This window comes from Anolis carolinensis, chromosome 4 (genome assembly GCF_035594765.1).
Source record: "Anolis carolinensis isolate JA03-04 chromosome 4, rAnoCar3.1.pri, whole genome shotgun sequence".
Lineage (NCBI taxonomy): Eukaryota > Metazoa > Chordata > Lepidosauria > Squamata > Dactyloidae > Anolis > Anolis carolinensis.
In genome coordinates this window covers 162,036,521-162,501,578 of record NC_085844.1, presented here as the reverse complement: position 1 = coordinate 162,501,578, position 465,058 = coordinate 162,036,521, and the positions used below count along the sequence as shown (strand labels likewise).

Below are 465,058 nucleotides of genomic sequence, written 5' to 3'. Positions count from 1 at the left end.
TTACCAGCTGTTAGTAATTGTTGGAGCTGAAGTCCAAATCACCCGGAGGGCCAAATATTGGGAACCACTGCTCTAGAAGAATGGTGGGAGGGGCAGATGTGGCTCTCCAAGGTCTCCTATGGGGCTAACGTGGCCACCTAGCTTTCTAAATGTGCCCATTGCAAATGTAGAATCCAGTTGTGGGTCTTCAGACAGAGCCCTCATACATGGTTGTCCCCAAAGCAAGGGTAACCAATTAAAGAAGTCCTGGAATGCAATAAACTGTTGGCTTGAGCAAACTTCCTTGGTTTATTTGTCCCTACACACAGGTGAAACAGCTGTTTGTTGACAAGGCTGCAATAATGGAAGGAACATCATTACTTTTATTATTCAATTAACATCTAGGCCCCTACATCTGACAATTAGTCACTGAACTGAAGCCAAGACAACAGACACCCTAGTTAGTGCCCATTTTATGAAGTGAAATCTAATTAGTCAAATGTATGGAAGTCAATGAAAAATGCAACATGTCAGAAAACAGTGTTCTAATGAAATATGCCCTTCTGGTGCACATTGTCCCAGTAATAGTCTTCCATTGACAACACATTGGAAATACTAATAAAGTACCGAGAGGACTATAACCTATTTGACGGTAAATGACAGTTTCCCTTATGGGGAGTTTTTAGACATGAATGAAGTCTTCCTGTGTCATTACCTCCCAAATGTCTTAATTAAGGAAACCACATAATTAAGACTCAGGGGACAGCTGGGGTGGCAAAGAGAACCTGTTTTATGTAAGAAGGGGTGGAGCTGCATCAGAAATCTCTAAACTCAAATGCATACCCCAGGCATAGCAGAAATAGGTACAGAGGCCAGATGTCTCCAAATTAGAGTTAGATCTGGGATTGGTCTGTGATATACAATTTAATTCCTATGCATTTTGGGAAATCAACATGTCCCTAAACTATTCATTTGAATGCCTTAAGATTTGGTAATTATTTTTTATTTGGAGAAAAACTAACTTTGATCTCCACTGGCCATGAAAAATGTTGCATAGTCTCAAAACATTCAAATTTACTTCTGTAAGTACAGGGGAAACCCAGTTATTTCCAGGTATTCTACTGAGTGAGCAACATTGAATGTTCATTCAAAACCCACAAAAAGATCTGGAGATCAGAGATGTATGAATTTATTTGGAATTTTTAGGAAATTCCATCCCATGGGATCTGACTGAGGTATTGGATCTTTTCCCTACTGCCACCGCAATCATAACCTGGATTGGTGCCCCTGGATATTTCAATGGGAACCTTTTTGGCAGACTAACACCACAGTGATGCTCAAACATTTAAACCCACGCCTCCCAACCTTTATACTAGAGTCATTGCACATGGAAATGCACATAACTGAAATACAAACTAGGCTGAGACATATATCATCCTGACCAGCTGCTGAAGCTTCCTGCACAGCCATTTTGTGCTCCATGAGAAGCAGGCAGGGTAGAAGCACATGGCTCCATCCCCATAGCCAATAAGAAATCATGACATCACTAGTATAATTTGAGGACTGAGACAGTTGCATCAGTGAGCCTATTGGTTTTCAGTGAAACAGGAAATAGCTTGCAAGGTTTCAGAGGATGTTCAGTAGGTCAGGATGGTGTAGGGCGACATCCAGATATGCAATGCTACACTGAATCATATGGGATTGCAAACAAGCCCTATGTAGTACAATCAATGCCTAGAAATGTATGCTCCATAACCCCAATAGAAGATTCCAGCCAACATGTACATTCATGACAATAAATTGTAACTGCACAATGAAGTTATACTTACGTATGTTATATGAACCTTTGACTACCAACTTGGATTTAGTTAAAAAAGAGAGTCCTGTCCACATTCATCTGGAAAGAAATGCCTTGAAACCCATGGAAATTCTCTTTGACTAGATACTTCCAGGGCTGTATTGCAGAGGACTGTTGCCAAAATGTTCAAAACCAATATTGCACTCGGAGTATATAGGATGATTGGCTTGTTAGAAACATGCTAATATCATTAAAAGGATGACCAACCTATTAAAATGCAATATTTCTACACATTATGGATGTTTTAAATGCTCCAATTGGACATCTATTCAAATTGTTTGTTACAAACTACTACACATTCTTATACTAACTTTTGTATACAATTCTTAATGTTCTGTCAGTATTTGGAATACTATTGCAAAGGTTTGGTCATGACATGGGGACGTTAAAGGAATAGTTTATAATTGTGATGTAGGTTGTGTTCTGGAAAGAGGCATGCAACACATCTATTTAACTTATTTATTATTATGTTGGCAGTTGACATTTTATCCTTCACAGCAGGAAGCAGCTTTGTGCCTCATACTGGGATAAATAAATAAATAATGAATAAAATAAAACTTAGCATTTATTTTTGCTACTGCCTATTGTGCAGAATGCACTACACTGGGATGCACTCAAGGGAAATCCAAATCTGATGTAGCGTTAAGACCTTTCCAATCAGCTACTAAATATCACTAGTGTGACTCAGAGATCCAGCTGACAGAGCATTTATTCTACCAGTTAAATACTTGATGCTTGAAGAAAATACTTGGGAAATTACATTTGGGGTGTCAGTTATATCTCAAGGGGAAGAGCTATGGTATGAAATGGAAACTCTGTGTTATTAAATATGAAATTGGCCCTTTGCACTCTGGAATTTTAGTATGTTTATCAGGAGAATCCAGGGGAGTCTGCACACGAGAAAGGCACACTGAAACCAATGGGTGGTGAAGGCATTTTGACTTTGCACACTCCGTTGGTCCATGGAGACTGAGACAAAATTTGTTAAGCCCAGAGAATGATGGAAAGCTCATTTTGTTGGACTGTATGTCTCCTAAGCACATCCATTTTTCAAAGTGAAAAATGTTGCCTAACTATAACAGGCTTTTAAATTAATCGGGAGACAAACTTGAAGGGTTTTTTTCTTCGCTTTCTTTTTTTTAAAACTTTGATTGAGTACTTTTGAAAAATAAATGCTTAGTCTCACAGCTCATGTAAACTAACAAAGCCCCACTGAAGAGAAAGAGGAATCTAGCCAAATACAGGAACATTTCATTGTGATTGTGGCTATTGACAGACAGATGAAGGGAAGGGAAACATGTGGAAAATCCAAAACTATAGTCAGGAATGAATTGCTTACATTGGTTTCTGGTTTTGGTATTGTTCTATTCTACGTCCTGATATTAAATCATAAAATTGCTCACAAATTCACTCCATCACAATCACATTTGTTCTCTGGAAGGATGATTATTTCAGAAAGGGATGCATTATTTTTGTGCACAGCTGTGCAAATGCTCTTCAAAATTCATTGTCCTGTAACATGAAAATAGTTTTCTAAGATGCACACACACACAAGGATGCCATTGGTTGTGTGTTCCGATTTCCCCATAATATATTCTTGCCATGATATATTTTTCATAACATCATATGATTTCTTTACCTATTTCTAGGGTTCATATATCAACAATGGAAATTGTTCTCCTTTTGTGTCTCAGGTTCCCTTCATAGCTGACAGACTCAAGACTGAAGTGTTCATTTTATTTTTCTGGGATTGTTGCTGTTATTCATTGACTAGCTTTAAGCTGCAATTCTATACAAACCTGCCTGGAAGGAACCCTCACTGAACTCAGAAGGATTTTCAGAGCACACATATATAGAATTGTGGTATTATATTTTTATTTACAACTGGAGTCCTCAAAGTAGGGAACATCATTTATGAATAGAAGAAAGATATATTCAAAACAAAAAAGCATCCCCACTAGAACTGAAGTCAGCATCTCATGTTCTGATATGCTACAGTTTACAGTAAGGTGAACAGATTTAACAATGTGCAGCTACAATCCTATGTACTCTTTCTTGGGAGCAAGTCCCACTGAACTCAATCAGGTGGTTTCTAAATAAACACATACACTATTAAGCTGTGTGAACATACACCTAGCATTTGTATTTTCAATTAGTGCCTAGCTGAATTTCATTTAGTGCCACAGGAGCTCCACAAAATGCTGCTCCTGCAGCTATGCTATTAGCTGGATTGATCCAATATGCTAAATAAAGTGCTTCTCTTTGTAGGGAGCCTCATGTGCCAGATAAATCGTCATACTGGTTTCTTGCCTTCTTTATCTGGTAGACTTCATTTTTATTGGATTTCCTTAAGGAAACTTGAGTTCCAGCTTGATATTCTATGTCCTAAATAAATCTAAATTGCTAGTCGGGCATCTGAAAGCTATTGTTTTCTGGCTCTCTCCTGGCTGTTTTATATTTTCACTTTATTGTCTCTTTCTATAAGTGTATGTACCTTCAGGAGCCTCCAGTGGCACAACAGGTTAAACCGTTGAGCTGCTGAACTTGCTGACTGAAAGGTTGATGCTTCAAATCTGAGGAGCGGGATGAGCTCCCACTGTTAGCCCCAGCTTCTGCCAACCTAGGACTTCAAACACATGCAAATGTGAGTAGATCAATAGGTACTGTTCCAGCAGGAAGGTAATGGTGCTCCATGCAGTCATGCTAGCCACATGATCTTGGAGGTGTCTGCGGACAATGCCAGCTCTTCGGTTTAGAAATGGAGATGAGCACTAACTGCCAGAGTCGGACACGACTAGACTTAATGTCAGAGGAAAACCTTTACCTTTACCTATGTACCTTCAAGTTGTGTGGCAATCCCATGAATATCATAGGAATTTCTTAGGCAATAAGTCCTCAGAGATATACCCTACAGCTCCTAGCATTCATAAGCCAGGGCTGAGCTTGCTTAACCCACAAGATCAGGCAAGATCTGATGCCTTTAAAGTATGTAGGTCTCTACTGTGGCATTACTGCGATATATATTTGTTCTTTGATTGTCTTGAATGCAAAACAACAATGCTCATTTTAATAGAATTGTGGGTACAATCTAAATTTGGGCATAGGACAAATATACAACTATACACTTGTGTAATATCTTGACACTTTCAACTTAAATGCTGTGATATGAATTGTAAATGTTGTAAAAGCCATGTGCCATAAACCTGTTGCTTGTCATCAAAATATTTTTGATATGTTTTGCTATTGCTGTGATTATCAATCTCACAGTAGTAATTTCAGATGGAGTTAGATGATTGGATAAGGAGGAAGCATTGTTATTTATGCCTGGTCACTCAATTGCTGCATGGCCTATGTGATTATTACTACATAAGTTAATAGTAAATGGTGCTGGTACCAGCAGATGAAATGAATGCACCCACAGGTATGAGTAATATATTCAAGGTCAGAAAGGTTTGCATCTTGGTAACATGAGGAGGGGAAAGCCTAAACAAAATGCTTACAAGCCAGCTATAAATGTCACGACTGATGCTTGTTATGAAAATTAATTTGCCTAACAGTAGACTAGGGAAAGTGCCTTGAGGAACACAAAACTATTTCTTTGAACAGCATATCAATGATACGTCAGACAACTTGAGACCTGAGCTTGAACCTTGAAACCAAGCTTGTCTCGATAAATGTTTCAGCTGCGTTCTGCTACTGCTCTGGAAGTGGGTGTGACAACTTCCATTTATCTCTGTTTCTGCAGAGAGCAGTATTATTCTGAAATATTCAAAACAGAGGCAAGATGAATGCTGATGGATGGGAACTTTGTAGTTGTATATGAATTTTTATTTCCTCCTGATTGTGTAGGCTGGCTTGGCTTGTTCTGAAGGATGTGTGTATGCATGAGCACTGGAAAAAAGACTGCATAAATAGCAGCTGCCATTCATATTCATAGACACTCTATCAGTGAACCTTTGGACTGGTATCTTCAGGGAATTTGTCTGTCACAATCTACTTGAATCATAGTCTTATTCAGAAAAAATGGTATAACATTCATTAACTGACAGCCTTATATATTGATTAAGAAATACGTTCAGGACTTGTAACGCTAATGAATCTCCTGTTATATAGTTAAAGCTTTCTCTGGTAACATCTCATAATTGCTTTCTTAACTGCTTATGCATTCAGCTGTGGGAAGTTGCTGATCAACTCTTCACATCACCTAAAATCTCCAACCTATCTCACAGCACACTAATCATTTGTTTCCCAGAGAAGCCTTCCCCCTGAGATGACTAACTTTAAAAATGTCCCCTCTGTATGATAAATTCTCACAGATGATCACAGCAGCAGGAAAATGGCGCCTACACAATAGAAACAAATGGAGACATCTCTGTGTGTTCCCTTGTTCACATTGTGAGTCCTCTGCAAAATGCCACTTAGATGCAGTGCATAGTAAAGCTTTATATGATGTTTCTTCTCTCAGTTCTGTATAGAACTTTTGCAATAAAAATGTGGTGCTGCAATTTGACAGAAGGACATCATGAATACTATACAGTGAGCCCTTGGTATTTGTTGTGGTTTGGTTTCAAAACTACTCGGGGGTGGGGTGGGGGGGTGGATATCAGGTTGTGAACTGGTGCCTGGCCGCTGTGACCATCTGGATGAGGGCAAACAAATTGAAGTTGAATCCAGACAAGACAAGGACCTCCTGTTCAGTCGTAAGGCCAAACAGGGTATAAGGTTACAGCCTGTGCTGGATGGGGTTACACTCACTTGAAGGTGCAGGTTCGCAGCTTGGGAGTTCTCCTGGCCTCAGTGCTGAGCCTGGAACCTTAGGTTGCAGTGGTGGCTAGGGTTTTGTTTTTGTTTTTTTTGCACAATTAAAACTTGTGCGCCAGTTGCGCCCATACCTTGGGACGTCAGACTTGGCCATGGTGGTCCATGCTTTCATTACATTCAGGATAGACTACTGCAATGCGCTCTACATGGGGTTGCCTTTGAAGATTGTTTGGAAGGTCCAAATAGTCCAATGAGAGGCAGCCAGGTTAATAACTGTGGCGGCATACAGGGAGCACACAATTCCCATGTTACGTCAGCTCCACTGGCTGCCTGTTTGCTACCGGGCACAATTCAAAGTGCCGGCTTTGGCCTATAAAGTCCTAAATGGCCCCAGCTCAGTTTACCTGTCCGAACGCATCTCCCTTTACAAACCACCACGAAGACTAAAATCTTCTGGGGAGGCACTGCTCTCGATCCTGTCACCGTCACAGGCACGTTTGTTGGGGACGAGAGACAGGGCCTTCTCAGTCATTGCGTCCTGGCTATGGAACTCCCTCCACATTTAGCCCTGTGCTTAAAGATCTTAAGATCTTTCAAGCATTTGTATTCAGATAAAAGGGCTGTTTTACTCCTGGTATAAAGGTTTATTTCAGTAATTACCATAACCGAAAACCATTCAAATGATGTAAATATGGCATCAGAAACCAATATAAATAAATGTAAGATATTATTTGCTCAATCTGCAAATAATTATTTAGTAAAGTTAAAATGTTAGTCTGTAATGTACAAAAAGTGGGATTTTCAGGCATATTTTTAAGTCCAGTTAGTAGACATGAACTTATGGAGGATGCTATCAAAGGAAAAATCATAGGGATTTTCCCCCTCTGGAAAAAAATCATCTCAAGAAAGACAATGAAAAATATGTTGAACCCATTGTGTATAATTATAGTAATGTATTAATTATCAAACTAAACATTCAGTGGCTACGTTTTATTCAGTCTGTTGACAACAACAGAATATGCCATTCCATGTCTCACTTGGTTGATTCCTAATCTGTCTCTGGACAAAGGTAGCAAACTGTCATTGAAGCAGGATTAAAGGTGACCATTCCTATCACATGACACTGTGCACAACCCTTTGCCTGTCTGGCATTTCTCTGCAAGAAATACCTTCCAGGGTATTGATGGGAAACCCGTCAGCCCCATCTCTTACCTTATCTGTTGAGCCCAATCTGCTTCTGTGTAAGTGTCATGAGGGATAAGATTGTGCTAGTGTCCCCCTTCATTTACTTAAAGTTTTTATTTTCTTTATTTTTTAATCTAACCTTCACTGACATTTTGAAGTTGCTTGTATTTTTTTAAAAAAATATATCTTAACCGAGCAGTGGAATTGTGTGAAGGCAGATACATTGCTAAGAGGAAGTACGGTTGCAGGATCATGAAGTGATACAATAGTGGGGGTGATTAGCCCAGTATGTTGCTATACTGCACACATTCCTTGGGTACACAGAGAAGCCATTGAAATCCACAAGCATGTGGACAATTTCAACAGAAAGGAAGAAACTATAAAAATAAACAAAATCTGGCTACCAGTATTAAAAAAAACCCTCTAAAATCTGTACAGTAAATAAAGAACACTACTCTGAAAACAGAGAAATTCCAGAAATTAATCAGGGCCAGCTAACACCTCCAAACAAAGGATTTCCCCGGGCAAGAAGCAGCTAATGAAATGCCAATCAAGGTGATTAATTACAACATCCACACTGGCCTCCAACAGACAAGAGTTCTTTCTCCTACCCTGGACCTTCAACAGATATATAAACCTCCCTTGCTTAGTTTTCCAGTATATCTCACGACCTCTGAGGATGCCTTCCATAGATGTGGGCAAAACATCAGGAGAGAATGCTTCTGGAACATGGCCATACAGCCCAGAAAACTCACAACAATCAGGTAGCAGCTTTGTCTGATAATGTCCTCTATGATCTTCTGAGATGAAAAACATGAGAACTTGTCTGAGTCACTCAAATAGTCTATCCTAATTTTCCCTTTAAAAACCTCTCCACAAAATCCAAGAAAAATCTAAATGTTCACATTTGTTTTCCATGGCTACAGTCCTTGTTAATTCTACAGCTGCATCCTCACTGTGGATGCTAAAGACAACACCTATTCATTTCTAATCTCCCATAACATGTTTCTGCATTTTGAAACCAACTCATTTGCAGGGGTCTCTTAGAAGGATACCTTTTACTGTAAGCTATAAATCATTCCTGCAAGTGAAATTTAACTAATGTTCTTTATTAGTGATAAATGGATAGACAGCCAAACCTGATTACAACAGCAAGGGTCTTTTTCTTCAACCCCCCGCTCGCCCGCCTCCAACAGCTCTCATTTCAAAGCAGAAAACCTGAGGCTATGTTTATTTACTACTCTGAGCACAATCTATTCCCAGCAGATGAAAATGAAGGCTAACATCCTACTTTAATGGAAATGTTAAAGGCATATTTTGCTTTGATTATTATTTGGCCCTCCCTCTATCAGCTCCAGCTCCATGAGGGGACATGAGAGAATCCTCCCACAAGGATGGTAAAAAAATCAAAACATCCGGGCGTCCCCTGGGCAACGTCCTTGCAGACGGCCAATTCTCTCACACCAGAAGAGACTTGGTGCAAGTCGCTCCTGACACGAAAAAAAAGTTAGCTATTGATTATATTACAGTAAGCCTTTTGAAGTAAACTTTTCCACATGAAGTAAGCTTTCTTTAAAAGTAAAATTTACAATATAATGCAAGCTTCACAAATAATAGTACTGTGACTTGCAGTCTCTCAAGTCACTCCTAACACGAAAAAAAAATATTATTTGGCCTCCTGGATTTTTCTGTTTTTTGCTGATTTCTGATGCACGTATTATTACTAATCAAATGGGTTACGCCTCTTAAGTATCCTTTGGGCTCAATATCCAAAAGGACAAGACAATTCTGAATATATAAAAAGGATGTATCCTTCCAGAAAAACCTAATGGGTAGATTTCAGTTGGCAGTATAAATATAACTTATTACACTTTCCAAAAATATGGCCATGTCACCTGCGTTGGGAAACAAGAGGACCTTTTCACACATCACATGGCACTACCTTCTGATTTATCATAGTGAGTACATTCAGTTGCAAGTCACAATCAACCCTAATATTCCGAGTATGCAAGATTTATCTAACATAATCATACTTTGTATTTTAAAATGTGATTGGTAGCCATGTACCTTCTCGTTATTTCTGACTTATAGCAACCTTATCACGACTTTTATAGGTCTGATTTGTTCAGAAGGTGCTTGCTATTACCGTCTTCTCGGACGGAGAGTGTTACCTTCCCATGATCACTCGGTGGACTTCCATGGCCAAATGACAGTTCAAAACCTGGGTTTCTGGAGCACTTGTCTAATATTTAAATATCCCATGCTGGCTCTCATTTTTAGAAGTTTAATGTTAAGAAAGTTGGAGCAGTATTAACAGAATGGAAAAGGTATTGTATGATTCAATTGGAAATTCATCAGGGCTAGGAGGATTCCACATTATCTGCTTTGAATTGGAATATATGGCAGTGTGGACTTAGATAACCCAGTTCAAAGCAGATATTGTGAGTCTTATCTGCTTTGTGAGTCTGCCTTGATATTCTGGGTTATATGGCTGTGTGGAAGGGCCCTGGGATATAAGGGCAGTGTAGAAGGGACCTAAGGGGACTGAAAGAAATGGTTGCTGTGATATGCTAAGGTGGGGAAGGTCAATATGAGAAAAGGAAGTCTCCATATCATGTTGGTGAATTTTATTACTCAAGTTATAAATATCTGCATAAAACTTCAAAATAACAGATTTATATTTGAGACTCTCTCTCAATCTGTGTGTGTGTGTGTGTGTGTGTATTCTTACTTTTATCTTTGATGCTCATAGCAATGATCCAGAAACTTGTTGCGATGTCCCCCATTTTCCCTAATATGCTTGCCCCTAGATATGTCAAAACAAATTCAGTCTTTGAAAAGAGTATCTTCAAAACAACACTTGAAAGGAGGATGGGAAGTCAAACCCAACCCATCACCCCCGTTTTTTTCTTTCTCTCCCATCTCCCTCTCTCTTCACTCCTCCTCCTCTCTACTACACTCTACTTCCTAAAATCACTTTTTGTTCTCACACTTTCACTGTATATACCAGTGAAAACTTCAATAAACATCGTATAAAAAACAAATTCGATCTTTGGAAGAGAATATTATTCAATTCATATGTAACTTCTTGCAATTGCTGATAGGAGAAACAACAATTTGAGATACAAGGGGTTTCAGCTCAATAAAAATGTATTTCCTTACATTTTAAGTCTTTTTATAAGAAGAATACACAATGATTCTACTCCAAATGTAGAATTATGTGCTTCCCATCCAATAGTGTAGGAACTTTCAGAACCTTCATTTATTTTAAAATATTCCATCAGATGTGCTGACATTTGAGCTCTAAATTGTTCATCGTTGAGAAGCAAAATATTAAAATGCCAAAGACTAAAAGGTTTAAGAGCATCAGAAAAGTACGATTCTAGACAAATCAGAGTATAGTCTGCTATTATCAAGGATTCAATTTTGCATGTGTTTAAATTACTAACCAAAGATGCACAAATTAAAAAATAATCGATTAGAAACAATTATGGTAGGCCCCTGTCTCCTGGGTGTACAGTTCTCCACATCAATTAAGCCATATTCCTTCATATATGCCTGTAAAGTAGCTCTCGCCATGGCTTGTTTCCCTGGCAGAGGTGTATTTCCATCTAGCAAAGGAGCCAGAATTTCATTAAAATCACCACTGCAGAAAGCCTTAATCAAATAGCTGGTGTGGAACCCTGAAGTTGGGCTGGGATTGGACCAGGTTTTAAGATTCTGCTGCCTCAGCTAATTGAAATTTCTTAATTTCCCCATCCACAAAGACACTGAATATAGATAATACTTAATGTAATACTTCAATTTGAATTACCTTGCTAGCATTTATGCTTTAGCAAATTATCTTCTCTGATAACATATCTCCTTTGTATACTTAGGAAAAATCCCAATGTTATCTGATTTCCACAGCAGTTTTCTGAACTGCCTAGCAATTCAAAGCAGAGAATCTCTAGTAGACACATGGAGAAACTGAACAACTAGTTTAGACCCAAATGTAGTTTAGCATTCTCAACTCAATAGATTATCTCAGTTTCTAGTTGAAAATCAGAAGAAAAATCCAACTATTCATACAGGAATGATTTTAGGTGACACTTCCAAATCTCATAGGCTAATGTAATGATCCACGTCTCATAGGCCAATGATCCAAAGGTTAAAAAGTCAGGTGAGAGACTCTAGTTGAGAGATCTAGGGAAACCAAAAAAAGCATCCATAGCCATTTAATGAGCTGTAACCTTGTCTTCTAGGACCTTAGTCTTCAACTCAATGTTCTGTATACAAGTTAACAATGCACCCATTGAATCTTGAATTTCCGTAACAGAAGCACCCAAAGATTGCACTGATAGCATAACTTTCAGATCATAAGTTATTCATATCTTATAGCATGGTAAATGGTTGGCCCATGTCAGCTTTACTCTTTGGGTTTGTTTGTTTGTTTGTTGTTGTTGTTGTTCTTGTTTTTGCAGAGGAAGGCATGGGAGAAATTTATGGAGTGGAGTCATTTTTCCTTTCACTTTTCCCATCACGCCTGAGCATTGTGTAAGTCACCTCTGAAATTCAACTAGTAAAATATTCAAAGTTGAAATGAAGCCCCCAGATAAAATAAAATAGTTTTAAAAAATACCCAATTGGGTTAACATCTCACTTCTTAGACCAGTGGTTGTCAACCTGTGGGTCCCCAGATGTTTTGGCCTACAACTCCCAGAAATCCCAGCCAGTTTACCAGCTGTTAGGATTTCTGTTATGCAGAATTGGACTTTCCTTTCAACTCTGAGCACATCAATAGCTGAGTCCAGTTGCATCATTAGCCACAGTGCTACTCATACAACTTCCACATACGGACTAATTTGCCCATCGTACGCCACTTGCTCTCCCCTTTCGCCACAGAGCCCATTACACAACACACATCTACTTCCAGCCAATCTCCATGACAAACAATTGCCTTTGAAACTATTATTATTATGATATTTATTAATTTTCACTTTATCTCTACTGAAGAAGACTTAAAGTGGCTCAACATAAGAACATTAGCATACAATTTAAAATATACAAATATGCAAACACTAAATCGGAATTAAAAAATAAACAGTATTAAAAAATAATGGGGAGGCAGTGGATGCTTCCCCCCATGAGATTAAGCCAGCTGTTAGTCAGGCAATGCGGAGCATGGGGCAATGGTTTCTCCAGGCCCCCCACCGGGAGCCTATGGATTCATCACGATGCATGGTAAATCCTTATGCCAATTGTGATAAGATCCTTAGTTGTCCTCTGCTCTTCCTCAGTAGCTTATTGAGTGCTTTCCAATCTGGAGTCTCATCTTCTGCAACTGTCTCTTGTAGTAATAGCAATAACAACAATTTTTTGTTTCATTTTGGATTGTTTCATCACAAAATAGGGTTTTGCATAGCTTTCTCGGGCACAATACTAACAAATGTTAGCTTTAGCGCTACTACCAATGTTTCTGAGAGATCCTTCAGCACATTAAATTTGGCTTCCCAGCAAATGCCTTTTTGAGAAGGGAGAGCCCACCAGCTGTACTGCTACCAGGAGCATAACCTCTTGCTTCATACGAACATCCAATCCCATCAACACAGAAATTTAGTGTCATGGTGGAATCATATGTTCCTTATGTAGGAGTATATAGTAAATAACATGTTATACTTTCAGATGGTCTCAGCCTTTATATTGCCTACATTTATTTGCTTAAGAAATAGAGAAACCTTTCCTTGACATCTGTGGTCAGATTTATGTGTATTCAAGAGGGTTAATAACTGGGCATTGTTGTATATATAGCAGCATCTGTTATATCTATAAACTTCCATAATGGGCATTCATTATTATCACAATAGGAAATACATCTATTTAGCTTAGCCTGAGAGCAGAGAAATGAGGAACAGTCTGTTTATCAACAGCTGCTTTTGTATGGCAGTGGCTAACACTTGGGTTGCCTCCCATCTGTCTCTTCTTGACCTGTTGTATATCTTTTCTAGCCTATTACAGCTGATTTATCTTATCCAATAAGGCAAAACTGATCAAGAATGTCTTACTAGGAAAAGTAGAAAAATCCACTTGTGGTTTGAAGAGAAAGCAGGAAGGTTGGCAAGCCACAGAAGTCTAAAATAATCACTGCCAGAGGAAGGGCAGAAAAATGCAACCATCAAAACACCTGTGATACAAGACCTTTTGCTTACAAAAGTGAAAAATCCTTCCCCAAATTTCTTCAAACCTATTTATTTGGTTGCTTTTCCTGCAGCCTTTATTACTTTGTGATCTGCATTCACATGCAAATCTTTCATTTTTATAGGGCAAGGATAATATATGAACAAGTCAAGGAATATTTAGAAATATATTACCTTTAAAGACTAAGATTAATTATTTCTAAGCTGCTATGTCTGGACATCAAAAAGCTCCATTTCATTTCTGAAGCAAGAAAAAACAAAGAAAGATTCCCTCCTGTCAGAGTAAACAGAATGCATTGTCTCTCTTTAATAACCACTTTTAAGCATGCCTCTGTATTACTTTTTTTCCACAGCTGTATTGCAATAAGCCTTGGAGTAATTGCCAGTTCTTTTCTCTAATAGGTTCATTATTCTTTTGCCATAATTGCAGCCATTAAACGACCAATTGTTAAATTTCTACTCCCACATTTACTTAGTGCTACAGTTTATAATGGGGTATATCATTATGGTACCCCGGTGGCCACAGCAATTGTTCAAAGTATTTCTAAAAAGTCAATGAGATCCATTTGAAATATGTTGAGATTTTTGATTTCCCAGTCATCTCTGTCCTCCTTTCTCTTCTTGTTCCACTTCTCCGTATAGTTGTCTTTTTTAAAGCCATTCCTAAGATAGCAACTATATTTAGGCAGCTTTTACTGAAAATACAAGAAACTGACCTATTAGAAGGATATAATGCTATGACTTTAATATTTCTAAAGCACCACTTTCTTACGTTTAGGTAATGAATGATTCACATATAACAAGGTGATAGAGCAAAGATTTAACCAAAGAAATTAACACTTATGGCTTAATGGTTTTTCGAGGGCTTTGATTTATCTTTCCCTATGTTGAATTTGCTGGGCTTTTGTCTACACAGTAAAAGTGATCTAGCTGCTGGTGTTAGTTACAGTCACAGTCACAAAACGATCCATTTAATGCCTCTTGCAATGTTGTTCAGGATTGTGAGACAAGCTGAATAGCTTGTGTCAAGTCTTGATACTTGGAGGGGTGATTGGTAGGCTTTTAAGTATCGCAATAACAAATATGTTTAAAGAAAATTGTAAAGACACTTGAAACAATTTGTTTACAGTTATTAGCTATTTTTTCTTGTTGGTAATATTTTTAGCCCCTTTTAATGGCACTAAAATAGCATTGCTGCAATAGCTTTGTACATTATGTCTTTGGACACATCTTCATTCATCTATACATATTGCAGATTCCATACATTTCTTTTTTAAAAAGAGCAGATTTTATCTGCGTGCAAATAACACAGAATTCCAAAGTAATTTTATACAGTACAGTAGATTCTCCATGTAAGCCCCCAGTGGGGCCGTGGGTTAAACCACTGAGCTACTGAACAAGCTGACCGAAAGATCAGTGGTTAGAATCTGGGGAGTGGGGGTGAGCTCCTGCTGTTAGCCCCAGCTTCTGTCAACCTAGCAGTTCAAAGACATGCAAATATGAGTAGATCAATAGGTACCACTTCGCCGGGAAGGTAACAGCACTTCATGCAGTCATGCTGGCCACATGATATTGGAGGTGTCTACGGACAACGCCGGCTCTTCGATTTAGAAATGGAGATGAGCACCAATCCCCAGAGTCGGATAAGACTAGATGTAATGTCGGGGGAAATCTTTACCTTTACCTTTAGATTCTCCATATAATGCTTTTGAGGTATTGACATAATGGTAACTTTGAGACTGAACTCTGAATATATCTCATATAAGGCCACTCTTAGGCCTGTTTCAGCGAATACAGGCAATGCAGAACATCGTATATTAGAGAGGTGCATTCGTGGGATTTCTTTCCATATAACTTCCTGGCATGGACATTTTATGTTGGTTGCCATTAAAACTAGCAAGCCAGCGGTGCTTTCGAATTAGACAATCACCAAAATGATTCCACTTTAATTGCTTTGTTTGCATCCTGTGGAATCCTGGGACTTGTGATTTCCAGAGCTGTCTGGATGAGAACTGTAAATATGCTTCCCTAAACCACAGATCCCAGAACTCCAAAGAATGAAACTATGACAATTAAAGTGGAATCACGACGCTATAACTGGGAACTTACATACGTGACCCCTCATTGTCCAAGTATGATGGCCTTCCAAGTTCTTGGAAGAAGCCTGTGTGAGAGGTTTTTTTAATGTGTGGAGGTCGGTGCACAGACTATCAACATACAGTCTTTACAGAGTGAGGGTCCCATCCAGTGGCGTGGTTAACAAGATGATGGTGGCTTCTCAATATGTTGTAGTCTTCCTCCACCTTCACAGCCGTTGTAACATGTATCATGTCATCTTCCACCTGATCCGCCATTGAGGTCTTCAGTTTGTGCTCAGTCTGGAACCTCCCCTGTGGTCCTGCCCCCCTGGGAGTGCATGACTCTGGTGGTTACATCTGAGCGTTCATTGGAACATGCAAGCCCCCTCACCACGACAAGGTGACAATCCTTCAGGGGGATAGTGTGAAAGGTCCCCAGGTTCAAATTATTAATATGATTTCTTTGCCCCTAAACCAGAATGGAAAACTGCGCCAAGAGCAAGGATTAAAATTTGTCTCCAAGGAAACAGCACTGATTTTGAGTTAGCTTTATTTGCAGCGCTCCATGCAGTCATGCTGACCACATGACCTTGGAGGTGTCTACGGATAACGCCGGCTCTTCAGCTTAGAAATGGAGATGAGCACCAACTCCCAGAATGGGACACGACTAGACTTAATGTCAGGGAAAAACCTTTACCTTTACCTTATTTACAGGATGTTCAGTCATGTTTTCCTATTTGTTAGTGGTTTGAGGTTATGGATGGGGCAAAAGATTTTTAAATTTTGCCTCAGAAAGAGATTAACCTTTGGAATTTGTTACCAAATCATTGTTTCTCACTGTCATTATGCTGAATGGGGCAGAAAGGGAAACATTGTTTTTAGGTTCCCAGTTAGTACTGCTGTGATAACAACTATGTTACCTGAGATCAAGGTGCGTTCTCCAATTTTCATGGGTCAGTTTTCATGGGCCACATTTCAGTGGAAGACAAAATTGCAAACTCTCCAGTCTTCAGGGGTTCAGCTCCAGGCAGGAGGAAAAGACTGTACAAATCTTGTAAATCTGTAAAGATTCTCAAACAATCTATGTATTTTTAAAATTAATTTCCTTTTTTTCTCCCATTTATTGGATGCAGCTACATTGTAGAATTAATGCAGTTTGACACCACCTAACAGCCATGACCCAATGCTATGGAATCCTGGAATTTGTTGTATGGCTAAGTGCCACCACTCTTTGGCAAAGAAGACTAAAGATCTTGTAAAACTACAGCTCCCATAGTTCCATAGCATTATGCCATGGCTGTGAAAGTGGTGTCAAACTCTATTAACTCTCCAAGCAGATGCACCCATTGTAGCATCTGGGCTCACCCTCCAGTCTGCTCTGCATCCACGTTCTGTCTAAAAACAAATAGATTGCATTAAATATTCTATATACCATCTCTCCAAGCAAATGAGAAGGAATAGCTTCCTCATTTTCCCTCGCTATGAGAACAGACCTTTCAGATTTCTGTCTTAATTTGGAAACAGGAATATATATTCTGTGTGAGAGAGAGAGAGATAATTATTTTGAAAGATGCCACTGCATAAACCATTTCCCCCTTGTTTATTATTAGCTGTTTATTATAGCAACTAAATATACAATTTCCTGTTATCTCAATATAAATTTAACAAGAATGTCCTTGAAATCACTTATCTCAGGAAATGCCTAGGAATGCCAGATGAATACCATAAACTTGAATCACATGATAGTTCATTTTTAGAACTGCATATTTCAGATTGAACCTCCTCCATTCTCATCATTAAATCCGTTTCAGTTATGACTATTGTTACTCAGCCTTAATGAGCATTTGATAAAAAAAATCAGGCTAACATGGTGCTTTATGATCAAAGAGAATTCTGACTAATGAATGTGTTAATAGAAATAATTTATCTATAGCTCACTTTCTAGCCCATGCTGGCTGCTCGCATAAAGATAGCGGGGCATGCCCACATAAATATAAGGAGCACAAGATCCATCATTGAAAATGTATTTTCTGTGTGAAAAGAGCAGTCAGCCTTCGTCAAATGGCTGAGATTTGGCTATTGCAGGAACTATTCTGGGAAGCCTTCATAAATATTATGGACTCATTGAAAGAAATTTGGAGGACAAAGTGAATTTTCACCAGCAGAGCTTGTAAAAGCTACCTTTTAGGGCTACAGCTATCATGATCCTGATCCAGAATGGCTGTGCTGTTGGGGTGTTTACAATTAACAAATAAAGCATTAGTTCATTAGTAGAGATTAAGCAGAAGGGAGCACTGATCCCTCAACTCTCAAATTAAAGCATCATTTGATAATGTTCAGGTTGTCTCCTGTGCCTTTAAGAGTTATGTAGAAAATGGAATCTCAGCAAGTGTTACTTGTCATCTGGTTGCATGGCTGGTGGAATTCCTATGGCTATACAACCCTTAAAGGTACAAGAACTGTTTCCAGTTTTTTGTCTACCTGCCTTAAAAGTCATGTAATAAGTCTGCTTGCTAATGCCAACAAAGGTTTAGAATATTTGGGAACTGTCACTCTTTCTTTCTTAAAAGAGAAAGCCCAGAAGTTAAAAAACAATTCAGAGGGAATCGAAAGAAAATGTGTTAGCAGGAGGTTGCGTCTATCTGATAACTATTTGCATTCACAAAGAATGTCGACCCATTTTCTTCCTAAATAAAAAGAATTTGCTTTGACCTATAGGCTATAATACCTGGTTTGCTCTGAATGGATTTTGTTATGAAAGAAGGACAGTTTTAACCTGCTTAGAAGCATTTGTATCTCTCACCTGACTTCTAAACCTCCTCCAGATAAGATACAGCCGAATTGTGCTGAACTTCAACACACACACACACACACACACACTTTTCTTTGCAACCACCCCAAGGACGAACTAACAGCTCCTGTCTCTCATCAGAATGTCAAATGTTAGATTCAATTTCCAAAACTATTCCTCAACCTAAGGCAAAGAGTTGACATGGCAGGTAATAGAATCGCACATTTGGGTGGTTGTAATTTAGATAACTTCCATCATTTCCTTGTGCTATTTATACGTAAAGGAAAACCTTTGCATTTAAAAAATGTCAGATGACTGGAAACAGCTTACAAGCATCAGAAGGAATAAAAAATGCATTTAACACTCAGGAGCAGAGAGGCAGCTGGTGTCGCCAGCTAGATGTCACTCGGGCAAAAATGAAATCTATTACTGTGTCTACTGGTCATAGTTGTTGTAATGATTATGATAATGTGTTAATATTATCACTCACTGAACTAATTGAACCATGGTTCCCATCTTTATTCATTTTCTTATATATGTTTCCCTGCACTCTTTTCATTCACTTTCAACCATTCTCTCAAATTTCCTGCATACTTAAAGAGGGGAACCCTATATGTTCCCTTTGCTATTGATTATTATTTTTCTCCCTTCTTTCTTTTGGAAATAGTGTTGTGACTGCGCCTTCGGGGACTGTGGATGATGGTGGTGGGATCAGGAGAGGAAGGAAAAACCCTCGCGAGGAGGGCTTGTTGGAGGATTTGTACAGAAAGAAAATTAGGGACCTCAATGGAGAGTCTTCTGAGGAAGATTCAGATGGGGAGTTTGTGGAAGAAATGGATGCTGGTGAACAGGTGGTGGCTGAGGAAGTGGGCACTGACTGGGCATGGGCACCGGAGATGCCTGGAGAATTGGGGCCCATGGATACTGCTGAACCTTGGGTATCTTCAGAAGCAGATCCCACTTGGTCTGTTTGGAGGAGGGAGGATGGATCCTCAGGTGTGCATGGTGTTGGGCATGGGCAGGATGATTGGGATTCTGATGAACAATTAGGCACGCCCGATCCACGAGCCTTAGCTGTGTGGAGTTCTGACTCTGATTAAGGATTTGGGACACCTGCTCTTTGGGTGTTGGCTTTTGGACACCTAGGGAGAATTGGGATAAATTGGGAGTGTTTGGTCACTTCACTTTCTGTGTGGCAAGGTGTTGCTGGGCGCCATTGGGATTCCTGTACGTGTTAAGAAGACTGGACTGGGACTTTGCTTCAGATGTAAGTTTATCTGGGTTGCTCTGCAACGGAGGGCTGGAACTGTGTGGGTTTTCCTGGACTGCACTGTTATTACTATTTTTAGCTGCTGTTGTCTTCGTTGCCTTGGCTCTTTGTGCCATTTCGTGGACCTAGGATTGATGACTACAACCTCTGACACTGGACTGGAATTCGACCCTTTGCTCTCTGATTAGTCTACCCATGGCTCTTGACTTCTGGCTTGCCTCCGGACCCTGCTGCTGTCTCCTGTCCTGACCCTGGATCAATCTGACGATGTCTCTTCGCCTTGTCCCTTGAGCTTCTGGCATTACCTGCACTCCTGAAGCAGTTTGCTGCTGTTCCTGCTATTTTGACTCCGGACCAGTTTGACGATGTCTTTTTGCACTGCCCCTTTAAATTCCCAAAGCCTGTTGCTTGCAACAGAAAGGGTTTGGAACCATTCTTTCCCTTTTGCACCGGCTCCGATTTTTTTTTGCAAGCTCTTTTGCCCAGTTTTAGTTTCTGTTTAGAGCCTTGTGTTTAAACTACTAGCTAGTGACTCTTGGGAGATTTTTGGGGAGTTTCCAAGTCTTTGTTTTGTTTTGGCTGCTTTTCCAAGCCAACTTAGTTTGTTTAGAGCTGAATTGAAGTATCTTTTGTTTTATCTGAACTATTTGCTTGGATAAATCTGGTTTGGTGCTAAAGCATACTTTTTGATATATTTTTGTTTGGACTGCCTTTAAACACTGAAAGTTAAGTGTTTAAAGCCATCTTTTGTGTTTGTGTCTATTTTTTTTGCTATCTCTTGAATAAACTCTGTTTTGCTCTCAAATTGGCATCTGACTCTTGACAAATAGCCCCTGTCATTGTGTCATCAATATTCTGGCAAGGCAATGCATATCCAGTTGGCCATTCATAGCCATGGATTCTGTATACAAAGATTCAGCCACCCACAACTTGAAAAAAATTCTTTAAAAATTCCAAAAAGCAAAGCTTGACATTGTCGTTTTATATAAGGAATACCATTTTACTACAGCATTGTATATAATAGGACTTGAGCATCCACAAATTTTGGTAATATAATAATAATACTTTATTTTTCTATCTCGCCACCATCTCCCTGAAAAGACTCAGGGCGGCTAACATGGGGCAATGCCCAAAACAAAACAGAATAAAGCAATTACAACAAATATCAAAACAAAAACAGTAATAACATAAATAACATAAAATAAACAATTTAAATATTTTATATTTTAAAAATGCAATAACACATAAAATCAGAACAAAGGAGTAATAATACAGCATCAGCCACTGGAGATAAAAGGGGTCAGGTATATAAAACACAATATCCAAAGCTTTAATAAAGTACATAAACAAGTTTCAGAGAGTCAACTGGGATAATATGGGATAAGGTAAGGTAGGAAGGGATTAAAGTGCTAAGAAGTACCCAGAATCAAATGCCTGGAACCAAATACAGTAGAGTCTTGCTTATCCAACCATCTTTTATCCTACGATCTGTATTACCCAATGCAGTCTGCCTTCCGCCCAGATCCACAGCTGTTTTTCTAGACAGCAACATGCAGCGGGCCTAGATGCTCAACAACAACACAAGTGTAGCCACACTCCCAAACAAGTGGCAGACTTGTTGTAAAACATCTTTCGGTGCTTAATTTGTAAAATCATAACAATTTGACATTTAATAGGCTTTTCCTTAATCCCTCCTTATTATCCAACATTTTCACTTATCCAACGTTCTGCCGGTCCGTTTATGTTGGATGAGTGAGACTCTACTGTACCATCTTAGTATCGTAGAAGACTTAGAAACCTCTACCTCAACACCACCAACAACAAATCGAGAAATGTGTAGGTTTAATCCGTTCAGTAAGAATAGCTGTTTCATTTGTACAAAAATAACATTTTTACAAATTTAATGTTTCCATTGTCAATCGGTGGAAGTGAATTTATTGACTGCATACCATCCTGAAATATGCTGATACAGGACAGGCTAGAAATACTTCATGCATCCACCTAACCAACCAATAAATTAGAATAATTACAAATTCAATGTTTGCAGTAAAGAACGATTTAACCGATCATAGTGTTTCTCATCATGTTTGCAGAATCTGCATACAATATTTTTAAAATGACAGATAACAGAGTTTGACTACATTTTATAAATCATTGCCACTCTACGTTTCATGCTGCAATTATAGCTTTATGCAGAATACATATTTATTTTCCTTGTTATGTACCAATATAGAGTCATAGGCAGCAATTTTATTGTGCTTTCTTTTGTTTTGTATAAATGAAAGATTCAAAAACAGCATCACTTCACTGTAGTTGCCCAGTAGGCAAAGATAACAGGTGGATGCTTTTTAAAAAAATTCTGTTTAATCTAAGGATAGATAGGTTTCATAATATAGTTAAGAGCTTTGCGCTTTGGAAAGTAATTGCAATGCTGTGGAAATTGATAACATGGCTGGCAGATAATATAAAGGCGCAAATGTTAGAAGTCCCAGCAAGGTGCTTGTATATATGTGTACATATAATATATAATTTCAGATAATGTGTACAAAAATTGGCCACATATTTTAGCCATGTCAAATGCTTGGCTAATTTTGTTGTGCCATGCTGTGACAACCACAGTGCAGATTGCAGGAATCTAATTGCACACATCCTTTTATGCCAACTCCAAAGTGAAAGCCATAGTACGACATGAAGCAAATTACTTAACTTTTCTTTTTTTGCATCACATTTTCCCCCTAGGTGTGCTTAGAAACAGTCCAAAATTAGGGAGATCATCAGATATATTCTATTCTGCTCTATGCATCATCAGCAACATATTGTCAATTTTGTTCGTTACCGGGGGGGAAAGTCTCAGAAAGAATACATCTTAATTTGTCTTGTTACATATTATGAATTGCTTTCAACTGGAGGAAAAAATGACATTTGTCTTTGTAGAACCCAGACATTGACTCATTCCTTTTATGAATTTTATGTAGAATATTTCCATCTTCGAAGACCATGTACAACATGACAGTGGGTCTGCCCATGTTTGTACTGGCCATTTTAATGTCATTATAAGATAAGAGATTTCCCGCCTGCATATTAATGTTTATTCATATTTGTATCTTTTTTCTTTCTTTTGTAAGTATGCACCAGCACATCAGCTATGGCTTACCAAATGTTAAGCTGGTTTGGAGCACAATTTAATAATCTTTAACAGCTGTATTATGCAGTCAATATTTTGCTGCCTTTTTTGGCTAGTGCTCTCTAGCAGAAGTGGTCTCTAACTGAAAACTAACCCCTGTCATCTAATAGCAGTGGCTCAATAGAAAAAAATTAGATGATTTTCTGAAGACAAAAAGGGTTATGGTGATTAAAGTTGTTGCCACAAAACACAAAAGTGTAAAGGACTGTGTTTCTTGATGCTTTGTAAATGGATTTGTTTTTCTTTTGCAGTTTTGATGATGGTATCATACCTTGAATGAGTGGATTTCTTCTGAAGGTGGCAATCATGATTCCCCTAGCTTACTTTGATAACAATCTATAACAGATGCAAAATTCAAAGGTGGAGGAAATGAAGCCAAGGAAACACTGTTATCTGGAACATGTTGGTAATCAGTGTCTGTTTGAAATACAATAGGAAAATAGTGAATGAAATTCTTTTGATTTCATTACACTATTAGAAGTGTTGGGATCAAATAAAGCAGAGTGTAGGAAATGGTGTGCTCAGACAACAATTTCAATAATTCTCATTAACATAATCATGCATAATATATAGTGAAGTCATGATGTTTCAGTGTAGCAGTCCTTTCACCAAATTCCGTAGTCAGTGGAATTTCAGCATAAGAATGAACTTCTTTTATTTAAAAAATATGTGTAAAATAGAATTGCTACTAACACAAATATACATTGTAGAATAAAACATTATTACTATATTACTAACATTCCATTGGCATGTATTAAAATGAGCCATAATGTGCCCTAATGAAAGAAATAATACATGAAGCATTTTGTTACTTAATTTCTGGTAGTAAATGCATTTTCAAAAATGTGGTAAATAAATTGGTACCTTAAAAGTCTAATTAATAAATAAACAGGTAAATGTCTGTAAAAGCATAGCCTGTTTTTTCCCAATGTATCTGAATTCAACCACACCACACATACACCAAAAATGCTCTCAAATAATGCTGATGGCCTCCTACCAAATTTGCAATAATTTCTGGTGAGTGAAGAACTGAACACTGCTAACGTGTGAAAAACTCCTCAATTCGATGATTCTTGTAACCCTCTTAAAGTCATTCAGGAATAATGGAAGGCAATGCCCAGAAAAGTAGCCCTTTGAGAGACATGTGTGGCCAGACATCAGCCGAGTGTGGCCAAGAGGACAAAGTTATTAATAAGGAACTACATACAAACTAGGAACGTATGCAATAGACTCCCTTGGTATGAATCTGCTGGGAAGAGCGTGATTCTGCCTGCCCTCTCATCTCTCTTTGCTGAGTTAATTGCATGCAAATTACTTCTTCGCTTTGAATAGAAGTAAAAGGAGTGGGAAGAGGGGAGAAAAACAGGGACATTTTCAAGGCAGCTGAAGAAGTAGAACAGTAGACTGTACCTTCCAATCTAGTTGGGAGATATGTGGGTGGAAACTGAAATAGCAATCCTAGCCACTCTCCTTGGATCTGCTTCACAAAAGAACACAACTCTTTAGATCAGCGGTTCCCAACCTTTGAGCCTCTTGGTGTTTTGGACTTCAGCTCCCAAAATTCCTAACAGCTAGTAAGCTGGCTGGGATTTTTGGGAGTTGAAGTCCAAAACACCTGGAGGCCCAAAGGTTGGGAACCAAAGCTTTAGATAGACCAGGGCTTCTCAAACTTTTTCAGCCACAGAGCCCTTTTTGAAGCAAAGATTTGTTGTGGAACCACAAGAAATGTTTCTATATTGTATTATATATCATATATCATATATAATGTATATATATTAGGCATGGGCAAACTTTTGGACACAGGGGCCTCATTGCATTTTAAAATTTGATAGACGGGCCTAGCCAGTGGCAGATGGATGGGGAGTGTTTGTTGTGAGCTAACTAAAAAAAAACATGAACAAATTCCTATGCAAACTGCACATATCTCATTTGCAGTGCAAAAAGAAAGAAAGAAAAATACAATATTTAAAAAAAATTAAAAAATTTAACCGACAAAAACTTAACAGTATTCAACAGAAACGTAGCAGAATTAGTTCACACAAACACTTTCCATCCATCTGCCACCCACCCAGCCCATGCATGATACATATACATAATATATAATATAATATATAAACATATATTGAGGTCCCACAAGAAACCATTGCTTCAAAAAGGGCTCTTTGGCTGTAAAAGTTTGAGAATCTCTGGACTAGAAAATAAAGAAAGCAGTTTGTAAAATTATTTAATTACAAATTAAAGAAATCCAAAGGGGGGAGGAAACTCCCCCCAAAATGAATTCTAAAGGGACCTTCTCCCCCACCCCACCCCACTCCACACACACAAAGAAAAATGATCCTAAAAGGATCCTAAGCTATGTCAGCAGTAAACTTTGGTCTTACTGCTGCTAAAATGATCCTAAAAGAAATCCTAAGCTTCTAGGCAAACTAAAAACAAAAAGCTACTGCATAGAGTATGCAAAAGCATTCAAGAACGGACACATTTGATTCAAAAATGGGTCAGTGACTGAAAAAGTTTGAGAGCCCCTGCTCTAGTCCTCCACGCAGCAGCAGTTAGCCAGGAAACAGCTGCCAGATATGCCTTTCCTGACATTCACTTATTTGCGCTCATCCCAGTTTGCCACTTCTGGAGTCCCACTTGGGCTCAGTCTATTCTCAGAGATGTATGAACTCACAGAATAACTCATGACCATGCAGCTAAGCCTGAGCTGCTTGAACCCGCTTGTGACCTGGAGGCAGGGTTTGAATCCTTGAAGCTTTGGCTGGCACCCTGCAGTCCTATTGAGAAATGTATGTTTCCCAAACACGAATTTTGCAGATTTATTGGTAGAGAACAGTAGGAGAGCTGAGGGATTTTGGTAACATCAGTAGGAACACATTGATGTCTGAGGTATATAAAAAAAATCACGAAGGAGTGTGCAAATCATACTACTCCCAGGCAGTCCCTGAGGTGATGCAGCTTCTGCTGTGAAAGAACAAGGGGGTGTTGTAGGAAGCTAAAGTGCCTCTTGTGTGAAAGTGTGTGTGTGTGCGTGCCATCAAGTCGCCTGTCAAAAGTGCATTAAAAATGAAACTCTGAGTCTTTGAGACAGCAAGCATATGAAACTGATAATATGACACCCTTGCTTGCTTATCACATAGTTAGCACTGCATTATACAAATCAGATGTGCATGACATTCTGTGAGCTTTGGAGTTCCAGCATTTATGCAATGAAATACAATTTCTTCAATATTGGAGATCTATGAGAGATTGTAATGTTTGTATATATTTTGATCTTCTGGATCTATGCATCGAAATGAAGCTACACAGATACTAGTCAGGAAAGAGATGACAGTTCCTTCCTTCCATCTCTTCTCTTTTCAGCCTGCAAAAAAAATCCAAGCTTTTCTCATAACGCTATGTTTTCAGCATAACATGAGCTGAGATATGAAGTATAATCTTCAAGATTAAGCAAAGAGGCCTTGCTTCAGCAAAGTTAATAACTACAGATATAATGCCTTTCCAAATGGTGTGTAGTGATGCAAAATTACCGGCTGGTAATAAAAATATGAAACAGAAAGTTGTAGTGAATATCTCCCACCACTGACTCTAACTGTCAGTTTCCCCAATAGATGGTGCAGTATATAGACTGAAATATTCTGTTAGCAAAGACTGCGGGGCAGAAATGCTGACTGACTCAGCTCCTACAGTGTGTCCTGAGTGAATCCAAAAGAAACAGAGAGCCCTGCAGTACTTTTAAAGACTAACACATTTATCATGGCATAACCTTTTGTGGACTAGAGCCTACTTCCTCAGATGCATGAAATATTATCCCCACTTGGCATGTTGGTTGTAGAGGGGATAAAGCATTATAAGCAGAGAGGTTGGAATGAACTGAAAGGCTGAGGAATATTGCCGTGACAACTGCATTAAAATGTAAGTCTTGAGTCCTATACGAACTTACCCAGAAAGAAGTACTGTACCATTATACTGGGCAGAAGTTACTTCAGTCTGGAAAGGAACAGGATTGCAGTGTTAACTATATAAAATATTTCAGTACTTAAGAGCATTTTTACACCATAAAACTTGTTACAATAAAAACAAAAGAGTACGACCCACAAAATCTTGGATTTACAGTGGAAATGTCAAATCACAGATAATAGTGAACTCTATTGAAATGATTTCCAGCAGAAGCACAGAATCACACTGGAGAATTTATAAAATGCCTAGGGAGAAAGAAATGTTCAACACTGGTAACTGTCACAACCCAGGCTGCAGAGCACCAATAACCATACACCGAGGCCAGATTCTATCTAATATCTTTATTGAAGGAATATATAAAGTTAATAAAAGCAAGTGTATGAAATAGTCCAGAAATAGACCTTTCAGGAAAGGTCAAAATTAGTCCAAAGAAACAATGTCCAATATGAAATATTAAGGTCCAAAGTTGTAATCCAATAACCGAAACACTCACTTTGCCAAGCAAAGTGAAGGGAGACGACAAGGTCCTTTAGTCCATGAACTAGAGCGAGGCTAAGAAGTAACTTGATTCTTGGGAAAACAAGGCTTGATTCAAGGCAACAAGAAAACGAGGAACAAGAACAAGATCTGTTCCGTCCCCCAGGACGATGGTTTACCTTACCTATTGGTCGTTTGTTTGTTTTCCCTCCTTTGCATCTTGTTTCAGCCTCTGGCTGCAAAGCCCAGGAAAAGTGGCTTGGAATCTGCAAAAGCTGGCTGCAGTTTTCTTTGCAGTGATTGGTCAAAGAGTGCAACATCTTAGGACCGCCCTTTTTACCAGGGTCTAGTCTCCATTTTGGAGCTTCATTCTGGCTATAGTTTTCCAACGTGCTGGAGCTGTGCAAGGCTAACTGGGACAAATCATCCTCAAAACCAGGCCAATCTAAGCCTATCCAAATTAGATAAGTATTGAATTATATTGATCTGGAATAGGAAATCTAGTTGGAGGAGCAGGGTTATTCTGTCGCTTCTAGAACTAATCTTTGCTGTAAAGATAGGGAAGGAAAGAGTTTCTCCTTCTAATATAGGCAGCGTGATTAGGGTATAGTGGTTTTATAATCACCTTTGCTTTCTGGAACCAGGGATAATTCTGTACCTAAAACCTATAGAAATTTGTTTCATTTTCTGCAACTTTAAGATCTGTGCCAGGTTTACGACCTTGTATGAATAAACATCCTTTTTTGAAGTTATCCAGACTCAGTCGTTCAATATCTATAGGACAGCTTATAGGGATTTGCAGTTCGCCCGGATAAAGGACAGCACGTTTCAGTTTTATAGTTTTTTATTGTCCGGCGGACGGCACAGTTTTGAGGTAGATCAGCGGTTTTTCCGCTTGAGCTAGCTTGCACGGCTTATAGTTTTTTATAGTTTAGGAAGTTTAGTTTAGGCCGCGGCTTTTCCGCCTGAGCTCAGTCTGCATACCTAAAGACTCTACCAGCGTCTGAGGCAGTGGAGCCCGCTCTCAGACCTGAAGGAGTCAAATAGTGGGGCTCTATTTCCTTGCTATTTGGCTCGCGTGTGCGCACGTGGCCCAGTGGCTTTCTGGGTTTGCACAGGCTGTGCAGTTCCCAGCAACGTCCAGGGCTCCCTCGGCGGTAGACCTCGAGCCGCGGAGCACCAGCGACAGTTCTTTGGCTGGTTCTGAGGCGTGAAGCCCACCAGAACCAGGCTAGAACCTGGACAGGCCTGGCAACGCTGCTGCGAGTTCGGCCGGAGCACTCGGCCGGCTTCGACCTGCCTCATCGTCCTGCGGTGGTGACCTACCTCATCGCCTGGCGGTGGTGACCTGCCTCATCGTCCTGCGGTGGTGACCTGCCTCATCGTCCTGCGGTGGTGACCTGCTTCATCGTCCTGCGGTGGTGACCTCCCTTCACAGCGGGGAGGAGGCGTCTTTTCTCTCCTCCTTTCCAAAGCCAGCCTCGGTGCTCCTTCGGCGGCAGGCCTCGAGCCGCAGAGCACGAGGTGCTTGAAAATTTGGCGAAGTCGCCATTTTGGCAGTTTACGTCACTCGGGCAAGGGAGGTATCAAGTGGCAAGTTGCTGTCAGTTGGCATTTTGCAGCTTGCCCACTAAAATCTGGCGCCAAAGGTCACAATCTTTGTAAAGTATAGTTACTTAGTGATATATATTGCTATGGTTAAGTGTTGTGCATTGTATTATATATTGAATTTGCTTTTATTGTAAATTTACTTGCAGGTATATTGTATTTGCTTTTGTTGTAAATTTACTTGCTATTAAGAATACATAATGTCTATGCAATTTCAAGATGATACAGATGGTATACCTCCTTCTGAGGCTGAAAGTAGGAATGAAAGGCCCCAAAGGATAAAGCACCCTTCAGCCAAGATGCTAGCCCATCTAATAGGTGAAAAGGAGCTCCTCCATGTGAGGTTAGGTTCGGCATGGGAGCGAATTGTAACATTGATGGACAGAATTGAGAGCTTGGGTATTACAAGGGTGCCATCCATATTACAGACCGACCTTGAAGAGACCTTCGGTCTCTGGAGGGGTTTGGTGTCTAAGATAGTCCAGGTCCTCGAGCGCATTAACGCCAAGGATTCAGAGTTAGAAATAGTGAGTGTCTTAGCTGACACTAATGAGAAAGAAAATAAGGTGAGGGCAATTCTAGATGCCTTGGAATTTAGTTCTCCACCTGTTAATCTAAGGTCTGAGCCAAAAGGAAATCAGTCTTCCTTATGCAGCCATGAGACCAATCTTTTAAAATCACCTGCTGTGGCACTTAGTCTTAAGTCCAACCGCTCTAGCCAGGTATCTAAGCTAAGGGAGTGTGCATCATCTAAACATAGCCACTCTAGCAAGTCTTCTGCTGCTGGGAGTGCCATCTCTTCCCTAGCTGCCTTGCACATTAAGGAGGCTGCACGTCTGGAGCTAAAGAGCAAGGTAGCGGGGGCGGAGGCTGATGCTAAGGCAGCTGATCTCACCCTTCCCTTTAAAGAAGAAGAGCAACGACTGCAAATAGAACAGGCCCGTAGACAAAGCGAAATGCAAATAGAACAGGCCCGTAGACAAAGCGAAATGCAAATGGAACAGGCCCAAAGGCAAGGTGAAATAGAAATGCTTAGAATAAGGATGGATGCTACTGCCAAAAAGGTAAGGGCTGAGACTTTGGCCAAGGCCCTAATTGAGCCACTCACAGAAGAAAATGTAAGTCAGTTGCCGAAGCAGGACCCTTCTTCCAAGGTGCTTGTGCATCTTAATAGCTTAAACAGCCAGTTTTCGGATGAGGAACAGGAAGACTTCTCTCCTTACCCAGAGCAGGGCCCCAAAGTCACTTTTGAGTTTCCTGCAGAGCAGAGCGTCATAGCGGGGAGCTCACCCTTGCCCGAGCTACCTGTGCCTCCTGCTAAATCCCTAGGTCAGTCAATCAGGGCCTCAAGGCCAAGTGCTAGTTGGCCCTTACAGACAGCTGCACAGGGAGCCACCGATTCGTCAGTGGTCGATGTCATCCCTCCAAGAGGCCAAAGGTTGACGCAAGGTGCACGGTGGGAGTCCACTCCACAACAGCAAACTCCTCAATTGTTCCCTTCGACGCCAGAGTCCCAGCTTGTCTCCATCATCAGAAGCCCCAGAAGAGATCTTAAGGACAAGGGTGTCGAAAAGTTTTCGGACAAGCCTGAGGAATTTCTTCTCTGGAAGGCCACCTTCCAGAGAGCAATCAGAGACTTAAAGTTATTGCCTGAGGAAGAACTGACTCTTCTGGCTGCATGGTTGGGCCCAGCCTCATCCTCACAAGTTAAGAAGATCTACGCAGCCCACGTAGCCGATCCCGACAAAGCCCTGGAAAAGGCCTGGGCCAGGTTGCAGCAGAGGTATGGGGCCAGCACAGAGATTGAAGCATCTCTTATGGACAAGCTCCAAAGGTTCCCAGCTTTGAAACTCAAAGACTTCAAACTCTTGTGGGACCTCAGCGATCTCCTTACGGAATTAGAGTCGGCCAAGGAGAATCCAGAACTGCCCGGTTTGAAGTGCCTCGATCAGCACCTGTCCCAGAGGCAGATCTTGACCAAGCTGCCCTTCACTTTGCAAGAACGCTGGGGACAGGAGGTCTTCAACTACAAGGAGGCCCACTCCCAGGCATACCCTCCATTTTCTCATTTGGTCCAGTTCATCACCAGGGCGGCCAGAGAAAGGAATGATCCCCAGACGGGCCTCCCCACCTTATACCAAGGGACCCAGCCAGAGAAGGCACCTGAAGTGGACAAGAAACCACCTAGAGAGGCCAATAGACCTGTCAGCGTAAAGGCAGTCGAAACTCAACTCAAGACTGACGAACCCAGGTCGGAGGTAAAAGAGTTGCTTTGCCCTATTCACCAAAAGCCTCACAGCTTGGCCAACTGCAGGGAGTTTAGTAGAAAGACATACAAAGAAAGGCAACAGCTAGTTCAAAAGCAGGGAATCTGCTTTAGATGCTGTGGAGCAACTCCACACTTTGCATCCAACTGCAAAGAAAACATCAAGTGTGAGAAATGCAACAGCCTCAAGCATTGCACCGCAATGCACAACTCCAATATCATCTCCCACCCCAAAGAGAACGCTTCACCAAAAGAAAAGTCAGCAGTCGAAGACACCGACAAGCCAGCCGCACCAGAGATGCAGGTGGAAGTTTCAGCAGTCGCCTGTACAGAGCTGTGTTCTGACTCGCACCAGTACAGAGTTTGTCATCCTATCTGCCTAGCGGATGTATATCCAGCCAAGAGCCCTTGGCTTAGAAAGAGACTCTATGTGGCCCTGGATTCACAGAGCGACGCCTCCCTGGCTACTCCAGAGTTCTTCCGCATGTTTGACCTTAAAACCAAGATGGTCGACTACACTATGACTACGTGTGCAGGAAAAAAGAAGTTGCAGGGTCGCATAGCATCTGGCTTTGTTGTCTCCTCTTGCGACCAGAAGAGACAGTTCAAGTTGCCAGACCTGATTGAGTGTTCCTCCATCCCTCGGAACAAAAAACAAATTGTAACTAGAGAAGTTGTGGAGGCTCATCCACATTTGCGACGGTTAAAGAATGCTATACCAGCCTTTCGGCCAGATGTGGACATTGCCCTTTTGCTTGGCTCGGACTGCCCGAGCTTGTTCTGTGTGAACGACCAAGTTAAAGGACCTCCAGGTGCACCTATCGCACAACAATTGCCATTAGGCTGGACAGTCATAGGCCCAGTGTGCATAAACAAGATGCACCCACCATCGTCGTTGGACTCCAATCAAGCACAGGTGCTTAAAGGTGGACGTCCTACACTTGTGCGCAGTTGCCTAAGTCATATCTCGGTCTACTGCCAAGCAATAACTCCAGAGTATTCCTCCATCTTCAAAGTCTCTGAGAGAGACGAAGCCACAGCGCTCTCGAAAGATAAGCAAAGGTTTTCGGACATTATGAATGCTCAAGTCTCACGAAGTGCAGAGGTGAAAGCCTGCAAATCAACCACAGAAATCAAGATGGGCCAAAGATCTTGCCTGGAACCACACCGTTTTGAACGTTTTTCGGAGTGGCACAGTCTTCTTAGAGCAGTTGCTAGGCTTATACATCGCTTAGTCTGCAAAGATAGTCAGCCTTTGCAAGTTCAGGACATGTTGAAGGCTAAGGGAGTAATATTCAGGTCAGTTCAGAGGCATGAGTTTAGTCTAGAAATAGCCAGGTTAGAACAAGGGCTTGACACCCCCAGTCGGAGTTTCTTGCGTGAGTTAAACCCATTTCTAGGCAAGGAGGGTATTTTGAGAGTTGGAGGAAGGTTAGCCAAAGCTAAACTCAAGGCGTGCATAAAAAACCCCATCATCATACCCCCTAATAGTCACACTGCATTGCTGCTCGTTCGGCATCACCATGAAAGGATCCATCATCAGGGTAGAACTCTGACTGAGGCGACCCTTAGAAATGAAGGCCTGTGGGTGGTAAATGCTAAAAGTTTGGTCAGCAGTGTTATTTTTAAGTGTGTCAAATGTCGGCGACTCAGACGTAACTGTCAAAGTCAGTTAATGGCAGAACTACCTCAGGATAGGACTTTGACAGACCCACCCCTTTCCCATGTGGGAATCGATGTGTTTGGTCCTTGGGAGGTTGTCACTAGGAAAACCAGGGGTGGTGTTGTAAATAACAAAAGATGTGCGGTTTTGTTTACTTGTTTGTCAGTACGAGCTGTCCATATAGAGGTTGCAGAGGGAATGGACACTTCATCATTCATAAACGCATTGAAAAGGTTCATAGCCCTCAGTGGGCCAATTAAGTCAATTCGATCGGACTGTGGCACCAATTTTGCATGTGCAGACCTTAGCCAACCACTTCTGGAAGAGGTGGAAGGCCGAATACTTAAGCCAGCTTCCAACCAGAAGACTCTGGCAAACCCCAGAGGACAATTTCAAGGTGGGAAACCTTGTGTTGCTAAAGGACAAAGACTTGCCCCGCTATGCCTGGCCTATGGGCATTATACTAAAGACCTTTCCTTGCCCTGACGGTAAGGTTAGAAAAGTTCAGGTAAAGACTCATAGTAAGGACAAAATGTCTGTCCTGGACAGACCAACCAGCAATTTCGTGTTGCCTGTCCAAAGTGTGTAAGTTTTATACTGTTTTATTGTTGTGTATACAAAGGTGTTTGTATGTTTTTGATTGGTAAATTCCCACATCCTGGGAATTTAGCGGGGAGTGTTCCGTCCCCCAGGACGATGGTTTACCTTACCTATTGGTCGTTTGTTTGTTTTCCCTCCTTTGCATCTTGTTTCAGCCTCTGGCTGCAAAGCCCAGGAAAAGTGGCTTGGAATCTGCAAAAGCTGGCTGCAGTTTTCTTTGCAGTGATTGGTCAAAGAGTGCAACATCTTAGGACCGCCCTTTTTACCAGGGTCTAGTCTCCATTTTGGAGCTTCATTCTGGCTATAGTTTTCCAACGTGCTGGAGCTGTGCAAGGCTAACTGGGACAAATCATCCTCAAAACCAGGCCAATCTAAGCCTATCCAAATTAGATAAGTATTGAATTATATTGATCTGGAATAGGAAATCTAGTTGGAGGAGCAGGGTTATTCTGTCGCTTCTAGAACTAATCTTTGCTGTAAAGATAGGGAAGGAAAGAGTTTCTCCTTCTAATATAGGCAGCGTGATTAGGGTATAGTGGTTTTATAATCACCTTTGCTTTCTGGAACCAGGGATAATTCTGTACCTAAAACCTATAGAAATTTGTTTCATTTTCTGCAACTTTAAGATCTGTGCCAGGTTTACGACCTTGTATGAATAAACATCCTTTTTTGAAGTTATCCAGACTCAGTCGTTCAATATCTATAGGACAGCTTATAGGGATTTGCAGTTCGCCCGGATAAAGGACAGCACGTTTCAGTTTTATAGTTTTTTATTGTCCGGCGGACGGCACAAGATCCGTGGTAATTTACTTGGCAAGGTCCGGGAAACAAGGCAAGGCTGAGTGCTGGAAGGCAAGGCAAGATCCGTGGAGCAAACAAGGCTGGAAACGAAGGCTTGGAATCAGGAACAAAGGCTTGGAAGCGGGAGTAGCTGTCCACACACACTACTCCAGTAGCTGACGAATTGACTCCGCAAGATCCCTTCGTGGGCAAAACACCTAAATAGGGTCTAGTTTTCCCGCCAAAGAGCAGTTCTCTGGAGAACCAGAAACGAAAGCTATTCTCTGAGTCCAGATGCATGACTCCTTAAAGTTTCCCATGGAAAGCAGGCTTAATCAGCTGAATGCTTAGCAGCTATCCTAGCACTCCTGCGAGACGCCTGTTGAACTCCCCTCTGTTGTTTACAAAAATCATGGCGAGAAAACGGGGGAGATTTTGGCTCGGGGCTTGTTTGACAGACTTCTGGAAGACAAATCTCTTGCAGGTGCAAGGTCTCCAAATCTGGCTGGGAAAGTTCCAATTCTGGCTGAAACGGTGAAAAACCCAAGTTTTCCTCTTCATCTGGCACAACAGTGCCAGGAACGGGACTACATGGCCCATGGGTCATCACAGTAACAGAAATTGTGGGGATCAGTTCCATAGATATGGGGTTGTACTATAAGCATAATTTTAAAATTATGATTTATTAAAATCAAAGGTAATTGGCTCGTATTCTACATCATCTGTTTGGCTGCATATGTTTTCAATAATGTCTCCTGGTCTATGACCCCCAACCTACTTTACCAGTCAGCAACCATATTGAGAGATGGAAGTCTGTTCAGCTGGCAATCAGGATACAGGAGGTTTCAAGCCTCTTCCCATCAGGGACCGAGGCTGTGATAAGGAATTGCAATGGAGTGAAACTTTCATCTTTGCGTGCCCAGATTGGAAGCTGAGCAGGTCTCAATTTCTTGGTGTGGTTACTCACTGATAAAGTAGGCTTGAGAGGGCCTTTTTGTTAGACTTAAGCTTTTTTGCTTAAGGGGTCACTTCTTTCAAAAGTTAGTATTTTATGCCCCTTTGTTTAAGAAGGGCTTATCCTCACGGATCTTTCTTTAGGATGCTATATACCAACACATGAAAACTAGCTTTAGAAGTTCTTCTACTGAAATGTAGATAATATCATTAGATCAGTCCAATTTTGATTCTCTGAAGCAATAAATGTAGGGTTTTTTAAAAAACTCATACAGGACCTTAAAAGAATATCCTGAGTCTTTCTATTTGGTTTTTACTACAAGGTCATACTGCATTGGTTACACTGCACTAAGTGAGTTATAGGTACCAAATTTTCCCACAATTTTATAATGCCATGATCATGACCATGTAGTCTTAGTAAATATCAAGGTGACACAGATCTGTAATTCTAGATTACAAATCCATAACTGCAAAACAGAATGCCAGACACCATTAATGATTAAAAAATACTTAGGTAAAAAAGGTATTTATTTGACAGTGGAAACACCAAATACTGTAAGCCCACCCAACCTTGGTTGGGTGATCATTCCATATAGTAAGTGTCACAATAGGGAAAATCCTCTCCACAACCAGATATTTCCATGTGGCCCTAATAATATGCCTTGCATAGATAAAGCCTGTGGTTTATATGTACAAGGCAAAACCAAGTGGCCTTGTCCTGAACTTTTCAATGCCATATAAAGCAAAATAATGCCTTAAAGCATGATGTCTTATTGGTAAACAGCACAGGTCTTTCAGCACCTGATTCTTATGTGCACAGGAGGTCCTAGACAATTATTTATTTGGTGTAGTAGTTCCCAACCTGTAGTCTGTGGACCACCAGTGGTCCACAAGAACTAAAATATGGTCCACAACCTCACTGTTACTACACCATTGCAATAAGAGCAACTGGTCTTATGAAACCCTCTTATAGTGCCGAGGCTTATTAAATATGGTTTTCTGTGGGCGAGCAGATTATGACTACTGGGTGGCATACGTTCAGTATCAGAAACTAGAGCTGATGTGGTCTATCCAATGCAATTTTTTGAATCAGCACCCCAAATATCCAAACCGAATTTAAAGTTGACCAGAAACTGATTCATAACCCTTTTGGTGCTAATGTTGGAGAGTGGTCCCTGGTCAAGTTGTCCCTAGTCACAGTGATCCCTGGTCAAGGGGTCCCTGGTCAAAAAATGATTGGGAACCACTGATTTAATGTATTCTATATTGCTTGTGGAACAAGCCAGAACAAGCCAAATGATAGTCCTATGCAGAGAAAATTGGAGTAGTGCAATATTGAGATTACCAGACCATCAATCCTATGGCCAGACATTTTATGTTCAGGAATGGTAATAGCTGCTGTACTGGAAATACTAGTTAGGAACCACTTACAAAGCAATGATGATGATAAAACAAATGCCCTCATGTCACCAAGCTAATTAACACTTGTAATGTTTGTTTGTTTTTAATACCTTATTTTAGGCCACAGGCAACAGTTTAAGACTTGGATAAATTGTAGCTTCAAGATTCCTTTGTAGTTTAATTTTTTAAGACTAGTCACTTTGAGGTCAATCACAAAGGGTTCCTGGGTGGATGATGTATTTTTCCACAAGTTTCTGAACTGGCTTTTTCAATTTATTTAGAAAACCAACTAACTTTATGTTAAGAATTCTTTGATAAAAGAATGAATATCTGGCTTTCTCAAAAATCACTGCATGATCTGACTTTGATGTCTTCCGTTGTAAATCTTCTATCCAACTTGAGTACTTGAATCAATAAATCCAGTCAATTCTTTAACAGGGTTTATTACAAGTGAGATTTCTACTAGGAGATGTGCAAATCATTGAATGGTAAGCAGAATTGTTTGCTTTTTAAATTATATTGTTCTCATGTCTTGCTCTGACCATTGAGAAGTATCTCATGGGAAATTTCAGATACCTGAGAATGTCTTGGAGCTAAACTACATGTTAAGTTAAATATTTAGCATACAAATTTGCTGGAGCTTTGAAATTTTAATACTAAGTAGAGGGATCTCACTGGAACCATGACACAGGATTAGCATATCCTACAACAAAAGTCATACTCCATAACATTGCTTGACCATCTTTGATGTTATTTGGGCTTTGATGCATGTTTAGTGAATCTTTGACTACTTCTCACTAAAACATTGATAATTGCTTCAAGTTCTGCACCATTGTTTGTCATTGCACTTAAGTAGTGATTAGCATTACTAACTTCAGTACACCCACATTAATACTCAACAAGAATGAATTTTGCATACATCAATCTTTGTGCCAGCCAATTCTCTTTAATGCATGAATTTTCTTTCCTCTGTTTCCTTTTTGTCTGACTTCTAATCATACCGAATGTCAATCATTTTAATCATCACAATTCATTTTGATGCTATTGTAATACCAATTTCAAAATGTCACTGGCGTAGACCAAATAATAGTTCGTTGGCTGTTTCAGAAATGCCTTAGCCACGAGTTGAGTTATCCCAAAATTGCCAAGCTAACCTGGGTTTTAAAGGATAAACCAACTGAACACTATCATAGGTAATACGGAACTGATTTTAAAAAAAATATCCAGTAGAAGAATAAGGGAAGCCATGTACCTAACTTTGCAAAAGTCCATTATCTTGTTGAAGGAGCATCCAGTGCAAATCCAGCTTAAGACTTGAAGTTGTTCGAGAAGAGTTAACCCCTTGGATAATAGATGGACTAGGCATACAGGTGATCAGTCACATTATGGTGAAATGCCTTGTTTCTAAATTTTGTCAATACAGACATATTTAACCAATAGTTACATTTCTGAATCTGTGTCTTCAAAAAAATTTTTCGTGTCAGGAGCAACTTGAGTCGCTTCTGGAGTGAGAGAATTGGCCGTCTGCAAGGACGTTGCCCAGGGGGCGCCCGGATGTTTTGGGTTTTTTAAAATGTTTTTACCATCCTTGTGGGAGGCTTCTCTCATGTCCCCGCATGGAGCTGGAGCTGATAGAGGGAGCTCATCCGCACTCTCCCCGGGTGGGATTCGAACCTGGCAGCTTTCAGGTCAGCAACCCAACCTTCAAGTCACGAGGCTTTAGTCAACTACGCCATCGGGGGCTCCATCTTCAAATTAATAGTATGCCAATTAATAGTCTTCAAATTAATGTATGCCAATCTTAGGTAACCCAGTGCCTGCTTTTCTCCATTTTCCTTCATGCATTTCCTCTTTTTTTGGCACTGCATAAATGATCATCCCATTGAGTAGTGCTTACACAAAGGTAGAGTGGATAAACGTGAGTGAGAGAGAAAAGGAAGCAGATGGTGAATATTAAACATCACCGTGATTATTGCTGTTTCATATTTGACCTCTATTTTTGTGATAAATTTCACCACAGGGCTTTGAAACAACTTCTAGTCAGTTAATACTATATTGTTCCTGTGTTCTTTTGCTATTTCCTTGTGCATCTGAGCATAAGGTTAATTAAGTTTGGATTAAACTCTATGCAATTTTGGCCATATAAAATTTCAATAGATTTCACTTGAACCTACCCATTGAGAAGACTTTTTAAAAAACGTTTCCATCCTAGGATCTTAAGAATTTCATTGGTAAAGATTAATCAGATTGTGATAGAACAATAGTACATTGAATAAATTGGTAATCTCTCTCTTTTGCTGCCCCCCTAATTTTTGCACTGTTATGCAGTCTTTTGCATTCAGAAGTAGAACAGCTCTCTTTGGCCAAGTTGTTCACTGAAAGGATTCTTCCAAATTACACCCAAGGTTGAAGAAATGGAAAAGGATTCCTCAGACTATGGAAGGACTAAGCATCTCAGAGGGAAAAGGGGTTTTCTCTGAGGAATATGTTTGTCAGCATCTAAAAATAGTACTGCATGCTTTTGTGAGCCTGGGTAGCTCTAGATTTCAATTGGGTTCATTATTTACAATTAACTTCTGAGGTTGTGGCAACATCTCATGTCTTCAGGTGGTCATTGAAGAGATACCCAGAGCACCAAACTCCTTTTCTACTTTACTCAAAGGAAGAAGCTGGAAACATTGACCCGAATCCTATTGATAGACCCAACAATAGTGGATCCATAAAATCTAGGGGATTTAGCTGAATTGTGACATACTATTCAAGAATTGATTTAGTTGGGTCTTAGCAACAGGTTCGAGGACACTGTCTTTATGCTGGCTTGGGTATTCTGGAAACTGGAAACTGTATTCTGTAGTTTCCTAAAGCTACCTTTTCCCTGCCCAAAAATCCCTTTTTATGAAAGAAATGCAAAAGATGAGAAGATAGATGAAATGAGTGGGATGGATTATACCTGTCACGCTTACCTTGACATAACAAAATACACTCTGTTTGACTATTTTTTTTCATGTTGGGGTTCTTCAGGATATTTTTATTTCATTATTATTTTTTAAAGCCAACTGCATTGTTCACTTTAGTAGCTAGTAATTTAGCATATATAAATATGCATAAGGAATTCTTTGTTTTCTTTGAAATATTTCAAAGAGGAGAGGAAACCAAACTGTACTCCAGTATAATACCAAACCTGCTGCTGTATAGTGTTGGTGGCACTATAATACAGGTGGCATGTCAGCTTCCACTCTAATAATCCTTCAAATGTAGAACTAGACCAGCAATGTTCTCAATATGATAAGTTTCTATTTATTCTTACTCTTTGTTCACGACCCTTAAGCAATTTCAAACCCCCTTGATAACACAATTATCTAAGGTAACTGCAATTAATTTTGTACACAGTATTTTAAATAAAGCACAGCACTTAAAAGAAGTGCTTTGCTAAAGTCATCTTGTTTAGCCATTGCATTTTATATATTCAAGTGGATTTTTAAAAACAGAGCCAATTAAATGTGCACAATTTTTTAACAAAAAACTAAACAACTCTTTAAGGGTGCATCTGAACTAATTGATTAAAAATAACAGAAATCCCAGATTTTGTCCCTGATCTTTGAGATTTTATTTGGGTAATCCATGCACATTTGGCTTATTTTAGAATATTTTCTCTCACCTCCTAATATGTTCAGCAACTTCTTATACCAGCTACTCAAGTCTGTATAAAATCAGAAAGATCAGGAACAAAATCTGAGACTTTTAAGACAGCCTGGATGTGCCCTTGAGTCTAGCTTATTGTAGGATTTTGCATTTACCCGCGGTGGTCATTGAAAAACTAAGACTATTATCCTGCCACTTTGCCCTCCATTTAAAAGATTTGGGTTGTGACAACACATCAGTAATTTTCCTGGTAGGAGATTGTGCAGTTATTCAGGTACTATCTTTACAAATAACGTGCTGCTCAGAAATTATTCCCTTTTAAAAGTTTGAACCATTATCCAAAGATAAAACAAACAGTTCTGTGTAATTGGCATGACACAGTCTAATTGTATTCCATAGCTACAGTGTCATGGTTTAAGTCAGTTCTTAAAAAAAAAATCCCTTTTAGCACCTTGTTTTGTAAATTAGTTAGAGCAGAGTATATTTGACCCCTAATTAATTCATTGGTTATCATCTTTAATTTAGATGTTTAATGAACAGTCGAGTGGCCAAACTGTCACTCACGGGTAGTAACAACAACAACAACAACAACAACAACAACAACAACAACAACAACAACAACAACAACAACTTTATTCTTATATCCCGCCCCATCTCCCTGAAGAGACTCAGGGCGGCTTACATGGGAACCAAGCCCAGTAAAACAACATTAAAATACATCACCATAAAATGCAGCGCATATATTCTATCTGTAAAAAGTTTTAGTTTGATGCTGGAGTTTCTCTAAGTGCAGGGCTGAAGGTACCTGAGTACTAGTCTCAGAGAAGGCCTCCTTTTCTGTGATTTGCTTCAAGGCAGAGTCAAGTTGACCAAATATCAGTAAAGAGCAGATTCATAATTGACCTAGTGGGTCTATTTACATTATACAATTACACCACTCTGACATCACTACCACCTTTCTGTCCTGTAGGTAAATGGAACCTAGAATTTGTAGTTTGGAAAGATGTAAGGATATTTATTCCCATTTTTGAGTCAGTGATTGAGACTCTATGTGACAATACGTAATTGCTGCCATTGATTTAACTTTCCTCCTTGATGAATAATCCAATGGGAGATCACTGGGGGTGGGAAACCCCTGTGCCCATGCAGACCAAGTAAATGGCATGTGAAAGGGAAGTGTAAGAGATGGAGAGTTTAACAAGGACACTTTATTCTAAGCAAGAAACTGACAATGGCAAAGAAAAGTATCTCTTACATGAAGGCAAGTCCCTTCAGGCATACTTTAGAGAAGTTAACAAAATTGCAAAATAACCTGGATAATATTCACTATTCCTAATGCAACTAACAGTCTCTAGCTGCTCATGACTACATCTGATCCTTTGCGTCTGAGATGTTCTTGGGAACTGGGGCATTTTGCCTGTCCAGTCTATGGCCAACTGTCCCCCCTGTCCTGCATCCTCCTTTGTCCTCTCTGTCTAACCTTGTGGTCCCTTGAGGCTTATATAACTTATCTTCAGAAGAATTTCGAAGCTTTGTTCAGTGGCCACTGTCATTGGGCAATTGATCTTTGCCTCTATAATGCTGACCTCCCAATAAATTTATGTATTTATTTATTTACTACATTTATATCCCGCCCTTCTCACCCTAAAGGGGACTCAGAGTGGCTTACAATAATATTTACATACAGTGTATTATATCACTAGCACAGCACAACACTAGAGCTATATACCAGCATATTGCACCACACCACTATACATGTAATAAATAATATATAATTATTATTAGTATTACCGTATATATTCGAGTATAAGCCGACCCGAATATAAGCCGAGGCACCTAATTTTACCACAAAATTTTACCACAAAAAACTGGGATAACTTATTGACTCGAGTATAAGCCGAGGGTGGGAAATGCAGCAGCTACTGGTAAATTTCAAAAATAAAATTAGATACCAATACAATTATATTAATTGGGGCATCAGTGGGTTAAATTTTTGAATATTTACTGTATTTCAAAGAAAAACAGTAAACTAACTCTATAGGTGGAAAAGCAACAATAACTTTATAATCATCATCATCATCAACAACAACAACAACAGCTTCATTTGTACCCTGCCCTATCTATCTCCCCCTGCGGACTCAGACCAGCTTCCAACATAGTAACAGGCAAACATATAATGCCTACATAAACAATGCAGGGCTAGATATAGATCTATCATTATATATACTAATTTCACGTGTGTATTTTCCCCTGAAACCTTTGCAAATCCTTTCAAAACAAAGTCCCCCTAAAAACAACTTTGTCCTCTTTTCTCCTGCCCTTTCTCACCTCGTTTACTGGGGGGAGGGGACTAAATGCAACTAAACTCAAGATCTCGTTCGACCTTCATGTGTAGGGAAGAGGTTATTTCCTAAACTCTATTGACCAGATAATGGAGAGCCCATTATTCCACAACACACTTAAAATGATGTGTCAGAGAGCTCAAAGGATCTTTGTGGGCATGGAACTGAACTCTCTAGGAAACATCTTTTTTATTATTGTTTCATTTTAATACAGGGGCCGCGGTTAGCACAGCAGGTTAAACCTCCAAGTACAGAAAATCTTGCCAACCAGAAGGTCAGCAGTTCAAACCATGGGTCAGGGTGAGCTCCCACCATCAGTCCCAGCTTCTGCTTACCTAGCAGTTCGTAAACATAAAGGTGAGTAGATAAATAGGTACCACTTTGGTGGGGAGGTAAAAAGGCACCCTGAAGAAATGCCAGCAATTTGATCAGGAAGGTGTCCATGGACAACAGGCTCCTCGGTGTGGAAAAATGGAACAACAGCACCTCCTCATGGCCAAGTCGAGCACAGCCTCCAGATGCCAGAGATGAAAAAAGAGGGAAGCCTTACCTCTGTCTATGTACTGTCTGTCTTGTTAGTTGTATAATGGCATTGAATGTTGGACATATATGTATTCTGTAATCTGCTCTGAGTCCCCTCAGAGAGATAGAGCAGAATGTAAATAAAGTATATTATTATTATTATATCATCATCATCATCATTATTACAAGCATCATCATACATGTTATACTTTTCCAATTAATCTTAATATCTTATTACTAGCTTATATTATCAAACTATAATTTTCCTCTAAAACACATCACTGTCAGGAAAGAATTATACATCCCAATATGCCATAAGATAGAGCTATGGCTGTTAAAATGGTATTAGATAAAATTAACAAAGTAGTTTTGATACACTCCGTAAATGAAATGGATAAGAAATGATAACAGCCTCTGTCTAAATTTTCTCAAATATTTATACTGCCAGTAAGTATCAAACATATGCCAATGCTGCTTATTTTATAGACTGAGAACTTTTAGTTGAAAGTAGATTTCACTTTTGTTTGGTATATGCATGTTGTGAGGCATGCAGTGATCCAATAATCCTGTTATTGGATCTCATCATTCTTCTATTCATCCCACATTCTTATTATAAAAAAGCTTAAATTACACCTGCAATCCTTAGTGCAGCTGTTTTTCCTTCTCCAGCAAGCACTCTTGTTGAAAAAAAAATCTGCTGAAAACAGCAAATTGTTTCTGTTGTACTTCCTGAAGGAAGCTTCTTCATTGACAAAACAAAATGTAATTTTTCATCTTTGAGTAATCAAACTTTAAAAGATGATGTATTCTGCTGTAGCATCTCACAAGTCAGGCAAGGCTAACTTGCTCTTCCAAAAGATAGTGAGACCTGTCTGTAAATATTGCATCCTTTCTTCCCAAAAGAGTAAACTCATTTGTGGTGATGAAATGTCAGGATTACAAGAGTTATTCTGTATTGGAATCCGTAATTTAACATTGCACACTTCTGAGTTGTGTAAATGGTGCTGACTGCATTAGATGAACCAGCCACTTATAATTGAGGTAGTGGACATAGATGTTAAAAATCTGGAAATAGGAGGGAAAGAAAACTTTTAAACATAATCCCCTAAAGCGTATTAGCAATATAATTGTTTACATTGGAGCAAAGCAAAGCATCTTGGCATTTTATTAGAAATTCTTCTCAGCAGGCAGGAGAGATTTCAATCATTTGCCTCTATTTTGATCCTCACATGGTGCTGTATGTTCTTCTGCACATTTTGAGCTCCAGAAAGCTGAACAAGTATGCCCCTTGTTTGTGTTCTGGTTTAAAGTTCATGAAAATTGAAAATACCAGTGGGCAGCATTATTCTCAAAAGGAATGTTAATTTTGAAGTAATGCCAAAGTAGTATCTCTTGCTGAGCAATCCTATATTCGTGACAAAATGCCATTGCCAGATTTATGCCTGTGTGTATTTCTATATTATTATTATTTACCCGTCTGCAAGGTTTTTTTTTTCAGATTGAAACTTTATATTTGGACTCCAACTTTGGAGCTGTTTTTGTCACAGTAGTTTTCATTACATTTTTGATAAATAGAAATTTTGAGCTATGCCTCACATGCTGAAGAGGAAGAACCAAGGCTTGTTTGTTTGATTGTTTTACCCCCTGTACAGAAAAACAATCTTGCAATACATGTAAAATTGAAGCAGTATTATTATGAGGATAGCAGGTGCTATACTATGGTATAGATGTTCTACCAATTTTAAAAGCATTTTGTTTGGACATATGTGGCAGTAAATAATTCTGTCAAGAACATGGACAGCTCAGTGGGAAAATATTATACAAAACCTGCCAACTCCATACATCTCATATCTAGTATTAAGGAATAACTGAGATTGAAAATCAAATATTTGATGACAAAGGGAGAAGTAATGCCTGCCTTCAAATTGTATCACCTTCAAAAACATACTATTGCAACCCTGTGGTTTCTGAGACAATTTCTCAGGGGCCGTGGAATAACTATAAATTGTCCCTTCTGGGGACAGAGAAACAAACTCCATTTTCAGACATCCAATCTCATGCCTCCCTTCAGGCCTTATGGAAGCTTCTGTATCTCTCACCACTCTGATGTTGGAAAGAAGCTAATAGATGTACGTTATTGGGATGTCAAGAGAAGATCTGTGCATCTGGCACTCACAAATCTGTAGAAGTGACATAACCTGTGCATCTGTGAATTTGATGGAGTCCCAGAACTCAAATCACAGATTCAAGCTGTCGTTTAATCCACCCCTGCCCAGCATTTTCTGACAGATTAATTCCCTCCCATTGAATTGGTTAAAGCAAGGATTCTTCACCAGAAGTCCACGGAAAGATTTCAGATTGTCCCTGAATTGAAAAAACAAACAAACATTATCTTCATTTTCTCTGACCTCTAATAGAAGACTGGGATATCCTTCACTTATGAATGTATGCAATAAATTACAATAGTATTCATTTCATATCACATAATGTATTTAAAAACACAAAGTTAAAAACTTGGCAATATACTAGATTTCCTTTGATCAGAAGCTGGCCACTTGGAGTGCCTCTGGTGTCACTGTGAGAAGGTCCTCCATTGTGCATAACTGTATCTCAATTCGCTCTGAAACTATAAATAAATACATTTCATATCACATGATAGTTGTTGCTGTAACCCACCTCGAGAGGCAGATAAGTAATAAAATTACAATATTCTACTGTGTCTTCCCGGTAAACAGCAGAAAGACGCATTTTATGCTCCTATAACTTTTTATACTCTTTTTATACAGTACCTGCTTAAATCCTTCACCTGGAATAGTTGCTATTTCAAGGGGAAACACCAAGTACCGTGTCTAATTCTGTCTCCCTGAGTTTTTTCCATTGCTCAAAACTGCTTCTCTAGAAGCGACAGGACTACCACAAACTTCCCTTATGAGTGAGTCAACTTTCCAAAATACCAATAGTTTACATTTCATAGATTTCCATATGCCTCTCAACTATTAGCTTCCATTAAAAAAAAAAAACATCAATAGGTTCTTTTGGTTAATTTACATTCAATATCCTGGGCCATCCAGAAGGTATCACCCATGACTGTGTATTTTTGCTAGCCTTTGGTAAGTATAGTGCAATATATTATTTAATCACTAGGTGGAGTGGAACAGTTTCTCTGGACAGGCTCAGTTTTGAGAAAGTGAGGTATATACAATCCTATCTGCATTATAATAAAGCTTAGATGGCATCTGCTTTTTATTTCAACAGCCTCTTTAGACTGATGCTTTACCAATCACATTAGGAAGACAATAACTATTAGGATATTTTAAAAAGATGGTTTATATCCTTTTAACAAAGGGATTTCCACCCATGAATTCAAGAACATTATTAAATTGTGCACTAAGGTTATTTATGATCCATTATATTTCATAATTACTGAAAAAAGAGGAGGTTACAACGATAAATTATTTTAAGTTAATGAACATTTTAATATATATATATATAGTGAATACAAATTAATGAACCTGAAAGCCACATTCTGCACCTTTTTTCAATTAAGCAGCTATATGGCACAAAGAGCAGAAGAATAATGTGTCAATTTATGCTTTCAGAATAGTTGGGTTATTAAAAAGCAGAGATGACCTTCCCTGGCATCCAAAACACTACATATAGATGTTCTACATTCCCAAAGAGGAGTTTCTTCTTTTTCTGAAGGTCAGAAAACTCTGAATTGGTATTTATGAGACACAATGGTCTTTTACCTCCTCACTCTCATAATCATTTTTTAAAAAGAAAAGCTGTTCTGTAAGAGACAATAGCTGCAAATATAAACATATCTATTGAGAAGAAAATCCAGTTCAACAGAGTATGACTTACACCCAAGCACAGGTACATATAATTATGCTGTAAATCTATCAGCTGTATCTTCCATTTACGGGGCAGAAAAAGGGTTAGCATCCATAGATCTTTTCCAGAGTGATACACAAATGTTTTATTTAGTGGATTTCTTTGAAGCATCACATACAATTTCTGAACCAGGTGTGAAGTCTAATCCCATGGGGAACGGAGCTACTGTAGTCTGCCATAGGACTTCAGAAGTTCATCTCAGTCACCAAACCTATGCCTTTTCCATAAGTTTGGAGTGCACATCAGCCCTAGGAAGCCACATGGCTGTCATCCCTTTCATAAGTCAATATAATGGAGGACCACGCTATGAAAGCAGATGTAGCTGCTGACTATTTTACTACTGACATTCTCTTCAGCTTGTGAAAAGCATGGAGATACAGCCAATATCTGTGTATGCCATGGGTATCCCTTGGGCGGCTTTCTTCTTTTCTTATAAAGCAGAAAAGAATACAATTTCACATAGATGTACATGACTGTACAAAATGTAAGGAATACAGAGTCAAGGTTTAAGTCAGTTCATCTTATAGTTTGAGACTGTCAGCAGTTTTCATTTATTAGTTTTTAATTGTTTTGAAAAGCTGGTCTGCCTTGAAGCACCAGAAGCAATTAACTCACAGCATATGCTAATGGCACGACACTTTAGAAAAAGGTTGCAGGGAAACTCAGAAGTTTCCAAAATAATCACAGCAAGCAGATTGCAAAACAACATCAACATAGGCACTGTACGCCCATTTTCAGCTATGATTTCACTTAACTGCTATCAACAGCTATAAATTCTTAGAAATAAAGGTGCTCCTAGCGGAGCACTTGATATTTCCTAAAACCATAGTGGTATGATCTAATTAGCATGAGACAATTGGGTAAAAAGAAATATAGTGTTCAGCCAGGGTAAATTAAGCCAGCTCATGTGGTCTGGTGAATAGGGAATCAGGGCTGGTGGAGAATGGAGACACATTTACAGCTATATTTCTCAGTCAACAAAGTTGGCATGTTCCTAGTTTTTATTTGTTTAACAGAAAATTTGGCACCAGAGGCAGAATGAACAGGGAAAATATAAGGAAATGTTACTACACCACAAAAATAAAGAGCAGTTCAACATGCTCCAGAACATTTTTTTACATTCAAATCTAACAATGTACATATGTGAAATGAAACAACTGGATAAGCCTTGTATTCTGAATCTTCTGGAGATCATTTAAGGATGTCTTTCAAAATTCATTGAGGGATGGCAGTTTATGCTCATGAGTCCCTACTTTTCTTATGACTTCCATTTTGGTGATCAAACTGTCCTTTTTAAAAACATGTTTAAGGTTAGCTGGTGTTGCAGGTTTACCTCTGCTTCCTTTACCTGCCTGTTTTGCTATTAATCCATGCTTATTTGGCACTAGCCATGTGATAACCTGTTACAGACACACATACACTGGGTCCTTGGCACCAAAATGAATATGCATGCCCAGTGTGGAAAACATCTCACCACATTAAAACAGTGGATGTGGCTCTTAATGAGACATGCTGCATTATCAAAGGATGTCTACACCCCACACCACTGGAGAAATTATACAGTTTAGCCAGCATTGCACCATCTGACATCCACAAGAAAGTAGCAGCCAACAATGAAAGGACACAGGCATTGACATTTCCCGCCCATCCCCTGTTCGGATATCAGTCAGCATGCCAACTCCTTAAATCAAGAAATAGTTTTCTAAGATCTACAGAGATACTTTCAGGAACACCCCAGCAAGCAAGAGTCCAAAAGTGGCAGGCTGAAACCCGGAACCTCAATCAGTGGCTGCTACCAGATGAGAGACTCCATTTTGAACACAGAAGACTGGGCAACTTGGAAGGTGCTGAAAAGACTCTGCTCTGGCACCACGAGATGCAGAGCCAACTTTAAGAAATGGGGCCACAAAGTGGAGTCCACAACGGCCAAGTGTGGAGAAGAGCAAACCACAGACCACCTACTATAATGCAGTCTTTGCCCTGCCACATGCACAGTGGAGGACCTTCTTATAGCAACACCAGAGGCACTCCAAGTGGCCAGCAACTGGTCAAAGGACATTTAGTATAATGCCAAGTTTTTTTTAACTTTCTTTGTGTTTTCAAATACATTACAACTTGTACCCTCTGTTTGCTTCTGACATGATAAATAAATAAATACCAGAATGTATGAATACTCAAGTCCCATTATATACTATGGAATATATAATAGCAAAATCAAGCTTTGGTTCAGAGGATTTTCTTTTCTTTTCAGGCTATGGATGGTTGGATCCATGGATGTGAAATCCATGGATATGGTTATAGTATGATTAACCAGAGTGGAATCACATTCTTTCCCAGCTCAATCTTAATTTATTGCATTGTTTACTGCAAAAATGCTGCCACAAGGCAACACTGAAAGTCTGCATTATGCCATCTTCCCAGTGTTGATGATGCTAAAAATCTCCGAATTGGATAGAAGATAAGGAAGAAAAGGAAGCTGGTGGGGTGTAAATAGGCTTTATAAAAAGGGTCTCGTTATCTGGTAGGTCTGTATTTAGTAATAGTTGAAATCCTGAAATCCCTTTCCTGACAATAAGCACAGTTTGAGAGCTGGATACCATAGGAGCGGTACTAGTTTAAGGTCACAAGTGCATAGCATAAAAGGAGAACTCTTTTCTGTAGTCCTTAACTGTAAAATCCACGTACTAATTAAATATAAATGTGTGTGTACAGAATGGTCTCTGAGGAGCTGTACCTCAATTTGAACCTTTCTGGCACCAGTACATTATGGACAAAAAAGTAGTGAGCATATCATCACTTCCTTTAGGATAAAATATGGTTTTTCCTTTTCTGGTTTACGCTCCATGCTAGATTTTCTGTTGTTCAAACTTGCAAAGCCAGTGTCATTGTCTATGTAGCTGTAACTGGCATTTCCTTGACAGGGTGCATAAATATCTTGAAAGATCAGGTTTGCCCTCTTGCTAATCGTTATGCGCTGGTCTGCTTGACAGGGGTGCGGGTCTGTGTGGGTGGAGATTGGAGCTGTCATTCCTTGTTAATGCTGATCGGGTTGTAGCAAGCAGCTGAGTAGTTGTTTCGTTCAGTATGTTCTTCATCTTCTGTTCTCCCCTGATATAGTTGTAACAAGCAAGTGACTTTGTTGTTTCTTTCATCAGGTTCTTCATCTTCCCAACTGCCAGCTTTCAGCACTTGAAAAATGCTTTTAAGGACCACCACTTATACATAGTTTTGCACATGGCTCTATGCTATGGCCACATGGACGAAAATGCAATCTGGCACATCGCATACTTTCAAGGAGAGCTCAAAAAGGAAAATAACATTCTGGAACTTTTCTGCATGAAAAGTAATTGCCAGGCTTGTTTACTTAAGATGAGAACCATTTAGATTTTAAAAACATGTTAAGGCAATCTTCTTGACAACACCCTCGAATAATTCAACAGAAAAGCAGTTTTTACCAATCAAATATTTATTAATTTGGTTTGTATACTTTTCCATCCATACCAAGTGCTGCAAGCTCATCCCTGGTTTGTTGTTGCGGGATTTGTGAGAGGGCCTCTTCGGCCACTTTGGAGCTGTGATTCAGCAGGTTCTGGTAGTGCCCTTTCCAACGTAGTGCAATTGATGTTTTGCCCTTCAGAAGTTTGGTTCAATCTGATGAGCGTAGAGGCTGTATGCCATGGTTTCTTGGTCTGTAAATGATCTTTGTGGCTTTGAAAAATCCCTGAGCATTATGGGTATCTGCAAGGTATTGGATTTCTTCAGCCTTCTTTGTCCACCAGATGTTCTTGAGTTCTCTGATCCTTCTTTGGACCTCAGCTTTTGCACTAGCATAAATCCTTTTCTTAGCAGCACAGTTGGTGTCTCTCTGCCATGTTTGGAAGGCTTTCCTTTTGTTATCAATTAACTTTTGGATCTCTTTGTCATTATTGTCAAACAAATCTTGATGTTTCTTAGTTTGAGATCCAATGGTTTCTTTGCAGGCTGTGATGTTTGTTCCAATGTTCCTCAACATTTTCGGGGTGTTCTATGGGTAGATGATTCTTGAGGGTTGTTTGGAGAAGGGCTCGTTTGGAGGGCTCCTAAAGGGCTTGGGTGTTCATTTTACGCCTTATTTTTCTTCCTCGGAGTCTGCGTTTGGGGGCAATCTTGATCGGATTAACCTGTGGTCTGTCCAGCAGTCATCAGCACCTGTCATGACTCTTGTGAGAAGCACATCACGGCACTCTCTGGCACGTGTAATTACATAGTCCAAGAGGTGCCAGTGCTTTGACCGGGGGTGCTTCCATGATGTCTTAAGCTTGTTTTCCTGGTGGAAGAGCATGTTGTGTTCTCCGCATTTGGTGAGAAGCAAGATGCCATTCAAGTTGCTGTTTCCGACCCCATCTTTTCCTATGAACCCTGGCCACAGGTCGGAGTCCCATCCGACTCTTGCATTAAAATCCCCCAGGAGGATGATTTCATCCTGCTTAGGTATCTCCGATAGGGCGGTGTCCAGATGACAATAAAAATTTTCCTTGATGTCTTCATCAGCATCTAGTATTGGTGCATAGACACTTATGATGGTTGCCTGTTGTTTTTTGGCAAGGTTAATTCGGAGGTTTGAGAGTTGTTTGTTAATGCCAATGGGTGCTTCAGTCAGGTGCTTCACCAGGTCATTTCCGATAGCAAAGCCAACTCTGTGTATTCTTTGCTCTTCTTCAGGTAATCCCTTCCAGAAGAAGATCTAGCCTCCTTTTTCTTCCTTCAGCTGTCCCTCTCCTGCTCTCCAGGTCTCCTGAAGCACTGCTTTGTCAATGTTTAAACATCCCAGCTCCCTTGCAATGGTAGCAATCCTGCGTTCGGGGCGTTCGCTGTCAGTGTTATCCAACAGTGTCTGTATGTTCCATGTTCCAAAGTTCATTTTTCTTTTTTGGCCGCAGAGTGGTGACCCCTCTGGACATGGCAGTCCAGTCAGGGATAAGAGAGGCAGACTATGTTTAGGGCATCTTTTCCCTCTTAGCCTCTTCCCCATGTGGAGTGAGCAGAGCAGATCCTAAAAAGGGCTGCTCAGTCATGGATACAGCTGCCAGACTACTCAACTGCCTCGGACCTTGAGATAGAACGGCTGAGTCCATATCCACCACCCATGTGCCAGTCTGTGACTAGGGGCTTCCAGATTTCACAGTCCTGCCCCCGTCGCCACTCGCTGATCGCAATGGAACTTTTGTTGGTTTGTTTTTATTTTTCTTGAAAGATGCCTATGTGTGATTTTTAAAAAATATGTGGAGGTTGGTGCACGGCCGGTCAACACACAGTCTTCACAGAGTGAGGTCCCAGCAGTGGCGTGATTAACACGATGACGGTGCCTTCTCAGTCTGTTGCAGCCGTCTTCCACCTTCACAGCCATTGTAACATGTACCATGTTATCCTCCACCTGCTCCACCGTTGAAGTCTTAGGGTCTTCGAATTGTTCTTGGTCTGGATCCTCCCTTGTGGCCCCTCCTGGGAGTGCATGACTCCAATGGTTGTGCCCGCTGGTTCATTGGAACACACAAGCCCCCTTACCACGGCAAGGTGACAATCCATCGAGGGGGTCCACTGTTGGCATGCAATTCCTAAACAGTTGGGCTCTCAGACCAAGAAAAACTTTCCATTCTTTTTTTTAAAATTATTATTATTATTATTTTACATTCCAACAATTAACAATATTTTTGCGATGCATGTCTTATTTCAATATACATAATACCAAAAGTAACTAATGTTTAAATGACATTTTAAACGATCCTTTGGAATGTATCACCCACCCCACTGCCCTCCCCCCGTTCCCCCTCCCCCCTGGAACAGCAATTCAATATATTATCATTGTATCATTTTAACCGTGTGGAACGCCTGGTTCAAGGTGGTGTATCTTTCGTCTCCATCTATTTTGTCAATTAGGACTGGCCATTTCCTGAACCAGTCTTTCCATTCTTGCAATATAACACCATCACCATCAGATCCATGAATGTCAAATGTTCAAAGTTTTTTTTTGGGGGGGGGGGGGGGGGGGAAGAATCCAGAACAAACTAAATGCTCAAACTTAATATACATGTAAGCATGTGTGCGTGTATGGGAAGGCTTTATCGCAATATTCCTTTGTCCTGCATCATTTGTGTAATTGGGGAATAGTTGCAACTTACTGGTATAGTGGATCTCATCACTCCCCCACTGCTGACATGCACAACTGCGACATCTTGGCAGTGCAAGGTCCTATGGCCACACCTCCAGGCAAGTGGCATACCACCGTCCTCCTGTTGTGCTGCTACCCCTTTTTAAAAATTTGTTTAAAATAAACTTTACAATTCTGCAAAGTGGGAGTTAAAAAAATTAAGCAAGAGAAAAGTGGTAGAGGAGACAATCCCACCTCCTGATGTCATGGCATTCCACCATGGAAGCACCCACAAGTAAGTTGCAGCACCGTGACATGATCAAAAACTATTGATGGGTTCTACCCATGAGTAGCTGGGGATGGTGTCATCATGGGGACGTAGGAGACCAGCTACAGATATCGCACAGTGTTGTGCAATAGGGACATCACAAAAACATTGGTCCTGTTTCTATACTGGTTAGCCACCTCTATGCAATAAAGTCCAGCAAGAGAATTATTATGGGATGCCCCATATGCACTACATATTTACCTATTTAATATTGTTGTGTTTCTATCCTGCCTGTCTCCTAATATATGGCCTCTAAATTGCAAGTCTCCTGATGGTTGCAGTATAATAACAATATTAATAACTTACAAGCTGTGTGTTACAATACTGAAGAAAGGGAGAATAATGGTGTCTGGTAGCTCCCCTGAACTGGGGGCGTCGATGGCCAACAGGGAGCTCTGGCACAGACTGGTCCATGAAGTCACGAAGAGAAACGACTAAACGAATGAAGAAGAAGGAGAAGGTAGCTCCCCTGTTAGCAAGTCCAAAAATTAAAGATGATGTCTGAGATGCTAAAGTTATTTGGTGCCTCTTTTAAACACTGAAAGCAAAGCTTGTGGATTCACTGTTCCACTGTCATGGAAACCACCATCAGCCACTGGGGACAGCAGAAGAAAGTCATTCAATTCACAGTTATTTGTAGCAAGTCTGGCACATTCAGCATTTGGCTCTGTTATTGTGAACTATTTGAAAAGGTTAGAAGATGTATGGCATTAAGAGAAAGATGCAAATAACAGGAGCTTAACTGACAGGTTTTTATTATTTGATTCAAAAATGTGTCAAACCTATTATTATTTCCTGCAGAGAGGGAAAGCACACACAAACTTGCAATGTGTATTTTACTGTCTCATGCACAGATTGTGTTCTGTCTACACATTAACAAATGTTCAGCTGGCAAATATATAGGAATTTAATTAGCATTTGTTAGTGGTGCATTATGCAAGACTCTCAAACAGAAATATGACAAGCAACTTTCTGCATTTTAGTGGAAAAACTTTAAGTCACCCATAGAACAAAACATATGGTTCTTAGACTCCTTTAGATTTTACATGCTCTATATCAGAATTCGGAACACTTGTCATGATTTTAGAATCATAGGAATCATAGAATCGTAGAGTTGGAAGAGACATCATGGGCCATCCAGTCCAACCCCCTGCCAAGAAACATTCAAAGCACCCCCAACAGTTGGCCACCCAGCTTCTGCTTAATTGCCTCCAAAGAAGGAGCCTCCACCACAGTCCAGGGAAGAGAGTTCCAGTGCCGAACAGCTCACACAGTGAGGAAAGTTCTTCCTAATGTTCAGGTGGAACCACCTTTCCTGTAGTTTGAAGCCATTGTTCCGCCTCCTAGTTTCTAGGGCAGCAGAAAACAAGCTTCCTCCCTCCTCCCTATGACTTCCCTTCATATATTGATATATGGTTCTCATCGTCCCTCCTCTCAACCTTTTCTTCAGCAGGCTAAACATGCCCAGCTCTTTAAGCCACTCCTCATGTGGCTTGTTCTCCAGACCCTTAATCATTTTAGTCGGCATCCTCTCGACACATTCCAGCTTGTCAACATCTCCCTTCAACTGCGGTGCCCAGAATTGGACACAGTATTCCAGGTGTGGTCTGACCAAGGCAGAATAGAGGGGTAGCATGACTTCCCTGGATCTAGATGCTATACTCCTATTTATGCAGGCCAAAATTCCATTGGCTTTTTTTGCCTCCGCATCACATTGTAGGCTCATGTTTAACTTGTTGTCCACGAGGACTCCAAGATCTTTTTCACAAGTGCTGCTGTCAAGCCAGGCATCCCCTATTCTAAATCTTTGCATTTCCTTTTTCCTGCCTAAGTGGAGTATTTTACATTTGTCCTTGTTGAACTTCACTTTGTTAGTTTCGGCCCATCTTTCTAGTCTGTTAAGATCGTTTTGAATTCTGTTCCTGTCTTCTAGAGCTATCCCTCCCAATTTGGTGTTGTCTGCAAACTTGATGATCATGCCTTTATCTGTCATTAATAAAGATGTTGAACAAGAAAAAAAAGAAAAGAAAACCACAAAGAACTAGAATGGAAGTCAAAAATTGCCCCCCCGGACTTCCGGTGTGTGGATCATGGCGGGGAGTCGGGTCCTCTGAAGTCTCTATCAGGGACCTGCCTATACAAAGCGGTTGGGTAGAGCAATCGGCTCCCTCTCCATTCGTGGATAGATACGAGGAGACTGCGGATCCCAGGGCACCACCCGATGGTCTATAGAGGGGGTCCCCCCCCAAGGGAGACTCTCTAAAAAGACCCGGGAGCGGCTGGCCCCAGGGAATGGCGAACCGCGTATAGGCGAACCGGAGTCTTAACTTCGGCATTTCCCCTGCCCACACACATCAAATTATTACGAACTGGACTCGATCCAAGAAAGCTTCTGGAGAGAAGGAACACCACTGGCGAAGGGTAAGAGACCTTACTCGACCTTACTCGAATAGATTGAGAGAAGCCCCCACTAAATCTGGGATACTATTCTATGAGACGGAGTGGTGGGAGCGGTTTACAACCTGTAATTCATGCTAAATTAAATCAGGGAGGAAACTCTCTGGGTTAAAATAAGCATTTCCTTTTTTCTTTACAAAAGGAGATTACCAAGAGCCCAAGAGCCCAGAGAGGGTTCACAAAACGACTTATAAAGCAACCTTTGGGACCAAGATACCCTAGAACTCAAAAAATATATATTGAAAATACTATATAGATAAATACCCAAACCATCTAAAAGACTGACGAGACACTAAAAGAGACACTAAAATGGCGACAGGCAACTACTGACCTTGAAAACGCCACACACAGTGGCCTCGGAGTCAGAGAAGGGCGGAGCACTGAGGGCAGATCTAAAGGGAGAAGGATCTGAGAGCGGAATCTAAGCTTGGGGCTTGGAGAGGAAAGAAGAGAGGAAGCAACGCGGGAAACAATGAGAGAACTGTAATCTCAGGAGAGACAACGCGAGAGTGGGGCGAGAGAGCGAGGGCGAGGGAGAAGGGGGTGCTGAATGCAGACGGAGACCAAGGATATTAAGGGAAAAGAGAGACCCCTGCTGTCAACTCAGAGCATTGCAGACGGAGACCAAGGATATTAAGGGAAAAGAGAGACCCCTGCTGTCAACTCAGAGCATTGCAGATGGAGACCAAGGATATTAAGGGAAAAGAGAGACCCCTGCTGTCAACTCAGAGCATTGCAGACGGAGACCAAGGATATTAAGGGAAAAGAGAGACCCCTGCTGTCAACTCAGAGCATTGCAGACGGAGACCAAGGATATTAAGGGAAAAGAGAGACCCCTGCTGTCAACTCAGAGCATTGCGGAAGGACACATAATCCTTTAGGGTCAGTACTAACAACTAACAATTTAATTTAAAGGGAAGGGAAGGAGAAAGGGGAAAAAAATAAAATAAAAATAAATACAACAAAATTCTTTTCCCATTGGAAATAAGTGTAAACCAAAGGATTAATGGCGTATAAACTAAGAGAGAGGGAGAACAAAGATTCTAAGCTGACACAAAAAAGAGCATCTATTTCGGAAGAACCCAACATAAGAGACATGACGGATATAATCCTAAAGGAATTGCAGAGGATGCAAGAGAAACAAGATGCATATCAAAAGCTAGCACAGGAGCAAATGCTTGACTTTAAGAAGGAAATTAAAGAGGAATTAAAGACTATGAAACAGGAAATTGGGACGATAAACCAGGAATTAAAAGAATTAAAATTGGAAAAGACGGAAATCAGAAAAACACAGGATAAATTCCAAAAAGAAGTAGATAAGTTGGACTTTGAAACCTCTAAAATCAAAGAGAAACAAGAACAATTTGAATCAAAAGAACTAGAATACCAACTAAGATTCAGGAATGTATGGGAGGAGGCAAAAGAGAACATTAGAAGAATAATAATTGAAATCATAGCGAATATTCTGAACTGCTCAACAGACGAAGCGGAGGACAGAACCGACAGAATATATAGAATTAATACAAATTATGCAAAAAGGAACAAAACACCAAGGGATGTTATTGTGAACTTTACAAAAAAGATTTATAGAGACGAGATCTTAAGAATCAACAATACAAAAACAATAACCTTCAAAGGAGAGAAAATAGTGGTCCTGAAAGAGTATCCAATTGAGACCTTAAACAAAAGAAGAAAATATCAATTCCTAGTAGAAGAATTAAAGAAATACAAAATAAGATTTAGATGGGAGAAGACAGAGGGACTTATGACCACATATAAGGGAGAGAAGTATTGGATCACCTCCGAAGCGAAAGCGCGTAACTTCTACAAAAAATTGAAAAAAGATCTAGAAGAGAGACGTGAATCAGATGAGGAGGAACAACCAAGAACTTACAAACTACAAGCAAGACCCCCCCAAAAAAAGGACGAGGAGTACTTCTTCCCAGACCACCAAATCAAACTAAGGAAAGGTCAAGGAAATCAAGAAGAAAGGCCAGAGGATACGACGGAAGAAGAGGAAAAAGAGGATGAGATAGAGCACTCTCTCCCCTCAGAAGAAGAAGAAGGAAGGGCTGAAAACGAAAAAAGAGAAGATATAGTATGAGAAGACATCTGAAGATTTATAGTAACAATGTGAACGGTCTTAACTTACCCCAGAAAAGAAATAAAGTATATAATTACCTCAAGAAGACAGACTATGACATAATTTCTCTGCAAGAGACACACATAAGACACGATCAAGCCAAATACCTAGCCCAACCTAAATTAGGTCAGGAATTCTACTCCTCATGCACACAAAAGAAAAGAGGGGTTGTCATATACGTTAACTCCAAATTGCAAGCCCAGCAGACGTTTAAAGATACGGAAGGTAGAATACTAGGAATAACAATCAATATAGAAAACTTAAAAATTCTGGTAATAAATATATACGCCCCAAACGACACTAAATCAAAATTTGTGAAAAAACTAAAGGAACTAATGTATGATAAAGAATTTGACAAAATAATTCTGATGGGGGACTTTAATGGGGTGATGAATAGTGAAATAGATAGAAACCCGGGTAGGAAAACTAGAGATAAAAAATATAAAGGTCTCATATCAAAAGAATTCAGAAATTTTAAAGAGGAATACGATTTAGACGATGTCTGGAGGACACATCATGAGAAAGAAAGAGATTTCACTTTTTTCTCAGCGAAAAATAAAAGCTGGTCACGCATAGATATGTTTTGGGTCTCTAAATCATTATCTCCATTAGTTAAAAAGACTTTAATTTTACCAAGAATCAATGCTGATCACAATCCCATAGAATTAATATTAAATCAGAAGGAAAAATGCTGGAAATGGAAATTGGATAATAACTTATTGAAAAAGAAAGAAGATATAGAAAGGAACAGAAAGCTCGTGGAAGAATTTTTCAAAATAAATGACAACCAAGAAACCCCTCTTCATATAGTATGGGATGCCAGTAAGGCCTGCATGAGAGGCTACTTTATTCAACAAGGAGCCCGGAAAAAAAGGGAAAAATTTAGTCTTATTCAACCTATAATTGACGAAATTTCAAAAATTGAAAGAGAATTAAAATTAAAACCTAAAGATCTAGAATTGTTACAAAAGTTGGAATTGACACAAAAAAAGAGAGATTACCTAGAAATGGAAGAAAGAGCCAAACAAATGAATTATATAAAGCAAACACACTTTGAAAATGCGAATAAACCGGGAAGATGGCTCTCAAGGAAATTAAGGAAAAAAAGAGAAGCCACTTATATAAATAGAATAAAAGTAGGGGGAAAATATCATTACTACGAGGAAGACATTTTAAAACAATTCGCAAAATACTATAAATCACTATATGAGAAAGATTCAATAGAAAAGGAGAAAATAAGTTACCTTGGAAAGCTAAAATTACAAAAAATCACTGAAGGGGAGAGAGAATATCTGAATAAAGAAATTTCTAAAAAAGAAATACAAGAAGCCATTAGAAGGTTAGATGGGTCCAAATCTCCGGGACCAGATGGTCTCACAGCAGTTTATTATAAGACCTTCGAGAAGGAACTGACACCATACCTTTATAGAATAATGAATACAATAAGGGAGCAGAAAATAATGCCAGAATCTTGGAAGGAGGCCCGGATTACTGTAATACATAAAGAGAATTCCAACCCAGAAGAAATAAAAAACTACAGACCTATCTCATTATTAAACGTTGACTATAAAATTTTCTCAAATATAATAGCGGAAAGATTAAAAGCATTCTTGAGAAATTGGATAAAGGAAGAGCAATCAGGATTTCTTCCCAATAGGAATATCAAAGACAACATAAGACTAGTAATAGATTTATTAGAATACTATGAAACCCACAGCCAAACTGAAATCTTATTCTTGGCAATTGACGCTGAGAAGGCATTTGATAGGGTCAATTGGGATTACTTCAAATTGTTAATTCAGGAACTCGATATGGGATTTTACTTCCAAAACTCAATAGAGGCAATATACCAGAAGCAAAAAGCAAAGATTATGGTTAATGGAAGAGAAACAGAAACCCTAGAAATTGAAAAAGGAACCCGCCAGGGATGCCCTCTCTCACCCTTAATCTTTATTATGACCCTAGAAACCTTACTAACTAATATTAGAAGCAATAAAGATCTACAGGGAACAAAGATCCAAGGAATACAATATAAGGTACAGGCTTATGCAGATGATCTGATATGTTTTATTGAAGACCCGATTAACAAAGGGGAAAAATGGATTGCGACCATTAAAGAGTATGGTGAAATCTCTGGCTTTAAAATTAACATAAATAAAACAAAAGCCCTCACAAAGAATATAAATAAGAAAAAACAAGTGTTAATTGCAAAGAAATTAGGCATAGAAATAACTACCAAAATAAAGTATTTAGGCATAAATATTTCCCCAAAAAATTCCCAGTTATTAAAAAATAATTACGAAAAAATTTGGAAAAACATAAAAAAGGATTTAGAGGTTTGGAAAAATTTAAAACTCTCCCTTTGGGGCAGAATCTCAGCAGTGAAAATGACTATCCTCCCGAAAATGTTGTTCTTGTTTCAATGTTTGCCCATATTAAGATCCCAGAAAAACTTTATAGCATGGAATAAAGACCTGAGCAAATTTATATGGCAGGGGAAGAAACCCAGAATAAAAAGGATAAACTTAATAGATGATAAAAAAAAGGGGTGGATTAGCTATGCCGGACTTAAAAACATACTATGAAGCCAGTAACCTAATTTGGATAAAAGATTGGATTCAGTTAAAAAATAGGAAAATTTTGACGATAGAAGGATTCGACTTACGGGCCGGCTGGCACTCATATCTATGGTACGATAAAACTAGAATTGAGAAAAATTTTAGCGACCATTTCATTAGAGCAGCCCTGATAAAAACCTGGAATAAGTATAAATTAAGAATGTATAGTAAAACTCCGACTTGGATTTCGCCCATGGAGGCAGTCCAAAGGAGACTTTTAGGATGGTCACAATGGCCAAAATATGTAGATTTAATAAAGTGGCAAGGACAGGAGCCTATACTAAAATCTCAGCAAGAACTAAAAGAAGAACAACTTAACATCACATGGTTACAATTCGGCCAACTAAGGGAATATTACAAAAAAGATAAAGTAAAGGGCTTCATGGGGAAAAACAATCTATGGGATAAAATATTATTTTCAGAAGGCCGACTAATTTCAAAAATATATAAAATTCTATTAGAATGGAACACAGAGATGGAACTAGTGAAAAGTAATATGACTAAATGGTCCAAAGATATAGGAAGGCCCATCCTAATGGAGGAATGGGAGGCTTGTTGGGGCAGGAAATTAAAATTCACATATGTGTATCAATTAAAGGAGAACTGGATGAAGATGTTCTATAGGTGGTACATCACCCCTAAAAAACTAGGAATGATTAATAAAACTAATAATTACAAATGCTGGAAATGCGATAAAAAAGAAGGGACATTCCACCACATATGGTGGGAATGTAAAAAAGCTAAAGAGTATTGGACTAGGGTACACGAGATAATACAAAAAATGTTAAATAGAAAATTTAAAAAGCTCCCAGAACTGTATCTATTAGGAATTTCTACAGAATCTCAAGATCAGAATGAAGAGAAACTAATGACGTATTTAACTACCGCTGCAAGAATGACCTATGCCAGACTTTGGAAACAAAAAGAAACTCCCAAGAAAGAAGACTGGCTTATTAAAGTTGCCGAAATAAAAAATATGGACAGATTAACTTACATTATAGCAAAAACTCAGGGCAGACCAAGAAAAGAGACAAATTGGCAACAGATAGAAAAATACCTGGAATTTAAAAATACGTAATAGGGAATTGAACTATTCAAGTTCAATGTAAAAACTGAACACTATATCTGAAGTAAGAATAGACTGAAACCCCCACCGAAAGGAGGAAGAAGAGAATGAACAGCAGAAACTGAGAAGGAAGAAACGAGTGTGGCCACAGATGAAATAACCAACCATTAGAGAAAGATAGATCCATTTCGCCAGAGATGTGGAAGTCAAACCACCGATATTTTAAACTTGTTTTGTGATTCAATGTATTTGTTATTCTTGTTGGTTTTTTTTTCTCTCTCTCTTTTTTCTTTCTCTTTTTTTTTCCTCCCTTTTTTTTCTCTCTTTCTTTTTTTTTTTTCTTTTTCTTTTTCTCTCTTTTCTTCTTTTCTCCTTGTAGGTTTTCCTTTCCCTAGTATATCTGTGTGCACAATCTTTATGTATATATGTACACTAATATGTCAAAAAAATTAAAAAAGAAAAAAAATTGCCCCCCCCTTTTCCCCCCCTCTCCTCGCCCTTCTCTCTTTTTCCTCTCCCACCACCTCTTAATGATTATTTATTCACTTCCCTTATTTTTTTTAATAATCAACGCTTCATTTCCTTTTCCCTTTTTTCCTCTTTCTTTCTTTCTTTCTCTTTTTTAAAATCAAATTGTAAAGAAGAATTCAATAAAAACTATTATAAAAAAGAGAGAAAATAGGAAAAAATAAAGATGTTGAACAGAACCGGGCCCAGGACAGAACCCTGTGGCACTCCACTTGTCACTTCTTTCCAGGATGAAGAAGAGGCATCGGTGAGCACCCTTGGGGTTTGTTCACTTTACCGATTACAGATCCACCTAACCGTAGTTTTGCCTAGCCCACATTTGACTAGTTTGTTTAGCAGAAGGTCATGGGGGACCTTGTCAAAGGCCTTACTGAAATCCAGATATGATACATCCATGGCATTCCCTGCATCAACACAGCTTGTAACTCTATCAAATAAAGAGATCAGATTAGTCTGGTATGACTTGTTTTTGATAAATCCATGTTGACTATTAGTGATGACCACATTCATTTCTAAGTGTTTGCAGACCACTTCCTTAATGATCTTTGCCAGAATCTTGCCTGGTATCAACATGAGACTGACCAGACAGTAATTGTTTGGGTCATCCTTTTTTCCCCTTCTTGAAGATAGGGATCACATTCGCCCTCCTCCAATCTGCTGGGACTTCTTCCATTCTCCAAGAACTCTCAAAGATGATTCTAGTGGTTCTGAAATAACTTCCGCTAGTTCCTTCAATACTCTTGGACGTAGTTGATCTGGCCCTGGGGATCTGAATTCATTTAGAGCAGCCAGGTATTCCTGGATGACGTGTTTCCCTATTTGGGGTTGGATTTCCCCTAATCCTTCAACCACTCCATGTTGCTGAGGTTGAGGATGGCTTTCTTTTTGTGAGAAGACTGAGGCAAAGAAGGCATTAAGTAGTTCTGCCTTTTCCCTGTCCCTTGTCACCATCACGTCATCTTTTCCTCACAGAGGCCCTATCGCTTCCTTTTTTTTCCTTTTCCTACCGACATAAGCAAAGAAGCCCTTTTATTGTTTTTAATGTCCCTGGCAAGCCTGAGATCATTTTGTGCTTTAGCCTTGCGAACCTTTTCCCTACAGGAGTTGGTTATTTGTCTGAATTCTTCTTTGGTGATTTCTCCCGTTTTCCACTTCTTGTCTCTTTTGAGTCTTAGCCCAGTTCAACGTTCTTTGGACATACATTTTGGCTTCTTAGCATTTGTCTTGTTTTTTTCTTTGTTGGCACTGTTTGCATTTACACCTTGAGTATTTCGCATTTGAAAAAATCTCATTCATCCTTAACTCCCTTGTCTTTTAGTACTGGCGTCCATGAAATGTTGATCAATATTTTCTTCATTTTTTGGAAGTCAGCTCTTCTAAAGTCCAGAATGTGGGTTTGACTTGTCTTAGTTTCTGCCTTCCTTTGTATGGCAAACTGCAGGAACACATGGTCACTTACTCCTAAGGATCTGACCACTTCGACTGCATTGATCAGGTCCTCCACATTTGTTAGAATGAGATCGCGAGTAGCCGATCACCTTGTTGCCTCTTCTACCTTCTGGACCATAAAATTGTCTGCAAAGCAAGCGAGAAATTTGTTGGACTTTGTACTCTTGGCAGAGTTTGTTTTCCAGCAGATATCGGGATAGTTGAAATAGCTCATGATTTTCAATGGGTGAAAAACTCGGGGCTATATCTGTTTTTATTGTTGTTTTTATTGTTTTTATTGTTATTTTAAAGCTAAGTGTATTGTTTTAATCTATTTCTGTAAACTGCTCCGAGCCAAACTGGGAGTAGCGGTATACTAGTCTAATAATAAATAAATAAAATAAAATAAATATCTCTAATTGAACTGACCTGGGACTGAAGACCAGTGTCATCTGATCCCAAAGGAAGAGCATTACAATTTAGAGCCATGTAATAACCGCTTGAACATCGGACTATGTTTCTAGATACCAGGATTTGAATGCTTGTTCAGCTACAGAAACCCAAACATACACTCTCAGTCTCAGAGGAAGGCAAAGGCAAACCTCCTCTGAAGAAATCCTGATAAGAAAAACCTATGACCATTTGCCTTAGGGTCGTCATAAATTGGAAATGACTTGAATGCACACAGCTTATATCTCAATTGCAACTTTGATCAATTATTTTGGCCAAATTGCTTCTTTACCAATTATTTAGTGAAAGGCTTCAGACTCAAACACATCCAGGCCTGGGACCCAAATGCAGCATTTCAGGCTCCCACCACACTAGTTGACATAAAACAAAGCCTACTGTCTTTTTCAGTCATTCAACCGGAAATGAATAAGAACATAACTGGGACCAATTACTACAAACTATTGTTAAAACAGGAGAAGGAGATGGTCCCATCACAAGCTACATTTGCTCAATGGATCCATTTGTATTTATACTGAGCTGAGGGCACATCTTGATGTTGCTGACTTTTCTTTGAGCCCAGAAAATCACTTAATGAGTCCACAGATGAAGATGTAAAAAAGCCTCCAGCAAACTGGATCTGGCAAAGGACAGAACAACAACATTGGTATCAGACCTCAAAAAGATAAAGTATAGCTATGCAAATTTGGAAGAGAAGAACAGAAAGGACAATATAAGAAGATAAAAGAAATTGACGCAGATTCTGAAGGATAATCTGCCACTTTTGTTAGAGAAGATCTCATAGTTGGAACCTTTAATTTTACTTCACTTCCTTCCTATACTGAAGAATATGTTTAACTATCCCCCTCCCCGGCCCCTATGTTTTCAAAGATACATGTGTAGAATTGTTTAACTAACACGGCTCCGTAACTTACATTCTATATCCTTCCATGTTCCTCATCTTTCCTTTCTTTTTCTCTTTTTTACTGTTTATTTATTTTCACTTTTTTGAAAACAAAATAAAATTTATTTGCCAAAAAAAAGAAGACAAAGTCATAGAATCATAGAATCATAGAATAGTAGAGTTGGAAGAGACCACATGGGCCATCCAGTCCAACCCCCTGCTAAGAAGCAGGAAATCGCATTCAAAGCACCCCCGACAGATGGCCATCCAGCCTCTGCTTAAAAACCTCCAAAGAAGGAGCCTCCACCACGGCCCCGGGGAGAGAGTTCCACTGTCGAACAGCTCTCACAGTGAGGAAGTTCTTCCTGATGTTCAGGTGGAATCTCCTTTCCTGTAGTTTGAAGCCATTGTTCCGTGTCCTAGTCTCAGGGCAGCAGAAAACAAGCTTGCTCCCTCCTCCCTGTGACTTCCCTTCACGTATTTGTACATGGCTATCATGTCTCCTCTCAGCAACAAGCGCATCATTGACCTGTGGAAGTTTCTTCACTGATGTATAAAGGATGATATACATCCAAATTGCAGCAAGTTACAACATAAACCATTCTCAGGTCAGCTGGTCAGGAGAGTGCTTTTGCCATCCTTTTCAGGGCAGAATGAGGATAAATGACTTTTTTGGAAGGACTGCCAATGAAGAATTACAGGTTAGGTAATTGACAGTAAGGCAACCAGCATCTCTTTTCACTTTAGAGCAACTTTGTTCCCAACTCGCTCTTGACCAGTTTAGGTTTCTGAATAAGGTTTTGGTAGTTCCATTACCTGTAGCTAAATAGGAAGATTTGAGAGGGATATGAGAACCTGTTAGAAGCTGCATCCTTTTAAATTTCAGGTGACTTCAATTGTGCTGGGGAGAAGATAAAGTCTATACATTCTTTATTCATTGAATAAATGCCATTTGGTATTATGAGTTCTGGTAATATGGAATGAGATCTAGTTAAGCAGATGGTTGAACAAGGTTTCACTGTTTGAAATCTGGCAAAAAATGATGTTCATTTTCTCCTTCACTTTAAACCAGTGGTTCCCAATCTATGGTCCTCCAGGTGTTTCAGACTTCAACTCCCAGAAATCCCAGCCAGTTTAGCATCTGAAAGGAATTGTGGGAGTTAATGTCCAAAACACCTGGAGGACCAAAGGTTGAAGAAACACTGCTTTAAATGATTGTGTCACCTTTTTCTCTCTTCACCTTGGTCCTTAATGTGTTCTGTGTATACACATACAGTTTTAGGTGATATAAAATGTCAATATATGGCAATTGCTCACCTCTCTGGGGGTTTCCATGTGGTAGGAATCTTCTGTCTCATCCCTGTACTTTTCCTTAATGGTATCTTCTACGGTCAATATCATCTTCTATGACAGTGGTTCTCAACCTGTGGGCCCTCAGGTGTTTTGACCTACATCTCCCAGAAATCCCAGCCAGTTTACCAGCTGTTAGGATTTCTGGAAGTTGAAGGCCAAAACATCTGGGGATCCACAGATTGAGAACCACTGCTCTATGAGAATGGCTAGATGATTTCAAAAAGAAAATTCCTTTCTTCCTACCCTTATCCCTTTCCTTTTTTCCTATTCGCCATTACGGATCTATGTCTCAGAAAGGTTTCATCCTGGGAAAGTAGAAAAGGGAGGGAATAATGCAGAGACAGGCACATTTGTAAAATCACTTCCCTTTTTCATTTTCATTTCCTTAATGGAATGAATTCTTACATTTGTGGTTCTGTGCTATTTGATTAAACTTCAAATGCAAAAGGTGAATATAGCTAATACAAGTAGTCTGATTTATGTTGTTTTAAATTAAAGATTTGAACTTATTGAAACATCAGTATGATATCTTATTCTATTGAAAGACAGATTATAGGAATATTTTAGGTACGGTGCTTTTAATGAGCCATATTTCTCAACAGTATTAAAGGACTCAGATTCAAAACAAAGTATTTATCACTGGAAATGTAATCTCAGATATAACTCAGTGCTCTGAAATCTATATAATTTAGATTTACTATGCAGTGTTGCCAATCTAAAAGGACTTTACACAGCATCATTTTGTTAACCATTTCCCTTCTCTCTTGCCCATTGATGGAGAAGTAACTAACAGTGACTAAAGCACAAAGCTGGTAAAACAGAAAGCTAGAAAAAAATTGAGTTTAACAGAGCATTTTATGTGAACCAGGAAATTTAGGGGTGGGGGCTGCAACAAAAATATCTTTGTCAGAAAGGGTTAGTTCTAAGACTTACTGCAGATGGCAACAATAAATTGAAGGCTTATCTCAGGATGCCAGAGCTGGCATGCTATTCTGCCAACTACTCTCAGGAAACAAGAAAAAAATGTAATATTTCCTAAAAGGAGATTACAAAGCTGGAACACATCCAGCTACGTACTCTCTTGCCCACCTACATGCAACTGTCACTATAAACTATAGAAGTATTGCAAACAAATACTAAATTAGGTCTCTCTGAAGAACTAGTGTTAGCCACAGGGCCCCAAGGAAGCAGATGTGATTTGACTTGTATAAATATATATATCTTAATCACTTGGAGCTGAACCACTAAAACAAACTAGCTGAACAAGAAAACAACAGAAAGGAAAGGCGCCTCTGCCTCCCACTGCCTACAGCAATATGGATTTGATAGATGAATCCTCTGCTCATTTTTATTCTGAACTAAGTCTGGCTCTCCAATGCCATCAATATCATCAGTGCTGTTACCGCAACTGCTGACTGAAGTTGATGCAATAAGTATTAATTAGATCACTCTGTCCTTTTGCAAAAGTAAAACTAGGTCTGCAGTTCTTCCTGGAGTTTACTTGAATCCACCGTCACTTATATACCGCATATATTTGAGTATAAGCCAACCTCAAGTTGAGAGCAGGTTTGGGGGCCAAAATTCTGGATTTTGATGTGATGTGATATAAGGAAAGGGGAGAAAACATCAGTGTCACCTAGTGGGCAAGCTGCTTCTGATCACCTCTGTAATTTCTTCACCCAAATATTTAAAAGGACCAGATGTGACATCTTTTGTAGAGAGAATAGGGGGGTATGCTTCTTTTGGGTTCTCTCAGGGCAAACTTAGCTCTCACCTTTTGTTCAGCAAAGTTGCAATGGAGGTGGGGGGAGATTTTGAGTTCATTCCACAGACCAAAGTATTCCCTTCTCACTCTTCAACTTGAGTATAAATTCTCCATGTAGATTATTCAGATGAGTGCCTTATGCTGTAGCTGAGCCTGAGCCTGAGATTGGGCCCATTCAGCCACTCATTTGCCAGAGGACTCTGGGTTTGGGCCTGAGATGCAGCCACAGTTTGGGCCTGAGATGCAGCCAGAGTCTGTCCAGTAGATTCTGGGACCAGAGACAGAATGGTTGCAAGCAGGCATTTTGAACCAATTCCTCTCCACAGCCAAGGCCAGTTCACCAGGTGTCAGATGGACATTCCAGTTTAGAGGAGAATAATGTGTTTGACAGGAGGGAGGCGATAACTCACCGAAGAAGGAAAAGAGAATGTTTACGGAAAAGTAAACAACTGCTTTTGAAGCACGCTAATGAATAGTTCTCTCATGAGAGAGTTTTCTCATGAAAGGAAGACCTTGAATTTTCCTTGAATGCCTGGTCCCTCTCTGCTAGGGCAGAGGTGGCAACATTACAATTCAAGAGAGATCTTTGTTCTGTGCTCCTGTATATTCTTGCAGCCATGGATTTTGTTTCAAGTTCCATCCTTGTTTTGTCTTTGAATCCAGTTGAATGTTCCAGTAACTTTGCCGTTTGGATTTCTATTACCTTGGATTACTTTGAAGTTTGATCCTGCATTCTAGTCTTGTTTCCTGTGGTTCCAGTTTGTCTCATACCTTAGAATTGAATCTTGTTTGGACTATTCTTGATGCCTTTCATGGGACTGAGTTCTATATCTGGTTTGGACTATGTTTTTGAGTGACTCTCTTAGACTCTTGCTTTGAGACTTTTACATACATTGCTCTTGTGGATTTAAACCCATTTTATTGATTCTTAACTTTGTTTGGTTGTGCTTACTTATAACCTTCAATAAACAGCTTGTTTGCTTATATTCTGGGGCTCCAGTGTGGTTTTAAGGTGCCTACGCAGCCTAGGGATGCAACACCTTTCATCTCAAAAGCAGCAAGTGTATAATCTCCTAAGAATATAAACTGTGTGTTGGAGTTAATTGATGTGTAGTTCATTTTCTGCTCATTTTAGAGACTAATGGTTTTCTTATGATATGTCTCATCTATGATTGAACAACAAAATTTTATCTTTCTGGACCGTCCAACAGTCCAGCACTAAAGGATTTGCCTTAATTTGTACAACAGAATTTGGGACCACAATTGAATCACAATAATTCAAAATTGCACTAAGTATAAAAGCTGTGATGACAAATAAAATCTATATATCCCTTGATGCCTAATATCTTCAGAAGATTCCTAACAGCAAATATTAATCATTTGTAGTGACATGGATGGATACATATTTATAATTATAAAAAAGACATTCTGGCTTAGCATTCAAAATTAATTATTGAGGGAAACCAGCATTCCATAAGGGAATTGCATTTGCACATCAGAGTCAATTCATCTTGCATTTCACTTTGCCCTTTTTAAATTTTATTTAGTCATTTTTTTGTATTTAAATTATTATCACTTAATAAAAATGCCCCCCCCCCCCGCCAACACCTAAAAAGTCTCAATACACAGATAAGACACAAATACAATTGAAACTGCATCAAAATGTACTTGGCCCTTCTGCAAGTCCCAAAATATCAACATCTGTGGGACAATGCCAATTGATCCTTCTGTTTTATCTGGATGGCAGAATACCAGAATAGTCAGTATTACTCTGAAGTTGGTTTAGTGTTTTTATCCCTCACCCTACCCCCAAAGAGAGCTAATATTCTAATGTTACATTTTAGTTGCAGACAGGAATTTTAGCATACTCACATTGGTTTTCTTCGGAATCAAGGCACTGACATGTTTTATCATTTTCTCTCTAAGTGCATTGTATATGGGCACGTAAGCAAAACACCATTAACAGAGCAAAAAAATTATCTTCATACTTCATGCTTTAACAGGAAAACTCATTTAGAATTTACATTCAGCATGTTCTTGATATACAGGAGATACAGTTGGGCTTTGCCCAAGTGAAAAACACAACTTGGTCAATGCTTTATAGTATTTATTAAGTCTGTTTTTTAATTATTACTCTTTAACATGCAAAATAGAAGTTACGCATCTCAGCTCCATATACGAACCTGCTAGAATAATAAGATCTACAAGAGAGGGTTTTCTCTTGGTCCCACCATGATCACAGGCTCACTTGGTGAAGGCTTGGGGAATGACCTTCTTGGGGGATGTGCCAACCTACTTGAATTCCCTTCCATGAGAGGCAAGGCTGGTTCCCTCCATGTTCAACTTCCATTAGAAGGCAAAAGCCATTTCTTATTCATTTGTGTGCTTACCGTATATACTTGTGTATAAGTTAACTTCATGTATAAGTTGAAGGCAGGTTTTGGAGCTAAAATTATGGATTTCAACATGATCCATTGATAAGTCGAGGATCATTCTGCAGAGAGAGGAAAGAGTCAGTATTGCCTCACAGAACTAATCATTACCAGTCACCACACTCACAACTTTCCTACATTCAAAAAAGCCAGAAGCATCACTACAATAGACAGAGCAGAGGAGTTTTATGCTGCTGTCAGTGTCTTCCACAATGGACCTTAAGCTCTTGCTTTTTGTCATTCTACTCAGGAGTGGTTCCTTTTTAAAACTAAGAGTTAAGTTACAGTATTTACATTGACACATGGATAAGTTGACCTAGTGTTTGGTTAAAATTTCCAACGTATACATGAGTATATACAGATGTTATTTTTAAACTTTTGTATAGTTTTAAATTCATTTTATACTGTTTTAAATCTGATTGTTTCAACTGTATTTTCAGGTTTTAATTGATGATGATGATGATGATGATGATGATGATGATGATGATGATGATGATGATGATGATGATGATGATGATGATTCTTTATTTGTGCCCCACTTTTCTCCCACAAAGGAACCCAAAGCTGCTTACAACATATTAAAAGCAACACAAGTCCAAAACAATCAGCATATATCACACATAAAACCATCTATAAAATAAAACATAAATAAGCATTTAAAACCAAATACATTACTGTAGAGTCTCATCGGATTCTCTTATGAGCCGCCTTGTCTCCAATTTTAGGAGAAAGGCAGGAAACAATTGGAACACAAGCAGGAGGAGGAAGAAGAACCATTATTACTATAGTGAGTTGTATATAGAACGGGTGGAACTCATTTTCATAATGAAGGAAGGACATATGGTGTCAAGATTATGCAGTGTTATAGATTCAATCCTATTTTATATTACAGAGAACAGAATGGCCATCACTTAAACTGCATACATTCATCATGATAACTGGGAGCGAAAGACCGAAATTGGACCTTTGGGTTGAGGCTTTCTAGAGAACATGTAGTAGACACTTTCTTGGCTAAAACACCAGGTTGAAAAAAAAAAGGCATAGACACTTAATAGGGATGTTCTCTGTCCATCTTCATTCCTACTTTTGTCTGAAAACAAAGGAGTTCCTAATAATAGTGGCAGCAAGAACAACAGCAATTGTTTTATTGCAAAGCATTACTGCAGCTGTGACCATTTCTGCTCTCTATCAGCTGCTCCTGCGTTGAAGGCATTGTTGAAGATAAGAATAATTAACTGTAGAACATGGAAAGTAGAGAATGACTTACAAGCGGCCTACAGCTATTTTCCTTCATCTCCAAGATCTTTGATTTGGTACCTTATTCCTCCTATGGCCGGAGGGTTGTCTTACATTTGTAATTATCTCCCAAATAAACCATTGCATCTCATAGTGAAAGGAACACTATTAAAATAAGTGTTTTTGTCCTTAGAACATGCCACCATGGCAGCTACATTCATTCTTGTTGAAAATGTTTTATTTACAACTAAGAGACCACCACAGATGGGTGTATTTGGCCAGCCTGCTCTAGATATAAAAGCAACCCCCCCCCCACACACACACACAATATTGTATCATTAGTATGCATCTTTACTCCGAAAACTGTCACTGATGCAATACGTTTACGGCAAATGTTAGAACTTCCATCATAGTAAAAAGAGTAACTGCCATTCAATTCAGAGAAATGCTTTCTCAGCGTCAAAAGATGCTATTACCACAGGGCTGGCATCATTTTTCATCTTAAAGAGGACATTAAATAAGCACAGCAAATTCATACGGGCGAACTTTCTGCACTAAACATAAAATAAAACCCCATGTTGTTCAGGATGAATTATTTTAATACTTATGCTTCGGCTCAATTGGCCAATAACTTTTCCAATTTATTAAAGCTGACATTTTGAAGCAAAATGGGTTTATATTACCCACAGTCCTACAGACTTTAGTCTAATCTTAATATTGTTGTAATCAGTTAAACAATGCAGCATCTGGGCACATCTGTTGGTCAGTACCCAGTTTGCATATCCTGATACTACAAAGTCATGAAGAGAGAAAAGAAAATTTTCAGTGTAGCCTTTCCTGAGAGCTCAAGCTCTCTCTCAATGTGACAAATAAATTTAATTTTTTATTGTGTCAGAAGTGACTTGAGAACATACTGCAAGTCACTTCTGGTGCGAGAGAATTGGCTATCTACAGAGATGTTGCCGAGGGGACATCCAGATGTGTTACTGGGAGGCGTCTCCCATGTCTCCGCAAGCTATTGCTGACAGACAGAAGCTCACCCAGTCTGGCAACCTTCAGGTCAGCAACCCAATCTTCAGGTCAGCAGTTCAAAAGGGTTTAACCCACCACCGCAGCTCCTAATACATTTAATGAAATATGTAAAGTGGAAAAACAAACAGTTTACCTAGTCAAAACATTGTCGTCATCACCACTGTTTCACCATCATCTTCATCCCCGCCACCACCATGCTATTTTTTTAGGCTTAGCAATTACATAAGCCGATGTGGCATAGTCTATAGGTAAAATTGCTACATTTTGTAAAATTATATTTTATGGATAAAGAAATTAGCACCATAATAACATCTTAATTTAGATATGTGAAGTATTTGAGTTATGGAGACAGGAGTCCTATATAAAGACCCCAGGATTCTCTTACCCAATTTTTACATGACCATTGTGACCTTCCCAAAAAAAGAGAAGCTGACATTAATTCACAAAAGAGGTCTAAAGCTGAAATGGTGCATCCAGTAGGACACGCCATACCTGAGACCCAAATACATTAACTCTTTCCCCGAGGCAATTTCAAAATGGTATCGTATATGTGCAGAGGCTTTTGCATGTATACAAAGAAAACAAAAGACCAAATTCAACCAGTTCAACGTTTGAAGTTTTGAATTTAACACATCCAACTAAAACTAGCATTATGGTCCCATATGAAAAGAAGAAAACAAATAAAAATAGCTACATTTTTAGAACATTGTGGGTATGTTTTCTTTCTATATCATTTGTTCCAAATGATACAATTTCCTAAGCAATAAAAATGGTTATCTGCTAATACTGCCATCACTACAGCATGCAATGTATTATCTAAATGTTGTTAGAGAATTTATGACAAAAATTTCATCCTTGGCTTGGCATACAGTGGGCAAAATACCACGTAATGTATTATTTCTTCAGTGGTATTGCATCCAAACATACAATTTCACTCTTCATGTAAGATTCTAGTATATCTTTCTTTGCGGTAGGCATAATATGAATCCACAAATCTATATAGCCTTTACATAGCTGAGGGAAAGTTAGTGTTTGCTCTGAACTTCCATGATAACAGTGTGCTGCCAAGAAAATTGTCATTTTTCAGAAAAACGATTGTGATATCACCTTGAGCATCAAAAGTCAAAAATCCTTTCCCTCAGGGTTTGACGGTAGTCAATTGTCATAACATTTCCAGTTGATGGATTTTTAACCCTTAGGTGTCCTTGAGCAGCCCTGTGCCCAATTATTTCCCTTTAGTTGTTCAAACCATCATAGTTCAGGAAGGGAGGTGCCATGCATTGCATTTAATCTTCCTCAACATCTCAAATAGAATGGACACAAGCTACACTGAGCTGGGCTCTGAGGAGGGCAAATAGAGACATGGGGGCATGACAGGGAATTAAAGGTCTTTGTAGAAAACTATTTTGTGGGATTTTCAAATTCACTGTAACCTTCTCTTCCTATCTCAACCCTAGGCAGTATTTGGACCAACACTTTGACAGAAGAAAAATCAGGAATCACGAATTGCTCTCTTCTGGCATCAAAAAAGTAAGTGGACTCATCTCTTTTGTCCCCTTTAAAATAGGGGGCATGGGATAGCATTGTACAGAACAGACATGGGATCATCATAGCTCTGGGCCACCAGTTGCCTCCAAGGCTGATTTTGCAGCCCACAGACTCCTTCAGAATGAGGATGCCAGTAAAATCCATTACAGAAACCACTAGTGCAGTGGTTCTCAACCTGTGGGTCCCCAGTTGTTTTGGCCTTCAACTCTTAGAAATCCTAAGAGCTGGTAAACTGGCTGGGATTTCTGGGAGTTGTAGGCCAAAACACCTGGGGACCCACGGGTTGAGAACCATTGCACTAGTACTATACAATCCACTCTAGCTGAAAGGAACAGTGCCCTTACAATGCCAGAAAGTTTTTCTCAACAGAATTCTCATTTCTGATGTCATTGTAAATGAGCAAAGGAACTGCATGAAAGGAACTGCATTACTCCTCCAACCCAGCTGACAATCTCTGCCATTCCTCTTGGTCCTCACGCATTGCCTGTCCTGGCTGCTTGTCATTAGACTACAAGGAATTTTGACAGCTTGGCTTCCATGTTTGCAGTTTTAACTTCTACAGAATGTATTTTTCATAGATTTGATTAATATAGTCTCTCTTGGAATCTCTAATTCCTCTGACACAACTCTGTGGACAGTAACAGCCTTTCCACCCCTCGTTTAATGTTGCCATGTTTCTGTTTTCATTCACTGATATATTTTGATTAAAAATTACAAAACAGTCATTGAGAAGCTAAGTGTAGATCCAGGTATGATTTTTTTTACAGTCAGAAGAAGCTGCAGCTTCCTTTCATTTGGTTCAGGTAACATGTATTGAACACTATACTTTGAGAGTTTTCAGTAATTCTTACTATACAGGCTTGCTGTGATCGCCAGCTTTATGATACAGGCTTACTGTAAGTGCCAGCAACAATCATGAAAACTAGTAATTGAATTTGCTATTTTCATTGAGGAGTATAAGTACTCCATCTCTAGATATGTTGAGTAATCTTTGTCTAGCATATGAGACACCTCGTTGCACTAGTCTAACTCTCTTATAGCTGCTCAGCAGGCCTTGAGATTGAGTAACCTAGGCCCTATCCTGGCCATCAGTTTGCACTTTACCCACCTACCCACCCCATTTCTATGTTACATTGTTGCACTAGCCCTGGCCCAGCCTTTCATAGTTTTCTAGTCCCATCCTGGAATCTTGATCGTTGGTAGTTGAATTTCCCCCAAATGGAGCAGTATTGAAACTAGTTTTTTAATTCTAAACGAGTATGTTTGTTTCAATAGTAATTATGTTTTATGTGTTATTGTGGTTGTGTTGTATGTTTCTGTGTTGCTAAATAATGCTTTACAAATGGCAATGGCTTTTGTCATGACAAATCCTGGGCTACACAGGGACCCCCCCCCCCACACACACACACACAGACCCTCATCAGAAGATGGAATGCTTACTGTCTTACTGATCACACATAAAAGCAGAGCATTTAATGCAATTTTTATTTTAAAACACAATATGAAATATTCCAAATACTCCGTTTCTGCCACCTTTTGCACACAGTTTCAAATGGGTTGACGATGACATGGGACAAACATCACCGGATAGGACCCATCAAGATTCATATGCAAACAAGCTCAGAAACAGATTATTGCTTAATGTGACCAAATCGCTAGTTGTGTTATTGTGTGCCTTCAAGTTGTTTCTGACCAACTGTGATCCTAAAGTGAAACTATCACAGGGTTCTTTTGGCAGCCTTTCTTCTGAAGAGGTTTGCCCTTGCACTCTTTGTGATATGAGATAGTGTAACTTGCTCAAAGTCATCCAGTAATTTTCCCCATGTGAGCAGGGACTTGAACTCTGATTTTCCAGAGTTCTAGTCCAACACTCAAATCATTACATTGTATTTGTTGTCATAGGTAACCTAGTTATTTGAGGAAATTATTTCTCAGATGTGGATGGAATTTAGATACAGCATGATTATTTAACTTGAGAAAAAGGGTACATTACTCTGGTGCCTACAAAGGGCTGTGTATCAAGCACTTCTTTCAGAGTGTTATTGATAAGAGCTCCCACCCCCTAAAAAAATCGGAGAGACCATAGGGACTCAGACAGATGACCTGAAGAGCCTTCCAATATCACCTCAGGAAATTTCTTGAAAATCACACTAGATCCTCTTTCTCACCACTTGCCCATTCACAAATTAAGTATTCACAATCAGTACACATTTTGTGACTCACACTCTTACAATGAAAAAGAGCAGCTTCCTGCCAGCTCCCTCGCCTCACAAAGGACTCAAACAAGGTGGAAGTTCATCAAGCTTCTTCCATCACTCTTCATCTTTATCTTACGACCTATCAGAATGCCCAGTCACCCATTGTCCAGCATCTCAGAAACTCCTAAAACCTATGTCACTATGTAAACCCATCAAATATCCATTGTCCCCAAACTCAGCCCATGTGCCTCTCAACCTCCAAAAAGCAGACTCCCATGGACAGCTGACAACTTCAAATACAAGCAGTGACAGTCTATTAAAATTCCCACTAGACCACTCGGCCAACCAACAATAGAGATTCACTGACATTTAAACTTTTAGCCAATTAACAGCCAGGAATGGATGAGCCCCTTTACCCAATGGCAGCAAAGATCCTAGAAGTACACCAGTCATCTCTGTGTGTCTTGTTATCAAATGTATATGCTTTGCTATATAATGCCCATGCTTGTACCTTGAAAGCACATTGGATTTGGGAACTATTTTCTCCCAGTGTCCACTCCAATGAGAGTTGAATCAATCAATTTCTGTTCCTGCTTTCAACTCCTACAAAGTTTATTGGATCAGATTGGGAGCTATAGCATGCTGGGAGGACCCAAGATTTCAGACAAGAGTATGCATGTAATCCCATCATAATTTGGTTTTCTAGATACACAATGAACTCTGTGCCCATGTAGCTGGTAACCTTGGTTTCACCTATCTGGATCCAGCAAAATATGTCCTGTTTAGGAATTTTCTGGGTCTTCCAGCGAATTTACGGTAAACTTCCACTCGTAATCATTCATTTCAGTAGGGTTAGCTATTAACTACAGCTACCTGTTTCCATGGTAAATTCAAGAGCGTTTCCCCACAGATACCGCAGTCATTCTATTTTTATTTTATTCCCTCTATTTCCTGTTTGCAGAGATGAGTGGTATGTCTATGGATACAAAACAGCTTCACACATGCATAAGAGGGGTTCATCAGCAGATGTGGGATGACCTCAAGATTTGAAGAAGTAGAAAAATGTGGAAGGAAGTATTTAAAGCAATGCCTTTCATTATAAGGACTGAGCTGATTACTGTGAGAAAAAATAGAAAATGGCAAAGAAAGAGAACTGAAAAGTGTGACTGACTAGAACATGGGACCGAAGTACTCTGTACTCCAAAATGTTGTTTACATGGCACTTAAAATATTTCTGTTCTTAAAATACTATAAAGGTAGTTAAACAACTTTCCAAGTTTCAAGATGGCAGAGAAAGAAATCATGAAAAAATCATCTGAAAATAAAACAAAAAAAGCACAGAGAACTAAACAGTGATCCAAAAGAAAAATTATCAGAAACTGTCTCATTGTATTCACCAAGTCTCAAGCAAAAACTTAAATACTCTTTACATATGATCTCGAAAAGGAGATGATACATTTCCTCCTCCTTCCCCAACACTTTGGCAGAATGATGTCAAACGGATAAGTGCACACAGCAATGCCTTGCTCTTGGGAAATGCTTGTTTCTATTCTGAAATGAATGCGTTTGAGACAGTACACTTCATTTCAGTATCCTCCGAATATTTTGTTGTGTGGCTTTCTTTTGTGTTTTGCACCCAGTGAAAAAGATAAGTTCAAGAATTTCCTGTTTGTAAACATAGCATCCCAGGACTCCATTGAATCCCATCCTGTTATCTTCCTAAATCCCTGTTATGTAATTCCAAATTTTAGATGCTCCAGGACATACCATAGAGAGAATACAGTTCCCCTCCCTTCTATGGCAGAAATTGTAGCTTTCATCCATAAGCCTTTTCTAAATAGTTTTGTTGGCCTTTTAGCCTTCTGTGATAACATCAAATACCTCTTTGGGAGGGGGCGGGGAATCCATGGCAACCCCCTAAACGCTTACTATCATACATAAGATATCCTATATTTATTTATGTTCATTCCTTGCAACCTTCTGTAACTACTCCCCTCAACCCCCTCAATACTGCATTTTCTAGGGCTGATAAACAATGCAGCAAAGAACTTCTTTGTTCCACATCAAGCACATTTTTAAAATACCAAAAAGCACAGTACAATGTCTTCAGAATTTGAAAACGCTGCAATTAAAAAAAAAACACTCTTAATGCTTACTCTTCCTGAACCCTTGTCTTTCTGTTTAGCTCCTTTGTACTACTTCTAATCAACAGAATGTAATTACAATTCATTTTATTTGGGATCTTTGATTTTTTTATTTCCCAAAAGTATAAGATGGTTTTATTTAATAAAATGGGCAGGGAAGAATTCCATTGTTTAGATAATCGAAATAAAGATCTGACACAGTACTCTAAAAAGGTAAATGTTGCTGTTGTTACACACTTGCAATTATGTTGATTGCAGAATTTTCTTGGAAAGATTTGTTCAGAGTAGGTTTGCATTGTCCTTCACAGAGGCTGAGAAAGTGAGACTTGCCTGAGTTCATCCAGTGGGTTTTCACAGCTGAGCAGGGATTCTAACTGAGCAGGAAAAGTCACCATGGCTAAATCACGGATGGGAATCAAGTGCCCAGATGTAGTTGTAGTCAGATATAGCAATTCCCATTATTCCTTATCATTGGCCATGGTGGCTTGGGGTGCCTTTATACTGTGGAATTCATGCAGTTCGACCCTCCTTTAACTACCATGGCTGAATGTGCTGGAATCATGGGATTTATAGTTTTACAAGGCTGATGCCTACCAAATTACAAATCCAAAGATTCCATGGCTTTTAAAGCGGTGCCCAACTGCATTAATTCTAAAGTGTAGACACAGCTTAAGCTTGCTGAAAATTGAAATCCAACAACATTTGTAAGGCCTGGCCATTTCCACCCAGCTAGAGTAGACCCTCTGATTTAAATGTCAAATAGAAATTTCACACTTTTATGTAACACCCATTAGCTCAGGGTGCATTTTATTGGGATTTTATTGTAGGATTTTGACTCTAAACCATTGCAGACTCAGACAGGATAGATTCTTCCATGGAACACAGCCACCACTGATAACAAGTTTTCATGGCAGCTCCTTGCTGCAATCATGGCCAATTTCAAGAATTCCCAGAGATAACATGAGGTGGTATTGAAGACTATCTAGAAATATTCATCAATTGGGGTTCATAAAAAGGGTTTAGAAAAGAATGAAATGCAAATATGATTATGCAGATAAAATGGTTCAGTTGAAGCTGACCTTGAATATATTTGGAAATATGCTACTCAAATGGACATTTTCCAGTACCCTTTTGTTTATGTCTTTAGATCTAATACATATCTCATGAGATTGTATGTTGACTATTTGATGGTTCCATGGTGGTTTGGAGTTTAGTGATTCTACCCCCAAGTATTTATGAAAACATATCTTCCAATGGTGGCAGAACATAGTCATGAAGATAATGGTTTCCCTTTAACATTAAGTCTATTCGTGTCTAACTCTGAGGGTTGGTGCTCATCTCCATTTCTAAGCCGAAGAGCTGGCATTGTCCATAGATGCCTCCAAGTTCATGTGACTGGCATGATTGTATGGAGCCGTTACTTTCCCGCCTATTGATCTACTCACATTTGCATGTTTTCTAACTGCTAGGTTGGCAGAAGCTGGGGCTAATAGTGGGAGCTCACCCTGCTCCCCAGATTCGAACCACCGACCTTTTGGTCAGCAAGTTCAGCAGCTCAGTGGTTTAACCCGCTGTGCCATGGGGGGCTCCTATTGTTCATATGTTCCTATGACTATGAACATAGTCATATTTTGTGATATTATGGAGGTAACATAAGTAGAGATGTTCAGAAACCCAGAGCAGTTTATAACAATAAACAAAGGAATGACCCACTGGGGATAATCCATAAAAAACATATACTTTATAAATAAGATTTATAATGATGCAAATGTGCATATCATAAATTACTGCAAGACAATAACTGGATTCATTTATACTCTGCTGTTCTGTCAAGGTGGCTAACAATGTATTCAAAAATAATACAGATTAAGACTATGCAAAAGCTTCAATAAAAGTATAAACAATAGAAAAAGTTAAAAACATTAAACTTCATTAAAAGCCAACTCTAAAAACAGAATTACACAGCATTAGAAGCCCAACCTGATCAAATTCCAAACGCCTGATGGTATGTTTGAGATTGACCTATATTTACTTTGCTAGATTCCAGTATAACTATACAGTATAGTAGGATATTATTTGAGCCATTTTAAAATGATACGACAAAGTGCTGAAAAACGAAGATTGTTTAAATTGAAGGCTTTCTATAAAGAGGAAACTATGCAATGCCACAAACTAAATTAATCATCAATGTAGTTATGTCATACACCTAATTAAGGACACTAAATGTAATAAGGAGAATCACGAGCCCGAATCCTATTGGTTATACTCAGCTAGAGCAGACCCATTGAATCAGCTATGGAATGGTGAGTCAACACATAGGTACCTCCTATTAATTCAATAGGTCTACTCTAGCTGAAACTAATCAATAGGATTCAGGTCACCATTTTTTTGTGTCAGGGGCGACTTGAGAAACTGCAAGTCACTTCTGGTGTGAGATAATTGACCATCTCCAAGGACATCACTCAGGGGACGCCCAGATGTTTTGATGTTTTTACCATCCTTGTGGGAGGCTTCTCTCATGTCCCCACATGGAGCTGGAGCTGATAGAGGGAGCTCATCTGCGCGCTCCCCGGGTTGGATTCGAACGGCAACCTTCAGGTCAGCAACCCAACCTTCAAGTCAGCAGTCTGCCAGGACAAGAGTTAAATCTGTTGCGCCACCGTGGGCTCCTATAGATCACCATTAATACATTATCTTCACTGCTTTCCACTACCTAAACTATATTCATCTGAATATTTTATTGAAAATAGACATTATTTATCTTCACAATATAATAAACATATCCAAGAGCAGGTGTACTGGTTTCCCTGTCTTTCCATAAACTAGGTAATCAAATTTGTGAAATGATTAAAAAACAGGTTTTTTTTTTTTTTTACAAAATCCATATACACAGGCCAAAAACAGCAAGAAAAAGTAGCTGCTAGGCTGACTTTGAGACATTTGATGAGTCTTTGATGTGCCCCTGCTTGGATTTCACTGTAATAGATTCACTTGTTGTCAGTGTTGTTGTTCAGCCTGTCATCATAAGTGATGTTTGCGTTTGTGTAAGTAACAACAGTAGAAATCCCTCTGGGCTATCCTTTAGTACACAAGGCTCTGGAAACTGCACCATAATATATTGTTATCTTTAAGTCCTTTCTCATGCTTTATTAATGCCTTCTTCTCTGCATATTAGTTAGATGAGCCTATCTACTTATTGCTAATTTGTTTTACAGTGCCGCATTGTTCTGCCATATTTCTTAGCCAGAAAAGATAAAATAAATGCAGGCTGTAAATCTGCTAAAAACAGAGCAGAATCCCATTTAGAATTACTTCTTTTGTATACAGCATCCATCTGCGAGCACTTTTGAAACAGTTACACTATCATTTTCCAAAAAATTAGACATTTCACCATTACTTTCTGTAGTATTCCATTAAAATTAAGTTTCACAGCAGTTGTCTTTGGGGTTTTGTACTCTAACTCCCATTAGCCACAGCTAACACTAAGGAATGATGGTGGTTAGAACACCAAAATATTTGGGAAGCAACATCTTGCCCACTCTTGCTCTAGGGAGACATTTTATTTTATACTTTATTTTATACAGTAAATGTAGAAGTCCCGGGTGGCACAGTGGATTAAACCGCTGAGCTGCTGAATTTGCTGACCAAAAGGTCGGCGGTTTGAATCCGGGGAGTGGGGTGAACTCCCGCTGTTATCCCCAGCTTCTGCCAACCTAGCAGTTCAAAAACATGTAAATGTGAATAAATCAATCTGTACCGAACTGTCGGGAAAGTAATGGCACTTCATGCAGTCATGCTGGCCACATGACCTTGGAGGCGTCTATGGACAATGCCAGCTCTTCAGCGTAGAAATGGAGATGAGCACCAACCCCCAGGATTAGACACGACTAGACTTAATGTCATGGGAGAACCTTTACCTTTATCTTTTACCGGTAAATGTATAAATTAAACACTTAAAATTGTAAATTAAACACACGCACAAATCTGTGTTTCATTGTTCAAAATGTTCAAAGACATGTTCAAAATGTTCAATGGCACAAGTGTTTCTTTGTCCTTAAAATGCACAGGGTATTATTGTGTTAAAACAAATCAAATATGATATATAAATTTAAAAAGAGAGAACCAATTTACATATGATACGCTATCTGAAAAGTTTCTTCTGTACCACTTGAAAAAAATTGCTCTCTGATGGCCAGTATCTTTGTTTACTGTACTCAGAATAAGTAGAAACTCATGAAGAAAATGTACCCAAATGGCTGAATCAGCAGATCTTGTCTTGCTCCCCCACCACCATGCATTTTCATTTGCAATTCCTTCTTCTCTGCAATATTTCATTCTTGAGCTGTTTGCTTCTGTCAGAAGTTCAAAGACAGCCCAATTTTATAAAAGGGAGATCTTATTGATTGATCCAACATATTGTTTTCTCCCCCTTTTGACCAGTTCTTGAAGCATATTCCCAATTTTGAAAATCATTTCATGAGTCAGTGTGCAGTTTGAAAAAAAAATCCATAAAATGAGCTCATTATAATGCTGGTTCCTGAATATTTTTCCTTGGCTTTTTGCAATGCAAAACTAATTTCACCAGCCCTTTATCTCTCTACAAAAAAGGAATAAAAGTTTCATGCATGCATAAAATATACAACATACAGAGCACACATAGTTGTGAATGCTATGAGTTATAGCATAAGTAAAGGTATTCCCATGACATTAAGTCTAGTCATGTCCAACTCTGTGGGTTGGTACTCATCTCTATTTCTAAGCTGAAGAGCTGACATTGTCTGTAGACACCTCCAAGGTCATGTGGCTGGCATGACTGCGAAGCGCTGTTACCTTCTCGCTGGAGCAGTACCTATTAATCTACTCACATTTGCATGTTTTCAAACTGCTAGGTTAGCAGAAGTTGGGACTAATAGTGAGAGCTCACGCCACTCCCCGGATTCAAACCACCGACCTTTTGGTCAGCAGGTTTAGCAGCTCAGCAGTTTAACCCGCTGTGCCACCGTCATAGTTCTCTTATATATTATTACCTCTTTACTCATTAACCTGCTTGACACCAAAGTTTAAACCTCTTTCTTTGCAATCTCTAAAACACACAATTTCTTACATGTCACAAAATCAATTCAGCTTGAAAGTGCTTCTTCATTTATCCATACTGTCATTTTTCTCAAACAGAGAATGGTAGGCTATATTGTGTTACATTGAAGTATGGAATTGGGTGGGCACCATCCTGAAGTTTGAGTGGCATACTTCCTTCTCACAAGCTCTTAGACAGCTGTCCAATTTAAAACTGGAGTGGTCTTTTATTCAAAACCCTTCTTCTTCACCAAATACCCGGGAATAATAGTTTACCTTTTCTGATATATTTCAAAGCCATTTTCCAATGCCGATATTGAAAAACAGATACACTCCTGCATCTAAAACAAATTTTAAGGGTTCATGTTTTTAAAACAAAAACCTATTTGCAGCCCCAAGAGGCTTAACCTATATAATTCCGGCCCCTTACTCCTCCCAAGTTGTGCAGGCCTGTCATAAAGTCTTCTTAAAATATGGGTTGCCTATTAAAAAGGCATTTCCCATGCTGTGTGTGATAAGGTCCTCACCTTGGGATCTGCTCTTTTTAAAATCACTAGCAAAGGTGTGCAGCTCCCTGGCTGGGTGATTAGATGAATGCAGGTTGACATGTTGGTGTAACAGAAAGAGTAGACCAGAATAGAAACTCTTCTTCAATCTACATCTGAGCAGGTTGTTTTGGGAGACAGCCCAGCATGCATTAGTTTTTTCTGTAGACCAGGCACAGACAAACCTTTTAGAGAGGGGGCTGCATGCCTGGCCAGGCGGGCAGACCAGGTGAGACCAATGTTTGGTGCTGGGGGGAGGCCATAGGGCAGTTGGTACTGGGGGAGAAAGGCTGTGAGAAAGCCCGGTGGCAGGTCTTGACCTATGGCTGTGCAAGGCTCCCAAGACAGCTTATCTGTAAGAAAGAAAAGGTCAATTATGGCTTTTAAATAACTTATTGAAATAGGAATGTTTCATCCCATAAACCTCATTGACCTTGTACTCTTTACTTACTGAATGAGGCCAAAAGTCAAAGCCAGGAGTTGTAACAATGCAGTCACTACTTGTCAAGGACAGAACGCCACAAGATAAGATATAACAAAGTTTATTGGAGTTACAGAACCAAAAATGCCCGTAAAAGACAAGGGCTAGGCAAACATTGGCCTTAAAAGTAAAAAGACACAAGGAAAACGTTCAAAAGATAAACTGGATTAAACCGGAGTTTAATCCGGCTTAAACCAAAAAAGCTTACTTCAGCCTGGGACTAAAACAAACAAAAGCTGGTGAACAAAAGGTTCAAAGGAATACAAGAAACTGGCAGCAGATGCTTCTCTGCTGCCAAAAGCTATGTTTGAGTAACTAAGAGGTTACTCCTCCACACAGCAAGCAATTTCCAGATACAAATGCAGCATTCAAGGGCAGAAGCGGTCAGCGAAGTTCCAATCCGGTCCGAAGGTCGTAAGGCAGGTACAGACGTTTGTAGTTCACCAGGTCCAACGATAATCACAGGAAGGAGAGTCCGAGGCCGTAGTCAGTCAGTCAGTCCAGAATAAACAGATGGCGTCCGTCAAGAAGACGACGGAGGTCCAAGCTATTAAGATTAAGCACAGGTTGCACAACAAAAGCCCACACAGTTCCTCCCGCCGTCTATGCCCAGTGTCCTTGGTAACTTACGTAGTCAGCAAACGAATCACACCCGTCTTCAGGAATTTCCCACACAGAGCCCAAGCGTTCGTCCAGATTACCTTGCCCAACGCAATTAGCCATTGCTTCCAAACCCCATTTTATGCCAGTTTACAGCTCCTCATCACTATCAGCTGTTACCCTAATTCCAGGCGTTTCCTCATCACTTTCCTCATCAGAACTGAAACACCTTTGACTACGCCCCACAACATCCCCAGCTGTGGATCCCGTCCCATCCCTCCAGCTTGTCCACGGGTCTAATCCTGAAGGTCCCCAATCGCCTTCCATACTATCATTGCCAGTGGCACCCAAATCCTCCCTCACACGAGTCCATTCCATGTCATCCTCCTCTGAGCTAACCATCTCTTCCTCCATTCTCTCAGTAAAACCCTCAAAGGAATCCTCGTCAGATGGTTCTGCAAATAAGTCCCGCAGCCGCTTCCTTTCTCGCTCCTCGAGAGTATCTGACTCCCGAGGAGTCTTACGACCACGTCTCCCAGTATCGGAGCCATAAGGCTCAACCATAACACTACTGCTACCTCCACTCACCAGCAAAGCCGTGATTGTGTAGAAGCCCGCTGGCTCAATCCAACTGATCATAGATAAAACTCTGTCAGAAAGAAAAAAAGGTCTTATCCAGGCCCAAAAAAAACCTAGAGTGAGATAGTGAAGTATGAAGCTTCTAAGAACACAACCAGTTTTCTCTCTTAACAAACCTCATTGCAGCAATTGCATAAAGATACTAGCTCTGACAAGCAGCCAGTCAGTGATCCAGTACAAGTTCCGCCAATGGAGTTCCAGTGTTTAGGGATGCTATCCTGCAAGACATATCAAATAATGCACATATTTGATTAACGCAATTGACATTGTACTCTCTGCTTTCTGTATGAGGCCAAAAGTCAGAACCAGGAGTTGTAACAATGCAGTCACTGCAACATCCACTCACCAGTAAGAAGGCTGCAACTGCAAGGGAAAAATTAAAAGTCCCCAAACGAGTCTTTAAACAATACATTTAGATGCGTATGTGTGATGCCTCAAATACAACCACCCTCTCTTTTCACCTCAGCCATTGAGGTACCAACAGGAGTTTTATAGTAGTTGCTGCTACCACCACTCACGACCTGGTTGACTCCAAGTGACCATGGTGACTGCTTTACTAGAAGAAAAGAATAGTCTTCCTGCAGGAACAAAAAAGAAAAGAGTGTTACATCCAACATTTCTAAGAACACAACAATTTTTCTCTCTCTAACCAAGTGAAGTTAAAAGCCACATGCAACAACAGTATAGATATCACTGTTGTGAGCCCCGGTGGTGCAATGGGTGTGTCAGCAGGACTGATGACTTGAAGGCTTGGTTGCTGACCTGAAGGTTGCCGGTTCAAATCCAACCCGGGCAGAGCGCAGATGAGCTTCCTGTATCAGCTCCAGCTCCATGCGGGGACAAAGATGGTCAAAACATCAAAACATCCAGGTGTCCCCTGGGCAACGTCCTTGCAAACAGTCAATTTTCTCACACCAGAAGCGACATTCAGTTTCTCAAGTCACTCCTGACATGGGGGGGAAAAAACTGTTGAGAGCTCTGACTAGCAGCCAGACAAGCTTTCAAACATATTGAAATGTGTATGTTTGTTCCCATGAACCCCATTTACCCTCTACTCCCTACTTATTTAATGAGGTCAAAAGTCGGATCTAAGAGTTGTAGCAATGCAATCTTTGCTACATCCTCTCAATACCAAGTCAGTGACTCTGCAAAAGCCTTCTGGCTCAGTGCAACCACTTCATCACATTTACTAAACTCTACTGAGTGCTACACTTAAAATCTGGTAAGCCCCTGTGTTCATCACATTAGGTTGGGTTCGAGTGTAGGATAGAGCATTCTTTACATATTTTGAGTGTGGGGGCCAGCATTCTTTTCAAATGTGTCAGGAGGTGGTGGGAAAGTGGATTTCTGGTAATAATCCGGATGTTTGGCCAGTTATGTATTTATTTCCCATGTCAGAAGCGAACTGAGGGTACAAGTTGTAATGGATTTACAAACATAGAGATTTTTTTAAGAAAAAAAAACTTGCCATTAATACTAAATGTCCTCCATTGTGCATGTAGCAGGGCAGTGGCTGGTCATTTGTGCAAATTTTAAACATTGTTGGAGCAAGCACGCTCCCCTGAGGGAGGCTGTTCTTCTGTTTTCACCATTTGCTTCTCTGACCCTGGAATTCAACAAAAAAGCTCCTGTTATGTAATATGATGGCATTCGTTGCTCTCAGGTTTAGAATGAAACCTTTCCCCAATTTGTGGGAGGGGAAATTGTGGGAGGAGCCAAAACTGCTCTTGTTAGGGAAAGCATAATCTTTTGCTTGCTGAGTTTTTACTTTGCCAGAACAATTTCTTTTTTAAAAGCCCCTCCCCTTTTGTTGTTGTTTTTATGCTATTTCACTGGAATGTAAGAATTGTATTTCTCCTGGATTTCAAGAGAGGTGATGTATGCCCTTGCATACATTACCTCTGATATTTATCAACCTGTCACATTTTTTCCTAATCCCTTCATATAATTTTGCTAGTAAGGCCCTGCCATATTTTTTCTTTGTAATAGTATCTATGCTGAAATCCATTTCAGATTATCTGCATCTTGTGCTATTTATTTAACACAAGCTTAAACACATTCCGTCTTTATCTAGGTCTCATTTGTATATTATCAGCTAATTTTTCTCTCGTGTTTGGTTTGTTAAGACCTGGTCCAATCATTTAAAGGTAATGTGCCCACATTGGACACAATGTTCTTTATTGGATGCTGGGGTGCTACAAACCACAGTACACTTCTACCACATTCAGCTCTCCAACAGTTTGCTTCTCTTTGTTCAGACCTTTGTGTCTAGATAAGTTTAATCCCACTATGAAAATGAAAAATCTGATTCTTGGTTAAGGATTCTTGTCTGTCAGAAAATGTAATTAATCATCTCAAGAACCTGAGGGATATGGAAATAGTTTCAGAATTAGCCCAAGAAAAGGTTTTTCTGCACTGAAAACAGTGTTTTTCTGTTCAGAAATAGCATTTCTGCACAAAAAGCAAGTTTCCTGTCTTTCAAAAGAAACCTTTTTTGTGTGTGGGAAATGCTGGTCTTTTGTGTACTTTGATTGCGCTTTTCCTGCATGGCATGGGGTTGGACTAGTTGGCCCATATGGTCTCTTCCGGCTCTATTATTCTATGATTCTCTGGATTCTATAAACTTGTTTTCCGTGCACAATTCTTTTCACTAAATACATCAACTTACAGCTGCAGGCTGTTTTTTTTTTTTTCACTTGTCAGACAGCCAGAGCTTTCTGCAAAGTTTCCTGCAGAGGGGAGGAGCCCCAGGCTCAGTCTCTATGGGGAGTAGGAGTTGGAGAGAACACGTGTTTTTTTAAGCTCTGTCCTCCTTGTGTTAACTTTAACTTCTAGCCTTTTGGATATTTATTCTGTGACTTCTTTTTTATTTGTTTATTGAATATGAATATGAATATGTATGTAGGATATCACAATTCACAATCACATCGCTGAAAAGTCAGAAGACATAAACAGGCAACGATTTTGCATTAATTTTGTTTTCTTTTTGGTATATCCTATTCTCTTGACCGTTCCATATTCATACATATCTACTACTTATATCAATCAGTTTTACCCCCCTCCCTCCCCCCTCACCCCCACACTCTGGGAACAGTTGTATTTCTATTTCTAATATTTTTTTCATTGATTGATCATGAAGTTAGTCTGTTGTAGTTCCTTATATTTCCTTTGACTCTGGGTATCAGAGTTTTCCATTTCGAATCCCAGTTCTCATTGGGACGACCATTTGTGTATTTGATTCTCCTTTCAGAAATATAGTCCTGAAGCATATAATCCGCTAAGTATTCTAACTATTTTTTGTTTCCCATTTTCTTTGCTCAAGCATTGCCTGGGCAGCTTCTATCTCATTATCTTGGAGCCCCCGGTGGCACAATGGGTTAAACCCTTGTGCCGGCAGGACTACTGACCAAAAGATCAATTATTCAAATCCAGTGAGTGGGATGAGCTCCCGTCTGTCAGCTCCAGCTTTCCATGTGGGGACATGAGAGACGCCTCCCACAGGATGGTAAAACATCTGGGCATCCCCTGAGTAACGTCCTTATAGATGGCCAATTCTCTCATACCAGAAGCAACTTGCAGTTTCTCAAGTTACTCTTGACATGGAAAAAAAAAAAACATGAGCCAAGGAAGGAACGTAATCACACTGTCTGACAGGTAAATGATGGTTTGGCCCTTTCAATTTATCATCTTGTTATTCATGCATTAGCTATAGACTTTTCTATTTTTGCTTGTATCTGAACTGACTCTTGGTTACCTGTCAGTGAATAGCCAGAAATGAGTTGAGCGGACCCTTGCAGAACCAGCCACCAGATCTGCAGAAGAGGCTTTTGGGTTTTGGGTCTTCACCAAGAGGACTACAGGCTGGTAGAAAGAGGAAGCAATGAGAGACTCCTACTATTGGATGTTTTCACCCACTCTTTTTTGGTAATCAAGGTAAGTTATTTCTACTGTCAAAAATGTTGGATAATTTCAAAAAAGAAAAAAAACACTTAAAAATGTAAATCAGCAACAACTGCAGTAGCAGCAGTTTTGCAGATCAGAAGCTTTTTGAGCATAGCAGTAGAGCAAATGAACTTCAACAATTCAGGAGTGAAACTTTAAAAGTTACATGTGACTTTATTCAAAGAACTATATTACTATATAGGAAAGTTGGGGGCCTAGCTATCTAAGGGACCTTCCAGACAGGCCCTTTATCCCAGGATCTGATACTCAGTTTTTGGTTTATCCCAGATAATCTGGCAGTGCGGACTCATATAATCCAGAAAGATCAAATCCTGATATAAAGGGCCTGTCTGGAAGGACCCTATCTATCTAGCTCTCTGAAGCAGACATTTTGTTTCTCTCCATGTTCACAGGAGAAGAAAATGGAGGACTCAGGGGTTTGCCATGTGATTAAAGAGGCATGTTCCTGAGAAATACCAATCTAACTATCAGGAGAGAGGGGGGAAGCAAAAAGGGAAATGGGAGAAGGGCTTCCCCTGCCAGCTAAGTCAGCTGCCTGTGTACTTCTTGTTGAGGACTGTAAACTTCTGAAGAATGTGGTTGAGTTCTAACAAAAAAATGCATTCCTTCTACATTTTGTTATAAGTTAATTGAAGCTGTAAGTCAGTTTTATGTGCATATCCCATCCTTTGTTCCTTGGCTTTGCTCTCCACTGTGGGCACAAATGTCAGTCCACCCCTTTTGTAAAAGGGATGGCTGACGAGAAAAAAATAATGCTTTGAGAAAATGCAAGATGCAGCTTTGAAGTTCTTCCTCCTCCTTTTTTGAAATGTCATGGGGAAAGCATCTGTAGCTTGGTGATACTGGTGACCTCTAACCCACCCCTATCTATCCAGCATTCATCAGTGCTTCAAGGCACAGCTCAGTCCTGCGCAGGGGCAGGAGAAAAATTCCGGCAAAGAAACTTCTTATTTAAATGACATTCAACCAAAGGAATGTATTTCCTCTCTGGAATATTATCATCCATATTTTTATGTGACAATTAAAATGTGGTACACCATAGGAGGGTACAAAATAGTTAAACGTTTTAAGAGTAAGGTCTAGGTTGACAAAATGAAGAGGGTGAAGTTGAACAGCTGTGATCTCTGCATGGCAATGGCTTGAAGGCATTCTGAATGCAGCGGACAGATGCTAACAGGCTGACTCTGGGGTTATTATGGAGAAAGCATTTGCATGCTCAGAAACTGAAACCTCAATCACACAATAAGAGTATTGCAAGCAATATGTCCAACCACTAAGGACAATCATATTATCATCAAATGTACATACTTCATGAGGCTGTGTAAGGGATAATATGGTATTTATATACAGGCAGTCCCCAAGTAGGAACCCCTGGTGACGTAGTGGCTTAAACCCTTGTGCTGGCAGGACTGATGACTTGAAGGTTGGGTTGCTGACCTGAAGAATGCCAGTTCAAATCCAACCCGGGCAGAGTGCAGGTGAGCTCCCTCTATCAGCTCCAGCTCCATTCGAGAACATGAGAGAGGCCTCTCACAAGGATGGTAAATCATCAGAACATCCAGGCAATGTCTTTGCAGATGGACAATTCTCTCACACCAGAAGCAACTTGCAGTTTCTCAAGTTGCTCCTGACATGAAAAAAATCCCCAAGTTACAAATATCTGACTTACAAATGACTCAAAGTTAAGAACTGGGAGGGGGGTGAGACAACAGGAAGTGAGAGAAATCTACTCCTCGGAAGGGAAATTCACTCCCAGAAGAATTATCATGCGGAAAGGGGGGGGTGTCCGCTGAAATTTTATTACCAGTCCTTGTTTCCACAACAAGCCAAAGTTTTCAAAATCCAATTATCACAGGGACAGAAAGTGAGATGAACTCTTCTAAACAGGGGCACAGACAAATACCACAACAGTGTTAACCCTTTCCTGTCCTATCCAAAGCTTAGAGAGGGCTGGGGCTGTAGTTACACTTTAAAAATGTACCTGTTCTAACTGACATATAAATTCAACTTGAATACAAACCTATAAAACTTCTCTTGTTCGTAACTTGGAGACTGCCTGTCCTGAGAATGGGGAAGACCATATTTTCCCTACCTTTTGTGATCATACTATCCATCCCAAGCCACCACAGAAGCATTCAAATTAATTCAAGGTGGTTATCTACATTCTCACTCCATAACTGTTTTAGGCACATACATCCATCCATATTAAAGTGTTGGTCCTATGTTGCACGAACAATTGACAGATTGCTTTTGTGCTATAAAGAGGTAATCATTTCTCAAAAGTTTGTTCCCATTTACCTTATGGGATTAAAAACAAAATTAACCAATTTGAAATGTGGCAATGGAGGAGAATTTTCACCAAAAAGATGACTAGACAAACAAACCTGAGCTCTCACAAGAAGCCAAAAAAGATGAAATCGAGGCTATCATACTCTGTTCACATCATGAGAGGATATGACTCATTGGCAAAGATGATAACAGTGGGAAAAGTGGAAGGCAGTAGGAACAGAGGAAGACCATATAATAGATAGATAGGCTCAGTAAAGGAAGTCACAACCCTGAGTTTACAAGACCTGAGCAGTGCTGTTGATCACTGGGAATCTTAGAGGTCTCTCATTAATAGCCCCCAAGCTATTTGAAAGCAACTAAATGGCACATAACAAGCAACATTCAGTTGGGCAAGAGAGGAGCAGTGAGTGGCATTAAAATGTTCATGCTGGGAAAGAAATATCTTTGCCATTGTATGAAACATAAATTATACTTATATGACATATACCTACTAATACAAGAATGTGTAAAATGTGCCAAAATTGGCCTAGATGTAAAATACCATCACCGGCCATAAATTATTTGCATACAGGATATTGGGCACAGTTCAGAAAAGCAACTCATTATTTTCAGTGTCCACTGCATTTTAAAAAGATATTACAGCTGTTATGATTCATTTTATACTGAAACCAGCAAGTTAGATGAACTCTTAAAAATGCTTTATTGACTTTTTCCCCCCAAGTCAATTAAGTGTTTATGAACTTGGCCTATACTGCTACGTCCTGCAAATTAAATTATTAAAAGTACTGTATCTGTTCATTTTTCCATGCACACATATATGTGCATACCATTGATTTCCGGTGAGCTACGATGGCGGCGGGACGGACCTCCTGAGAGCTCCTCAAGGAAGGTCACCACTTAGACGATTGGGTAGAGCTTTAAGCTCCCCTCTCCCTGGGGATTGAACCAGGGGGGGACGCAAGCCTCCAAAGCGATACAACGGGTTCCGACAGACCACTCTGTCAGGGCGGTCTGGAGGGTCCAAATCGCGGAGGGCGTGGATCGTCAAGCGGGAAGCAGCATGACTCCGCAATAACCGCCAGCCCGGCTCATTTTAAAAGAAAGAAAGTTTGCGAAGGAGAAGCCGTCCGGAAAGGAGACTGTAAGTTTCCAGCGAAAAACTTTCTCGTTTCTAAGGGAACAATACTGGTATGGACGTTAAAGAAACTTAACTAAACAAGACCCATGAGGGGACAAGGTAAATGGGAGATATTCGACTAGGATGTAATGAAGGATAATGAACCGGACTTGATAAAATAATAACAAGACGATTGGGTAGAGCCTTAAGCTCCCCTCTCCCTGGGAAGGAGACCGAACCAGGGGGGTACGCAAGCCTCCAAAGCGGTGGAAACGGATCCCAACAGACCGCTCCGACCGGGCGGTCTAAAGGGTCCAAATCGCGGAGGGCGCGGATCGTCGTGCAGGAAGCGGCGTGACTTTGCAAAAAGGGCCAACCGGGCTCTAAACAAACTTGGACCTTATAACTGTATAACTAAAATTAACTAAATAAGAAGTGAACTAAATAAGAAGTGAACCAACCATTTGTCTTCCAACTGATTCCCGGAAAAGACAACGTTAGATTGACCTTGACTGCCATATTGTTCCGCCCACGCTCCCCTTCTTCATAAACAAAAGCTGAAAGTCCAGGAAGTACGTAAGAGAAGGGGAGCTGCAAGGAGCTTTCCCCTTCGATAAGAGCGTGACTAATTGGTAAAAAAAAAAAACGCGCACAGGAAGAGACGCAAGAGACGTAAGAGGCGGACGGTGAATCTGGTCCGGGCGGAAACAAACCTTGAAAGAGAAAAAGAAGCGGAGCAGGTAACGCTGATCTCTACAAAATACCCTTCCAACAAAAGAAAAAATTTCACAACCTACATGAACTGATGAATTAGTAGGCTATCAGAGCCAAGAGAGTCAAGAGAAAACAACAATATCAGGACGAAGGGACGAAGGGAGACCAGAGAGAGGAAGAAAGGAGAGAGGAACAGCCCAGAGTAGGACACCGGCAGACGGAAGAACCCAATTAAATCGGAGTGGTGTGGAATCAGAGAGGATTTTAGGATTAAGACGGCAAGAGTCAGAAGGGGATCCAACAAGCGACGGATTGATCAACAACGCGGCGGAAGAGTGACTACGGAAGAAGAAAATCAGAAGACTCCGGGAAGAGTCTGGGAAGGTGTGCCAACAGGAAGAGAGACTAGGAAATACCTGAAAGTACCAGATATCAGAAATGATGGCAGGTGCTAAAGCAAAGACAGAGAAAGATCTAAAGGATGTAAAAGGGCCAGTAATGACAAGGAGACCTTCACAGACGGAGGAAATAAGCATGCGGGACATTATGAAAGAGATTCAGAAACTGGCAACTACTAACGAAAGCTATCAAAAAGAACTCTATGCAATGTCAGAGAGACAAAAAGAACTGCACCAAGAGATGCTAGAGATGAAAAAAGATTTAAAAGAAGAAATTAGCCAACTAAAACATGAACTCAAAACCACACACGAAGAAATTCTAGATTTGAAAAGGGCAAAAACAAATATTGAAAAATCCCAAACAAAAATTCAACACAGAGTAGAGAACCTAGAGGGGAAACATTCTCGCCTGGAAAAAGCACAAGAAAGGATGGAACAAAAAGAAATGGAGTTCCAGTTAAGATTCAGGAACATAAGAGAGGAAGCTAATGAAAACATCAACCAAATTATAACGAAACTATTGGCAGATCTGATACAGTGCTCGGAACAGGATATGGGAAAAGAAATTGATAGATCTTACAGAATCCAGAAATATTATTCAAAAAGGAATAAGGTTCCTAAAGATGTGATAGTGCTTTTTGTAAAAAGAAGAATTAGGGATGAAATCCTGATACAAAATAGTCGTCAATCCTTAACATATAAAGACACTAGAATTATAATTTTGAAGGAATTTCCCCTAACTATATTAAATAGACGTAGGAAATATTTCTTCCTGACCGAAGAACTTAAAAGACAGAAAATAAGATTCCGCTGGGAAAGAACAGAAGGGATTATGGTCACATATATGAATGAGAAACATTGGCTAACCTCAGAAGAGAAGGCGAAGGATTTTTTCAAGAAAATAAAGGAGCAAAAAACAGAGAAACAATCTGAAACCTCACTGGCAAAAGAGAAAAAACCAAAAAAGGCGAGATACTACTCCCCTGAGGACCCAAAAGCGAACACAACGGCGGAACCTATGGATTCAGATTACAATGATCAAGAGACCGAGGAGGAAGAGACTGTTTCCAAAGCAAAAAACCATGACGATGTATGACTTAAACCGCCAAATTAAATGTATTTCAAACAATATTAATGGTCTAAATTCACCCAGTAAAAGAAAAGCTGTAACAAATTGGTTAATAAAAGGTAAATATGACATAGTGGCTCTTCAAGAGACACACGTTTGTCAGGACCCAGGCTGCAGAGCACCAATAACCTTACACAGAGGCCAGTCTCTATCTAATATCTTTATTAAAGAAATGTATAAAATCAATAAAAACAAGTGAAGAATATAGTTCAGAAGCAGACCTTTCAGATAAGGCCAAATATAGTCCAGAAATGTATTGTCCAATATAAGATATTAGAGTTCAAAGTTGTAATCCACTTGACCGAAACACACACTTTGCCAAGCAATAGTGTGGGGAAATAACAAAGTCTTTATAGTCCAATGAAGCTTGACAACAAGGCTGGAAATAAACTTGATTCTTGATTTGATCCAAGACTTAAAACGAGGCAAACATGAAGCATGAAACAAAGTCCGTGGCAAAACCGTGAGACAAGGCAAGACTTGAAACTTGATCCGGGAAGCAGGGAACAGGGATTACGAAGTCCACACACGATCTCTCTCCTCAAGCTGATCAATTGACTCCGCAAAGTTTCCCTTGCGACAAACACCTATATTGGGTCTCGTTTTCCCGCCAACAGAACACTTTCCCTAGAGAACGAGAAGCGAAACCCAACTCTGTCCAGATGCATGACTCCTTAGAATTTCCCAAGGGAAGCAGGCCTAATCAGCCATTTGTTTGGCAGCGATTCTCAGGCTTCTGCGATTAGCCTCCCTGGCTCCCCTATCTTTAGCATAATTTTCCCTCCTGGAATACGGGGGGGGGGGGGGAGTTCTGCCCAAGGCCTGTTTGGCTGAATTCTTGAGGGCAAACGTCAACATCCTGCAGGTGAAGAGGCTCCGGCTCTGGCTGAACCGGCGAAAATCCCATGTTTTCCTCTTCGTCTGCCACAATAGTACTAGGAACAGGACTACAAGGCCCATGAGTCATCACACTGTTGCACAAAAACATATATCCCATTTGGAAAATCCCAAACTTGGCAGAATATTCTACTCAGCAGACGTTAAAAAGAAAAGGGGAGTGGTACTATATATTAAAGAGGACATTCCAGCCGATTTAAAATTTAGAGATATGGAAGGTAGATTCGTGGGAGTTGAAATCACGATAGGGACTCAAAAAATGCTAATTTGTAACATTTACGCTCCAAACGGCCCAAAAATACAATTCACCAAAAATTTAAGGGAGCAGATAGCCAAAACAGAAATTGAACATATAATGGTTTTTGGCGACTTTAATGGAACTTTAGATGACAACATGGATAAAACAAAAAAGGATAAGAGATCAAAAAAGGGAAACAGAGGGATGCTGCCCAAGAACATGATTATGATGAAAGAGGAATTTAATCTGCAGGACATTTGGCGTTACCACAACCCAACAAAAAGAGACTATACCTTCTATTCGAGTAGACACCAAACCTGGTCGCGCATCGACATGGTTTGGTCAACCAATTCTATAGTGACCAAAGTCTCGGATATGAAAATTCTGGCCAGAGACAAATCAGACCACAGCCCAATCGAATTGACTCTGAATTATAAACCGTCTAGTTACAAATGGAGACTGGATGATAACTTAATTAAATCAGAAGAGGATATAAACAGGTACAAAGAATTGACCAAGGAATTCTTTAAAATAAACACTCAAGATGAGATAAAAAGTCAAATAATTTGGGACACATATAAAGCCGTAATAAGAGGCTATTTGATTCAACAAAAGGCTAGAAATAACAAACAGAAATACCAAAGAATAAATGAAATTGGAAAAGAAATTGTCAGAAAGGAAAAACAGCTAAAAATGAATCCTAAAGACAAATCAATTCAAGAACAATTAAAGGACCTGAAAAAAGAAAAAGACCATATGGAACTGGAGAATATTGCCAAGAAATTAAAATTTATTAGGCAAGATAACTTTGAGAATGCTAACAGGCCCGGAGCCTGGTTAGCCAGAAAAATAAGGAAAAAGCGCCAGCAACAACTAATAACAAAAATAAGAGGGACGGACAAAATTCACACTAAGGATGAGGAAATTATTGAGGAATTTCACAAATTCTATGCCCAACTATACAAAGAAAAGCAATTGGATTACCCAAAAATAGCCCAATATTTAGGCAAGCAAAAACTGGAGAAAATCACCGAAACACAACGTGAGCTACTTAACAAAGAAATTACAGAAGAAGAAATAAAGAAGACAATAAAATCGTTGAAGGGGAACAAAGCGCCGGGACCTGATGGCTTCTCGGCTAGTTTTTACAAAACATTCCAAAATGAACTATCTGCCCAACTTAAAACTATAATGAACCAAATTTTACAGGGTCGAGAAATCCCAGATTCTTGGAGAATAGCGGACATAATCACGATTCCCAAAGAAAACTCTGACCCACTAGAGGTAAAAAACTATCGCCCAATCTCTCTCCTAAATTTGGACTATAAAATCTTTACGGGAATACTAGGTAATAGATTCAAAAATTTCTTAAACTCTTGGATTTCGGAAGAACAAACAGGCTTCTTACCGGGTAGGAAAATGGGGGACAACATAAGATGCATCCTAGATATCATCGAGTATTATGACAAAAATCACCAAAAAGAATTGGCACTCTTATCAATCGATGCTGAAAAAGCATTTGACAATCTGAATTGGGGATTCTTCAAATTACTTTTCAAAGAAATAGACATTGGATATCAGTTTTCAAATGCAATCGACAAGATATACGAATCCCAGCGGGCAAGGTTAATAATCAATGGCCAAACTTCAAAGGAAATTAAGATCGAGAAAGGAACCCGCCAGGGGTGCCCACTCTCGCCCCTCATTTTTATATTGGCCATAGAGATACACCTAAAAAACATCAATGAGGATAAGGAACTAAAAGGGGCAAGAATAAAACAAAAAGATTATAAATTAAGAGCATTCGCGGATGATGTCATATGTATTATCGAGGAACCAAGGAAAAACATACAGAGATGGATACACAAACTGGAAGAATTCGGAGAACTAGCGGGCTTCCACTTAAACAAAAAGAAGACAAAAATATTAACAAAAAACATAACAAGACTAAATCAAGAAAGATTACAAAAAAGTGTGGGCATCGCCGTGACACCCAAAATAAGATATCTGGGAATATGGTTAACACACAAAAACGCACATCTATTAGAAAACAATTATTACGTAAAATGGAAAGAAATAAGTAAAGATCTGAAAAATTGGGTTAACCTTAAAATCTCACTATTGGGGAGAATTGCATTAATAAAGATGAATGTCCTACCAAAACTATTATACCTCTTTCAAAATCTTCCTATTATCCGGAGTGCTAAAATATTTAGTACCTGGAATAAGGAAATTTCAAAATTCTTGTGGAAAGGAAAAAGACCGAGAATTAAAAACTTAATTATGACTGACTCTAAGTCCAGAGGGGGATTTGGTCTCCCCAACTTAAGAATTTACTTTGAAGCTTCTGCCCTAACATGGGCGCTGGACTGGGCCCTCTTGAAAAATGATAAACTGTTAGATCTGGAAGGATCCGACTTACGTCGAGGCTGGCATGCCTATATTGGATACGATAAAAGAGCAATTGAAAAAGGATTCGGAGACCACTTCGTACGATCTTCAATTATAAAGGTATGGGAGAAATATAAGCCATATTTATACAGGAAAATACCGATGTGGATCTCTCCTCTTGAGGCCAATCAAAGAAAAATCCTTGGATGGCAACAATGGCCAACATATAAAGAAATCTTAATAAAAAGAGGGAACCAACACCAACTGAAAGAACAAGAAGAGTTAAAAAAGATCTATCCCAACCTAACCGGGTTTCAATACATACAATTAAAAGAACAATTTGTAAAAGATAGTAAAACTGGCTTCAATGAAAATGAAACGATATGGGACAAGTTGGTCAGGAACGGGGAAAAAAGCATAACAATTTTATATAATACATTGCTTGAATGGTCGACAGAGACGGAAACAGTGAAGGCATGCATGACAAAATGGGCCAGAAATATTGGAAGACAAATTAAATTCGAAGAATGGGAACAAATTTGGAATGTTAAATTAAAGTATACCTATGCGACAGACCTGAAAGAAAATTGGTTAAAAATATTCCACAGGTGGTATATCACACCGGAAAAATTAGGCCTAATGTATCCCAATGTTCAAAACAAATGCTGGAAGTGCAGAAACCAGGTGGGCTTTTTCTATCATGCATGGTGGACATGTGAGGAAACCCAGAAATACTGGAAAATAATACATGCCGAGACACAGAAAATAATAAAAAAGTCTTTTCCTTTAAAACCAGAATATTACCTCCTAGGAATAACCGACAAAGATATGTATCTCAATAGAAATGAAGACATACTGTTCACATATTTGACTACATCAGCGAGAATTTTATTCGCAAAATATTGGAAAACACAAGCTATACCAAGCATAGAAGAGTGGACCACAAAAATGGATGAAATATATGAGATGGACTCATTAACATTCCTGATTAAACAACACAAAGGGAAACCAATGAAACGTACGGATTGGTCACTCTATAAAGAATATAAGCAACAAAGGAATAGGAACTAATTTATAAAACAAATATATAGAACAACAAACTTTGATCGGTATAATCAGAAACAGAAAACAAAATCCACCCAGGACTACAGGAAGAATCGAAGCAGTAGCAAATCACACCGAAGTGACGAGGATGGAAGACTGACAAACCCCTTCCCTACACCCTTCCCCCCTCTCCCCCTTTTCTGTTTTTTTTCTCCTTCCCCTCCCCTCTCCTGCCCCTTTTTCCTTTTATCAAATTGTGTACAAAACCCTCAATAAAAATTATATAAATATATATATATATATATATATATATATATATATATATATATGTGTGCATACCATTAAATATTTCTTGTTCTAGTTTTTAAAAAACTTTCATTTTTTGTGAAGTGATTTGGCTCTTTTCCAGCTAATTTTTATATGTATACCTTGAAACACCAGATCTATACATAAAAACTGCAGCATGTACGTTGTACATGTACTTTATTTGTAAAGGCACCATTTGGACTGCCAAAGTTTGTATCTATGACCATGATAGCAATCTAATTAAATATCTGAGAATCTGGCAACTGGACATGATTCAAGGCAAGCTCAGCATTAAATTACAAAATTTAGCCTGGCCACTTAATCAATAGGCTCAGCAACTAGCTCTAGCTCGCTATCACCCCAACTCATAAGCTTGATGACTTCGTTAGACATACTGTATAACAGATGTCCAACGTACAGCTATGAGCCTTAATCATAAATATGATGCTTGAGTCTGGCATGGGATAATACAGGGAAAATGTCTCAGTTGCCAGCAAACTGCTTGCTCATGATGGAAGGGAAAATACTTTTAAACAGCTGAGCTGTCTTCTGTCTGCTATTGCAGAAAATCTTCAAGCACCCCCACTAATTTGCTTTCGGTGATTCATCAAGCTGGCCCTTTGTTTCACTAATCTGAGAGTCAAGTGATAACACACGATAAGAAGTTGCCAGAACTTGATAAGATTCTTTTCATGTTGTGTCTCCTGTCTGGTGGTGCTGTTCAGTCCTAGAGCACAAATGGAAAAAACAGCAAGAGTATTTTCATTACCCTTAGGAAGATAGGGTGGGTTATAAATAAAGTTATTTATTTATGGTCTTCTTTATATAAGATAGGAGCCCCCTGTGACGCAGCAGGCTAAACCACTGAACTGCTGAACTTGCTGACTGAAAGGTCAGTGGTTCGAATCCAGGGAGCAAGGTGAGCTTCCGCTGTTAGCCCCAGCTTCTGCCAACCCAGAAGTTTGAAAACATGCAAATGATCTATAGGTACCACTTCGGCAGGAAGGTAACGGCGCTTCATGTAGTCATGCCGGCCACATGACCTTGTAGATGTCTATGGACAACACCGGCTCTTCGGCTTAGAAATGGAGATGAGCACTAACCCCCAGAGTTGGACACGACTGGACTTAATGTCAGGGGAAAACATTTACCTTTACCTCATAATAAGATTAAACACATTCACCACTGAAATGCCAAAATATCATACTATGCATCCACAAATCCAGCTGACATTTCAAAAACAGTGTGAACTGCATTACCCACTCCTTTGTCATCCCATCCTAATCTGAGTCGCCCAGCGCCATCTTTACTCAGGTATGATCCCATGTCCATCTTTCTTTTTCATCTTCCTACCTGCTTCTCCAGACATCTTTTTCACAAGCTAAACTTGCAGTTCTATACATAACTTGCCTGGAAGTAGGTATCACTGAACTCAGCAGGGATTACCTCTGAATAGACATTATACTGGACTGCAGTGTGATTGTGTTAATATACTAGAGATAGCATTTGTTCCACTGTTGGTCCATGAATGAATTAGTGAAGATGAAAAATTGAAGCTGGCTTCAATTTCAGCCTTGAAAATACACGCACGCATCATTTGTAACCATGGATGAGTTAGCCTGCTGATAATTTTCTCCTTAATGTAATATTTAATACTGTATAGCTACAGGTTGCATATAATGCTATTTATTACTGTTATGGTTTTCTCAGAATACTTCGGGGAGAAATGTGTAAACAACAAAGATGTGAATATTATTTTTAAAGGGCATCCGCACAGCCACATAAACCACTTCATAGGAAGCCAACCCGAAGGGTACACGTTTAAACACAGAATCCCCGAAGCATGAAATGTGCATGATTTCAGTTAATTTATCAAGGTTTATACAAATTAAATGTGCATCATTAACACAGCATAGCTGAGGAAAGAAAATATGACGTGAATAAAAAAACACAAAAGGGACATTTCCTTTGAACAGGGGCAAGTATTATCTAAAAACAGGAAAACAGAAACATTGTAAAGATTACGATATATGACACGGCACACTGTGGCATGAATACTACAAATGGTCAGGAGGATGCAATACATAGTGGTTTTATTCATAGACTTGAGGTGCTACACAATATTTGAAACTGCAGTTTTGAATGGAGAAGACATGTTTTCCATGAAAATGTTAGGCTGTTGCTTGGAAAGCACACTAACCAGGCAGTCAATGTTTCTGAAAGTGGTGAACCATGGACAAGCACACATCCTGGATGTTGTTGTTGTTGTTATTTATATACTGTTTTTTCTCTCAAGACGGCAAACATTGATAGAAACAATACTTGTCTGTTGGTCCAAATCACATTGGAGAAAATCCCCTCGGAAGCAAGTTATATTCAGCTTCATAGGACTTCAATTGAGCAAAACTCTTCAGAAAGAAGAGGGAACAATTGTTAACATCCAGAGAATAAAAGCCACTGAACATTTTGCCAGAATAAAGAGAAATGATACGGCCAAAGAGAAAGATGATACGCTGGCTGTAATGCTATTGTTATTTCAAAGCATGGTAGTTGATCAGGAGACCACCCACTGATTGAAGATGACAGGGTGAAATATGGTCGGTTCTATTTTACCAGGTTGCTGTGAGTTTTCCGGGCTGTATGGCCATGTTCCAGAAGCATTCTTTCCTGATGCTTCACCCCCATCTATGGCAGGCATTGTGAGGTCTGTTGGAAATTAGTCAAGCGGGGTTTATATATCTGTGGAAAGTCCAGGGTGGGAGAAAGAACTCTTGTCGTTGGAGGCAAGTGTGAATGCTGTAATTAATCACCTTGATTAAAATGTAATGGCCTTGCAGCTTCAAGGCCTGGCTGATTCCTGCCTGTGGGAATCCTTTGTTGGGAAATATTAACTAGCCCTGATTGTTTCTTGTCTGGAATTCCCATTTTCTGAATGTTGTTCTTTATCTACTGTCCTGATTTTAGAGTTTTTTAAAAATATTAGTAATCAGATTTTGTTCATTTTCATGGTTTCCTCCTTTCTGTTGAAATTGTCCACATGCTTGTGGATTTCAATGGCTTCTCTGTGTAGTCTGAAAAGTGGTTGTTAGAGTGGTCCAGCATTTCTGTGTTCTCAAATAATATACTGTATCCAGGATGGTTCATCAAGTGCTCTGCTCTGGCTGACTTCTCTGGTTGATTTAGTCTGCAATGCCTTTCATGTTCCTTGATTCATGTTTGGTCAATGCTGTATTTGGTGGTCCCTATGTAGACTTGTCCACAGCTGCATGGTATACGGTAGACTCCTGCAGAGGCGAGAGGATCTCTCTTGTCCTTTGCTGAATGCTGGATTTTCTTAATGGGTCTGCAGATATTTTGTAGGTTGTGTTCTTCATCTGCTTCTGTATGCAGTCAGTGGTTCCCTTGATGTATGGTAAGAACATTTTTCCTAAGGGTGGATGTTCGTCTTTGCTTGTTCTTGGCCTTGCAGCTCTTCTAATGTCTGAAGTGGCATATCCATTGGCCTGTAGAGCCCAGCCACTAAACATTTTGCCAGAAAAAAGAGAAACAATATGTCCAAAGAGCATGATGATACGCTGGCTGTAATACTATTGTTATTTCAAAGCATGGCATTTCAGTTGATCAGGAGACCGCCCACTGATTGAAGATGACACAGTGTCAGGGTATTGTGTATTGTGAAATGTTAAAATCAATCTGGATTCAGCAATTATGGAGTTAATGAGAGTCTGCTATGATTGATGTATCACAGGACCAATGGGGTCAAGTGTGTTTTGACCGGGACTACTATCTTGGTTCCTGTGGAATGCGAGGGAGTAAAGTTTTCCTGTGTTGAGCGGAGAACAGCGATGAGCATTGGCTGTGTGTGTGTGCATGGGTGCTTTCGGCAAGCACTCATGGAGGAAAGGACTGAATTTGCTCTATCTGTAAATAGTTCATGTAAATAAAGTTTAATCAACAGTTGGACTTCGTCTGCTGGAGTGAGTTTATCCAGTGCTGTTTTCCACACGGGGAAACAGTCTGGAGAGAAGGAGGCGAACCGGGATGGTGAATTTTTTGGATTTCACTCTGCTACCCATCATCCCCGCCGACAGAAATACGGTCGGTTCCATTTTACAGGGTTGCTGGGTTGTTCTCTGTTTGTTAGTCGGCAGTGCCTTTCATGTTCCTTGATTCGTGTTTGGGCACTGTCTTTGTCCACAGATGCATGGGATACAGTAGACTCCGGCAGAGGTGAGAGGTGGACAATTTCCACAGAAAGGAGGAAACCACAAAAATGAATAAAATCTGGCTACCAGTATTTAAAAAAATTAAAATCAGGACAGTAAATAAAGAACATGACTCAGAAAACAAGAGGAATCCCAGGCATGAATCAATCAGGGCCAGCTAAAACCTCCCAATAAAGGATTCCCCCAGGCAGGAAACAGCTAAACCTTGAAGCTGAAAGGCTATTCGGTGCTAATCAAGGTTGCCAACTGCATCATTCACATTCACACCTGCCTCAAACAGACAAGAGTTCTTTCTCCCTACAAATGTAAAAACCCCACTTGCCTAGTTCCCAAAACCTTACAACCTTTGATGATACCTGCCACAGATGTGGACAAAACATCAGGAGAGAATGCTTCTGGAACATGGCTATACAGCCCGGAAAACTCAACGCAATCCATACTATTGTTATTTCAAAGCATGGCATTTCTGTTGATCAGGAGACCACCCACTGATTGAAGTTGACACGGTGAAATACGGTCGGTTTTATTATTATTTTTTCTAGGATATAAGGAATAAAAGAAGAACCAGCAGTCAGCTTTGGAGTCTAAGGAGGAGAGCCACGGACGGGGCAGAGGGGCTTTAGGACCCAGGGAGCGTCGCCAGGAGGCGGGAGTTGTGCAGCTCACTGGGAGACTCTAAAAGGGTCCAGTTTTAATTCTGCCTCTAATCTCTGCCACAGCCGCGCTTCCAACAGCAAGCTCAAGGTTGGGCTGATCCGGCGCCGGGGACTGATTCTCTCATTTCTATTTCTCCTTGCCTCTCGCCAAGGAAGGAACCATGCCGGGGGCGCCTTGGCAATGGAAACCCTAGAGGAGGAGGAAGAGGAGGAAGAGGAAGAGGCAGAAGTGGCTTCGGGGGCTCATTGAGGCGGCGGCGGCAGAAGCGTGCCGTAGACAAGGAGGCGCACGACAATGAAGGCGCTGGTGGTAAGTCAAGGGAGGGACGCCGGATCGCCACCTGGTTAGGAAAGAGGGAGAAAGCGAGCCCAAGTTCAGCTCGATCGCCACCTGGGTAGGGATCAAGGGAGGGAGGGAAGGAGGCAAGCGAGGAACTTTCCAACCTCCTTTATGGGCGGAAGGTGAAGAAGCTTGGGTTCGGGGGTGGCGGGGGAAAGGGGCAAGGCGGAATTAAAAGGCAGGAGAAGACGAGGAAAGGATGAATGGGTGTGTGTGTCCCAAAGTGGAATGATGGTCGCCAAAGGGGACATGTTCGGGGAAGGAGGGCTTGAGAAGGAGAGCGAGCGGGAGGCTGCCAACCGCACTTTCCAACAAGGCGCCTTTGCCAGGAAGGGAACGGCTTCTCTCGCTTGCCCCCCGAACACTGACATTTGGTTATCATCATCATCACCACCATCATCATCCCGCTTTTCTCTCCTAAAGGACACTCTTAGCGATAGAAAGAACACAAGAACCTCTTTTCCTATCTTCTCTATTTTTCTCATTTTCTTGTTAGCTTCCTCGTCCAGGTGGCAATAGTCCACATTGAAGGCTTACAGCAGAAGTGTTGGAAGTCAACCTCACACACTGTGTTGTGGAAGGCTTTCATGGCCGGAATCACTGGGTTGCTGTGAGTTTTCCGGGCTGTATGCCCATGTTCCAGAAGCATTCTCTCCCACATCTATGGCAGGCATCCTCAGAGGTTGTGAGGTTTGTTGGAAACTAGGCAAGTGAGGTTTCTATATTTGTGGAAGATCCAGGATGGAAGAAAGAACTCTTGTCTGTCCGAGGCAAGTGTGAATGTTTCAATTGGCCACTTTGATTAGCATCGAATAGCCTTGCAGTTTCAAAGCCTGGCTGCTTCCTGCCTGGGGGAATCCTTTGTTGGGCTGGCCCTGATTGTTTCATGCCTGGAATTCCTGTTTTCAGAGTGTTGTTGTTTAAAAACAGGAATGAGCCAGGCATTGAAACTGCAAGGCTTTTCAATGCTAATCAAGGTGATTTAATTGCAACATTCACACCTGCCTCAAACAGATGAGAATTCTTTCTCCCACCCTGGACCTTCCACAGATATATAAACCTCCCTTGCCTAGTTTCCAATATACCTCACAACCTCTGAGGATGCCTGCCATAGATCTGGGTGAAACATCAGAAAGGAATGCTTCTGGAACATGGCTATACAGCCCGGAAAACTCGCCACAACCCAATGATTCTGGCCATGAAAGCCTTTGAGAACACATTGAACATTTTCTTGTGAGCTCCCTGGTCCAGGTGGCAATAGTACACATTGAAGGCTTACAGCAGAAGCCCTCCTCAAAGGGAGCAAAAAAGAGGGAAACTATCAAGAGAATGAAAGTAAAAGGTCAAGGAAATCAGACAGCTGAATAAAATCCCACATTAGGTTGCTGTGAATTTTCCGGGCTGTATGGTCATGTTCCAGAAGCATTCTCTCCTGACGTTTCACCCACTTCTATGGCAGGCATCCTCAGAGATTGTGAGATCTGTTGGAAACTAGGCAAGTAGGGTTTCTATATCTGTGGAAGGTCCAGGGTGGGAGAAAGAACTCTAGTCGGTTTGAGGCAAGTGTGAATGTTGCAACTGACCACCTGGATTAGCATTGAATAGCCTGGCAGCTTCAACGCCTAGTATGTTTCCTGGCAGTGTGGACTCGGGGGCCCTTCGACACAGCCCTATATCCCAGAATATCAAAGAAGAAAACCCCACAATATCTGCTTTGAACTCCTTTATTTGAGTCCACACTGCCATACATTTCAGTTCAATGCACATAATGTGGGATTTTCTGCCTTGAGATTCTGGGATGTAGGGCTGTATGGAAGGGCCCTCAGATAACCCATTTCAAAGCAGATATTGTGGGATTTTCTGCCTTGAGATTCTGGGATGTAGGGCTGTATGGAAGGGACCTGAGATAACCCATTTCAAAGCAGATATTGTGGGATTTTCTGCCTTGAGATTCAGAGCAAGAGATTTGTAGCAAAGGGGGAAGGACGCATCTGCACTTAGGAATGAATTCCGTTTGACACCCCTTTTTAACTGCTATGGGATGAGTTGTAAAACTGTAACTTCCAGGATCCCTTGGCAGCCCAAGGGGCGTCGAAGTGCACTCATTCCACGGTGTAGGTGCCAACCCTGGCACACTAGCCCAGCCCTAAAGCGCGTGTGCCTAACTAACAAGCCCCGGGGCCGAACAGAGGGAGCGAGGGAGGAAGGGTGGGAATGAGAGAGAGAAGCCACTGGGTCACGCGAGGCGCGCGCGCACCTGAGGGATTGGCGGGAGGGGCGGGGTCAAGGCGCGAGGAGGATGCTATGCGAGAAGAGGAGGGAAAAGGCCTCCTGTCCCTTTAATGAATGACAGCGCCGCTTCCACGCGCGGCTGGGAAAGGGACCCCAGCCCCGTCTCCTCCGCACGCCCCCTTTCTAGGTCGCCGTCCCTCTCAGTGTGTCTCCTTGTCCCCCTTGCAGCGACATGGGCTGGCGGTGTCTTTTGCGCTCACCACCATGTGCACTAGCTTGTTGCTCTTGTACGGCAGCATCGGAGGAGGAGGAGGGATCGGAGGAAGCGGCGGTGGTGGAGAAGGCCAGAAAGAGCAAAGCCAGCAGCAGCAGCAGGTGGTGACAGCCAGCCAGAAGCCTGCCAGCCCTCCGCAGCTGAGCACGAGCGGCAGCCCTAGCAGCGCGCGTCGCCCGCCCGGGCTCTCCGCCCGCCCACTGGAAGGCTACATCAGCGTCCTCGACCACAAGGTGAGCGCCAAGACCCGCCGCGCGCTCCGGGGCGGGACCTGACGCGCCATTGGACGCCAGGCTCTTGATTGACACTTGCGCCTCTCCCACCACACCTACAAGTTTTACAACATACTAGGGACTATATCAGGCATGGGCAAACTTGGGCCCTCCAGGTGTTTTGGACTCCAACTCCCACCATTCCTAACAGCCTCAGGCCCCTTCCTTTTCTCCCTCAGCCGCTTAAGCGAGGGAGAAAAGGAAAGGGCCTGAGGCTGTTAGGAATGGTGGGAGTTGAAGTCCAAAACACCTGCAGGGCTCAAGTTTGCCCATACCTGATATAGAATCATAGAGTTGGAAGAAACCCCAAGGGCTATCTAGTCCAACTCCCCTGCCATGCAGGAATACACAGTCAACGCACCACTGACAGCCTCTCCCTCCAGAGAAGGAGACTCCACCATGCTCCCAGGCACAGATTGTTGTTATTATTTTTATTATATTTATTTGTACCCCGCTTTATCTCTCCTGCAGGAGACTGAAAGCAACTTAATATAAAAGCATCTGGGTCATTCCATGCCAAGCGGTCTGAAATTTTAAAAAGTTCCCACCATCATGTTCTCCAGTTTTGTTCCAATTTTATCTGTTGCTCCAGACAGGTGTTAAACTAAGTTTTCCAAAGTTTGAGGTCTCTAACTGCAATAGTTGCTGATCTAGCCCCCCCTTATCTGAACGGTAATCAGTCAACGTGCACACAACATTAAAGAAAAGGCCATTTTGAGGGATCAAATAAAATTAATACTAAATGTAGAAGAATGACTAGTAAATTGAAATCCTGTACAGTTTATTCTGCTGAATCTGATGAAATTAATGTTAACATTCTGGGTGCAAAATCCAGGCAAACAGGTTGACTCAAAGTGTGCATCAAAATGTGTCACGACTCATTGTGACAAATGTTGACCAATATTCAGACTGCAACAATTTCCATGCAAATAAGGAGACTTGAAGTTTTGGCCAAGTATTATTCTTGTGCTGTACATAATACAGTAGAGTCTCACTTAACCAAGCTAAACGGGCTGGCAGAAGCTTGGATAAGAGAATATCTTGGATATTAAGGAGGGATTAAAGAAAAGCCTATTAAACATCAAATTAGGTTATGATTTTACAAATTAAGCACCAAAACATCATGTTATACAACAAATTTGACAGAAAAAGTAGTTCAATACACAGTCATGCTCTGTTGTAATTACTGTATTTACAAATTTAGCACCAAAATATCATGATATATTGAAAACATTGACTACAAAAATGGCTTGGATAATCCAGAGGCTTGGATAAGCGAGGCTTGGATTAGTGAGACTCTACTGTACTGGCAGATTGGCAACTATCCAGCATCCATAACCGCTCTGCAGAATCTCTTCAAATTTGGCACTGTAGGCACAAATGGTAAAATATACTGACGTACAAAGCCAATGATTAAAAAAAGAGTCTACCTGAATATGCTTGTGAATAGTATAATCTGAAAGAGAAAAATTTGCTGTACAAGACTGATATGTTTTTGTTTTGCAGTGTGACCATTAAGTATCCATTTACTCAGGTCAAAGTATGTTATATTTTGTGCATTTATGAATTATGCTTTATGCATCCTCATTGTCCTGCTAGTTCATTTTAGTTTATAGGGGTGTGGCAGGACAATGAGGATGCATAAAGCAGCTGGTGCTACAGCTAAAATTTGAACAGTATTGGAGACATGATGGTGGGAAGGTTTAGACCACTTGGCATGGAATGACCCATCAGCATATAATTATATATATATATATATATATATATATATATATATATATATATATCGGCAAACATTAAGACAGGATTAAGTATAATATTTTTTAAATTCCCAGTTAAAAGCCATCAAAAATATTCGAAGTTACAAATCACAGCACCCCCTGAATTGATCTTAAAAACCTTCATCCTTATAACAACAACAACAATAACAACAACTTTCTTTATATCCCACCCTATCTCCCTGAGGGAATTCAGGGCAGTTAACAACAAATATCGGCAAATATTCAACACCATAAAAACTAGTCGGAGACAAAATAATCCACCTCACCCTCACCCAAAACAAACTTCTACATCAAAAATAACAACAGGCTTAACAATAATTAAATAACATAACAAATATAGAATTCCGCAGCTTACATTGGGAAGAAACAGTCAGAATCTAATCAAAGCAAAACAAGGTAAAAATATTGGAATTTTTGCAGTCATTAGCCAGAGTGACCAGACATTTTCACTCCATGGTGACTATGCATGATATTCTATGCCTCCTCGTCTCGATATGCTTGGGAGCAAAAATAGGTTTTTAATTGGTTTTAAAAGAGAGTAAGGAGGGGGCCGTTTTGATCTCTTTGGGGAGAGTTCCAGAGGTGGGGGGCAATTGTGGAGAAGCCCCCCTCTCTCTTTCCCACCAGCTGTGCTTGAGATGGGGTGCGACCAAGAGCAGGGCCTCCTTCACTGATTGTAGTGCCCAAGCAGGTTTGTAAGTGGAGATGCGATTTGCTGAATAGTCTGGGCCCGAACCATTAAGGCCTGTCTGAATAAAAAGGTGCTCCACTGCCAAACAACTTTTACCCTCAAGGAGTCTCTTCCTAATGTTTAGGGGGAGTATCTTTTCCTGCTATTTGAATCTGTTGTTCCCTATCCGAATCCTTTGGATTTTTACAGATTTTGAAATGCTGGATTTTGCCGATATATCCAGACTATGAGTCATTAGCATGCAGTGGAGAAGGATTTTAATCTAGCTTTCTCCTTGAAGTAATGAGATATATTGGGGTGCATCCATACTATGAAATTAATGCAGTTTGACGCCACTTGTAACTGCCATAGCATCATGCTGTGAAATCCTTGGAATTATAGGTTGGGGAGTCACCAGCTCCCTTCACTTGTCAGAGAAGGTCACAGCAGTGAGCTGTGGCAGATAAAGTGGTTTCAAGTTGCATTCATTCTTCATTGTAGTGCAACCTTGGAGTTGGGATCCAAGTCTAAACACAACATTCATTTAAGTTTCATAGATATCTCATTCACAGAGCCCACTTTTATACCATATTTTATCATTTTTTAATGTATGTAACAAAAGTTGTGTACATTGGACCATCAGAAAGTAAAGGTGTCACTTATCTCAGTGACTGATGTGCACAGTTTTTGGATTTTAGTTTGTATTTTGGATTTCAGAATTCCTGATCAGGGATGCTCAACCTGTAAAATGATATAAAAAAAGAAGCTAAGATCCAGGGAGATTTCATGTCTGTAGACTTTGGAGAAAATCATGCAGGATTGGAGGGCACTTCACTGTTTTTGAAAAGCAAAGCCATGCTTGTTCTCGAAGTGTTGAACAGCAGAGTGGATATATGTGTTTTAAAGGTTTGCTAGTTTGGATAGGCACTAGTCCACAATAAAATGTCTTGTCATCTCATCACTTTGCTCCCCAGTGGAATTTCACAAAGGAAACATGGCATCTCTCCCCTTGCTTGTCTGAAGGAGTCTCAATAGGAGTTGTGTTACTCTTTGTCCCCTTAAAGGTCTGTGAACAGGCTTTAGATGTTCAGGCCAGATAAGTAGTCCTTCATCTGGAAATCTGGAAAAAAGAAGAGAGAAGTGAAAGACATCTTTAGATTTAAAACAACATTTCTCATGTTATCTGGTATGAAGAGCTGGTAGTTATAAGCTCAGCATTTTAAAGGACTACAGTTGTTTGTTTTGGTCCAGGAAATTTGCTAAGAACTTGCCCAGGGACCACCACTTTAAAAGTAATCCTGCTAAATGTTAGTATGTCTGTGATTATGCTTTCTTGCCTCTTAGCAAAATTTGCAGTGTTTGTAGCATTGTAGAGCCTGGAGAACATACACATAGGATGCAAAGTGCAATTGATGTTTTGTTTTCCTGCCTTTTTTATAAAGCCTGTGTGTGAGAATTAAGACTTCTTTGTGATGGCTTGGATGAATGATGCTGAAGAGGTGATGTTATATAAACACAATCAGTTTACAACAGCTGTCTCTGAACAGAAAGAAAGTTTGATTGCTTGGGTAAGTTCAGAATAGCACTCTTGTCATTAATAACATTTAGTACAGCCAAGCTGATACTTTCAGGATAGAATACAGGGTCTATGACTTGAAGGCATGACAACAGCAAATAGTATTTGAACAGAAGGTGAGCAGAAAGATGATATTTATTAATGCAGGAACTGGTGTGGAAAGCATTCTTGCGATTGTCAGGGTATGATTTGAAATAAATTGTTCTGTGTGAAAAACAGCATGAGGCACATGATGCAGACTGGTGGTGGTTGTTTGCCTTCAATTCATTTCTGACTCAGTGTGATCCTAAGGCAAAATTGTCATGGGGTTTTCTTGGCAAGGTTTGTTCGGAGGGGGGTTTGCCTTTGGCAGCCTCAAAGACTGAAGGAGTGTGACTTGTCCAAGGTCAAGATAGTTTCTATAGCTGAGTGGACTCTTGGTGTCCTACTCAGATCTCTGTACCCTGCTGGAACAGTACCAATTCACGAAAAAGATCCCAGACAATGAATCATTAGCATGCGATGGAGAAGGATTTTCATCCAGTCTTCTCCCTGAAGTATTAGCTGTCTACTGCAAAAAGTTGGCTGTCTTTTCCTTTTCACATTCAAACACGTACAGCCTGAAGTGAGTCATTCCATTCGAGAAAGACTAAAGATGGTGTCAGTAATATGTGGTCCTTCGAGAGTTGATCTTTGAAGATCCCATCATGATCACGATTCCTCTTGTCATCTCTCACCATTGGTGATGCTAGTAAGAGCTGAAGAGATTTCAAATGCAACAACATGCAGAAGGACACTGATTTATCATTCTTGTATTATTGCATGTTTCAGTTAAGGATAATAGGCAAGGAGATTTGACTTAAAAGTTAAACACTATCATTATAATGGCTTTATACTCAATTTTGTTTCATGTTTATAGCAATATAATAATTATATATATATATATACACACACACACACACACAGAGAGAGAGAGAGAGAGAGAGAGAGAGAGAGAGAGAAGCTTTAACCTACCTAGATATAAATTCAATTCACATTAATAGAACCTAAAGAAGAAAATTCCAACACTGGAGTCCTTTAGTACAGTAGAACCATTGTCTTTATGTAGTTACATATGTCTTCAATCCTATGGTAAGTTCCATTCACTTCAGTAGATGCGCTGAATCAATTGGATTTACCTATATGTTGACTCACCATTCAACAATTGATTCGGTGAGTATACTCTAGTGGGAACTAATCAATTTCTTGTTAATATGATGCTACATTTTTCAATAATATTCTTCCCTCTGACACTGCATTAGTTTGAAGCTGACAGGCAAAGCTCAGCATTAACGTTTAAAACTTCCTGTTTTCAGCTTTAGACCGTCTTATTTTTTCTTGTTTATCCAGGCTAGGGATATAATGAGTTGGAATACTCTCATAAATGCCACAGGGTCAGTTTTCTTCTCCTTAGTAGAGGGAAGATTTCAGTTACTTATTTTTCTCCCACTATTTATTGTCTTTAAGAATTAAACAGTCAGCGTAGATAGGTACATGAGTGTAGTAGAAGCTCCTTCTTTGAAGGTTTTTAAGCTGAGGCTGGATGGCCATCTGTCAGTGGTGCTTTGAATGTGTTTTTCCTGTTTCTTGGCAGGGAGTTGGACTGGATGGCTTCCAACTCTATGATTCTATGATTCTAATTGTAAAATATCGGTTTTGTAATACTTTAAAGACGATGAGAAAATTAATAATTAATGCCCCCATGATCCACTACAGGAAGATGAACTGATACTGGGAAAAGATATTCATCACAAATTTCACAGTAGGGACCAACAGGGATTGAAATACAGCTGAAAGAAGCTGCAAAGAAAGTATTGCACATAAATGTATAGATGCCTTGAAAGCTTTAATAGCATGTTGCCTGCTATTCATTCAGATTGGTACTGCTATTTCATTTTGTCCTCAAATTGGGTCTCAAAAACATAAGAGAAATTGCTGTCAGAAAACTCTTGAATACAACTGGCTAACAACAATGGCATAATGTCAATTCTCCATGAAAACTGTGTGAAGAAAGGATGGCAGTTCCAGAGAAAAAAGATTGTGGAAACGACTAAATAATATTTGTAAGTATGTGTGCGCAGTGTAGAATGATAGGTGGATCAACAGAAGAATGTGAGAAATGATTCAGAGTTTGCATCACACTTTAAGCTGATTACTGATTATTTACATTATAGTTTCTCTGATTATAGTAAGGGTAGTTTTCATGTGTTGTAACAATATTTCAAAAGCAACCAGAAATTTACCTCCACTTCTTTAATAAAAAATCTATAGCCTTGATATTCATTGCTGTGATCCAACAAAAGCAAAGTTATTCATTCAATATATATAGGTGTGTGTGTGTGTGTTAACATAGAAGTGACTTAATAAAAATGATGCTTTCTTGAAAACAAAACTAAAAATAATGCTTATAATTTGCAAGAAAATACGATGTACAGAGTTGAGGTGGAAAAGATGGTATATTATTATACTAAACATGCACTAATAAATAAATCTGGTTATTCTGCAATAAATACTGGTTATGCTTGTTAAACCCATCATTCTGCTAATGATTCAGTCTCTGGATTCTGCTGTGACAAGTAGCTTTTCTATAGAAATAATTGGGGGAAAATTGCCAAAGAAGAATACATTTTCATTTTTTCAGAATAGAACCATACCAAGAAAAATTTTGATTTATTACAATAAGTAGTTTCAAAGAACATCCTGGTCAGTGCATTAGATTTAATTGAATCATAATGTTGAAAGTATGTGCCTGTGTACGTGTTCATAGAAATGACGCAGAGGACAGGACAGTTAATTAAGTGTTTGATGAAGAGTCATTCTGCAAATGGTTCTGTACCTCCATAATCACCAGTATAGTAAAACATAGTTGGGAACATAATTAGTTTGTGTGAATCAAGGAGCAATGTTTCTTGAATTTGAGGACAAGGAAAATACCATTCATTCTGTTCTATAGAGACTCATTTATAATAGATAGGACTTATAGTTGGAAATATATTGAAAATTGCTGCTTTGTATGCAAGGTTTGGTGCAAAGGAAGGTCATTACTTAGTAAATCATAGAATATATCTAATACATAATTGAAACTTCACATCAGCCTATAAACTGTGTAGGCCATGGGTGATATGTGCCACCTATTCACTTCCTATAGTCTTCTAGCCTTGTCCCTCAGGGCCCTTCCACACAGCCATATAACCCAGAATATCAAAGCAGATAATCCACAATATCTGCTTTGAACTGGAGTCTACACTGCCATACTATCCAGTTCAATGTGGATTTTATACAGCTGTGTTGAAGGGGCCTCAGTCTTTTCCTGCATCATTCTGATGGATTTAAATTCTGATAAGCGGTTTCCAAGAAATGGAGATGACTCCTATATTAGCTTCACAAATAGAGTTTTGCTGTGCTATTTCTCTACCTAAATCTCTTCCCTTTCCTAGTCCCCATGTTAGAGGGCCTTAATAAAGTTCTTCAGATATCTATGATGCATAAATGTTCAGGTGGTGTTACACAGATATATTCAATAGCTCTGCCAACTAGCTATTGAAGAATTTTAGTCTTTAACTGCAAGTGGTTGCATTCATTAAAACAGTCTTAAAATAAAAATGACTTGAATGGGATGTTTTTAATTGATGAAGGAAATTTTCCTGAAAAATTAATATTTAACAAATGGAAAACAACTACAGTAGAGTCTCACTTATCCAACACTCGCTTATCCAACATTCTGGATTATCCAACGCATTTTTGTAGTCAATGTTTTCAATATATCGTAATATTTTGGTGCTAAATTCGTAAATACAGTAATTACTACATAGCATTACTGTGTATTGAACTACTTTTTCTGCCAAATTTGTTGTCTAACATGATGTTTTGGTGCTTAATTTGTAAAATCATAACCTAATTTGATGTTTAATAGGCTTTTCCTTAATGCCTCCTTATTATTCAACATATTCGCTTATCCAACATTTTGCCGGCCCATTTATGTTGGATAAGTGAGACTCTACTGTACTTCCAAATAATGTATTCTGAATGGGTTGGGTGGGAGTTATGAATAAGTAATAATTTGACGTTTGTAATAGTTTTAGTACTATTTAAATTTAAGTAAGTATTAATTATAGAAACTATGAATATAGTAAGGTTAATACAGTGATTTGGGTGAATTAATACTTTGATAGATGTAATTATAATGGATATAAAACTAACAGTATATGAAAAGTTAATACAATGAATGGGAGTTTCCCTACTGTATTTCTGCCTTGTGATAACTCTAAGCCCTACCGCCCCATTAGCCCCTTATATCTTTTATGTAAGACAAGGCCCCTTTTTGGTGTTTTGCCCTTAGCCACTTAACAAACTAAAAATAGAGCCTCTGGAATGGTTGACCATTCCCACTCCAATTTTACATCAAACCATTTCATGTTGCCGGAAAATGAAGCTTTTCAAATGCACAAAGGACATATCATTGTTGAGTCTGATCTTGGAAGATAGACCAAATTAGGCAAGGTTAGTACTTAGATGGGGAATTTGCAAGGAATACCAAGTGATCTGGGCCATATTTCAGAGGAAGGCAAAGGCAAATCACCTCTGAGCCTTGTTTGCCTACGTAAGAAAATCTTATGAAATTCTCAGAGTTAACATGAATTGACAGGTGACTTGACACATGATAACATGTTATGTATAAGAAGTATAAAAGAGGAGCCCATTCTTTCATAGAGACATCTTTGGGTAGTTTAAGTGTTATGATTAAATCTAATTAGACCCAACTACAGTAGACTTTTTGCATCAACAGGATTTAGGCAAAGGTCCTAAGGCAACATGGGAGAACCTTTTAGCTTCCTGGTGCTTTAGAGTAGAATGCCCATACTACCTTGTCATTGAGTATACTTGGTTGGAGCTATGGCATTTGAGACCAAGACATCTGGAGTGGCAGGTGTTGTCCAACTCTGATCTCAGTAGGCTAATTTGTAGTGACTTTTTGTACAATAATTTGTTCATAGCCTCCTCTTCTATGTAAAGAATCTCCCTTTTATGGCTCTTGGATAATGAAATACCTATGTTTATTTGACAAATCGTAGTTGAATTAGGATTTGAAATTAATATAATGTTCCATAGAAGGATGTCAGTCAAACAATCATGGATTAATTTGGCTGGTTATTTTGTGCTAAAATTGAAACTTTAAGAGTGAATCTTACTCACCAGGCCTGTTTTCCTGATATTTATTCCCTGGGATGTTTGTGTTGGTCTGCAATTTAAGTATCAATTTCTTTACAGATGAAATTTTGAGAGTATTTTAATGAATATGACATTTTATTTTTTCAGAGAGCAAAATCAAGATAAATTGTTGGAAAACTAGTGCTTGAAGGAGGCATACACAGAGAATATTCACAGCAATAATACTGGTTTAGTACTTGGCTTGTGTATGAACAGAGCACAGTTGGGCTATAGACTTGGAAGATATCACAGTTATCCTTTTACAGATAGCAACAAATACATATCACTCTTGATTCTGGGTATTGCGACATATCCATATTAAATTATTACATCTGTATTAATTGCATCGGCAATAATTTTGTTTGTGGCCAGTTCTTCATAGATGTAATTGTCATTAGCATAGGTTTTATTAAAAGTAGTGTTAAATATCTGCTAAATGAATTTAACATTAAAAAAACCTCTGAAATTTAAATTGCATGAATCAGATAGCTAAACAAACTTTTCATTAATGAAGGCTTCTGAGTTTAAATGCCATTGCTCTTCTTATTTCGTTATATTTATATATTTACATGCTACTCTCCTCTAAGAGCCCCGGTGGTGAATTGTGTTAAAGCACTGAGCTGCTGAACTTGCAGACCGAAAGGTCCCAGGTTCAAATCCCGGGAGCGGAGTGAGCACCCGCTGTCAGCTCCAGCCTCTGCCAACCTAGCAGTTCGAAAACATGCCAATGTGAGTAGATCAATAGGTACCGCTCTGGCGGGAAGGTAACGGTGCTCCATGCAGTCATGCCGGTCACATGACCTTGGAGGTGTCTACAGACAGCGCCGGCTCTTTGGCTTAGAAATGGAGATGAGCACCAACCCCCAGAGTCAGACGTGACTGGACTTAACATCAGGGGAAACCTTTACCTTTACCTTACCTCCTCTAAGACTGGGTCTCAAAATAGATGCTTTGGATTACAACTCCAATCATACCTTGCCTGCTAAAGGTAAACTCCCAAATCAGTTGCTGAATAAATCAACATTTATTTGAACCCCACTACTTGTTTACAGCTATTTTAGTTAGGTCTGGCAATAGAATATACAGTAAGCATTAAATCTCCTTCTGTCTTGGTCAGTAAAACTGAGCAAAACCATAAATTGAAATTTTTAATGCAGCAAGACTGATTTGCTGAAGCAAATGACTAAAATTACTGAAGGGTTGCACATCAGTAACTCTATCAGCAGAAAGGGCAGATATAATAATAATAATAATAATAATAATAATAATAATAATAATAATAATAATAATAATAATTCCTCAAACTCCTCAAAGCACAGCAGACAAAGAATCAGTAAAAGAAAACCGCACTACAAACTAGAGGTGACAGCTGGCACAACAAAACATTGCATGGAAAGTTCCTTGACAAAATTGAAGGAAAAGCTGATAAGGAGAAGACCTGGCTATGGCTCACGAATGGGACCCTGAAGAAGGAGACAGAAGGCCTGATCCTTGCAGCCCAGGAGCAAGCCATCAGAACAAATGCAATTAAGGCCAAGATCAAAAAATCAGCTGATGACCCAAAATGCAGACTGTGCAAGGAAGCTGACGAAACCATTGATCATATCCTCAGCTGCTGTAAGAAAATCACACAGACAGACTACAAACAGAGGCACAACTATGTGGCCCAAATGATTCATTGGAACTTATGCCTCAAGTACCACCTCCCAGCAGTAAAGAACTGGTGGGCTCACAAACCTGCAAAAGTATTGGAGAATGAGCACGCAAAGATACTGTGGGACTTCCAAATCCAGACTGACAAAGTTCTGGAACACAACACACCAGACATCACAGTTGTGGAAAAGAAAGGTTTGGATCATTGATGTTGCCATCCCAGGTGACAGTCGCATTGATGAAAAACAACAGGAAAAACTCAGCCGCTATCAGGACCTCAAGATTGAATGTCAAAGACTCTGGCAGAAACCAGTACAGGTGGTCCCGGTGGTGATTGGCTCATTGGGTGCTGTTCCAAAAGATCTCAGCCGGCATTTGGAAACAATAGACATTGACAAAATCACGATCTGCCAATTGCAAAAGGCCACCCTACTGGGATCTGCGCGCATCATCCGAAAATACATCACACAGTCCTAGACACTTGGGAAGTGTTCGACTTGTGATTTTGTGATACAAAATCCAGCATATCTATCTTATTTGCTGTGTCATAATAAAATAATAATAATAATAATAATAATAATAATAATAATAATAATAATAATAATATATTTATATTCTGCCACCATCTCCCAGAGGAACTTGGGTTGGCTCACAAAACACTCAAGGTGTGACACAAAATACAAAATACAACAAGTGCAAAATGAAACATAGGCAATAAACAGTCAACACAACATCATAAATTCACAGTACTCTCTGGTAAAAACAATAAAAGACACTGCTGACAGTGGAATCCCCCAAACCTGCGCATCTCCTGCCCCACACTTCCCCAAATATACACTGAAGTGAGATCCCACTTGGAGTAATGTTGGGATTTTCGGCATGTTTTAATCACATGATCCAGCTATCACCTAGGCTTGTTCATATATTAACTGTGCATGTTGGTGTGTATTCATTTGGCTTACAGCAATGTTAGCTATTTCCGCTGGAGAAACGGCATTCCTGGTTCATTTTATTCCAATTGTTCTGGTTTAAACTTTCAGTATGCATTAAGTGATGGCATGCAAAGGGTACCTTTTGCTGCATACCAAATTGCTAGTTTCTTTGCAAACAGATGTCAGTCTTGACTTAGCACCAACTCTGTTTATAATCTCTTGAAGTTCTCTATCCATTATTGCTGTTCATTATATATGAATCATCTCAGCATGGCGTGCATTTAATATTCTATACTGGTATGCATTTACTGTGAAAAAAATTGGCCAGGATCTAATAGTGTACCTCCCCTGGATCCTACCAAAATAGGGAACACCTACAGTCCTCCTCCTGAATCCTAGAAACCTGCTGCGGAGGGCTAGGAATCTGTTTATAGTAGGTTTTGGTGCCACAATGTACTGCAAATGTAAAGAAAGTACTGATTCCACTAGCATTGGACAGAGAAGTAGACTTTTTGATTTTGGTCATTGTGCCCTCTCCTACTCCGAATATATAAATATAGGCTGAATTTGTTGGTGGTATGACACTAAAATGAGCCCAAGGGGAAAATGAGTTAATAGGTGAACTGAAATGCTACTTAAGGTTAATTGATGTGGCTGAAGTTATATTCACAATAAAGTACTGTGGCCAGAAATATGGATCCTATTTCTCAAGCAGAAATGGATGTATCAATAGCAGCCTGTGAACCAAGTATTGCCTTGGCATTCTGAAATCAAAAAGGGAATTTGGGCCAAGGCACAGTAGAAGTAACATAACTAACAGCAGCAAGATGATGTATTAGTGTCAGAGTACTCAAACATAGGAGCAAAGGTGATCCCAGAGGTTCTTCATAATGTAGAGTTGGTCCCCATATTTCTTTTGCTGCTACGTGGAAAGAATTTTTATCTCTCACCTAGCTGCTTGGGTGAAGAGTTCTACTCTTTTTCCTCCAGCAGCAAAAGCGTATATCATCAAAAAAAAGTAGAGCAATGCTATATATGCGAACTAATCGGGTAGTTACAGCTACTCAGCCTCTGGCCATATCATACATCCAAGGCATAATGTTATCCTACATAAATTCATAATCTTTAGTGTGGCTCACTCATCACCCACACCTGCTCACAAGTCTGAGAACATGCTAGTTACTGGAAATATAAAGATCAAAAGGTTTGAATTGCCTCAAAAATTTGAAGACTTGGCAGATGCATCAGAATTGCCGGAAATGTGTCTTGCATGATTATTAGCTAGGTGTTCTTTCTCAGTGTGGTATGAATGTCTTTTCTTTCATTCCGTATACCACAGGTAAGAGTTGAAATAAATTGAAGGGCATTGCCTGTTGTTTAATCTCATCTTGTGGCCCAACAGCCTTCTGCTTAATGTGAACGTCAGCTATGAATTTCTTTTTGTGACTGCCCTTCCACTTTAATCTGCTCTGTGTTGCTCAGTTACACATAAAGATAATGGCATGACATCCATGCAACAAAGGTGGCATTGATATTAAGGGCTATGGTGTATTAATTTAGCTCCTAATTAGTGTAATCAACTCAGCTGAGCTTTGGTGCTGACATAAGCTGATGTGACAGCCCAAAGGTCACTCTCAAGGTAAGGCTGAAAGCTAGTGCTGTCTTTTGCTTGTGCCCTGAGATAGGTCCCTATGTTTATTGTTTTCTCTGCTGCCTGTTTGATTAGGGAATCTTCTTACAAAAAGTAGTGCAATTAGTGTTTTAAATGCTAGCAGTCCTGAATAGTTTGAAACAATATTTCATCCGTTTGTAATGTTGAGGCACTGGATTGTGTTTGGCAAAAAGGGAGCTCACTCATTATTTTTTGTTATTGGAGCCTACTAGTCAGAATAGATGAAAATCTTCTTTGAGATCTGAAGGGTAGGAGTGCATTGAGAGGTTCTTCTTTGAAGGCAAGGGAGATTTCATGGCAGCACCCTATAGCAATGTATACAGAGGGGAAGATCTCACAGCTGTACAACCCAATTCTTTGGAGTTGGTGTCTGTAATTATAATGTTATATACAATTATTTGTAATGGGAACCTGTAAAGAGAAAATGCAGAATGCAAGTAGTGAGAATGGCTTTAAATAGACATAAAATCTCCTCTTTGATAACTAAGATGACTAATCACATGAGTTAATGACTTTTTCACTTCTCATTGCTCTTTTAAAGCACAAGAGCAATTGAAGATATGTCCAAAACAATGTTCACTATTTGATAGGAAATAGCCTAAAAGATTGAGATGATAATTGCTTGAAGAGCATGCTGAACCGTGAATATACCTTGCATTCTTTTTCTTCCTGGTTCTAAAAAGTGCCTTTCCAGCCATGTCAGCGTAACCGCCAGTCTGTACTCTATTCTACTGTGTTATTAGTATATGTTAGATTTGCTATGGCTTTAGTACCCATAAAATAAATATTTTGCAACACCTACCCTCTGCCTTATGTTAAATTTGAATAAATTTTGCCCTTTGGTTACGGGAAGGTCAGGCGTAGATGAAACAGTTGTAATAACATTGCATAGCATGTTAGTTGCTACATTTTCTCTAAGGGAAAATAAAAATTCTGCACCGAAGCATAGTTGAAATGTATACTTCTGTACGTGAGGTACAGTGTACTTAGGGACCTTTAGGGAATAGTGTTGTACTTGGAAAATTGTTTAGTGAGAAATAATCAGGTAGAAAACAATACGGTGCTTCTAGAGATGGCATTTGTTATTAGGAACATGTTTCTGGTACTCCAAATAGTGATAAAACATTGTTGCCCTGTTGCTTGAAACTCTAAAGTGCATTTCTCAACTTTTTTTTCTATCTCATTGTCTTTTTTAATGCCAAAACCCCAGCCACGTGGCTACTTCTCTTCTCTTTGCATACACCTTTCTTCTGTTTCTGCCAATGCCTTCCCTCATCAACAGCATACCACATAATCTTGTTGTTAAATCTGTGTTTATAATTAACCTCAGCAGGCAGAATAAAGTATGTGCATGCATGCACGCACACAAACAGTTGGACCATGGCCCACTGGTGATGGTTTACTTTCACTCCATTTAATAAGGCTGATGATGATGATGATAATAATAATAATAATAATAATAATAATAATAATAATAATAATAATAATAATAATATTCCATACCTGTCTCTCCTCATGGCTCCTTCATATCCCTTATCTGAAGTTCTCCATATCAAAAGTGTTTTAGATTTTGAATTTTTCTAGATTTAGGAACACTTGTACTATATTTGTATATACAGAGATATCTTGGGGATGGGACCCAAATCTAAACAAAATATATGTTTCATAGATACCTTATACACATAGCCTGAAGGTGTTTATTCAATATTTTAAAATAGTTTTGTGTATGAAACAAAGTTTGTGTACATTGAACCATCAGAAAGCAAAGGTGTTACTATTTCATCTACCCATGTAGACAATTTTGGAGTATTTCAGATTTTGGAATTCCTGATAAAATATATTTAACCTGTATAATCCAGAGTATAAACTAAATACAGAACACTAAGCATTTAAGGTACACATGGAGTAAGAAAGGAGGCTTGAAACTAAAATTGAGATAAACTAGCAAGGTACTTTTAAAACAAAAATGCATGGGAACTGAGATTGTTCCAGTTGGCCCATCACAGCACCTAATGTCAAGAATTTTCTAGGAATTTGGTAATACCTTTTTTTCTGTGTAAACCTAATTGGAGAAAAATATATCTGCCATTATGCCTCACTGCGACCTTAATCAAACCAAAGCAAAATATTATAGGTACAGGCATTAAGCTGTTGAGGAATGATGTTGCTAAAAACTCAGAGAAAACTAGCTTTTATGACAGTAACCTACCAAGCAAAAACTGTAGACTCCATAAAATGAGCTGTCAAGGTCTGATGGATTGTGTTTCTCATAGTAAAGGAATAGACAAAATGCAGCATTTATTTAGATGTTGCTGGAACACTGTTACCTGCAATTCTCACCTTTGACTGTTAGCTAGGAATTCTGAGAACTTCAGTCCAGCAATACCTGTGGCTATGTTCCAACTGTTGCACCATTTTGGGTTATAAATTGCACAAGCCACATACCTTGGAGCTACATTTTCAATTTCATGAACTTTGCTTTGCAGCTCTTAGGGGTTTATCTACACAGGCCTTGGAGCTGCAGTACTCCAGATCAGTGCTGGGGAGTCAGTACACCAAGCCATCTCGATGGCTGTGGGAGGCCTCTGCACTGGATGGCACTGTGTCTGTCTGGTGGTAGAAAGGAGTCTGCATGGCCCAATGGTGCCAAACCTGGCCACTCTTACCCTTCACATTCTATCCTTGGCTTATTGGTGATCAGCAGGTGTGAAGTTCATAGTAGTAGTAGTTGCTCATTGCATGTAGTGACGCTGGCCTGAGCAATGCAGGAGAGGGGAGCCGGGAAAGGAGGAAAAGGAGGATCCCTTCTTCAATCGTTCTGGAACTCCAGCCACTATATGCACCGAATGACAGTATAAGTGTTGAATGCCAACTGTGACGGCGCGAGTGGCGCCATCTATATGTCAAACTATAAGTTTCAAGATCTGAATTGTTGTATCATGCCTGATTTTGCCCTTACCCTGTAAATGTAGTTGGATTGGTTATTTATATCTGTCAATCAATGTTGTTTGTACCTGTTATATTGCTCACTCAGCAAAACTGTTTGGCTCCACCTCTTCCCCGAGTAGGACAGTGTTTCCCCTTTTCATTCCACCAGCAAGCTCTCTATCGGATGGACGTGAGAGAGAGACTTGGCACTAAAAGCCCTTCAAAAGTTACCTCTCAGCACCAATTCTGAGGTTCTTACCCTTGGGACTCGCACTTCATGTTCAGGGCCAACCTGAACAACGTTGAGGAGTCTTAAGCGCCTTCACATCAGTCCTTTGGCAACAGAGGAAGACTCTTGTCTTCAGATATAGGTCATTGGACTGAGGCTGAGTTTGCTCCGGCATTCACAGCCAGAGAAAGAGGGATCTGGACAAGCTTCATGGACTTAAACAATCAAAGACTGTAATGTATATTTTCTTTTGCCCCCTTTGTGAACAATAAACCCAGTTTTTGAGTTATCTACAGTGTTTTGATCCTTGGGAGTTCCAGTTTCCCTAAAGGAGGGCAAGAAGCAATCCCCTGGGGAAAGATGTCACGTCCATGCCTCTTTCACTAAGAGTACAGCCCCAGGCGCGACGGCACAGTGCTGAGAGAAGCCTTCTTTTCCAGAAGTACTGAGAGAGAAGCCTTCTTTTCCAGAACTGCTGAAAGAAGCCTTCCAGAAGTGCTAAGAAGGGAAAAGAAGGAGTGAAAGGGCCTTAAATTTGCCAAGCCCATAGTCTCCTAAAGATAAAGAAGTCAGAGGAAGCCCAGCCTTCAAAAAAATTGAGACATTTACAAGCTTTCCCGCTCTTTTGCATATCAAGCCACCAGCAAATCCCTACATCCAGCTCTTGCAGCTGCAGCAAGTTCAAGCCTTCTGCAAAGTGGATACATTTGCTAGAAGCCTAGCCTTTGCAAAATTGAGACATTTGCTAGGTTTCCCGCCTTTTTTTGCATCTCAAGCAGCAAATTGCTACATCCAGCTCTTGCAGCTGCAGCAAGTTCAAGCCTTCTGCAAAGTGGATACATTTTGCTAGAAGCGTAGTGTAAGGAACTTATGTGGCAGAGGATGGAATCTCCTTCAAATCCCACCGCTGCCACCAATTTATGTAAAGGCTTGATGTGGCAGAGGATGGAATCTCCTTCAAATCCCACCGCTGCCACCAATTAATGTAGAGATGCTGAGGGTGACAGGGAATGGGGTCCCTTTTAGAATCCCCTCAGCTTTGCCACCAATATTGTACAGAGGTGAGGTGTCTGACAGGAATGTGTGGCAGAGATGAAACCCTTCCGATCCCACACACACACACACAGATACCACCACTTAATAGAGATGTTTTGTGAGAGATGATGTTAATTAATGATTTGTTTGATTATCTTCTTCTTCGCTGCCACCAATGGAGACGTCAGGCAGATGGTACTGGTTCTTATAAGCTTTCTCTATTTGTTCCACTTCAGGTGTTGATGTTACTTAACTTAATATGAGAGTATGACAGAGGCTTAGTTGGAATAAAATCAAAACAAGTTTATTGCAGGTACAGAGCTTGATGGTTTCAGATAACTTAGTAAAGGCACTTCGCTTAATGGTTACAAACGGTTATGCGGTGGTTAAACTTTCAAAATACTTCTTTCTTTAAGTTACACTAAACCCTGATCCTCCTGGATCCCCTGGGATTAATGTTCCCTAATCCACAGACTCTATAACTGACCCTAGACAAATCACCTAACTTGCCTAGTCTGGTCCAACCTAAATCTGACTCAAATCTCTCTATTTAAGCCAGCCTGATTCTCCACACAAGAATCAGATCCTTCCCTGTGACTAGGAAATCACAGACTCCTAAAATAAATCCTTTTATTTTAGGCCTGACTCAAATTCTTCTGAGTCACCCTGATCCTCCACACAAGGATCAGTTCCTTCACTGTGAATGGAAATCACAGACTCCCTGGGTTTTTTAAAACATTCCCCCTTTTCCTTTCCAAACGGCGGTTGGCTCCGCCCCTGTTGCTATGGTAACCTGCCTTAAGATGGCTACCTTCCCCCATACATAATGTCAATTCAAATACTCACCATTTTAAACTTAGCCAAACCTGACTGTTTAAACAAAATCAAATACACATATCATCAATAAACAAAAATATAATTATACACTTCTTCACACGTAGCCTTTGCAAAATTGAAACATTTGCTAGGCTTCCCGCCTTTTCTGTTTCTCAAGCTAGCCACCTAATCGCTACATTCAGCTCTTCAACTGCACAAGATCAAGCTTTTTGCAAAGTAGATACATTTCTCCAGAAGCCAGCCTTTACAGCTCAACCAAGCCTCTTCCAGAAACCAGATTGCAAAGCAATACATTTTCAACCTTCTGCAGTTCCTGCCATTTCTTCAGAGCCTGCTGCAAGTTTATGAAAGCCCAGGCTTAACTTCTCAGTTAAGCCGCTGTTTTAATTGTCTTGTTTAAAGTATTGCATTGCCTTTTTGTGTGCCTTTAATTGTATAGTTAATATAGTATTGCATTTTGTACTGTTTGAAACTTGGGATAAGTTTCCTTTTGAATTTCACAGAATGTCAAGTCATAGCAATGAGATTTTGCAAACAAGGGTCAAATCCCCCCGCCCTGTCAGAGTAAGGCACCCCACAGAGAAAACAATGTTCTGCCTTTTGCAGCAGGAAGGCCAGCTTAGGCAGAGGTTTAACAGAGCTTGGCAAAACCTGCCGACCATAGCTGATGCAATAAGGGCATCCCTTTGCCCAAAGGAAAAGGAAATTCTTAGGCAAGAATTTTTAAAGGTCTTCAATAATGGGAGTGCTGTTGCAGAAGAAATAATCTATGTACTGAACAAAATTAACACTCCAGAGTCTTTAGATAGGGCTAAGGAAATTTCTTTTAGCCTACAAGAAGAGAGGAGGCGCTACAGCGCAGTTCTATCTGAACCAGAGCCCAGTTCCTTATTCAAAGGTGCAGAAGAAAGGGTTCAAGGCTCCCCATGTGTAAGCCTTAGATCCAGTCTGCTTAAGATTCCATCTAATGATGCTAGCCTTAAATGCCAACACTGCAACAGCATCAAGTATTGCTCTGCAATGCACAACTTCGATTCCCCTCAATTCAAAGCAAAGTCAAATTCTCCTGCCAAAGAAGAAACCAAAGAAGACCAAAAGCCTACAGAACCTCAGGTAGCCCTCAAGGCTCCTGCAGTTGCCTGCACCAAGCTTTGTCAAAATAGCCACAAGCCCAGGATTTGCCACCCAATCTGCCTGGCAGAGGTGTATCCAGACAAGCAGCCGTGGAATAAGAAAAGGGTCTACGTCGCCTTGGATGCCCAAAGTGACGCATCTCTTGCAACCCCAGAGTTCTTCGACATGTTCGACCTTCATACAGAGACAATAGAATACACCATATCCACTTGTTCTGGAAAGAATAAGATGAATGGCAGAGTTGCAACAAAGTTCAAAATCTCACCTGTCGGACAAAAGGCCAGGTACGATCTTCCTGACCTTATAGAATGTAGCCTGATTCCCAGGAACAAAGAACAGATAGCCACGAAGGAGGTGGTACAAGCCCATGCTCATCTCAAAGGTATTCAAGATCTAATTCCAGCTTTGGACTTGGAAACAGACATCGTCATGCTTATCGGTGCAGATTGTCCCACACTGTTCCATGTTAGCAACCAGATTGAAGGTCCTAAGGGATCACCCATGGCCCAGCAGTTGCCTTTAGGATGGACGGTGTTAGGCCCAGTCTGCCTGAACAAGATGTTCCAGCCTGTCACTAAAAGGCCTTCACTAATGCAAGGATGTGCCAGCCACATCTCAGTTTGCTGCCAGGGAGTAGTGCCCGATTACTCTTCCATCATCGAAGTCACAGAGAGAGATGAGCAAACAGCCTTCTCTAAAAATGAACAGAAGTTCCTTGAGATGATGAACAGCCAAGTCACTCAAGACTCTGAAGATAATTGGATAGCACCTTTACCTTTCAAGCTGGTAAGACCATCTCTACCCAACAACAGAGATGTTGCCCATCATCGTCTCCTGTCCTTAAGAAGAAGGATGCTAAAGGATCCGAAGGTAAAGACCCAGATCACCCAGTTTGTGGAAGACCTCTTCAGAAGCAACTATGCTGAACCAGCCAGCATGTGTGTGAAGAGAGAAGAGCAGTGGTTCCTGCCGTACCACAAAGTGACTCATCCTCAGAAACCTGATGAAGTCCGTATTGTTTTTGACGCTAGTGCAGATGGCCAAGACTTATCAAGGCAAGGTTTAAATCCAGCCAAGTTTGAAAGATTTTCAAAATGGACTAGACTTCAGGCAGCCATTGCCAGGCTCATACATTACATCACTATAAAAAACAGTGGTGTAATTCAGCCCCAAGATCTTTCGAAAGCCTCAGCAGTCATCCTGAGATCCACTCAAAGACAGTGTTTTTCAGAAGAAATAGCTTGTCTAGAAAGAAAAGCATCCTTGCCCAAAAATAGTTGTTTAAAGGACTTGAACCCCTTCCTGGACAATGAGGGTCTCCTTAGGGTTGGAGGTAGACTAAAAAGAGCAAAGATTAGATCCTGTGTTAAAAATCCTGTTATTTTGCCACACCATAGCCACATAGCTCTGCTGTTGACACAGCATTTCCACGCAAAGGTTAAACACCAAGGAAGGTCATTTACAGAGTCTGCCCTAAGAAACTATGGGTTTTGGATTGTTAAGTGCCAACGTAAAGGTTGGGGATTTGATGCTACTTAAACAAAAGGATGCTCCAAGATACCAATGGGCTAAGGGTATTGTGTCAAAATTATATCCTAGTTCTGACAATAGAGTGTGCAAGGCCCAGGTTAAGGTCGTCTCTAACGAAAAGGTTTCTTTATTTGACAGGCCTATTAGCGACATGGTCGTATTATTTTCACAAGACATACAGTCTTAAAGTTATTAGAGTTAAAGGTATTTAACTCCATTTTGTTTAGATTTCCGAAAGTCCGGAAATCTAGGCCGGGAGTGTGACGGCGTGAGTGGCGCCATCTATATGTCAAACTATAAGTTTCAAGATCTGAATTGTTGTATCATGCCTGATTTTGCCCTTACCCTGTAAATGTAGTTGGATTGGTTATTTATATCTGTCAATCAATGTTGTTTGTACCTGTTATATTGCTCACTCAGCAAAACTGTTTGGCTCCACCTCTTCCCCGAGTAGGACAGTGTTTCCCCTTTTCATTCCACCAGCAAGCTCTCTATCGGATGGACGTGAGAGAGAGACTTGGCACTAAAAGCCCTTCAAAAGTTACCTCTCAGCACCAATTCTGAGGTTCTTACCCTTGGGATTTGCACTTCATGTTCAGGGCCAACCTGAACAACGTTGAGGAGTCTTAAGCGCCTTCACATCAGTCCTTTGGCAACAGAGGAAGACTCTTGTCTTCAGATATAGGTCATTGGACTGAGGCTGAGTTTGCTCCGGCATTCACAGCCAGAGAAAGAGGGATCTGGACAAGCTTCATGGACTTAAACAATCAAAGACTATAATGTATATTTTCTTTTACCCCCTTTGTGAACAATAAACCCAGTTTTTGAGTTATCTACAGTGTTTTGGTCCTTGGGAGTTCCAGTTTCCCTAAAGGAGGGCAAGAAGCAATCCCCTGGGGAAAGATGTCACGTCCATGCCTCTTTCACTAAGAGTACAGCCCCAGGCGCGACGGCACACCAACCATCAGCAATTTCATGTCTAGTGATTGCCACAAAGCCAAGGACACAATGGGTGTGTGCCATTACCTGTCCCCAGGCATCCCAAATCATGAGAAAGTGGAATGATCATGTCAACAGCCATAACCAGTTCCAAATCAGAACTGGCCTAATTGTTTTTACTGCCACAAAGTTCAGGTGAGCTCCAGAGCATCCTTCAACTTTGTTTAACATGGGACAAGGCCACAAAAAGGCATTGGCGTGAATCGGCCTCCTGCGTCATGTAGACACCACAAAGTCCCTTCACCTCTGCTCAACCTCATTTTGGCCTGTTCAAATGGGCCCTTAGTCCATGTCCCTGGTTTATGATCCAGCAGACTGATGAGATACTCAAACCTGTGTTACATTTAAAATTTAGCTGCTATATCCAGATGTAGAACTCAAAAAGTTATGTTTGGAATATACCTCTATCAATCCTAAATCAGTGTACTCTCATGTATTGTTGTTTAGTTGATTTTGGATGCTACAGTCACAAAAACATAGCTGCCAGAATTCTGCATCAGCTGCTTAGTTAAGTATACGTAACTACTGGTAAATAACTTGTTCTGGTCCAACCTTTTCCTCCAAAAAACTTGATAGAAACATCATTCACTCATACTTCAGTTGCAGACAGAATGAATCTCCTTCCCATGAATTTGGTGCCTAGTAAATTAGGTCAGAAGTTGCAAAGTAGCAATCGTATCACAGTCCTAACCAAGTAGCAATATGAAACAGTTATAGAAGAGTATATCTATATAACTTTTGATATTTATGATCACTATGTAGTCATGGTTCTCATAATCATAACCCTCCCAAACCTACTTTCCTGGGTATCAATTCCATAGAGAGAAGAAGATCCATTCTGGCAATGATTGGCACATGGATAGGGATATACTTACTTAAGTAGCTGATACAGGATTTCGACCAACTATTCCGAGCTCTGGCTAGATGGATGTAACCTTGCACTGTCACTCCCTTGATGTGATCTCATTTGAATAACTGTATGAGTTTCACTTGATTAGTTGATTACACCTGACTACAAATAATGCCAATATTTTCAAAGAAAATAGTATGCTTTGATTTAGATGATGCATGGATCGTTTGTAGGAGACATGGCGATAGCTTAAATGAGAGAGTTACTTGTCAATATTTATAAATGCTGACATTGTTATAACTACTTTCCAGCTAACCAAGGAGCTTTATCAGTTTTTTATTAACGGATCAGACTAGTTAATTGACAAAGTATTGCAGCTATAAATGAAAGCTGGTTGTTGCAGGATGGATAGATAGAAAGGATCATGTATACCTGATATCTCAATGCATAAAATTAAAGCTGGTAGCCGCTAGGAGATCAGAGCTCATATTCTTGTTTTTGCATGAATTTTAAAGGTTAGCTTTATTGTATTGTAACAAGTAATGAACTGCCAGATTTAAAATCCTTTGAAATGGAATGGATGACTGACAGAAATATAAACTTTTAATGCCAATGTGCCACACAGGGATATTTCAATTGTATCACAATACAAAAGAAAGGCTGGCTCTTGTTAAAGTATATTCTACAAAGTATATTTTGCATTGGCTTATTGAATTTGGCTTTATTTTCTGAAGCTTCCACAGCTTTTTGTTCGTTATGCATTAACATGTTATATCTTATTTATGTTCCAGTAAGTGAAAAACAATGTTCCACAGAATGATTCATATTTTAACTTTCTTTTGCCTTGATAATCTTTGAGAAACTAGTAACAGATGGAAAAGGAAGATTAATGCCATTTGAAAGCTTGAGACTTAGATGTAAAGGAGGTTACATTAAAGACCGTCTCAGAAGCTTTTAACAGGCACTTTTAAAAATTGTTTAGAGCACTGACATGAAATCTGAGGGTGAAAAGGTAACAATGTTAGAGCATTATTTAAGGTAAGTTTTGATGAACGCAATACGAAATGGTTTGCTATGTTTGGATGTAATTGCTGACAAAGTCTGTTTTGTTTTTATGTAACTAGAACTGTAGCAGACTTTTCCAAGTATGTTTTTAAGTAAGGAAAATATTATTTTAATAGCTATAATATTTACAACTTAATTCTGTAGATCTATTTATAAATTGCCATGTCTCTGTCTTCTGAAGTGGATATTTCAAACACTGTATTATACTGTATTTATTAAAGTTATTCTGTAATGCACATATGATGTTTTATATGCCTTAAGGGTAAAGTTAAGCTTCTTTTTCAAGCACATTACTATGGTTAGGGTGATAATCTTCTGCTGTCACGGCCTGGCTTGCTATGGTCTTAGCCTAAACAGATGCAAGTGCAAATAAATTAAAATGGATCAAACTCTTAGATATTTATGTTTTACCATACTCCTGAATAACAAAGAATAAAAAGGGGACACTATTAAACATCCTCTTTAAGAAGGCTGGAGCTTATACTTTGTTCCATTGTAATTATCTTTACATCTTCATGTTTAGGAAAAGGAAGCTTAATTTTCAGAGGGGAAATCCATGAAAATAAGATGTACTCTTGGGGACAGGAAAATCATAACACATTCTGCTTTTCCCTAATTAAAATTCCATAGAGTTTTCTCCAGTGTGGTTCACGTTTTATTGCATCAGTAATTACTCTTACTTTTTTCCTTCCAAGTTCCAAATTGCACATTAAGTTACCAAGCAAGAATATTCTATAGCATTTTTCAACAAGGCAATATGTTAAAAAATTGCAATCTGTCCCTCCCAAATTATTGGACTAGTTAGAGACAAAATGTTTGGTATAGATTTAAGCATTAAACTGTTAGTGTTTATATAGGGTAAAATATAGTGATATTTAAAAATTGTTTTCACAGACCTGTGCATAATGCATATTTAAGGCTCAAGTGGGTAAATATAATAATCTTATTTGTAATGGCCTATAACTTTGGTATCTTGGAAGAAATATCTATGACAGATTTTTCTTTTTTAAAGATGACATCTACATGTGCACCAACAATGTACTCCTATCAATGAACTGGAATACCCGAATCATAGGAACAATTCTAACAATCTTCCCTCTATAGATGTTCAGTGTATGGAAGAGAGAGAAGTCATCCAGTTTCTTCCCATCCACATCACTGAATATATAGAGGTGAATTGATGAGTCCAATATGTGCCCAAATCACAATGTATACAAATCACAGTGGAGCCTAAGGATGTAACTTATGCATGCATAGAAGGCAATTGCCTGATACTTCTGCCCATATACAAGCTAGAAAAAACATGATGGAGTATACTAGTAACTGGTTTTTTTTTACCTGATATTGTAAACTACGTTGTGTCATCCCCGTAGGAATATTTGGTATCTATATCAAGCACAGTTTAGTGAAGCCAGTGCAGTATGAGTTTGTGGTAGAAAGAGGATAAAATAATAGATGCTTTTGTAATTTATTTTTTCAGAAAATCTATATTGGGATAAGAAATAGAGAGTTAGACAAAAGATTATCTGAACTTCAGTACAAAAGGCCTTAAGGCTTGCTCTTGCGTGTAAATCTTGGCTGGTTTAGGAGCCCCATGGACACTCCCTTCCCAGACAAAGGGAGAGAAAGGATTACAGAAGAGGTAAGGTAGGAAGAAAGGTAAGGTAGGTATGACTTTATGTAAGTCAATGAAAAAAAGCATAAGGAAAGGGTGGGCAAATTCTTTAGAGTTCACTTTCTCACTCATCACGTATTGATACCTTATTGCTTCCAACAATTCCATGTTGGGAGAAAGGTGGGATATTAATCTAATCATAAAATTAATGCTGGGTGAGGAGGGAGGCATGTTGTATATAAAATTTGGCCACGGTGGTCCATGCTTTGGTTACATCCAGATTAAATTATTGCAGTGCTCTCCACGTGGGGCTGCCCTTGAAGATGGCCCAGAAATTTCAGCTGGTTCAAAGATTAGCAGCCAGGCTTCTAACTGGATCCAGTTATAGGGAGCATATTGAAGCAGCTTCACTGACTGCTGATAAACTGCCAGTCCCAATTCAAGGTGCAGATTATCTATCTATATATATATAAAAGAGTGATGGCATCACGGCAATTCACAAAACAACAAAAGTACAGGCCCCCCAACCTCAAAATTTGACAACACAACCCATCATCCACGCCTCAAGGTTGATACAACAAAAAGAAAAGAAAAATAAAGTCCTAATTAGAGGGAGAGCAATAATTTTTTTATCCAATTGCTGCCAGTTTAGAGGGCTAATCTCTGCCCACTTGGTTGCCTAGCAACCAAGGGACAGCCAGGTTTCAGTTAGGGGACAGGCAGATTTAGGCCTCACTTAGACTTCTTCCACAGATTATCGAATTTGCACTGGATTATATGGCAGTGTAGACTCAAGGCCCTTCCACACAGCTATATAACCCATTTATAATCTTATATTATCTGCTTTGCACTGGATTATCTTGACTCCACACTACCATATAATCCACTTCAGTGTGCATTTTATACAGCTGTGAAGAAGGGGCCTCAGATAATCCAGTTCTGAGCAGATAATATAAGATTGGAAATATACAGTAGAGTCTCACTTATCCAACGTAAACAGGCCGGCAGGATAAGTTGGATAATAAGAAGGGATTCAGGAAAAGCCAATTAAACATCAAATTAGGTAATTGTTATACAAATTAAGCACCAAAACATCATATTATACAACAAATTTGACAGAAAAAGTAGTTCCATGCGCAGTAATGCTATGTAGTATTTACCGTAGAGTCTCACTTATCCAACACTCTGGATTATCCAACGCATTTTTGTAGTCAATGCTTTCAATATATCGTGATATTTTGGTGCTAAATTCATAAATACAGTAATTACTATATAGCATTACTGTGTACTGAACTACTTTTTCTGACAAATTTGTTGTCTAACATGATGTTTTGGTGCTTAATTTGTAAAATCATAACTTAATTTGATGTTTAATAGGGTTATCCTTAATTCCTCATTATCCAACATATTTGCTTATCCAACGTTCTGCCGGCCCGTTTATGTTGGATAAGTGAGACTCTACTGTACTGTATTTACAAATTTACCACTAAAATATCACAATGAATTTAAAACACTGACTACAAAAACATTGATTATGAAAAGGCAGACTGCGTTGGATAATCCAGAACATTGTATAAGCGAATGTTGGATAAGTGAGATTCTTCTTTAATATGAAATAATTACTGGGATAGAATAATGCAGAACAATATAATCTCTAAAACCAGGATAGTAAATAAACAGGGGAATTCCACACAGGAAACAATCAGGGCCAGCTAACACCTCCCAACAAAGTATTCCCATCATCAAAGTCTGGAAAATCCTCTGTTTTCTCAGGGCCACAGACAGTAGAAGCACATAAAATATCGCAAACAACACCACTCTGAAAACAAGGGAATTCCAGATAGGAAACAATCAGGGCCAGCTAACACCTCTCAACAAAAAATTCACTCAGGGAGGAAACAACCAGGCTTTAAAGCTGCAAGGCCATTACATCCTAATCATTTTTCCTAATTGCAGCATTCATACTTGCCTCCAACAAACAAAAAAACCAATCAGAAATATTGTATATTCACAACCTTTAGGAAATAATATCCCCTGATGGCGCAGCGTGTTAAAGCGCTGAGCTGCTGAACTTCTGGACTGAAAGGCCACAGGTTTGAATTGGGGAGCGGAGAGAGCCCCAACTGTTAGCTCCAGCTTCTGCCAACCCAGATGTTCGAAAACATGCAAATGTGAGTGCATCAATAGGTACTGCTCCGGCGGGAAGGTAACGCCGCTCCATGTAGTCATCCCACATGACCTTGGAGGAGTCTACGGACAACGCCGGCTCTTCGGCTTAGAAATGGAGATGAGCACCAACCTCCAGAGTAAGACACGACTGGACTTAATGTCTGGGGAAAACCTTTACCCTTGACCTTAACTACCACCAATTCCTCAATACTTTATTTCCCGTACCACCATACTTCGCCACAGCAACGCGTGGCCGGGCACAGCTAGTGACCTATAAAGCGCTAATCAGCATGGGGCCTGCCTATCTTTGCGATCGCATCTCTCCCTATAATCCGGCGCGGACTCTAGGATCTGCCAGAGAGGCCCTCCTCTCGCTTCCGCCACCATCACAAGCATGGTTGGTGGGGACAAGGGAAAGGGCCTTCTTGGTGGTGGTCCCCCGACTTTGGAACGCCCTCCCCAGAGAGATTAGGCAAGCTCCTACACCAGTGGTTCTCAACCTGGGGTCCCTAGGTGTTTTGGCCTACAACTCCCAGAAATCTCAGCCAGTTTACCAGTTGTTAGGATTTCTGGGAGTTTAAGATAAAAAAACATCTGGGGACCCATAGGTTGAGAACCACTGCCCTACACTGCCCTCTTTCCACAGGGACCCGAAAACCTGGTGGTTTCAGCAGGCTTTCAAGCAAGATTAGTCCCTAGGCCCATTTTTTAAATCCACATTCTGATCTGGATTATGTGCTTGTGTAGTGGAGGGAGTAGATGTGCATTGGGTTTAGTTGTGGGAATATATCCCAGGTGTAGAACTAGATGACATATTTAAAAGCAGTCAAGAGTGTCTCTTGGTTTCCTCATTAAGCATAATGAGGAAATAATGAAGTGGTGGAACAGACTATATAGCTGAAGCAAAGCTTGGAAACACTGTGGCAGATGGACCAAGGTTTGTGTTTGTGTTTGAGAAAGAAGGGTGTTCTGAGAGGTGTCCCAATGACATATTTTTTCTAAGCTTTGTATTCAAGATGTGAATACTGGTAGAAAATATATTTGGCAAGTAGTGCAACAACTAGATTTAGCTGTTATACACTTTTAGAATGAAATTTGTCTTTTTATTTGCTTCACTTCATGGATAGTATTTTTTATTATGGTAAACAAAAAGCCTATATCTACAGTGAGTTGGTACATTCTCTCATTTAAAACATAGTTGTATTTAAAGTAGCTTCTTCAAAAAAGGTAGGACATGTTAGTTGTGATTGTGACTAACTTTTTTGAAAACTTTTCAGTATGATTGAGCTATTACACCACTCTGGCTCTGTTTAAAAAATACGATATACAAATTATTAAAAAAACCAGGGATTTTCAAATAGATTTATGACCATGGCTGATAATTATCCGCTAGAGAGGAATTCAAGAAAGACATTACAATAGTCTTATACTTTCTAGGCATTGTTGTCCAAAAAAGAGTGCTGGATTGGAGTTGTTGGATCAGTAGTACTCTCTCAGAACCAGAGGGATTCTTGCACTAAAATCTGTAGAAGACTCCATGTAATATCGCAGTGGGAGGAGCCTGGTTATTCCATTAAGGGTGACAGGGCTGTTAATGCAGTAACAATCACAACTGGGAAAAATATCAAGTTTACATATATGCATGCACACCACTTTTCAAGACAGTGCCTGAGGGTCAGAGAAAGGGGACCTGTGGATATAATACAGAGGTAACATAGATAAATTCCACCGATTCGGTGAATCTGCCTTACATATGAATAACAGGATTTAGGCCAATGCTTGAACCAATATCCAGAGCAGTTGGTTATATCTTTATGCCTGTATTCTCTTTGGCCACATTTATCCCATTATTTTGACAGTTTGAAGACTGAAAAGTGACAGTAGTCATTTTGATATTCCATGTCTTTGTCTTTTACGTACCTCTTTGTTATTTTAAAAAGAACTTGTTCCTGCTTAACACCCATATTGTTATATGCAGGAGCCCCCAATAGCATAGTGGATTGAACCCTTGTGCTGACAGGACTGCTGACCTGAAAGTTAGATTGCTGACCTGAAGGTTGCCAGTTCAAATCCGGAAAGAGCATGGATGAACGCTCTCTGTCAACTCCAGCTCCCCATATGGGAACATGAGAGAAGCCTCCCACAAGGATGGTTAAAACATCAAAACATCCGGGAGTACCCTTGACAACGTCCTTGCGGATGGCTAATTCTCTCACACCAGAAGCGACTTGCAGTTTCTCAAGTCATTCTTGACACACACAAAAACTCATATTGCCATTTGTATAAAAATTCTTTTTAACTAATCATTTTATTTTTCTGCTGCACAAAATGTGTCCAGCTGCATCTTAAAATAAAAACTGCCCAGAAGCAGATTCTCTCTCAACCCAGGTGTTCTACAGACATTTTCCTCCCCCTCCCCTTCATGCCATACTCAAAGTCTCCTTCTAGCAGTAGGTCACAACCTAGATGAATATTAGAGGTGAATTTATAGTGCAGATTATTTTACATTTTATTCTCTCGACACTTGTTCAGACTTAATTTTCCCACACCTTCTAAGCTGAGAGTTCATGCATGGTTGCTTGCATTCAGTGCTGGACTTTCATCACCGGAGTAACACACAGCTGTAACACAAAGTGAATGGTGTCAGGTTTCTTGCAAACTGCAGAGGGACCATAGAATCCCAGCACTTTCATTCTTCAACCTAGTGCCAGACTACAACCCTGGAGGTTTACTAAAAGGTCAGTGCTTTCCTTCATAAGCCACTGACCTTTCTTCTTGATTATCTTTGTGAATTGCTGCTGTCTTTGGGTTAATAGAACTTAGTAATCAAAGAGGTGAGATGGGAAGCCAGCTGGTATAGAAGTGACAGTTTGGTCAGATGTGTGGCAAACACATGGAAAGAGAGAGCAGCATTGACATTAAAGGAATGTAAACAATAATATCCCACCTTGGGAAATTCAAAGGAGGGTGCGCTGTATTGTGCCATAGAAGTATTCAGCTTCTCTGAGAGTTTGCCAGAGATAAATATAACCTCTCCTAGTAAACATTATATTGGGATTTCCTTATGCTATTTCCAAGCTTGTAGGCAAAATATTCTGCATATTCAATAAGAGGTATTCATTTCTTGGGCTTTTATGTCTGAGGGTAGCTGAAGATTTTTTTTATAGCCATACTCCTCAGAGTATGAGATCATTTGCTTGGTTTATTAAAGAGAAAGGAATTTGCAGCAGGCAGAGGAAGGGTCAGAAATAAATTCCCTTGCTTTGGTTTAGGAAGGTGCTCTGTCAGACCTTTAGAAGAATTTTAATGCTTCTGCCCCAGATTTTGTTTTGGTCAGGTTCCACAGAATTTGGACCCAACAGCTAACCCTTCACAACTTTCCTCTTAAAGTGCCAGTAGGACCTGCTTGTTTTCCCCAGTCCTTGGACACTTGGTTTTTGTGGGCAAATGAGACAAGCCCATATAGCAGAAGTTGGAAACAGATGTTATTGCAGTTGTTCTCAACCTGTGGGTCCCCATGTGTTTTGGCCTATAACTCCCAGAAATCCCAGCCAAAACAGTTGAAGGCCAAAACATCTGGGGACCCACAGGCTGCGAACCACTCTGTTATTGGATTGCATCTCTTATCAGCAGGCCCGGTTCTTCATTGAAGCCCCTGAAGCCGCCGCTTCAGGTGCAGCCCTTCCTGGGTGCACTCGAAGCAGCTGCGGTGGCAGCAGCGACCATTGGGTCACTCGCCGTGGAACAAGAAAGTATTTTGTAATCTCGCGAGATCCTTCTGGCATGGGACTGGGTATCTTTTGCAATTCCAGTTTTGAAGCTGGGCAAGGACTTGAGAACTACACACCAAAGGGCTGAATCCTAAGGAGAAGTGCTGGCACATAACAACAAATACATAAAGTAAATATAAACTACTTTTCCATGTGTGTGTTTTATATAAATGTCATTATTTAATTGTTTTAAATGAATGTTTTAAATCAATGCTCATTTTAATTTTTATAATTTATTGTCTTTATTGAGATATGTTACTGTGCAGTAAGCCACCTATGTCCTAAGGTAAAGGTTTTCCCCAGACATTAAGTCTAGGTGTGTCTGACTGGGGGTTGGTGCTCATCTCAATTTCTAAGCCAAAGAAGCGGCATTGTCTACCTCCAAGGTCATGTGGCCGGCATGACTGCATGGAGCACCATTACCAACCTTTCAGTCAGCAAGTCCAGCAGCTCAGCAGTTTAATCCGCTGCACCACTGGGTCCTAGATGTGGAAAAGGTGGATTATTCATAACAAAATAATGAATACATTTCCACATCCATCATCAATAGAAATCTTTCTTTCAAATTAATGTAATTATAAATAAATACAATTTCCCCATTCATTATTACCATAATGTTGAAGGTTTTAAAAAATCCATTCATAAACAAGCATAAGCTGACAGTTTCATGCATGTACTGGATGCTACTAATACTATTTACTCGGCTCTTCAAGTTGCATTTTTCAGCACTTAAATTCCATTCTTGAAGTCTTCAGGACAGGTTGCATTTAACATCTGAACAAATAAATGAAATTCCTAAAGGGGTTGTTGGGAAACCATAGAAAATTGAATACTATCAACACCTTCATCTTATGGGAAATTTAACAGCTCCCATACAGAACACTTATTTCTCTGTCTTAAGCAATTTGCTCAAGCATTCCTCTAAGTCTAACTTCTTGGTGGGGATGTTTATGTATGTTGGACCTTCACTGAATACAGGACACAGTTCTATTAAAGCAGTATTTGTTATATGGAAGTGATCTGTTACAAAATGAAGGACATTTTTGATAATTATAAGTTCTGATTTAATATGTAAACCACTGTTATTTAAATGAAAATAGTGAGAGAAGTCAGCCAGTCAAAAAGGAGTCCGATAGTTGCTAGGTAGTTCTTGTGAGATGAAAATAAAATGGCTATATTTGGTTGGTACAATTTACCCATCCACATCAAGAAAATGATCAAATTGATTCTTGTATTTTAAGGAGGAAACTTCTGTTAATACGCTCCATGGAGCTTTGGATACAATCTGCAGATCACCAGTATTTGGTTATAAACCTAGTTATTTTTACTGTTTTGAAGAAACTTAACATTTTTAAAAAATGAAACCCCAGTTATTTAATTGATTAATTATGTTTTGTAGAAAAGCACAGTTTTTATAGGTTAATTTTTACTTTGCCCACCTCATAAGCAACAAGCATGGTGACTTCCAGAACTGAGTTGAGATTTGAACTGTGGCCATCATCTGACCTTTTTAAAGTCAATGTACTTCCATTGAATTTATTTCTGTGCATTCATAGTTAGTGCTTCTGTATTACTACTGTCATATTACATGATTTTTTTCATCTCTTTCATAAAGCATTGTAATGGATTTTTTTTGTGATTTTCTTTTCTCGCTTATAGGTGATTTAGCCATTGATCCTATCAAGAGCTTAGCTAAATCTTGTCAAATCTACTGGATATTACATTTACTGAACTATATTGCTACATTTTGACTGAATTTCCCTCTCAAGCGTTAGTAGTTTAATACATTTTGCACAGTTTATGTTTTAATGTATTTGTAAAGACTAGTTCCATTTTCATCATAAAATCTCATGTGAGCAAATAAACCATTTGAAAACTGCAATAGTTGATGCTGTTTAACTATTGTAACAAAGGTCAATCAGACATGTCCAGCCCTCAACATGCAGCATTATGTATCATGTTAAGATCTCTTCGGAATTTTAAAGCCAAATATTTTATCTTGTATGGGATCCCAAAGAGTCAGACTATGCATTGTTTTAGTCAATGCCACATAACTAAAGGGTTACTCAGATATGGCTAAGAACTATGCAGTCTAAGTTAACTATATAGTTAGCTGAGTTAAAGTAGTAAATAATATAAGTTGTATCATATAAAGTCATGTTTTCTTTATTTATTTTTCTAATATTTATATACTGTTGAGATCCAAGAAATTTTAAAGTGATATACTTGAATATGATGTAAAATATGCACAAATAACACATAGTAAAGGGTAAAGGTTTTCCTCTAACATTAAGTCTAGTCGTGTCCGACTCTGGGGATTGGTGCTCGTCTCCATTTCTAAGCTGAAGAGCCGCCGTTGTCCGTAGACACCTCCACCTCATGTGGCCAACATGACTGCATGGAGTGCCGTTTACCTTCCCACCGAAGCAGTGCTATTGATCTATTGACATTTGCATGTTTTCGAACTGCTAGGTTGGCAGAAGCTGGAGCTAACAGCGGGAGCTCACCCCGCTCCCCAGATCTGAATGGCCGACCTTTTGGTCAGCAAGTTCAGCCGCTCAGTAGTTTAACCCACTATGCCACCGGGATGAATTCTTTATGAGGTCTGAGAAAAGGCGTCAGATTGGACTAAGCAGACTTGCTAGAAAAAGCTTGTTTTTAATATGTGTTGAAAATTAGAAATAGATGGGTCATGTAAAAATACTAATAAAAGAGCATTGTTCAAAATGTCCTGATTCGAATAACTACCAAGTGGACTTCTGAAGCATGTGGACTTGCTTGTCCAGATGATTTCAAGGATTGAATGGATATATGAGGAAGAAGACAGTCTATCAGCTAACCAGATCTCCAGTTGATATATGTATGGTCATGCTGTAGAAAGATCTTCTTTGTGTATGTTCAAAAAGCAACGCTGTCTTGTAAAAGAACAAACCTAATTCTTCTTGGACATTGATTTGAAACATTTTTATAAGTCAGATCAACTGAAACTGTTACTCAAGTAAGAAAAACAATGGCCATCAAAGCTTCACTTTGACCCTGTGATCTTCAGATGTCGTTGGCTGCAGTTCCCCTCATTTTTTCAGTCCACACCATCATGTTTACTGGGAATGAGGGAGGTTGTGTTCCAACACATTGGGAGGATGCCCCATTTGTGAAAGTAGTTCTGGATTATCCTGGATAGGTGATTCAGACAAAAGGAAATCCTCTGAAGCCAGGCAAAGGAAGCTTATAAAGAGCTTTGTCGCCTTTAAGAAAAAAAGGTATCATTTAATCACATGATAAGCTAGTTAACTAAAGTGTTAAAGTCCTATTGTAGGTAAAGCCATTGTATTTTTAACATGTCTTAGATTAAGTAAATCCTATGCTTTAGTTTGATTGAGAAATATCTGTTCAAGATGCAGTTGACTGAATGGCCGTACAGCTTTATCATGCCCAAATGTATCAACAATCTTTTTTTAAATAGTTTTAGGTAGACTATTGAGAATATATGGAGAAATACTGAGCTGAATGACAGACAGCTATGACAAAAGTATATCTTATTGTAATGGCATTTTTGGCATTTCCATAGTATGTGAGTTGGGGATTGAAAATAATGCATTTTCTATTTCTGTGATACTGTTATTATCGATGTGTGTTTGTGTGTAATGTGTCTTCAGGATGTTAGTAGATTTATGGCAGGCCCTTTGATTTCATATGGTATTCTTTGTTGAGGATTACTTAAAGGTGGTTTTACCAGTTCCCTTCTCTGAAATATAGCCTATAGCATCTGATATTCATTGACAGCTGACCATCCAAGAACTAACCTGAGCTGACCCTGCTTGGTATCAAAGATCGGATAAGGTCTAGTGCCTTTGGGATATTTAGGTCATCATTGTTATCTACAGCTTTTCATTATTCTATTCTACTTATTGCCCTGCCATCAGTTCTTTCTTCTTCCCTACCCTAGTATAAAACAAAGTAATTGAATCAGCCTTCGGTTCATCTTTTCTCTCCCCCTCATCACTTAATTAACTCATAGTCAATTAGTACAAATGAATTATTCTCAATCACACCCCAGAAAATTATTTCCATCAAAATTATTAGCCCTATCAGTTAGCCTGTTCATCCCCCTCCATAATTTGCTTTATGTGCTTGATTGTGCAAACTTTAAAACAGCATGAAATCTCTTGAAGTTATTTCTCCCAACAACAGGAGCAATGATGATAAGGACAGACTTTGTGGATACTATCTGGGCATCCACTGGCCTGCACTCCACATGGCCAGTGTAATATTCTGAACGATCAAAATACAGAGAAAGCTGCTTTCACATGAGAAGCAAGTGGTATTAACTGTTCTTTCAGAAATGTCAGAAATACTGCTTTGTGCTAGGGATTTCCCCCCAGAAATCGTATTGACTATGTGGAGGTTGGGCATCAACTAACCTTTCTCACACACACATTCTGTTTGAATATTGCTATTGTGTGCATGGATTTCGGAGACTTTAAAAGAAGATCATAGAGATAAAGAATGCGATAGAGAATTCCAGTATTATTTTTATTTATATTTCTTCAATCTGAAGCTTCATGTCAGTGTGTTGGATGGATCTAAAAGATCATTGATGTGTGTTGGGGTGGGGGAATGAGCATCGATTGAAGGAAGGAAGTTGTATATACCCCTGTTTAGTTGATGGTTTCATCATTCAATTTCAGAGAGTTGCAGCTACGCAAATACAGCAGGAAGCCTGAAAAATAGGGTTATGAAGTCCACAGTTAGCCATTTATGACATTGGATGACTTTCATAATGCCAATAAAATCTGGTCATGTTTGGAAATTGCCTGAAACACTTTATTAGCAGCAAGTTTATGGGCCCATGTGGCTTGCAATCCCAGCAGCAACCTTTCTCTTGGGCTAGTGTTTCAGTCAGCACCCTGTCTTTAAGAACTGAGTAAAATCCCTCTTAGTCTTGATATATAATCCTCTTAAAGTTGTTTTGCCCATATAGGAGTTAAGAAGCAAATGGTTTGTAGATTCCTATACTCTTATGAAGTTGTTATTTCTGTTTTTCGTGCTGAAGAGAGATGTTCCGTGTTTACAAAAAAAACAACCTTTTATGCCTTTCATCAGAAGTAGTGTTGTCATTACTCGCAGCCTACTGAAAATGTAGTTTGTTCAGGGGAGAGTTTTGAAAGGCCATCGTCTTTATCTTAATTTGAATTGTTTCCAATAGTCTTGTTTTCACTCTTGGTTAATCTTGACAGAATGTGATTAGAAAGTATGATTTACAATACATAATGGAAATCAATGTGACTTTGGGAGGGGGGACCCAACCTGGAGAAAAATTTTAAAAATAAAAAAGAACAAAAAAATAAGACATTTGTTCATTAGTATTCATGTCATGTTGAACGCAATGCTTTAGCTGTTTAATATAATTTATCAGACATGGTACATTGAATCCTGTTAAAATCAATGAGAAATGAGTATAGGACTGCTCGTTGTGCTCATTTTGTTACCATTTTGTTATCATTTGAGTTGTGAGATGCAGGAGCTTTATTGCCTGCTCTTCACTTTGCATTCATTGTTGTCATTTTTACTAAAGAAGTGATGATTTCTTGGACAGAGTGGTGTTTGTCTTAATATGGGTTGGAATAAATTTACACAGATTTTGAAAGTTGGTGTATGCAGACTGTGGCAGTATAAAAACCCATCCTGTACAGAGTTAAGGAAAGCATATTGAAAAGATAACTCAAGGCACATGTAAAATAAAACAGTGTGCACAGAGGTGCAATTAAGCTTAATAAAAATCCTTCAGTGGACTTGGTAATGACCCCTTTCTTTGTAGTCATGTTAATCTCTATCAGTATACTTGAAGTGGACTAGATCTAGAAAAACCTATGACACTAGTTTCTTTCAATTGGTCTCAAAGGTGCTAAAATATCCCTTTGTACTCTTCCTGTGAAGAACTGTGGTGCTGGAGGAAAGTTCTGAGAGTGCCTTGGACTGCAAGAAGATCAAACCAGTCCATCCTCCAGGAAATAATGCCCGGCTGCTCACTGGAGGGAAGGATATTAGAGGCAAAGATGAAGTACTTTGGCAACATAATGAGAAGATAGGAAAGCTTGGAGAAGATAATGATGCTGGGGAAAATTGAAGGCAGAGGGGCTGACCAAGGGCAAGGTGGATGGTTGGTATCCTTGAAGTGACTGGCTTGACCTTGAAGGATCTGGGGGTGGCAACGGCCGACAGGGAGATCTGGCGTGGGCTGGTCCATGAGGTCACAAAGAATCAGAAGCGACTGAATGAATAAACAGCAACATCAACTCTTCCTGTGTGAAATCGTAAATGTAGAGGCATTTGATAAGGCTGTTTCCCATAGCAACTTTTATATTGCATGTTTGTATATACCTTCACAATGTTAATAAAGTGGAATTTATTTATAAGGTGGGAAAGTGGAAAATTGAGAAAACCTGGAATTGATCAATTTTCTGTCTCTAAAGGCCTAAATCCCCAAAGACACTTGTATTCTGTCTCATTTTGAAACCAAGCAGGATCAGCCTTGGTTAGTATTTGGATGGGAGGCTGCTAATGAATACCAGGTGTTATTTCAGAGGAATGAGCTTGCAAAACTAGCGCTGAGTTAGTCTTACTTCAGAAAATCCTATGAAATTCATGAGATTGCCATAAGTTAACAGGCGACTTGAGGTTGCATACTGAACCCAGTGGATAGATTGAACAAGATGCCAAGAAGGGGCGTCCAGTATTTGAGAGGTTGTGACTGTCATAAAGACAGAAAAGGATATATCATGTAATTTATAAAGGTAGAGAGTATGTTAATTTTACAGAGGAATACATGCCTAAACTAACAGAAATATTTTTTCATTAAGTATTTGGGTAGAGCACAAACATATCAATGTCTAAATACTGATTGCCAGTCCTACAGGTCATGAATTTAATCTGTTCCTTATTGCTATTTTGAAAACATGAGAACCAGAAAAACCACTAACTTTCTAAATAAACTGTCTAATTCAGAATCCTCTGCAGTTGACAGGCTACCATACTCTCCAGTAACTTTCCCCAAAATGGAATATTTGAAAATGACCAGTAATTGACAGTTGAGAAAATACCCTTTCAAAAGAGGTGTCATCACCATCTCTTTCAGACAGTGCAGAACTTTGCTGTAAAGAGGTTCTTATCTCTTTCTCCACTTGGCTTGCCCCCTGTCCAATTGTAAGAACCAGGAAAGGCAAGGATCTAGCATGTGTGATTCTCATCTCTCCAAGAACCCTGTCCACGCCCTCAAGATGCCCAAACTGAAGCATATCTAATAAGATGCAGGAGCTAAAAATTATATCTGTTGGATCTGTGTGAACTATAACAATAGTTAGAGGAGATATGTGCAATTCCGTTTGCAAAGAAGATTTTCCTAAGTGGATTACCAAGTAGTTGTTGCGTGATTTCAGCTGCTGCAAGAGCCATGCATTTGTGGGGCCTGTGTGCCAAACTCCAAGGATCGAATAAGACGTGGACGAATTGATGTTAAAAGGAACAGAGGCTTTTATTCACATTGGCCAAAGCGAATGCCAGCAAAGTCTGCGCCCTGAAGACTGCCATAATCCGACACAAACACACGGAAATATTTATAGCAGTTTGAAACAAAATATTTTTGCCACCCTGAGTGATGAGGAGGAGGAGGAGGAGGAGGAGGAGGATTATTATTATTATTATTTATACCCCCACTTTATCACTCCTGAAGGACACTCAAAGCAGCTTCTACTCCCATTGCCTCTTGGGCTCCTTTCTTCCTTCCTTAGGCTGTAAATTGTATTTTTTATGATTTATAATAGTCTTTTAGAGTTTATTGAAAAACCCTAAACAACGAATCCGTGAAAAGTGAACTGCGAAGTAGTGAGGGAACACTGTATTGACTTATAATGCTTTTAGCTGCCATGTTTGACATCTTTTCATGGATGCCCCAACCTTTACCTGCTCTACTCAACAAAACCAGAAATGGGTTGAGAAAATTAGAAAACAAAGAATTGGGGGAGGGTGCAAATGAGGAGATGCGGTGTGGCTACAAACAGTGGATGCATCACATCCCACAGAATACACTTTATCCAACTCTACTCTAAAAGGAGGAATATAATACACAATGTAAATGATTTCTACAGGTTGTCATGATTTGTTAGATCAATTGCTTTCTTTGCCTGCAATTGTGCTGTATTGATTTGTGAAAATCTGTGTTTTGGGGCATAGGGATACATCTTCTGTCTGCCTTTTAAACTATTGGCTTTTGTCTGAGAGTTCAAAATAATTCAGGGCCCAATAAGCTAGATTGCCAGATAGTGGGAAAATTTACATTTGCATCCCCTGTAAGAGTTTTCATCTCTGCAATAGTCATAGAGCTGTTCTTCAGTTGACTGACCTGTATCCAAGGATCACACAAACATTTTACAAAAACATTTTGCTTTAAGATGGGAAGACACCCACTGTTCAAAGACATCTGGAGGAAAATGAATGGTTAAACTTTATGTATACACACAGGAACAGGTAGGAAAGATAAACCACATTATAAATGCTATTTTTTTTTAGATCATTCTTTACTGTATGGGGTTACCGCTGATCACTCCTCAAGTCTTTTCTTTTAATAGTCAGCCTTTCCTTGTTTTTTTTTTCTGCCCTGCCAAAATACAAGGCAGGCCCTGCTTTTCATCCCTTCTTGTGTCTTAACCTGTTTTTGCTGTAAAGCATAAAGAAAAGAACATCAACTTGCTTTCCTGTATCCTTTAAATAACAATCTTTCTAAGACATACTGGAAAAAATACTTGAATTTACAGACAACACCTCCCCCAAGCAGCTCAGGATCATTATCATTTTACTTGGAGTTTTTGAAGTTTTCTGTGTGATTAGGTACTATCTGTTCAACACATTAATAGTAATGGATCTTTATTTTCTGTTGGGCTTTGAAATTGATCTCTGCACAAACATTGACTGTGACCTATATTTTAATAAGTGTGAAGTTAGAGGCAGTAATAGTTCCAACGTCCATGTCCTTACAAGCTTTGATATGCCAGAAAGATGCAAATTAGTATTTTTTATTTTGTTTGCTATTTGCTTCTGAGATCTCAGTGCATCCTTTGGGACTCCTATCTCTGGTGGTTTTGTTTTTTCTTCTTTTCTTTGCATGACACAGGGTGGCAAACTAAAGACTGTGTGTCACATGAAAGCAAAGGAAGTTTAGTCTCCCCCCCTTCCTTTCTTCTCCTTGTGTATATTGGGGGAGGGGTAAAATATGGGATTTAACTATCCCTCCTGTCTCATTTCTGAACACAAAAAGGCTGCACATGTACAATGCAAATATTTATTGGTATAAATTAGGTCCAAGTTAGGTTCAAACTGCATTTTTGGATAATTACATAGAGTACATCACATTGAAAGTACGTACACTGGAGATTACAAAGAAATATCCTCTCAAAGAAAGGAACAACATTATTTTGATGTCAGTGTTGGCTTTCCCCCCAACCCCTGCTTGTAGTTGATTGTAGGATTTATAAAATAAACAGCTTCTGAAAGGAGTTTAAAATCCTTTTTTGGTTCAGTGGTCAAAGTCAGGATTCTTATTTTAAATGGGGAAAGCAAGTTGTACACTGCAGCATAATAGATAGTTTGAAACATGGTGTTGTATGCTTCCAAGTCATATCTGGCTTGTGGAAACCCTTAGGCAAATCTATGACAATATTTGTTTGAAAGGGGTTTCCCATTGTCGTCTTCTGAGGCTGGGGAGGTGTGACTTGCTCAAGGTCTATCAGTGTAACACCCCTAGGCAGCGCGAACACTGGGAACCAACACGGAGGCCAATATACAATCTAATATCTTTATTAAAGCAATAAAAGTTTCAAACAAATATAAGCAAAGTAGATAGTCAAACAGTTGACTTTTTAGAAAAGATCAGAATTAGTCCAAAGAATGAAAGTTATATGTCCAATATTAGAGTCCAAAGTCCAAAATCCAATAACCGAAACACACTATTGGAAGTTTGAGTGGGGAAAGGAGCAAAATTCCTTAGGAAAGTACTTGAAATAATAGTCCAGAACCAGGGTTCAAGGCAAGGCAAGGCAAGGCAAGGCAAGGCTGTTCGTGGTGGATCTGAATCACAGTCCAAACTTGGCAAGGGACGAGCCGCTATGCCCGGTCTACTCGAGAGTAAGCGCGCCAACGGACCGCTTGGAATCACAGGATCAAGAGACGATGTATTCTTCTGTTAGAAGTCCAGTTGACACCACAACAGAGATTCTCTGCACAGAACTTTTATTGAAGTCCAAAAGCTTCCCCCAAGCAAGTGCGTGACTCCCCAAATGTTCCCAAGAGAACAAGCTGCTAACAACGAGGCGCCAGATGCCTGCCTCCTCAATTCTTCCCAGGAGAACTGGCTTAGCCACAATCTCCTCGCTCCGCTAATCTCACACTTCTCCTTAAACTTTGTCTTTGAGAGCGATCTGTTTGGAAAGTATCCCTTCTATCAAATTCTAAACTCTCCGGAGATCCGGGAAGAGCCGGCAACATTTCAAGGCCATTCCTAATTGGCTCTGGCTCTGCAATGTTAACAGGAGACATCTGGAAAGGGATTGACTCTTGCTGAAGTGGGAAAAAAACTCAAATTCTCTTCATTTTGATCCGCAATGGCTGCTGGATCAGGGGCCAAAGGTACCTGAGACATCACAACCAGTGAGTTTTCCTAAATCAGCAGGGATTTTAACCCTGATCTCCAGAGTCAGGGTCCATAACTCAGACCATTACACTGGCAGCTTTATTTGAAACATAGCCATAATTAAAATAACTTCTTTCAAAATGGTGGGATAAGTCCATTGTGATCATGACTAACTTTTCTGAAGACTTCGCAGAATGATTGAATCTACAGCTTGTACTAAACTTACATAAGTCCCATTTAAACTTGAGAGATTTATTTCTGAGTATACATAATAAATAATAATAATAAAACTTTATTTATACCCCGCCACCATCTCCCCGCGGGGACTCGGGGCAGCTTACATGGGGCAGAGGCCCAAACAACATAGGACAAAATATAGGCAACATAATACAAATCACACTATAAAAAGATAAAACAGTAATACAATATAACATGTGTTCAAGTTCATTGTTAAGTCTATTGTAAACTCCTCTCACTCAGAACGAGAGGTCTGTAGACTAGGCTTTATGTTTGTTAGCCCTGCTTTAGTATAAATGTGTGTATGGTTTTATTTTGTGTTCATATGTTTTTGTGTTGTCAGGTGTAAAAAAAACCTTTATTAGTTAGAAAGTAGATTAGTAGAATTTCTTTAAAGTATAACTTTATTATGTGTTTATTATAGTTGCATTGTGTTGTTTCTTTTCTATCAATAAAAATTAATAGCAAAAAAATCTATTGTAAAGTCTTATTACTTTAAAATGGCTGTAAATTTGATTTAGTTTTGGAGATTTGGGGCATAATGGTTATGACAATATAAAGAGGTGTAATTACCCAAGGGCAAATATATGCACCGCATAAAGCTTTACTTTGACACTCCTAATGGATTTTAGCAAATTAAGTACTTTAAAAACTCCAGGTATAAACCCAACTACAAAGTCCAATTCCTGTTTTGAACAGGGTTTTTTTGTTAATGAAGTCTGTTATTGCAAACTGCATTTTTTTCAGTGGGACACATAAAATAGCAGACTTGAACAGCAGTTTGATATTTCTATGTTTGAATATCAGATTTGTAAAAAAAAAAATACACATTTCCTTTGCTCAATAACTAATACAACATAAACAGTAAAGTTGCTTATATTATCTGTAGACAGAATAATTTCAGATCAACATTCCGCATGGTTTATTGAGACTTAATTGGACATTAGCATCCCAGGATTAAAAATTGTTGGATATTTAAACAGAACTAGAATTTAGTTTAGATCTTTGTCACTTCAAGAGTTTTAAACAACGACACCAAGTTTTAAATACTGGCCATATACATTTTTTTTCTCCTGGACAAAAACAATAGGGATTGACCAAACAGGTTTATTGAAGGTCATAATACTTTTTTCTAAACTTAAAATGCACAATCATTCATTTTGTGGGTGTTTTTTGTTTCTCACAATTTAGTGAGCCCCAACAGTAGAACAAAATATTTTCAATCCCTTTGGTGGTAAAAATATCATGCAAACAAGTTGGTACAAGTGTTTGGATAAGATACAACCACTTCCTCTACCCAAAAGTGGAAGGGCAGCAAGTTCGCACCTACTTGATCTTATTCAGAAGGACCTGGCGCAAACAGTAATGTCATGAGAAGTAAGGATGAACATAGTGCAGAGAACACCCATAGCTGAAGAAGGATCAAAAGAAAGAGCAAGTGCTCAAAATGTCTTAATGATTCCTCACAGAAAACATTTACCAAATATTACATATAGCAAATAGGAAGGCCTACAGGGCATGGAACAAGGTGAACACTAGCAAAATCAAATCATGGAAATTTTTTGACATCACTAAAGAGAAGTATTCTTTGTATGACTGCTCCTGGAAGGTTAGCCCTGATACCATAAAGTCTGGAAGGAACTATAGCATCCAGTCTCAGGTGCTGCATCCCAACGCAGTGAGGGGTCTGAAGAGAATTTGTTCATGAATAAAGTACTTGATGTTTAAAATTTCCATGGTTCAATATCTATATGCAACCAGTAATGCCATATAGATATTGAATAACATGTGAGATAGGACAGGACATTGTGTTACTGTGTACCATTGTGTTAGTATATAGTATTGTGTATGTATGGACAATGATGATCCAAGTGCTCCTGGCTACATTCCAAGGCCAGAAGCACTACGTTTTGGAGTGTGCCTCCCTCCCCTGTGCCTAGTCTAGCCAAGTGATCCAGAAAGATACCATGGTCAATGATACCAAAAACTGGCTGAAAGGCATAGGAGAATCAGTAGGACCACACTTTCCCACCCAGTCCCTGCTGGAAGTCAGATGCGTTATCTGTCTCCTCCCATTATCACCCTTTTTAACCACAGTTGCAATATCCACCTTAACAGCATTATCAGTATGAATCATGTTGGTGGGGATTATTGTTAAAATTATCTTTCTATTTATAATGTGACTATAAATCAATAGAGTAAATTTAAAATTGGACATATTAACAAGTAACTAGCAGAAAGCTAATGCAGCTTATAGGAAAATGCACTTTAAAAATAGATTTCTAAAACGTTAGACCACGTCTAAATAACATTTAATCTATTTGGCAGCACTATATTATTTCTGCTGCATTTAGCAAATGTCTGAGTTTGGCTTTTCTCTCTTTTTGCCTCTCTGTCCCGTACAAGTGAGGTTGCCAGCCAGCTGGAGATGAAGAAACATCCAAGTCTCACCATAGTCCCTGAACAATTCTGGACTTGATTACATACCCAGAGTGAAAATGGCCTTTATCTATGGCAATCCACTGCTCTCTTCAGTGTTTAGGTTGAGTGGCAGCTTCTGTAATCTTAAAGACCTAAGCATGAGATAGGAAGGCAAAAGTAAACAGCCTTGGCAGTGTATAGAGAGATAATGATGGGGGCAAGGGAAGGGAAGTTGGCACAAATTACAAAGTCCTTACAGCATGGAAGTGGGCTCAGTATGTCATTATGCTGTGTATCTTTTTGTCTTTCCTGCTGATATCATTATTTGTTGATTTTTTTTTACATCTGTTGTAAAATAAGTGAATTTTACAAATAGTATTAATGGCATATGCAATCCTTTGTTTATAGATATTTGATGGCATGTTGTTATTGTAAGACAGAAGAGGAGTGAGATCCAAGTAAAGGAAAGGAGACATAGGTGAGAAAATGGATATAATAGCACCAATAAATGAAGGGACAAAAATTAGACGGGTGGTTGGGCAATGTTAGAAGCAGCAGGTAAAATACAGTATCATAGATTCCAGTGGCGGTTGCTGGAAACAGGTTTGGAGGCTCTCAGCCTACTGTGGCCTCATTTTCTCAGGGTATCAATGCTTTCTCCTCCAAGGCCCAGATGAAGAGGTCTCTACATCAGTGGTTCTCAACCTGTGGGTCCCCAGGTGATTTGTCCTAGAAATCCCAGCCAGTTTACCAGCTGTTAAGATTTCTGGGAGTTAAGGCCAAAGCATCTGGGAACCCACAGGTTGAAAACCGCTACTCTATATTTTTCGCTACCTTTTCTGCTTCTGAGAGTCATTGTTCAACATCACCTTGCTAGTCCAGATTGGCTACTAGAATGAATGTGACAATATAAGGGGACAGCCCCTGGGAGTAGGTCAAAGAGGGAAATTGGGATAATAGTTGGGGAGGAGTGCTCAAATGACCTTGAGGAAATGAATGTATTTCTGGGGGAAGGCGCTGGAATTTAACCAGATCCAGAATCTCAGGGACACTGAGTGAATATGGAAAGACAGGATGGCCCATAAAGGTATGGAAATATTGAAGGACAACTCTGAGAAGTATCTTGGTGCACTCCTGGAGAAAACAAGCCAGAATTACCATGCCTCGAGAAAGCCAGTGAGAGAAAAACTAATTGATAAGGTAATCAACAACTGACTACAAGGAAGCAATTATTATTATTATTTTGCTGTGATCTAAAAATATTTATTCAATTTCATTCTGTCTCTTCATTTACCTTTGGAAGCAGAAAATAAGCCATTCCAGTGATTCCCTTCAGTGTTACTAAATATATGAGTACATTGTCCATTTTATTATAATTATTAAACAAGTGCTACGGTGTTTTAATATTTCTTTATTGCATGTATATTTTGAAAAGGCCAGTTGCATCCAATTTTAGAACTGAAGCCAACATGTTTTAATTACTCGTTAATTGGTCTTCAAATTCCAAAGATTAATGGTTTTTATTCAATATTGTTCAGAAAGTGAGCTTTGTGTGAATAAGTTGCTACAGTTTTGAAAACAGCAGATGTAAAAAAAAAAAAAAAGGAATGATCTCCTTATTTCCAGGAACCTTACATGTCTTTAAAGAGAATAATGCTACAGTGGGTTGTTGTTTCTTTCTCTGCGTTTTGACAACATGATGGTGGCTGTGCATTTCACTGAGTATTTCTCCAACGTGCATTAGGACAGAATGCTGCAAGATGTTGGGAACACTGACCCGTAATTGTATTCATTTCCCAGCAGGATGTGCCTTCTCTCCATCAGCCATTATTGGCTTCAATGAATGAACTGACTAGACATTTTTGGACTCCGTTCAAGCAGCACCATCAGTTGCATTGAATAGTTGCCAGCCTGAAGAATAGCCTACAATTACAAGTAAAGTCTCAAATCCCAAAAGATTCAAGAAGCTTGTGGCTAACATGGAGTGTAGATATACTCCCTTTGTTTCATATTATGTCTGGTTGATTACCTTGGGAATAACAATGTTGAGCTGTTTGTTACGTAACTATTGTTTCATCTTCCCACAGTGAGGGTAGATTGCCTTGGTAAATTTCAGACTAGTTCAAAAGAAAGTCCAAGTTTTCCATTAGAACAAGTGCTATTAAGATCTAAACATTCACAACCTTATATTAATTCTCTTTCTGGATGGTAAAATACAGAAAAAGGTTAATGATGAATGCCTGAAGCTTGTAAAGTGTAGAAGAACTCAACATTAAAAAAAGAACCCTCATCTTTTCTCTGCTTTTCGCATTTCATACAATAACATCACTTTAAAGTATGCAAATGTATTTAGTATATTCTGCATAGTAATAACTAATTTGTTTTGAAGTGCTGTTGTAGGCTTGGAGGAAAAGGAAATAATTCCGCCTTACCCAAAGCTGCTTCTGTTTTTAGAAAATGGTGAAGAGCTTTCATATACTGATTAAATGAGGGTGGAGCATAGAGAACTTTCTTTTACGAATAGCTAAAGTGTACATAGTTATTGGAATTCAGCTTCTTGAGCACAATATAATTGAGCTTTCCTGTTTTGGAAAAGGCATATTGTGATTACTAGTGAAAAAGGAAGATTTGCAGAACATTATGCTCAGAACCAATAAGAAAGAGAATTTTCGACTTTTTAGACAAGCAAAATCAACATAGACCCACTCACATAAATATTCTCTTGCACCTGCTACTTTGATGCTTGAACTTGCCTGTACTATTCAGTAAACAAACAAAATATGCCAAGAAGTGACATGATTTTACAAAAATAACAGACACAGAAACAAAAGAGTCAGTAATAACTATCCAGTATTTTGATGAGCATTACAGGAAATGCTTGTCTCTGGATAGTGAGATAACCCCAATGTATCTAATAAAATTAACATTATTTTCAAGTGAATACAGTAGAGCCCCGGTTAACCAAGCTCCAGTTAGCCAAGCCTCTGTATCATCTGAGGCGCTGCCAGGGGTGCCCCTCCCTCTGCCTCTCCTTCTCTCGAGTGAAGGGAGCTCACAAGAAGGAGAGGGAGAGGGAGGACCAAGCACCCCGGAAGCATCCCGCCTCTTCCTCTCCTTCTCTTGAATGAAGGGAGCTCGCAAGAAGAAGAGGGAGAGGGAGGAGGAAGCATCCCGGAAGCACCCCACGATCGCTGCTCCTTCCCTGGGTTGATCCCTCGCCCCTTGGGAAGCACCCTGGGCTGCTTTCCAAGGCGTGAGGGCTCGCCAAGGGACGTCTCCCCGGATCTCCCTCGGCCAGGCCCTTGCTGGAGGAAAAAGTTTCCTTCAGCAATGGCCTGGCCAAGGAAAACCCGCAGCACACTCCTCGTTTCTTGGAGGGACAGAAGCATGCCGCAGGTTTTCCTTGGCCAGGCCATTGCTGGAGAAAACTCTTTCCTCTAGCAAGGGCCTGGCTGAGGGAGATCCGGGGAGACATCCCTCGGCGAGCCCTCGCGCCTGGGGAAGCAGCCCATGGTGCTTCCCAAGGGGTGAGAGCTCGGCCCAGGGAAGCAGCCCATGAGTGCTGCTGCAGCAGTGATCATGGGGTGCTTCTGGGACGCTTCCTCTTCCCTCTCCCTCTCCTTCTCATGAGCTCCCTTCGCCCTATCTGAGCCGTTCGGCTATCCGAGATCGGGCCCGCCCGTTTATCTTGGATAACCGGGTCTCTACTGTATGTTCTTTTTTAAAAAAAAAAAAAAATCACATTCTAAGACACTTTAAAAATATTGTGCCTATCTCCATTCCTCCACTGAAAGAAACATGAAATTCAGAAAAATGAATTACTACATAATACCATTATGTCATTTAATCTGCAATGGAAATGGTAATGGGTTTGTGCTTCAAGCAGCCGTAAATTTTCATTCCTGGAGTGAATTCTGTGCCAAAGCAACTAAGTTAGCCGAATGTCTTAGAGTACGGCTCATTTGAAATAAGTGCAATATATATAGTGCAATGCTTCTTATTTTGGCTTGGGGGGTGTGATTTCTTTTCAGAGCAAGGAAGAACATATTCTTCCATCTTTGTCTTTGTTTGTTCTCATTTTGTGTCTTTGCAGTCAACACATACAAAGAGTAGCACAGGAATTAGATGGAAGTATTCATGAGCATGATGTCAGCAAGGACAGGCCTTAGCCTGCTGTTTTCTATGTGGCAGGCTGCAGAACAAGCCTTGCTGACAGAAGGAAAGGCTACAAACATCTTTCCTGAGTAGATTTTGCAGTGAAAGACTCCATCCTATTGTTTTCCCTCTCCTAAAGTTGTATATGCATTATATTCTGTATAAGGCATGGCAATTTAGCCTGAAGAAACTGTCAAAAATATACTGTGTATGCCGTCACACCCAGGCACCTTTTAAAGCTTTAAGATGTGCTTCTTCTTTTGCCCAGGTGAACTGCGGGGCCTTACTTAGAAGCTCTGGAAATCCCAGTAACCAAAGGCACTTCAAGTTGAACAATCAAACAAAATTTTATTTTCACAAAGTCCTTGGCAGACTTGGCACACGTAGTTAAGGTTGCAAATATAAAAAGTCAACTTATAAAACCTTGTAGATGTTCCTTTCTTGCTTTTCCCCTTTAGTTGCTGGTTCAACTTCCTCCAAAGGCGAAGAGATCCTGATATCCTCTTTACCCTAGCCCTGAGCTGTCAGAAAGAGCAGGTCTATAACTATCTAAGCTCAAAGCTAGTTTTTGAGGCGAAGTAGGTGGAACTTCTTCCAGTGGCAGAGAAATCTTGAGATATTCTCTGCCCCAGTGTTAAGCTACTATTTTTAGAAAGAGCGGGTCTTTCCCTATCTATGCTCAGCACTGGTTTTAAAGACAGAGGTCAGTACTTACGATGGCTTTGTCAGAGTTGGCCTGACTTGGCCACACAAACACATCTGAGTTCTTTTTCCTTCAGTCTAGAAGGCAAGAGGCTTCTCAAAATGGAGCCTTCTTTCCCCAGGAAAAGAGGCGGTCTCCAGAAAAAAAAGATACACTTGCAAGCTGAAAGCAGCAAAGACTTTGCTGAGCTGGCTACAAACTCTACTAATGGCTCTACAGAATCTGCAGCAACCCTGGAACAAATGCAAACAGGTGCTATTTCTACAACTATGGGCAGATTGTAAAATCAAATTCCTGGGAGACGGAACACTGTGGCTTGCCTCTATACTGCTATATCAGTGGTTCTCAACCTAGAGTACCCAGATGATTTTGGCCTACAACTCCCAGAAATCCCAGACAGTTTAGCAGCTGTTAGAATTTCTGGGAGTTAAAGGCCAAAAACATCTGGGGACCCCAGGTTGAGAGCCACTGCGCTATATACTATATGAATTATACGCTTCTACAGAATCAAGACCCACTGTGAGACCTAGGACTTTATAGCACAAACCTGCTATTCAACTACAGTCATGCTATCATTTATGTCAGATACACACAGGATTGAGCACCTGTCTCTATTTGTACAGTTTCACTGGCGCTACAATTTATGGTCCCATTATCATACTTCTATATAAGCTTATAACCCAGCAGTTCCATATATTTTTAAATAACATCCTCTATATTCTCTACACTGTGTATTTTCATATATAGTGAAGGTTTACCACACATGATAAGTGTACCCAAGGTGCCAGCCTCAGATCACACAAACTGAAAATAAATGAAGCGCAGTCTGAGAATATAAGACTAGATAACTGAATGATTAATTGTTCAGCCAAACTAGTTTTTCAGGTGTGCGTTTCCCTCAATCAGAACTTCTTAACTCCTTGAGGTTACTGTCTCAAAATTTTGATTTTTGGGGGGTATGTCTACAAGGTATGTGTATCCTTACCTCACTTATTTTCCATTTGTGTGATCTGGGACTGGTATTTTGTGTACATTTACCATGTGTTGTAAGCCTAACTTTATGTACATTACAAATGTATAGTGCTGAGAAGATGAAGATAGAGAGTTTTAGTTTTATAGACTTGGTTTGTAAGAAAGCCATGAAAAACAAATTTTACTACTTGCTCATTATCCACACATCTTGTTACCTTTCCACTAAAATACAGACTTCATGAGCATATGTTCAAAAGTCACAGAGACCTTTTTGATGAAAACTGCTGAATATTTGTTTGTACATAGGGGATTAATGGTAGAATGTTATAGACCTGCAAACCACAAACTATTTTTACTGCATCATGTCAGATTTTCACCTGTTAGTGTAGCCTGTGCTGTAAGAATTAGAAAGCAATTTTACTATGAGAGCAATTGTGGGTGTTATTCTGTCACTCACTTCACCCACCAGCTTTCTGCCTTTGTAGAACAAGGGTTCCTATGCCCCACAGAAGGGCAGAAGTAGGAAAAGATTGAGAGGCCAATCAAGAATTGCAGACCTTGTTGGGGTTCTCAGTCCAGTATCCTGTTTTGTACTGGATGTTCTATGTTTGGGGGATTGAAGTGTGACCCCATACAGAATACCTAAATCCAGCCAAACTCTGAGCATTTGGCATGCAGCAAAATAGCTTAACATATAAACCATGAAGATTTATCTGCTGGGACCCATGGAATAATGGGTTCAAACTCAGAGCATTGGCTTGAAACGAGTCAATATTCTACCTAGGTTCATTACATTTTAGATCAAATAGATCTAACAGCGCTTCCATACAGCCCCCAAAATGCAGACTTTTACCAGAGGCATTCCAACTATGCCTCCGGTAAAAGACAATTAATTAGGAACAAAGCAGGTAAATCCTCTAGTTCAGTTTTCCAATTTTTGACTCTCCAACTGTTTTGGACTTCAATTCCCAGAAATCCCAGCCAGTTCACCAGCTGTTAGGAATTGCGAGAGCTGAAGTCCAAAATACCTGGAGGACCAAAGGTTGGGAATTACTGCTCTAGTTGTATCTCCTGCCCCTGTTTATTCTGACAATGACTCATGTAGTGTTTCCTCTGCTGCTCAGTCGTTTAGTTGTCTCCGACTCTTCGTGACCGCATGGACCAGTCCACGCCAGAGCTCCCTGTCGGCTGTCACCGCCCCCAGTTCCTTCAAGGTCAACCCAGTCACTTCAAGGATACCGTCCATCCATCTTGCCCTTGGTCGGCCTCTCTTCCTTTTTCCTTCAATTTTCCCCAGCATTGTGATCTTTTCCAAGCTTTCCTGTCTCCTCATGATGTGGCCAAAATACTTCAGCTTTGCCTCTAATATCCTTCCCTCCAGTGAGCAGCCGGGCATTATTTCCTGGATGATGGACTGGTTGGATCTTCTTGCGGCCCAAGGCACTCTCAGGATTTTCCTCCAGCACCAGAGTTCAAATGCGTCTATCTTCCTTTGCTTAGCCTTCCTCGATCCATAGGTTACTATGCTGAATACCATTGCTTTGACTATGCAGACCTTCGTTGCCAGTGTGATGTCTCTGCTCTTCACTATTTTGTCAAGGTTGGCCATTGTTCTCCTCCCAAGAAGTAAACGTCTTCTGATTTCCTGGCTGCAGTCTGCATCTGCAGTGATCTTCACGCCTAGAAATATAAAGTGTGAGATAGTTTGTGCTTATCTGCTACCACCAGACTTTTTTATGGCAGGAGAAGAAGGAAAATAGGGGCAGAACTTCCCTGGGTTGTAATGGAGGCACATGACTGTATCAAGAGGCTACACTGACCTGAACCTTCCTGTCACTCTCCAGGAATGGCTTCTTTCCCAGCAATTTAAGAGGTATGCATCACCTTAGATGAAGCTCCAACAGCATAAATTTCAGTGAAGTATTTTTGTTTTTGGATGGTATGACCTCAATATGTCACAGCAAAATTAAGTCCAAGTTCTCCAGTTTAATATGCTCCGGATTATAGTACAAGGGACTTAAAGCATAACTGCAATTGCTAAATAAATGCACAATGCACAGAAATAATTGATTCAAATGTAAGTATATTCATTTAAGACTTTGAACCTAGACTTCACAAAATGAAATAGTTCAATCCTGACATGTGACTAATCAATCACTATTCACTTCTAATGGTTGACAAGGATGTCAGCAGACTACACATATATACAAACAAAGAAATGGTTGTTTGTGCTTGACTGGGATATATCAGATATGCTACACGATATACAGTGTAGTATATATCTTACTGGTTGCATATTTATATAAGATATACAACCTTCCAATAATTATGATAATATAATATCTAGAAACAGGCTGTTCAGAATACTCAATGTAATATAATAGAGCTTTGGCAAGGGTGTAATTGATTTCTACTTAAATCAGTGAGGCCAAAGTCTCCTTCAGGATATGCAAATTTGTATGGGACGGTTCATGATATAATTTATCTTCATTTGTGTTTTCTTAAAAGGAAACCAGAGTGTTTATGGATGCCTGAACAAAAATATATCTAATAATGTTCAAAGATATTCAAGAATGTCTTTAGTACTTTACATTAATATCAAGCAATTATCTCCAGCTGGGATGAAATGGGGGTCAAGACTGGATTTAATGAACAAAGATTGAGTAGCATCTACTTGTTCGATGTACAAATGCAAAGTTAGATTTGAAAGAAATGAAGTGAAGAACTGCATTTTGTAGAAAGTTCCGGTATGATTTGCAAAACTAATTCTTTGTATATATGATTAATTATAGGGTTTTAATTTGTTTTAATTTTAATTTTTTAATTGGTTGAGATGATTCCCTAGTGCAAACTTAAAACTGAACCAGGTTGCTTCTGTTTATATTTATATCTTTATTTTAACTTTTGTTTTCCTAGTTTGATTCTTCCATCATGTTAAAATGTAATTATCAGTTCAATAAAGAAATGGTACTGAATGTCAATATCTCAATTCAGTACTGTTTTATTATCGGGCAGAGGCCACCAGGGGGCGCTAGAGAGAGAAGGATAGTCCAGAAGGGTGGGTTGAAGGAGAAAATCCATTTCCTGTTTTCCTGTTATTCCCCCACCCATGTACCTGTCGTGGAAACAACCCTAGTTTATTATATGGGAAAGTGGGGAGGGGGAATAACTAGCGAAAATGGGGGGAATTGTTTTCCTCCTTCAACCCCCCCCCCCCAATAAAATGGACTAACAATCTCTCTCAAGCACCTCCTGGTGGCCTCTGCCCAGATAATGGAACAGTACTTTAAATTCCAACCTGGGTAGACTGTAGATTGTAATAGATTATGAGTCCCTTTGGGGAGATAGGGCAGAACAGAAATAAAGTATTATTATGATTAGTATTGGATTAACTCAATTGCTGAATAGTCGTACATAAATCTCCTTGACTCATTAGATCTAGCCTAATTGGGTTGAGAAAACTACAGGTTCATCCAAAGTAATGTGGAACCTTAAATATGCATCCAAAGGAGTGTAACTGGAATTGAATAGGAGTCTTTTATCCACCTGATTCAAGGTATAGACCTCCATCCCCACTCCTACTTCTTTTCTTTAGGTTAAGGAACCAATCTCTGGGGCTTTGATGAGACCAAAGCAGGAATGCGGAACGTTAGGGAGCTTATTTACGTGACATGTGATTCCAGCTTGTGAAAAGCACCTTCGGTTTATTTGTGAGCATTAATATGCCACTATTAAACACTGAAATTATTATTCTGTTTGAACTTTTATTATAAAAGAAAACTGTTAAGGGAGATCCACATGCTTTCCAAGAACATATAGTACCTCCTTATCAACATAGATAAAATAGAACACTTCCAAAGCTTTATTATAATATTTTAGAAAAAAACCAACCCCTATTCTTTTTCACTGAATTAATATAACATTTGAGACTTCCCCAATGAACATTTTTACTGACCTGTAGTATTTTATTTTACATTTAGATGCTGACAATTTGAATTATTAACTAATATTATAAAAGAAAAGTCAACTAGGCAAATCTGGGAAGCAAGCCCACTTTATGAAATAGTGCACACATTCAAATCCACTTTAATAAATGCAACTATTAATTGCTAACCAGCCAAAATTTAGAATTCTGGCTCCGAAAGTAGCATACTGATATATGATTTGTGATCCCTTTTGCTTTTGAAATGGCTCTTTAAATTAGTATTCAATCTGGATGTATTCCATCTTTTTATCATAATGGATTTTATAAATCCAAAAGCAAAACTATTTCATCCTTTATTTATGTTTCTTTGTTTTATCACATAGTGTGCTTAAGAAAGCTGATTTGCATCAAAGTAATCCAGAGGGAAAAGTTTGATTCAGGGCTGCTATATTTCCTGAAAAGCAATCTTCAGAAAACGCAGTAGGAGAATTGCGAATATCTGTATGTTTTTCCAGGATGTTTTGTCTACTGCTGCTGAAAACAACAGAGAATCTAGGGGATTGCTCACAGTAGGAGTCCTATGCCAAGGACACATAAACAGCTAAGGACAGCGAGTAACACATTAATTTATTCTGAATAGCTTTTAACAAGGTATATGTGTGCTATCCAAACATCTTTTCCATTGAAGGCTAATGCAATTCTTGTGAGGCTTTATGATATGAAAGACTCCAGTTCCAAAAGCATTTTTAATCTGTGTCAGTCATGGGAATATCTGACAGTCTTTGTATAGTAATAAACAAATTGTTAATTGTAACTCTGCTCACAGGTACTCACAAAATGCTGCTACTTCTGGCATCCTAAGATAATTCAATAGTCACTGGAGTAGAATTATCTGGATCGCCCTTTCCTGTATATGTAGCAATTTTGAGGGGGCAAAACATTCATTAATCGGACGTATTCCTTTCCAGTATCTAGCACTGATCATAGCTACTCTTTTCTTCTTTCTGCTTCAGCAGTGACATTTCCCCTCCTCACACTCCTCCTTGACCCAGGCAGTCAGGGATCACATAGTTGATATGCTGATGGCATGCAGCCACATCTCCAAATGGAGCCATGTGTCAATATCACTAAAGGAATACAAAGGAGATTTTTAAGAGAAGCTAAGGCTTGTTACGCTGGCCATGGGGGCAATCCCAGCCAATCAAATTCTTTTGCAGCCCATTTAGAGTAACTGCCAGAAATGGCAAACAGGGGACTCTTTTTTAATGCTGCTAGATATGTTCACAAGGGCAGCTCATTTTAGCTCACCTTTAAAGATATACTGCTCAGATGTAGTCTGAAAGCCGTTTCTGTCATAGTTTTAAGGTTTTTCCACTGTGTTACTTCTGTTCATATCAGCAAAGATTGCTGCTCTATTTGTGCAGTACAATCTGCACTCTGGAAGGAAGTTATATTTGAAATTGGTGCATATATTCTAATAATCTATATATATAAAAGGGAAATGAAATTTCGGCCTAGGACAAAACAACAAAACTACACATCCCAGAAACACTAAACTTGGTAGCACAACCCCTCATCCATGCCTCTACGTTCATACAACAAAAGGAAAAGAAAAATAAAGTCCTAATTAGAGGGAGAGGAATAATTGTTTTTATCCAGTTGCTGCCAGTTACAAGGCTAAGCTCCGCCCACTTGGTTTCCTAGCAACCCGCTCACCCCAGGGGACAGGCAGAGTTAGGCCTCATTTAGGCCTCTTCCACACTGCCTATAAAATACAGATTATCTGATTTGAACTGGATTATATGGCAGTGTAGACTCAAGGGCCCTTCCACACAGCTATATAACCCATTTATAATCTTATATCTATGGACAACACCAGCTCTTCGGCTTAGAAATGGAGATGAGCACCAACTCCCAGAGTCAGACACGACTGCACTTAATGTCAGGGAAAGATCTTTACCCTTTACCTTAACTACCACCAATTCCTCAATACTTTATTCACCATACCACCAGACTTCGCCACAGCAACGCGTGGCCGGGCACAGCTAGTATATTATAAATAACATGGCTACGCAGTACAACTACAGTAGAGTCTCACTTATCCAACATAAACGGGCCGGCAGAATGTTGGATAAGCGAATATGTTGGATAATAAGGAGAGATTAAGAAAAAGCCTATTAAACATCAAAATAGGTTATGATTTTACAAATTAAGCACCAAAACATCATGTTATACAACAAATTTGACAGAAAAGGTAGTTCATTACACATTAATGCTATGTAGTAATTACTGTATTTACAAATTTAGCACCAAAATATCACAATGCATTGAAAACATTGACTATAAAAATGCGTTGGATAATCCAGAACGTTGGATAGGTGAGTGTTGGATAAATGAGACTCTACTATAAATAGTGCAATCAGTTGCAACAGAAGAGAATGCTGAGCCCCGTTGTCTTTGTTATGAAGCTACCAGAATTAGTCTAAAGCAGTCTTTTTATAGTCTAGAATATTTTCCCTACTTTTAAAACGTTTTTCAGGGACTTCCTGCTAGGTTTCTCAAGATAATAGCCCAACGTCTAGTAAATAATCTCCTAGCTCAGATTTTCCTCAAATGTCACTTCTTTTCAGTATCTGATTATACCATTGAATGATGTGTATTTCTCCTTTCCTGAAAATATATTGCTGACCTTGTCTAAATTCTATTATTTCCTTTGAATCTCTATTATTGTTTAACCCTGAAAGAACCTTGCAATGTTGAATGTTGATAACAGCTGCTTGTATAGGAATGTGACTGAAAACTGAAAAAAAATTGCTTTCTTTTACAAGTTATTATAGGTTTAAAACATTTTGGCAGGTTATTCTAGTTAGCGTTACATGTAATGAATACATTTTAAAATATTTGTTTGTATTTACATACCTCTCTCTCTCTCCTCTCAGTCTTTCTCTTTCAGCATAGATACATAGATAGATAGCCACAGGGAATTTATTCCTGGCCAAAGCACAGTTCCCTCACACTGAACCTGAAATGCCATTTAATTACCGGTCTTCCCATCCCATCACACCAAAGACCTAGAAATCACTAGAAATGTATCCTCTCTAGGAACTTACTAGGTCTTGAAGAACAACTTGGGGGATAGGTCTTGGAGGTACTGTTTTGCAGTGGCTCCACTCATTCCTAGCGGGTTGGTCCCAGACGGTGTCATTGGGGGACGCCTGCTCGTCCCCACAACCATTGACTTGTGGGGTCCCGCAGGGGTCAGTACTGTCCCCCATGATGTTTAATATTTACATGAAGCTGCTGGGAGAGATCATCAGGAGTTTCGGGGTGCGGTGTAATCTCTCTGTAATGATGTCCAACTCTGTCACTCCTTTCCACCTGTCACTAAGGAGGCTGTCCAGGTCCTGAACCCGTACTTGGCCGCTGTGTCGGTCTGAATGAGGGCAAACAAATTGAAATTAAATCCAGACAAAACAGAGGTCCTCCTGGTCAGTCGGAAGGACGAACAGGGTATAGGGTTACAGCCTGTGCTGGACAGGGTCACACTCCCCCTGAAGGCGCAGGTTCGCAGTCTGGGAATGATCCTAGACTCATTGTTGAGCCTGGAGCCCCAGATCTCAGAGGTGGCTAGAGGAGCCTTTGCACAGCTAAAACTTGTGCGCCAGCTGCACCTGTACCTTGGAAAGCCGAACTTGGCCACGGTGGTCCATGTCTTGTTACATCCCAACGGGATGTCCAACGGGAGGCAGCCAGGTTAATAACTGGAGCGGCATACAGGGAGTGTACTACTCCTCTGTTACGCCAGCTCCACTGGCTGCCAATTAGCTACCGAGCACAATTCAAGGTGCTGGCTTTAGCCGATAAAGCTCTAAATGGTTCCAGCCCAGCTTACTTGTCCGAACGTGTCTCCCGCTACGACCCACCTCAAAATTTAAGATCTTCAGATGAGGCCCTGTTGGCGGTCCCGCCAGCCTCACAGGTGTGGCTGGTGGGGACGAGAGACAGGGCCTTTTCAGTAGTGGCTCCCCTCCTATGGAACGCCCTCCCAAATGATGTCAGGCAGGCTCCCTCCCTCCTATCTTTCCGTAGAAAAGTTAAGACCTGGTTGTGGGATCAGGCCTTCGAACAATATAGCAGCATCAATTACTACTACACTCTTTAGAACTCAATGACAGACCCAGTTTTTTAGACTCGAAATGCTCCAATTGTATATTTATATGTATATTTTATGAATGTTTATTGTATTTAATTATAATTGATTGAATGTTCTGTATTATTTTTATATATGCGTTTTTATTGTAAGCCACCCTGAGTCCCCTATTGGGTGAGAAGGGTGGGATACAAGTACTGTAATAAATAAATAAACTCTATGGTAACTTCTGGAGGAAGCATACACAGAGTCTAAGGACATAGAAAATTCCTAGGACCTCATCACACAATATTTTAACTTGCCTTTTAGAAGCTTTCCAGATGAGATCTTATGGGTCTCATCACATGAGGACTTATCATTTCCTAAATAACCTATGGGATCTCATCAGAAAGATGCATGCAGCTCATTGGTTTTGAAAGACGAGTGCCAATCAGCTTCACTCATCCCCTTTTCTCCCACAGTGGGGTTTTTAGGTGTGATGGCACCCATATGCAGCTTGTTGGGTGTGCTGGCTGATGTGCCAGAGACATGGCATTCTGCGAATGTCCAGGGTCATTTGAATTGGCTGGCATTCAGCCTACCACCTCATCACACGTGGGATGGGGAAGCGTTGCTGCGGGTGGGGTGCAGGGCACTGGGATTAGCCTGCTGCCCTGCCAATTTGCTACCAATGGGACCTCATCCATATGAAGTCTTTAAGGTGACACTCAGGGAGAGACCCTGAATACAGCAATCAATACAGTTTTTCCTTCCCCCCCCCCTCCTTTTTGTTTTTAAATGTCAAAACTGCAACTTCAGTAGCTCTCTGTCCTCCAAAGAATGGAGTTTGGTTTGGATGAAACCTTGAGGCTACGGAGTTCTGCAAAAAATAATAATGGAAAAGGGATCCTAGGAGGAGAGAGGTGGGAGTAGGAAAGCTGAAAGACGGAATCTGAGAGAGAGAGAAAGGAAAGTGACGTAGGTGCTTGACCTACAGAATGGGAGGAGTCTGGCATTGCCTATGTGATAAGGATAGATGTGGGTTGATCTCTTTTCTTAGATAGCCTTAAAAGCCTTAAAAACCTGTGTTTGTTGGACTCTTTACCTTTAAAATCCTGAGTCTGGGCTGATTCTTGAGTGTGGGCTAGCTGTAATTAAGGCTTGCTGTTCTGCCATTGTTTGGAAGGTGAGGCAAGGCTATTGTTATTGAAAGTGTTGGCTTCCTGTTGAAGCTTTCTGAGCCAGAGTTCACGCAGAGGTGAGGAGAGGAAGCAGGAAAGCAGCTTGCTCCTTGGTTTAGGTAAGGCCTGTCTAATATTTCCTTTAAAACCTGAGAGTGTGCACTCTTTTCTTAGATTGCCTACTCTTTTCTTAGATAGCCTTAAAAGCCTTAAAAACCTGTGTTTGTTGGACTCTTTACCTTTAAAATCCTGAGTCTGGGCTGATTCTTGAGTGTGGGCTAGCTGTAATTAAGGCTTGCTGTTCTGCCATTGTTTGGAAGGTGAGGCAAGGCTATTGTTATTGAAAGTGTTGACTTCCTGTTGAAGCTTTCTGAGCCCACCACTACAGTAAAACACATTCTTACAGTATATACAATAAACAAAACAACTTTAAAAATACACACACAGGAAGGTGGTTAGCATTCTGCCCATAACACACACAATCCTCCTCGGTCACTTCACTCACCAAGAGATGGACCAACAGCAAATACTTGCCACCACATGCACCAGCTGTGGCATGTTCTGCTTTTTCACACAAAAACTAGTCAACTACATCTGCTCCAAATGCAAACAGATGACTCTGATGGAGCAGAGGATCCAACAGCTCGAGCACCGTATTAAGACCCTTAAGGACATTCAGGCACTCGAGCTCTTCTTGGACACTGCACAACACGCTGCTGTCTATCTGCAGCCTGCATCACACCAACACCACCATGACCATGATCAGGAACCTTATGGGGAGATCAACTCAAAGGTAGACAACCCTCAGGCTTGGAAGGAGGTCACCCATAGAAGGAGACACAGGACCAGGCAGCCTCCGCAGAACTCCTCTGCTCAGCTGCATTTACACAACAGATTTGAAATTCTAACACCATTAACATACAATCAGGAAACACATCTTGTGGAGGACCACAGTTTCTTAGATACCACTCAGTGGGCCACCCTTGATCAATGTGCAGGGGATAGCCCTGACGGGGACAGTGCATCACCACATTCACACTTATGTAATCATGCAAATGCTCCATCCCCAATCATAGACCAGGAGCAACAGGAACATCCTTGGGAGAGTAATGGGCTCTCGGATGTATCTCAATGGATTGTCATTGATGAATGCACTGGGGATGTTGAGGAGGAGGACAGCACTTTACACCTGCATGATTCACTTCAACAGGAACACTCTTCAGGGGACATACACACTGTCTTGCACAAAAGGGACCCTGTCAATCCTCAAAGGAAACAGGTCTTGGTAGTAGGTGACTCCCTCCTTAGAGGAACGGAAGCCATCATTTCCAGACCGGATGGGATGGCTCGAGAAACATGCTGCCTCCCGGGGGCAAAAATACACCATATCACTCAGAGGCTCAGCAGGCTCCTAAAGCCCCATCACCCTCCCCATCTTATGTTGATTCATGTAGGTACCAATGACACCGCTAGGCATACTTTTCAAAAGATCACAAATGATTTTCGAGCTCTGGGAACAAAGTTAAAACTGTATAATGTACATTTGATCGTTTCATCCCTCCTCCCTGTTGTAGGACACGGCTCTACAAGGGCCGGGAAAATAGTACAGGTCAATAACTGGCTCAGAAAATGGTGCCAAGAGGAGCATTTTGGCTTCCTTGACCATGGTCTACTCTTCCAGGAGGATGGCCTATTGGCAAGTGATGGGGTGCATCTCACACAAGCAGGAAAACATCTTTTTGCACACAGACTCACAAACCTCATCAGGCGCACTTCAAACTAGATCCACTGGGGGAGGGGAACAACAGCCTGGCGAACACTATATTACCCACGACCACAGGGAACCGCCAAAAGGCTAAACGGAGGGCTGCACAAACACAGCAAGGATCAATACGGAGAGCACAATAATCCCAAATAAACAGCTCAAGGGGAGGTCACAGGGGCTTACATGTCTTTACACCAATGCTCAGAGCATGGGAAATAAGCAAGACGAACTCCAACTCTTAGCACAGCACCACACATATGATGTCATAGGCATCACTGAAACCTGGTGGGATGACTCCCATCACTGGAATGTAGCCATTGAGGGCTATAACCTCTTTCACAGAAATAGAACAAAAGGGAGAGGAGGGGGAGTAGCTTTATATGTCAAAACCAGTTACATTGCAGAAGAAATGCAAGACTGTAATCCGGGAAACCAGCTTGAAAGCATCTGGATAAGAATCAAGGGAACCGGGACTCAAAAAGATCTTGTTGTGGGTGTCTACTACAGACCTCCGAGTCAGGATGAAGGACTTGATGAAGCCTTCTGTCAACAGCTGACCAAACAGGCACAAAGAAGAGATATAGTAGTCATGGGCGATTTCAATTATCCCGATATCTGCTGGAAAACAAACTCAGCCAAGAGTACAAAGTCCAACAAATTCCTCACTTGCCTTGCAGACAATTTTATGGTCCAGAAGGTAGAAGAGGCAACAAGAGGATCAGCAACTCTTGATCTAATCTTAACAAATGTGGAAGACCTGATCAACACAGTTGAAGTGGTTGGATCCTTAGGGGCAAGTGACCATGTGCTCCTGGAGTTCGCAATACAAAGGAATGCTGAAACTAAGACAAGTCAAACACGCATTCTCGACTTTAAGAGAGCTGACTTCCAAAAAATGAAGGAATTACTGAGCGGCATTCCATGGACGCCAATATTAAAAAACAAGGGAGTTAAGGATGGATGGGAGTTTTTCAAAAGTGAAATACTCAAGGCGCAAATGCAAACAGTGCCAACAAAGAAGAAAAATAAGACAAGTGCAAAGAAGCCAGAATGGATGTCCAAAGAACTTCTAACTGAGCTAAAGCTCAAAAGTGACATGCACAAGAAATGGAAAAGGGAAGAAATCACCAAAGAAGAATTCAAACGTATAGCCAACACCTGTAGGGAAAAGGTTCGCAAGGCTAAAGCACAAAATGAGCTCAGGCTTGCCAGGGACATAAAAAACAACAAAAAAGGCTTTTTTGCTTACGTTGGTAGAAAAAGGAAGAAAAAGGAGGCGATAGGGCCTCTGCAAGGAGAAGATGGGGTGATGGTGACAGGGGACAGGGAAAAGGCAGAACTGCTCAATGCCTTCTTTGCCTCGGTCTTCTCACAAAAAGAAAGCCATCTTCAACCTCAGCAACATGGAATGGACGAAGGATTGGGGGAAATCCAACCCCAAATAGGGAAACAAGCTGTCCAGGAACACCTGGCCTCTCTAAACGAATTCAAGTCCCCAGGGCCAGATCAGCTACATCCAAGAGTATTGAAGGAATTAGCGGAAGTTATTTCAGAACCACTAGCAATTATCTTCGAGAGTTCTTGGAGAACGGGAGAAGTCCCAGCAGATTGGAGGAGGGCGAATGTGGTCCCTATCTTCAAGAAGGGAAAAAAGAACGACCCAAACAATTACCGTCCGGTCAGCCTCACATCGATACCAGGCAAGATTCTGGAAAAGATCATTAAGGAAGTGGTCTGCGAACACTTAGAAACAAATGCAGTCATTGCTAATAGTCAACACGGATTTACCAAAAACAAGTCATGCCAGACTAATCTGATCTCTTTTTTCGATAGAGTTACGAGTTGGGTCGATACAGGGAATGCCGTGGATGTAGCGTACCTGGATTTCAGTAAGGCCTTCGACAAAGTCCCCCACGACCTTCTGACAAATAAACTAGTAAAATGTGGGCTAGACAAAACTACAGTTAGGTGGATCTGCAATTGGCTAAGCGAACGAACCCAAAGGGTGCTCACCAATGCGTCATCTTCATCATGGAAAGAAGTGACAAGTGGAGTGCCGCAGGGCTCCGTCCTGGGCCTGGTTCTGTTCAACATCTTTATTAACGACTTAGACGAAGGGTTAGAAGGCACGATCATCAAGTTTGCAGACGACACAAAACTGGGAGGGATAGCTAACACTCCAGAAGACAGGAGCAGAATTCAAAATGATCTTGACAGACTAGAGAGATGGGCCGAAACTAACAAAATGAAGTTCAACAGGGACAAATGCAAGATACTTCATTTCGGCAGAAAAAATGGAAATCAAAGATACAGAATGGGGGACGCCTGGCTTGACAGCAGTGTGTGCGAAAAAGACCTTGGAGTCCTCGTGGACAACAAGTTAAACATGAGCCAACAATGTGATGCAGCAGCTAAAAAAGCCAACGGGATTCTGGCCTGCATCAATAGGGGAATAGCATCTAGATCCAGGGAAGTCATGCTCCCTCTCTATTCTGCCTTGGTCAGACCACACCTGGAATACTGCGTCCAATTCTGGGCACCGCAGTTGAAGGGAGATGTTGACAAGCTGGAAAGTGTCCAGAGGAGGGCGACTAAAATGATTAAGGGTCTGGAGAACAAGCCCTATGAGGAGCGGCTTAAAGAGCTGGGCATGTTTAGCCTGCAGAAGAGAAGGCTGAGAGGAGACATGATAGCCATGTACAAATATGTGAGGGGAAGTCATAGGGAGGAGGGAGCAAGCTTGTTTTCTGCTGCCCTGCAGACTAGGACACGGAACAATGGCTTCAAACTACAGGAAAGGAGATTCCACCTGAACATCAGGAAGAACTTCCTCACAGTGAGGGCTGTTCGAGAGTGGAACTCTCTCCCCTGGGCTGTGGTGGAGGCTCCTTCCTTGGAGGCTTTTAAGCAGAGGCTGGATGGCCATCTGTCGGGGGTGCTTTGAATGCGATTTCCTGCTTCTTGGCAGGGGGTTGGACTGGATGGCCCATGAGGTCTCTTCCAACTCTACTATTCTATGATTCTATGATTCTATGATTGGGGGGGGGGGATTATGTGTGATGGGCTGAGGTTTGCTGTCTTCATTTACTACGGGTTCACTACTGAATGCAACGGGATAAGATTCTTTCCACTTTATGTATGATGAGGACTCTAGACAATCCCACCCCCCACCCCCCAGATATGAGTAAGTAAAACTGGCTTCTACAACAACCCACCTTAAGCTTCTTTTACCAGTGGATTTTATGTTGGGTACAATCATAGTAATAATCATCAGGTTCACTTTTTTGCCATTTCAAATGATACTCATGCAATTTGACTGAGTGAATGACTGAGGATGGTGCAATATTGCTGCCATGCAGCGTTTTAATTTTTATATACTTTTTATCACATTTTTATCATGTTTTAATTGTTTTGTTTTATAGTATATTTGTTGCTGGCCCTCGTGGCAGAATGTAAGCCGCTCTGAGTCCCCTCGGGGAGAAGGGCGGGGTATAAATGCATGAAATAAATAAATAAATAAATTTTGTGACTTCAGTTTTTAGAACCTCTTATTGCATTTAAAAAGGTAAAGGTTTCCCCTGACGTTAAGTCGAGTCATGTCTGACTCTGGGGGTTGGTGCTCATCTCCATTTCTAAGCCAAAGAGCCAGCGTTGTCTGTAGACACCTCCAAGGTCATGTGACCGGCATGACTGCATGGAGCGCTGTTACCTTCCCGTCGGAGCGGTACCTATTGATCTACTCACATTGGCATGTTTTTGAACTGCTAGATTGGCAGAAGCTGGAGCTAACAGCGGGCGCTCATTCCGCTCCCGGGATTTGAACCTGGGACCTTTCGGTCTGCAAGTTCAGCAGCTCAGTGCTTTACCACCGGGGCTCCTTATTGCATTTATCTCTCCAGAATTTCACTTACAGGCTGGATGCCTGACCCTTCTTCAGTTGCCACCACTGGCAGATTACCCTTGATGGTATAAGAAATGGTCTAAGTATGGGATTAGAACAACTGGTTATTGGACACACCTTGGAAGGACTGAGTGTACTGTTTAGGAATTTGGATTTCACTAGGCAGGTGAAAGAAATAATTGACATTACATATCAGCAGTTGTACAGCAAGTGTTAAATAATAGTATCAAATTAATTTATACTCTTAAATGAATTTATAGTTAATATTTCAGATGTGTTTTGGTTGTCATTTCATTGAGGAGAAAAATTAATTACTTTCTCTGTGCATGTTCCTTTGCAGTTTTAATTGTAATAGTTAAAACATTGTATACTTTTCAGGACAGATTTTTATGATTTTTTTTGTCTGGTTGTGTAAGTCCATTAAGTGACTTCAGGAAAAAGATGGAAATCAATATCATAATCTCACAGTCTTAGCACTTTGGTGTAACCTTTCTAGACGTGGATAGTTCTAATCTGTGCAAGCATAAACATACTCCAACCAGCACCAGTTCCTTTGGACCTAGACCAGTATAAGAAGTTCTGTGTACTTAACTGTTGTTATTTGTTTGGCATTCACCCCACACCATTCTAAAACCTGTCTCTGCTCTGTCTCTTTATCTTCAGAATAACAAACCCGAATACCCTAAAATACTGTCACAGTGAAAACTACTAGGCATTTTATCCGTTGTCCTTGACCATTGCAGCAGCTCTTAGGTCCAACTCTCCTGAGATCAAGATTCTGTTCTGTCTCCCATAGGAGTGCCAGAAATAATTCCCCAAGATAACAGCCAAAAACTCAATTAAATTCAGATTAGACAACAGAAGGCTTGATTGGCTGTCTATAGGATGGTCAGAATGAAGGAAAATAAAAGATGGTAGATATTAAACTTCCTAAAGAGGGGCAATAGAATATCCCATTGCTAACATTACTCTTTGGCTTATGAAATAATTGGGAGATCTGTAGCTATTTCATTGCAGAACAGTGAAAGCATGGCTCTCCTACAGCCTAAAGCTGTCTGTCTTTTTCTGTCAGAACTGCAAACAGAATGACATGCCTTCTGGAAACTCTGTATGAGCCAGAGTAGCCTCTCTCCATGGGTGGAATTCAGTGACACAAAGGTGTCAGAAATTACAAAACATGTTTATTTTATTTTTATAGCATGCCAAATTTACAATTAGAGCAAACCTTCTTTCCCTGAAAAGTCAGAAATTGTCAATCATAGAATCATAGAATGTTTTCATATTACATCTTCTTATAAACAACTATAATCAGATTCTAATTAATTTCCCACAGTATTCTTACTTGCTGTTATCCAAAATCTATTATCTTTCAGTATATTTTTTGAAATGGAAAAAATTACTGAATAGCTGTAAGACAGTACTGGTGTCAAATCTTCCATCACAGTGTACTTAAACAACTAGATCCTAGCTTTCTTAGGTAGGTAGATTTTTGATTTGTTCTCAGTGGCTTCTGCTGAGTTTTGTGAACAAACTATGCTTGCTATCCTTTGATCATGTATCTGAAAGTAGGACTCATTGAACACAGTAGGATTGCTTTTAGGTACATCTTCACAGGCTCATACTGCATAGTGTCAATATGTGAGATCTTTGAGAGGGCAAAATAAGCAGGGGAATATCAATAGCTATTCCTCAAAGATATGCCATTTCTATGTTCCGTCAAATAATTAGTGTCTAACAGGTGGACAGGATAAGACATAGGACTGGAAGCAACCCATCATATGGGACAAATTTCCAAGTATAGTATGTGACTGGCTAGAATGATCATGTGCATAAAATGTCTTGGTTTCTCTCTTTAACATTGATGTATCATAACACATCTTTCCTGTGTGTGACATAATTGCTACTTATTCTTTGTTTTTTAACCCATATAATTTTAGGACTGTTTAAATATGCTTACCTTTGTGGATCCATTTTACACTATATTTATGTAACAAGCAACTAAGACACCCTATTGTTATTTCCAACCATAATATTATGTTGTCACAAATCATTTATATGTCACGTTTAGCTTTGGAAAGCAATTTTTTTTCCAACACCACCCAAAATCCAACACCATTTTTAAAAGAAGTTTTGCATAATTAGAAAACCAACCCTTGGTGACTAACAGGATGTTTGTAGATACACATAAAATAAAATGATAGATTATCTGCTCTTCATTGTATAAACCAGGTATGAGCAAACCTTTTTGCCTCGGTACCGCATTGTGGGCCCGGCTGGGAGGGCCGGGCCAGAAGGGAGGGGAGCTGGGCATGGGTCATCTTCAGGTTGTCCTCCCAACATAAGGACGGGCTGCTTGTCCCATCCTTATGCTTGGAGGAAGGTGGGACACGTGGCGACTGCTTCAATCCTCTTTCCCATCCTCCTCCCCCGATCCTTAGCCTGTCCTATTGGCAGAATGCTGGGAGAAGGGTGAGACAAGACAGTGACTGAGTTTGGAGGGCTCTCAGTTTCCTCTCAAGCCGTCCTCCCGGCATAAGGATGGGATCGCTCTCACTGTTCTTATGTCGAGGGGAGGGTGAGACACATGGTGGCTTAGAGCACTCCAGGGGGCTCTCAGCTGCTACATGCCTTCCTTCCCCCATCTTTTTGGCATAAGGACATGGCAGACCACCGTATTCTTCTGCCAAGAGGACAGGAAAAACTGGGAGGGCCTGAGGTAAGCACCCAGAGGGCTGCATCCGGCCCTTGGGCCTTAGTTTGCCATGCCTGGTATAAACCCATGATAGAATAACTGTTCTTGTTTTATCAAAAACCACACTCATCCATCTAAGGTAGATGTAGCCATCCAACATCCCTCTGTGCTGGGACACAGCCCTCTAATAAATGTGTGAAGGCTTGGGCTCATGTTTATGCCTGCTGATGCCCTGTTGAAGGTTGTACCTGCAGAGCAGCTCTCATAGAAGTTTCATACTTTGTAAAATAGTTGTTTCGGGCTTGTTCAAACCTTCAAGTGAATATCTGGAGGAGACACCAGACACATTCTTGATTTACCCAAACACTCCATTCACTCATTGAACAGTGAAAAACAGCTTGGTGCTACACCCATGCCATCATTTGAGTGGCGACATTTGCTTCAGGTTTGGATTTTCAACATTTTTGGGCATTATGCCTTCCAAAATGGCATCATGCTCTTCACCAATGCTCCTTGTTGTTGTTGTGGATTGCCTAATTAAACAGAAATTCAGCAAGGAAGAAGTGGTGGTGCATGATGTTTCTTGTCATCAGCATCATTATTATTTGATTGCTTGACTCCTTCTGGGTCAGAGAGAGAAAGCAGCCTAGTTAAGGCATAGCAATATTGAGGAGAAATGACAGATTCAGGATTTTGTGATTGTGGCTTCCCCGTGAGTTTCTGAACCTGTTGACTGATAAATAACATCAGCCCTGGTTTGTACAATATTCAAGATACGTTGTTCATTCCAACATGATGCTTGCTGGTTTATCTCTGCTTATGTGTTATTGTATCTAACTACTGACATCTATTTCCCAAGAAAAATGTCTCAGAATTCATAAACCAAGCTTATTCAAGGTGGTCACATATACATGCTTTTTATTTTGGTGGGAAAGAGTTAAGAACATTATTTGCAAACTTGTAAGACTTAATATGTGTTTACCTTTGGCTGAATTTTGCTTCCATACAATTTTGTTTTTTAATAAATGAGCAGATTTATTTATATGCCTGTCTGTCACATTTTGAGAATCACTGTTCCAGCATGTCATTTCTTCATTTTTGAATGCCCTCTTTAAAGCACAAGGGCATTTCAATGCTGTTCAGTTATAACCAATTTCTTTCTCAGTATTTTTATATTAATATTTACATTTACTTTAATAGAATATGTAGTCTGAAATCTGCAAATCATTGTTCAGCGACAGCTGCTGTAGAGCTACAGAAGAAAGGTCTGAAAACAAGCTATAGAATTACAATTATGTTATATTCCACTCAATTTTTTTTAAAAGCAGTAGGAAACATAATTGAATGTTTGTGCCAGAGTTCTGTGTTCAGGCACAGGTTCAAACATACAAGATAAGAACAATTTGTGCTGCCACTATTACCTTAACATGGATGATGTAACTGGACTCGACCAAAGAAATAATGCCTGCAAATCTAGGGCAGCCGCTCAGAATTGCTTAGTAAGAGATGAGATCCAAGAGACTTTTTCACTGGTCAGGTATTACCATTTATATGTTTATGTTGCTTGTGTTAATGCTTTGCTAAATAGAGATTAAGAAGAAGCAACTGATCCCAAATGTATTTCTAAATTGACAGCTAATACATTTTCATTTTATATTCAAGCACTATTTGTTGTATTTCTGTGCACTCTCCATGATTTCCAAACCTGAATTCAGGACCACTTTCAAATTGTTTCTTAGCATAACTATATCTTTATCCCAGGCTTTCTTTGTTCTGAGCTAATTTCAATTTTGTTCCTTTATACTGTTGTCACGTCCCTAACAAGTGATTGTGGTATGGCAGTTGACACATCCAAAAGGTTTTGTAATTTCTTATATTTAGATAACACTGATGTTTGAACAATGGATTTATGCATGCACTAAGCATATCTGGTGTTTTACTGTTATCTTGCTGGGAAACTTTCACTTTCCTGTAGTGAAGACTAGTAAGCAGAGCCCAGCACATATTTAAAAAAATAATTTTAGAAGAAGTTTAGAAGATACCATAAGCGATTTTTACGGAACATATATTTTAACAATTTAACAACAAAAAAGAGGTAAAAAATTCAAAGTTTTCTCTACTTGTTTGTCCCAAATTTTAATAAATAATAAACCAAATATTTTAGAAAATATAATTTTAATGCAGCTTCCACAATTACTTCTGCATGTAAGATCTTTATCAGTCATCTAGTGCAGCCTGATTTGCAGGGTGATGTGAATGGAAGAATGTCATCATCTCAGTACTGGTTTCATCTCTTTCTTGGCCACTAAGTTGTGGAAAAATTTCTGTTGTACTATTGGAATCAGCTGACAGACCAAGTAGTTGGAATTTGTATCATTTGTACCATTGGATATGACCTCAATAACTTTAAAGGCAGAGAAAGAGTGAAATGATCAGCAAATTACAGGGCAAAAAATTAACAAAGGGATTTGTCTGACAATCTCATTTTTCCTGTTTCTGTTCTGAATCTTACACACACACACACACACATCACATAACATAACCTTGTCATATGGAGTTGTCATCGCTGTCTCTGTGTGATCGCTCCCAAATGCAATTATTGGGGACTCTACAGAGAATATTATGAATCAGTGCCAACTGCCCAAACACAGTTGTAAGCAATTGTGGGTCATTTGGGAGCACTTACACAGCATTCTTCCCTTTTACCTTCTCAGGTTGTTCCAATCTGTGATTGTCTTCTGTTCTGTTCTCCAGCTTGTGGGGCATCATACTCTGCATGCAAAAGATCCCTGTTTATTTGCTTCCCTGTCACACCATGCAGTTGTGATTTCTTTTATAACACCAGTCAACTGCAGCTGCAACAGTTGTTTTGAACTACTTCTGAGATTGTCATACCTCTGCACTCCAGGGATCCAGCAACATTTCAGGACAACAACACCTCCCTTCCCCAACACACAAAAGGGTGAGAAGATCTGCCAGCATAGATTTATAAAATACTGCTTGTATTGCTAATATGTCTTGCTCAGCATGACATATTCCAGGTTTAGAGAACAATATTGCAGTAGAAGTGAGATTTCATTCTACAATATTGGTTGTAGAAGTGAGGTTTCATTCTATCTCCCAACCAAACAAAGAACCATGTTTAAATAACTTGTCTAGGTTATAAAAGAATGTTGTGGAACTCTCTCATCTCGACCATCTGCTGCCTTGCTGATTGTGTTGGTCTCCCAACACCTGGATGATACAGTCTGATAAAAAATAATTTGGCTTCACACAAGGGTCTGGACTTGATACAAGCAGCTAAGCCTGATCTGGATGTATTGCACAAGTGATTCCCTCACACAATGCTTTTTTGGGCAGACTTACTGGGACATCCTAACTGGAAAGACACCAGCAAGCAAGGGAAGAATGAAATAGCCTGATGGAAAGCAATCAAAACTTTGGTGACTATATTTCTAACATTAGGATACATCTGACACAGCATTTGGATATTCCTTTTTTACCTGGAGATGCAGTGTAGATGGGACACAGTTGTCTTAATATAAACATAACACATTACAGAACACATTATAAAATCTGAATATGAACTCATATTCCTGAGAGACATTTAAAGTGTTCCCTGTACCTCCTTTGATATTCAGTGTTTATTCATCATCCTGCCCACCCATATATTTAAAATGTTGATTGTCATGTTTAAGTCTTGCCTGATTTGCTAACTCCTTATTTGACTGATTTGTCCACTGCTTGTTTGTCTCTACTTTAGCAATGTATCCTAGAGCTAGTTTTGGGGGAGATGGAGCCTATATCCCCATTCTTGCCTTCCTTTGGGAGGTCTGCTTGATGGGCCCTAGAGATGTGGGCTACCAAGATCAGGTGTAGTTCAGGGCTGCTGGAGCTACCTTTACACTCAAGTGATGAGGACACCACACTTTGTGGGTACCCACATGGATTCTGTTGATACAGTCCAATGTTGATCTTCAACAGATTGATTGTCCAATATGTTGATTCGTTGCCACATGCCAGGCCAAATGTTTTCAACTGTGATTGATAAAATTCTGAACTTGTTTTTCTAACTATGTTGTGTCTCTGTATTTGCTCCCCGGTACCTACTTAGTCCCACAAGGACTTTTTGATTAGCAGAACAATAGCATTGAACTTCCCCATTTCCTCCCAGCATTCGCTGCATCTTCAAAGTACTGTGAAAAGTACATTCCAGGTGTGGCTTGTTCTTTCATGAACATTTAAGGCATTTTAGCTGTATAACCAGTTCAGTCCTGTTTAATTTAAATGTGCTAGAAATGGGTTATTCATGATGACCTCATCTTGAACTCTCTGGGGGCAGAGTTCTATAGACTCTCCTAATGAGAATATGCTTTTCAAAATGTATCATAATATTCATGACCCTGAAATAGTGGGAAAATAAAACTGGACAGATTTCCTTGTTCTACATGGTAGAATTAATATATAATATGTAATACGTTGGACCAAGACATTTGGGTTGTTTTCGTTCAGTCAAAATCCCATTGGGTGATCATGAGTTAATCATTATCTCTTAGTCAAAGCAACCGTTTGAAGTTAAAATGCAGTAAATCTCATATACTCTGCCCTGAGCAATTTTAAAATAAGGATTGTTCAAATATATTGATAAATATTATTTCTTAGTATTTAAAAATGGTTACATTTTACAATATAACATGTAGGATAAAAACAAAGTATGTCTGCGGTCTGTAATCTAAAAAATCAATCTCTAGGTGTGGGTATGTGGGTGAAAGTCACACATATTCACAAATTCATACATGCATTATATCTGATGATATCCTAAATAAATGCTGAAACATCATTTACAGTCTGTGAAAAAAGATCACATTTTTCAGCTTGCATTTTAACCATGCACATTTTATATAATAACAATAAAAAAGGTTGCTGGTGGTGAGTTTTGCTTGGTGATGCATTTGGTTGATCTCCAAAGTGACTAGAGATTAATAATTCCCTATTAGTAACTTTAGATCAAAGAGGAATGACCAGGTACTTATTTACTTTTCTAGTTCAGGTTCCTGATGACAGAGTTTAATGAATTTATGCAAACAAGAGTTGAAGTAGATTAATGTCTTTACCAAGGAATGTCCAATCAAGTTATTTTAATTCATGGTTGAAACACTCCCTTTTCTTGAGAAACTGTTTTTGGTCGGTATTGAGGCACATGCTCTGCATGCATAAAATTGTGTTAATATCCTATATACTAATGTAGAAGTCTAAAAATGTAAGTCAGTTTTTGTTTTTGTTTTGCAAGGCCTCCTACTTTTCAGTCACTATTGCAAGTACAATAGAGTTCCGGTTATCCGACTTAAATGGGCGGGCTGAATGTTGGATAACCGGATCTGTTGGATAATAGGGAGGCCCGGTTTAGGGAAGTCTGGTGTGTGTTGCTGCCTAGCAACATGCTCCGGGTTTCCTTCGGCCAGGTCCTTGCTGGAGGAAAGAGTTTCCTCCCTCTAGCAAGGGCCTGGCTGAGGAAAACGCAGGGCGTGCTCCGTGTTTCTCGGAGGGACATTGATGGAGGGAGGAAACTCTTTCCTCCAGCAAGGGCCTGTCCCTCCGAGAAATGCGGAGAGTGCTGCAGGTTTCCCTTGGCCTGGCCCTTGCTGGAGGAAAGAGTTTCCTCCCTCAAGCAATGGCCTGGCCGAGGAAAACGCAGGACGCACTCCCATTTCTTGGAGGGACAGGCCCTTGCTGGAGGAAAGTTTCCTCCCTCCAGCAAGGGCCTGGCTGAGGGAAATCCGAGATGGGTTGCTTACCTTCCATGGCTGCCACTGCGTCTGCCTCCCCCTCCTCCGCCGCCTCTTCCTTCGCTCGAGGAAGAGGGAGAGAAAAGTCCTCTCTCTCTCAAGCTCCCTCGGCTCAGCAGTGCTCCCTTCCTCGGGCTGCCCCAGGAGGAGGTGCGGAGGAGGGGGAAGCAGTGGTAGAGGCAGCCATGAGCACTGTGGCAGTGGGGAGAATGTGACGTGTCACCAAGCCCCTGGCAGCGCCTCGAATAATATGAACTGTTGGATAAGCAGAAGACGGATAACCAGAACTCTACTGTAGTTGAGACAAAATTCTTTAGTGAAACAGAATTTTCAACTAGTTGTACTGAAGCTCAACATGAAGTGGAACTAATAAGCAGTGCAGAGAATGAGTGAGTAAAACTGGAAGGGCTATAGTTATACTTCAGCAAAGTTAAAATATTAATAAAATATATATGGGAAACATCTATAGGTATCAGATGCTTTAAAATAGAGTTCTTTCATGTGTTCTTTTTTTGTTAAATATAAGCATATGCTGTTTTCTTTACATTAATAGAAATATTCCAGATCAAGTAATTTCTTTATAATGCTTTGATTGTATTAGAATATTACATTTAAACCAAATATATTAAACCTGATAACATATTTGAGCACTGGAAATTTTCTGGAAGATTTTCCATTTTTACTTTTCTCCTAAAACTCACATGAGAACTCAAGTGTGTCTCAGACTCAAATAATCTTGACTCCTTTTAAAAATCACAGGTCAAAATGCCCTTACTCTGTGGAAATATGAACAATTGTGTCAAAACTGTCTCCAGTGCCTTCCAAAGACCTGAGGAAGGGTGCTGGGAAATTCTTGAAGGTCATTTGCTTTGAAAGTTCTAAAAAAATAAGTTCTGGTTTGTTTTCATAAATGTGTGAGGAACTGGTGCTACTGCTTTAAAACTGAGAATGTTGCCCATGTGTGTATCTACTTATTCTCAATTGCCATTCATGCCTATCAGCAGTTTCCAAATATAGTGCTTTCAATTTGTTATACTGGGAATGTAAAGTTTGCAGGTTGCGGTTCACCACTGTATTTGGCAGCAGCAAGTGAAGTAAAACTCTGTGCTTCATTCAACATTGTTGTTGGTCCTCTATGTTGAGCTTATCTGTACATGGGTGATAGCAATAAGAATAGTGGAAAGGGGGTAGAAATGTAGGTTTTCCCCACATTGTAGGTATTCTATGGAATGAATTTTGAAATTAATCTGATTTTAGATTTTTGCCGCTTTCAGAATAAGATAAAGCTTTTCAAACTTGGAGACTATCTTGGACCAACTCCCACATATGGTTGATGCTGTCAGATTTCCAGCTTGTGAATATCCGCATGACATTTCCTGTATTTTGGAAGACATTTAATTGTATTGATTTGGGTCCTTGCTCTAAGTACATTGAAACTGGATTAGAAACCTGATATAGTTCCAAGGCTGTGTTTCTTAAAAGGCACTCAAGAGTACAGGTTTAAGCAGAAGTTCCGAAGTCAAATTGAGCTAACTCACTTTACCCTAAGTAGACAAAAATGTTACTGCTGTAAAATGTAAGTTAACTGAAGGAGAGATTAGGACTGTTGTTGGCCAATATAATTACGGAATGTCCATTGAGAGGAGAATATAACTTTGGATATGATTGCTTACTTGTGTAACAGAGATATTTTAAAAATCCCAAATTTAAACTCTTTCAGCCAGAAGTCTGGGAGTTACAGCAGGAAAATAGTTAGGTTAATCTTTGAAGCAGGGTGGGAATTTCCTAAAGTCATTGAAAGTAAAAGGTACAGCCTTCAAGGGAGTTTTTGCAACCCTCATCCTTTCTACTCCGTTTTTAATGGTCAAAAATATTTAATGGTGTTTTAAAAGCCTTTTTCATCACTGTTCCCAAAGTTACAGTAGCTATACTGTCCTAAAACACATATCATTGGATCGTTGTTACATTCAAAAGCTTAAGTGTGTTTCTTGCCCAGTTGTCTGCACTGGCCTAATAAAATGAACTCATAGTAAGTAGCCTACATAACATATGTCTGGTTCCACCGCTTTCAACCATTAATTCAGGCAGAGGATGACCCACATGTTACTTGGGAACATCAAGGAAACTCCATAGTGATCCTGATGTTTTTGATGTATAGACAGCTGGATCAGGCTGGATACAGGGTTATTCAGTGTCTGCACATCACAAAGATCCACTGCTGTTTCATTGGTCAGAGGCAGATCCCCACCAAAAACCTAGTGACAACACATGATGCCCTGTTGCAATGCACCAGTAGCCATGTCATCAGCAAGACTCTGCCAGGAAGCTGCTTTGGGATGGTGACCAGCAGCCTCCAGAAGGACAGGACATCAGCACCAATATCCTGACTGCCTGGACAACCATCTGGACAGCAGAACAGCTTAGGGACACCATGGCACAGCTCGGTCAGCTCTGGAGCAGAATACCCAGGGAGTATTCTGGCTGGTATAAATTCAGCCAATAAGAGTAAACGGTGAAATTTCTGTGGATTATATGTTACAATTGAATCTTATTTGGAGGTTTGTTTTGAACTGAAAGGAAAGCCAGCGAGAAATGTGAAGCATGTAAGACAAAGGCATGATGTTTAGATTTAAGCACCCTGAATGTTAAGTTGGTTTAGCTGAGATTTTACTGTTCTGGCAATACCAAGGTTTGTTTAGACTTGTAGACTGCAAACATCTTCTTCTAAAGTTTGTAATAAAAGTAATCTCTGGGACATTTCAAGTTTTTGTGTTTGTTCCTTTGTTTTGGACTTTCCAAACAAAACCCAGCAGAGAAACTAGTTCAACACACTAAATTGTAATTAATTTGTTTTTATGTTTACATGAATATAAATTAGGTTACACAGGCTTGATGCAAAGTTTGATCTACTTTGCCTTCCTTCTTGCTAACCTTTTAACTCCTTTTATATGATGCCTCAAGAATTACCCTAAATTTCTCAGCCTTCTATGCACAGTCCAAAGAATTGCAGTGCACCTGTTTTAGATAGCTGTTCTCGTGCACTCTACTTTTCCACATTAAAATGCTGTTTCATGTTTCTTGCACTGTTGTGCCCTAGATATCATATAAAGCATCCCATTTGTGACACCAAAAGCACATTTGTATTCATTAGTGCATGTTTGATTCAACTGTGCTATGTAGTTGTTGTTTTGATTGACATATTAGAGGGAATTGTTTAATACAGGATTGACAGTATTCTACAGGGAAGTGATGTTTAAATACTGGATATTGGATGGAGGATGGACCAAGAGAACTATGATAAGCTGTATATGAATAGCAAGGTCTTTGCTTCACTGCTTGAAAGCTTATTACTTCAGTAAAAGTAATCTCTGATTATCCTGTGTTAATTTTAACATGCAAAAATGGTAAATAGTACCTTATCATACTTCACTGATTTTCTACAGAAAGAAAATTGCTGTTCAAGAAAATCCATTTAGAATTTTTCTTGAGCTGAAGATATCTTGTGAAATACCTGGATTTTTCTTTATCCACAGGATCCTGTTTTATCATCCTGCTAAGCAGTTGTCATTTTTATAGCATTTGATATGCAGCTTTAGCCAAATGAAAAACTGTCAGTAGTTATTAAAACCATCAGACAAGAAAAGCAGTGCTAGTCATCTGAGGAATTAATGTGTAAAACTATTGAAGGATAAAATTTATTATAGATATTTATATATTGTTTTTTAAAGAAATTGTGTATGCTCTATTTCTGACTTAGCATAATTCCCCTTTTTCCTATGCTGGAAACAAATTTGTTTAAATACTTATTTTGCCCTTTATTTAATAGACATCATTGAATGTCCACTAAACATTTTAATAAATGCAGCATTCTTGTTGGATTTGTTCCTTTTGGTAAATTGAATAAATATTTAGAGGCAACCAGCAAGGTGTAGTGGTTTAAATGTTGGACTATCGACCTCTTCATGCAGGGCTAAAATCCGCAGCTTACGCCCATCTAGCCCCAGTTATTCATGGAGCTGGCCAACTCCCATCAGATGATGTCGTGCCGGACCCATAGGTGACGGAGGGCAGAACTGGCGTGCCGCTGTGGCAACACAGGAAGCCTCTAGTGTTGCCATTGACTTTAATGAGGGAAAGCTGTGCACACCACACTTCTCCCCATGGGATCAGCTGCCGGAGGAGCCCAGCAATGTGGAGCAGCAGGTTCACCAAAGTGGAGCGATGTGGGACATTTCGGCAGCTATATGACTAGGTTGTTAGACTCTGGAATCACTGGTCAGCCATGAAAACCCACTGGATGACATTGGGCAGATCCCACAGTCTTAGCCTCAGACAACTCTTAGGGTCACCATAAGTTATAAATGTCTTGAAGACATCCATAAATTATATATATATATAGTCCAAAAGCAGTAACAGCTTCATGTATAAACACGGCGTGGAGGAGGGTGAGGGCCTTCTCGGTGGTGGCCCCCTGGCTCTGGAACTCCCTTCCAAGAGAAATTAGACTAGCCCCCACCTTGGCTGCCTTCCGGAAAGACCTGAAAACTTAGTTTTTCCAATGTGCCTTTGACTAAAAGGTTGCAACTTGACCTAGTCCTTCTACCCCTACCTTTATACCCGGCCTCTGCACTTTATTACTAGCCCCTTTTACCAGTGGCCTTGCAATATATTTCACATTCCTGCCTCTAGCTCTGAACACGTCCATTGCATTCAGCTATTGGTTATTGTTGAGTTATGTTTATATGATATCTTATGTTTTTATGTCTTAATTCATTGTAATTGCAATGTATTTTATGTTGATATATGTTATTGCTGTATTACTGGGCTTGGTCCCCGTGTAAGCTGCTCCGAGTCTCCTTGGGGAGATGGGGGAGGATATAAGAATAAAATTATTATTATTATTATTATTATTATTATTATTATTATTATTATTAGAATTTGGTGTGGCAAAGCTTTCAAGCCTTTTGCTGCCATGAATAATCAAATCTGACATCAGCCTTGTTGTTTCTTGTATTCAGTGCATACATAAAGTTGGTATTCACCAATAAGAGCATAGGAAGAATTATGGTGGATCCTGTTAGTCTTCTTTTGTATTTGTTTGAATCACATACTCAAAGCAATTGTATTTGATGCTGAATTAATCATGCTTATTAACATCACTAGAGGTTGTTCCTAAATTTAAAGTCTTTACCATGACATCTCAGGGCCTGGGGCACTCCTTACCTTATTATTATTATTATTATTATTATTATTATTATTATTATTATTATTATTATTATTATTATTATCATCATTTTTACCCCACCCTTCTCACCTGGAGGGACTCAGGGCAGCTTACAGCAGTTGGGGAGGAGGAGAGGAAGGTAAAACAGACACGATTGTAGTTTGGTGATGTAATGCTAACTAGTTAATAGTTTTTAAGGCAAATTCATTAATTAAAAGAAACCATACTTCTGGGTTACCTCACAACTCAGCCTAACACATTCATGAAATACAAGAAATGGAATAGTTAATTGAAGAAATTGAGTTGCTAACAGTAGTTATAGAGTCAGATATAGCCCACTGTTTAAATCAAAGATATGCTGCATTATGTGTGGAGCATATTTGGGATTTCTGAATTTTACTTTTTCGTTCCATACATAATTATATTTTGATGATAAGGCATAATGACGATACAAGTGAACAAAAAGCAATCAAAGCTGCAGCTTCACAAAGATTATCATTTTTGCCTTGAGGACATTCATTGAACAAGCTATGAGATTCTCATACCTTAAACTAACTACTGAGTCAAAAGATTTGGCAGATCAGTCAATAAAAATCCCACATAAAGTAAATAAAAACTGATCACACTACTGTTCCTGTCAATAGTCGGGCCAAATGATAGATAGAATTATGTCTGGATCATTTCAAGCCATATCAGATAGACACTTTTCTTGTTGTGGTGTGTAATCCATACAAATCAGTGAAAGACCATGTTCTTTCGTATTAGCAAATGAATATTTGTGGCTTTTAAATGCAGGTTGAAACTAATCCTCACTCCATAATTGATGCTTCTGGGTAGTCCTGTAATTGCCTTGCCTTGTCAGACTGTCCCCATGTGGCGGTGTGATTTTTAAACTGAGTGATCATTATAGATAATTTACTTTCCCATTTATTAGCAGTTCAGCCATAATATAGCAGGAGTCCTCACTTAGAGTTCTTGGAATATGTCAGACCTTGCCTTTTGGATAATCTTGTGGAATGTGTTCCTTTTGGTGATTTACCGACAATTAGTTAGCAGAGGCTTGGCAGATTTATTAAAGCCCTTCAAAGGGTGATGAATAAAGAATACATGATGACGTTAAAAACAGGTTTTCTCCCTATACATTTTCATTAATAGTAGAAAAAAGTTCATATTACATCAGATAATTCATCTGTTTAATAGTACCTTGAGAGTGGAAAATATAATAGAGTTAAAAGTGAAGTGCTAGAAAAATGATGGTATGACAGCAGCATACATTTAATCCTTCTGGGACATAGATTCTAATCTAGATGTTCCTCTTAAGCTTTATTGCTCACAGTGTGCTCTGTGTAAGAACCTATTGCCTGTACTGTGGAAAAGTACAATTCTTGGTGGAAAAATTCCATTCTAAAAATAAGTCCTACAGCAGCAAGGATCTTATTGGGTAGTTAACCGTGGGATTCCAGTATAGCCTTGTTTCCCAACTGCAGTGATTGACATCTTGCTTTCAGACACAACTGAAAGTGTTACTGATGACCTTTAAATTGTAAAGATACCACCTGTACTGGCTTTCAGGTATCTCTTGTTATAGCCTCAGCTTCTTAAGGACGTCATCACACTAGAACAGACTAACAGCTGGTAAACTGGCTGGGATTTCTGGGAGCTGAAGTCCAAAACACCTGGAGGAGCACAGTTTGAGAAACACTGCACTACAGCATGGATCCACTTTAAATCCAGTTGTTGCCTCCTAGAGAATTCTGGCGCTTATGGTTTAGGGGAGGGGTCTTTAAACTGCTTGGCCAGATAGGTCCTGGGTAGAGCTGTAGCCAAGGGGGGGGGATAGGGGTTCAACCCTCCCCCCCAAAATCTTCAGGTTAAAAAAAAACTTGCTTTACTCATGAATTTTAACTGATTAAGAAAATCCCCATGAGCAGCCGCTGAAGTTTATCTGTCTTGAGTGTCCACTAAAGTTTATCAATGGAGTCTGATGTCAAATAATTTTGCATTATGAAACTATTCTTCATGATTTGCTACAAAAATGTTTCAACCCCCCCCCCCCACCATTTTTTCTGGCTAAGCTCCTGGTCTTGGGCCTCACTCAACTACAAACCCCAGATTTCTGCAACAGGATTTAAAGTGGATCCATGCTCTAGTGTAGTGGTTCTCAACATATGAGTCCCCAGATGTTTTGGCCTCAACTCCCAGAAATCCGGGATTTCTGGGAGTTGTCGACTAAAACACCTGGGGACTCACAGGTTGAGAACCACTGCTCTAGTGTGATGAGACACTAAGAGGCGAACACTTATTTTGTGAGAGTTTTTGTTTCCTTCTGATTAATGTTCCCTCCCCCCCTTTTTATTTCTGTCCATTTTGTCTTGTCCGATGGATGACTTGTATAATATATTTATCACTGGTTCTATTAACATTTTCAAAATTTCTTTTATGGCATCATTTGAGTTTAATTCAATCTTGAGAAACTTTTAGCTTTCCAGATATTTTAGCCTCCACATCCCATCAGTTCCATACTGGCTGATGTTAGGCCAGAATGAAAGTCACACATTGGGGATGGTGACCCTTTGCAAGTAAAATTAGTACAAGAGCAGGCTGTTAGCTAAGGTTATGTGAAATAGTAGTAACTTTACATAACAGTAATATATAATATAATTTTATTTATAACCCACCCTCTCTCCCCAAGGGGACTGAGGGTGGCTTCCAAAAGTATTCAGTGCCATGTGCAGTATCAAAATAAGCAAATTAAACAAAAATAGTAAAGATAAAGGTAAAGATTTCCCCTGACATTATAAGTCTAGTTGTATCCGATTCTGGGGGTTGATGCTCATCTCCATTTCTAAGCTGAAGAACTGGCATTGTCCAAAGACACCTCCAAGGCCATGTGGCCGATGACTGCATGGAGCATCGTTAAGCAAATCAGGCAAGCAAAACAAATAATTAATATTAACAATTAAATAAATAGATTAAAATGAACAAATAAAAAACATTAGCAAAAGAATGTAATCAAAGATAAATATTTATCAACAAAGGTGGTTCATCACAAGTGTAAAATTATCCTGTCTCTTCTTTCAATGCCTCTTACAAACTTTTGAAAAATAAAAAAAATCTGGAGAGAAATGCTTTAGGAAAAAATATAGTATGCTCTAACAAAGGAAAAGTCATCCAAGTGATAGAAATATGTTCCTGCTTCCTTTTTCAAACAATTCCCATTATAAGAAATAAAGAAACTTTCAGGAAATGGAATATCTCCGTAAAGAAATTTATTTGGCAAGGGAAGAAAGCTAGGATAAAGTTTCTAAATTTAACTGATGACAAGAAAAGAGGAGGTTTTGGCCTTCTGGATTTGAAACTATATCACAACTCATGTGGACTACTTCGGTTGACAGGCTGGTGTAATCTGTTCAAGACAAAAATATTAACATTAGAAGGATTCGACTTAAGATGCGGATGGCATGGTTACTTATGGTATGATAAGAAAAAAAGTAGAAAAAACTTTGGAAACCACTTCATAAGAGCATCTTTAATTTAAAAAATCTGGGGAAATTATAAAAGAAGATTTTATCAAAAAAAAAACCACCTTTGTGGATATCACCAATGGAAGCTCAACAAAGAAGAGAATTAAGAGAATTAGGTTGGGATAACTGGCTAATTTATGAAAATATTCTTTAAAAACAACAGGATACTTACATCTTAAAATCTCAGGAGGAAATAAATTTGAAGTACAAAAATGTATCCTGGTTCCAATATATACAATTAAAAGACTACTTCAATAAAGACAAAAAAGTAGGTTTTTCAGAAAAAGATTCACTATGGGACAAAATATTAAAAACACAAAATTGATTACAAAAATATATAAAATTCTACTACAATGGTCGACAGAAACAGTACAAGTAAAGGATTGTATGACTAAATGGGCCGTTAATACTGGAAATAACATAAAAAATGAAGATTGGGAAAAATGTTGGAATAAGAAGCTAAAGTATACATATTCTTATGATTTAAAGAAAAATTGTTACAAAATGCATTATCGATGGTATATGACACCAGATAAACTGGAGAAATGTTATAAAAATGTACAGCCAAAATGTTGGAAATGTGAAAAACGTACAGGTACCTTCTACCATATGTGGTGGACATGTGAAGTAGCAAATAAGTTTTGGAAAATTATACATGAAACAATTTAAAAAAATTAAAATTAAAATTCTCAATGAAACCAGAATATTTTTATTAGGTATAACGGAATCAATTTTTAATGAAAACCAATACAAATTATGTACATATTTCACCACAGCAGCTAGAATAGAATATGAAAAAAATGTAAAATTAAAGAAATACCTAATGTTGAAGATTGGACTAAAAAAATTATGGATATTATGAATATGGACATATTAACCCACCATCTAAAGAAGTATAAAGCTACTCCAATTAAAAAAAAAGTATAGGACATGCTTCAGAGACTATTTAAACTCAGACAATAGAAAAATGTTCATTTGAAATAGAGTATAAATGGCAAAGAGAGTTTACCTAAAGAAGAAAGAATACAAAGGATTTACTACAAGAGGAAGATTGGAAGTCACCAACTACCCCTGTTTGTTTATTTCCCTTTGTTCTTCCTTTTTTTTCTTTTTTTCTTTCATATCCCCTTCCCAAAATGTCCCCTTCCCCAAATGTCCCCTCCCCATGTTTAGTTGTATAATTAGTTTTAAGCCAAGAAAAAAACAAATTGCGTTTTCCCCTTTATTTGTTTGTTTGTTTTAATAAAAATTATTAGAAAAAAAAGAAATCTATTCCTACTTGTTAGGAGCAAGAAACAACAATAAAGAGATGGACGAGATGAGTTCTTTGGTGTATACATCAGTGGGAGCAGCAGGGTTTCGAAACAGTACAAAATACATTGTAGAATAAATAGAATGATACAAAAAATTAGCTAATCATTGATAAAGGTTTTATCTGAGACGACAATAAGAACTAAATTGTATGCAGTCACATTTTTATCCTTAATAAAATGATACTGTATTCTGAAAGAATTATGGGGAGATGTATGCTTGTGCTAGTACAAAGCAGTATTTATAAAATGCTACTGTATCGGGGAGGGATCATTTATCTGGTCAACTGGGTGGAGGCTATCTATGTTACTGATTAAGGTACTATTTTGTAAATTGTTGTGTAAAATGTATTGGAAAACTGGGAATATGCTCTGGACAAGACTGAGCTTTATGTGTTAAAAATAAAGCTTACTCAGGTCAGATGGGATAATTAGAAAAGCTTGGTTCAGGTTTACACACAATATTTTGTGGAGTGCCAATTCATCCTGTGTGAAATGCAGGGTCAGCTTTAGACATTGTATTGCTTGCTCATCTTTGTTCCTGCAGGCAGCAGGCTAGATCAAAGGGCAAAGGGAATGCCCCATAGAATCACAGAATCTTAAAAGGTGGAAAGGTGTGCCAGGACCATATGGTCCAACCTCTTCCATTCTGAAATGTATAGCTAAAGCAATCCTTAAAGGTGCTCATCCAACATCTTTTTAAAGTTCTCCTTCCTTTTAACAGGCTATGTGACTGTCATTGAGTAAGATATTCTTAAAATTTAGGTAGAATCTCCCTTCTTGCCATTTGAATCCATTGGTTCAAATGGGACAGTCTTAGGATGTTATCCCGTGTGTGTGGGAGGGGGGAGCATCATATTACCATGACGTTTAGTCATGTAGCATTGCAAAGCACATTGCTCCTTTTGACATTCATTATCACACAGTCCTCTTGCCTTTTCTCCCAAAATCATCCATTTTCAGATGTATCACACAAGTGAGTGCAATTCCTACCCACTCCTTTTTTTTTTTAGAAAAAAAACCTTGGAAAAAAACGTTGGGAATATTGGACTTTTCCTTCCAGTCCTGCTGCTCTGGAGTATACCTGAGGCACTGATGTTAAAGAGACACCCCTTAGCGTATACTGGACTTTCCTCCCAATCTCAGTACTCTCCATTGCAGAAGTCTGAGACTTTAAAAGCTAGCAGGCCAGACTGGAAAAACAAAGATATTCTGAAATTTTGGTATTTTGAATGATTAAATGATTTTTTAAAAAATGACCATGGAAGAGAAATGTCAATGCTTGGTAGGGGACCACCCACAGGAACATCCCTTACTTCATATCAAAGTGTTTTGACATGGGCAAATTTGACAGCTCTCATCCCACATGTTTTTTGTTGTTTTCTCCACTTGTACACCAATTTCTGAACTCAGAAAACATCTACATCCCCCCCCCCGCCATTTTCAAGGACTTCTGAGACACTTTCCTAACAATTAATGATGGGCACAGACAGGAAGTCCCCCTGCCTCATACATCGTTATCTGTTTTCAAAATGTATAGAAATTGGGGGGGGGGGGGGGTTGCATGGGATAACCTCCTTTCCTTCCAGCATGTTACCACTCCTGCTTTCCTCCTAGTATTTTGTGCTTGATGCAGTCACTCTACTTTGTTTAAAAGTAGCTCAGTCTTGATTAAAAGCTGTTTACTATTTGGGCTTATCGTGTGTACGTCCCTATAAGTCTAGAAATTTTAGTCCAAAATTGGGGTCTACTTATCCACAGTTCAATACTTTAACTTCAAAGAAGGAACCATCCCTTTTTTTGGTAAAAGGCTAAAATAAACCTCTAGATAGAAGAAACCCACTCTACTCAATTTGCTATGGCGTTGTGTCTGGTCTTTTTGAATGCCTCGGCAGGAAAATTATGCAGAGAACAGGATAATTCCTGTTTTTTTTTAAAAAAAAATGTAAGACTTAATATTATACATAAATTATTATTTTTAAAAAACAACAATCTCTTTCTCTGAGTAGAGTGACAAAGGGCTTTTTGAACACCTCAGTGGGAAAGTTTGTGCTTTCCCTTTCAGCAAAATGATGTTGACTTAACCATGGGCCATATCAAAATCCATAATTTTGGCCCTTGATTGAGAATAACATATACATGAGTGTATACAGTAGTTTTTTCATGTTTGTCAGTACTATTGTTTGCCTCTTATTTTCTTGAGCCTTAATTCATATTGTGTCAAATGTAGTTAAAAATGAAACAGTGCCTAAAATTGTAAGAGCACTCTTGTAAAGAGAGCATTTATTTCTATTGTTTACCAAATGTATGCCCTGCATTTTGATTTTAAATGCTCACAAGGGGACTTCTACTGTTCCCTTTAAAACAGTAGAAACAGGAAAACTTATGATAAATGAACGGGGTGATTATTACTTCATACAGGAAAGAGTGCCTGGGGGAAAAATCCACATTTTAGGCAATATAGGTTGAGTGTCCTTTATCCAAAATATTTGGGACAGAAATGTTTGGATTTCAGAAAAAAGGAAGGGGTTATTAAATGTTAAAACTCCTTTGTGACCTTTCACCCACAATGTACAAAGAGAAAGGTTCAGCCCTTTCGCCCCTCAAAAAGATGATCTGTAAAGAGGGCCCCCAAAATGATGAAGGAAATGAAGTTACTCTCCTAAAAACAAAGTTTGGGACATTTTAGCTTAGAAAAACAATGTGAGTTAGGAAATAATGATCATATGATCAGGATATATATACAAATGTATAGGGCCTGTAGTGTATACCCTAAAGCAGTGGTTCCTAAATGTTTGTCTTCCAAGAGTTTTGGACTTCAGCTCCCAGAAACCCAGCTAACCTGGCTAATGGTCAAGGATTCTGAGAATTGACATCGAAAACATCTGGAGTGCCAAATTAGGGAATTACTGACCTAAAGGGGCCAGATCATTTTTGATCTTGGAAGCTAAGCGGTGTCATCTCTGGATAGTACTTTGATGAGAGACTACCAATGTATAACTGCTGCTAAAGGTTGTATTTCACAGGAAGGAAGTGGCAAAACCACCTTTGAGGATTCCTTTCCTAAGAAAACTCTGACATTCATGGAGTCACCTTTGGGATTATACTGGATGGCCCTCGTGGTTTTATCCAACTCTATGATTCCATGGTTCCAAATCAACAGGTAATTTAAGGGAACATAAATACGCACACATGAAATGACTCAAAATGGGTGGATAGGTGCTTGCCCCTTATAGTTCTAAAACTGAGTATCATCTAATGTGGATGAAAATTCAGGACACACAAAAGAAAATTCTTACTTCATACAGTTCTGCTGTGGAATTCATAAGCTGTCATGTTGGGAATAAGACAAATTCGTGGCACAGAGGTCCACCAATAGCAAGAGTTTTACACCCAGCATCAATGGCATTGGTTGTTGGGGAATACAACTGAACACACATCAACATTGGCTTATGAACTTCTCATAGGCATCCCTTTGGCCATTTTGGGAACAGATCTTGTACTAGACAGTTCATTGTGCTGACCCAAAAGAAGTTTGTATGTTTTTCATTTCCTCAGAATAGTACCTTTTCAATTCTTGGTGAGAGAACTGAACTGTAAGATTTTTGCATACTTAAGTGACAGCGGGTGGTTTTATTGCATCCCAATGCTATTTATTTGAGCAACAGAACAAAAGTACAGTTTTTGATGTAATATGAATGTCTATTTCCAGTTTTTTTAAGATAAACATTAGGCTATAAACATTTCTTCAGAGCCTATATACAGTTCATGTGATTCGCTCTCTTGTATATCAGCTCATCTTCATCTGCATGATGCATTTCTCCCTCAATCCACCCCCCACCCCCCTGCTTCTCTTTCCCTCTCATTGCAAGAATTCCTTTCTCTTCTCCGATTGCTTTTCCTCCTTAGACCATTACTCTTGGTTGATAGCTTCAGGTTATCACTATATCCTATCTCCCTCTCCAATAAGCTCATGATTGATACTAATCTTCCTCGTGGGACACATTTATAGGATGCTGGATGGAAACTAGTCCCTAAATCTTAGCATTATATCTGCTGACAATTTACAAGGTTACACCCTACATTATCATCAGGTGGTTGGGATGGAGGGAGAGAAGCATCACAACACTTCTATCATGCTGCTGGCTTATAAAAGTTTATTGAGAAATAATGGTGCACACTGTGAAAGCCACCCATTGTATGGCTATCAGCTTCCTCCCAGCAGATTTAAATCAAGGAAAGGTTTCATGAGAACCACAACCCCTCTAAATGTTCCTCCAACAACAGCAAGAATATCCCTGCGGGCAGAAAAATCAGGAAATTCCAACTGGATGCCCCCCTATGAGGGTCTTCCTCCAGGGGCAAACCAAGAATGGGCAACTTGGAAATAACTGAACAGACTCAAAAGTGGAGTTGGCAGATCAAAAGGCAGTTTGGCAAAATGGCACTACCTAAAAGAATCCACCACCTTGTTCGATTGTGGAGCAGAATAAACAACTCAGCATGTGCATGCTTGCCCACAGTGCCCTGCCTCATGCACAGAGGAAGAACTGTTTAAAGCTACAGACAATGCGGTCGATGTTGCCCATTTTTGGTCTAAAATTATTTAGCTGCTTGTGCTCCCTTTATTTTATCAGTTTTATATTTATTTGTGTATTTATTTATTTATTTATTTATTCATGCAATGCTTTTGACATGAAATAAAAAATAAAACTGTGTTTCTTACTGCAATTAGTTGCTTTTTCAAAATTGTTTTCTATTCTATTTTGTATGTCATTGTTTATCTAAATGCGGCTAAGATCTTGCATTGGAATATGTGCATGTTATCACCTAGCTATTTGTCTCTGTAGCTATGTCTCTCAATGCAACACCCAACATTACAAAAAAAAAATCTTGTTAGCAGCACGGCCCTTCTAATATGATCATTTGTGAGAGGCAGATGTGAGTGAAATGAGTCCAGCTGTTTTCCTGTAGGTAGACACACTGCAAGAGGCATCTGCAGAAATTTCCTGGGGTCATTGCAAAGCCCCTCTACAAAAGACATCTTTGCAGTGTATGCAGCTACAAGAAAATGGTTGGGTGTATCCCCCTTCTTCTCCTTTCATTGGAATGGCTGGAGCCCTCGGTGATGCAATGGGTTAAACCCTTGTCCCAGCAGGCTGCTGACCAAAAGGTCAGTGGTTCGAATCCAGGCTCTTGTTTGTCAGTTCCAGTTTCCCATGCGGGGACATGAGAAAAGCCTCCCATAGGATGATAAAACATCCAGGCGTCCCTTGGGCAACTTTCTTTCAGAAGGCCAATTCTCTCACATCAGAAGAGACTTGCAGTTTTTCAAGTTGCTCCTGACACACACACAAAAATGGAAATGGCTGTGTTGCGGAGCTGTGCTGCCTAGAAAATGAGTTTCTTCAGGGGAATTTTGCAGGGGCAGAGCAGAATTCCAATCTATAATATGACTATAAAAGTGAGTTGCAATGGCCTTAATCTGACTGATGGATCCGTGAGTGTTTTGAAGTAGATCTGCAAGGTAAATTCCATAGATCAGTGGTTCTCAATCTGTGGGTCCCCAGGTGTTTTGAACTACAACTCCCAGAAATCCCAGCCAGTTTACCAGCTGTTAGGATTTCTGGGAGTTGAAGGCCAAAACATTTGGGGACCCGCAGGTTGAGAACTACTGCCATAGATCTACTTCAAAATTACCAGGCTAATTTAACCACAGCAACTATAGAAAAGTCTGGAGGATCCTGGAGGATCCTTGAACATATGCTCAGTTCCGACACTGAAAACAAATTCTGGATTTAAGGCACATACTAAGGGACATCCTTTTGCCCTCCCTCTCCCTGCCAATATTTTAAACTTGCCTTTGGAACTATATGTGGATGGATGGGTGGGTGGATGAATGGAGATAGATAGATAGATAGATAGATAGATAGATAGATAGATAGATAGATAGATAGATAGATAGATAGACAGACAGACAGACAGACAGACAGACAGATATATTTTAACAGCATAGAAGCCACCAATTCCCTACATCTTGTCAAATAGCAGTGCCAATTTATGAAACCATGTATTATACCGTTTATTCGCATTCTGTTATATTCATCATTGTTTATACTAGTGGTTCTCAGTCCGGGATCCCCAGATGTTTTTGGCCTTCAACTCCCAGAAATCCTAACAGCTGGTAAACTGGGATTTCTGGGAGTTGTAGGCCAAAAACACCTAGGGACTCCAGGTTGAGAACCACTGGTCTATACTTACTGTAACTATATCATCTTTTATCCTGCTACTTTTGCTCTAAATTGTTCCTTTGTTGATATTAGTTTATCATTATTTCAAAATTATTGAATTATTTTAAAGCTATGTATTGCTTTGACAAACTGCTAATTTTAAAAAATGTTCACATAAAACATCTATCAGATTACATAATTACAGAGCCACTTTAATTGCCATGGCAACATCCTATGAAATTCTGGGGTTTGCAGTTCAGGGATGATTCCATAGGATATTACCATGGCATACAGTGGATATAGTACTATAATTGTCTACTCTGAAGAGTCTCATAAATCAAGCTTCCCTTCCCATAATTATGTGTCTGAACCCAATAAGAGGGATCTGCACACTGCTGACACTGTGGTTTTCATCACTCTATGCTTCCATCACAGCCCCACTAATCTCGCTAAATGCAAATGGTGACATGAAATTGGACCAATGATTGATACATACAATTATAGGTGTATAAAGACTATTTTTTCTTACCTGATCTACATAGTCTATTTTCCCCTCTTCTTTTGTGATGACTTCCCTCCACCCCATACTTTGGACATGGCCTTTCCAGACTAGTGTATGTGTTTCCGAAGTGGAACTGCATTTTAATTATTCTAATGTAAGCTCTAACTAACAAGCAAACCCTTGAAAAGGAATTAATGTGGCAGAAAACCCTTTCCCTTAAGTGGATGACTTTTCCTTGCTTAACAATACTTTAAAAATAAATAAATTGTGCCATGGAAAGCTTTATCGAGCATCACTTTGAGATAATGGTTATGGTCTGTAACTGGTTCAAACTGGTCAGTAGTGTAATAAGCTATGTCTTCAGAAGGTGTTGTAATATAGACACTGTGTCCTAAGGCATTCCCAGAAAAGGGGAAATGAAAATACTAGGCTGGATTACTCCTGGACTAAATATGAAGGTGATCAATGCATTTATTGTTACATTATGAAATCAGTGTCCATTTGTGCAATCATGTTAATTGATATTCAGCACTAAATGAGCAGCAGGTCTTATTTTAGCATTTGCATATTCTTAATTTGAGGCTTGAAAAACACAAAGGACCCTGAGAACTTAGCTACAAATTTTATCTCTTCAAAACAGACATTAAGCTTTAAAAAAAAAAGCTCTGCATTTTTATATCGGGATTAGTGTGATCAGAAGAAAAACATTCTTTCTAACATCTTATGTTTAGACTGTTAGTGATGATAAACGTGATCTATAGAAAAATAAGATAGTTTTTCATAGCAAAATCTTAGAATCCGGCTCCACAAAATAAAAGAGAAGTATGATTGACTGATGAAAGGAAAATTCTGCTCAAACCTGTGCTCTCTGGAATGTGCAATGGAGTATTTTTCGGAGGTGTTCGCCCAGTGTTTCTGACCCGCATCCGAGTTGGTTTTCCTCTATGAGCGGTTATCAAGAAAACACCTGATTGTTAAAAGAATGCTGAGTAGATTTTAAATCTTCTAATCATACCTGCCATTATGAAAGGATCACACTAAGGTTTGTGATTGCAGCTTAAGAAAAATAAGTAGCAGCCTATTAAAAAGGGATTCATTTTCATGTCTCTTATGAAATATTAGCAGAAAATGCCATCAGTTATCAGCTCTCTCATGGGAAAGAAGTAAAAAGAAAGGGGATATACTTGTGTGTGTATCAGATTTCTGTTCTTCATTTCAATAACAAGCATGTTTGAAGATAGCTAACAATAACCTTCTTTTTGAAAAGCATTAAAATGAGACTGTTTGAACAAAATAGCAAGGTGAGCTTCCAACATGAAACTGATATTAGTGGAAGAAAATGTCTTGGGAATGTTTACTTGATACTGAAGAACATTCTAACCACTATAATGCACTATATCAGACTTTGAGTGTTTCAGACTTTAAATCCTTTGAGGTTTCTACCTCCAACAAAGGTTAAACTTTTTCATTTGGCAAGATTTACTTAAAAGTTTTTCTAGATGTTGCAGCACACAGATTTCCTGATAAATTCATTGTTCATCACCTAAGAAAAGGGCTGTAGCTTCATAACCTACAGACAGCCTGAATCCCAAGAGAAGTTGGTTTATTACTGCTAATTGAGTTAAATTGTTGCTGTTCTTTGTCTCAGTTTTCACAAGATCAACAGTGGCCTCTGACTGCATTGAGGTCCCTCCGGAACAACTGCACTACAACAGAAACAACATCTGATACAAAATGAAGGTCTATGACTCTAACATAATCAAATTTCTTCACATCTATGATACAGTAGAGTCTTGCTTATCCAACCTTCACTCATCCAACATTCTGTATTATCCAACGCAGTCTACCTCCCGCCCGGATCCACAGCTGTTTCTCTAGGCAGCAACATGCAGCGGGCCAACACGCCCAACAACAACACAAGTGCAGCTACACTCCCAAACAAATGGCAAACTTGTTGTAAAATATGATGTTTTGGTGCTCAATTTGTAAAATCATAACGTAATTTGAAGTTTAATAGGCTTTTCCTTAATCCCTCCTTATTATCCAACGTTTTCACATATCCAACGTTCTGCCGGCCTGTTTATGTTGGATAAGCGAGATTCTACTGTATTTACATTTTCCAGTGTATTTTGGTCAGCCAATACAGGCATTTTTCCTTTGTATGGATTTTGTATTCTGTTGTATTTTGCTGCATGATCAAAAGTTACCTATTATTGTGTAAACTAGGAAGACCTGAATTCACATTTCACATTGACCCTGAATGCTTTGGTAACATTGGCTAATATTTCAGTTGTGAATATAAAATGGGATTGAAAACAATATGTTTGGACCTGGCTCCATGGAAGGGTAGTTCCGTAAGGTAGTAGTTAGGAAAGTCCATTCCACGCTTGACCTGTGCTCCTCTTGTGATTCCTACTTTTCCCCATGGCATTTAATGTCTAGATAAAACTACTGAGAGAAAATCCATTGTATGGTGTGGGGTTTTACTGTTACCAGTATCATGATGTCACACATCTCTTGGGTTTGCTCTTTGGCTACTCAATAATGGCTTTCCTTTTTGGATTCCAGAATCGAATGCTTTTTGGTACCATAAATTATCACAATTTCATCAGCCAAGAATTCACTTTTTTTCTTTTCCAATGCAGACCAAATATTGTATCTAGTCTTCTGCACTCCTTAAGCCAGGGTTGCATATTGATCCAAGCCTATATAGCTTAGAAAGATGACCTTGGCGAACAGCAGGTATAACTCCTTGAAGGGAGATAAATTCTGTTCTGAATATTTTTACTTGAAGGACATAGGATAGTTATTTTGGTCTTTTCATTATGGCACAAAGAAAACCTCTGATTGATTTTATAACAGAATTGAATTTTATGTGATTTTTTTTTTTGCCATTAGCTGCAGTGAGTAGCAAAGCAATTCCTCCCATTTAAAAAGCACACCAATTTGCCACCAGATTGCAGATTGACAATTTAGGAAATGCACATCTTGACTTATCTACAAAAAAGCTCTTGTTTTATGGGAAAGATAGACAGGAATAAAATTAGGAATGATCTATAGACTCAGTTAAGTTAGCAAGGACTTTTCAGATATTATTCAAGATAACAAATTGCCTGTATTAATGCAAACAATTGCAACATTCTCAAGAAGATTGCAAAAAAAAAATCACTTTTTATGAATTTAGGTGTTTTGAATATTTTCTGGCAAGTTCATATTTATTCCGGGGCCAAGTAAAAGAAATCAAGATAAAAAAATTCTGGGGATGCAACTGCTACAAAGGAGGTAATATTATGCATCACATTGTATGCCTTTTATCCTCTATATGTGCATAATTGTTAGAAATCATAATCAGGAACATGATGGAAGAAAACAGAAATCACACAGGAAGTTGTTCTGAAAATGTCCAAAAGTAAGAGGTTTCTTTGATGTTATGCCAAACTAAGGCTGTGAATTTTAAATGCTAGCTAAATTCAAGGCAGCTGTATACTTTGTGACAGTAATCCATCCTTATGTCTTCTCTGTTACTCCCTTTCCACAATGTATCCTTCCTCCTCAGCTATGATAGTTTCACAGGATGTCTTGATGTCTTGGCAGGCTTTCAGGCAGTCTAGCTAGTACATAAAGGAGATTTTGAGAAGAGAGGAAGAAAGCTGACCCTCTGCCATTTTTCTGGGAGGCAGAGTTTTTCCTTCTCCTTCTCTTCCCACTCATACTATTTGCAATCTCAGTGATCAGCATAGAAATAGAGGCATGATTATAACTTGTCCTGGTTCCTTGACATGTCAATCCTTTATCTCTTGAAAATATGTATATGCTCTGCTTCTAATGTGGAACTGGTTTACAATAGTTAAAAATGTATTTACTCTACTTTTGCTCCGTAATGTGTATGTGTATTAGACAACTTAACCTTTTAAAGAAAAGCCCCCCCAAAAAAAACCCTTTAGAATCTCCTGTTTTAGTATACAGCCAAATATAATTATGTTAGGCAATAGTTTCAGTTGTTAAACCGAATAACCAGCCATCTCTGATCTGTCAGGATAAAACAGTTTTCCCAGGGCATAAAACAGCAGGGCTTTAGAAGTGTTTTTTATTCATTGCCCAAAAAGGTACTCTCCCATAAAACAGCTTTTTTCATATCATGCACTCAAGAGACAAAAATAAAGTAGACTTCGATGAAAATTTTGGTTTACAGGGTGCCCTCACTTTTCATGGGGGTTAGGTTCCAGGCCTGCCCGCGAAAACTGAAAACTGTGAAGTAGCGGCACTCTATTTATTTTAATATATAAACATTATTTTAATAGTTAAGTGGCCTTTCACCTTGCATACCCTGGAGGGAGTGAAGCCTTTCTTACCAGCACCGGTGGGCCTCTTGCTTTGTGGCTGCCATGTTTCCCTGGCTGCCTCTGCTCCTGAAGCCAGGGAAAAAGGAAGCCCGCTCCGCCCAGTAAGTGAGTGAGCGAGCAAAGGAGGGAGGGTGAGAGAGAGGGGGGCGGCAGCAGAGGAGCTACACTCCCAGGTTCGCAGCGCCTGTTCTCTGGCTTCTGCGCATGAGAAACGACTCGTCTGAGTGCTCGTGCTCACTCTACCTTTTTGTTCCACCCCCAGCACCACCTCAGACTGAGGCACGAGCACTTTGGGACGTGCAGGAGGCTCCTACCTTAACTTCCGGGTTCTCCCTGGTGGCGGCCATTTTTGGGCATGCAATTTCAGAGTCTTGCGAGATAGCCCTGTGCACAAGCCACACCTCCGAGGCACGGGATGCTCTCATGAGACTCTGAAATCGCATGCCCAAAAATGGCCGCCACTGGGGCGAACCTGGAAGTGAGGGTAGGAGCTTCCCCTGCCACTTAACTATTAAAAGCAGCAATGGGGTGGGTAAACAAATAAATAAATTTCTGTGAAAGAGCGAATCCGCGGAACCTGAACTAGCGAATTAGTGAGGGAGCACTGTACTCGCATCTTTCATGCATACACAGGTACAAAAACTTATTAGTTCAGTTTCAAATACCTTTCAGATGGTTCCTTGTGCCAGCCGGCCAGGGCATCTCTCTTGTTACAAAATAGCTATCAACAGGTCACATAGTCAAAAGGAGAGAGAGAGAGAGCGCATGTGGTCCACAGCCCCTTTTATAACTTCTCAGAAACTATAAAGGAAGCTGCACACCAGAACATAAATACAGGAAACAGTAAGCAACAAGATCATAGATGTCAGATTGCTAGAGAAGGCTTGATTAATGTTGTCATTTCTAACAATGTATAGGGAAAGTTCTGCAAGTAAAGGCTTGAAACCCCTTAATCATCTAATAGATGAGAGAAGCTGAAATGAGCATATAACTTCTTTAAAAAGTGCATGCATGCCTGATATAACCAGAATGTGGGTATCAGTGCAAAGAAGGTCCATTGCCATATTGCTATCACATGAAAACGTGTAAAAAGAGACTTGGACAAGTCCCTTCACCTTATTATGGTCCAACGGGTAGCCTAATTCATCATATTTGCTTTTATGCAATATTAATTGCACAGAAAATGAAGACTGGATCATATTTACTGACTAGGCCCTGCACACATGGCTTCACGTGTAGGAATATCCACAAATGGAGTCTTGCTATAAAGTAACAGGCTGGTTAATTTGAAACCTTGTAACACATTCTTCCAAGCAGGGCCGTAGCCAGAAAAAAATTTCGGGAGGGGTTTTGAAAATTTGGGGGGGGGGTGGAACCCCTGACCCACCCGCCCCCTGGGTTCAGACCTGTCAATATCTGCTTGAGATAGTGCCTGGAGGGACTCTTAATGTTTTATGTCTCATAGACTTAGCATGGGGATTTGGTTAACCAGTTAAAACTCATGAGTAAACCAGGTTTTTTTTTTAACCTGAAAAATATCGGGGGGGGGGGGTTGAACCCCTAACCCCCCCCCTCGCTACAGGCCTGCTTCCAAGGAACTGTGCATGCTCAGCTGAACCTCTTTAGAGACATTCCTTTCCAAAGAAGTTTCACTTTCCCTTTTAAAGGTAGAGCACAGGGGTCCCCAAACTAAGGCCCGGGAGCCACATGCGGCCCATCGAAGCCATTTATCTGGCCCCTGCAGTGGCAGCTCCCTCCTCCTCCACCGAGGAAGGTGTGTGTCCTCCAAAGCTTTGCTTGTTTAAAATGGCATTTTAATTATTATTTAATTAATAATTAATTGTTTATTAAGGGGTGCTTTTCTAGTGCTTATGGTGCACAAAGGCAGAAGGAGGTTGGACTAAATGGCCCAAGGGGTCTCTTCCAACCCTCTTTATTATTTTTATTATGATATGATTATGATTCACATTGAGGCTGTATTTATTCCTGTTTTGTTTGTTTGTTTGTTTGGTTTTTTTTACTTCAAAATAAGATATGTGCAGTGTGCACTGCATAAGAATTTGTTCATAGGTTTTTTTTAAAACTATAGTCCAGCCCTCCAATGGTCTGAGGGACCATGAACTGACCCCCTGTTTAAAAAGTTTGGGGACCCCTGGTAGAGCACCTTGGAAGGGCTATGCTAGTAAAGATGTCTAAGTGATTCTGAAGAGGTCTCTAGGGATTATGTGTAGTTCTAAAGAAGATAACTAAGAAATTAAAGTTGGCATTTGGTTTAGTAAGAAAAGATGACTTGTTCAAAGACATTGTCTCTCATTTGTTTATATTGAGTACAACTTTTATCTGAAATCATCAGCTTCTCACATCAATCCATCATTCAGTCGTAAACACCCCACAAGATCAATCAGTCTTGATTAATTAATCTACTCTGTTCAGTTCCATCCCCAGGCCTATTAGACAAATTAAGCCCGATTTCTTCACAACTTTGATTGCTTTCCTGTTTGATGATCTTCAAACCATGTTCTAAAGGTGCATTTCCATGATGCTGTGACAAAATATGCTTGTTTTTCAAATAATTACAAACTTGCTTTTATTAACGGTTTGATGCTTGTTTGTGTATTAACTGAAATATTAATATTACCCCTCTTGTGCCAGATTATGATAAGCCAACATCCCATTGATGATATGCATGTGGATCATTGGGGATTACACTATCATGTGTACTTTTTCCAAGCCCAGCAGAGGGAGGTACCCTGGTCCTCATTCAGCAAGCCACTTGTCCATTGAGCATTATCATCCAAGGAGGCTACCAGGTACACCTCCACTCTCAGCCACTATTTCAGCTGCTCTTCAGCATTGAGAGACAAAGTAGGAGCCTTACATTAAGGGCAGAAGCCACACCATCCTTTATATATGCCCAGCAGCAGTTAGGAATGTCCTTGAAGCATATGAATGGGAAGGGAAACAGAGCTGCACTTATTCCAGTTCTTGCTGTACATTGGGAAAAGCAGCCAGGCAAAGGCAGAAGTCTCCTCATTTCTTCTAAGTACACGGGAGAAGATATGTTTTGGAATGTTCTCAAAAGCTTAACCTTGCCAGAAGCAGGATGTCCATGCAATCATAGATTGACAGTTTAATGAGTCAAAAACAGGATCCTTTCAACTGGTCTAGAAACTAATTGAAAGGCAATGCAGATGTTCATTTGCAGCTAATGTGCTCATTAGCTCACTCTATTCGACAACCTAGTGCAAGTACTCTCAGTGTAGAGAACTTAGTGCCATCTAGATGTTTTGTGCCATAATTCTTATAATCCCTAACCATTGACCACATTGATTAGGGTTTGTGGGCGCTGTCACCAAAAACATCTGGATGGTACAAGGTTCATCATCCATAGTTTAGTGTTTACATTTTATATAATTTGTCATATCAGTCAACAGATAATGGGCATTCCTTAAGGCAGTTATGAATGCATAAATCACCTTAGCCGTATAGAGTTTCCCAGCTTGGGCTCCCAATCTTCATTTACCAGACAGCAGCTGCTGTGGTGATAGGGTCTCTTCCCCCGGATGATGGGAGAAGCAGTTGCCTGACATTTCCACCCCCTCCTGTGAATGATCTCCAGTGTGACAATCAGAAACATGGCCTCCTCACAGTGGAGATTGCTCCCATGTAGTGTGCATAAAATGATCAGTCAGCTGCTTCCCACCTGACAGGGAAACAGAACCCTATCTCTCTCAATGGCTGCTTCCCCATAAATGAGGATTAGGGGCCTAAGTATTCCTTAAACTAATGAGTATATAGGGAGCATGAATATGAACCAGTTACAGATGTGGATTTGTAGGTTACACACTCGTAACTGCCTTCATGAATTTTCGTCCTTCAAAGTCTCCTCAAAGTTATGTATTATAACTGGGTAGGCAAAAAAGTAAAGAGGAGATTGTTTATGACAAAATTACTGTTATACAATTATGCCAGCTCCTGTTTATAGTTGTGCCAGTTAGATGTTCCATCACCTGATGCCGTCTTAATCTTGCATTTCCAAGCATAATAATAAAGATCCTAATTTTCCTTTCTACTTTTCGGGCACATGGTTTATCAGTGTGGAATGTGAGGGTACAAAGTGAAAAGTATGTAAATACTGTACAAAAAGGTATGGGTATTTCAATTCTCAGCAATAGCTCCCTCAAGAATATAAGAATGGTTATTTATGACTTTATTTATTTAGCCTGGATCAGTGAGAATATTCAGACGAAAAGCTTACAGTGTTAGAATGAGCATCATTTAATTCAGTGTAATACTTTTTAAAAACAGTAATGCAAATATTAAATATTTCTATACAATAGTCTTCATTAATTTATAGTGTTATTTTTAAACCAATATTTAAAATATAGTTTTAGTCTGACAGTGTGTATATGTGTGTGTGCGTTTAATAGTGTATAAAAATAAAATAATTCCTATTAGTACATAGTAACTGTCCAGAGAGGATATGTCTCCTTGCTTTCTACTCCATAAAGCAAAACCAGCCATCATTGCTAATTTATGACATGGACACTGATTTTATAAATACATATATGCTCCTCATGCTAAATAAAATTATATGTCACTGTGCTGACTTCAGCTCTTTTTCTGTGAAGCACAGTAAGGGACACATGAAATTAATATATGGAGACATGCTAGCTTTGTGTCTAATGACACACAGATAATTCACTGCCACGGGAAATCATGGGAGCTAATTTCATAAGGTATTAAGACCTGTCTGTCATACACTGAATATAGCCAGTATCTTCCAGGACTGGGATTTTAATGCTGAATATGCAGCAGGAGCTTTCTTGTCAGTGGCATGCCCAAAGGACAGTAATTTGTGTCACTTGCAATTGCATTTGCAGTATCAGGGCACAAACAACCTTATGATCTTTCAAGTTAATAAGGCTCAGCTGTAGCCCAGTTTCCCTGGTTAGGTGCTTGTGGATTGTAGAATGATATCTGGTGGCAATGTTGTGTCATCCCTGAGATTGAAGACTTCTGCCTTTTGGTTTTCCACACTCTAGAATGCCTGTTCAAAACTCAGAGGTGGTTGTAGGGGAAGGTGGACCATTGCTAACACAGGCGGGGGACGGAGGGAGAGAATATCAGAGTTCAGGAAGCATTGCATTGCTCCCCGAATTCAATGTATTCACCATCAACAAAATTCAATTCCTGCACCATCAACAAAAGTAATAATTCATTTATTTACTATGGGTGATGGTGGCTATGCCAATAGCACTTTTGGTTCACTTTGCTCAGTAGAAGCACTTACCTTTCAGCCAAAAGTTTGGAGTTCTGGAATCAGTTGGGGATGTACAAATAAAGCTTTAGGAGACAGTGCAAGCATTTAGGCTCCATGATTTCTGTCTCTACTCTAGAATAAGATGATTGCCAGCCACTATTCTAGATTCAACCATGACCTTCCATATTCATGTTTCATGGATTTAATAAAATTTGTTTCCACAAGCTACATTGATTCTTCGGAAGAGAGGATGGAGAAAGGGTTCAGAGACACTAGAATCCTACCATTTCTGTTCATAGCCTATTCTGAATTTCCTTATGTTTTAATTCTTTGAGAATTTGGGGCATGTGGTACTAAGACGTCTCTTTCTCCTGCAGCCTTTGAAAATGCACTGTGCGAGCTGTGCCCTAGTTACAAGCTCTGGACACCTTTTGCGAAGCCGGCAAGGCAGTAAGATTGACCAGACAGAGTGCGTAATACGAATGAATGATGCACCCACGCGGGGTTTTGGAAAAGACGTTGGAAACAAGACAAGCCTGCGGGTCATTGCTCACTCCAGTATCCAGAGAATTTTGAGAAATCGCAATGAACTTTTAAATATGAGCCAAGGGACTGTATTTATATTCTGGGGTCCCAGCATCTACATGAGAAGAGATGGCAAAGGATTAATTTATAATAATTTGCAACTGATGAACCAGATACTACCTCAGTTGAAAGTATACATGATATCACGGCACAAGATGCTTCAGTTTGATGATCTCTTCAAACGGGAAACTGGAAAAGACAGGTAAGAAAACAACTATCAGAATATATTTGAGACCCATTTCCTGCAGTTCAGTTGAATGTGTAATATATCTAAGGTATACAGTCATTTGGGGGGATCATACTACATCCTTGTCTTGCAACTTATAAACTTATTTTATTCTATTTTGTTTGTAAAATAATCAGGATTAATTTTTACAATATAAATGACAAGTAGGCAATCAGATAATGCAATTTTATGTCAGCTTTTAATAACAAAAGCTGATGTATATGCTAAATACATTCAGTTTACAGGATTCCAGGGCAGCATAGCAAAAAGGTTGGCATCAAGTCTAAATCTCACTTGAGGTAACACATCTGAAAGCAGATTTTTACTGGTTTTGAAAAATCAGAATTGATGGCTTTTGCTTTATGAAGCCAGTGCTGCCATTCTGTGAATTATAATGACTACTTATTGAATATAAGCATTCTTGGAACATTGCAGCAGTAAAGCTTCTTGTAAAACAAATACACATTATTCATAGATTAGGTGCTTCTGAAGTGCTCACCCTCCACTTCCAACTGGGAAAAGGCAAGTTATTATCATACTTACCTTTTTATGAGCCCATTTATGACTTATAAACAGATCTTCAAATCCATGTTTTTTAACAAGTGACCCTCTATATGTATAATATGTTTCTGTAGTCAGTGTTGGAAATTAGATTTCCCCCTCACCCCCCAATGAAAAAAGAGACATTTATTTTTATTTCTTGTACATTCATTATAGTGTTTCATACTAAAATCTGATGACAGCACAAGTACCACTTAACACATTTATGTATAAATTAAGAGCTCACTTTGGGGAAGAATAAATCTAATACAAAGTTACATGCACTTTTCATTTCAGTGCTCCATTATCCTCAATTGAAGTTCTGTGGAGAATTACTGATAAGTAAAAGCATGTATTCTATGACATAGTCTGCTGTATACTTTGGAGAACCATTTCACTTTAAAAATTATTATTTCTTATTGTTGTTTCTTAAAGAATTTCAGGCAGAAACCACAAGCGCTAAGACAGTAGCCAGTGGACATTGCAGTATTAAGCTTGCACACACTGGCTTAGGACTTTATTCCACTAGGAAAGGGTGGGGAGGAGAATTGTCTTCTTTGTGTGGGTTTCATGGGGTTCCATCTTTAAAGAAGATGAAGAATTTACTCCCCTGCATCACACAGGATCACCTCCTCGCCTTTTCAGTTCAAATATTGGAAGGATACCAGCACATTTTTAACAGGCATCCTTTTGAAGACACCACTTTCCATGGGCTCATTCCCCTAAAGGCCTTGCACTAAAGGAGATAAAGCCATCCTTTCCTTTGGGAAGCAAACACCACTTTCCATGGGCTTGTTCCCCTAAACCCCCTACACTAAAGGAGACAGGCACACTTTTAAAAATACTTCTCTCAATAGAGTCCACACTGTCTTTAAACCACTAATGGAAACAGAAGGGGTATTACCAGATCGCCTACATCAGTGGTTCTCAATCTATGGGTCCCCAGATGTTTTGGCCTTCAACTCCCAGAAATCCTAGCAGCTAGTAAACTGGCTGGGATTTCTGGGAGTTGTAGGCCAAAACACTTGGGGATCCACAGGTTGAGAACCACTGGCCTACATGAACACCCCATCTAAATGTCACAAGGTAATCAGGACAAATCCACTACTTCCCATCACAAGGGAAAATACCAATTTTTAAGCATATTTATGTGCAAGTAAAGGATTGGAGTCTATTTTTGCCCGTCTTTGGAATCCTCTCATTTCTACACACTGCAGAGATGAAGTCCCATGAGAAATCACTGGAAGCAGTCCTGTGTCGTTTGATGGTTTCCATCTTTGAAGTGTGTAGAAATTGCTAAAAATGCAGAAAAACTTCCATGTGATGAGATCCTTAGTTTGAGTAAGTATTTCAGGCTTCATTAAGAATGATAAACATGGTTTATAGAGCTAGAAATGTGTGCTGGTGCTAAGCTCTTGATCTCTGTCTCCTCCCATATTCAGGCTTTGGTGCAAAAATCTATTAGCCAAATTCCCTATTATATTCAAAACCAAAAACATTTTAATGAAATAGTGGAAACCAGAATTTCAAAAGCTGGAAATGATTAAAGCACACAGTGTTCTGAGCAAGAATGTCACAAAGTTAGGTGTGAACAAAAGGTGTGTATGGCTCACTAAATAATATTTACTATATTCTTTCCATTAATTGATGACAATGAGGTAGCTATTCCAATATTGCCCAATAAATTGGTACACAGATGTCATTATTGGTCATATTTTATACATTCTTTGTAAGAAAGGGTCTATTTTATTTTGTATATTTATATTTTATTTATATTTTATATTTTTATGAATTTTACAGTATATTTATATTTTACAGGATACATTCAATTACCTTCCCATACATTCCACCTGTAATTATCACACACACATGCCATGCATGTAAAACATTTTATGCCACATATGAACACTCAAAATGGTAAGTAGATAAGTTAGATTTTGCCTTTCAATCTACAAACTGCTATATGCACAGATGTCTATTATATACAACAAAAAGGAAAAAAGGAAAAGTATGGTATATATTGTACTTTAAAGTAAGTTATAGTTCTATATTTCCTCAAGTGATATAATCACATATATTATGACTGTAATATCAATTTATATATTCCAACTGTACAGATAAGTACATATTTCAATGTCCAATTTTAACAAATATAATCTTGATAGTGTTCTCAAGGTTTGTAGTACTCTTCTTCAAATTCGATCATTCAAAGTAAATCAAAGTTCCATGTCAATAGTAAATCAAAGTTCCATATCAATAGCAACAAAGTTCCATGTCAATAGTAACGACTGGTCTCCCGGGTATGCATCCAGTTTCGGTGACCTTCTTCAGGTAGACCTTCTTCAGGTAATCCTGGAGTTCCCTCTGTTTGCTGCTCTGCTGTCTTATTTCTTTTCATAGAATTAAATGTAAATTGAGTCAAAATAATACAAACCATACTAGAAATAATACAAACCATACTAAAAATAGACATGTATAATACACCCCAATAATATCTAATATAGTATATAAATATCAGGATTCACAGCAAAAAGAACTTACATGTCCTTGGAGGATCCTTACATGTAGTATTCTACCTCAAGTTGCGAGCATTCAGTAGTAGTTCTGTAAAGACTTAAGTATTTTTTTATCCCATTATAAGAAGCAGGTGAGATCTAGCCTATCATTTAGGCCTTGTGGGGTTAAGGTCTTCAATTTGTGGATCCAAAAAGCCTCCCTGCAGAGGAGTAACTTCTTGATGTCAGTGTTAATTGGAGTCTGTAGTTTTTCTAAGGCAAGGTACTTAAGGTCGTTACAGGAATGAGTGTTGTCTTTAAAGTGTAAGTATAGTGTGGATTCTGTGTTTCCTTTTCTAATTCGTGATCTGTGTTCCTGTATTCTAATCCTTATGGCTCTGGTTGGCATGCCAACATATAATTTATTACAAGGACATGAGAGTACATAGATCACATTCTCAGATGAACAGGTGGTATAGTTTTTTAATTTAATTTTCATATTTAATGTGGGATGTATGAATTCTTTGACATTGTTTGTAAACTTACAGCAATCACAATGACCACATTTAAAGTTACCGGTGATTGGGTTTCATGGAACTATACTGGATTTTCTAATATCTGAGTGGATCAAAATATCCCTGAAATTTCTAGATCTTTTATGTGCTATGATTGGTTTAGATTGACAACCAGGGATGTCCTGTAGTAAATGACAGTGTTTAAAGATTATTTTTTGTATATTTGATGTCTGTGTGGTTAAGGTGAGGGGGCAAATAATTCTGTTGGATTGTGTTTTAGATTGGTATTTAAGTAATGTGTCCCTGTTAACTTGGTTTGTTTTTTCTAATGCTGTATTGAGAATTTTTTCTGGGTATCCTCTGATCTTAAGTTTGTTCTTAAAGGTGTGTGCTGCCGTCAAAAAATCTTTTGGTTTACTATTATTACGTTTTAGTCGAAGCAATTGGGAATATGGTAAGTTTGATTTTAGAGAATGGTGATGGAAACTTTTGAAATGTAGGATTGAATTTTTGTCTGTTGGTTTAGTATAGTTAGTTACATATAAGCCATTTCCATCCTTGTGAACTACCACATCCAGAAAGTTAATATTGGTTGAACTTATAGTACTTGTAAATTTCATATTTGGATGGATGGTATTGATCCAGTCACTAAATGACTGTGCTTTCTCGTAAGAATTAAATATTGTGAATATGTCATCTAAAAATCTCCCAAAAAGGAATGTACTGTCCCCGTGCCACTGGAATATAGAATCTGAGTGATTATTAGATCCTTACATAAATTTGTAAGCACTGTATCCTAGTCAGTCAACAACCAGGAATAACACCTAAGGTGGAGAAACTGCAATAATTAGAGGCAGGCCAGCAATTATACTCCCTGTACTTGGGAAGATCCACATAACAAGCTATACAAGCTGTTAGTGCTGGCAGTAGAGAGTTCAAAATGAAAGTGGGCTGCTGTGAGTTCACTCAGATGAGCACTGAGCGTACCTTTATGTGAGCATCTTTATCTCTCAGGCTAGACTTTATATCTTTTAATGAAATAGTGGCTGATACAGGATGTACTGCCTATTAATGAACAAGCAAAACTTTTCTTCCCTGGTTTGTGTGTCAAGTTCTTTTAAAAATATTTTATTCAAGAAAAACACAAACTAAAACAGATTTTAGATATATAAAACTACCAGGATTACACAGTTACATAGTATATGCTACAAATAAACAACTATTAAAAGAAAGAAGAAATAACTACAAACTTTCCACTCTCTGCCTGATGGATATTATCGTTTATTGATCTACTTCCTTTAAATTATAATGTGATCATACTTATGCTAATTCATTATTACCAAACTTGATAAATGCTCCCAATGTTGTAACAAGTCCCAAAATTTATTTAAGTTAGTCAAAGATTTATCCGAAATCAACATTATCAATTTGTCCATCTCTGGTATTTCAGAATCTTCTATTGTTCCAATTTGATTTGTGTACCTATAGTTTGAGCCCACTTGTTTCTCTTCTATTTTATATTTCAATTGCAACATATATTTAACAATCAAATTAGCACCTAATCATAGTAAATTTTCAAATGCTGATTTAGCTGTTTTGAATTCAAATATTTTTGTCCATCTCAAATTGTTCAGTTCTTTTTCAGAAGCTATTACACTAAATAACTCCTATTTCATGTTACATCTCTGTTGATTGTTATCTAATATTAACAATTTTCTGATAAAGGAATTTTTCTTCATGCAGAACGCACTATAAAAGCAACTTTGAATGAAATCTGTTCTTCTACCTATTCTAAACGACAGTCGCTATCCCCCTATGAAGTGGTTGTTAAAAGTTGAGTCTGCTTTTATTTTATCACGAGGCAAGTGAGATTTATGTATATGTGTGTGTGTGTGTGGAATGTCCAGGGTGGGAGAAAGAACTCTTGTTTGTTTGAGGCAAGTGTGAATGTTGCAATTGGCCACCTTGATTAGCATCGAATGGCCTTGAAGCTGCAAGTTCTTTCCCTCACCCTGGACATTCCACATATATATAAACCTCACTTGCCTAGTTTCCAACAGATCTCACACCCTCTGAGGATGCCTGCCCTGCCATAGAAGTGGGTGAAACGTCAGGAGAGAATGCTTCTGGAACATGGCCATGCGGCCTGGAAAACTCACAGCAACCCAGTGATTCCGGCCATGAAAGCCTTTGACAACACATCTTTCCTGTTTCTGTCTTGCTGTCTACTTTTAATAGTTCAAACTTTCATTTCCTGTAGGTCTTGCTTGTGGAAACCCTTCTTTGTTGTGGCTGTATCTAAAGAAAGCAATCTTTGTTTACCATGTAACCTAATGTCAGCAATCAATAGACCTTTTAAAACTTCTGTAGCCTTTCTTACAACTCTTAAGTATTACTATTCAGCCAATTTAATGGAGGGTTCTTCTGTTAACACATATAGCCATGATTTTGCTGGTTTTCATTTTAAGTTTAATACGCACCTGTGCTCCTTCATTTTCCCAATTGTCTAAGCAATAGCTTTTGAGTAGAAACAAAATCCAATGGGATTCAGGTATCCATTAGTCAGGAGCTTGTCGATAGACATTTCTTCAAGATCTCTCTAATAAAGAAGTGTTTTTTGGTGTCATATGTGCTGCAAACACAACAACCAGATACAGCAAGTCTTCATTCATGGTCTCCTATGCTTTGCCAAGACAAAGACTTAACAGTACACCAGAGACATGAATTGAACAACTGGGAACCAATTCTAGCAGGACAATTTTCACTGGTCCAAAGTATCTGCAGATGGTGGTTTTCCTCTTGGGAGCTTTCTGGGGGCTATCAGCCTGGTGATATTTAACTGGAAGTCCTTGTATGTCCTTTTCTGAATTTGTTTTCAGTCTCTCTCAATAATATAGATTTCCCACATGCCCATTTTACTGACAGTTTGATGAAGAGGTGAACAGCCAGTGAGTCAAGGTCCAGTAGTGGTCTTAATCTGCATCACCCTGATTTGAGTCTAACTTTCTATCCTACAGAAAAAGATTCAGAGCCACGCTAACCTCTTTTTATGCTCAGAAGTATGTCTTATTCAGGAGGTGGACAAATATAACATTGTTTACATTTTCAGCATATCAGTAATGGTGCTCCATGCAGTCATGCCGGCCACATGAGCTTGGAGGGGTCTACAGACAGCGCCAGATCTTTGGCTTAGAAATGGAGATGAGCACCAACCCCCAAAGTCGGACACTACGTTGACTTAATGTCAGGGGAAAACCTTTACCTTTACTAGAAGGGAAACAATTTTCAGACTTTAATGTGGACTAACACTAGGTCCCAAAACAAGCAAAAAGATAGGATATTGAAAGGGGGAGTGATACCTGGGTAATCCACCCGATACAATCCGATACATGTTTCTTTACATACTTTGTGGACCTTCCTTGCCACAGAGAGTGCATTAGGATCTGATTTTTTTTTCTGGTAAGGGATAAATGAACCACAAAAAATAGTTTTCATTTGGGGGCTGCTTTTGTGGCTCATGGACTATACTTTGCCCACCTTTGTGTATATCTTTGTAGGGCAAGTAAGCTCTTTGATTTAAAGATAGCAATGAATAACATTGAAACTAGGCATTTAGAGTGAGCATATGGCCTATATGAAATGGAGAAAGACAGAATTATCTGTGGTTAATTAAAATAGATGAGATTAAGGAAAAGAAAGGATAGTGACGTACTATACTACACATAATAGATTAATTTTGGATGAGATTTACCAAGTACTTAATTGCCATACTACATTATGAACATCAGGGTCCAGAGGTACAATAGCTGCCACCTCAGTTTTTATAATCATCTTTAGTACTCTGTGACTGAAAAGACTAAGTGATGCATTATATCCTGTCAAAAGGCTTATTTTAAAAATGTGAGGGTGACAGAAATTATCAACAATTAAACAGAATTGTGAATATTACAGGCTTCAGAACAATATAGTTTCATATTGCGAAGTAACTGTACTTGAGGATAAGTTTATAATTGAATAAAGGTCCATTAAGAAAATATGATTCTGAACCAATATTACAGTAATTAGATAAAAAGAAGCATAAATGAAATAACTTGCAGGAAGAACATTTCCATCGAGATTATAAATGAGATTTTGATGGCACAGAAAGGCTTTTAATTGTAATTTAGTATGCTCTGTAGAAATATCAGGACAGTGTATGACTTTGTCACAAAAAAGGAGTATATGATTTCCTTTAATAGGCATATGGCATACCTTCATTTTATTTCTTTACAGCTTAGAAGCTGTAAAACTAGGTGGTCCCTTTTCAGTTCTTTTAGAAAGATACTATAGACTTTGAGCTCTGCTATTCAGTTTTTAGGCTTGGAGGCAGTATCTTCAGAAAGAAAGGTTCTTGAATGCTCTTCCATGTTAGATTCTTTATCTCTATACACTTTTTGAGGAGGATTTGTTTGGATTACATTCAAAGATTTCTCTTTCTTCTCCTTGTTGACATATGAGTTGTGCTTTTGTCTGCAGTGATAGGATTTACACACCTTCTTTATCCATTTAAACTGTAAGGAAGTAGTGGTGCTGGCTGAAAGTTGTGGTCCAAAAAAGTAACATTTCCAAGTGCATTTTAAGGACACAAGCTTTTCCAAACATAGCTCAATTAACAGCTTGCTACTTCACTGAGAATTAGACCTCAGGCAAATTAGACAGAAAGTAAGGTTTGCTAGCTGTTGGGGATTGTGGATGATAGGTAGAAGCTCTTATGTGTGCCCATGAACCCAGAGTCACCCTGCAGAATGATGCACCACTCAGCTTTGCAGAACAAATAACACAGGAACTTTTACTAAATCCAAGAGATCAACAGAACAATGGTATTTACAATAGTCCCTCTGATTGCTTACAGAAATCAGCAGTCATAAGCAGTCCTTTCTTTGTCCATAAACCTGCTTCAGTGAAGATCAGCAGCAAACAAGGCCTCAGAAATAGTCATGCCTCTCTGAGTACAGAACTGTCAGCTCACTACAGCTGCTCCTAAATGACGACACGAGACTCACTGTGTTATCACAAGAAACTTTACTGTAGGACACGTTGACGTGAAAAAGCCAAGAATGGGAGGCACCGGCCAACATTCCTTTATATACCCTTCCCCCTCATTTAAAGATACATTTCCCGCCCAACAAAATCCCGCAAAGTTTCCCCGCTAAGTCCAGCAGCCGTTTCTTCTCAGGATCACAGGATGCAGGTGTCTTATCAGTTCATAGTGTCAGTGACCCTGATACTCAGCGCCATAATCCAGGCTCTAGGAGCAGGGTTCTGACACAGAACCATCTTCTTTCCAGCCAGTACTCAGTAGACTCACACACATAGAGTGAAACCTGTTCAAACCAGTTCTCCAACAGTAGGACAGCAACAGTTGCAAACTGATTCCCAGGTCCTTGCAAACTCAGCCAATCAACTTCATGCATTTGATTTTCCAGTTAACACACATATAGTATCTTTGCAAACCATGACAGTATTGTGGGTTTGTACAACAAGGCCAGTCCAACCATCATTGCGAAAGGCAGCTGGCTGAAGCAGATGATGATGATGATTATTATTATTATATTTCTTACCCGTCTTTCCTTGTGGCTCGAGGCAATTTACAGAATAATTAAAACACATAAACATTGCAAAAATACTACAAATACACATGTATTTCTATAAAAGATACATATTAAAACGTATTTCTATACAATACATATTAAAATACACAAAACAGATTAAACAAAGGGCATGCATTTAAAATTCATGCTTAAAAACCTGCTGAGTGGCAAGGGGTAGCAGCTAGGTATTGGGCGGGAAACATGTGTGCCATAGAACATGTTCTACCCTACTAGATCTGCTGCTACTACTAACACAGATATTTGCTATGGTTAAAAAGACAGATATAACACAATACTGTTAAAATACATGTAACAAAATATACACAAGACCAACACCAATAAAACATCCAAAACTAACTACAGAGTGGAAGGTGCTATCCCATCATGCAGGTTGAAAAAAGATTCAACTATACAGCCTGATCAGCCTCTGCATATAAAATGAAGGGAGACCATCTAGGTTTAATTTTAACTCAAGTAGTGTAATATCCTGGACTGGTTCAATCATGCAGGAATAAATAGAGTTTCTATAAAAGCTTGCTTTATTTAAAATTGTTTCATTTGTGTTAGTAACCATCACTGACTCTGGTCCTTGCACTCTTTTCCATAGTGCAAGGACATAGAAAGAGCCTCCTCGAAGACTGAGTGAATCCAGTCGGGCGTCCCCCAGGCAACGTTTCTTGTAAACGGCTAATCTTTCCAACCCAAAAGCATTGCTTTTAAACTTTTAAACTCTTTTCCATGAAAACATTTAGAAAACATTTCCACCAGAATTTCAAACTCTCTCCCCCAATTATAGATGTTATATAAGCTCTGGAATTAGTCATTCTATTAATATGTTCTCCATTCTGGGAAAAACCGAACAAAAGTCTCTTTTTTTCTGAGAAGTAAAAGCTTATCCCCTTGTCAGGGTCACAGAGAATGTCTTGTGTGCGATGTTGAATATACGGAAGCACTGTTTAGAACTGCAGAAACATTGGACAGCCATGAACATAAAATCTAGCTTTATGGAAATATGTCTTTATTTTTATAATACTTAAGCCAATTCTTAGGATAACAGTCTTAAAATCACACACAATTATTATTGCAAGATAATAAGAATAAGTTTGTATTTATTACAACAGAACATGGGAGCACAAGATCCATCTTCATTTCATGCCCATGCACACACTTAGAGAGAGTTATGGTTTGATCAGGGTTTTTTTTGTGGAACTGCTAGTGTATGTTGTGTCAGTTGAGTCCAACAAAAAAAGGTTTGCTACAATTCCGTCTAATTGAGGCACAATTCTTTGGCAAGACCCTGCAAAATCAATCTTAAGTATAGAATTTATTCTTTAAAAATTGTTTTGTAGAAAGGACCTAATGATTAGTATATTGATGTAAGCATTAAGAGATCCTGGATCAAGCTTCTATTGAGCTATGACAACCACTGGATTACTCCACCAGTGACCGCATACTTTCTACAGTTAGGCTTTCTTCATATGGGTTTTAGGAAGATCAGAGTAGGGAGGAGGGGATCTATGTACTGTCTTGAGCTAATTGGTAGAAGGATGTATATGTAACATACATGTTGTATTAGGACTCCAGAAAACCAGGGTTCAAATCACCACGTAACCCTGGAAATTCACTGGGTGAATTGAGGCAAGTCACCCTCTCTCAGCCTTAGAGGAAGGGAATGACAAACTCCTCGGAATCAATCTTGCAAAGAAAACCCCATGATAGGTTTACCTAGGAGTCACCATAAGTTTAAAACATATGACAGTAACAACTAATATTGTGATCTGTATGTTGTGTATACCCATGATTGTTCATTTGGTAACATTGCACCATACTGAATCATTAACCTTGGGTATGCAGATGATACCACTCTGATGGCCAAAAGTGAGGGAGAGCTGAGGAGCCTTATCACCAAGGTGAAAGAAGAAAGTGCAAAAGCTGGGTTGCAGTTAAACGTCAAAAAAACCAAGATCATGGCAACTACACCTATTGATAACTGGCAAATAGAGGGAGAAAATGTGGAGGCAGTGACAGACTTTATATTTCTAGATGCGAAGATCACTGCAAATGCAGACTGCAGCCAGGAAGTCAGAAGACGTTTACTTCCTGGGAGGAGAGCAATGGCCAACCTTGACAAAATAGTGAAGAGCAGAGACATCACACTGGCAACGAAGGTCCGCATAGTCAAAGCAATAGTATTCCCCATAGTAACCTATGGATGCGAGAGCTGGACCATAAGGAAGGCTGAGTGAAGGAAGATAGACGCTTTTGAACTCTGGTGCTGGAGGAAAATCCTGAGAGTGCCTTGGACCGCAAGAAGATCCAACCAGTTCATCCTCCAGGAAGTAATGCCCGGCTGCTCACTGGAGGGAAGGATATTAGAGGCAAAGCTGAAGTATTTTGGCCACATCATGAGGAGACATGAAAGCTTGGAAAAGATAATGATGCTGGGGAAAATGGAAGGAAAAAGGAAGAGAGACCGACCAAGGGCAAGATGGATGGACGGTATCCTTGAAGTGACTGGCTTGACCTTGAGGGAACTGGGGACGGTGACGGCCGACGGAGCTCTGGCGTGGACTAGTCCATGAGGTCACGAAGAGTCGGAGACGACTAAACGACTGAGCAGCAGCAGAATCATCAAAGTCCCAGAAACATTGAGTAGAATAAAATTCCATGTCTCTACTTACTAATATTCACAGTACTCCGACATGCATCTAGGACTCTATTACAGATGGAGTTGCTGATTTCTGTCCACTGATAGCTACAAAATTCTTAGACATAATATTCTAAGCCACTTTGAACTGTCATTGTAATACAATGGGATTGTTGAGCTGTACTGCTGCAGGATCAATATATTACATCCTGAGCATGCCCTTTCCAGGCATAAAGTACGTTTTCATCTCGTAATTCCTCCACTAACCAGATAGAGATACAAAATCTGCCCCTTTCTTTAATCAGTGGGAGTAATGCAAGCACATGGCTTGCAGCGGACTATTATTCAACAAAAGGTTCAGATAAATAATAACAATTTCTGTGTTATTAAAATAAAAACTGCAATTACTGAATATATTTGTTCACAACCAAGAGGACATAGTCAAGCCTATTACATAGTGGAGGAGTACAATCAATGTTGGCCGCCCAATGTGCTATAACCTTTTCTATGAATTTTAATAAATACCAACAACAACAAATCCTCCTGCCCCAATGTTAACTTATCTGAAATATTATCTGTCACACTCAGAATTGAATTGTTTTTGTTTTCAGGAAGATATCCAACACTTGGCTTAGCACTGGATGGTTCACAATGAGCATCGCATTGGAACTATGTGACAGGATAGATGTCTATGGAATGGTGCCACCAGATTTCTGCAGGTAAATTTAATCTGGATTTTCAATTAGTTTGCTAAACTCAGCACAACAGAATCTCTTTATACAATCCATAAAACATGTCTATGGTTTTCCTGAAGCTCTTAATTAGCAGGTCCCCTGATTGGGTTCTGAAAACAACAAACAGCATTTAATTACGTTGCATAAATTATTAAAAGTTTTTGTTTGTACTGTGAAAGAATTAATCCACATCTTGTTAGTTCCTCTTAGGCTTTGAATATTTATCAGCTAAAACAAAATGCTGCACTGGTCATGAAATTAGTCTGATGCACTGGAGAGGGGGGAGCATTGAAAATAATTGTATAAATAGATTCTTTGCTCTTTTAAGATGAGTTTATGCTGCCAGGCTGCCATGTGGGGAGAGGAATAGAAGAACAATTTCATGTAGGCAGCCATTTCAAACAGTTTGCCATGCATAACTTTTTAATTTCCACAGCAAACCTTTACTGCTAGAAGAGATTAGGGATTTTACTCTCAACCCCATATTCCATGAATTCTAAAGACTATATTGGGATTAGAATCACTGACATAATATGTGCTCACTTTGGCAGCACATATACTAGAACCACTGAAACAAAATTAAAATACACATTAGATTTAAATTAATACAAATGAAATGTAATTGAACATATGTTTACTATAACCTCAGTGGTTGCAAACCCTCAAAGGCTTCACTAAGGAAGCTAAAGGTAAAATTTCCCTCTTTCATGTGTCTATGCCAAGGGATCTTGTAGTACCTTTGGGACAAACTGAGAGGAGTAAGTAGAATAAGCTTTTGTGGACTTACCGTATGTCTCCAGTTCTAAGGCGCACGCAGAGAAAGATCTCATCTGCTGGCTTTTGACATTGTTGGCAATTCTCTGCTATTTCCCAAACTAGGAGAGAACTGGCTTTCCATAGTCAACAGCTAACTCTCCTGCTGATCTGGATCCTACATCTGTGCTGCAGTGTTTCTTAGACAAACTAAGAAGCCCAAAAGGAGCCCCTGGTGGCGCAGTGGATTAAACTGCTGAGCTGTTGAATTTACAGACCAAAAGGTCAGCGGTTCGAATCTAGGGAGCAGGGTGAGCTCCCGCTGTTAGCCCCAGCTTCTGCCAACCTAGCAGTTCGAAAACATGTAAATGTTAGTAGCTCAATAGGTACCGCTCCGGAGGGAAGATAATGGTACTCCATGCAGTCATGCTGGCCACATGACCTTGGAGGTGTCTACGGACAATGCTGGATCTTCAGTTTAGAAATGGAGATGTGCACCAACCCTCAGAGTCGGACACAACTAGGCTTAATGTCAGGGGAAAACCTTTACCTTTACCCAAGAAGCCCAAAATCTCCTACAAGCATCCCCCCGCCCCCCCGCTATGTTTAATCATGATAATCAGGTGTTGAGATTTATTTCCTTCAGATAGATGACACAATTGCTTCTTCCCAGGAGTGGTGCAAACATTTCTGTACAAATTCTGTGCTCGGTCAGATAAACGAAAGAGACATTTGAGTTGCCCTTTTGTGCTGCCCCCATTATTGGCACAGTAAACACGGCTGTCTATGTGTATACCCTCAGTGGAAGCACTGACTGTTGCATGGCACCACTTCAGAAAATTGTAATGTATTTTGCAAACTGCCATCTATAAATGCCTCCCAGCTGTGATATTAATAAGTACGTTAACTCTGACAAAGTACTGATTAATGTCCAGTATCACAGAGTAGTAAAAGAGCATCTGTTTTAATATTAATAAATGAGGATGACTTTCAACTTCATCATATAAATTGCTCATGCATTTCATTTGGTAGCATCAAATTTTAATTGTAAAGTGGGGAGTGAACACACTATTCTTATTCTGGGTTATTCAAAGTGGAGGGATAGAAATGCTCAAACTCATTCAAACTGTATTTGAAGGTGTTTAGGAAGAGGGTTGGCATCTGGTCTGCAACACAGAGGAGTCAGATCTTATGTTTTTGAGATAGGAGAAGGTGTATCATCAGTACAAGTCAGATTTTTATGTTCAACTACTGATGCTAACAATTAATTCTTATGCTAGTTAAAATTAGTCCCATTTGGTTATTTGTGCAGTAAATACATATTTTTCAGGAGGATGTCAACACGTTGCTTCTGTACAGGGATGGCTGCAGTTAGCTGTGAGAATACAATTCCTTTCCACCACTATTCATGTAATTGTCAGAAGAACTAATGTTAAAAGCAAGAGAGCTGTTTCTCCACCAGAAGTAATCAGTGCTTTCCATGTTAATGGGATTGTGAGTTGACTCCTAATCTAAACTTTAAAGACACTATCTGGGGTGCTGATACTATTTGAGGGGGACAGTTCAGTTTGAATAGCTTTTAAAATTCAGACTCAAACATGTTAGAAGATTCAGCTTTCCACAGATCTGGAATCCACCAGCATCTCCTGACTCTGTTTTTTCTTCCTTGGAATATACAGTACACTACAATACATTTTCACTCTATTGTGCCATATCACTAATTGTTGCCAATGGGGGACAGGCATGCAATGACATATTTTTTTCCAGGGTGTTTTGTACTACATTGGTATAAAATGTAGTATAAAATGTATAAACTGTTGTAGTCCTGATTTTAAGGTTTATATATCCCAACAGCTGACTATGGAAGTTAGTACCAATGTGACTGAAGACCCAAACACTTGGCTGTACTAGTAATCATGGTGCAGGAAGAGTATTGAAACATGAAGCAGCAGCATTCTTATATGTCTTCTACACCACGTCGTGGGATGTGGATGACATTTTGCAGCAAAGTTATATATAATAAGTTCTAAAAACTAATATATGGTATTAAGTGTACAATTCATGTCTGATTTTGGAAAATTAGAGAGAATGAATTAACTTGAAAAATCGCATCTTCAGTCTATCTATAAAGATGTACAAATATAACTATTTTGATAAACAGAAGTAGAGCGACTTAAAATGCTGAAAGGTGACACACGTTCCCCAGATATTTAAAGACATATCACTTATTTAAAACTTAATTCAGACATGTCAAAGAAGGAAATCCTTCATTGGTTTGGTGAAGTGCTCAACTGTGGTTCAAACATTACTAAGGATTTCATGCCTAATTAAACTGTATAGCATCAACTGCTGGCAAAGTTATGTCAGTCACATTAAACGAGAAGCTCAAATGCTGTCAGCTTGTAGGAAAATGTTCTGTAAAAACAGATTGGAGTAGTACAAAAACAGCACAAGAGAGGCATCAAACTGCAATTATTGGCTTTATAACTTCAATTTTGGGTATTTTAAACAAACTGTCTTGATAATTACATTGGTACAGTTTTCCCATTATAAAAAATAGTGGCTGTGATTCAGATATTTTAGTCTATATTGCATAGCTTTAAATATGGACATTGCAACACTATTCAGTTCAATTTCCCAAAGATCCAAGTCCACTTACATAGCCATTAGTCACATACTGAATTCCAACCAATATTCTTTAATTGTTTGCTTCAAGTGGGTTTAGGAGAAAGATGAAGAGAGCTGGGAATGGTTGGCATTGAACAGTATCTTTTCACAATATACACTTTGAAAGACAATAATGGAATACTGGCATCTATATTACAGATTCATGGCCTAGAGTTATAGATCCATAACAGCTTTGTATTCAACATGTAGTCATAATCTACATTACAGACAGCATCCGTCAGCCCACTTTGACAGCAGCTATACAGGTTGTGACAATCAGAATCAGGACCTCTTCCCTTGGTGCAATTGTTGCTGATAATGTTGTTGGGGTGGGTGAGTCTGGGAGATCTTTATTATTTGCATACATAACAAAATAGGCAGTGTAGATATAGATTGTTTACACATATACAAAATACAGAATATAGAATAGATCATTATCATTATTTGAGTATTTAAAACCTTTATAACACAGCAAACAGATGTCCTTACCCTCCCTCCATGAGCAATGAGCAGTATGAGGAATTGCAACAGCAATCCTGCTTCACACTATTGTAGTGGATGTTTCCGTAAAGGGAGATGTAAGTCTGCTGCATCCCACACAATAAAACAGACCTGTTTTGCTCATAGCAGCAGTCAGGATGGGGTGATGTTCAGGCTGGAAGATAGTACTTACTGTCCTAGGGTAGGATATCTAGAATAATAGCCATGGACTTCTGTGTTTTAATTTTAGTTTTAATTTGTCCTCACACCTAAGCTATTATCATAATTGCACTATTTTGCATATAATCACAGTATATTTTAAACTTACAAGCAGGTACAATCATAGACCTTTTTAACAGTGATTCATTAGTTGTCCCTTGCACAGTGGTCACTTGTCCATGTTCTATTCTGCCAGACTAACTTTTGTTTTGTCTTGTTTGAATTGGATATATTATGCAATGGTGAAGTGCAGCAGCAAATTGTTCTAAAACTACACTCCTAAAAGAACAGTAATCAGGGTATGAGTGCAAGTCATTATTTTTCAGAATTTAATTGCAGACTTTTTGCATGTGTGTAAGAATCAATGTGGAGAGGGAAAATGTTTTGAGTCGAATCATGGCTAAATTTAACACCATTTAGGATTAAATCTTCTTTGTGCTGTATACTCAATTATACATACCCTCAGGACAGCATGGGGTTGAGGCTTACAATTCTTCTTTGCTTTAATATTCAAATATTAAGTATATTAAAGTGAGTATTGTTAAATAAAATTCTTTTCTTTGTTATTCAATTCCATTTCAGTTGAGAATGATACAACAAAGGCTGATTGACAGACCATAGCTTGGGGTTACAAAGGGGTGTGCTTTAATCCTATGTGCCATGCTGGCAGGATTTTCATGTGAGTGTGAGGCATTGCATCAAAAAGCTGGGATCAGCTTCCTGTTTGACAAACCCATTCATCCCCCTTGAATGTCTCTGCAGGTTCTTTTCTCAACACCACCTAGATTCACTCCTATCAAGCTTCATAAGCTCAGTGATGCAATGTGGCCTTAACTGTATATAGGCAGTGTTTTAACAAGGGTCTCAGGGCTGTTTTAATTGTTTTTGAATGTTGTGAATTCAGATGTGCATGAAACAACAGCAAAAGGACTTTGTTCTTACAAATGATAGCATCCTGCTACAATTAGTAAAATCAATATGCTTGCCTTCTATTTCCTCTTTCTTTTTGCAGGGATCCTAAACATCCTTCGGTACCTTACCATTATTATGAACCTTTGGGACCAGATGAATGTACAATGTACCTTTCACATGAACGGGGAAGGAAAGGAAGCCACCATCGTTTTATCACAGAGAAACGAGTGTTTGAGAACTGGGCCCGGACTTTCGATATTCATTTTTTTCAGCCAGACTGGAAACCAGAATCACTTCCTCTGAATCATGGGAAGATCAAACTGGCATTCTGAGGAATGAGTGTACAAGGCTGTGCCCACAATCACCTACTGTAGCAGGCTTCAGGGGATTGAACACCGTATCGCAGCAAGCCAACCTAGAGATGAAAGGTTCACAGGGTTTGCGGGTGGAACTTGCTACAATATTCAGGAAGTTATTGCAAAGGAATACCGAAAAAGGATGCCTGGTATCCAATTGTATCTAAAGCAAATATTTTAACTTCTGTCTATTGTACACACATAGATGTATGTGATTTTGTTAAGAAGAAGAAAACGATGAAGAAATCTGTGGTATTATGAGCATAGTTCGAGATTTTAATTCGTCATGTTTTTAAGGCACGTCGCCACTGGGTTTTCATAGTGACATTTAACAGTTCCTTACTTAGTGAAGGTTTTTAATGCAATCCAGTATTTTTCTATTTCACAATGATATGGTTATTTATCTTTCATAATCCCTTCAAAACTGAGGATTTATATTGCTGCTGGTTTAAGGCCCAGCTTCTTGTTTATACATTTTTCTCTTTGAAATATAGGATGATTCTATCTAGCATGTAATTAATATTTGATCTGGAAGTGATGTATTTTATTTTTTTATTTTTTATTGTCGGGCAGTGTTTCAGCATCAAGCCATTTGACAACGAGTAGGTCATTACGTGATGCTGTAGCAGAGAATGATGACCACAACGATAGTCTGTGGCATCATGCACACATGTAACAGAAATATGGAGGACTCTCCATATCCCAATGGTTTTAGTCTTTCGGTATTCAGAGTAACTAACAAGGGCTGAGCTATGAGTTGGTTCTTGGTTTACCTCATCGAAAGGTGACCTAGGCAAGCTGGACTTTCCTGTGAGCTGAGAAGTTGATGTGTTGCTTTGTACATGCCATCTAGACAGTGGTTTAGATTTCAAAAGATAAGGCTGCAATCCTATATATACTTATATGGCAATTTCCCAAAATGTCAGTCTGTTGCAGCAAAAAAAAGAGAGAGAGAGAGAGAGAGAGAGTCCTGTGGCATCGTAAAGGACATAACAGATCCATTAAAGCATTATATGGAAGTATGTGCCATTGAACTCAGTGGTGAGACAAGCATGGAACTGCACTGCTTAAAGGTGAATATAAAAGAGGATGAGCGACATGAATCTGTCTAGGCAAGATCAGATGAAATTGCAAGGAAAGTAAGGAAGTCTGATTGCAGCCTTTCCTGAGGATGGTAGAGCCCAACTGCATGTAAATACAGGATTTGTGTGTAATTGTAGCAGTTTTTAAAAGGCTGGCAAATGTAAATTCTGTGCCACAAACCAACCAACATGTGTGTTTTAAAGTGTAGGAAGCAGTGTAGTTCTGTTCTCAAAGCCAGCAATTGGTCCTGGCCATAAAATGTGCCAGCTTTTTTGAGATGCACTGAGAATATCTAGTTCTTGCCAAGTTGACTAAATGGCACTAATAGTTCTGTATATGGATAGTTGCACATTATGTTTTTGTGGGATTATATCTGGCTTGTGAATAAAGAGGATTTCATTTGCAGTGTTATTTGTCCTTTCACCTCATAAATGCTAGAAGCCAAATTACTTGTTCAAAGTAATTGCCAAGAATTACTTGACTTGTTGCACACTGCCATACATCAGTAATTCAAACAATAAAATCCTTTCGTATCGCTGGCACTAAAAATAAGAGTCAAGTCATCATTAAGAGGGCAGGTTATTTTAAATGGCTCATCACAGAAAAGCCACAATTCACACAATTGTAGGTGATGCAAGTTTTTCTTTCTATGTGAGCTGAACTTGAGAATTTACAGAAATCAAGTGAATGTTGCTATAAGATTCCAAATTCAACACCAGTAGAAACATTGCCTTCAAGGTTGTGTGACAGAAATGGGAAATATTGATCCACTCGTTTGAAAAACACTCCACTCTCCGCCCTTATCTGGGGCATCTTGAAAGGAAATGGCTGTCATGATGATGTCTGCTCCTGACTACTGAGTAGAATATTATGAACACAAAAGAAAATGGGAAGCTGTGAGAAAGAAGTGGAAGTGATACCACCATTAGAAAGAGTTTACATAAAAATAATGTACCAGTGTGTTTTGGTGGAACCTTCTGGGAGGTTGCATTAGTTCCTTCACCCTTTAAAGGTATCAACATAGGAGTTGTTTACTATTAAAGAATGAAGGAGCCATTTCAAGCATAAAACAAGGACAGATTCGATGCACATGAAAGCTGGTGCCAATGGAAGCATTCCTCCACATACCAGCTGGGGCCACAGCCTGCACCATATAGCTAAAGTTGATTAATGTCGTTAAGCTGATTTACAGGTCATTTTTAATGTCACTGGGCAAGATTTAATTATAGATTGCAGTGGTGCTCCTGCAATGGCCTAGCTCTTAGCAATTCAGTCATTAGTTTAATACAAGAGTTATGAGGTTTGTACAGCAGCAAGACACAATTGCTGCGGTGTTGTACTAAATAAGGAAATGGCACTGACAATAAGATTGGCCTTTTATCAAGTCCCATGACAGTTTCACTTGTTAGGGGTCTGTATTTTAAAGAGCGACAAAATAAGAGTCCAGTTGCAGCAGTCCAGGCTGCACAGAGAGGCCTGTCTTCAACATTTCATAGAGTAAGATACAGGAGGTCTAAATCTCATGTTCTGCCTTCAGTTAAAAGGACCCAAAGGATTACTGTTTTCTGAAGATTTCATGTGCATAACCTAGCAGAAATTATACTTCTAGGACTCATTCAGATTGATATGCTTATCTGCTATCTCAAATGTTATTTTTCTCCTAAAGAAAAACCAAATGGACATGATGGGGTTTTTCTATTATTAGAATCTGCAGTGTAATTGAGCTATTATCTGATTAATTCTATTGCTCTGAAGAGGGGGGGAAAGATGACATCACAGGAGAAGTATGTTTGCCACTTCCACCCATTTTCCTCTTGTAAAAGATAGGTGTTTCTGTACTTGTGTTTCTTCTAACCTGATACCAATAGTACTTTGTGATGGGTGTGGAGATATCATAAAAGTATCTCTTCTAGAATAGTACTTTTCTGATCTTCATAATAAACATACTTCGTGTTTACTATGAGCAAATGCAGATGATCCAACATTATTCCTACTTGTATCAAGTCTTTTATCTTTTAAAAATACATTAACGAAATGTGTGGTCTGAAGAAAAAGAATAAACCCATGCAGGCCAAGTTAGGTGTTGTTAAACGGCCTCTGTTTTTATGTTTGAAGAGACTTTTATTTCTTAAGGTCTGTGAAATTAACAGGGCCATCCGAATTCATGTACTTCAGAATATGAATTTGTACTTTTGACGGCGGTAGGTAATAATGTTCCATGGAGAACGAAGCTAGTTGTGAATTGCATTGTCATCACATATGGCAATTCATAGTGAAATATAGATGTCCTGAAAACGAATCAGCAAGTGACATTTGGAATGTAGGAGCTATTGAATCCAGTCTGGTCTGATCACAGATTATCTGTGCAAGATGCAAGGAAAAGTTCAAGGGTGGTCAACAGTCCAGAAGTCATATCAGCAAGTCAGCAGTCCAGGTTTACAAGCCATCAGGAAATAAACACAATAGTCCAAAACAGTGATTCCTAAAGTGGGTGCTACCACCCCCAGTGGGCACTGGAGCAATCCAGGGGGGGGGGTGATGGCACCTATTAGGACACGGGACAGGGCCTCTTCCCAAGTGCCAGAGACAGGGCTGAGCACCTGAGGCGCCTGTTAGGACACACAGGGGGTGGAGCTAGAGGAGTGGGCGTGGCTTCTTCCCAAAAGCCCGAGACAGGGCTGAGAATCTATACCTCTCCTGAGGCACTTGTTGGGACGCAGAGGGCGGAGCTAGGGAAGGGGACAGGGCTTCCTTCCAAGAGCCCGAGACAGGGCTGAGCCTCTATACTTTTCCTGAGAGGCTTTTTAGGACTAAAGGGTGGGGGTAGGGGTGGGGGCGGGGCCTCTTCCCAAGAGTGCAAGACAAGGCTGAGCCTCTGTATACCTCCCGAGGTGCTTGTTAGCACACGGGGGCGGGGTATAGAGGTTCAGCCCCGTCAGGCACTTGGAAAGAGGCCCCGCCCCCTCCTCTAGCCCTGCCTTCTGTGTCCTGGCAGGCACCGCAGGACAGGGATAGAAGCTCAACCCTGCCTCAGAGCTCGTAACTCCGCCCATCCCAGTCCTAGCCACCCATTTGTGGCCCCACCCACCTCCCCTCGCAGCCCTGCATCTTGGACTAGGGGAGAGGCTCAGCCCCACCCTCTTGAGCAGGAGCCATGCCCACCCCTCTAAGCCAGGCCCCCCGTTCCAGGGGGCGCTGAGTCATATTTTTTCTGGAAAGGGGGCGGCAGGCCAAATAAGTTTGGGAACCACTGGTCCAAAACATAGCCAGGTCCAGGTCAAGACAAAACATGAACATGAGACAGTTCCATCTGGTAACTAGATAATAGTTGCCAATACAGCGAGAACTGCCTTGATGTTTATGATCAGTTCCACAAAAGCCACAGGCCCCTCATTTGTGCATAATTAAGTCAGTGTCTATTACTTAATTGGCACTGTGCATTATATTTTCCCCATCACTAAGTGAAGGATGGAGGCCTGTCACTTTCAGCACCTGCATCCCCTACCAACTACTGCTAGAGAGCAGGGTCCCCCACTGCCTCAGCCCCCATCTCATTGGACTTTAAAAGAATTCCACTATCTGCCTCCTTATCTGGATTGTGTGTGCATGTGGTAAGTTATGACAAGAGAATTCAGAGTCCATTTCACATAGTGATTTCATCCTTGAAAATGCAAATTATTGCCATGAAGGATGGAGTTTATTCTTTAGAAATGTGGGCAACTTCTCTACAGAGAAAAGGTGGTGAAAGTATTATGCCTGTGAAGTACATTGGCACACTGTCTGTTTTCACTGATCTTGTGTCAGATCTGTAAACGACATGACAGTAGAAAAGGGAAAAGTGGGCTATATCCTGAATATAAATACTGTAAATAAATAAAAATAAATATCCTGATTGTGAGACATGAATATTTCCTTTGCTACATGGTCTTTTCTTTCCTCAGCTTTCATCAATGTTTTTATTAAATATGCTGGCTTTTCTGGATAGATAGCCCACGCTTCTATCATCACAGCACAGTACTGAAAACATCTTTGTGAATTACTTTATGTATTAATGTAAAAGCACAGGAGAGATGTATAATGTGAGCTTTTTGGAATCAAGGTAAACAAAAGCAATAGGCTGAGAAAGTAAACACAAAGAGGTACCTTGAAACACAGAAGGTCACTGTAGTATGTTTTTTCTGCTGAACCCTCCCCAAAGTACCTTTCTGGAAACTCAGCATTACATTCATGTAAAAGAAATTAGATCCCATAAGTGCCTATTAGTGTAATAAAAGCTTCAAGGACAATAATCATAATAAAACTTCACTACACTATGCACAGATTCTTTTGTATGAATTATGTTTTAGAGCTATTTTGACCTCATGCGATTAAAACATAAGAGAGTACTGGAAGGGGTGTACATATATATGGCAGAGTTTTGTCCACTTTTAACTTTTTTGAATTACAAAGTTTGGTTACTGTCATTCAAAAGGAACTTTTCTGTGCTGTGGTATGACATTCAGGATGCATGAAATGAATTCCCCAATAGGTTTGGGGGATATGATGAAAAGAAAAGATTTTTGTCAGACGATCACAGAATCTCAGCTGGTGATCTTACAGGCTATCCGACACATTCCTCTGCTAAATGTCGACACTCCAGGCAAGGAATGGTTGTCTTGCATCCGCTGAAAAACTTTCAATGAAGGAAACTCACCATCCCACAAAATAATTAATTCCATTGTATAATGTCACTGTCAAATATACTTTCATCATTGAAATATTTAACCGAATATTCCAGCACATTTACTCATATCCTGGAGTTGTGAATTCTACCTTCTGGAAAAATAATGATACAACAAATCTAATGACAGCTTTCTGGAATTTCACTGATATCAGAAAAAACAACACTAGAGAGAAGAACTTGTGAAATGAAAATACAATCTAAACCACTAACGTCTTTCTCAGTTTTATATATACAGAACATGAATAGAAATCTTGAAGCTCCCAGATGTTGGATTATTGCTCTAAATATTCTTCATCATTGATTATTCTGTCTAGTGGTCCAATATTATCAACCCTGGTCTTAAAAAAACCTTGTGAATTAGTTCATGAGGTCTATATACATGTGAGTCACATAGACCATGAAGACAAATTATCAATTTTATTACTAGTTTATTTTTTAAATTCCAGAATAGAAACATTCTACTAAATCTTGCATTTCTTCCAATCCAGTCTCCTTCGAGGTTCTCTGTGCCTAAATGAGTAATGAACTGATGACTCAAAAAAATAGAGAAATCTGAACCAGTTTCCTTCTCCACCACCACAGCTCTGCTACGTGGTTGTCCTTTGACATACTTTGTCATAGTTTTCCTGAACAGGTTGTAAGATGTCCCTCACTATTAAGCAGCTAGACACTGCTGGAATCTGAAGAGATAGTGGATGTTGCAATCCAATTGCTTTCCACACTCAGTGCATGAAGAAATCTTATATTCAAATTCATTGAGCATGGATTGCTGCATTTCAATCTAATTGCTTTCCTCACCTCTGTTAATCAGCTTTGCCGGCATACTTACTGCCTTTTCCGTTTCATAAATTGCATTTTAATAACCCACCTAATTGCCTCTTTTCCCTAAGCAGATTATCTTTTCAGAAGGATGTCTTGACTTGTATCTCTGCGTCTCCCCGGAATCCACCCAAAGTCTTCTGCTTCTAGTCAGGATAGATTTTAGGGCAAACAGGAGGCCTTTATGAGGTCTAAAAAGTGGGAATGATAATTGAAACAGAAAATGAATCTGTTATTTTTAGCTTCGCTATCTTTTTCAATGTGACTGTTTCTATTCATAAATTACATTTATCATTACATTTAAGAACATGATAGTTTGATAGAAGATGAGAGAATGTGAAGTAGAAAAACAGTTACCTGAAACAAGGAATGCTTCATATAAGATCCTTTAAAGAAGAATTCAGTGAACACCCTTCTAACCATTTCTGGCTACCATTCTATTTTAAAGCATTGGAGTGTAAGGTAGCAGTTTTTATAGAATTTAGGGTCACATACCTCATTCACAAAACTAACAACATCATAACGGCCTCTACATGTAAAAGGATGGATTATTTTACACTAAAGAAATATTAAAGCCTATGGATTGGATCCCATTACTGAAGGTTACACCTGTGTTTGTTTGTTTGTTTGTTGTTTATTCGTTCAGTCACCTCCAACTCTTCGTGACCTCATGAGCCAGCCCACGCCAGAGCTCCCTGTCAGCTGTGGCCACCCCCAGCTCCTTCAAGGTCAAGCCAGTCACTTCAAGGATACCATCCATACATCTTTGCCCTTCTTGCGGTCCAGGGGACTCTCAGAATTTTCCTCCAACACCACAGTTCAAAAGTGTCTATCCTTCACTCAGCCTTCCTTATGGTCCAGTTCTCGCATCCATAGGTCACTAAGGGGAATCCCATTGCTTTAACTATGTGGACCTTTGTTGCCAGCGTGATGTCTCTACTCTTCACTATTTTATCAAGATTGGTCATTGCTCTCATCCCAAGAAGTAAACGTCTTCTCATTTCCCGGCTGCAGTCTGCGTCTGCAGTAATCTTCGTGCCTAGAAATATAAAGTCTGTCACTGCCTCCACGTTTTCTCCCTCTGTTTGCCAGTTATCAATCAGTCTGGTTGCCATAATCTTGGTTTTTTTATGTTTAACTTCAACCCAGCTTTTGAATTTTGTTCTTTGAGCTTGGTTAAAAGGCTCTTCAGCTCCTCCTCGCTTTCAGCCAAATGGTATCATTTGCCTATTTAAGGTTGTTAATGTTTCTTCTAGCAGTTTTAACTCCAGCCTTGGATTCATCAAGCACCGCGCGTTGCATGATGTGTTCTGCATACAAGTTGAATAGGTAGGGTGAGAGTATATAGCCCTGCTGTACTCCTTCCCAATCTTGAACCAGTCTGTTGATCCATGGTCTGTTCTTACTATTGCTACTTGGTCGTTATACTGATTCCTCAGAAGACAGACAAGGTGACTTGGTATCTCCATATCACCAAGAATTTTCCACAATTTATTATGATCCACAAAGTCAAAGGCTTTACAATTGTCAATAAAACAGAAATAGATGTTTTTCTGAAGCTCCCTACCTTCCTCCAATTTGGTCTCTAGTTCCTCTGCCTTTTCTAAACCCAGCTTGTACTTCTGTAACCTATATGGTCATACTGGATGGAGAAACTCAACACCTCCAACTCCCCTCTTGAGCCACAGACCTGTTTTCTGGCTCCACAATTATTTAATAGCTCCACAACTATTTAATAGAGAAAAAAGAACAAGCAGTCAGATGACCATTTAGTTGCTATGGGTAATAATGGAAGAACAACTGAATGTGCAGGGCAACAGAGCAACGTGTAGCTATACCTGTCAGAACATTACTATCAGCTAATGTGATGCAGGATCTCAGCCCATGCCATGCATACTTTTAATTCAATAGAAGACTCTATTTCCATGTTCCTGATGTTCACCTGAACATCAGGAAGAACGTCCTCACTGTGAGAGCCATTCGGCAGTGGAACTCTCTGCCCTGGACTGTGATGGAGGCTCCTTCTTTGGAGGCTTTTAAGCAGAGGCTGGATGGCCATCTTTGAATGCAATTTCCTGCTTCTTGGCAGGGGGTTTGACTAGATGGCCCATGAAGTCTCTTCCAACTCCATTATTCTATGATTCTATGTACTATAATTAAATAATTGTGGGTACAATTTTATCGAACTGTAGCAATCCATGTATACATTACCAAGAAATGAAGATAGAGGAACACCACTTCACTTATCAGTAGAGAGGATGCTTCAGTGGTATGCTATATCTGAAAAAGCCATTCTGTGAAGGGAAGTCTTCAATGGTTCATAAATACAAGTAAGCAGTAGATGTCAGCTTTTATCTACACAATTCACCAACTCCTCTGTACGACTCTGGATCTTTCAACAGCATCGTATTCAATCCTCACAGGTAAGAATCAATGTCAGAAGTGAAGGCCATTTTGTGCATTTTAGTTTCACCCCACAAAAGAGGATGGGTTACTGGGACAGAAAGATTTACTGAATACAGGGTACATTCATTACATATACCTGAAGTGTGTACTGTAGATTGCATAATATGTGGGCTATCTTCTATCATTTGATCATTCTATGTAAGTTCAAATCTGATACACGTTATCACATTTGTAGCTATGGGTTATTATAAGCCCAGTATACCTATTTTGAGGCAAGACATTTTTATTCATACCTTTATTTTCACTGGAAAAAGATTTAATTCTTCAAAAGCCAAATTCCAAAAACAAATAAATTATGCAACAGAAAGTATATAGAAATTACTTATCAAATGTTCTTCTATGCACACAGCCAGGATATTAGAACATGGCTAATCTCATATATCCAAATTCATTTCAGGCCATAATGTGAATTTGGAAAAATTAAGAGTATGGCTAAACATGAAGACTCCATATTTCCAAGCTACTAGTGGGCATGTTCATCAAACACATTCAGGTAGGTCACTGTTTGGGTCCTTTGTCATTTTCAGTTCTAAATGATTCATGGAATCCAAGAAACAAAATTGCCCTAGGTAAAAGGATTGATCTAAAAGGGCTGTATTTAACAGAGGAGATCAATATTCTCTACAGTATTTTTGTTTCTGTTGAGCAAGTGTTCAATATGTCACGGCAGAAGTCCGCAAAGTGACTTAAGTTTGTATTGATAAAATGACATCTTAAATAAGGTTCTGCAGATTGTCTAGACCTTCATTTCATTGATGGAGTAAACTATTTTATAAGTAGTCATGGTAAGTACTAGTAGTAATAGTTGCAAAGAAACATATTATTTTCTTGGAACATTTAACATACTTTTACAAAGCTTGGATTCTTCCACACCAATCTGCACATTCAAACAGCCTCAACCAATGGCCCTCATGTGCAGTATTAGAGAATAAGACCTCACATATTTTCATTACATCTTCTAGGATAAATCTTAACATACAATTTCTGAATTCTTCTGAACTTGAAATCTAAACAAGTATTAAACAATTATCCAAGATGAGCAGAATCCAAATTCAACATGATAAGAGCTTTCAGGTAGAAGATTTCAACATTCTTTATCCATTAAAATGCATTTTTAACACAAGGATGCAGTTCAGTGGAGGCATTTTGTTGTGTTGCTGTTCTAGAAGATATGTTTCATGTGCTTGATTCCATAGCTTTTGAAGAAAACCATGATAATGAGTGCCCAGAGACCTAAAATGAAGCCTCCTGGAGGATGCCAGTCCTTCTGTTTTGGTTTCTGCGAAATGAAAATAAAATGTTAATATTCATTACAATCAGCATAAAGGAAAGTGTTTCCATAAAGTAAAATGGAAGAAAAATGAAAAATTAAGCATCTTTAACTCTGAATCAAATCCTACAGTATTCAGTGGGGGTTATTCCATGGTTAGTATCACATTTCAATCATGTTACTATATGATAGTACTGTACAACCAGTTCTACTGGCCTACTGATTCAATCCTGTATATGTCTGTGAAACGTCACAGATGGCACACTCATCTTCTGGAACGATTCTATCAGTGTTGCCTTTGAAAACTCCTGCAAATCTCTTGGGAAGACAGGCAGACAAATGTCAGCGTGCTTGAAGAAGAAAAGACCATCAGCATTGAAGTGATGCTCTTACGCCATCAACTGGACTGGCCATGTTGTCCGAATGCCTGATCACCATCTCCCAAATCAGTTACTATACTCCCAACTCAAGAATGAAAAACAGAATATTGGTGGACAGGAAAAGAAATGTAAAGATGGGCTTAAAGCTAACCTTAAAAACTGTGGCATAGACACCGAGAACTGTGAAGCCCTGGCCCTTGAGCGCTCTAACTGGAGGTCAGCTGTGAAATTTGCTGTGGAATTTGAAGAGGCACGAATAGAGGGTGAAAGGGAGAAATGTGCTAAGAGGAAGGCGTGTCAAGCCAACCCTGACTGGGACTGCCTTCGACCTGAAAACCGATGCCCTCACTGTGGAAGAACATGCGGGTCAAGAATAGGGCTCCACAGTCACGTACATATCCACTGCCAAGACACTACACTTGGAAGGTCAACAATCTTGGATCGAACAACGAGGGATCACCTAAGTAAGTAAGCCTTCATTTTCAAATGCAGCATACTTAAATGTTGTATAATATAATTTAAAAAATATTTCTGTCCTGTTTAGAGAAAATGAGGAAGCATTCTAGTTATCCTTTTTTCAAACAATATGGGTGCTGTCACATTTCTTCAAAGGTTCCTTTCAAATGTGAGAAGTTAGACATATCCTCTCTCAAAAGCATGGAAGATCCAAAATAAATATTACTGTTTATTTTGATTTAAATGCATTTATGTTGACATGCGCTGAACTGTACAAAGGAAAGGATACAATTACTTTCTTCTGTGATGTGGAAGGCAAAATATATAAATGGCAATAGTTCACAATCTCAGGTAGTTCATCAAATCTGTTAGAGATCTGGTTGTTACTGGAGCAAAAAGTATGGAACTGTTGCAAAAGGAAGGTGATTAAGTGAAATGTTGTTTTGGTTAAAAGAATGTATTTCAGGCAATGAAAAATGCAAATAGCTTGTGGTATGCTTTAATGAGAAAAGAGCTGCCAACAAAAGAATGTATATTCACCTTAAAAATGGCTAAGCAACTCTCATTAACAATAAAATGTATGCAGCACTGATCACTCGCCTCATTGGTATTCACAGACACTCATTTCCCACTAAAATATCGCAAGGCATCAAGCCTAAATATACAAGGCTGCCAGCACAACCCCGTACTGAAAGTAACAGCTCTTACTTCACACAAAGGAAACTTTCAGTTTTAAATTTTCCTAATTAACCCAGAACTTCATATGCATATTGCCTTGCTCATTTCATCCATCTCTTTGTGCTATCAATCTTTCTCCTTGGATCTCAGACAAATCCTCACCATAAAGTGGCACCTGACCCTCCTAGACAAATGACTTCAATTTGCAGTCAGTGACACTAAAAGCCTTTCTCGTCTATTTTCTATAGAACACATAATTTAATTTCTTTAAAGAAATTTATAGGAATAAATATTTATAAGGTGACCTCGGTGGAAGGTTTTACATCTTGTCATCCCTCTCGCCACAGCTTCCACCCCTCTCCTGGCTGTTGAAATTTCAAGGCAGGCCAGGCGAAAAGGCATGCTTTTCATATTTGAATTCAAGAGCATGCAAGTAATCTGTTCAAAGCCCAGCAGTGGAGCTTTCAAATGCACATTATAGATAAAGGAAGGAAAAGAAAAAAGACTAAGGCAACAAAAAGAAAAAAATAATAATTGGGAAAGGTAAATACACTGCCTTCTGAGCAGCAGATATGTCTTGATACTTGAGATTAGAGATTTGCAGAGGAAAAATTGCACAGCAGGCCACAACCTTACAGGAGCAAAGGTCTTGTTCTCACAGAGCACGTCTGAAGCTGCTGAATATATGAGCATTTGTTTCTCCCTCTCCCACTGTATGGAGCTTTCTTTCTCTCTACAGCTTTTAATAATGTTTTGCTCTATTTTTTGTGTTATTGTTTTTAATTGTTGACTCTTATCAGTCACCCTGAAGAGCTTTCAGCACAAAGTCAAAATCCACATATTTTGAATGAGTAAAGATAAATGACTTTCTTGCCCTTAATTCTCCCTTTATTTTTCCAGTCCCTCAGAAGGACTCAGGTGAAGCCTTGATGTCATTGCTGGAAGAAACCTGTGCTTCACACCCCTTGGTTACAACACAGTGCAATGATGTTAACATTTTTCATTTTCAATTAGCATAAAGAATTTCATTTATATTCAATCCCTGCAATAAGATGTAAGGATGCACATGGTTTAAAACCATGTTTCTTCTTCTGAAGCAAGGCTATGAAAAATCCGACTTTGTGTCCCATAATTCAGGTCCTGTATAGCTGAGAATTTAGTCAAGACATACTCGATGATCCATTTATACATTCAATGTCAGTGTTTTCCAGACAAGTTTTATTTATTCCTCACCGTTATGACTGGTGGGGATGAAAGAGAGGGCCTTCTCGGCTGTGCCCCCCCGGCTTTGGAACTCCCTCCTCAGGCAGATTAGGTTAGCTCCCTCCCTATTCACTTCAGGAAACAATTGAAGACTTGAATGTTCCGTTCGGCTTTTGGCGAGACAGTCATTTGTTAATTCAGCTCTTGCTCCAGATGATATTATTAGGTCCCTATTTTTAATGCACTTTAACCATTGCCTATTTTGTATTGCTGTCTTAGTCTCCCCTCCCATGAAGACAATAGAAATTGTGCTTGGTGGTTGGTTGATATTACAAACTACTATTATAATGCCTTGTTTTATTGTACTGTTGTTTTTACCTATTTCATACTGTGAATTTTATATTTTGTGGGGTGAGTTTGTGCTGTTAGCCCCAGTTTCTGCCAATCTAGCAGTGCGAAAACATGCAAATGTGAGTAGATCAACAGGTACCGCTCCAGTGGGAAGGTAACGGCGCTCCATGCAGTCATTTCGGCCACATGACCTTGGAGGTGTCTACAGACAACGCTGGCTCTTTGGCTTAGAAATGGAGATGGACACAACTAGATATAATGTCAGGGACCTTTACCTATCCTTGGTGTTGACCTTTGATCTTGTTTTGAAGGAAGGTGTTAGATTCTTTCAATTTTGGAATTCTACCTTTGTGAGAAGAGTGTTAACACTATACTCAATATCATGAATATATCTGGTAAGAACTGAAAGTTTAGAATCCATGGGCGCCAAAGCTGATGACCAATCTTGCTGTAAACCTTTTACTAGGTTCTCTCGGTTTCTCCAATAACCCAGAAAAAGATAGGTTTAGGGAGATCAGCCATTCTTGATTTGCTCCGTTCTGGTATGGAGAGTTTTATCCTCTTCAGTTGAGAGTTTTGGGTTGGTTGGTTTCTTTGTTTGATTGATCCACTGCTCTTTTCACTCTGTGCATAGGAACTAACAATCCGTGGCTGGTTTTGATAAGATTTCCTGATCTACCATTTAAGAATTTACTGAGGCTATGCCCAGCAATCTCTATAAATGTCTGCCATGTTAGCCATTTGGCCACAAAGAGATATATTTAAAATTAGCAGCTTCTTTGGGGAAAAGGGGCTAAAATGACATTTAACACTTCCTGGTGCAATTCTATATGAGTTTTTCTTCTATTCCAAGATAACAAAGGTTTCCTTCTGTCCCAAAGTGCAGAGCGCTTCTCTTCAAATATCTTTATAACAGATCATTTCCTCTATCACCAAAATCTGTCAACATTTCACAACCACTCATTCACTGGGTATAATTGTTTCTATCGTAAGAATATATACAGATGATAATCACGAAACTGTTTGCCAAGTACTGTGTTCTTTTTTATGGAATACATGAATAGTCATGTTGGAGATATGATGTCTTCTCTAAGCTTTATGATAAACTTTTAACAATAATTTTCAAGAAGGTTTATTATGTATTTAAATGATTGTCAAACAACTGCCATTTCATAAAGATTCCCTTTTCTAATGTTCTGAGGGTGAGAATTTTCTAATGTTCTGATGTCCGGAAGATGAGAAGATGGATTAAACTTACACCTTCACAAATTACTCGGTTTCTTATTACAGAAGTCACCTTCACAAATTACTCGGTTTCTTATTACAGAAGTCACCTTCACAAATTACTCGTTTTCTTATTACAGAAGTCAGAGTTCTCCACCAACAACTAAGGAAAAGAGATTCCACTTATACAATGGGAGAAACTTCCTGATGTTAAGAATTGTTCAAAAATTGAATATGCTACCTATATATCCGGTTGGACCTTGTGGTATCTTCCAAGTCTATTATTCTAGAGTGCACAACCAAAATCCACTCACCTACTCCTTGCTGCAGCTAAAGAGAGGCGAGGGGAGGGAGAAGCAAACAAATATCTGTTTTTCTATAGCTGGATGAAGAACAATGATGTCACTCAGAGCTATCTTAAGAGCATTATAGGTGCCTGGGAGAAGCAGTGCAATGGACTCTGCCTACACAGTCACTCACTGGAATATAAAATGTAAAATATCTATAAACAAAGATATATTTATTGGTACCACATAATCAATCTACAGGTTTTCCTCACTTCACTTTTTTACAACCTCTTCTAAACCTTCACCAGACAAACAAAATTTTTGGAACACAAACAGCAGAGGATCTGCTTCTGATCATGGAAATGCACACTGTCAGAAACTGTTGCCCCCAGCTGTTAATTGCCTCATGCGAATCCATTACAATGTTCTGTTTCAAAAACATTGGAAGCATTAAAAATGGTAAAATTTCTCTTATGAATGCAGACATGCTAATGTTTTGCTAGAAGGCATATTTTTGTACTCTACTAAGTTAGCAGGAGATTTGAATACTGGGGTGGATGATCGGCAAATAAGTGTTATGTTCTGGTCTGTGCAAAGGTTAGTATGGGATGCCTGTACTGGTAGAGCCCTTGAGCAATTGCTGAACATTCCCATACATTAAGATGGGACTGACATCTGTAGAGACCACTGAAAGACCTCTATGCTGTTTGTTCCTTTGCTCAACACTTTGGGAAAAGATTCTGGGGAAGAGTCAGCTTGCTTCCTTTGCGATGATAGAAAACATTCCATCAATGAGAGAAACAAATTTGATTTTTTATAAAATAAAGATTAAAGCAAACTATTCATTCTCCTGTACATATTCCTCTTTTTTGACTGTACTGGATGCTGACTGTTGCAGAATGTCCTCAACTACCTATTTAATTTTTAATACGGTTGATTATCCAAAGCCAAACTATCAATTTTGACAATGGTAACCCCATTATATTACAGCCACAGGGATTTTGGAGCTACCTAGCTCTTCATGGCACCCAATTAACTTTGATTATAGAAGCTTTATTTGAATTCCTAGTATATTTCTTTCATTTTTGGAAACATGTCATTATTATTAGCAGAGACATCTTTCATCAGATATCAAATCTGAATCTTATGGAGACCTAAAACATCTTAGAGTGGTTCTATGTAGGGAGACATGCTTTTTGCATTGGTGGTTAGGAAGTGACTGTAGTTCAGATCATGAACTTCTTATTACAAAATTTAGAATCAGACTAAAGAGAATGGGGAAAATACACAGACCAATTAGATATGATCTCACAAATATTCCCAGTGAATATGCAGTGGAGGTGAAGAATAGATTTCAGGGACTAGATTTAATAAATAGAGTCCCAGAAGAACTATGGACAGAAGTCCACAACATTGTTCAGGAGGCAGCAGCAAAGTACATCCCAAAGAAAAAGAAAACCAAGAAGGCAAGATGGTTGTCTGTTGAGACACTGGAAGTAGCCCAAGAAAGAAGGAAGGCGAAAGGAAACAGCGATAGGGGGAGATAACCCAATTAAATGGACAATACCAGAGGTTAGCCAGAAGAGACAAGGAACTATTTTTGAACAAGCAATGCATGGAAGTGGAAGAAGACAACAGAACAGGAAGGACAAGAGACCTCTTCCAGAAAATCAGAAACATCGGAGGCAAATTTCAGGCAAAAATGGGCATGATCAAAAACAAAAATGGCAGGGACCTAACAGAAGCTGAAGAGATCAAGAAAAGGTGGCAAGAATATATAGAAGATCTGTATAGGAAGGATAATAATATAGAGGATAGCTTTGACAGTGTGGTGAGTGAATTAGAACCAGACATTCTGAGGAGTGAGGTTGAATGGGCCTTAAGAAGCATTGCTAACAAGGCAGCAGGAGATGACGGGATCCCAGCTGGGCTGTTTAAAATCTTGGAAGGCGATGCTGTCAAGGTGATGCATGCCATATGCCAGCAAATATGGAAAACACAAGATTGGCCATCAGATTGGAAAAAATCAATTTATACCCCATACCAAAAAAAGGGAAATGCTAAAGAATGCTCAAACTTCCATACAGTAGCACTTATTTCCCATGCCAGTAAGGTAATGCTCAAGATCCTACAAGGCAGACTCCAGCAATACATGGAGCGAGAGTTGCCAGATGTCCAAGCTGGGTTCAGAAAAGGCAGAGGAACAAGAGACTAAATTGCCAATATCCGCTGGATAATGGAGAAAACCATGGAGTTTCAGAAAAACATCTACTTCTGTTTTATTGACTATTCTAAAGCCTTCGACTGAGTGGATCATAATAAACTATGGCATGTTCTTGGTGGTATGGGGAAACCAAGTCACCTTGTCTGTCTCCTGAGAAATCTGTATAAAGACCAAGTAGCCACAGTAAGAACAGATCACGGAACAACAGACTGGTTCAAGATTGGGAAAGGAGTGCGGCAGGGCTGCATACTTTCACCCTAACTATTCAACTTGTACGCAGAACACATAATGCTTGAGGAATCCAAGGCCAGAGTTAAAATTGCTGGAAGAAACATTAACAACCTTAGGTATGCAGATGATACCACTCTGATGGCCCAAAGTAAGAAAACTAAGATCATGGCAACTACACCTATTGATAACTGGCAAATAGAGGGAGAAAATGTGGAGGCAGTGACAGACTTTATATTTCTAGGCGCGAAGATCACTGCAGATGCAGACTGCAGCCAGGAAATCAGAAGACATTTACTTCTTGGGAGGAGAGCAATGGCCAACCTTGACAAAATAGTGAAGAGCAGAGACATCACACTGGCAACGAAGGTCCGCATAGTCAAAGCAATTGTATTCCCCATAGTAACCTATGGATGCGAGAGCTGGATGTAAGGAAGGCTGACAGAAGGAAGATAAACACTTTTGAACTCTGGTGCTGGAGGAAAATCCTGAGAGTGCCTTGGACCTCAAGAAGATCCAACCAGTCCATCCTCCAGGAAGTAATGCCCGGCTGCTCACTGGAGGGAAGGCTATTAGAGGCAAAGCTGAAGTATTTTGGCCACATCATGAGGAGACAGGAAAGCTTGGAAAAGATAATGATGCTGGGGAAAATGGAAGGAAAGAGGAAGAGAGGCCGACCAAGGGCAAGATGGATGGATGGTATCCTTGAAGTGACTGGCTTGACCTTGAGGGAACTGGGGGCGGCGACGGCCAACAGGGGGCTCTGGCGTGGGCTGGTCCATGAAGTCACGAAGAGTCGGAAATGACTAAACGACTGAGCAGCAGGCTAGGAAGGACCTGGATAACTGCAATTTGAGGTTATGCTGAACTTAAGGAAACAACACCTGCTATTCAAATGATAACTGTCTTTATTGTCTACCATGAAAGAAAGTGGGGCAAAGCCTGCAATAAAGACATCTAACTGTTTCACTATTCATAAACATATCCCACCAAGACATTTACAAATTGGGGAGAGTAAAATTTCTTATCTTATTCACAATTTTCCTAGATTTCTACTGCCTCTGCTATTGTATTCCCATAGAGCGTGTCTCTCATAGCACGAGTAGCTGGCGTTAGCAAAATCTTAGATTCTAAAAGGCAGCCAATTGGTCTTTGGTAAATCTAAAACTATTTCCCCTGTGGGTTATAACTTTTGAACTTTCTAACACTATCAGCCTTTGACAGTTCTGAAGGCTGTATTCCCTGAATATTGAGAATACCCTGTGACTGTTATTGAGCATCTAGTTTATTGCTATTCAGAAAGGGTTTATTGCTATTCTAGGAAAGGGTAGGAGTGCTTGCAGGGGGTAAAAACTCTATTTTATGAAGCAGCTATCAAGATATGACTACTTTTCAGTAATCATAGTAAAGCTCTCCAGATTTACTTCACCTTTATCTCCCTGGATGAGTCCAACAGAGCCCTAAAATAATCTAGAGAAAACCTTCAACCTCTGCAATAAGCTTTGCAGGATTGTTTGGTGGCATCCAGGGAGAAGGCCTTTTAAGTGGTGGCCCTGGACTCTGGAAGTCCGTGCCCAGGGAGGCCAAGACAGCCTCATCTCTGCTCACCTTCTACTGGCAGGTCTATCAGCGGGGATGAGAGACAGGGCCTCCTCGGTGGTGGCCCCTTGGCTGTGGAACTCCCCAGCAAAATTAGATAAGCCCCCGCCCTCCTGGTGTTCAGAAAAAACCTCAAAGCCTGGCTATGCGAGCAGGCCTTCGAAGAGTGATATAATGTCTTTTGTGTAGTTTAAATGGTTTTAATTTATATTTATTTTATGGATTTGGTTATGTTATCGATTGCTTTTAGGTGTATGTTCGGCATTGATTTTTTGCCATTTGATATGTTGTGCCCCGCTCTGAATCCCCCCAGGGTGAGAAGAGCGGTATAGAAATGCAATAAATAAATAAAAAATCATATATTTATACTTTTATTTTAACTTGTGTATTGCTTTTAACTTGTATTGCTTTAAATATGTTGTTAGGCAATTGGAGCCTCATTATTGGGAGAAAAGTGAGACAGAAATGAATAGGAAAAAGAGAAAAAGAAGTAGCAATAGAAGCAGTAGTAGTAGTTGCAATATGTCTATCATTAGGAAGGTAACTGCAATTTAGGTTGGTGCCACGTGTAATACTATAATTTCTTTCTTTCTTTCTTTCTTTCTTTCTTTCTTTCTTTCTTTCTTTCTTTCTTTTTTCTTTGCTTATTTTCAAACCTCCTTTTTTTTTAGAAAATGAAAATATTAGGCCTTGAGGCAAACAAGGTAAACTGAGGCAGAATAAGTAAGCCTCTTTGACATCTGCTGGACTGGATTCACTGTTGTTTATTCTAATTGTCTACCTGATAATTCCATTAGTGTGGTCTCCATGTTGCAGCTTTATTGGGCTTCACATGCATTTTTAAAAAAACAAAAATGTCTGGGTTTACACCACACGTTAACACCTTTGTAAAGGCACTCTTTGTCCCAGTATAATTGCTGTTAACAGGTGAAAAAGCACACACAAAATGGTACAATGCATCCTGAACAAATACATTTAGCAGCTTAAGAGCTGGTTATTATTAAATTGGAGGAGATTCTGAATTAAAAAGCTAGGTAGCTAAGCAACAGCTGGCTTCCAACTGCGAATGGTTTTCTATCATACTCTTTATAGTTGGGATAGAATCATTATTCTGTGGAACTTCAAAACAGTTAGCTGAGTCCTGCTCTGTGTATTGTAATTAAGGAGAGGATAAAACAGAGTATTTTCAAATTGGATGGGCCTGTAGGGATTCCAATGGAAAATGTCCAAGATTTCAGGCAAGGGCTTTTCATAAGGCACACAGCACATGCAAAAAGACATTGTGTGAGAAGAATGAGAAAGAAAATGTGCTAGAGACAGAGGCAATTTAACTTGTTAATTTAATAATATTTTTTAAAAATATACAATTCGGGACAAAAGTTGAAGATTACATCCCTTTTTGTTCACAGGCAGAAAAACTGTACTGTACATGTAATACTGCTAACACTTTAGATTTTACTCCCAATAATTTAACAAACAATAGCTTTAAAATGGACTAAAAATAAGGCTTTGCATTTCTGGGCTAATGAGGACAATTAATCCAAAAAGATCGATATAGCCATGCTAAAGCACCGCAAGATAAGAAGATCAATGATGATCTGTAATACTTAGGGCACTATCTAGTAAAATGTCTACATAACTGCAATTAATAGCTCTTCATCTGGTTTTTCTCAGACATTACAGCAAGGCTTTCCAAACATTTCATGTTGGTGAAGCACTTCTTAGACATGCATCATTTTGCAGCACAGTAATTCAGTTTTATTAGCAAACCAGAGGTGAAACCAACCCTTTATTAAGAGATACAGAGACATATTTAAATCGCCGAGGTGGTCTCCAGCCTGGTGTTGGAGTCCCAGCACTTTGTAGTGCTGGGGGACTTCAACACCCATGCAGAGTCCACCCTTTCTGGTGCAGCACAGGACTTCATGGTTGCCATGATGGCCATGGACCTGTCCCAAATGATTTCTGAACCAATCAGGCAGGACACACCTTGGATCTAGTTTTTGTTGTGGACAGAGGAAAAGTCAGTGTGGAAGAGCAAAATATTCTTCCATTGTCATGGACTGACTATCACCTGGTCAGCTTTAGACAAACCACAGCTCAAATCCTCTGCAGGGGTGGTGGACCGATTAAGATGATCTGCCCCAAGCGACTAATGGATCCAAATGGATTCCTGATGTCTCTTGGGGAATGTCCCATAATGATGGCTGGTGATCCTGTCGAAGCCTTGGTTGATCTTTATAACACCGAGATGGCCAGGGCGGTAGACACAATCGCTCCTGAATGTCCCCTATTGTTGCGTAGAGTCAGGCCAGCTCCTTGGTTTTCTGAGGAGCCGGCCATGATGAAGCGGACAAGAAGAAGACTAGAGTGCATCTGGCATAGACCTCAAGAGTGTATCCGACCGAGCAAGGGCTAGAGCCTCTCTTAAGGCCTAGTCCGTGGCATTGCGGGTAGCCAGAAAAGCTTTCTCGACTGCCCGCATTGCGTCTGCAACAAATAGACCAGCGGAGTTGTTTCTCCGTCCGTATGAGGGGGGGGGCACCCCAGACCACCTGACAACTTGATGTGTCGAGTTCGCCCATCATTTTGCAGACAAATTCGCTCGGATACGCTCTGACTTAGACACCAACCTTTAATGCAGTATCTATAGAGGTAACCGAGGCACCTGCTTGCCTGGTATTAATGGATTCGTTTCAGTTTGTCCGCCCTGATGATGTCGAGGGGATCCTTGGAGCTGTGAGGGCGACCCTTGTCCATCTTGGCTGATAAAACTTGCCATGGGGGGTTGGTAAATTGGTTTGTGAGGATAATAAGCGCCTCACTGGAACAGGGACTTTTTCCATCCACCTTGAAGCAGGCATTGGTCAAGCCGATCCTGAAAAACGTGTTCCTTGATCCATCAGTACTTAATAACTACCGGCCAATTTTGAACCTCCCCTTTTTGGGCAATGTTCTGGAGTGGGTGGTCGCTTCGCAGCTCCAGGGGTTCCTGATAGAGACTGATTATCTGGATCCATTGCAGTCTGGTTTCAGGCCTGGTCATGGTACGGAGACGGCTTTGGTCGCCTTGGTGGATGACCTCCTCAGAGAACTTGATAGGCTCTCCTGGACATCTCAGCGGCTTTCGATACCATCAACCATGGTATCCTCCTGGAACGGCTCTCCGAAATGGTTATTGGGGACGTTGCTCTGCAATGGCTCCGCTCCTTCCTGGAGGGCCGTTCACAGCTGGTGAAGCTGGGAGATTCCTGCTCAGACCCCTGGCATTGTTCTGTGATGCAAGGTTCCATTCTATCTCCCATGCTTTTTAACATCTACATGAAACCGCTGGGAGAGGTCATCCGGAGTTTTGGAGTTGGGTGCCATCTCTACGCAGATGACACCCAACTCTACAACTCGTTTCCACCTAACTCCAAGGAAGCCCCACAGCTGAAGTTTAATCCAGACAAGACAGAGGTCCTCCAGGTCAGTCGTGTGGCCAATCGGGGCATAGGGTGGCAACCTGTGCTCAACGGGGTCATACTCCCCCTGAAGGCACAGATCCGCAGCTTGGGTCCTCCTGGACTCATAGAATCATAGAATCATAGAATGATAGAGTTGGAAGAGACATCATGAGCCATCCAGTCCAAACCCCTGCCAAGAAGCAGGAAATCGCATTCAAAGCACCCCCGACAGATAGCCATCTAGCCTCTGCTTAAAAGCCTCCAAAGAACGAGCCTCCACCACAGTCCGGGGGAGAGAGTTCTACTGCCGAACAGCTCTCACAGTGAGGAAGTTCTTCCTGTTGTTCAGGTGGAACCTCCTTTCCTGTAATTTGAAGCCATTGTTCCACGTCCTAGTCTGCAGGGCAGCAGAAAACAAGCTTGCTCCCTCCTCCCTATAACTTCCCTTCACGTATTTGTACACGGCTATCATGTCTCCTCTCAGCCTTCTCTTCTGCAGGCTAAACATGCCCAGTTCTTAAAGCCACTCTTCATAGGGATTGTTCTCCAGACCCTTGATCATTTTAGTTGCCCTCCTCTGGACGCTTTCCAGCTTGTCAACATCTCCCTTCAATTGCGGTGCCCAGAATTGGAAACAGTATTCCAGGTGTGGTCTGACCAAAGCAGAATAGAGGGGTAGCATGACTTCCCTGGATCTAGATGCTATACCCCTATTTATGCAGGCCAGAATCCCATTGGCTTTTTTAGCAGCTGCATCGCATTGTAGGCTCATATTTAACTTGTTGTCCACGAGGACTCCAAGATCTTTTTCACACGTACTGCTATCGAGCCAGGCATCGTCCACCATTCTGTATCTTTGCATTCCATTTTTTCTGCCAAAGTGAAGTATCTTGCATTTATCCCTGTTGAACTTCATTTTGTTAGTTTCAGCCCATCTCTCTAGTCTGTTAAGATCGTTTTGAATTCTGCTCCTGTCCTCTGGAGTGTTAGCTATCCCTCCCAGTTTGGTGTCATCTGCAAATTTGATGATTGTGCCTTCTAACCCTTCGTCTAAGTCATTAATAAAGATGTTGAACAGAACCGGGCCCAGGACAAAACCCTGCGGCACTCCACTCATCACTTCTTTCCAAGATGAAGACGACGCATTGATGAGCACCCTTCGGGTTCGTTCGCTTAGGCAATTACAGATCCACCTAACCGTAGTTTTGTCAAGCCCACATTTTGCTAGTTTGTTTGCCAGAAGATCGTGGGGGACTTTGTTGAAGGTCTTACTGAAATCCAGATAGGCTACATCCACAGCGTTCCCTGTATCGACCCAACTCGTAACTCTATCGAAAAAAGAGATCAGATTAGTCTGGCATGACTTGTTTTTGGTAAATCCGTGTTGGCTATTAGCAATGACCGCATTTGTTTCTAAATGTTCGCAGACCACTTCCTTAATGATCTTTTCCAGAATCTTGCCTGGTATCGACATGAGGCTGACCGGACGGTAATTGTTTGGGTCGTTCATTTTTCCCTTCTTGAAGATAGGAACCACATTCGCCCTCCAATCTGCTGGGACTTCTCCTGTTCTCCAAGGACTCTCGAAGATAATTGCTAGTGGTTCTGAAATAATCTCAGCTAGTTCCTTCAATACTCTTGGATGTAGCTGATCTGGCCCTGGGGACTTGAATTCGTTTAGAGAGGCCAGGTGTTCCTGGACAACTTGTTTCCCTATTTGGGGTTGGATTTCTCCTAAGCCTTCGTCCATTCCATGTTGCTGAGGTTGAAGACGGCTTTCTTTTTGTGAGAAGACCGAGGCAAAGAAGGCATTAAGTAGCTCTGCCTTTTTCCTGTCCCTTGCCACCATCACCCCATCTTCTCCTCGCAGAGGAGTTGCCCTCCTCTGGACGCAACTTGAGGCTCAAGTATCGGCGGTGGCCGGGAGGGCTTTTGCACAGTTAAAGCTTGTGCTTGTGTGCCAGCTGCAACCGTACCTCATGAAGTCTGACTTGGCCATGGTGGTCCACGCCTTAGCTACCTCCAGGTTGGATTACTGCAATGCGCTCTACGTGGGGCTGTCTTTGAAGACAGTTCGGAAACTATAGTTGGTACAAAGATCAGTGGCCAGGTTAATAACGGGGGCAAGCTTTAGGGAGTAGTCCACTCCCCTATTTAAGCAGCTCCACTGGCTACCAAGAAGTTTCCGGGCCCAATTCAAGGTGCAGGCTATCACCTATAAAGCCTTAAACGGTTGAGGACCTGCCTATCTCAGCGATCGCCTCCTCCCCTATGAACCTACACGGGCCTTAAGATCATCTGATGAGGCTCTTCTCTTGTTCCCGCCCCTGTCTCAGGTGCGGCTGGTGGGGATGAGGGAGAGAGCTTTCTCGGTGGTGGCCCCCCGGCTTTGGAACTCTCTCCCCAGGGAGATCAGGTTAGCTCCATCATTGCCCATCTTTCGCCGTCAATTGAAGACAAGGATGTTCCAGAGCGCGTTTGAATAAATAGCCCATCTAACTTGGTATCTACTCTATGTTTACAACCTTTATGGCACTGTACCTTGCTCCTCACTCTACATGCTATAGCACTTTAAGTGAAATTGTTCCCTTGTTTCTTCTTTACTCATTTTGATTCTATTCTTGGACCTGGTGGAATGATGTTTTAGTCATCCTCTGCTGTGCAGAACAATTTGATGTTTCGGTTTTTAAAGTAACTATTAAGTTGTTTTTATCTTGTATTGCATTGTTTTTAAATCTCATTGGATCGTGTGTATTGTATGCTATGTTGTTGTCATATTCTTGTTGTAAGCTGCCCGAGTGGAGATGGTGGCAGGGTATAAATAAAGTTATTATTATTGTTATTGTTATTGTTATTAAATTGTAATAATGAAATATATAGGGACACAACAAACCTAAAGGTACTCTAATTAATCAAGGTAAATTAAATGAATGAATTTTTCTTGCAAGGACTAAAATAATTGACTAAAATAGATGACTCAGAATTATAATAGCAGTAGGATTAATTAATAAATGAATTAAAAGTAAATGTAAACTGTGCAGAAGGCTAGCAATGAGACTTTTGAGCGACCCACCTATACATTGCAGGTGATACACAGTTTGGAAAGCTCTGCATTACAGTGTTCCAACCATGCTGGGAGATAATATATGCATTCTCTAAAGCATTCTCTAAATAACAAAATGTCATGTGACTGCACAACATGGATCTTGAGCCATTCAAAGCCATGTCTCATCTGAAAAGGGATACAGATTTTAAAACCCTTAAAACAGGGTAGAAATCTCTATAAAAGGATAACCTGCTTATCCTTATATAATATGAAAGGTTAGGAGAGGCACAAATCCTCTTCCTACATATAAATGATTGGCAATGCATATCCTAAAACAAGCCAGAAACCACAGGACGTCCAAGGATTTACCAAAGAGATGTCGAGAGACAAGTCAAATCAAAAACCACCAGAATAGGAAAAACGAGGGAGTAATCAAGAAACAAAGCCAAAAGATCAGGTAAATAAAAGAAAGAGAATGCCACTCACAAGAGACATTCCCTTGCTATCGCAGACCTGGAAGAACCATTATTTGAATGACCTTCTACTCCATCACATGCTACTTTGAAATCAGACACTGCAAAACCTATATTAGAGCAATCTCAGCATCTGACAGATGTGCTCAGGAAATATCTAACATCGTCTGATGAACGTCTATGATTCTATATACGCTTTGCATTTTTGGTAAAAGATTTGTGAAGACTAGGCTGATGATTACCATGATTACATTCTCCCATGACTCAGTGTGCTTATTGAGTAAAGCTGATATACAGAATCAGTCATATTCCTAAATGAGGAGTAAATCCAACTGAACACGAGTGGCCTTACATCTGAGTAGTATGTACATGTGCACTAAATAACACTGTACATTCTAGGACAACAAATTAAATATCTAATAAGCATCTGAACACACAAAATCCAATTTTTTACAAGGAAAGAACTAAGAATTACACAATTAGAGATGATATGCTGCAATGAAGATGTGCATTTTTATTAAAGGCAGATAAGATATGCCAAGTAAAAACATTGTTCCCAAGAACAAATGAGAACTGCTGAGGTTTAAATAATTACTATATTACTAATTGCTACTAATAATTACTAATAATGTAATAATAATTTAGAAGTACATATAATGTCTAAAAGCAATGATTTCTGCAAATTAATTATAGTCTCTCCCAACTTTCACTGGGGTTAATGGCCTAGGACTCCAATGAAAGTAAAATAAATAAATGAATTGCTATTTTTTTTAATTGGAGAGAATACCTCTCCAGCAATTTCTATGTCTTCCAGCATGATTCTATGGTCAATTTCTGCTGGAAGCTGACTGTAGAATCACATTAGAGGATTCTCTAGAGAAGAAATCTCTAGGTCCTCCAATATGACTGGGTGAACTTGACCACAGAGTCATACTGGAGGATTCCTAGAAATAACATTTTAAATCAAATCAGTGAATAATCAAATCGACAAAAGTCAAAACACAAGGGTGGAGGCATGATTGTACCTATGAAGCTTTGATATATTTGGGATATTCACTGTTGTTACTGTGTGTCTTTAAATCAATTCTCATTTATGGTGATACTAGCAGAGATTTCTTTGCATAGTTTGTTCTGAGGACGTTTCCTATTTTCTCTCTCTAAGGCTGATAATGTGACTTATCCATGCTTATGCATTGGATTTTCATGGCCAAGTAGGAATAAAAAACCAGGTCTGCAAAAGCATACTCTAATACTCAAGCCACTGACTATACAATGATGGCTATCACCTGGGGATATTTATAATTCAGTTAATAAAAGTTTTAAAATACTGCATCCATTAACAGGGTTAGGAACATTGGTTCAATGCATTATTTCTCCTGTATCAGACATGTTGGTAAAAATTAATGCTTGTCCGGAGAGAAGTTTTAAATGCCACAGGTTGTGAATTAAATATCTAACTATAACATAAATAATTTTGCCCTTTCTTTTATACTGCGCAAACAATTTCTCTAGATATCTGTTTCTGAATCCACTCTGTGAATTACTGTTATATCATTGACATATGTGGCATTAAGTATTGATAAATCATTTATGTTATAGTTAGATATTTAATTCACAACCTATGGCATTTAAAACTTCTCTCCGGACAAGCATTAATTTTTATATTTAGAACCATGCACTTTGGAAAGGAAAAGGATTCTACACTCAATAACAACAACTCAAGAAAAAAGAGATACAGTGCAAAGTCAAACAGAAATTGATCGTAACCCATATCACATTGCCCAAATGGATTTTGAGGCACTTTCAGTTCCATTACAGAGGTGGAAATGGAAAGTTAAATATACATATAAAATATTCCCAGGAAAATTGGAAGAATCTCAAATTATGTGGATCACATTATAGAACAAAATTTGAAAAAAAAAATCTGTTATTTCCTGTTGAATGGTGCAATACTTACTTTGAAAGTAGCTGTTATACTCCAGAAACTTAATTTTTGTGGTTAAGGTAGTACTATTACTTCCTTCATTCTGGGCACTTTGTAATTTTCCTTAAGAAAAATATGCCATTTTAATCTTTTAATGTCCAGACCTCAAAAACAGAGTTTTTGCAGTCTAATAAACTTTGTCCAATTAGGAGATGACATTTATAACCCATGAACAAAAATCAAGTTACATAGTGGTATGCAATACAGTTAAGTGACTATTTCCAGCACATATCCTGAATTCTGATTGCGGAAAAGGATGTTTTTATGACGTTTTGGTTAATAATCAGAAATAGAAGGATTAGACAAAAAGTGTTCCAAATTATTTCATAGATTAACAGGCATATTTTTTGCTGCAATTCTGTTAGGACACTAATCTTACTGCGGATATGAAAGAGGATTAAGTTATTAGCAGATAGTCAAAATTATTTTTTTCCCTCATGAACCAAAAAACCACACAAACTGTAAGCTTGCATTTATTTTTATAACGTACAAAGTATTGGCATATGTTTGATTTATTTATTTACTTAAGGTAGAGAGAGGTAACAGCAAAGATCTGTTTTGTTTTTGTGGTAGGGAAACAGCCATATTTCACCAAGATTTTGTCTAAAACATTGTTAGAGCCAAATAAATGTTACATATAGGCATCTGAATGTTGTGATTTGGAGTGGTGGGTGAAAATCCTTTTCACGTGATTGGGGATTGGGAACGTGCTGTGAAATGTAGTTGGCTGCACTGCCTACTTAATCCATTTGATATGCATAATCATTAGAAAAATCACTTTTCCATTAAAATATACATACAAGACCTGAGAGAATTCAGATACGATGGAGAGGAGATAGCAGAAGGTAAATGGTGTTCCTTCATTTCCCCACTTTGTCCTCTGTCCCTCCCTGCATATCTGTCTATGGAAACCCAGCAATCTGGTTTTATACCTTTACACTGCAACTGTCTACTTCCTCGCTTCACTTTCTGTTTAGCTATACAGCCTGAGATTTGGAGAAATACACAAAGTTTGGTGGAGGATGGGGCGACACCCTTATTATTTATTTATTATTTATTACAATATTTATATCCTGCCCTTCTCACCCAACAGGGGATTCAGGGCGGCTTACAAAAAACGCATATATAAAAGTTGTACAGTGCACTATAAATTAGTTAAAATTAATTATTAAATTACATCAGTATTCATAAAACACATTATAAAATACAGATAGGCGTGTTCAGTTCAGAAGACTGGGTCTGTCGACTGAGTTCCAGCGTACATAATAATAACTAATGCTGTTATTCGAAAGCCTGGCCCCACAACCAAGTTTTAACCTTCCTACGGAAGGATAAGAGGGAGGGAGCCTGCTTGACTTCACTGGGGAGGGCATTGCATAGGCGGGGAGCCACTACTGAAAAAGCCCTGTCTCTCGTCCCAGCCAGCCACACCTTTGAGGCTGACGGGACCTGATCTTAAGCTTCGAGGTTGGTCGTAGCGGGAAACATGTTCGGACAGATAAGCTGGGCCGGAACCGTTTCCCTTATCCCCATCTTTTACTTTTCAAGGCTAACATTCACCTCTTTCTACTTCCAAAGCAGTGGATAAATGCCAGGGAACCGAGAGACTATCGAGGAGTACCAAGGAACTTCTTTAGTGCTACTGTATGAATGTATGCCAATACTACGGATTCCAAGCTGTGTACATTTGTAATGCAATGGGGGGGGGGGTGTTAAGGGTTCAACCCTCCCCCCAAAATATTTCAGAGTTCTGTTGTTGTTGTTGTTTTGTTGTTGTTGTTGTTGTTTTAAAAACTGGTTTACTAATGAATTCTAACTGGTTAACCAATTCATAAGTAAACCAAGTTTTTTTTACCCTGAAACATTTCGGGGGTGGGAGGGGAGGTTGAACCCTTAAACCTCCCCCCTCTGGTTATAGGCCTGAGCAGCAGTTCTCAAACTTTTTCAGCCACAGAGCCCTTTCTGAAGCAAACGTTTCTCGCGGAGCCCCAAGAAATATTGATATATTATATATTTCATATTATATTATATATAAGACCTCAGAGGCCATCCAACCCAATTCCCTTCTGCCATGTAGGAAAAGCACAATCAAAGCATCTGAAATAGATGGCCACCAGCCTTTGTAAGAACAGCAGCAACAACAACAACAACAACAACAACAACAGCAGCAGCAGCAGCAGCAGCAGAAACCCAAGAGATCATCCAGTCCAACCTTCTTTGGCCGTCCAGGAAAAGCACAATCAAAGCACTCCCTGAACAGTGGAGAGAAATGGGGTTTTGGAAGCAAGGAATGTGAGGAAGAAAAGATGTGGGCGGTGAGGAAGGTGAGGAAAAAAGGCTTTTGGGGATGAGGCAGGCAGGAGGAGGGGAGGTGCAGAAGAGAGGAGGGAAAGCTTGAAGGGGAAGAGGGAGCAGGAGGAGAAAAGTGTGGAATCTCTCAGTATGCTTTATGAAGCCCCAAAGGCTCCGCAGAGCACACTTTGAGAACTGCTGCTATAATGTATTGCAGTCGTGCAGTCCATGGGGCACCCATTGACTCATGCAAATCCCAGCAACCCTCTTTGCAAATTTGGCTGTATAACACAGATAATTTCTGTCTGCATTTTTCTAACATCTGGCCCATGGGCTAGGTGCGACCTTGCACCATAAGCTCAGCCCTCATTGAGCGCAAAGGCCCCTCCTCGGTCACATGTCATCTTCATGGAAACAGAGTGAGGTGAGAAGAAACCCAAAGTTTCCTCTCGGGACTGAGACCCCTCCCCAACCTCATGCCCTTCTCATAGGAGGCAAAAAGTTGTACAGAATGGCAGCAATGCTGTGGGGCTTCCCCTTCAGCGGGGGGGGGGGGGGGGGAGGAGATGTGGCCTGCGGAATGGTTTGTGGGCAAATCTTGGCCCTTCACAATGGCCAAATTGTGCTGGCCTGCTCTCGGTCATGTACTGCTGTGGTTTATTTTTTCATTATATCAAAAGCGAAACCGAGGATACAGTTGTAATGTATTTAAAAACACAAAGTTTTAAAAAATTTGGCATTATGCTAAATGTCCTTTGACCAGTAGCTGGCCACTTGGAGTGCTTCTGGGGTTCCTATAAGAAGTCCCTCCATTGTGAATGTGGCAGGGCTCAGACTACATTGCAGTAGGTGGTCTGTGATTTGCTCTTCTACACAGTCGCATTTTGTGGACTCTCCCTTGTAGCCCCATTTCTTAAGATTGGCTCTGCATCTTGTGATGCCAGAACACAATCTGTTCAGCGCCTTCCATGTCGCCCAGTCTTCTGTGTGCCCAGGAGGGAGTCTCTCATCCAGTTTCAGCCACTGATTGAGGTTTTGGGTTCTAACCTGCCACTTCTGGGCTCTCGCTTGTTGTGGTGTTCCTGCGAGTATCTCTGTAGAGTATCTTAGAAAACTGTTTCTTGATTTAGGGCATTGCCATGCTGACTGATATCCGAACAGAGGATGGGCCAGAGATGTCACTGCTTTGGACCATGTAACTGCTGTGGTGGTGGCAACTCAACCACAAGCCAGCCATCCCTATATAGTAGGCTTGCTCAAATAATTCGATTTCCCCGTTACCCGTTATTAATTCGTTATTTTCGTTTGTTTTGAAGCAATATACGGCCTTGATTGTCCACACGTCTGGATATCGCGGTTTCGAATTGCGAGAGGCCGTTTTTTCTTATTTCGTCGTTTTTTTCGTTAGGAAAAAAAAGCTTTTGCAAATCACCCAAACTCCCACCATTCAGGCCCTTTCCTTTTGCCCCTCAGCAAAAGGGGCGTCACGGGCTCAGCCAATGGGAGGGGGCGAGGGGGAAGGAGGCCGAGGAGGAGGAGGAAGACGGAGGGGGGAAATGGCCGCCGCCACCGCCTTGCCTCAGCTCAGGCCTGGTGTCTCTCTGTGAGGCGGGAAGGCGGCGGATGGAGCCGGGAATGGAGAGACCGAGAGAGACAGAGACACACAGAGATGGAGGCTGGCGCGGGGCCCGGCGGTGAGGAGGAAGAGGCCCGGGATGCGAGGGGGTGTGGGCCAGGCCCGTCCTCGGCTGCTCCCGGGGAGGGAGGGAGGGAGGACTACGACTCCCAGGGGCCCAGATTCACACCCTCCCTCCCCCCAATACAGGTCTCCATACCACGCTACATGAACTTGAATGGATACTGTGGTTGTGTTGTCGAAAGCTTTCATGGCCGGGATCACACTGTTGTGGTATGTATTCCGGGCTCTATGGCCATGTGCCAGAAGCATTCTCTCCTGACGTTTCACCCACATCTGTGGCAGACATACTCAGAGGTTTTGACGTCTGTGCGAAGCTAGGCAAGTGGGGTTTATATATCTGTGGAAGGTCCAGGGTGGGAGAAAGAACTCTTGTCTGTGGGAGGCAAGTGTGAATGTTGCAATTGGTCACCTTGATTAGCATTGAATAGCCTTGCAGCTTCAAAGCCTGGCTGCTTCCTACCTGGGGGAATCCTTTGTTGGGAGGTATTAGCTGGCCCTGATTGTTTCCTGTCTGGAATTCCCATTTTCTGGGTGTTGTTCTTTTACTGTCCTGATTTTAGCTTTTCTGTAGTTAAAAATGCATATAAAATTGCTTCTATAGGGAGGATAAATGATTGGATTTCAACTCCTACAGCTTGGCTTTCTCTGCCAATAATGGTACCATACCAAACTAAACCTCCCAAGATTCTGTAGCAGTGAGCCATCTTGGATATTGTAAGGGATTTTTTATTATTATTATTATTATTATTATTATTATTATTATTATTATTATTATTAGACCTTGCTCCCAGGAAGGTGCCTTCGCTGTGGCTCCCAACTTATCTATCTACCTTTCCACATATTCTCCACATTGTGTGTATGTGTATGTATATTATATATACATGAGCCCCAATGGCGAAGTGTGTTAAAGCACTGAGCTGCTGAACTTGCAGACCGAAAGGTCCCAGGTTCAAATCCTGGGAGCAGAGTGAGTGCCCGCTGTTAGCTCCAGCTTCTGCCAACCTAGCAGCTTGAAAACATGCCAATGTGAGTAGATCAATAGGTACCGCTCTGGCGGGAAGGTAATGGCACTCCATGTAGTCATGCCGGCCACATGACCTTGGAGGTGTCTATGGACAACACTGGCTCTTGGGCTTAGAAATGGAGATGAGCACCAACCCCCAGAGTCAGACATGACTGAACTTAACGTCAAGGGATACCTTTACCTTTACCTATATACACACACACAAACACACACACACATATGCAGGGACTATATATATATACACAGTATATATCACACACACACCAATTTAACAAAGTTTCAGCCACAAAAACAAAGTTTCTCAAGTAGAACAATGACTTTCACAGTAAAGACAACCCAATTTAACAGGAAATAAGACTTTCAAACCAGGAACAGATTTCTGCAATTATTAAAAAATGGTTTATTATAAAAGCTATGAAAATTCGCCAAAAATCAGAGGATAAGGGAAACGTTCCAAATTTTGGTGAGCTATCAGTGTTAAATGTGTTCTACCACTGTACCAAGTTTGAAGACGATCACTCAAAAAATGAGGGTGGGAGAGTCCTGTAAAGTCCCCTCCCTCTGTGCTGTTTTTGGGAATTGCGCATGCGCGTCCGCCATTAACGAATTAATTTAGAAAATAACGAATTTTCGTTAATTTCGAATTTTTGGGGGGGCAAAATTCGGAAATACCTTCAGAAACGAAACGCTGCCCCCCTCTAGTTTTGAAACGAGTTTAGAATCAAATTTTTCGTGGATCGATCAAGCCTACTGTATATAATGGAACTTGAGCATCCACAGATTTTGATATCTATGCAGGATTCTGGAACCTAATTCCAGTGAATGCCAAGGAGTAGATTTCACTCACTCCCTGTTGTCTCACTCCTGTTCTTAATTATGAGCTGTTTGTAAGTCAGATATTTGTATACACTAGTCATGTGCATTCAGGACTTACCTTGTTCCGTTTCGTGTCCCAACTTTTGGCGAGGCTCTGATTCATTTTCATCTGACCACTCGAAATCGGAAGATCTGACATTTATTTTGTTTTTTGTTTTATTTTTTATTATTCGGAGGGGAGGGAGGCACTGGCCAAGGCCACAGCACCAGCCAGCTCAGCTCAAATGCCTGGTAAGGAGCTGGGCAAAGGGAGAGGGGGGGGGGAGGCGCAGGATGACCCAGCCACCCCCAACTCCCCCCCCCCACCAGGCCTGTGTGCATAGACTCAAAGCCTGCACCCATAGGCCCGCGTGCCCAGGCCTGTGGGTGCAAGCTTTGGGACTATGCACCCTGTCAAGCCCGGATGCAGGCTGCCCAGCCAACGCGCCTAGGCCGGTCTTTACTCGGCAATTGGCTGTATGCTCTGTGAGGCCCGGCTAGGCACAGTTCAAAGCCTGCACCTAAAGGCCTGGGAGTTTTGGGCCTACAGGTGCAGGCTTTGGGCCTATGCACCCGGGCCTCTCAGAGCCTATAGCTGATCGATCCGAAAAGCAGGCTTGGAGACGATACTGGCTCCAGACTGCCTTTCGTTTCAAGTTAGTTTTTGTTTTATTGGAGGCCCTCTGAATGGATGGTACAAAATGGAAACACAAATGAAACAAATGGGACAAATACCACACACATCTCTAGTATACACACACACACACACACACACAGAATCATAGAATCATAGAATGGTAGAGTTGGAAGAGACCCCATGGGCCATCCAGTCCAACCCCCTGCAAGAAGCAGGAAAATCTCATTCAAAGCATCCCAACAGACAGCCATCCAGTCTTTGCTTAAAACACACACGCACACAACATCATAATTCTATCAAAAATGACATAGCAACATCTTTCCTGTAACAGTATGGTATAGTTTAAAAACTACAGATGTTACATAACACCAGTCTTAAAAGAGATGCAGTTGCCAGATCATGTTTGGTCTGAATTCACATCTAAATGATGATGACATTTAAAGGCCCCAAATAATGGGATCTCTTGTTCAAGGATGAAGGTCTACAGGAAGAGCTCTCCTTTAGGTGTCACTAGTGAAGCTATAGATTGAGAGAGGACATGACACCCCGATTTATGGAATACCTTAAGTTCAAGGCCCAATTGTTGCCAATACTGGTGTCAATCCAGGACCAAGTGAAAACATTGCATGTTATTCAACTATTGGGGAATAATTTATTTTAAGTGTCCATGCATATGGTCTTAATGTTGTAGCCTTTTGAGATGTTTTATCTTGTTGCCATGTTTAATGCATTGATTTAAATCGTGTATTGTTTTATTGGTATGCTATCTTGAAACCCCACAATACAGGAGAAGGTACACATATTTAAATAAATAAAGTGGGTCAGAGGATATGCAATAAGTACAGTGTTCCATCACTACTTCGTGGCTCACTTTTCGCGGATTTGCTGTTTTGCGGTTTTTCAATAAACTCTAAAAGACTATTATAAATTACAAAAAATTACAATTTACACCCTAAGGAAGGGAAGAAGGAGAAGCCAAAGGGAGAGAAAAGGAACCCAAGCGGCAACGGGAGGAGAAGGAGGCGATTTATCAACACACGATTGGTTGATAAAGACTTAAAATAGTGTATAACTACTAAAATAATGTATAAATATTAAAATAAATATAACATCCTTACTTCGTGGATTTTCACTTATTGCGGGTGGTCCTGGAACCTAACCCCAGCGATAAGTGAGGGAATACTGTACTGGGAAATAAGTACTAATGCCTACTATCCTCTTCCTGCCCTGCTCAGTTGATTGAGTGAAAATACCTTTTCACTTTGAAATCAGTTTGAAACAACTAATATAAGCTGAGGGCAAAGGAGGAAAGTGGAGCAGGGATAAAGAAATTGGAACGGTTTAAACCTGATGGAAGCGTCATTCACCCATGCTCCAAAATCCTGGTCAAATGAACCTCCTTCTCTTCATGCCACTGTGGTGTGGTAAAGTGGATGGCAGTGCGGGGATACAATTGTGCCAATTAAACTACTTTCAACCTTGTCACATGGGCCATAGTGGTGTGTGGGGAAGTCATCGCCCCATGCCTTGCATTGCCCAGCTTGGCAGGAAGCTGATTCCACAGGGGGAAGCGTTGACCGCATGACTTTCCCTCCACAACACAAAAAGCCTTCTGTGTTGCTGCCACAGTGGCATATGCCAGCTCTGCTCTAGATGACCCACAGAGCCCCGACAGAAGTACACATATGTTGTGAGATGGTAGCCAGTGGGCTCCGTAGGTTAACTAGGGCTGAACTGGAGTATGCTGCCAAAAACAGCCACATCTGATGAGGGTGTTGGTCACAACTGTGGCATTATTGTTACAATTATAATACTTCAAGTCCACCCATCATTAGGACATGCACACAGTTTGGACTAAACAAGTGTATTCAGTACAAAACTAGAATGTGGCGTATATCACTGAGAAAAGACAGAAAAATATATTCTATGGAATGAGAACAGTGAAACTGCAAACACAAATGCAGTAGATTGTTATGAAGGATTGTGAAAAGGAACTGATCTTGAATGGCAATATATTGCAAATATATCCACCTCTCCCTTGCAGCAAATACACTCAGGCAGCAGAAATATTGCCAACTCTACCAAGCTTTTCTCATGGATTGGTGTAGTATTTTCTCTTCTGCCTTGCCTTGCCTTGCCTTGCCTTGCTTTGCCTTGCCTTGCCTTGCCTTGCCTTTCCTTTCCTTTCCTTTCCTTTCCTTTCCTTTCCTTTCCTTTCCTTTCCTTTCCTTTCCTTTCCTTTCCTTTCCTTTCCTTTCCTTTCCTTGCCCTTCCTTACTTCCTTTCATTCTTCTCCAAAAGAGCAACAATGAAAAAAATATAAACTCCTGTGGTGCCTTTCCCACTGTTGGTCCTACTTACACATTCATAGCACAGCATGAAGGTTATTAAAATCCCATATGTGAAAACCACTCATAGCACGAAGAGATATGAATTGGCATTCCATAGAGATAATGCTATCTAATGGCCAAAACAAGTCGCATGGTTTTATTCTTATTCCGAGTACATTTGAAAAGGGCAAAGCACCCAGCAGTTGCTCTTAGCGACCTGATCAGTCAAAGGCCTGTTTCCCTGTTCTACCTATGCATTAATAAGCTAAATGCAGAGAGCATGGTCCTTATCTTGGCAGAGCTGCCTATTCCCATGATACTTTTCCCTTGTACCCATTTGACACAAACTGGATTAAATGTTGTTTGGGCTATACAGATAGGATGACAAACAATTCCCCATGTTGCTTTTCTATCCCTGCTCATTTGTATGTATTTCAAATCAAAATTTAATTAGCTGCCGCTATCGCTGGGACATTCCAGTGAATGTACCACAGAGCGTGCCATATTTGAAAGAGATAATTGTGGCCATAATTACTTAACCATCATTTCTATGAATGAAAAGGGAAAATACCTAAAATATGATTTACTTTGCTTATGGAAAGCGATTTTCTCAGAGAAGGCAAGAGAACAGACAATATTACTACTTTGTTTCAAGCTGTGTGGAAAACACTCTCGATTACAATAATGGTTTGATGCTGGAAAAGGTCAATATCAGGAGTGGAGCTGAGTGTGACATGGAAACATCATTGCTCTTTGCAGCAGAGAAGAAAAGAGAGGTAAAATGACTTGGGGAATAGGAAAAACCAACAGTTATTGGAATGCAGGGGAAGCCAGTAGAATAATGCACCATGGCTACGATGAATACATGTGAGAATGAGAAACAGCAGATTATGTACAGTGCCAACAATAAAGGAAAGAACAGGATGAAGGGTGTGATGGTGAAGCTATCAAAACAATATTGAAAGGAATGGAAACTCCTTTCTGTATTAATATTACTATGCTGTGGACCTGCCACCTTTTTGGACCTGCCACCAAATTTTGGACTCTGGCCAAAATTTCAACCAACCTATTCTAAGAGTTCAAGTTCAAGTTCACTTTATTATGGTCAGTGACCAGGTCATAAGAAGAGGGCCCAGTCTTTCCAGCCTTTTGGCTAAGATCAGGAACTCAAGGAGTTGTCTCTGGGTTTTAATCCTGCCATCTACTCTATGAGCCACTAAAAATGCTTTTTATGCCATCTACAACATAGACTAACAAAAAATATTTCTTGGTGTCCTGGTTTTTAGTCCTGTTCTTGGGGTTATTTGTAGCACTGATTCAGAAAATCGAATTGGATAGATTACATTTGCTCTAGTTTCTGACTACCTCATCAGACAAGTGGTTTTCCTTATCTCTGTGCACTGCCAGCATGCTGCTGGGACGGAGTCTGCCAGAGCCCATCGAATGATGCAGGGCTACTTCCAGTGAGGATTCATTGAGCTCCATGCCAGCAGCGTGCTGGCAATGCAATGAAAGAAGAGCCGTCCTTAGGTAATTTTCTGGAGTAGGCAAACTGAATTTTTGCGCCCCCCAGGAGGCGGGGCCACACAGGATGGGAGGCAGGGCTGCACGGGGAGGGAGGCGGGGCTGCACGTGGCGGGAGGCGGGGTGGGAAGGAAGACATTCCTGGGCACTTTGCTGAGGAGAAAAGCGGTGCCTGCTTCTCTCTTCAGCAAGGCACCCAGGAACGTTTGCCTTCTCACTAGGACGACGTTCCTGGGCGCTTTGCTGAGGAGAAAAGCGGCACCCACTTCTCTCTTCAGCAAAGCACCCAGGAACGTTTGCCTTCTCACTAGGATGACGTTCCTGGGCACTTTGCTAAGGAGAAAAGCGGCACCCGCTTCTCTCTTCAGCAAAGCACCCAGGAACGTTTGCCTTCTTGCTAGGAAGACGTTCCTGGGCGCTTTGCTGAGGAGAAAAGCGAAGCCCGCTTCTCTCTTTAGGAATTTTTTCCTTCTCCGAGGCGTGGCCAGACCGCACGGGCAGCATGGCGGCAAGGCCCGTCCCCAAGGTGAAGGAGGCGGGGGGGGGGGCACCACCCTCCCAGGGATGTCATGTGATGGCAGCCCATGACCCACAACAATAAGGGAACTGAACTGAGCACTGCCTCACGTTTCCTATGCTGTTTCCCACTGTCCCCAAGGATCTGGACCTCAATGTGATGAGGTCCTTAGATGTGGTTATCATAGTTTTCTATGGGCAAACAGATGGCAACTGCTATTTGGCACACAAGTGTTTTACCTGAAAATGTGGAAGGCATAAACACACATACACATTGCCCTGGAATTTTCTTTTGGAAATTACACATTCCTTAATATATTACATGTAATGTTTGTGCAGTTGATAAAGGTATAAGAAATCAACATACGAGTATGATAGTTTGTTGTCATAAGGGTATAAGAATAGCATTGCTGTATCCAACCAAAGGTCCAAGTATTTTCACAGTCTACCTCCCACAGCAGCCAACCCATAAAAGCTACATGCCACTTAGAAGCTGGATTATAAGGCAATGTTCTGCTCCCTTTATTGCAGCCATAGGTATACTGAGAGGTATACGGACTCTGAAAACTGGAAGATGAATCACATCTTTAGTCAGTTATAGCCTTTTGTGCCTTAATTTGTCTAATCCCTTTTAAAAGCTATCCATGTTAACAGCTATTGCTGCATCTTGGGGCAGCAAATATATGGACTGCCCAAAGACATGAAGATGGCTACAAGCTTTAAATGGAATTAGACAAATTAATGGATGAAAAGTTTTTCATGCTTTCTAGTCTTGATAGATGGATGCAATTAGCATTTTCATCACATTTATGGATCCACATAGTACTTCTGTATACTAGGTGTCCAGCTCATACAAAACAGGGTGGCATGGCTTTACTTATATTGCTGATATTGTAAATTATTTCTCTTTTCCATTTTGGTAAAGTGGGAACCAACAGTGGGTGGGATCCATTGCTTTCAGTATGAAAATTGAACTTTTTCTACAGATACCTCTTTTCATTGGATCATCCCCTTCCTATGGCACTGGCAAAACCTTTTATAGGTTTCAGAACCAGCTACAGGCCAGTGAAACAGCATATCTTACTGATGTCCTGATTTGGCAGGGACCATCCCAGTTAATCTTCTAACTCAGTAATATAGACTGTGCACCCCTTATCAGGAATTCCAAAATCGAAAATTGTCCATGTGAGTGGTAGAGACAGTGACATCTTTGCTTTCTGATCATTCCGTGTATACAAACTTTGTTGGTTGAGGAAAAAAAAAACAATTTTGTGCATAAACTTGTACTGTAAATGCATCCATAAAGTTTTCATTTGGAATGAGGTTTGGTTTTTTCTCTCCCAATACCTCACTGCCTAAATCAGACATGATAGAGAGGGAAGTGGACTTCAGTGAGTACCTACTTGAACATGGCCATTCCGTAGTCAGACAGTTCTTTTTCCAGGGTGTTTGGATTGGGCCTTGTGCTAATAACCAATGCTGCCATCATGGCAATGTGACATCCCTTAGCTTTCAAATGCCTGCTGTCTTAGATCCTACAGAATAAAAGTGGTCATTTCTTTTTCTATGTGTGATTTTTTTATTTGAACTTTTTAACTTCAATCACAGCTTAGAAACTTCAATCTACACTGAAAATAAAAGACTTTTTCTCCTCCTCCCCCCGCCGGCCCTGACTTTCTCTCCTTGACTGATATAAATAGGTTATAAAACATGAGGAAACTGTTTAAAAGTTCTCTTTCAACTTTTATTTTAATGGAGAGAAAGTGGTTGCTATGTCTTTCACATCACACATGAGAATCAGTCAAAAACACTGGATATTGTCAACATGCTTTGTTCTCCTTGAACTGAAAAAAACTTTTAGAAAATTTCATTTCACTCTGTGAGTTGAATCACATTTAGAAGTAGCATCCCACAAAGTGTAGAAACCCTAAATCTCATCAGTAATTTAAGGGAAGCTTGGGGAGGCATCGTAATTTATAGATCAGAAGTTAGTGTTGGCTTGCACTGTATCTTGCATTTTACTTCAGTTTGATGGAAAGCCATCTCCTTGACAGGCATCTTATTTAGCTCAAGGAAATTATTTTGACACAAATGCCATGATGATACAGAAGACTTTCTAAAAGAAAGATATCAAATTAATTGATAATGACTACTAATTGTAGAAGCTACACTGAGTTAGTGAACATTCATGTTGAGGGATAAGCATACCAGAAAGAGGCAACAGGATGGTGATGTTGTTGGTTTTTTAACTTCTAAACATCCCAGAAGCATCCCATAAATAGCAGCTTCCATTGCTGTTATTTTTAACAGAGTACTGGACTAGAAAAAAAGATTGTTTAATTCAACAGAGCTGCTCTTAGAAACGGTAGGAATCACAAACCCTGCTAAAGTATTTTGCCCAAGCCAGGCATATCAACATAATAGGCAATCTTCAACCTAACTGAAACTTTTTGCAAATCTATCCAGCCACAAAATGATCCAAAGTATTAGAAAATTATATGCTTACTATCACAATAGTAGTAGTAGGGTCATTGCTACCATCCGTAGCTTTTTGCTTCCAAGAAACATGCAATACTATCTCCAAAAACAGGTAATGTCATGGTCTTACTGAATAATATAAATAAAATTTCAGGTAAGACGAACTATATAATCATAATTCAAGGTTTTCCACCAACTATAGAGGTAGAAAAAGAAGAAACCAAAGGTCATATGCACGAGTTCAGGAAGAAACTGATCCTACAACAAAATAGGACTTGGTGTGCAAAATAGGACTTGTAATGCAAAAGCAGGAAATATGTACAGTAGAATCAAAGATTTTAGAACAATTAACCTAGGATTGCCAGCAGTCTGCTTGTACTATTAAGCCTAACTGATCAGAAGCCAGAAGAACTCGGGACTGAATCAAGGGAAACTGTCAAGGAGAAATGCAAAAAAATCACTCTACATCCAAAAAGAATGGAAAGCCTCAAAAGACAAGTTACGAAAGACAAGAAGCAAAAGCAAAAGGTGACAGAAATAGAGTCGGAACCTGGACTGCAATAACTTTTGCACAAGGACCAAGAGAGCAACTATAATAATCAACAGTGGATGGCAACCAAAAAAAGTGGGGGGAGAACCAGAGCTCTCTTTCATAAGATCCAAGAAATAAATGAGAAACGTAACCCAAGAGTGGAGATGCTCTATGACCAGCTGGGGAACATATTAAATGATGTAGTAGAAATTCTTTATATAGCTATAGAGGCAAAATCATATCTAGTTCTAATTAAAATCTAGTTCTAACTAAAATATGGAAAACAAAAAAATGACCCAGAAATTAGAAATGCTCAATATACATTCCAATCCAGAAGAAAGGAGACAGTAGGGATTGCAGTAACCACAGGCCCATTGCGTAATCTCCTATGCAAGCAAAGTAATAACACTGGCTGTATATATTTTATCACATATGGAGTGAAAAATGCCAGGTGTCCAAACTGGGTTCAGGAAAGAAAGAGGATTCATATTGCAAATGTATGTTGGATAATGTAGCATATCAAAGAATTTTACATGAAATTCATCTTGGGTTTTATAGATTATAACAAAGCTTTTGTATCATGAAAAACTATGGTTATCTCTTAAAGAAATGGGTTGGCTACATCACTGGATTATCCTGATGCATAAGCCATACACAGGACAAAGGGCGACTGTCAAGGGAGAACGTGGAAAAATTGGAATGGTTTCCAAATGGCAAAGGGCATTTTAGCAAGGGGGATTTTATCACCTTATCTTTTAAACTTGTATTCTGAATATATAATGTCTAAAGCAATATTAGACTTCGAGGAAGGAGACATGGAAATTGGAGGAAGAAACATTTACATTTTAGACATGCAGATGACACTACACAAAACACAGAAAAGAGAAAAGTATTGGAACAATTACTGAAGAAATTCAAGGAATATAGTATAAAGGTAGGTTCACAGTTGAGCATTAAGAAAACAATAATAATGACCACAAATGATTTATGTATAGATAGAATCAATCAAAAAAGCCACATCCCTGAATCTGCAAAACCTGAGCAGGAAGTCAATGATAGAGTGGCTTGGAAATTTCTCATTCATAGGGTTGCCGTAGGTTGAAGCTGACTTGAAATCAGTTCACAATAATATGACTGATCCTATGAGATGATACCCAAAAAAGCTTTCCAACAAGACCATAATGAGTCATCTTGTGGTGATCTCTACATGATTATGATATAAATCATTACATAAACTGATAATTTTGGATAAATTTGTGTAATGATTTATCCCAAATCATGTGGTTAGAAGCATGACCTTGCATATATAAATCTTGCTCATGTGAATCTGAATGTTTACCTGATTATACGGTTGACATGGGGGCCAGCAGGCAATCTCTCTTTAGCAATCTCTCTCTGTTTTTACCCTTATAAATATACAAGACTCCGCACAAACAGGATGAGAAAAACATATGCCATTAAGTTACTTCTACAAAAATGTTATCAATCAAAACAAGATCTTTAGGAACTACATTATCAACTCAAATCAGAATTCTATAAGCAAAGCAGCACCTCCACCATATGGCAGCATCAAATAAAGCTGCTATTAACCTTTCCAGGGGAATTTATAGAATTAATTTTGAAAGCAAAGCTCTCTGTATTTTACTTTTAAATCTCACTAAGACTAAAATCATAGTCCATACACTTTGATACCTGGTGTCATTTTCTTAATGGAATATGCTAATCCTCATCCTTTGGGACATTTTAGAATCCCAAAGACACATCTTATTGAAGAATTCACATATAGGAGGCATAGGCATTTTCCACATTGTCTCCTCAAGAATTTAATACATTGTCCCCATGTTTTAGATATGTATTGCATACAGATTTTAAAAACTAGATAAACATATCCTTTAAAATATTGTCATTGGGGTACTCCTTTGTCTCATGCAATGTCATGCAGCAGTGTGAATTCTACAACCCTTCAGATGTTGTTGAAGTGAAATAGCTCAACACCCAGCATTCCTTCTCAGAACAGACAATGATCCAGAATCCTGAGATGCAGTTCAACAAACTTCTGGGGGGCACACAACCTCTGTCTCTTATATGATACTTTGAGACCATAAGTGTTCCATACTATGTTGTACTTTATGCTGGAGACAATCTGATAATAAGAAAAACAGTCAATGGTGCAGTTACCATTATAGTTATTGTTGTGGGCCATCAAGTCATTTCTGACATATGTCAACCCTAAAGAGTTTTCTTGGCAAGATTTGTTCAGAAGCGGTTTCTCTTCACTTTCCTCTGAGGTTGAGATTGATTTGCCCAAGGTCACCCAATGGATTTCCATGGCCAAGTGAGGATTTGAACCCTGGTCTCCGGAGTCATAGTTCAAACAACTACGTCACTTTAGTTCTTAGACAGTGTATTTCAGATGAAAAACTGGTTGCAGCATCCAATGACATATTCTGGTTTTCTGTTAAATGGCAGGCACAAAGAACGGGGTCTTCATTGGAGGACATTTCTCTCAGCAGAGATTATTTCTTTATATGGGAATAAAAATATCCCACATTCCTTAATGCTAAGTCAATAAAAACAGCTGCTTTCCTTCAGTGCTATTTCCTAAATATTGGGTTCACAGCAAGGTTTTTGTTTTTCTTCATTTTCATATAGAAATGAAAGTGATGGTATTTTTAGGGCACAGGATTTATGTTTGAGGTTTGAAAATTGATAAGAGTATAAAGAAAATATATGTATCAGCTACTCAGAACAAACATTCCACTTCATAATAGTTCCCAAAAGTACATTCATGTGAAGAAGCATGGCATGGACCTGCAGAAGTAAAAAGTGGATCTAATGGTAAACAAGAACATAGGTGGCTACTATTAAATGCATGTGTATTTGATGTGACCCTTGAATTTATAGCTGAAGAGCTCAAGCTCCTTGGAGAATGTGAATTAAGCTTGTCCTTGGTTTCTTTGAAACCAACATGGCAATCAATTGGCTGAAGAAGATCTAAAGCAAGATGTTCCTCAGACTGTAGGAAATAACCACCAAATTAGAAAAGAAAAACTTCAATTGCTGTTATTTGCTACTGTTCTCATACTCCTGGTATCACACATACAGCAGTCTCTGTATGCTCCTTGCACCTCTGCTCATATCCTGACAAGCCATACAATTCTTGTTTGTTATTACCTGCTTTTGACTTATGGTATTCCTTGCTCAACTTAAAGATGTGGCTTCCCTGATTGATTCTATCCATCTAGAACCGGGGTGTCAAACTCATTTTCACCAAGGGACACATCAGCCATAAGGTTGCCTTCAAAGGGGCATTTGTAATTGTACGACTGTAGAAATATTACTATGTTGCCCTGGCATGAAAAACATAAAATGGCATGGCAACGGGATCACACGTGATCTAGAATGTGGACTTTCTCTTTTCCTACTGCCCTTAATGTTAATAAACATTACTGTATTTTGTAATGAGTCATCTCTTCTCGTGACATGACCAAAGTACAACAACCTTAATTGGGACATCTTGGCTTAAAGGGAAAATTCAGTCCTGATTTGCTATAGGAACAATTTACTTGTTTTTTCAGCAGTCCATGGTATGGTCAGTTCTTTAGCCTCATATTTCAATGTGTTAATTTTCTTCCTATTAGCTTTCTTCACTGTACATCTGTCACAACTATATATGGAAATTGGGAATACGATTGCATGTATCACCCTAACTTCAGTATTCAATTATGTATTTTGACACTTCAGGTTCTTATCTACTTCATCCATAGCTCTCATTTCAAGTCCTAGTCTTCTTCCAATTTCTGAACTTAATCTCTACTCTGATTAACTATTGAACCCAGGTATGGAGAACGTTGAACTCATTTCTCCTGACTCTTAAATATCCCTTCTTTTCATGTTTCTCCAAATCCAATCTGAGTATCTGATCACACTCCCATGCCCCCCAGCACATATCCACCCACCACATTTTGGGAAAGCGTGATTCTAAAACATTTCCAGTCCTCTTGCCAATAAGTCATGAAAAATCATGAGTCCAGGAATGTGTCCCATGTTAATCACAAGCCTTACTTTCACTACAAAATATTAAATGCTAACAATATTTATATATCATCATATCTGAAATAAAAATCTTCAAAAAGAAACAAGAAATGCCCGACAACAATGAACTCGTAATATATAAAAACTCTCTCTCCTTGAGTATCATATCCTCAGGATCAACAAAAATATAAAAAAGAAAAACTTAACACAACTTAAACTTGAGGACATTAATACAACAACCAATGTAATCCTGTTCTGCCTGTTCAATAAATGGCCACATTCCTTCCTATTCATCCCCAAAACAGAAATAATGTGATGAAAATACCAGCCTTTCTGAATTATTTAGGAAAACAATACTAGAGGAAGCAGTTCTGTAGAGTAGTCTGCCAATACTTTTCTCCCTCTCTATTCATCAATTCTGTCAAGATGGACCTCTATGTCACATTGCCATAGACTATGGGAGGATAAATAAAAACAAGAACTCACCAGCATACTGTCTCATTAAGATTACACAATGGTTAAAGTGTGATTAATGTGTATGTATATACTTAGAACTAGACTACTTTGTATTTCACTAACAGTCTGAAAAATGGTAAAGTGCCAAGCCAGCAGTCTAACTAAACCACCTCAATTAAACTGGTGAAATACAAATCAAATACATTGCCAATGTACTCACTGTATGGATGTAGCACTGGATTCTCTCATCAATACAAATCCTTAACTTACAATTGTATTTTATTGTTCCGGCTTCCCCTCAGAGGAACTGAAGGAATTTATGAAGTAAAGAACATTAGCAAACAACACACTTCTCAAAAGTTTTTGAACAACCATAATATATCATTTACACACAGCCATGGTCAGACACGTTCAGAGACAGAATACTGTGAATACTAAATGAAAAGAGCAAAGCAAGAGGGGACCATTACAAACAACATGCCTTGCTTGTGATTAACATGGGACATCTTGCTGGACACATCTAGAAAGAGAATACAGATTACACAAACATCCTGTCTGACACTATCTTGGAAACAAATTAGATGAAAATGTAAATCCTATGTGCTAAACAGCATCAGTTATGAAATGCTGACTTAAAACTCAACCAATTTGCTAAATACAATGAAATACAATTGGCCCTGTGCATCCACGAATTCTGCATCCATGGATTCAGAATGGCTTGAAAATATTCCAAATAAATAAATTCCAAAAAGCAAACTTTGATTTTGGCATTTTACTACACCATTGTATATAATGGGACTCAAGCATCCACAGATTTTGGTATTCAAAGGGGCCCTGGATCCAAACTCCAGTGGATATCAATGGTTCATTTTTGTTTGCTTACAACAGAGCTTGGAAATAACTTGTCAAATAATTCTGTAAGGTATTAATTAACTGGCTTTCTCCCTAGCAATTCCCATAATTCACTAGAATTCCCAACTAATACTTATGTTACATTAAATATGTTTCAATGACTTTGGTTGTTAGAATGCATTAGAATTTATTACAATTAATGCCTTTTTCTTTTCAGATTCAGGAAAACAGGAATGATCTGTCTCAAAGAAAAGGTTAGAATCAGAGACTCTGTTGTTAGGCAGGGCAGAAAAAAAGAGATAATTTTCTGAAACACAGATCGTAGAAGTAGAAGGAACCACCACCAAAGAACCAGAAAAGATGGAGAAATGAGTTTTGGAATAAAGACTGGAGAGTGATTTGTTTGAAGATCAAAGTCTCCAAGCTGGCAGAGTTGTTAAGCCTGAAAGATGACTCTTCTCTGTCCGAGGAGTCTTACCAAAAACAGGCAAAATTTTATCTGAAGGTCTATGGTGGGGCACAAAACATAGCAAAAATACTTTTCCAGCTACCACTATTGCATCCATATGGAATCATACAGTAGAGTGCTCAGATATTAGTTATAATTGATCCAAAAGAAGATGTAAGCTACTCAACAGCCCACTGTGAAGGATTTGTCCACCACTTTGCTGATAAACTTGTTCAACTTTCTTCTGGCTTAGATGATGGTTTCCTGTTAAAATCTTGTAGTATTAAAGCTGTGGGCTCCAAATGCAATCAACACACATCTTGAAAAGTCTTGGAATTCACTTAACATGTTCCCTCTTCTTCTGAGCAATGCTAGCATAGCTCCAGAAAAATTATTTCCATATACTCTTTCAGCATGGCTCCTCAGTTAACCAAAACTGTGAAAGAAATGCAAGTGACACCTCCAGAGCTAATAGATATTTTTAAAACCACCCTGATAGTATTTAATTTGTGTACCTCCTCATATCAATATCTGTAAATAGAGGTAATTAACAATAGGACAAATATTTTCTGTAATATATTATTCAAGGCCATTAGGCAAATTTTCTCCACATGATATAAAAAATGTCAGCTACTTAATTAGTACACCTCCTTAAAATGATAAAACTCTCTAGTGCATCCAACCTAACTTTTTTTTTTGCCGGGGGGGGGGGGGGGGAGAGGTGAACTGTGGAAAAAAACATCAATTAACTTTTTTTCCCTAAAACTATTTTTAAATGTTCAAACAGCTCACAGAAAATTGAGATGTTAGAACAACAGAGTTGATGTTCCTTACTTGAGCAAAAATAACAATTTAATCTCTGATTTTGAGACAAAGTATATGTGCTGTTAAGGTACCACGTAACTCTGCCAGTAGGGCCACAATTAGCACCAACTTGTAGAAATTGCAGTTCTGAGGTAAGGTTATCTCAGAGCTTTCCAAACTGTGTGTCACAAAATGTTAGTGTTGGCTGCAGTGTGCATGTCACATGAATGTAACAAGAAACCTCCGAATCTATGTGAAATAACCAATAAATCATATATTTTGAAAATATAAATGAAAGGTTTTAATGTAATACGTTGTACCCTCATAGCTTACGTTCATGCAATTTAAGTATGTGTCCTTTTCTCTTATAAGGGGCTGGTCTAACCTGTAGTCGGCTAGCAAAACTGAATTACTGTGTTGCAAAATTATACATGTCTAAAAAGTGTGCCACCAACATATGTCTGGAAAGCTCTGTGTTATCTCCCATCTTTTGCTCTATTGGTGATTTAAAATTGTCTTATTAAACAAGCTTTCAGTTCTGTGATCGCTGGATGCAACTTATTATTTGGGGGCGGAGGGCCTTGTTTTGTTCCCTCTTGATACTGCTTTAGCACAATATCTTTGTGGTAATGATGGATCACTGCTATTTGTTCATTTCTGTGCTGGTTTTTATATGTCTTCAGCTGTTATTTGACAGCTAGCTGAATTCACTAAAATGTCTTTGCATCAAGTGTAATCCTAGTTCAGAAGAAATATGAAAACAATTTAAATAAAATTCCATTTTAGAGAAGCTTCCTTGGAGGCAACCCTTTAGAAACAGAACTTCAGTGGCTTGTCCTTTTCACTAAAAGGAACTTCAGAAATCTGCAACAGCTTAAACAAGAATAATTACCTTCGTGTGAATACCAGAAAATTATTGCCAAAATGGAATTTCTCATATTGGACGTCTTTTTTAAAGGTTTAATCTTCTCTACCCATGAGAGAACAACACCAGAAAAGTCAACTAAAGAGCTAAAAGCAAGAGTGATAGTCATCATCAGCTTTATTAATGGTGCAAAATGTTATTCCTGTGGCTTATACTGGCGAGGTAAATCAGACTTACTGCTGGCTTAAGCAGTTCTGTAGAGAACACTACTGTATACTGCTATACTATATTCTCAATGTTAATGTTTTGAAATGGATTTTTGTGCCTTCAGCTACAGTAGGAATATATCTCTCCAAAGCCATGCTTACAATTGCCGATGGTATATTAAGATGCTGTCAAAGCTATTAAGGTCATTAACACTTGCACATATATTTGAGTGTATTCCCATGTGATTTCCGAGGACATTATTTGCATACTATTACGCACCAGCAAACCTATTCCTCATATTCCCACAGGAAACCACTTTCAAGCGCGACCTACATAGTATTCACTATTCTGATTCAAAATATGAAGCAGTAGCAAATAAATGGGAAGTAATGCAGGACAGATGCAGTGTCTATAAGAGAACAAGTTAAGCTTCGGCTAATAAATGACAAATGCAGATGAATGCAGACAAATGTAGCATAATGAGTCTCAGAGGAACAAAGAGTAAATTGGGGGAGGGGGATAAATTATATGCTTAATGGGGAAGTTCAATTACAGCTGAGAGGAAGAAGAGAAACCTACGAGGTATTAAACCAGAGTGCTACCACAAGCCCCAGGGCAAATGACTTAAATGCTCTTGCAAGTAATGTTACATGTAGACTCTCTTACAGCAACTCTAATAAACAAAATACAGTTCCTTAGTTCCTTAAAAGGTGGGATTGGGGTGGGTGGTGTATTTGTGCAATAGAATCTGACAGCACTGGCAGTTTATCAGGAAATATACATGGTTTTATTTTTGGTAACAGAGATGCTAGAAGTCAAATCTGCCTGGATGCTGTAGTTTCTGATGAAATACTAAAATTCAAATCCAGGATGTACATGAACCAGCTGAGATTACTCAGTGGTGAAGGCAAAGCCTTCTGGAGCCACTCAAGGGTACTCTTTTTAAATTACTACTTTACTTGTTCCAGAGTCAAGCTCAACAAATGGTTCCAGTTTCCAGAAATTGTTCTGCAAGCTTTTGGAATACAGCACATTCTAAGTAGGTAAGTCACTCCAAGAGATTTCTGGTGCTATGAACATTTCTCCTTGAATTGCTGACTTCTAGAACAGTGGTTCTCAACCTGTGGGCCCCCAGATGTTTTGGCCTTCAACTCCCAGAAATCCTAACAGCTAGTAAACTGGCTGGAATTTCTGAGAATCGTAGGCCAAAACACCTGGAGACCCACAGGTTGAGAACCACTGTTCTAGAATATAGTTTAAATGTGGTTCCATGCCTTCTATGCTGTGGAATTTTGAATTGTGAAGAATATTATATTATGCTGGCATTAAATGTTTGCCAATTTTCTGTTGTAAACCACCCTGAGTCCTCTCGGGGAGATAAGGCGGAATAAAAAATAAATTATTATTATTATTAATTATTATTATTATTATTATTATTATTATTATTATTATATTGTATGACACAGCAAACAAGATAGATATGCTGGATTTCGTGTCACAAAATCACAAGTCGAACACTTCCCAAGCGTTTAGGACTGTGTGATGTATTTTCGGATGATGCACGCAGATTCCAGTAGGGTGGCCTTTTGCAGTTGGCAAATCGTAATTTTGTCAATGTCTATTGTTTCCAAATGCCGGCTGAGATCTTTTGGCACGGCACCCAATGTGCCGATCACCACCGGGACCACCTGTACTGGTTTCTGCCAGAGTCTTTGAATTTCAATCTTGAGGTCCAGATAGCAGCTGAGTTTTTCCTGTTGTTTTTCATCAATTCGACTGTCACCTGGTATGGCGACATCAATAATCCAAACCTTTTTCCTTTCCACAATTGTAATGTCTGGTGTGTTGTGTTCCAGAACTTTGTCAGTCTGGATTCGAAAGTCCCACAGTATCTTTGCGTGTTCATTTTCCATTATTATTATTATTATTATTATTATTATTATTATTATTATTATTATTATTATTATTATGTTTAGACTAGCCCTAAAGTTGTTCTAAATGCCTTTCCTCCCACTGCGACCAGCAGCAAAGTAATAAAACCAAACCAAACAGAAATGGATTCTAGAAGAAGAGTGACTCCTACTCTAGGAGAGTAGGACTTTTTGAGCGCTCTGAACATATGGACATATTTGCTCCATCTGGTTTCAACATAGAGCAAACCACACTAAACATACAGGATTTCTCTATTAATGTGTGTATGTGTATTAAACATGGATACGGGTCTTTTAATATAAAGCGGTGAGTGGCTTAAAACAGATTCTAAAGTTCTAATGAACACTCTTTCTACAATATCATTCAACATTAATTGTGGCTCTTATCTGCAAATGAACTACTTTTTATTTAATTAAAATTATTTTAAACCCAATTTTAGAATTAAATCGAACCATCAACTTAAAATTATTTGATATGAGGTTTTTACTTTCTAATAAGGTCATGTTGACTTATAATGTGTCTTTTTCATGCAATTATTATCAGATTAATAGTTTTAAAAATGGGAATTAGAAACATTTATCACGCTTTAAGTCTTAAAGTATTGATAAAGCTCTGCAGGAGAATAGGTCACCTCACACCTTCTTTAAAGTCCACAGGATATTTATAAATGTAAATGTTATATAAAAATTAGCTGATGTGCCATATGTTTGAATATGCTCAATTCAACAAACATGTTTTGTACCTAGGTTATTTCCACACACACAAAAGCTTTGGAAAGTTTTTTTAAAAAAACTTACAGCAGATTAGTTTGTACACACACAAAAAGCTTAGAAACAATTGGAAATTCCATATAAGATCAATCTAGGAACCTCTGGTGGTGCAACGGGTTCAACCCTTGTGCTGGCAGGACTGCTGACTGAAATGTCAGCAGTTCAAATCCAGAGAGCAGGGTGAGCTCCCATCTGTCAGCTCTAGCTTCCCATGCAGGGAATTGAGAAAAGTCTCCCCCCAGGATAATAAAACATCTGGGCATCCCCTGGGCAACATCCTTGCAGACTGCCAATTCTCTCACACCAGAAGTGACTTGCAGTTTCTCAAGTCAATCCTGACAGAAAAAAAGCTCAACCTATAGTTTTTAATTGAATAATAGATAAACACAAGAAGATAACTACCTATTGGACACAGAACAGAAAATGAAACTCACAAACAAGAATATATAATTGTTATATGAACTAGATATTAAATGACAATACCTGTAATTTTCTTTCTCTCTCCCTTTCTTTCTGTCTCTCTCTTTAAAAGAATTAGGATAAACCCTTATCTTGAAACCCATGTAAAGTAGACATTCTAACAATCTAGCAATTACTCCACAATGAAGCTTCTAAGGACAAGCATTTCAATTTTCTTCAGTAACAATAACACATTTGCCCTTTCACATAAAGTGTAACAACTGGTGACTGACATTGATCAATGCCTATAGTTCATGCTATATCAGAGGGTTAGCTTGTCATCTTCAATGTACAGTTTCCTTGGCACTGATGAAGACAACAAAACAGGAGCAGAGACAACAATATAACTTGGGAGTGTGCGACCTGGGAATGATGGATGGGAAGTGCATCCAACATTTCTTGCTCTTCTAAACTTCTTAAAAAGCTGGAGTAAGTCAAAGCAAAGTCATTCTAGCTTTAGCTGTGAAACTACTTGATACTATATTTTCAAAACAATAAAAATCACACAAGTAGAAATAAAACAATGAATTCAAAAATTGGTTTGTGAAGTCTTCAAAAGAAGAACTTTGATTAATCTGTAACTGCTTATACGGATCATTTCACATACTGTGAACATTTAAAGATCACGGGCAGTCAGAATTCTTAAACATTCTGCAAGCAGGATTGAGTAAACAAATTCTCTGGATCTTCTGCCTGTATGTCATTTCATATGATATCTAAAGACGGCAATCTGGCATCTGTTACTTCTCAAAAGTCCATGATAATATCCCAGAGTTGATGCTTGACTTGTCAGAAGAGAGACATGCTAGATTTAGATATCACAGTAAACAAATTGCCTCACTTTCTGTTGAACTATTAATATTTGTCCACAATAAAAAAGTTCTGGTTTATCATGATTTCGCAATCCAAATATTCTTACACATGTAGAATGAATGCATGTTTGACATACATGTATGGGCAGTAGGTTTTACTTTCAACCATACATACATTAATTGAATGTTTGATTAGAATGTCTGTATATATGAAAATGGTTTCAGCAATCATTACAAAAAAGGATCCATCTTTGAACAGTTATGTCTGAACTTCACAAAGAAGGAAATTTCCAATTTTAAGGATGTTTGATTCAGGGGTGAAAAAGAATGGTTATTGTCTATACAAGGATCAAAATGTCTATGATTGCTATGTTGACTGGAGTAGTTTTTGAATTAATATTCTAAATAAGAATAAAAAGCTGGGGCTGGCAATTCTGTGAGTAAGAGTGTCACATTTTTCTGCCTTACCCCCCATCCTAATTTTTGTGCTTTGGGTTGTAAGAAGACCAGTACAATGAAAGCCCAAAGGGAAGAAGGAACTTTGTGAGTTCAATGATTGTGTCTCCTTACCGGCTCCTAACTAGTTACTCGTCTTATCATGCTACACTGACAAGCCACCCAGAGAAATATAGATAATATTAATTTTGGAATAGACATTATCAAGTCTGGCCAGATTCTTATCTATACACTGATCTTATAGATACATTGGAGGATATGATAATCTTTCTATCTTGAACTCAAGAGAGAACCTCCATGAATATATTTTTAATCACGGTGTTCACCAAAATAGGCATGCTATTAATAACTGTAAATGTTCCCACTGGTTTAGGCTGACACTAACCTTGTGGTTCCTCACAAGGTGTCTCTTTTACTGTCCAAGTCAAGTCTCACTTCAACCTCACAACTCCACTGACCCATTTTAGATGAATGATTTCACAAAATCACCTTATTCTGCTACCAAAACTCTATCATTCCAATTCCACGTCTGAATCTGGGAAGACACTGGCTCCTTGGAAATGCTTGCACCTTTGGAACATCCCTTGGTTACCAAAAGGTGCAAGCCACAACTCTGAATCTATTCTTCATAACATGACCAAAGCAGTAAAGAACTGGATTTAGAGCCAGACAGTTCTACCAATGTGTACACAAACTATTTACTTAAGAAGTAACATTTATTAAAACAAGGCCCCATCTACAGTGCCATATAAGGCAGTTTCAAACTGAATTATATGGTACTGTAGATGGGGCATAAGAGCATAAATAGATATAAAAAATACTGCCAGTTAGAGAATCAAGGTTTATTTACACACACACACACACACACTCGTACCACATCAATAAGAAAAAATCAGAAAACTTGAGCTCCAGTCTCTGCTCAGTGTGAATAAAAACTGGATGATCATGGACAGGTCATGCTATCTCCGACTTAGAGGAAAGCAATGACAAACTTGCTCCGAATAAATCTTGTAAAGAAAATAATTTGATATGGTCGCTGCATGCTGAAGTTGACTTGAAAGCACAATGTGACATCAAAGCTTGACTTTCCAAAATATTTATTTCATTTTAAGAAATGCAATATCATGGATTCTGAGATCGGTATAGAAGCAAACATGCTGGCATCTCAATACGTGGCCACAACCAAGCCTGATGCAATAAACAAAAAGATGCACCACCCATTTTATAGAGGGGAATGAACCATAGCCACAATATCCAAATTAGCTAATCAGTTTGATCAAAAGTATTGATCTTCCAGAACACAAGGCTTTCACATGCACCTCACCCCCCCCCCCCCCCAACACACACACATCTGGGAAACATTCCTAGATGTTAGCAGAAGTGTTTAATTAACTTATGTATTCTTTGCAGTACTGTACCAAGTTCCAGTTATAAATCACCTGGATAAGTGAGGTATAAAACCACATCTCCCCCACCCCATGTATTTCCATGCTAAGCATAATAATGTTGTAGCAGAGCCAACAAAGAGGCTGCTAAACTCAAAGTTGTATTCACAATGCTAATAATTTGTGATGCTTCAAAATATGCTATGACCATTGGCATCAAGCATATTTGGCTGATTTTGCATACAGATATCCTTTTTTTGCTCATTCATTCCCACATAGGCAATTCACCAGTCAAAGAAGCATCTCAAACTGGCTTCTTATTTCTGGGAGGGAATTTGTTTTGATGTTTTTTGACACATAAATAGATATTAGGCTTCAAAGCAAATTAATAAGGTAAATGGAGAAGTCACAAAAATATCACATAAAACACACCAATAAAAATCCATCTCAAACTGAAGTAGAAATAAAAATGTTTTAAAAGGTTCATTCAGGGTAAATATTGTTTTGCCTGCTTCTCTGTTCCTGCAATTACTGATCAAATGGGTTTTTCTTTTTTTATCCTACCTTTTTGTCAACAGGTCCAGAGGACAACTAACAGTAATAATAAGTAAAACCATTAAAAAATTAAACATTATATACATAAAAATAGTCTTTCATTTATCAACTAACCTTTCTATCATTTTTTCCTCCTCAGATCCTCTGCAATCATAAATGAAAAATCACAAGACACTTTCTTTCTGAACCATATGCAGCCATGCAACCTTTTCCCCTTTACATATTCAATGTAATTTATGTATTTAGAGTTTGAGATCTTGATTAAGACAGAGAAGTAGGGTATAAATAAATAAAACAATGATAATGATAACAATAGATGTCAATATCCATGGATGCTCAAGTGTCATTATATAAAATCATGTAGTAACATGGTTTAGTTTCCTTGGAAGAAACCTGTGATGTCTCATGGGCCATGTAGTCCCGTTCCTCGTACTATTGTGGCAGACGAAGAGGAAAACTTGGGTTTCCCACTGATTCAGCCAGAATCGGAGCCCCTGCACCTGCAGGATGTTTGCCCTCAAGAAGTCAGCCAAACAAGCCTTGGGCAGAATTCTCCCCCGTTCTCTCGTAAGGATAATTATAATAGAGATAGAGGCGCTAGGGAGGCGAAGCGCCGAAGCGCCAGAATCGCTGCCAGACAATTAGCTGATTAAGCCTGTTTCCCTTGGGAAATCTTAAGGAGTCATGCATCTGGACACAGTTTGGGTTTCACTTCTTGTTCCCCAGGGAAAGTGTTCCTTGGCGGGAAAACAAGATCCTATATAGGTGTTTTACCGCAAGGAGATCCTTGCGGAGTCAATTCGTCAGCTTCAGGAGTGAGATCGTGTGTGGACTACGCTACTCCAGTTCCTTGTTTCCAGGACCAAGTTCCAAGCCTGCCTTGTTCCCCGGACCTCGCCATGGACCTTGTTCTAGTTCCAAGCCTGCCTTGTTCCCCGGACCTCGCCACGGACCTTGTTCTTGCTTCTTGTTGCCTCGTATCAAGTCTTGTTTGCCAAGAATCTAGTTTGTTTTCCAGCCTTGTTGTCAAGCTCCATTGGACTAAAGGACCTTGTCATTTCCCCACACTTGCTCGGCAAGTGTGTGTTTCGGTTATTGGATTATAACTTTGGACTCTAATATCACATATTGGACATTGTTTTCCTGGACTATATTTGACCTTTCCTGAAAGGTCTACTTCTGAACTATACTCTTCACTTGTTTTTATTGACTTTATATATTCCTTTAATAAAGATATTAGATAGATTCTGGTCTCTGCGCATGGTTATTGGTGCTCTGCAACCTGGGTCCTGACAAAACCTGTGTATCAGTTTGTTTTATGTGTGGAGATGAGTTCACAGCAATCAACACACAGTTTTCACAGAAAGAGTTTTTGATCCAATGGTGTCCTTTATATCAGTGGTTATCAGTCTTTTCTTAATCACTGAACCCCTTTTAAATACTTTTAGTGGCTGTGGATCCCCAAGACTTAACTTAAGATTTAAGACCTTAGATTGCATCAAATAATGATTTCAAATTTCTCATCAAGGTCCTTCAAATTTAGACAGAAGGAGATAGAAGTCAATCTGTTAATGCACACAATCCTATTATAATATAATATTTTGATTATAATGATTTCATATGAATTTTAAAAGATATCAACACTAACAAAAGTTAATAATTTAATAATAGTAGTGGTGATAGCAGAAAGGTAATAACATTAATAGATAGTAATAATGGCAAAAGTAATAGCAATAATTATAACAATAATATTGGCACTACTACTACAACTACTGGTACTACTACTACTACTACTAATAATAATAATAATTGTAATAACAGTAGTAGTAGTAGTAATAGTAGCAGAAGTAACAATAATACATTTTCTACACAAATTGCCCATTTTTGAGGTATTCATTCCAATTTAACTGCAAAAAGCATAACATTTCTTCAGTCCTTCATGGGGCCCCTGTGACATCATGCTCCCCATCTCACCCTGGGTCCCTAGACTCCAGATTGAGAATCACTGCCTTATATAAATCAGCAAAATCAGGGTTTGCTTTTTGGACATTGGGGAAATATTTTCAAATCACAGGTTGTTGAATCTATGGATTCAGAATCTTTGGATACAGACGGGTGGCAGTATTCCATTATTTCATTCACTATGGTCTCTCTGGATGATTTACAAATGAGTTAAAACATAAAATACAAAAAGTCATATAATAATTGGGAGGGGAAGCTTCCCAAAAGATAGCACCAGCAAAACAAACAAGATAGCTCTATATTTGGTAGCCCAAAGTCTCTTCGGAATAACATCATCTTCATTTTGGGTTGAAAACATAAAAATGCAGGACTGGAGAATTCTAAATGAAGAGCTCTATTATTTTAGTGACATTTTTAAAAACAGCACTATCTCAGTTGACCACCCACCACATTTCAGACAGACTGAATAAAAAAACTGCTTATCCAAATATCTAAGTGTGCTTGTATGTGTGATAGAAGCAACATTTAACTTTTCACAAGAGATGGGCCGAAACTAACAAAATGAAGTTCAACAGGGACAAATGCAAGATACTTCACTTCGGCAGAAAAAATGGAAATCAAAGATACAGAATGGGGGACGCCTGGCTTGACAGCAGTGTGTGCGAAAAAGATCTTGGAGTCCTCGTGGACAACAAGTTAAACAAGCCTACAATGTGATGCGGCAGCTAAAAAAGCCAATGGGATTTTGGCCTGCATCAATAGGGGAATAACGTCTAGATCCAGGGAAGTCATGCTCCCCCTCTATTCTGCCTTGGTCAGACCACACCTGGAATACTGTGTCCAATTTTGGGCACCGCAGATGAAGGGAGATGCTGACAAGCTGGAAAGCGTCCAGAGGAGGGCGACTAAAATGATTAAGGGTCTGGAGAACAAGCCCTATGAGGAGAGGCTCAAAGAGCTGGGCATGTTTAGCCTGCAGAAGAGAAGGCTGAGAGGAGACATGATAGCCATGTACAAATATGTGAGGGGAAGTCATAGGGAGGAGGGAGCAAGCTTATTTTCTGCTGCCCTGCAGACTAGGACACGGAACAATGGCTTCAAACTACAGGAAAGGAGATTCCACCTGAACATCAGGAAGAACTTCCTCACTGTGAGGGCTGTTCGGCAGTGGAACTCTCTCCCCCGGACTGTGGTGGAGGCTCCTTCTTTGGAAGCTTTTAAGCAGAGGCTGGATGGCCATCTGTTGGGGGTGCTTTGAATGCAATTTCCTGCTTCTTAGCAGGGGGTTGGACTGGATGGCCCATGAGGTCTCTTCCAACTCTACTATTCTATGATTCTATGATTCTATTCTACAAGTTCGATTACTTTTGCTGCTGTTTCAGCAGATAAGCTGCAGATATACTGATAATGCTGACTTTCTGAAATTCTTCTGAAACAGGTGTGTGGGATGTTTCTTTAAATGAAATATGTCACACAAGATATTATTTTCAGATCGGAACTTTTAATGGTACAATAGGTCTAGTAAAGTGGCAAGAACTCAAAATGGGCCAACAAAGGCAAAATAACAAAAAGTACCACAAGTCATGGATCCTTTCAAACAAGTTAAAATAGCAAGAGATATGTGATTCATACCAGAGGGTCAAAGATGGCTGTAAATGTCGTAAAAAAATATGATCCAGTATCTAATCTGGTAATTACATCCATAGCCTGAACAGATACAGCTAATATGATTGAAAAAATAAAATCTGAAGCAAGCAATAAGTCAGCACTGTAATAGAAGACTGGGTTGCCGCCAATCATGTTATGATTCACACTGGAGCAATCAAAAGCTCCTGAGTACGGGAAGGATAATTTCACTAAGGAAACGAGGATTTAGGGATAACAAGGGCACCACCTTGATAGCATGGTGTTAGAAATCTACACAAAAGTTCCAGTGCTTCTGACAACTACCATATGTTTTCCCCCCTGGAATGGAACTTTTGTTTTGAGTGTACAAATCTGACATGACTAGACCATTCACTTGTGTAGCTATTTCCAAAAGTCACCAGGCATATATCAAGAAATTCTCTTGAGAGAGAGATCAGGGACATGATTTTATAATAAAAAAGAGGTGATATACTGGAGTAAAAGAGAATTGAGCAAGACAGCAGATGGCTGCCTGTCCATCTGCATTCAGCCCAAGACTCAAGAGGATCTCAACTTTTGCACATTCAAGTCTAAGAGCAATAACCAAATCTGACAGAGGTCTGTTTACATCTAGCCTCAGAAATACGGCTAAAAGGAATCCAGGCTTAGTCACCAACTTGAATCTAGCCTTAAAAAATACAGTTTGATATCCTATTTTTGGTAATTAGGACAAATGATTATGCCCTACGTCAACTGACTTTTGTTGATATTACTGTATTTACATTTTCTATACTTTTCTGTAAATATATTCTTCCTATACATTCTTCATCTTCAAACTAAATTCATTTACCTTTTTCCTCATATAATATCAAATGATGGTTTGGAGCTATGACAAAAGAGCTTTCTTGATATATGCAATTCTATTGTGAGCTTCATCTAATGAGTTAAGGTAAGGTAGAAAATATTGACCATTTCCACTGCCTAGGCAGCCACCTCTTCACAAAAGATGACACTGACACTGAAATACAACACCATCTGAGCTCTGTGAGTGCAGCATTTTCTCGAGTGTTTGAGAATTGGACATTTATAGAGATACCAAGATGCTTGTTTATAAAGCTATTGTTCTTCCAACTCTGTTGTACTTCTGTGAAGCAAGGACTATCTACAAATGTCATTCTCTGGAAAGATTCCATCAGCGTTGCCTCCACAAAACTCTGTAAATCTCTTGGGAAGGCAAGCGGACAAATGTCAGCATTCTGGAAGAAGCAAAGACCACCAACATTGAAGTGATGATCCTTCGCCATCAACTTCACTGGATTGGCCATGTTGTCCAAATGCTCAATCACCATCTCCCAAGGCAGTTACTATACTCTCAGCTCAAGGACAGAAAATGGAATGTCAGTGGACAGCAAAAGTAATTTTGTTGCACCCCAAGGCTGCAGGACACCTTAAAACCACACTCGAGCCCCAGAGTATAAGCAAGCAATCTGTTTATTGAAGATTATATGCAAGCAGTAGCAAATCAAAGTTCAAAGTCAATGTAATAAAATTTAAGTCCGCAAATAACAAAACACTTGAGAATCTTGAAGCAAGAGTCTATAAAAGTCACCCAAAGAACAGAGTCCAAACAGGATATCTAAGTCCCAATAATGGTATCAAAATTAGTCCAAGCAAAATATCAAGGATAATCCAAGGCACAGAGTCAAACTGGAACACAGGAGGTACAATTGGGACACAGGTGATCAAACTGGAACACAGGAGGCAACACTCCAAGATTAGTCCAAGGTACAAGTTCAGTGCTGGAACACAAGGCAAGGGTCTTGGCTGGAGCAGAAATCCAAACTGCAAAATACTGGAACATCAACTGGATACACCAAAATCCCCAGAAGCAAGGACAAGACTGGAAGAAGATTCAAGGTACAAAGCTACAGGAAATAACATGAAATTCATAATAACATGGCGCACGAAGCAGAGATCTTTCTCTCTTGAATAAGCAAAGTTATCACCTCTGAATCTCTCAGAGAGAGTAGTCCTTCTTAAGGTAAACTCAAGGTTTCTTCCTGTGAGAAGCCTGCTCATTATTTCATTTGAATAACAATTGTTTTCTGTATTTGAAACACTCCCTTTCTCTCCTCTGTTGAGTTATCACTTTCCTCCTGTCAAGCTCATTAACATTATCACTTCCAGAACTATAATTCCCATCTGGCAAAAGAAGGTCTGACCTTGACTCCTTTGGGGAATGCTGTTCAAGCTGCCTGCTTGAAACCATTATGTCTCTGGTCCCAGAATCCACTGGGACAAACTCTGGCTGCATAGGAACAGGCATCTCAGGCCCAACCTAAGGCTCACTTGACAGTTCAGATGGAAGCTGGGCTACAACAAATTTAAGGATAGTCTTAAAGATAACCTTTAAAAATGTGGCATAAACACAGAGAATTGGAAAGCCCTTGCTCTCGAGCGTTCTAATTGTGGAGGTCAGCTGTTACCAATAGTGCTATGAATTTTGAAGAGGCACGAATAGGGGGCGAAAGGGAGAAACGTGCCAAGAGGAAGACATTTCAAGCAAATTCTTATCAGGACCTCCTCCCATCTGCAAATTGATGTACTCATTGTGGAAGACCATGTGAATCCAGAATAAGTCTGTACAGTCACTTACAGATTCATCACCAAGACTCTACTTCTGGAAGACAATCATACTTGGGCACAAGGGATTGCCTTTGATTATGATGATAGGTGCCAGGTATGAGACAGGCCTAGACAACCTGCCCCAATTACTTCCACAAGAAAATTGAGATAATGGTAAATGAACATATTAAAAATAATGAAAGTGGCATCAGCTGCAGCTATGTTGTCTGGTGTTTTCTTTCCTGATGGGCACCGCTAGCTATTCTACTGTTATCCTCCTCCTGCTGTCTACACAGCTTGGGGAACTAAACTGGGCAAATGATGGGCAGTGTTGAGAACAGGGAATGACATTCAAAATATGGAAGTTTCAAACAGACGGAGCAAAGCAAGACATGTGTCATCATAATGGGTACTGATATCAAAGCTTCAGTTTGTTGTTGATATTATTGTTGTATGCCTACAAGTCAACTCCAACATATGATGACCCAATCAAATGGTTTTCTTGGCAAAATGTATTCAAAGGATGTTTGACACTGCCTTTCTCTTAGGATGAGAGATCATTCCCTGAGTGTCTATGGCTGAATGAGGATTCAGATTCTGATCACCCAGTGTCCTAGTTCAATGTTCAAAACACTAGGCCATTCTGCTTCTCTCAAGGCTTCACAAGATAACATCCAATTATTGTGTGCCAGTATACCTGAACCAATAACATATGGTTTCCATTTGTCCTGTAAATGAGTGCTTGATCACAACTTGCTAAATTTGTTCAGATAATTGCTACAAACCAGGAAATGATTGACTAAGGGGGAAAGAGAGAATGTATGGAACATACTAGAGTAGGCCTTGTATCACAATGCTAAATCACAAGTTGAGGACATATGTAAACCCTGTGTTTGTAAAATCTTTCATATTTTCAAGCCAGCATGAAACAACCAACAGTTCAAGGCAATTGGATGGGGCTTCACTGTGGAAAACCATTTCCCAATTTTAGAGATAGCCGTTGATGAAGCCTTGCCTCCAAGGGACTAAAAGAACATTAATACACAAACTGCAACTATTTCTGGACCCAGATAGTCTGAACTACAGCTGTCCACAGTGGTTTTATTCAACTGGTTTGCAGGAACTGGTTGTTAAAAGTTGGGGGGTTAGGGAAGTTAAAAGGAGAGCCAGGAATAGTGAAGAGGAGGAAGAGATAGAGACTGGAGTGGATGTAGAGGGTGGAAATGTTAGAAGATCAGAAAGAGGGGAGGACTAGATTCTCCAGAGGCATGTGGGTCAACCCAGATGGGAACTGATTCTTAATTATTTTGAATGACACTACCAGCCACCCATTATCTGCTACTGTACACAGGCTGTCTTTGAAAACTATTCAGAAGAATACAGAAGGTATTTTAATATGTAGTGCTTTCATTGAACATATTTTACCAGGGAAAAAGGGACTTCATTAGCTTCTCGTGGAACCCACAATTCAGAGAAGCTGTCTATACAAAAAAGTAGTGTTTCTCTTCTCCAGGACTTCTTGCCTTTTCCCTGGCCAAATACGGTCCCATTTATAGACTTTGCCATTCAAAGAAAATAATTTAAAGCATTTTTACTATCTTAAGTATTTAGAATTGTGATGCCTAATTTGACTTTTACATCCTATTTGCCCTGGTTGTATTTATTATTGTTTTAATTTTTGTATGGTGATATTACAGTGTTTTTAATTACATATCCCTGAGTAAAAACGTTTTTACTGTTTCTAGAAAGAGGTTTTACTGATCATTATATTCATAAATATAAAAATAGTTCCTCAACAGCTGAGTATTTTTAAAAGCCATAAACCTTCAGTATTTTATGAATAATTCTAGAGCACTTTTATCTACAGGGTAAATGTTCTAACCTAAACATATCAGTGCTTTCATCTAACTGAAACCTGTACTGCTTTTGTTCACTTATTAAGCTCTTTGCATGCTTGATTAGAGTTTTAAACACCCTTAACTGATTTTATAAGAGATGAATAAAAATCTATAGCCTGCTAATCACCATTTTATTTTCAACAAATTAAAGTGAAATGAACCTGTTAATGTGTAAACAAATGTATTCTGACCCATCTGTGTGTTGCCATTTAACAAAATGGTAAGAAGTGTACGCATTTTTCTCCCACAGAAGGCCAAAAAATTTGATTCTAATATCAGCAAGACAGATTATCTTTAATGTAAATTAACATCTGTTAACAACTAGCAATATAGATTTTTTTAGAAAGCCATTTCTCCTTTTATTCTCAGTCCCCAACTGAGTAAACTCCATCACTATATTGCACTGCTGATACTGACTTCCCCGCAGATAAACCCAATAAATGCTGACAAGGTTAAAATGGCAAGCACTAATGCATTCATGCAAAGCTGATGGGCATCACTTCCCATTCATGTACTTCATCCTTGGGAAAAAGGTTTCTGAACACAGAAATTCTATCTGACATTACAGAGAAGTGTGTATGTGTGCGTGTATGAAGGAAGAAGCTGACCAATTCCTGCTCTATATAAAATACATCAGGAACAGGTTTTGTATATCCTACCACTGTCTTAACCAAATATGGGGTCTACCTTTGGGACTACCAAATGTGGGTTTTTCACTCTTTATCACATCACTGTATATACCAAGTTTATATCAGTGCCACTGTAAGGATACATAGAAGGGAGCACAACAGCCATACAGTCCAATCCCCTACCATGCAAACTGCCTTTCAGGCAATTGCGCCACTATGGCCAAATGTGGGGGTCTTTACTTTTAACCTCATCAAATGTGAAGTCCTCCACAGTGCAAACACCCACTTGTGGGACTTCCCTGATCATGTAAGAGCTGTGATGCCAACTAGAGGATTTATACTATTTTTGCTCCCCAACAGAACACAACCCTGAATACTGCCATCACAGACAAAGAGTCAGAATGATAATGATTCCAGAGGCCAAAAAATTCTCTACGCGTTCCCTGTTCTGGAATTCCAGAATCCAAAATACTCCAAAATCTAAAATTGTCAACATGGGTTGCTCAGACAGTGACACCTTTACTTTCTGATGATTCAAGGTACACAAACTTTGCTTCATGGACAAAATTATTTAAAATATTTTGTACTAGCTTGGGGTCCCGGCGGTGCCCGGGTTATTAGTAGACGGCATTGAGTTGTTTGGGGATGTGAGGAAATATCACTTAAGTTTGGTCCAGATCCGTCATCAGCTGGGTCCAGTGCTGTCTGTATAAGGGTGAACTACAACTCCCAGAGCCAAAGGAGAATCACCCCGAAACCCTGCCTGTATGCTCAGTTGGGCATGATGAGGCAGTGTGCCAAGTTTGGTCCAGATCCGAAGTTGGCTGGGTTCAGTGCTGTCTATATAAGGGTGAACTATAACTCCCAGAGCCAAAGGACCTAGCAACCCGAAAGATAGTTGCATCTATCAAGTAGGAAATAAGGTACCACTTATAAAGTGGGGAGGCAAATTTAACTAATTTATGACGTTGGAATGAGGAAGTGCTGTCACAGTGGATCAACCTATTTACGTACTGCCGCCTGACCTTGTTGAAGGAGAGTGCTGTAACCAAAAGACACAGGCAAAAGCTGCTCTGTTTGGAACAGGGAAAATGGCCGCCTCTTTTGCGGCCTAGCACAATGGAGCCAGGCTGCAAGGCCTGAAACGTGTTAGCAAAATGATCAAAGGCGGCTTGGATTGGGGCTTTGGGGGCTAGAAGTGTTCATAAGCATATCATTAAAAAGATAATAACAATGTTCTCTGCTGTCTTTTGAGGAAAGTAGGGCCTTACAAAGAAGTTGAAAGCTGAGGCAAGATGGCGTCTTCCTTTTGGGCCTAGCGGCGTGGGGCCAGCCTGGAAGGCCTTAAACATGTCAGCAGAGGGGCCAAAGGGGGCCATCTGTTGTCAGTGGGTTCATGGATCGTAGGGGTGATGTGTGTCAAGTTTGGTCCAGGTCCGGCCTTTCTGGTGGTGGCAGTGGTGTTTTTTATTACCAAAGTGTAGGCCGAAAGCTGTTAACTCTCCCAAAGCTAGCATCGTTCTGAGGAGATAAGTAGGCCGAACGAAGCCAGTTGGCAGTAGTTTTTCCCTCAGCAATCCCAGTGGCCTGTGAAAGTGGCGGCCAATCAGAGCTGGCCCATATTCCGGCCGGCCAATCAGAAAGCTGATCCATATTCCGCCAGGCCAATCAAAACACGAGCACATATTCCACCAGGCCATTCAAAACGCTGATACATACTCCGATTTCACTTTTATTATATATATAGAAGATTAATTTCAAGCTATGTCTAAAAAGTGTATACATAATATTGGTGAATTTCGTAGTTACTGTCAACACTTTTTCTCCCCTTCCCAACAGCTACTTAGTATTCTCTCAATATAGCAAAAATATGTTTATATACAAACCCATGAGATCAGTGTTCCCAATCATATTTGCTTATATAATAAAACTCCAATATCTACAATAGAGACTCATGATGGAAACATAAAATGGCAAATAACATTATGTGACACAATTTTTGTTCTTGGGTTATAAATGTAATTTCCTAATTGGTTCTAACTTAAAAACATGGAAAAAGTTTATTAAACTGTAAAAACTTTGTTTTTGTGGGACATTGTGCAGCACATTTTGCTATAGTTTTTCAATTAATATCTCAGAGTCTCAACCAATTCAACTTGGAGCGCCAAGTTGAGGAACCCCAAGTGGTCAGTTACTGGTCAAAGGACATTTAGCATAATGCCAAGTTTTTAACTTTGTGTTTTTAAATACATTACAACTGTACCCTCAGTTTCATTTCTGATACGATAAATAAATAACCAATTCAACATAGTTTGGGGCAGCCACACAAAAGTAGCTTCTGGAGTATAACAACTACTTTCAAAGTAAAAACTGCACCATTAAACAGGAATAACACTTTCAAACCAGGAACAGAAAATGTTTCAAATTTTGTTACATAGTGTTATAGTGAAGCCTATTGAAATGAACAAGTTTGGGCAGAAGCATACCATCAAATCGCCTGGAGGACCTAGAAAATGCCTTGAGAGAATTTTTTTGTGAGATGAGTAAGTGAAATTGTGATATTAAGGGTAAGTATCTGCTGTAATGGAAACGAGGATTGTATGGTATGTAATGTATTCTCTGTGTAACTGTTAGTAAAAAAAAAAACAGCTATATGAGGAATAGTTCAGATCCAGATTGCACTCTCCTGAGATATCTGAAGGAAGAATAAGAGATACAGGCAGGCATGAAAGGGAGTAAATTTGGATGAATACTGAAAATTCTATCCTTTTAATTTCTTCAGTTGTGAGCTGACCTGCAAAGGGCAATCGGTACTGAAAGTACGGAACATAAATATGAAAATATATTAATGCCTTGCCATATATTCATGACATTGACATTAAAATATGTCATGGGTCTTAGAACTGAAGAAATTTCTTACAGCTTACTAGTAAGAACGGATTATTTGCTAAATGCAGTTTGGTCTTGTTCAAAGTTAATGTAACAGTATTTGTCATCCAGAACTTCCGCTCTTATGCCAGAATTGCTTATCCAGTTGTGGTGAAGGAACTTGGTATCTGAATATGCTGTTTTCTGAACTCTGCAAGAAAACGCTTGCTAAAGGCTTTTTGAATTAAGTTAAATGTTGCTTTACCTTTAGGAATCCTAATACTGGCAGATCATGTTCTATACATTAATCAATAATTTGTATTCTGCTGAAACCAGAAACCATTCTGCAGATGGTTTACTGCTAACTCTGAGAAAATACAGGATACATATTAAAATGTATAAATCATCTAAAAGTTGACTTGCATGTTCTAAAGGAGGATGTATTTTGAAAGCAGAAACACAAAGAATTGCCTCCTTTGAAATATAAAGCTGAATAAATCTGTCTACATTTTATCTATAACATCCTAAATCTTTGTCTTTGTTTCTGATTTCTCCACAGAAAGGGAATCAGGTGCTTAGTCTAGAGGTGCTACAATATGCAGAGTGATCCAATGAGGCTTACATTTTAACATCTGTATTCAACCAGCTCAAGGTTTCCTATTCTAGTGGTTGCATACTTGCGAAACAGTATTCACTTGTTTTTGTTACCCAAGCAATTATGCAAGAGACTGTGTTGGATGTCTTCTGCCATTACTGAACTATGGTATATGCCGGTGTAACTTTGTTTCAGTTTATTTTCATTCTGCAAGTATTTTATTATCATCATCATCATCATCATCACCATCACCATCACCATCATATTTATTTCTTGTATCGTTATACTTTTTTGCTCCCAAGCATTTGAGATAAGGAATACTCAACTTGCACTAGAAGTTAGATTCACTCATAAAACAACCAATGTTCCTATAGTTTTAGAGTTTCAGGTAAAATTAAATTAACATACCTGACACTGATTAAAACACCCCTTATCAATTGATCAATCCTGATGTGTAGCAGCAATGCCATATTAAATGGTTGTAATAAGGATTCCATTTAAGCAAAATCTAGCTCAACCATTTTATTTATTTATTTATTTATTTCTAATATTTCTATCCTGCCCTTCTCATCCGAAGGGACTCAGGGCGACATACAATTGGCAACAATTCAATGCCGACACATTATTAAAACAAACAGCATATAAAATCTATTACAAATAGTTAAATACAGTATAAAATATAAAACATATGGTTAAAATCCATTCATCCAATATCCTTGTGCTTTATCCATACATCAGTCTGGGTCATCTTTGCTTTTATTCGTTAAAAGCCTGATCACATAGCCATGTTTTTAAGGCTTTTCTAAAACTCAAAAGGGTTGGGGCTTGCCGTATATCTTTGGGGAGGGTGTTCCATTGAGCATTTTTAACATGTTAAACCATTGAGCAAGAGCATGAACTTAACTATATTTACATTTTAAACATATGAAACAGAGTTCCCCAGATTCAAAATTCATCAGAGCAGAATTTTGTATGTTCCAAAAATTTCACCTAGAATCGTGAAATCCATCCTTTCTGTTTGCACTTGAAGTTGAAGGAAAACTGCCTTTGATTTGGAAACCATACTATATGCAAAAAGGAACATATAGCAATCCTCCTTTCTTCATTAGTTATTTTAAATATTTTTCTTAATCCTATTTTTTAAAAATCTAAAATGTTAAAATGTATTTTTTGAAAAAGCAGAGAACCATGTTAAATCACATTACTGGATTCTGGTTTCAAGTAACTTTTTAGGAATGTATAAAGTTCACAAAAGATTAGCCATGGGCTTATGCTGGTATATGCCCCTTCAGCTATTGCTTGTTTGACAGAGGTATTTGACTCATAACAGTGTGGCAGCTATGCACTGTACAATCTTGTGTAAAATTGTTCTCACCAGACCATCAGCAGCCATGCCAATATAGATGAGACAACCAGGAACATAATAAATCCAAATGGGCATGGATCTGTGTAGTTTTTCATAAGAAACTGTCGGTTAACTTTTTTTAAAAGGATAGTAGATGGCCTAAGCAGAAACGTTGATAATGAGCCTCATTTTTTTTTCTAATCAAAACGAAAAACCAACATTTAACACAAACACAGAGCTCTTAGCTACAATCTCAATAGGCTCAAGTTATTTCTGTGTTGCTGGGCCAGAATACTAAACTAATGAGGTCCAAGTAGATGTATTGCAAGGAAATATATAATACGAGCAAATGTTCACTCTATAAAATAGTCAAAACATACCAAAAAAACCCATTTCTGATTCTGTTCAATGAAGTATTCCATTGCATTACGGCACAAAGCAGCCAAATGAATTCAGCAGGGTTAGATTACTTTGTTCATGCTGTAAAAATATTACTGTGACATTTCATCTGGTCAACCATCTCAAAGGTTAATTCTGTTTCCTATACCACATATTCCTCTAGGTGAGCTATTCTGTACAGTTCTTATTTACCTATTCTAAACAATCCGCAAACTGTTTCATTGCTCACTCTCTCACTGTTAAGAACATATTGACTTACTGCCTGCTCTGCTGTTTAATTCATTTATGCTGAGAGTCAGGCATGAAGACAGAATTTTAAATGTGACATTTGCAGGCTGCTGGGTCATTTGAAGCTCTGACAACACCAAGGGAGTTTCCTGACATACAAACTGGTCCTGATTTCCAATCTTCCATGTTCTGAACACATCAGATATTCTTCCCGGAGGTGCAGATTTCAGCCTAAAGTTTTAAATTTCCTCTGGGTTTAACATCTTGCAGGAAAGGGCTGTACACTTGAAAGTTTTAAAATAAACCCTGTGTTTCCTTTAAGTTAAAGCTGGCATTGCCTCCAGCAAGCAAATTCAACAGCGGGAAGCCACTTTGATTGACAAAGATATTTGGAAACAGACTTACAATAATAATTAATACCCAGAGGACATTCCAAGCAACTTTGTCACTTGGTAGACTTCCATTTTTCCTGTTGCTCTATCCTCATTCAAAGGCAGCTGCATCCGAAAGCCACAGCTGCAGATAATGGACCATTTAAACAACAGCAGCGAAGTCTGGCCATGTGCGCCAGCAGTTAAATGTGGTCACAATTAGGATGAAATACCTACACACCAGATCCTGCTTTTTCTCAAGGGAATAACTGCACTGAAAAGAAATTAGAACTAGTCAAATTAGAAACTGCTTGCACATTACTGAGAATACTATTTCCCAATGACCCTTCTACAAAGCTGTATTTCCTCTTTTTTTAGCATAATCTATGGACCTTCTCAAATAACTAAGTTCAGAACCCATCCACCTTTGAGTTCAAGATCCCCATTTTGGAATATCTTCCCTAAAGATAGCACTGTTTTCTTTCGATCTCATTCAGTACTAAGAGAAAAAGTTTTTATTTTTCTGGGTATTTTAACCTGTATAGTCCCTCAGTGTGCCTCTCGGTTTTTATTTACCGTCTTCTATTGTGGTTGTCAGATGTAAGCATTTTAATATTCTGTTATCCCGCATTAGATTTTAAATAATTCATTATCTATCTATGTTGTACTCCATCCTGGGATCTGGCACGATAAATGGTGAGCATAAAAATGCTTTAAATAATGAATAAACCAGTTTTTTACATTTCCAACAGAGACTGGCTATACGGAGCATGGGTTGGCTGATATTCGCGACAATCATTAATCTATTTCACTCCCTCACATCCAGCTGTGTTTGCTGCCCCTCGTGGCATTCACAAAGGCACTTTTCATTCTTGCTTTTTAATTGTGCTTTTTTTTTCAAAAGAGGCTGGCTTTCTTTAAATGAAATTTTAACAAAGCAACGAGTAAACAACATTTGGTGTGATTGAGCCTGAGATATATTTGGCTCAGTACTGAAAAACTCCTTTCTAAAGAAGCACTCTTTCTATGCCATGCCTCCTATTGCTGTCCAGGTCTGTCGCAAAATCTGCCACTTCATAAATACCACGGGTCGGCTCCTAATATGAATATTTTACAACCCTGAGGTCAGAGGCTGTATCTTCTTTAATCTTTGCTCCAACACCAGATTGTTATGGTGCTTAATAACAATGGAAAACTCTCATCTAGACAACACGACATCCCTTGTGAAAATCAAAAAGGTCTTCTTGTAGTAATGCTTTCAGTAATGTTGCAAACCTAGACAGAAATATCTTCTCTTGTACTATTTCAAAATATAAATTACAATGATGTAAACCTTTTATCAGGCAATAAAAGCTAGCAGAAGTATTTTATTTCCAAGACTGAAGTGCTTACTTATTCTTGAGGCAAATACAGAAAAAATGTTATAAATTAATACCTGATGTATTATTTGTGCCACTGGAAGCTGTTCTGCATACTTTAGTGGTTCGGCTGCTATTTCATCTTCTACATGCCTGAAAAGGAAATAAATTTTAATCAGACACTGGGATAATATTGAACAGGACAAAACCACATATCAGTAGTTATTGCTGGCCTATAAATCTACAGTTCTCCAACCAACCTCAAATCTTCACTTTTCTGGCATTGAAATATGTTTAAATGGCTTATATGCTCAATTAAATGCCATCAACTTTTTTGAGTCTTTATATTGGACAATGCTTTGAGTTCTCCATACCAACAATAGTTCTGTAAAAGGTATTTAAAAAGGCAGGAAACAGGTGCCTATACAAATGGCTTTTCCTTACAAGGTCCGAAAAAAACAAAAAAAAAATCAGGCCTTGGGCAGCAAAGCACCAGGCTTTGCAAGCCAGGCATATGAGACATCAAGCGCTCGATAGCTTGTAGGCCTGACAGGCAGGGTCTACGTGCAATGAGCGCCCAGTGCTTGGCTGTAGGCCATGCAAGCCAGGGCCTACAGTCAAGCACCGAAAATCAGCAGACCAAATGGCTACCGTTCCCCTCTGCCTTTCGTTTCACAATTTCTTTTGTTCCCATTGTGTTGCACTGTTCCATGCAATCCGAATGGACGAAATGGTACAAAATCACAAAAGAAACAGATGAAACAGGATTTGGGCCCTACTCTATTTTTTATTAAGTTTGCTAATGAAGTGATCTTGTTGAGAACTACTGCATTAGAGATGTACACTAGGTGTGGCAAACAGAAAAAAAAAATTGGTTGGTAAGCATGAGCCTGTTTGTGTTGAAATACTCCAAGGATTTAATTATTGGGTTTAAACCACATATTTAATATGTACTCAGTCCGGCTGTTATTACATTTAGGAAAAAGAAGTTAGGTTCTCCAATCTGAAATGTAATTTAAGATCGGGCCTCTGTGCTGGTTTTCACTTATCTGACTAATGTTTTCTGCTACTGATGAATGCTATTTGAAACAATCAACTTTTGGATTAGCAAAGAGCAACAAGGATGTTTCCACAAACAAAAAGTAATGTACATTCTAGGACGCCATGCTATGCTTGCTTTGTTTCCCCATAAAAGTGAATAGGTTAAGCATTCATTTAATATAAATGCCTGCTGTTACATCTAGTTTATTTACTGAATGACTGAAATATCTAAAACTTTAAACATAGGTCTCCGTAACATAACTGCTCAAAAGGAGAAAATTTCATTCTCTTTCCTTCTTCTACTGAGATTGTGGAAACGTTCCAAAGCTTCTTCCTTTTCTGAGTAGAAGGACTTAGATACAAGAAACAGACACTTTGAAAGCTTTCAAATGTGTTTCTCTGCCCAGCCATTTTACCACTCAAACCTCGATGCCTTGGGAAGTTATTTTCATCTTTCCTTACATATAGGTTTTGACTTCCCAGCGTTCTCCGAAAAGAGACACCAAGGTATTTCTTCATCAGAGCCAGTTATGGACTTTGTATGCAAAAGCCAATCAGAATTTAGGCATGGCAGTAATCAAGGTAATAGGATGAACCCACTATGCGATTTCTGGGTAATAGCTGCAGTGATTATAGAAATTCTTGCAACTCTGATTGGCTGCCAGCCATTATGGGCCTGCCAGGGCAACAAGATTTGCATTTTGCATAGTTATTCAGAAACAACAGGAGCTTGATTATGTAAATCAGGCATTCTCAACTAGAGTATAGGGAATTTCCACAGGAAGGAATGAGTTGTAGGAAGGAATGGTAAAGACACAATACATTCTGGACTTTCAATATTTTAAACCTAGATATGTAGTCAAACATTTCAGACGTTTGGTTTGAGAATTCATCTTCTATATAAGGAAACTGAGCATGGTTTTCCGCATAATGGTATTTGGGGGGGAAAGCCAAAATGGAGCCTTCCAATAATATCACCTAATTTAATAACAATACCCAACCCTCACAATTGAATTTGTGGCTTCATTTTCACATCTATACAACTTTTGAGCTGAAATAAACCATTCAAAACAGAATCAAGACTTCCCCTTGCTATCATGTATATTTAAAATGATAAAAACCAGGGAAATGGGGAGATTGTTTTACGGGACTGAAAGAATTTTCAAAAAGGAAATGAAGACTATGGTTATGGATTATGGTTAGAAAAGGGTGCATATTCTTAGAGGAAAGTGATTTGGGTTAATCCCATATATTTATGAGTTCCAAGTGTTGCCTAGATCCAATGTCAGCTGGGTTCCTGGTGGTCGCAGTGGCCTGTGAAAGTGGTGGCCAATCAGAAAGCTGCCACATACCCACATACATACATACCCACATACATACAAACACTGACTTTTATTATATAGTAGCTTGGGGACCCGGCAGTGCCTGGGTTATTTGAAAAAGGCATTATTTGTCTTTGAATGTTAGGTATTCTCAGTTTGGAGTGAGTGAACTACAATTCCCAGAATCAACGCCCATTCCCAGAAAGTCCTACAGTATGCTCAGTTGGCCATGAGGCTTCTCTGTGTGAATTTTGGTCCTGGTCCATTGTCGGTGGGGATCACTGTTTCTCTGGATGCAGGTGAACTATAACTCCCTTTTCCCCAAACTTGTCCAATATGTTCTGTTGGTTATGGGGGCTCTGTGTGCCAAGTTTGGTCCTGGTCCATCATCAGTGGGGTTCGGAGTGCTCATTCATTGCAGGTAAACTATAAATCCCAGTACCTACTACTCCCAAATGTCCAGGCCAATTCCCCTCCAAACCCACCAGTATTCAAATCTGGCCATATCGGGTATGCATGGCAAGTTTGGTCCATCATTGTTTGGGTTCATAGTGCGTTCTGGGTGTAGGTGAACTACAACTCCTCTACATTCCCCAGTAGGAGTCACAGTGCTCTGACTTGATGCAGGGTGAACTACAAATTCCACCATGTGGAGTCAATTCCCCATGCTCAGTTCTGCTGTGTTTGTTATGCAGACAGATTTGAAAGGGAAGGGCAGTAGGCGGGGTCATGCAAATTCCACACCAATGGAGAACCTTGGGAAGCCTGCCTGTGGTGGAGAAAAATGCAAAATCTAGAATGAAATGGTCCCCAAATGAAAGCATTCCTTGGGTGGTGAGCCGTAGTGTTTGGGGAAGGCATTGGCAGGGTTTGGGCTACATGTTCATGGCGCTCGCTGTAACTGCAATGTCAGTAGAAGGGAGTGACTTGCTGGCTCCTCAGCACTGGAAACTATAGCCTATTTGTGGAGGCCGGAGGCTATCTGTGTGATCAGACACCTGTGCCACATACACAAATATGGGTTTTCACTTTTGTTATGGATATAGATATAGATGGATACAGATATAGATTTAGTAAAATCCCTTTGTGGCTACTTTAAAATCTACATTTGTCTTTCTTTCCAGAGATTCAAACGCCAGCCTCCATTTTTTTGGTGAACTCTTAATTATTTCCTTCCCAAATACCATTAGATAACTTGGTCATTTAAATATAGTTTAATAAGTTTTTTATCCAATCTTTTTTAGATAGTTTATTTATTTATTTATTTAATTTATATACCGCTCTTCTCCCCCAGGGGGACCCAGAGCGGTCTTACATAATGGCAAGATTAATGCCACATATAATACAAAATATAGTAAAACAAACGATCGTAAAAACACATTTAAAAACCAGTATCATACCCCATTTAAACAGTAAAACACTGTGTGGCCATTACAACAGGGCCAGTAGCGTTGGGCCAAAAGTCAGAGCCAGTCTGTATTCAATTACACATTAATCCAGCGAATACATCAGATTATATCAACCGTATCTTAGGATGGGCCAAAAGCTTGGTCCCACATCCTGGTCTTCAGCTGCTTCCTAAAAGACATGAGTGAGGGGGCTTCCCTAATCTCCCTTGGCAAGGAGTTCTACAGCCGCGGAGCCACCACCGAAAAAGCCCTGTCTCTCGTTCCAGCCAAATGCACCTGTGACGGCGGTGGGACCGAGAGCAGGGCAGGACCGAGAGTAGTTCTTTTTCATCTTTCTAAGATATCTCTATTGTCAATCTGGCTGCAACAAAGTTATTTTGACAAATTTCTTTATCTTCTAAATAGTCCTAAAAGACACATTTCTGGGTCTTCTGGTTGCTATTTTCATGTCTGGTGGACTTGTAGGATGGTAAAAGATTTTTGGAAAAATGAGATTAAGTAAACAAACAAAATGATTGTTAATAAGGTTAAGAAAAACCCAGGATAGTGACTTTTAATGTCTCAATTCCAGTCTTGACTCCTACCAGCAAATGATAGATAACAACATCTGATTTTATATAAAAGAGCTACAATACTGTGCCATGTAACTGAAATAACCTTTATTTTTGTTTCCCTGCAGGGTCATATATCTGCTTAAAAGAGGCTTCCAATATCTGACATTATATCCAATTACATCCAATTAGAGTCTTAAGATCACTTTAGGACTACGTTTGGATCTACCTCAAACTTGAAGACTTGGTATACACTTACAAGAATGCTGTAAGCAACATGCTGCATCCATTTACTGAAGCCATCTAAAAATAACCGAAATTTCTGGTGAAAGCAGCAACCCTCTTACAAGGCAGAGGTATAGAGGGATGATAGAGATCAAGAGATGGGAAACGTTGGGATAGTGATCAGGAGTAGGGATCAGGAATATCAAGGAGTAGGGAAACCTTGCACCACTCTCCCATCACATCTAGCTAGCATTGCCAATGGACAACAATGGTGGGAACTGTAGTCTAACATCTAGCAGCTCACTGCTACCCTTCTTGTTGTTGTGTGCCTTCAAGTCATTTCTGATGTATAGTGAAATGAAGATAAACCAACCATGAGCAAGATTTCTTCATGGAGGGTTGACTTTGTCTTTCTATGAGGCTGAGTGTGACTTGCTCAAAGTCACCAAGCGGGTTTCCATGGCCAAGAAGTTCTGGTTTTGATCCAACACTCAAGCCACTACACCATGCTGGCTTTCTCACCATTATTCTATTTCTGTCCTAGTCCCTTAAATAAAATGGATGTACTCTTAGACACCTTATGCAAATTCTAATGCACAACAGGAGCAATATACACAATTAGGACAGCGATTTATGCCCATGTTTCATTTATATAGATTGCTAAGATGATCATGATAAAACTTTTCTCCCTGATCAGGCCTGATCCGGAAATGACTACAGCATAAATTATGTAGGCAATATGCTCGTTTTTCTTTTTAAAACACATATTTTGCCTTACAATGCTTTGAGTAAATATGCTAACCAACCTCTCAAATAACGTTCCTGTGATCTTTAAAATGTTTTCTTGACAAACTAGGAGTGAAGGGGGATCACAGCTCACTCTGAAAATTACACTTGGCTGCAGTTGCCCATAACACATAAAATTGCTATAAACCCAAACATAATGGGAATTTTTTCTTTCTTTCTCTTTTTCAATTTACTTTGTACAATTGCCAGCATTTGGGAGTATAGCCAATTTCCCCTTCTCCCTGCATTGTCAGTCACTTCTTACCTGCTGGCAATATAATCTTTATTAAGATGTGGAAGGAGAAAAATATTTATTTCTTAAAAGTTTCAGTTTCAAAACAAAGGCATATTCATAGAGAAGTGTGTCGGAATGAACATTTTAATTAGGTTTTTAAATAGCATGATAAGAGCATTTCACATATTCATTAGCGGCAGCTATTTCTTACATTTTTGCTCACCATCCTGAAACTTAACTAGTTGATTCTATTTTGACATGAACTAAAGCATACAATTGCCTTGAGGGAAAACAAAGTACATTCTAAAGTGAAGTCCATAAAGTTTATTTAAATTTCTATGTTGTCATTCTCCTAGCACCATACCTACAATACTGCATTGATCAGTGACCATTTTATTCTGTTTTCTAGCTCACAAGACTTCCAATTCAGAGGAATGTGTGTTGCCTAAAAGCTGCATGAAATACATGTCTGTTAATTTTGAATGAGAAGCCCACAACCCAAACATTCATCCTGCTGTTTGAAAGCACACTAGAGGTTCATTTCAGTGTAACAAATGCTCATTAATAACAAGGGACCCACAGAGAGTTTATGAAATTTAGGGACTCCTGGTGACTGAATAAACCACTAATGCTGTTCATTTGGACAAGTATAACTGATTTTAATTATTAAGGATCTACATTCATTTGTATCTTGGTGAATAATCTGTATAGTGTTTTGTCAAATGAATGCTTGTTTACCTACAGCTCTCATAAAAGTATAGAGCCTTAGTGAATTATTAGAAGCAGACGTTCTTATCAGCTTTCTATAACTATTACATTTTGCCGGAGAGTTACTACTTTCTACTTGTAGTTTGCTATTGTAATTATATTGGTAACCAGGGGAATATATTTTTAAATATTATCTGTTTCCTGCCCCTTGCCCTGTCCCAAAATATGCCTCTTCTCAGCTCAAGGCCATTGGTGCCACTTGCTTGCATCTGAAGTATGTAAGCAATTTTTCACAGAAGATTTACAACTAATATCAGCGCCTTCCAAGTCACTTGGAAGGCGCTGAACAGACTGCACTCTGGCACCATGAGATGCAGAGCCAATCTTAGGAAACTGGGCTACAAAGGGAAGTCCATGGCATGCAAGTGTGGAAAAGAGCAAACCAGAGATGACTTACCACAATGCAACCTGAGCCCTGCCACATGCATAGTGGAGGACCTTCTCAGAGTGACACCAGAGGCACTCCAAGTAGCCAGCTTCTGGTCAAAGGAAATCTAGTATAATGCCAAGTTTTAAAATTTTGTTTGTGTTTTAAACACATTATAACTGTATCCTCAATTCGCTTCTGACATGATAAATAAATAAAGCTAATATAAATCATTACTGAATGTGCACAAAGCAAGATGAAGAAAATCAGTTTTCACATAAAGTCACATGTCTCTTTGAATTAACAGCAAGTGTTAGGGTAGGAATTCTAGAAATATTAATCCCCTTTCTGCATTATAGCAGTAGGGGACCACTGGTAAATAGGCACTGCTCAATGCATTTTGACACATTATTCTCAAAATTATAACTGTTAACCAATTAACAGATTTTCAGTTGATTTAACAGTCTTAATTTAAACCAATTAGTATGGTGACAAACAATCTCTGGTTCTATGCTATTTTTACATGGTAATTATTTTGCTAGTGCAAAAACTATCTGGAGAAAAAGTGGAGGGAGAAACTTCTCAAAGGTATCTGTGTGAAATTCCTGCAACAGACCACTCAACTGACTGGCTTCTCTGCAATCCCACAAATGAATTTATTGTTGTTGTTATTTAAAACACTGGCATTATGAATAGTTTTTTGCACTCTTCAAGTCCCAAGCCTCTTTCATTCTCTGATGAACTTGCAAGTACAGTAGTTTAATTTAAAAAATCTATATTAGATTTTTAAATAACTGCGATGGAGTTATAGTCCTGCTAGTATACAAGCACTGTTTTGTTTAACAGAAAAATAGGCAAGTTGTACAAGTGCCTTGCTTAATGATAGGAATTATTATTTATAATATTGAGGGTTGCTTGATTTGATAACATATGAACAGTCAGATTCATGTCAGATGCTGTGTTCAATTTAAAACCAGTTTCACATATATCTGATTAATGGCAGAAAGAGGGAAACAAAGCCTACATAAAAATAGACGGCAGAATCTGATGTCCATTAGGTGTCTTTGTTATTGACCTTCCAAAGGGTAAAAGCTAATTCTAGATGTCTTCAAAAGATAAACAATTCTTCAAGATTTTGCAGACACTTCCAAAAATATTGACACTTACGGAGGTGAGAATGACTTTAATTTGTTTCATCACAGTTACTTTGGGTTGTATTTTGGCAAAAACAGCAATAAACTTTTGCTGCTGAAAACATAACCTATGGGATCACTATTTCCAAAGAGTACAGCAATAAAACAACCCAATCATGTAACCACCACCACCCTTTAACTCTCTTCCCTTCCTGACATTCTCCCTCATCCTTTCCACCTTGACATTAGCTATGGTTTGAAGCATCATTTCTGCTAACAGGAGTAAATGAAATGGAGTGGCCAACGCTTCACCAAAAATGTATAGTAAAATAGGACACCTGTTTACATAAAATATGCATATGTGAATATATAAGCCTATCTTCAGATTTAGAAATAATTATTTACGCAGAAAAACAAGACAAGGCAGCTCATTATATTAGGGAAAGACTAAAAGCAAGTAACCTGGATTGCTTTTGGCAACTTCAAGGTCTCCTGCCCTCCCTTCTAATGGTTCCTTGTACAGAAAGTTGTAATGGACTGGGTTTTCTTTCAATTAGAAACATCTTCAGACTCTTATTCCTTGAAAGTCCTTCAAACAGAAGTCTGTCCTCATTAAAATAGAACAGAGCATCCAAGTACCAAACACTCTGTGTATCCAGAGGGGAAAGACTGCAAACTATGGTTTAGATGAAAAAATATGGAGCACAATCATTGGTACACAACTCACATATTACCATCTTTTTGGTACAAAGACCTTTGTCTTTTCTCAGGCATTCCCAGTACTGTGTTAGTGCTTCTAGATCTTTACACCTGTGTGTTTTATATACTGACATGGTTTATTTTCTGCTGCCAGTTTCATCTTGGTGTTCGATTCAGTTCCTTCACCCACTGTTTTATTGTATTGTTATTTTTATATTTAATAATAACACTGTGTAACAAGATTTTTGTTCCTGGGCTATAAATGTCATTTCCTAATTGGTTCTGGCATAAAAACATGGAAAGTTTACTAAATTGCAAATACTTTGTTTTGTGGGACATCCTGCAGCACATTTTGCTATAGTTTTTGAATGAATATCAAAATGTCTACCGCACAATTAAACAGGAAATAACATTTCAAACCAGGAACTGAATGTTTTTTCCAATTTTGTTAGATAGAGTAATTGTTGAACTGAATCTCTTCAGTTCTCATTATAATGAAATCCAGATGCTCGTCATAAGTAAGTTGTTTAAAAGTACAATAAGCAAACAAATTAAATGTATAAATAAACCACATTTTGCTCAAAAAGCAAATCCTCAACCAAGGGTTTCTTGTTGAATTTGTTCCCTAAAACCTAGATATTGTGTTTCTATAGGTAAATTATGGGCCTTTCTAAATTGATTAAAGGTAGTTCTGTGGTTGATAGAAATGAATCCATGCCAAGTGAAAGTCTTGATGTAAGTGAAGACAATGATTTTTTTAATGGTGCATATCTGGATATAACTATCATCAAACTGCATAATGGTAGTCTAAATATACCTATCAACAAAACAGGACTGTTCATGTATTTCACCTGCATTGTGTGATCAATATTGCAGCTCATCTTCAACACTGAACTAAGAAATGGAAGTGGCTAAGAATGGAAAGAAAAACTCTTGAAATTACAAGTAGCAACCAAGCACCACTCAGAGATAAGGTAGCAAAGGATGCCTTTAGTTTCGAGAGATGAAATGGAGCATCTCAGCAAAAGGAATGTAAAGAAATGAATGAAAAGAAGATTTTCTCAGAGCTACTCCCAAGTGGTACTTATAAAGGAAACAGAAAATGTGTGGTTTTAGAAAACAAATTCAACAAGAAATCCTAGGTTGAGTGCAAGCAAAAAAGCCACAATTTTGGGTTGTTACAGGTATTCAGTATGGTTCGTTTTCATCAGACTAACATTTCAGATTTCCAAACATTAGCACTATATCTTTAGCAAATCAGTCACACTGGATTTTTTTTCAACAGCCTCCTATTCCCAAGAACTGGGGGCACTTATCTTGTTGCTTAAATTCGGGCCATGATTAATTAAAAAGTAATTATTAGCAATTTACAACATGTAAGAAGTTATTTCTAATTGTGCAAAGAGTATTATGTTACCTTGACTGGTTTCAGTATTTTCACTTTTATTATTGTTGTGTAAGCAGATTTGGTGAAATATGTAAAGAATCAAACAACCCTGTAAGATGGGCAACAATCGCAAATGGAAAAGTTCCAAGAGAAAAATATATTGCCTTACTTATAGAAATCTAGCCAACCAAAATTTGGTTGGAGGATGTTCCAGCACATGAGTTACAACTTTGGCCTTTAAATCAACAACAGACTAAAACAGCGAAACCAGATCTATTCATACTTATTCTATACACTCAACAATGATATGATGTTTCTCCTATTATAATCTATAATAACTTGTTACAATCCTAAGGTAAGTAAGAGTTATTATTCTCACACTTCCAGGGAGGTCCAAGCCAAAACCAATGGTATAGCTGTCTTTAAATTATATAGTAAGTTCTCTTTTCTTATTTTATACCACAGATCGTTAGCTACAGATGCACAACAGTAGGTTAGCATAAGGCCTGCATGGATTTCTAGAGTTAATGAAACACTGGGGAAAAAATAAGAAACAGGAAATCCTGAAAAAATAAGCAGACAAGACAAAACAGATTTTGATCCTTTCCTACTAGTTTTAAAAATGAGATTATGACTAGTAGGCATTACAAAAGTAGATACATGATTGAAAAGCCATCAAAACATTTACACCTAACTTCCCAAGATTAAACTATATTACGGAAGCAAAATCTCATCACTGGTTTGAAGGTTCAGCATCACACAATCACATAGAATGGTTCTACCACGGGAATCCCACTTTTTTTTTTACATTTTTAGTTATTTGCTTTATTTATTTTTATCCAGTCTTCCTCCTGACATCGAGACTCAAAGTAGTTGACACAATACAATTAAAAACAAAACAGATGCATTAACATATTAATATAAACATTGAAAAAATATTTTGAGATATATTTTAAATATTAACATACAATAAAATTACATTTGAAAACTACACAATTTTTACCTTTGTTTCTGTGAAACCAACACATAGAAGGCACTATAGACCAGAAACCACTGTATTTACTTGTATATAATGTGCATCTCAATATTGAATGTGTGCATTATTTTAAAAAAGGATTATTTATTTATTTATTTATTTACAGTATTTATATTCCGCCCTTCTCGCCCCAAAGGGGACTCTGGGCGGATCACATTGTATACATATAGGGCAAACATTCAATGCCCATATACACATAGAACCAAGACAGAGACAGATGCAGAGGCAATTTAACCTTCTCCTGAGGGGATGTTTGATTCTGGCCACAGGGAAGAGCAGCTGTTGAATGTAATGGAAAATGATGGTGGCAGTGAAAAGGCTGGTGGGAAGCTGTGTTCCTCTGTCAGGCTTGGTGTCAGCTTCCCACCAGGTCTGATGGAGGGGTATAACTTCTCATTATTTATTTATTTTATTTATTTATTTATAGTATTTATATTCTGCCCTTCTCACCCCGAAGGGGACTCAGGGCGGATCACGTTATGTACATATAGGGCAAACATTCAATGCCCATAAACACATCGAACCGAGACAGAGACAACAGACAGACAGACACAGAGGCAATTTAACCTTCTCCTGAGGGGATGTTCGATTCTGGCCACAGGAGGGAGCAGCTGCTTCATCATCCACTTTGATGGCACTTCCTCACTTCCTCATTCCAACGTTGTAAATTAGTTAAACTTGCCTCCCCACTTTTATAAGTGGTACCTTATTTCCTACTTGATAGATGCAACTATCTTTTGGGTTGCTAGGTCAGCAACGAGCAGTGGCTATATTTTATTTTTAATTGACGGGTGCTCACCCCGCCACGGACTGGCCTCGAACTCATGACCTCATGGTTAGAGTGATTTATTGCAGCAGCTGTTTACCAGCCTGTGCCACAGCCCGGCCACTAACCTTTTCACAGCCACCATTACCTCTTCCTACTCTGTTCCCAATTGGGATCTCTTGCCCAATGACACAGGTGGGTTTACGTGTACGATTCTAATGTGACATCGAATCTAATGTGCACCTCAACTCTGGCAATGTAATTTAGCCAAAAAAGAGTGAACATTAGATTTGAGTTAAATATGATATATAAAGTTTGTGTTGGAATAGCCACTGTGAGTCTTTCTCCCAACACTTTCTCCCAAAGCACAAATTTCTCTCTTCTGTTACTGCACTTAATGGTTTATGCTGGCTCCACTGCTGGGAACACTTAAGGTTAATCAAGGTTCTCCGTCAACTAAGATTTGAAACGAGGTGGCAAACTGGCCAAGAGGAAACCTGCTGAAACTTCACCTCAGTTAACATTGGTACTGGTGAATCAATTAATAATGGCTCAAGCTGGCAGAGTGTGGCTAGCATTCAAGAAACAAAAAAGGCAGGGCAAACAGAGGACACGGTTCACTCATAACTATTTAATCACGATTAAGCACTCAGGGATGTTAATGTGTGCACTGACCCCACATGATGAGCGCAAGCCAAAATACATATTTCCAATAGATCATGTTGGCCTATAAATATGTTTGGTTTTGTTCTCAAGCACAGAGAGTCTGTTGGTTACCACATGTTGAATGGGAGTCAGGTAAATCCCAATGATTGAATACGTCTACTCTCATCAAGCCCAGCAAAAGAACATCAGCTAGAATCTATCCTATTATAATGGCTTTTTATATATATCGTATTTGGCTGTAATTGATTTTTTTCTCTGCAGTAAAACACAAGAAAGATTAGTAATACGATGCTACAGTTGGAGGGGCGAGTGGCACTGTTCGGGGTAGGCTGGAAAAAGAAGTACTGAAATTATTACTTTATTAAATCCATTTATGCCACTTTCTCACCTCCTATAAAAAAACCCAAAATGATAGCACTAAATAATACAACACCATCACTTTTTCCCATAAAGTAGAGACCAAAAACTGACTGCTAATAAATGTACAGAGACTGAGGAATTAGGCTTTAATGCATAGCTATAAATACATGTAAAGTAAAGAACTAGGGGTTAAGATTACAGAAATGCACATAAATTTTCGAGTCTAGAAAACACATACTGAGAGAAGTCAATTGTATACAGTAGAACCCCGCTAATTCGAGCCCCGCTAATCCGATCATCTGGATTATCCAAGGCAAATGTCCTTCCCCCCTTCCCCCCTCGCTCTCTCACTCACCCCGCTGGGTCCTGGTGCTGCCGGAACCCAGCCGGGTGAGTGAGCAAGGGACGGAGGGCGGGCGAGTGAAGGAGGGTGGCAAAGGCCCTTGCTCGCTCGCTCTCTCGCTTCTTCACCAAGCTGGGCCCCAGGGCTGCCGGGACCTGGCCTGATGAAGGAGCCAAGGGACGGAGGACGGGCGAGTGAAAGAGGCCAGCAAAGGCCCTCCCTCGCTCACTCTCTCGCTCCTTCGCCGGGCCCCAGGGCCTCCCTGAACGGGGTGCTGGGCAGAGGAAAGAGTGCCTCTTCCCTTTGCTCGGTGCCTGACGGCCGTTCAAGGAGGTCCCGGTGCGTGTTACTAGGCAGCAAGAACTGGGGCCTCCCTGAACGGGGCGCTGGGTGGAGGAAAGATCGCCCCCGCATTTGCCCAAGTGAAAGCCTTAACCGGAGGGAAAACGCTTCCCTTCGGTAAAGGTGCTTGCCTGGGCAAACACGGGGGCGATCTTCCCCACGTTTGCCCAGGCGAGAGCCTTAACCGGAGGGAAAACGCTTCCTTTCAGTAAAGGTGCTTGCCTGGGCAAAGGCGGGGGCGTTGTTCCGCATTTCCCCAGTCTCAGCCCTTTACCAAAGGGAAGAGTTTCTTCCCTTCGGTAATTGTCTGACTGAGACTTTGGGGAAATGAGGAGCGCGTTGCTAAACAGCAACACGTCCCGGGTTTCCTTAGTTCGGGCCTCCCTATTATCCAAGAGATCCGGTTATCCAAGACGCGGCCCGCCCATTTAACTCAGATAACCGGAACTCTACTGTATATTTAACTGATATTTACTATTCTCTTCCTTACCAAAAGATGTATTTACATTTACCTATAGTCTGCTGGTCCACATTACTCATGATAAAACCAAGAGGAACATTCTACCATAAAACATTGGGTTTAACAGATATTTGAAAATCAAATTATTACCTGGGAAAAGAAAGAGTTCAACAGTAATGAATCAGCGTGAGTAAAAAAGAACAATACAGCAAAAAGTACCATTGTCCCTAAGGTAGTTAAGTATTAAAAATTTGAATCCTGCTGCATCTATATTGGAGAGTAATTTTAGCCACTTTCTGGCATTGTACAATGGAGAATTGGACAGCTGGTAGCTTACCTCTGGTGACCTTGGATGACTACCTAGCAGAATGCTAATGTGATACTTCTGCAGATCATTATGATGGAGTCTGAAAGTCATGTCTTTAATGGGCAAACAATTAATGCTCATTCAAAAACGAAGAGAAGCAAGAGATAGGACTGCCATGATAATATGCATATGTAGGCTTTTCACGATCCATAAATACAGCCAGGCATACCAATTGCTGTTTGTAGGATGATGTGCAATAAACCATCCTCAAAACACTCATCAAGACTTGCCTTGAAGGCTATTTAAAATTATTTCAGTATAAATAGGTAGACACGGTTCGCATACTACCGGTCAGGAAAAAATAGATAAAGAGGGGGAAAAAATTATGCTAGAGAATGAAGTGATATTCTAATCTAAGGTCTACCATCTGAAAAGATCTATTGAGGCTCTCCAGGAGTTTCTTTACTTCTGATGTTTGCTTTGTATGGAGAGGAGATAGAGCCTATTCTGATGTGGCATCCACTCATTTCTTGTACATCAGCCCTAAAGACATTCATAGTGCCTTTATGGTGTTCTGTTCTTGGCTCTTGTTTTTATCTCATCGACACCATTTTAAAATTTGACAATATTATGGTGGGTATGCTATGGTCTGGTTTGAGAACTCCCCACAGATACCAAAATCCAAGGATGTTCAAGTTTTTGCAAGCCATGGTTGGTTGAATCCATGAATATGGAAGGGTTGAGGAATTATGAAAATTGTAACAGAACAGTTCAGTGCATTATCTGATACATTCATGTACTCATTTGGTTTAGTCTGTGCGTTCTAGCCTGGAGTAAATCCAATTCTGCATTATTAAATTATTCTGCATTACTAAATATATTTTGTCCTCCTCTTAGTCAATGAATAGATTTTTTTTGTTACAAACTATTTCTGTGATAAATGCTAATCTGCAGTCAGGAGTCCATACAGCATGGAAGGTAAAACCACGCCTTCCTCCATTTGACTGTGTTGATTTTTTGGTAAGCTCCTTCTGTCTGCTTTCTTTGCTATAATAGGAAAGACAAGGTGTCAACAGTTTCACCATAAATCTTTGTTGACAGGATGTGATTTATTTATTGGATTACTACTTTTTCCAAAAATGGATTCAAGTTTGTCTCTAGAACTAAATAAAATAATACAATTAAAACACAAATTGCGATCAAATATTAAAACAGAATTAAATTAAAAGCATAATTAAAAAATAACTAAACATAATTTAAAATATGAAGGAAAAACTTAATTTATATACCACCTTATCTCCCCGAGGGGACACAGCACAGTTTCCAACAAAAAAAACAGCAAAGATTTGATACCGTAATTAACTAAACAAAAACAAATAGACAACCCAACCGAAACCCAGAAATAAATCCACATCTATAACAAATAATAACAGATTGTAACCAATCTACCATTACACATCTGACATTACAATAAAAAACACAGCACAGGACCAGTAATAAGCTCCCTTTTTAAGGCAACTTTGAAAAACATGGCTTGAACAAACAAACAAAAAAGATTTTCAGGGATAAAAGTGGACTTATTAATAAGCATTTTAGTAAGATCTACACTCTAATCTTTCATTTTGTAATCTGGATAATACTGGACCTTTGTGAATCTTTTGTGAGTAATCTGATTGACAGAGCATGCAATTCCCATTCTGTAATTCCCTCTTAATTTCTTACCTGGAGAACTGCAAGTGACTAATTTCTGCCAATCCATTTATCCTGAACCAGCTCAAGCTCCGGATAAGATGGAAAGCTGTAAAAACCCTACAATACATTTCCATCAATAAAAAATAAATTCACTAGCAGTTTCCACTCTTTGGGTTTTGTTTTTTTGTTTGTTTGTTTGTTTGTTTGTTTTTGCACAAACCATACAAAATTAGAGGCATAATCTTTATTCTCAAAGGTCATACCAGAAAGTCAGTGTAACAATCAGTAATTTCTATTCCCCACCAATTAAAAAAAGAATTTTATTGTTGGAATTACATAGTTTACCCCAAAATGTTTTCCTATGTCTAATTCTGACTTCATAATTTATATTAAAAAACTGGGGTTCAGATAAAGCTATATAATATGGAAGGATCTACATTTATGGTGAGTAAACGTCAATGAATCTCAGTTGTGTCTCCTCCTTGGTGGAGTTCTACCATCGTAAGGATGGTAATGAGATATGGTTGAAGAGATTGTTAACAGAAAACTTATCATCCATCTCTTCTCCTGATGAAAGCAGAGATGTACTCCAACCCCTAAAGCAGTCTAAATACAAGTCACATAATATTCAAGAGAGGAAATGGAAAATGCAGGCACATACTGCCTCCTATGCTACCCTTCTGCTTCAGATGACACTACTCCAACCCAGATCCAAAACATCCAACTTTATCCCGCACCACCACACTCACAAACCAGAAAACAGTATAGTATTTTAATGGTATATTTCATATTGTATTAATAATCTGGTTTTTATGTATTTATTTGTTTGTCCTATATGTGGAAGACCTATGGTCTAGCACTGAATAAACTGAAACTATACTGACACAGTTAAGCAAAGAAAAGAGGCATCCTTGATTAAAGGATAATTGCCTCAATTATAATCCATGATGCACATTGCATGATAAACAGATAAGAAATGGCAGTTCATTTATCTCAACACATCTTCATCCTTGAGATGGCATATGATGCACATGTCTAAGGGAAATTCCCCCATTATAAATAGAATATAGTATTATTCTGACCTCTAACTAAGGGCTTCCATTCTATCCAGATTTATGCAAAGACTTTCTCAATACATGTGGATCCTGTTTAATTCATAGTCTTGCACACACTGAAACAGAGATCCTCAATTGATTCACCAAGACTGAAGAGTAAACAGAATCATGATTTCCTACTTAAGGATTCAAATATATCTTTACCTACTGCCTGATGCCTGAATGCAAACTACTATCTGCTTTTTGTTTGTTTGTATCTCTGTCTCAGAACATAAATTAAGCTGCTCCTTCGTAAAATTCTAAATACATGAGCCAACTTTTTCCCCATCCCTTCTGCCCAGGCACGTCACAATGAGTTAAAATCATCTGAAAATGAAAATAGCAAAGTGCTTAATGCTGAACAGCTTAAATTTTGCCATCAAACCCAAATTGCCAGAAAGAGCATTAACTGGAAATACTGGGATGTTTTGCCAATATTTCTAATATCTAAGAATCTGGAATTGGGGGGAATGGGGGACGACTACTCCTCTGTTACAAACGTTGTGGTGGTGAATTTTATTTACACCCCACCTTTTCTACACGACTAGAACACCAGCCATCTGACAACATAAAATAATTACAACATAATTAAAATATACAAAAAGTAAATACTGTAATATAATTAAACACTCAATCATATTAAAACAATGTAAAACATGAACTTCTAAAAGATTTTTATAAACTGCTAAAGCAGTACAATTTAAGACAGTGGTGAAATGGTGAATGCTAGCAATTAGTTATTCATCCAGTTCCTGTCCATATTCTCAGACTGTACAATCTGAAAAAATAAATTACTACTGGACAAGCAGGGCCTAGGTTACATCCTTTGACACTGTATCAACTATAGCACTAAGCTGGAATGGATTTGAGTGACGTTATCTGCACAGTGCCATGCAAATTCTTCACAGCCGGGTAAGTTATGACGTACTTCCTAAAAGGGAAAGATCTAATTGCTCAAAGAAATGAAGGAACACAAATCTGAAGACCTGCTGAGAAAATTGTATGTGCTCAAATAGCACTTCATATTACCGAGAAAAGTGACATCACCAATAGCAATATACAAACTAGGAGAGGTCCTAGAACATATCAGGAGTTGCCCTTCATGTGAATGCATTGGCTACCTGAATTACTAGCTTTACAATCACCAATTTTTGAATGTTCCACAACTATCTGATCAAGCTCCCATTCTGTAACTGTCAAAGATGCATAGTATTTCTAGGGAAGGGAATAATATAACATCTGAGTCACATGGCATTCTCGAAGATTTGTCTAGTTGATTGGTTGGTTTGCAGCAACCAGACCCACTTGGAGAGAAATATATCTCCAAGTATCCCTTGTACCCACATCTTGTCTACATGTAGTTAGATCTAACAATTGAAAGCTAGCATCTTCAGCCTCTTGTGAAACACAGGCTTGAATACAACAACTAAGCCACCCTGAGTCCCCTTCAGGGTGAATGAGGGTGGGGTATAAATTTAGTAAATAAATAAACAAAGCAACTAAGTTACAAGACATAAACCCACTGGGTTTTAGGAAACGTTCATATCCTTTAGGCTCCCCAGACAGAGAAGCAACCTAAGTGCATGTTAAGATTTCTAGTTTATGCAGCTAATATGAAATGTGCGGTAATATAAATCAATAAACAGAAGATTACAAGAGAGAAGGAATGCTGGGCAAGTGCTCAAATTAGCACATGGATAAAATGTTTACAGAAAACATTGGTGTGGTCTTTGTGCTTAAGTGCTTTCCTTTCTGGAATGTACATCTTCAATACATTGGAGAGGAAATTACTTTTTAAAAGACTCAAACAACATTTAGCAATCTAAAGAACACCTACCCATAAAGCCACAGTGTGCAATTTTCAAACATTCAGACTCAGCAAAATCAAAAGTAGTTGCTTCCAGAACAAAGCAAACACTCTGCTTAAATATAGTGATCAGAACAAATTATATACATTCAGGCTTCCGTCTTTCCGGATAGCAGCCACTACAAACAAAGGCATTTTTGAGAGGGAAAGAATGCGCGGGGGGGGGGGGGGGGCTGCTGCTATTTGTGATATTGCCCTCTCACACAGAAAACAGTTTGACTGTTTTTTCCCCTGAAGCCCATCCCCTCTATATTTCAGGGTCAGTGAAATATGGAGCATTTCATCCCAAATGAAAACTATATTTACAGAATATGTGAAATCGCACAAACCCTTAAGTGTAATTTATTGTGTCTCCTGTACAATTAATACTAACTTTAATATTTACTTTTATTCTGACAGCATCCACCATTCTCTTCCTAATATGGTTACAACCCACAGAAGAATACAGTTCAACAATGTACATAACAAATGTTGCAATCCCAGGTGACAGCAGGATTGAAGAGAAACAACTAGAAAAGCTGGCACAATATGAGGATTTAAAGATCGAATGGCAAAGACTGTGGCACAAGCCAGTCAAGGTGGTCCCAGTGGTGATCGGCACACAGGGTGCAGTGCCTAAAGACCTTGGCCTGCACTTGAATACAATCGGCACTGACAAAATTACCATCTGCCAGCTGCAGAAGGCCACCTTACTGGGATCTGCGCCCATTATTCGCCAATATATCACACAGCCCGAGACACTTGGGAAGTGTCCAGCATGTGATCCAGTACAACAGCCGGCAGAGTATCTGCTGTGGATTAATCTTGTTGTGTTTCAAATAATAATAATAATAATAATAATAATAATAATAATAATAATAATAATAATAATACCCCCCGCGCAGGTGCCACCTTGATGTGGTGGGGGGGGGCTTAATGATGACTGAGGGCTGTGCTGGCAGTAGTGTAACTACCGGCAGGTCCAACCAAGCCAGAGAGGCCTCAGCTGAGGAGCAGAACTAAGAGCACCTAACCCATTAGCATTATGGAGAATCAAACCAAAACGAAGTCTATACTGGCTCGGTCATCGCCCAGGATAAAAAGGAGCATGGTGGATGCTGCTGATTCTGGACATCCATTGACAAGTGGGCTACGGAATCAAAATACAAATGAATAGTCACAGAAGCAGCAGAAATATACAATGCCAGAAAACCGCACAGTTATGAAATGCTATTACAACTCTGAACCTCAAAAGCGCAGCTACCAAAAAAGGATGCATCAGCTATGGAAACAAGAGTACCCTGACTCACAGATAACAGAACCCCGACTGGCTGACCAACGAAGATTCATAATCAGAAACAAAGTGTTCAGTGAAGTTCAGTGAAGTTGAACTCGAAGAAATCCAGAAAATCTGCAAAGCAAATTACCATCAGATCACAGCACAGACAGCAGCAGAGACTCCAGCAACACTTGGAATGGTGGAACAGATTGAACCAGAAGAAAGTGTGGAGCTTTTGCAATAATTTGAAGAACCAGCACTTGAAACACCTGTTGAGCCACCAGGAACCTTGACAGCAAGACAACAAGAGCTCAAGGATAAGATTATGGCTCATGCTGCAGCAAATGCAATAAGAAAGCGGCTCCTAACTCTAAAAACAGTGCCTAAGAGACACCTGGTGCCTCTCATGAAAGATGTGAATGCAGTACTATCCACTATCAAAATAACATCAATTGAACAAACAAACCAGTATGGTGACAAACTGTGGAAAGCTCAAGATGTAATCAAATGCTTCCAGTCTCCTGCAGCCAGTTCTGAAAAGAAGAAGGGTAAAATGCACAGACTCACACTATACAACATATGACAACCTGCTGGGAAGGGAAGAAATGACTTTATGACAGAGAGCCACATGGCTGATTTATATTATTCTCACATAGCATGAGATTAGAAGTATCTCTTATAATGGTAAGAAAATATTTGGAGACTGCTCCAATGTAATGGTCTCTGTTTTTGGAAATACAAGGTGAAAATATTACAGCCCATCCTATACAAATAACTTTTCCATTGTATATATGTTATCATGCAGTTTATCTATACTCTACAGGATGTCTATGCCACTTAAACCACCATGAGTTCATATCATGTCCACCATATCATACATTCATGCCACACATATTAGTATAAAACATTATGCATGAAGAGCTATCTGCTTATTACCTATGTGTAGCGTAAAATTAGTTGCTTTACAAAGCTACATTGCTTAAACCACTTTCTTTCAATCTAAGACACCAGTTTTGTATCCCAGCGTAAGATACATCCTTTTCTTTGTTTACTGGGACACTTTTTTGGATAGGACTTGGGACATTGTCCTACAGTGGTTCCAGTACTTCTAGAAAATCTAACTCTGAAAGTGGTGCTGGGTGACTTTTTTTCAATGCCCTAGCTATTGATCTCTGGGGTTCCACAAAGTTCAGTTTTGTTAACACCTTAGTGGGAGAAGTCATCTGGAGGAGTGCATCTACACAGTTAAAAGTAGTGTGGCAGTTACATCCTTGATATCCTTGAGATATCAAATCTGGCTACAATGGCATATGCTATGGTTACTTCCTGTTTAGACCACTGTAACATCCTCTGGGTGGATCTGCCTTTGAAAACAGTTATAGGGAGCATGTATCTCCCTTGATAAAAATGTTTCACTGGTTCATTTAGAGGTACAGTTCAAAGTGGTGGTCATGATCTATAAAAAAAAAAAAGTTTATGTCTTAAGTCCAGAGTATCTGAAAGACTTGTCTCTTATATGAACCTGCCAGAATCGTAAGATCTACAAGGGAGGACTTTCTCTTGGTCCCAGATTCACTTGGTGAAGATGTGTGAGATATATTTTTCAGTGGCTACTCACACCCTCTGAAACTCCCTTCAGTGGGAGATTAGGTTGGTCTTCTCCCCACTCTCCCTTTGACAGCAGTCAAATACTTTTCATTTAAGCAAGCTCTTAATACTTAAGCACTCGCAGGGAGATTTCTTATTGGGGAAGTTTGTGTTTTATGGTTTGTTTGTTTTTTTTAAAAAAACAACAACTTTGTATGCCTTTAAAATGATTGTATACTGTTTTAATGTAATGATTATAATTTTAAAAAATAATAGTGTTTGGTTTTATTGATTCCTTTTGTGAGTGGCCCTGGGTGCCATTCTAGGAGACAAGTGGCATATGAATGAAATAAATTAATATTCATTCCATATTCAATCTTCTTTTCACTCATTCTATGGAAGAACACACAACAAAGCAGGGAGGAACATCCAGGGAAATAGGGAGAAGAAATAAATAGGTGAAATGTAGAGAAATGGTTGAAGCTGCCACCATATACAGTAGTCTTATGCATTTGTATAGAATTACTGCTCGTTTCTATTTGTACCATTCATATGGCCCTGTTTGCGTCCGCCACTTATGGAAACAGACGCCTATACAAATGGGCTTTTCCGTCCAAGGTCTGAAAAAACAAAGATTTTTCGGCCCTTGAACAGCGAAACACCAGGGCCTGCCAGCTAGGGCCTACATCCAAATGGGCCCAGCGCTGGGCTATAGGCCCTACGAGCCGGGCCTATGAGTCATTGAGCACTCAAAAAAAAAAAAAACCAATGTCCAGACAAGAAACTTGATAGATTGAAGGGAAAGACTTTCCGCAGAAGAAGAAAAAAAAGAAAGGGGGGGGGGAGTGAATTATTTGCTTGCACCATCTTGTGGATAATGACTGAAAGTGACTATTCCCACCCTGTGAAACTGGAGAACAGTATATTTCAGCTTTTGGTACATTAAATCCTGCTACCCTCAACATTACAAATCTAAGTATGGACATATGAAATGACAATAATAATAACAAAAACTGCTGGAGTTGTTATTATTGCCAGCAAATAAAACTGTTTCTACTGAAAGAAACAATTTCAAAAAAATATATAACGAACTATTAGGAACAATTCCAGTTTTGCATGACAATATAAATCTAGTGAGACAGGTTGTTTGTAGACAAAAACCAACATTTTAAACAAAAATGTTTGATAATGCTATTTATATAGATAAAACAAACTGATTTTAAAACCCATGGAGTTCAATAACATAGGAGGAAAAATACTTTATTAGAGTGACTGGGTTGATGGCATTTATGTATATAGCAACCATATTTCAATGTGTCTCCGGTAAGCTTCATTTGCCCCTTAAAAAGTTGGTGTTTTTAACAAGATAGTGCAACTGAGCATTTGAAAAGCCCATGAGGAAATATACCACTGCAAGCAGTTTCTACAGCAAATTCATCACAGCAGCTGCCATTGCTCTGGAAACTCACCAGAGAATGAATATGCATATACAAACAATGCAACACTACGAAACTTTTTTCTGTTATTGTTACAACTCACAGAATCTGTCAGCTTGCATAGCCAGCAGTTATGCTGCCAAGTGGAATTTAGGAGCTGCCTGTGGTATTAAGACACACATGTCACCGTGGCCTTCCAACTTGTGATGTGTGAACACAGTAGTTCCCCAACCAAAGATGAACTACTCCAGCATACTCTGTTAAAAAATATCCCAGAAGGGATCTAACAATGGGGAGCGAATGCTGGCAAATGCTGAAAGAAGGCAATGGGAAGGGAATGGCTTCATAGTACACAGGAGAAGAACAAAAGGGCAAAGCCTGTCTTTGCCAGCCAGGAAGGCAAATTGAAATCTTTCTTCTTTGTGCAATGGAACCATCTACTGCCTGCTACTATTTTTACTCACGTATAATGCACCATCAATTGTAATGCACACCTCAGTTTTGAAGATGTGCATTGCAAAAAAAGGAGATAAAGATTTATTGTTGAATGTAATGTATGGCTTCACCTTGCCTGTCGGCCATTCTGCTACCTATGTTGGAATAGCGGATAGGCAAGGGGAAGGCAAGCCCCTCCATCAGGCTGAGGCTGGCGAACTCACCAGCCTCGGCCTGACAGATGGGCGGTAGCTTCCCAACAAAGGAAGTGATTTCCCAACAAATCACAAGTGATTTCCCCCTTACCTCCCTTCGGGAAACCCTCCCCTCAGAATCCCCCCGATCTAACCCCTTGACATCAGAAAGCTGACCCTTAGATTCTCCCCCTGTTTCAGAGATACTTGGTGGGGGGAGTGCCAGGTTCGGCAGATGGCCATCGAGGTTATGTGTGTGTGTGTGTGGGGGGGGACATCGCTGTCATTTCCATCAGCCCAGGGAGAAGCGCAACAAAATTCTTGTGACCCTGAGGAAAGATAGGTTAGGTAGCCTCCATGACAGACCCCCCCCCCCCCGGGTTTAAGGTCCTGTTGTTAAATGCCAGGTCTGTCAATGGTAAGTCAGCTGTAATCCAGGATTTGATCCTGGACGAAAAGGCAGATCTGGCCTGCATTACTGAAACTTGGCTGGATGAGCTGGGGGGTGTTAATCTTACCCAGCTGTGTTCTCCAGGCTACTGAGTGCACCAACAGTCCAGGCCCAGGGGGCGGGGAGGTGGTGTGGCAGTGGTCTATCAGGATTCTGTCCCCCTGACCAGATGCTCCGTTCCTCAATCGTCTGGGTTTGAGTGTGTCCACTTGAGGGTGGGGACCAGGGGCAGTTTGGGGATTCTGCTTGTGTACTGTCCACCCCGCGACACAGCAGTCTCCCTGCCTGAGCTCGCTGAGGTGGTCTCTAGCTTGGTGTTGGTCTCCCAGGAACTGGTTGTCCTGGGGGACTTCAACATCCACACAGAGGCCCCCTTATCTGGTGCAGCTCATGATGACCATGGGACTGTCCCAAGTGATATCTGGTCCCACTCATCAGGCTGGACACACCCTAGACCTAGTATTTGTGACGGATGGTGGACAAGTCAGTGTGGAAAAGCCAAATATTCTTCAATTGTCATGGACCGATCATCATCTGGACAGCATTAGACTTACTGTTGCTCCAAACCTCCGCAGGGGTGGTGGACCGATTAAGATGGTCCCCCCCAGGAGACTTATGGATCTGGATGGATTCCTGATGTCTCTTGGGGAACTTCCTGTCATGTCAGCTGATGATCCTGTTGAGACTCTGGTCGATCTCTATAACACCGAGATGTCCAGGGCTCTTGACATGATCGCCCCCGAACGCCCCCTCTCATTCCGCAGAGCCAGGTCAGCTCCTTGGTGAACCAAGGAGCTGGCTTTGATGAAGCGGGCAAGGTGGGGATAGAGTGCAAGTGGCGAATGACTTGGAGCCTCACCAACCAAACATGGGCTAGAGGACATTAAGGCCTACACTGTAGCGTTGCAGGCAGCCAGAAAAGATTTCTCGACTGCCCGCATTGCATCTGCAACTAATAGACCAGCAGAGTTGTTCCGGGTTGTCCGGGAGCTGCTTCATCCTCATGAGGTGGAGAAGCCCCCTGACAACTCAGTCGCTTGATGCAGTGAGTTCACGCATCATTTTGCAGATAAAGTTGCTCAATTACACTCCAACTTGGACGCCAACTTTGATACAGTTCCAGATGAGATACCTAGAACATCTGTCGATTCCATCTTGATGGATTTGTTTCAACTTGTTTGGCCTGATGAAGTGGACAAGATCCTTGGAGCTGTGAGGCCAACCACATGCGCTCTAGACCCTTGCCCTACCTGGCTTATAAAGCTTGCCGGGGGGGGGGGGGGCGCGTTGGTCGATTGGTTTTTGAGGATTATCAATGCCTCACTGGAACAAGGGCATTTTCCATCCAGCCTGAAACAGGCAACTATCAGACCAATTCTAAAAAAGGCATCCCTTGATTCCTCTATTCTATCGAATTATCGACCAATTTCAAACCTCCCATTCTTAGGCAAGGTTCTGGAGCAAGTGGTGGCCCCCCAGCTCCAGGGATTCTTGGGATGACACCGATTATCTTGACCCATTCCAGTCTGGCTTCAGGCCTGGTCATGGCACTGAGACGGCTTTGGTCGCCTTGGTAGATGACCTCCATAGAGAACTTGACAGGGGGAGTGTGTCCCTGTTGGTTCTCTTAGACATCTCAGCGGCTTTCGATACCATCGACCATGGTATCCTTCTGCGTCGGCTCTCGGGAATGGGGATTAGGGGCACTGCTCTACAGTGGCTCCACTCCTTCCTGGAGGGCCATACCCAGATGGTGAAGCTGGGGGATACCTGCTCAGACCCCTGGCCTTTGACCTGTGGGGTCCCGCAAGGTTCTATCCTTTCCCCCATGCTTTTTAATATCTACATGGAACCGCTGGGCGAGGTCACCTGGGGGTTTGGAGTTTGGTGCCATCTCTACACAGATGACACTCAACTCCACTACTCCTTTCCACCTACTTCCAAGGAAGCCCCTCGGATCCTTGACCATTGCCTGGCCGCTGTGATGGGCTGGATGAGGGCCAACAAGTTGAGGCTTAATCCTGATAAGACAGAGGTCCTCCAGGTCAGTCATTCTATTGATCAGGGCATAGGTGGCTACCTGTGCTTGACGGGGTCACACTCCCCCTGAAGGTGCAGGTCCGCAGTTTGGGGGTCCTTCTGGATTCATCGCTGTCACTTGATGCTCAGGTGTCGGCGGTGGCCGAGAGGGCCTTTGCACAATTAAAACTTGTACACTGACTGCGACCGTACCTCGAGAAGTCTAGCTTGACCACGGTGGTCCACGCTCTAGTTACCTCAAGGATGGATTACTGTAACACATTCTACATAGGGCTGCCCTTGAAGACGGTAATATTCCGAGCCCAATTCAAGGTGCAGGTTAATACCTATACAGTTCTAAACGGTTCGGGACCTGCCTATCTTCATGACCACGTTGTCCCTTATGAACCTACATGATCTGAGATTCTCCGGGGAGGCCCTCCTCTCGCTTCTGCCTTCTTCACAGATACATCTGGTGGGGAGGAGAGAGAGGGTCTTCTCGGCTGTGGCCCCCAGCTCTAGAACTCCCTCCCTAGGAAAATTAGGTTGGCCCCCTCTCTATTGTCCTTTAAGAAACAACTCAAAACGTGGATGTTTAGGTTGGCCTTTGGAGAGACTGCCATTGCATGACCAGCTTCATTATAATTCTAGTCTGAATTTTAATAGGCCCCTCTAATCTGGGTATTTTAATCTAATGATTCTATTTTATACTGCTGCTACAGCCCCCCCCCCCCCACTTATGAAGTTGACTGAACTGTATTGGTGGTTGTTTGATACTATTCTGTTGTATTAACTTTTGTTTTAACTTTTGTTTTATTATCTTATTGTGTTTTAACCTATGCATTTTGTGCTAATGTATTTGTGTTGTTACTTTTGTAACATTGTGAGCCGCGCCAAGTCCCCACGGGGAGATGTTGGAGGGGTATAAATAAAGTATTATTATTATTATTATTATTATTATTATTATTATTATAAGTTTAAGTGCATGATTCTAATGTGCTATTGAATCTAGCCAAAAATGGTGAGCATTCAATTCAAGTAAATGTGGTAATTCTTGCTCCTTTTATAAGACAAGGTTTGGGAGAAAGAGAAGGAGAAGAAGGGATGATTGGGAAGGTTCAAGCAAATTATTCTGTGACTACCCCATTTTGGTTCTCTACTTCTTGAGTTGGGGCCCTCGTACACTATATTCCAGTCTACCTGGCATGGCAACATTTGGAGACTTGCAGGTTCGGAATGAATTCTCTACCTGAGAGCTCTACTGCCTCACCAAACTATAAAGACCAGGATTTGATAGGATACAGCTATGGCTGTTGAAGTGGAATCACAGCACTATATCTGCATTCCATAATGTGAAAGGGCACCAGGAGCATTTGTAAATCTCGTATGTCAAATAAAACTTTCATTTTGCCCCCACTCCAATGAAGACATTTTCAATGCCCTGAGGTCTATGTGACAATAGCAAGGCCATCATAGCACACACTTACCACTGATACTTCCAACCCATCTATAAAATGTTACTGAATGCTGATAGATAGATAGATAGATAGATAGATAGATAGATAGATAGATAGATAGATAGATAGATAGATAGATAACATATCCAAGTTACAATCTAGTAAATCAACACTTTCAGTGATAGGCAGCAGCAAGCAAAAGGATAACAAGCAGTCAGGAGGGTTTTTTTCTTCCTTTTTTTGCGACTATAGCTAATGATGAGCCAACACAGTTGACAGCACAGATAATAAATCTAGCTTGGAGCATCCTTACCCCACTCTATATTTTTCCAATTCTGCCTCACTGTGGTCGGGTTCAGTAGTAATTCCACTTCATTACTTTAACATTTTTATATATCAGATAATTTTCCACATGATTTTTCTCATTAATTATGTGGTGCTAAAATGCTGAAATAGAAATCACCAGTGTGATTTTTTTGAGGGGAAAATGAGTTTTGTCACTTCATCTATAATTCCCTGTCACCTGCAATCAGTATTTTAGCTGCACAAAAGATCACAGTGGCTGACAGTACAGCCACAAACTTGAGTTTGCATTCATGGATTAAGCAAAAGGTTCAAAAGGCAAAGCACATCCTGCATGTTCCCCTACGCTTGAGTGCAGAAAGCAAGTCTGCAGGTGTATTTTCGAAGTAAATTCGGCACTAATGCTTCTTAAACCCGTGCAATGAATAAATTAGAGAACAATCATCAGCCCTTGTGCCGAAAATGTCACATATAATGGAAGTTCTTCGAAGGAACAGATGCAACGCTGCTGCTCCACTCTCCCACCCATGCGGCTAAGTACACAGTGTTACCGAATGTCCTTATTCGTGCCTGTATGCAGATCCACATTAATACATGTGTACTCAATGAACCCAGAAATATTGGAGAGACATGCTGTACCCACAGTAGACTGCCTACACTTCTTCAACAAGACAGGGAAATTAGTTTGGGGAACCTGACAATTGAAACACAGTAGTTTTATTTAACCACAAAAGTTTGTAAGAAGAAAATGGCTTATTTCACAAGTTGTCAGCACTAGGCCAGGAAACAATTCCAGTAAGAACAACAGCCAGTATGGTTTAGTAGTTTAAATATTGGACTAGAAGTCTGGAGATCAGCATTGAAAATCCCACGCAGCCATGGACTGAACTTGGGTAAGTCACATTCTGTGCCTCAGAGGAAAGCAAAGGCACCTCCACCTTTTTGTGGCAGATTTGCCTTAGGGTAATAAAACAAGAACAATGAACATCAGAGCAAGAAGAAACAGAGACAGGGAGTTTGATTAACCAAATAAGGCACAAGGAGATGCTAAGGAAATGATGAGATAGTCTTTGAAGGGATACATGCAAGAGCTTTACTGTGGAAATCTATGGAACAGAGAGCAGGACTAATAGAGTCAAACCACTTCCTGGGCAAAATAACTTTAGTGGGTATATTTTCTTTGTCTGAGGAAATCTCATGTTCCAGTTGGTTACAACTATGTGGAAATCTTTGCTGAAGATGGACTATAAACATTTTAACAAACTTCCAGCCATTATTTCGCCTCTCCTTGATTTGGATGGCATTCAGGATTACAATGTGAGGCATAACTCCCACAATGGCTTATGGCTAAAGGCAGCGTGATTCTTGGCCCCCACAAAACTGGAGAGACTGCACAACTGGCTGAATGGTTAATAAGGACCCTGCAGCTCCACAGGAATGTCCATGAAGTTTAATAAGATAATTTAGAATGGGAAATCCAAAAGCAAGGTATCTCCTTGTATCCTGCCTACTGCAAAAAAAAAATTTTTTAAAAATAAATAACAGAATATAGAATATTTGGAAAGGAAACCTAGAGGAGAGAGGAAAGGGAAGAAAATAACCAAATATAGGTTGATCTTGACTCAGCACAACGCCTCAGGTGTCCAGCTTGTCACCAAAACACAGAAGGAGATTAATGACTGCCGCTTTAATCACCAAATGTAAGACAGAGTTATTCTGTACATGCAAGACAGCAAGCCAATAGGACTGACAGCCCCATGCTTCACATCCTGCCTGTAAGTCTACACAACCTTCCCTGCATTGATGTTAGAAGAGCTTAAATGAAGATGCAAGTGCACTGAAAATTGGAGCAGGAAAATGCTTATTTGGACTAGAGGAATATCCCAGTCAGTACAATCAATGATTTAAACTAACCTTTCCAAGCTCTACCTTAAAATGTGGTGATGATGATGATGATGATGATGATGATGATGATGATAATAATAATAATAATAATAATATTTTTATACCCCACCTCCATCTCCCCAGAGGGACTCGGGGCGGCTTACAGATATAAAACAACCATACAATGGTATCAAATACAGAAAAACACACAAATAAAATTAAAAGGCATAAAATAAAATACAATCATTGTAAAACACATGTTAAAACACAGCGATGAAATCATAAGATGAACTGGGCAAAGTGCACTGAGTGAAACTTGTAAACATGAAGGAAGTTAATGAGTGAGAACATCAAATTATGATGTTAATTTGATTATGAGTGAGAACATCAAACTGACCCACACACATTTTGGTGCCTCAAATGTTAGCTCTGTTTCTGGGTATATATGACCTGCTGATTCCAAAAATGGCACCAGTTTCCCCTATCAACTCTAGTTTTTGAGATACAGAATATATGCCCTATACCTGTCGTCATCTGCTCACCCATAGAAAGTCATGATAATTATATCTAAGGAACTAGAACTTATGTGGAATAGGCCTAAAAACCAAGGCACCAAGAATTGGTGGAGATGTAATTTTACAATTTGATTAGTTTTTTTTTAATATTTCCTTTTTATTATCCCTAAATAATAGAAGAGGAATATCATGATTCATTGGCTAGCTTGGCTGTTCCTCTTTTGAAGTGACATTTGCTTGGGAAAAGATTGTGTTTTGTATCTGAAGTTAGTAACTTGGAGGATTCTGATGGTGATTTAGGGACCAAAATATATCTATTTTGCTACTTTTGATAAATGAGAAATAAAAGAGGTACAATTTTAAAACTATAATTATAGCAGTAACTACTCCTCTACCATATAACAAGTTGTTGTTGAAAACTAACTTTCCAAGTCTAGTTGTTAAGGTACTGAACTTGAAAGAAAATATAGTATTTTGATTTTTGTGTACTTTGCCTAGCCAGTCAAAAGAAGGTAGAACCTCGGCTAGCATCCAAAATTTCAATAGCGAACCAAAACATATGAAAAATCAGCTCAGCTTTACTTCAAATAAATACTTCAATACACATTTATTCCCTCTTATTTGGCAAGTAATTCAGAAAGTCTGTACTAATTTACAATATGATCTTTACAATGTGATCTGTGACCAGGTCAACATACCAATCAAATATTTAAAAGAAATAATAGAATCGGGATGGTAATAATTGCAGATTCTATTCTATGAAACAATCACTTTGCTCATATTACTCCACAGACACATTTTCCTACTTTCAGACATTTTCCCCAGGACTTTTCCTGAAGCACCAGTAGTTGCTATGGTAACTATAGCTCTCTTCCAACTCCCCATATTCACACAGATTTCCATCAAATCCAGTAACTTTTATTTTTGCAAAGTTTCAACTGATTCAGTACAATAGTTCTTTGAGAAAAGTACATTTATCCATTAGAATCTCACTCTAATAAAAGGGAGATTATGATGCTAATAAGGAACAGAACTCATCCCGCCTCCCCAAAAAGAATCGATGACATATTGCTTAATATAAATTTGGTAAGCCAACATAATATCACTACCTAATGAACAGCAACATAAGATATCCCATCTTCAACAATAATGATTGTAACATTCACAGTTTATTAGAAGCCACATTCAGCTGCCCTGTAAATTTTGACACCAAGGACCTTGTCACACACAGTCTGAGCTTTGTTTCCATGAGCTTCAAAAATGGAGTCCCATAGAGGACATCACATGATGTAAGGGCATTCTTAGGGGGACACTGCAGCATCCGTTTCCAGGGTGCGTGGAAACAGAGCGAGCCCAGAATGTGTTTTCAGGAGTCGGGTACTACCCAACTCCAAACAGAGGGAAACGGGGAAAGACAGGGAAAGGACGTGGGATGGTTGGCAATTCCAGAAGATGGACCTCAGCAGTAAGGAATGAACTAAGACAGTTCCCTCTGCTTTTCCCTGGCTTATGGGATGAGGTCCTCAATGGAAGTAAGGGGCTCCTGATAATCCCTTAGCTCTAAGTCTGAACCACAATTTACATGGCTTTGGTCCAGACTATCTATTTTTCAGATGCTATCTGAAAAGTTCCATCTACAGGAGAGAGCTTCCTCGCAGCTCCACCACCTTCGCATACACAGTTGGTAAGAACTCAAGAGATGGTTTTCTCTGCAGCTGCTCCCAGGCTCCCCAGGAGGTCTAGTTGGCCTCCTTCCTGCTTTCCTTCTGCAGTTTTTATTCATGCAACCTTCTGGATTTAAATCATAGAAGAGTAGTGTGTGTAATGCACCATGCTCTTTTAAAATCTTTATTGGAAATTTGGGTTTAAACATATTTGAAGGTTTTTAACTGTCTCAAGCATATTTTTAAATTATATTGTTGCCTCTTTCATAACTTTTGGAAAATTCATGCCTTAGCTTGATCGTTTTAAACTATTGTATGCTGGGTTGCTGTGTGTTTTTCGGGCTGTATGGCCATGTTCCAGAAGCATTCTCTCCTGACATTTCGCCCACATCTATGGCAGACATTCTCAGAGGTTGTTGAGGTCTGTTGAAAACTAGGCAAGTGGAATTTATATATCTGTGGAAGGTCCATGCTTATGGAACATGGCCATACAGCCCGGAAAACTCACAGCAACCCAGCAATTCTGGTCATGAAAGCCTTCGACAACATATTGTATGCTGCCCTGAATCCCATCTTGGAAGAAAGGCAGGATAAACAATCAATAAATAAATAATTTCATCAAAGACTTTTCCTGAATCCTTAGGCTGTCAACTGAAGCTGGTTTTAAACTGGTTTCTGTTCACAGGAGTAGAGATTACATTTCCTAATCACACACCTACAAGAATTGTTCAAATTTCAGATTATCAAACAATACACATAGAGTATAGTTTACAATATCAACGTATGTAATAATGTGCATATCTAGGATGTGCTTTTATAGCTGTCAAATGAGAAAATCAACTTTTCCCATAATTCATTTCTATCACCTTTATTGATGATGGAAATACAATCAACCCTCCACATTCACTAGAATTAGGGGTGTAAGGCTACCATGAAAGTGGGGAAAATGTTTATTTTTTTACCTGCAAGAACACCCCTCTAGAAATATCTAGGTCTTCTACCACATTTTTATGGCCAACCTTGGCCGGAAATTGATCACTGAGTCACAATGGAGGACCTAGAGATTCCCAGAGAGCACATTTTTAGTAAAACCCACAAAAATCAAATCCACAAATGCGGTGAGACAACACATGCCTGGACACTATTCAGTTCAGCAGTGCCCTTCATAGAGACATAACTATATTACTTGTGTTATTCAAAGCATGTCACAACCCTGTAATGGCACCTGGTGGAGCAATATGTGACAAATATGGGACCCTTGTTACTTTAACAGCAATTTTACCTGAAATCTTATCATTATCATTCAGTATGTCATAGAAAAGGTGAGAAATGATGAGACGGGGATTAACAGCATTCCTCAGTAACTGCCAAGTGCAAATGTTTAATCCTTTAGTTATCCCTACAGATAAATGTACGGGGTTCATGCTTTCCTTGCGTGCAGAAAAAAGTCAGACTTCATTCTGTTAAACTGCAGCATTTTAAAGACTATACTGTGATGAATGGTTTTCTAAAAAGAAAAAATCACACTTACCAACAATTTTCTCAGTGAGAAATTGGCTTAGAAGCACTTTCAAAAATGGGCTATTTACTCCAAACATTAGAAATAAAAATCTTCACTAGAGTAGATAAGACAACCTCATAACAAATTGGTAGTCTCTAAATGTCCAAACACTTGCTCAATAAACACATAATAGTCATCTCTTGTGTACAAGAAGAGTACACAAAAGATCACATATAATCTTGCTTCTTCTATTTCATGCAGTGACCTTCTCTATCTGATCTGCATAAAACTTTGCACACTGTTGTGTCATGATGAAATAACACACTAGTGAAACATTCTGAGAGGTTTGCTAAATCAATACGAGAGTCCCAAAGCATTTAATGATCATGTTTGCTTTTTGACAATGCTCTGGTACCCAACCTGTCGAATAAACAGGTAGGCCTGTATGACGATTCTGACCACAGCATTAAACTGCAAGAAGATCTAGGTTTGAAGGGAGGAAATTACTTTATATTACATCCTGCTCACCTTTCCCCAATGAGTGAGCCTCACACTGATGGGTTAGCCAATTGCCCCCAGTCTGCCTTTGATAACTACTCATTCTGGTTTTTTTGTTCACTCCATGCCCTCACAAACTACCTACCTGCCCACTCTTCCACTACTCCAGAGTTGTAGTCCAGTGTTCAAAGCACATCACACTGCTAGGCAGATGAACTGGTTTTTTTAATGGATTGGGGTAGTAAGAAAGATACAGTAAGTCAGCATGTACATACAGTGGATTCTGCACTACTGGAAACACATCTGACAGAGGCTTCTGAGAGCCAATATTCCATATAATTAAGCTTTCTCAAGGGAAAACATGATAAGCAAGATATTATATATCACATCTAATTTCAATCGAGTTTGAAAGACCATGTAACATATGGAACTGGATCTTAAGGAATTTTAATCTTAAGGAATTCATATTCTTCATATCTGAAAAGTTTGGAGTAAAAAGAAGGGGAAACAGATAGTTCATCAAGACAAAATAGAGAAACACCCACAGCAACACATGGCAGAGATGGGAACAACTCTTCTTTCACATTCTGTTGGCCTGAATCATCTTCCACCCAACTGATCCTGAATGCCTGCCAAACAGGATATCTGAAATCAGTGTGGACCATAAAAATCAGTCTGGAAGACCATAAGGAACTTAGGGGTGGGGAGAGAAACAACAGAGCAAGATCTTCCAGAACAAATTGGGCAAAGAGTGGTGCTTCTGAAATAACCCATCCTGTGCATCTGGATAAAGTACTATCTTTGGGCCCAAGGATCTTGGATCTAGTCCACAGGGAACAGCACCCAAAAGAACATGACAGATGATGCAATGTACCAGCCAAATGGAAAAATGTAAGCTGTCATAATGCTTAATTTTCACTGCATGCCAGAAATAAGCCAGTCACTTGTTATCTGTGTCGCCAGTGAACATCACCTATCATCTGTTCCATAGGCTCATTAAAAAATAATTCTGAGAGATTTATTCATAATGTAACAGCTTGTGAGATTTGTTGGTGTTTCCTGGTTTAAATTAATTAATCTTATGGAAGAAAATGATTGAAGAAAGTTTTGTGGCAAACGATGGACAGCCACAAAGGGTACTCCTTTTTCTCCTGGAAAAAAACCAAAATTTCACCCAAAACAAAAAGGTTATGTGTGTGAGATGCCTTGAATACACTAAAGTGATATATAAATGCTAAGCATCATTATTACTTAATGAATAACACATTCATGAAAGTGAAATACAATGTATATTCCAAAGCTGTTTTCTGACTTGTAATCAAGATGACTAAAGCATCACCTGTATTTATTAAATTGAGCTAGAAAACAAATGTACCTGTACACAAGGCTCAAGACAGTGCTAAGAGTAATCATTTCAAAAAACACAATTTTAGTAGATCATTTTTTCTAATATATGTGACAAAAACAGCTATAACTTCTCATCTTCAACACTGCATGAATAATTATGTTTATACATAATTTAGATTCTCTCTCACATGTAGCTAAAATGAATTCATCCATTCTGGAGCTCATTTATGCTTCAATAAGACACTCTTCTATACTGAAATAACAATACAGCCAGCCATCTAAATTCCACATTAATGGAACAAGATGTAATTTTCTCATACTATAATTCCTTTCTGCTCAAAGAATCAATGCCAAAATAATGTGTTCACCCCTATGTCCATGGGGGTGAACGTCACCCTTGACTTCTCACAAGGGTATTATAGAGTATTTGGCTTGAACACAAATAGAATTCTTTCCACAATGAAAAATGAGATTTTTGAAGGAAGATTCAAAATGTGTTCAGCCAAACATAAGCCCCTTCAGGACTTCCTGCTGAATGTGAAAGGTTAAACATAGAGCCAACATGTTCAAGGAATCTGGAGTAAGACTACTGTGAACATCCACATCCCCCGTCCCACAAATGTATGCTCTGAATGCTTTATTCAGGGATTTTTAGTAAGATAATTTCTACGGTACAGGCATCCTCCGCTCATTTGTTGGGTAAGGGACCAGAGTGATTGTCCAAAAGTCGAAATGCAGTCTTTAAAGCCAAAATTTAGTCGGTAAAGATATTGAAGGGTAGTGAAAATAATTATAAGCACAAATACTTTATAAAATGCAGAGGCACCATGAACAATGTCTACACAGTACTATTCACAAAATGATACCAAATTGATTGGAATAAAAAAGCAGCATTTGATCACAACAGTATTGTGCAAACATGCAACATGACGAAAGGGCAGACCTTGCAACCAATATACAAGTTCTGAGTATAATTCAAAACAGTCAAAAGAGTGGGTGTTGAAAAGTGGGTCACTGAAAAACAAGAGATGCCTATAATTGCATGTATCTTAGTTGTACGTTTCTTCCTAGCAAATCAGAGATGACCCCTTTTTCTATTCTGTACTGAAGTATGTATTTAATTTCCTAGTGCATTACACAAAGGCATCTCATCCTTTCTCTGCTCATTTTCTTAATCTAACCTCACAATGATTTCATTGAGTTTAATTCATATTACCTGTGGTGAGATGACTTCAACTCTTGCTACAATGTTTGAAAAAATTAAGAATATATGATTACTGCATTTCATGCCCCAGTGCATTACTGCAGAAATGAGCATGAGGTAGACCAAGATCTATTAGTAGATTTTAGATTGTTATGCCTTAGATGCATAACTCCATATTGTTTCCCCCTCTCCTTTCGAATCAAGAAAAGTGTGGGAACAAAATCGAAACTCGGTGGTACAAGTGTCTATGGGTACATTATGCATATAGAGAAGGACTGTGAGCAAATCCTGGACCACATATGTTCTTAGTCCTGCTCCTTAATTCTAAATATATGTTTTTGCTGTTGTCGTTAATAACTGTCAAATCAACTTCAATCTTTGGTAAGCCTATGAATGGGAGACCGCCAAAAGTCAGAATATAAACTGTTATACTCAGGTCTTGTCAGCTTAAAGTCATGGGGAGATAGGACAGAATACAAATAAAGTATTACAGTAGAGTTCCGGTTAACCGAATTCCGGTTAACCGAAACTCTGTATTATTTGAGGCACTGCCAGGGGCACCCCTCCCTCTACCTCTCCTTCTCTCGAGTTCCGGAGAAGGGGAGTGAGAGGGAGGAGGAAGCGCCCCGCGAGCATTGCTAGGCAGCAGCGATCGCGGGGCACTTCCCTAAACCGGATTGCCGGGAGGGATAATAGGGCCTCCCTATTACCCGGGCAGTTCCAGTTATCCAAGATTGAGCCCACCCCTTTATCTCAGATAACCGGAACTCTACTGAATATTATTATTATTATTATTATTATTATTATTATTATTATTATTATTGAATCAATCAATCTGTAATATGGTCTTCTTCTTTTCCTAGCATTATTGTGTCATGTTGTCTCATGACACGTTCAAAGTAAAATCATCTGTTTAGTCAAATGGCTCAAAAACTACTTGTACGGCTAGATTATTAACTACAAAGAATACACCACACAACCTCTTGATGCAACTATTCTACTAGCTGCTGGCGTGTTTCTTGGCACACTTATTAGGTTATTGATCAGCTAGCCCAATAAAGCCCAAATGCTTAGTTCCAAGCCTTCTGAAGGACCATATCTCCCTCCATGAACCCATTATTGCTCCAGATGAGCCCTTCTGTTTAGTCAAATGGCTCAAAAACTACTTGTACGGCTAGATTATTAACTACTGATCCCATTATTAACCTTCTGATCCCAGAAGGGCAGTTGGTTCTCGCAGAAGCAGAGGCAGCAGGAGGACATTTTTGCTCCCTGGCTTCAGGTAGGATTTGGCTAAGATTTGGCTAAGATTTTAAACTGAGTGTGGGCTTGGCTCCTGTGGTCAAAGTCTAACTGTTGTGTGACTGTTGTGTTGAAAGAGAGCCAGGTACTTAAGTTGATTGACAGCAGACATTGTCCCCTGTTAATTGAGTTTCTGGGAAAGCTTTATTTGCCAGTGTCACGCGCGCCTAACGGCGCGCACGAAAAAGGCACCTTTACTAACTATCCTTTGCAGTACATACAGGAAACAAAGCAACATAAACAAATACACAAAGAGGTGGTTTGTTGCAGTTTGCACATAAAGTGCGTGCATATTACTTAACTGTACAAAGATCCCACTTGGCCACCACGCTCACCAAGAGATGCAACAAAAGCAAAACATTCCCATCACATGCACCAGCTGTGGCATGTTCCGCTTTTTCACACAAAAACTAGACAACTACATCTGCTCCAAATGCAAACAGATGACTCTGATGGAGCAGAGGATCCAACAGCTCGAGCACCGTATTAAGACCCTTAAGGACATTCAGGCACTCGAGCTCTTCTTGGACACTGCACAACACGCTGCTGTAGATCAGCAGCCTGCATCACACCAACACCACCAAGACCATGATCAGGAACCTTATGGGGAGATCAACTCAAAGGTAGACAGCCCTCAGGCTTGGAAGGAGGTCACCCATAGAAGGAGACGCAGGACCAGGCAGCCTCCGCAGAACTCCTCTGCTCAGCTGCATTTACACAACAGATTTGAAATTCTTACATCATTAACATACAATCAGGAAACACATCTTGTGGAGGACCACAGTTTCTTAGATACCACTCAGTGGACCACCCTGGATCAATGCGCAGGGGATAGCCCTGACGGGGAGAGTGCATCACCACAGTCACACTTATGTAATCATGCAAATGCTCCATCCCCAATCATAGACCAGGAGCAACAGGAACATCCTTGGGAGAGTAATGGGCTCTCGGATGTATCTCAATGGATTGTCATTGATGAATGCACTGGGGATGTTGAGGAGGAGGACAACACTTTACACCTACATGATTCACGTCAACAGGAACACTCTTCAGGGGACATACACACTGTCTTGCACAAAAGGGACCCTGTCAATCCTCAAAGGAAACAGGTCTTGGTAGTAGGTGACTCCCTCCTTAGAGGAACGGAAGCCATCATTTCCAGACCGGATGGGATGGCTCGAGAAACATGCTGCCTCCCGGGGGCAAAAATACACCATATCACTCAGAGGCTCAGCAGGCTCCTAAAGCCCCATCACCCTCCCCACCTTATGTTGATTCATGTAGGTACCAATGACACCGCTAGGCATACTTTTCAAAAGATCACAAATGATTTTCGAGCTCTGGGAACAAAGCTAAAACTGTATAATGTACATGTGATCTTTTCATCCCTCCTCCCTGTTGTAGGACACGGCTCTACAAGGGCCGGAAAAATAGTACAGGTCAATAACTGGCTCAGAAAATGGTGTCAAGAGGAGCATTTTGGCTTCCTTGACCATGGTCTACTCTTCCAAGAGGATGGACTACTGGCAAGCGATGGGGTGCATCTCACACAAGTAGGAAAACATCTTTTTGCACACAGACTCACAAACCTCATCAGGCGCACTTTAAACTAGATCCACTGGGGGAGGGGAATAACAGCCTGGCGAACACTATATTACCCACGACCACAAAGAACCGCCGAAAGGCTAAACGGAGGGCTGCACAAACACAGCAAGGACCAAGTACAGAGAGCACAATAATCCCAAATAAACAGTTCAAGGGGAGGTCACAGGGGCTTACATGTCTTTACACTAATGCTCAGAGCATGGGAAATAAGCAAGACGAACTCCAACTCCTAGTACAGCACCACACATACGATGTCATAGGCATCACTGAAACCTGGTGGGATGACTCCCATCACTGGAATTTAACCATTGAGGGCTATAACCTCTTTCACAGAAATAGAACAAAGGGGAGAGGAGGGGGAGTAGCTTTATATGTCAAAAACAGTTACGTTGCAGAAGAAATGCAAGACTGTAATCCGGGAAACCAGCTTGAAAGCATCTGGATAAGAATCAAGGGAACCGGGACTCAAAAAGATCTTGTCGTGGGTGTCTACTACAGACCTCCGAGTCAGGATGAAGGACTTGATGAAGTCTTCTGTCAACAGCTGACCAAACAGGCACAAAGAAGAGATATAGTAGTCATGGGCGATTTCAATTATCCCGATATCTGCTGGAAAACAAACTCAGCCAAGAGTACAAAGTCCAACAAATTCCTCACTTGCCTTGCAGATAATTTTATGGTCCAGAAGGTAGAAGAGGCAACAAGGGGATCAGCAACTCTTGATCTAATCTTAACAAATGTGGAAGACCTGATCAATACAGTTGAAGTGGTTGGATCCTTAGGGGCAAGTGACCATGTGCTCCTGCAGTTTGCAATACAAAGGAATGCTGAAACTAAGACAAGTCAAACACGCATTCTGGACTTTAAGAGAGCTGACTTCCAAAAAATGAAGGAATTACTGAGCGGCATTCCATGGACGCCGATATTAAAAAACAAGGGAGTTAAGGATGGATGGGAGTTTTTCAAAAGTGAAATACTCAAGGCGCAAATACAAACAGTGCCAACAAAGAAGAAAAATAAGACAAGTGCAAAGAAGCCAGAATGGATGTCCAAAGAACTTCTAACTGAGCTAAAGCTCAAAAGTGACATGCACAAGAAGTGGAAAAGGGGAGAAATCACCAAAGAAGAATTAAAACGTATAGCCAACACCTGTAGGGAAAAGGTTCGCAAGGCTAAAGCGCAAAATGAGCTCAGGCTTGCCAGGGACATAAAAAACAACAAAAAAGGCTTTTTTGCTTACGTTGGTAGAAAAAGGAGGCGATAGGGCCATTGCAAGGAGAAGATGGGGTGATGGCGACAGGGGACAGGGAAAAGGCAGAACTACTTAATGCCTTCTTTGCCTCGGTCTTCTCAGAAAAAGAAAGCCATCTTCAACCTCAGCAACACGGAATGGACGAAGGATTGGGGGAAATCCAACCCCAAATAGGGAAACAAGTTGTCCAGGAACACTTGGCCTCTCTAAACGAATTCAAGTCCCCAGGGCCAGATCAGCTACACCCAAGAGTACTGAAGGAACTAGCGGAAGTTATTTCAGAACCACTGGCAATTATCTTCGAGAGTTCTTGGAGAACGGGAGAAGTCCCAGCAGATTGGAGGAGGGCGAATGTGGTCCCTATCTTCAAGAAGGGAAAAAAGAACGACCCAAACAATTACCGTCCGGTCAGCCTCACATCAATACCAGGCAAAATTCTGGAAAAGATCATTAAGGAAGTGGTCTGCGAACACTTAGAAACAAATGCGGTCATTGCTAATAGTCAACACGGATTTACCAAAAACAAGTCATGCCAGACTAATCTGATCTCTTTTTTCAATAGAGTTACGAGTTGGGTCGATACAGGGAATGCTGTGGATGTAGCGTACCTGGATTTCAGTAAGGCCTTCGACAAAGTCCCCCACGACCTTCTGGCAAACAAACTAGTAAAATGTGGGCTAGACAAAACGACGGTTAGGTGGATCTGTAATTGGCTAAGCGAACGAACCCAAAGGGTGCTCACCAATGCGTCGTCTTCATCATGGAAAGAAGTGTCAAGTGGAGTGCCGCAGGGCTCCGTCCTGGGCCCGGTTCTGTTCAACATCTTTATTAACGACTTAGACGAAGGGTTAGAAGGCACGATCATCAAGTTTGCAGACGACACAAAACTGGGAGGGATAGCTAACACTCCAGAAGACAGGAGCAGAATTCAAAACGATCTTGACAGACTAGAGAGATGGGCCGAAACTAACAAAATGAAGTTCAACAGGGACAAATGCAAGATACTTCACTTCGGCAGAAAAAATGGAAATCAAAGATACAGAATGGGGGACGCCTGGCTTGACAGCAGTGTGTGCGAAAAAGACCTTGGAGTCCTCGTGGACAACAAGTTAAACATGAGCCAACAATGTGATGCGGCTGCTAAAAAAGCCAATGGGATTCTGGCCTGCATCAATAGGGGAATAGCGTCTAGATCCAGGGAAGTTATGCTCCCCCTCTATTCTGCCTTGGTCAGACCACACCTGGAATACTGTGTCCAATTTTGGGCACCACAGTTGAAGGGAGATGTTGACAAGCTGGAAAGCGTCCAGAGGAGGGCGACTAAAATGATTAAGGGTCTGGAGAACAAGCCCTATGAGGAGCGGCTTAAAGAGCTGGGCATGTTTAGCCTGCAGAAGAGAAGGCTGAGAGGAGACATGATAGCCATGTACAAATACGTGAAGGGAAGTCATAGGGAAGAGGGAGCAAGCTTGTTTTCTGCTGCCCTGCAGACTAGGACACGGAACAATGGCTTCAAACTACAGGAAAGGAGATTCCACCTGAACATCAGGAAGAACTTCCTCACTGTGAGAGCTGTTCGACAGTGGAACTCTCTCCCCGGGGCCGTGGTGGAGGCTCCTTCCTTGGAGGCTTTTAAGCAGAGGCTGGATGGCCATCTGTCGGGGGTGCTTTGAATGCGATTTCCTGCTTCTTAGCAGGGGGTTGGACTAGATGGCCCATGTGGTCTCTTCCAACTCTACTATTCTATGATTCTATGATTCTATGATTCTATGATTCTCTCTGTCCCACTACCTTCTCCCTTGTTTGAAAGAAGGAGAAAGTCTTTTTGGTAGCTACTCCCAGGCATTCAAACTCTCCCCTTGAAAGAGAAGCATAGGTCAATGAACTATGCTAGTTTTTTTAAAAAAAATTGTGTTCCCTCATATTTTATTAACTTGGATATCGTGTTTTAATGAATTTATTGTGTTCAGTTTAACTTTACAAATAAATAGCTTTTATAGTTATACTTTTGATTAATGTTTTTGTATAATTTTCAATCAGCATTGTTTTAATCAGCATTGTTTTAATAAGTCACCTTGAGTCCTTTTCTTTGAAGGCAAAGAATGATATAAATGAATAAAAGAAATAAGTAACAGCCTTCTTTTTGCTTGTAGAGAGTGTTCAGGATTGATTTCCTCTTAGACCCCTTTATTTGTTTTTTGTTTTTTTGGGCTTTCATGATATCAATAGTACTAATTGATTCTCTAATAAGTTTATCTGTCTTCACTGCCCAGGTTTCACAACCTTACATAGAATTCAGAAACACTATGACATGAATAGTGTACATGTAAAGTAAACGTAAAGGTTTTCCCCTGATATTAAGTCTATTTGCGTCCAACTCTAGGGGTTAGTGCTCATCTCAATTTCTAAGCCGAAGAGCCGGCATTGTCCGTAGACACCTCCTAGGTCATATGGCCAGCATGACTACATGGAGTGCCATTACCTTCCTGCTGAAGTGGTACCTATTGATCTACTCATATTTGCATGTTTTCGAACTGCTAGGTTGACAGAAGTTGGGGCTAACAGCGGGAGCTCATTCCATTTCTCAGACCTTTCAATCTGCAAGTTCAGCAGTTTAACCAGCGGTTTAACAGTGGTTTAACCCCCTTTTAGTCCCCTTTTTAGTGTACATGTACCCAGGATTATTTTACACTTACTGTCTTCAGACTAGGTGGTTTACAATAAGAAAACAAAAGAGATGCAGGTATATCAACCTCTGAATTGTTTTATGAATAACAGAGGGTTAACACAGGCAAGCAGAAGGTGAAAGACAACCTATAGCTTTCAAAATGATAACACCTTTTTAGTTATTCAGTAGAAGTTTCCTTGTGAATTTTTGTTTGTTTGTTTTTTTTGGGGGGGGGGGGTTGGAGAGTGATGTTCAGGGAAATATGTGTTGCATGCAGCCTTCCAATATTAAAAACATCTCCTGCTAGGCAATGTTTTTCTACAATATGCTCGTGCTTTTCTAGTTCTATCAGTCATATAGACAGATCTCAGACGTATACATATGTGAAAACATGGTTTGTGCATATTTTAATCTTGCATTTTGTATTCCTCCTTGAAAGAGAAGAAAAGCATGAAGGGGAAGAGTGAGTTTGCTCTATTTCTGTGGTCTCTCTTACCCATGAAGAGGCTTTCTTACCTAATTCAGCTATGTAGAGCTGTCTTTGGAAACAACCAATGGTGCAATGAACAGTGAACTTTAGGGTTAGAATCCAAATGGCCCACAAATGAACTCCAAGAGCCCTTTCGCACTACACGATTACAGTGCTATATTCTGCTTTAACTGCCCAGGCTGCCTACTCCCTTGGTGAATTTGGTGAAACACCAGGGCTCTTTCATGAAGAATGCCACATATTGCTCTCTAAAGTGCAAATACTATGTATTCCACAGGATGTTGTTCTGGAAAGTAGAGCTAAAAGTAATGCTACAACAGTAAGAAAAGGTCTGTAGAGAACAAAAGATGACAGAGGCAGTGTCAAAGAGACCTAGCATCAGCCCCTGGCACGTTGAGGCATTTTTTCCTCGTTTGAAAAACATTTTATAGATAGCATGCTGCCAGCTAGGCACACACATGGTCACCAATGTCCCTGTTATTATTTTTCCTTTAAAATTCATTTTTCTTCTCTGTAACAAAATGCTTCTTGCTCTGAAGTTTAGCCTCAAGGTTGCCAAAGCAAACTCCATTTTATTTCTGTTGTCATGAGAGTGCTCTGGTTTAGATGGGTTTGAAATGAGAAACTTTATTTATTTTCAGTATTTCCTCCCTATTCTTTTTTTAATCACATAAAACTGGTGGGGGGAGGTGCTGTAAAAATACTAAGAATACAGAAGGAATTGCAACTGATGCCAGTGGAGTGGGAGTGGAAAAAGAGCAATTTTAATTGTGTGTTTTACATACCAAGTCATAACAAAGGGTCAATTTAAGTAGTCCCCAAAGACATTATGCCAGTACATCACTGGAAACAACCATTATGTGTGCATACAGTTTGCTAGATCAGGAATGAAACAGCTGTTAGGCGTACATCCAAATACATCTTTTGGTGTATACTTGAAGGTGCATTCCACATATTTCCAAATAATGTGACACTGTGTTGTTGAAGGCTTTCATGGCCGGAATCACTGGGTTGCTGTATGGCCATGTTCCAGAAGCATTCTCTCCTAATGTTTTGCCCACATCTATGGCAGGCATCCTCAAAGGATGTGAGGTATATTGAAAACTAGACAAGGGAGGTTTATTTATCTGTGGAAGGTCCAGGGTGGGAGAAATAACTCTTGTCTGTTGGAGGCAAGTGTGAATGTTGCAATTAATTGCCTTGGTTGATTCCTGCCTGGGGGAATCCTTTGTTGGGAGGTGTTTGCTGGCCCTGATTATTTCATATCTGGGTTTCCCATTTTCAGAGTGTTATCAAGTGCTCTGCTATGGCTGATTTCTCTGGTTGAGTTAGTCTGCAGTGCTTTTCATGTTCCTTTATTCGTGTTTGGGTGCTGCATTTGGTCGTCCCTATGTAGACTGTGGACACTGGTACAGTATATCATGTCACATCTGTGCTTACACATTTCAATATACATCTGATAGCTACTATAATCCAGGAATGAGAAAAAAATTAACCTATGAGTTACACGTGGCCCGCACACCCCACTTTTGCTGCACCAGAATCCCCATCAGTCCCTGAAGAATTCCTATTTTAATTCTTTTGGTGGATATATGATTTTGGGGTGATTTTTGCCCCCAAACAATGTGCTATTAGTCCTTTCCCACTACTTAGAATCTTGCACCTTTTTAGCCTTCTGCTGAAAAGTGGCCCAAAAAAGGATAGAGCACATGACGCAATGTCACCCTCCAGGAATATGAAGCAGCCTGGAGGAGCACACAAATGAAGATAAGTTCCTATTGTCTGCACCGTAGGCCACCCCACTTGAAGCCTTTCAACAGTGAAGCAGCAATCTGTGCTGCTGTTGAAAGGATTGTATGGAGGTTTGCATTCTGCAAAGCGTATTCCATTCATCCACTCACAATCCTTTAGTCTACATGAAGAGATACTACCCCGTAGATGTGCAAACCACAAACTACTTGCTAACTTTTATCAGATAAGCAGTAAAGTCCATCTTCTACTGCCCATTACTTCTAGTTTCAGGAGGTTCAGCTGCATGAGGGCAGGTTATTTATGCATGCTTCAGCCCTCATTGTCTTTAGTAAAGTGCAAAACTTTTGCTATAGGAAATGCTGTTGAGATTTCTGAAAAGGGCACGACAGATCTGCATGTAGGATTCCAACCCTTTTCTAATTAAGGCATGCTTTTTTCAGTGACATTTCTAAAAGCTTTTAAGCCTTTGGTTGGGCCAGGGGTAATTTAGAATCTTTAATATGATGTGCATTAAGAAAGTAGTCCAGCAAATGGGAAACACTAATGTAGAAGCAATGAATGGGATGTTCTTGCTATCTTATTTCTCAAAGAGATGGTCAATCAAAATCTGAGGGATAATCAGGTAGGGTCAGTCATCTCATCAAATATTCCTCCATGGAAATAAAAGAAGATGAAAATCTTGTATATTTAAAACTGGATGATAAGGAGAATATAGTGAGATTATTTTTCTTCCTGACTATTCTCTGGATATCTTCATGCTTTCTTCGTGAAGAAATGTTTCCTCAGATACCAGCCCACCTACTTAAAGTAACACGTTTGAGATCCCAGTTTACCACCTCTGTGAAAACCAGGGCTCTGTTTGACAGCAAAGAAAATAGCTGAAGTTATGTCTTGAAAAACTGAGACTGTCACAGCGGATAACTGTTCTGCTCCAATTCCCCAGATAAAATTTAGACCTACAGGCAGCAGTCTTCATTCCTATTCTGCTCTAGCAGAAAATACTCACGGTACAGATATTTAAGTAACCAACAGAAACTGTTCAGTGGGGAGCTACAAAGCCTACGTGTTATGTTACATCTAAATTGAGATAAACCATACAGTTATATAGATGTTATTACGAAGTTCCTCAGTAAACTAAACATAATCCATAAATTGCTAGATGCATGAAGACAGAAAATTGTCTCCAAGAAATTCAAATAGAAAACAATATTACTTAGACTTCAAAGAGCTTTTGAAATGCAGCAGCAGTAGTTTTGTATGCAAGGCAGGAAGAGAACCTAGCCAGCTGTGCATTGCATTTTGAGCCTTGCATTTTTCCATTTCTTATATAGGCTGCTTACACATAATTACATTTATTAAATTAATGTACGATCCTTATAGTTAGCTTGCTTTGATTAAGTAGTCCTAATCTCATACATGTTCCCCACACTTTTCAGCTTACATATGAGCTTTGCCACTTCTCAGTATATATGATTTTTATTGCTTTACTGTAAAAACATTAGAGATGACATGGCCAAATAAAATTCATATTTACCTTTAAAATTGTTAGTTTAACTGGAACAAAGCACAGGAATAACCTTATGCATATAGTATTTACCTACCTGGAATAACTTCTCCACTCATTTCCATGTTCTACATAATATAGAGGGTTCTGAGTGAGTGACAATAAGAAAAAATGATTTCAAAATACTAGACTGAATTTAAGTGAGACCTAAAGTGCAAATAAGCACACACTTATAGGGAAGCAAGTACCACTGAACCTACCACTTCAGCATGCTGCTGCTGTGTTTTCAATAACAGATTAAATTAAGGTAAATGGATCACAGATGTGGTTTGTTCTTCTTGTAATTTCATGTCCTCATTTACAATACAGAACAAATTTACCTCCCTGAAAGAAAAGAGCACGTATGAAGAACCAGGCTCAAGATACTTCACTGCCCCAGGAAAAGGACAAAATGGTGCATGAGCCCTATTCCATCTACAGATGCTGATTGGACAGTGAGGAGAACGTTGTCTCAACACTGATGAAGGGACAACACACTCCATCACAGCAGAGAGCAAAAGCGCTGACAGGTTATAGGCAGGCTGCATGGAATATTCTGCTCTGTTCTCCAACATGGAAGAATAGCCACCTGGTTCAATATTTGTTGCCAAGAGCAACCATCTCATTCTGACTAGTGGTACTTTCTGTATAGAAAAAAATTCTATGCATTTCCTATGCAGAAAAAATATTTTACATACCTTCAGGGGGTTCAAATACATATATTGTAACAAGTACTGAAAGGCTTAAAAGGATGGAAATTTGCAGCATTAAGAAATTACAATATTATGAAAATCTGATGTAATAATACTCAAAAGGTCATAGATCCAGTAAGCAAATCCACAAAAATGCATTTTACTTTAGAAAGGCATAGTCTATAAAACAATGTCCTAGAGTTGTAGATGAACATCAGTACTATCTACAAAAATGTGTATTTTAACTAGGATGCTGAAAATGTGATTTGCAGTTCTAGAGAAAAGTCTTTTATTTTATTGTCAACGTGCAGAAACCACATTTTCATTTTTGAAGAGTTGAGATTGACAGAGTTGCACATTACTAACCCACAGACCATGTGTGGCCCCAAGGCTGTTTTTGTGAGAGTTTCAGGACTCCATCACGCTCAAGCAACCCACTTCTGGCACGAAGAAATTAGAATCAGGTCTTCAAAAAACTTAAGTCCCTAAAACAATTTCCCTAAAACAATCTCCCCTTACTTTCATAAATCCTGTTTTTGAAAAGTGATGGGTTGAACCAAACCGCAGTGGATGGTAGTAGTGAAAAATATTCTATGAGCTCTCCAGAGTTGTCTGTGTCATGATATGGCCCATACATAATCGACAGGCCACAAGGAGTTATAAGTCACTTGCTATATAACTCACAATATGCTGAGCCCATCCTGCTCACTTTCTTGGCCATCCAATCAAGGGTGAAGGAGGTTTAACCACGTCTTCCCACCAATTCTGATGGTTATTGATGATCAGGAGGATAAGAAAGTTAGAGAAAGACAGAAAAATATATTGGTTCCTATGGAAAATAGAAGGACCTCACCCATTTCTGACCTTAACAGTCACTAAAGGATTTTGTTGCAATCAGTGCATCCCTGAACTCCCACTAGTGCCTCAGAGAGTTACAGAATCGATGTCAACCAGAAGCAAGGGGAAATTTCAAGTTTAATAACTGTAGTAGCAGCTGTTTACTTCGAACAGTTATTTTACCTTTGAACTTAAGAAGGATAACTCAAAATCTGAACTCAAGAAAGGCACTTTTGGGCTCATTTTTAACCTCAAACTGGGAAGGCACAAGAGCCACATAAATTTTCCACATAGATACTGTGCTTAAACAAAAGTATATTAATGTATCACTTATAAAATTATGTACACCAACCCCTATCTATTTGCAGGCAAGGGTTAAATCATGTAGAAATGGCCAATACTGTAGATACCTCAGCCTAATCTGACCAATTAAATACACAGTTATATAAAAAAAATTGTGTCAGGGGTGACTTGAGAAACTGCAAGTCACTTCTGGTGTGAGTGAATTGGTCGTCTGCAAGGACGTTGCCCAGGGGATGCCTGGATGTTTGATGTTTTACCATCCTGTAGGAGGCTTCTTTCATGTCCCAGTATAAGGAACTGGAGCTGACAGGCGGGAGCTCCCCCCACTCCGAACCGCCGACCTTTCGGTCAGAAATCCTGCCGACACAAGGGTTTAATCCACTGTGCCATCGGGAGCTCCAGTTATATCTAGGCAGCATGAAAAATTCATCTATCTTTTCTCTTGTAGAATGCTCAAAGGAAGTTAGTTCTGCTAAACTTGTGGAGAAATATCATTAAAGAATAAGCACTTTGTTCTGAGTGTAGCACAGATTTATGATTATTGAAATCGCTGTGCATCACAGATTTTTGGTCAAGTGTGACTACAATCATAGCCCACTCAGCGTATTTAACATTTAACTCAAAATCCCACCTAGGATATATGCTCCACAGATTAACTTTGACTTTTGATCTGAGAATATGGAATGATTTTCCCACTCTGTAATATCTGAGTTGAATTTCAAAGGGTTATTAATGGCGCCAACTCAGCTATTAAGTGAATTGCTGGCCAATTTAGCCAATTCCTTTACAGATGCAATTAGTCCCCACAGAGACAGTCAAAGGTACTTTAGCATAAATGTTAAAACTTGTAAATGTGGTCAGCCTAGCTCTGACTGTGGGGGCCCTTGTTCCCAGGCACAGGCACAATTCCCCCGTAAATGTATGCTATGCGACCTAATCAGGCTACCAAATGTGATCAATCTGGGGGCAATATGAATGGTTCCTCTGCTCTGAAATGTTAATAGAAATTCTCTGCCCAATAATCATCCAGGACTCAATCAGATTCATTTCTAAAACATTTTCATTGAAGGTGAGGCAATGTTATTTAGAATCAGTGCTCTGGGCTACAGTTTTAGAATGACCATTCTCCTCTGGGTTTGCCTATGCAGAACTTAGAAAAAGGAATACATATGATATCCCAAAGCTATCTATTACAGATCACTATAATTTCAGCTGACAACTCCTCAGCCAGTTTATATAACATTTTTAAAAGGCATAAAACTTGGTAAATCCTATAGACAGTAGAAGACAGCACATAAGACCAGTAGTATCTGATGGTTTCCTGACTTAGAATAAAAGAAAGGGGGAAACCTTGATTATTTTCAAGTCTGGGGTAACTGATAAATGTTCCCTTTTAATATCTAAGCATAAACCACACAGACTAACCAAAGGTAACTCTGTGAGTTAAGGCATTCGATGAAACCTGAAGAACAGGTAATGTGGGTTATTGTTATTATTATTAATATTATTTACTGTATATACTCGAGTATAAGCCTAGTTTTTCAGCCCTCTTTTTAAGACTGAAAAAGCCCCCCTCGGCTTATACTCGGGTGAGAATCCTGGTTGGCTTATATTTGGGTCAGCTTATACTCGAGAATATATGGTACATTTATTATTTTTCTCTATTATTATTGGTATTATTACATTTATTATTATTCTCTATTATTGTTGCTACTATTACATTATTTTACTCTATATTTATTATTATTAATAATACATTTATTATTTCACTCTGATCTTATTATATTACATTTATTATTTTACTCTATTTATTATTACATGTACTATTTTCCTGTATTTATTATTATTATTACATGTATTATTTTACTCTATTATTATTAAAAGGATACATAAGCACATTTACATTGAAGAAGATGAGAATAATGATTTGATCAGAGTTGGACAGTCTTATCTTAACTTTGAGATTTATGTAAATATTTAAAAACATTTAACCTACTGATGCCTCAATTAATGTAATTTTATTGATATCTATTTTTATTTCTGAAATTTACCATCCTTGGCTTATACTGGAGTCAATATTTTCCCAGTTTTTTTGTGGTAAAATTAGGTTCCTCGGCTTATATTCTGGTCGGCTTATACTCGACTATATACAGTATATCTCGCTTTTTCTCTCTAAAAGAGAGATTCAAAGCGGCTTATAGTAAAACCAAAATACTGTAATACAATTATACAATAAACCTAAAGTTTTAGACTTCCAATAGAGAAATCAATGTAGTGCAGGCATGGGCAAACCTTGGCCCTCCAGGTGTTTTGGACTTTAACTTCCACAATTCCTAACAGTCAGTGGGAGTTGAAGTCCAAAACACCTTGAAGGCCCACAGTTTGCCCATGCTTGATGGAATGCATGGGTGGCAGGAAAATACAGAAGACCTATGTCAGAACCACAAAAGTCAGAATGGTTTTCATAATGCCTCCAATGCTATCAAAGTTGCTGTTTAAATAAACAGAGGTAGATTGCTCCAAATAACCTCAATATCCTGCCCTAAAATGCTGATTCATGTTGGTAAGAATAGGATAGACATGCTTTAAATATAGTTAAGAGTTGCCTAAGGAGATTAACCCTTGGAAGCAATAAATGAGATGGCATTTGTCATGAGCAAGGGTTTATATGTCTAGACAAAATGTCTTTATAGACAGCCTGATGGTTATATGACTGAATATAAAATGCCATGCCTACAATGTTTTGGAATGTAATGAAGCTGAAGTGTTCAGACACTGTGTTTCTCCCTGAGGGGAATGTATATGCACATCTATCTTTATGAATATTTATAATAAATGGCCTAAAAATAGTAAGAAAAAGAGTCTGTTCATTTCCATGTAAATATCTTTGAACGCCAACACTCAAAAATGTGTAATTGGAGTGTTGGTGCAAACCTGGCCTGTTATGTTTAACCTGTTATCCTACATTGGGTGAGCACAAGTTGATAAAAGTGACCCCAGACAGAATCCAGGGGGAGCTGACAAGAGCCAAGGCCCTCGATCCCTCAGTATAAGACAGGGATGGGAAACTGAACAGTAGTATTATAGTTACTGTTCTGAAATATAATTTTCAAATATCTCAGCAAGTATAAATATCTTTATACTGACTTGCTTCCAGAGAGAACCACCTTCCAGGTTTGGTCACCTTTCAGGTCTAGTTCTACAATTGAAATCGATATACTGAAGCAGTGACTCAATGTTGCAACCACAACTTGCAAAAGCCATCTACTACAGTTATATATACAACGTTGGGCAGTGGTTCTCAACTTGTGGATCCCTAGATGTTTTGGCCTTCAGCTCAGAGAAATCGTAACCGCTGGTAAACTGGCTGGGATTTCTGGGAGTCGTAGGCCAAAACACCTGGGGACCCACAGGTTGAGAACCACTGATGTGGGGAGTCACAATGGGAATTAGATCGCAATAGGAAATACGAAATAGGAAATAGACCCAAGAGCAAGATGGATGGATGGTATCCTTGAAGTGACTGGCTTTGACCTTGAAGGAGCTGCGGGTGGTCACGAAGAGTCAAAGCGAATGAATAAACAACAACAAAGGAAATGCTTATCTGATATGTATTTGTTGAAGGGCACAAGCTATAATACATACTATGTTTTTTTATGTGCCAGCTAACTAAGTGTGTAAGTATGGCAACAAGAAGTATATTTTTGTCAGTGATTCCGATTCTTAAAAGAGTTAAATTCTCAACAAGCTTTCAGGAAGCAAAACTCTGTTGCATTTTTCTGTTCTATTTCTCCAACCTATTCTTCTCTTGCCTTTCGAGATATTCCATTAGATGTAGTGAAGATTAGACGATTCTGTCTCACTACATGATACTGAAGATGTGGGGCATATCTAGGTCATGATATAGGAATAACCATAAATATTGCTGAAATGATTGAAAGGAGAAAACAGTGTGCAGATTAAGGTAAATGTTCATGTACACTTTAATGTCTGCTGATAATATTAATATTAATAATACAGCATGGAAATTAACTTCACTGGTTTTCACAAGAACCCTATAGTAGACAGAGAGGGAAGATTAAAAATCTCTATGTCTTCTGACTTCTCAGATTTCAAATCCCAGGTAGAGATCAGGTTACAGACTGCAGCACACCAGCAGTCCATTCCAAAAACTCTAGTATATAACTTGAAGTAAAATTATCAGGCTGTCTCATGGCCCAATAAGAACATGTGATCTACAGCTTAGCAAACCAGAAAATGTTCTCATTAGAAAAGAAGAGTTCAAGATAATTGGTGCAAACTACATATGGAGAACCTTTCTTATTCTTGCAAGAACTGTCATTTTGGATATTGCTGCCCTACATATGTGGAAATGGAACTTTTTCCTGCAAGCCAAGCTCTGACAATTCTCCCCAGCAAGTTACCATTAGATCTAAGGCACTGCTTTGTAAACTGTTTTAGACATTTACATGAATCTGTTAGGAACAATGTGCAGTGTTTACAGCAGACTCTGCAGAAAATGCTTCAGCTGTACTTCATAAAAAGGAAAATCAGCTTCTTAAGCAAGACTTGCAAATGCTGAGTATTCTCAGTAAATATTTGATTTTTATACTTATTTTGTATAACTATATACCTGAATCACATAAAAATTCATTAGGCAGAAAGGGGTCATGAGTGGAAAACATTTAAGAAGTCCTGTTCTAGGGAGCTTGGAAGGATGGGCAGGGAGGACAACATGGGAGGCATTTTGGTGCCTGCTGGGATATGCTGGGGAGTGGCGGCAAACCAGTTTGAAGGGCTTATCCACAAGCTGATTGGCCACTGGGGGGAAGGACATGAGTGGAATAACCCACCAGGTGTTTTCACTCAGGATCATCCCCTGAGGCATATACGGTGAAGAGGCAATGCAGGTCCAGCCAGTTACCTCTATATCAACATACTACACACTCACCCTATATCCAGATTACATTAAGTATCTTTGTAGCATTTGTCCTAATGCTTATTTTCATCCTATCACAACGTCTGGGCAGCAGTTGGCATTAGTACTGGATTCGGGAAATTGATCCCATGGAGGTGTCCCTGGAGCAGCTTCATGGCCAGGCAACTTCAGGGCACCCACCCCCCAGTGATGGGGGAGGGGTAGTCACTGGGAACCAGTTGTCTACTGGGTCACTCCTCCCTCCTCCCCCACATCATGCTGTTGATATCCGGAGGTCCCCTTTGGTCCCGTTTCTGGCCAAAAGATGTGCATCTTCATATGTCTGTGTGATTCTGTATTCCAAAAAACTGTGATTTCCTTCCCTCTCCCCTGTGGAGACTGCTCCAGCTGATGTCCTTTTTAAAAAGCCTGAAACAGCTGATCAGCTGATTGGCCTGCCAAACAGACACACAGCTGATTTAAAGGAAGCACGAACAGGAAGCCATTAGAACTCTCTGAAACTTTTTATTTTACACTGTGTAATAAATATTAAACAGGACTTTAATAAATAGAGAAGGGAGAAATCTGGCAGAAGTTTTTTTTTAAAGAATCATTCTATTATGTGCTGACCTTCATATGCGTGCATGTATTTATTATATTACATCCGTGTGTGTGTGTGTGTGTGTATACACACACTTCCACCAGATGTCCCCATCCACCCTCCATTTTATCCTGAGACACAGAAGGGCTGTGAGGTAAGAAAGCCCAGGACCAGCAGGTCTGTATGGGGACCTGCTCTGAGATCCCGGGATTTTCTGCCCCTTTTTAATCCCATGATTTGCAGCTGTCTGGAAGTGCCCTGAGAGGGGATATGATACCCATGTTTAAATATTTGAAAGGAGCTCACATTGAGGAGGAGACAAGTTTGCTTTCTATTGCCCTGGAGACTAAGACACAGAACAATGGATTCAAATTGCAGGGAACAGGATTCCACCTAAACATTAGAAAGAACTTCCTGATGGTAAGAACTGTTTGGCAGTGGAATATGCTACCTCAGAGTGTGGTGGAGTCTCCTTCTCTGGAGGTTTTTAAGCAGAGGTTGGATGGTTATCTGTCGGGAGTGCTTTGATTCTGTGTTCCTGCATGGCAGAATAGGGTTGGACTGGATGGCCCTTAGGGTTTCTTCTATGAATTTCAGAGCATCTATATAGAAAGTTACCACATTTTGACAACTGGGATTTAAATTCTCTTTCTCTGAATGTAAACTAGGATGTAAAGCTATCTTTGATACTCCTCACTATAAAATATAAGGCCAGCCAATAGGAATGTCCTTCAATCTCAGACCCATCAATTAATCCTATTGCACAGACAAGTGGAGGAAATGTTTGGGTTAATACAACTCTTGAACTTCTTTGCCAGGAACTATTAGACTGACACATACACCCCTCCAACTACCCTCCTGCTGTCAGGCAAATAACTTTTTATTTATACAGGCTTTTGACCTTTAAATTGAGTTGCTGCTGAAGGGCTTTTAAATGTTTGGGTACTGCTACTGCCTTTTTTAATTAGGTCTTTTTACTTGTATTTTTAATCCTTTCTTATGATTTAACTGTATTTGGCTTTTTTATTAGAAGTGTTATTACTCTGAGTTCCCCTGAGTGCCTTTTTTGGCAGAAAAAGGCAGCATATAAACATAATAATTAAATAATTGATCAGCGCACAAAGTCTGAATCTCAAATTAAGACATTATTCATGGATTTATAGTTAAAATTGAGTTTGCAGCTCCCCAAAACACAATAACCATATTAAGCATACTTACACGGTACTCCAGTGCCTAGTCTGACTTCACAGTCTCTTCAGCGCAAGAAATTTCTGACTAACTAGAAGGTAATCCTTTAGGTACTCAAAAACCAGAGCATAAGCTGTTCCACAAAATTGAGAAGGGCAAAGACTGAGAGCACTTGCATATAGTTTGATGCCAAACAGAAAAAAAATGAAGGTTGCTTACACTCTGCAGCTCTATAGGAGTTATAGTTATGTGCTCGGTTCCATTTTCTTCAGGCAGAAAGGAATTGTATTACACATGCTGATTGCCAAGAAGCCTGAGAATGAGAGGATTGAGTGATCAACTTCACCAGCCTACTCTTTGCTTTTAGCTCCACATTGTGAATATTCATCATCCCTGTATTCTTGCCAAAAGTTCCAGTGCAAACAGGGAGAGGCAACTAGGAGCCCAAGGGTTAGATCCAGCCTGTAGCATTTCCCACATCTCCAAGAGATTCCTCTCTCATATCATACTTCAGCTGTTTCTTCAAAGTCCTTGGAGGAATAAGGCACTGAGATGTACAGGGATAGGATTCCGCCAACATCCGTGCTGCGATTTGTATTATGGAGAAAGAATCTAAAGAAGCCTTTGCCTATAGCTTCATTTATCCAGGGGAGGAACTAGCTGAAATTATATATTAGACTTCAAAGGTGCTATTGGACACTTACGGCAATTCTGCTACATGGAATTTGAAAGCACATACACTCCAGCAAAAGGGAAGAGAAAATGTTCAAGGACTGCTGTTAACTACTTTTAATATATATTCCACAAATTGAGAATATCAAACTAAAACTCCCATAGTCTTTATCAAGTTGCGATACAAGTACTAACACATTTTCAAACTCTTTTTTTATTCCAGTATATGAACCACAGAACCCACAGTACAAAACATACACAAAATATTTAAGCAAGCTCACTTCCAAAATCGCTTTGAATGCGATTTCTGCTTCTCGGCAGGGGGTTGGACTGGATGGCCCATGAGGTCTCTTCCAACTCTATGATTGTATGATTCTAGGAAGCCCTCTTCAAAATGAATGTGGGGCCAATGTGTTTCTTGCTTAGACGGCAAACTGTGGACTGCACAGATTTCCATTTTGATATGCCTATATTCTAAAACTATCCGGCTTCACACTGGTTTCATTTAGGTATGACAAAGTGCTGAACATGTTTGCATCTGTCTTAACTCAATGCAACTTCTATTTTACATTCCACGATTCTCTCTTTGTCATTATATATGAACCCTGAATCATGGTTTACAAAGAATCCCAATTAGTTGCTCAACAGGAAAACTCCACAAACTTTGAGCCAGGAGGAGGTGAAATTTGGCTGCCTTTGAGACAAGGAGAAAGAGGAATAAGGAATGCAAGAATGCAAAGGTTTGCTCAGTCTTAGGCAGGCTCTACACTGTAGTACTAATGCAGTTTGACACCACTTTAACTGCCATTGCTAAATGCTATGGGATCATGGGAGCTGTAATTTTACAAGGTCTTTAGCCTTCTCTGTAAAGGAGTGCTGGTGCTTCACCAAACTATAACTGCCAGGATTCCATAGCATTGAGCTATGGCAGTTAACATACATTCTTAATTCTACAGTGTAGATGAATACTTAGAAAGGTCCCGTGTGTCCGAAAATAAGACCCTGTCTTATATTTATTTTTCCTCAAGAAGACATGCTATGACTTATTTTCAGGGGACGTCTTTTTTTTATTAAGTATGGTACAAAGATCTGTATTTATGGGATGATCTCTATGGGTACAGTAGCAGACTGCTTGCTGAAGCTTTTCCCCTATCCCCTGGTGTTTGTGTGGGGTGAGAGAGACCCACAGACCTTTGCTGGTTGGTGTTGGGGAAGAGAGACCCACAGTGTCGAGTAAAACGGCAGCCACAGCTTTACTTCCTCCGCCTGAGGACACACAATACCTAGAGCGTCCTGCTTCTCACTTCACTGAGGATACTTTCACTTTCTATGTCTCCCTCTATGCCTCAGCTTACAGCACGCACAGAAGACCAGAACCTGACAGGGAGAGCGACCTTGTACGCTGCATGATCACGCCTATCACTATGTCTTATTTTCAAGGTATGGCTTATATTGTGCAAATGCTTAGAAATCCTGCTAGGGCTTATTTTATGGGTATGTCTTATTTTCAAGGAATCAGGGTATGTCCAGGTAGTATCAAATCCTAGAGTAGAATTATATTCAAGCTTTCCTAGCTTCTTTGCAAATGAATGTGGAAATCAATCAAGAGCTCATATATAAACGAGAGAATTGTACTCAAAACATATACCAAGATTTCCCTCAATAATTCCAGTGATCATTAGAGTTAACACATTATAAAACAAACAGACAAAGTACCAATGGAAAACCAAATGGGCACGATAAACCAAAGGTCTAATTTTGTACAGCTAATGAAATCTTTAAAGGAAAACATACTAAAAATGGGGTCAGGTAAAGAACTGCACAGAGATGAATAAAAAAAAAACAAACAAAGAACTACAGCTTCAGTTTCCAGTGGCCCTCTTTGTTGTATGGCGAATGGAACATGGGACACTTCATGGAACAAAGAAACACAGAAATTATGCACATTGAGATTTTTCCAACAAGGTATAAAATACACGGCTTATACAAACACTACTTCATCAGCTCAGCTAACATATTTCCAAATCCTAACACACTTAATTGAGTATTTCTCTAGTGAACAGAGGCTTATTAAATCTTGAACACAATCTTGTGTAATCATCTACCTTTTCCCTTGTCCCTATAAAAGTTTTGCAAGTTAAAGGAAAGATAATCACAATGTAGCAAAATGAATACATCAATTACACCTGGGGTGGTTTCATGAAATTCTGTGTTTCAAGGTATCTTTGCTATCATGAGATACATAGAAGTCAGGTTATTTTTAAACTTTACACCTCAAAGATCTTTGGATAGTTATTACTTTTATCTTTTAATGACACGTTGAACTTGGGGTGGACACATGTTTCAATGTCGGCCAATATTGTTTTTAATCTTTTTTTGGTTTTTTTGCTCTCTTTTGAAATGTGTGGGGTCTTTACGGTTTTAAAGCAAAACTGATGTATTTTTTAAAAAAAAATCAAGATCTGGAGGCTTTGAGAAGTGTCATAGGACACGCTTCAGAACCCATGGGCCACATCCAGTCTGCAAATGGTATTTTGACCAGCCCTCTATTAAATCATAGTTATATTAGTCACAATGTGCGGTTTTAGACACAAACTAACTCACAAGCAAGAAGCAACCCATCAAACCAAAGGTTTTGGAATTCCACCCATTTTAGTATGTTTATAATCCTACATGTTTTCAGTTTCTGATTCACTGCAGTGCGTTGGAAAAGTAACATGAGAATTGGTGATGGCTCTAGACTTGAATTTAACAAGATGTGATTCATAAATAAACAACAATCCATACAAATTATGGTTTGTAGTATGAAATTAGCTGTGGCCTGAGTCCAAATGTCCTCTTCTTCACCTAGAAGTCATCACATTTTTTCCACCGGGGGGGGGGGGGGGGTACTTTTGTCATGAGGGAAGCAGCTGCATTTACCATCTTATACCATTACAGCAATCTAACAGATGGGCAGATGTTTACAGATTAATTTCAGTAAAAGTAAATAAACATCAGTCACATAAGAATCGGTTTGTCACACATCTTTTTATCCATGTCCAAGCAATAGGTGTGTTAAAGGGATGAAAGATCCAAAGCAACTCAGTGATACTTGTTAATGACAAGACACTATAAAAATGACCTCAGCAAACATTGAGTGACTAGGTATTCTGTCCTAAGGCTATTGCTCTCCAACATTTTTATCAATTATTTGGATGATTGAATGAAAGGAATCCTTATTAATTTTGCCAACGGCATGAGACTAATGGGTGGCTAACACCTTGAAAGACAGACACAAAAAATTCAAATAAACCTAGATAAACTAAAAACTGGGTAACAATTAATGAAACGAAATTCAATAGAGACAAATACAAAATTTTACATTTTGGGCACATAAGACAAATGCATAGACTATAGGATGTGGGATCTATGGCTCAGAAGTACATTATGCAAAAGCAATCTTGGGATCACTGTTGATCATAAGCTGAACATGAGGCACAGTATGATATTCAGTAAAGAAAGTAAATCCTATTTTAGCCTGCATTTATAGAAGTACAGTTTCCAAGTAAAAGTCTCACAATATTCTGCATTGGTCAGGTCTCATCTGGATTATTGTGTTTAGTTCTGGGTGACTCGTTTTTAAAAGGATATAGACAATGTGGAGAAAATCAGGAAGGATGATGAAAGATCTGGAGAAATATGAGAAAAGGCTGAAGGAATTGGTAAAAAGAAGATTGAGAAGTGACATGGTTGCACTCTTTAAATACCGAAAGGGGTGTCAGAGAGAGGACAGAGCAGGCCTGTTCTCTGTTGCCCCTAAGAATCAGAATTAATGGTTTGAAGTCACAGGAGAGTATATTTTGATTGAAGATCAGAAGCACTTTCTTGACAGTAAGAGCTATCCAGCTATGAGACCAATTGCATAGAGATGTGGTGGGGTCTCCCCCTCTAGACATCTTCAAAAGGAGACCAGACAGTTGCCTGATAGGAGAGCTTTAGATGGATGTCCTGCATAGAGCAGAAAGTTGGACTCAATATCCCATGAGGCCCTCTCCAATTTTATGAGTCTATGAATATGTGAAATGTGTAACTGTCACACACACACACATCCACATGTGTTTTGCTTTACAGTGGTCTTAAGAATCATAAAATTGGAAGAGACCTCGTGGGCCATCCAGTCCAACCCCCTGCCAAGAAGCAGGAAAATCACATTCAAAGCACCCAGACAGATGGCCATCCAGCCTCTGTTTAAAAGACTCTAAAGAAGGAGCCTCCATCACACTCCAAGGGAGAGATTTCCTAATGTTCCGGTGGAATCTCCTTTCCTGTAATTTGTTCCCTGTCCTAGTCTCCAGGGAAGCAGAAAAAAGCTTGCTCCCTCCTCCCTATGACTTCCTCTCACATATTTATACATGGCTATCATGTCTCCTTTCAGCCTTCTCTTCTGCAGGCTAAAGAAAATGAGAGATGTCCATGCAGAGAAGACTAAAGCCTTTGAATTGATCAGTCACCCAGATACACAGACATTAAGTCAATCACACTCTATCTCAACATGCACAAGTGCTCAAACCTCTCCTCCCTGCACACACTGAAAGTCCCAATATCAGCTGCAGCAACCCAGCTTTCCCTACTCTACAAAGCTAGGCTTCACCTCAGTGAGGTTATATCGTACTTTTCCCAATTCAGCAAATACAGGCAGTTCCTGAGTTAAAAACATCTGACTTACAAACGACTCATAGTTAAGTATGTGGGTAAGACAACAGGAAAGAAATCTACCCCTCCGAAGGGAAATTCACTCCTGAAAAAGTTTTCATGGGGAAAAGAGGTTTCCACTGAAGCTTTATTCTCAATTCTTGTTTCCACAACAAGCTAAATTTTTCAAAATCCAACTATCACAGGGACAGAAAGTGAGATGAAATCTTCTGAACAGGGGGGACACAGACAGAAAAACAAACACCACAGGGGTGTTAACCTTTTCCTATGCTATCCAAAACCAAAGAATATATATTTTTGTGTGTTGTCGAAGGCTTTCATGGCCGGGATCACAGGGTTGTTGTATGTCTTTCGGGCTGTGTGGCCATGTTCCAGAAGTATTCTCTCCTGACGTTTCGCCCACATCTATGGCAGGCATCCTCAGAGGTTGTGAGGTATGGATTATATATATATATATATATATATATATATATATATATATATATATATATCTCCATCATATATCCATCATATATATATCATCCATACCTCTATATATATAGAGGCTGTAGTTACACTTAAAAAATGTACCTGTTCCGACATACAAATTCAAATTAAATTAAGGACAAATCTACCTAACCTATTTTGCTTGCAACTTGAGGACTGCCTGTATCTAATTCCTGCATGGACCTTCCTCTCTGTTACCGTGAGGAGGGTCTTGGGAATCCGTAAGAACCACATGCAGCCCATGGGCCATTATTTGAATTGTGCTTTAACTTGTCTTAAAAGCCACACCGGGGAAAAGGTGGGAAAATAGATAAATAAATAGCCCATATTATTCTGCAGTGATGAATGTAAAACCAATGTCACCTCAAAAACATAAGAGACTGCCTTTAAAAAAAAGGGAGAAAAAGAAACCAGCCTACACTTCTGATTATTTTTTACTGTTCTTCTTTTCAACACAATACCCCAATGTAAATTATCTTATTTACTAAATTAAGTGTGGTAATACTTATCTTCAGTATCAAAATGTATTCAACATCCAACCAGTGCCTTCATTTCCTCTGAAAGCTCTTGAGGGCCTTTTCTGTCATTCCTGTCATTTTTATGTCTCTTGACTTTTTGCTATGCAAATTCCACTTGGCAGAATTAATTTTGCAATTGTATTTGTTCTATAGATAAAATTGTTGCTCCCAAATGAATATGTCCTCGTTTGCAATTATATCTATAGCGCTGCATGCAGACCTCTTCCAAGGCCATTTAATTGCCAATCAGGTGAACAAGAAAGACAAATACTTCTGTGCAGATTACAGGACAACCAAGTGGTTTTATCGATGTTTAAAATTTGCAGTTTTTTATGAACACCTGAGACTGAATTCTCAACAACTACACCACCAAAGTTCTTTAAGGGTTTTGCTAGAAATATCATTACCACCATACTGCCCTGAACACATCTGATCTCAGCAGATTTCTGAGTAAGCAGGGTCAGGCCTGGTTAGTATTTGGATGAGAGACAAACACTGGCTAAGCAAGGACTCTAAAACTTGCTTGGCAAGATATGTTAAAAGTGCCTTCTGAAGCCGAGGGAGAGTGATTTGCCCAATGTTACCCAAGGGATTTTTATGGCCAAGCAGGAATTTGAACCGTGCCCTCCAAGTTGTAACCCTATGCTCAAACCACTCTATCACACTGGTTCTCTTTCATATTACTAATAAAAAAAATTAAAAAAAAACTAGGGCCATATCTATCGAGACCATATGCATCTTATTTTTTAAATGTTATTCACTTATACATTTAAGTCAGACTCATGTTAAATGTTTGTAATGAATTTTTTTGTATTTCAAAAATATTGACTTGTGCTTTTGCTGTACTTCATATTACATTCACAGATATGGTCACAAGCTTGCCAAAACTACGCTTGGGCTTGAAATAAAATACAAACTGAAATGCTATGCTTGGCACAACTGCCATCTTCTGGTAAAAAGCAGGCATCCTTTTCTGATCTAAAGTTGTCAAGGCACTTGTGAGAAATATGTATATTTCATCTGCATTACTAGACTGAGAAATATGACCTCTGTGGCCAGTAAAGCCCTACTACTTACAACCTAAGCTTAGAAAGGTCCCAGCTATGCACCAACCTAGACTCAAAAATAACATTAAAGTTATGCAACTGATTTGGCTTCTTTTTAAACAAAATTTAACAGCCTTTTTTACATCTGACCTCCGTTCTCACCTCTACTTGTCCAAATGAAATCATTATTTGCAAGTTGTAAAATGACCTTGGGCACTTTTTGGCAGGGCAGATTTAATATTTGCTAAATTACACAATGTCCATCCCTGAATCATTCAGTATTGTTAAAAAAAAAAAAACAACCTTATGCCTTCAAGCAATTTTCGACTTATGGTGACCCTAAGCTGAACCTATCATTGGGTTTTCTTGACAATATTCATTTAGAAGAGGCTTGTCTTTGGTGGGGGAAACTGTATTAGCCTTCTATGGAGAAAATGAGATCATTTCTATGCTGTGCTAGCAAAGTATAACTTGGAATCAGATTCAGGTGCATTAAAATTACAAAATTAATTTGCCTATCTTCCCCCCCCCCCCCCTTATGATAGTGCTTTTGAAAATATAATATAGAGGACTTGGAGAATGATATGAGCTGTGATATGAGCTGCAATGTGGTTGGGATCTCTGAAAATTGGGAATACAAGCAACATTTCACTAGTGCAAGATAGGAGAACCTGTAAATCTTCAGATTCTATTTAACTCAAATTTCCATTTGGTTCTAGCCAGACTGACCAATGGTAAAATATTCCAGAATTATACATACCTGTGAAATCTGGTGAAGCATTACATGAAAGAAACTAGCCACCGTATAAGCTTACAGAACATTAATTTCACACATAAAGACAAAGAAACATAATGGAAAAACAAAAAGATAATCTAAAATAACGCCCATAAAACCTGCTACATGAGCCACATGGCTTACTCTTTGCAAATGTTTTTTTTATTTCCCCATAGCTCTCCAGACTCTCTCAAGAATCAACAGGAATAAATTAAACTGCTTACTCTTTTTGTTTTTTACTTTCTCTGCATTTTTTCTTAATTAACTATTCCTGCATCTGAAAGAAAACAAGGAAAGGCTCTACCTATGCTCTTTACATATTACATCTCACTCTTTCAGAGACCATTCAAAGACTCTTTTTGCAGATCACAATAAACAGTCCATTAGCGCTATGTGCACAAGCCGAGAGGAGTCCATACGAAGTCTTGTGTTCTTATGCTCCTTATCCCAGGTAAACCCAAGCCAGCAAAGCAATCAATGGGTCCTCACTGGCCTGCTTAACAACTGACTAGACATGATCCATTATATCTAGGATAGACTACTGCAATGTGCTCTACGTGGGGCTGCCTTTGAAGACTGTTCAGAAACTTCACATAGTTCAACAAGAGGCAGCCAGGTTAATAGCTGGGGCAGTGTACAGTTCTTGGTCCCGCCATCACAGGCATGATTGGTGGGGATGAGAGAGAGGGTCTTCTCAGTCGTTGCCCCTTGGCTATGGAACTCCCACCTGGTGAGATTAAATCAGCCCCCTCCCTCCTGTTCTTTAGAAAGATGATAAAAACAAGCCTTTGGGACAGTGCAACAAGGCAACAATAGGAAACGTTACCCTGCTGACCAGATCCGGTATGGCAGATTTTTGATGGTTTTAAAGTGCAGATAACTGATTTATTGTTTATGTATATTTATACTTTATAGTTTAATTTATGTTCCGGCACTGAATGTTTGCCGTCCTGAGTCCCCTTCAGGGTGAGAAGGGAGAAATATAAATGCTTCAAATAAATAAATAAATCAGAAATCCATCAAACTGGAATTGCAATCTGGTTTACTTCTTCTTAGAAAGTGGAAAAGTGGGAGCACACATGGTTCTCTTACGCTCTTCTCCATTCAGGTTTATAGTATTAAACTAACATGAGCTGATTTTTTTAAACCAGTCCATAAAAACAAGGAAACAGTTGGGACAAGGGACATCTAAGAGGCTGTAGGAATGTATTTCTCACTATCCTAGCCAGAATAAGCCAATCATGAGTCATTGTGGAACTCTACTTCAGCACTCTCTGGAAGGACATAGATAGACATCACTGTGTTAAAACATGATTATGAGTTATATGAGAATGCCCCCAGTTTAGATGCCTCTAACATTTTAACATCTTCTCTCTCACACTTTCTCAGAAGGAAAGCTTTGTGAATATTTTCTTCTGGATAACAAAAAGCCTTGTAACACATTAAAAACTAACAAGTTTTAATTGTCATAGGCTCTCATGGATTCCAGCCTACTCCATCAAACGCATCAGTGGACTGAACTCTACAAAGATTATGCCAAATCAAATCTGTTAGTTTAGAAAGTGCCATGAGACTTACAGTTTTTGTTGCAACAGATTAGCAGGACTACGCCACACAGTCTTCTATGCTAGTATCCCACATGCTTGAGAGCAAAGCACTACAGTCTGATATCAGGTTCAAACTTTGACTCAGGCTCCTTCCGCACAGCTGAATAAAATCCCACATTATCTGCTTTGAACTGGAATATATGACAGTGTAGACTCAGATAACCCAGTTCAAAGCAGATATTGTGGGATTTTCTGCCTTGATATTCTGGGTTATATGGTGTGTGGAAGGGCCCTCAAATAAAATAAAAAAAAAGAAGAGAAAGAAAGTGTCTCCTCTAGTTAGCATACACTGGGCTGCCTGACTAGCACTTACAAAAGTTGGGCATGAAGGGGACACACACACGCACGCACACACACACACACACACACACACACACACATATATATATATATATATGGATAAGGGATGAAGTCCACTGGTGATGGTCCTTCCTCAGTATCCTACCATTAATGAAAATAAATACACTGTGCAATCCCATAATATACCTGGACACATAGGAATTGCACAGAATGCAACTGTTAGGTTTCTCTTCCTTGATCTCCATTCTGATGATTTCAGACGCTTCGTTGTTGTCACTATGTTTTTAAGTCACCAACGAAGATTGAAACATTCTAAGCCCCTCCACCAATACATGCCTTCAAGCTGTGCTATGAAGAGTTATTTCATCAAAAGGCAATCTTTGAAGCCTATTTTTAAAATTCTACAATAATGTGTTTGAAAATTATTACAAAGCTGCAGCTCTTTCCTACAGAGATCAAATAATCCCTTCTCATTTAAAGTTTTTGAAAAACTTATCTAAGACAAGCATTAAAATATGCTATTCCCTACAGACCCCTTTCAGAATTTGAACACGCACACAAATACATCCAAGAGAAAAAGATATGTACCACATGAATAGAATTCACAGCTCAGCAAAGCAAATGTATAGTTCAAAGATCTGGAAATTGTTGCTAATTTTGCATGGAAACAAAATGTGGTCTAGATATCATTGTTTAGAGTTTTTTTTGTAAAATGCACAATTCAAGAAGAAGTATTTCTCTGAAAGAGAGCCTTTCTATTATAGAGAACTCTCCTTCCTGCTACAGAACTATAGAAATTAACTCAATAGCAAATGAAATAGGAACAGTGGTTACCTCTATTTATAGCATATGAAGTTCAAATTTCTTGTAGACTGGGTTTGCTCCTGCCACTCATTCCAGAAAGTCAGAAGAAGAATGACCTTCTAGTGTCCTCATATGGTGGAGCAAACCCTAGAAGACCAGTTGCTCATATAGACAGAGAGATTCAGAAACAGTTGTTAAAGACACAATGTGCAATCTAAGAATTGCTGTAAATAATAAGTGTGCATGCATGCATGGATCCAAAAATATGTACAGCTCTTCATCAGGCCATACTTCTTCAGTCCAGCATGGATTGGAAGTTTATGCAGCAAAGCTACAAGTCCTAAAATAGCATAACTAAAGGAATGGAGCCAACAAAGATCTTCACAATTCCTTTAGTGACACGAGGAGCTTTTTGAGAAGGAAAATTAAATAGTAGTAGATAGAGGTCACCAGTAGGTTCACCATGGTATAGTAGTTATGGTGTGGAATTCCTAGGATGCTAGGAGACCAGTGCTTTAATCCCCACTCAATTGTGGAAACTCATTGAATGATCTTAGGCAAATCATACTGTCTCGGCCTAAGAGAAAGGCAACAGCAAACCTCCACAGAATAAATCTTGTTAAGAAATTATAGGGTTGCCATAAGTTAGAGACAATTTAAAGGCATACTACAACAGAAAAAAAAACTGAGAAATGAGGAATCCTTTTCTCTCTTGCCATGCCACCATTTGCTAAGCAAAGTGATAGTACTATAGTGAGATTCTATAATATAGTTTCTCAAGTCGCTCGTGACATGAAAAAAATGAGATAAATGCTGTAAGAATAAGCTCCCTTCCCCCACATAGTATTATTTATATTGTAGGAAAATTCAAGAACCATGTGGTCAGAGTTTCTGCAACACCAGAATAAACTAGTGAAAACCAGTTAGAAGGAAATACAAAATTCGAAAATAATCATATTAGGAATGCATATCCCTCATATATTCAAAATCAAGTAAGCATATTATTTTTAAAAACATTCACCACAGTGGCATGATAGTTCTCTCAGAAGAATTATTTCTACCTATTATAATTTCATGTATTATATTTTATGTGTTTATTATACTGCATAACACAGTAGACATACATATACCTTCAGGCAATGTTTATATACACCCACCGAGGCTCGCGTCAGTGATGAAATATTGATATCAACGGTACCGCTTAATGAAGAACAGCTCTCCTTATCCAGTATAACATCATGTAGTGTAATACACTCTTTCTCAGGAGGTTACACAATTTACGGGCTGTAGCAAGAAGGTGCAAAGATGTAACATTAAGAAAGCTGGTACAGTCCCAAGATAGAATTTTTGTGCTTTAATGAGTCAGAACTACAGTTGTAAACAATCCCAGAATTGCTTTTAACAGAGATTTGCTAGGCTGCCCAAGATGCATAAAGATCTCTTATACACTGCAACTTTATTTACCTGGGAGAAAATCTTACGGAACTCAATAGACAGAACTGAACTGATATATTTTCCCCCATGTGGCCTGTTATTACCAGAATCTTGTTGCAAAATTGGAACAAACTATGAATGGTAATAAATCTACAGTTGCTGAATACAGATTGGGGACAGAAGAATTGTGTTCCATGACTGTAAGCAGAAAGGGAGGTAGTAGCAATAGTTGCTATGACTTATGATATAAAAAAAGCTCAGACTGACCTGAACCTTGGTAGTGTAGAAGGAGATCTGAGAATAGTCTACAATGGTTTTACAATAACAATTACCTCCATAGGAAAGCCAATTGTTGCTTTTATGAAAATCAACAATTTTTTGGAGATATATATCCATATGTTGATGAAAATATATTAAAAGGTACAGTCCAGTAGTGAAATAAATGTTCTAATTTAAGTTATTAGAATTTATCCTCCTCCATACTGGGTATAAACTGAAAATACTGCAATATGAAATGGGAAGATAAAAAAGATATCGACTGAACATGATTATATAATATTGACAGGATTCCTATGATGTTACTTATAGAATATGCACAGGCTTAGCTTTAACAACTGGTCCAGATAGCACACTATAATGAGACAGGGCTCTGGTTTATTGGGGTCCAGAAGACATACTGGTGTACTGCACCCAACTGTTGATGCTTGGCTTTTGTGGAAGCAAGAAAACTAAAGAAATTTCAAATATGGCAGCCATGTGTTGTTAATTATCCCCTAATAGGGGCAGAACCAGAGGTAACAATGAATCATAGAATCATAGAATAGTGGAGTTGGAAGAGACCTCATGGGCCATCCAGTCCAACCCCCTACCAAGAAGCAGGAAATCGCATTCAAAGCACCCCCGACAGATGGCCATCCAGCCTCTGCTTAAAAGCCTCCAAAGAAGGAGCCTCCACCACAGTCCGGGGGAGAGAGTTCCACTGCCGAACAGCTCTCACAGTGAGGAAGTTCTTCCTGATGTTCAGGTGGAATCTCCTTTCCTGTAGTTTGAAGCCAATGTACTTGTAAAACAGCAAAAGTCATAAACCAGAGGTTACTCAAACACAAAGTCATTAGCTACCAAAAGACTATATGGCTTGGGATTCTAGCATATCTAGAACAAACAATCAGGATTCCTATTATTACAGTGGATCCATGGGTTTTTTTTTAGGTACATCTCAAGCAGACAAGGAGAATCAATCAAATTCTAGGCACCAGCATACTTGCTTGATCATGATAGATTTCAGCACCTTGGCATTTTTATGACGTGGAAATCAGCCCATTGTATATCTTCAGTTCACAATTTTGATCAAATATAAGGAAGATCAAGTTATTAGATGTTCTTCTCTTATAATATCCTAACTTGGGATTATCCACTGAAATTGAATGGTAGAAAATGCAGGAGAGACAACAGAAATACTTTATACACTACAAAAGTAGTGTATTCGATTTAGTAAGACGAGATGAAGTAACCACCACTACTAGCTCAGGTGGCTTTAAATGGGAAAGTAAATTATTTGGGGGAAGAAATGTTTATCAAAGATGTCTATCATCTTTAAGATAAGGACAGGTTGCTTACCTGTAACCGTGTTTCTTCGAGTGTACTCTGTGAATTCACACTAATGGAGAGACTGCGCCTGCGCGGGCTCCAACGGAAACTCTTCCCAAGCTGAAGTTTTAAATTTTGGCGGTAGCCATGCCCCCCATCCCCGGAGGGCATATAAGGCAGCCCTGGGCGTCCGCTCTCCAGTTCCTGCGCCGCCAAGGCAACGAGAAAGGAAGAGGGTTTGCCAGAGGGGAAGGAAGGAAGGGCTTGTGTGAATTCACAGAGTACACTCGAAGAAACACGGTTACAGGTAAGCAACCTGTCCTTTTTCTTCGTGTACTCTGTGAATGTATCAGAGGGAAAGGCGGAAAGAGGTAGATCGGTTCCGACGACCAGTCCAGAAGAAAAGCGTCTCCCAGGCAGCCTGGAAAGGAGGCCGGAGGAAGTCTCGCCCCGTATCGAGGTAGTTGTGCGTTCTGGGGAGAGGCAAAGAGGTCCAGGGTGGGGTATCCCCATTTGTGGAAGAGAGAAAGAAGAGTCTCGGGATCGAGCATCCACTCGTGGCAGGAACTCGTCATCCTGCTGAGGGCATCTGCCAAGCTGTTTTGGATCCCGGGAAGATGAACTGCCAGGAGCTGTATATTGTGGTCTATGCACCAGGCCCACAGCTGAGAGGAGAGAAGCATCAGCTTCCTCGAACCCGTGCCGCCTTGTTTGTTGATGTAGAAGACTGCCACTGTGTTGTCTGATTGAACGAGGACAGATTTTTGGTAGATCAGGCGGGAGAAGGCTTTCAGAGCCTTGAAGATGGCGAGAAGTTCCAGAAAGTTTATGTGATTGGTCCTCTCGGAACGAGACCAAAGACCTTGTACGGTGAGACCGTCCATGTGGGCTCCCCAGCCGTAGTTGGAGGAGTCCGTGGTTATGGTAATCGAGGGGGGAGTCGGATGGAACGGGAGGCCCTTGCAAACATTGGAGAGGGACTTCCACCAGCGAAGCGACTGACAAACATGGAGCGGGATGGAGAGGAACCTCGAATTGAGGTGGCGGGATGGCTTGAAAACGTCTATAAACCATCTCTGTAGGGTCCGAAGGTGGAGCCTGGCAAACGGGGTCGTGAGAACTGTGGAGGCTATGTGGCGATTGTTTTCGCAGAGAGTGATTTGTTGGCGAAGGGCGAGAAACCTGTCGAGCGGGAGAGAGACAGTTTGAGAGATTGAGTCGAACAGGGCGCCGATGAAGCGGATTTTGTTCGACGGAAAGAGGTGAGATTTGTCGGGATTTAGCTGGAGACCGAGAGAGTCTAGAAGACTGAGGGTGGTGTCCACGTGACGTCGGAGGAGGACAGGGTCGGACCCGACCAGAAGCCAATCGTCCAGATATGGAAAAACTGTGATTCCCTGGAGCCTGAGGTGGGCAGCCACCACAGCGACAACCTTGGTGAAAACCCTTGGGGCCGTAACGAGGCCGAAGGGTAAAACGGTGAACTGGTAGGTTTGGTCGAGGACCTTGAAGCAAAGGAAGCGTCTGTGGGTTTTCCGGATCGCTACGTGGAAATAAGCGTCTCGTAAGTCTATGGACACGAAGTAGTCTCCACGCTGAAGCATAGGAAGGATGGAGGCGATGGACACCATCCTGAACTTGGTTGGGCGAATGAAGGTATTGAGCGCACGCAAGTCTAAGATGGGGCGGAGCCCCCCTCCCCTCTTCGGGACCGTGAAGTATCTGGAGAAGAAGCTTTGAGGGTCCTGTACCGATGGAGAAGGCTGAATAGCCCCTTTGGCGAGGAGGATGTCGATTTCGGCAAGAATCTCCTGAGAAGGGTTGGAGAGAAGGATCTGACCCGTGGGCGGGAGCTCTTCGAACTCTAAGGTACAGCCCTCCCGAACAATTCGGAGAACCCAAGCATCCAAAGTGATAGACTCCCATTGATGGAAGAAAGGAGCCAGGCGGTCTGAAAAGAGGCCGTGAGGTTGATGTGGTAGAGGGGAGGGATGTAGAGGAATGAGTCCTGCATCGATACCGGAGAAAGAGTCTTGATAGAGAGAGGTGGCGTCAGGTACGCCGATGGGGCTGACCAGAGGTGGGAGTGGTTCGACCGCATTGTTTTTGCGGATGGGCGGAGCGGCGAGGCTGTTGGCGGTTCTGGTTGTTTGAAACCGAGGGACGCCTGAAGGATTGGTGACGGTAAGACGGGGGCGGAAAGCGTCGGAAGCACTGAGGAAACCATCTGGTGCGGTGCGTTTGAGGCTGGTCACCACACTTGGTAGCCAGAACCTTAAAATCATGGTTAGTTTTGAGTTTATTGTCGGTGCCAGAATTGAAAAGACCCAAAGCGTCGAAAGGAAGGTTTTCAATAACTTGTCTGGAGGAAGAAGACAAACCCGACGACCTCAGCCAGGCGTGGCGAAGAATGGCAATGGCATGGGCGATCATCTTACCGGCCGTGTCACCTGTATGTTTAGCCATCTGAATTTGATGATGGGCTAACGAGTCGGCTTCTTGTTGAAGGGTGGACAGTACAGATCGGTCCTCGTCAGACAACTTCGAGAAAAAAGGCTGTGCTTTCTCCCAAAGGATCTGCTGGTATGCACCCATACAGGCCCCATAGTTCACCATTCTACAAAGTAGGAGGGCCCCAGAGTAGAGCTTTCGGCCCACCGCGTCAAACCTCTTGCCTTCTCTATCTGTAGGTGTATTTGATTCACGACTGGAGGTCTGTGAAGCTTTGATGACCATGGAATTCGGGTCGGGATGGTGTTTAAGCCACTCCAAGGCATCGTCATCAGTGCGGTACCAGGATTCGAGGAAGGGGTCTTCCAGGATGCTTGGATGACATCCAGAAGGTAAGGCAGAAACGGCAACAGTGTGGCTGGAGGGGCTTGAGCTTGGACCCGTTTGAAAACCGGGTCAGAGACCGCCTTAGAAGTTTGCTTGATCTCTAAACCCAGAGCATCGGCCATCCTCACCATCTGGTCCGAGAAGGCTCGAATATTGTCCGTAGGCGAGGGAGGATCCACCTCGTATGCGTCGTGAGGAGGAGAGAGATCGAGACCGAGAGATATCACCGAGGCCGAGAGAGCGGAGTCAGGACGATCGATATCAATCTCATCGTCCTCAGCCCCTTGAGGGGACTGAGGGGGAGATGACAGCACAGTCTCTGGTGGAGGCAAAGCCTCAAGAGCAGGAGCGATCTGTGGCCGAGTCTCTTTGGAGGCCGAGGCTTGGGCAGCCCGAGCCAAGCGGGTGGTTTGTCTACCCCGTTCCGGTGTCGAGGTCGGGGGAAAAAGCTGCTGGCGGGACGGACGATGCACGGCAGCAGGCCGAGGCGATGGCACCCTGACCACTGTTTGGGTGGAGTGGTGGGGTGAGTCCTGTAGTTCGCCATCGGAAAGTTGTCGAGGAGAGGGTTGTCGAGGCTGCTGGGCGGGAGCGATCGGAGAGGATCTTCTAGAGGATGTCGCCGAAGAGGAAGGGGCGTCTTTCTTAGAAGAGGCAGAAGAGGAAGAGCGTTGGGTCGCCCTCTTTTTAGCAAGCGGCTGTTTTGAAGGAACCCTCAGAGATTTTCCCGGCGTCGGAGGGACCATTGCTGAGTCGGATTGGGTCCGACGGGCTTCCTCGTGGGCCCTCTTAAAGGCGATTTTCATTGCGGAGGTCGACGGAGAAGACCCGAGATGTGATCGAATCGAGGACACGGAGGCCACAGAGCTCGACGTCGAGGAGGGACCCACTCTACCGGAACGAGTCGACATAGTGGCCGTGGTGAGCGTGCACGGCGGTTTGACGGGCTTAGCTGTTTTGGATGCCCTGGATGTCCTGGACGAGACTGAGGGAGCCTTAGCTGCCGGTGCCGACATCACTCTCGGGTTCAGTGTCGACGTCGCGCCCGATGTCAACGGAGTGGGCTCGGGGGCGAGCGATTTCTCGTAGAGCGCTGCTCTGAGCCTCGCGGCCCTATTCTTCCTTGCCTGAGCCGTTAGGGCTAGACAGAAACGGCAGGTACCGACGACATGGGCCTCTCCGAGACAGAAGAGGCACTTGGCGTGGCCGTCGGAATCAGGGATTTTAGCGGCACACTGAGTGCAGCGTTTGAAGCGAGTAGTAGACATGAGAATCCGAAGTGAACCTTGCGGCGGAAAAAAAGAAACTGGAGAGCGGACGCCCAGGGCTGCCTTATATGCCCTCCGGGGATGGGGGGCGTGGCTACCGCCAAAATTTAAAACTTCAGCTTGGGAAGAGTTTCCGTTGGAGCCCGCGCAGGCGCAGTCTCTCCATTAGTGTGCATTCACAGAGTACACGAAGAAAAAAAGGTGTATCTCTTAGTAGTTAACCCTCCACATTAGCAGGTTTAAATTTTGCGGATTTGATTATTTGCAGATTTGATTAATATGTTCTCACTAGGAATCTTGAGGTTTTCTGTTGAACGTTGACCATAGAATCAAACTGGAGGACTTAATTATTTATTTATTTATTTAAATTATTTATACCCCGCCCTTCTCACCCGAGGGGACTCAGGGCGGCTTACAAGTGGCAATTGATGCCGTTACACTGATATACAATAAACTAAAATGATTAGAACAGTTAAAACAGTCATAAAATAGTCATAAAATACAAACTGAACACTTCTCTAGGCATTGTAGGCCCTCCAACATGATTCTATGGTCAACTTTTGCAGAGGTTGAACATAGAGTCATACTGGATGAAATAGGGCATTTACTCAGGTAAAAATAATATAACAGGGTTTTGTACACAATTTTGTTTCTATTTTTACAAGAGTCCTGCACCTGACTCCCCTTGAAAATGAAGGACCCACTGTATCTGTAGCTGAAAAAGAGCTATCTGTTCTTGAGTCTTTTATCTGTCATGAAATTTTGACAAAACGTTTCCGTCAGATTTAATATTTTATAGTTTTATGTTGACATTCATTCTCTTTCTCTTAAAAACACATGCATGCAAAAACAACACATATATAATGGTGGTTCCCAACCTTTGGTCCTCCAAGCATTTTCAACTTCAACTCCCAGAAATCCCAGCCAGCTTACCAACTGTTAGGTATTGTGGGACCTGAAGTCCCAAACACTTGAAGGACCAAAGATTGGGAACCATTGATTTGGAAGAATACACAGGAAGAACAATGCCTTGAGTTTCTTTGTCCCTCACTCCCTGTCACTCACACAAGCTGGGATGAGGGGGGAAACAGCTTTCCTGGCTGCTTGTAACAAGCAAACCAGAAATCATGGCTTCAAATGTTCTTGGTCAAGCTCAATCAGTGTGAAGCAAGTTGGTGCCTAATGAGTCATCTTTCATTCTTTTATCTCATTAACCAGCAGTGTCACTCTTATGCTTGATTAGCAAACAGAACTAACTATAGAAGTCTATTTAGACAACCGTCCCCAAGAATCTGACAAGTATTTTAATGGTTGCTCTTTAGCTTGTCCATCCCTATGGATTCATCACAGAATCATGAGTGGTCAATCTGTCCAACTAGTTCTGGAATGATGCAATGAGTTCCTAACTTTCTAACAATCCCCAGCATCATCTTCTTCACAGGGTAGTTTTAAAGATAGAAATGGGCTAAGGAACTATGCACATCATTTTGAATTTCTTGGAGAAAAGCAGAGACAAAAATCAGCAACATTAAATACAGCAACACGCAAATTATGAGGAAGAGTCAAATATGCTACAAAAAATAAATGCTACATTAATGCCCATAGACACAGTCTACAAAATTTGAATAATCACTTTGCAAAAGAGCAGCACATTATTACAAAAATGCAAAACCATAAAGTTATTGTTGTAAACATTTTGTAAACATATGGCAGATTTTTGCAACATCTGGCATAATTACTTGCAGAAAGGGGAAGGTTATAGAATCCATTCATTCAAGTGCTTGTTTATCCCAAGATTTTCCAACAGATGGCAACACAACACCATGAATAAAATCGACATGCTGTTTGAAATCTATATTCTGTAGATGCTAGGCACTTTAAAGAAACTCCTTTCAAGACATTTCCCTCATACACACCATTATAAGAAATAAAAACGATTTCACAAACTGCTGCGTATAGATGATTCTATATGTCTGGGAATCAGGAAATCAGATTCACACTGAAGCACAAGTAAGGAAATGATACATTCACACAAACAACATTAGCACCTGATCAGTCCATGCAATCTAGATGCATATGTGAACTGCAACTCCAGAAAATATTCATTCTACTAGGATGGCAATGCATTTGAAAGCTTTGCTTGTGCTGTTTAATTTCTAATTCATGAAGGCATGTCACATTTTCTGCAAGCAAGGAAGGTGCACATGCAAACTCTTCCTACAATCTTTCCAACCCTCTATACGTAAGTGCAAACTTGCAATATTCTCCCACTCAGCGTAGTAAGTTCCTAGCTCCCTTCTTCATATAGTATGAAAGCTCTCCCCCCCCCCCCAATAGTATTATGGGCCGGCAGAAGCTTGGATAAGCGAAAATCTTGGATAATAAGGAGGGATTAAGGAAAAGCCTATTAAACATCAAGTTAGGTTATGATTTTACAAATTAAACACCAAAACGTCATGTTATACAACAAATTTGACAGAAAAAGTAGTTCAATATGCAGTAATGTTATGTTGTAATTACTGTATTTACGAATTTAGCACCAAAATAGCATGATATATTGAAAACATTGACTGCAAAAATAGCTTGGATTATCCAGAGGCTTGGATAAGCGAGGCTTGGATAAGTGAGATTCTACTGTATTTATACTGTAGGAAGATTCAAGAAGCATATGGTCAGATTTTCTGTAAAACCAGAATAAACCAGTGAAAACCAGTTAGAAGGAAATACAAAATTCAAAAATAATCATAGTAGGAATGCAAACTCCATATACAGCATATTCAAAATCAAGTAAGCATATTATCTTTAAAAACATTCACCACAGTAGAATGGAAGTTTTCTCAGAAGAATTATTCCTACCTATTATAATCTCATGTATTATATTTGATGTGTTTACTACACTGCATAACACAATAGACATACATATACTTCAGGCAATGTTTATACACACTCACCGAGTTGCATATGTGACTGCCACTCCTGAAAATATTAATTCTACTGGGATGGCAATGCATTTGAAAACTATGCTTGTGTTGTTTAATTTCTAATTCATGCAGGCATGTCACATTTTCCAAACTGCAAGCAAGGAAGGTGCACATGCAAACTCTCCCTGCAATCTTTCTAACCCTCTATACATAAGTGCAAACTTGCAATATTCTCCCAGCGTAATAAGTTCTTAGTTCCCTTCTTCATATAGTGTGAAAGCTTTTGTAGATTGCAAGGTTGTTGTATGTCTTTCGGGCTGTGTGGCCATGTTCCAGAAGTATTCTCTCCTGACGTTTCACCCACATCTATGGCAGGCATCCTCAGAGGTTGTGTGGCATGGATAGTACCTCAATTACACACAGTGATAATTCTGTAACTATGCTGTTCAGACACTGCCAGCTGTCTTAATTCCTTTTAACAACATTTCATCAAGAACTTGATGACCAGTTCCAATGGACTGCGAATCTTCAGCCATTTATTATTCAGTATCAATCTTGGGCCTTCTAAAATCTTTGCATCTTTGCTTCTGATCACACTACATCCCATCACTTTTGGGGGGCTTTTCTGTAGTCTGCATAATTTTTTTCCATATTTACACAACCCCAACCTTTCTGTGGGGCCTGAGAAGAATGCTCATCACCCTAAATATTATTTGAAAGTGTTTCGTGGCAATAATAACCCAGCTAATTGACACTTTAAGTCTCCCAGTCTTCTCTTATATAAGTAAAATCATACCAACTCAAGAACATTCACACATATTTTATGATTTATCCAACTGTGGAAGTGAGAACTTGGAAAAGTAAATAGCACAATACCTGATCTTCTCAGGAACTAAGTTAGGATCCAGAGAAATTGTCTCAGTTGTAATCTCTACTTTGCGTACACTCCCAAAGAAGTCAGTAATCAGGACATTTTCAGGATCTCTCTGAAATAAATCAGTCCGGTGTCCAGGTGTAGACACACATAAACTTTTAGGACACACCTGAAACTGTAAAGGAGACAAAAGTACATTAATGTCAGTTCCCCAAATTCAAATGTACTACTTCCAACTTTATGATCCAAATCCTGCTGGATCCCCTTGCTAAGCTCATTTTCTCCTTCTCCTTCTCGGAGGCTCTGTCTCTAATCAAAAGGAAATTATGAAAAGCTGATGCAGACTATTCTTTATATGCAAGCAACTGGTTCCACTGTCTAGCCCAATTCACAAATTATGTTTCAGTTACTAGTACAAAATACAAACTTGCATAATGCCTCCTTCAACTCCACAAATCCAGGATTGTGAATACTTCTCTCAACTAATAGTTTGAAAAAGTAACAATTTGCTGTTCTATAGAAATTCAGAAAATCCTGCTTCAAACTAATCAGATATTATAGTTTGAAGAAGGATCGGACTGAGTAATAAAAAAGGTTTTTTTCATAGGTAAGGTAACAAGAAAAAAACATTCAAATTTTTGAATCAATGAAGTAAATTTGGAAGCAAAGGATCTAGAATCCAAATGTCGTGAAGTGAGCTAAGGTAGTTTACCAATCCTATGCAGATTTAAGTCCCACTATTTTCAAAAGGATACACAAGATTATACCTAAGTTTCAACTAGATACTTGAAAAAGTAGAATTTAGAGCCATTTGAAGTGTTTTGGAATCAGTTGCTCCATTAGCAGATTCTGCACTATAATTCCTAACGGGTTGATGCACTTCATCCTATTTCCCAGATAGCTGTTCACAAACTTTTAACTACTATTGATTTCAAATAAGCTAAAAAAATTGCACAGATTGCAAAGTGTACCAGCCAAATCATTCACAATGGCATTTTCTAATCCTGGTACATGTCTTGTTCTCATATTCATATCCCAGACTTGTATTCTGTTAAACTAACATTTGGTTGCAATTGGAAAAAAATAAGCTTCATTCTCTTGGTAAAAAGAGCTAAACATTAGTCACTGATCCTGTTCTGTCACTACAAACCTGTCAGTGTAGGCTGCTTATTGCAAAATTAATGTAATCTTATCTAGCAATAAGGTTGCACCAGTCTCCTTAGGCAAAATACTGATAGATGCTTTTACATAGCCACTTTCCCATTACAATTGGAGATTTAAATATTTATTGTTCCTATTTTATGAAGTAGTAAATCACAGCAAGTCTTAATTTAAACTAAGGCCCATACCTGAAATCTGCAAAGTAAAATATGAATGTACTGTGCTTGTACATTTGCATGTAAACACAGGATTCTCTTGCCAAGAGGGGATTTTTTTTCCAGATTTACACATGTCTTTTGGAAACTCAACTATGTCTCCACTAAAAACTTCTACCTTCTGCTATTTCATACAATTTTGCGGTATCATCACGAGTAGAGCAGGAAACCTTTAGTTCCACCACTTACTTTTGAGCAGGGCTTAGGTGACAGAATCAGTTAATAGTTTTCTGAATTGTTTTTTCCTCTACTTATCAGATAAAAAATATTGAAATATGTTGACTAGCCAGTGAATGTCTCTGAACATATATATAGAATGCTGCAAATAATCTGCTCTGAACTAGGATTAAAGCCTGTCTAAAAGACTCATATCTAGAGAAGAATGAAATGACCATATAAAAAAAGATTCTATTGGTGATTCATTGTATTGACATGGTCTGGGAGTTGGGCTAGTATTCTGGAAATCAGGGTTCAAATCCTCACTCAGCCATGAAACAACTGGTGTTGTTGGGCAAGTCTCATAGCCTTGGAGGAAGGCAATGGCAAACTTCTGAAAAGATCTTGTCAAGAAAACCCTGTGATATGGTCACTTATGGTTGTCACAGACTGGAAATGACTTGAGAGTACACAACAATAACAAATGCATATAACAAGTATTTCATTGCAGAAAAATATATTACTTTTGCCCTGGGCGAGGGAAATCAACAGTCGGTGGGTTGCTGTGAGTTTTCCGGGCTGTATGGCCATGTTTCATAAGCATTTTCTCCTGATGTTTTGCCTGCATCTATGGCAGGCATTCTCAGAGGTTGTGAGGTATATTGGAGGTATGCAATTGGGGTTTATAGATCTGTGAAATGTTCAGGGTGGGAGAAAGAACACTTGTCTGTTGGAGGCAGGTGTGAATGTTTCAATTGTCCACCTTGATTAGCATTTAATAGCAGTTCATTTTCAAGGTCTGGCTGTTTACTGCTGAACAAATGCTACGTTCAGCAAAGGACAAGAGAGATCCTCACACCTCTGCAGGAGTCTACCGTATACCATGCAGCTGTGGACAAGTCTACATAGGGACCACCAAATGCAGCTTTGCCCAAACAGGAATCGAGGAACATGAAAGGCACTGCAGACTAAAACAACCCAGAGAAATCGGCCATAGCAGAGCACTTGATGAACCGACCTGGACACAGCATATTATTTGAGAACACAGAAATGCTGGACCACTCTAACAACTACCATGTCAGACTATTTATTTATTTATTTACAGCATTTATATTCCGCCCTTCTCACCCCGAAGGGGACTCAGGGCGGATCACATTACACATATAGGCAAACATTCAATGCCTTTTTAACATAGAACAAAGACAAACAAACATAGGCTCCAAGCGGGGCTCGAACTCATGACCTCCTGGTCAGAGTGATTCATTGCAGTTAATTGCACTGGCTTGCTCTCCCGCCTGTGCCACAGCCCGGACTACACAGAGAAGCCACTGAATCCACAAGCATGTGGTCAATTTGAACAAAAGGAGGAAACCATGAAAATGAAAAAAATCTGGCTACCAGTATTTTAAAAACTAAAATCAGGACAGTGAATAAAGAACAACATTCAGAAAACAGAGGAATTCCAGACATGAATCAATCAGGGCCAGCTAATATCTCCCAACAAAGGATTCCCCCGGGCAGTAAACAGCCAGACCTTGAAACTGAACGGCTATTAAATGCTAATCAAGGTAGTCAATTGAAACATTCATACCTGCCTCAATGTCTCCAACCCTGGACATTCCACAGATATATAAACCCCACTTGCATAGTTTCCAACAAACCTCACAATCTGTGAGGATGCCTGCCATAGATGCAGGCAAAACATCAGGAGAAAATACTTATGGAACATGGCCATACAGCATAGAAAACTCACAGCAACCCAGTGATTCTGGCCATGAAAGCCTTTGACAACACAGTCTGTGATGTATCAGATTGTTCTACAGGCCAGACAACTTTGACGGACTGTTAGCATAATTTTCCCAAGCCTTTCATCCCAAATGTGTGGCCCCAAAGAAAGGCAAAAGTTTAGATAAAGAAATCACTGCTGTGCAGAAACAAACTATTTCCTCTTCTTCCAGAAGCTCTGATCACAAAAAAATAAAGGACTCCGATAAAATTATCTCACACCTGCCACAATTTTAGAAACATCATTTCTAAAAAACCTTATCATTGGCCATGGCTGGCTGGAGATTCTGAGAGCAAAAGTCTGAAATGTGTGAACAACTAAAGTTGAGTTTTGTTCTATCAGAGCATGGATTTATTCTATCAGAGTTTATCCAGCCAACCCAGCTTCCCAATCTCTCAGGCAAAGATCTCAAACATCACCTACTATCTAATTATATATGTAGTTGCCAAGAACTGAACTTCATGAAGCTCCACATACAAAGTCTGTACTCCCACTTTGAATTTTACATTACCAAAATAATCAATACAGTGGTAGCAGTGGGCTAATGAGCACTTCAATGTAATGCAGTAATTGAAACTATTTACAGCTTCCACAAAGCCATTCATTTTTGCAATCATTAAACTAAAAGATAATATTAACCGTAATGGATTGACAGCTTCCCAAACTGCTGTGTGCAATGTTAATAAAACAAGGCATAGCATTGTTACCAAGACTCCATGGTCAAAAATAAATAGTTTCTACAGCAATGCAACCAAGGGAATGCTGGATCTGAACCTTAAGCAAGGAGAACCTGAGCAAAGTTTATATCTCATGTACTTACAAGGTCATTCATATTGGTCTGGCTAGCTGGGTGAATCTCTTCCAAGAACTCCAAGACATAGAACGTATACCTGTCCATCAGGTGAACGCCAATTCCAAGATCAGGTTGATGCTGAAAAAATGAAAGCACCATCACAAGCTTTATCAAATATGCTATATTATTGAGTGTGCAATTGCAAAACAATGTTTAACAATGAGCAAGAAATGACTATGTAAACACAAAGCTTGTAAATTATACTTTTAGGTCAACCTAATTATCCAAATACTGGCCAAAGAATGAGAGAGATATGGCCAACAATTAAAAGGTCATAATGGGAAATGAAATGTAAGCCAGTAGGCATCACATAAAATGATGTGCATGTTCAGCTGTCTTCTCAGAATATTTCTTAATTTCCCCACTGTTTAAAATATGCCAGTGATTACAAAATGGTGCCATGGAAAGTGCCACTGTTCCTGAGAATTCTGGCTGAATGATTCATCATACTCTGGCCTATTCCATATTCTCCATTTTGCACAGTTTTTATTGGGTTGGTCTGGAAGCCTTATCCTTTTATGACAGAGGTCCTCAAACTAAGGCTCGCGGGCCAGATGCAGCCCTCCAAGGTCATTTACCCACCCACCCCCTGCCCTAAACTTTAGACTTACGAGTCGTCCTAAGTCTGAAATGACTTGAAGGCAAACAACAACAGCAGCAGCAACAACAACCCTAATTAATTTGACTATCTCATCAGGCAAAAGCAGGGCCAAACTTCCCACTGAAATACTGGTAAGTTTATGTTGGTTACAATTGTTCTTCACTTTAAATATTGTATTGTTCTTTCATGGTTTTTTTCCACTATAAATAAGATATGTGCAGTCATGTTTTTTCAAACTATAGTCTGGCCCACTCAACTGTGTTTTACGGGACAGGGCGGGTGTGTTTGTGTGTGTGTGTTTTATCCAACCAATGTGAAAAGCACTATTTGGCTCAATAACAGGTAGAAATAAATATTTATCATATTTATCATCACCATCATCATCCGACTGCCTGTCTCCACACTGAGCATGCTTGCAGACTCTGCTTCTGCTTAACAGTGGATGCACTTCCAGCCTGAATAAGCAAAAGCATACTGTTGTAGATGACTGAAGGAAAAAGCTCCTGAACAACATTAAAGCTCCAGGATGACTGAAACAGCTAACAGATCTTTCTCTCTTTCTTTAAATATTATTTATTATTTTAGGATTTTGTGAAAGTTCATAACTAGAAATCAAGTGGACCTATGTCTCCACTGGCTCCTCTAAGAGAAAAATAGTCTTTTTAGCAGCATTTTCTCTTTTTTTCAAAGAGCTCTCCTATAAGTTTCTATTAATGTATAGCTATGTTACACAATGTCTGTCGATACACATACACACATATATTCACATGTTACATAACAAATAGTTATTGCAATTACTGATCTTTGACATTGCATGGCTTCTGCAAAAAAACGGGGCAAGACAAGCATCTGTGAATGCTTCCACTAATCAAAGAAATGACCTTGCTGCTCCCACTAATCTGTCAGTTTTGCTTTCTGTATATTCTCATTATCTCTAGCAATCTATCCTTAAATGCTCTACTGTAGTTTAAAAGTGCTAATTTAACTTAGTGTTTAAACTTAAAAGAGAAATAAAAGTTCAAATTATGTGCCTGCATTCTCCTGTTTAATTTGGTCCTTAAAACACTTGGAAAATTTTGGGTTGCTGTGAGTTTTCCAGGCTGTATGGACATGTTTCAAAAGCACTCTCTCCTGACACTTTGCCCACATCTATTGCAGGCATCCTCAAAGATTGTGAGGTATATTGAAAACTAGGTCAGTGAGGTTTATATATCTGTGGAAGGTCCAGGGTAGGAGAAAGAACTCTTGTCTACTGGAGCAAGTGTTGGAGGCAAGCCTTCGACAACACATTGGAAAATTCTATTTTTATTATTTTATTTTATTTTTTATTTTATTTTATTTGGATTACAACACTGAGAATCCACATGTCAGCAGGAGAACAAAAGTTAATTCTCCAAGCTCTTCCATCACCTGGATATCATCAATGAATACAATGAAAGCTATATACTTACTGAAAGTGAGTCTTCTCCAACTTGGCTACTTGCCAAAGCCATTATATTGGGAGAATAAAATCGTTCATACATGGATGCGCCTTGGCATGTATCGATGATAAACAGTAATTCATTGTACCTGAAAAGAAAAAAAACACTGATTTCACTCTGGGTTACTATTCAAACTGTTGCGTATTTTAACAATTCTCCAACTATGAGGTATTACAAATAGCCTCTCTAATGCAGCTATGGGATAAGTGCTGCTATCCTGATGTTGTTGGTCTGCACCTTAGGCAGCATAGCCAATGGTGAGCAACAATGACACTTGTAAATCATCAATATCCAAAGGATTGCATTTTACCCACCTACTCTATTGAGTTACAAACAAGAAATTTCTTGGTTGTTGTATGTCTTTCGGGCTGTGTGGCCATGTTCCAGAAGCATTCTCTCCTGACGTTTCGCCCACATCTATGGCAGGCATCCTCAGAGGTTGTGAGGTATGGATAAACTAAGTAAGGAAAGGAAGGAATATATATATCTGTGTAGAGTCTGGGGTGTGTCAAGGGTCCTTTGTCACTGGGAGCCAGCATTAATGTTTCAGTTAATCACCCTAATCAGCATTGGAGATGTTTTTGTCTCTTGCCTGGGGGCATCCTTTGTCAGTCAAGCCCTCAGAGTTTTGGTTCCCATCTACTGTTTTTATTTTGGAGTTTTGTAATACTGGTAGCCAGATTTTGTTCACTTTCATGGTTTCTTCCTTTCTGTTGAAGTTGTCCACATGCTTGTGGATTTCAATGGCTTCTCTGTGTAGTCTGACATGATAGTTGTTGGAATGGTCCAGCATTTTTGTGTTCTCAAATAATATCCTGTGTCCAGGCTGGTTCATCAAATGCTCTGCTATGGCTGATTTCTCTGGTTGAATTAGTCTGCAGTGCCTTTCATGTTCTTTGATTCTTGTTTGGGCGCTGCGTTTGGTGGTCCCTATGTAGACTTGTCCACAGCTGCATGGTATCCAGTAGACTCCTGCAGAGGAGAGAGGATCCCTCTTGTCCTTCGCTGACCGTAGCATTTGTTGGATTTTCTTTGTGGGTCTGTAGATAGTTTGTAGGTTGTGCTTATTCATCAGTTTGCCTATGCGGTCAGTGGTTCCCTTGATGTATGGTAAGAACACCTTTCCTCTGGGTGGATCTTTGTCTTGACTCTCATGGCTTGTTCTTGGCCTTGCAGCTCTTCTGATGTCTGTGGTGGAGTATCCATTGGCCTGTAGAGCCCAGTTTAGGTGGTTGAGTTCACCTTGAAGGAGGTGAGGTTCGCAAGAAATTTCTTGCCTTCCACCCTCCTCAGCGACCAGTGTGGTTAAAAACATAATCCTGTGACACATGTCTATTCAGAAATAAGACCCATTAACTTAAAAGCAAGAGTGTACAGGATTTCAGCCCGAAGAACTCCCAACTCTCATTTTTATGTGATGTCAATAATTCTCTAATTAATTTAAATGGCAAATTACCTGTACTAATCATCTCTGTTAACCACTCATTTAAAAAATGTGCATGCAGGTTCTGCTCTGTCATTGTATGCAATATCAACATTTTTCTATGGGAAAAACATATACTCTTGAGTAATAATGATGTAATATAATGCTATTATGAAAAATTAATAATATTAGTGTCTGATAAATAGCAATGCACTTTCTACTTAAGAAATACTCTGCTACCGCCATGTATTAAGACTACTGCTTTAGCCAATGAAATCAAATGAAAGGACCCACTAGAGAATAACAACTCCATTCAATGAAGATTAATATTCCCATTTTTTCTATACAGTCCACAATGGTATGAAGCAGGAGAATTGCAAATAACTACTTGTAATCACATTTTGATAAATTAGAGATATATGCTTACAATTTTTATAACCTTAGTTTCAGAAAGGCAAGTATAAAAGAGTACCTTCTTTTCTGCCACATTTGTTCAAAGGCATCTGCCAGTTCTACATTTGTAATTTCTTCAGAATCCTGAAATTTCAAGAAGCCATTTCCACCATGACCTTATGAAAAAAACCCATAAATTGAAATAAATTTTTATTTTATGTTATATTCTTTTTTGATGAAAGGTTTAGACAAGCAGTAGGTTTTGATGGACAAGCAATGATTGAAAACACTGCTTATCTATCTATCTATCTATCTATCTATCTATCTATCTATCTATCTATCTATCTACACACATTAGCAAGCTGATGTCTATGTGCTACATGAAAGCTTCTGTACTTCAATCAGTATGAAAATGTTTGTCTAAATACTTTTTTCTAGATTTTTGGTATGTTCAGCCAATGAACTGACAAAACAACAGATTTGGGTTGTTGTCTGTTTTTTCTCATTAGTCTAACATCACCCTTTTTCGTCTCAAGCCTGAAAAAAACCTATTTGGAGGTGAATTCATGCAGTAAGATTAAATATACAGCTCATCATGTAATGGGCCAATGTGGTAGACTGTGTAAATGTATCTTGGTGATTACTATGGGATGTGCTAAGGAAAATACAATTACCCGTCATATATATCAGAATATTGCTTCTGTCATCAGAAAGAAGACGCTTTGAGCGAGGTGCACTTGCTGGGATTCTGCCCGTTAACACTCTCAGAAAGTTTTCCACAGTAACCTAAACACAGAAAAAAAAACCTTTCCTAATTATCATGCCATCTGTACATTTAATATCCCTAAACAGATTTCTTGGAAATAATTGTCAAACATGCACAAATGCCTAGTACAGTTCATTAAAAGATCATCAGACATGATTTTGTTTTCATCCAATGATTTACATACTTTTTTATTACCAAGGAACAATAATATTTATTAGAGAAGTCTGCAATATCTAGCACATGCCTAACAATACCCTGGCTCTCCTAATGTGCCTTCATTAATGTGAACACCTGTCACATTTTGTGGCTTTATCATTTGAACCAATTTATGCATTTGCCTACCCAGCAACATTAGTATGTGTTACCATAGCAAAATGTTAATAAATATATTTTAGATTTTTAAAAATGGGGAAAAACTTAGGGAAATTAAGATGCTGCGAGCTGAAACATTTGATCAAAAACTGTCCACCTGGGTGGCAAATGGGAATAAAAACTTCTATGAAACATCACATCTGCTAAGCCTGAATACAGATTTATGAGGCTCAAAAATGCTCTCATAATCAAGCTTGTGACAACCATTACCTCAATTCAAAATCTCAACACGCACGTAATAACAGATCAATTCTTTAAATTTCTTCCTACAGAAGAACATCTTTTGATCCATACATCAAGATGTTTATTCAGGGATGGAAAATACAAATTTACAATTTCTCCAAAAGATATACTGAAACTTTATAGCTGTGCCCATTAAAACAATTTCTTAATTTCTTAGGAAACTCTGTAACATTCAAGACACATACACCTCACCCATTAACTTTGCATTTGTCTAGAATCATTTCGTCAGATAAATGTTTTATTATCAAAGCCCCTGAGATATCTAAAGTGCTCTTATTACTAAATTACTTCCTCACTGTATGTAATTTTGAGTGAGCTTCAGTTTCTCCTTCTGTTAAACAATAACTTTAGCTCTTGCTTCAAGAAAAGTCAATTAACATAAGACTTATCCCCACCCAAATTTCCATTTTCCCAAAACAAGTGAAGAAGCTTAAGAGTTCATACCAATTAAGAATTCCTTGTATTTTAAAGTAATTACTGAGGCCTGTTATCTTACAAAAGTAAACTGTATTTAAAATCCTGTAAACTAATTATTATTTAAAACATAACTCAAGCTTATCATATAGCCCTTTTGACATATTTCCTGGGGAAAAAAAGTTCAGCGGACAAAGAAAAATGTCAAAGTTAAAAGAAAGTTCCTTATTCCAAAATGACAAAGTTAGAAAATTGTTAGCTGATGTACACATGGGCTAGTAGTTTTAAACATATTTTCAAAATTAATATAACATGTTCCTAGGAGACAAAATCTTGAAAGCTATTACTCTTACTCATTCTTGTGAAGGACATTTAATAAAGAACACTGTGCATGCCAATAAAAATTAATACAGTATTTACAAATGCTACTTATTCTCAAACCTCAAAATTATTTCTTGCGACTTTATAAAGAATTCCAATAGAACAGTCCTGCAACTTAAAATTAGATAATTATTTTTGCAATTTAATAGCTTCTTTCAAAAATAATATGTATTTATCTCAAAAATACGTTGACAGGATTATTTATCCAGTACTTTTAAGAGTCTGGAGGATAGGTCATCTACTAACAAAGCGAGATGGTGGTGAAGGCCACATTCTCAATGGACAGCCCATTAATAATCAATTTCAGCCAGCCTACCAAGTGGTAATGCTCTTTCCCAAACTCTCTTAGTACCTCATAGCTTCTGTAATCCACTTCCACATCATCTCCATAAACATTCAATTCCATGTTTTTGTGACTAAACACAGTAGCCGGACTTGGATTTCGTGGATTGCAGGCCATATCATCTGCCAACATCAAGACTATATGACTGATGGAGAAGAAAACAATGCATAAGATTTGTGATACAACCACCTCAACACAAGCCCAAAAGGCAAACATAAGACATCTGCTTATGTTGAAAACTTTTACCACTATAAGTCTATTTAATATGCAAGGTAGTTTGTGACTAAACGGACATGCACACAAAAACAAGAACAATCTGGAATATTGGATAGTGTTATTTGTTCAACAAAGAAAATGCAGTCAGTTCAATGCCGCTCACAGAACTAAAGGCATCTTAGCTAAGAAATTATTGCATGGCTAGGTCACCCTGAAAATAAATCGATGGAAGTTAGCCCATCATGTTTGTACAGCAGTGTAGCATTACTAACAGTGATGGTTGGTGACTTGAGATGAACCCAAACCTTAAAACCGAAAATTTGAAGTGCTATCAACTGAATTGACCCCATCCCCAAGCTCAGTTTAGAACATTGGATAGCTTATTTAAAGATCCATTTGTCAATTTTATCTATACATCATTTTTTCAAATGTTTTGAGCATCACTAGATCTTCTAGCCACTGGATCACAATTATCTTCCCAGTAACAAATGATTAATTTTTTAGCAATCAAAAAAGTATGAAAAATCCAATCAACTAGGCATTTCTTAATTTCAAAGAAACCAGGTAAATAATACAAAAGAACATTACTATCCCTGAATATCCAATAACTTTCCAACATTGAATTTACTCATGTGACTAGTTCATCTCAAAATGTAGTTACTATGAGACAACTTCAAAACATATGCATTAGAAAAGCATTAGCAGTACTGCACAGCCAATAATCTGCTGACTGAGAAAGCCCTTCTTTGAACAGGCGTTGTATAGCAACCAATATACTTGAAAGAACAATTTCTCCTGCATACCATGTAGTCAGATATTTACAACCATACTAATTATAAAAGTTACAACTGATCAGCATTAACTAGTCAGAATTGGATAATTCAATTTTCTATTCCATTTCTGCTGTCCCTGAACATGGGAAACAAAAATATATATTCAAAATCGTAACTGAATTAACTCCTAGTGCGCAAACCAATGAATCTCAAAGAATCCTAAGAGATGTGTTGTCGAAGGCTTTCATGGCCGGGATCACAGGGTTGTTGTATGTCTTTCGGGCTGTGTGGCCATGTTCCAGAAGCATTCTCTCCTGACGTTTCGCCCACATCTATGGCAGGCATCCTCAGAGGTTGTGAGGTATGGAGAAAACTAAGCAAAGAGGTTAATATATATCTGTGGAAAGTCTAGGGTGAGAGAGGTCAGTGTCATTGACACTGACCTCTCTCACCCTAGACTTTCCACAGATATATATTAACCTCTTTGCTTAGTTTTCTCCATACCTCACAACCTCTGAGGATGCCTGCCATAGATGTGGGCGAAACGTCAGGAGAGAATGCTTCTGGAACATGGCCACACAGCCCGAAAGACATACAACAACCCTGCAATCCTAAGAGAAAAAGAGAAGATAGAGAAGCTGATAAATAAGACTAAGTCCAAGAAAAAATACTGTTAAAATGCTACAGATTTTTAAATATATATAGAACAGATGATACAAAGAACTCACAAGTAAAAAGGTATGCTATGCTACTCCTTGATCTCCTTTGAGCAACCTGTACACAAGCTCCCCCACCCCAGCAAACCACTGAAAGTTTTATTTTTGCTTTTGATACGTCCAGTCATAGCAAGGATCACAAGAAAACACCACCAGCTCAAGTTTACTTATCTTAAGCCACTCAACTATATTTTAAAAATAATCCTTGACATGTTGACAACCTTGGAGGTCCTTTGAACTAAATTATGTTTATAGCAAATATTTGGATATCTCTTAATTTTTACAACCTGGAACTTAATCTGCCTCAATCATGAGCTCCTATTATTTCATCCTGTTATTTCCTAAACCAGAGTGAATATTGTTACACTGGATATATTCCCAATAATTAGAAGTGACCTAATTTTATTCTGTTCTGTTTCATAACAGACACTGGTGTGGGGAGAAAATATGCACACTAGAAAGTAGAAGCACAATGAAATGCGTCAACAAGAAGCATAGGCGGTTATACGTGGAACTAAAAAGCATTCTCCTAATTGCTTTTATTGTTAGATCAGACAGCTTTTCTTTTATGTAGTGAAGAAAACCTGCATTTATAGATAATCTTTTTATTTAAAAAATACAATGATCCTAACAAATTATACCATTGAAGTACAGCATTGTTATTGTTTGACACCCATTCTCTTTTGATATGTTCAAAATGCATATTGGGTGGCAACTGAAAGTGATTCATAGCCTAATCCCATTATCTCACCACTAGGTATTATGGGAGATTCAAAAAAAGAAGTCTAGCACTTAAGTTTCTTCTATTCCTAGAAATACAAAGAATATGACATGGCACACATGTATTTCAAGTTTCATAATTAGAAAGTGGTAGCCAACGAAGTTGCATTTGAATACAACTACAATTGAGGAAGTACAGTGACACTGCAGCACTTAGTGGGATACTAGTAGGGTAGACAAGTAGAGGCTCATTACATTACTGATTACCTATCTTCCATAATATAGTCTGCCTTCAACTTTAACTAATTTAATGTTGAGATATTTGATTATCTGCAAATTTACAGATGCTGCTTAATCTAAGATAGAAGAGTCCTAAAAAAGGCCCTATATCTACCAGGATTGGTGTATCAGTGGTGCATCATCCTCATCACCCTTCTCCCAGCAATAGCCATAGTCCATACCTTCCTTCCCTGCTCAAGCATCACAGTGCCTCTACCTTACTCCCAGGCTGCTTCTGCTGAACCTCCATCACTTCAACCAGTCCCCAAGCTCCTCCAACTCCTAGCTACCTGGGTAACAAGGAGAAAGTAGAGGGGGGAAGGCTTGGAGACCAGTAGAGACAACAGAGGTCCAATATAGATGGCATCAGAGAAAGGCAGAGATATTGTGGTGCTGCAGGAAAGGAAAGTTCAGGATCAGGGTTGTTGGCAGAAAAATGTTTTGTATGCATGTTTGTGTGGATTTCAGATATTTATAGTTTTTTCACTTTCATGAGGACCCTGTGCCACTAACTCCCGTGAAATTTGAGAGCTGACTAGTTCCATCTTGAGTGAGTGCATAAAAGGGATCATCTTATGCACCCATCATTTTCTGCCCTACTTCTCTACAGCAACATAGACCAAAGAATAAAATTTAAACAATGCAGTTTACAGTTTCAAGAAAAAGGCACTGTATTTCACAATTGCTATATCTATATATATAAAAGAGTGATGGCATCAGGGCAGCGGACAAAACAACAAAACTACAGGCCCCCCAACCTCGAAATTTGACAACACAACCCATCATCCACGCCTCAAGGTTGTTACAACAAAAAGAAAAGAAAAATAAAGTCCTAATTAGAGGGAGAGCAATAATTTTTTTTATCCAATTGCTGCCAGTTTAGAGGGTTAATCTCTGCCCACTTGGTTGCCTAGCAACCAAGGGACAGCCAGGTTTCAGTTAGGGGACAGGCAGATTTAGGCCTTACTTAGGTTTCTTCCACAGATTATCTAATTTGCACTGGATTATATGGCAGTGTAGACTCAAGGCCCTTCAACACAGCTATATAACCCATTTATAATCTTATATTATCTGCTTTGCACTGGATTATCTTGACTCCACACTGCCATATAATCCACTTCAGTGTGCATTTTATACAGCTGTGAAGAAGGAGCCTCATATAATCCAGTTCTGAGCAGATAATATAAGATTAGAAATATACAGTAGAGTCTCACTTATCCAACGTAAACAGGCCGGCAGGATAAGTGAATATGTTGGATAATAAGAAGGGATTCAGGAAAAGCCAATTAAACATCAAATTAGGTAATCGTTATACAAATTAAGCACCAAAACATCATATTATACAACAAATTTGACAGAAAAAGTAGTTCCGTGCGCAGTAATGCTATGTAGTATTTACAGTAGAGTCTCACTTATCCAACACTCGCTTATCCAACGTTCTGGATTATCCAACACATTTTTGTAGTCAATGCTTTCAATATATCGTGATATTTTGGTGCTAAATTCATAAATACAGTAATTACTTTATAGCATTACTGTGTACTGAACTACTTTTTCTGACAAATTTGTTGTCTAACATGATGTTTTGGTGCTTAATTTGTAAAATCATAACTTAATTTGATGTTTAATAGGGTTATCCTTAATTCCTCATTATCCAACATATTCGCTTATCCAACGTTCTGCCGGCCTGTTTATGTTGGATAAGTGAGACTCTACTGTACTGTATTTACAAATTTACCACTAAAATATCACAATTAATTTAAAACACTGACTACAAAAACATTGATTATGAAAAGGCAGACTGCGTTGGATAATCCAGAACATTGTATAAGTGAATGTTGGATAAGTGAGATTCTTCTTTAATATGAAATAATTACTGGGATAGAATAATGCAGAACAATATAATCTCTAAAACCAGGACAGTAAATAAACAGGGGAATTCCACACAGGAAACAATCAGGGCCAGCTAACACCTCCCAACAAAGTATTCCCATCATCAAAGTCTGGTAAATCCTCTGTTTTCTCAGGGCCACAGACAGTAGAAGCACATAAAATATCGCAAACACCACTCTGAAAACAAGGGAATTCCAGACAGGAAACAATCAGGGCCAGCTAACACCTCCCAACAAAAAATTCACTCAGGGAGGAAACAGCCAGGCTTTAAAGCTGCAAGGCCATTACACCCTAATCATTTTTCCTAATTGCAGCATTCATACTTGCCTCCAACAAACAAAAAAAAACCAATCAGAAATATTGTATATTCACAACCTTTAGGAAATAATATCCCCTGATGGCGCAGCATATTAAAGTGCTGAGCTGCTGAACTTCTGGACCGAAAGGCCGCAGGTTTGAATTGGGGGAGCGGAGAGAGCCCCCACTGTTAGCCCCAGCTTCTGCCAACCCAGAAGTTCGAAAACATGCAAATGTAAGTGCTCCGGCGGGAAGGTAACACCGCTCCATGTAGTCATCCCACATGACCTTGGAGGAGTCTACGGACAACGCTGGCTCTTCGGCTTAGAAATGGAGATGAGCACCAACCCCCAGAGTCAGACACGACTGGACTTAATGTCAGGGGAAAACCTTTACTCTTTACCTTAACTACCACCAATTCCTCAATACTTTATTTCCCATACCACCAGACTTCGCCACAGCAACGCGTGGCTGGGCACAGCTAGTATCCTATATAATAGAATAGCAGTAGACCAGCAAAGGATAACAGCCATATTGTAATAGCATAATGAGCCATATACTATACCATGAAATTTTGTCATTTAATAGACATAAGATAATACGTGGATGAAAAACTTGGCCCTCCAAATGTTGCTGGCTAACAGCTTCCATGGTCCTATACCACCGACTATGCTGGAACCTCTAGAGAACCACATGTTCCATATCCATGACAAAGACCCACATTTTTGTACAGAAGAGGTCATTTGAGGGGTGTTGTCAAATAATATGATCTACCTTGTAATGCAGTATCACTTTCTGACTATCTATTAATTTATCTTAACTTTGGCATCAAATAGTTGCCTTCTTGTAAGGCCCCTCTGAGTCCCCTGTGGGTTGAGAAGGGTGGGATATAAATGTAGTGGCAGTGGTAAACTCGGGGATAATTATTTTTATTATTATTTTATTTCTTACCCGCCTCTCCTCTTGAGGCAGGTTACAACATTACTAAAACACATAATCAAAACACATAAACATTTTAAAACACTCCATAAAATACATATATTAAAATATATTTCCATAAAATACATATTAAAATATACAAAACAAAAGTTAGACCTAGAGTTTAAAATTTGTCATTAAAACTGTCTGGGCAGGCATACTGGAAGAGATGGATCTTCACTTATGTCTTAAATGCTATGTTTGGCTTCTTTCTACATCTGTAAGACTACGGTGCTTAGACAACAGTTCTTGACATAATCCATCTGCCTTAGCTATGGGGAAAAAAACATGATGCTTGAAAGAAAGGTGATTCAACAAGGCTATTAAGACTGTGGTTTTCTAGACTCAGGGCAACATTTTATTTCATTTTGGTTATACTGGCTTGTACAAATGGAGTGGGTTTTCTCACCGTAATCAATACCATGGTGGGTGGTATAGTGAAACCAGAACATTTCCTCCACTACACCCTGCTATTAAAACACAACACAGGAAGTGGGAATATTAGCCGCCTTGAGTCCCCTCCAGGGTGAGAAAGGTGGGACATAAATATGGCAAATAAATTTTTAAAAAATATTACTCTCCTTTTGGCAATGACAGAGAGGATGAACAGAATAACCACTACACAATGATAACACAAATTTGGGGGTAGTCAACAAACCTTCCTATCATCAAACATATTCTTTGAACACACATCCTGGTTGATGATACGAATTCTGATATGAAATTTCAATTCACAAATCACCAAGATAAATAGCTAGAACTATGGAACATGAACATTTGGTCAGAAGGCAAGACTTTTGCCTAAGAGACAGCAATAGAAAACCTCCTTTTGTAAAGACAGTAAATTAATTGCTATTATTATTATTATTATTATTATTATTATTATTATTATTATTACTACTACTACTACTACTATTACAATGCAACAAGCAAACAGCAACCAATGTATTTAATGCTGGCAGTGTTCATCAGGTCTCTATACAGCCAATAATCCCAGATCCCTTCACCCCTGTTATCCATTTTTACATCATCATAGATAAAGTTGTCTTTTTAAAAACTGCAAATGAGGATTGAAAAACATTTTTTGCATCTTTGCAACCGTCACTTTTTGTATGCCTTTCCTTGCATACAAGAAATTTTATCTGAGTTCTTAGCTGCAAAGTCATGTGAATGAATCTAATCACAAGCTCATAGGAGTCAGTCACTGAGTGGCATGAGACTTATGTCTCACCAATGCCTCTGCTAGTCAGGCTGAATAAATTAGACCCTTTTCCGGTGTTTAAGCTAAAACAACTAATAATTGGACAAAATTATTTTCAACTCCAAGTTAACTCAAAATTAATCCCTAATGAGTCTTCCACATGCCTATAATCACAATAAATAGGCTTTAATTCTAAAATACAATGAATATCTGATGGAGTTTGCTTCCAGAACATACAGTGGATACCCAAATCCATGGATGCTTAAGTTCCATTATATACAGTAGTGTAGTAAAATGGTGCCCCTTACACAAGATGGCAAAATCAAGGTTTGTTCTTTAGATTTTTTTAAGAGGGTTGTTATTTTCATGTTGTAGATGAGATCTGTGGATACAGAATCCATGAATAGACGGACAGTTGAGTTAAATTTTTCCCTTCCTCTCTCCAGTATAGCTGCCTGTGCAAAGATATTTGACAGGATGCAAGGAGAATGGGACATGCAGCAAAAGAAAGGGAGGGGAAATCAAAAAACAAAGCGAGACTTCCTCATATATGGAAATACTCTAGGTACTGATGGATCTAAGCCAGTATCTTGATTCCCTTCAATGCAGGGCTAGAATTTGAGTAACTTGAAATATAAAGTTAAGCAGCTGCCTACTATTATTAAGCATTCCATTCATATTTCAAAACCATAAAGGTGATTAATACTATCACAATTACTAATTCAGAAACACTTTCCACTCTAACCTATCTTGACGTTTCAGAATATTTCCTCACTTGGAACATAACCCTTTAAGCAAAATAATCTATTTTTAGAGTCTGAAAAACACGAGCAAATTGTGACAGAGATTTCCTGTCTGAAGCATTAATCATGAGATAACCTCTGATATGTACACTTGCCAGAAGGTTGTTATTTCCTCTTTAAAAACACACTTCATATTATTAGCCTTGATTACTAATAAGACTCTATGCTACAAAGCATAGAGGTGCAAAAGGTTTTTAAACAGAGCCTGGATGGCCATCTGTCAGGAATGCTTTGAATGTGAATTTCCTGCTTCTTGGCAGGGGGTTGGACTGGATGGTGCAAGAGGTCTCTTCCAATTCTGTGACTCTATGATTCTATGCTCAGGAAAATGCTCAGGAAAATATCATTCCTTTCCCATGTATATCCAGCGATTCCATATTTTCTCACATTAAAGACAGGTCTGAAACACCTAAACTAGACCAAGGGATCTTACAGCCTTCCTGATGCCGTAAGACTACAACTCCCAACATCCCTCACTATTTGCAATGGAGCTGGGGGTTGCAGTCCAAGAATATCTGGAGGTTCTCATGATTCCCATCCCAATGTAAATAGAGAAACTCACACCCCAACAATGTTAATAGAAACGCCAGAGCCTAAATAGTAGCATCAGATTAAAATTGCCAGGTGCTATCTCTTTGAGTAGTGCTCTATGCAGTTGACCTATATCAGCAGTAGCCAAAGATTGCCTTTCAGATGCTGTTGAGTTGCTAATCCAATGATCTCTCAGCATCAGCTCTGAAGGTTATTTCTGATGGGAACTGCAGTCCAACAACATCTGTAGGAAAACAATTGCCCATTCCTGGCCTCCAGAGCTCTTATTCACACTTTTATAATTAATCCAGCTGCACTAAGCCTTCAGTAATATGAAATACTTATCTGAATATACTTATCTGAAATGCTTGGGACCAAATGTTTTTTGGAAATTTTCAGATTTTTGAAATGCCTGTATTTGCCAATATGTACATAATGAGATATCTCAGAAGCCCCCGGTGGCGCAATGGGTTAAACCCTTGTGCTAGCAGGATTGCAGACTGAAAGGTCGGCAGTTTGAATCCGGGGAGCGCAGTGAGCTCCCATCTGTCAGCTCCAGCTTCCCATGCGGGGACATGAGAGAAGCCTCCCACAGGATAGTAAAACATTTGGGCATCGCATGGGCAACGTCCTTGTAGATGGCCAATTCTCTCACACCAGAAGCAACTTGCTGTTTTCAAGTCGCTCCTGACACACACAAAAAATGAAATATCTCGTGGGAGAGACCAATGTCTAAACCCAAAATTCATTTATTTTTCCTATACACCTTGTACACATAATAGTCTGAATATAATTTTATACAATGTTTTTAACAATGTTGATGTTAAATATTGCTACTGACCAAAACCATTGGCTGTATCAGGCATCTCCAACCTGGTGTTTTCTAGACTTTGAACTATAGCTCCAAGAATCTGGGATGGGTGGTCCAACATGTTGAGAAAGACTAGTATTAACTCCGATGATGATGTTAAACAACTTATGGAGGGTTTCAATTCTCCTATACAAACAATGAGAACGGGGCTCAGCTCTGTGCACATCCTTTCCTCACCACTCAGAAAGGAACAAGAGAGATTAGGCTCTTGCTATATATTTTTGCTTTTCAAAAATCAGCACAAAGGCCTCAATCCCCATGTTTCCTTTTGTCATCATAAAGAAAGCAAAAATTCAAGCTATATGCAACGGATTGATCTTGGGAGGAATACGTCTGAATCTTAACCTTAGACATGATTCAAAACATGGAAGTGATTTTTTTTTTTAGCCAAATAAACTTTTAAAATACTAACATCTTCTTTTTGAAGTAAACGTCTTCTTATGTAAGCGTTCCACTAATTTATCACCCTGCCAATTACTCTTTTAGCTTTGTTAATTAAGCGGAAGTCTTTACTAATTACAGCATATTAAGAGAAAAAAGTGTCGAAGACATTAACCTCAAATGCATTGCTTTCTATTAAAGCACGACAATTTTAAGTTAAATGGTCTATCGATAGCCTAGTCTAAAATATCTGCTGAAACTGCAACACAAGTTTCAACAGCTTCCTATACCTGAAAAAAAGAGAATAGAAACAGCTTGGCTGGAAAGGCCTTAGAAAACCCTTTGCATAATTTCTATACAAACTGCCAATCCTGAAAGCTCATAAATCAAGTATTTTATTGTATTGGTTTTCCCTAATCCTGTTATTAGTTATTAAAATAATTATACTCCACACTTTCTCATGAGATATTTTAGGATGGTATATAAAATGATAAACAGATCAAAACAATTCCAGAGGAAAACAGTCAAACAGCTTAATTGGGATACATAACAAATATGCTAACACATCAAAACAGCTACAATAATTAAAAGCCATTCACATGTACAATTAAAGTAAATTAAGCCCCAAGGTTTTTCATAAAATGACAAGTTTTGACTTGGCACTGGAAAGAAACAAACATTGCCGTTATTGGACCTCTAAAGGGAAGGAATTTCCACAATGAAATGAAATAATATTGCTCACATAAAGGAAGAGCAATATTCTCTCAATCTTCAGGCAGGTGTGTGTCTGTGTGAGCGTGTGAGCGTGTGAGTGTGTGTGTGGAGATGTGCTCCATTGAGCATCAAGGTCTCAAGCCATTTAGGACTTTAACAGTCATCACTAGTGCCTTGGATTCAAGCAGTAGCAAAATGGTAGCCAGTGCAGTTCTTTTAAGGTTAGTGATATGTGATTCTACATGGTATGCTGATCAGCAATCTAGCTGCTGCAGTTTGCATTATTAGCTGTATAGTCTTTGATTCATCTTCAAGAGCAGGCCCACTAAGAATACATGAGATTGCTAGCCTTAAGTTATGAGTGTATGGAGTATTATGGCATTGTCACAAATCTTAGCATCCCAAAGATAACTGAAGATTACCAATAGAATGAGGCTTATCTTCTAATTGTGGCTGAGAAATCAGGGTCCCATTCATGTTAAGAAAGATAGTACTTTTATTCCACTTTAACCGATATGGTTAATCTTGGGGAGGGGGGTGTAGTTTGATGAACCAAGCACCCATTTTTTTTCTCCTCCAGCCCAAGTATTCCCTCCCTTCCTCCTTCCAGGCATGAGAAAGGTAATGAGAAACTGGGCAGCTGGAAAAAGAAAGGGAGGAATCCAGCGCCCATTTCTTTTTCCACTTGCCCAATGGCTCCTTGTCTTCCTCATTGCCAAAGCATCTGATTTTCTGGCACTGTTCTCTGCCCACCCCCATCCCCACCCACTGCCATCATTCGTAGGGAATTACAAGCCTCATCGTGCATTTGAGTCTCCTTCAGTCTCACAAAGCTTGCAGTCCCTCTTAAAATGGCATAGGGCAGCTGTAAAAAAAAGTTTGGGGATTGAATTCGCAAAGGTGAAACCTGTGAAAGGGGAGGACTGGCTGTATTCCAAGTCTCTCTAACATGTAGCTAAAAAAGTGATTGGTCTTAACTGCAAAATTGTTGTTCTTCTGCTGTGGCTAATACATTTGGACAAGAATTAATTGGCACAGCACACTTGGTTTCCTGGTGTCCATCATGGTCACACTGCCAATTACCTACAAATGAATGATAATGTAAAACAGGAGTGGGAACAGCAAAGCAAGAGAGGGTCAATTTTCACCCAGTGGCAGTCTATACCTCATAATTTAGCCTGTAAACTGACCAGAATTCTTTTTGTAGTTGACATTTTTTCTGTTGTTTATAAGGGGGTTTTTTTCATGTCAGGAGTGACTTGGGAAACTGCAAATCACTTCTGTTGTGAGAGAATTGGCTGTCTGCAAGCACATTGTCCAGGGAACACCTGGATATTTGATGTTTTACCAGCCTGTGGGAGGCTTCTGTCATGTCCCATTTATTAGGTGAAAAACAGGTTTTGATTTGAAAAGCTAAGTAGCTCTTTAAGGGCATTTTAAGGGCTTTGGGGTATTTTTTTTTCTCCTGAAAATTTAAAAAATAATTCTGGTTTAAGCTTTTTTCTTGAAAAAAATCAGTCAGAGGTTTTGCCCATATAAAACCGTTTTGCAGAGAGTTCTTGCTCACTAACATAGCAGAAGGTATATTAGTGAGCAAGAACCCTCTGCAAAATGGTTTAAATAAAGGAGAGGGCTGATATCAATGTCCCATCACACAGCAGATTTAAAGAGGGCTTTTAACTTTCTGCTCTGTACCTTCATGCCACAGTTGAACACTTAAGCTAATACCAAGATTCCTTGGAACAAATATGGTATAGTTTTAGAATCCTTTCAGTTCAACAGCACTACAAGTTATAGCTGATAAGCTAAATAAATAGCTGTACAAGTTCAATGATGTTGAGCTATGCACTTTATATGTTTTAAGTTTTGTATACTGTTCCATGTGTATTAATGTTTAATATAAATCTTCTTTTAAACTGTTTGTGTTTTTACTGTATTGTTGTTTTTATTGACATTACATTTTTGCCAGATCTGTAAGCTGCCTTGAGTCCCTTCGGGCGAGAAAGGCAGGATAGAAATGACGTAAATAAATAAATAATAAATATCATGGAATCTAAGACATAATGGACCACATGTCAGTTAAAACTTCAACACACAGATAAGATGTTAAGCAAAGACAAGAAACTTCAAAATGCTGATCAACTCCAATTCCCAGCATTCCTATTCAAACTCATCTGAGGTTGACAGTGAAGAGCATCCCTCTTCTTCTGAGTTCAGAAACAAAGCAGGTCCCTATGACTGTCACAAGAGAGAGAGATTGAGAGGGCAAGTGATCTCTGGAAATGAACACAAGAGAAGTCTAGGTGAAACCCGTTTGTCCAAGTAATGTGGTTTTCCAGAGTTATAACACTGGCACTCTACTTCCTATCTTTGTCCAAATGCCAAAATAGATCAAAGCACAGAAATCTAAATGGTTCGAGCACTGCCTATCTTTACAACCACATTCCCCCCTATGTACCTGCGCAAACATTAAGATCTGCCAGGAAGACCCCTCTCGTGGTCCCACCACCATCACAAGAATGGTTGGTGGAGACGAGGGAGAGGGCCTTCTTAGTGGTGCCCCCCCGGCTTTGTAACGCCCTCGCCAGGGAGATTAGGCAGGCCTCGACACTGTCCTCCTTCCGGAGGGAATTGAAGACTTGGATGTTTAGACAAGCCTTTGAGAATGTCTAGCCCAATGGTCTGCAATTATGATACAGCACAGCACTTTCATCCCATTCCCTTGTTCCTTAGCTACAAATTGCACTATCCCTTTCCCTTTCTCCTTGTTTACAGTTGGCCATGTTTTTACGACAGATTACACTATACGAGGATTATTGGGCACTGTTCTGAGTTCAAATTGATTTATATACTAGTGGTTTTATTTTGTATTGTACTGTGTGTTTATTTTACGTGTTGTTTTAGGCACCTTGTGCCATATATAAGCCGCCCCAAGTCCCCTCGGGGAGATGGAGGCAGGGTACAAAAATAAAGTTATAATTAAAGTTATCATAACCTACCAACTCTTCCTTCAGTCCCCTGCCGATCATCATTATTGTTGTTTCCATAAAATGTATGCCACTCATGACTAGACAAAAGGCAAAGCCATCTTACAGAGCAAAATTGAACTTTCTTCCCCTCCAGGACTTCTTACTCTGAAATTTGCCTTTTCATAGAAAGAATCAGTAATTCTCTTGTCCTTTGAACCAGTACCATGAGTCTGGTAAACGTAACTAGGTTAGTACAAAGGCCTGAAGGTGATCAACATCTGGGAATTTCCTGAGTCAGAAATATGATATACATCTTCAACAGCTCAAAGGTTTAGACTGGGAGAGACATGCTAACAGCATTTTTATGGTATATTTATTAAGAATTATATGACTTGGTTATTATGAGAGTCAATGGGTAAAAACAAAGAAAAAATGTGGGTCTATGGGGATATTAACAGGTTTTTTTGTGATTTCTATAGGAGCTCCTTGAACAAAAATGGCAAGTAGAATGAAATTTACCTATTTCAATGTGCATGGCTCGGACAATCCCATAAAAGAGAATTTTAACTCAACCATTTATTCCAGGAAATTTTAAAAAATAAAATAAAATAAAACACGAAGGCACTTCCTACTGTTTTGACAGGCAAGAAAATTAGATGTCAAGCTCATCTACCATTCTGTGCCATTACAACGGTTCATAGAAATATGGAAAGGAGAATCAAATTGACCACTACCTGTTTTCCAGAAACAGGACTAATGATTTAATGACTTATAATCCAAATGCCACAAAATAAAAGAGTGTAAACAGTTTATCCACAGGACACAGATAATTGCCCGCCACAAATATAGCAGAACGAAATGTGTTATTGAATCAAGAATACATTTAGTAAAATGCCTCCCAAGGCTTGATGCAAGGATATTACGCCCGAGCTGCAAAGAAAAAACAAAGAAACCCATCAAGTGAGGCCAAACCCAGAAAGATGGAAAGGCTTTTCCTGCATCCATTTGAAAATTAGTAGTTTGACCAGCTGCCTGGTTGCCCCTGGTGACCAAGAATTAAATCCAAACTGAATAGGTGAGTGAGTGGGCTAGAAAAAAAAATCAGAGCAATCTGTCCCACCTTTGCCAGCTCCTTAAGCGTCCATCCTGACTGCTGAGAAAATAAGGCTGTGGCAATGTAAAGGTTGGCAAAAAAGGAAAAAAGCACTCTACTTAAGCTTTACCACCCCACTGCACTTCTATCCTGCAATTATATTTGTTATTATTTTTATTAGCCAGCCTATTACTCATAAGAGATTACCTGGAAAGCTTAATAGGTAAGCAACATTTTGCAGGCTATTAATTAGCAGAAAACAGCTTCACAAAAAACACTTTTGTCCAGAATCAAAACGCACAGTTCTATAATCCCTTAACTGTAAAATGCCTGCATTTTTTATTTTAAAAAAGCAATAATATTTTTAAAAAATATGGAGCAAATAATAATAATAATAATAATAATAACAATTAATAATAATAACAACAACAATAATAATAACTTTTTTTCTTACCCGCCTCCTCTCATAGCTTGAGGGGGGTTACAATACTGCTAAAACACATAATCAAAACATTCCATAAAATATGAATGAAAACACAACTCCACATATGAAAACACAACTCCACAAAATACATATTAAAATACATAAAACAAAAGTTAAACATAGAGTGGAAGTTTAAAATTTATCATTAAAACTATCTAGGTAGGCCTGACAGAAGAGGCAGGTCTTCACTTACAGTAAAAAGAAACACAACTGACATTAAGTTATCTTGGTAAAAAGGTAAAGGTTTCCCCTGACATTAAGTCCAGTCATGTCTGACTCTGGGGGGTTGGTGCTCATCTCCATTTCTAAGCCGAAGAGCCGACGTTGTCTGCAGACACCACCAAGGTCATGTGGCCGGCATGACTGCATGGAGCGCCATTACCTTCCCGCCGGAGCGGTACCTATTGATCTACTCACACTGGCATGTTTTCTAACTGCTAGGTTGGCAGGAGCTGGAGCTAACAGCGGCCGCTCACGCCACTCCCGGGATTTGAACCTGGGACCTTTCGTTCTCCAGCTATTTCGGTCTCCAGTTATCTTACACAACTGAAAATGTTTTGTTTGAGGCCCCCTTCTATGCTGCTGTAAAAAATCCAGATTATCTGTTTTGAACTGGATTATATGGCAGTGTAGACTCATGTATACCAGTCCAAGCAGACAATGCGGAATGTCTAATTTGATAATCTGGATTATCGTATATGGCAGTATAGATCCAGCCTGGCAAATGTCATCTTCCCAGTGGTACATTGAGGGCTGCATTTTTGGATGGAAATAACTTTATTTTTATATCCCGCCTCCATCTCCCCGAAGGGACTCGGGGCGGCTAACATGGGGACGAGCCCAACATCAACATAAGTTAAAACACAATCCAAGAATTAAAACAATGTAACAAAATCAATATAAAACGACATAGAACACATCAAATGCTTTAAAAACCTAGACATAAAATACATGTGAAGAGAAAGAAACTTGTGCAGAACTCTGGATAGGGCTCATAAATGGTATAAAGGCAATCAGGAAAGGCGAAGGCACGGTCTTATTAAAACACTGACAGCCTATTAAAATGAGGAGTAGTGATAAAGTTCAATAAGACGTTGTAAACAAGCTGTGTATCTGGCAGGATTGTTCACTCAAAAGCGCATTGGAACATCCACGTTTTTAGGTCCTTACAGAATGTGGACAACGAAGGTGCCAGTCTGATCTATCTGGGGAGAGAGTTCCAAGAGCCGAGGGGCCACCACCGAGAAGGTTCTCTCCCTTGTCCTCACCAACCACGCTTGAGAAAGAGGTGGGAGTGAGAGAAGGGCCTCCCCTATCTCCTCAGAGGACTCAGAGCAGTTTCCAACACAACAGGAAACATACAACACATTAAAACCATACAGCAATTAAAACATGATACCACGTAAATATAAATACATAAGACATATAGTCATATAACAATGATTTAAAACCAATGACAAAACACCCTTCAAAAAACCCAGACAAAGTCACCAGGATTCAGCATTGGAGTGGCGGGCTACAAAGTGTCAGGTGTGTCAGATGCTACAATACATAGTAGGTAGGGCGGTAAGTAAAGTGCTAAGCAAGAGCATAGCCAGCAGGTCTAAGGAAGCTCTACTCAAAGATCTGCTGAAACTACCAAGTTTTCAGATCCTTATGAAATGAGTATAAAGTAGGGGCTTGTCTGATCTCTCTGGGAAGGCAATTCCAGAGCCAGGGAGCCACCACCAAGAAGGCCCTCTCCCTCGTCCCTACCAACCGTGCTTGTGACAGTGGTGGGAGCGAGAGGAGGGCCTCCCCAGAAGATCTTAGAGCATGCGTCGGTTCATAGGGCAGATACGATCACGGAGATAGGCTGGGCCTGAGCCGTATAGGGCTTTATAGGTCATCACCTGCAGCATGAATTGGGACCGGCAGCTTATCGGCAGCCAGTGGAGCTATTTTAGTAGAGGTGTTGTATATTCCCTGCAATTAGCTCCAGTTAGGAGCCTGGCTGCTGATCTCTGAACCAGCTGGAGTTTACGGGCCATCTTCAAGGGCAGCCCCACGTAGAGAGCATTACAGTAATCCAATCTGGATGTAACCAAGAGGTGGACCACCATGGTCAAGTCAGACTTCTTGAGATACGGTCGCAGCTGGTACAGAAGTCTTAATTGTGCAAAGGTGCTCCCGGCTACCACCGACACCTGAGCATCAAGCGTCTTTAGAAGAGATTTAGAAGAGGATAAGTGTTGACCTCCCATGTTCTCCCTGATTCCATAGATCTGGTATTTCTGGTTGCTATGTGTCTTCAGGTAGACTCTGTCAAAGTGTATTATAGAATTTTCTTGGCTATATTTATTGAGAGTCACTTTTCTCAAAGGCTAAGCAAGTGTAATTTCCCAAGACCATTCTGTAGGTTTCCACACTGAGCTGGGATGTGAACCCTGGCCTCCCAGAGTCCTACTTCAACATTCATACTACAGCATACTACACCATGCTGACTCACAGTCATCACAGTGGGGTGGATTTAATTAATTTTAAATGCAGAAGCACACGTGTTCATAGTATTCCTTCTTTCTAATCAGGTTTACCAGAGAGTCCTGCAGGTATAGCTTTTGTTTTGTTCCTGGTTTAATATGTCAAATATATCAGGAATGTAAAGCACAGAATGACATTGGCTGCTCAGAAAGGAGAAATATTAGTTGTTTGACAATGGATGACATACACATGACTACCTAAAGAAAGCCCCCATAAGATGCTTAAGTCCAGAATCTAAGGTTACTTAGCTTTGCCACTGCAAGTTCATCCCAGGGGAGCCGACAGATTGCAAGTGCTTAATTTAGCACTTTATTTCATGGGTCATCTCTTACCTATCAGGAATTCCAAGTCTCTTGACACTTCTGTAAACGGAAAGGGTATTGGCCACATGCCGGTAGTTAAACCAGAATCGTGAAGTGCATACCTAAAAGAATACAGAAAAACACATACACATGTAAATGTACATACATAAATATAAATAAAAAGCATTTCAGCAATTGCTTCTTAAGATTTAGAAGCGAACTTAAGAAAAACTTTTTAAACCCGTGGAATCAATGCCTGCTGTAGAGAGGTCAAAATTCTTATTTATCTAAATATGTTCAATGTCTACATGCAGACAACAATAAAATACACACACAGCAATACTAGATCTCAGTCTCCCTTCATATACAATACATGTTTTTCTGATTAGATTTTTTTTAAGTCACCAATATCACATACTTTTTGAAATGTATTTACCTAAAACTATTCATGACTCTCTACTGTTATGTATCTAATTCTTGAGAGAGCATCCACTCTGTTCCATCCAATCTCTGTGTGAAAGCTAAGAGCAATTAATGTACCATTTGATGAGCAATACTTCTTTCTTTGGGAGCTATTTGTGCACCTCAATCTTAGGGAAATGGTATTCTGCCAACGTTGCAGAAAGAAATTTGAGAAACTTACCAAAACTGCCCAGTTGTTTGTGTGCCCACTTCTAAAGAATTGCTCTGCCTGCTCCTGAAAGGAAAATATACAAAATAACTGCAGAGGAAAACAAACAGCCAAGAACACTGTTGCTCACCAGAATTACATATGGAAGGATTTATGCTCCATGGTAGCTTGTCATTAAAAGCAATTTCATGGAGAGGACAATGTGCCTATTACACAAATAAAGAGTGAGACTGAACAAGAGAAGGCAGTTATGATGGAGGAGGATTTTTTTGAGTGCTGGAGCTCATTATAACAATTCTCACAGTTGCATTACCAAGCAGAGTCTGAACATACAGGGGTTGATCCATAGAAACAAACCAGTCCTAATAGTATCTATATCAACTAGGAACAGTGTACAAAAACTCTTATAGCATCTTAAAAGGCAAACCGCTTATTGATTAAGAAGTAGTTAATCTCTAAAGTGCTACAAGATATCTTTGTATACTGATAGTGCAGACTGGCATGGCTATGTCTTTGAATTCCAAACAGGAACATGACTACTTTCTGAGTCTTAATTAAGTACCTAACAAGCCATCGTAAAACAATTTGTATAAACGCATGCACAGCATAATCCTTGAAGGACATTGTTTTCTCAGATAATATAAAAACAGCTCACAGCTCACCCCCACCATTGCAATTATTATTATTATTATTATTATTATTATTATTATTATTATTATTAATATATTTCTTACCCGCCTCTCCTCGTGGCTCGAGGTAGGTTACAACATAGCGAAAAACACACAATCATCATAAATATTGTATAGAATACACATATTAAAATGTATTTCTGCAAATACATATATTAAAATACACAGAACAACAATTAAAATAGGGTGAACACAAAATGCAAGTTGGTTGCCAGTTGGGTTCTGACTGGTTGGAGTAACCGCCCCAAAGGACCTAAGTGTTCGTGGAGGATTGTATGGAAGAAGGCAATCCTGTAGGCAACATGGACCTAAACCATACAGGGCTTTAAAGGTCAAAGGTCAAAACCAACACTTTGTACTTTGCATGGAAACTGGTTGGCAGCCAGTGGAGTGACTTTATTATAGATGTAATATGCTCATTCCTGGATGTTCCTGAAACCAATCTGGCACTATCTTTACATGGTAGTGGGATTGCATGCTCCTTTGAGACAAGATACTAGACTGATAGTAGCCTATGTCAGACAGGATTTTGCTGAGGAGCCAAACTCAATGTGCCAAAAAGCTTTTTTTGTGTGTCAGGAGCGACTTGAGAAACTGCAAGTCACTTCTGGTGTGAGAGAATTGGCCATCTTTAAGGACGTTGCCCAGGGGATGCCCAGATGTTTGATGTTTTACCATCCTGTGGGAGGCTTCTCTCAGGTCCCTGCATGGGGAGCTAAAGGTGACAGACGGGATCTCACCCTGCTCCCCGGATTCAAACCACCAATTTTTCAGTCAGCAGTCCTGCCGGCACAAGGGTTTAACCCATTGCACCACAGGGGGTTCCTGCCAAACAGCTACTGGGCAGTAACAGTAATGGAGAGTGACACTAGCAGAGGATCTCTCAGGACCCTTCCACACAAACTCAAACCTGCAAAGGATCATGGGTTTATGAGAGGCGTCCAAGCGATGCCTCAGCTAAACCTGAATTAATCCAGAGTAACCTGGGCTTTCCCAATTTCTGCAAGATTAATTTGACACCTGAAAAGATCCAGACCTTAATATAATTGGGCCTGTGGGGATTGACTCCCAATACTGCGTTCCATGATCCCAGGGGTCAATCCCCATTGCCATCCCAGTTCTTTGGACTCTCAGAGGGAATGTAGCCACCACTACCCTCCACCACCCTTGGGAAAGTGCGGTTTGGAGGAGGCGTGAGGACTAAATCCCGCTCGGAACTGGGATATCCAAGTTCCTCTCAGTATTTACCCCTGTGTGGAAGGGCCCTCAGAGACAACAGCAGGGACACAATAGTTAAAGTTTGCTAGTACTGTGTAGAGGGACACACTGTAAACCATCTTTGAATGACTTATACAATGAAAACTTTATGATGAGACAATACAAAATGAAACAAGACAGTAACAGAAGATGAAACTCAAAAGTTGAATGGTGCTCAACAAGATGCTACAGCAGAGGATAACTACCAATGATGTAACTGAACTCAGGCCAAAAGAACATTAAGTAGTTGACATACTGAAAGGAGAAAAGCAAATCTAAAGCTGTATATGAACATGGAATGTGAAAAGCTAGTTATGGTAAACATGAAATGGAGTGTATCAACTTTATATAGCTGACAGAAATGGGACATTTTCAGTCAAACAATTACAGGGGTTGTTTTTTTTTTCAAAAATGAAAATCTAACAAGAAACAGGGTGGCATTAATAATGAGGAGAATTGTAGCAAAAACAGTCAGAGGATATAATGCAAAATTGGATCAAATAATATCAGTAAGAATTCGGGGAAACTCTATGAATATAACTATAATCCAAGTGTATGCTCCTACTACAAAGGCAGGAGAAGAAATGAAAAGATTATTTGCTGGAATCCTGGAGGAAACTGACCACATACCAAAACAGAATCCATTGTGAATCATAAGTTATTAGAATGCAAAGGCAGGAAACAGACAGAAACAAAGATTATGGGAAATGCAATCTTTGTTTCTGTTTGTTTCCTGCCTGTGCAGGGATAGCTAACACTCCAGAAGACAGGAGCAGAATTCAAAATGATCTTAACAGACTAGAGAGATGGGCTGAAACTAACAAAATGAAGTTCAACAGAGACAAATGCAAGATACTTCACTTCGACAGAAAAAATGGAATGCAAAGATACAGAATGGGGGATGCTTGGCTCAACAGCAATATGTGTGAAAAAGATCTCGGAGTCCTCGTGGGCAACAAGTTAAATATGAGCCTACAATATGATGTGGCTGCTAAAAAAGCCAACGGGATTCTGGCCTGCATAAATAGGAGTATTGCATCTAGATCCAGGGAAGTCATGCTCCCCCTCTATTCTGCCTTGGTCAGACCACACCTGGAATACTGTGTCCAATTCTGGGCACCACAGTTGAAGGGAGATGTTGACAAGCTGGAATGTGTCCAGAGGAGGGCAACTAAAATGATCAAGGGTCTGGAGAACAAGTCCTATGAGGAGCAGCTTAAAGAACTAGACATGTTTAGCCTGCAGAAGAGAAGGCTGAGAGGAGACATGATAGCCATATACAAATACGTGAAGGGAAGTCATAGGGAGGAGGGAGCAAGCTTGTTTTCTGCTGCCCTGCAGACTAGGACACGGAATAATGGCTTCAAACTACAGGAAAGGAGATTCTGTCTGAACATCAGGAAGAATTTCCTCACTGTGAGAGCTGTTCGGCAGTGGAACTCTCTCCCCCGGACTGTGGTGGAGTCTCCTTCTTTGGAGGCTTTTAAGCAGAGGCTGGATGGCTATCTGTCGGGGGTGCTTTGAATGCGATTTCCTGCTTCTTGGCAGGGGTTGGACTGGATGGCCCATGAGGTCTCTTCCAACTCTACGATTCTATGATTCTAGGACCAAAAATGAAGCAGAGACACAACTGAATTTTGAGAGGCTAACAGTTGTTCATTGCAGACACAATCTTCAAGCAACCAAAAAGGCAATGTGACCTGATGACCAATATAAAAATCAAAAACAATGCAAGGGGCAGATTATGGCACAGACCATGAACAGTTAAAATAAAAAATAAGCATAAAGCTAAGAAAGAACACTAAACTACCCCTCATGCCAAAACACAACTAAAAGAATATTTCTGTAGAAGTTAAAGATAAAACAAAAATACATTAAACTATTAATTGTGATTCTCTAGGAACAAAAGAACTCTGTACTGAAGTATGAAACAGTGTTAGAGAGGAATGCAAAAAGAGACAATCTGCCAAAAAGAAAGAAAAGTTCCAAAGGAAGATTGAAGAAACCTTTCAACCAGTTAAGAGACAAGAAGCAAAAGAAGTGTGACAGAATAAGGATCAGAACCCTGAATGCAACTGTCCTTTGACTTGTGATCAGGGACAAAAACAACTACTATAACAATCAGTGCAGAGAAACAGAAAAGGACAACCAATAAGAATAGGAGACCTATTTCACAAGATCCAAGAAATCACAGGGAAATTTAAATCAAGACTGGGGAAGCTGTACGACCAGCAAGGGAACAATTACACGAACAAGTAGAAATAAAAAATATGATGAGAACATTGGACTAAACAATTATAGAAAAGGGATGAAAGAATGGCAGATTTATTCAAACATGAACCACTTAAGACGAACCCAAATTTTAAGAAAGTGAAGATTGGAAATGCTCCATATATATTCCAAACCCCAAGAAAGGGGGCATCAGGGGTTGCAGGAACCATAAAACCATTGCACTAATCTCCTCTGCCAGCAAGGTGATGCTCAAAATTCTACCAACAAAGGATTTAACCATACATGACAGCAGGCTGGTAATCTTAAGGTCTCTGTTTTTACTGTTACCACTGTGGTTCAGGATCTTATATTTCATCTGTGGTTTTATCATAGGCTGGATCTACACTGCTTTATATGCCAGGATCTGATCCCAGATTATCTGATTGGAACTGAAATATACGAGTCTACACTGCCAGATAATCTGTGATAAACAGATAATCTGGGATCGGATCCTGGAATATAGTGCAGCATTGAACCTGCCTGGATCTACACTGTCACATAATCCTGTATCTGATCCTAGATTTTCTGCTTTGAACTGGATTATATGAGCCTACGGGCCATTCCAGCCAGACTCTATATCCCAGGATATGATCCCAGGTTTTCTGTTTATTCCAGATTATCTGGCAGTGGGGACTCATATAAAGCAGAAAACCTGGGATCAGATCCTCGGATATATGGCCTGTCTGGAAAGGCCCTACACTGTCGTATAATCTAAAGCAGATAATCTTGGATCGGAAACTGGGACCCCTTCCATACAGCTGTATAATATCCACATTGAACTGGATTACGGTAGAGTCTCACTTGTCCATTATAAACAGGCGGGTAGAACACTGGATAAGTGAAAATGTTGGATAATAAGGAGGGATTAAGGAAAATCCTATTAAACATCAAATTACATTATGATTTTACAAATTAAGCACCAAAACATCATGTTTGACAACAAATTGACAGAAAAAGCAGTTCGATACACGGTAACGTTATGTAGTAATTACTGTATGTACGAATTTAGCACCAAAACATTGCAATGTATTGAAAACATTGACTACAAAAACATTGACTACTAAGAGGCAGACTGCGTTGGATAATCTAGAACAGGGGTCCCCAAACTAAGGCCCGGGGGCCGGATGCGGCCCATCGAAGCCATTTATCCAGCCCCCAAGGCATAAGGGGATTGGGCTAAATGACCCAAGGGGTCTCTTCTTCTCTTACAACCCTTATTATTATTATCATTATTATTATTATTATTATTAAGGATGAGTGGTCATCTCTCAGGGGTGCTTTGCATCTGCTTTTGGTGCACAGAGGCAGAAGGGGGTTGGACTCAATGGCCCAAGAGGTCTCTTCCAACCCACATTATCATTATTATTATTATTATTATTATTATTATTAACATTGAGGCTGGGAGGCCATCTGTCAGGGGTGCTTTGCTTATGTTTTCGGTACACAAAAGCAGAAGGGGATTGGACTCAATGGCCCAAGGGGTCTCTTCCAACCCTCTTTATTATTATTATTATTATTATTATTATTATTGCTGCTGCTGCTGCTGCTGCTGCTGCTGTTGTTGTTGTTGTTGTTGTTGTTGTTGTTGTTGTTGTTGTTGTTGTTATTGCTCGGTGGCCAACTATAGTCTGGCCCTCCAACGGTCCGAAGGATTGTGAACTGGCCCCCTGTTTAAAAAGTTTGGGGACCCCTGATCTAGAACATTGGATAAGCGAATGTTGGATAAGTGAGACTCTACTGTATATTATTATTGATATTCTGGGCTATATGGCTGTGTGGAAGGCCCCTGTATTATATAGCAGCGTGGAAGGAACCCCAGTTTCTGAATCCAGTTTCTCTGTTTTGAACTGGATTATATGATTCTACACTGCCATATAATCCAGTTCAAAGCAGATGATCTGGATGATATGACAGTGTAGATAGGGTCTGAGAGGGGTGGTTGCAAAAACACTGGAATGTAATTCAAAAGGACCTAGGTAAACTAGACAATTGGGAACTCTGGGAGTTGTAGTTTTATACCAGTCTTTAGCCTTCTTTGCCAAAGAGTGCTGGTTCCACACCAAAACTACAACTCCCCGGATTCCATAGCACGGAGCCACAGCAGTCCAAGTGGTGTCCAACTGCATAAATCGTTCAGTGTAGAATGAACCCCAAATGTTTTTGCAGGGCTACTGATCTGCTCACGGGTTGCGTGGGGAGGGGAGCATGAAGGACAGCCCTCCCTTCCCTGTTGCCTACCTGGGCTCCACCCGCGATCGCTAAAGTGAAGCAGCCCAGTAAAACGGCGGCTGCTTTGGCTGCAGAGAGGCAAGGCGGAAGCACCATGGAGGGAGCCATGTTCAACAGCCTCATGACCAGAGGAAGCGGGGAGGAGCTCTTGTCACGCCGCCTTTTCTTAAAGCTCCAGCTCCCGCGGCTACTGTCAGCCAACTGGCTGAGGATCCAGCCTGTTCAGGAAGGGCGCTGCAGCTTTAGGTATAAGGCGCAGGGCACATATACACTTAATGCAGGTTAGCAGCCCTTGAGCTGCCATGGCTCAATGTATAGAAAAACCACAAAGTTACAAACTTGGCATTATACTAGATTTCCTTTGACCAGAAGCTGGCCACTTGGAGTGCCTCTGGTGTTGCTATAAGAAGGTCCTCCATTGTGCTTGTGGCAGGGCTCAGGCTGCATTGTAGTAAGTAGTCTGTGGTTTGCTCTTTTCCACACTCCCATGTCGTGGACCCCACTTTGTAGCCTCATTTCTTAAGGTTAGCTCTGCATTTTGTGGTTCCAGAGCACACCTTCCAAATCACTCAGTCTTCGTGTGCCCAGGAGGGAGTGTCTCATCCTCTGAGATTCCGGATGTTAACCTGCCACTTTTGGACTCTCGCTTGCTGAAGTGTTCCTGCGAGTAACTCTGTAGATCTTAAGAAGCTGTTTTATTATTTAAGGAGTTGGTTTGCTGGCTAATGTCCGAACAGAAGATGGGCTGGAGATGTCACTGCCTTGGTCCTTGCATTACAGACTGCTACTTCCCGACGGATGTCAGATGGTGCAATACCGGCTAAAGAGTATAATTTCTCCAGCGGTGTGGGGCGTAGACATCCTGTGGTAATGTGGCATGTCTCATTAAGAGTCACATCCACTATTTTAACGTGGTGAGATGTATTCCATACTGGGCATAAGTATTCAGCATTTATTTATTTATTTATTGCATGCATTTGTACCCCGCCCTTCTCCCCGAGGGGACTCAGAGCGACTTACATTCTGCCACGAGGGCCATCAACAAATATACTATAAAACAAAACAATTAAAACATGATAAAAATATACAAAAATTAAACGCTGCAAGGCAGCGATGTTGCACCATCCTCAGTCATTCAATACTGCTACAATTCAGCAGCAGAGTAGCAAAGCGCAAGGGCAGATGTCTTCACTGTATCTGGTTGTGATCCCCAGGTTGTGCCAGTCAGCTTTTGAATGATATTATTTCTAGCACCCACTTTTTGCTTGATATTCCAGCAATGTTTCTTATAAGTCAGAGCACGGCCTAGTCTACCTGCCCAAACCTATCTCCCCCTGTGAACCACCTCGGAGCTTAAGATCGTCTGGGGAGGCCTTGCTCTCGGTCCCACCTTCTTTGCAAGTGCGATTGGTGGGGATGAGAGATATGGCCTTCTCAGTGGTGGCACCCCGGTTGTGGAACTCCCTCCCAAGCAACTCCCTCCCAGCCACCTCCTTCCTGGCCTTCAGAAAGAGAGTTAAGATCTGGCTTTGGGGGCAGGCTTTTTAGAAGTAGTATTGTGCAGTAAGCTTTCTTGAAATCATACATTTGACTTTGGATCAGCTTAGACCTTGCTTTTTGAATGATGTGTCATAACATTGTACTATATTTTAATTATGTTTTTATATATGCCTAATTTTAATTTAATTTATTTCATGTATTTATGCTTTAGGCACTATGTAGTGCCATTTGTAAGTCACCTTGAGTCCCCCAGGGGTAAAGAAAGGCAGGATATAAATATGGTAAATAAATAAATAACTCCCAGGTATTTTGGTGTGCTGCAGTGCTCCAGTGGGATTCCTTCCCGAGTAATCCTCAGGGCTCGAGATGTTTGTCTGTTCTTAAGATAGAAAGCACATGTTTGAATTTTAGATGGATTAGGAATCAGCTGGTTTTCCCTGTAATAGGCAGTAAGAGCACCTAAAGCTTTGGAGAGCTTCTGTTCAACCATCTCAAACCTCCCTGCTTGGACGATGATGGCACGATCGTCAGCATAGATGAAACTCTCTGTCCCTTCTGGCAGTGGCTGGTCATTTGTGTAAATGTTAAACATTGATGGAGCAAGCACGCTCCCCTGAGGCATAGGTGCATCCACACTATAGAATTAATGCCTGTAAAACTAATGCGATGCAATCAGGGGAGCTGTGGTTTTATAAAGTCTTTGGACTTCTCAGCCAAAGAGTGCTGGTGCTTCATCAAACAATAGTTCCCAGCATCCATAACACTGAGCCATGACAGTTAACATGGTGTCAAACTGCATTAATTCTACAGTGTAGATCTGGCATGGGCAATCTTCACCCCTCCAGGTGTTTTGGACTTCAAATCCCACAATTCGTAACAGCTGGTAGCCTGTTAGGAATTGTAGTAGTTGTAGTCCAAAACACCTGGAGGGTCGAAGTTTGCCCATGCCTGGTGTAGATGCACCCTATATGAGAGTGGTGGAACCTGTCGAGTTCCAGAAGCTTGTGATTACAGTTCCCATCCTTCCAGACCTGGACACAGGGTTGACCTTATTTGGGAATTAAGTTAATTCCTCATTCAAGAAGCCATATAACGGTATTAAAGAAAATACAAAGAGTCATATTTCAGGTTTCCAACCGCTTGCCTATTTACCATACTTTATGCAGCCAACCTCATCACATTGTTCGTCTATCTTTTTCCATATTTATATGTGTATCAAAAGACAGATAGACAGAACGAAAACATTATTGATTCTTATGTATGGATCATAACATGTTCACGTTGGAGTATTTAAGTGTTACAAATGTATAAAAAGGATTCCTTTTAGGCAGCATGTTTTTACATACGTACCAGCCCCTTCTGAAATAAAAAATTCAGCTGGTGGTATCTCATTTACATGAGCTGACCTTTAAAGTTAGCAGCTTAGGTTTTCTGTCTCTCTATGTGTGAATTCAGGTATACATGCAGGCAGGAATTTATATTAATATTAGCTTAGGTACCCGACATTGCTCAGGCTAGGTATTTTGTAATGCTGTTGATTAGTAATTGTTTGGTTTTGGACTTTATGAATGGTTGTATTAGAATAAGCTAATGGGACCATTTACAAAGTGGTACATCTGATGGGCTGCAACTCCCATCAGCCAAGATTTGGTCAGGCTGCCAGTCTCATCAGGTTCAGATCTGGTTGGCTGTTATTCCCATCAACCCCAAATCTGGGTGTGTGGGAGTTGATGGTCTGCACCTAACTGATCAAGCAGGCCAACCTTTTTGTTGGAGTGTAACTCCCATAACCCCCAGTTTGTATAGTAAAGAGGTAAGGACATTGGGAGATTCGATCTGGCAAGTACAGTGAACTGTCTGATTGATTAGGAGAGAAATGCATTTGGTCATGGGTGAGACACACAGATCTCTGGATGTGGCTTGATTTGAACTCCTGTCATACTATATCATGCCCCTTAACCTTGCCAGTATAAGTTTGGTCATGAAGAGTATGTGTTCCAGGTTTGGTCCAGATCTATCATAGGTGACCATGATGTGACTCTCCAAATGTAGGTGGACTGCAACCACCTATCCACAAAAGTCAACATTGACACTGAAATATAACACCGCTTGAGCTTTGTGAATGCAGCATTCTTACAAATGAAGCAGAGTGTGTTTGAGGATCGGGACATCTGTAGGGATGTTTGTTTATAAAGGTATTGTCCTCCCAACCCAGCTGTACATCTGCGAAACGTGGACCATCTACAGACGTTACACTCAACTCCTGGAATTCCATCAGTGTTGCCTCCATAAAATCCTTCAAATATCTTAGGAAGAAAGGCAGACAAATGTTAGCATGTTGGAAGAAGCAAAGACCACCAGCATTGAAGCGATGCTCCTATGCCATCAACTCCGCTGGTCTGGCTGCGTTGTCCTAATGCCCGATCACCATCTCCCAAAGCAGTTACTCTACTCCCAACTCAAGAACGGAAAACAGAATGTTGGTGGACAGGAAAAGAGATTTAAAGATGGGCTTAAAGATAACCTCAAAAACTCTGGCATAGACACCAAGAACTGGGAAGCCCTGGCCCTTGAGTGCTCTATCTGGAGGTCAGCCGTGACCAGCAGTGCTGTGGAATTTGAAGAAGCACAAATGGAGGGTGAAAAGAAAAAACGTGCCAAGAGGAAGGTGCGTCAAAGCCAGCCCTGACCGGGACCTCTTTCCATCTGAAAACCAATGTCCTCACTGTGGAAGAACATGCAAGTCAAGAATAGGGCTCCACAGTCACCTACGTATCTACCGCCAAGACACTATACTTGGAAGGCCATCATACTCGGACAACGGGATATTGCCTAAGTAAGTAAGTAAGTAAGTAAGTAAGAACTGCAACTGCTGTTATCCTCTGTCATTGCCCCTAAGACCCCACCAGTATTTTAAATTGGTCATGATGGGTATGTGTGCCAAGTTTGATCCAGATCCATCATCAGTGGTACTGACATGGCTATCTTGATGTGGGTGGACTACAACTTCCATCATTCTCAATCAATTCCAAGTACCATGTTTGGTCCAGATCTATCAAGACATTTAGGAGCTATCGTGGAACATGTATCTTTATTTTGTCTTTTGTAGGGAGATATATCATTGACATCTGAAGATCACCAGATAAAATACATCATAAAACATACCATATGGTAACATCATACGCACTGCCCCAGCTTCAAGACACCTGTACATGCTCTATTAGGAGCTATTCCTCCCTTTGTTCCAAGCCATGTTCTGAATCACACCAATTACACTGTAAGAAGAAATCCTAGTTCTTAATTTGGTTGACCATTTTATTAATGTTGTGCATCACTTTGAGGGCTTCAGTTTAAGAAAAAGCAGGACATAGTTCTACAAGACAAACAAATGAATAAAAGGTATCTTAAAGGTTACATCCTATTTATCTTGCTGTTGTCCCTCTGCTGTTTAGATCCACTGGAAAGTGTGAAAGCTGGCATAGGGTGCTACAGTGGGAGAAGTAATACTGAAATTGGATGGAGGCAGCTTGGATGAGCAGGCAAATAACTAACAGGTTTTGCAATTTCCTGAGCAACTAGAGAGGCTGAGAGCAGAGAGTTATATGAACCTGAGTGATTCTTGTTTTGTGCTGCCAGTCCACAGCAGTCATGCTTTGACTGCTAGCAGGTACATACTGAGATGAGCATTTTCAATATCACACCTCTTGTTTTTCACGCAATTACACACATCCACCAATTCGTGGTTCCATGATCACAATTCTGCTTTTCTGTAATGTTCTAGAGCAATTTCAAAATGAACTTTGAAAACCCAAAAAAAGGCAAACATAACTATGAAATATAAAATGAGCAGAAAACAGACATCTTGGGAATTGAAAGGGAGAAGAGGAGAATCCCACTCCCTGACATCACTTTACTGCCAGCATGCAGACACAGAAGTGGACCAGACCCATTTCACCAAAGTAGGTGACGGGAGCTCTGCATTATTGGGAGCTGTCAATGGGTTGTACCCATCAATAATGAGGGACAGGTTAATTGCTGGGACGGAGGCAGGCCGGCAGTAGGATGCACACAGGGACCATCACAAAAGGCAACAGTTGAGTTTCAGTGCCATTTTGACTGCTTTGTGCAATAATGTCCTAGATCTCTGAGGCAGGATTGGTAGTTGTGCTATCTAATGAAGCAAACCATGCCTGACATCCTATTCCGTTTTCGTGTAACAGATGTCCTACTGATGGTGTTATAACAAATTTCCTGATATGCAGCTCCCAGCAGAGACCAGTTCTATTCAGAACTGCCTATCTCTTCGGTGTCCGACTCTGACGAACTTTTATACCTAATGCACTTTGGTGGCTTGTGAAGTCATCTGTGCCTTTCCAGGGAAGCTTCTTAGGTAGTGAAATCACAGGCAGCATTGGATAGTCAGATTCAAACAGAAGATGAACTTTGGTGGTCTGCTCTTCCTCTGATGGCCTTGTACAAGTGCAGTGAATGAATGGGTTCTGCCAATTATTGCCATTGCTCTTCCTGCTGTCACAAAAATGGTTCTTGCCCTCACAAAATCGTAAACATTTCTCTGCATGGGAAACAAAACTCTAAAAGCATTTGTGTTAACGGTCCATTGTTTGAGTGATTTGGCATTACACAATTGTTCCCAGTAGTCTTGAAGTGGATGGAGAGAGAGAAACCTTTCTTTGAGACTTGAAAAAAAAGTTTATTTACCAACTGGAGACTCTGATGGAAATCTGTTCCAAAAGTCAGAACTCCAAACAAAGGCAATTCTCTTCTATACATTCCTCAGTTACAAGCAGGCAAAGCTACATGCGTAGTCAGCTCTACATCACAGAGATAATATTTGACCCTCTCAACATATGGTACATACATTGGTCCTTTTTAAAGCACGGTTAAACATTTTCAGCTCATCCATCAATAGACCCTACCACTTTCCTTCCAGTGGATTCAGTGTCAGCCTGTTCCCTGGTACTTGGAATTTACAGATAATAGATAATTCCTTTGCCTTTGCATGTAACAGACCACTTGGACATTCCTTTGTCTTCTAGCTACTGCATCTAAAATCTAATTTCCTATATTTCAGTGTGCTTATACATATATGTGTGTGTTTATATATTTCTTAATACATCCATATCAGTCTTCCATATGACTCCTCTTCTTCTTCTCCTTCTCCTCCTTTTTCTGGACTTCATCTCCCAGAATCCCGCATCATTGGCCATACTGGCAGAATTTTCTGGGAACTGAAGTACAAAGCAAGATGTGGATCAAAGGTTGGGAAACCCTACACTGAAAGGCTCCACTTGCATATTTGAAAACAGAACTGGTATTACAAACACACTAAATGTCTGTAGTTCTCTGTCATCCAAAGCAAACTACACCCAGTAGTCCTGTAAGTGGGGCTTCTCATTTCTCAAGGGAAAGGGAGATGTATATTTGATAGGCAGTTTTGAGGCACAAGGAATGAATGCAACTTGTGTCCATGCAACTTACGTGGTCTGCATCGACACACAAGCACACATAGCCCTCCTCTTCCATTATCGCTTTCCACTCACACAAAGCAGAAACAAGGAGCAAAAGTTCCTGTTTCCATGGACGCATGAGTAAGGTTGCTGAAAACGTAAGGTTCTAGTTTGAGAGGAAAATCTCTATATTAATAGGAATTATTTCTTTTTGGATTTTTGTGAGTAAAATGACAGTGAGAAGTCACAGCTAGCTATTCCTTTGTTTAGGTATTAATTCAAACAGGGTAAATGACATCAAAATAAGGTCCCATCTACACTGCCATATAATGCAGTTTGAAACTGCATTACATGTTCAGTGTAGACAATTCAATACACTTTAAGAACTGCATTATACAAATACACTGACCATATAATAATAATGCAGTTTCAAACTCCATTATATGGCAATATAGATGTGGCCAATGTTTGTGTATTCTGTAACTGTGTATAATAATGTTTGGGGTCTTCCAAGGACTCCTTAAGATCAATTTTCTTAAGAGGTTTGTTTTGACATAGTGATCTCTATGTAAAGAAGAAAGCCCTACTATCCACCTAATATTTTGTACTATATTCATCTTTGTTCTTTTTTTATCTTTTTCTTTTCTATTTGTATTGCATGCTTTCAAAGTAACAATTGCAATCTGCTTCTTTTCATCTTCCATTTTCTAACCTCTTGAAAGATAATGGGGGAAACTGAGGGGGCAGAATAGAAGCAATGACAATAAAAGCTTTCTGTAGTGTTTCTGCAATATACCTATCTCCTTCTGAAGCAGTATAAACAGAAACTAGAACTTCATTTTTAAAACAATATTAATTAATTTTAACATAAACAATCTAAATCACAATCAAAGTAATAAAGATTCAGGGGGAAAATGACAGAAAAAGAATGTGTGTGTATGTGTTTCAAATAATGTGTTACACATGTATATACTGTACATATGAGAATGCCTTGGACCACAAGAAGATCCAACTAGTCCATACTCCAGGGAATAAGGTCTGACTGCTTACTGGAGAGAATGATATAAGAGGCAAAGATGGAGTACTTTGGCCACATAATGAGAAGGAAGGAAAGCCTGGGGAAAATGGAAGGAAAAAGGAAGAGGGACCGACCAAGGGCAGGATGGATGGATGGATGGTATCCTTGAAGTGATTGGCTTGACCTTGAAGGAGCTGGGGGTGTCCACGGCCAACAGGGAGCTCTGGCCTGAGATGGTCCATGAGGTCACGAAGAGTCAGAAGCAACTGAACAAATAAACAACAACAAAAACTAAAATACTGTATACTAACTTAAAACACAAAATACAAATAGGCTGAAACACAAAAGGGTTCTGCACCACTTATCCAAACTAATGAAAGGGAGGAAATCAGAAAGAAAGAAAAAAGCATTCTACCATCAGAGATCCAAATGAATAATTCCACTAGGATTATTTATTTATTTATTTATTTTCTGCCCTTCTTTCCCCAAAGGGAACTCAGGGCGAATCACAGAACATACATATACGGAAAACGTTCCATGCCATTTTTATACACAGACAAGTCAGACAGCTGTACACAGAAGGGTGTATATATAGGCTTTTTCCCATCTTTGGCATCTCAAAGGCATGTGCTTGGTTCCAGCCACGGGGGGGGAGTGGGGGTGCTGTCAAAAATTGTTTGTAACCTTTCTTCTTTTTTGGTCAAATGTCAGCATTTTTCTGACATTTTTTTCCCTTATGGGTGCCTTTAAAATACCTCCCCTGCTTTTAAGCAATACCTGTTTATCTATTCACTTTTTTTTTTTTTTACTTTTGAACTGCTAGGTTGGTGGAAGCTGGACTAAAGGTCAGGAGCTCACCCTAAACTGGGCTTCAAACTGTGTCAACCTTGGGTCACAAGATTAACTGCAGCTGGTGGTTTAACCTGCCGGCCCATAGGGGTTCGTTGCCCTCTATACATCATCTTACACACATTTTCTTTTAATTGATTAGGAGCCAGATACTGACTACACAAAGTACGTATTATGTCATATTTTCTCCATATATCCATTTAAGTCATGTGCCCAAAAATTTGGGAGCACTTTATTAACTCTTTCACAGGTTCATGTTCTGCCTTTAGCACATTTTTTACCTAGCCATCATCTTTATGCAGCTCTAAATAAAACTCATTTTTCCAACTTCTCTCAAACCATGAAGAAATATATCCTGAAGTGGCATATGAACAAACAAACTGAGATCTTTGCCTTCCTTAAGAAGCATCTGTCAAAGAAACCTTCAGATAGGAGGATGAAATTCTGGCAAGACATTTAGACCTGAGATCATAGGACTTGTGGTCTAGTCAGCAATCTGTCCCCATTACCCATCAGAGGAACCAGCTTTTCAGTACACATTCCTGGATTAGAAGCTAATGAGATGTTGCCATGGTCTTGCCAGAATTTCATCCTCCTATCTGAAGGTTTCTTTGATCACCCAAGCCTATTAGTGTTCACTCAGGAGCAAGTCCTACCTCAGATTTCAAGGGTGTGTTTATTATTTTATGGGTAGGGACAGGACTATTTAGCATTACAGATTTATGGTGCCATAATTAATTAGTAATAATTGCCATATGTACATTCATGAAGCCTAGCCTGCCAGTACATGTCCCAATCTCCTAATTTTTGAATATGTTTAGCTATGAACCTTTGCAGATTTGGATAGACTAATAGGATTTGGGAAAAACAAAAGTTCAACTTTTTGATGCTTTTTGACATTGTTATGGCCTCTAGCCTGTTGAATAACGGAGGATGTGTGCCAGTTTTCAGGGAATTCCACCTTTTCAGAATAATGGTCAGTGGAGCAGAAGAAAGTTAGTGTTGACAGTCTTCACCTTCAAAAGCAGCTAGCTCACAAGTTGGAAAGTGCAGGCAGTAATCTTCCTTCTTTTTTATTTACCCATCAGCTATTTGTCTTTAAATGTTTCTTTCTGCCTGTCTCTTCAAGGCCAACCCTTTCTTCTCAAAGTCAACACTAACCCAACTGGTTAGACTGATACCATCCTTCTGTATGTCCATTTTAGGGGGACAGGAGAAACCCAAACTCACACTGGACATTTTAATGTTCCATAAACCAGAACCCTCTAATCTAACCATTTAGGCATAAAACCAGAAACAGTGTCATATGACCAAATGACCAAACAGAATTTAGTACCAAGGCAAATCCCAGAATAAAGAATGCATAAATTACAATAGTCAAATTAAATGTGGAAATAACCATCTTTCTACCATTTTTTACATCCCAAAATAATATGTAGGATCTCAGACATATATACAGAATATGCAACTCCATATATCAAGGCAGGTAAAATGCTGAACTCAATTAGCACAAATGAAAGCGGTCTGTGAAGAACAAAGACATGAGGCAAAGAGCGGTGTCTTTTCTACCCTTAATTTGGCAATCAAGTTGTGCCAAATCAAGAAGCATAAGACTTTGAATCCTGTTTTTTAAATTTTAGTTTATATTCTACCTTTCTCTCAATATAATCCACAGATTAAAATGAAATGCGGGTAAAACAGTGATAAATAAGCAAAAACAATGAAATGATGCTATCAAAACACCATTAATCTAAATCAATATAAAAGCATTTAAAAAAAAGAACATTGGAAATAACAGTACAATGCACACAAATACACAGACAAAACATATTCCATCAAAGGGCACTTCTTATTAACTGTTTAGAAGGAATGCATATGAAGTTTTCTATTTAAAAATAAATTACATTATTTTTGTTCAATATAGAAAGTGCAACACAACACTAACACTTCAAAAAAAAGAAACACACACAAAGAGAAAATAAGAAAGGAAGATAATTTAAGAGAAAATAAGGAAAGAGAAAGAAAAAGAATTAAAGTGACTTCCAATATTCTCCACTGTTATTACAAATCCGTACTGTTCTTTATATATGCCCTTGATGCTTCTCTAAAACAATGAATCATCTACCATTTCTCTGTAAGTTATACTTATTAATAATACTTCTTTTAATCCTATATATATATGTGTCCTACAGAAAAATCAATAATGCACATGGAGCTTTCTCCGGCTGTCTCCTGATAGTCAAATTGTTTCCACAGGAGAACTACTGGAATAACCTTGACAAGTCCTTCCCACTGCTCATGGGGCTGATAATGAAAACACAAGATGCAAAGGTGAGGATGCAGTTGAAAATAACAAGTATAGTAAATCACTGCTGCTTTAGAAAAAAGCTCTTTCCCAGTAGCCAGGTCCTTCACTTTTTTCTGCTGTCTGTTATTTTTACATTATTTATTAGATTTTGGAAGGGCGGAAATATCTTCCTTTGGGTGGCATGTTGTTCTTGTGGGGGAAGGCTTCATGGTCATTCTTTTAGGTTGTAGAGAAGTTCTGGTGCTGAATGTCACGATCCAGGGCTCTGCCGGTACAACACCCAGCTTGTCTCAAAAACTATTTTACTTAAAACAACACCCAGCTTGTCTCAAAAACTATTTTACCTAAAGCAGCACATACTCATTTAGCTATTTCAAGCTCCAAGTTCAAACATAAAGATAGCACACAGCCACAGATACAAAGCAAAGACTTATAACAAGAAGAGTACTACAAACGCTGATTTATAAGCAAGAGTACACCATAGTCAAGGTTTCAGTTCAGAAGTCAAATGTCGAGAGTTCACTGATTAATGTCCAAGGTTCCAAAAGACCAGCGCATAGTTGTAGTTCCAAAGATTAAAGCAGAGAGTCCAAAGTTCAAGGGTGATCCAAAATACATTTTCAAGAGTTACTCCAGGGATTCAAGGTACATCAAGGTTCCACACAAAATACAGCAGTAACAGAATTCTCACCAGGGTCCAAAGTTCACAATACAGGTCAGGATACCACAATCCACACAACCTGTGGAGAAAACCACCACCATCCACAGATAAGCCTAACAGATACTTTTCTCGCAGAGAGCAGCCTCTGCTATGTTCTTTTTATGCAGCTAATCTTAACTTCATCCTGTCTCTGCGGGCCTCTACCCTTATCGCTGCCACCTGTAAGTTCTTACATACAGATTACTCTGCCCTTTAGAACTAGAAGGAAGATTAACCTCTTCCATACATTTTGAAGCATCATCACTCTGCTCGTCATGATCCTATAATAACCACCCCCAATTATTAGGCATCCCACTATCCCAACCACCAACAACTGCAGGAAATGACACTGAACCTCTGTCAGGAGTTTGATCCAACTGGATGACTCCCATACAATCCACAATAGCTGTTGGTGGAGCGCCTGTAAAACTAAGGCTGGATGTGTTGCCCTCGTGGTAAGAAGTCCACTAGATGTGTCATTAGGTCTTCTTTAATACTGTGAATTTGATTCCCCATGTCTCAATTTTCCCTTGAGTTTGGAATAACATTTATTTGGTCATATTTTATTGTGAATTTGAGTCTTTTCTGTTTCCTTCTGTTGCCCAGTTACCTGATATCTGAGTGCAGAGACAGTAGGCAGAAGACATATAACATTTTCTGCCTTTTAGCACCACGGGGGGGGGGGGGGGGGGGGTTAACTACTGGCCATCCTGGTTGGGGGATTCTGGGAATAGCAGTTTTAAAAAAAAGAATCCTCCCAGGCTCTACTTATAGAGGTCTACCTGTTTGCCTGTCTTAGAAGATATCTCCCTCATGAATCTACCCCCTTGCAACTCCACTACCTGTTTCTATCACCCATCTAGTTCCTACCTTGGTACTGGTACCTCTATCTTGAGCAGATAACTCACCTTTTCCCCATAAGCTTTATGTTGAAGGGATAACTTGCCATTATGGAAACTGCCTTTTTGTAAGGTTTGTGCTGAGCTCCGAAGATCTGCCCACTGCCTATGAAATTGCTATCTCCACTTTGCTTACTGGCCATTTTGGAAGTCCTGTACTGTATATTCTATTGTCTCACTTCTGCTCACTGTTGTCACTTCTTTTGCGTTGCCTTTTTGTGTCTCCTGGTTCTAGCAACTATAAGAGGTAGGCAACTACAATGGCCATTTTTTTTTCATATTCAGGGACTTCAATAGCTTGCGAACACTTCCAAAAAAATAATCAAGATATCCAGTTTTCTGGTTTTCAAAAATCGATGTTTTAAAGCTAAATGTTGCAGAAATATACTCAACTAGATCAGAATGCAAGTTGCCTACTCCTGAGATCTTCCAGGAAAGAAAATTTACCTTTTTGCCCCCAAAATTGGAGTCTGGAGTCTGCAGATAGCTACAAAAACAGATTGAACAGTACAGCACTCCAAGGGAACACTCTGCCCATTCCTTTCCAAAAACCATAAAAGTATGCAGTGTTTTGTGGTCCCTGTCTGAATTTTAAAAAAATTAAAACCAGTTGAATTCTTATGTTTGTCATTCTTATTCTATCTTCAAAGGGTTCCACTGCTGGGTGGAATACAGGTTACTGGGGTGTAAGTTTAGATACGAGATGGGGTGGGATAAGGCAAGGATTGTGGCACAGTCATTCTTCTAATGCCACCTCACTTCTCTATAAATAGCCTTAAACTTGTTTTCAAGCATCTTAACTTCCTAGCTCCCAGACTGATCCTTCTTAGGTTTTGCAGCTCTCTTGCCTAGGGACATCACTAAGAATATAGGACAAAAACTGATCACCTTTCCTACAGCCAAAGTTTTAAAACTCCTTTCCACATAAACAGCTTGATCTGTCCTTCTGAAACTTTGGGTTTTTCTTACTTAGAGCCACCCCTATGATGTCCACATAGTGGTCCACAAGAACTTAGGAGAGTAAACATTTACTTATCTGAATGCCCTCTAAATGAAAAGGCTGTACCTATACAAACATTTCTGCACTGTTTCATGTGAAACTCAACAGCCTTACTTCATTCAGAAGAAGTCATGGCTCCTGCATGCTTCTTATTTGCCAGGGAATAACAATATTTTTTAAATCAGTATTGAAAACAACTCCTCGCTGCACCTATTTGTTCATAATCCAGCAGTTCTAATAACCATCCAAAGAGCTATTACGCATGTAAATTCAATCCAGTTTTAGCACCAAAAAATGGTTGCTGTGTTAGATTTCCAACAAATAGAGGGGATTAACTTTTGGATTTCTCAATTTTGCTTTTGGTTGGAGACCTACCATAAGTGGAACCACACTAGCTCTAAATAACTGATGTCCAATCATGGAATAAGGAGACCAGACACAAAGACTGGTATTAAATAAGGATCATCTTATTTAGAATATGTCCCATTTAGTTTATTTTGGATCTGAAAGGAGCAAGGGAGGGGAACCACCTGATATGGATTCAGCTGAAGCCAGGTGTCTACTTTGAGACAAACCTCCTTCCCACAGCCTTCACTTGGGCAAAGCAAATATTTGGGTTGCTCCCCAGTCACTTACCAGAAAGTAAACCTCAGACATACCTACCCAAGTCACCTAACTTCCACGATATACCCCAGATTTGCCTGAAATGTAAACTTCTTCCCAACCCTCAAAGAACATGCCATGCAGAGGCAGTTCCAGAGCCATGCCCTCCACCAGTGATTTTCAACCTGTGGGTCTCCAAATGTTTTGGCCTTCAAATCCCAGAAATCCTAACAGCTGGTAAACTTGCTGGGATTTCTGGGAGTTGTAGGCCAAGACACCTGGGAACCCACAGGTTGAGAACCACAGCCCCACACTAAAATTGATGTCAAAGTAAACAGCGAACTTTTAAATTCTCCCCCCATTACCTGCCAAATGATAACTTATTTATAGATATCACTCCTGCCCATTGTTAAACTACCTGAGATACAGTATACGGTAGGCAAAACATAATTTTAAAAACACTACCCATGTGAAAGGGGAGATAAATCCTCAGCCCCAAAGTGACCAGACAAGTTCAGACTGCACTGAAGGTGGGAGGATTAGTCATATTTAACCATTGAAGGGGAAGGTGATCCAGCCTCCTCATTTGCTATGTTTTGCCTTTTGGTGCCTAATTGCAAAGCCTCCTGGCCTCTATCCTCAAAGGCCATCAAATTGGTTTCCGCCCATGCAGTATCTTCACTCTACTATCCAGAAATAATCTGAAACATGCTTCCCATTTGGGGGTCCAAACTGAATTTTGGGATCAAAACACACCTAACTATAAAATATCTGTGCCAGTTCAAGGCTGATGTATTTATAGGTTCCAAGCTGAAGGAAAATGAAGGGAACAAGGGAGCTTGAGGACCCAATAGTATTTTTAGAATAAATTATGTTTTTCATTTAGAAACCAAGTTATTTTAAGTTTTCCATAAATTAATTTCATTTAGAAAATATCTATTTTAAAAGCAAATTAAAACACAGTTTTAAAATATTGATTCCATCTGCGTCCACATACATTCAGCAATTACAGCAGTAATCGTTCACGTAGATTTCCTGCTCTAATTGCTTCTGTGGTTCATTAATATTATTTTAATTGAAGTCAGTGATCACTTTGGGTATGAAAATACCTTTGAAGAAAGCAAACACAGACATAGTCCTAGGAGACTAATTGCACATTTTTAATGAAGATGAATAAACAGTTTGAGAGACTATTGTGGGGTATAAAAATCTTTTTACAGAAGGCAAAGTTGAAAATAAAGCAGGGGGAGGCAAGCTTAGGCTGAAAATGGCCAGATCATTTATGTTTTGTAAAAAAAACCAAAAAAACCCTGGTGTTTTTTTTTAAAAAAAACAATTTTATAGGTCCATGCAGACCACTAAATAAATAAATAAGCAAGCATTTTAGCAACATGTAACCATGAGCCACAAAATTCCCACCCTGAACTAAGACAAGAACTAATTTTAATGAGCTACCACAATGAACCCCTGGTGGCGCAGCAGGTTAAACTGCTGAGCTACTGAACTTCTTGATCGAAAGGTCGGCGGTTCGAATCTGTAGAGCAAGGTGAGCTCTCACTGTTAGCCCCAGCTTCTGCTAACCTAGCAGTTCAAAAACTTGCAAATGTGAGTAGAGCAATAGGTACCACTCCAGCAGGAAGGTAACAGCTCTCAATGAAGTGATGCTGGTCACATGACCTTGGAGGCATCCACAGACAATGCCAGTTCTTTGGCTTAGAAATGGAGATGAGCACCAACCCCCAGAGTTGGACACAACTAGACTTAATGTCAGGGGAAAACCTTTACTATCACAAAATTAACACATAAAATCATGGAATAAAACAGAACTCCATTTCTGATCCAGTGAAAGCTAGATAAGAATTTTCTGTCTGTGGACACTTTGTACTATGCAAGTACATAATTTCTGCATTCATAATGCTCCCCAAAAGGAGGAAATATATCACACACAAAAACAAATTTATAAGGACACTAATTCTCACAACTTTTTCTTTATTTAATTTAGGATTAACATAAGTTCTATAAGAATACACTGTGTCCCGCCATGTGCATTGTGGCTCTGACCAGACGACCTATGCATGTACCTATTTGGGTTGCTGGCCGGTGCTAAAAGCTTTTCTAGCATTCTTTACATTTGAGACAGATTGAAGTCCTTTCACACTACACGGTTCTAGCACTATGATCCTATATTAACTGCCATGACCTATCCATCAGAAACCTGGGATTTCTGGTTTAGGGAGAGGCATTTTGAATTCTCAAGGTGAGAGCTCTAGTGCTTCTCTAAATACAGCCTGCAAGATGCAATTCTACAGGATGAAGCCTCAACAGTGAAAGCAGGATCATATTTCTGTAATTATGAAATGTGAAAGTCCCCTTGGACTGAACCTTTCCATTCAAAGAACCCCATATCCTAATGGTTCTTTGAATGGAAAATTGTCTCCTGTAAAGCAGGATACTTTTACTTCATCCCAGAAAACTTAAACATATCTCCAAACACCTTGTATTACATTGTATATCTGTATCTATGGGGCCTCTGGTGGGGCAGTGGGTTAAACTGCTGAGCTGCTGAACTTACTGACCAAAAGGTCAGAGGTTCGAATCTGGGGAGCAGGGTGAGCTCCTGCTGTTAGCCCCAGCTTCTGCCAACCTAGCAGTTCAAAAACATGCAAATGTGAGTAGACCAATAGGTACATACCACTCTGGCAGGAAGGTAATGGCACTCTATGCAGTGATGCCAGCCACATGACTCTGAGGTGTCTACGGATAAAGCCGGCTCTTCGGCTTAGAAATGGAGATGAGCACTAACCCCCAGAGTCAGATACGACTAGACTTAATGTCAGGGGGAAACCTTTACCTTTACCCTTTACTACCTATATCTATATAATTGTAGAGTATATACTGTAAATATAATCTACAGGTATAATTATGGATACAAATATACAATAAACCCTCCAGATTTGAGGAATCCGGATCCATTATTTCCGCTAGCAATAAATTGGTGCACTCTGTCAGAGTAAATGGTGGCAAGGTATGGACACACTGAAGTATGTGCACTCATATCACCATCATTTAACAATAAGGGGCATGCTCATCTACATTTTTGTTAACCACAACAGGTCCCTGAACTCAACCCCCCACAGATATTATGTGTCTATTATTTGGGGGGGGGGGGGTCATGCATAAGGCATCAGTCTCATATTTACTGGAGGATAAATCTTATGGAGCATAATTCTTTCCAAGTATAGCTGCTGTCCTCTGGAATCCAATATCACGTTTATCAATCAATAAATTTATTAATGCTCTGATCAATGGTCATTTTCATTTACACCAACAGAAACAACATCTAACAAGCATCTATACAAAACACTGTAAAATACAACAGTTAAAAGCAGGATACAAGCACAATAAAACAGAGCGTGCAAAATATACAGTAACACAAATGTGACATGCACTAGGAACTACACATTCACCAGTAAGAAGCCAGTATAAAAGATCAGTCATGTTAAAAACTTAAGTAAGAACCCCCTAGGGGTAATCAACCTTACTCAGGCTAGATCAAAGCATCCCCGGCACAGTCAACTGTGATGTCCCCAATCAGTCTTGCCCTGATTTTATTTGTTGCCAGGATAAAGAGAGAGAACTTATAAGTGATTGCAGACTTGAAATTGGATAAAAGGTAGATATTTTCTGCAATCGTGTTCGATTGTAGGTACCATAGAATAATCCCTAAGAATTTATTTATTGGTGCAGAGTATAGGGAGCAGGCAAACAAGTAGTTGGGCAGATCCTTAATTTCTGGGGCCCCACAAACACATAACAGACAAACCAAAGGAGTGCCTGAGTATCTACCATCCAACACTGCTGAGGGCTATATCACCTTTTAGGTAACGTAACTTTACACATACTTAGGTAAAAGTTGCTAGGAACCCCTCTTAGGGAACTTGGAAGATTTGTATCAAAATACAATAAAAGTGTGCATCAATGTACATTGGCATGGAGTACATCGGCCACTTTGTTGACTTTGCTATGCAGTACTGTAACAACAGATATGGATGCTACAAAACTGACCAATTCCAATTCCCAAGTTAAATAAGTCCACTTACAACGATAAACCCCCCAAATAGGATTCTAGCCATTATACTGTATTTAATGGAAGTTGTGAGCACAATCTTGAAAAAATACTGAATTTGGGAATAGTAAACAAATGTTTACATTTATTTACCCTATTTATATCCAGCCTTTCTCTACCCTGAAGGGGACTCAAGGCACCGTACAAATGGCAATGCCTTAAACACATGCAAAACATTAAGCTTAAAATAGATTGAATTAAAATTAATAAGTAGTAAACATTTAAAAACATTACTTTCAATATTAAAATCACGCCATCCAGAAATCGTAGCCTAAGGCTGTTCCGTAGTCATGTACTCCATGCCAATGTACATTGATGCACACTTTTATTGTATTTTGATACAAATCTTCCAAGTTCCCTAAGAGGGGTTCCTAGCAACTTTTACCTAAGTATGTGTAAAGTTACGTTACCTAAAAGGTGATATAGCCCTCAGCAGTGTTGGATGGTAGATACTCAGGCACTCCTTTGGTTTGTCTGATATGTGTTTGTGGGGCCCCAGAAATTGAGGATCTGCCCCACTACTTGTTTGCCTGCTCCCTATACTTTGCACCAATAAATAAATTCTTAGGGATTATTCTATGGTACCACAGTTGAGGAGTTCCACAGTTGAGGAGCCACCACCGAGAAGGGCCTGTCTCTCGTCCCTGCCAGTCAGGCTTGCAAAGGAGGTGGGACTGAGACCAGAGCTTCCCCAGACAATCTTAATCTCCAAGGTAGTTCATAGGGGACATATTTTCAGATAGATAAGCTGGGCCAGAACTGTTTAAATAACACCATTCTTGGAAAACAACTAAACAAAAATGGCAGTTGCCTGGAAGTCAACACTGTTTTATGCTCTGTGACAAAAACATGGCATTTTAAGTAAGCACTGATAAAGTAATGCAATATTAATAAAAGAATATTTTAAAAAGATGAAGCCAGCATGTATCCTTCCTTTCTAGTTGGTCTTGTTGTGTTTCTATTGAGAAAATTGACGGTCTGCCAGATAAATCACAGTAATGTTTTAAAAAATCGTTACATGAAGTTGGTGGATTGCAGTCTGTAAGTACCAGAAAGAGAAAACATTTCAAAAGCATTGACAAGATTTCTGTTCTTCCCTCCAATCATTTCAGTGTCAATTATTCATCTCATTCTAAAGGTGATTAATCACTGGAAACTTATTTCAGAGTTCCTTTTAATTGCTAACAAAGACATAAGAAAGTATTAAAATGTTAGTGTCCTTCAAATCCTTTTACTGGAAAGAAATCAAGAAATTATGACTCTACACTAAGTTTTATATTCAATCTACATTTATTACTATAAAAATGTTTCTTCTTCTGGGCCATTAACTCTGTTATTCACAGAAAAATGGAGTGCTTCAAAAATTGTTAATGTCAACCATTAAGATTTAAGAGTGCAACCAGCACATAATGACAGAGAAAAGAAATGAAAAAGAGACATACAAAACTGTCAGCAACCAAATAAAAGATCCTAAATGACTATCCCAGCAATGAATTCACTCCCTAAGGACACTTAATGAGTACCAGAAAAGCTGTAATGTCTTGTAATAACTCCACTGAAATGCGATGAATTGATAAGTCAGTGGATTCCGTATGTTGTGATTCGAATCTCCACCATTCATTCCATCCAAATCAGGCTTTGGAGAGTTGGAAACCTCTTTGGAGTTGTCTTTTCTGGATGCACAGAGTCCCCTGGAATATTTAATTAAAAGACAACAGAAAGGCCAGGAGTGTAAGAGAGGCTAATAAAGTTAAGTGTAGTTAAGTGGAGAAAGCAGGAAAGACAATTAAATATATTTTTTCATAATACTAGAATCCAGGAAAATTGATTGGAAGTAAATTGACAACAGCCAAAATATGTAAATAAATCAAATAATGGATTTAGTCAAGTAGTGTTTGTGAAGACTAGATTCCTAATGAAAATGGCTGCATTTAATTTAAATCTTTGGAACACTTAATTTTTGTAAGGGGAAAAATCCATTGCAAACAAATCCTTTAAAAACAATTTAAACTGGAAAGATTAAGAATATTTAACTAAGCCTGAACAAACCTGCCAGAAATATCTTTAAAGTTTGTTAAATATTTTTCCACATTGCATCACTCTTCTGAAGATCTCAGGGCCTGGGCAGGTTCATACAAGGGGATGTGGTCAGCCAAATAGCCTGGACCCTGAACTGTCTAAGGCAGTGGTTCTCAACCTGGGATCCCCAGATGTTTTTGGCTTTCAACTCCCAGAAATCCTAACAGCTGCTAAATTGGCTGAGATTTCTGGGAGTTGTAGGCCAAAAACATTTGGACACCCCAGGTTGAGAACCACTGGGTCTAGGCTTTAAAAGTCATAACCAGCACTTTGAAATGTGGGATTGTGAGTTTTCTGAGGGTCTGCATCAAACAGTTAATTCATCTTCTCTCATTGAGGACTTTGAAGTCCTGTTTCAATCAGACTGAACCTCTGAAGAAGTTCAGCTGCCGTAAGTCTTCTTCTTCTTCATTAGAAGAAACCCATTAATTCTCAATACCAATCTTACTTGTACTTGTTTATTTGAATCTCTTAACTTTTCATGGTGAGACTAATGAAACAAGGCAAGGGGTTGCTGTGAGTTTTTCGTGCTGTATGGCCAGTTAATAAGGCAATGTTTAGGCTCATTCATTTTGCTACCTGTCTTTCTTTTCACTTGACACATGTGACATGTTTGCAGCAAAAGCTCACACAAAAAAACTAAAGCCTGGGGACTGGTGAACACGTAATTGTGAAGAACTACTCTGAACCGTGCCTTCTGGCAGCCTGGCCTTGCTTATCCTCAGTCTCCAAGCCATACAACCTTATTTTTTCTTTTGTCGCTAAAGAAAATTGGTCTTATTAGGAATGGATCCTGCAAGTCAGCTTAATCTATGTGGTATTAAGTTTCAGTTAACTAAATTGGACTTCTGTGAAGTTTTTAAAAGAAAAGAAATCATGGGGCCGGGGGGGGGGGGGTGTTACCTTGGTTTAGCTAGTTGTATTTGTTCAGCTCCACATTAACAGCTCCAAATTTAACAAACTTCTCTTATGTTTCCCACTGAAACCAGACATGGATAAGACGCAGGGGGTAATGAGGAAGGTGAAGTCATGGGAGAAAATGAGGTGAGAGTGTGGAAGACTTAGTTGTGTGAAATTATTGGACTTTAGCCATGTCATAAGAAAATATATTCACTAGAAAATACAATAATGCTTGATAAGGTGCACGTGATTAGGAACAGAGGAAGACCTCATTCTAGATCAGTGGTTCTCAACCTAGGGTCCCCAGATGTTTTTGGCCTATAACTCCTAGAAATCCCAGCCAGTTTACCATCTGTTAGGATTTCTGGGAGTTCAAGGCCAAAACATCTGGGGACCCCAGGTTCCACTATTCTAGATCTAGATTAATAGCCTCAATGAAGGAAGCCACATCCTAAATCTGCAAGACCTGAGCAGGACTATTGAAGATAAAGTGACTTGGAAGTTTCTCATTCATAGAGCTGCCATAAGGGCAATGTTGATTTGACAGCAATTAACAACCATAACAAGGAATATCTTTACTGTTAAACAGGTAATCTATAGGTACAATCATGTTTGGGAATAATCCAATGAGCAATTAATTCAACAAATTCATTTGATGAATTGTTTCCAAGTGCTGGTGAGGAGCAATAGAGGTTGTAGTCCAACATCCGGAAAGATACAGTCACTAAGAAGAATGCATAAACATACACGTCCCCCAATACAGTTACATAAATGATTAATATAGTTGAGATACTGCATTTAAACATAGAGGTATTTTTGTAATTAGATAATATTCCCACAAAATGATGCAGAAATGTGTATAGCCTGATTTATGTATAATTCTGATTTATCATTAATTAAGGTGGTAAATGTTGGTTACAATTTGCACAAGATGCATGAAACTCTTGAAAGGTCTAGTTTGTGTGAAAAAAGTACATAGATCTCACAGAAGATTTTTCTGAGTTTACCCCAGATTTTTTTGTAAAGATATTTTAACAAGCTGCTAACAAACTAAGACTGTCTTCTAAAACAGACCCTTTTAAATAACTCAATTTGGTTTGCAATGGAGTTGCCAACTCCCCACTGCCACAGACATTTGAGTAGTATAGAGCATAAATATGGTACTTTTTCAGTCCCGGAGTTCCTTAGTCAATGTGTTTCTAGGATTTTTTTGTCCAAAATGAACTTTTCGCAGCTCAGTGCTGGTACTGTTGCCAGTATTATGTGATGGTTTGAATGTTGGACTAAGACTCTAGAGTCCCTGCTCAGCCATAGAAATTCATTAGGTGTCTGAAAAAAAGTTACAGCCTCAGAAAGAGACAAACCTCCACTGAAGAAATCTTGCCATGAGAACCCAGTGACGGGGTCACCAAAAGCCACCATAAATCACAGTAGTCAGAAACAACCTGAAGACAAAGAAGGAGAAGGAAGCCGCACAGGAGGAGATGGTGGTCCTGATACTTGGATTATAACTGAAACAATTGTATTTGCCCTTTTCCTGTGTCATCCAGAAATTTTAAAAAATATAAAAATGTAAGAAAAAGCAGTATTGATCTCAGACGAAATATCTAAGTCCTATAACATACACAGTCCCAATGTGATGAACCTGTCTAGGAATGCCACACACAAGACATGAAAGTTAATATCCCTCCGTCACTGTTCTCTTTACAACAGTTGCTATCCATATTACTTTTAATTATAGAGCATAGATGGGCTATTTGGGGCCTTGCCAACATTGCCAGTGGTGAGGTATAAAAGGAAACTTACAATATCTGGCCACAAGCTGGCTATTCATGATCTATTGTGCTTTTTTTGGAGGGGAGGAGGCTTCTTGTCCTTCACATCTGAAAGCACTAGATCTAGCCAAATTTTTTCTTCTCTTTTTGTTAAAAGTTTGTGTCTAATCAGTTGGCTGCTGTTACCCCCTCGATGGATTGTCACCTTGTCATGGTGAGGGGGCTTGCATGTTCCAATGAACCTGCTGGCGTAACCACTGGAGTCATGCTCGCGGGGGGGGGGGGGGGATGGGACAGACACAATCCGAAGACCCCAACAGCGGATCAGGCAGAAGGTAACATAGTACATGTTACATCGGCTGTGAAGGCGGAAGAAGGCTGCAACAGATTGAGAAGCCACCGTTATCATGTTAACTATGCCACTGGTTGGGACCCTCACTCTGTGAAGACTGAGTGTTGATCAGCTGTGCACCAATCCTCACACGTTAAGAAATTCATGCACAGGTGTCTTCCAAGAACTTCATAAACAGCAAAGGATCTCCTAAGCTAACCTTATTAACCTTGTACACCTATGGGGAAAAAGGGTATTTTGACAATATGTTGTTGTGTTTGTTGTCGAGTAAAAAAAAAAGAAGAAGAATGGAGGCAAGAAAAGGTAAACACACAATGGCTACAAACTGAAGACTTAATTATTTGAAGCCCCACAAACTTCCATTTATGAAGTAACATGAATGCAAAATAATATTCTTTTCGAGAAGCCCCCTTACATATTCCATAGTGATCAAACCTCTGAGCTAAATTAAAGGTATACAGTGCTTCCTGACACTGAGAAAAAGTAATGGAGAAAGCATTTTTAATTCTTGTCAGCCAGATTAGTCAATTCATTGGCTATATACTGGTGCTCACAACGTGAGCCTCCCTCATCAAAATGTACATTTTCCTCTTTCAACTTGCAGCCTGTGCTTCTCATGTATCACATCACTGGCAGCTAGTAGAAAGGAAGAGAAGAACATGCAAATTGAAATGTTGTCAGGAGAACACAGAAGTGGTAAAAACACATTTTGCTGTTGGTACATGACTCCGATGCATGTTATGCGCCTTCAAAATTCTGGAAAGATTTATTTAGAGGAGCTTTCCCATGGCCTCCTTCTAAGACATACTACACCATGGGAATAGGAAAAACAAAAATACCGGAACCCATTAAATCACGTCCTATCCTGCTGATGCCATCTTCCCAATCCCAATTGTTTTTAATTATGCAGGTGCTAGTCCATGCAGTATGTGTAGTATTTTAAGGGTGTACCTCGACATTGATATATGTAGCATTTTAATGATTTATATAGGATTTTAATGGTGTGTTTTATATTGTATTTAATAATCTGGTTTTCATGTATTTATTTGTTTGCCTTATATGTGAAAGACCTATAGTCTAAGCATCGAATAAAACTCAGACCTACTACACTGTGGGAAATGAACAAGGCTAATTTGGGTGGTAAAAGCCATGATTCCCCTTTAGATCTTTATTTGCTGCCTTGTTGTCTTCATTCTTCTTCTCTGTCTAGAGTAGGCTGAGGGCCCTTCCACACAGCCATATAACCCAGAACATCAAGGCAGAAAATCCTACAATATTTGCTTTGAACTGAGTTATCGGAGTCCACACTACAATATATTCCAGTTCAAAGCAGATATTGTGAGATTTTATTCAACTGTGTGGAAGTGGTCTGGGTGTGCATCTACTCTGTAGAATTAATGCAGTTTAACACCACTGCCATGGCTCAATGTTATGGAATCATGGAAGTTGTGGTTTTACAAGGTCTTTATCCTCCTCTGCCAAAGAGTGCTAGTGCCTCAACTACAAATCCCAGGATCCCACTCTGCACCCTGAGACTTAAGCAGACTCACATAGGATCCTCTATCCCTGTCATTATGAGTGGAGATAGTGGTGTGGAAAGTGGGCCATCCATTTTTGCAATTTAAACATGTCTTCAGCTTTCTTACTCATCTTTAATCATCTGACTCATACAAATTGCTGGATCCATGCTCAGATGGGTGGGGAATAAACAAACGAATGTTATGTGTCAATATAGTAAATCTGGGACACCTGCAACATGCAAGGAATTTAGAGGAAACTGTCTAAAAGGTAGCATGGTTGTACAAGAAATGTAGACAGATTTCAACTTACTCATTCCCATCTATGTTATTAATTAGCTAGGTGTTAATGGACTGGGCACAGAGTGTGGTTGCACACAAGTTGTGCATCTGCATTCGAATACATTACTTTTGGAACAGAAAGGCGTGATTCAGCAGATTCTTCAGAGTAGGTTTCACATAATTATATTTTGAAAAGGATCCAAATGTATAGACTTTCCCAGATACAAGACTGAATGAGATCAGTGTCAGGAAAAGTTACATTATTGCATACAACTCCCCAAATTTCCCAGGCCATGTGTTTGTTTGTGTGTGTGTGTGCATACAAATCATATAGCACTCTTTGTGCATCAGCCATTCCTTCATTATCACTACTACATAAATGATCTACATACCCATCAGGAGGTAGGACCTTGAAATGCATGGAGGAAATTACACTTCCGTAGACACAAATCAACACTGTAACATTTTTTGATCAGAGAAAATTGTGACTTTTCCAAGATTATCCAGTAAGTTTTTGACCAAAGTGGAGATTTGGATCTATACCTTTCCTCAGTCAGTATACAACAAGTACATTGTAGTACCTGTTGTATTTCAGGTCCTTCAGACTTCAAGGTGGCAGAATGATATAATTAAACATGCAGTCTAATCATGCATGAACAACTAATAAATGCATTCTCACACCCTGTTAGTATTCTCCAGAGACATTTTTGTTTACCTCTCATCCATCCTTTAATATTTAATATTCAGGCTGCTAGTTCCAGAATAGAAAAAGTGACAACAGTTGACAAGGAGTAATTTTGTAGTCTTTGTGACTGTGTGCCGCCTTCGTATGTGATCAGATATTACTGTTTAGAGTGCTGTTTTCAAAACTTTTATTTTTCTGTGCATCAAAACAGTCTCTATGGATAACCAAGGTTCAAAAGATCTTGGCTGATTGTGAGGACATTATTGTTTCCTTGACATTGCCACAGTGTCAGTTTTCTAACAGCTGAGACAAAGGACACAATCCTCCAAGGAATGATGCTGGCTGAGAGATTCTTCATTTAAAGAGGAAGCTCTATGAAAATAATGCATGCAGTGGAAGTATTTTAATATAAAATCAGATCATCTTTCATCAAAGGATTGGAAATTTGCTCAGATTCACATTCTCCTGTAATTAGGATTGCCAGGATTTCCTCTAATATAGGAAATATAGGACAAATCTGTACAGTTTAAGTCTCATGAGGAAAAAGTCTGCAATGAGATCTGAAGACAACTGTGAAATATGGATATCCAAAAACTCATAAAAATCTAATGACAGCAGCCAGCCATCTCAAAATAATATGTCTCAGTGAGAGCACTGGTTGACCTTGCTGGAAGGAAGAGAGGATGTCCACATTGCATGAGCTCCAGTTAGAACAGATAGACAACTAGCATTTGGTGTATAACAGGCTAGTGTCCTGCTTATGCCAAATGCTGAGGGTCGGCCTGTTGTGAGCATGATTAACCCCAAATAAAAAGTGTCCTGCACTAGACAGAAAACTTGGGAACCCTACCTTCATTCTAATTTTCTCAATCTCAAGTCATTTCCATCCTGAATGAATAACTCTGCAGACATACATCAAAAATGAACTGGAATGAAGTGTTCCCTTATCTGCACTGATCAAATTCAATAAATACAACTAATTCCAGCCTAGAAATATCAAAATACAAACCATAGTATACTTGCTTGTTAACTAGATGTTAAAAGAGAGAAACCTTAGAAGAAAAAATGATGGCACTAGAATGATTGAATGAATTAACAGGGATCCAAAACAGACTTTTAAGAGTTAAATGTTCAAAATGTTTTCACCTGGGTGGATAAATCAGACAGTTTCAGTTTCTTCCATATTTACATTCTTAAAATCTCAAGTACTTTCTTCCCAGAATATGATGCAATTTGTAAATTTCAGGAAATTCTTACAAAAACAACCGAAGCAAAAGTGTCCACAGTTTTGTTTGGAACTGTCCTCATCATTAATGTGCCAGAAAAGCAATTACAATTGGCAGTCTGGAAGAAAATCCCAGCTCTTGTCTAATTGGCCTGTGTTAGTTGAATAAGAGACATTTATGGGAAATGTTTGATACCTATTTGCACCTCAAGCTTAACACTAAAGTCATGCAGGGACCCTCCTCTCTTGTTTCTCTATAAAAGGTGCTTTAATATAGCTAATGGAATGCCATATTTCATCATACAAAAATTGTTGAGAATGAACAAATTAAATATTTATTTAAGCTATCATTAAATGGAGACAATTCCATCATTTAAGCAGAGGCTGGATGGCCATATGTTAGGGGTGCTTTGAATGCGATTTCCTGCTTCTTAGCGGGTAGTTGGACTAGATGGCCCATGAGGTCTCTTCCAACTCTACTATTCTATGATTCAGGTGGCAGATGCCAGTGGGCATTGCTGCAACTATTTCTCCTAAAACTCCACAGTCCTTCTCCTCTCCTCCTGTATGTTCCACAGCCTATATGATGTGTAAAACTGTTTCCACATACCTGCAGCCTCTTTGTATGAGTATTAACTGGACTAAGTGTGATTCTGTAGTTTAAAGCTTGACTAAGAAGAAAGGCATATGGCTTAGACAAGCTAATCAGCAAGATATTCGGCAAGAGTGCAGGGAGATTTTGGGCAGGTTGAGGGAAGACTAGGACACATATTGAAGAATTGCAAAATGTCACAAAAATGTCATGAAATGCAATGGCAAGAAGAAGAACTACAAGCTAAAAAAGGATAATAAGCAATATGAATGAGAAAAGACAATGCTTCAGATGAATGCATGAAGCTAATGCGGACAATGCAAGGAACATAGTGACAATACAAGGAACATAGAGACGTTTGGATAACTGACAGGAAATATAAGTTGACTGAGATCTTAAGACTTCTTAAGAAAATTAGAAATGCTTAATAGTAATGGAGTAAGAGAGACACCTTGATAAGTTGCCTCTGTGAACTTAATAGATATTGTCATTTGCTATATACTATACTGAATGTCTGGGTACATCCTTTAATGCAAGTGGGAAAGCATATCTAGGACCAGAGGCGGTTCAACCACCAGGCCAACTAGGCAGTTGCCTGTGGCGCCATCTTGTTGGGGGCGCCATCGAGGCAACTCCTGTCTCCTGCGGCCTACCTCCGCAAGGTATTGAACTGCTTTTTCTGTTGATTTATTGTAAAACATTATGTTTTTGTGCTTAATTTGTAAAATCTTAATGTAATTTGATGTTTAATAGGCTTTTCCTTAATCCCTCCTTATTATCAAACCTTTCCGCTTATCCAACGCTTTTATTTTTCAGTGATTGGTTTGGAGGGGGGGCGCCAAAATTCTGTTCGCCTACACTTGAAAAATACCTAGGGCCGGCTCTGTCTAGGACCATCTGTTATTAAATGCATTAATTGCTCTTAACAGCTGCTAAATCAGACTGTATATGATCTGTTCTTTTTCGTATTGCTTTGTATTGTTTCTGTCCATGAATGTTCCCTATAGCCATGAGGCCCATTGATAAAGATTACATTCAATCAAAGTATCTCTATATACTCATGTATAAATCTAGAAATTTTAGTCAAAACATCAACCCAAAAAACCTGGGTTGACTTATCAAGAGGTCAATGTAAGGCAGAGGTCCTTAAACTTTTTAAGCTGAGGTTCACGGTCCCTCAGACTGTGGGGGGAGGAGGGTGGACTATACAGTTGTTTGGGAAAAAAAACATGAACGAATTCCTATGCATACTGCACATATCTTATTTGTAATGCAAAATATGTATATGAAAGAACAATACAATATTTACAACGAATAACAATTTTAACCAACATAAACTCACCAATGTTTTTGTGAGAAGTGTGAGCCCGCTTTTGGCTGATGAAATAGTCAAGTTAATAAGGATTGTTGTTGGTGTGTACCTTTAAGTTGTTTCAGACTTAGGGTGACCCTTAGTCTAAAGTTTAGGGTGGGAGCCGGGTAAATTACCTTGGTGGGCCACATCCAGCCCATGGGCCTTAGTTTGGAGATCCCCTGTTGTAAGCACTGTACACCCCCTTTTCTGAATAGAGTTGCTAAAAGTTAAGAGCTTAGTCCATCCTAGAAGAACCTAAAAATCAACAACTCCCTGTACTTTCGTCATTGTGTCGCCACTTCTGGATTTTTTGAATGCCCAGGCAGGGAAATGGTGGCTGAAGCAGCTGTTTTCTGAAGTGACATTGGTTCTTTCCTCTCTCTCTGCAAAATGACCCTTAACTTATCTACTGGCCATATTAAAATCCATACGCTTGGCTCCAAATTCTGTCCTTGACTTAAGCGTAAACTCTATTTATACACAAAAATACATGGTATCACCCATTTCAAGCCACCTATTATTTCAGTATCACCACATCTCATGAGAATTAAATAATGTGTTGAATTTTTTAAATCTGATAACATGATTAGACGTTGTTTGAGTTTAAAATATTCTCAACCAATTCTCAAATACAAAACAAGTACTGCAGATATTTTCGCTGTAATTTTGTTTTTAAACTTCTGCCACCTATCAAACAAGCATTTTCCTTTCCCAAAGCTTAGATTTTTAAAATAAATAAATAAATAAATTGTTTCAATTTCTTGCTATGGAGTTTGAGAAATAATTTGTTGCTTGATACTATGCTTACAAAGCTCATTTCCCAAGTTTTATGTCTCAAAAAATGACATAAAACTTGGGGGGGGGATCCTGTCATGATGCTTCTAAAACTGTTCATTAAAGTAACCTTTAAAAGTTACTAGAAATGTTACTTCTTACACCCAAAAAAATATTCCCACCTGTTTCATACTTTTTGAAATGTAATGCCATTATGCTCTCAGCGCTTGAAAAATAATTTCTCTATAAAAATAAATGTAACTTTCTAGCTCTAAATCTATTCATTTGATCATTTAAATTCATTCCTTTGTCTTTTTTTCCTGATTCCAACAAAAACTTTTTGAGATTAAGCAACTATATAAGACTTTCCAAATATGGGCATAACACCAACAGATAAATTTTCTGTCCTTTCTCCCATGTCATTTCAGTTTGTTACAACTGATACTATTCGGTAAAGGTAAAGGTTTTCCCCTGACATTTAAGTCTAGTTGTGTCCGACTCTGGGAGTTGGTGCTCATCTCAAATTCTAAGCCAAAGAGCCTGTGTTGACCGTAGACACCTCCAAGGTCATGTGGCCAACATGGCCGCATGGATTGCTGTTACCTTGCCGCTGGAGCGGTACATGTTATCTACACACCTTTGCATTTTTTTGAACTGCCAGGTTGGCAGAAGCTGAGGCTAACAGTGGGAGCTCACCCTGCTCCCCGGATTTGAACTGCTTACATTTCAGTCAGCAAGTTCAGAGCTCAGCAGTTTAACCTGCACCAGTGTTCATGTTACTGGGATGATGGATTGACCATAAGTTTGACTATAGTCAATATATCATCTCAATATTTACCACTCATTATAAATGCTACTCTAATTCCTACTGCAGTTTGCAAGAAAAAGTGAAGTAGAGGGACCCTGAGTCATATCACTATAATAATCAGAAAATCAGCCCAAGGGCCTGAAATAACCACCTTTTCCCCATTTCCCAAGAGAAGCCTGTAGCTGGATTTAGTGGGAACCAGGAACATTTATAGTAGATGAGTACAAACGGATAGCAGAAGAATGTGAGAACTGCAACAAATACAAATGCTATTGTCCAACTTTTACCCCACAAAATTTTGGAGGAAAATTAATAGCTCTGTAACTAGATGCTAGGTTTCATGCTAGGTTTCATGCTGAGAAAAGGCAAGAATTAGAACTGTATTTAACCCTGCGGCAGAAGTCAATGAAAGTGAGATAAGATATAGATTGCAGTCTTAACTCTTTTTACCATTGCGTGAAGGATTGTGATATCCCCAGTTTAAGAGGGATGGAAGATTTATGCTGTTTTGCCTCCAGATGAGCAAAATCCTGTCAAATTCTTCCCAGCCGTAAAGTGCTACAGTTTTGATCCCTATCTTTTCTTCTCCCTTTTTTGGCATATAGAACTTTAATTGAACAAAGCTCAAACCTGTTTTTCAGCCAGTTCCTTTTTATGTCCCCTGCTTATTTATTAATTTTTACATACTTTGCGTACTGAGAATGCAATCAGCTCTCACACCATTTTCTGTACCTGACTATGAGAAAATCATATGGAAATGCTTCAATAAAGGAAACATCCTGTCAATTTTCTCTCAAACTCAGGTTCTTTATTTTTCCCCCAATTAGTGCGACACAGGGGAATCATAGGAAGTGTGTCCCTACAGGTTCTCCTAGATATTTCTGTGGCATTCGATACCATCAACCATGGTATCCTTCTGGGTCATCTCTCCAGAATGGGGGCACTGTTTTACAGTACCTCTAATCCTTCCTAGAGAATTGGACCCAGATGGTGATGTTGGGGGAATCCTATTTGACTCCCTGGCTGGTGGCCTGGGGTCCCTCAGGGTTCAGCTCTATCCTCCATGCTGTTCAAAATTTACATGAAACTACTGGGAGAGATCATCCAGAGTTTTTGAGCTTGGTGTTAAATTTATACCATTTAACTTATTTCAATTTGGTTATGCAACTTTCTTCTCTTTCTAATGTATATTTCTCCTCAGCCATCTGGCTGGATAACTTATATCTTATAGTCATTCTTTTCCATTGATAGTTTAAATGAAAACTTAGTCCCATACGACACTCTTTCTTTCAACTTCATCTGGCTGAAGACTTAGACTCAAATTGGTCTGTTTTTCCTTCAGTACTACAACTGAACGGCACTCCATGCAGTAACGGCGCTCCATGCAGTCAAGACAGCCACATGACCTTGGAGGTGTCTATGGACAACGCTGGCTCTTCAGGTTAGGAATGGAGATGAGCACCAACCCCCAGAGTCAGACATGACTGGACATAACATCAAGGGAAACCTTTACCTTTTTTTACTACAACTGAAGCCTCGATCTTAAACAAAGATCCTCTACACTTTGCTCCCTGGCTAGAGACTCTCTAATTTCAAACTGTTCCCTCTTTTTCCTCCCATCTAGCTCCACCCCTTTTTCTTGCTAGCCACTAAAATTGATGCATTTCTACTGCAAAGGCTGCATAACCATGGTGATGCATCAACCAATCAGATGTAGCCAACTCCTGTCTGCCCTTGCCATAATATCAACATTACTAAACCTACCAATAGACAAAATCCCCATTATAATTAGTTTTTCCGTTACACCCTCCTTATTATCCAACATTTTTTCTTATCCAATGTTTTGTCAGCTTGTTTATGTTGGATGTAGTTTGGAAGCTGCAAATAGTTAAGAGATTAGCAGCCAGGTTACTAATTGGAGCGCCGTGCCATGAGAGGATTATTCCCATGTTGCAGCAGCTCCACTGGCTGTTGGTCTGCTTCCGGGCTAAATACAAAGTGTTGGTTATCTATATATATAAAAGAGTGATGGAATCAGGGCACTGGACAAAACAACAAAACTACAGGGCCCCCAACCTCGAAATTTGACAACACAACCCATCATTCATGGCTCTAGGTTGATACAACAAAAAGAAAAGAAAAATAAAGTCCTAATTAGAGGGAGAGGAATAATTGTTTTTATCCAATTGCTGCCAGTTACAAGGCTAAGTTCCGCCCACTTGGTCTCCTAGCAACCTACTCAGCCCAGGGGACAAGCACAGTTAGGCCTCACTTAGGCCTCTTCCACAGATTATCTAATTTGCACTGGATTATATGGCAGTGTAGACTCAAGGCCCTTCTACACAGCTATATAACCCATTTATAATCTTATATTATCTGCTTTGAACTGGATTATCTTGACTCCACACTGCCATATAATCCACTTCAGTGTGCATTTTATACAGCTGTGAAGAAGGGGCCTCATATAATCCAGTTCTAAGCGGATAATATAAGATTATAAATATACAGTATCCAACATAAACAGGCCGGCAGAACGTTGGATAAGCGAATATCTTGGATAATAAGATTTAAGCACCAAACATCATGTCATACAACAAATTGGACAGAAAACGTAGTTCCATGCGCAGTAATGCTATGTAGTAATTACTGTATTTACAAATTTACCACCAAAATATCACAATGAATTTAAAACATTGACTACAAAAAAATTGACTACTAAAAAGCAGACTGAGTTGGATAATCCAGAACACTGGATAAGCGAATGTTGGATAAGTGAGATTCTACTGTAATATCAAATAATTATTGTGGTAATCCAGTCCAACCCAATTCTGCCATGGAGGACACACTCCAAGCACGCCCAACAGATGGCCACCCAGCCTCTCAAAAATAATACTAATAATAATAACAATAACATCATCATACAATCCTAAGGTTTGGAATGACCCCTAAGGATCATCCAGCTCAACTTCCTTCTACCATGCAGTAGGACACAATCCAAGCACTCCTGACAGATGGCCATCCAGCCTCTACATAATAATGATGATGATGAAGAAGATGATGATGATAATGATGATGATGATGATAATAATAATAAGAATAAGAATAGAAGCATAGAATCCAAGAGGTTGGAGAGACCCCTAAGGGCCATCCAGCCCAACCCTTTCTACTATGCAGCAGGACACAATCCAAGCATTCACAACACATGGACAACATATAAATACTATACAATACTACACAGGGACATAGACCCCCTCTACCCTCACCACTTTCACAGTACACAAACAACCAAATGCATACTAAACATAAAGACAACCATACAACAGACATTCAATACCACCACTACCTCAACAAGTTCTCACCAACACCACCAGACAACGCCACAGCAACGCGTGGCCGGGCACAGCTAGTACTTATATATTACATGTAATATTATTAATAATATTGCAGTATAGTACAATATATAATATATGATACTAATAGTGTGCTATACTAATAATATAATATATTGTATGTACATATAACTTGTAAGCCCTTCGGGGTGAGAAGGGAGGGATATAAATGTCACAAATAAATTGTTGTAGTAGAGCCTGTGAGTAACGTTACAAACAGTAGTATGGGTGCCAGAAGGGGGAAAAGGGTTACTCGGGAGCAGGAATCTGATGATGAGCAGCAGAGAAAGAGGATCCGGGACATACTTACAGCACCTACAGATGAAGAGTCATTTGAGGGATTCTCTGGGGATGATGGGTCAATGAGTGAAGGAGAAGAAGGAGACACCGTGGATTGGACTAAGATAAGAGAAGTGCAAGCTATTTGTGAGGCACCAGCAACTAGTGATATCTTTATGGGGTTCTCTGGGAGTGAAGACTGGCAATCAGGGGATCCAACTGATTCTTGGGAGTATCTAAGTCTTGACAGGAGATGGAGGAATTGGAGGGAGAGTCAAGGGAATTCACGTGAAGAGCTGGGAGCAGCTGTGGGGGATGGTGATGGGGCGGTGGTCAGTTCATCTTCTGATGGTGATTTGTAGATAAACGTGGGTTCAGGGATGAGGAGTCTTTGTAGAAGGCAAGGTGTTGATGTGTGTTCGTGTGCTGGGTGCTGTGTATTGGGAAAGTTTCTTGTAGTCTTGCTGCTGCCTGTTTCATGTTTGGCGTTGGACTCAGATCTGCAGTTTGGACCTAAACCAGTTTGGCTAAAGACGCTGCTTCTGCAGACACTGGAGCAATGCTGTTTTGGATTTCTCCCGCTTCGACCTTGGACTTCGGCTGATGACGCATCTCTTCTTGCAACTCCCTTTGTTAACCATTTGTGTACTGTGCCTTCTTGTTTTACCTTAGAGCACTTTGTTTGACTTGTTGCTTTCTGCATCCAGTTAATCTGGATTACATTTCTGTTTACCTGGTCTGGTTTGGGTTTTTGAGTTTTGACCAGAGGAACTGCATTTAAGTATCCCTGCGTCCTTTTCCTTTTGTTTCAATAAACTCTGTTTTGAAGTCACTTTTAAGTCTGGCCCTTTAAGGCATCTGTGATTCCAACATAAATACGTAAATAAACTAGGGGAGGGGGCATGATGTATCCTGACTCTGTGTGTGTGTGTGTTAGCTGATTTCTAGATTAAAGGCATTAGTTATTTCTGCAATATAAAGCCAAGATATGTTGTTGAAGGCTTTCATGGCCGGAATCACTGGGTTGATGTGGGTTTTCCGGACTCTATAGCCATGTTCCAAAAGCATTATCTCCTGATATATTGCTGTACAATGCTCCACTTCTACCCCTGTTAAGACTAAGCCTTAAAAAAAAATCTTGCTCAGATTTTGAAACGGAATACCCCAACCCACTGTGAGCTGTGGCCAGTTATAGTCAGAGGCTTCCATTAAGTGGGATAGAGAATCTGTTATGTGCTACATAAGTCCAGCAGCACCATGAGTAGCTCCTTTTATTTTCTTACTAAAACTCAAAAAGGTTTAAGTTCTCTACTGTCATGGAAGTTATCTCCTACCTCTGGCTAGGTCCAAAAATCAACATTTCCAACCTCTGATCTTTTCATATATTTTAGATACCAATCCCTTTTTAAAAAAAATTATCCTTCCCTTAACCTTGAGTACCCAGATGATGAAGGTTGCTTCACCAAGGCAAGGTTAAATTCCAGACTACTTCAAACAAACCAGAGATGTACAAGTAATTACTGTGAAGGCACATGTACAATTTTCATTCTTCAAGGCAGTGCATAATTGTTTTCACATTGATGTTTAAAATCTTCTTACATTCCTCCTTTGGCTTTGCACATTTCCATGCCCTTATGTCTTTCCTTTTAAAATACGTGGAACTTGTGCCAAAGAGGGATGAAAATATGCAGGGCACTGGCTTTTATGTTCATGCACCCATATGGCCTGGCAGCATGTAAGTAAGCAGGATTTAGAGAGAGAGAGAATATGATAATCACCAATAATAAACAGAATTAAAATATTACTGCTAGGTGCACAGTGAAGGAATTGAATGAGATACAATGTACTCTTTTGAATTCTCTGGTCTTCACCGAACGTGCCTATAATTAATATCTACATTTTTCATTTGATTGAGAGAAAATTCAAGTATAAAACACTCAGGTTTCTTTCCTTAGATTCAACACAGAGTAGAGTGAAGCTTCAAGGACAGACTGTTGTATTTGGTCATGGGGAATTTAGTGATAGAGGCACTTTTTTAGGTGAGAACATAGGAAGTGATTTAACCAACATTCTAGAAATTATCAGATTACTTGCTAAATTGCATTACTATGATGTTAATTTAATCTAGATGTTGTTTTGAGATCAAACAGATCGTAATAGTTTAGGCTGCAGTATAGAAACATTACATTTTGGGGTTGTAACTGTGGATTTTGAGAGCTGTAATCCTAAAAGTAACATTTCCAAAATCTGACTCCACTATATAATCTAGAAAAGATTTTATTTATTTTGTATCAAAAGCACTGCATAAATTAATATAAAACTGATAAAAATAGAAGGAGCACTAAATATCTTTTGACCAAAAACGAGCAACAACGATCACGTTGTCTGTAGCCTCAAACAATTCTTCCTCTGTACATGAGACAGGACACTGTGAACAAGCATATAGATGTGGAGTTGTCTGCTTCTGCTCCACAGTCGCACAAAGAGGAGGATTATTTTAGGTAGTGCCCACTCTGCTTCTTAGTCTGCTCAGGGATTTCCAAGTTGCTCATTCTTGGTTTGCCCTGGAGGCAGACCTTAGTGGAGGACCATCCAACTGGGATTTCATGGCTTAGCTGCCCAGAGGGATGCCCTCACTGTTGCTGGTGGAATGTCAAGAGGAGTGGTGGTCCTCATGAAGCTTTTCCTTGATTTGAGTCTACTGGAAGGAAGCTGATAGCCATGCAGTAGATGGCTTTCACAGTGTTCAACCTTATTTCTCTCACAGTTAGCAGCACATCGGGGGGGGGGGGGGGGGGGGCAATGCTAGCTTGGAGAGTTTATCAACAGGTGTAAGTTTGAGACATCCTGTGATTATTCTGCATGTTTTGTTCAATGCTATGTTCACCTGCTTCACATAGGCAGACTTGTGCCAAACAGGGCAGGCATACTCGGCACTTGAGTAAGACAAGGCCAGGACTGATGTTCTTATTAATTTTGGGTCTGCACGCCATGCACTGCCAGTAAGTTTGTGCAGGATGTTATTGCATGCAGCTACTTTGTGCTTGGTGTTCATGCAGTGTTTCCTATATGTCAGTGTTTGATCTAAGGTGACACCAAGATATTTAGGATGGAAACAATGTTCAAGCTCTTGGCCTTCCCAGGTAACTTTCAATTTCCTATTGGCTTCACGGTTCTGTAGGTGGAAAGTGAAAAGGTAAAAGAAAAAGGTGAAGACCAAGACTACTGTAAATTAAAATAGTGAAGAGGGATTGAAAAATTCTGACACCAAAGCCAAACAGGGATTGGCAAACACAGTGTACAGATTAATAGGACAGATGGTCATAACATTTATTGCATTCCTTTCAGAACGATGCTTTAGAATGCTTCAGGACAATAGCCAAGCTGTCTACACATGTGTGATTATGAGGCCAAGATTTTAAAGAAAGGCCAGCAGCTTAATTTCCCCAATGATGCTAGTTGTTGGAAACAAGGCATAATTATTCTTGTTTGGCATACGTGCTTTTCAATATGAACAAGTGACCATGCTCAAACATGTGCCAATGGACAAGTGTGCATGTTCAGAGAACGAGAATTTCTGGGACACAAACAATTGAGCTAATTTAGCCCAAAAACACATGAGGGAAATCATTTCCCAATGTGATCCAGGCTTTCTTCTGCTAGCATACTATCTCTTCAGTGAAGCTAGTCCAAGCTAACATCTTTTAAACAAAACACAACGAACTGAATTAAAAAAAGGTTAGCCTGAGACTTGGCATATCTTTGTAAGACATCCACAGGGATGCAACACAAATGAGATCATGGCTTTTCAGAAAGAGAAAGGTTTACTGAGAAGAATACACATAGCAATTATATAGTTAATTATGAGAGGCTTTCCAGAAAGAGAGTGAGAAAAGGGAAGGAAGGAGTCATGGGGTGACTGGTGTGGCTGCACGGAGTCGTTTTCAGCTTTTAAGGAGGCAAAGGAAAGGCAAGATACCAGCAGGATGCAAAAGACTGAAATACTGTAGAAGGAGCAAAAGAAAATAAATACAATTACATCCAACTTCTTCCTTACCGCTATGTCCAAAAAACAGGAGAGTGAGGAAATTATTCAAGCATATAAGGCTGGAAATTCACAAATGCATAGAGACAGGGCAGATTCTAGATGGAGAGAGAGGCGCAATGATTCAAAAGGTGAACTGAACTACACCCTTTTATCAGTTTGACAGCATATTAACTGACATGCTTCTGCCCTTAGGACTCCTGGGAGTTGTCATTTCACATGATACTTAGAATTTTGTGCTAGAGAATTCTAGTTTACTTCTCTAAACCACAGTTCCCAAACACCATGATTTAATACTAGGTTTCTCTTCTTAAAGTATCTTAAAGGAAAATAGTAGAGCAACATTTCCAAGCCTCTGGTCTTCCAGAATGTTTGGACTTTATTTCCTAAAATCCTTGACTATTTGTCATACTGCTGCTTTGAGTCAAAGTCCAAAACACTTGGAAGACTAAACTACAAATACCAGAACTCCTTATTATGAGGATGACACCTCAAAGAGAATGACACAGATTTTGTGTTGCAAATACAAAAATGGACAGAACTCAGGAGTTCCTAGATCAGTGGTTCTCAACCTGGAGGCTGGGACCCTTGGTGGTGGTGGTGGTGGTGGTGGTGGTGGGGTTGCAAGGCGGTGTCAGAGGGGTCACCAAAGAGTCCAAAGATCATAAGAAAACACATATTTCTGATGATCTTAGGAACCCCTTTGGCAGAGAAGGCTGAAGGTCTCTCTGCCTGTGCCTAGTTTGGTCCAGATCCATAATTGTTTGGGCCCACAGTGCTCTCTAGATGTAGGTGAACAACAAAACTCAAGGTCAATATACCCACCAAACCCTTCCAGTATGTTCTGTTGGTCATGGGAGTTATGTGTGCCAAGTTTGGTTCAATTCTATAACTGGCGGAGTTCAGAATGCTCTTTGATTGTAGTTGAACTATAAATCTCAGCAACTACAACTCCCAAATGCCAAGGTCTGTTTTCCCCAAACTCTACAAATATTCACATTTGGGCATATTGAGCATATGTGCCAAGTTTGGTCTAGATCCATCATTATTTGAGTCCACAGTGCTCTCTAGATGCTTTCTTAGCAGCCACATCACATTGCTGGCTCATGTTTAACATGAGCCAACAAGTTAAACATGAGCCAGCAATGTGATGCGGCTGCTAAGAAAGCCAATGGGATTTTGGCCTGCATCAATAGGGGTATAGCGTCTAGATCCAGGGAAGTCATGCTCCCCCTCTACTCTGCCTTGGTCAGGCCACACCTGGAATACTGTGTCCAATTCTGGGCACCACAGTTAATCACCTTGATTAGCATTAATAGCCTTGCAAGCTTCATGTCCTGGCTTCTTCCTGCCTGGGGGAATCCTTTGTTCAGAGGCATTAGCTGCCCCTGATTGATTCATGTTTAAAATTCCTCTGTTTTCAGAGTGTTGTTCTTTATTTACTGTTCTGTTTTTGAGTTTTTTAATACTGGTAGCCAGATTTTGTTCATTTACATGGTTTTCTCCTTTCTGTTGAAATTGTCCACATGTTTGTGGATTTCAATGGCTTCTCTGTGTAGTCTGACATGATAGTTGCTAGAGTGGTCCAGCATTTCTGTGTTCTCAAATAATATACTGTGTCCAGGTTGGTTCATCAAGTGCTCTGCTATGGCTGACTTATCTGGTAGAGTTAGTCTGCAGTGCTTTTCACATGTTCCTTGACTCGTGTTTGGGCACTGCCTTTGGTGGTCCCTACCCTGTTTCCCCTAAAATAAGACATCCCCAGAAAATAAGACCTAGTAGAAGTTTTGCTAAATTGCTAAATATAAGGCCTCCCCCGAAAGTAAGACCTAGCAAAATTTTTGTTTGGAAGCATGACCACCAAACAGAACACCAGAGCATGCAGGATCGGTAAATGTACGTACCATAAAGTGTTGTACATGGAAATAATGGTAGTAACAAGAAATTCTTGATAGGATTCACAGTTTGTCTGGTTATGCTGGTTTATGATGACAGCTACTGTATATAATAAATGTTCTTTTTTTGTTCAACAATAAATGTGAATTCTTCTTCATGGAAAAATAAGACATCCCCTGAAAATAAGACCTAGAGCATCTTTGGGAGCAAAAATTAATATAAGACACTGTCTTATTTTCGGGGAAACACGGTATGTAGACTTGTCCACAGCTGCGTGGTATACGGTAGACTCCTGCAGAGGTGAGAGGATCCCTCTTGTCCTTCACTGAACGTAGCATTTGTTGGATTTTCTTTGTGGGTCTGTAGATAGTTTGTAGGTTATGTTTCTTCATCAGCTTTCCTATGTGGTCAATGGTTCCCATGATGTATGGTAAGAACACTTTTCCTCTGTGTGGATCTTTGCCTTTACTCTCATGGCTTGTCCTTGGCCTTGCAGCTCTTCTGATGTCTGTTGTGGAGTATCCATTGGCCTGTAGAGCCTAGTTTAGGTGGTTTAGTTCACTTTGGAGGAGGTGGGATTTGCAGATTCTTTTTGCACGGTCTGCGAGGGCTTCAATTGTATTTCTTTTTTTACTTGGGTGATAAGAGTTTTTATGAAGGTATTTATCCGTGTGTGTAGGTTTTCTGTACACTGTGTGGCTCAATTGTTGATTGGGTTCATGGATGACTAGAAATGGCAGTTTTCCTTCATTTTCTTTTTTCCATGGTGAATTGGATGTTTGGATGGATGCTGTTGGGGTGATCCAGGAACTTGTTTAGTTCTTCTTCTCCATAGCTCCAAATATGTGAACCATATAGTGGGCTACCAGTATTTAAAAAAACTATCAGATCAGAACAGTAAATAAAGAACAACACTCTGAAAATAGAGAAATTGCAGACATGAATCAATCAGGCAGCTAACACCTCAGAACAAAGGATTCCCCCAGGCAGGAATGAAGCTTGCAAGGCCACTAATGCTAATCAAGGTGATTAATTACAACATTCACACTGGCCTTCAACAGACAAGAGCCCTTTCTCCCATCCTGGACCTTCAACAGATATATAAACCTCCCTTGCTTAGTCTTCCAATATACCTCACAACCTCTGAGGATGCCTGCCATAGATGTGGGCAAAAAGTTAGGAGAGAATGCTTCTGAAACATGGCCATATAGCCCAGAGAATGCACAGCAATCCAGCAATTCCTGCCATGAAAGCCTTTGACTATACGATGATATACTTGTTTGTGACAAGACACTATGAAAAGAAAGGTAATGGTCTTGGAAGCATAATGCCCAAACATATAGAAAGAAGATAGTTTTCTTCTGCTTGTTTAACAAAGGTATGGTATGTATACTTGTAATGGGATTTACAATACTTACTGTATAAGGTTCTGTACTTGATAGGATTCACAATTGCCAATTCAAGAAGTTATACACATTAGATAAAATACAAGAAGTTTGAACATTTACCACATCAGTTTTGCCTACCTTTTCCAAGCAAAATGAAATCTTTTAGGAGCCAAGGTGCTGGGGAACACAGAAATGGCAGTGGAATTCTGCTCCCTTGGCAACAATACTGTGTTGCTAGATGATCTGATCCAATGTGCCAGTTGGTATTTTGATTTTGCCAGATGCTTTCAGTTGGAGTTTTTTTTCTCCCTAGCAGCTGTTTCTGATAGTTCTGGGTTGGCATACTAAAAGGTTTTGCATTGTTGGACAAGCCCTTCAAGTATAACTGTCTCTTGCAAACACGAAGGGATCACACTATGTGACCAGAAGATTCAATCATCCAAGTGATAGCTACCAGGAATGCAGATGAATTCTTCACCTGAGTGGTGCATGCTTGTAGATTAGACAGAAAGGGGGAAAGACATATCAATCCACTCAGTCCACAACAAGAGAACTAATGCTTTTAAAATTCTAAAGGTCAAAATCTAGTATAGGCAGGAGATTAATACCTTCCTGCATAACAATGTATTCTGACAGGTCTTGTTTCAGGCAAGTTAAAAGGATTTTTATTGTTATATGTATAGAAAGAAAGAAAGAGAGAGAGAGAAAGTAAATCACATAATACAAAATAAGCAAGGTCTGCTACTTCAACAATTTTGAAAATGACTTCTCCTAAAATGATTGCACTTTTAACATTCATATTTAAATTTTACATTGTTTCGCAGTAATTAATAAAAACACTCTGACCTTTATAATTTATTAAAATTCTCATGCATATTTTAAAAACCAGGGTGCACAGCATTGTGATATTTGTTACAGAATGGCTGTAGGCATGGAATAACATATTTATCATTCGTTGTTGCTTGCTGCTGTTTGACTTATGATGACCTATGAGTGCGAGACTTCCAAGTCAGTATTGCACATTCAGGGCCATAGCTTTCTTAATTGAGACTATCCATCTGCATGACACTTCCTCTTTTCCTACTGCCTCCTACCATGCCAAGCATTATTGTATTTACTAATGGGCCGTGTCTGCTCATGATATGTCCGAAATACAATCGCCTCAGTTTAGTCATCCTGGCATGGTCTCTCTGACTTGGTTGTAACAGTAATTCTCTTTATCCCTGCATAAAGATCTGACCCTATTTCTGTTGCCTTTTACTTTAGCTTCTTGTCTGTCAGCTGCTTAAAGAGTTTTATCTCTCATCCATTGGGGCTTCTCTTTCTTTTTGGCTGCAGATAGTGCCTTTTCTCATCTCTCCGTGACAGTGTCCCTTGCTTCATTCCAGAGTTTTTCTGATTCCTCGAAATTAGACTTCATTGTGGAATTCTACTTTTACTTGATCTTTACATTCAACAGGGATGTTCTATAATAATAATAATAATAATAATAATAATAATAATAATAATAATAATAATAATAGTGAGGTTTTCTGGCATTGTATATTTCTGCCACTTCTTTGACTGTTCATTTGTATTTTGATTCTGTAGCCCACTTGTCAATGGACAATGGATGTCCAGAATCAGCAGCATCCACCACGGTCCTTTTTATCCTGGGTGATGACTGAGCCAGTATAGACTTCATTTTGGTTTGTTTCTCCATAATGCTAGTGGGTTGGGTGCTCTTAGTTCCACTCTTCAACTGAGACCTCTCTGGCTTGGTTGGACCTGCCGGTAGTTACACTACCGCCAGCACAGCTCTCAGCATCCTTGGAGCAGTTAAGTCCCCCACCACAACAAGGGGGTAACCATCGAGTAGCAGTAAAGAACTGGGTCACAAACCTGCAAAGGTAATGGAAAATGAACATGCAAAAATACTGTAGGACTTTCAAATCCAGACTGACAAAGTTTTGGAACACAACACACCAGACCTCACAGTTGTGGAAAAGAAAAAAGTTTGGATTATTGATGTCGCTATACCAGGTGACAGTCGAATTGATGAAAATCAACACAAAAAACTCAGCCGTTATCAGGACCTCAAGATTGAACTGCAAAGGCTCTGACATAAATCAGTACAGGTGGTCCCAGTGGTAATTGGCACACTGGGTGCCGTGCCAAAAGATCTCAGCCGGTATTCGGAAACAATAAACATTGACAAAATTACGATCTGTCAACTGCAAACCACCTTACTGGGATCTACACGCATCATCCGAAAATACATCACACAGTCCTAAATACTTGGAAAGTGTTCGACTTGTGATTCTGTGATATGAAATCCAGCATATATATCTTGTTTGCTGTGTCATACTATGTCTTTGTGTCAATAATAATAATAATAATAATAATAATAATAATAATAATAATAACAACAACAACAACAATAATAACTTTATTCTTATAACCCACCACCATCTCCCAGAAGGGATTTGAGGCGGCTTACATGGGGACCAAGCCCAGCATACACAAGGAATTCAAAGTTACAACATTAAAACTTATAGCAAATAAACAATATAATTAAAAATAGTTAAAAACCAAAAAGTAAAAACATCATAAAAATACAGCAATCGACATCAAAACCAGTGCTAGAAAAGGTGGGCATGTTCATATATGAGATAGAAGGGCAGGCTTGTGCAAAACACAGAGCAATAGGGTTGGGTCTGGGAATAAAGTGCTGGAAAAAAAATTAAATTAAGGCTGGGCAGCCATGATCACAAGCTAAACCATTATTCAAAGGCACATTGGAGCAGTCAAGTTTTCAAGTCTTTATGGAAAGTGGCTAGAGTGGGGGCTAATCTAATCTCCCTGGGGAGAGTTCCAGAATCAGGGGGCCACCACCGAGAAGGCCCTCTCTCTCGTCCCCACGAACCATGCTTGTGACGGAGGTGGGAGTGAGAGAAAGGCCTTTCTGGCAGATCTTAGAGCTCGCACTGGTTCATACAGAAAGATACGGTCTCAACAATAAGCAGGACCCAAACTGTTTAGGGCTTTATAGATAATAACCTGTACCTTAAATTGGGACTGGAAGCTTATCGGCAGCCATTGGAGCTGCTTCAGTAGAGATGTCGTCCGCTCCCTGTAACTAGCTCCAGTTAACAGCCTGGCTGTCAATCTTTGCACCAATTGCAGTTTCTGGGCCATCTTCAAATACAGCCCCACGTAGAGTGTGTTGCAGTAATCCAGTTGGAGTTTTTTCCCTTAGCAGGCTTCTAGAGGTATGGTCGCAGTTGGCACACAAGTTTTAACTGTGCAAACACCCTCCTGGCCACCACCAACACCTGAGCATCAAGCATCAGTGCTGAGTCCAGGAGGACCCGCAGACAGTGGACCTGTGTCCTCAGGGGGAATGTAACCCCATCAAGCACAGGTTGCCACCCTATACTCCGATCGGCCCCACAACTGACCAGGAGGACCTCTGTCTTGTCAGGATTAAGTTTCAGCTTGTTAGCCCTCATCCAGTCCATCACAGCAGCCAGGCACTGGTCCAGGATCTGGGGTGCTTCCTTGGAATTTGGTGGAAAGGAGTAATAGAGTTGAGTGTCATCTGCATAGAGATGGCACTGGACCCCAAAACTCCAGGTGACCCAGCAGTTTCATGTTAAAAAGCATGAGAGATATAATGGAACCTTGCGGGATCCCACAGGTCAAGGGCCAGGGTTCTGAGCAGGTTTCTCCGAGCTTCACCAGCTGGGAGCAACCCTCCAAGAAGGAGCGGGGCCACTGCAAAGCAGTGCCCCAGACCCATTCCAGAGAGTTGCCCCAGAAGGATGCTGTGGTTGATGGTATCGAAAGCCGCTGAGATGTCCAGGAGAACAACAGGGACACACTCCCCTGTCTAGCTTTCTGAGGAGGTCATCCACCAAGGTGACCAAAGCCATCTCTGTACCATGACCAGACCTGAAACTAGACTGTGATGGATCAAGATAACCAGTCTTTAGGTTGTGTTTTGACATTATGTGTTAAGTGTTTTCTCTTAGCTTTACTTTCATTCTTGAAATTAGCAGTCCATGGTTTGTGCCACAATCTGCTCCTGGTCTTACCTTTGCAGAGAAAATGGAACTTTTCTGCCTTCTGCCTTCTGCTTCCACTTATGTAAACTATTTGATTTCTATTTTGGCCACCAAGTGATGTCAATGTCTACATCTCTGATGACTTGAAGGACATGTTTATGATGTCTAGCTTCTCACATTGTGTTCCTATAATTTATATTGTGCAGCATTCCTTTCAACAGTTGAATATCCTTCTGGCTTGAGTCCAATTGTGTCATTAGCCACAGTGCTACTTGTAGTTGTCCTCTACTGTAGCTCAGTAGGTTGTTGATGCCTTCTGACCTAGGAGTGTCATCTTCTGGCACAAACTCTTATTTAATTTTGGATTGTCTCATCATAGGGTTTCTATTGTAAAATAAACCTTCAAAACGGGTTTACCGTGTCCCCTTCTACATACAGTCGAGTCTCACTTATCCAACATTCGCTTATCCAATGTTCTGGATTATCCAACACATTTTTGTAATCAATGTTTTCAATACATCATGATATTTTGGTGCTAAATTTGTAAATAAAGTAATTACTACATAGCATTACTGCGTATTGAACTACTTTTCTGTCAAATTTGTTTTATAACATGATGTTTGGGTGCTTAATTTGTAAAATCATAACCTAATTTGATGTTTAATAGGCTTTTCCTTAATCCCTCCTTATTATCCAACATATTCGCTTATCCAACATTCTGCCGGCCCATTTATGTTGGATAAGTGAGACTCTACTGTAGTACTAACTGTTGAGTAATTTCAAAAAAAAGAAAAACACATTTAAAAATGTAAATCAACAATATCAGCAATAGCAGTCATTTAGCTTCTTGAACTAGCAGTAGAGCAATGAGCTTCAGCAATTCAGGAGCAGAGTCAAGCTTTAACAGATACAAAAGTCTTTATTGAAAGAACTACATTTCTATATAGGGAGGTTCCAGCCTAGTTATCTAACTATCTCTGGAGACATCTTGTTTCTCTCCATGCTCTGAACTCAGGTTGCTATGTGGCCAGGAAACTATAAATAAAAAGAAGCATTTGTCTGAGAAGTATCAGTCTAACAAACATGAGACAGCAAGAGAGAGAAAGTTAAAGAGGCCAATGAGGGAAGGGCTTTCCATTCTGAGTTATCTATCTCCTTGTTGAGGACTATAAACTTGATAGGATGTGGTTGCATTTCAACACTTAGCAAGTGTAAGCTATAGCCTATAGTGCCACTACCATTGTCTCTGTGTGATCCTCCACCAGTGTCGCCCTCCACTACTGTTGCTGCCCAGTAGGTGTTTGGTATATTTAACATGGCTGACATGGGAGACCTTACTAGCCGTACTCTTATCATCTGCATTGTTTTTTATCTCACAGGAACATGCAATCAACTACTTGGAAAGGTAATGCCATGGTGGATATGAGGCGTGAGTCATTTTAAAATTGGCAGAGAAAATAATGTCATTTTTGTCACCCCTTTCAAGCATGGTGCTATTGTTGCTGTAATAAAAACTGCTTTGAGGTGGCTTATCTTGAACAGTCAATTAAGACCCATTAACTTTACAATGGACCTCTTGCTTCACAAATGCATGCGAACTCATAAAGGTAGTATCATGATGAGTTACTCATTTGGCTTCTGCTTAATTTCTACTGAGGGAAATTATCTATCAGTCAGACATACAGGCATGGGAAAAGTGTTGACATGCATAAAATATATGAACGTAATAAAAGCTCTACTACATCAGACCAAAGTCCTATCTAGTCCAGTAGCCAACCAATTGTCTCCTGGAAGCTCGCAACTTAGAATGAATGGTGACTGCAATGGTAGCCTGTATGCACAGACCAAGCATATCCCATGTGCTAATTGGCATGAGTTCTAGCGAAGGACAAAGTACAATTCAAAGGAGAGAAGCTGTCCAACTTCAAAATACAGTTCAGTACAACAACACTGGGCCTGCTGCTTGGTAACCATCATTGGTTACCAAGTCTGGAGAAAACTGACAAATTCTTTGTAGGAGAGATTCTTTTTGGCTCTGAACTGAATCAGTGATCAAATTTAATAAACGTGCCTAATTTATAAATCCAGTTGTTGTCAAACACGGCACACCCCACCATGGAGATTTATAGTTTTCCATGGGCACCAGAATAAAATGCATGATTTCCCCTTTCTTCTCCACTAAACTCCCACAACTCTAGCAGTCAGACCAGCAACCACAATTCTCCCTTAAAAGTTCATTTTTATTATTCATATTTTTATTTTTAATTTGCAGATATGTGCTAATATGTATCAGTGTACATACAGAGCAGACCTGCAAAAACAACACCCCCTCAAAGATCCCGCCAATAAAATACATTTTCTTATAACTTTCTGTCCACTTTATATCCTTTGCTCCCTGTCTTGTTCCTATATGTATCAAATATATATCAAATATATATATCAGCTATATGATTTTTGCCAAAGCAATCTGCAGGGCTCTTCACCATCCTGCTGACCCTGCTGAGAAATTTTCTGGACAAATGGGGCTGGGCACGTCCCTCGGTGGGGGGGGGGGGGGGGAGTAGGCAGAATGGGAAGTTTGAATAGCTGTCAACAATATAAAACCTCGTGTCTCTGTATATCATGTATGCTTGCACATTTTGACATTAGCCATACTTGCATCCTTTTTGGACAGATTGTAATTAAAACCTCTGTCTTCACCTGGTTAGTGTGTTCTTTTATCTGAAACTTTGGGCTGTTAGCATAAATGTGTTGTCAAAGACTTTCATGGCCGGAATCACAGGGTTGTTGTATGTTTTTCAGGCTGTGTGGCAATGTTCCAGAAGTATTCTCTCCTGATGTTTTGCCTCTGAGGATGCCTGCCATAGATGTGGGCAAAACGTCAGGAGAGAATACTTCTGGAACATGGCCACACAGCCCGAAAGACATACAACAACCCTGTTAGCATAAATGCTCACCAGGCACAGACCCTCCATATCCATAGTCCTAGTCTAAATTCTACCTCTGGATTACTCCCTTGTTTTTTCTACATTAAGTGACCTTAGGCAAGTCACACATGCTCACCTTAAGAGGAAGGCAATGGCAAAGGTGCCAATAAAAACCTGAGATAGGGTCACCATGAACAGGAAATGACTTGAAGGCATACAACAATAGCACAAATACGAAGTTAAATAGCTTAATAGATGTGTATATACCAACTGGGTAGAGTGTGGTCTGCTGTGCTTTAAAAAAATTCTTACTTATACATTGAAAATAATCAGAAATGAAGCTAAGACAGTCAATTGTGAAAAATATGGTTGCCTTTTATTATGTATGCTCCCAATAAGGATGAAACACACTTTAGTTGTAGAGAACTGTGTTCCAGTGTCTATTGTATTTGCTTGCTGCATGAATTGAGTCCTCTCAGATCTTCATAGATTTCATAACTTCTCAATGACAGCCGCAACCCACAAATGAATGCATGTAAAGAGAGAGGTGGTAACAGAGCTGCTGTGACACAATGGATTTATATATATCTTTTAATACCATTGTATTTGAATCTTTTTTTAAAAGACTTGGTAAAAATTGTCAACTCCGTTCCTGCACCTCCATTGCTTTTTGTTGAGGTAGGAGTTCAATTGGGAAATAGCTTTGGGAACAAAGGACTGACAGGACAGTTCTCCATGTTTGTTCAAATGGAAGCCCCATTGAATTACAGGGATGCAATTTCCACGTAAATATATTCCTGCCTAAATCACTCTTCCTTCTCCAGAAAATCTAATTGTCATTCATTTATCTTATGATTATGGTGCTTCTATTGCCAGGAAGGAGGCGGAAACACTTATGTAGGATTTTCATGGCTTTGATCACAATGTATAAGAAAAAACACTCTGCTTTTAGTAAGGTACTATTTTCCACAACTTGAGTAGGTGAAAAGAGGGATCTGCAATTCGGTACCATAGGCGGCAAAATCTCTTGGGTCAGCTGGCTCTGAATTGCCAACGTTTTCCAGTTCGGGAGAGAAAAAAATTAAATAAGTATTTCTAATAAATGTTTTTAAAGGTGTGTGGACTTTCACCAGGGAAACCCAATTTGAGCCATCCACTCAAAGTCCAAATTTGGCACTAGATTCTGCAGCCATTCGCTCACAGACTTGGGAATTCTTTGCCACCTTTCTACACCTGTTTCTCTCTCTCCTTTATGGGAACAGGCAGCTCAGAAGCAACTCAGGCTGCATCTACACTGCACAATTAGTGGTGCTTAACACAGCTTTAACTGCCATGGCTCAATGCTATGGAATCAGGGGAGTTGTAGTTTTATAAGGTCTGTAGCCTCTTCAACCAGAGTGTTAGTGACTCACCAAATTCCACAACATTGAGCCATGACAGTTCAAGTGGTGTCTAACTGCATCCATTCTATAGTGTAGGTGGCCACTCAGTTGGGATGGTGTTATGTGTGGTGTGCATGAGACAGCTAAAAACCCTAACCCCACCCACCACCCACCTTCCTTTGCCTCAGTTGGTTTAACTTTGGAAAGTACTCCTAGTATTCTCTCAGGGCACTTTTAAACAGCCTCATAATCTGAGACAAATAAGTGGGGCAAAAAATTGAGGTACCTGACAGCAAGTCCAAACATTAAGCGGTTAGTCCCGGTAAATGATTCCTCTGAGTTCAAACATGTTAGTTTGTAGTGGATTTTAGAAATCCCCAAGATAGACGGAGGACATCTGGCAGAAGTTTACTTTTACTTTGTTTAATTAATTCTCCAAGATGCACTGAATCTCATAAGCGCTGATGTGGATATATGAATGTGCACACAAACAGATATCTTGTCATTATCTCTCCTCACGCTCCTGTTGCCTTTACTTTTTCCCTCTTGAGCCTCGTTTTCTTTTGGGATCATTTGCCTGCCATGCAGGTGCCCACTGCGTAGATTCAAGCACTGTTTAATTTCATAAACATCAGAACAAAGGAATGGTTGCAGAGAGTTCTTGTAGGAATTGCTTTCCAATTGTGCTTCCATTTAACCACCTGTGTGTCCTTGGCTCCATTTGTATACAGCCCTCATCAGCTGTTTAGGGATTAGACCTGTGCTGAAGCAATTCACGCCAGTATATAGGAACAAAGTTACATGTTTTCCATGACAACAGGGATATAAAGTAATGCGAATATGTGCATTTTTAGGCTGAAATCTGTTTTTAAGTGCACATTTTAACACTTCTTTTTCAACTGTTAATGTGAATCAGCGCACATTTTTGTTAAACATCATTTAGCCGCCACCACTCCCTTTTATCCCAGTTTCTTCCACATTTTTGGGTCTGTGTAGAAGGGCACCCAGGCCCCTTCTACACTGTCATATAAAATCCAGATTCTCTGCTTTGAACTGGATTGTGTGGCAGTGTTGACTCATATAATCCAGTTCAAAGCAGATAATATGGATTATCTGCTTTGATAATCTGGATTATATGGCAGTATAGAAGGGGCCCTAGTGAACCAAGGGTGGGAGGATAAAGTGGAGTTTGGAGAAGAGAAGACTGAGATTTGACATGATGGCCTTGTTTAACTATCTGAAAGGTGATCATAATGAGGAGGGGGCAAACTTGTTTTCTCTGTGTAGTCTGACATTGGAGTTGTTGGAGTGGTCCATCATTTCTGTGTTCTCAAATAATATGCTGTGTCCAGGTTGGATCATCAAGTGCTCTCTGCTATGTCTGACTTTTCTGGTTGAGTTAGTCTGCAGTGCCTTTCATGTTCCTTAGAAGCCCTAGAGAACAGGACACAGGATGCAAATTACAGGAAAAGAGACTCTAACAAAACCTTCCTGAAGGTGAGAGCTGTTTTGAGGTCTTCTCCTTGAGACAGCCACCTGTCAGGAAGGCGGGTGTTCTTGCCTGGCAGAAGGGAGTTGGACTGGATGGCCCTCCTTGGGGGTCTCTTCCACTTCTAAGCTTTGACTTTGAAACAGCTGGATGTGTGTGTGGCTCGCTCCCCTGTTTCCTGCCTGGTGGCGCAAAAGAAGGAGCGCGTGCTGGAGTTATTATTATTATTATTATTATTATTATTATTATTATTAAACTTTATTTGTACCCCGCTAGCATCTCCCGAAGGACTCGATGCGGCT

The 465,058-nt window shown here is 39.6% G+C and overlaps 2 protein-coding genes and 2 long non-coding RNA genes across 5 annotated transcripts; 2 read left to right on the top strand and 2 right to left on the bottom strand.

The window, feature by feature from the left end:
• Window positions 1-104,823: 104,823 nt before the first annotated feature.
• st6galnac5 (ST6 N-acetylgalactosaminide alpha-2,6-sialyltransferase 5) lies at window positions 104,824-229,831 on the top strand. The gene is made up of 5 exons (XM_008114115.3): window positions 104,824-106,161; window positions 108,652-108,930; window positions 209,962-210,371; window positions 222,834-222,941; window positions 228,088-229,831. Exons 1-5 carry the CDS (start codon window positions 106,147-106,149, stop codon window positions 228,317-228,319), a joined length of 1,044 nt encoding a protein of 347 aa, XP_008112322.2. The 5' UTR covers window positions 104,824-106,146; the 3' UTR covers window positions 228,320-229,831.
• Window positions 212,986-213,829, bottom strand: LOC134298349 (uncharacterized). Its single transcript, XR_010005378.1, has 2 exons — window positions 213,477-213,829; window positions 212,986-213,325 (listed from the first exon to the last, which is right to left on the bottom strand). It is a non-coding gene; the product is annotated as an uncharacterized LOC134298349 (long non-coding RNA).
• A 6,601-nt stretch (window positions 229,832-236,432) lies between the features above and the next one.
• On the bottom strand, window positions 236,433-413,318 carry pigk (phosphatidylinositol glycan anchor biosynthesis class K). Of its 2 annotated transcripts, XM_062978131.1 has the most exons (11): window positions 413,111-413,318; window positions 406,668-406,721; window positions 406,055-406,146; window positions 388,293-388,428; window positions 386,439-386,550; window positions 385,844-385,940; window positions 383,919-384,036; window positions 381,834-381,944; window positions 377,698-377,870; window positions 300,188-300,263; window positions 236,433-238,713 (listed from the first exon to the last, which is right to left on the bottom strand). In XM_062978131.1, exons 1-11 carry the CDS (start codon window positions 413,222-413,224, stop codon window positions 238,597-238,599), a joined length of 1,200 nt encoding a protein of 399 aa, XP_062834201.1. In that variant the 5' UTR covers window positions 413,225-413,318; the 3' UTR covers window positions 236,433-238,596. The 2 variants fall into 2 exon arrangements, 1 of the variants encoding a protein (XP_062834201.1); XR_010005377.1 differs by lacking the exons at window positions 236,433-238,713; window positions 377,698-377,870; window positions 381,834-381,944; ... (5 more) ...; window positions 406,668-406,721; window positions 413,111-413,318 and adding an exon at window positions 355,901-372,091.
• Window positions 278,501-285,451, top strand: LOC134298348 (uncharacterized). Its single transcript, XR_010005376.1, has 2 exons — window positions 278,501-278,880; window positions 284,346-285,451. It is a non-coding gene; the product is annotated as an uncharacterized LOC134298348 (long non-coding RNA).
• Window positions 413,319-465,058: the final 51,740 nt, after the last annotated feature.

Excerpts from the sequence above, each read along its gene's own strand:
- st6galnac5 (XM_008114115.3), top strand. Across the intron at positions 108,931-209,961 it reads TCAGCGTCCTCGACCACAAG|CCTTTGAAAATGCACTGTGC; the intron begins GTGAGCGCCAAG and ends TTTCTCCTGCAG. Across the intron at positions 210,372-222,833 it reads CGGGAAACTGGAAAAGACAG|GAAGATATCCAACACTTGGC; the intron begins GTAAGAAAACAA and ends TTTTGTTTTCAG.
- pigk (XM_062978131.1), bottom strand. The coding sequence starts at position 413,224 with ATGAGGCTGTTGAACATGGCTCCCTCCATGGTGCTTCCGCCTTGCCTC. Across the intron at positions 377,871-381,833 it reads AGACCAATATGAATGACCTT|TTTCAGGTGTGTCCTAAAAG; the intron begins GTAAGTACATGA and ends TCTCCTTTACAG. Across the intron at positions 300,264-377,697 it reads TTAGTTCCTGAGAAGATCAG|GCATGTAGAAGATGAAATAG; the intron begins GTATTGTGCTAT and ends TTTCCTTTTCAG.